This window comes from Paroedura picta, chromosome 5 (genome assembly GCF_049243985.1).
Source record: "Paroedura picta isolate Pp20150507F chromosome 5, Ppicta_v3.0, whole genome shotgun sequence".
Classification (NCBI taxonomy): Eukaryota; Metazoa; Chordata; class Lepidosauria; order Squamata; family Gekkonidae; genus Paroedura; species Paroedura picta.
Window position 1 is genome coordinate 130,409,595 of NC_135373.1, and position 572,289 is coordinate 130,981,883.

The 572,289-nt window shown below is 47.5% G+C and overlaps 6 protein-coding genes across 11 annotated transcripts; 4 read left to right on the top strand and 2 right to left on the bottom strand.

Moving 5' to 3' along the window:
• Positions 1-22,182: 22,182 nt before the first annotated feature.
• Positions 22,183-169,815, top strand: PTPRO (protein tyrosine phosphatase receptor type O). The gene is given in 28 exon segments (XM_077340691.1): positions 22,183-22,677; positions 90,415-90,688; positions 104,618-104,776; positions 106,705-106,857; positions 107,631-108,083; positions 110,536-110,697; positions 113,816-114,018; positions 114,834-114,954; positions 117,636-117,829; positions 118,276-118,387; positions 122,290-122,441; positions 123,638-123,758; positions 126,825-126,964; positions 132,687-132,819; positions 133,413-133,533; positions 135,988-136,056; positions 141,527-141,610; positions 143,478-143,513; positions 150,248-150,329; positions 151,641-151,731; positions 152,746-152,822; positions 156,291-156,425; positions 157,290-157,412; positions 157,865-157,956; positions 157,958-157,999; positions 161,803-161,938; positions 165,282-165,402; positions 166,708-169,815. Coding segments are annotated over 27 exon segments (3,657 nt in total). The 5' UTR covers positions 22,183-22,590; the 3' UTR covers positions 165,387-165,402; positions 166,708-169,815.
• A 4,566-nt stretch (positions 169,816-174,381) lies between these two features.
• EPS8 (EGFR pathway substrate 8, signaling adaptor) lies at positions 174,382-346,923 on the bottom strand. 6 transcript variants are annotated; one of them, XM_077340713.1, is made up of 22 exons: positions 346,901-346,923; positions 244,938-245,016; positions 239,012-239,085; positions 233,211-233,264; positions 227,273-227,340; positions 224,917-225,078; positions 223,159-223,308; positions 216,214-216,296; positions 215,055-215,191; positions 212,917-212,990; positions 209,435-209,561; positions 208,236-208,324; positions 206,262-206,336; positions 203,368-203,516; positions 198,936-199,119; positions 196,371-196,504; positions 189,911-190,022; positions 188,155-188,292; positions 179,885-180,098; positions 179,190-179,370; positions 177,514-177,643; positions 174,382-175,822 (listed from the first exon to the last, which is right to left on the bottom strand). In XM_077340713.1, the coding sequence occupies exons 2-22, from the start codon at positions 244,997-244,999 to the stop codon at positions 175,709-175,711; spliced, it is 2,511 nt and encodes an 836-aa protein (XP_077196828.1). In that variant the 5' UTR covers positions 245,000-245,016; positions 346,901-346,923; the 3' UTR covers positions 174,382-175,708. The 6 variants fall into 6 exon arrangements, with proteins under 6 accessions (XP_077196828.1, XP_077196830.1, XP_077196825.1 ...); XM_077340715.1 differs by lacking the exon at positions 346,901-346,923 and adding an exon at positions 329,009-329,164 and having other exon boundaries at positions 196,470-196,504; XM_077340710.1 differs by lacking the exon at positions 346,901-346,923 and adding an exon at positions 329,009-329,164.
• Positions 346,924-347,381: 458 nt separating this feature from the next.
• On the top strand, positions 347,382-358,827 carry STRAP (serine/threonine kinase receptor associated protein). The gene is made up of 10 exons (XM_077340716.1): positions 347,382-347,661; positions 350,213-350,348; positions 350,589-350,670; positions 350,993-351,065; positions 351,925-352,021; positions 352,458-352,595; positions 354,223-354,359; positions 355,686-355,835; positions 357,506-357,571; positions 358,248-358,827. Exons 1-10 carry the CDS (start codon positions 347,550-347,552, stop codon positions 358,307-358,309), a joined length of 1,053 nt encoding a protein of 350 aa, XP_077196831.1. The 5' UTR covers positions 347,382-347,549; the 3' UTR covers positions 358,310-358,827.
• A 3,132-nt stretch (positions 358,828-361,959) lies between these two features.
• On the top strand, positions 361,960-404,600 carry DERA (deoxyribose-phosphate aldolase). Its single transcript, XM_077340717.1, has 9 exons — positions 361,960-362,109; positions 368,782-368,879; positions 372,137-372,284; positions 375,194-375,289; positions 376,027-376,161; positions 385,894-386,022; positions 396,543-396,655; positions 402,459-402,608; positions 404,323-404,600. The coding sequence occupies exons 1-9, from the start codon at positions 362,079-362,081 to the stop codon at positions 404,377-404,379; spliced, it is 957 nt and encodes a 318-aa protein (XP_077196832.1). The 5' UTR covers positions 361,960-362,078; the 3' UTR covers positions 404,380-404,600.
• A 111,362-nt stretch (positions 404,601-515,962) lies between these two features.
• On the top strand, positions 515,963-530,105 carry MGST1 (microsomal glutathione S-transferase 1). The gene is made up of 4 exons (XM_077340718.1): positions 515,963-516,146; positions 522,310-522,459; positions 525,558-525,652; positions 528,884-530,105. The coding sequence occupies exons 2-4, from the start codon at positions 522,331-522,333 to the stop codon at positions 529,128-529,130; spliced, it is 471 nt and encodes a 156-aa protein (XP_077196833.1). The 5' UTR covers positions 515,963-516,146; positions 522,310-522,330; the 3' UTR covers positions 529,131-530,105.
• A 15,596-nt stretch (positions 530,106-545,701) lies between these two features.
• LOC143839175 (uncharacterized) lies at positions 545,702-562,558 on the bottom strand. The gene is made up of 3 exons (XM_077341000.1): positions 562,439-562,558; positions 550,932-551,015; positions 545,702-546,489 (listed from the first exon to the last, which is right to left on the bottom strand). Exons 1-3 carry the CDS (start codon positions 562,493-562,495, stop codon positions 546,190-546,192), a joined length of 441 nt encoding a protein of 146 aa, XP_077197115.1. The 5' UTR covers positions 562,496-562,558; the 3' UTR covers positions 545,702-546,189.
• Positions 562,559-572,289: the final 9,731 nt, after the last annotated feature.

The following is a 572,289-nucleotide window of genomic DNA, read 5'->3' on the forward strand; positions in this document are numbered from 1 at the left end:
GGTTAGGATTTTCATGAGTCACCCCAGGAATTACATCTTTAAAAGGCATCATTGACTCTTATTCATAGTCGGGGGTTTGGTTTGGTTTGTCGGGCTCCATCTTGCAGAGCTTTCAATCATCCAGTCAGCAGAGTTAATAAGATAATGCTTCCAGGGATGACACCAGCCAAAATTTCGTTACCAGCCTGCGGTGTCTGCAGCCTGCTGAGAGGTTTCATCTGCCATCCAGACATTCCTTCGTTCCGACTTGGAAGGGAACGACAAATACGAAAAGCCATAGATGGTCGTCTTCAGTGTCTTGTCTATCAACAATAGCCTGGCCATCTCTCTTCCTCAGCAGGGCCCTCTGTTCCGCCGGTGTTAAAACGGCTCGAGGGGAAGCCATTGGGGGTGTGCTGCCACGTCGGGTAGATTCCCACGGAGGGGAATGAAATCCACGTCGGAATGCCACATTTCGCCACAGGCAAATTGCACACAAGCTCTTCATTTGCAGACTCAGTCCCAAAGACGAATGTTTCGGAGGGTAGCAATGGTGGGCTGCAGGAGAACTGCTAGATTTGGGTCCTTTGGCACTGCAGAATAGCTGCTCTAGTTCTTTAAATTGCTACTGGGCTTGACTCGACAATGGGATGCGCAATTAAATGCATTGATCGGGCTCATAAGTTTAGCTCAGGATTTCTCAACTAATCTGGTGTGCTGGGTTAGAATCCCTGTTCCTCCCCATACAGCCAGGTGGGGCTCATCACAGCCCTGATAGTGCTGTTCTCAAAGAGCAGTTCTGTCAGAGCTCTCTCAGCCTCACCTCCCTCACAGGGTGTCTGTTGTGGGGAGAGGAAAGGAAAGCGATTGTAAGCTGCTTTGAGACTCCTTCAGGCAGTGAAAAATGGGGTATAAAAACCACCAATTCTTCTTCTCCTTTGAATTCTTTGACCTCAGTGTTTTAGCTGGAGTTGTTATCAATTCTTTAAATGGTACATTTCTTTCAGGCACTGGATATTTGGGGGTGGGAGTTGTGCACACAGAGTGAAGAAAAGGAGAGATGCTATCAAAGAGCCAAGAGGACAGGCAGAGCTTCAGTCCAATGCTAAGGGATGGGTCATTGATTGGGTTTTGAACATGACCTTCTACAAATCAAAAGAGCCTCTTTCTGCCTTATTCTGACAGCAACTGCTGGAACGGTTCACTCCGAGACCTTGGTTCCTTTTCTCTTCTGATTTTCATCTGCTGCTCATACCCTTCCCCCTTTGTTTCAAGTGAACTTTCCGGAAGATGGGTAGTCACCAGATCTGAACAGTATAGCACCATCAAGGGGGTCGATTTACCGCTAAGTTTCACGTCTGTATTGAAAGGGACCTCATGTGGATTCCAGAAGCAGTTAACCAAAAATGTCCCCTGGCTGGCAACGATTCCCCCTCTCCCATGCTGCAGGCATTGCCTCTGTGCTAAAGAAAGTACTGTAAATAAAAAAAACTCCAAGCAAGAAATTGTGATGGGCTGGATGTGGGCTTCTTTGCTTGTTAAATTGACCCGTCCTGTATGGTGGAGGGACTTGTGGTTTGGCTTTTCCAGAGCAACTAAAACATTTAGACAAGTAATTGTTCCCACAGATTTCTTTACATGCTACTTCCCTTGGGCTTGCATTCTTGCCCCAGAGGGTTGGACCAGAACCAGTGGGTTGAAATTAATTCAAAAGAATTTTTGGGCTAAACATCCGGAAGACGTTCCTGACAGTTAGAGCGGTTCCTCAGTGGAACAGGCTTCCTTGGGAGATGGTGGGTTCTACTTCTTTGGAAGTTTATAAACAGAGGCTAGATAGTCATCTGATGAACTGAGGCAGATTGTGAGTGGGTGGGTGGGCAGGAAGGGATGTGCCAGTGTTTGTCTCTTGTGGCCCTTCCTTGCATGCCCAGGGATTTACTAATTGCTACTGTGGGATGGTAGGTGAATTTCCTCCAGGCCAGGCTGGATTCTGGAGATTTCTTTTTGGTGGAAGGGGATCATTTGGGCATGAAATTGGGGTCACTGTGGGTGGGCAGGTAGTTGTGAGCTTCTGCATTGTGCAGGGGGCTGGACTAGATGACCCTGGGGTTCCTTCCAACTCTGTGATTCCATAATTCTATCTTCAGAACACGAACAGGTACCCCTAAGTACTTTAAAGCAGTGATCCCCAACCACCGGGCCGTGGCCCGGTGCCAGGCCGCGAAGGCCCTGGCACCGGGCCGCGGCTCCCTCTCCCCCTCCCCCCCAGTAAGAAACTTCCCAGGCCGCAAGCTTGCGGCCCAGCAAGCTTCTTACTGTGGGAGGGGGTGAAGAGGGAAGCAGGGCCATGCACTCGAAATGCGCATGTGCAGCCGAAAACGTGCATGCGCGGCACGAAAGTGCTGCACATGCACGTTTTCGGCCACGCATGGCGCATGCCTGGAATGCGCGGCTGGGCAATCGCCCTCACTGCTGCCACTGGTCCCCAGCCTGAAAAAGGTTGGGGACCACTGCTTTAAAGAATCAGAGTCAACTATGATTCATACCAGAAGGTGTTTCATTTAGGGGCAAATCACCTATTTCCAAGTCTGTATGTCTTTGTGTGGCTTTGTCAACAAATGTGCATTGGGGGTGCCTCGCTGAGAATTCATCTCCCGGGGAGCAATTTGGAACAGGATTGGGGCATGCAGAGAAATGGGAGGGCTCATGTTAAATTGAAATTGTACTATGGCCCCACTGGAGAAATCTACATGGAGACCTCAGTACATGTACATCGCTGGGACTCTCTGGTCTTTGAGCAAAGAAATCTATGATAAAAATGGTTTCTGCTTATTAAAGCCCTAGTTCTGTGGTTGTCTGTTTGTTTTCTTCAATGAAGACTTCTCAAGGTTCTGGACCAGGGGTAGTCAAACTGCGGCCCTCCTGATGTCCATGGACTACAATTCCCATGATCTGGGAATCTGCTGGCAGGGGCTCATGGGAATTATAGTCCACGGACATCTGGAGGGTCACAGTTTGACTATCCCTGTTTTAGAGGCTTCCTCCACAGCAGGCCTGAAGGGAGGGGGAGCAGAATCCTGAGCAAGAGCAACAATTGGCCCTGAGTGGAGGATATTCCACCAATAGGAGGCTTCGGAACCTTCAGCATTTCGTCAGGGTGTCCGGTCACAATTGTATGTATATAGACCCGGGGTAGTCCAACTGCGGCCCTCCAGATGTCCATGGACTACAATTCCCACAAGCCCCTGCCAGCGAACGCTGGCAGGGGCTTGTGGGAATTGCAGTCCATGGACATCTGGAGGGCCGCAGTTGGACTACCCCTGTTCTGGACTCTTGGAATCAATCTGCATTTTAAAGGCAGCCACTTCTTGGCATTCAAAAGTGCCTTTTTGATGCCTGGCTCAGTAGCTCCTGCTATGGATCTGAAACGGACACTCTTTCTGTGATGGATGCCTTCAGGTGCAGCTTTGGCCTAAGAGGAAGGCATTAGCGTTTCTCAAAAGCGCAGTCTCTCGTCCGTCAAACAGAGTGCCCATTAGCAAGGCTGGCCGTGGACGCATTCATGCACGAACTATGTGGATGCTGACCATGACATTCCTCATAGGCATTCTCGCCTCTGCATAATGAAACTACATATTAATATTTTAGGGATACCAGAAACTCCTACAAAGAACAGCAGCAGAAGAAGAGCTTTTCAGTACCTGAAGGGGTCCCAAACACCCCCTTTTCACTATCCAAAGGAGACTCGAACACGTTTCCCTCTCTCTCTCTCTCCGCATAAGACACCCTGTGAGGCAGGTGGAGCCGAGAGAGCTCTAAGAGAACTGCAGTGTGAGAACAGCTCCAACGAGACTGTGACTAGCTCAAGGCCTCCCCTGCTGGCTGCATGTGGAGGAGGCGTGAGGAATCAAACTGGTTCTCCAGACCAGAGGCTGCCGCTCTTAACCCCTACGCCACGCTGACTTTCACCCCAGTGCAGAGCCAGGGGCATCTTCCAAGGGCTGGCTAGATCCAAGTCCAACTGACTGAGCACCTGGTCTGCTCAAATGCAAAAGGCCTGAATTGCTCCAGGTTGGCGATTGTGGTAGATTCTTAATTATCATTCCAAACATGATGTCTTTTGAAGCTGACTTATCGCTGGTTTTGATAGTGTGCCACAAGGTGGATCACGCCCATGTCATAGTTGCGAACGCTCTCCCAAGGGTAGTCAAACTGCGGCCCTCCAGATGTCCATGGACTACAATTCCCATGAGCCCCTGCCAGCATTCGCTGGCAGGGGCTCATGGGAATTGTAGTCCATGGACATCTGGAGGGCCGCAGTTTGACTACCCCTGATGCTTATTTGAAACTGTCCCTTGCATTCGCTAGGTTATAGAAGCACACCCCGAAGGAAAGGCACCAGTGAGAAACGCATGCAATGGAGAGGCCAGGATGAGCTCTTTCTGAGACATGGGCCCTTGGTAGGAATTGCTGTAAGTGAGCACCACCTGCAGGCAATCAACGACAAGTGCATACAGTTCCTGAGCAGCCATGGAAGAACTTGCATGAAAACTGTTGCTCCCATTTTTCCCACAGGCCCTAAGGGGGTTGCCAGCCTCCTGCTGATGCCTGGAGATTTCCTGGAATTGCAGTGGCTCTCCAGACAGCAGAGAGAAGTTCCTCTGGAGCCAGCTTGGTGTAACGGTTAAGAGCAGCGGCCTCTAATCTGGAGAGTCAGGTTTGATTCCCCATTCCTCCCCCACAGGCAGACACATGGATAGCCTTGGGCCAGTCACAGTTCTCACAGAGTTCTCTCAGAGCAGTTCTCTCAGAGCTCTCTCAGCCTCACTCACCTCACACTGTGTTTGTTGCGGGGAGAGGAAGGGAAGGCGATTGTTAACTGCTTTGAGACTACTTTGGGTAATGAAAAACAAGATACAACAACACAGCTCTTCTTCTTCTGGAGAAAATGGTTGCTGTCTGTCTGTCTGTCTGTCTGTCTGTCTGTCTGTCTGTCTGTCTGTCTATCTATCTATCTATCTATCTATCTATCTATCTATCTATCTATCTATCTATCTATCTATCTATCTCTTGTTGTGCCCAGTTGATTGCAGGTGAGCCAGTCGTATCGCTGCAAAACCATTCAGGAACCCGAAAAATACACAGCAGCAGTGTTATTAATTCCTTCCTAATTTAGGCGAGGGAGTGACCCCTTTACTGCTTCGGAGGATCTTTGCCCCCCTTTTCTCAGAAGGGCTCAAGACAGGTTCCTAGACCGAGTGTGCATGAAAAATACTCCCGACATCCATGGAAACTCTTCTTAACTGTCCATCAAGGCTTTAGATTTCCTCCTGCCTTCAGGGCCTCAGACTGCAGCTGTTCCCGTCTCATTTGGGAGCATCACTCAGCGATTCTTCCTTGTGCCAAGGCAATGCCTAAGGGCACCATGCTCCTCTCTGGCTCAGCAAAGCCGAGTGCCTTCCTCCCATCTTTCTGCGGGGAGTTTGCGTGCATGTCCAAGATCCCTCTCCTGTCTTTGCTTTCTGTGACATGTGAATAACTCCAGCTCCCGAGCCTAAATAATCTGCACTGCATCCGTATCACAAACTATTTAAACTAAGAGTCCAGTAGCCCCTTTAAGACCAACAAAGATTTATTCAGGGCGTGAGCTTTCGAGTGCAAGCACCCTTCGTCAGACTATGATCTTCATACATGACAGGGAATATATAGCAAAAATCAATTCTTTTACATCTGTTTCACAACCAAATACAGCCAATGACAATCCTTTGTCAAAACAGCCAATCAGTCCCCTAGAATTCAGTGTACTTTACAAAGAGAAACCAAAATGCTACCATATACACTCCAATGCCCCAATTACTGGACCTAACAGCGTCACCTATACCATCAAAGGATTATACACCTGCTCATCTTCAAACTTGGTATATGCCATTCAATGCTGCATTGTTGCGGATGAGGAGCAAAACATGGCCACAAAATGGCTTCCATGGTGACTCTCCGGGAATTTCCCCCATGTCTCTATGGTTTTTGCACAGAGATTAGGGGACATTCCTAGAGTATCACCCAGAAGTGATGTTACATCTTCCTTAAACTCCCTTCCTAGTCACCGTCCTCAGAATCAGCCCGCATTTGCCAAGGCACTGTGGGAGATCCTGCATGGCAAGCAGATCCTCCAATTTCAAATGCAGGGAGGCATGCAGCAGAACACGTCAACCTGTTTTAAGACAAATGGCTCCATAGTTTTAAAAGAGGGACATCACTCAGTCGGGGCATCTTTGACAACCAAACAAGATAAAATGGATACCAGCTTGCAAAAGGTCCCTCAGCAACACCAGCAAGGAGGTTTATGGACTCTGGGCAGAAATAACAGTCAAGAAGAAGAAGAGGAAAAAGAAGAGGAGGACAAAGATGAAGACAAAGAAGAAGAGGTGCTGTTTTTTTATACCCTGCTTTTTACTGCCCAAGGAGTCCCAAAGTGGTTTACTAATACCTTTCCCTCCCTCTCCCCACAACAGACACCCTGTGAGGCAGGTGAGGCGGAGACAGCTCCAAGAGAAATGCTCCACAAGAATAGCTCTAAGCAAACTGTGACTAGCCCAAGGTCACCGAGCAGGTTGCGTGTGGAGGTGTGGGCAACTGAACCCAGTTCTCTCCAGATTAAACTCAGCTGCTCTTTAGCCACTACACCACGTTGGCTCTCAGTGGTCATGACTTTGACATATGGCTCGTGGTTTTTCGGAAGCACCTGTGAAGTTCCTCTAGGAAACAGAAAGCTAACAGGAGGACTTGGGCCTGACCCGGCCGGGCGGTTCTTTCAGGGCCCTGGGAAACACCTGTCAGGCGTTAACCAAGAGCCGTAATGGGAGCCCACCAAGAGGTGGCAGTGTGTCCACACGTTCTCAGAGACAGGCCCTGCTTGATTCCATGCTGAGGACTTCACCACAAGGCTGGTGGAGAGGAGAATCCCTGATGACCCTTCAGGCACGTAATGGCTGCTGAGGAACCCCCTCAGGAGTCAGGGTGGCAGTGCCAGGATGCCAGGGCGTTAATTCTGATGCTCACAGTGTTTTCTGGATGGGAAATGGCTCTTCCAGGAGGCATTATTATCATTAAACCTCCATAAAGAGAAACAAAGATACAGTTCAAGTTCACCCCCCACCCTTCCAGCAACACCAAGATCAACCCCTGACCCACCGGAACTGCCCTTATATCACCACCAGCAGCAGCAACCTAAAGCATTGCTTCTGGGCAGTGAAAAGCGGGGTATAAAAACCAACTCTTCCTCTTGAAATTGTTTGAATTTTGTGTTTGTGTACACCCACGGTCGTACTGCTTTCCCATAGCGGGCTCTGTCACTCAAACGACCTGGAAAAAACCCTAATTGTTACAAAAGAGGTCCTGTCCTTGCATGTCTTAAGCCAGTTGGATCACAAATAGGCAAGGTAAACCAAGAGGCCCACTATGCGCAGCCGCCGAAACGGCGATTTCGGGTCACATGGAAAACGTGGAGGGGGAAGACGCGAAGCACACCGGTTATGCACGGGACGGGACACAACAGCAAAACCCAGAGTAACCGATTATGCACGCGGTGACCCCAGCGCCGCTTCTGGTTGCACTGCGGTCACCCGGAAGCTGCACTTTCTTCCGCGTTTCGCTAACACGGCTTTTTCAACGGCCTGCACCGAATCTGCGGCCGGTTGCAGCCGGCTCCGTGCGTTATCGGTGATTTTAGTCACCACCATTCCGCCCTGAATGGGCGCTATCCCCCCCGTGCATAATGGGCCAAAATGAGCACAAAAAAGGTAGGGGGAACCCCAGGGTACCCTCACAATAAACACCCAAATATAATACACAATAGTGATACAATACTGGAACTTCAAAGCGATAATAGAACAACTGTCATATTATAATCACAAACACTGTAATTTCCCCCCAGTTGTTCCTTTTCATAACCCTTCTGTGATATATTCAACCTGAACACAGATGCAACAAGTGCTACAAAAACCCCATTTTGCAAAGAGGACACCTTCTCCAGCTGTCTGTTCTTTATATGAAAAAAGAAAAGAAATCAAAATGTATCCTAATAGGTGAGAGTCAGGGAAGCACAGCCTGCCCCTCGTCAATAGCAGCTTTACTCGCTTGGCCATTCCACTACCTAAAGCCGAGCCTGCTAAAGCCAACCTCTGCAAACATCATCATCATTAAAATTTATTTCCTGCGATGGTGAGTTACAATTGCCCATACTGAAAACCCCAATAAAATCCCATCGCGCATGTTCTTGATAGATCCCTCAACCGTGTACGTTTTGAGCAAGTGTTAGCGCAATGAATGAGCTTGAAACGTAGCCGATTTTTAACAGGGCCTCATCAACCCCGCCCTGTCAAGCCAGCCGATCAGGAGTCGTACGGAAAGCCGCTTCACTGTATGGACACAAAAACCACTCAAAACACCACTCCTTTGAATCGTGTGGAGTGCTAACTTGTGCCATTGATGGAGTGCTGGTAGCACAAGGACCGGGAGCTTGACTGTCAAATTGAAGAATATGAAGAAAGGTTGGGGGAGCTTGGTCTGTTTAGCCTGGAGAGGAGACAACTGAGAGGGGATCTGATAACCCTCTTCACCTATTTGAAAGGCTGCCATATGGAGGATGGAGCAGAATTGTTCTCTCTTGCCCCAGAGGGACAGACCAGAACGAATGGGATGAAATTAATTCAAAAGAAATTCCATCTAAACATCCGGAAGAAGTTCCTGACAGTTAGAGCGGTTCCTCAGTGGAACAGGCTTCCTCAGGAGGTGGTGGGTTCTCCGTCTTTGGAAATTTTTAAGCAGAGGCTGGAGAGCCAGCTGACGGAGAGGCTGATTCTGTGAAGGCTCAAGGGGGTGGCAGGTGACAGTGGATGAGCAAGAGGGTTGTGAGTGTCCTGCATAGTGCAGGGGATTGGACTAGATGACCCAGGAGTTCCCTTCCAACTCTAGGATTCAAGGATTCTATGAAATGTCTCATGGGAAGAAGGGGTCCCCAATTCAACATGGCCTCCTGCTGACCAAGTTCCCGTCACCCAACCTGCAAGAATACATTCCTCAGTCCCTTTTGCGTTGTCAAACTCGAATAAAGAGATCCTTCTAGGCCGAGTGGTCTTAATGCAAATGCCACCAACCCTGCAGCGGCATTCTTTAATTGCCGTTCGGGCCTAATGACATTCCTATTCCTAAGGGTAACTAGCATTCTCCGAAGGTCCCGCATGCATGTTCTCTCTCTCTCTCTCACACACACACAGAGCAGAATACTAAGCAGCAGATATATATTTTTATGCTGATTTAATTAATTGCGGCGCGAGAGTGCTAATTTATTCAGGATTGCAAGTTGCAAATTATAGACTGGATGTGGAACCAAAGATGTTTTGTAACCGAGGGTTGATCTAATTTAATGTGCTGTGTTAATATTGATTCACCCCCCCCCCCCTTTCTCCTTGCTTCTGCCCCTCTTTGCAAATGATGTCCTTGGAATTAATTAATAAATGCTTTCCGAACGTTTTCGCTGTCCATAAACATTGATGTACTGGAGTCACAGATGTAGTCAAGGACTTGGAATTTGTAGATCGGGGTGGCCAAACTGTGGCTTTCCAGATGTCCATGGACTACAATTCCCATGAGCCCCTGCCAGCAGGGGCTCATGGGGATTGTAGTCCATGGACATCTGGAGAGCCACAGTTTGGCCACCCCTACAAACATCAACTCCCATCCTCTCTCCTCTACTGAATTTTCAACAGAGTGTTCCTTACTCTGATATGAACCTTCCTTCTGTTTTCCAGTGCATGTTGCTATGGAGAAAATTTTAAATATTAAGTTTCCACTTGACCCTAAATGTATGTTGTGAAGTATGTTGCCCTCTAATTTGTCCATGAAAGCTAGATAATTTTTTTTCATGTGACCACAGCAACTTTATTATTATTATTATTATTATTATTATTATTATTATTATTATTATTATTATTATTATTATTATTATTATTATTATTATTAATATTATATTTATTTCCCGCCACTCCCTTGCGGCTCGTGGTGGGTAACAGCATCCCCAAATCCCCATTAAAACCCCATTAAAACAATAATAACGTTACCAATGTTACCGGCATGGCAAGAACGGCAGCTCAACTTCCCCCCCTGCCACTACTAGCGGGTGGAGAGGAGGTTCTGATGATGTTTTGCTTCGGGTCCGAATCCCGAGTCCCCCAGGGGGGGGCATAGATCTATATTATCAGCCCCGGCCTCAACCATAAACCTGACGGAAGAGCTCCGTTTTGCAGGCCCTGAGGAACATTGAAAGATCCCTCAGGGCCTGCAGCTCTCCCGGGAGCTCATTCCACAGGTTGGGGCCAGGACCAAAAAGGCCCTGGCCCTGGTCGAGGCCAGGCATGCTTCCCTAGGGCCGGGAACGACCAGCAGATTTTCACCTGCAGAGCGCAAGGCCCTGCGAGGGGCATAGGGTGATAGGCGGTCCCTCAGGTATGTGCGTCCCAACTCGCGTATAGCCTTGAAGGTTAAAACCAGAACCTTGAACCGGATCCGGGCAGCAATTGGCAACCAGTGCAGCTGCCTCAGCACTGGCTGGATGTGGGCCCTCCAAGGTGTGCCGGTGAGGACCCTAGCAGCTGCGTTTTGCACTAGCTGAAGTTTCCGGATCAAGGACAAGGGAAGGCTTGCGTAGAGCGAGTTGACTCAGTATTGCATGGAGATGGAAGGACCAAAAACAGCCTGGAGTGGATTGCAGTCATGGCAAAACCTTGCAGTCATGGCAAAACTGTCTCATTCAGTAAATACAAGGCCATCTGAAGTATTTACTGACTGCTGGGGATCCGTGGGTAAGAATTCGTCCGTAAGCAGAGCTAGTACTCCTTGGTGGCCAGATTTTACAAACAAATATCACTTAGATTGTGATTGATTGCCAGCAATTAATTTAGTTTAGGGAGTTCATTGGGGCAGGATACCCTGTCTATCTTATTATATCGTGAATTTAATATTGATATAGACCACTTACTACATTTCTGTATCTTTTTCTCATTTCTGAAAATAAAGGTGTTTCTCTTGAAAGGTAAGACAACGCCACTCCATCCCATGGCCAATGTGGTGTAAAAAGTGGTGGCTTCTAATCTGACAAACCGGGTTTGATTCCCCCCTCCTCTACATGCAGCCAGCTGGGTGACCTTGGGCCCATCACAGTTCTCTCATACTGCTTTCTCAGCCTCACCCACCTCACAGGGTGTCTGTTGTGGGGAGAGGAAAGGGAAGGTGACTGTAAGCCGCTTTGAGAAGTGGGGTACAAAAACCAACTCTTCTTTCTCTTCTAACAGCCCTTCAAATACTGGAAGATGGCTCGCCTATCACCACTCAGTCATCTCCTCTCCAGTCTCAATATACTGGGTTCCTTCAATGTTTCCCTATAGGAATTCCCCTCACCATCTTAGCTGCCCTCCTCTGGACAGGTTCCAGCTTCTCGGCATCCTCCCAAAACTACAGTGTCCCAAAATGAACACAATACTCCAGGTGAGGTCTAACCGGAACACAGTCACAGGACACCATCACTTCGCATCATCTGGAAATTAGACTTCTGTTGATGTAGCCCCAAATTGCATTTGCCTTTTTAGCTGCCGCATCACACTACTGACTCAAGTTCAGGTCTTACTAAGACCCCCTAGATAATTTTTGACTGCCAAGATGACTCTCCCCTGTCCTGTCTGTTTGACTTTTCCTCCCTAAATGCAGAGTTTTCCATTTATCTATGTTGACATTCATTTTGTTTGTTTTCCAGCCTCTCGAGATCATCCTGTATCTTGATCCAGTCTTCTACTGAATTTGCTGCCCCTCCCAATTCTGTATCATCTACAAAGGAGAGAGGAATTGGTGACCGTTATTGGCCCCAAATTCGCTATCAGATCCAAAGCACTGTTTTGAGAGCCAGTTTGGTGTAGTGGTTAGGAGTGCGGACTTCTAATCTGGCATGCCAGGTTCGATTCTGCACTCCCCCACATGCAACCAGCTGGGTGACCTTGGGCTCCCCACAGCACTGATTAAACTGTTCTGACTGAACAGTGATATCAGTGCTCTCTCAGCCTCACCCACCCCACAGGGTGTCTGTTGTGGGGAGAGGAATGGGAAGGAAAATGTAAGCCGCTTTGAGCCTCCTTCGGGTAGGAAAAGCGGCATATAAGAACCAACTCTTCTCTTCTTCTTTGGATTTCACCTCAGTTAAATTTCCCTTTTCTCGAACAAAGGAAAATGGATGTCATTCCGTTCACCTACCTTAGAGGTTGTCAGACTTCTTACCACTGGGAGCCCTTTCCACCTATGCCAGTTTACTCTTTTGGGTCTGTGGCAGGATCCCTGTTTGGTCCAGATCTCATTCTGCCAGCTCATTTGAAGGGCATCCAAGGACGCACATCAATTCCTTCGAATCATGGCATTTATCAACTACCAGCCTTCGCGTTGAGGAAGTCCAGAGACGTTTATGAGGAATCCCAACAGCTCTGTATGAAAATCTTGGAACTTCACCGTCCTGTCTCAAGAGAAAGGGTATTTCGCCACAGCCAAACGCTCACAGCGGTACGGAATATTCTAGACGGCACTACCCAGATGGCTGGAATAATGAGCAAACTGTGTACTGGCGGGGAAGCCAATGGCTCCCCAGGGCAGGGAGCCGATGCAACCTTCCTGACACCAATTAGGGTGATCTATCAGACCCAGAGCGTCAGTCAACATCCACCCGCCAAGCCAACACACGGAGAAAAACGCTTGGCCTTCCAGAACAAGCGTACGAATCGAACATCCTCTCCTCAGGAAAGACGGTATTGGCAGGTTTTGTTCCGGCGGGTGATTCCCCCCTCCACCCATTCAATTAAAATATCAAACAAGTTATAGCATATTATTTTATATTGTACTGTAGTCTAGTTAGACAGCTCCCTCAGCAGATTCAGGGCCGTGACATGGGCAAATAGAGACGCAACTCTGCAACAAAGAGCTTTCGATCCAACTTTGATAATGGGCTAAACAACAGAAGAAAGGGATGGGGAACGCTAGGAAAAGATGGATCCAGGCATATAGGGAAGAAAGATTTGTCCAGACAAGGTGTGTGATTAGTTTGGATGTACCTTTGAACAGCGATTAGCGATTTTTAAGGAGACAATAAATGATTCAATCAATGTTTCAGCCAGCTTGGTTAAGAGCAGCAGGCTCTATGATTGGGACTGGGGTTTTATTTGTGTCTGCTGGTAGCCATCCTGAGCCCACGAGGGAAGGGAGGAATAAAAGATTACTGTACCACCAGCTATCTGGAATCTCACATCTATTTGGTGCTGATATTTTTTGTTTTTCTACTTTTAATTGGTTCGTTTTTAGCTATTAATGTTAATATGTTTGACTGTTTTATTCCTGTAACCAGTGTTTTAGTTTCATGTTGTACACTGCCTTGAGATGGCTCATCTGAAAGGGGGAGGATAAAAGTGGTAGTAGTAGTAGTAGTAGTAGTAGTAGTAGTAGTAGTAGTAGTAGTAGTAGTAATAGAAGAAGAAGAAGAAGAAGAAGAAGAAGAAGAAGAAGAAGAAGAAGAAGAAGAAGAAAAAGACGTCAAATTGGTTTTTATGCCCTGTTTTCCACTGAAGGAGTTTAAAAGAGATATACAATCACTTTCCCTTTCCTCTCCCCACAACAGACACCCTTTGAGGGAGGTGGAGCTGAGAGAGCCCTGACAGGACTGCTTGGTCAGAACAGTAGTATCAGGGCTGTGATTAGCCCAAGGTCACCTAGCTGTCTGCATGTGAAGAAGCAGGGAATCAAACCTGGCTTGCCAGATTAGAAGGTGCTGCTCAACCCCTACCCCACACTGGCTCTAAATAATAATCTAGAGCAGGGGTAGTCAACCTGTGGTCCTCCAGATGTTCATGAACTACAATTCCCATGAGCCCCTGCCAGCATTTGTTGGCAGGGGCTCATGGGAATTGTAGTCCATGAACATCTGGAGGACCACAGGTTGATTACTCCTGATCTAGAGAACTGGGTTTGATCTCCGTTCCTCTTCCACATGCAGCCATCTGGGTGACCCTCGGCCAGTCATACTTCTCTCTCAGCCTCACCTACCTCACAGGATGTCTGTTGTGGAGAAAGGAAGGGAAGGGGATTGTAAGCCACTTTGGGCAGTGGAAAACGGGGTATAAAAGCCAATTCTTCTTCTTCTTCCTCTTCCTCTTCCTCTTCCTCTTCCTCTTCCTCTTCCTCTTCCTCTTCCTCTTCCTCTTCCTCTTCCTCTTCCTCTTTTTCTTTTTCTTTTTCTTTTTCTTTTTCTTTTTCTTTTTCTTTTTCTTTTTCTTTTTCTTTTTCTTTTTCTTTTTCTTCTTCTTCTTCTTCTTCTTCTTCTTCTTCTTCTTCTTCTTCTTCTTCTTTTTCTTTTTCTTCTTCTTCTTCTTCTTCTTCTTCTTCTTCTTCTGACAACCACCCTGTTGGAGAAGCCCCAACAGCAGCTGGCTCCCCATCCATGTCTCCTGAGCCCAAAGAGCAATGGTATAAGAAGCAGAGCTGTGTCTTGCGGGAAAGGCGCAGGGGCACGAGGCTAGCTGCTCAGGGAAGAGATTCTTTGTAGAGCCCAAACTGAAGGCTGTTCATGATTAGCTGCGCATCAGGCGTAAAAGGAGGTGGGAGTCAGAAGCCCATCTTGCTGGCAATGTCTTTCCTCCCAGACCTGCACCTCCATACCCTGTGTGGACTCTGTGGCCCCTGCTTCCCTGACTGACTTTCAGTTTGTGACTCTTGTCTACAAACCTTCTTCTTGCCCTTACTGGACTTGGCTGGTGAGTGTTTGATTTCCGGCTACCGACTTCGGCTTCTGCAGCCGCGCTTTGCATACACCCTTCAGGACTGTCTTGGCCGCTTGCCCGTCTCTCCCTGCCATGCCTGGAGGCTTGACCTCAGTCTCTTCACGTCTCCATCCCACCTCTTCTCTTTCCCGTCGACATTTCATCCCCGCCATTTAATAAGAACCACAAATTTCTTGATATTGGGGAAATGTCAGCGGGCAGCTCAGCTAAACAAGTGCTGTTTTCATGCATTGCTCGATAAAAGCTTTGCATTTCATTACGGCGGCTTCCAAAGGAAGAGTTGGTCTTGCTCCCGCAGGCCCCTGCAATGTTCTCCTGAAGCGTGCCACATTATTGATCTGTTTTCTGCCTAGCACCACTGGCCTAACGGGCAGGAGAATGTCAGGCCCGCCTATGTGGCTGTCGGAGGCCGTCAGGTTTCGACTGGAGCGGAGAACCCACACTTGAATGGTTCTTTGAATGGTTCACACGTGGGAATTGGCCCCGAGTCTAGGATACGATGCTATTATACCAAAAAGGGAAATCAGACCCACTTTCATGCTTTCTGAAGCTCTTTGCTTATTTTTAATCGTCCTAGAAATGCCACGGAAGAATAATTTCCTGGTTGACTCTCATTTCTTGTGATAAACTAATTTTTTATCTGCATAATAAGAGAGGTCTGCTAATTTCTTATCTGCTTTTGGAAAGACAGGTCAAAAAGAAGCATGAGAAAGAGAAACATAACACCCTTGACCAGGCTAATCAAGTGGGAACCTTTGTACCGAATGAGGGATTTAATAATATTGATCCATTCTCTTTGCAAGGTTCTTGGCTCACTCTGGGTTCTGGAAGGGGAAACCCATTGATGGGTGGGGAAAACTGTTGCCCAGCATGTGGTAATGTGCAAGAGCATGTATATAGCGGCTTGATAACATAAGAAAGCCCTGCTTGATCAGGCCAATAATCCATTAGATTCAATGTTCTATGTTCTAGATAGCAGCCAACCGGTTTCCCTAGAGCAGGGGCGGCCAAACTGTGTCTCTCCAGATGTCCCTGGACCACAATTCCCATGAGCCCCTGCCAGTAGCTCTCCAGATGTCCATGGACTACAATTCCCACGAGAAAGCTCTGTGAGAAACTGCTCTGTGAAAACAGCACTATCAGGACTGTGACTAGTCCAAGGTCACCCAGCTGACTGCATGTGGAGAAGCAGTGAATCAAACCTGGCTGGCCAGATTAAAAGTTACCACTCTTAACCACTACACCAAGCTGTGAAAATTCTTTTCCTGATATCTTGACGGTACCGTTCTACATATACTGGCATTTGTTGATTTTGTCTATTTTCAGGTTGGCACCTACAGAAGACCCCACTCCAATCAGCGAACCTGTTGAGGTGAAGTGTAGGGGGGGAAGGGTTTTTTTTGCACTGAGGAGGGTCTGAGGTACTTAAGGGCTTTGTATGTGATAGCTCATCCCTTAAACTGAGCCCAGTATCTGAGGGCCAGCGAGGGAGGTGCCTGTAGGATGTGAGTCATGTGCATGTTCCATCTAGCTTCCGATAATAGTTGAGCTGTGACATTCTGCATCAAATTGATTTTTGAGGGGAGACCTAAGTCCAGGGCAGTGCAGTAGTCTAGTCACAATGTAAGGTTGACAGTTCCAGATCAGGAAACACTTGGAGATTTTTGGGGTGGAGCCTGAAGAGGGTGGAGTTTGGGGAGAGGATGGACCTCAGTGGGGTGGAGCCAAGTGGAGGTATCAGTTGCTTCCAAAGTCCTAACTATCCCGGAGAACGGGTCCCCACTCTTAATTGTGAAGCACAAGTAACAACACCAGTTGCCCCCTTAACCACGCTGCCACACTGGCTCTCAGCATTGTACTGAACAGAGGCTAAATATCCGGGCTTAGAAATATAGCATCGACTCAACATTGCCGCAGAAGCCGTGTGTATTCTTACAGGGAAAAGCCCAGAAACTGATCATACCTGTAATGTAATTAAGGAGGGACAATAAAATTAGAGCTCTGAATATTATCCTGATGTGCATGCCTACCTCGGAGTGAGCTCAGTGGGTGTGTTTCTGAGGAGACCTGCATGGGAGCAGAACTGATTTATAGCAATTGCAGGGGGAATTAGCAAGTCTGGGAATCTACAGTCATTTTCTTTTCGTTTATATCCTGCTCTGTCTTGGAAAATACGAGCATAACTCAGATTTATTTCTCTGATCTGTGCCGGAAAGTTGTATAGCTTCTGATTCTGAACTCTCTCTCTCTCACACACACACACACACACACACACACACACACACACACACACACACACTCCTCATATGGCAAAGGCATACAGAGCAAGACTTCTGAATCAGACCCAAGTCATTGTGTAGAACCTCAAAGGAGCAATCAGTCATTTTCCTACTTCAGTTCCAGACCATTTAAAGCTTTGAAGGGAATGACCAGCACAGAAGCATAAAAACATTGAGCTGGAAGGGACCCCGTGCAGGGAGTTCACAACTACCTCCCACCCACCTCCTGTGACCTCTGCTTCATGCCCAGAGGAAGGCAAAACAAAAAAACAAAAAAACTCCAGGGTATCCGGGCCAATCTGATCTGGAGGGGAAAAGCCATTGAGCCAGCGTGGTGTAGTGGTTAAGAATGGCAGGCCAGGTTTCATCCCCCACTCCTCCTCCACGTGCAGCCAGATGGGTGATCTTGGGCCACTCATATTTCTCTCAGAACGGTTCTCACAGAGCTCTCCCAGCCAGTGGACCCCGGTATCCATTTCAGTGTTTCCCGGAGCACGTCAAGAACCATCGAGGGTCGCAGCGCCGGAGGAGGTCCACTTGAGAGCTGCCAATCATTCTTCTTCTGGAGGAGGCAAAACTTGAAGAGCTGTCAACATCCCTGATGTGGGACATAAACAATCTATCGCTGGAAGGAAATCAGCCAGCAGCTTGTTACACCGAGGAAAAGGGAAGAACAGCAGGAGGAGTCTTGCAAAGTTGATTTTGGGCCCGATTCGGACACAGGGTTCTGTTTCCTGTGCGGGTGCATCATTCAAACAAGAACTGAAGGTCTATGCACCTCCTCCTTGGAAAGGGACCCCTCAAAGCCATTATGAAGCCCCTCCTTCTTGAGCAGCCTTCCCTTCCTCTCTCCACAACCTTTGAGGCTGAGAGAGCTCTGGCAGCACTGCTCTGTGAGAACTGCACTATCAGGGCTGTGATTGGCTCAAGGTCACCCAGCTGCTGCACATGGAGGAGCGGGGAATCAAACCCGGCTCACCAGATTAGAAGCTGCTGCTCGTAACCACTACACTGCCCTGGCTCCCAATGCCATTGAGGCCATTCTCTAAAGCAGCCATTTTTTCTAGGGCAGTGGTTCTCAAGCTGGGGGTCGGGACCCCTTTGGGGGTCAAACGACCCTTTCACAGGGGTCGCGGCAGGGAAAGCAGCTTTGCTGGGGAGTGCCATCCACACAACAGCCTTGCGGGGTAGATCGAGATAGTGTTCGTCTGTCTGGAGCAGCGGAAAACAGCGAGATCGGCATGGTGGGACAAGAGGCAGAACTGAACTAAGAAACCCCGGGAAAAAAAGCAAATTTCTATACAATCATGAACCATGGATCTTCACACCATTGGTCAGTTTTGGCTTAATTCCTGTGAAAGAACCCTTGCAGAATTTTATGGCTGGGGGGGTCACCACCACATGAGGAACTGTATTAAAGGGTCGCGGCATTAGGAAGGTTGAGAACCACTGCTCTAGGGGAATCAATCTTTATTTATTTATTATTATATTTATAGACCGCCCTCCCCGAAGGCTCAGGGCGGTTTACATAAGAACAAAGAGCAATACATAAAACAGTCTATAAACATGTGAATAACCTTACAATAATAATAACTAATAGTTGTAACCATATAACAATATAACAGTATGAACAATATAAACAACACAAACAATGCAGTGCAACAATGCAAACAGGTCCAGAGCATATTGGTGGAATTTTGAGGGGGGGGGGAGGGGGGGAAGCAGGGGCCCTTCAGTCGCTGTTGATTATGCCCGGTCTCAACCAAATGCCTGGTGGAAGAGCTCCTTTTTGCAGGCCCTGCGGAACTGTTTAAGCTCCATCAGGGCCCTGATCTCCTCCGGGAGCTCGTTCCACCAGGTGGGGGCCAGCACAGAGAATGCTCTGGCCCTGATCGAAGCCAGGCGGGCTTCTTTAGGGCCAGGGATCCTTAGCTGGTTGGTAGTGGTGGAGCGCAGAGCTCTTTGGGGGGCAAAGGCGGAGAGGTGATCCCTCAGGTCATCCGAAGTCATCCGAAGATAAAATCAGGATACAGGATGATCTTGGCAGGCTGGAAAACTGGGCTACAATGAATAAAATGAATTTTAATAGTGAAAAATGTCGAGTTCTGCATTTAGGTAGGAAAAATCAAATGCGTCACTAGAGGATGGGTGAGACTCGTCTTGGCAGTAGTATGTGTGAAAAGGATCCGGGGGTCTTAGTAGATCAGGGGTAGTCAAACTGCGGCCCTCCAGATGTCCATGGACTACAATTCCCAGAAGCCCCTGCCAGCATTCGCTGGCAGGGGCTCCTGGGAATTGTAGTCCATGGACATCTGGAGGGCCGCAGTTTGACTACCCCTGTAGTAGATCATACACACTGACCATGAGTCAGCAGTGTGACTCGGTAGCTAAAAAGGCAAACAGGATTTTGGGCTGTATGAAAAGAGGTCTTGTGTCTACTCCAGATCATGTGAGATGGTGTTATTGCTTTACTGGACCTCATTTGGAGTACTGTGTTCAGTTTTTGGGCATCACCACTGAAGAAAGATGTAGAGAAATTGGAGCGTGTCCAAAGATGGTGAGGGGTTTGGAGAGCGAGATGGAAGATGGAGAAGAGGTGTTTTCTGTTGCCCCAGAGCATTGACTCGGTCCCTCCTTCAAACACCCCACATGAGATAGTGGGGGTCAGTCTGTTAAGCTCCAGGAGGGGGAAAGTGTGGGCTGGGGGTGGGTAGACTTGCATTTGGTGATTTTAAACTTTGTATTTTAGATTGGTGTAAACTGCTTCAAGATGGCTGGCTGGGAGTGGCAGTAAACAAGGAAAATAAACAAGCAAACATATAAAGTGTGGATCAATGACTCAGGCAGAGAGGACGCAAACCTGTGGAGCTGCCTTCTACTGAACCAGGTGATGAGTCTAACAAAGGGCAGCATCGCCTGCTCTGACTAGCAGCAGACTGGCAAACTCTCTGGTGAGGTCTCTCCCGCCTGACCCCCTTGGAGGCGCCAGGGAATGAACTTGAGACTCTTGGCAGGCAAACTGATGTCCTACCAGTAAGCCGCAAACCCTTCCCAGGGCATCCCGGCGGGATCTGTGGATTGAGGTCACCGTATCGTGCATCAGGCCAACTAGGTCAAAAGGATGCAAAATCTCTCAAGCACACCACAAGCCTTTGCTTGTTTTTAAGACAAGGCACAGAATCATAGAATCATAGAATCACAGAGTTGGAAGGGACCTCCTGGGTCATCTAGTCGAACCCCCTGCACTGTGCAGGACACTCACAGCCCTATCGCTCCTCCACTGTGACCTGCCACCCCCTTGAGCCTTCACAGAATCAGCCTCTCCGTCAGATGGCTATCCAGCCTCTGTTTAAAAAATTCCAAAGGAGCCCAGCGTATCAAGAGATGTGCCAGCCTCATGTTCTCACAAAGTCTAAAGGTCTATCGCAATGGTCCCCAACCTTTTTATCACTGGGGACCACTCAACGCTTGACAATTTTACTGAGGCCCGGTGGGGGGGTAGTTTACTCCTCTACTCTCAACCACTGCCCTAACACTCTCTGATCGCTATGGTAATGTTTAAGCATCCCTTCAAAATAAGATACAGACACGCCACAACAATGAACATAAGGAACATTTTATTTTCATGGAAATTTTAACTCATGACAATGACCAATCAATGGGAACCCTGAGCTTGTTTCTCTGCAACGAGATGGTCCCATCTGGGAGTGATGGGAGACAAGGACACCCGAAGTGTGTTGTAAAGGGCCGGGGGGGGGGGGGAAGGCATCCTTCGGGGCCCACCTCCAATTAGTCTAAGGACCACATGTGGTCCACGGCTCACAGGTTGGGGATCGCTAGAGTTACACCTTCAGAACCACTTTACTAAACCAGCAGGATTCATTTCTCTCTATAGTCTTCTTTTTTTTTAGGGGGGGGGTGCATATGAAACTACTTTGTCACTGGAAAGTGACCGAGAACATGACCCACAGGAGTGCCATTAAAATTCTTATTTGGTTCACCCTTCAAGGTTTCACCCATTCTGATCTAGCCCCTCCTCTGGAATGCTGTATTTCATCTTCCCAGGGCATACAGCTGAGTGGTGGGTTGGAGGGGGGTGGGTATGATGGGCCGGTGGGAGTGGGTAAGCGGGAGGGTGGGTTTTAAAAAATTGTTTTATTCTTTTATGAGTTACTTTATATATCTTGTGAGCCAGCTGGGCTGGGAACAGAGGAATATTAGTGTGAACAATGAATGAATGAATGAATGAATGAAAGGCTGTTCTGAGACGGATCCCTTTGTGACTTTCAGAACTGCATGTCTTTTGAATCAGATCGGGTCGGCTCCAGACAAAATTTTCCAGTGTGAGAATGGAATGCTGCTACCTCTTCTCTCCCACTGATTGTCACTTCCTGCTTTTTGAGCACACTTTCTCCCTGCTTGCCTCCAGAACAGCAGTTGAACTGATGGATTGATTGCAGCCAGTTAGCTAATTAGGCCCCCAGCTGTCTCTTTCCATACTGGCCCACCCAGCAAGCCCAGTGGGGGGTTTACAACATATTCCAGCCTCAGTACCATAATTCAAATAAAATTCGGATAGATTCAAACGAATAGCCGTGTTCCCTATAAAAACATAACCATTACATTATTGCTCCTCTGGGCGTCTGCTTTTCCCTGGTCAATGAATGCCTCTTCCCACGTTCGTGCAAACATCTGGGGAGTCTCAAGGATGGTCCCACACCTCTTCCCCCCCTCCCCACAACAGACACCCTGTGAGGCAGGAGGGTCTGAGAGAGCTCGGATAGAACGGCTCTTTGAGCACAGCCCTGAGAGAACCACGGCTGTCCCAAGGTCAGCCAGCTGGCTGCAGGAGGAGGAGCGGGGAAGCAAACCCGGCGCTCCATATTAGACTCCAATCTACCCCCAAGCGGCGGACGGCGCGCATTGGCCGACAACCCCCCCCCCCGACGAGACCCGAAGGCGGCTGGAGAGGGCGGAGCCTCAGGTGGGTGTGGCCAGAAGGGCGGGCCCTCCAGGCCGGGGGAGAGCGCGGGAGAGGGAGAGAGAGGGAGGGGCGGCGCAGGGCGGGGCGGCGCCTTGTCCATCGCAGCGGGCGCGCTTGGCAGGAAGGCGCCCCATTCATTCCCAACCAGCCAGCCGGGCGAGCGAGCGAGCGAGCCAAGGAGCGAAGGGAAAGCGACACACGCCGCCGAAGGAGCAGCAAGGGCCCGGCGGCGCAGCCCTCCGCCTCGTCCGCCCGCCAGCCAGCCAGCCTGAGCCGCCAAGCCGGGCGAGGAGCAGCCGCGGAGCAGCGAGGCGGACCGCGATGGGTCTCCGGCGAGCGGCGGCGGCGGCGCTGCGGCTCTGAGGCTGCGGCAGCCGCGTTTGCTCGCTCGCTCGCTCGCTGTGTCGCTCGCTCGCCATTGTTGCAGCCGCCCGCCGAGTGCCGGAGCCTGTCCGCCTGCGGGCCCGCTGCTGTGGCGGCGCCTCCGATGCGCAGGGCCGTCCGCCGGGCCAGGAGGAGCGGCGCCCCAATGCGCGCCCGCCCGCCACTCTGGCTCTTTGTTGTGCTGCTCCAGGTAAGCAGAGAGCGCCCGCGCCGGCCCGCCTGCCTGCCTTCCCGGCCAGCGCCGGAGGGGAGAGCCGGCTCGGAGCCTGCTGGACAGGGACGAGGGACGCGGAGATACGCCCCGGCTCTCCTTCCCTGGAGCATGGCTGGCCGGAATTAGCAGCTGAGGCCGGGGGGGTTGGCAACAGGCTTCTCTGCGCCCGCCAGACCCGACTCGCCTTGGCTTTGGGGGGCAGCCCTGTGAGGGAGGGTGGGAGGGTGTGGACAGCTTGGCTTGGAGGGCTGGCTTTGACCCAGAGATCCCGGATGCTTTGTGCTGGGGAGGGCAGGCTGCTATGGGCACCTGGCTCGGAGAGCAGGAGGTCCAGCTTGCCCTCCCCAGAGGAAGGGAGGGAGGGGGCAAGGAGCCGGTGGAGTGTGGAGGTGCCATCGAGGCTGAACCCCAGCTGAGGTGTCTCTGGACATTTCCTTTTCCTTTGCACCCAAAACCTCAGGCTGTGCCATCAAATCTCGGCTGAGGTCTGGGGATGTCCAGAGAGGCAGTTTGCCATTGGCTGACTTCGTTGGGGGGTCTCCCATCCACACACTGACCAGGGATGACCCCCCTTAGCTACCGAGATCCGATATGGGGTGGGGGGGTTACCTGGGAGATCCAGGGCCCATTCTGCACAAGTTAGACAATGCACTTTCAGTGCATCTTAGAAGTAGATTTTCTTGTTCTGCACAGGAAAACCCAGCTGCAAAAGCACATTGAATTATCCAATATACCCAGAATGGCCCAGGTCAGGTCAAAGCACCTCTAGGCATCTGCTTTTCCTTGGTCACCAAATGCCTCTTGCATTGGTGGTGTAAAGCAGGGTAGTCAACCTGTGGTCCTCCAGATGTCCATGGACTACAATTCCCATGAGCCTCTGCCAGCGCTGGCAGGGGCTCATGGAAATTGTAGTCCATGGACATCTGGAGGACCACAGGTTGACTAAAGTACAGTCAAACGGCAGCAGACTTATGGCGACCGGTAGGGTTTTCAAGGCTGGAGCTGTTCAGAGGGGGTTGCCTGCCTTGGCAAAGAGACCCAGCACTTCCTTGGTGGTCTCCCATCCCAGTAACAAACCAGGGCCAACCCTGCTTAGCTTCTGAGATCTGTCAAGATCTGGCTAGGCAGGACCATCCATCCCCTCCAGGTATCTGGGGTTAGTGGCATGGCTCACGAATGAAAACAGACCTGTACTCCAAGGACGGATTCCACCCCACAACTTGCCTTGATAGAAACCGGCTTCTGTTGGTGGAAAGAGCCCTTCCGGAGAAGGTGCTTTGCATGGTCTTCCCATCCTGACTGCTCTTGACTCGGCGTCTTCCCTGCAGAACGTCTGGCCCTCTGTCGTCTTGGGACCTCTTGGGCTGACTCGTTCTCTGCCTCAAACCCTGCCTGCCTGAGTAGGCAATATTGAGCTGAGTGGATCCTTAGGCAGCTCTCTAGATTTAGGGGTAATCAAACTGCGGCCCTCCAGATGTCCATGGACTACAATTCCCAGGAGCCCCTGCCAGCGAATGCTGGCAGGGGCTCCTGGGAATTGTAGTCCATGGACATCTGGAGGGCCGCAGTTTGACTACCCCTGCTCTAGAACTTCCAGGATGTCTCACCGGTAGAGAGCCAACCCTAGAAGATAGGGTGGAGTTTTATACACAAGCCTAAATGGAGTTCTAAATCTGATTCTCCGATGATGCAAACCATATTCTGGGCTTTCTTTCACTCCGATCCGGTCTGCCTGGACATGTAAAACCGGCTTGGACTGAAACCTTGATGGGCATCAGGTCCATCCTGGCCGGTATGGTCTACTCAGACTGGCAGTAGTTTTCCAGGGACTCAAGGCAGACAGGTCTTTCACAGTCAGAGTAGTTCAGCAGTGGAATAGGCTGCCCAAGGAGGTGGTGGGCTCCCCCTCACTGGTGGTCTTCAAGCAGCGGCTGGACAGCTATTTCTCACCGATTCTTTGGGCTGATCCTGCATTGGGCAGGGGGTTGGACTGGTTAAATCTGATTCTGTGATCATCTACTGCCTGACCCTTTCTGGACTGGAGATGCCGGGGACTGAACCTGGGACCTTCTGCATCCCAAGCAGATGCTCGACCATTGAGCCTCGACCCCTCCCACTAGAAGAAGAACTGTTTTTAAATACACCGCTTGTCGCTACCTGAAGGAGCCCCAAAGCGGCTTACAAACCCCTTTCCTTTCCTCTCCCCACAACAGACATCTTGTGAGGAAGGTGGGGCTGAGAGAGCTCTGAGAGAACTGCTGTGCGAGAACAAGCACCCACACAAAACAAGCGCCTAAGGAAAAAGCAGGGAGGTTGGTTCATGCCTTCCTTGCTGAGAGCGGTGTAAATTTTGGACTTGACCCATCTTCACAGGTCTATCTCTGCTATGAATGAAGAGGACTGTGACTAGCCCAATGTCCCCCATCTGCCTGAGTGTGAAGGAGTGGGGAATCCAACCCGCTTCCCCAGATCTGAGTCCTCCGCTCTTAGTATTTCTTACTAGCTTTCATTAATGAAAGAGTCCTCTAAATAGGTCAAGACCGAAATGTTCACCACTCTCAGCATAGAAGACCTAAACCAGGAGTAGTCAATCTGTGGTCCTCCAGATGTCCATGGACTACAATCCCCATGAGCCCCTGCCAGCAAACGCTGGCAGGGGTTCATGGGAATTGTAGTCCATGGACATCTGGAGGACCACAGATTGACTACCCCTGACAACAACCTTCTATGATTTCCCTCCTCTTTCCTTAGGAGCTTCCTTTTTTGGGTGGGTTTGTGAAATCCCAAGCAGTTCTGCTATGCCTCGCCAATCAGCAAACACGGCCAGACGGCTGACAATACATTTCATTTTAGAGTATAAAAGGACTGGAAGGTCCATTAAGCAGTTTCCGGCTTTGAATGACTAGGAGGTGTTGGAACTGCCAGGGAGCTGTCCGTTCAGCTTCCCAGGCCCCATTCTAACTTGCAGTGATGGATGAAGCAGCTGCAGGAGTTGCCAGAACGAATGGGTTTAGATGTTCAGGCTTTCTTTGAAAAGGAGTCAAGCTGCTTTGGGTGGAATTTATTTCCAAATATCGTGTCGAGGAGTAGATTGTCAGGAGGGGAGAAAGCTAGAGTTCCCACCATGGAGGCTACCATTCCACCGAAATGTCCACTTAGGGGCAAAAGTTCTAGTCCTTCTGAGTTCATGCAGTTAATGTTATTAATAATAACAATAATAGCAATAGCAATAATAGCCAGCTTGGTGTAGTGGTTAAGAGCAACAGCCCCTAATCCCCGCTCCTCCACACGCAGCCAGCTAAGCCATCACAGGCTGGTTAAAGTCCTGTTAGAGCTGTTCTCACAGAGCAGTTCTCTCAGAGCTCTCTCAGCCCCGCCTCAATAACGGGTGTCTGTTGGGGGGAGAGAAAGGGAAGGTGATTGTAAGCCACTTCAAGATTCCTCCAGGTAGTGAGAAACTGGATATTAAAGAAATAGCTCTTCTTGTGGGAGGGACCGAGGTGCCTCCCTGGTTGAGCATCTACTAGGGATGCAGAAGACCCCTGATTCAATCAACTCTTCTTCTTCTTTTTCTTCCCCCTTGGTTGGCTCAGGGCGGGTAACTTCAGCTTTAAAACAAATTACATGCACACTAAAATATTAGTCCATTGCAAGTATAAATTCAGATTTTAAGTCATATTAGAACCGCCTCCTCCATATGCTCAGCCCTGGTCAGTCCTTGAAGGAGAGGCCACCAGCAATGTCAAGGTTGTTCTGCAGAGGCAGTCCATGGCAAACTATTTCCACCCTCCTTGAAATCCCCATGGCAGTGGTCCTGAAGTTGGCCCCACTGTGCCCACCGAGACCTTTCTTGTGGCCTGTCAATTCCTGACCCACAGCGCTGTGGATTCACCACCGAAGATCCGATTGGCTATGCAAATTAACCCAGTATTGTATCAGCATTGGCTGCTCCCACGGTGTTTGTTTCATTCTTCTTCCCTCTGCTTTCTCGGTGTATCTTAACATTTCCGTTCTTCTCCCCCGCGCTTGGCCTTCTTCCTGCGTCTGCCCCTTTGTGGCTGTGCCTGCCAGCCTGCCTGCCTCAGCATCCCACACATGCCAGCAAGCTCACAAGGGTCAGGGCCCCCCGTCTGGCAAGGCCACCCCGAGCTGGCGTAACCCTGATGGCGCTTTCTGCCAACTAGCTGGTTCTCTGAAGAACTGGGCAAGCTCGAAGAGAAGCAGATTTAATATAATTTGTTTTTTTTGCAAAAATGCAAGCGTGAAATTTGCCCCACCGCTTGCTCGAAACCAGAGTGGACGTAAATCGAGATGCCCAGTGGCCTGCTGTGGGGTCAAATGCCCCCGAAGGTCACGTGATCCAGGAGGGACCAAATTTGAAATGTGAGGACGATTGTGTTAAAGGGAGAGGTGATGCGGTGCAAAAGTTCCGGGATGTGTCGGTTCATTTTCCTGGCTCCTCGAATTCAACCAGCTGATTGGCAGGCAAGGCATCACATTCTGCAGAGCACCATGCGCAGGTCCGCAAGATCTGATGCTTATAGCCATTGGTTTGCAGGCTGGACTCTGTGCCGCTCCCCATAATGTGTGGATTACGTACTGGGAGGAGGGGGGGCAGATTTGTGCCGAATACTGATGCCTATACCTGGATTGGGCCTAGGATTGACCGATACGGACCTCCGTTCGTTCTCTGAGCCGTCCATTTTGCATGCATCGACGGAAGGCATAGGGAACAGCCACCCCGTGGCGTCCACGGTCGATTCTTCTCACGGTGCTGGCCTCCATATGGTTGCCTGGGCGTCTCTCGGTTCAAGAGAGCCGGTGATTATCTTTCCTCGAAAGCCTCGGCCCATCTTCCTCCGGGGAAGAACCAATTCCCTCCAGACTATCCGCCGACACCTCTGGGCTGCTGAGAACGGTTCTTCTCTGCCGCCGCGTCTTCTTTGTGGAGAGGGCTCCCCCAGGAACCTTCCCCAGCGACCTTGTTAGCAGCCTTGCCTGCCAAGTCTCCTTTTTGTGTGCGCCGTTGTTTGCTTTTCAGACTGGATGACGTTCCAGCTCCAAGAAGGGCGACTGGGAGGGCGGAGGGGCTGGATGCCTGCCTCACGAGGAGAGGGCGAGGGAGCTGGGTCTGTGTCGCCTGGAGAAGAGGAGGGTGAGGGGGGATAGGAGAGCTGGGTTGAGCCATGAAACAGGTAGACCTGTTGAAGAGGGGGCCACCTGGTTTCCTGCAGCTTTAGGGGCAAGGAGTAGGAGCAGCGGGTTCGAGTGACGGGAAAGGAGGTTCCGCTGAAATATTCGGAAGCGTTTTCTGCCAGCGAGGGCTGTTTGTAGATGGGATATGCTACTTTGGAGGGTGGCGGATTCTCCTTCATTAGACATTTTAAAGAGGAGATTTGATGCGCACCTGTCAGGAGGGTGTGATTTTTAAATCCCCGAGGAGGTGGGGGGCTGGCCTGGAGGGCCCTCTGCAGTCTCATCCAGCTCTGTGCGATTCTGATTCTTGATGCCGCTCTTTGCCTTTTTGGTGAGCTTTTCTGTGTTGCTGTTGTTAGTTTTCTTTATTGTTGGATGTCGCAACTGATAAAAGGTTGATACCGATTTTATCTAATTCATTTATACCGCACTTTTCTCCTCCAGTGGGGAACCAAAGCGCCTTCCTTCGTCCTCCTCCTCCGTTATCTCCTCACAACAACCCTGCGGGGTAGGTTAGGCTGAGGGAGTGTGACTGGCCCAGGGTGCCAGTGGGGATTTGAACCTGGGTTCCCAGATCGTAGTCCCACACTGTGACCACTACACCATTGCTGGCTTTCCACCATGATTCACCAGATGACCCAGAAGGCCTGAAGCAGAGCTTGGTTGCTAACGTTCTTCCTTTGTGACCTCTCTAGGGCAGGTTATTCAGAGGCCAGGTTTCCACCTCTGGGTTCAGAAATTCCTGGAGATTTAGGGGTGGAGCCTAGGGAGGGGAGGGTCTCAGGAAGGGAGGTTCCTCAGCAGGATAAAATGCCCCAAAGTCCATCCTCCAGCACAGCCATGTTCTCCGGGAGAACCAAGACAAGTAGTCTGAAGATCGCCTACAACCCCAAGAAATATCCAGGCCTTTCCTGGAGGTTGGCAACCACATGATATAGACAAGCTGTGTCACTGTTAACCATCCAGCTTAGTGGCCATTGATTGGCCTGGCGCACGACCACCCGGTTCTCTGGAGATGGTGATTCTAGGATTTCCTCTTGAGCTGTTTCAAGGATCGCTGTGAAGCGCATTGAACACACTCCGAATATGCAGTATGTTGATTATTGATTTAAACCAGGGGTAGTCAAATGGCGGCCCGCCAGATGTCGCTGGCAGGGGCTCATGGGAATTGTAGTCGATGGACATCTGGAGTGCCGCAGTCTGACTACCCCTGATTTAAACGGTGCAGTTTTCTTGGTGAACTTTCCCTAAAAAGGCTAAAACATCCTCCCAGCAAGTCTCCCGAGCCCTCAAGCATTGCTAGTCCCAGTCTTATGCTCCGCTGAGGGAAAGAGCCCCAGTCATCAGTTTTACCTCTGGCCGTCTTGTCAGCGCCTTCCAATTACCGCGGAGCCGCGCGCTACTGGGTCAGGGTATTTTCTTGACGGATTCGTTTCTTCCCCAGTTCTGCTTAACACCGCAAGCTTGGTTACACATGACATTTGAGTCTGCGCCTGCCTTTTGGCCCTTTCCCCATTTCTTTTCCTCGAGCGCATTTCATTGCGAGATTTTGCTAGCGAAGGAGCTGCCAGCCCTCCAGTGCTTGGTGCCATTGGCTGATATCAACGCCGGGCTTAAGTTACAGCATTCGGAACATGGTGGTGGTGGAACGTCCAGTCACGTTCCAGCTGACCTGTGGTGAACCCATTGGGTTTTCAAGGCAAGGGAAATTCAGGGGCGGTTTGCCACTGCCTACCTCTTCACCTTCCTTGGTGGTCGCCCATCCAAAAAGAAGAAGAAGAGTTGGTTCTTATATGCCACTTTAATCTATCGGATGGAGTCTCACAGTGGATTACGTTCACCTTCCCTTTCCTCTTCCAGCAACACACACCCTCTGTTGAGGTGAGTGAGGCTGAGAGAGCCCTGAAGAAGGAGAGTTGGTTCTTCTATGCTCCTTTTCTCTACCCAAAGGAGTCTCAAAGCGGCTTACGTTCGCCTTCCCTTTCCTCTCCCCACAACAGGCCCCCTGTGAGGTGGGTGAGGCTGAGACATTTGTTGCATCTGCAATAAAGGATAGAGAATTCTGTGAAGGCTCAAGGGGGTGGCAGGTTACAGTGGAGGAGCGATGGGGTTGTGAGAGTCTTGCATAGTGCGGGGGGTTGGACGATGACCCAGGAAGTCCCTTCCAATTCTATAATTCTATGATAGAAGAAGATTGCAAGCCACATTGAGATAGCTTTGGTGAGTAAAAAGTGTGGTACAAAAAAACAAAACCAGTTTCTTATTGTATATCTTGAGTCAAAAATGCAGAGAAAAAGGGCCCATACAGGTTCCCTTTGTTCTTGTAACTGTTGCAACGGATTGTTCCTTTAACTGGATTTGCTGCTGCTGTTTCCATAGTTCTGAGTAATTATTGAGTTCTGAGTAATTATTTGTCATCTGCCTCTGAGACCAAGCGTGGCGTTTTCCCCCCTTAAAAAAAAAATCAGAAATGATGTATTACCGCTTCCTGTCAAGCATGCAAAAGCTGAATGAAGCCTATTTTTTTTTTAAAGGAAACAACACATGTATATTTAAAAGACATCTCTTTTTCGTGGCCTAGTTAAGAAATTCATAATGATAATGCACTCAATTACCAAGAAGCCAGCAGTGTATTCCATGGCAGCATTAGAAGTTAAAAGGAGCACATAAGCCAAGAAGTATTGAAATTTTTGGAAATCAAGGAGAGAGTCTCCTTTCTTCCCGTGTTCTGGGAATTGACTTTGTCTTTGAAAGGAAGCCAAATGGTACGGCCTCATTTTAATTAAATCCTAGTCGTTGGTAGCCTGTTCTGCCCAAATGCAATTGTATCACGTCTCATAAAGCAGTCCAGGATCAGAAGTAGAAAGAAAATGACACCTGGATCACTATGGGCTGCAGAAATTGCTGGTGCTGTTTGGTTTTATTGTGCTGTGTTTTATTATGTTTTTGCTTCGAGTCATTTCTTTACTTAGAATCATAGGATAACAGAGTTGGAAGGGACCTCCTGGGTCATCTAGTCCAACCCCCTGCGCTGTGCAGGACACTCACAACCCTGTCGCTCATCCACTCTAACCTGCCACCCCCTTGAACCTTCACCAGGATTTCATGAAACCCAGGAGTTTCTTGACAGCCCTGGAAGGGTTTCCCAAATGGGTGGGAGTTAATTAATTTTTTATATATTTAAAAAATGTGTTAACCGTTTATTGGGTGTTATGGCCATAAATGGTCATGTCAACCCCCCCTTCCCAACAGGGCCTGGAGGGGGTGGGAAGGGGAGGGGCCCCAGGTGGGCGTGTCCACAACTCTGCTTCCCAACCATATTCTGCACGATTGCTCCACCTCAGGTTTTTTAGAGCCTGAAGAATGTTTCAGGGGCTTCTCAATGGTAAAAAGTTAAGAAAGTCTGTGCTAGGCCCTGGTTGGCCACTGTGTGAGACAGGATGCTGTTCTAAATGTGCCATTGGTCTGGTCCAGCAGTGTTCTTCTTCGTTCATATGAAGGCCTTGGCCTCTATGCTCTGTTGTTGGCACTCCAGAGGAACGGGTTGGCTACTGTGAGTGACAGGATGCTGGACTAGATGGACCCCTGGTCTGATCCAGCAGGGCTCTCCTTATGTTCTCTGGAGGCTGGACTAGATGGACCCCTGGTCTGATCCAGCAGGGCTCTCCTTATGTTCTCTGGAGGCTGGACTAGATGGACCCCTGGTCTGATCCAGCAGGGCTCTCCTTATGTTCTCAGGATGCTGGACTAGATGGACCCCTGGTCTGATCCAGCAGGGCTCTTCTTATGTTCTCTGGAGGCTGGACTAGATGGACCACTGGTCTGATCCAGCAGGGCTCTCCTTATGTTCTCAGGATGCTGGACTAGATGGACCCCTGGTCTGATCCAGCAGGGCTCTCCTTATGTTCTCTGGAGGCTGGACTAGATGGACCACTGGTCTGATCCAGCAGGGCTCTCCTTATGTTCTCAGGATGCTGGACTAGATGGACCCCTGGTCTGATCCAGCAGGGCTCTCCTTATGTTCTCAGGATGCTGGACTAGATGGACCCCTGGTCTGACCCAGCAGGGCTCTCCTTATGTTCTCAGGATGCTGGACTAGATGGACCCCTGGTCTGATCCAGCAGGGCTCTCCTTATGTTCTCAGGATGCTGGACTAGATGGACCCCTGGTCTGATCCAGCAGGGCTCTCCTTATGTTCTCAGGATGCTGGACTAGATGGACCCCTGGTCTGATCCAGCAGGGCTCTCCTTATGTTCTCTGGAGGCTGGACTAGATGGACCACTGGTCTGATCCAGCAGGGCTCTCCTTATGTTCTCAGGATGCTGGACTAGATGGACCCCTGGTCTGACCCAGCAGGGCTCTCCTTATGTTCTCAGGATGCTGGACTAGATGGACCCCTGGTCTGACCCAGCAGGGCTCTCCTTATGTTCTCAGGATGCTGGACTAGATGGACCACTGGTCTGATTCCTCAGGACTCTTGTTATACCTTTCAGCTTTCTGAATAAAATCTGATTTGCCCATGCTGGCAACTGCTTCTCCTTTGTAAACCTCTTCAGTAACGATGTCTGAGTTGTATATGCAGAACGGCTCATAGTAGGTATCTAAAATTAGATGATCTCAAAGTGGGGGGGGGGAAACAAAACACAAAACCCTGTGTGAATATCACAGCTCATCATCCAGAAAACAATGCACGTTCTAAAGGCTGACAGCTGGAGAGAGACGGATCTAATATCCCAGCGAACCCTTTTGGAAAATAAACATTCTGTTTCAGAGAGCGCTGCTTTGATTCTGAGCAGGAAACCAAGTCAGAAAATCAAAACGGGCCAAAATCAATTGGGGGTTTTCATGTACAGGAGTGCCAACGCTGGTTTCTATTTAATTCCATGCACTCCTCATTGTTTACATGTAGTAAACGTTATTTCTGTAGAGTTGAACAAGTGTCAAATGGGGTGCAGGCAAATAGCAGGATTCCATGGGGGCTAGAGTTGCCAACCTCCAGGGGGGTGGCTGGAGATTACAACTGATCTCCAGGGGGCAGAGATCAGGTCACCTGGAGAAAATGGCTGCTTTGGAAGGTGAGCTCAATGGCATTCTAACCCAATGAAGTCCCTCCCCTCCCCAAGCCCCGCCCTCCCCAGGCTCCACCCCTAAAATCTCCAGCTAGTTCCCAGCCTTAATGGTTAGAGCAGCCTTTTCCAACATTTTTTTTACCTTTGAGAACCCCTAGAAACATTCTTCAGGCTTTAAGAAACTCCAGAAGTGGCTCAATTGTGCAGAATACGGTCGGGAAGCAGAGCTGTGGACACGCCCCCCTGAGGCTCCTCCCCTTTCCCCCCTCCAGGCCCATCATTGGCCATTTTGTGAGGGGTGGATGGGTTGACATTGACCGTATATGATCAAAAAAACGGGGGTATCCGTTCTTCCATATAGAAGAGGAGGAGGAAGAATTGGATTTTATATGCCACTTTTCTCAAAGTGGCTTTTCTCAAAGTGGCTTACAAAGGAGTCTCAAAGTGGCTTACAATGGCCTTCCCTTCCTCTCCTCACAACAGACACCCTGTGAGGTGGGTGAGGCTGAGAGAGCCCTGATATTACTGCTCAGTCAGAACAGCTTTATCAGGGCTGTGACAAGCCCAAGGTCACCCAGCTGCCTGCATGTGGCGGAGGAGCGGGGAATCAAACCCGACTCGCCAGATTAGAAGCTACCACTCCTAACCACTGCATCAAGTGACACCAACCACTACACCAAGTATAACTGTACAGCCACTTCCTCTTATTTCTCCATAATCATGTTGTGGCTCAAATCAGAAATTATCTACGTTCCTGTTGGGCCACAATTTTCTTTCATATTCCTTTATTTTATGGAGGCCGCTCCCCCATGGACGGAAATGGAAACCTCCATGGAGATCTTTTGTTTCCGTCCCCACCTCAATGGCTTCGGAGAAAGCTTTTCACGACAAATGCGTCCAGGTCTGAGTGGATTACACAGATTCTTTTCACTAATCGCGTGCCCCTTCCAATTTGCTGTGGGTAGACAAATTAGCTCTCCAGGACAGGTTGATGGCTCATAAAATAGATATTCTGCTCTTATTTTGCAGGTGAGGGGATTTTACGTGAAGCTCGGCCCCCACCCCCAATGGTGTACAAAACACAGCAGCTAGAGTGCTTTCTCATAACACTGGAATTGAATCTGTCGTGTGCTTGACGTTTCTTGCTGGCTTCGGACACATGAACTTGCTTTATTCTGAACCAGACCCGTTGGTCCCTCGATGTCAGTATTGTCTGCTCGGACTCCGGGTCTCAGGTGGAGGTCTTTCACAACACCCATTAAGAGATTGTTTTAACTGGAGATGCCACAGATTGAGTCTGGGTCTGAGATGAGCCTTGCCCGCTTTGTCATAGAATCATAGAATCATAGAGTTGGATGGGACCTCATGGGTCATCTAGTCCAACCCCCTGCACTATACAGGACACTCACATCCCTATCGCTCATCCCCTGTAACCTGCCACCCCCTTGAACCTTCACAGAATCAGCCTCTCCGTCAGATGGCTCTCCAGCCTCTGTTTAAAAATTTCCAAAGATGGAGGACCCACCACCTCCCGAGGAAGCCTGTTCCACTGAGAAACCGCTCGAACTGTCAGGAACTTCTTCCGGATGTTGAGACGGAATTTCTTTTGCATTCATTTCATCCCATTGGTTCTGGTCCATCCCTCTGGGGCAAGAGAAAACAACTCTGCTCCTCTATATGGCAGCCTTTTAAATACTTGAAGAGGGTTATCAGATCCCTCTCAATCGTCTCCTCTCCAGGCTAAACAGACCAAGCTCCCCCAACCTTTCTTCATACGTCTTGTTCTCCAAACCCCTCACCATCTTTGTTGCCCTCCTCTGGACACGCTCCAGTTTGCTGTAGGGCTGCTAACCTCCAAGCAGCCAGTTGCTGTAATATTGTTCCATAGAGTGGGGGAAAGCAGCTGTTTTGTTTGTTCGTTTGATTTTTATACCGCCCTCCCAGCTGCCAGGGCGGTGTATAGCAGCATGTACAACATACAATCATTGAAAAAATGTTAGATTAGATTGCACATTAATATAATGGAAAAAAAAATCAAGCAATACCTGTAAGGAGTGTCTAGTGCAAAATATGAACAAGTGTGTATTGTCAATAGAATCCGAAAATAATGCAATAAAATATGTATAATATATGCATAAAGGTAAAGGTAAAGGTATCCCCTGTGCAAGCACCGAGTCATGTCTGACCCTTGGGGTGACGCCCTCTAGCGTTTTCATGGCAGACTCAATACGGGGTGGTTTGCCAGTGCCTTCCCCAGTCATGACCGTTTACATGCATAAGATATGCATGCATAAGATATGCCTAATACAAAATAATAAAATGTAATAATATATAAACATGTAATAAAATGAATCAAAATAAAGAATCCACCGATATAGCAGCATTCATCTTACAAAGGACTTGCGTCTCTGCATAAGAGGTCCGGACGCTGGAAATAGCCCTTTTCCTTTGTTTTCTGCTCAAGCCAGGTGGGAGCAGAGCTGACTATTATGTAGGGACACAAGTCCTTTGTCAGATCAATGCTGCTATAGCCATGGATTCTTGGATCTTATGGACAATGTACACTTGTTAATATATTGCACTTGACACCCCTTGTTTGCATTGTTTAATACTTGCTTTCCCCCAGTAATGACTGGGGAAGGCACTGGCAAACCACCCTGTATTGAATCTGCCGTGAAAACGCTAGAGGGCATCACCCCAAGGGTCAGACATGACTCTGTGCTTGCACAGGGGATACCTTTACCTTTTTAGTCTATGTATATGACAGCAATTTACCTTTACCATTTAGATTTTTTATACCTTGCTCCTTAATTTGCTTTCTTGAACATCCAGGTATTGGTAAGAGGTCTCCTGTTATTACACCTTATCTCCAGACAACATAGGTCAATTCCTCTGGATAAAATGTCTGCTTTGGGAGGTGGACACTGTGGCATCATGCCCCACTGAAACCGGTCCTCTCCCCAAACCCCACCCTCCTCAGACTGCATCCTCAAAATCTCCAGGTCTTTCCCAACCCAGAGATGGCAAGCTTACTTTGCCATCACATCATACAGTAATGAGCATATGAACCTGCCATACACAGAACTTTAGACCATCTAGCTCAGCAATTCATCTTTCTCAACTTTTTTTTACCATTGAGAGTCCCCTGAAACATTCTTCAGGCTTTGAGATACCCCAGAATTGGGGCAATCATGCAGAATATGAAGAAGAGGTGGTTCTTCTATGCTGCTTTTCTCTACCCAAAGGAGTCTCAAAGCGGCTTACAGTCACCTTCCCTTTCCTCCCCCACAACAGACACCCTATGAGGTGGGTGAGGCTGAGAGAGCCCTGATATTACTGCTCAGTCAGATCAGCTTTATCAGTGCTGTGACAAGCCCAAGGTCACCCAGCTGGCTGAATGTGGGGGTGGAGTGGGTAATCAAACCCAGCTTGGCAGATTAGAGGCCACCACTCTTAACCTCTGCACCAAGCTAGCTCTTACAGTAGCTCCCTGTCACCAGGTTCTCATCCCTCTGTAAGTCTTCAGGCTTTCTTATTGTATGCTCTGGAGTCTTGAAAAAGCCGCCTTCTAGAACTCCATCCACAGAGCTCCTGGAAGACTTCCAAGTTTCCAGTAATGGCTGGACAGGGACACTGGTGGAGGGGCGATGCCCTTGACTGGAAACTGGTGAGGGAAGGAGAGCTCAGCACAGGGGCCCCCTGTGCATTGTTGGGAAGCCTGGTCCAGACAGGAAAAAACCAGACCCCCTTCTCTTTATTCACCACCAGGATGGAGCATTTTAAGGGAATGGATTAATGTGTTTCTCATAAAGGGAAGTGATTTATGGAACGTGTCGCTGGAGCATTGTCATCAGGGGAGGAAGATTACCATGCGTAATTCCAGATGCAACAGTCTTTCAAATTCAGAAACGGGTGCTTCATGCAAATGTCCTGACTTAAATGCTGCGCTTCGTCTTAATTAGATAAAATAATTCTCCATTGCTTGGCTAGTTTAGTAAATTACTTGCTGGCCCGACGTCCCTGACATTGCGATTGTGCTCTGCTTAATCCGTACGGATTGTGAAATGGGATAAATGGGGAAAGAGACAGTCTTTTCCAGCCAGGACACTGGCTTTGTGTCGTGCGGCTTGGCTGAAATCCCGCTGTGTGACCCAGATATGAAACCATCAGGGCAGGATCCAGCTTAGGGATTCCTACTTGGAGGAGAGGATAGCCACAGGGCTCCCACCCTGACCAGTCTGTTTATGTAATCTGGGAAACATAAGCTCTTATCATGCTTTCCAGTTTGCCTGGAGTGGGGAGGGGGAGCCTTTTGTGGGTTTCTTTTTTTAAAAGCCCTGTTATTCTGATATTTTGATTAATATGCATGCTGCGATTTAAACAAATTAGCATAGATTTCCTTGGTTTCCGTAGAATCATAGAATTCTAGAGTTGGAGGGGGCCATAGAGGCCATCTAGTCCCACTCACTGTTCAGTGTAGGATCAGCCTAAAGGATCCAGGAGAAGTATCTGTCCAGCCACTGTTTGAAGACCACCATTGAAGGGGAGCTCACCACCTCTGTAGGCAGCTCATTCCACTGCTGAACTACTCTCACTGTGATTTCTACCCCTGATATCTAACCAATATTGTTCTATACATAGTTTAAACCCATTACTATGGGCCCTCTCCTCTGCTGGCACCAGGGATGCTTCCCTGCCCTCTTCCAAGTGACAACCTTTCCGATCCTTCAAGAGAGCCACCCTTTCCTCTCTCAGTCTCCTCTTCTCCAAGATGAACATTCCCAGTCTCTCAGCCTTACGCCACATGGCTTGGTCTTCAGGTCTTCCTCATCGCTCTCCTCTGCTGAGAGAGCCCTGATATCACTGCTCAGTTAGAACAGCTCTGTCAGAGAGCCTCTTGTGGCGCAGGGTGGTAAGGCAGCAGAAATATGGTCTGAGGCTGTCTGCCCATGAGGCTGGAAGTTCGATCCCAGCAGCCGGCTCAAGGTTGACTCAGCCTTCCATCCTTCCGAGGTCGGTAAAATGAGTACCCAGCTTGCTGGGGGGTAAACGGTAATGACTGGGGAAGGCATTGGCAAACCACCCTGTATTGAGTCTGCCATGAAAACGCTAGAGGGCGTCACCCCAAGGGTCAGACATGACCCGGTGCTTGCACAGGGGATACCTTTACCTTATCAGGGCTGTGACTGGCTCAAGTTCACCCAGCTGGCTGCATGTGGAGGAGGAGCAAGTATTCAAACCGGCTTGCCAGATTAGAAGCCGCTGCTCTTAACTATGACACCACGCTGGCTCTCAAAAAGGATACTGGCAAAAAGAAAAGGGGAGGGGGGCTGAGAATGGCTGGTCTAACTCAGGATTGCCGCTGTCCAGTGCTGAAACCAGACCTGGTCATGGGAGCAGGAGCTGAAGCCAAGGGCTGAACGTGGCGTATAGTTAGCTCACTCTTAGCTTAAAGGTAAAGGTATCCCCTGTGCAAGCACTGAGTCATGTCTGACCCTTGGGGTGACGCCCTCCAGCGTTTTCATGGCAGACTCAATACGGGGTGGTTTGCCATTCCCTTACCCAGTCGTTACTGTTTCTCCAGTGATGAGGTAGCAGGTGATGTGAGAGGATGCAAAGGATGAAGTAGCAGTGATGTGAAAGACCTCCACCACAGATTCCGGAGAGCCCATACAAGTCTGAGTAGACCGTACTGATCTTGATGATTTAATGCTCCAGTTCAGCAAGCTGGGTACTCATTTTACCGACCTCGGAAGGATGGAAGGCTGAGTCAACCTTGAGCCGACTGCTGAGATCGAACTCCCAGCCTCATGGGCAGAGCTTTCAGACTGCACGTCTGCTGCCTAACCACTCTGCGCCACAAGAGGCTCTTAGCTTAGGCCTTTTAAAAGCTGATTCCACAAGTGGCCAACCAACTGAAGGGAGCCCTGGATTCTGAGAAGAGCACCTAAGCAGGCCGTGGCCAAAATAAGATGAAGAATGGCTGGTCGAACCCAGGGTTGCTGCTGTCCAGGGCTGAAACCCGAATGGGTGATGGGGGCAGGAGGCAGAAGCTGAGATCAAAGAATGGAAAGGTTGGAGATGCTGGATGTAGACTGAGGGTCTGGTGGTGAAGTAGGATGGGAGCATCTGCTCTCCTTCTGCAGGGACAGCAAAGATTTCTAGGCAAGGACCATGTTTATTTTTAGCTCTGTAACACTATTTCTGGCCTCGCGTTCTAAGCCCTGGATGAGTGACTATGGGTTACGCTGATAAGATGTCATCATATCTGAACACAGGTGGGAGTTAATTAAGTTTTAATATATTTTTTAATTTGTTAAACATTTATCAGTGATACGACCATATATGGTCATGTCAACCTGCTCCTCCCCCCCAATGGCCTGTGATAGGTCTGGAGGAGGTGGGGAGGGGAGGGGCCCCGGGTGGGCGTGTCCACTGCTTCCCAACCATATTGACATCTTAAGGACTGGGGAATCTTTTGTTGTGCTCTTTCTGAACTGGGAAGCCAAAAGCGTAAAAATACCACTTCCCAGGAAAACAGTCATGTGTTCCTGTAGATAAAGCAATTACTAGTACAACTGCAGTGCTGTTCTTCACTCTCTTGTGGCACACATATCCTCCTAAGTCATCAGCTCTCCCATTCCCTCCATGAAAGTAAGATGAGGCAGTTTTTTGTTTGGGGGGGGGGAGGGATGGACAGATGCCTCATCAGGCAAGTTCACTGCTTCCTGGATTTTAGATGGTGTACAGGACTATTGCGTTAGGAATTAAAGAGAAGACATAAGACATTTAGAGAAGCGGAGCTGGTACTGATGCATCCTCCCTGCACTCAATCTCAAAGTGACTTTCATCTCCAGCTCTGGATTTGCATATTTGCAATTGGACAGCACTGATTGGCTAGTGCCTGCAAAGCTACCTCCTTCCATTGCCAGCCATTGATGTGATTTTTGTTTTACCCTGAACATGCAGCTGAATGCAATGCTCAATTTGTTTAAAGGTGGGCCAAGTGCCTGCAGTGCTGGGGGTGGGGGTGAGAAGGACAGGGATCTACAGGGATCTACAACTTGTGGCTCGAGCATCAGATATATGGCTCTTTCCAAAATAATATGAAATTGTAAAGGTATTATTTTTTTCTATTGAATCCAGTCTGTGAAGGGAACGGCAGGCAGAGATTTCTTGTTAGACTAATGACCTTCTTAGAGAGTTGTCACTGAACCATGCCAAGGCACTAGGACTGTTCAGTCCCCATAGCCTGTGATGTATTCCTGCTCCCTTTACTCCTTCCTGGCCAGCAGGCAACTTATTTTTATCTGCCTTCCTGCCTCCAGCTTTCTCTCCCCTGTCCTGTGTCTTCACTTACAAAAACCGAGGGTGACCTTGGACCAGTCACAGTTTTCTCAAAGCTCTCTCAGCTCCACCTCTCTCACAGTGTGTCTCTTGTGTGAAGAGGAAAGGAAAGCAATTGTAAACTGCTTTTAGACTCCTTCAGCTACTCTGGGTAGTAAAAAGCAGGGTACAAAAACATTTCTCCTCGTCCTCCTCCTCCTTCTCCTCATGGAATCATAGAATCATAGAGAGCCAGCTTGGTGTAGCAGTTAAGAGTGACGGCTTCTAATCTGGTGAGCTGGGTTGGATTCCCCACTCACCACATGCAGCAGAAGAAGAAGAAGAAGAAGAAGAGTTGGTTCTTATATGCCGCTTTTCCCTACCCGAAGTAGGCTCAAAGCAGCTTACAGTCGCCTTCCCATTCCTCTCCCCGCAACAGACACCCTGTGGGGTGGGTGAGGCTGAGAGAGCCCTGATATCACTGCTCGGTCAGAACAGTTTTATCAGTGCCGTGGCGAGCCCAAGGTCACCCAGCTGGTTACATGTGGGGGAGTGCAGAATCGAACCTGGCATGCCAGATTAGAAGTCCACACTCCTAACCACTACACCATACTGGCTCTGCAGCCAGCTGAGTGGCCATGGGCTCACCACAGCACTGAGAAAGCTGTTCTGACTGAGCAGTAATATCAGGGCTCTCTCAGCCTCACCCACCTCACAGGGTGTCTGTTGTGGGGAGAGGAAAGGGAAGGAGAATGTAAGCCACTTTGAGACTCCTTCGGGTAGAGAATAGCAGCATATAAGAACCAACTCTTCTTCTTCTTCAGTAATCTCAGGGCTCTCTCAGCCTCACCCACCTCACAGGGTGTCTGTTGTGGGGAGAGGAAAGGGAAGGCGACTGTGAAGGCGACTGTAAGCCGTTTTGAGCCTCCTGTGGGCAGAGAAAAGCAGCATATAAGAACCAACTCTTCTTCTTCTTCAGTAATATCAGGGCTCTCTCAGCCTCACCCACCTCACAGGGTGTCTGTTGTGGGGAGAGGAAAGGGAAGGAGAATGTAAGCCACTTTGAGACTCCTTCGGGTAGAGAAAAGTGGCATATAAGAACCAGCTCTTCTTCTTCTTCAGTAGTATCAGGTTTCTCTCAGCCTCACCTCCCTCACATGGTGTCTGTGGTGGGGAGAGGAAAGGAAAGGTGAAGGTAAGCCATTTTGTGACTCTTTTGGGTAGAGAAAAGCGGCATAGAAGAACCAACTCTTCTTCTTCATCATCATCATCATCATCATCATCATCATCATCATCATCATCATCATCACAGAGTTGGAAGTTACCTCCAAGGTCATCTACTCCAACCCCCTGCAGAAACCAAAAAATTCACAACTACCTGCCCACCCACAGTAACGCCTATTCCATGCCCAAATGAGGCCCTTCCCTCCTCCTTCTCCCCCCACCCCCGCTTTGAACAATCATGAGTGCTAGAGACCTGTCCCCACATTTCTAAAATCACCAATCCGAGATAGATTCTTGAGTGAGATATGGAACGCGCGGCCAATCCGCACCAGGGAAACAATTTAGAAACGGACATCTTTTTTTGCCGCTCCGATCGAAGCCCTTTTAGCTCCTTTTAATAACATTTGCATTCCACCGATCCCGTTCCGATCGTATCGCCCTGCTCATCTGTGGAGTAAACAAAAGGCTCCCAGCCACGCACTACAAGGCTTTTCTGCACTCTCGTCTGCGCCGGAACCCGTAATTGCTCGACAGAAGAAAACGGCGATCTTTTACAGACTATCCGAAGCCGTGTAATTTCCCGGTAATGACCGCCTAACAATGGAAGCACGGCACGATGTGTACATCACCAGACTATTATCTCGCTCTTGGAATTTAATATGATTGTCTGTTTATGCACTTCAGGCTGATTGGCTCACTAAGTCATTCGGCCCCTTTCCACCTTGCATTATGAGTAATCATTGCTAACACGCTTTTAGGGTACTCTGCATTCATCATCGCTCACGTCCTCTGAAAAGAAATTTCCAGCCAAGGTGCTGCCGATGGGACTAGGAAGCCTTAAGCGCTCGACGCACCTAGGTTAGGAATGGGTTGAGTTGAATCTTGTCCATATTTCATAACAGAGGGCCCCTGTGGTTTCCTAATGGGCTTTCAGTGTACAAAACAGTAGTTCTTGCTCAGCGGGTCTTAATAGTCATAGGATCATAGAGTTGACTGCCAGGGTCATCTAGTCCGATCCCCTGCAGAATGCAGGAAATTCACTACTAGCTGCCCACCTATAGTGATGCTAATTCCATGCCCAGATGATGCCCCCTCCTCCAAAAAAACCCCCAGAATCACTGGCCACTCTGGCCTGGAGGAGATTCGTCTCCCGACCCCAAAGTTGTGATTGGCATTTCCCTGGGCATGCAAGAAGGGGCCACAAGAGCTAAGCACCGACACAATTCCACCCACAATATGCCTACATTCATATAATCAGCATTTCAAGATTAAGAACATAAGAGGAGCCATACTAAATTAGGCTAGTGGCCCATCCAGGCCAAAACCCGGTATGCATCAGGAGGTCAACCAGCAGAGCCAGAACTCCAGAATTACTAATACAATGATGCTGGCAGAGGCTCATGGTAATTGTAGTCCATGGACATCTGCAGAGCCATAGTTTGGCCATCCCTGCCCTGTGAGCTTTTTTTCCCTATTAAGTTGAGTAGGACATAGTGGGCTGTATTGGGCACCTCAGCTGGGTTTTGACCATTATTGGAGCAACATCAGTCTTGTTTGGGAGCTCTCCAAGGTGCTGAATTAAGTAAACTATGTGATGAAAGCTACCTGTGCTCCTTGAAGGGTACATGAACCTGCCTTTTACTGAACTGGAGCATTAAGTCATCAAGATCAGTACGGTCTACTCAGACTTGTATGGGCTCTCTGGAGTCTGTGGTGGAGGTCTTTCACATCACTGCTGCTTCATCCTTTGCATTCTCTCACATCACCTGCTACCTCATCACTGGAGATGCTGAGAACTGAACCAAAGACCTTCTGTTTTTAAATAATTTTATTGAAGATTTTGAAACGTAGCATAAAAGATAGCTAACAGAAAAAAGAGGACCTGGGTCCTTCTGCACACTAAACAAATGCTCTACCACTGAGCCACAATGTCCTTCCTAGATCCACCCAGGTTTGGCTCGGTCCAGCTTTTACTCTCAGTCCCATCAAAACAATTTTGGGGGAGTTGGTTCCTTACTAATGAACATCTTACACAGGTCTTTTCCTCAGCTCCTTGCTACTTAATGTGCTTACCAGACAGAGTGTAAACTGAAAGAGTCTTTATAATTAATTATGGCTCTCAGTTCTGTGACAAATCACATAGAAAGTGGCATCTCAGGAGTACCCATTAGTCACCATATTTTGAGGCGAAATTGCTTCGGTAATGGAAGATAGATGCCCAGAAGAGAAAAGATGGGCTTTCAAAAAAATACTTTACATGCTGTTTCGCTTCACTCCCTTAATAGCCAGATTTCGCTAAGGAGCAATCATAAAAAATGAAATCTGGAGTCATAAACCAATGGTCGGATTTTTATGGCTGGCCAGACATCATGGAAATCAGGTCTTAATTGCTTTCAAACTGGATTTCCTCTTTACCAAACAAACTTTACAGGTCTGAGAAATGTTTTGTCTGATTGATTTGGCCATCGGGATTGCATTCTCGTCCCAGTGAAGTGATACGTTTGCACAGCATAGGAACTCTGAGGTCCCCGATCACCACCACATCCATCAGGGAAGCAGGGTCCACAATATCCAACAGCAGGGTCTGGAGATGGAGGTCTGGTTGGAGAGAGACTACCAGCACAGTTGGCTTCTGACTCCCACTTTTTTCATAGAATCATAGAGTTGGAAGGGGCCATACAGGCCATCTAGTCCAACCCCTTGCTCAATGCAGGATCAGCCCAAAGCATCCTAAAGCATCCAAGAAAAGTGTGTATCCAACCTTTGCTTGAAGACTTCCAGTGAGGGGGAGCTCACCACCTCCTTAGGCAGCCTATTCCACTGCTGAACTACTCTGACTGTGAAAAACTTTTTCCTGATATCTAGCCTATATCGTTGTACTTATAGTTTAAACCCATTACTGCGTGTCCTTTCCTCTGCAGCCAAAGGTCTGACCTGCCTTGACCTCCACGAAAAGAGGCCGCAAACCACCCATACGCATCTGTATGGCCCAGTGTGGTGTAATGGTGAGGAGAGTTTGATTCCCCACTCTTCCTCCACATGCTGCCAGCTGGGTGACTTTGGCCTAGTCACAGTTCTCTTTGAGTTGTTCTCGTAGGGCTCTCTCAGCCCCACCTACCTCGCAGAATATCACTTGTGGGGAGTGGAAGAGAAAGGTGTTTGTAGGACACTTTAGGATTCTGATGCTACTTATTATTTTTGGGATTCGAGCCAAGCAGTTTCCACTTGTCCCTGGCAGAAACGTCTCGAGTCTTTAAAATTAGTTTCCTTATAATGAATAGCCTTGTTTTGACATGATAAATGACTGACATTATATTAAAAAGGCTGCAGTGCTATGAGGGGGAGACACTCTCAAGTGCTCTTTCATTCCCCCCCCCCTTAACTCAAAGCTCAGCGGCAAAGGAAAAGAAAACACAAATACTGTTGAGCACTTTCAATTATGAGCCTTCAAGTTCAAGGCTTGAATGTCTCTTTCCCTCAGAATTCTAGAAGTCAGAGCTGGCTCAGAAAAATCTGGTTGGCCTCTGAGAGGCCAGTAGATGCAAATCTAGAGCTTCTACTATAGAACAACATGGCTACCCTCTGAAAGAATACTCTTGATACTTAACTAAAACAATAATCCTGACTTCCTGATATGGAATTCAAGTGGCCCTAACTTGGAACTCCGACAGAGATCTGAATCTTCCAGTTGGACTGATGGACACATAGAATCAAAGAGCCATCCAGGCCATCCAGGGACCATCCAGGCCTTCTAGGCCACCACCCTGCTCAATGCAGGATCAGCCTAAAGCATCCAGAATAAGTCGTTGCTTGAAGACCACCAGTGAGGGGGAGCTCACCACCTCCTGAGGCAGCCCTTTCCTCTGCTGAACGACTCTGACTGTGAAATCTCCTCTCCTGAAATCTATCCATTATTGTTCTACATGGAAGTCCTCTCCTCTGCTGCCAACAGGAAACTTTCCTTGGCCTCCTCCAGGTGACAACTTTTCTAATACTCCGAGAAAGCCATCCTGTCCCCTCTCCACCTCCTCTTCTCATGGCCAAACATTCCCAAGACCCTCAGCTTTTCCTCCTAGGGATTGTTCCCCAAGAAGCTACCTTGTACTGAATCAGATGCTTGGTCCATCCGTGTTGATATCGCCTCCTTAGACTGGTAGCAGTTCTCCAGGGTCTCAGGCAAAGGCCTTTCACATCACCTCCCACCTGGTCCTTTTTTTACCTGAAGATGCCAGGGATTGAGACGGGGACCTTCTGCTTGCAAGGTGGACACTCCACCACTGACCCTCAGCCCCTCCTGATTTCTGAGTGTAAAAAGAATGTAGCTAAGTAGTTACGATGTATATTTTCACTTGTAAACCTTCCCGATGGGCTGGTTTGCTGGCCAAAAAGCCAGTTGGGAAATCTTTAAATAAATCAAGTAATTGTTGAAATCTACAGCAGTGAATTTTGCATTGGCCAAGATGATCTCTCACCCACAAATGCTGATTCCACACAAAATGATTATTTATTTCCTGCAGGGCCAAGTTACACGCAGGAATCCTATGATAATAGAAAATGCGTAGCTAAGCAGGGCCGATGTCTCTGTTCATTTGCTTACTTTTAGGGATGCCACCCTCCAGGCGAGTCCTGGGGATTTTCTGAACTTACAGCTCATTTCTAGGATGCAGGATCAGACCCCCAGGGGAGAAATGGATGCTTTGGGGGGTGGACTATAAGGCATTGGATCCCACTGAGGTCCCTGCCCTTACCCGGCTCCACCCCTAAATCTCCAGCCTTTTAAAATCTTGAATCTGGCAGTGCTACTTCTTTGCCTGATACCTGGCTGGCCTTCAACTGTGCCACCCTTTAGGAATAGCTGAAAGCGGAAAGGAACAGTAAGTCAAACCATTTTGCAGAATACGTGTAACTCTTTGAATTAATCAGAACAGCGTGTTAGAAGAGCCTGGGAAACCTAGGTGGTATGAAGCCCTGTGCTATACCCAATGCAAACCTTGCACTTATCAGTTTACGGACGGGAGAACAGGCGGGCGTCACGGCACGATCAAAGCTGCGTCTGCTGACACCCCCACCCTGCACCCCCTAGGAACCACTGCTCCGAAACCCTTCCCAAATGAGCTGTCCTTATCTGGAGCTCTGGCTGCAGCTATGCATGGGACGCCTCTGCTGCTTCAAACTGAGAGCCAGTTTGGTGTCGTGGTTAGGAGTGTGGATTTCTAATCTGGCGAGCCGGGTTCGATTCTGCACTCCCCACATGCAGCCAGCTGGGTGACCCTATTCTGAAGCTGTTCTGACCGAGCAGGAATATCAGGGCTCTCTCAGCCTCACCCACCTCGCAGGGTGTCTGTTGTGGAGAGAGGAAAGGGAAGGTGACTGTAAGCCGCTTTGAGCCTCCTTCGGGTAGAGAAGAACAGCATATAAGAACCAACCCTTCTTCTTCTTCAGTAATATCAGGGCTCTCCCAGCCTCACCTCCCTCACAGGGTGTTTGTCGTGGGGAGAGGAAAGGGAAGGCGATTGAATCCGCTTTGAGACTCCTTTGGGTAGAGAAAAGCGGCATAGAAGAACCAACTCTTCTTCTTCTCCTTCAACCTCACCCTCTCTTCGGCTTGCGAATCCAACGGGCTGATCAAGCACATGTCTCCTCTCTCATTAAAAAGAAAAAGGGAGGGGGGAAGGGAAGCCGGGCGGCGTCTTATCTCCGCAGCCGGCCGTGTGCCGTAATGGAAGGCGTTATTCATGTAAACCACCTTGGCGGGGTGATAAATGACAACGCGCTGTTTGCCAACAGCAGCAAGAATTTTATAGATTGGTTTCATCCGAGGCGAGGTCCACGGGAAAACATTCTTATTAGGGAAGTGCCATCTGCTGATCAAATATTTATGCAAGGCGTCCTTTCGCCGGCAGTTTTAGGCCTCCCCAGGCCGAAGCAAGGAGCAAATAGAGGCCCATGGGGAAGGAGACTGAGGCGATAAAAAGATGGGGTTGGTGGGAAAAGATCAGAGCAGAGTGAGTTAGAAGAAGAAGAGTTGGTTTTTATCCCCCAATTTTCACTACCGGCAGGAGTCTCAAAGCAGCTTATAATCACCTTCCCTTTCCCCTGCTCACAACAGGCGTCCTCTGAGGTAGGTGGGGCTGAGAGTGACAGAACTGCTCTGGGAGAACAGCTCTAACAAGACTGTGACTAGCCCAAGGTCACCCAGCTGGCTGCATGTGGAGGAGGAAGAGTGGGTCATCAAACCCCGCTCACCAGATTAGAAGCCGCTGCCCTTCCCTACCACACAAATCTAGAAGCCATGAGTTCGTTCTATGGTTATCATGCATTACAAATGGCTTTCTTTTTGGTTCAGTCAGTATTCCTGCCCCAAAACATGGCAAAATATTGGAAGCAGCCATAAACTGAGACACAGTCTCAGTATATCACAGCCAGTATTTCCTACTCCATGACACCCACCAAAAACTTTTCGGTCGCCCACCAAATGCTTTTAGGAAGCGGGCAAGACCTGTGGGACTTTTGTCCAGTAAGGCTGTTGATTGGCTGTGAAGACTTTTCAAAATGTCTGCTGCCTCCACAGAACGAGGGCCTTCATTGGGCATCTGAAGCTAAGCGGAGTCAACCGTGCTGTAGTTGCCTCCCCCTCCTCCTGCAGCCATTTTATGACGGCCATTTTGTGACACCGTGCTGTGAATGCCTGAGGGCTCAAAAAAGGTTGGGGACCCCTGGCTGCTCAGACTGGAGGTGGCTCTCAACAGGAGGCCTTTGACAACACATATGGTCTGATACTTCTAAATTGGACCTGCGGGGGGACAGAACCTGAAGCCCACTGCTGGCAGAAAAGGTTATTTTCTCCTGTTTACCTCATTGGGCAGGGTCTGATTCACCTCACAATGCTGGTATGTGAGAACGGACAGCCTTTGATGATCATTTTTGGATCATTTTGGAAGTGCCAGTATCTATATTTGGGGAGGACATTTTATTGTCCGGACCAGGCTTTCTCAGCCAGGGTTTTGTGAAACCTTGGGGTTTCCCAATTTGGTGGGAGTTAATTATTTTTAATATATATTTGTTAAACGTGTTAAACATTTATTATGTGATATGGCCATATATGGTCATGTCAACCCCCTCCCCCTCCCCAAATGGTCATTGATGGGCTTGGAAAGGGATGGGCTCAGGTGGGCATGCACACAGTTATGCTTCTCAACCATAATTTGCACCATCTCACCAGTTCTGGGGGGTTCTCAATGGTCAAAAATCATAGAATAGAATCACAGAATCATAGAGTTGGAAGGGGCCACACAGGCCATCTAGTCCAACCCCCTGCTCAGCGCAGGATCAGCCCAAAGCATCCTAAAGCATCCAAGAAAAGTGCGTATCCAACCTTTGCTTGAAGACTGCCAGTGAGGGGGAGCTCACCACCTCCTTAGGCAGCCTATTCCAGCCTATTCCTCACAAAAAGTTGAGAAAGGCTAGTCCATACCCTGGCCAAGATTCAAGGTTATATTTTACCCTTACAGGTAGTGAGGCCCCATAATCTCTGTCTCGTTCTTCTTCCCATTTTGATGATACCTTTTCCTTCCAAGAGACTCAAGGTGGTATCATCCGAAATTGCCATCTAGCAAACAAGCAGGTTTACTGATATGTATCTCTGTGTTGTGACGTGTGATAAGTTGCTTCTGACTTATGGCCCCCCCTATGAATTAATGACCTTCAAAACATCCTATTGTTCCCAGCATGGCTCAGGTCTTCAAGCGGAGGGCGGTGTCTTCCCCTGATATAGCCACAGGTCGCACATCCAAAAGAGAGAATCTACAAATCTTTATAGTCACATCCTTGGTGTGAGGCACATGCTGAACTTTACATATCTATACACAAATTTGTCACTAATCAGAATCACAGAACTACAAACTGGAAGAGACTATCCAGCCCCCCGCCTTCTTGGGGTTTTAAAAATCACACATTCTGACAAGTGCTCATCCAATCTCCTAAAAACTTCCGGCGAAGGAGACTCCACCACCCTCCGAGGCAGCATATTCCACCTATAAACAGCCCTCGCCAGCAGAAAATGCTTTCTTATATTTAAGTGGCACCTCCTTTCCCATATTTCGAATCCATTGCTCCTAGCCCTTGTCTCTAAAGCTGCGGTAAACCAGTTGCCTTTCCCGTTTCCCCCTGTTTGCCTCCTCCCGTCTTCCTCTGTATCCGCCCTTTTGCAAACACCCAAGGTGTCCTCCTCCACTGAACTAACAAGAATAGGCCTTCTACCCACACTTTACTCACAAATGGGTGTTTTACGGGCAACGGCTGGTCCCTGCGAGGTGCCACCAGGACAACCCAGTGGAGACAAGCAAACTGCCCTGGATACAAAAGGACCAACTTGGCATGGTCAGTATCTCTGCAGAGGCTGGGCCTTTCCCCGGAATTGGGTCCTTGGTAGAGGCCGAACGGGAAGAAGCAGATGTTTCGGAGTAGGGAGCCGGCTCCGATGAGCCCCTCCTAATCATCCCATTTCATTGAGAGTTATTTCCTGCTCCCCCCTCCCCCAGATCTCATTTTGTGTCCACAAGGCTGCTGTGCCTGCCTTTGATGTGTGTCTAATTTCTTCTTATTCCTGCCCCCCCCCCTCCCGTTTCATCCGGATTGTCGGGGACAAAGAGAACAGCTTCGGATCGTTTAGCACATTTGTCAGCGAGGATTCCTCAGTTCCTCGAGCACAATTATCTTTCCTTTGTTTCAGAGCCTGCTGTACACAAGTAATTGCTTTGCCATTGACTAGATGGTTTTATTCTTCTCCCAGCCCATCTTGGAAAGGGGATGGATGGCTCTCTTTTAGAAAGGGCACATGCAGCCATCCCTAAGCATACTGCTTAGAAGGCCCCATCTCTCTCTTTCTCATTCTCTCTCTCTCTCTTTCTCTCTCTCTCCATCCATCCACCTACCTACCTACCTGTCCTTCCATCTCTCTCTCTCTTTCCATCCATCCATCCATCCTTCCACCTACCTACCTACCTGTCCTTCCATCTCTCTCTCTCTCTCTCTCTCTCTCTCTCTCTCCATCCATCCATCCACCTCCTACCTACCTGTCCACCCGTCCTTCCATCTCTCTCTCTCTCCCCATCCATCTATCCATCCATCCAACCATCCGCCTGCCTGCCTGCCTGCCTACTTGCTACCTGTCCACCCGTCCTTCCATCTTTCTCTCTCTCTCTCTCTCTCTCTCTCTCTCTCTCTCTCTCTCCATCCATCCACCTACCTACCTATACCTACCTACCTACTTTGCTCTACAAGCCTAATCTCTTCCTCTGTAAAAAGGAGGTAGAAGCAGGTTTTACTATAGAGCTTTTGCCCAAATAACAGGTCATAACCAGGAAGTCCCTGGAATGCTTACATCACTTCCTGGGTGCATCCTGCAGCATGGCCTGAGCCTTTTTGTTCCTCCCAGGATCATAGAGTCATAAAGTCATAGAGTTGGAAGAGGCCATCTGAGCCATCTAGTCCCACTCCCTGCTCAATGCAGCATCCATCTAAAGCATCCAGGATAAGGATATGTCTAGCTGCTGCTTGAAGACAGCCAGTGAGGGGAAGCTCACTCCCTCCTTGGGCAGCCCATTCCACTGCTCAGCTACTCTGACTGTGAAAAAACATTTCCTGATACCTAGCCAATATAATTCTACACATCCTTTAAACCCCTTACCACAGGTCCTCTCCTCCACTGCCAACAGGAACCTTTCCCTGCCCTCCTCCAAGTGATAACCTTTCAAATACTTAAAAAAAGCCATCCCATCCCCTCCCCTCCTTCTCTTCTCCAGGGTGAACGTTCCCAAGTCCCTCAGCCTTTCCTCACAGGGCTTGGTCCCCAGGCCCCGGGTCATCGTTGCTCTCCTCTGGACCCTCTCAGTTTTGTCCACGTCCTTTTTGAAGTGAGGCCTCCAGAATTGCACACTGGTAAACCCCTCTCCCCCCCCCCATCCCCTGCTGATTCCCAGGAAGGAGCAGGCAATACTTTTGGGGCCCACCATGCATGGCAGTCAAGCCAGCATCCCGTTCCTTCTAATTAACTGGAAGCCAAACACCCAGACTCCTTGCTTTTAGCATGAGCGCCTTTCTGAAGAGCAACTTGTGTCTTTAATTAGCGGAATAAAATGTAACCTTCCGTAGCCATGCTTTCATCCAGAGTATGCTAACCTTTTCTCTCTTTTTGTTGTTGTTGTTGTTTTGGTCCATCTGTCGCCCATCAGATTCCATGTGTACAGGTGGAATTTCCACACATCTCACTTTGGCATCACTTAATGAGTTGGGTTAATGACCTCGATTCCTCGGGAGCGAGTCGGAGACTCTCCCCGTCAGGGCGGGTAATTAGGCACCTCGGCTGTTCGGCGTGGGATGGGCCCGAGCCGACAATGAATCGGAAAAGTAATTATGCTTTGGTGCGTCAAAGAAAGAGCAGCGCCAAACGCTTTAATTATGTTCTTGGAGGGCTTTTCCTGGGCAGTGGGGGCTTTTCCTAACTTCATAGTCTTTACAAGGGGTGTGGGGGGCCAAGGAAAACATAATTAACAGGATTATGCTGAAGAAGTGCTTTCTTGCTTTCTGTAGAAAACGTAAGCAGATGTTGCCAGGCTCCCTCATGTAGGTGGTTGTGCTGGCAAGTCTTAAATGTGCAAAGAGGAGTAGAACACTTGGTTGCTTAAAAGAATAAAATAGTTTTTTTTAATGAAGAGAAACAAACTTTGTGCAGAAGGGGGGAGAGAAGAGAGTCCTAACTGGCCATCTGTTCTGTTGGGTTCACGCCCAGGCAGTCTTTCGGTTTATACTACTCCTTTTATGAGATCGATTAGGCGTTGGAGTACTAGGCTCAGTTAGCTGTGATTTGGCCTTAGGAGGCCTTATTCCTTCTGGATAGGACAAAGGATAGTTCTAGGAATCCGAGGAATCGCTGGTTTTACCAACGAGCTTTCGGTGATTCCTAGAGCTACCCTTTGTTAGCTCTAAGAATCATCTGGACTCTATGGTAAAATCATAGAGTCTATGGTAAAACCATAGAGTTTCTGGAGATTCCTACAGATGCCTATCTCTCTGTGTGTTTTTACTGGAAGTGACATGATGCCACAGTTAGCATTGCAAGCCCCCCCCCCCAACCATATCAAAAACCCTCCTGCTGGCTGCTAGGTGCTTCCTAGCAACCCTGCTTAGAGTGAAAGACTAAAGGGCAAATGGGACTAGCGAAGATTCACTATTGCTCTCTCACCGTACAATGGTCTTAAACATGTACATTTGCCATGGGATTCAGATGTGGGCGTCCAAGATCCTATTCTGGTGCTTGAACCATTATACAAGTGGTGGGTTTTCTCACGTCTGTAGACAGAACTGTCTGGTCTGCGCATGGCTTCAACTGCTAGATTTAAGTATCCACAGATTTATCCATATTGAGAATTAGATTGATTGATCCACTAAGCACAATACATACAACATATAGATTGTATATACCATTAACGGTGGCATAGATGACATTTGTGTTCCCTTTCTAAAAGCCCCTCCCTGAGCCATCCCGCTGTACTGAAACTCTGCTCCCTTTGTAAAAAGGCCTTTCTGGGCCGAGAATGGGGATAGGGGACCCTTTTCCACCTGTCAAACTCGATCCTTCCAAGTCCAGTTTGGTGTAGTGGTTAGGAGTGCGGGCTCCTTCTCCTTCTCCTTCTCCTTCTCCTTCTCCTTCTCCTTCTCCTTCTCCTTCTCCTTCTCCTTCTCCTTCTCCTTCTCCTTCTCCTTCTCCTTCTCCTTCTCCTTCTCCTTCTCTTTCTCCTTCTCATTCTCCTTCCATCAACGGTCTAGCATTCCCATAACCCCCCTGGTAAATCAGTATCTCTCATGCAAGATTTCTTATGGTTTCCAAAGCACAGAGAAATATGTTTACCTCTGACACAGCAAGTCATTTTTACAACACTTTAATTGATTAGATGCCTGCTCCCTCCGGTTAATTTACGAGAGGGTGTTAGAACGTGCCCATGGAGGGCAGGAGGAGGGGTGATTAATGTTTACTGTTGCTCATTATAGGCGTCCCTCAAGCCAAGGGGGCTGGGGTATCCCATGCGAATTGTCAAAGGAAGGTGGCCTTTCGGTTGGTTCACGCTGTGGGGGGTGGCCTTTCGGTTGGTTCACGCTGTGTAGGGTTGCCAGATAGACCCTGGCAACCAGCAGGGAATGGGAACAGGGGCTTAGTGGAGGTGGGAGCGCGGCATAAGCCATCAGCAGCAACATGGTGATGTCACTTACCCTGTACACCAGAAGTGAGGTTATTCTGTGGTTGGTGACACAGGATGCTCTGTTGTGTCTGTTGTGGGGAGAGGAAAGGGAAGGTGACTGTAAGCCGCTTTGGGAATCCTTCGGGTAGAGAAAAGTGGCATATAAGAACCAACTCTTCTTCTTCTTCGGTAATCTCAGGGCTCTCTCAGCCTTACCTCCCTCACAGGGTGTCTGTTGTGGGGAGAGGAGAGGAAAGGGAAGGCGACTGTAAGCCGCTTTGAGCCTCCTTCGGGTAGAGAAAAGCAGCATATAAGAACCAACTCTTCTTCTTCTTCTTCTTCCCAAATATCAGAGAGTCATTGCTTTGCCAGATGATGTCACTTGTGGTTGGGAAAGACCTGGAGGATTTGGGGCAGGGAGGGACCTCAGTGGAGGATAATGCCATGGAGTCAAAGGAGCCATCTTATCCAGGGGAACTGTCACCTGGAGCTGAGCTGTAAAACCAGGGGATCCCCAGGTCCCACCTGGAGGCTAGCATCCCTACATGTGGTACACGCAGCTTGGGAAAGCCACAGGCCTTGCAGAACAGAAAAATTACACTTCCCAGGTCTCAACTAGCCTTTCTAGCTGGGGTCTGAATAGCAGGTTTGTGTGCAGACATTGTTACTTGATAGGTTATCTCTCCGTGTAGCAGAAAGCTGCCCTTGGTTTTTCCTGCAATGCAAGCTTCTGGTGAAGCCACAAGAGCAGCTCCAGCTGTTTTCCCGGTCAGTTGGCAACCTTGTTGAGGGTGGCAGCTGGTCTGTGACGAGCGGTTTCCTGCATGCAAACAGTTTCTCAATGTTTCCGTCAACAGCTGACAATTTTGAATGTCTGAATTGTCCTCCAGCCATGGGGAGATTGAAGTCTTAACCACAAAACGAGCCCTAATTGAAATTCAACTTGTTAAAATGGAAACCGCCACCTTATGGTGTCTGGACGGCCTGTAAGGCTTCCCGTGGCTCTGATATTGGGTACCTCTCAGCTGTGCCAGGGGCTGCGTTGGGCAACCTGATTGCCTCCCTTGGGATGATGTCATTTCCTGCAGAATGGCCACAACAGCTGGAGTCCAATTCCCTGTGTGGCCTCCCTGCTAGCAAAAGAAGAATGATCAAAATGTGGAATTTGCTGCCAGGGGGCATAGCGATGGTCGGGGATTAGACAGAATCATGGGGGACAGATCTATCACTGGTTACTAGCCTTGGTAAATGAAGGCAATCTCTATATTCAAAAGCACTCAGCCTCTGAATCCCAGAGCCAGGAGGCAACATCAGGGGAAGATTTCGACCTCTGAGGCTTGTTCAGGGATGCCAGACTCTGGTGTGTGTATGTGTCTGTGTGTACATGTCTGTGTGTGTGTGTGTGTGTGTGTGTATCTGAGAGCTTGTTGGGACTTTTGGACTAGACTCGGTACTAGGTCCCTCTTGAAAAGTAGTGCTGCAGAGCAGCAGAGAATTTTGAAAGTATGTAGTTATTCGTTACCTTTGTGGATGAGGCACAGATCCAGACTCACAATTCTTTGAGGTTTAAAAGAGAGACATCTTTACTGAAAAGATTATTTACAGACAATTGTCATATTCATCTGCGTCACTCTCCTTACTGAAGCAGAATACAAAAGCTTTAAAAATAGCTACAAAGAAAACACATTGCAAGCCTCTTGTGGCTAGGCTGCAGACAGACTACATTTCTCCCAGCAGCTTATGCAGAGAGAACAGAGCCTAATGGAGGACACTGCTCCTCCTTGCCTCTGCAAAAAAACACACTCTGATCTTCTTCTTCCTGAAGAAAGAGGAAGTGGGCAGGAGCCCAACTGAAACAATACCCAGGACATGCGTTGAGTTTTTTCCCACTGCAACCTCACCAGTGACCACTTGATGCCACTAGTGAGCACAAAGGTACAGCCCACCGACTTCAACAGGTTAACTACAGCCCTTCAAGGCTGACATCACCAAATTACTTGCAGATTGCAATTCCAACACAATCCCCTGGAGTTACAGCTCATCTCCAGACTATAGAGATCAGTTCCCCTGCAGCATCCAGACACTGCAACCGATCACCAGCTCTTTTCACCCAGCTACAAAACCCAGTCTGGATCCCAGTTCACTGTCCACCAACAGACACTGGTTTGTTCAGCTAGTTGCATCCAAACATTGGATCAACCCACAGGTTACAAACCGAAGTCCGTTGTAATGTATGAATGCAGATTTGGCAATCAGTTTTCTGAATGATCCAAATGAGCATTGAAATGAAACCTGAAGGGTGGAGGGAATGGTATCCAGAGCCTCGTTTTCATCAAAGTCCCCTACAGAGGGTTCCCAACTCCAGGTTGGGGAATACCTGGAGATTTTAGGGATGGATGGAGCCTGAGGAGGGCAGGATTTGGGGAGAGGAGACAATTCAGCGGGGCATAATGCTCTAGAGCAGGGGTCATCAACCCCCGGTCCGCGGCCTGGTGTCAGGCCGCAAAGGCCACGGTACCGGGCTGCTGGCAGCCGCGCCTGCCCCACCCGCCCGCAGCGAGAAGGAAGGGAAGAGGCAGGAGCAGCCGCCAGCACGCCGGTGATGCAAGCACGCATGCACGCAGTTGCCACACGTGCGCGTTAGAGCCCCCTGGTAGCAAAAACGTGCATGCACAGTTGCCACGCATGCGCATTAGCGCCACCTGGTGGCAAAAACGCACATGTGCGGCAACTGCGCATGCGCGTTTTCGCAGCACCCAGGCCGTCGGCTCTACCCTCACCCCGGAGGCGGTCCCTGACCTGAGAAAGGTTGGGGACCGCTATTCTAGAGTCCACCTTCCTAAATGGCCCTTTTCTCCAGGGGAACAGATCTCTGTCCCCAGGAGACCAGCAATACTCCTAGGAGATCTCCATCCACCACCTGGAGATTGGCAACGTTACTCCCTGAGCCAAGTTTCGGTACCCCCCCCCCACAAGACGAGGAATGCAGCTCCTCAAAGATTCTACCGGGCGAAAAGAATTCCCGGGGTGCATTCGCCCTTATCGTTGGCGCAGCTGTCAGACTTTTGAGTTACGGGTGCCTTTGTGCAGATAGCAGCCAATTACATTTTATTGTCTCTGTTAAGATATGACAGTTTGGCGGAATCGCAGCCCTGCAATGGGGCGATGAGCATCCTTGTAATGCAAAGCAGGCGGCTTTGACGGATCTGCAGGGGCCGATTCCGCAGTGAGCCCTGACAAGGAACAGGTGGCTGTAAAAACGATCGGATGCCGGACACCTTCGCCTCTCGTTCCCCGCCAGCCTGTTCATCATCGGGAAGCACTTCGTGAAGGAAGCCGCCATGCATCAACTCCGCCGGTGCCATGAAGAAGGCGAAGCCGGCCCATGTGGAGTCTGCTCCGATAAGGACTGCGTGGCTGACTGGGAAGCGGGACGTCCCCGATTCAAAGCTCTTCGCAGCCATAGAGGCGTGAGCCCAGAGGCCTGCAACTTGTTTGAGCCAGCTTTCAGCTTTGGAATTCTGAGACATGTTGGTACATGCAGTTACAGCATGGCTGCTGCAGGAGGCGGAGCTAAGCACAATGTGTTATATAGTGAGGGTAGATATAACTCTAATAGCTACTCTTTGACACCTTTCCTTTTAATCTGCACAATCAATCAGAAGCGCTGTTGTTGGTGGGTGCAGTGTTGTGTGGGGGAAGTTGGCAGGTGTTGTGATTGGCACCATGTTGGAGATCCTTGCATTAGCCCAGGTTTTCTCAACCAGGGGTTTCTTGACAGCCCTGGAAGGGTATTCTGAATAGGTGGGAGTTAATTCATTTTGTATATATAAAATTTGTTAAACATTTATTGGGTGATATGACCATATACATAAGAGCCTCTTGTGGCGCAGAGTGGTAAGGCAGCCAACATGCGGTCTGAAGCTCTGACCATGAGGCTGGGAGTCCGATCCCAGCAGCCGGCTCAAGGTTGACTCAGCCTTCCATCCCTCCGAGGTCGGTAAAATGAGTACCAAGCTTCCTGGGGGGTAAACGGTAATGACTGGGGAAGGGGCTGGCAAACCACCCCGTATTGAGTCTGCCATGAAAACGCTGGAGGGCGTCACCCCAAGGGTCAGACATGACCCGGTGCTTGCACAGGGGATACCTTTACCTTTATGACCATATATGGTCATGTTGACCCACCTGCCCCCTCCCCAACTGGCCAATGATGGGCCTGGAGGGGCTGGGAAGGGGACGGGCCCCAGGTGGGCATGTACACAGTTATGCTTCCAAAACATGTTCTGCATGAAGGCACCACTTCTGGGTTTTCTCAAAGCCTAGAGAACGCTTCAGGGGGTTCTCGACAGTTAAAAGGTTGAGAAAGCCTGCCTGAGCCCTATTGTGGGCAATATCTTCCATTCTGTGATCTTGCCTGCTCCCCAGGTGGTTGAGAGGCTGCAAATCGAGTGCATGAACTGCCCTTATGCTGAATCAGCATACTTATCCTTCTAGTTTAGCATGTCTACTCCAGGGGTGGCCAAACTGTGTCTCTCCAGATGTCCATGGACTACAGTTCCCATGAGCCCACTCTTTGCAGGGGCTGATGGGAATTGTAGTCCATGGACATCTGGGGAGCTACACTCCTGGTCTACTCTAACTGGCTGGCAGCTTTTCAGCCAGGAGATGCTTCTGTTCCCTGAGATCCTTCCACTGGGTGGCCAAAGGTAGAACAGGGGATGGCCTGCATGCAAAGCAAGAGCTCTGTCCTTGAGCCATGTCTTCTCTCCAGGGCGACTGCATTAACAGCACATGGAACGCATGTTGCACTGAGGTTGCCAGCCTCCTGGTGGCACCTGTAGATCTTCTATCATTGCAGCTGATCTCCAGACCAGCCATTCTCAATGGGGGTCATATGGCCTGCTGGGGGGGGGGGGTTCCACATCTGAAGGAGGCCACATTGAAAAATGTGAGACGAGAAATAACTGAAAGTCACTGTGTGAATGGATTCAGGAGATGTCAGGTCTGCTTTTGCAAAATAAGGTGGGAGAAGGACAGTAAAAGGCCTGGTATTTTTGCAAAACAAAGCTATATGGTGCTTTGCATACTGAACATTTCTCGAGTCTCCACCCATCAAAGCAAGTGGCTTCCAAAGTTACTGGTGAGGCTGCTGCTGCAAGCAAAAGCATTCTTCCTTCTGCAACAAGAGCTGGTTGCTCTGACTTCTGGCCTTGCTTGCTTCTGCCTCTCCTCCCTTCTGCACTCCAGCTAGAAGTCTTCTTATACATCTGTGATTGTAGGAGCCGGTGAGTGGCCCCTTGAGTCCTCTCTTACCAGGGAAGCTTTTGGCATTCCCCTTCTCACATCTTCCTCCAGCCAAGTTCCCCTCCCTCTGGCTGCCATTTTACGTCTCATAATTGAGGCTTAGCTGGCAAGCAGTGATGTGTAAGTGCACCTTGCATATAATTTGAAGCCAACTTAATGGCATATCCTCTGTCCCATTTACTCTTTCTCTTTACTTGCCCTTTTCTGGAGGGCCCCCAATTTTTAACATTAAAATTTAAAACTACTAGCAGGTGTATATTTAAACTTCAAGGGACTGTGTTTATTAAGAAATAAATCTCATAAGGTTCAATGTACTTAGGATGGCAACTCTACCATCTGATAGGCCAGATTCACAACCCATTTTTAAAAATTGTTCCTAACCTGTGTTTATAGCCCAGTACTTCTGAGAATTGTAGTGGATGGGGGAGACAGGGATATCTTCTCTTCTTTGCCATGGTCAAATTGAAAATCCCCAGCTAATACCAGCTAAAGTGGGGTGGATTTAATGGGAAAAAGAGACGTTAGGCCCCTAAAATTATATTTTTATTTATTCAAGGATAACATTGAAACTCTGCAACTGCTGCTCTGCTAAAAACCCTGTAAGATGTCTGCAAAAGGAAGTTCTGATTCAAAGAAATGAAAAATTGTAGATGAGCACCGTGTCTTTAATGACAAATGGACTACTGAGTACTTCTTTGATGACAAATGGACTACTGAATACTTCTTTGTTTTAAACAAGGATAAAGTAGTTATGTCTTGAAACTCTCTCAGTATTAAAGGAGTGCAGTATTAAAAGGCACTTTGAATCCTGTTGCAAGAGCTACTCAATATATCAAGGAGAGATGCGAGTGAACAAGAGAAACTCTTTAAAAAATCAATGTTTTTGCAGCAAAAGTTTTAGAAAGCATGTTGAAGAGAACCTGTCTACTGTGAGGACTAGCTATCATGTTGCTAAATGTATTGCTGAGAGTGGTAGACCATTCTCTGGTGGTGAATTTATTAAAAAGTGCATGGTTTAAGTAATGGAGGAAATGTGCCCTGAGAAGGTATCTTGTGTTAGTTGTGTCAGTTTATCTGCATCTACAATCACCAGGTGTGTTGAAGAACTAGGAGAAGAACTGCATATGTCACTGGTTGTCAAGGCAAAAAGTTTTGATTTTTTTTCTGTGCCATTAGATGACAACAATGACATTACAGACACTGCTCAACTCCTAATTTTAATCAGAGGGATAGATTCCAACTTCAGAATTACAGAATAGTGCACTGCAGAGTTTGAAAGGTACCACAACTGCAGAAATTATATTCTTGAAGGTGTGTAAATCAGTAAAAAATCTTGGTCTGAGTTGGGATAAATTGTAAAGTATCATAACTGATGGTACAAGACATATGGTAGGAAGTAAAACTGGTGTAGTTGCAAAAATCAATGAAGAGATATTGAAATTAAATGGTCCACTTCCCAGGCAATTTCACTGCATCATCTGTCAGCAAGCCTTGTGTAGTAAGATTCTTCCGTGGGAAAGTGTGATGCGTATCGTTGTATCCAGCATTAATTACATCAGGCATCATGGCCTTGCTCATCATCCGTTTCAAAATTTTCTCTCAGAGATAGATGGAGAATATGGGGTTGTATTGTATCATGCAGAAATCAGGTAGCTTAATAGAGGCAAAGTCCTCAAACCTTTTTTCAGTCTTCAACATGAAATAGATGTCTTTCTTAAGGCCAAAGGAAAAGGTCAAGAAGCAGTTTCTGACAATGAATGGATTTTTGATTTGGCTTTCTTAACGGATATCACATAGCATCCGATTACATTTAATCTAAGGTTGCAGGGGAAATGAAAGTTTGGGTGTGATGTTTACACTGAATTGAAAGCTTTTGAAGTAAAACAAAACATTTTTGTGAAGGTAACTTTTCAAATTTTTCATGCTGCAACGGATTAAAACTTGAGGAAGGGAATTTATAATTCAATGTTGAAAGACACATCAAAACACTGAACCTATTGCAGGTAGAATTTCAGAACAGATTCACTGCTTCCCATAAACTTGGAAAGGAAATAATATTTCAGAATCCATTTTAAGTAGCACCAGGAGATGCCATTAACTTTTTTCAGATGGAACCAATTGATTTGCGCCAGTGATCATTTCAGAGATATTTATGAAGAAAACATTCTGTTCGATTTCTATTCTGGTATCTAGCCAATACTGTTTTACATATAATTTAAAGCCATTACCATGGAACCCAGGGACACCTTGTTGGAGACCTCTGCTTTAGAAGCTGTAATTAACAGTCTGAAGGAACAACTTCTGGATCCTGATAGTGTTTAGAGATATCTATTAGAAAGCCTGTGTAGGGCAGTACCCAGGAAACCATTTTGACATGTTCAGTTATGCACAGCAAATGTGTTTCAGAGCCAGCATGGTGTAGTGGTTAAGAGTGGTGGCTTCTAATCTGGCAAGTCAAGTTTGATTCACTGCTCCTCCACATGCAGCCAGCTGGGACTGGTCATAGTTCTGTTAAAGTTGTTCATGCAGAGCAGTTTCTCTCAGAGCTCTCTCATCTGCTCCTACCTCACAGGGTGTCTGTTGTGAGGAGAGGAAGAGACGGTGATTATAAGCCACTTTGAGACTCCCTCAGGTAGAGAAAAGCGGCATACAAGAACCAACTCTTCTTCTTCTTCAGTAATATCAGGGCTCTCTCAGCCTCACCTCCCTCACAGGGTGTCTGTTGTGGGGAGAGGAAAGGGAAGGCGACTGTAAGCCACTTTGAGACTCCCTCAGGTAGAGAAAAGCGGCATACAAGAACCAACTCTTCTTCTTCAGTAATATCAGGGCTCTCTCAGCCTCACCTCCCTCACAGGGAGTCTGTTGTGGGGAGAGGTGATTATAAGCCACTTTGAGACTCCCTCCGGTAGTGAAAAACGGGGTATAAAAACCAACTCTTCTTCTTCTAACTTCTATTTGGCTTTTTTGGATAGTGTAATGTGTGTATTTCTGTCTTTACCCCACCCAATTTGCTCAAGTTTTCAGGGCAAAAACCCCCACACATTATAGAAAATAGAATCAGCGTCTCAAAACGAGCCGAGCATAAAATGTACACAGCCTTTGAACGCCGTCGTGACTCTGATCTGAAGCGCGATTTCAACGCGAGAGAAAATTGGCTTTGATGCTTTTCTGTTCTGTTTGCGTGCCTCATCATAGCTCTCGGCGTGTCACTCAGGATGAAGGACTGCAGATCTCAATGGAAGATCATCATAATTATGAGATGTGTAGGGAGGGGGGGGGAGAGAGAGAGGGTTCGCGGGATGACGCCAAAGGCGGCCGTTCGAAGAAAGACAACCGGAATGCATGTTTAGCTGCCAACATTTTGACAGGATACGTGGAAACAGGAGATCCGGCTTCTGCTTTCCTCTGCCTGAACGGTACAGAACGAAATTGTGTAATTAGATTAGCCTAGTGGTCCATCTACTCCCATCTCATTTATCTTAGCCAGTGCTGAGCCAATAAAACATTGCTTTGACTTCAAGTATATCCCACTTATCTCTACCTTATAAGGAGTCTGAAAATGGCTTACAATCGCCTTCCCTTCCTCTCTCTGCAACAGACAGCCTGTGAGGTAGCTGAGGCTGAGAGAGCTCTGAGAGAACTGTGACGGGCCTAAGGTCACCCAGCTGGCTTCATGTGCAGGAGTGGGGAATCAATCTCGGTTCTCCAGGTTAGAGTCCACCATTACACCATGCTTGCTCTTCTCACAACAGGTTCCTTATGAGGCGGGTGGGGCTGAGAGACCTGAGACTGGCCCCAGGTCACCCAGCTGGCTTCATGTGTCTCAAAGTAGGAAGAAGAAGAGGAGCAGGTTTTTATTCCCTACTGTTCTCTTCCCTTGCCCTCCCCACAACAAGCACCTGGTGTGGCAGGTGGGGCTGAGAGAGTTCTGAGAGAACTGTGACTGACCCATGGTAACCCAGCAGAGTTCATGTGTCTCAAAGCAGCGTAGGATTGCCTTCCCTTCCTCTCCCCACAACAGGCACCTGGTGGGGTAAGTGGGGCTGAGAGAGTTCTGAGAGAACTGTGACTGACCCATGGTAACCCAGCAGAGTTCATGTGTCTCAAAGCAGCGTAGGATTGCCTTCCCTTCCTCTCCCCACAACAGGCACCTGGTGAGGTAGGTGGGGCTGAGAGAGTTCTGACAGAACTGTGACTGGCTCAAGAAATCTGCTGAAATAACAAAGGCATGTGTGCCAAGACTGGCAGTGATCAGTTTTGCTATGCTTCTCTTGGAAAGGCATCATCATCATCATCATTTATATTTAATAAAATCAGAGTCCAGTGGTACCTTTAAGACCAACAAAGATTTATTCAAGGCGTGAGCTTTCAAGGGCAAGCACTCTTCCTCAGACTCTTGAAGGAAGATGGGAGTGACACTATCAGCTGAAATCTGATTGAAGCTGGACCTTCACCTCCTCCTTTAAGCATTTTCCAGCTCTCCAAGTGCGCACGTAGCCAATGTCCGTCCTTCCAGACCTGAGTTAAGAGGTCTGACGGCTATGAGGGCTGCAGCTCAAATATTTATATGTTAGGTTTATTAACTGCCCCTTTCTGCATCTTGGCTTGGGGCAGTGTCCGACATATATTTCTACAATAGTGTTAAAATCAGAATATAAAACGATAATAGTAAGAACTCTATCCCGGTGCTCCGTTTCAGTATGGGTGCATGGCGGTGACCGGGTCATGGGGGTACAGTTCGTCACTGCATCCTGGCCCCGGCCATGTATTTGGCGGAATAGCGCCATTTGCAGTCTCTGCGGAAATTTGATAGTTCCATCAGGGCCTCATCTCATGCCCAGTGGCGTATTCCACCTGGCCAAAAAGATCCTGTCTGAGGCCAGTTACACTTCTTTAGGGCTAGGGACCACCAGCACCACTAGGAACCACCTTTGTAGATTTTAGAGTTCATCTGGGGGTATATTGGGAGAGGTGGCCCCTTAGATACGCAAGGCCCAGACTGTGCATGGCCTTCAAGGCTAAATTGAATTCAACCAGCAACCGATGCTGCTGCTGGAGGAATTCACCCAGCAACCGATGCATGCTGTGGTTTCAGTCCCAAATCTAAAAAAAAATCCTTTCTCTCCTCCTTTGTACCTCAGACAAGGACTTCTAATGCTTGTTCAGCGACCCTGGCCCCAGACCGCTGAGGGGTTTAATGGCCTGTTCCAGCGCCTTGACTTAGGCCTGGAAACGAATGAGAAGCCGTCGAAGTAGAAACCATAGAAAAGATTGAAGTCCCCCTTAATGGGCACCCGTGAATAGACACCAGCGAGCAGCCTGTCCGCTGCCTTATAAACGAGCTGCCATTCCTGAACGCTTTTCAAAGGGTGGCCTCACACAAAGCGTGCTGCGGATTGCGCTACGGCAAAGAAGGATCATTATCGGAGTGACTGATACTGTGGGAGGGACGCCCTTCCCAGAGAGAAGAGGTGTCTGAAGCATGAACTGACTGTAGTGCTGCACAATACTGCACGGTCTCCCCTCACGAACAATTGGGACACTCCCACTGGTCTGGAATTCTGTGGCTCCATTATTAGCAGGGGCTAGAGGAAGTGTGTATCTTGCCCTTCTTTTGTGCTCTCCCTCCACTGGCTACCCATCAGTTACCGGGCTCAGTTTAAAGTATTGGCCGTCACGTGCAGAGCCCCTCCCGGCCTTGGACTCTCATCTCTCCCCCCTGGCAGCTTTGCTCATCTGAGCAAGGCTTGCTGCGGGGGCCAACCTGCCCACGGGCAAAGTCAGCAGCTGTCTGCACTAGACCCTTCTCGGTTGTGGCCCCCTCCTTGTGGCACGGCCTGCCTGAGGAGGTCCGGAACGCTCCGCAAAATTGAAATATTCAAGTGGGCTTTTCAAAGCAGGCAGTAGGGTCATGCTGTTACAAAAAGTCCACATTGTTACATCGGGACTAAGGCCTATGAGGAAAGGCTGAGGGACTTGGGAACGTTCGGCCTGGAGAAGAAGAGGTTGAGAGGAGACAGGTTGGCTCTCTTGAAGGATCTGAAAGGTTGTCACTTGGAGGAGGGCAGGGAGTGGTTCCTGTTGGCAGCGGAGGAGAGGACTTGCAGTCATGGTTATGAACTCCGTGGAGAACAGTACTTACTAGATAGCAGGATACTGATATGTTTTAATGCATTTTAATTTTTAAATTTGTATTGGTTTTTGTTGTGAGCTGCCCCACTTGGAGAGGGGTGGCCTATAAATCGTAAATAAATCAGGCCAGAGTAGTTCAGCTGTGGAATTGGATCCTATTGAGTAATTTTGCATCATTGAATGTGTCATGTTAACATATAGTTTGCTTCAGTTCTGCATGTCTTGACTTCTGGCTGGATCGACAATCCAAGTCCTATTTCATTGTTTATTGAATGCCCCATTAGAAAAGAGCAAGAGTCCATTAACGCCTTAAAGCAGCCTTCCTGAATTTCCTTTATCATGGGGAACCCTTTGAAACCTTCTTCAGGCTTCAAGAAAAAATTCAGGAAATTTTTTTTCATAGTCAGAGAAGTTATCAGGAAAAATTTTTTTCACAGTCAGAGTAGTTCAGCAGTGGAATAGGCTGCCTAAGGAGGTGGTGAGCTCCCCCTCACTGGCAGTCTTCAAGCAAAGGTTGGATACACACTTTTCTTGGATGCTTTAGGATGCTTAGGGCTGATCCTGCGTTGAGCAGGGGGTTGGACTAGATGGCCTCTATGGCCCCTTCCAACTCTATGATTCTGTGATTCTATGATTCTAATTCCCCAACTTGGATTTGGGACCCCTACTCACTGGGGACAGGGACGGATCATTCCTTTGATGGTGTGAGGGAAAGCTGTTAATCCGTCCACAACTCCGGTGATTGAAAGACAATGTTGCAGTGCATTATTATTGATTAAGCTCTTTCAGGTTTAGCCAGCCGATGTGAATTGTTGACATTTAATTACTGCAACGGCCTGCCTATCAGACTTTTTATGGTAAGTGGAAATAAATAATGCAGGGGACTTCAAAGAACCTGGCCAACATCCTCTCGGGGTCTCCAGCAAACACGCCGGAGACGGTGCACAGACTTAAAAACCTTTCTTGGAAAGGAGGTCTTAAATAATTGAACCGGCGCATGAGAGGAACAGAGCCTCCATTGTTCGAATGCGTCTTGAGCTCCAGCCCAACAGGACAGGAAATCCCTTTGAACTCAGTGGGATTTACCTCTGAGTAAACATGCACAGGGTTGTGATCTGCTTTGCCCGTCTCAACGCCAGCAAATCTTCTCCTTGCTACAGATCAATAATTTTTGTAGGGGACAAATGGATTTTTTCTAGGGACAGTGCCTCAGTTTGCAAGCCTCCTTCATCCATGTCAGGTTGCCAACTTTGGGTTGGGAAATAGCTGGAGAGTTTGGGAACAGAGCCTGGGGAAGGAAGAGGCTGAGGAGGGGAGACACGTCAGCAGAGTGTAATGACATAAATTCCACCTTCCAAAGCAGAAATCTTCGCCAAGAGAACTGATTGCCTGGAGATCAGTTGTAATACTGATGTGCAGATGCTATGTGCAGCGTTCAAATACGCAAAGAGGGTGGAACCTGTGGGCAGTGAAAAGTGGAGTTATAAAAACCAACTCTTCTTCTCCCCAAACACTGCCCTTCTCAGGCATGGCCATGAAAATCTCCAGGTATTTCCCAACTTGGACCTGGCAACCCTAATTTAGGAGCCTTCCTGCACATGTTTTGCTAACACGACCTCCAATCCCATCCTTCACACACTTCCCAGCACTCAATCTCACATAGGGGGGTTAAACAGTAAGGATTCTCTCCAGCTGAGAGATATGCAGGTGACAGATACTCATGTCCCCTCAGGATCCATGCGCTGGACTAGCTCTTAGAGTCCCTCAGGGTAGTGCCTGTGGGTGCTATTGAGCCAGCCAGCCCGTTTTCTGGCATCCACCAAACATTTTTAGAAAGTGGGCAGAGCCAGGCAGGGCTTCTGATTGCCCACTGGAGATTGGATCGGCTGTGCAGATTTTTAAAAACATCATTTTGGCAGCTGTTGCCACCACAGCACAGGTATCTTCATTGTGCGGCTGGGGGTAAGATGCGGCAGCCATTTTGTGGCTGGTTCTGTCTCCCACGGCAGCCATTTTGTGTCTGTCCACCACACTGTGTTGGAATCCCAAAGGGGCTCGCCAGCTCAGAAAGACTGGGGCCCTCCGATCTGTCTTCTCAGAGATAGCATGGGCTGCATATGCTTAGGCCCGAGACCTGCTTCAGAATAAAACAGGTGTATAGCCCATCATCCTTTGCATTTGGCAAATCTTCTGCTTTTGGCCAGGCATCCTTTAAGACTACAGCAGCCTTTCTCAACTTTTTTTTTCTTTTACTGTTGAGAGACATTCTCCAGGCCTCGAGAAAACCCAGAAGTGGTGCAATCCTGCAGAATATGGTTGGGAAGAATAGCTGGGTGCATGCCCACCTGGGGCGCCTCCCCCTCCAGGCCCATGGTTGGCCATGCTGAGAGGGGAGGGCAAGTCAACATGACCTTATATGGTCATATCCCCCGATAAATGTTTAACGAATGCAAAAAAATAGATTTTAAAAATTCATTAACTCATACCCATTCAGGAAACCCTTCGAAGGCCGCCAAGAAACCGCAGGGTTTCACAAAACCCTGGTTGAGGAAGTCTGGACTGGAGGTTTCATGTGGTCAGCGTTTGCTTGCCCCCTTCCAACTTCAGCCACGGCCCTCTTGAACCCATTCCGCACATCTGTACACAGCCCATGGCGCCACGGGCCCCACGGACTGAATAAAAGACTAAGGGGTAGTGGGGAGGAGTTAGGGCGGGACCGCAAAGCGGCTCCTGATTGGCCCCTCCAAGTGTCCATCCCGCCCGAAGCAGGCAATGGTGCGCGGCTCCCCATTCCCTGCTTCACCCGCACAGCGACAGGTGAGCGGTCGCCCGCGCCGCCTTCTCCCGGCCGCCGGAGCGGCCTCGCGGCGTCGTAGACACCGCGAGGCTGCTCCGCCGGCCGGGAGAAGCCTTCGGACAGCCTCGGGGGCGGGTGGGCCTGGGCGGGTGGGCCTGGCCGCCTTCTCTCAGCCGGCGGAGCGGCTTCGCGGCGTCATAGACGCTGCGAGGCTGCTCCGCCGCCCGAGAGACGGCTGGGGAGAGCTTCGGGGGCCGTTCGCTGTTTGGGGAGGTTGGGGGTTGTGGGAGCCGGCCTTCTCTCGGCCTCCGGAGCCCCCCGCTGCAGCGAGGGCGCTCCGCAGGGCGAGAGAACTTGGTTCGCCGTTCTCGGGGGGAGCTGTCTAGCGCCCATTTTATGACAGTATAAAATGGGCTTGAAATCTAGTATTAGATAAAGCACTTTAATAGATTTTCCTGATCTGCACAAGAAAATGTAGCTGCAAAAGCAAATTGAAAGTGCATTATCCTCCATGTGTGGAATGAGCCCCTGGACTTAGAAGCCATCCAGATCTTGCTTTATCGATGTTTGCAGATGACACCAAATTGGGAGGACTGGCAAATACTCCGGAAGATAGAGACAGAATTCAACGAGATCTGAACACAATGGAAAAATGGGCAAATGAGAACAAGATGCAATTTAATAAAGATAAGTGTAAAGTTCTGCATCTGGGTCAGAAAAATGAAAAGCATGCCTACTGGATGGGGGATACGCTTCTAGGTAACACTGTGTGTGAACGAGAACTTGGGGTACTTGTGGATTGTAAACTAAACATGAGCAGGCAGTGTGATGCAGCGGTAAAAAAGGCGAATGCCATTTTGGGCTGTATCAACAGGGGTATCACATCAAAATCACAAGATGTCATAGTCCCATTGTATACGGCACTGGTCAGACCACACCTGGAGTACTGTGTGCAGTTCTGGAGGCCTCACTTCAAGAAGGACGTCGATAAAATTGAAAGGGTACAGAGGAGAGCGACAAAGATGATCTGGGGCCAAGGGACCAAGCCCTATGAAGATAGGTTGAGGGACTTGGAATGTTCAGCCTGGAGAAAAGGAGGTTGAGAGGGGACATGATAGCCCTCTTTAAGTATTTGAAAGGTTGTCACTTGGAGGAGGGCAGGATGCTGTTCCCATTGGCTGCAGAGGAGAGGACACGCAGTAATGGGTTTAAACTACAAGTACAACGATATAGGCTAGATATCAGGAAAAAAATTTTCACAGTCAGATTAGTTCAGCAGTGGAATAGGCTGCCTAAGGAGGTGGTGAGCTCCCCCTCACTGGCAGTCTTCAAGCAAAGGTTGGATACACACTTTTCTTGGATGCTTTAGGATGCTTAGGGCTGATCCTGCATTGAGCAGGGGGTTGGACTAGATGGCCTGTATGGCCCCTTCCAACTCTATGGTTCTATGATTCTATGATTCTATGATTCTATGATTCTATGATTCTATGATTCTATGATTCTATGATTCTATGATTCTATGATTTATACGGGCTGCTCATTGGCCCAGCATAGGGAGTACTCAAGTCCGACAGGAGAGACAGTGAATGCAGGACAATATTCAATGAACGTAACCGACATCCGTGCTGCTTCTCTCCTGCTCGTGGTCCCAACCTGGCCTAGACCAAAAGAAAAGAATGCATGCTGATAAGAGAGAGAACAGCGCTGCTTGCAGACATCTCCTTGGCATTTCTTTTGGGCCATTAACATTTGTAGGTTGCAAAATTATGTCTCATTGATTATGGTGTGGTCTCGAATCCACATGCCTGTCTGTTTGCATTAAGCTGTAGCTGGATCCTCCTCCTCTCCTGCCACCCCCACTTATGCCTTTAATGCTGTAAGTAGGTCACTGAAGATCAAAATGCTGTGTTTTGTCTTTCTCTCGACTCCACGTGGCTGGTGCTGGAACGCCTGTGCGTGTTTGTTCGGCTGAGCCTCAGAGCCTGGCCTGCCATGATCACCTTCAAGATTCTCATAATGAGTGCTTCTGTCCTTTTGATCAAGCTTTTTATATTGCTGCTATGCAAACATGAAGACCTTGACCCAGCCTTCGGGAGGGGGCATTTACCAATCTGAAAAGGGTTTAATTGCTACAGGGAGAGGGGGAAGTAGGTTAATTCACTTGTGTTGCATGCAGTTTTCTGTGCTCTAAAGCAGGGGTAGTCAATTTGCTGGCAGGGGCTCATGGGAATTGTAGTCCATGAACATCTGGAGGACCACAGGTTGACTACCCCTGCTCTAAAGACTATGGGGGCATGCTAGAAGATGGTCACAACAGTAAGGGGCCAATTTGTAAAGGAGTAGGCCAGTTGGGGTTGTAGGTCCCACAAGCAGCAGCTGAAGTAGAGATGTGAGCTCTGGCTGGGATATGGAAAGGTGTTGGGGGTTGGAGCCTGGAGAAGGTGGGAAGGGACCTCAGCAGGGCATAATGCCGTAGAGCAGGGGTAGTCAACCTGTGGTCCTCCAGATGTCCATGGACTACAATTCCCATGAGCCCTTTGCGAGCATGCTGGCAGGGACTCATGGGAATTGTAGTGCATGGACATCTGGGGAGCCACAGTGTGGCCACCCCTGCCATTAAGTCCAAAGCAGCCATTTTCTCCAAGGGAACGGATCTTGGCCATCTGGAGATAAAATTGTAATCGTGGGAGACCTCCAGTTGGCACCTGGAGGTTGGCAACCCTAAGATGAGGGCAGAAGCTGAAGAGTTCACATGAGGAATTAGAATATGAGGAATTAGAATCATAGAATCCTAGAGTTAAAAGAGGCCTAAAGCGCCCCTTGATTGGCAAGGGGAAGATTAAAAAAAAAAACTAAACAGGCCTCTTAGCTACAGGGGGCTTACAGGCCTGTATGGCCCCTTCTAACTATAGGATTCTATGATTCTAATTCCTCATATTCTAATGCCCCTTCCTGGAATCCCCAGTACTGATCTTAAAAGGGGAGCCTCTAGAGACCTTTACATTGCAGAGAATCACAGGCAATGTTGGGGAGTTGGGCGTTGGTAACCTCCTGCCTTCCCCTGATGCCTTCTTGACTTAAAACCTCTGGGTCTCTGCTAGAAGATGGGAAAGGGTCAGTGGTGTCTCGCAGGTTGTAGAACTGTAGTTCCAAAAAGATGGTTGTGACATGGCCACCGTGTCAGGGAATTATTTTAATTCCCTCCGCTGCATAATTTCCTGGACAGGACCCGTGCCGTGGCAATAACCGAACAGGATGTGTAGAGCAGAGACCCTGCGATATGAGAATTATGCAAAACTGACAACCAATTTCCCTAACGGAAAGAGGGGCCTGCGTGCAATTAACTTGCTGAAGGAATTACACAGACAATTATCTTATATTTGGGGGGTAATGAGGAAATACCAGCTCTCTAAATTGATGTCTTGGAGAGAGTAAACAGCTAGTTTCAGCGCAAACCTCATTTATATAATGAATTGTATTTGGAAGCGTAATACGTTGGGAGGGATAATGGATCCCCTCTTGGGGCACCGGCTAATTTAAAATGTGTCTGTAGTTAAAAGCTTCCTTTTGAAAGGGCAATGTTGACACAACGGACAGACTGTGGTGGACATCAAAGGCCTGTTAATTGCTACAGGTTGTCGAGGCAGCCCGTTATTTGCACTTTGTCCCACAATCGCAGAATTTCTCTTCTGCAAATCTCTTTGCTCCATATTCTCCAGATGGTCCTTGGATGATCAAATATTAGCCTAGCAAGGGTTGAATATTTGATTCCTGAATTAGATATCTGTTTATGGTCCCTGCCTTCTGATTTGGACATTTTCTTCCAGTATTTAATACCTGATATGTATTTTTAGGGATGAGTGCATGTTCTTTATTGTATTTCTCTTTATATTCATTTTCGGGGATCATCTCTTTCAGTTCGCCCTGTGTGCTGTTGGTTTCCTAGATTTGTTTGTGTTGTGTGTGGTATGTGTGTGTGTGCTTTCTACACAATGTATGTGGGGGTGGCCAAACTGTGCCTCTCCAGATGTCCATGGACTACAGTGCTTATGAGCCCCTGCCAGACTTGTAGTCCATGGACATCTGGAGAGCCACAGTTTGGCTACCCCTGAACATTTGTATGTACAGTGAAAGTCACGCACAGTAGACTCAGAAAACAAAATCCTGATTTATCGGCAATTGCCATTGAAAAGTGCCTACATTGTAAAGTAAAAAAACTGGGAGGAACCGGACAATGGGAAGCAAATAAGGATTCATGGGTTTGGGGTGTGCGAGGGAGAAGCCACACTGAAATGGAGATTTTATTTTAATGTTTTGAGCTGCAGTGGCAGAGAGGAGGAATGTCAAAGCCCCTTTGATGTAACGGAATTTAGTGGCTGACGGCATTTGAATAATGACATGCAAATACGGGGAGGATGATCTGGAGGGTTTTTCTGCAGTCTGGTTAGAGTGAATTTCCCCCAGCTCTGTCTACTAGGTCTGTTGGTATTATACCACCCTGAGCTTTATGACAAGGGAGGGGTCATGGCTGCTATCTGTGAGCCATTCCCCGCTCCTCCCCATGCAGCCAGTTGGGTGACCTTGGATTCATGATAGCCCTGATTGAGCTGTCCTCACAGAGCAGCCCTGTCAGAGCTCTCTTTCTCAGGCTCAGCTACCTCACAGAGTGTCTGTTGTGGGGAGAGGAAGGGAAGGCGACAGTAAGCCGCTTTGAGATTCCTTTGGATGGTGAAAAGTGGGACATAAAAATCAACTCTTCTTCTTTTCCTCTCTGGGTACTTTGTTGGTCACTTCCAGTTTCATGTGTAGATACTTAGAATTAGAAACTTGGAGAGAATAGGTATGATCCTTATGGGCTGCTCACCCCACACCCCCTTGAGTTCTTCTTGCCTGGGCTCTTTGAACCACTTTCAGATTAGGTGCTGAGGCCCTTTTGGTTCTTGACTCTCTGAGATTCATTAACTAAACTTGTGGGGAGAATTGAACTTGGTATCTTCTGCATCCAACTCTATGATTCCAAGCGTGTGCTCTACCGCTAGGGTGGGCAGGCCAGCTCCTGCACCAGGAAGGAGACGGCAGGCCATGATTGGTTGCACCTTTGCTGTGACATCACTTCCAGTGCAACCCGGAAGTGACATCGCCACATGGGTGTGATGTTCTAGGATTCACCACACAAACTCTATGTTTTGGGTGAGCCCTGGAGCACTGTGAGAAAGTCTCTTCCGACACTGTGGCATGGCATAATGATGAATTCCTGTCTCCCATTTTCTCACCCTGCCCTGTGAGCAATGGCGAATGGAGGGTGGGTCTGTAGCAGGAGCCCTGTGTGCCCCCGCCCTCCCTGTTCCTCTTCTCTTTTCACTCCTGCCGGCATCTCTGCAGTAAGCCCCTCTTGATTCCAAAGCCAACGGGCTTTCTCTTGCTATTACTACCAGGTAACATTCATCCGGCGCCCATGACGGCAGCAGGTCCTTCAGAAATCAAAGATAACCCAATTGATCTGAGAAGGTTCTGACAACTTTAATGGCTGGCCGTGCTTTTCTCACAGAAAGTAAATGGATTAAAGGATTGATTTCGTTGCTGTTGCTTTCCTGATTGTTTTTTTTTTTAAGTGGACTCTTCCTTGCAGAAAGGGAAGGCAATGGCTTCTTAAGGGGGCAAACTAGGATGTGAAATTGAAGCTCCTAAATGGGATATCTGGAGCGCCAGGACAATTTCCCAACCCCAACTTCCTTTTCTGGCTTGAAAACAGAGCCTGGATTCAGAAGAGAGGCCTGAAGGGGTGTTGGCATTGCTTATTTGCAGCAACCCAGACCTCTTCATTCAGTTGCTCTCAGTGGCACCCTTCTTTCGTTGTGCATAGCAGACTTAAGCACCCTACTTCTGTGGGACAATGGGGGCAGGCTCATTCACAGCAAACTTGATTGCCATTGTTGTGTTTACTTTGGCCAGTGTTGGAAGGAAATAGGGGAAGGAAGCTGGAAGCTTTTCCTTTGCCCTCCGTCAGCTGTTAACGCTTCTGAACTGTCTGGCTAGGCAGCATGGTGTAGCAGTTAGAGAGCTGGACTAGGATCTGAGAGATCCAGGCTCGAATCCCCTCTGACGCCGTGGAAGCCCTCTGGGTGACCTTGGGCCAGTCTCAGCCTCGCCTACCTCCTAGGGTTGTTGTGAGGACAACAAGCAGTAGAGGAATATAAGGTGTTCTGAGTTCCCCCTGGAGAAGAAAGTGGATAGATAAATAAGGAAATAAAGGGTGTCAATATGACAATCCCTGACAGGTACAGGGTCTTAGAGAAAATTGCAGCTGCCTAAAGCCATTGAGTAACTGGTGAATTATGCATTTTATTTAACTGCAGTTGAGTGCATGTACTGGATTGGGCGTAGGATTGATGACTCCAGGTTGGAAGATTCCTGATTTGGCAAGAGTGTCTGGGGAGGGAAGGGGCATCCATTGGGTATAGAGTCTGCCCTTCAAAGCAATCATTTGCTCCAGAGAAACAGATCTCTGCAGTCTGGAGATATGTTATAATTCTAGGAGATCACCAGGCCCCACCTGGAATTAGGAAACCCAAACACACCTGAAGAATGGAAAAAAAGCTAGTTTTTTGTACCTGGCTTTTTACTATCTGAAGGAGTGGATTACAATCACCTACCCTTTCTCTCCCTACAACAGTTCTCCTTCTTTGGAAGTCTTTAAGCAGAGGCTAGATGGCCATCTGACAGAAATGCTGATTTTATGAACTTGGGCAGATTGTGAGTGGGTGGGCAAGAAGGGATGTGCCAGTGTTTATCTCTTGTGGCCCTTCCTTGCATACCCAGGGAATTGCTGATCGCCACTGTGGGATGGCAGGTGAATTCTCTCCAGGCCAGGCTGGATTTTGGAGATTTTTGGTGGTGGGGGATCAATTGGGCATGAAACTGGGGTCACCGTGGGTAAGCAGGTAGTTGTAACTGTCCTACATTGTGCAGGAGGTTGGACTAGATGACCCTGGAGGTCCCATCCAAATCTATGATTCTATAGGTAGGGGAGGTTGAGAGAGCTCTGAGACATCTATGACTGGCCTGTGGTCACCCAACTGGCTGTCTGTGGCGGAGGAGTGGGGAATCAAACCTGGTTCTGCAGATTCAAGGCAACCACTCTTAATAACTCCACCAAGCTGTGTGTATGTGTGTCTTGGTGCTTGCGGGACAACGGCAAAAGGGCTTCTGGAGTTCTGGCTCTGCTGGTGGTCCTCCTGATGGCACCTTTTTTTTGGCCACTGTGTGTCACAAACTGTTGGACTGGTCGGGCCGCTGGCCTGATCCAACATGGCTTCTCTTATGTTCTTATTATGTTCTCAGGACACCAGGAAGTCTATGTCAGGTGACCCTCAGCCATTATGTTATGGTCATCCTCGCCTGTGCATTCCACAGTATTTCAGCTTCGGACTCTGATCGGTACCATAGGTCAAATGCAAATGCATCCCTCTTGTGAGCTGCAGTTATCGGAGGCGAGTCCATAACCGGCTGTCTTTCCCCAAGCGATAATCTCGAGTGGAAGATCAGCCCACGTTTTGCTGTCTGCTTTTCTAAGCCGAGCCTTTCAGCAATTACCCCATTTGCAGCCCAGGAGGAAAGGGAGCTGGCCATTTTTCTTGCGAGGTTTCAAGGAAAGCATTAACCTTACGGGAGGCTTTCCTTAGAGCTCTCCTGCGAGTCAACACCTTTTTTATGGACTGGCAGAAAGCGCATTGACTGCGTGAAGTTGAGCGACTGCCCTGGCCCAGCGCTCTGCAGGAAGCCCGTTTAGGGAGGCTAATTGGGCTTTGATGCTTGCCCAGTGACCCCTTGCACAGGGGGAGAGTCCCGCTGTTCCTGTAACAGCTGCTTAAAAGCAGGAATTGGACCGCGTGGCTTCTCTGACTCCTGCAGCACTGTGGCAAAAAGGGTTTCTCTACCATTATTACAGGTAAGGAAAGGAGCACTGTCTGTCCGAGAGCAGCTGTGGCACAGTGGTAGAGCATCCGCTTGGCATGCAGAAGGACCCCAGTTCGGTCCTGGCATCTCTCACCCGGCAGGTGGTGATGGGAAAGACCTCTGCCTGAGATCCGGGGGAGCCGCTGCCTGCCTGAGCAGACAATAATCTGATGGGCCGATGAAGTCAGCGGCAGCTTCGTGTGTCCATGTAAGCTGGACGGAATTGCGAAGAAGGTCAGCCCAAGGGAAATGAACTTAAGCCTGTACGGTAGGGGTGGGCAAACTGTGGCCCTCCAGATGTCCATGGACTACAATTCCCATGAGCCCCTGCCAGCACTCCATTCCAGGATTTTTTTAGGCTTGTGCCCAGCTCTAATGTGAAGAACCTGTAGCAAGTACGTAATAGCTGTGATGGCTGAGAAATGCATCTTCTGATTTTAGGCCATTCACCATTTGGATAAAACAGGGGTGGACAAACTGCGGCCCTCCAGATGTGTCTGGACTACAATTCCCATGAGCCCCTGACAGGGGCTCATGGGAATTGTAGTCCATGGACATCTGGAGGGCCACCGTTTGCCCACCCCTGCAATATAGTGCCAATATTTATTAATCAAGATAAAAACCCAAGGCTTATAGCATAGCCTCAATAAAACCAATCAATGCATACATACATAAGTATTAGCACTATATTTTAAAGGAAAGGTAGGTGATTGTAAGCCACTTTGAACCTCCCGGTGGTAAAAAAGTGGGGTACAAAATAACCTCTTCGTCCTCTAACGCTAGGAATACTTCTCCGCACAATTAATTGCAAGTTCTTGGAGTTTTTGCAAACTTGCTGGAACGATCCAGGTTTCATCCTCCCCAAAGTGCTCCGTGCAAGAAAGGGTCGGCACGCACACACGCACGGCAGTTGCTATGGCGATGCCCCCCCCCTCCCGGCCTCCCTGCAGCGAGCTTATCTCCCACCTGCCTGTGATGTTGAAAAATGCTGCATGGCATTTGGCCTTTGCCGGGGCTGTCGTGCGGTTTAATTGAATGGGTGCTGCCTCTGGGTGGGTTCTGTCCGGTTCGTTTTAGAATGAGAAACAGTGTTGGGGTCTGTCGCTTCGCCCTCTCCATGGGAAACGGTTATTAAACATGTTGCAGATACTATTTTTTTTATTATTCAATGAAAACATGCCATGGGAAGGGCTGCAAGATACCAGGTTGGGATTTTCCAGGAGATTTGGGTGCAGGGCTTGGGAAGGTGGGGTTTGGGGAGGGGAGGCCACGGAATCCACCCTCTGTTGCTCGGGGACCTTGCCCTCTAACTCTTTGGCCTGTCGTTGGCCTTCCAGAAGAACGGGATGGGGCCACTGCGTGAGACAGGATGCTGGATTAGATGGACCACTGGTCTGATCCAGCAGGGCTCTTCTTATGAAGGCCTCGGCCTCTATGCCCTGTTGTTGGCGCTTCGGAGGAACTGGTTGGGGCCACTGTGTAGCACAAGGTGGCTGATCTAGATGGATTACTGGTCTGATCCAGCAGGGCTGTTCTGATGTTCTTATGAACACCTTAACCTCTGTTGGCCCTCCAGAGGAACTGGTTGGCCACTGCATGCGACAGAATGCTGGAGTAGATAGACCAATGGTCTGATCCAACAGGGCTCGATGTTCTCCTCAAGGGAAGGCTCTGGCCTCTGTGCCCTCTTGGCTCTCTAGGGGAACGCTTGGCCACTCTGTGGGGTAGGGTACTGGACTAGACAGACTCCTGGTCTGATCCAACAGGGCCCAACATCCTCTCCCCACAACAGACCCCCTGCGAGGTGGGTGAGACTGAGAGGGCTCTGAGAGGGCTGTTCTGCAAGAACAGCACTATTAGGACTGTGACTAGCCCAAGGTTGCTCAGCTGGCTGCATGTGGAGGAGTCAGGAATCAAACCAAGTTCTGCAGAAGAGAGTCTTTCAGTCTTAACCACTACACCGTGAGATGGAGTGAGTCCATGAAGGAAGCCATGGCCTTCAGTTTGCAGGACCCAAGCAAGGCTGTTAATGATAGGACATTTTGAGGTCCTCAATTCCTAGGAGAGCCTTGTTGGAAGTGACTCGACAGCACTTAACACACATACCCACCAAATTCTGCTTAGGGCTGCACCTTTGCAATTAATGTTCAGGTGGTCTTTGCCATCAACAAGGTTCCTGTAAGGATGAGAGCCACGAGGGGGTGAAAGGCTCTGTTGTCCTGCCCTGTTCTAAGTGCAGCAGGAGCAAACAGGAACAAATGTCATTTCTGGCTGAAAAAACGGAAGTGATGTCACCACATCACGGGGCTCTCTGGGACCTGCCTTCCCAGTCTTTATGGTAAAACTCAGGATTCCTAGGGCATTGGATTATCACTTCCTGTTTTTGGCAGGAAATGATCATGTGGCATACACTTGTTCTTCTCCTCACAAGCAGGGCTGTCTGCCCTCCTTTAGGGCTGCGCTCCAGTCTTTAAAAGCAGAGGGAGTCTGAGCTTTGAGCTGTGGCATCATCTAGTTTTGGCCTCTACAAACTGCTGAGTGTGCTTGGATTTCGAATTGAATCGATTTTGGGGGACCTGAGTTCCATAAGAAAGTGGAAATGTTAAATCTATGGGGTAGGGGTCAGACCAGGCAGAAAGCAGCCAAAAAGGTGCGGGCTGGCTGATCCCTAATGAGATGGAAAAGCAAAGGGGAGATGCTGCATCCCAAGGGTCTGTCCCAATTTTGACTGTAAGCTGCTCTGGTTTCTGCTTTCTGAACCGTTAAATTGCTCTGGGATGACGCTGTGCTCCCTTTCCAGCAACAGCCGCTGCTAGGATTTCACCTCTCAACCTGCTGGATTGATTCACTTCCAGCTTTTCCTAAGATCTCACCACCCATCCGCCTTCATCTTTACTGTTTTTTTTTTTTAAGTTGAACAAAAAGGGGGGAGGCTGCAACAAACTGGAAAATAGGAATTTTGCAGGAAAGCAGCATTCTAAATGAGTGGAATTGAAAAGTTGTTGAGCTAGAATGCAAAATATATTAAACTTGCAAGTCTATTGTTACGGCTTTTAAACAACCTTCTAAACTAAACCTTGGGGTTTCTTGACAGCCCTGGAAGGGTTTCCTGAACAGGTGGGAGTTAATTAATTGTTTATATATTTTTAAAATTTGTTGAACATTTATCAGGTGATATGACCATATATGGTCATGTCAACCATCCCCCCCTCCCATAATGGCCAATGATGGTCTGGAGGGGAGGGGAAGGGAAGGAGCTCCAAGTGGGCGTGTCCACAGCTATGCATCCCAACTGTATTCTGCAAGATTGCTCTAGTTCCACTGGGTGATCTTGGGTGAGTCAAAGTTATTTCAGAGCTCTCTCAGCCTCCCCAGCCTTACAAAGTAGCTGCTGTGTGGAGAGGAACAGAAGGCAATTGTAGGCTGCTTTGAGACATGTGAGGCTTGTTGGGTGACCTTGGGTCAGTCACAGTTCTCTCAGAGCTCACTCAGCCTCACCAACCTCACAGGTTATTTGTGGGGAGAAGAGGGGAAGGCGATTGTGAGCTGCATTGAGACTCTTCAGATAGAGAAAAGCGGTATCTAAGAACCAACTCTTCTTCTTCTTCTTCTTCTTCTTCTTCTTCTTCTTCTTCTTCTTCTTCTTCTTCTTCTTCTTCTTCTTCTTCTTCTTCTTCTTCTTCTTCTTCTTCAGTAATATCAGGGCTCTCTCAGCCCCATCTGCCTCACAGGGTGGCTGCTGTGGGGAGAGGAACGGAAAGCAATTATAGGCTGGTTTGAGACATGTGAGGCCTGCTGGGTGATCTTGGGCCAGTCACAGTTCTCTCAGGGCTCACTCAGCCACTCCGACCTCACAGGGTGTTTGTGGGGAGAGGAGGGGAAGGCGACTGAGCCGCTTTGAGACTCCTTCTGGCAGTGAAAAGCAGGGTAGAAAAAACAGCTCTTCTTCCTAGTGCTATGGCTTGAATTCAAATCCATTTTTTTCCATGTGTGGAGGGCTCAGAGGGAATCTTCACCCCCTGCAGCTTAGGACAGCTTCTTGAACCTGTGCTGTCCAACCTGAAGTGGTAGGATTGAATTTGGGACCTTCTGCTTACACAACATAGGCTTTGCCACTGTGCTGTGATGAGAGGGGGAAGTGTCAACAAGTAGCAAGTAATTTATATTGACCCGCCAAAGGTTTCCAAAGCAAGAGACATTCAGGGATTGTTTGCTTTTGTCTGGCACTGGGTAGCAGCCCTGGATTTCCTTGGTGGTCTCTCATGCACACACTGACCGGGAACAAACATGCTTAGCTTTTGAGGTCAGACAAGATTGGACTAGCCTGGGCTATCCAGCTTAGGACAACAGACCATTAGAATAAATTAATACGGCATACAAATTTTATCCTTCTTCAATGCAGTGTTCCGGTGTGAATGCTCTCTTGGATGAAATTGGGATGTTGACTTTATTGCTGTTCTATTGTTTTTTAGGGTATGTTTGTATACCATTTTAGGATACCTTTGAATGCCATTTTCTGTTCATTGACATCGGTTGCCATTTTCCACCGGCGAGGGAAGCCTTTTAAAAATCTCATTTGGTGTTCCCTTGGTGATCCTTCCTTTCTACCTAAAGCTTTCCTTATTTTGAATCTTTTGACTGTTTTTCATGTTTTATTTGTTAACCTGGCTCAGGTCTGTGCTTTAATTTGTTCGCAATCTTGGTGGCCCTCATGGGGACATCAAGGTGGGAAATAAATCTTATACATTTTATTAAAAATAGACCTTCAAAGATGAAAATTACATCAAGAGGCAGATCCATCTCATAACCCTTTGTTCCTCGGTGACTGAACTTCAGCCATTCTTGGGAGCAAAGAAAGAAGATGCTGCTGGAACAACAAGAACTTGTTTCCAGTAAAGAAAAACTATATCCATCCCCCCAAGAGTCAGCTTGGTGTAGTGGTTAAGAGCGGCGGCTTCCAGTCTGGTGAGCCAGGTTTGATTTCCCACTTTCCCACATGCAGCCAGCTGGGTGACCTTGGGCTCATCACAGCCCTGATAGTGCTGTTCTCACAGAGCAGTATTATCAGGGCTCTCTCAGCCTCACCTCCCTCACAGGGTGTCTGTTGTGGGAAGAGGAAAGGGAAAGTGATTGTAAACTGCTTTGAGACTCCTTTGGGTAGAGAAAAGCAGCATATAAAACCCAACTCTACTTCTTCATCTCCGTATCCATCCATCCATCCATCCATCCATCCATCCATCCATCCATCCATCCATCCATCCATCTGTAAAATTATAAGAGAGATAAATAGAAAGATAATGTATATGAATTATAATCTGATAGGTGTTTGGGTAAGGAATTGCTCTTCTCACTGAGAACAGTGGGTATATCAGAGAGGGAAATATTGATTATAACCAACCCTTGAGAATGATCCTGCAGGGACCAATTACACAGAGGCAGGGAAGCAAAGAAGTGATGCAAGATTTCAGCACAATTTTTAAGCTGGCCCGAGTGGTTGCATTTGGGTTATTTTCATTGCCTTGCTGAGCTTGCAAAGCTTGCTAATATCACTATATTATTACCTTTGAAAACAATCCCTAAGTGGTATTGGATGGGTGCCTTTGACCTGCATAACCCAGGCTAGCCCCATCTCCCCAGATCTCGGAAGCCCTGGCTTGTATTTGGATGGGAGACCTCCAAGGAACACCCGGGTCATGATGTGGAGACGGGCAGTGGCGAACCTGAATGTCTCTTGCCTAGTTAGACAGAGACTCCCATTTGGGCCAAGGGCGTTGGATAGATCTTCTAAAGCAGGGGTAGTCAACCTGTGATCCTCCAGATGTCCATGGACTACCATCCCCATGAGCCCCTGCCAGCGTTTGCTGGCAGGGGCTCATGGGGATGGTAGTCCATGGACATCTGGAGGACCACAGGTTGACTACCCCTGTTCTAAAGAGAAGAAAAATGCCTATCTAATTAGCTCTGGAGAGTGCAAAAATCTTTGGTCTTCTGTGGTTAGAAATTTTGTAGAAGCCTTGATAGCCAAGCTGCCTAATCGAGGTTCTTGTACAACACGCCAATTATCACATGGAGAGGAAACCCTTTTTAATGTTTATTTATTTACGGCAGCAAAGAAATAGACACAGGGGAGTTCCCAGATCTGTGCAGAGAACAATAGGGTTACATGTTGTTAAATACCCTTTCTTTGGAGGCTTGGAAAGATGATGCCTTTATGGGTGGGGTCTATAACCTGGGGTCTCTTCCCCCCTTTGTCATCTCATGGAAGCACCCTGCAGCTACGAGCCAGCCCCCACTAAGTTGCTGGAGAGGTCCAAGGAAAGCTGCTCATATGACTCCCCCCCAGCCCCCAATGTTTACATAAGCAGTAGAGACAAACACTTCTTCCATTCTTCCTGCCTTGGGATTAGGTCAGTTCGACATGAACGTAACATAAGCATTATCTACGGGGAGTCTCCTTCTGCAGGTTTATCAGAAACGATGTTCCAGAGAGACAGGGAAGCATTTTCTCGACTACAGGGCAGGCCTGCTGAACCAAAAGCAGTTCTGAATGCAAAGTCTTAGCTGAGCAAAAATTATAGAAATGTATCGCTCCCTCATCCCATCAACCTTGAGAGTCAGCTAAAGACCTCAGGACAAGTACTGGTGTTTCAAGAGAAGGCGGCCAAAAGAGTCAGGGAATAGTAAAGAAATTGTCCTTGAGCGTTTGAGAAGCACTGCAACGAAAGCCTCTCAGCATAAAGATTTTAAGTAACCGTGAATAGCTTAAGAAACTCTCATTGGCCTGACGTATAAGAACTGAAGTCTGTGCCTATACTGGTTTTACCTCAGTTATCTATACTGAATTACCTCAGGAATTTTACCCCTGATTTCACCTGACCTTTCCCCTCTGTGATGAATAAAACATTTTGTTCATTTGGAATATAAAAAAACTTCTCCAGTGCTGTTTAAGTTGTATAAGTTTAAGGAGGACTCCCGTTCTCTCCCCTTGGGTTCCAGGGCTGAGCAGAAAGGCAACGTATTAAAACTGTGACAGGGTGGGACAGCAAGAATCCTTCAGGAAAGGAGCAAATGCCTAACTAGGGCACCTCAGTCGTATAAGAGAAAGAAAAAGAGAGAGAAATTAGAGCCATAGAATCATAGAGTTGGAAGGGACCTCCTGGGTCATCTAGTCCAGGGATAGTCAACCTGTGGTCCTCCAGATCAGTGGTGCCCAACCATTTTATCACCGGGGACCACCCAACGCCTTTTACTGAGGCCTGGTGCGGGGGGGGGGGTAGTTTACTCCTCTACTCTCAACCCCTGCCCTAGCGCTCTCTGATCGCTATGGTAATGTTTAAACATCCCTTCAAAATAAGATACAGACACGCCACAACAATGAAGTGTGTTGTAAAGGGCTGGGGGGGATGAAGTAAAGGGCTGGGGGGGGAGAAGGCGTCCTTCGGAGCCCACCTCCAATAAGTCGAAGGACCACCTGTGGTCCGTGGCCCACAGGTTGGGGATCGCTACTCCAGATGATCATGGACTACAATTTCCATAAGCCCCTGCCAGCAAATGCTGGCAGGGGCTCATGGGAATTGTAGTCCATGGACATCTGGGGGACCACAGGTTGACTACCCCTGATTTAGTCCATCCCCCCAGACTATGCACAACACCCACAGCCCTATCGCTCATCCACTGTAACCTGTCTCCCCCTTGAACCTTCACAGAATCAGCCTCTCCGTCAGATGGCTATCCAGCCTCTGTTTAAAAATTTTCAAAGATGGAGAACCTACCACCTGCTGAGGAAGCCTGTTCCACTGTCCTGAGGGAGGGAAGTAGACAGGGCCCACCATACAATTGTGTGTGTGTGTGTGTGTGTGTGTGTGTGTGAGAGAGAGAGAGAGAGACAGAGACAGAGACAGAAAGAGAGCAGTATATTGAGTAGGATGTCTATGAGGATGCATGGAATATTGGCATCCTTTTATCGAAAATCGTGAATCTGTGTTCATCCTCTGTGCTTTATAAGCCCCTTAATCCTCTCTGCCGTTGAAAGGAGACACACAAATCCTCCTTCCTGTCTCCGGAGTCTAATACAACAAAATGTGTGGCGCCGACATCCTACTAGCTTCTCTGTTACTGTGCTGTTTCATGGTCTACCGTTTGTGGTTTGGAGAAACTCTGAGCATGGTAATATCACACCTTTTGCAGGACTAGGAATCATGGTGGGGCGGGAGAGAGAAGAAGGAAGTGACTGTGGCAGAACATGCGTGTTGCATCTATAGGATTCCAGGTTAATTCTACAGCATTTCTAGTCAAGGAATAGCAGGTTTTGCAATAGGCCTTGGAGAGCTGCTGCCAGTTGGAGCAGGTAGTACTGAGCTAGCTGGACTGATTGCCTGACTCAGTATACGGTAGCTTCATTGGCTAGGTCGCATAAGCAATACAGGGTTACTTCTATTAGTGGCTGACCCTGTACAAGCGAGTTCTGCCCTTGAGCAGAAACAATAACTGCTGGAGCTTAGTCCCTGTCCTTGGTGCTGAAATATACAGCCAAGTTATTTCTGCTTCTCCTTAGATTCAGGTGTGTAGTCGTGTGGGTCCAGAGGAGCAGAACAAGAGTCCGGTGGCACCTTTAAGTCCAACACAGTTTTATTTAAGGTATAAGATTTCATGTGCATCTGCAGAAGTGTGCATGTGCCTGAAAGCTTATAACTTGACCAAAACATGAGTGGTCTTAAAGGTGCCACTTTGCTGTGTTTCTCCTTAGAGTTTCTTGGGGAGAAGTGTGATGACACACCAAATAAAATGTTACAAAGATGGTGAGGGGTTTGGAGCCCAAGTCATATGAGGAAAGGTTGAGGGAGCTTGATCTGTTTAGCCTGGAGAGAAGATCACTAAGAGGTGATATGACAACCATTTTCAAATACTTGAAGGGCTTTCTGTTGCCCCAGAGGGTTGGACCAGAACCAATGGGTTGGAATTAATTCAAAAGAATTTTCGGCTAAACATCCGGAAGAAGTTCCTGACAGTTAGAGCAGTTCCTCAGTGGAACAGGCTTCCTCGGGAGGTGGTGCGTTCTCCTTCTTTGGAAGTTTTTAAGCAAAGGCTAGATAGTCATCTGACAGAAATGTTGATTTTGTGAATTTAGGCAGACTGTGAGTGGGTGGGCAAGAAGGGATGTCCCAGTGTTTGTCTCTTGTGGCCCTTCCTTGCATTCCCAGGGAATTCTTGATCGCCACTGTGGGATGGTAGGTGAATTTCCTCCAGGCCAGGCTAGATTCTGCAGATTTTGGGTGGAAGAATCACTTGGGCATGAAATTGGGGTCACTGTGGATGAGCAAGTAGTGGTGAGTGTCCTGAATCGTGCAGGGGGTTGGACTAGATGACCCTGGAGGTCCCTTTCAACTCGGTGATTCTATGATTTTACTAATCTGCCATATTGTCCGAAGACAGCTGGTCTTTGCTTAAAGAGTGCTTAGGAGAAATGTGCAAATTGGAGGCCCTCTTCTCCCTGTCTTTGAGGATGGGCCACATATTCTTTTGTTCGGGTGCCTAATTATTCTCGCAAGACAGGGGGAATAAGGGGGAACAATCGTCTTGGCCAGGGAAAGCGCTAGAGAATTGGACTATGGGGACCAATCTTGCGCCAATAAGGAGATCAATTAGATGATGTAATATATCTTCGCTATTTATATTGCCCTGGGTTTTGAATAAGGGATGTGTGGGAAGGAGGATTTTAATTGAATCGTATAATTCATCTCGTATCCACGGTGTATTTAGATGCGCTTATTCACCAGGGAACAGCTACGCTTTAATTGTCTGTACTTCATAAAGGATGTGCGCATGTGCGCATGTGCGCGTGCACGGAGCAGTCAGCTTGTAGCATATTAATTAGATGTTTCCTGGACAAGTTGCTTGGCCGAGTTGGCTTGACTGCTTTATAGATTTGTTGTTGTTTTTTTAATTGCTTGGATTAATGCTTTGCACAACTCAACTCAGGCATGCCCAACATGCCAAGCACGTTAGCTCAGGAATCCTTGCCACGACCCTATAAGGTAGGGTAGAATTATCCTTTTCCTATTGGGAGGGTGATGGAGTTAATAAGGATCGCTTAGACCAGGGATTCCCAAGTAGGGGAAGCTGAGAAACTAGTTTGTGGGTTTCAACTTGTTTTAGGCTCAGACCTAAAGTGGCAGACTCATGTTGGACCAGGGGTAGTCAAACTGCGGCCCTCCAGATGTCCATGGACTACAATTCCCACGAGCCCCTGCCAGCGAATGCTGGCAGGGGCTCGTGGGAATTGCAGTCCATGGACATCTGGAGGGCCGCAGTTTGACTACCCCTGTGTTAAACTGATTAAGGGCAGAGGGAGGAAAAAGGAGTGGTGACAAAGTGGGACTGAAGTTTGCACCTGCCCGAAATCCTCCCCCCCACCCAAAACTCTAGTGATTTGTCTTCAAATGGGGTTCCCTTCCACATTCAGAGACCCCACTGGAAGAACAAAACAGGGCCAGGGGTATAGCAGGGCTGGTGGTCACGTGCTTTCCCCCCCTGCTCCTTCAGCGCTTCATCTCCCTCCGCCTTCCTGCTTGATAGTCATCCAGATTCATCTGCCTAGGAGACTCTTAGGGAGTTGGGCCTCAGAGCTGGTCATGTGTCTGTGTGTGAGTTTGGCCGTGTGCTTGGCTTTCGCAGAGGAACCACGGGGGAGGAGGCAGCATTTAGCCAGCAACGGAAGTGACAATCTCGCCCTCGCTTTGCATGACATACAATTGTCACGCCTTGGGACTTGACAGCATCAGTATGGCAGATACACATTTCATTATTTCTGGTCAGCTCCTCTTGGGATTGAACTTGCTGGTGCCACAGCTTGAAGCTGTATGGTGCCCCTGGGGAAATCTGGCAAGACTCTTGCCTTCGAAGCTGCAGCAGAGCACCCAGGGTCCTTCTCCGATTGTTGCTGCCAGCTCAAAAAGATCCCAACGTCCTCCCAAGAGCTGGGCGCAGACGGAGCCCCTCCATTGGCCAGCTGTGCCTGCAAGAAGGCTTTGTGGAAGCCCCAGTTCCCAGTTAGATTTGAAGCACAAAGAATCAGCATCTGGGGTGGGGATGGCCACACTGTGGCTCCCCAGGCATCCGTGGACATTTGGAGAGCCACCGTTTGGCCACTTGGGTCTAGGTGAAGGTTCCAATCTCAGCTGCTGCTATAAGGAAACAAATATTTATCTATTTATTCTTTATTTTAGACATTTATTTCCTGCCGTTCCCCTCAGCAAGGAGCCAAAGCAGCTGGCGTCCCTCTCCTCTCCTCTATTTTATCCTCACTGCAACCCTGTGAGGTGGGTTAGGCTCAGAGAATATGACTGCCCGGAGGTCACCCAGTGAGATTTCCATGGCACAAGTGGGGATTCGAACCTGGGTCTTATCCTGTACCCGAAATGAAACGGGTGCATTAGGCACTCCCCATTGATGTCGTGGTTAAGAGCGGAGGCCTGTATTCTGTAGAGCCAGTTTTGATTCCCTGCTCCCCCCCCAACATGCAGCTGGCTGGGTGACCTTGGGCCAGTCAAGGTTCTCTCAGAACTCTCTCAGCCCCACCTGCCACACAAGGTGTCTGTTGTGGGGAGAGGAAGGAGAGGTGATTGTAAGCTGCTTGGAGACTCCTTCGGACAGTGAAATGCGGGGGATAAAAACCAACTCTTCCCTGTTCAAGTTGAATCTCCTACAAATGTATTGAGAAATGTATTGTTCCTAAATAGGGAAAACATCACATAGGCCTAGACCAGTGGTTCTCAACCTTCCTAATGCCATGACCCTTTAATACAGTTCCTCATATTGTGGTGACCCCCAACCATAAAATTATACAAGTGTTCTTTCACAGAAATTAAACCAAAACTGACCAATGGTGTGAAGATCCATGGTTCAGGATTGTATATAAATTGGGTTTTTTTCCGGGGTTTCTCAGTTCAGTTCTGCCTCTTGTCCCACCATGCCGATCTCGCTCTTTTCCGCTGCTCCTGACAGATGAACACTCTGTCTTGATCTACCCCACAAGGCTGTTGTGTGGATGGTGTGGATGGTTTCCTCCAGCCAGGCTGCTTGCCCTGCAGCAACCCCTGTGAAAGGGTCTTTCGACCCCCAAAGGGGTCCCAACCCCCAGGTGGAGAACCACTGCCCTAGAGGAAAGGAAAGAAATAACAGACCAGATCTAGATTTGCCCCCTGAATCCCCGCTGCCTAGTTAGAATAACTAGCCCCAAGATCCAGGGTAGTGCTCGTTTCAGTCAACAAATGGCAAACCTGATTCCAAACTTTTGGGAAGTTCACTGCTTCGGTGGGGTGGCGTGAAACACAGTGATTTGACACACAGGCAAAAATCTTCTTCTTGAAAGCCGTTCAGAACTCCTGAGGGAGGGAAGCCCAGCTGGGTGGCAAGAGAGTTATGACAAGAGCAAAACCCTTCTTGGTGCAAACGTCGCTGCGTTTGAAGTTCCTCTCTCATGGACCATCAAAGGCCAAGTTATTCAGAGGAGATGAAAAGATCACCTGACCCCGACTTTAGAGCAGCCAGACGGCAGAGATCTAAGCATCCCCGGAACCAATTAAGTCGGAAACCAAAAGGTTGAACTTTAAAGGTGGCCCTTTGCAGGGCTTAATTACAGAAACTGCATTTTGGAATTCCTGCAGAGGCAAGGGGCTCCGATTTAGCAATGAATGAAAAGAAGAGGATTTTCATCCTCGTGTGAAATAGCTGGAGATGTTATGCTTGATCTGAGGAGTGGGGAGTTGAGTTTTTCTGGTTTCGCCAGTTCATTGGCAACGGTGTTGTCGTACTCAGGGGTCCCGGACCTTTTTGGCATCTTTGGAATTTTGACACGGCATGCCGTAAAAAGGCTGGTGCAAAATGGCTGCCTCTGGAGGCGGAGTTAGCCACTAATAGATTGTTATAGTTTTACCTCTGTCACACAGCAAAGATTCTTGTGCCGTGGAGGCAGCTGCAGCCAAATCAAGATTTTAAAACTATCCGCACAGCCAATCTAATCTCCAGTAGCCATTCAGGCCTGTATAGCTTGGAGAGGAGACGACTGAGAGGGGATCTGGTAACCATCTTCAAGTATTTAAAAGGCTGCCATGTAGAGGGTGGAGCAGAGTTGTTCTCTCTTGCCCCAGTGGGACGGACCAGAACCAGTGGGATGAAATTAATGCAAAAGAAATTCTGTCTCAACATCTGGAGGTGGTGAGTTCTCCATCTTTGGACATTTTTAAACAGAGGCTGGACAGCCTTCTGATGGAGAGGCTGATTCTGTGAAGGCAAAGGGGTGGCAGGTTACAGTGGATGAGTGAAAGGGTTGTGAGTGTCCTGCATAGTGCAGGAGGTTGGATTAGATGACCCAGGAGGTCCCTTCCAACTCTACTATTCTATGATTCTATTATTCTAATTCGTTACAGCCGGTACATTTAACTAGTACTTATTTAGCCATGTGGGTGTTATACTGGAAAAAGGGTTTCAAAGACTTACAGTGACTCTTGCAGGTTAGGAGAGATTCATAACCTCCCTCGGGCCGAGGACTTGCATCTGTCCACAGGATGGTTAGGGAGGAAATCTGTCTTGGATGGCTGAATGCACAAGGTGGCCTTGGGCAAGGTATACCAGTTTCTTCCCCTTTTGCAAGATGGAAATCCATGAGCTGCAATTGTGCCAGAGGGCTGTAGAACAGCTTAGAGCACACGAATGAATGCGTGTCCTGAATGGCCTGTGATTTTTTTCAGATCTTGGAAGCTAAGTAGGGTCAAGGCTGGTTTGCACTTGGGTAGGAGACCCCCTAAGAAAATCTAGGGTCGCTGTACAGAGGGAGACCATAGCAAGTCACCACTAGTTGTCTCTCGCCTTGGAAACCCTGAAGTATCCCTATTAGTTGGACACAATTTGAGAATCCTTCCCCAATCACCAAGGGTCATTTTAAACTGATGTTTATATGATGTTTTGTTGTTAACCACTATCAGCCAGCTTGCTGGGAGCAGTGGTATATGAATCTAACAAATAGACAGACAGACAGACAGACAGACAGACAGACAGACAGACAGACAGGGGTGGCCACGTGCCCTGAGCCAAGCTCCTTGTATCCCATCACTTGCATTTCTGCTCTTGCAAGATTTTGTGTAACAAATTTCTGGACACTGCAGTGCATCAGGCTGCATGTTCTAGGTATTATGCGTGATCTTGGATAACCAATGTGTCTGATTAGGGTTCAACTTGCACATCACTGGATCCAAGCCATGGTTTCCAGTGTGGAAATGTTGTTCTTCCTTATACGGACACAAGTTCTCAAAGTCCCGCCTGTTACAACCAGCGTTAGATGTTCCAAGCTCTCACAACTTTGCTGCCTTCAGAAACGCAAGGAAGGCCTCTAGCCACGTGGGGACAGACATGGTTGGGACGGTCTATTCAGGGGACCGGTGCTCACACCTCACCTCCTTTCCTTTCCCCCTTGCAGAATGTGGCACCTTTCCAAGTGGCCGTGCGAGATGACAACTGCATCGTCATTTCCCTCGAGGCATCCGACGTGTTGAGCTCGTCTTCGATCTACGTCGTCAAGATCACCGGGGAATCCAAGAACTATTTTTACCAGTTCGAGGAGTTCAACAGCACTTTACCCAACCCTGTGGTTTTTAACGCCACCTACCATGGACTCTATTACATAGTGACTCTCATGGTGGTGAACTCAAATTTGGTTTCCAAGACGGCAAGATCCATCATTGTGCTAACCAGTAAGTGCTTTTGGACATTGCATTTATTTATTAATTGTCTTGGGGGGGGGGCTTCTGGCAGGAGCGGAGGTGCCTTTCTACCACCAACTCCTCTGCCAGACAAGGAAAAGGTTTATATTTAATATAGGTAGTAGGGAACAGTCAATCCCTCTTCCAAATTTGGAAATGACACAATCTCCACACGACACAGCATTTCCCCCCCTGAGTATATGTGTATGCTAGGGTTGACAGCTCTGGGTTGGGAAATATCTAGAGACTTTGGGGGTGGAGCCAGGAGTGGGTGGGATTTGGGGCAGGGAGGGGCCTCAGTGGTGTATAAAGCTATGGAGTCCACCCCCCAAAGCAGCCATTTTCTCCTGGGGAACTGATCTCTGCCACCTGGAGAGGAGCTGTCTTTACAAGGGGATCTTTAGACCCCACCTGGGGATGGCATCTTTATTGTATGCATTACTGTACAAGGGTTTCCAGGTCCCTCTTGGCCCATGGGGAGAAATGGGGGCTAGGGTTGCCAGATCCAGATTAAGAACCTCCTGGAGATTTGAAGCCTAGGGTGGACGAGGAACTCAGTGAGGGACAATAACACAGAGTCCTCCTTTTAAAGCATTCCTTTTCTCCAGGGGAACTAATCTGCATCTCTGTTTGGTGTAGTGGTTAGGAGTGCGGACTTCTAATCTGGCAAGCCAGGTTCGATTATGCTCTCCCCCCCACATGCAGCCAATTGGGTGGCCTTGGGCTTGCCACAGCACTGATAAAGCTGTTCTGACCAAGCTGTAAGATCAGGGCTTTCTCAGCCTCACCCACCTCACAGGGTGTCTATTGTGGGGAGAGGAAAGGGAAGGCGACTGTAAGCCGTTTTGAGCCTCCTTCGGGTAGAGAAAAGCGGCATATAAGAACCAACTCTTCTTCTTCTTCTTCTTCTTCTTCTTCTTCTTCTTCTTCTTCTTCTTCTTCTTCTTCTGGTTATGAGTTGTAATTCCAGGGATCTCCATCAGCAAAATAAAAGCCATTTATAAATGACTTAATGAGTGAGTGAGAAAAATGTGGAGAACATTGATAAATGATGGAATCCTCTTATTTAGAATATGAAACACATTATAGCTGGCATACTTACTGAAATTAAATTAATAAATTATGCCATGGGGAAAACAACTTGTCCTGCTCTGTGTTACAATCTCTCGTTTCTGTTGGCTGTGTAATGTTGGGCTATGCACATTATAAGGTTTCCAACACTGCCTCAGCAAATGCCAGGAGATTTGACAGGTAATATCTTGCAGTGGGATGTGCCATTGCTTCCAAGTGATGCTCTGGGCTCCCTCTCCTGGTCTCTATGGTTTTTGCCATAGAGACTAGGCAAACCTCCTAGAATGTCACTATGTGGAGGCCATTTTTCTCCCTGTCTTTAATTCCTTGGGGGTAGAAAATTGGGCTTGTAGGATGGTAATGCCCTGTTCTGGCCAGGTAATTGGGAGGCCCTGTATATAAGCATTTGTATATGGGGGAAAACCCGTATCTGAGAGAATGTTTGATTAGAAACCTTTTGAACATGCCAGATTTCTATGGGTTTTCTTTTAGTGTGCAAAGGCATTGAGCTGCCTGAGTCCCCCATATGTGAAGCAGAATAATTCAACCTTGATCCAGGCTCACTACCTCTGTGAGAACCAGGTGGAAGGAGGGGAAGGAAGGAAATTGGCAGCATTCGATCACGTTCAACAGTTCAATGCTATTCAATGCTGCATCTTTACTACGCTGATTCTTCATTACCTTTGTTGTCATGGTAACCCACGAGGCGCTAGCCATCCATAGCTGTCCCCCCCCCCTCCCGGTGCCATATGGCTCCCTATCTGTTAAATACCATTGGCATATTGAGACTGTAAGACAGCATATTGATGGAGGATGCGCTCAGTTCCGTTCCGGCGGGCCCCTCGTGTCACTTGACGTGCGGCTTTGATCCGGGCAGACATCCTGCTCCGAACCTGTCTGCTTTCGGCCGCCGTGGGACCCTGAGAACAAGGCCACCGACAAAGCCTGACTCTGTGAAAGCAGGACTGTCTGAGCAATTGGTCCCCTAGCTCTCCTCTGACATTTCGCAGCGATTCCTTGGGGCCTATTGATGTGTGCCAGAGGATTACGCATCACTGCCGCATTTCTTTTCAGCGGTGTGAGAATGGTGCGTAATGGAAGAACAACCATTTGGATCAAGCCCTAGCTGCGGGTGAGACACGTGCTTTCCCGCTTAGAACTCTCACAGTCTTCCAGTAAATGAGATTCCCAACATGGCACACATTATTATTTTTAAAATTTGTCTGTTGTCAAACCCTGTCCATCAAAAAACTTTGTGCTATCCTTCATGAACGAAATTGGGAAAGGATATACTTATTTATGGATTTCGTCCAGATTCCTGAAAGAAGTGGTTGTGGTGGAAAGTACCGTCAAGTTGCAGCCAACTTATGGTAATCCTATAGGGCAGGGGTAGTCAACCTGTGGTCCTCCAGATGTTCATGGACTACAATTCCCATGAGCCCCTGCCAGCATATGCTGGCAGGGGCTCATGGGAATTGTAGTCCATGAACATCTGGAGGTCCACAGGTGGACTACCCCTGCTATAGGTTTTTCAAGGCAAGAGAGGTTCAGAGGTGGTCTGCCATTCCCTGCCTCTGCGTTGCAGAGGTCTTGCATTCCAAGTACTAACTTGATTTATGAAATCCCCAGATGATTATGACCATTTTGCCATTGTGATACTACGACTACTACTAGGACAGTATATCGGAAGAGCAACCACTGACGAAGATAAAACAGAAAGCGTGTCACTTAACCTAGGATCCCGTTTTGGTTGACTCTTTATGTTTGATCATATATTTGACCATTTAGACTTTATGTTATAACCTTTTCACCTATAAACATAGAGAAGACTACCATATCATTGTGCCTTATGATTTCCTTGTTTCTTCTGAGTCCACGTTGAGGAATCCATGGTTCTATACTTAGTTTCTGAGATGTGACAAGATGGGTCCAGCCTTGGCCATCCTTATCTGAGGATTATTTTGACCTGAGTCAAAATAAGGGTGATCTAGATGTTTGTCGAAAAGATGACACAGAATGACAAGGAACCTATCCCAGGCAATATTCTTGTTCTATCAATATATATACTCAATTTTAATACAGTTTTATATATACACAAAGAAACAACCATAACGGTTTCTAGATCATTTCCATTTTCAATATCTTCTTCAGTGGCTGAGTCCTCCAGTATAAGATTGTTGTAACAATAGTGAAAGATCAGTGCAGAAAATCCTACAGTATTTCCTTATCTTGTTGTTGTTATGTGCGAAGTCGTGTCCGACCCATCGTGACCCCATGGACAATGATCCTCCAGGCCTTCCTGTCCTCTACCATTCCCCGGAGTCCATTTAAGTTTGCACCGACTGCTTCAGTGACTCCATCCATCCACCTCATTCTCTGTCGTCCCCTTCTTCTTTTGCCCTCGATCGCTCCCAGCATTAGGCTCTTCTCCAGGGAGCCCTTCCTTCTCATGAGGCGGCCAAAGTGTTTGAGTTTCATCTTCAGGATTTGGCCTTCTAAGGAGCAGTCAGGGCTGATCTCCTCTAAGACTAACAGGTTTGTTCGCCTTGCAGTCCAAGGGTATTTCCTTATATTAGTGTTTTAATAATATCAATAGGCCATCGGCTCAAAGGTATTGGGGAATGTTAGTCAAAGACCATTTCCAGCCTGAGCCATCCTGCTCTGGGGATCCAAAGGTACTTGAAATAAGGGTGATCTAGATATTTGCCGCAAAGATGAGGCAGAACAGTAAATATAAGCAGCCATGGTTTTTCAGACCGATAGTTCATGTAGACTAGATGTTCACTAGACCTGTGCTCTACACAGTACACAACCAGTGGGTCACCCAAAGCACAGAGCTGGAGATCCCTGAACTAGGGTATAACCCCTACGTAGTGGAAGAAAGCACTATCGAGTCACAGTCAAATTTTGGGGACCCTGTAGGGTTTTCAAACTGGTAGGGCAGGCATTCTCAACCAGGGTTTCATGAAGCCTTGGAGCTTCTTGACAGCTCTGGAAGGCTTTCCTGAATGGATGGGAGTTCATTAATTTTTAATATATCTTTTAAATTTGTTAAACATTTATTACTATTACTATTTAGATTTAGATTTAGATTTAGATTTAGATTTAGATTTAGATTTAGATTTAGATTTAGATTTATTACTCGCCTCTCCCCGGAGGATTGAGGTGAGTTATTCAAGAGAAATGACCATATATGGTCATGTCAACCCGCCCCCCCCCCAATGGCCAATGATGGTCCTGAGGAGGGTGGGAAGGGGAGGGGCCCAGGTTGGCATGTCCATCACTATGCTTCCCAACCATATCTTGCACAATCGGGCCATGTCTGGGGTTCCTCGAAGTCTGAAGAATGTTTTAGGGATTTCTCGATGGAAAAAAATGTTGAGAATGGCTGCTGTAGGGTTTTCAAGGGCTGTGGTGAAGAAAGGTGGTTTCCCATTGCCTGCTCCTGCATCATGATCATGAACGTCCTTAGTGGTCTCTCATCCAAGTACTAACCAGAGCTGAACCTACTTAGCTTCCAAGAACCTATGAGACCTGTCCTTTTCTTATTAAGTTGGCTTTCGATTAATTCCTCAGAGTTTGTCAGCCCAGGGCTGCCCAAAGCCACAGATGAAAACATTCATAGACGGGATAATAACCTTTCTTTTCTTTTTAACAGTGTGTCCCTCAGTTACCGAAACAGCACTGTGGATGAGCCCTTCATATAGCCCTCCAATTTATCCATTCGTAGCCGACTATTCCCTAATGATTTATTAAAATTAACGCTGGGCTAATTTATAACTAATCCTAAAGGAGAAACATCTGGGGAACACATTTCTCCATTTATTCCAAGTAATTAAATGTTGACTAAGAATGAGTTCTTTAATTACCAGCTATCTCTGCAGTTTCTTAGAGAGGCAGGAAAGCCTTATTCAGGGGGAGTCCAAAGGTATATTGTTCAATACAGTACTAGGGTCTGTCTTTCATATAGAATCACTGAACCATAGAGTTGGAAGGGGCCATACAGGCCATCTAGTCCAACCCCCTGCTCAATGCAGGATCAGCCCAGAGTATCCTAAAGCATCCAAGAAAAGTGTGTATCCAACCTTTGCTTGAAGACTGCCAGTGAGGGGGAGTTCACTACCTCCTTAGGCAGCCTATTCCACTGCTGAACTATTGTAACTGTGAATTTTTTTTTCCTGATATCTAGCCTATATCGTCGTAGTTGTAGTTTAAACCGATTACTGCGTGTCCTCTCCTCTGCAGCCAGCAGAAACAGCATCCTGCCCTCCTCCAAGTGACAACCTTTCAAATACTTAAAGAGGGCTATCATGTCCCCTCTCAACCTCCTTTTCTCCAGGCTGAACATTCCCAAGTCCCTCAACCTATCTTCATAGGGCTTGGTCCCTTGGCCCCAGATCATCTTCGTCGCTCTCCTCTGTACCCTTTCAATTTTATCGACGTCCTTCTTGAAGTGAGGCCTCCAGAACTGCACACAGTACTCCAGGTGTGGTCTGACCAGTGCCGTATACAATGGGACTATGACATCTTGTGATTTTGATGTGATGCCCCTGTTGATACAGCCCAAAATGGCATTCGCCTTTTTTACTGCTGCATCACACTGCCTGCTCATGTTTAGTTTACAATCCACAAGTACACCAAGGTCTCGTTCACACACAGTGTTACCTAGAAGCGTATCCCCCATCCAGTAGGCATGCTTTTCATTTTTCTGACCCAGATGCAGAACTTTACACTTATCTTTATTAAATTGCATCTTTTTCTCATTTGCCCATTTTTTCATGGTGTTCAGAACTCGTTGAACTCTGTCTCTATCTTCCGGAGTATTTGCCAGTCCTCCCAATTTGGTGTCATCTGTAAACTTGATGAGTAGTCCCTCCACCCCCTCATCTAGATCATTAATAAATATGTTAAAAAGTACCGGGCCGAGCACCGAGCCCTGAGGTACCCCGCTACTCACCTCTTTCCAGTCTGATGAAACTGGAGAGAAAAACTTTATATCCAGCCATGGCATTAACCAAAGCCACAGTGCTGCTGGTGGATAGCTAGGGTTACCAGTTGCCTGTTGATTACTGCTCTTGTGTCTGCCACTCCATGAGGAGTGGCCATGAGGGGGGAAGGATAAAAACATACGCCACCTTCCTCCGTCCCAGTGTGTCACTTCCAGATATAACCTGGAAATGGAAATGGGCAACTCTAGGAATTGCTGGGAATTTCGTGGTTTGATTCAGGCTTCTCTGGCAATGCCCTCTGGGCTGAAAGAGAAAGGAAAGCAGCATTTGTCAAGGTAAGCCAATATCGGAGAGACTTTGTGACATGAATCCTGGCTTAACAATCAGGTCACAGTTGACATAAACCAGCCTTTCGCAATGTTGTTAACATTGAGAAACCCCTGAAACATTCTTCAGGCTTTGACAAACTCCAGAAGTGATGCAGTGAGGATAGTGGAAGCATGGCCACACCCCTTGGAAAAGCAGCTGAGTGGGCATGCCCGGATCAGTCACTGTCAGGGTGGATTCAGCTAGGGAGTACCAGCAGGCACCAATGAGAGGGGGGATCTCTTGAGGGATGGGGAGGATGGCCAATGGGACATGGAAGGAAGGGGGGGAGGTTAGGCAGGGAGATGCCAGAAAAGAGGCCAGAAAAGAGGCCAGAACAGGCAGGACGTGACAAATCCTTCCTTCCTTCCTTCCTTCCTTCCTTCCTTCCTTCCTTCCTTCCTTCCTTCCTTCCTTCCTTCCTTCCTTCCTACCTACCTACCTACCTACCTACCTACCTACCTACCTATCTATCTATCTATCTATCTATCTACCTATCTAGTTTCCCTCCCTCCGTCCTCTTATGTATCCCCAGATTAGACTGAGTTTGTCAAATCTTGGAAGCCAAGCAAGTTTGCCTATAATTAGTACCTGGATGGAATACCACCAAGGAAGACCTGGGTTGCTCTGCACAGGGAAGCAATGACCAACCACCCCTGCTCTTCTCTTGCCTCTAAAGCCCTGTGAAGCTTTACCATGAGTCTGTTGCCACTTGACGGCACTTTATCATTATTATTATCCACCTGCAAGTGGAGGCCCATGAGTGAATCCCATTCCCCCCCCCCCAGCCCCACTAGTTTCACTGACTTCAGGGGCCTCTGCTCAGCTTTTCTATTAGATGCCCTCCGGAATGTGTAGAATCATCTGCATACTTCCGGAAAATTAAGTATAATCTGACCAACATCCTGTCGAAATCTAGCATAAAAGTGTTGAGCCATAGCTTGCTAATTGCTGATACTGGGAAACCTCAGCAAAGCTTAAATTGATGAGGCAAAGTCAGGAATGAGGTTGCACAGTGAGCTGTTTCCTGCTGGAAATTGAAAATTAGCGTATTGTGTGTCTGTGTGTTTGTGTGTAGGGAGGGGTCTTCTGTTAGCTGAGCCCTGCCTGGAATTTACCAGCCGATTCTCATTTGGGGGAGGGGGGGGTTGTCTCCCCGGCCTCTTCCTTACTGCCAAGCCGCCGTTCCACAGCAGTCACTTTTACTGCTCAGCAGGAGCAATGGGTCTTCAAAGGAGGATTTTCTACATGGCTGCTGCTGGGTTTCATTTCCTCATCATAATTCCCCATATAAAATTTACTGCAAATTACAGTATTTGCAATAAACTCAGAAGCACGTTAGCATTGCCGGAAAGTCATTTGGGGAAAAGAAAGTAAAACAGCCTTTGAGCAGTGCAAGGTGTGTGTGTGTGTGTGTGTGTGTGAGTGAGGTAACAGCTGGTGTGGAGCCAGTTTCCTTGAATTTAAGAGCAGGGATTGTGGCTCTATGGTAGAGCGTTTGCCTTGCGTGCAGAAGGTCCCAAGTTCAATCCTTGACATCTACAGTTAAAAGGACCTTCCTTCCTTCCTAATGCAAATTATCTTTGTCTGAGACCCTGGAGAATAAGACTGGACAACACTGACCATAATAGACCAGTGTGTGGTGCAGAAGTTAAGAGAGGTGGCTTCTAATCTGGCGAGCCGGATTTGATTCCTGCGGGTTGTCCACACTTTCAGCTTCGCCACTGCCTGATCCGGAAGGGAAAGCCAGCACGAGGCAGTGGGATAATGCGGCAGGGATCTCCAATCAGGAAGCAGCCAAATGCACGGTTATGATCCTGCTTTAACAAGCAGGAGGCAGCACATGTATTATGCCTCTGTGCGGAATCGGCCTAAGAAAGACTCAAATGGGTAGCCGTGTTGGTATGAAGTAGCACAATAAAATCAGAATCCAGTAGCACCTTTAAGACCTTGAATAAATCTTTGTTGGTCTTAAAGGCGTTACTAGACTCTGATTTTATCGGTCTAAGAAAGGAGAGAGTTGCAGCTGATAGAAGGCAGTTTTCACACTGCAAGACCGGGGTCTGTGAGCACCCCCAGGCACTTCAGCTGCTGGTTAGAGGTGAGAGCACAGCTCCCACAGTGCGAATTGGCCCACAAGCATGATCGAAGCTAATCCCTGAGTTTATTAAATACCAGAGTGAACTCAGCAGCGTGAGCCTCACTCTAGTTCAGTGATACATTCAAGATCTTAGCTTTCTTCCTGGAAATCCATTTTAAATCTCAAAACCCAACTTGTGTACTCCTTTCTCCATCTCAGGGAGACAAATATCTAGGAGTCATAGTAGACCATACACTGGACACGAATCAGCAGTGTGACTCAGTGGCTAGAAAGGCAAATGGGATTGGGGGCTGTATCAAAAGGCATAGAGCGTCCAGATCATGCGAGGTGACGATACTGCTTTACTCTACTCTGGTAAGGCCTCATTTGGAGTATGGTGTTTAGTTTTGGCCACCACAACAGAAGAAAGTGGTAAGCCCTGGAGGCCTCACTTCAAGAAAGACGTAGATAAAATTGAAAGGGTACAGAAGAGAGCGACGAAGATGATCTGGGGCCAAGGGACCAAGCCCTATGAAGATAGGTTGAGGGACTTGGGAATGTTCAGCCTGGAGAAAAGGAGGTTGAGAGGGGACATGATAGCCCTCTTGAAGTATTTGAAAGGGTGTCACTTGGAGGAGGGCAGGATGCTGTTCCCATGGGCTGCAGAGGAGAGGACACGCAGTAATGGGTTTAAACTTCAAGTACAACGATATAGGCTAGATATCAGGGGAAAAAAGTTCACAGTCAGAGTAGTTCAGCAGTGGAATAGGCTGCCTAAGGAGGTGGTGAGCTCCCCCTCACTGGCAGTCTTCAAGCAAAGGTTGGATACACACTTTTCTTGGATGCTTTAGGATGCTCTGGGCTGATCCTGCGTTGAGCAGGGGTTGGACTAGATGGCCTGTATGGCCCCTTCCAACTCTATGATTCTTTGATTCTATAAACTGGCCTGTGTCTAGAGGCCTACAAAGATGGTGAGGGGTTTGGAGGCCAAGACGTATGAGGAAACGTTGAGGGAGCTTGGCCTGTTTAGTCTGGAGAGGAGATGACTAAGAGGTGATATGATATCCATCTTCAAATACTTGAAGGGCTGTCATACAGAAGATGGATCAGAGTTGCTTTCTGTTGCCCCAGAGGATCGGACCAGAACCAATGAGTTGAAATTAATTCAAAAGAATTTTCAACTAAACATCTAGAAGAAGTTCCTGACAATCTGAGCAGTTTCTCAGTGGAACAGGCTTCCTCGGGAGGTGGTGGGTTCTTCTTTGGAAGTTTTAAAGCAGAAGCTGGATAGCCACCTCACAGAAAAGTTGATTCTGTGAACTTAGGCAGATTGTGAATGGGTGGGCAGAAATGGTTTGCTATTTCCTCACTCTGCAGAATGACCCTCGTATCTCTTGGGGTCTCCCATCCAAATACTTATTGGGGCCAACCCAAAGTTGGGCTAGTGTAGACTATCCAGGTCAGTGTATAGTATTCTCTAGCAATCCCTATATTTATGGTATTTCCAGAAAAAGTATAGTTGCTGCTAATGGTAGCGCAGTTATCTCATGGCGACCCCTGGTGGTGTTTCCTGGACTAAAGAGGCTCCTAAGTGCTTTGTTTATGGATATTGGTTTATGGGTACTGGTTTTAGTTGTTCATTGACCACCCAGATTTTATTGTTTTATTGTCGGTGTACATCGAAATGGTTGTTCACCGTCCCAAGGCTGTATACAAATCGATATAATAAATAAACAGCAAGCCAACATCCTTCACTATTCTCTTTATGAACATTCAAATATCTTGAAACAATTTACCATGAGATTTCAACTTTATCTGCCCTGGCTGTGTGCTCATCCTTTGCCTCAATTAAGAGGGCAACTTTTTTGGACTAGGGTTATGGCTGCCAGGTCCCTCTGTCAACTGGCAGGGGCTAGGGTGGGAACTTACTATTAATTTTATTATATTTTTATACCTCACCCCCCCTGCAGCTCAGGGCAGCTTACGGTGGACTCATAGAACAATACAGAGACTATAATTTTGAACTGATAACATTTCACCACGTTGATTGCATGGTCTATTGTTGGCGAGGAAGATCTGATGGTTCAGTGTTCAGAGCATAAGCATTCGCCATGTGATTTGTGCTCCCTCCTCCCACTTAGAATCACAGAATCATAGAGTTGGAAGGGGCCATACAGGCCATCTAGTCCAACCCCCTGCTCTATGCAGGATCAGCCCAAAGCATCCTAAAGCATCCAAGAAAAGTGTGTATCCAACCTTTGCTTGAAGACTGCCAGTGAGGGGGAGCTCACCACCTCTTTAGGCAGCCTATTCCACTGCTGAACTACTCTGACTGTGAAATCTTTTTCCTGATTTCTAGCCTATATCGTTGTACTTGAAGTTTAAACCCATTACTGCGTGTCCTTTCCTCTGCAGCCAATGGGAACAGCATCCTGCTCTCCTCTAAGTGACAACCTTTCAAATACTTCTGTATTACAGTTTGAGGGGGGCATGTTTTTTAATAGTTTTAAATTGTTTTAGGAGTCTGTTCTGTATTATGTATGTCCAGATGTGTTTTTAAGGGGGGTTTAATGGGTTTTTTAACAGACGTAAGCCGCCAGGAGCCAGTTATGAGAGTGGCAGGCAATAAGTCATAATAATAATAATAATAATAATAATAATAATAATAATAATAATAATAATAATAATAATAATAACCATTAACAGCATAACTGTGGTATATAATACCAGAATCAGGACTCAGGTTATGTCACTGGCAATGTGACATTGTCACTTCCAGCATGCACTGGACGTCATGTAGTAATGCTGTGGCTACATTCTGGTATTTGACTAAAAACTCTATGGTAAAAATAGATTCTACCATAGAGTTTTCTCTGAATAGCAGAGTGTCACTGTGATGCCGCTGACATTGCAGGCAGCATAGCTTGGGCCTCTCTCTCTCCTGGTAAGTCCCTCCCACTGGTCAGCCCATCAGCAGTGGGGGGACAGAACCTGGCACTAGGGGACCCCTGCCTCCACGGGGGAGGGAGGCTGGTAACCCTACCTACAGCACATTGAGAACTCTATCGAACATTTATGAAGTATTGTCATTATTAATATGTACCTACATGGACTTCTTATGGAGAGGAATAGTGGAACATGGGCGGGAATAAAGGATCTGATTTGTCAGAGTATATGACAAATGGAAGGCTTGCCTTGATCTCTTTAAAAAAACAACAACAAAGCACAGGACCACAACGTAATTCAGCAACAGAAAGAACGCCGTGCAGTTGCAAGATTCCGGTCCTCATGAGCCTCCTAATGAGGATGCTTGTTAAAAATGCCATCCCGAGGGAGTTTTCTCCATTTTCCTGAGCTTTTAATGCCATGGATCTCTTCTCCTAAAGGCTGTCTCAAAACCAACTCGTGAGCTTTTGAAGATCAAAAAGAGCCTGTTTGACAGCCAGGGAGGTAAGCCGCGGAAAGCGTAGTTATCATGCAGTAACACTGCTGCCGTGGGACACCTTCGCTGAAGCCGCTGTTACGAATTACTCTCCTGGCGGCTTTAATCTGCCTCCTTCCACTTCCTGTGGGTAGGACAGACAGGAAGAGCCCTACGCCTTCCTCGTCTCCCGTCTAGTCGGTGTATTTAAAGATAAGCACTCGTTCTCCAGATTGCAAAGCAGATTTAGTCTCTGCCTCTGGCCTTGGCGGGGTGTCGTTCGCTTCCGCTGTTGGTATATTCTCCCAGAAGCCACCTGAACATGGCCGTCTAAGCAATATTCTGCACGGGTGAGCTTGCTGCTAGGAGGAAACCAGAAGACGGCAGGAAAGGGAGACAGTTCTCAACGCCTTCCGCGGAATCAAATCGTCGGGTAATCAGATCAAGAGGTCTCCGCCAAAATAAATTTGCAATAAAAAGGAATTCGGCTCCTGCTCTTTATTTTATGTTCTCCTGGATGACATCAGGCGGTAATTCAGTTACGCGCTCTATAAAGCTGCTGTAATTAATAAATTGTTACGCGATGATAGAAAAGGAAGGGCTGGGAAGTTTATGGAGCAATGTGGGAGAAGAGTAATTCAGTAGGCCTTTACACAGCACTGTGGTCAAATGAATAATTTCTGGGTTTGAAGTCACGCAGGGAGTTTGCTTCCTACTAAATCGGACCCTCAATCCATCCTGGTCAGGTTTGTCTGCTGAGATGTGCAGCGTTTCATAGAATCGTAGAATCATAGAGTTGGAAGGGGCCATGCAGGCCATCTAGTCCAACCCCCTGCTCAACGCAGGATCAGCCCAAAGCATCCTAAAGCATCCAAGAAAAGTGTGTATCCAACCTTTGCTTGAAGGCTGCCAGTGAGTCTCAGTCCAAGAACTCTCACATCTCCAGGGTCTCAGTCCAAGAACTCTCACATTTCCTACTGCTCGGTCCTTTTAAAGCGGGGATGCCAGGAACAGAACCTGGGACCTTCTGTATGCAAAGCAGAGGCTCTTCCACTGAGCCACAGGCCATCCGCATCCGTACGTCCTGCTCAGCCTTTCCCAAAGATGATGTGCTTGCTGTCAAGGCATTGTTGACCAAGACGTCAGTGGGTGCTTCCCTTGTTCGTGTGAACGTCCCTGTGTGCCGAAAGCATTGCATGCCCGAGATCCTAGATCTTGGAAGCTAAGCAGAGTCAGGCCTGGTTAGACCTTGCATGGGAAGCCCTCAACGAAGTCCAGGGGTGTGACAAGGAGGCAGGCAGTGGCAAACCACCTGTGAACATTGTCTTGAAAATCCTGCGACTTGATGGCATTTCCCACCACTGCTGAAGGCTCATCAGTTTGGTGTAGTGGTTATGAGTGCGGACTTCTAATCTGGCATGCTAGGTTCGATTCTGCACTCCCCCACATGCAGCCAGCTGGGTGACCTTGGGCTCATCAAAGCACTGATAAAGCTGTTCTGACCAAGCAACAATATCAGGGCTCTCTCAGCCTCACCCACCCCACAGGGTGTCTGTTGTGGGGAGAGGAAAGGGAAGGCGACTGTAAGCCAGTTCTCCTTCTCCTTCTCCTTCTCCTTCTCCTTCTCCTTCTCCTTCTCCTTCTCCTTCTCCTTCTCCTTCTCCTTCTCCTTCTCCTTCTCCTTCTCCTTCTCCTTCTCCTTCTCCAGGGGTCTCCAGACTTCTGACATAGCTTTGGTTTTTCATTGTAATGCATTCCAGCTATCAGAGATCTCTGATGCGAACCTGGACTTCCATATTACCTGTCATTATCTCAGAGGTCATGCTTTTCTGTGCCGGTTCAGCTGCAATCTGCCACCTGTGGAGGAATCAAATAATTTCCATGCATGCGGGGACCAATACAAAGTCGCCGTGCTGCCAGCAGGCCTCCAGGGAGCCGGAACTGTGCCTGGTGCTCCCGTGTTCATTGCAAAGGCAGGCCTTACGGTCTTCAGGGTGCAAATGTGTTGTTTTCTCTCCCTCTCTCTCTTTCAGAGCCACTGCCCGTCACCAGCGTTTCCATTTATGACTACAAGCCATCCCCGGAAACGGGAGTCTTGTTTGAAATCCAGTATCCGGAGAAGTACAATGTTTTCACCCGGGTGAATATAAGCTACTGGGAAGGAAAAGATTATCGGACGATGCTGTACAAAGGTAGGCAGGAGGGCATGTCCCGTGGGAAACAGTGAGAGCAGCAAAAATTGGAATGCCACATTCATGCGGGTGGGTGTTTTGTGTAACGCCTTTGCAAATTCACTCCTGGATTAAAGAGCAGTGGGCTCTACTCCAGAGAACCAGGTTTGATCCTCTACTCCAGGGGTAGTCAACCTGTGGTCCTCCAGATGCCAATGGACTACAATTCCCATGAGACTCTGCCTGCATTTGCTGGCAGGGGCTCATGGTAATTGTAGTCCATGAACATCTGGAGGGCCACAGGTTGACTACCCCGGCTCTACTCCTCCATGTGCAGCCAGCTGGGCTAGTCAGAGTTCTCTTAGAGCTGTTCTGACCCCGCAGTTTCCCTCAGAGCTCTCTCAGCTGCACCTTCCTCACAGGGTGTCTGTTGTGGGAAGAGGAATAGGTGATTGCAAGCCCCTCTGAGACTCCTTCGGGTAGTGAAAAGCAGGGTGTGAAAACCAGCTCTTCTTTTCCAGTCTCACAGACTTCTCCATTAGGACGTACTAAAAGCACTTTGCATGCAATCATTGCACACCAAGAAACTGTTCCCACACACCATTCACATATCACTGTAAACTCAGTGCACAAGAAGAGGCCAGCAAGATCCAAACAAGGGTTCAGCTGATTTAGGGTGGCCAGCTCTGGAACGGGAAATACCTGAAGATTGGGGAGGGCGAGAAGGAACTTCTGGGGGGATGAGGAAGGTGTAATGCTGCCATTTTCTCCACTGGTCATATTGGGAGCTAGCCAGGGGCTACCTGGAGGCTGGTGACCCTAAACTATCTCAGAATCTAGTTTCTCACGGGGACTAGCCAAAGTCTGTGCTACGAAGGCCCCAGGCCTTCCCTCTCTGCTTCCTGCCAGAAAAAAATGGATGGATAGATGGATAGATGGAAGTTTCATTTACCCAGCAATGGAATGTCCTGGAAGGTATCATTTTATTTAGTGTTGCAATTTTTAAGGTCAGATTTATTTCTGGGGTAGCCAGCACTGGGCTGAAAAATACCTGGAGGTTTAGGGAATGGAGCCTGAGGAGGTGCGGTTTAGGGAGGGGAGAGATTTCCATGAGGTCCAGTGCTGTAGAGTCCACCTCTTCAAAGCAGCCGTTTTCTCCAGGTATGGCCTGGGGATAAATGGTAATCCCATGCCATCTCCATCTACCTCCTCGAGGTTGGCACCCAGATTTATGTCCCTGCATTCTTTGTGCAGGGCCATAAATTGATTATATGTTGTGTCTGAAGAAACACTTCCTTTTCCCCCCTTTTTTGGTCCTGAGTCTACTCTGTTGGCTGATCCAAAGCACTTGTAGTACGACAGAGACAAAATATGTCCTTTTCCTTCACCCGGTTATTGGGATGGCTTGCCAACCTCCAGATGGGGGCTGGAGACCTCCCACGCATTGCACTGATCTCCGTACAACCGAGATCAATTCCTCTGAAGAGAACAGCTGGTTTGGGAAGTGGATTCTGCAGCATTATACCCCAAACCTTATCCTCTCCACGTTCCACCCCCCTAAATTTCCAGGCATTTCCCAAGCAGGAGTTGGCAACCCTTCTTCTGTAAAGTCAGCATTAGGATTCTTTCTACCGTCTACTCTTTGAAACCATTTAACGTCAAATAAAGTGTGTTTCCAGTTGCAATTCCTCTGCCAACTTCCATGGTTATTTCCCTAACTTTTGCATCTAAGTACTTTTGACAGCCTAGAAAGGGGTGGGGGGGGAGGAAAGCCTGTTTTGCCTGTTGCTGGGTTTATTTATTTTTAATCCTTGAGATTCCGCCAAGCCAAATTTATCTCCTACACACTGTGCAACTGGGGAGTCTAGATAACTGAAGGCGTGCCGCCCGGTTATCTGAAGGCAGCCTGGTGGAATCCCTGGCTGACTGATTGGCTTCCTGCCCCACAGATTTCTTTAAAGGCAAAACCGTCTTCAATCACTGGCTGCCGGGAATATGTTACAGCAACATCACGTTTCAGCTGGTGTCGGAAGCGACGTTCAACAAAAGCACGCTGGTGGAGTACAGCGGGGTGACGCACAAACCCAAGCTGCATCGGACAGGTCAGCAAGCGCCAGAATGTGTGAGTGAGGGTGAGAGAGGTACATGGCACACAGTTCCATGCGTGGATGGATGGATGGATGGATGGATGGATGGGTAGAATGATGGATGGATGGATGGATGGATGGAAGGATGGATGGATGGATGGATGGATGGATGGATGGATGGATGGATGGATGGATGGATGGATGGATGGATGGGTAGAATGATGGATGGATGGATGGATGGATGGAAGGATGGATGGAAGGATGGATGGATGGGTAGAATGATGGATGGATAGATGGATAGATGGATAGATGGATGGATAGATAGGGATGGATGGATAGATGGATAGATGGATATATAGATAGGGATGGATAGGGATGGATGGATGGGTAGAATGATGGACGGACGGACGGACAGACAGACAGACAGACAGACAGACAGATAGATATGCACACACACATACAAAGACACCTGGCTTTCCAGTTACAGAAAGCAGGCTAATTAAGAACATGATGATAAGACCAATTAAGAACATTGTATCCATGGGTTCCTATTAATATTTGGGAAACTGCCTGGGAGGTGGATCGTGTCCGGCCCCCGGTGAGTGTCCGAGCTCAGGAGGAGGCTGCGGCATGCCTGCCATGCTGCCCAGTGCAACCACGAGGTGCCATTGGAGCCTGGCGGGCTGGGGGTTCAGATGCAGCCTCTGAATAGTAATAATGATTGTGAGCACATGATTATCAAACCAATTCATGCTTTTTGACACCCCGTTCTTTTTTTTTTTCCCCAGCTCCCTACCCACCTCGGAATATATCTGTGCATATTGTGCCAATCAACAAAAACGAGAACTGGGAGGAGCATAGTGGGATTTTCCCGGGGGATTCGTTTTTGGGGGTGCCGAATACAGCGGAGCTGGAGAAAACCACCCATCTCTTGGACGATCTGCTGGAGCTGCCGACCGCCAACGCGACCTACACCTGGCCCGATTACCGCTACAACAGCAGTGACTATGAAACCACGTCTCAGCCGGACTGGTGGATTAATGAGTCCGACTTCCCAGAGAGCGAAGACGAGTTTGTGAACGCTGTGCCAAAGGACTACGAGGACAGCAGCCCGGCGCTGGAGTTTGGAAGTCCCACGCCGGAGCCTCCGTTGTTCTTCCCTGTGCAAATGGTCTTGCGCTGGTTGCCCCCGAAACCTCCCACGGCATTCGATGGCTTCCACATTAATATCGAGAGAGAAGGTAGCCTTGGGAGCAGACCCGTCCTGAGCTGTGGTGTTTGTGCGTTAACAAAAGTTCAAAGTAGGACGGTGCCTTTTGTGATTTGACGGCTAATTTAGCTAGAAACCGTAATGGATCGTTAAGACCAGTGGTCCCCAACCTTTTTATCACCGGGGACCACTCAACGCTTGATAATTTTACTGAGGCCCGGTGGGGGGGGGTAGTTTACTCCTCTACTCTCAACCACTGCCCTAATGCTCTCTGATCGCTATGGTAATGTTTAAACATCCCTTTTTGATGGAAATTTTAACTCATGACAATGACAAATCAATGGGAACCTTGAGCTTGTTTCTCTGCAACGAGATAGTCCCATCTGGGAGTGATGGGAGAAAATGACACCCAAAGTGTGTTGTAAAGGGCCAGGGGGGATGAAGTAAAGGGCCGGGGGAGGGGAGAGAAGGTGTCCTTCGCGGCCCACCTCCAATTAGTCGACAGACCACATGTGGTCTGCGGCCCACAGGTTGGGGATCACTAGTTAAGACCACACCACACATGATGCTGGGTATTATCGGTGATTACTATAAAGGGAAGGAAGGGCTTTTATGAATGAAAGTAGTTGTTGGGCTCCCCCTATTATGATTGGAACCAAGGGGGACTGGTGATTTGCATCTAGCCAACAGCACTGGGGGCCAGTTTGGTGCAGTGGTTAGGAGCGCGGACTTCTAATCTGGTGAGCTGGGTTTGATTCCCCGCTCCCCCACGCGCAGCCAGCTGGGTGACTTTGGGCTAGGCACAGCACTGAGAAAACTGCTCTGACCGAGCAGGAATATCAGGGCTCTCTCAGCCTCACCCACCTCACAGGGTGTCTGTGGTGGGGAGAGGAAGGGAAGGTGCCTGTAAGCCACTTTGAGACTCCTTTGGGTAGAGAAAAGCGGCATATAAGAACCAACTCTTCTTCTTCTTCAAATGGGGAATCACAGTTGTTAAATTCTTCTTAGTATTGCTATAGATTGCTTATTAAAATGGATGGCTTGTTATTGCTGGGACTCGCCATACAACACAGCACATACATCACCTGATTGCATGGAATCTCACCAAGAAATTAGAACTGACAAGAGACTTTCCCTTCTTCCATCGTTAATAGAAAGTTAGGGGGGGGGACAGAGAAGCACGTAGCCCCACTGAGGAAGTGCTGAAAGAAAGAATGTTCTCCATCTGGAGCTGTAGATGTTTTTGACTCTGTGATTTGTAAAACAAAAATAAAGTCCTGTAGCACCTTTAAGACCCACAAAGATTTATTCAAGGCGTGAGATTTCGAGTGCAAGCACTCTTCGTCAGACTAAATGACCAACCATCATAACTCTGGAGATATATGGCAAAAGCACATTGTGGCAAATTAGTAAACTGTGTCCCAATATCCAGATTAAGCCATATGATGCCATAGGATAATTCTTTGCCCAAACAGCCAATCAGTCCTTTTGGGTTCAGCTGCAGTTCACAAAAACATTGGAGAAATAAAACTGTCCACATTAGTAATTAATGGCAGACACTTTCCCAGTTGTTGCAGGCCACAACCATCTCCACCCAAGTGTGGAAACAGCCCTGCAAGGGACAAGCTGTGCTGGCAACTATCTTGGTTCATTTAGTCTGACGAAGAGTGCTTGCACTCGAAAACTCATTCCTTGAATAAGTCTTTGTTGGTCTTAAAGGTGCTATTGGACTCTATTTTTGTTGTGCTACTTCAGACCAACACGGCTACCCACTTGAATCTGTGATTTGTAAAGCATTTGCAAAGGGCTGAGAGCGGAAGAGAGATAATTCAAAGAGATTTCCCTATAGATTACCGTAGCAGCTCTCAGAACTAGTAGTCATTGCAGGCATCCAAATGCTTCTTGTCACTGGAGATTTCATGCCGGGCTGCAGGCTGGAGTTTTAGTCCTGGCAGGTTGCCCCACCTCTTCCTGCACCTGCACGGGGGAGCATTTGACCCAGTGCACCTCATCTGCCCCTGATTTGTGCTCCTGCACGGGAGCTGGGGCAGAGAAGTTTCCAGTGCATAAACGGTCATAGAGCCTTATTTGTGGGTGTTAGTGTGGGCTAGGACTCCAGAAAGTACTGTTAACTTATGGCTGATTGGTTTGTTGGTTTATTGGTAGTAATGTAGTCTGTCCTTTCAAAATAATATTTGTTGGATGTCCTTTTGGGGGGGATTAGTAACAAGCAAGAAAGCCTTTCCTTAATGCTCAGTACCACATGAAGAAACCTGTTCCATGCTTTCTTTATTCCTTGACATTTATTCATTGGTTCCAACTGCTCATAATTCTCCGAGTGATAACAAGAGGGCAAAAATGACCTGTATTAATCTCTCTCTGTAGGCCTGCACTAGTGCTGCTCTTAGGGCACAGGGTATAAATCAGGTCGTCTGCATGTAGAAACTTCTCCTGTTCCAGTTAATTCTTCTCTCTCGATTTAGAGAACTTCACAGAATTTCTGACAGTTGGCGAGGATATTCATGAGTTTGTTGCTGAGCTGAAAGAACCAGGGAAATATACAGTATCCGTTACGACGTTTAGCTCCTCTGGAGCATGTGAAATTCGGGAAAGCCAGTCTGCCAAAACGCTCAGTTTTTACATTAGTAAGTATAAGTGGGGGACCCACGAGGACACTTGGGGAATCTCATTTCTGTGTTGCTTCTATCATTTTAAGGTTACAACCTTACAATGTAACAGTTGATTTTCCCCCTCCTGCAAACCTGGGGCTTCCCCCAAATATATATATGTATGATCAGTGCATGGCCCCATTGTACACATTTTTTGATCCTCATTCTGAACCACTGTTGAGAAATAGCTATAATGATATGTGTGGTCATGGTGTCACTGAGAATTGCAAGATGTATCAGCAAATATTTGAGTTAATAAATACTAAATGAAAGGAAAAACAATCCCCTCAGCTAGAGAGCCAGTTTGGTGCAGTGGTTAGGAGTGCGGACTTCTAATCTGGCATGCCAGGTTCGATTCTGCGCTCCCCCACATGCAACCAGCTGGGTGACCTTGGGCTCGTCACGGCACTGATAAAACTGTTCAGACTGAGCAGTGATATCAGGGTTCTCTCAGCCTCACCCACCCCACAGGGTGTCTGTTGTGGGGAGAGGAATGGGAAGGCGACTGTAAGCCGCTTTGAGCCTCCTTCGGGTAGGGAAAAGCGGCATATAAGAACCAACTCTTCTTCTTCTTCTTCTAAATCTATGTGGCTGGTTTAGCCTGACTCTCACCATATAGTTCAGTGTTGTTTAATCTGTCTGACAGAAGCTACCCAAGAGGAGGTACTTTTAGCTGGAGTCAGTGACAGGTACTGAGATCTTCAGCGTTCAAAGCAGGAGCTCTCCCCCCAAGCCTTGGCCCTCCTGCTAACTACAAGTGAAGCTGTCTTTTATTGAGTCAGTCCATTGGTCCATCAACACCAGTATTGTCCACTCTGACAGCCACCAGATGTCCAGAGTCTCAGGCAGAGGTTTTCCCATTATCTACTAACTGATCCTCTTAGAGATGCTGCAGACTGAACCTGGAATTTTTCTGGATGCCAAGAAGGTATTCTACCATTGAGTTATAGAGATCATTTGTCTTCAAGATGAATGAGGAAAGGTTGGGGGAGCTTGATCTGATTAGCCTGGAGAGGAGGCGACCGAGAGGGGATCTGATAACCATCTTCAAGTATTTAAAAGGGTACCATATAGAGCATGGGTAGTCAACCTGTGGTCCTCCAGATGTTCATGGACTACAATTCCCATGAGCCCCTGCCAGCCTTTGCTGGCAGGGGCTCATGGGAATTGTAGTTCACGAACATCTGGAGGACAACAGGTTGACTACCCCTGATATAGAGGATGGACCAGAGCCAGTGGGATGAAATTAATTCAAAAGGAATTCCGTCTAAACATCCAGAAGAAGTTCCTGACTGTTAGAGCGGGTTCTCAGTGCAACAGGCTTCCTTGGGAGGTAGTGGGTTCTCCATCTTTGAAATTTTTTAAACAAAGGCTGGATAGCCATCTGTCACTGATTCTGTGAAGGCAAAGGGGTGGCATGTTACAGTGGATGAGCAATTGGGATGTGAGTGTCCTGTATAGTGAAGGGGTTTGGACTAGATGACCCAGGAGGTCCCTTCCAACTCTATGATTCTAAGTATTAGGAGATGGAAAAGACCTCTGCCTGAGATCCTGCCACGCCAATTGGAGCAGATGGTACTCTTCTTGACGAACCAATGGCCATGCTCAGTATAAAGCAGCCTCTTGTGTCCATGAGGAAGAGAGGTAGGAGGATGGAGGAGGGTGTTTCCAATACACGTCCTTTTCAGCCTATCCCCTCTCTTAAATATGAGGAGGATCAGACTGGGGAGCAGTTGAATATGTTATCTTAATGCCTTGATGCTCCCCAGGGGGAAGAATGTGATAAACTATAATTCACACTTATACTGCTTCTCTAATTAGCAGATGTTGTCGAGACACATGTTTGCAAATGTGGGTGTGTGCCTGAGTGTCATGTTTACAAACATCAGTCCTTCTCCGTTCGTTCGTACTTAACATTCGCCCTTTTTGTGCGCTACAATTACATGCGCCAGGAGGCCACCAACAGGGGCGTGTTCTACCTGCTGTGGTCCCAACATGTGTGGTCCCCTTTTAGTGCGAACAGGGCAGTTCTTTTTCATGGACAGCAACACTGTACATCAGGGGTAGTCAAACTGTGGCCCTCCAGATGTCCATGGACTACAATTCCCATGAGCCCCTGTCAGCATTTGCTGGCAGGGGCTCATGGGAATTGTAGTCCATGGATATCTGGAGGGCCATAGTTTGCCTACCCTTGATGTACATAGATGAAAAATCTATGTCTTGATGCTGATTTTTGGTATTATTTTTTAATGGTATCTACTTCCTCTCTACATTTTAAAATCAATAACTGCTTATTAAAAATGAAAGAAAGATTTGCAAAGGAATTGCCAACAGGCCAGGTGAAAAATGCCCTGTCCCATCGATAGAAGCTGATGAAGACATTATTAACCTGATTATATTATTTATCTCCCAATGAAAAGATTCAGCTGCCCATTTCCATCCATTAGGCTCCTGTTAAAGAGACAGCACATTTTCCTCTGCACCTGCTGGTTACCCTTTAGCAGCCCTTTTCAACTTTTTGATCGTCGAGGATCTCCGGAAATAATTTTTCAGGCTTCATGATGTCAACTGGCCGTGCCTCCCTCCCATGTCCCTGTTCTGGGACGTGCCATGTCACCCGAAGTGACATCAAGTTATCAGGCGGGCTCGAGGAGGGGAAAGGGAGGAGAGACAGGAGGTGGTTTATGGAGGAAGAAGGCATTGAGGCTCTGCTCCCTCCCAGGCACAGAAATCGCGAGAGAACTTATGCTCAGGAAGGGGATCAGTGAAAGCAGCCAGTTCCCTAGCTTGCATCTGAGTCTATTAAGGCAGGTGGAGAAAGGCTGCAGACCCCCTCCAGAACCCCTGTGGACCCCTAAGGGCCCCCAGACACCTGGTTGGAATCCCTGCCCTATACACAAGAAATGGTGCCCATGAATATAGGCAGAATAAAATGAAGTGTGCATTCCCATTGAAAAGCTCCTGTTATTTGAGGCTGCGATTCTTCCAAAGGTCTAATTTCCTGTTTACATTTTAAAATGTAGATTGGCCCTCTACAGGGGCAAGGCACCCTTTGGTGGTGACCACCATCTCCATCCGACGGTCTTTTCTTTAGGTCCAACAGGAGAGTGGATCGAAGAGCTGACGGAGAAGCCTCGAAACGTCATGGTGACGGTGCTGAGCCCCACCACGGCTTCGTTATCCTGGACGTCTTCGCCGGAGACCAGCGGCAGCAACCACACCATTGTCTCCGTCGTGTCCTTGACGTGCCAGAAACAGAAGGAGAGCCAGAGACTCGAAAAGCATTACTGCATGGAGGTAAGAGACGGAAAATGCTCTCTCCTTTAATGGTGACTGGGGGGGGTGGACTCAGACACAAAGACGGCGGGGGGAACGGCGTTCACGGGGGCAGGCCAGACATGACTACGACTGAGTTTCAAAACACTCCAGGCCGACTGCCAAGAGAATGGAGTGCGGAGAGCTCAGCAAAGGCCGTGGAGCTTTTAGAGTGCCTCCGCACAGGAGTGCCTTTGACTGTTTTGTCTCGGCTTTTCTGCCTCCCCCTTTAAACAAAAAGTTATGACCCTTCAGTTGGAGGGAACCACTCACAATCTCATTCCTTTCTCCACACAGAGAGCAAGGTGAGCACAGCAGAGAGGCAGAGAGTTTTGATTGTAGACTATGAACTCAGAGAGAGAGGGAGTGGGTAAGAACTCAGGATGTCTAAGGAAAATAATCACATCTAGGCCCACCTTGTTGGGGCTTGGCTCACGCCAGAGTTCTCGCAGAATCCTTGCAGCAAACTGGCTGAAACTGTTGGGCTGCTCTGTTGCAAATTTCATTGGATAGGGTGGCAAGGATCCTTTCCCCTTTTCCTTCCTTTGTTAGCTTGCCTGCTCTGGGCCGGGAAATACCTGTAGACTTTCGGGGGTGGAGCCGGGAGTGGGCAGGATTTGGGGCGGGACCTCAGTGGAGTATAATGCTAAGGCATCCACCCTCCAAAGCAGCATTTTCTCCAGGGGAACCAATCTTTTTAGTCTGGAGATGAGCTATAATTCAGGGGATTCCCAGGTCCCACCTGGAGGTTGGCATCCCTATTCCTTTGCTACCCACACTCTTTCTCTTTGCTGTAGGTGAATACAAGCAGCAGCACTATTGAAAACCTGGTTCCTGGCGCCCAATACCAAGTCGTGATTTATTTGCGGAAAGGACCGCTGGTTGGGCCCCCTTCCGATCCCGTTACCTTTGCCATCGGTAACCTGCTTACACCTGTTCCGAATGCTGTGAATTGAATGCGTGACCACCTGTTGGGTTAATGTTCTCCGCCCGAGCAGTGTACTGACAGCACACGACTAATATGGCCTCTTTCTATGCAATCTATGTGCAACTGAGGATAATTATGAGGGAAGTTATTGCTTAGATTAGGCCCGGGACCTTCAACAGATCAGTGCCCTCAGACTGAAGAGCTCTGCGGGGGGCATGAGACAAGCGGTCCCTCAGATAGGCAGGGCCCAAGCCGCAAATGGCCTTAAAGCTCAAAACCAATGATCTCTTGGTTTCATGGTAAGAGCAGCAGGTTCTAATGTGATGACCCCAGTTTGATTCCCTGCTCCTTCACATCCAGCCAGCTGGGGGAACTTGGGCTCATCACAGCCATGAGAGTGCTGTTCTCACAGAGTACAGTTCTCTCAGCCCCAGCTCCCTTACAGGGTGTCTGTTTTAGGGAGACGAAGGGAAGGGGATTGCAAGCTTTGGAGTGGGGTATAAAACCTTTTTGCCTATGTTCTGATGCTGGTCAATTAGAATGAATGAATGAACGAACGAACGAACAAACAAACAAACAAACAAACAAACAAACAAACAAACAAACAAACAAACAAACGGGCGGGCGGGCGGGCGGGCGGGCGGGCGGGCGGGCGGGCGGGCGGGCGGGCGGATGGATGGATGGATGGATAGATGAATGAATGAATGAATGAATGAATGAATGAATGGGATGTAAAAACCAACTCTTCTTTTTTGGAGGGGATAACCCTATTGCAACCTGAGAGCACATTGGGATCCTACATGTTCTCAGCCCGTTTAGATGTTGAATTTCCCACTTAGAATTTCCCCCCTGTAGATCCGTAGGACTAGAAAACCATTTTACAAATAAAATATGACTGCAGATTCCCTTGACATTTCTCTGTTGACACAATGAACCCACAGATGGATGGCATAGACGAAGCCCTGGACTTGTGGTCATACCAGTGGCAGAGTCCATGCTCAGCTTTTCCAGACAATTCGTCTTGCAGTTGGCCATACCTGCCCTCTTGCTTCAGGCATGACCAGGGGTTGCTGGGCATATGATACCTCCTTCCAAGTTAATGGCATGACACAGGACTGTCCTGTGTTACGCAATTGCTGGGACAGTCCAGACATGGAAATCGCTGGGGTCCTATTTCCCCAGTTCAAATGGTGGAGATCCATTATACCTTTTGAGGGTGCGATTCATCTGCAGTTTTGTGCTGCTGCTGGTACAGATTTAGAAGGTCCCAAGATAGACTTGCAAGACAAATGTCAAAAGAGCTCCGTCTTGCTTTTCAAGATTCCATCTGGTGTTCGTATGCTGTAGGGGACTGGAGCATTTACATAAAGTGTAGCACATCGGATCCTGCCAGACATTTTCATGCTGTCGTGCATCTCTTTGCATCCCTTCCTCAGGGAGAGCCAAGAGAAAAAGAGGCGCTAAACTCCCAACCTGCTGGGAACCTGGAATTTTCCTTTTGTAGGCCTGTCCTGTAGAACTTCCTGCATCTAACAGGCAACGACAAGAGTTTTGAAAATTGCAAACTATCGTTCCGAATGCTGAACACATAAAACAGCCTTCTGTCGCACTGGCCCATCTAAATCAGGGGTGACCAAACTGTGACTCTCCAGATGTCCATGGACTACAATTGCCATGACCATGATGCTGGCAGGGGCTCATGGAAATTCTAGTCCATGGACATCTGGAGAGCCAGTTTCGCCATCCCTGATTGAAATCCATATTGTCAACTCCGATTGCTAGTAACTCTCTAGGGTGTAAGGCAGAGCAAAACCTTACACAGTAATTTCTCTTCAGGCTATTTAGCTGGAGAAGCCAGGGATTGGCTGGCCATGGGTCAAGTGAGGGCAAGGGAACTCCTTCCCCCTCCAGTCATTCTCTGACAAACAGAAGGCAGGGAATAAGGGAGCCAGAACACTGTTCCACAACTGCAGGACATCGTTTCCAGTTGTGCAACTGGAAGTGATGTCACCATGTCGGTGGGTGCTCTAGCACTCACTTGGAATTCTATGATTTTACCATAGAGTTTGGGGTTGATGCTGGAGCATCTAGAGCCACAGTGACATCACTTCCAGTTACATCACTGGAAATGATATCATAACATTGTGGGATGCTGTTATGGTGAGTCTAAGTAACCCTAACCTTCAGTGTTTCTTTAACTCTAAGCTCTGCCGTAGGTCAGATTTGAAAGGTTTTAGAAAATTATCTTCCAGAAGTAGCTTGTAACGTTGGCATAAGTAGATCCAAAATATCGAAGGATCAATTGAAGAGTGGAGCCTTCTAGGTATGGAAATATTGTGTCTGAAGAAGAAAACAATCAAAACAAGCTGAAAACCGGCTGCTTGTCATAGACACGATGGAATGGAGTATAAAGAATGAGTTTGTCATAAAGAAAATCACTTTGATATTTACAAGGAAGATATTTTCCTCCAATGCACTTCAATTGATTATTGATGTCTAGCCATACACGCATTGTATTTCCTGATTATTGTTATATGCTGTGTATCTTTCTGTGCATTTCATCAGATTTTACGGGGACATTTGCATTCTGTGTAAGCAGGCTTACATTTTTTTTAAAACACCCCTTTTCTGTTTATGAAAATATTAATGACTCCCCATTTCTGGTTTATAGTGCCCACTGGGATCAAAGACCTAACCCTTTATCCTTTGGGGCCCACCGCTGTCGTCCTCAGCTGGAACAGGCCGTATCTGGGTGTCTTCCGGAAGTATATCGTGGAAATGTTTTACTTCAACCCCTCGACGATGACCTCGGAGTGGATGACATACTACGAAATAGCAGCCACGGTCTCCTTAACCTCCTCGGTGGTAAAGTGTCCATCTTATTCTTGGTTACAAGCCCTTGAATGTCCAGGACTTTTGAATGGAAATGTGTGAAGAAGTATTAAAAAAAACAAAAAACAAAGCAGAAGCCTTTCCAATGCGTCTACATAGCATCTCTAAGAATGCTATTGCTGATCAAGTTCTACACCCTAGCAAATTGTACACATTACAGACGAAGGAACCTGATGCTCAGGGTATCTGCTGTGGGGAAAGGAAGGGAAGGCGATTTTAAGCCATTTTGGGATTCCTTTTGGTAGTGAAAAGCAGGGTGTAAATGCCAATTCTTATTCATCATCTTAATCTATCGAAGAGCAGGAGAGGAAAAGACTGCGATGAAGCCAGGATTGTTGGTCAAACCCAACCTTTTAATGTCACTGTGGGTCCCACTTCTTCAGGCGCTAATGCTATATTAATTGTTTTAAACGTTTTAGAGAATAGGCAACCTGCTTCCTGCCTGGTATTATAACTTTCGAGTGACGATGGTGACGTGGGGAGACCCTGAACTGAGTTGTTGCGACAGCTCCACCATCAGCTTCATAACAGGTAAAGAGAGACATGATGAGTCGAAGACCATTTAAAAAAAATATATAGTTTCCTGCGTCTTTCAGAGAATTAAAGCAAACTGGCTGCAACTGACAAGCAGTCTGTCTTTGCCAACTTGCCACATTGTTAATGGCTGCAGATCTGCTGGAAAGCAGTTGCTCAAAATGCAGTAAAATACTATCTTCTGCTGGCCCTCAGTTGTGCAGTCAGACCAATACAGAGGTAGGCATCCATAGTGCTCTCGCCCTCTTACCTCACTCACACACAGTATTTCCCCTTCTATCTTCCTTCTTGCTGAGCAGCCCCCTTAATCCATTTTCTTATGTGTTGGCCTACGGCTGTCCCATCCAGTCGCTTGGTTTTATATATATGTATATGTATATATAAGAGCCTCTTGTGGTGCAGAGTGGTAAGGCAGCGACATGCTATCTGAAGCTGTCTGTCCATGAGGCTGGGAGTTCGATCCCAGCAGCCGGCTCAAGGTTGACTCAGCCTTCCATCCTTCCAAGGTCGGTAAAATGAGTACCCAGCTTGCTGGGGGGTAAACAGTAATGACTGGGGAAGGCACTGGCAAACCACCCCGTATTGAGTCTGCCATAAAAACGCTAGAGGGTGTCACCCCAAGGGTCAGACATGACCTGGTGCTTGCACAGGGGATACCTTTACCTTTATATGTATGTATAATCTTTACAACTTTGAGGAGAGAGGCTTTCTTTTCAGTTTCTGCCTAAACACTCAAGCCAGACAGCCAACAAATGGGCATAGAGGCCAAGGCCTTCCCCAGATGTTGCCTCCTAGCTCTGGAATTCAGTCACCTTTATGAGCAGCGCAATTCGAAACAGAGTTATGCCTTCTAATCCAATTGAAATCAGTGGGAGGAGGAGAATGTAACTCTGTTTAGGATGCCACCGACTGATGAGCACAGGACAGGAAGTACGAACTATACATACTTCCTGTTACTGTTTCGTAGTCATAACAACCGAAGCTCCTCGTATTCTTCTTGGAGGATCAGTGAAGGAAAAAGAAAATAACCTCATTGTACTATTTTGGGGGTTTCTGGCTCTGGGTGGGAAGATCCCTGTAGATTTTGGAGGTGGAGCCTAGGGGGGGTGGGGGGAGGGAAGGAATCTCAGCAGGGTCCAGGGCCATGCAGCCTACCCAAAAAGTAGCCATTTTATCCAGGGGAACTGGTCTCTGTAGTCCGGGGGTCAATTGTTGGACCAGGAGATCTCCAGGTTCTGCCTGGAGGCTGGCATCTCTAACTATTTTCTTCCTGTCGCCGATGTCTGGTGCCCATATAAGGGGACACGAGGAAGGAACATCTGGCAGTCCAGAAATCACCAGATGGATGACTTTGGATATTCTTTGGTCGTTAATACCATTCCCTCCGTAGTGCTGTGACAGTCATTTTTATGCATTGTTTATCTCCAGAGCAGCTTGCACGGTGTGAAGGTAATGTGCTTATTGTAGCTCTCCTGAGAGCAGAGAAAGAACAGATGTTCAAGGTTGCATGTGAAGAAATTCTGACAGGTTACTCTGGAAGACGCAGCAGAACCCCGGATCGCTTTGTGACAAGCTTCCAATCAGAGGAGCTCATCACTGAGCAGGAATGCTTTTTCAAAAAAAGAGGAAAACACACAAACACACACAGAAAGGGAATTTAAAAGGGCCTCTTTGAGAGAGAGAGAAAGAGAGACACAGAGAGAGAGACAGAGAGAGAGAGACAAAGACACAGAGAGACTTAGTTTATATTTCCTGTTCAAAATAGGCACAATTGGGGATAGGATTGCCAGCCTCCTGGCGGCTAGTTCGTGGGCAGGAAGGGATGTGCCAGTATTTGTCTCTTGTGGCCCTTCCTTGCATACTCAGGGAATTGCCAATCGACACTGTGGGATGGTAGGTGAATTCTCTCCAGGCCAGGCTGGATTCTGGAGATTTTTGGTGTGTGGGGGGATCATTTGGACATGAAATTGGGGTCACCGTGGGTAGGCAGGTAGTTGTGAGTTCCTACACTGTGCAGGGGGTTGGACTAGATGACCCTGGAGGTCCCTTCCATCTCTATGGTTCAGTGAGTCTAGGCGGTGATTGGAGGTCTTCTGGGATTATAAGTGATCTCCATGTGACACAGAGATCAGTTCCCTTTAAGAAAATAGCGACTGTGGAAGATGGACATTTAGGGCATCTCAGCCCGCTGAAGCCCCTTCCCACCCTAAACCCTGTCCTTCTGAGACTCCAATATGTTATTGTCTCTCTCCCTGTACAGTTTAGATTGTCCATGGGGCGGCGATGGGTCGGACACGGCTTCGCACCTAGCAACAACAGTCACTCCACTTGTTTTCTTTTTTGCTGGATTTGTTTTATGTCGCCTTTTTGGCACGATATACTTGAGCCCTCTGGGTGAAGCAGCCGAAGGGTAAAGTCAGGCATGTGGGCCACACGCCAGCCATCTGGGCTTCCAGGCAGCTTTGACAGAGCAAACATGACATCTTGTGGTTAAACATAGACCTCGAGCCTTCAATTTTGGCTGCCAGGAGCCAAACAGAGACACGTGGCATGCATGGGTTCTGCATAGATTCATGCATTTGTTTGTGGTTAAATTGGTATCCGGAGCCATGCAAGTGGCAAACCTCTTAAACTGATTGAATCTAACAACATTTAAAATGGTGATCACGACTTCATTTCAAAAACACCACAAAAAATGAGAAGAATTTTAAAAACAGCCCATCCCATTTCATATTTTGTCCACAGTTCTTTGCTCCTGAAGGTAGCAATGGATAATTTTCCCCCTGGGGGTGGGTGTGTGATTCTCCTCACAGAATGGGGCTGAATAAGCAGAGCTCTTTTCCTGACAGCCACACAATCTCTCCTCCTGTCTTGAAGTGACTTGCAGGATAGGACTGTGGTGGTACTAAGCTGCTTCTCCATATGGGTTTTGCACACTATTTCCCCAAACTCCTGTTATTGAACCTGTTATGGTCTGAGGATATAGCTAACACAGTCCCATGCATGAGACTCTTGTAGGGTCCCCAGGTCCCCCCTGGACACCGTGGGGGATGAGGGGGGAAGGTTGCCATATCCTGGTTGGGAAACACCTGGAGATTTGGGAACGGAGCCTGGGGAGGACAGGAATGTCCGTGCTGTAGAGTCCACACTCCAACGCATCTGTTTACTTCTTGGGAATTGATCTCTTTAGACTTGAGATGAGCTGTTATTTCAAAGGACCACAATTCCCACTTGGAGGCTGATATCCCTAGACCAGGGGTAGTCAAACTGCGGCCCTCCAGATGTCCATGGACTACAATTCTCAGGAGCCCCCTGCCAGCGAACGCTGGTAGGGGGCTCCTGGGAATTGTAGTCCATGGACATCTGGAGGGCCGCAGTTTGACTACCCCTGGTCTAGACTGTTGCACTAAGACAGGGGTGGCCAAACTGTGACTCTCCATATGTCTGTGGATTACAATTCCCATGAGCCCCTGTGACTCAGGGTAATTGTAGTCCATGGAAATCTGGAAAGCCACAGTTTGGCTACCCTTGAACTAAGATCTGTGGGAAAGGGAAAAAAATATTGAACATACACCATCCACTTTACTAGAAAGTCTGCTTTTTCTCACCCTTATCTGCTTATATTCCCCCTCTCTCCCAGGCTCATATTGCATCAACCACAGGGGCTAGGAACTTGATTTTTTAAAGATGCAGACTTTCAAGATACTGAGCTCTGACTTTCAGAGGCTGTCCTTTCACGGCATTGTCTCACACATCCTTGCCTATTTCCCAGAATCATTCAGGGGGGACAAGCCTCACAAAATACTTTGTTTGCTTGAAAAGAGAATCACCAGCAATAATTCTAAGAAACGTAATCATGTGGCTCCTTTTTGTAACCCTTCCCTTTCCTTTCCTGATAGCTCCGGTTGCCCCTGAGATCGCCTCTGTGGAGTATTTCAATAACCTTCTCTACGTCAGCTGGACGTACGGAGATGACAACACAGACCTTTCTCATTCCAGGATGCTCCACTGGATGGTTGTAGCGGAAGGGAAAAAAAAGATCAAAAAGAGTGTAGGTACAAACACCTTGTATGCACCGTCCTTTGTTTCCTATTACCCCCAGATAAGCAAAAACTCATGGTGGATATTTGATTTTGCTATTTTTCCCCAGGTTTGAGTCCCCATTCTTCCTCCCCATGTAGCCAGCTGGATGACCTTGGGCTTGTAACTGTTAGAGCTGTTCTTACAGAGCAGTTCTCACAGAGCTCTCTCAGCCGCGTCAGCCTCATAGGGTGTCTGTTGTAGGGAGAGGAAGGGAAGGTGATTGTAAGCTGATTTGAGGCTTCTTTGGGTTGTGAAAAACAGGATACACACACACACACAAAAACAGCTCTCCTCCTTCTCCCTGATAAGTATCGCATACGCCATAAATAGAAAAATATGTATAGATTGTTTGGTTCTGACCAGTATAGGGAAGTTGAGGGCAGAGAGTCACAGTTTGATGAAGAAAGGATGGGGCAGGGAGAATCAGAGTCAAGGACTCGTGCATTATCCAGCATGCTTTTGCAGCTGGATTTGTTGTGTGTGTGTGAAGTGGGCAAATCTGCTTCTAAAGTACATTGAACGTGTAACTGGAATTTCCTGTGCATTGTCCAATAAGCTTTTGCAGCTGGATTTTTCTGGGCAAAGCAGGAAAATCTTCTTCTAATTGAAGGTGCAACTGGATTTCCCTGCACATTATCCAATGTGCTTTTGTGGCTGTTTTCTTTTTCTGTAAAACAGGAAAACCTACTTCTAAAGTACATTGAAAGTTCAACTGGATTCTCCTGTGCTTTGTCCAGCGTGCTCTTGCGGCTGGTTTTTTCTGAGCCAAACAAGAAACTCTACTTATAAAGTGCATTGAAAGTGCATTATCTAGTGAGTGCGGAATGGGCCAGGGAGTGGCCTCCTGAGAAAAGACGAGAGATACCCGATAGTCTCTGAAGCCTTGTGCACTGCACAGTCTTCTTGGCATCTTCAAACAGCCATGACACTTCCTCTTTGGCAGCCGGGGTTGGGGGAGGGGGATGCAACAGAGGTTAAGGGCAGCCCAAACCTTCAGGCCGCTCCAGTATCAGCTACAAACCAGAAGAATAACTCACGTGCATTTCCTGTCAACCCACTGCCATTTTTAAGATCCTTTGTTCTTGTCCTGGTCTTCCATGTTACAGAGCCTCATTGACAGAGTATGGTTAACCCTTTGTGTGGATCACGTTTAACCCTTTGTAGGTGACACGGAACGTTATGACTGCCATTCTGAACGTGCCTCCCGGAGACATCTACAACCTATCCGTGACCGCTTGTACGGAAACGGGAAGCAACACCTCGGCACTGCAGCTTGTGAAAATTGGTAAGCCACGCTCTCGAGTTGTGAGCCGTACTCGGGTTGAGCACTCGGGTTTCCAACCTCCAGGTGGGGCCTGGAGAGCTCCTCAAATTACGAGATCATAACACAGAGAGGGTGGATTTTAGGGCATTATGCCCCCTCCCAGGGCTCCTTCCCTCCTCAAACCATGCCTTCACCTCCAAATCTCTAATCCAGAGTTGGGAAGTCTTGAGAGTGCTAACACTTTGGCAAGCTTGCTAAAGCTAGTGCAATTTAGGAAAACTGAGCAAGGATTTTTTTAAAAAACATCCTACAGAGATGAGAAAAAGTTGTGATAAAATTGAGATCACAACCAGTCTGAAATCTTGAGAAGATTCCATGTAATTTTGTATCCCTATTTACCCTGTTTTCTTCTATTCATGTCAATTTCATCTAATATAAAATTATTAAAGGTATAGAGGGTGCAATTAGCTGCATTAATCCAAAAGCAAAGTCCAAAAAACAAAAGCTGCACAATATTTTTTCATTAAGATTAACCCGAATTACCACCCCCCAAATGCAAGTTTTCAACTTCTCCAGAACTCTTAATGAGGCTACATGTTAAAATTTTAAAAAGCGTGTTTATAGCATGCTGATCTGAACTCAGCGGCCATTAGGGATGGGCACAAACTGGCTGATGAGCTAAAGTCCACCAGGAATTGTGGGCTGTTCGGGGCTCGTGAACTGAAAAACCGGGACGAACTACCCTGAAGTTCTGCACAAAATTCGTGACAGTTCATGAACAGCAGATGCGGGGGGACAGCCGAGCTGCTGGGAGCAGAGGCGGAGTTTTAAACATTAAATGGCTCATGGACCTACATGGTCAGTTCTGTTCAGGAACGGGCATATCCGTTTGGTTTGGTGAAATACAAACCGAATGGCAAAAATACGGTTTGGGCACGGGATTAATGAAATATTAAAATGGAAGCATCCAATTGAATACACAACCAGATCTTATTTATTTACTTATTTTTATTTAGTAGATTTATTCCCTGCCACTCTCTTAAAATGTCTCGTGGCGGGTTACAGAATAAATACTCACCAATGTTGCTTGCAAACCTTAACCAGAGGAAGGTTGCCGTAATCTTTGTACTCACAATGGTGGTGAATGAACGTAACAAGTGTGTTAGATCCAAGAGAGAACAGGGTATTATATTTTAAAGAAAAGTTGAAAAAGCCAATTGGAATTAGATGGGTCTCTCCCTTCCTCCCTCCCTCCCTCGTAATCAGCTTACCAAATTACCAAACAAAGATAACTCACAATAAAATAGAACAAACTATTATAAGAGGATTGTTGCTTTTAGGGAACAAAGAAGACCCAGGGAAGCTCTCCTGCAACCAATATTGACCGAGTGAAGATTAGATATTGATAAGCATTATTTATATGAAAGTTAAATGAAACAAAAAGCTTCCTGCATTTGCCGAAGACTAGATCAAGTCAAGGGTAGGAAGATGTAATTAGACTGCACAATACTAAGCAAAGGGCCAAAAACAATAAAAGCTACCATGTCCTCCATACTGTTCCAAATATCGATAGAGGATGCAATTAATAAAATGAAACAAACTGTAGTGGATTCAGGCCAGAGGTAAGGAAATGGCTCAGTTCTGTTTGCTGACACAGCAATAGCAGCAGACGTAGATCCAAAGTTGCAGACTCTTAATGGAATGCATATTGGCTCCTTTCGAAAGAACTAGGGGCTAAAATAAATGTGAATCAAACCGAAGCCATCTTTGACCGGTAAGAATCCCAAGAAAGGCACTTAGCCAGTGTGCTGTCACAGTTAGCCCCAGGAAATTTGCAGCCACTACCTGGGTGTTTAGAACGAAATTTCCAAGCTGGCGATGGCAAAAACTTTATTCAAACAATAGAATGAGTTCCTAGGTATAAAACCTCGTTTTTGTATTTTACTTTGTCAGTGAACTTATTTCTTAATTATCTTATAAGATAAGACCTTCATGGAACTTTGATATTAATAGACCCAAGTTATATGGCTTAAAATATAAAATATAAGGTAGTATGTTTAAGACTTGGTTTGGTGAACTACAAACCGAATGGCAAAGATACGGTTTGGGCACAGGATTAATGAAAGAATAAAATGGAAGCATCCAATTGAATGTACAACCAGTTGTTATTTATTTACTTATTTTTATTTAGTAGATAAATAGCTTGGAAATTTCTTTCTAAACACCCAGATAGTGGCTGGAAATCTCCTGGGATTAACTGAAGACTTTGTTAGTATTCCTGAAAAAAAAAAAAATTAAGAAATACGTTCGCTGACGAAGTAAAATAAGAAAACGAGGTTTTATACCTAAGAACTCGTCCTATTGTTTGAATAAAGCTTTTTGCCATCGTCAGCTTGGAAATTTCTTTCTTGTCTACTCATCTTCGGCTGACGGGTCGTCTTTGCTACTACCTGGGGGTTGGCAACCCTAGCTAGTAGAAAGAGGCAGACTCCGGAATTTAACAGGTACAACACAATAAACTAAACCAGAATCACACCCCCTAGCTACAGAGATCAATTCAGTGGTGGAGCCGTAGGCCTGGCCGAAGGGGAACTCCTCCTCCTTCAAGGGGTCTGGAAGCCCTACCTCAAACACGGGGTAGGATTGGTGGGAACACCCTCTCCATTTTTCCTCAAAGGAATCCCTCTTTTCAGTTCCACCACCACATGGTAAAGGAGCGTCATTCTTGTAGTGCATGAAGGTCGTTATTATATGATTGTTCTTTCGGAGCACACAAGAATTCTCCTAACAGAAAATTGTGCAATGCTGATACATCTGGCTAGAGCTCCAGGCCTTCTGCCCACTCCCCCTCCCCTGGTCAATAGAAAAAGGAAGTGAAGTAAGCCTTGAGATTTACAAACAGGGAGGGAGAAGAAAAGCATGCTACTTGAGAGTGTCTTCCTGTTTCAAATGGTTTATTGCTGAGTGAGCTTTCGGAAGAGCAAACGTTCCTGCGTTGGAAGCGATTTGGCAGAGGAGAGCTTTGATTCTAGTACCTCTCCGAAGACCCTCAAGATGCGGCTAAAGGGGTTCTTTTCTTGATCCCAGATCCGGCTCCACCAAGATCGCTCTTTGCTGTGAACAAGACCCAAACATCAGTGACTCTTCTTTGGGTGGAAGAGGGAGTCGCCGATTTCTTTGAAGTCTTCTGCCAGCAGGCTGGCTTGGATCAAGATCCCAAAATCCAGGTAGGTGTTTGCTACAGGCTCAGATCTCAATTAAGCCTTACGAAATCTGCTCATCGAGACTCTTAACTCTCTCTTCTCCATGCTGAATATTGCTTTCCAGTCTGAGTCTTCGCACGCAACCCAAGTGGTGGTTTAGATGGGTTGACCGTCGGGTGGGTAATCTGCTAAAGATCTTTACTTGATGCCAGATGCTAAATTGAAAGACTGTCTGGTTCATTGGGCAGAGTGCCAGACTAGGGTCTGGGTGACATGGGTGCCATTTCTTGCTGTGCTGTGTAAGATCGCTCCATAGCATCTCCGACAGGAGCTGGAGATCTTTGGGAGTTACGACTGGTCTCCAGATGATAGAGATCAATACCCCTGGAGAAAATGGCTACTTTAGAAGAGAGATTGTATGACATTATATCCTGACTAGAGTAAGACCCTGATGCTTATGGGGAGGGGATTCCTTCCCTCCCCACTTTCTCATGGGGCCCAGCACAACTCAACCCTAGTGCAGTTTGTTTATTTATTTATTTATTTATTTATTTATTTATTTATTTATTTATTTATTTATTTATTTATTTATTTATTTATTTATTTATTTATTTATCATACTTATATGCCGCCCTCCCCGGAGGCTCAGTTCCCAGGCTCTGCACCCCCTGGGCTCAGTGATCCCCCTAGGCTGATTTGCTGCCACCTCTGGGGCTGAATCAAACACCCTGGGCTGCTTCACTGCTAGGCTGGCTGCAGCCCTGGGGTGTTTTGCCACATAGAGGGTAGGTCGTAGAGTGTATTTTCTGCACTTGCACAGAGAATGTTGTTTTACTTGGGTGGGGGAGGCATTTAGCCTCCCGTGGTTCTTTTCGTAGATTTCAGATTTTTCTGCAAACTTAGAGAAGTCATTTAGGTTTGCAGGAAAATCTGTTGAGTGCAAATGTGGCCCAGATCTGCAGATTAAGATATCCATTTGGGACACAGATATAGAGATGAGTTCCCTCCCCTCCCCAACGCCCCACCTTTTCCAGGCTCCGCCCCCAAAATCTCCAGGTATTTTCCAACTTGGAGCCAGCAACCCAATCTGGGTGACTTTGTCCAGTCAGTTTAACATGACTGGGTTTTGTTGTTGTTGTTGTCGTTCCTGAATGGGGAGAAATGCTGGGTATAAACACCTCATAAATTAAAAATTGATGGGGCACTTCCCATTGATTTAACACCAAATGGCTCCTCAATTTTTATTTAGTTCGTTATTGACACCTATTCTCTATGGCAGAATTTGACTTGATTCACCAGCTGCTTTTTAGCCAGTTTGTGGATGAACTCTGGATTCTAGTCTTTCCTTGGAACTCAGATATATCTTGTCCACAAGCACACGGACACTTATTTTAAAGACGCCGGAGAGTCAAGCTGCAGTTTTCAAAGCCGTCCTTCTTAAGTGGGATGATCTGCACCCGGATCTTCTCCATCTCAGTTCAGTATTCTGCACCAGGGGTAGTCAACCTGTGGTCCTCCAGATGTCCAAGGACTGCAGTTCCCACGAGCCCCTGCCAGCAAACGCCACAGACAAAATGTTCTATACCACAGACAAAATGTGTTCCAAATCTCAGACTCTGCAGGTTATTCTTTTGCCTCCAGCAGCTAATCGATTAAAGTTTAACAGGTGGGCGGATTGATTGCAGCAATGAAACGATGCATTCCCCCATATACGGTGCTGCTCGAATTGTCCATTCACAGATTTGTCCATTCTCCATGTGTACGGAGAAGAAAATCTGACTTAGCCCGTAGCTCTTAATGCCAGCGAAGGATTTATGGAATCCGACTGTTACAGGCGTCCACGTCGCTGGAAGGAGAGAGGCCCCTTGACAATTCCTTGGCAAGGCCTCCGTCTCGTAAAAATCGGCCACCAGCTCCGCAAATTAAATGAGCGTTACCTTGAAGATGTTTGTCCTTGCCAGTTAACCTTGGCTTCCGCCAGTGAATCAGTCAAAGATTAATGGATTAAATCCATGAAACGATGCCCAGATGCGTTGATTATAGCGGCCTGCCTTAGCGTGGTGCAAATTTTGGAATGCTGGTTCCTTTGTGAGATCTTAAACGGAGGCCACAGGCGCTCTTGTGTGAGATGAGGCAGGGTGGGTGGATAAGGTTGCCAGTTCCAGACAGGGAAAATCCTGGAGATCTGAAGGTGAAGCCTGTAGAAGGCAGGATGAAAGAAAGGGCCTTAATAGGTATCATGTTAAGAGCACTGGACTAGGATCCGGGAGACCCAGGTTCGAATCGTCACTCTGCCGTTTGCTGGCAGGGGCTCATGGGAATTGTAGTCCAGGGACATCTGGAGGACCACAGGTTGACTACCCCTGGTTGTGAGGATACAGGGGAGGGGAGTGATGTCAGCAGCTTTGGGTCCTTCTTGTGGAAGAACTTGGGATATAAATAAAGGAGGAAAGAGACAATTAAGTGGGGACATGATGGAAGTTTATAAAAGTATTCATTGTGTGGAGAGAGTTGGAAAAGATGATTTTTTAAAAACTGCATAGTCAATCAAGTCTCCAGGATCTGATCTGAAGCCTTGCTGAGGAAAAGCCTTCCTTGGTCCTGCCTGCGTCCTAAAACTCTTGGGTACCAAAACAGTATCGGTGGGTGCCGCAGCACCCCTGGGCGCCATGTTTGGGACCACTGGGTTGGCACACCTGACTAGGATTTTGGAGAGAGACCTGGCTTCATATTCATTTGGCCATGGAGGGTTGCTGGGTGGCCTTGGGCCAATATTTTGCTCCCAGCCTAGCCTACCTCGCAGGGCTGTTGTGAGGATTACATGGCAAGGGGAGGGAATGGTATTGCAGATTGTAAGTAGCAGTACGAATAGGGATACCAGAACCCCTCTTGGGCTGGGGGAACCCCTGCTTTGCCATCTCTCCACTCCTGCTTTAGGAATTTAATAAAGTGAGGGAATATGCTAATCCCTACCCCCAAAAATTTGCAGATTGGTATTTGTGGCTTATTACACAATCCACCTGTCAACTTCATGTGTACCCACTCCCCCCCCTCCCAAACGTATGGAGCCAGTTTTTGACAAAATGCATGCACCCATCTCCCCTCCTGCCGGAAATTCATAGAGCTGGCATTTGCCAGTTTGGTGGCTTCCTCCCACCCAAAATATTCTGGCAGATGAAGCAGGTGCACACAAAATGGCAGCAGAACCGCAAACACAAGCTCTATGAGATTTTTGGGGGGTGGGGGCAGGCACAAGATGCATTGTCCGCTCTGATCTACCATAGAGTTTTGGCCTTAAGCCTCTGACAAGCTGATGTCATTTCCGTGTGATGTCAGCATATTGGGGAGCTCCTGACCACACCCCCCCATCCCTTCCCCCACTGCCAGCCTGCTTCCACCTGGCATCCCTAAATACAAATTTGGCTAAATAAAAGAGAGCCATTTTAGATAGGGGGCAGAAATGCAAAAGATGTGCTAGTTCTTGCTGACATCTGGAAGCAAAAGGCAGCAGTAAATTCCCGTTCCTTTTAATCTGGAGGAGGCATGAGTGGGTGGGCCGTGAGATAGCCCACTGATAAATCTGAAGGTCTAATTTTATTCCACAATTACAGATTTCATTTAATGGCCAAATCAATTAAAGTCTGCAGTTTTAATTAGAATCCAGTTTCTGGCGCTCCCCCGCCCCCACTTTTTAAAAAATCCTCCAGGCAGAGCTAAAAAAGCCATAAACCAGGAAGTGGAAAAGCCATAAGATTCCTGGGGGCTAGATTCGCCAAACTGTCAAAGGCAGAGTAGACAGCTGAGAATCCAGGGCATTCCCTCCTGCACGGCACTGTACAGTTCAAGCATCTTTTCACAAAACATCTACATTATTGTGTGTTTCTGTGTGAGTGTAAAGAGAGACAAAAAACACCTGAAACCGATCAGTCCACAGGGCCCCAAAAAGACATTCTGATAATTAAATAAAATTTTTTGTTTGGGAACAAAGTCTGAGAGCAGTGGCACTATTAAGACCAACGTTTTATTCTAGGGATGAGTTTGTACAAAAGCCAGTGTGGTGGTGTGATTAAGATCAGCAGCCTCTAATCTGGCAGGCCAGGTTTGATCCACCGCTCCTCCACATGCAGCCAGCTGGGTGACCTTGGGCCTGTCCTGTTAGAGCTGTCCTCGCAGAGCAGTTCTGTCAGAGCTCTCTCAGCCCCACCTACCTCACAGGGAGCCTGCTGTGGGGAAAAGAAGTGAAGGTGATTGTCAGCCATTTTGAGGATCCTTCATGTAGTGAAAAGTGGGACATAAAAACCAACTCTTCTTCTTAATTGTGCCACTGGACTCAGACTTTGTGCTGCTGCTTCAGACCCGCATGGCTACACATCGGAATCCATCTTGGTCATTTCAGTTGACTGATCTATTTGCGCATGAAACTATCTTAGGCTGAGTCAAACCCCTGGCCTGTCCACTTTAGCCTCATGTTCTCTGACTGACCAGTAAAGGTCTGTCCCATCATCTCTTAGTTGATGCTTTTTAGTTGTGGGAGCCCGGAACTGAACTGGGGACTTGCTGTATGCAAAGATGCTCTACCACTGAGCCACGATCCCCCCCCCCCCCCTGCTCCTTTCCTCTGAGCCTAGGATACCGCCCTGAGAAGCTGTTTTTGACTTGGTAATTGTTTTCTGCCAGTTGACTTGTCCCTCCCTCGATGATTCAGATACATACACTGGTTAACCCCGTTTGCTCATGCTTTTGAGTGAGAAAACAGCATAAGTTCCTCTTCGTCTGCTGTGTCTTATTGTAGGAAATCTCTCTTGACTTCGTCATGTGCAGTCCTGTGTGTATTGTGATAGGTTCATAGTTACAGAGCCATAGACTGGTCACGACCCTTTGTGAAATCTCCATGCTTTCAGATTTGGGTAGGCCGTGTCACCTTCCTTCCCCATTCCACACACACACCCGGCATGACATCTGTGACCCCATAGACTGATCAAAGTTTTATTCTTGCATACAGCTTGATTCTTGTGAGAGAAAATACAGGAATGGGCAGGGTGACAGATGGCCTCTTATTCCACCCTCCAGGCATCCCAGCAAATTCCTATGGGGAAATAGGCAGGTGCTAAGTGGCAGCAGGTGATGGGAGGCTACAGAGAGTCAAGAGGAGGGAAAGTCTCTCATGGCCACAGGTGGGGCTTGGGGAAGGGGCAGGGAAACAGGGAAAGCTAGTCCGGGGTAAGTTAGTTAGTCAACTTCTCCCAGTGAAGAAAAAAAAGTCAGCATCTACAGCAGGGGTAGTCAACCTGTTGCTGGCAGGGGCTCATGGGAATTGTAGTCCATGATCATCTGGAGGACCACAGGTTGACTACTCCTGATCTACAGCATGGTACGTAGGGCCCAGGGGCCAATGTAGAGGCAGGAATGGAGCAGGTATCCTGCCCCTTAGGACAGCCTTTCTCAACTTTTTTACCATTGAGAAACTCCTGAAACATTCTTCAGGCTTCGAGAAACCCCATCAGTGGCCGGATGGTGCAGCGATGTGGACATTCAACTCCTACGGACTGTGTGCATATGAAGCATCATCTGTGAGCTTCCTTGGCGGGCCATCTGAAATGTATACAAGTTCCATGGGATCTAGCATTCATTGTTGACTGTTTCTTGTTGGAGTTAACAAAGAGTCGATTGGTTTCCAAGAGGTGATCAGGTTATCTCCAAACTTCATGACCCCTTCGGTTCTGACTGGGACGTTTATTGGTTTTAGGAGCCCGTGACGGTTTCTTCCCACGTAGTGACCATCTCCAGCCTTTCCCCGGCAACGTCCTACAACTGCAGCGTGACCAGCTTCAGCCACAACAGCCCCAGCGTCCCCACCTATATTGCGGTCTCCACCATGGGTAAGCTGCATCCCAGTCCTTTGTTTGGGTAAGGCATTGAGAGTCCCGTGGCTGCTGCACGCTCCTAAGTGCCTGGGCCAGCTTGTCTTTCCCAAATCTTAGAAGCTACGCAGGGTTGGCCCTGCCTATCATTTGGATGGGAGACCTCCAAGGAGTACCTCCAAGAAGCAAGCAGTGGCAAACCACCTCTGAACGTGTCTTGCCTTGAAAAATCTGCAGGCTTGCCATAGGTCAGCCATGACTTGGTGGTAACAAAGGGGTGCTTGTATAATACGGTGTACAAAAGTCCTGAATGTTGGTGCAACGGGGAACATGGGTGGCAGGGCACTTCATGCAGATAGATGGCAGGGGAGGTGTGTGGATGGGAGTCAGCAACAGTGCACCCCTGGCCCCAGGAGCTGTTAGGGATCCCTGAGAATCACAGCTCCTCTCCAGGCTAAAGAGAGCAGTTCCCCTGAAGAAAATGGCTCCTTGGGAAGGTGGATTCCATGGCATTATACAAGACTGAGATCCCTCCTCGCCTGAATCCCACCCACTCCTGGCTCCGGGGTCTTGTGTTTTTGTTAACACGGATCACGTGCTTGTGCTTGCAGTGACAGAGATGAATCCCAATGTGGTGGTGATCTCCGTTCTAGCCATCCTGAGCATCCTTCTGATTGGGCTGCTGCTTGTGACTCTTGTAGTCCTCCGGAGAAAACACCTGCAGATGGCCAGGTGGGTCAACTGGACTTCTTTTGGTTTTGGTTTTTTTTAACATTATTTTATTGAAAGTTTTACACAACCACAAAAAAGGCACAAAACCTATGAAACACTACTACCAACACCACTGCTATAACCCCCCCAATAACAAATAATAATAAAGACACATCCCCCAGTAACCAAAAACATACAATAACAAAAAAAAAAAGTATTTAGAAAAGACCTCTGACCATCTACAAATCAGGTTCTTTAGTTTTCGAATGCTACATGCACAAAAAATATTGGAAATCAAAATTTCACAATTAAATATTTCATTAACCATTCATAATTATAATATATATCCTTAATTAAAAATAGTAATATGATGAAATACATATTTACATCTAATAAATCTTCACTTTAGAATACATTTCAACCTTGTCTTAACTAAATTATTCCACATAACCCATAGTAATATTCTCATTCACCTTATTACTTTTAAGATAATTTACAAATGGCTCCCAGTTTATTATAAAACTGGACTTCTAACGTCATTTGTGGTGGAGCAATAGGATGCAAAGAGGAATGTCATGTTTTTTGGAGCCTGAGGTGTCTATTAGAGGGATATGGCTACATCCTAGTGAGTTTTAATTTAACAGTCATTCCTATCCTCTTTTTAAATTTTATCTTCATGGGAGGCAATGGGAGATTGATTTGTTTTAATATATTTCACTGTATGAATGCATGCAGAAGAGCAAAGCTTAGAAGAAGAAGAAGAGTTGGTTCTTATATGCCACTTTTCCCTACCCGAAGGAGGCTCTAAGCGGCTTACAGTCGCCTTCCCTTTCCTCTCTCCACAACAGACACCCTCTGGGGTGGGTGAGGCTGAGAGAGCGCTGATATCACTGCCTGGTCAAAACAACTTTATCAGTGCCGTGGCAAGTCCAAGGTCACCCAGCTGGCTGCATGTGGGAGAGTGCAGAATCGAACCCGGCATGCCAGATTAGAAGTCCGCACTCCTAACCACTACACCAAACTGGCTCTCTTAGGAAGGAGCAGCTCGAGAGCCAAACTATAAACTGGGAGATTCCCTGAATCCTCCCCCCCCCTCCTATTTTCTGACAATCTTCTTTGCATCACTTTCACCACTCCTTAGCTGGACCAAACTGTACCCCCACTCAGCAAGCTAAATTAGACTGCTGTTTTTGCAAACACTCCGTCATTGCTTTTCAATCACAGCCATAATTTTCTCATTCCTTTCAGGTTAGGAAACTAGGTAATTCCATTTCAAAGCATCACTTAAGGGGGGAGAGTGCTAATTGGTTCCCCCCCCCCCCCGCAGACATGGTGCTCTATTAACCAGGATGTATTTGATGTACATTGCAAATTGCAGGTGAAACATGCACATTTGGAGTAGCAAATTGAATTATGCATGCGTTGCTCTTCTTATAACGGCAGCTGTGATCATCCGGGTAATGCCTCTCACTCAATTTTATTAGCAAACAATATATATATGATATATTTTGCAGTTTTCCTTGCTGGGTCAAATGCCTAAGCCAGGGATTCCCAACCAGGGTGCCGTGGAACTCTGGGGTTACGTGAGAGATCCCCAAGGGTTACGTAGCCTTTCCCAGAAGTATGGATGGCTGCTGACATCAGTAGATGTCATAGAATCATAGAAACATAGAATCATAGAGTTGGAAGGGACCTCCTGGGTCATCAAGTCCAACCCCCTGCACCATGCAGGACACTCACAACCCTATGGCTCATCCATTGTAACCTGCCGCCCCCTTGAGCCTTCATAGATTCAGCCTCTCTGTCAGATGGCTATCCATCCCTGGTTAAAAATGTCACTGGAGCTCACTTCCCCTGTTGATCTCCAGGCCTAGTTTCATTCTCCACAATGGAAAAACGGTTAATGATACATTGATTGACTGGCTGGCTCCCGCATCTTACTTCTGCCCCCACTTCTCTGGAGGGCCATGGCACCACTTCCTCAATGCCTGAAAAATATTCCAGGGGTTCCTCCACTGTCTAAAGCAGGGGTAGTCAACCTGTGGTCCTCCAGATGTCCATGGACTACAACTCCCATGAGCCCCTGCCAGCGTTTGCTGGCAGGGGCTCATGGGAATTGTAGTCCATGGACATCTGGAGGACCACAGGTTGACTACCCCTGGTCTAAAGGTTGAAAAAGCCTGACATTAGCTGCAGAAAACAGCTAAGCCACAGTTTGCCTCTGGTCAGACTCATTGCTCCCACCTAAAGCTGCAACACCCTCCTGAATTTCTGAATAATATCCATCTGTTAGTCTCAGCTAGTTAGGCATCCCACCAGTATGGATGCAGGACCTCCCTAGCTGGATCCAGATGTTGATCTACAGATTAGAAATGGTCCAGCATCTCTTTCCCGAGCTCCAGGAGATTGCTGTTGAGTGTATACTATCGTGGCTTTATATCTGCCGGTAATAACCTTGTGGGCTTCCTAATATAGGGAGTGTGGAGCTGGAACCTTTGTCAATTTTGCTTCATTGGAGAGAGATGGAAAACTTCCCTACAACTGGTAAGCATTTGACCCCCTAAAACCCTGTTCTGTGCTATCCACCCATCTGTCCATACGTGCATTTCATTCTTTTACTCCCCTTCCTTCCTTCCTTCCTTCCTTCCTTCCTTCCTTCCTTCCTTCCTTCCTTCCTTCCTTCCTTCCTTCCTTCCTTCCTTCCTTCCTTCGTGCAAATATTTTTGATTGCACTCTAACTAGGGAATGTTGGGAAATGACACATTGACTATTTCAGCTTCTGCAACCAGACTGCAGCCTCTTCTGCACGCTGACCTCTTTGGGGTCAAGCTCCAAGTTTTGGGATCAGTTTGCAAAAAAGCATTTCGCACATGAAACCCACATGGAATTGAAAATAAAATTGCCAACGAAACCCCGAGATTGACCCGACATGGAGAAAACAAGTTGCGGGACAAAAAATTAAAAAAGGTGTAACACAGAGGCCTACATAATAGGCCCTCATTTGTTTATGTAACCTAAAATAATTTCAGTAGGAACAGCTACATTAACCAAAGGGAGAGCAAGAATGCAAGGGTTCAGTGTAGTTCTAAAGCTGGCTGCCAATATCCCGCCCAATCTGATTGCCCAGAAAGAAACACCGTAGCCAAGTCCTCTTGAGGGGTAGTCAACCTGTGGTCCTCCAGATGTCTATGGACTACAATTCCCATGAGCCCCTGCCAGCAAACGCTGGGAGGGACTCATGAGAATTGTAATCTATGGACATCTGGAGGACCACAGGTTGACTACCCCTAATCTAGAAGGAAGGCAATTTTGGAGGAAAGAAATTTCAGGTAAATTAACCTAGCTGAGATTACCTTGCCAACCAAATAAACAAACAAATGAACAAACACAACTATTCTTCTAGATTTCAGATTCTTTTGCTGGGGTACTGCTATTGGTGGCGGGGGGCGCTAAAACACAGTTCCTGCCTCTGTGCCTCCAAAAACATACTTCACTGGGTCCAAGGAGCATGAAAAACTTTGGGCTGGATTTGTCTGTAGATCAGAGTGGGAAGGAGTGATTCTTCCCCTGCGCAGAAAGTAGCTAGACTCTTAGACTCACACAGCAGGAGGTTGGACTTAAAACTACTGTGTGAGGACGAAATTGGAAAAGTTAATATTCCACACTACTGCTAATTTTTAAAAAATCCCATGGCATGTGTAGTTTGGCCAGGAGATCCACAAATTGCCTGGCAGTCAGGTGAAGGATGTTCTGAGGTCTCCCAGGGTCAACCCTGCGTAGCTTCCAAGATCTGACAGGATAGACCAGAGGTAGTCAACCTGTGGTCCTCCAGATGTCCATGGACTACAATTCCCATGAGCCCCTGCCAGCCAATGCTGGCAGGGGCTCATGGGAATTGTAGTCCATGGACATCTGGAGGACCACAGGTTGACTACCCCTGGGATAGACCTTATGTGGGCTATCTGAGGCAGGGCTATTGAGTGTATGGAAGTTGTTTTTCAAAATATTTTCCAGATCAGATCGGGGATCCCAAATTCCTAACATTTCAAACTTTTAAAAGAGAGCCCCATTCGTGGCAAAGTTTTGCTTCCTCCCACATTCGTTCTTCTCCAGCAAACCGTCTTAGCAATCCCTCTTGTCTTTGGGGGTCCATCTGTCCTTTTTAAGCGTCATGTTGATTAGTTAGTTGCTCAAGGTCACTCCTTTTATTATGGCTGCTTGGAGGGAGGCATTGTAATAAGGGATAGCCGGCCGTCCCCGCCAGAGCAGGCAGATGCTGCAATTCTGCTCCCCAGACACGTTTTATAGGTGTCCTAAAGCAATGAAGAGCGGAAAGTTTGATCTATAAACCCATTAGTGGTTCCGCAGAGATATATTTACACTCTGCAATCGGAGAATGCTCTATGGATTGCCCATTAATGAGCCTTCTCATCTCCAAGACCAGCTGGTTGTTAATTTTGTTTCCCACTGCAGGGCAAAAGACAAGGTTTCTATAGGGGCTGTGGTTGTTTAACTTGCAATGTGGTATTTGCAACCCCCCCCCCCCCCCCGCTAAAAAAAGGTCTGCTTTGGATGTAGGGTTGCCAACCGCCACGTGGTGACTGGAGACCTCAATTACAGCTATCTCTATGCAGCAGAGATCAGCTTGCTTGGAGGGTAATGGCCACTTTGGAAGGTGGATTCTATGGCGTTATATCCTGCTGGGGTCCCTCTCCAAAGCCCACCCTCCTCAGTGTCAGGAATGACTGAAGACGCATCGTGAACGCCTCAAATTAAGTTTCCTTAAGGAATCATGAGCGTGGTTACAATAGCGATTCCTGGCTTCAGATTCCAAAGAGGCAAAACAAATTGATAAAGACGTGTTTTCAGAACAAGCCACGTGGGACTTGTTCAGCCTTCTAATTTGGCGAGCCAGGTTTGAATCTGTGCTCCCCCACATGCAACCAGCTGGGTGAGTTTGGGCTCACCACAGCACTATGAAAACTGTTTTGACTGAGCAGTGATATCAGGGCTCTCTCAGCTTCGCCTCCCTCACAGGGTGTCTGTTGTGGGGAGAGGAAAGGGAAGGCGACTGTAAGCCGCTTTGAGCCTCCTTCAGGTACAGGAAAGCAGCATATAAGAACCAACTCTTCTTCTTCAGTAATATCAGGGCTCTCAGCCTCACCACCCTCACAGGGTGTCTGTTGTGGGGAGAGGAAAGGGAAGGCGACTGTAAGCCGCTTTGAGACTCCTTCAGGTAGATAAAAGCAGCATATAAGAACCAACTTCTTCTTCAGTAATATCAGGGATCTCTCGGCCACCCCTCCCTCACAGGGTGTCTGTTGTGGGGAGAGGAAAGGGAAGGCGAACGTAAGCTGCTTAGAGACTCCTTCAGGTACAGAAAAGCAGCATATAAGAACCAACTCTTCTTTTTCTTCTAAGGCAGCCTAATAGAAGATATAAAACTTGTTGGTTTCCGTGGTGGCAAAGAAGAAAAGCCATTCAGCTAATCTCAGGGAAACTCCCTCCCACACCACATCTCTCTTTGTGGCTCACCCATTAAGAACCGGTTTGAAGGAGCTGAGAGGCTTTGAAGCGCCTCTCTGATTTTTACGGGCCTCTTTCCTGATGACGAGAAATGCAAAATTGATTCAACACAGCGCTGGGGCCAGGCTTTTGATCACAGGCTCCCCCCAATGAAATCAAAGCCTCTAGCGGACCCCGCAAGTCGGGATTCATTCGGCTAATGAACAAAGTCAAAATCAGGCTCGACTTCCTTTCCAAGTCGCCAGAAGCAGATAGCCAGATGGGGGCAATCATTCATCTACTGGGTGGGAGGGGGGACCCTTCTTTGATAGGGAGGCCGTATGCACGGCACCAGAGGCAGGAGATCAAACAGGCCGGCTAATTAAGGAACCCAACTTGAAGAAAGCTAACAAAACCCCGTAAATACAAAGGGCTCAGTGCTTATAGCAACCAGTCACCCGAAAGCTGCATCTGCAGTTCTGATTCAAATTGTGAACACGGGAAGTTGTACCAGATCTTTGGGCTTTTACGATTGGTTCTCCAAGGTCAGGAGAAGGTGCTTCACAAAACTCACTACCAGCTACTTTTCCCCTCCTGGGGATTGAACAGGCGGCCCTCCGTGTGCAAAGCAGATGCACTGCCATTGAGCCCCAGTCCCTGGCCAGTCACAGAGTGTGTGCTAGCAAGCAACTTCTTCTTGTTAAGGTCAGGTGACCAGCTCACGGTTCTCCCAAGTAATGTCGCCGTTACTGAAGCCCAGATTTGGATTTTTGACCCACCACTTCCGGGTTTATTTTTATTTTTTAGGGAAACCGCAGCCTGGTTTGGGGTTAAAAAGACGCTTATAACCATCAACGCCTCGCCTTCCTTCTTCTTAAGAACAGCTGTGTAGACACAGAGTGGGACCCTTTCCTGCTGGGTATTGCTTGGATGTTGCATGGTCTCCATAGAGTACACCACAAAAAAAGGATGGTTCGAAATGAATATAACAGCAGAAGAAAGAACCTACCCTAGGCTATAATTAACAATTGAACAATTTAGCTGCATGGAGCTAAAGGCCAATATATATATATTGTTAAAATTTAAGTGAAGAACAATAGATCGTATAATTAGTGAAGGACTAGATCCTCAGTATATACCAGTTGGATATCTAAAGGAACAATATCATTTGATGACTTTATGACTTTATGCTCATTAAATAAGTTATAGGAGGAAACAACCACTGATGAAAATGCCACATTGAAAACGATACAAATCTGGAGGCCGTTTTGGTTGTTTGTTTAGCATTAAAGTAGAGATAAGAGAAACTATTTTGATTTTGATTTATTGTTAAAAGTGTTCAACTGTTAATTATAGCCTAGGGTAGATTCTTTCTTCTGCTGGTCTCTATAGAGAGCAATGTCAGAGGGACCCCTTTGTATGCCTGAATTATGCTTTGTGTTTATGCTCCCCCCCCCCGAAAGAGCCATTTGGGGAAAGTACTTGTAGACCTTGTAAGCTAGTGCTGCTACAATTTCTTATTGCTCTGCTAGACTGCCTTGTGGGCCTCTATCCACATCACCCATCTCTAAGTCCTTTCTCTTCCTTCACTAGCCGTATTCAACGCGGCATACATCTTACCATTGTATGTGTTTTCTTGTGATAGGCTGCGTCCTTAGGCGGAAACTTCCACCAAGCCTTCCTGCCTTACCTGCTGCCCACACTAATCCCCTACTGCCCACACTAATCCCGTTTCCTTTCAAATCTGCCACGTTGCAAGAGATGTTTAGCTGCATTCATACGGCCGAGAAGAAGAGGACTTAATTGAGTGCCGTTTGAATGAGTTGTCCAAGTTACGAGATGGACCAAGGGCATGGCGTCTCTCAATCTTTCTTTTTGGGATGACCCTCAGCGTCTGCTTTTCAGAACCCAGCGCGGCCCCTTGCGTAATGCTTTGGATACTTTCTATTCCTTTACTTTGTGTCACGTGCCCAGGGACTGTGTAGGCTCTGTGCTAAAAAAGAAAGAAAAGAAACCCACATGCTGTTCTAAAAACAGTGCCATGTAGCAAATGGCATAACATGCAAATGAGGCATGCGCATACTCATTAGGCAGACGCAGCTGAGTCTGTCTCTGTGCCTCACAAGGAGGGGAAAGGAGCTCAGCGAGGAAGGAAGGGGCTGGGATTCCTCCTGCCCCTCCGGCTTGGGAAGGTTCACCAGGTATTGGCTCCCTCTTAGGCTTGCATAGGGACTAGATACTTGAGCTGCCGTCCTGCCCGCAGCAGAATCGAAAGCATCCTAGCCTTTTGCAGGGCTTCCTTTTCGCTGTAACAAAATTTCCAGGTGCCGAATTTTCATCCTGATCTCCGTCTCGGGGCTCATTCGGTGCAATCGGAGGCGACTTCCAGCCCTGCCTTTGTCTGATGATGTGCTGTGCATTGCATTTCTTTGCATCTGTTTTGTTTTGCTAACCCTCCTTGCTGATTTTATTTCTAATCTCTGTGTATGTTATCTATTAATGCTCACAGGCGTAGGAGCGTGTTTGCTTTCCTAACTCTGTTACCTTCCTGCCTCTGGACTGATTATCTCTTGGCATTTTATATTAACCCCTGGTAAGTCATTTTTAACGTTTGGGTTTTCCTGAACCGCCCTTGTTCCTTTCTTGCTGCGGTTGCTCGGGCGCTTGTGAAGCTAACGTCTCTCTCTTCTGTCTCTCTGTGGGACGGAGAGGGAAATGTTGACTCTATGGCTGCATATTTTGGGGGGGGGGAGGGAGGGAGGTGGCAGCATGGGTGAGCAAGAGAGAGCCAATGACTGGTCAAAGCTCAGCCAGGGGTTCATAAAACCCTGGGGTTTCTTGACAGCCCTTGAAGGGTTCCTGAGTGGGTGGGCGTTAACGAGTGTTTAATATATTTTTAAAATTTATTAAACATCTATCAGGTGATATGAATGCATATGGCCATGTCAACCTGCCTCTCCCTCCCAAAACGGCCAGTGATGGGCCTGGAGGAGGTGAGGAGGGGAGGGGCCCCGGGTGGACATGTCCACAGCTCTGCTTCCCAACCAAATTCTGCACGATCGTGCCACTTCTGGGGTTCCTTGAAGCCTGAAGAATGTTTCAAAGGTTTCTCAAAGGTAAACAAGTTGAGAAAGACTGGGTTAGAGCCTACAATCTGGGAGATCCAGGTTCAAATCTCCACTCTGCCACAAAACTCCCTGGATGACCTTGGACCAATCACACACAAAGCTGCCTTGCCCCGAGTCAGACGCTTGCTCCCTCAAAGTCAGGATTGTCCCATCAGGCTGGCAGCAGCTCTCCTGGGTCTCAGGTGGAAGTCTTTCCCCTCCGCAGCCACCTGCTCCCTTTAGCTGGAGATGTTGAGGTTTGAGCTTGGGGCCTTCTGCAGACCAAGCTGAGCTCCAGCCCCTTCCCTGCTTGTTCTTTCTCAGCCTCGCCTTCCTCACAAGGCTGTTGAGAAGATAAAACGAAGGCGAACAGCACAATGTATGCTGGCTTGAATTCCTTGGAGGAAGGGTGGGATAAAAATATTCCGAATGGATAATCGCTATTCATAGGATACTAATGTTGCCAATACTAATATTTCCCCACCACACACACACTTGTATGAACTCATTGTTCCTTGGCTTAAGCCAAGGCACTTTAGAACATGAGACTGTTATGTAAAAATCTGTTCCTCAGAGGAAACCGTTTCCCCAATTTGGAACACTTTGAAAACCTGGCAGGTTTTACGCATTCATTTGCACAGAGGCGCATGTTGAAGCTGGCAATCTGCTAATCATCAAATGTTCTCCAGTGTATGTCAAAAATACCCTTGGTCAATCATATCCCTTCTTATAGCCCCCTGATCTACTTATTTGGATCCTGCCTCTTGAGCAAACAACTCAGAAGGTGGCTCATGAAAAATTCAAAAGAAAGCCACCCAAGTAATGCTGTCAATCTCTTAACATATTGTTTCTGTATTAGGAAGTTTTGAGTAAATTAATAAGCAATGTTCTTAATCATGAGGAACTCTAGTAGTCAGATTTATAGTGGAAAATACATTGGGCCAGGTTATTCTCTTCAACTGATCCTCGAGAATGTATTTTGTTATAAACACCATTTGTTACCGTATTTGCCGGTGTATAAGACGACTGGGCGTATAAGACGACCCCCTAACATTTCCACTCAAAATACAGTACTATGGGCCACTATGGGCAGCTATGTCTATCCCAACTGAAGTGCACCCGGCGTATAGGATGACCCCCCCACTTGGAGGTATGTTTTTCAGGGGAAAATAGTAGTCAGCAAATACTGTATATATTTTTATTCTTATATGTGTTTTATTTATAACATCTATTTTCTGTATCTATTTACCTCAGAAAATTATATATATATAAAAAGAAAACCACCGACTAGGGACATATGACCATCTATATGTCGATGGATCTAACTTTGTTTGTTTATTTGTTTTCTTTTAGGAGCAAAAATGGCTTGAAGAAGAGAAAGCTGACCAAGTATGCCCATTTTTTGTAAATATTCAAACAAACAAATGAAAATAGTGCTTACTTATGTGTGCATCCTCCTGAAAATGCAAGGACACTCATGTCACCTGTAATAACTTTCGATAGATGAAATAGAATAATAGAGAATCAGAGAATCATAGAGTTGGAAGGGACCTTCAGGGTTATCTAGTCCAGCCCCGTGCTGAATGCAAGAAAGGGCCACAAGAGTGAAGCACCTACCCAGTTCCTTCTGTCCACACACCTACAATCTGATGAAGTTTTCACAATCAGCATTTCTGTCTGGCCTCTGCTTAAAAATTTCCAAAGATGGAGAACCCACCACCTCCCGAGGAAGCCTGTTCCACTGAGGAACCGCTCTAACTGTCAGGAACTTCTTCCGGATGTTTAGCAGAAAATTCTTCTGAATTCATTTCATCCTGTTGGTTCTGGTGAATTAATTTCATCCCATGGCTTTATATGGACTGGTACCCAAAGCCCTTTTAGTCCAGTACTGATCTAGGTTTGCCAGGTTCCCCCTGGCCACAGGTGGGGGATCGGGGGGAGGGGGTGAGATTGCGAATTCCTGATTGGGAAACTTTTGGAGATTTGGAGGTGGAACCTGGGGAAGACCTCTGTGGGATACCTGCCATAGATTCCACCCTCTAAAGCAGGGGTAATCAACCTGTGGTCCTCCAGATTTCCATGGACTACAATTCCCATGAGCCTCTGCCAGCATTTGCTGGCAGGGACTCATGAGAATTGTAGTCCATAGACATCTGGAGGACCACAGGTTGACTACCCCTGCTCTAAAGCATCTACTCTATCCAGGGGAACTGATCTCTGTAGTATGGAGATGAGCTGCAATTCTAGAGGAGTTCCAGGTCCCCCCTGGAGGTTGGCATCCCTATACTGACCCCTCTGGAAATGGCAGCATTTTGGAGATGATTTTCAGGCCTCCTGGCTCCTGAGAGCCTTTTAGCTGAAACAGAACTTGTCTCTTAGTCCCATCTACAAAGCATTTGTTCTGCTGCTGAGACACAGGTTTTCCTCTACCGGTTGCTCCTTCTTCTGTTAAGATCATGCAGCCCATTTTGTCGCATAACTGAATGCAGTATTATGAGGTTTTCTCACAGACAGAGTTTATATTGCTTTTTCATGGTGATATGTTGGTAAGCAAGTAACACCAGACTGTTGACGAACCCCTGCTGTTCTATCTAAGGATGCCTATTAAGGTGGAATTGAGCCTTTCAATGGACTGGCTTCCTTGTTTTGTTTTGTTTTACAGACGGCAGCATCTGCAGCTGCTGTTTGAGAGCCAGCGTGGTGTCGTGGTTAAGAGCGGTGCCCTCTAATCTGGAGAATCGGGTTTGATTCTCCACTCTTCCTCCTCCACATGCAGCCAGCTGGGTGACCTTGGGCTGATCATGGTTCTTTCAGAACTGTTCTTGCGGAGCTGTTCTCTCAGATCTCTCTCAGCCCCACCTGCCTCACAGGGTGTCTGTTGTGGGGAAAGGTGTTTGTAAGCCACTTTGGGACTCCTTCAGGTAGTGAAAAGTGGAATATAAATAAACAGCTCTTCTGCTTCTTCGAACGGGAAAGGGGATCCACAGGGACATGGGGGAAGTGAAATTTAATTCCCCTGCTTACTATTTTCTGTTAACTCCCCCTTGCTTGTAGTCACCTCTCTTGGTCCTCATGGCCTTTTTCTTGCCTTCTGCTCCTCCCTCTTGTCTTGGTTGATTCCAAGGCCCAACCCAAAAACAACTCAGCATCTTCTGTGGTTGCTAGGGCAACCCTCAGTACCAGCTGAACTATGCAGATGACACCAAACTGGGAAGAGTAGCAAACATCCCAGAAGATAGAGATAGAGTTCAATGAGATCTGAACATGCTGGGAAAATGGGCAAATGAGAACAAGACACAAATCAATAAGGAGGAGTTCTACATCTGGGTCACAAAAATGAGAAGCATGTATGCTGTATGGAATATACGCTTTTGGGTAGCAGTGTGTGTGGACGAGATCTTGGGGATACTTGTGGACTGCAACCTAAATATGAGCAGATAGTGTGACACAGTGGTAAAGAAGGCAAATGCAGTCTTGGGCTGTATCAGCATCACATCAAAATCGCAAGATGTCATAGTCCTGCTGTATACTGCATTGGTCAGACCACACCAGGAGTACAGTGTACAGTTCTGAAGGCCTGTCTTCAAAAAGGATGTGGACAAAATTTAGAGGTTTAGGCTGATCCTGCATTGAGCAGGGAGTTGGACTAGATGGCCTAGATGGCCCCTTTCAACTCTATGATTCTGCATCAAGAGGAAGGATGTTGCAAGTAAAGATATGTGTGTTGTTGGGTTTTTTTTTTTTTGCAGAGGGTGTTGCTACTGGGAATATTTGGCAGAGTGGCTCAGCAGAAACATGCTGGGCCCATAACCCTACTGGTATAGTGACTCTTCCTCAATGTACAAGCATATTACCCCTTCCTGTTGTTTCTTATTAAATTTAAGAGTTTACTGTGAATGTAGGGGTCACAGAGTAACCATGGTTAGCCCCACTGTGCAGATTTCATTATCCACACCAGAGCCGTCTCTTGACTCTTGCATACAGTGATCTGGTACTGAGGGAGAACTCTTGAAGCTCACTCCATTTAGACACCAACGCTGGGTGCACAGATGTCTCCCGCCAGTGAAGTCAAATAGGATTTGGGGATGGTAGTGATTGATGGGATACTAGGTGGAAGCACTGCTAAATAGCTCCTCTACCCTCATGCAGTCCCAGGAACTATGAAAGGGGGGGGGGGACTCTTAAAACTGTCACGAATACTCTCAGAATACTCTCAGAATACTGCACTGATGCCCAATTAGTCAATAAGTTAATCAAGGCCCCAAGGGAGCACGCCTTTTTAAATGTCTTTTAATGGGGATTTTAAGGGGACTGAGACTACTGTGACCCGCCTCGAGCCTATAGGGAGAGGCGGGAAATAAATCTAATAATAATAATAATAATAATAATAATAATAATAATAATAATAATAATAATAATAATAATAAATAGAAACTCAACAGGTTGCTCTAGCTTAGGGTTTCCAACTCTGAGTTGGGAAATTCCTGAAGATTTGGAAGTGGTGTGTGGGGTTTTTTTTGGGGGGGGGGAGGGAGCTCAGCATACTACAGTGCTATAGAATCTACCCTTCCAAGAGGCAGTTTTCTCCAGAGGAACTGATCTCCGTAATCTGAAGAAGAAGAGTTGGTTTTATATCCCAATTTTCACAATCGAAGGAGTCTCAAAGCGGCTTATGATTGCCTTCCCTTCCTCTCCCCACAACAGACACCCTGTGAGGGAGGTAGGATTGAGAGAGCCCTGACAGGACTGCTGTATGAGAACAGCTCTAACAGGACTGTGACTAGCCCAAGGTTACGCAGCTGGCTGGATATGAAAGAGCAGGGAATCAAACCCGGCTCGCCAGATTAGAAGCTGCCACTCTTAACCGCTGCACCAAACTTGTCTCAGAAGATCAGTTATAATTCTGGGAAGTCTCCAGACTTGACCTGAAGGCTGGCTACCCCGCCCTGGAAAGTATGTGCATGGCACTTTTCTCCAAATGTAGCTCATTGGTACAGCATGTGCTTTGTGTACAGTAGATCTGATGTTCAGTCCTTTTGATCCCCTGTTCAAGGCTTCTAGGCAGTACAGTGAGACCTCATTCTGCCAGAGAGCCACAGCGGAGCTGGGCTAGATGGACCAATGGCCTGATCTGATCTGAAGTAGCTTTCTACACATTTCTCTGTCCCAACTTCATTGGCTGCTGCTTGTGGAGTGGGCAATTGCCAGAGTGGTGATGTGATGGCCCATCCCAGGCTGGGCTGGAGACTTAGCTCGTCTCCCAGGCTGGCCTCCAGAACGCTTGCTGGACTCAGCCCATCCTGACCTTGGAGCTGGCAGAATTCTCAGTCCGGGAGGAAGTCACAGTGGAGGAATGTGTGCCAAGCCTCAGCCAGAAACACAACACAGAGTTTAAAGTTAGAAGCTGTCTTTAACAGTCTGTGAGCAGGCAGGCAGAAGGTCAGTAGATGGTCCAAAGGTCAGCAGGCCGGTAGGAGAGCAGTGAAGTCAGAAGGCAGTCCCAGAGTGGAGGACAGGTGGCAGTCAGCAAGCTCATAAACAATCTGGGTCGAAGACAAGCAGGAAATCACCTGGGCAGCCTTCTAGGAGCAGGGACATGGCAGCAGCATCACTTGCTGCACCCAGACTGAGCCCCCAGTGCCTCAGCTTCAAATAGACCTGGCTGTAGGCTAAGCACAGCACCTGCCAAGACTTATGCAAGGAGTCTAGAATTTCAGTCCTCATCCTGCAAAGACTCAGGTGTATCCTCCAGCTTTTGTTCGTAACGAGCAGCCAGCTGGCGCTTCTCCACCTGTGACTTAAATCCTGACTCTTGCCACTCCCTCCTGCTTGCTGCGGCTTCTCCTCTTCCTCCTCTCCCTCATCACCAGCCTCCATGGGCTGGCTCCCGTCAGGCGATGGAATTTCCCACATTTTCATGGTACTATAACATCACCAGGAGAAGGAGGAGGAGGAGAAGGAGGAGGATGACGATGACATGCAGGACTGCTGTTTTCAGAGGTACCTCTGTGTCTCCCATCCTGGTCCTGGCCCTGGCCTCCAGCTACTCAACTTCAACCAAGGGAACCATTGCAGATCTCTTGGCCGGAGATTCCTTCAAGCCTGAATCCCAGGGCAATTCCCAGCAGACTGTGACATCGAAACAAGAGAAATGGTATTGTTTTTTGTCTTCCCCAGCAGATAGTGCACGATAAAAATGTTCCGGAGAGGTAAAAAATTAGCCGAAAATTAACCGTGGGGGAGAAATCAATTTGCTCGCGTTAGCAATTCCAGCAGCGCTGTGCCTTTAGTTAACGGTGATGAACTGTGACAAGGCTCCAGAACGGATCTGTTATCAGTCCCGTGCTCCTTTCAGCACGCAGTGACTAATTGTGCGCTGGATCGTTAATGCTAGCAGGTAAACAGGAGCAATTAACTGTCGATAAGAGGCAGGACTCCTTGGAGGGGGGGGTGTTGTTGCTTCTAGGAAACGGGGAGGGGAAATGGAGACATGTGCTTCGGCATTTGAGAATTAGAATGCAATCATTAGGCGAGAGAAACTGCTTGCCACATTTCCATTAATCGGGATATAGATCAAATACATTAGGGTGAACTCACGCCCAAAGCCAGCCTGCAGGCAGCCAGCTTGGTGTAGTGGTTAGGAGTGTGGACTTCTAATCTGGCAAGCCGGGTTTGATTCTGTGCTCCCCAACATGCAACCAGCTGGGTGACCTTGGGCTCGCCATGGCACTGATAAAGCTGTTCTGACAGAGCAGTGATATCAGGGCTCTCTCAGCCTCACCCACCTCACAGGGTGTCTGTTGTGGGGAGAGGAAAGGGAAGGCGACTGTAAGCCGCTTTGAGATTCCTTTGGGTAGACAAAAGTGGCATATAAGAACCAACTCTTCTTCTTCAGTAATCTCAGGGCTCTCTCAGCCCCACCTCCCTCACAGGGTGTCTGTTGTGGGGAGAGGAAAGGGAAGGCGAATGTAAGCCGCTTTGAGATTCCTTCAGGTAGAGAAAAGCGGCATATAAGAACCAACTCTTCTTCATATATATATATATATATATATATATATATATATATATATGAATCTTCCTATATATATATTTATATTTAGTTATATTAAACATGATTGTGGGGTCTGGTCTAAGAGATTGCTTGGAAGAAAACTGATTTTTCAAGCCCTTATTTCACCGCCAGTACTTACTAAGTCTTCATATCTTGTCAGTTAAGCCATGGAAGGGCTGAGGGAACCATGGTGAGGAATGAAGGGTGGCCTTCATTCAGCTGGCTGTACCTTTAGACTGTAGGTGGGGGCTGACATATTTGAAAGTTGCTCCCTGCCAGTGAAGCCCCTCCCCTGCACAGAGAAGACTAACATACAGGGTGGTGGGTACAGGGACCATCCCTGGGAGAAAGTTAGATTTCACCCTTTTAAGGCAGACTGGCCAACTGTGCATGTCTCTTGACAGGCATCTCCCTTTGCAAGAGGTTGGGTATGGTGGCAGATGTTTCTATGGCCCTCCATCCCTTTGACCCATCCTGAGACAGCACCAATCTGCTGTAGGGTCAGCTCTGTTCCTCTAAAGGGGGTGGTGCTGTAGGCTTATTATTCCCCTCCTGGGGGCAGGGCCTCCCCTCCCACCAGCTCCTGTTGCCTACTGCCATTTTAAGTGCTCGTGGGAGAAAAATATTCTAAAAACCCATCAGCATCATCCAGTGGAAAATCCAGGAATTACAGAGGGTAGCTCTAGGAATCACTGGAGACTCTATGGTTTTGCCATAGAGTTTCTGGGGATTCCTACAGCTACCTAGGTTTTTCCCGGAAGTGTTGTAGCAATTGTATCCACAATTTTCCTGCTAGTTACCAGGCACTGTCAGATAATGTTATGGCTCCATTGCTTCCACCGTACTTCCCAGTGCCCCCCCCCGGACCCACCTGGACTTACCTGGGTTCTCCCCTCTTCCTAGATGCTACTATCAAATATGTGCCTGACTCTTTCTTTGTACAGCTTCTCTGATCCAAAGTCAGGCCTACCGGAACACAGTTCAGCTCCGTTGCTTCATTACCGGATGGTAGATTTTGTGAATGACCAACACCTTCTCTCTTTTTCTCTCTCTCTCTGGTTTGTTTTTCAAGCCCCGTCCAGCTGGATGACTTTGACAGCTATATCAAGGACATGGCTAAAGATTCTGATTACAAATTTTCCTTGCAGTTTGAGGTAAGACCCATCTGGGAAACTCAATCCGAACACTCTCTGTAACTTCCGCAGACAGGGATGGTAAAGCAAATGCACAGACTTTCTCAGTTCTCTTCCTCTTTAGACTGGGTGTGAGAGAAACCAGGTTTCATTGCCTGCATTTGAAGTCATTTATCATGTTGATATTCTACACTGCAACTCTCACCAAAACACAGGGCTCACAAACCACTTAATGACATACAGGGTGGTGGGTACAGGGACCATCCCTCAAAAGGAGATGAGTTTGAGAATGTCAGCATTTATATCCAGATGGGGACAGGCTGGTTTTTCCTTGCTAATAATATAATAATAGTGACGTTTTATTTTATAGCTTGCCCTTCCCGAAGGGCTCAGGGCCAGTAACAGCATGTTATAAATAATAAAACAATACTATAAAACATTTATTAAAATCCATAACAGGTTTATTAAACAGTTCTAATTGCTTCCTTTCTTATAACGAGAAGGTTGATATAAAAGTTTTGGATTCAGATGTGAACTTAGCTGGTGTTTTGAACAGAGAAGTTAGGATTTCAATACCATTTTAAGCCTCAACCATAGACCTGGCAGCTCTGTCTTGCAGGCTCTGTGGAACTGTCCAAGATTCTGCAGGGCCCTGATTTCCCACCAGGCTAGGGCCAGGACTGAAAAGGCCCTGATTGAGCCTGGTTTGATATCTTGTTCTTCCTGGGAGGAAAGGGGGTACAACTTCCCCATGGTGGGCCCAGGTGAGGCCCAATAATCTTCTCAAGTTACAGCTGGCCTCCAGACCTCAGCTGTAAAAGAAGACTCATGGAGGAGAGGTTGATCAGTGGCTACTGGACATGGTGACTAAAGGGAACCTCCACATTCAGAGGCAGTGAAGCTTTGGATACCAGTGCCCAGAAGCAACATCAGGGAAGTCCTTGACCTTGATGCCCTGTTGTTGGCCCTCCGGAGTAAGTGGTTAACCACTGTAAGGTGACAGGATGCTGGAATAGTTGGATCACTTGTCTGGTTCAGAGGGGCTCATCTTACGTTCTGATCTTCTCATGACTACAGTTCTCCTAGAGGAGATGGAGGCATCACAGGGCAGAATTTATGGCATCTGTTCCCTGTTGAGCTCCCTCCTGTCTCCAAAAACCCAACCTTCCCAGGCCCTGCCCCCCAGATCTCAAGTTTCCCCCCAGTGTAGAGTTGGCATCCCTGGACCCATCTTAGCTTGGGGTGGTTACGCCACTGTGGATCAGAAGTCTACAAACAGGGAACAAACAGGTTGGCTTAACTGCGGCCTTTTTAATTTCGTGTCGCCCACAGGAACTGAAGCTGATCGGCCTGGATATCCCTCACTTTGCGGCCGACCTTCCGATGAACCGCAGTAAAAACCGCTACACAAATATCTTGCCTTGTAAGTCACCCTCCCGGCGAACTCCCGCCAAGTTGGCTTTGAGCACCACAGTCTTAACCACCTGTGAACACCAGTCCCACTGGTTAGTTATCAGGCTGGTTAGTTATCAGTTATCCAGCCTCCCAGCTTCAGAGGAAGGCCTGGACAGTTACTTCCAATGTGGCTAGCGATTCTCAAGTGGCAAACCAGTCCTGCGAGGCAGCTCCTCACGCGGCACATGTGGCTTCTCCTCCCCCATGCCGCATGCTCTAGAAGTTTGGTGGTACGTTTCTCGGACACCTGCTTCTTGTCTGCATTTTGGGCAGGCATGCACAACGAGTCTGCTTGCAGGTATCAGCCAGTTCCTAGGCAGCATGAGACTTCAGGACTGTAATGCCAAGGGAGCCTCTATTCCAGGGGTAGTCAAACTGCGGCCCTCCATATGTCCATGGACTACAATTCCCAGGAGCCCCTTGCCAGCAAATGCTGGCAGGGGCTCCTGGGAATTGTAGTCCATGGACATATGGAGGGCCGCAGTTTGACTACCCCTGCTCTATTCTGTTGGTTTGGGAGATTTCTACGCGGCCTCTTCAGAGTCCTGCCCTTTAAATTAAAAACCGCACTCTGAAACGCAAGCTGCTAAAAGGCATTCGACAACACAAGCCGTTTGACGTCTCCCTCCTTTCTCTCTTTTCCCTTGTTGTGTGTTTCCTTCTACTTATAAATGCAGCCTTTTCCCTATTGAGGAAGTAGTTTGACTTCAGGGGACAGGATACAGGAAATGAAATATATTCATTAGTTCATAATGGACGGGGTAGGGTGGGGGCTACTCCACAACAATCCTGCATATTCTCGGTGGTTTTAATGTTCTCCGGGAGGGACTGGGAATAAAGGACTCTGTTGCTTTGGAGCAATCAACAAGGCTTCACCGTGAAGCATTGGGGGAAAGCTGGCCGGCTTGCAGAACATTTACGATCAGCTTTCGGAGGTCTAAGGAGGAATTCTCCCTGCTTGTGCGTCTTTCTCCTTCCGCAGATGACTTCAGCCGGGTCCGATTAGTTTCAATGAACGAAGAAGAAGGCTCCGATTACATCAACGCCAACTACATCCCTGTGAGTGAGTCGGACTTCAACGAGCCTTGAGAAATGGGTGCTGGATTTGCAGGGGAGGCTGTGAACAGGAGCCAAACCTCCGGAGAGATTAGGGATTATCGGGATAGTTCCAAGACGCTTCACGGAGCTCAGTCCTACCCCATTGTGACCAAAGCACTAAAATCAGGATGGAGCTGTGCAGATAGCAATGGACAGGATCCTCAGTCATTATCCTCAGGGTCTTTGGGGGCAGGTTTTGCCCTTCTCCTAAAGATGCACACAAGTGCCTATGTCAGGCTTTCTCAACGAGGCTTTCATGAAACCCCGAGGTTTCTTGACAGCCCTGGGTTTCCTGGGTGGGAGATAGTTAATTTTTAAAATATATTTTTTTAATTTATCGGGTGATATGACCATATAACAAGAGCCTCTTGTGGCGCAGAGTGGTAAGGCAGCAGTCATGCAGTCTGAAAGCTCTGCCCATGAGGCTGGGAGTTCGATCCCAGCAGCCGGCTCAAGGTTGACTCAGCCTTCCATCCTTCCGAGGTCGGTCAAATGAGTACCCAGCTTGCTGGGGGGTAAACGGTAATGACTGGGGAAGGCACTGGCAAACCACCCCGTATTGAGTCTGCCATGAAAACGCTAGAGGGCGTCACCCCAAGGGTCAGACATGACTCGGTGCTTGCACAGGGGAGGCCTTTACCTTTACCTTTATGACCATATATGATCCTGTCCCTTCTCAAAATGGCTAATGAGGGGCCTGGAGGGGGGAAGGGGAGGGGCCCTGGGTGGGCATGTACACAATCCATATTTGACACAATCATGCCACTTCTGAGGTTTCTCAAAGCCTGAAGAATGTTTCAGGGGTTTCTCAATGGTAAAAAGTCAAGAAAGGCTGGCCTATGTAATGGCAGAGCTAGACAGAATGAGGCAAGCAATGTTCTAGAGAGAAGATACCCTGGCTTGGTTCAGGTGGAAGGGCACTTTGAGATAAAAGGAACATTTACACCCACGCTGGCAAACCGTGGCTTGTTCCCAGTTTGAAATCCTGGTCTGCAGTAGGAATGGGCAAAAGTCGATTATTCTGCTTGGCCCTTTCATATTTCTGCTGCATACCTTTGGGCAACCTTCCAAGGGTCCATTGAATTTCTGTGAATTTTTAATACCCTTTTAAAATGTGGTTTCTCTGTCTCACGTAATGCCAATCCAATCCGCACTGCCCAGGAATCCAAAGGCCCATCCGGACATATTAAGACTTCTCCAGTGGGAAATAGAGAACAGAATGCATATGCAGTTCAGTGCCATGGCATGGACTTTTTCCAGATCCTTCTTTTCTTTGCTTGTGAATTCCTGCTGTTTTGGTGGGGGGGGGGTTGTTCCTTCTTTTGGGGGCCGATTGTTCCACATGTGTTTTGCTTCCTCTTGTGGTCAGTGCAATATCGCAGGGGTATTCAACCTGTAGCCCTCCAGATGTCCATGGACAGCATTTGCTGGCAGGGGCTCATGGGAATTGTAGTCCATGGACATCTGGAGGACCACAGGTTGACTACCCCTGCAATATTACATCATTTTACATCTGGCCTAAAAACCTTCACTTTGCATCTGCAGGGAGATACACCAGATCTATAAACCGGTGTAATGCCGACTTGACTGCTAGAGGGGGCAAGACACAAGTAGAACAGACTCCACACACACCAGCAACAGGAACACACAAACAAGGACAATGAGAATTTAGAGAAGTCCATGGATAATTAGGATTAGAACAACCATGTTCCAGGGTGAATCTCTGATCCAGGAGGAATTTGGACGCATCCCCTGGGCAAGCACCACTAGGTAGCCAGTGAAGGTACAATGGCCGATTTTGGTGCGTGGCAAACTTGTTTGGCAAATCTTTAGAAGAGTGTTTGAAATGAACATGTGCAACAACTCTTTTTGTGTGTGTGTGTGGGGGGGAAGAGCAGTGTTTTTTCAAACCTGACTAGTCAGCAATTAATTAGAAGCAAATTAATTAGCTCTATTAAGAGCAAATTAATTAGCTCCTGCTCCATAATTATATAGAGTATACACAGAATATAAATAAATAGGAACAATTAATTACTGGGCTCTCTCCCCCTTCCTCTTTCAGTGTGTGTGTGTCTGTGTGTGTGTATAATTAAGGGGAGGGTCCAGGCAGAAGGAGAGGAGTGATAGCTTGCTGGATGGGCAAGGAAAGGTTCCTGTTGGCAGCAGAGGATAGGACCTGAAGCAATGCAGAATGATACTGGCTAGATATTGGAGGGGGGGGGATTTCACAGTCAGAGTAGTTAAGCAGGGGAATGGGCCACCTAAGGAAGTGGGGAGCTCGCCCTCCCTGGCAGTCTTCAAGCAGCGGCTGGACAGATCCTTATCCTGGATGCTTCAGGCTGATCCTGCATTGAGGTGGAGATTGGACTAGATGGTCTCTGTGTCCCTTCCCCGCTCTAGGATTCCATGATTTGACGTTTGTTTGTGTAGCACCGAATACATGAGTTGCTGTTTCTTAGGGCAGGGTTAGTCAACCTGTGGTCCTCCAGATGTTCATGGACTACAATCCCCATGAGCCCCTGCCAGCAATTGCTGGCAGGGGCTCATGGGAATTGTAGCCCATGAACATCTGGAGGACCACAGGTTGACTACCCCTGTCTTAGAGTACAGAGGTGACAAGGGTCATGAATTTCCACCAGCCCTCTAAAAGGTAAATAACATAGAATCACAGAATCACAGAATCATAGAGTTGGAAGGGGCCATACAGGCCATCTAGCAAGGAATGAGGCTCTTCTGTGCTATTCCTAGCACCCGAAAAGGGGATAAGCAGGACTCAAAAAGATTGAAAGAAGGTTAAATCCCTTCTCCCTTTTCGATGCAGCCTGCATGTGCGCTGTCCCCTTTTTAGAGTTCATGTTTGTCTGCATCTGGATGGTGCAGAGTTTTGTTCGGCCAGGGTCCCCCACCTTTTTTGAGCCAGGGGGCAGAACCTGAATTCTGACACAGTGTGGTGGGTGCAGCTGCAAATTGGCTGCCACAAAATGGCTGCCATAGGAGGCGGAGCCACCTACAAAATAGCTGCAGCACCTTCCCTTCAGTCATAGAACAGAGTCTGCTAGTATTAAAGCAAAATTCTAAAAAAAATCTGCACAGCCAATCGAAAGCCTTGCTGGGCCAAAGCCCCAACCAGCCCCACCCACTGTCTGTAAACATTTATGGGCACCAGGAAAGGTATCTCTGAGCCCCATGGTGCATTGGGGACCTTTCACTAGATGATCCATTCTGATTTCCCTCTTTAAAACATGTCCCTCTTGCAGCCCGCTTCAAAAGCAAGGGCAATTCAATGCAAATTGCATGGAGTTCACAATCCGCTTGTGAATGGAGTTCACAATCCGCTTTTTCCAGCTTGCCAAAGCCCTGTGGAACATTCCTGTTTCTGAGGACTCGCTCAAGGTCCTGCTAAGCAGTGTTTTGTGGTTTGCCTCTTAGGGCTACAACTCCCCGCAGGAGTACATCGCCACCCAAGGCCCGCTGCCGGAGACGCGGAACGACTTTTGGAAGATGGTCCTGCAGCAAAAGTCCCAGATCGTTGTGATGCTCACGCAGTGCAACGAGAAGCGGAGGGTATGGGATCGCGTCCTCTGCGTCTCTTGGGAAGCGGGGGTCGAACGTGGCCGCTCCAGCCCAGCGGTCCCTTTCCCGAGTTGGCTTGGGATATTCAGAAAAGCAGAACCGGAGGGAGAAAAAACGGCTCTGTCAATCTGCCCCCTTTCGCCTGATAATCGGAGTCTCATAGAAATCTGGATACTCCTACCCTGTTGGTTGTCAGAGCAAAAGGCCTTCAATAGACTGCTTGTGAATACGGGCAGTCCCTTTCCAAGGCCATCGAAGGAGCCTCCATATCTTGTGGCAATGAGTTCCATAAGTAAATGACATGTACAGGGTGTCTGTTGCGGGGAGAGGAAAGGGAAGGCGACTGTAAGCTGCTTTGAGACGCCTTCAGGTAGAGAAAAGCGGCATATAAGAACCAACTCTCCTTCTTCTTCAGTAATATCAGGGCTTTCTCAGCCTCCCCTCCCTCACAGGGTGTCTGTTGTGGGGAGAGGAAAGGGAGGGTGATTGGAAGCCGCTTTGAGCCTCCTTTGGGTAGGGAAAAACGGCATATAAGAACCAACTCTTCTTCTTCTTCTTCTTCTTCTTCTTCTTCTTCTTCTTCTTCTTCTTCTTCTTCTTCTTCTTCTTCTTCTTCTTCTTCTTCTTCTTCTTCTTCTTCTTCTTCTTCTTCTTCTTCTTCTTCTTCTTCTTCTTCTTCTTCTTCTTCTTCTTCTTCTTCTTCTTCTTCTTCTTCTTCTTCTTCTTCTTCTTCTTCTTCTTCTTCTTCTTCTTCTTCTTCTTCTTCTTCTTCTTCTTCTTCTTCTTCTTCTCTATGACAGCCATTCAAGTATTTGGAGATGGTTATGCTTGTCTGTCTGTTTCCACCCTTTCCAGGTAAAATGTGACCATTATTGGCCTTTCACAGAAGAGCCCGTTTCTTATGGGGACATCACCGTGGAGATGCTGTCTGAAGAAGAACAACCAGACTGGGCATACAGGAATTTCAGGATCAGCTACGTAGGTCAACGTGCAAGGAGCAAACAAAGTGCAAACTCTTCTCTCTATTGCTTGCTTCTCTCTATTGCTCGCAGTTGTACACAGTTTGCGCCTTGTTGTAGTGGTGAAGAGGGACGGATTCAAATCTGGCGAGCTGCGTTTGATTCTGTGCTCCTCCACATGCAGCCAGCTGGGTGACCTTGGGCCAGTCACAGTCCTCATAGTGCTGTTCTCACAGAACAGTAACATCAGGGCTCTCTCAGCCTCACCTACCACACAGGGTGCCTGTTGTGAGGAGAGGAAGTGAGGAGATGTCACTGCAGGTAGAAGCCACATCATTCATTAAGGTCTGCATATGGGGTGAACAGACCCTACCCCTCCACCCCAGCATTCATTGAAAGTGTCGGCGGGTGCTCCCTTAGGATGGCAAGGGCTAACAGGTGCCGGTTTTGTGTCTCCTTCCTTCCTCCCAGGCAGACGAAGTTCAGGACGTGATGCACCTTAACTACACGGCTTGGCCGGATCACGGCGTCCCTCCCACCAACGCTGCCGAAAGCATCTTGCAGTCAGGCGGCGAAAAGCAGAGGCCCCATGATCATCCACTGCAGGTAAACCAATGGGGCTCAGTGGGACCGTAGGGCGCTCGGAGGGGTAGAGGAAGATGGCAGTCTCCTCTTTTGCACATAAGACAAGTGGGGGCACTCCTGGGCATGGCAGAGAGCCAGAGCTGTCCTTCCCCACCGAGACCACCGGGCCCCACATTCATTCATTCATTCATTCATTCATTCATTCATTCATTCATTCATTCATTCATTCATTCATTCATTCATTCAATCTATCTATCTATCTATCTATCTATCTATCTATCTATCTATCTATCTATCTATCTATCTATCTATCTATCTATCTATCTATCTATCTATCTATCTATCTATCTATCTATCTATCTATCTATCTATCTATCTATCTATCTATCTATCCATCTATCCATCTATCCATCTATCCATCTATCCATCTATCCATCTATCCATCTATCCATCTATCCATCTATCCATCTATCCATCTATCCATCTATCCATCTATCCATCTATCCATCTATCCATCTATCCATCTATCCATCTATCCATCCATCCATCCATCCATCCATCCATCCATCCATCCATCCATCCATCCATCCATCCATCCATCCATCCATCCATCCATCCATCCATCCATCCATCCATCCATCCATCCATCCATCCATCCATCCATCCATCCATCCATCCATCCATCCATCCATCCATCCATCCATCCATCCATCCATCCATCCATCCATCCATCCATCCATCCATCCATCCATCCATCCATCCATCCATCCATCCATCCATCCATCCATCCATCCATCCATCCATCCATCCATCCATCCATCCATCCATCCATCCATCCATCCATCCATCCATCCATCCATCCATCCATCCATCCATCCATCCATCCATCCATCCATCCATCCACTTATTATTGGATTTATATCCCACCTCTTATGACTTTTGTCGCCTCGAGGCGGCTAACAATTAAAACCATAACAATTTCCCCATAAAAACCCCATCAAAACAATGGCAGTACGTATAAGAACCCACAAGATGGTGGAACAAACTATCACCCAACGTCCAGCCTGACAATCAGCATGAGTTGTGATGCATTACAGGGATGCTCAGGTGGGACCCCTGATTCAAAGGCAGCCTCCTCTTTCCCAGGCTTGGCCCACAGCCTGCTCCGCAGCAGGGCAAGGAGCTTTAAAGGTGCCACCGGACTCCAACTTTGTTCTGCTACTTCAGACCAATGCGGCTGCCTTAGTGAGGGTTGGAGGAACGGAAAGAGAGAAATGCGCTGGAGTGACGTGGGGGCACAAGTCCAGTGAATCTTCCCCACACCTCACGCCTTCGCCACAACGAATGTCCCACCTCCAAGTCACCTTGGCCTTCTGATGTGACTGTTGGGAAGCCAACAAAATCAGAGTCCAGTGGCACCTTTAAGGCCAACAAAGATTTATTCGAGGCGTGAGCTTTCGAGTGCTTGCACTCGAAAGCTCACGCCTCGAATAAATCTTTGTTGGTCTTAAAGGTGCCACTGGACTCTGATTTTGTTGTGCTACTGCAGACCAACACGGCGACCCACTTGAATCTATCCTGCCAGTCGGACTTGGTTAGCATCTGAAAACGTGGAGAGCTGCCGGCGAATGGAGATGGAACGCGATTGCGTTTGCGTTTTTCCATCTGCCCAGCAGCAAGACGAATTCCTTTGTGGGGCATTCCCGTAATCAAACAGGGATGGCCACCCTTGATGAGCGGATGTCGGCATTCACGGGAGCATATGACCTGACTGAGCATCCCGCTTTTCTGTACAGCCCGGGGCCATCTGTTCCTCGTAGCACAGTCTGCCTGAGAACATATTTTTGGCCGTGAACCTCTTTGTCAGTGCCAGCCCACCGGCGCTCGCAGGAGCAAGAAGGAAGGGTAATTAGGAGCCACCTCTGGGGTTGAGGCCGGAAGCCCGCTGCAGGTGCCAGGTGCTCTGAGGCCACGAGCTGTTTCAGGATTTGAACAAATCACTCTTTCTTTCTAGATAAATTCAGGTGGGTACCTGGGTTGGTCTCAAGCAGCAGAACCAGGTTTGAGTCCCGTGGCACCTTGAAGACCAACCAAATTTTATTCAAGGTAGAAGATTTCGTGTGAATGCATTCTTTGTCAGATATGGAGGGGTGGCCAAAGTGGTTCACTAAATGTCCACGGACTATAATTCCCATGAGCCCCTGCCGACATGTGCAGGCAGGGGCTCATGGGAAATGTGGTCCCTGGACATCTGGAGAGCCATGGTTTGGTCACCCCTGAAGCATGGACTCAGACTATTGTGCAGGAAGGGAGGAGCCTGTGTTTGGCTCTCATGGCTCTTGCTTAGATGCCCAGGATGATGCCGATTGCCACTTTGGGGTCAGGATGGAATTTTCCTGCAGGCCAGGTGTGTCCAGGGATCCTGGAGGGTTTTTGTCTCCCTAGGAGCAGGTAGGACTGGAGGAGTTGTGAATTTCCTCCACAGTGCAAGAGGTTGAAGTAGAATCATAGAATCATAGAATCATAGAGTTGGAAGGGGCCACACAGGCCATCTAGTCCAACCCCCTGCTCAATGCCGGATCAGCCCTAAGCATCCTAAAGCATCCAAGAAAAGTGTGTATCCAACCTTTGCTTGAAGACTGCCAGTGACTCTTGAGGTCCCTGCCAGCTCGGGTTGGCAGCTCTGGGTTTGGAAATACCTGGGGTGGAACCAGGATTGGATGGGATTTGGGACAGCCAGTGGAATATAATACTATGGAATCCACCCTTCCAAACAGCCATGTTTCCCAGGGGAACTGAAGATGAGCCTCTATTCCAGGGGATCACCAGGTCTCACCTGGGGACTGACCTCCCTACTTCCAGCTCTGTGTTTCTATGTCCACATTTACATGGTACAGATGTCTGCACATGGACCCTGTTTATACTTTCCAGCATTGCAATGTGCTTTTTATAAAGTCTCGGATCGGATGAAACCCCTAAGAAGTCCTAAGAAAGTCTCCTCAGAAGTAAGCCCTGTGTTACTCATTCCACCATATGCGGCCTGGGTCCCGCCTACCTGCAGGACTGCTTGATTGCTTATGCCCCCGCAGAGCCCTTTGCTCTGCAGGTATGAATTTACTGGTGGTCATGGGCCCCCGAGATGTCTGCCTGGCCTCAACCCGGGCTAGGGCCTTTTCAATCCTGGCCCCAACCTGGTGGAACGAGCTCCCGGAAGAGCTGAGGGCCCTGCTGGAATGGTCAGCTTTCCGCAGGGCCTGTAAGACGGAGCCCTTCCGCCAGGTGTATGGTTGAGGCCAGGGCAGAGTCCCGGCATTCCAACTAAGGTCCCCCCCCCCCTCAAGGTCTATTAGATCTGCTCCCACTCTCTCTGGAAGAGAACTTGACAGCTGGCTGAACAAGGTGCGATAGAATTGGGTTAAGAGGATGTGACCACTGCTGCCTTTGCTGTCGTAATTTGGGAGGATTTTACTGGGGTTTTATTGCATTTTAATGTTTTACTGTGTGAACTGCTGCAGGACCATTTGGGGAGTGGCGGGATATACATTAAAAAATAAATAAAATAAAATAACTCCCAGGAAAGTGCCTTGAGGACTGGCATCCATGTGTCCCGTGTCCAGCTGGCACCAGGGCAGTCGGTGTACCTAAAATGCACAAAGCTCCGCCAAAAGGAGACTCCATGAGAGTTCAGCTGCATCTCTGCAAAGCAAGGATGAGGTCTGCCTGGAGCAGAGATTGAGATCAGTCAAGCACATTCTCTGTCCCTTCCTCATCTTTCCTCCCAATCAACAGTGAGGTGTGACAATCTGCTGTTGTGTGTGTTGCAGTGCCGGCGTGGGACGGACGGGGACTTTTATAGCACTGGATCGACTCCTGCAGCACATTCGGGACCACGAGTTTGTAGATATATTGGGCCTGGTGGCTGACATGCGGTCGTATAGGATGTCCATGGTACAAACAGAGGTAGGACTTCCATCGGTGTGTCTCAAAACGAATTCTCCGTTTTTCATACCAAGCTGTGTGTGATTCGCTGTCGGACCCACTGTATGGCCTTTGCCAATGAAGGATCGTCCCAGGATTTGTCCTTCGATGTTTGGTTTCTTCCATTGTCCTGTAGCTCTCAATTTTTAGTTGTGTTGTTCAAAATGTATGTAATAACACAGTTGGCAACTACGACGTTTCCACACTCCAGATCCTCCTCTTCACTCTCCTCTGCCCCCTCTCAATTTTGTCCACATCCTTTTGGAAGTGAGGCCTCCAGAACTGCACACAATCCTCCAGGTGGGGTCTGACCAAAGCAATAGACAGCAGGATCGTGACATCTTGCGATTTCGAAGTGATGCCTGTGTTGATACATCCCAAAACTGCATTTGCCTTCTTTACCGCCGCATCACCCTGCCTGCTCATATTTAGCTAACATTCCACAAGGGCCCCAAGATCTTGTTCACCCAGTATGCCGCCTCCTCCTCCTCCTCCTCCTCCCCCCCCTCCTCCCCTCCTCCTCCTCCTCCTCCTTCTCCTTCTTCCCCACTTTCCCAGCGTGGTCGGATCCCGTTGAACTCTCTTCCCATCTTCTGGTTTGTTTGCTACTCCTCCCAATTTGTTGTCACCCACCAATTTAATGAGCAGTCCCCTTTCTTATTTCTCTCTTCCAGTTTTCTTATTTCTCTCTTCCCATTGTCGGTCTATCTGGAAACCGTCCCCTTAATCCGTCTTGACAGGAACTGCCAACTCTTGTGCCGATTCCAAGGCCCTGCTGTTTGCCAGCTGGCTGGTACCCTGGCTCCATTGGCAGGACTGGCTCCATCCTCCCCCCCCTCCCTCTCTGTCATGCACAAGCCAAACAGACAGCAAGGCTTTGTATCCTGCCAGCAAGCCGGATCCGGATTATAGGGCACCCCAAGCGCATGCCAGCAGTTAGCACTCAGGCGCAGGACGTGATGCGCAGTTTGCCAGAATGGGGGGGGGGGGATGAGCAAGAGGGCTGGGCTGGGCTGGGCTGGGAGGCCAACTCACTATTTCTCAGAGAGTAAAAGGAAGTCCACGTTCTCAGCTCCGGAGAGCCCCCCCCCAAAGGTTCTGATTAAAACAATATTAAGTGCATTTGCGTGGAATGCGTTGGACCCCCATCCAGGCTCAGCTTCTGCATTCGTAAGGCTGGCGTCACACTTCCATCCTGTTTGTATGAGCAAGGGCCAGTTGGCACAGGTGCTGCCACAACGCAGGTTGGACCACCTGTGCCACTTTGAGTGAGGAGGAGGAAGAAAAAGAGTTGGTTTTTATGCCCTGCTTTTATTTGTCCGAAGACGCCGTGTGAGGAAAGTGGGGCTGCGAGAGCTTCTGAGAGGACATATCCACGTATCTTTGCCAATAGCCACAGCATATTGAAAGGCTGGTGGTTTTTTTCACGCTTCTGTGTACCCTGAAATGTTCTGGCCCCTGGCACGCTGCATTTGCTCATTCCCTCGCTTCCAGGAACAACAGAAAATGGAGCTATGCTTATTACTGGCCACTAGATGTCAGCGTGCCTTAAGTAGCAGCAGGAGTTCCACAGAGCAGGGTGAGGAGTCCGCGCCCTGCTCCTCCTCCCTTCCTCAAGAACTGGGGAACAACTTAGCCAGGGTGAGCACAGAGCTCCCAAGCCCCCAGCATGAAATTGATGTCAACGTAGGCCTTGCCAGCAGCTTGAATCCCATCTTGGCTCTACTTATCGCGCAGTTACTGAGGCATCTTGGCTCTGACTCGCCCAACCTGGCAACTAAACCCCCTCCCCAGCATATACGTAAGGCTTGAGGGAAACGGTTTGGATGTATCCAAAGAGGTGGGGGTGCACACAGAAGCTGTAACCCAGAATTAGACTTCGTGATCTTAAAGGCGACCCCGGCCTCGAACTTAATCAGATAGCCAAGGGATCCGCAAGACCTGAGCAAAATCAGTCACACAGTGGAAGGTTAAATCCTACTAGAGAAAAAACAGAAGGGGGGAAAAACCCAACCTTAAGAAACAAAGGTTGGGTGAGAAGAGAACTTTTTGTTTGAGAAATAAATGTAGATGGATTTGAGAAATTCCCCACCTGGTGGAATGAGCTCCCAGGAGAGCTGCGAGCCCTGTGGGACCTTTCAACGTTCCGCAGGGCCTGCAAGACGGAGCTCTTCCGCTTCTGCCAGGTCGGTGGTTGAGGCTGGGCCTGCTGGGGTACATCGACTGCTCTCCCCTGGGCTTCTTCTTGAACATCGTTGACCTCCTTCTCCTCCACCCCCCCCCCTTTTTAGGAAGGGGGGTAGGAAGGGGATCTTATTATTGTGCCGCCATGTTGTGACATTTTAAAGTCTTTTAATGGGAGTTTTAATGGGGTTTTAAGACACTGTAACCCGCCACGAGCCATTTGGGAGTGGTGGGAAATAAATCGAAATAAGAATAAGAATAAGAATAAATTAAACATCGGTCCGTCCCCCCCAGGCTTCACCATTGCAAACCCCCATGGGGAGGGGCTCTTGAGAATGCTGTGGAGGGGGGGAATAAGCAACCTTCCTCCCCCTGGGCCGTGGGTTCTCCTGAGCAGGATTGAGCTCCCACACCTTTTGTAAATGAGAATTTTGTCCCTAAAATGGCAGAGGCAACATCATGGACTCAAAGCCGCTGTCGTGTCTTTTCGAGCTTTTGGCTTCAAAGGGGTATTGTATGGAGAGAATGGGGAGGGGGGATCCCATGAGTTCCAGCCGGGAGAAAAGAGGGGATTCTCATTTAATGAATGAACACCTTTGGAAAGGGATGCCTGGTTCTCTTTTCACCCCTCGGGAATTAATTCATAACTTTCTTGTTCTCTCTTGTCCCAATGGGACGGACCAGAACCAATGGGATGGAATTAATTCAAAAGAAATTCCATCTAAACCTCCGGAAGAAGTTTCTGACAGTCAGAGTGGTTTCTCGGTGGAACAGGCTTCCTCGGGAGGTGGTGGGTTCTCCATCTTTGGAGATTTTAAAGCAGAGGCTAGATAGCCATCTGACGAAGGGGCTGATTCTGTGAAGGCTCAAGGGGATGGCAAGTTACAGTAGATGAGCGATAGGGTTGGGATTGTCCTGCATAGTGCAGGCGGTTGGACTAGATGACCCAGGAGGTCCCTTCCAACTCTATGATTCTATGATTCTATGATTTCTGGCTTCAACACCCCCTGAGAAACCGATCCAAATCTAGAATAATGGGCCCAGCTCTGAACATAAATCGCTGGTTGAGGAGAACGTCAGCATATTTCCCGCGACAGGGCTCCCAACGATTACATACTGCCTTTTCGTTCTCTTTTTATAGGAACAGTACATTTTTATTCACCAGTGTGTGCAATTAATGTGGCTCAAGAAGAAGCAGCAGTTCTGCATCAGCGACGTTATATATGAGAACGTCAGCAAGTCGTAATTCCAAGCCACGGGCGGTAAGTTCCAGAAAGCTCCTTCCTTGGCAGCAAAGCGGGAGCCGCTGATGCGCATGCAGCAGCGGCCCCAGCCGCACGTGCGAATGCTGAGCGTTTCCTTTTTTGCGGCATGCCTGGCAGCCGTGCCAACAAGCTATAGATCATACTAGCGCGTAAAAGCAGAGCTCTGGGACTACAAGGCCAATGAGAACGATCTGCCATTTCGGGGGAGATGCTTGGCTCCCCTTCCCCGATTCGTACTCCCCACCATTTCATCTCCAGTTTTTCACTTTCTCACTGTGGTTCTTGCATGCGGCCCCAGCAGTTACACGAGCAGCGTGGCTGGACCAGAGCCCATTCATTTAATTTTGAAAGCCCAAATCAGCACTCAACGGATTCTGCAGAGTCTGCTGTTCTGTGAAGCCAGGGAAGAAATGGATTAATTAAGGTGACCACTGCACACTTAGTCATGCTTTTCTTCTTGGGGTAATGAAAAACTGCTGTGGGCTGCAGGGATCCCCAAATGGTGCGCCCAAAGATCTAGGAATCTCTTGCACTTTCCACAGTGTGAGTTGGACTCTGGCTATTAAGGCTAAAATTGAACATAGGGGCCAAATTAAGACCAACTTCGTTGGCTGTAAAAGTGCCTCTGGACTCAAACTCTCCGTCTCTCTCTGGAACATCTTGATGGAGGGGACAAGAGGAAGCAACTTAGTAAGTTTCCTACATACTGCAGGGGGTTGGACTAGATGACCCTGGAGGTGCCTTCCAACTCTATGGTTTTATGATTCCCCCTTCCCAGGCCCATATAAGAGCAAAGCCAATAACAACCTGTGGGGAGGGGATTATGGCTGTGTTCCCCTAGAGAATATGGCTGCTGTGGAGGATAGACGCCATAGCATCACAGCCGTGCCTGTATTTTGTTGTTTGGCAGCAGGAGGTGGGGCCCCAAATGTACATTTATGCAAATCATTGAAATACCACCTAGGTAGCTCAGGCTAGCTCAGTCCCATCAGTCCCATGGGAAGCTAAATAGGGTCGGTCCTGGCTAGGAGACCCCCGAGGAATGCCGGGGTTCCAACACGGAATCAGGTAATGGCAAACCACCTCTCAACGTGTCTCACCTTGAAGAAACCACCAGGGGTCGCCCTAAGTCAGCTGTGACTTGAAGGCTCTTTCTACCCTGACGTCCCTTGAAATGCCAATGATTATTAATTCATTAAAAGCCCTTTTATCAGTTGACATTCCTATTAATTGCTACTGGTTGATGGTCAGTTGTTAAAACTAAGGACTTCCTTTCTCTCCCCACCCCTTTCTCCTTTGCAGGTCAGGAAACTATGAGAGACATCCATCTTCCCTTGCTTCAGATATTTATTTGGAGTTTTGGTTTCTTTTTTTTTTTCACCCTTTGTTAATTGACCCCTGATGTGTGGACAAATGACAGATTTGTTTTACCATTCCGAAGCTCTGGGAAGATGCAGCCTTAAGGAACCTGCAGTGTCTTCATTGGACAATCCATTTGCTGTATAATTATTTTTTTTTTACAAAAATCAGTGAAACCGGACTGAATTCAACTCAAGTGACGTGAAAAGGAACAAAGTGATATTGTGCAGAAACACACAAGTAGCTGGGTTTGTCTTCTTTTCCTTTCCAGATTTCTCTTTTGATTTTGTCATGTGCAGGTTGGGCTTAAAGGGTTGCAGAAAGTGCAATATTCGCGGTTGAATTTGAATGCGGACGAATTTTCTCCGTCTCCCACTACCTTCCGGCAAGGGCTACGGAGAAGGCTAGGGGACAGGCGCCGAGGTGGTGATGGGTACCTTATTCGCATGCAGCATGGCCCGAGAAGGACATTGCAGGAAGAGGACGCTCGGACACGCTGACTTCGTGGTCTGTACGTCAGAGGGGCAGTGGGTGGAACCGTCCTGCACGGAGCATTGAAGAGACACTTCACCTGAGCCTAACCAGCTCAACGCTAGAAAGAAAGCAGGGTCGGCTCAAACTCAACTACCAGAAAAGGCTGACGAGGGGCAACGTTCATTGAGCATTGAGGAGCTCAGGAATCCGGAGGAGAAAGGTCTATTTGCCTGTTCAGTCAGCCGGTGTGTGTGTATGTGGGGGGGAATTCAGTGCAGCTATGAAGACTCCACGGCCAGCTGATGACCACCCTGGGGATGAGCTTGCTCCAAGCTCCACAGCTGTATCATTAAGTTATCCAAGCCAGTCTTCAGCATCTCTATGGTTCCCTCCATTGGCTTAGTTTTGTTCCTTTCTGCGTATTGAGCCTGTGTCACGGGACGCTTGTTGATATGGTGGGGGGTCAGGGAGAAGTCAGGTACACCGTAAACGTCTTAGTGGGCAGGGGACTGGAAATGGCAGGATAGACGCCTGCCATCTTCTGTGAGGCAAAGGGCATTCCAGTGACTCAGCTTGGGCATCAGTCTTCAATGTCATGCAAATGTGTGAAGTCACTTCGCCTCATTCTCTCTTTGGTTTGGTGCTAACGACACCCAGCACAGGCTGAGACACGGACGGTGTCTGAGCAGATGTTAATAGCATTTCATGTTTTGCAAGAAGGGTGTGCGCACGTGGCATTTTGCTTCCTGTTATTTTATTTCACTTCCTCGTGGCTAGAAGGAAGTGGTCCTCTACCTAAAGGAAGCCAAAGGGAACACACCAAGGGGGGATAAGGAAAAATGGCAAGGGACACCAATCAGGACCAAAGACATTTATACAGAGAATATCAAACAGACTTGGTGAGAGGGCAGGACTTCCGGGGGGTGGGGGTAGACAGGAAAGCATTTATGAATCGGCAAGAAGGGGGGAATGCAGCTACTGTATCTTGGAGACATGCCCTTTCTGTGCGGTCCAACCTGCAAGGTGTGCAGCATCTGCCAACGACCCTAATGTGCATCCTCCAGTGACAGATAACTGGGATTGCAGGTATTTTGGGACCATTGTGCACTCAAGGCCCGATTGACAGGACTGGTGGTGCCTTTCCACCTGTTTTTCAGTCTGCTGAAAAGTTTTATATACATACATATAAAACTTCTTTGGTATTGAAATGCAAAATATGCTAACTTTCCCAGCCAGAGCCCAATTCAAAACCAGATAGAGCAAAGTGAAAGGGATCGCTTGGCTAACCCAGGCTAGTCCGATCTCGGAAACAGGGTCAGCCCTAGCTAGTATATGGATAGACCACTGAGGACGTCCAGGGTGGCTACCCAGAGGCAGGCAAGGGCAAACCACCATTGAGCATGTCTCCCCTTGAGAACCTCGCCAGGGGTCGCCACAAATTAAGCCGTTTCCACCACCAAGCATCAAAAAGAGCTTGACAGTATGACTCTGGACCCCTCCCCCTGGGATTGCAATTCTGATTCCTTCCTGGGACCTGCTTGTGAGCCCCAGCTGATCCTGAGCCCACTGAGCTGGCTGCAGGCATAGCTGAAAAAACCTCCCTCTGGGGCTTTGAGTGCTGCAAACCAGGCCATTGTCCTCCAACTCTCTCGACGCCCAGGTACTTGGCCCCTGGGGTGGAGGCCCTCAGGTTGCTCTCCCTGCTGTGGCCACCACTTAAGGGCAGCCACTAAGTGTGCATGCTAAGAGCGGCCCAGGGCCTGATGCATGCCAAGCATGCATCCAGATAGAATGCTTTCTGCACAGTTGTGTGCCACCAATTGTGCAAGCTCCCTCCTTAGAAAAAATAAGCATATCTCTCTCCTGTTCCCCCCTTCTATGCTGAGTCTGTGCGGGCAAGGCCAGCCACCCAGTTCTCATCTGAGGCCCGAGAATCACCCTCTTCAGTTGCTGGAATTAGAATCATAGAATCAGTTGCTGGAAGTCAGGATTCAGATCCCCCCCGTTGTCCTTAGAAGGTGGCTTCCAAACCAAAATCCATATCTGATTCCCAACCGTGGACAAAGGAACACGTTTACTTTACCCAAAGTGGAATTCTGTGTTTAGGTTTACACAATAGAGGGAACAATTTTGCATCCTCTGTACACGCTCAAAGGCTTGAGGGACCTCCCACACATCAAACGGCCGAACCTCAACAGCGAAATGGTTTTAGGCGAAGTTTCAGTGAGTGGAAGCTCAGGTTCTGTTGGTTTCTTTGAGACGCCAGGCTGGTCCATTCAGACCAAATGTTCTGTCTTGAGCTAGAGACCAAACCTGTTCACCGCCAGTGTCAACCGGCTCATAATCCCAAGTGGGGGCATTGCTTTGCAATCGACCGAGGGGCGGGGCAGGGACGGGGAAACCGTTGTGTTGATTTCATTCAGTCGGAACTGTTCTGAGTTTTGGAGCATTGTGTATTCAAAAGTATATCTGTGTTAGGCTTAGCTTATTTGAGGTTGTAGAGTATAGAATCTGAGCTTGGGGCTAGAGCTGTATGAACATGAACGGCACAAATAACACGGATCAAAGCAGAATCGCCTCCTGCATGTTTCGCGTCTTTCTTTCAGGAGGGTCTCAGCCAGCAAGGACGGCCTGCCTCGGGGAGGAAGAGAAGGCCCAAACGAGGAACTGTCAACAATACCCTCTTGGCACATAGCATCATAGAGTTGGAAGGGGCCATCTAGCCCAACCATCTGTCAAGTGCAGGGTCAGCCTAAAGCAGGGGTAGTCCAACTGCGGCCCTCCAGATGTCCATAGACTACAATTCCCATGAGCAAACGCTGGCAGGGGCTCATGGGAATTGTAGTCCATGGACATCTGGAGGGCCGCAGTTTGACTAACCCTGGCTTAAAGCATCAATGGCCAAGTGTGACCAAAAGACAGGACAGCTTGAGCGGGAAGGAAGAGGGGGGTTTGCCAAAGACTTGGGGTGGATTAAAATGAGGGTGGTGGTTAAGCTAGTGCTAAAGCTTGGGCAAGTAGTACCCTAGGGCAGTGGTCCGCAACCTTCCGGTTGCTGCGGACCGCTGCTCCAGAGTGGCGGGAGAGGGCGGCCCGGAGCCCCGTGCACATGCAGCAGCCCCAGCGCAAACGCGCATGCGCGGACTGCCATGCACGCGCATTTGTGCTTGGCAGTGGTGCGTGCGCGGCAGTCCGCGCATGCACGTTTGCGCCGCTGCCATGCCGGCGGCCGCGGCTCCCTCTCCCGGCCCCTCTGGGCCGCCAGCAAATCGGCCGCCAAAGCAGCCGATTAGCTTGCGGCTCGGCAAGCTTCTCTTCCCCCCCTCCCGAAACAAGAAGCTTGCCGGGCCGTGAGCTAATCGGCTGCTTCAGCGGCCGATTCGCTTGCAGCCAGGCGAGCTTCTCACTTTGGGGGGGGCGGGAAGAGGGAGCTGCGGCCCGGCGCCAAGGCCTTCGCGGCCTGGCACCGGGCCGTGGCCCGTGGGTTGGGGACCACTGCCCTAGGGGAAGGGAGCCGGCAGAAGAGCCAAAGCACTCAAGAATCTGCTCCCTACACCTGCAGAATTTCACAGGCTGATCACTGTGTTTTCACTGCTAAGTTGTCAGTCTCTCAGTACGGCAAAGGTACGTGCAAAGAGAAGGAGCTTCGTGTTCTGAAAATAACACACATACGCTCACTGCATCCAAGCCCTTGGTTAAGGAAAATTCTGGGTTCAACAGGAGGAGATAAAGGAACAGAAAAAAGAGATGCATGCCAAGTCATTCATCTAGCCTGAGGTTGCTCAAATGCTTTATGAACTGTATATCTTTTAAAAAACGTGTGTGTGTGTGTGTGTGTGTGTGTGTGTGTGTGATATTTGCATTGTGGGAGAAGCTACCTGACAACTGAAGTGCACATTCAGGGGTATGTGAAAATTGAAAGGACATTAGGGCCTTCTACAGATACTGGTGTATTTGCAGGTACGTTGAACAAATAGTGACCATTCATACTCCCCGGGGCATAAGCACAGTCCAGGGAAGCTCAGTTCTCAGTACAGACCCCTGCTCAAATATCACCATGTATCACTTCCAACTTGGGCAGAAAAGAGCTCCTGGATGCGTGAAGCTGCCTTATATTGAATCAGATCTTGGAAGCTAAGCAGGGCTGAGCCAGGTCAGGATATGGATGGGAGACCTCCAAGGAGTGGGGGGAAACTCCAAGAAGCCCTAGGAGTCATGACGCAAAGGCAGACAAGGGCAATCCACCTCCAAATGCCCCTTGGCTGGCTGCCAGAGAATCTCCAGGTCTTCCAACTACACTACACATTCCATATGAACAACAAGAAGAGGTCTTATATGCCACTTTTCTCTACCTGAAGGAGGCTCAAAGCAGCTTACAGTCGCCTTCCCTTTCCTCTCCCCACAACAGACACCCTGTGAGGGAGGTGAGGCTGAGAGAGCCCTGATATCACTGCTCGGTCAGAACAGCTTTATCAGTGCTGTGTTGAGCCCAAGGTCATCCAGCTGGTTGCATGTGGAGGAGGAATGGGGAATCAAACCCAGCACACCAGATTAGAGGTCCGCACTCCTAACCACTACACCAAACTGGCTCTTGGTCCATCAAGGTCCGTATTATCTACTCAAACTGGCAGCTACTTTCCGAAGCCTCAAGACAAGGTCTTTCCCATCACCTCCTACCTGGTTCTTTTACCTGGAGATACCAAGGCTTGAACCGGGGACCTTCCGCACGCCAAGGATGAGTTCTACAACTGAGCCACTGCAACTGTCCCAAGTCCTTGCGTTTTGGTGTTGGGACCCTGGCCCCAAGTCCCATGTTCTGACCTGCCCCCAGCCCTAGCCCCGATGAAGAGTTATGAGCTTTTGAGCAAATTCTGCAAGCAGCCTTCCCGCCAGAATCTATGACCCTTCCATCCCCACACACAGTGGGAAATCTCTTGCTGCCAACAATGCTCTAGTTCCGGGGCTAGTCAACCTGTGGTCCTCCAGATGTCCATGGACTACAATTCCCATGAGCCTCTGCCAGATCTGCACTCGCTCGTTATTTGCTTGGCACCACATTCCCACCACAACAAAACTTGAGGATTCCTTTCCAGAGCCAATGAAGAAGAGAAGAAGAAGAAGAAGAGTTGGTTCTTATATGCCGCTTTTCCCTACCCGAAAGAGGCTCAAAGCGGCTTACATTCGCCTTCCCTTTCCTCTCCCCACAACAGACACCCTGTGAGGTGGGTGAGGCTGAGAGAGCCCTGATATCACTGCTCGGTCAGAACAGTTTTATCAGTGCTGTGAAGAGCCCAAGGTCACCCAGCTGGCTGCATGTGGGGGGAGCGCAGAATCGAACCTGGCTTGCCAGATTAGAAGACCGCACTCCTAACCACTACACCAAACTGGCTCTCAATGCAAGCAAGATTATCACCTAAGGGGTAAGTCAGTGGCAAACCAAACATTCTGCAAGCGCAAAATCCCCAGTTCGAGCCCCGCTATCTCCAACTGAAAGATCAGGTAGCAGAAAAGGCCTTTCCCTGCTCATGGCTCCGGGCAGCGTGTCTTGTATTGGGCTAGATGGGCCAGCAATCAGCATAAGACAGTTTTGTAATTCCGATATGGTGCAGCCTTCCTTCAAACGCACATGGAGGATCGTGTCTGAACAATCCCCCATCTCAAAAACGCCTACCAAGTTCCCCAGGTTTAGTCCAGCCATTTCGGCTGAACCGCTGAAATACCTTTTTTTGTCACGTACGCCTAGTTGCTAGGATAGTAGAGTCCAATAGCAACTTTGAGACCAACAAGGATTTATTCAAGGCATCGTTTTATCAGAGTTTATATTGATGGAGAATGTTAAAATGTTATGCACCATCCCAAGCCGATTAGAGTGTCGGTCTACAAATCTAACAAATGATAATAAATAGTAGCAGTGCAAAGAGACATCCCAGAAAAGGGCTGCTGATCAGAGGACGGGATACTGACCTGGAGAGAGCAGTGGTCTGATTTGGAGTCTCTGGAGAAATAATTCTGAGAGGGTCAGCCAGGTGCATTCATTGCGATTGCGCATCACTTAGAATCCCTAGAGTTGGAAGGGACCAAACAGGCCATCTAGTCCACCCCCTGCTCAATGCAGGACGAGCCTCAAGCATCCAGGAGAAGGATCTGTCCAGCCACTGCTTGAAGACTGCCAGTGAAGGGGAGCTCACCACCTCCTGAAGCAGCCCATTCCACTGCTGAACTACTCTGACTGTGAATTCCCCCATGTCCGATATTTCGCCGATATTATTCTACGTGTAGTTTAAAGCCCTATCCTCTGCTGCCAATAGGAACCTTTCTCTACCCTGCTCCAAGTGACAACCTGTCAAATACTTGAAGTGAGTAATACTGTCCCCTCTCAACCTCTTCTTCTTCAAGCTGGACATCCCCAAGTCCCCCGGCCTTTCCTCAGAGGGCTTGGCCCCTAGGCCCCAGATCATCCTCATCGCTCTCCTCTGAACCCACTCAATTTGACTGCTTGCAACCTTTACAGTAGTAAATTTTGGGGGGTATTTTTGGGAAGGGAGTGAGTGTTCCTCCCCCGATGGGCACCCGTGGTGGGAAAACTATCGCTCCCACTCGATCTCTCAAGCAGAACGGTCATCCGGAGACGAAAGAAAGACCCTCCCCTCTTTGGCTTGGCCCACGTTAGAATCATAGAATCATAGAGCTGGAAGGGGCCATACAGGCCATCTAGTCCAACCCCCTGCTCAACGCAGGATTAGCCCTAAACATCCTAAAGCATCCAAGAAAAGTGTGTATCCAACCTTTGCTTGAAGACTTCCAGTGAGGGGGCGCTCACCACCTCCTTAGGCAGCCTATTCCACTGCTGAACTACTCTGACTGTGAAAAACTTTTTCCTGATATCTAGCCTATATCGTTGTACTTGTAGTTTAAACCCATTACTGCGTGTCCTCTCCTCTGCAGCCAGCAGAAACAGCATCCTGCCCTCCTCCAAGTGACAACCTTTAATATACTTAAAGAGGGCTATCATGTCCCCTCTCAACCTCCTTTTCTCCAGGCTGAACATTCCCAAGTCCCTCAACCTATCTTCATAGGGCTTGGTCCCTTGGCCCCAGATCATCTTCGTCGTTCCATTGTGATAGACGACGCAACCATTTCACATACATCAAATAGTGTTTATTGCAGCTGAATCATGTGAAAAAGGCACCATGAAAATTAATAAAACTAGATGATTAATTTCTTCTAGAATGACATGATGGGTTTTGGATGCCTTTATATATAAGTGACAGAACAGAGCTTTCTTTGTTTTTTCTTTTCTTTTTTAGAAGGAAGGAAAAAATAAGTCACTGAGGTTCATCCTCCCCCCCGCTTCAAAAAAAATCTCATTTACTGGAAGATAGATATATCTATACATCAGGATTGGCCGTATTTTAGAAGGCTTATGCCTAATGCAGGCTCTTCAACCACTTTTACGATCGCCTTTCCTATTTCAACTCTTGCAAAAAAAAACACACCAAAAAACCCAACCCCCCTGGGATTCGTTTTGTTTTGGCCTTGTGCAGCTCAAGCAATGCTCCTTCTAAAAAAATAAAATAATACTGTGAAACCACCATGCTGGCACCAACAGACCGGGCGAACTGCACTCCCCTTTTAAAACCCAAGCCCCCTTTGTGCTGTCCCCTACTGGTGCCTTGATCGCCGACCGCTTAAGCCCGCCGAGACGGCAATAAAAAAACGAAACCCAGAATAAATTATTTCGCTATCTACATTTCCGTTAAGAAACCATCTCCCGAGAGGAGTAGGGGTCTGTGCTTGTAAGATTAGAGCTGCCGCCGCCAGGACACTTTTAACGTCAGCTTGACGGCGTTCGGAACTTTTCGGTAAATCGAGACATCGTAGGGGTGAGGAAGGAAAGAGGCCCGGGGGAACACGTCTAGAGGGATAGAAGGAATACAAGGTAAGGCCCTGCTCGAACAGCGCCTTTTGAATCTCGGTGATTTCCAGGCGGCACAGCGCTGGAAGGAGATTTTTAAAAGCTTAACTGCCTCTGGATCAGGCCTTCATTCCAGACTCGAGAAGCTTTCTCTAGGGGCTCTGCTTTCCACGGAAAGCGGCATGATTTTGCTTGCCGCCTAAAAACAAAATGGAGGACGGGCGGACAGTAAGAAGCGTGAAATGATCGGTACCACAAACCCATCCTTACGAGTGTTGGTTAAGGACACCCGAAGGGAGAACTTCCTTGACGTGGACCTTGAAATGGAAGGGGGTGCAGCGGCATGCCTCTCCCCCCACCCCCTTCTCAACCACATGCTTCATTTATGGCATTGAGCGTCGTCTACAAAAATAGGAAACCGGACTTCTCCCTTTTCGCGTGGCTCCCTAGGACAAAGCAGGACGAAGAAGAGGCGAGGACAACAGAACTCTTTCCGGTTTTTCTTCTTTACAGCGACGACAGAAAAAAAAGGAAGAAGTTAATAGCAAAAGATGCTTAATGACTGCTGCTCTCGTCGAAAGACTCGACTCCGGAGTCCGTGGCTGCTGCGCTCAGCTTCTCCTGCCGCCTTCGCATGATCTCCTGCAGTTCTGAACTTCCGCTAGTAGCCTAGGAAATTGTGGGGGAAGACTGTTAATATTTTTCACACTAGTGGAATCTGCTGAGGGAAGACTTCAATGGCTCCCCAAATAATGCATCACACAACACTGAAACATTCACAGTCCATGGCAGAGTTACACCAGCCCCTCTTAAGCTGGGATGATGTTCCATGGGATTGCACTGAATTCCATGGGATTGCACCAAAATTAAGCTGCATTCAGGAGTTAAGAGTGCTGCGAAGGTCTGGGTTTGAGCAACATTAAACAGCAGACTCTCAAAATAGGGTCTGCTCCATCTAGTCTGCCATTCGTATTACAGTTATTTATTTAAATCCTGCTTTTCTTCCCCCATTGAGACTCAAAGCAGGTTAAAATACCATTCTCCCCTCCTCCGTTTACTCTGGAAGGTAAGCCAGGCTGAGAGTAAGGGGCAGTGTTGTACTGTTTTCTTGGTGTCTGGGCTTCTGGAGAAGGTGGCCTTTGAGAAGGTGGCCTTTCTCCTTCATCCCTTTTCCAAAGTTATGTTTGTGACTACCAGGAGTCTGCCAAGCACATGCTATCACGAGCTAGTTGTTCTGTCTGAGCAAAGGAGTTGTGACTATTGCGCATGGACGTGCAGCTGTGATATGCACAAAGCAGAAGCCAGTTAAATAAATAAGAATGTCGAGCCCAGCTGGATCATACAAGTGGTCAATCTAGTCCAGCATCCTGTCTCACGCAGTAGTCAACCAGGTCCTCTGGAGGGCCAACAGCAGAGCACAGAGGCCAAGGCCTTCATGAGAACATCAGAAGAGCCCTACTGGATCAAACCTATAGCACACCTAGTCCACCATTCTGTCTCACACAGTGGCCAACCAATTCTTCTGGAGAGCCAAAGTGCATAGAGGCTGAGGCCTTTCAGAGAATATCAGAAGAGCCCTGCTGAATCAGACCTATACCCCACCTAGTCTCACACAGTGGCCAACCAGTTCCTCTGGAGGCTGAGGGTTTCATGAGAATGTCAGAAGAGCCCTGATGGATCGGACCAGCAGTCTGTGCCTGATTTTGCTTCGCTTCGCTAAGAGAATGAGGCCTTTAGCAGAGATGGTAGCATGAAATTCAGCTGAGTTGCAAGGAGGGATCACGGCTCGAAAATGTGTATTTAATTACACAATTAAGCACGATGCTTCCCATTTTAATCTGATCAACAAGCATTACCCCATAAGCTAATTGGCTTTGGCTTTGAGGGTTGCATAAGAAGGTTCTTTAATTATGGGAAAAGAGGCTTTTGTCTCTTTCAAATTTGTGGTTCCAACTTATGTCAGAATGACAACTGTCCTGGGAACAGTCAGTCCTCGGGAGAGCTGAAAGGGCATTATAAGACTAGTGAAAAGGATGGATGTGGTTGTTTGCATCCAGGGGTCCCATCTAGGCATGTGCAAAATAAATAAATAAATAAATAGGTCCCTTTGAACTTTAAACCATGTCCGAATCGCACCAGAATCACGGTTCGGCTATTTGGCCAAGGCTGATTCGGGTAGCTGAACTTCAGGGGAAGTGCGATTCGCACAGGATTTGTCCAAAAAGTGTCTGAATCAAGATTGATTTGGGTGCTTTTCAGAAATGAAAATCAGAAATGAATTGCACATGCCTAGTCTCGACAGCAGAGACTACAGAGATTGACGGGCAGCAATTCCAGGAGAGGTCTAATTAGGAACTGACCTCCAGAGCTGCTTTCTGAACAGTGACTTGGCTGTAGACACGAGCACCTTCCGGACACACCGTTTTGAGTTCATCTTTGTTGAGGGAGAAGAGCTGAGCGCCGGTCAGAACACCGAGGCTGTTGACAGTCCTGAAACGAGAACAAGTAAGTTTTAAGGAGCAGCACAGAAGATGTAAAATTCGTCACCTGGTAAAGAAAGCAATGTCTCATCTGCATTACACACGCCAAATTAATGCTTTTAAAAATAGATCAGATTTATGCACCTGTAGGTTTGATGGGGTGTAAATGTGTCTAAAGAACCAATAAATAATAGTTCACATAACATCTTTTATTGGCTAACCTGGAGTGAAACTGATAGGAAGGAAATTATCCAAGTTGTGCCCTTGTTTCTGGACATTTATTTAAAAATACCAACACCCCCGCCCCCCACACCTTTATGAGCAAATCAAAAGATGGCTTTGCAATCAGTAATTACCGGAGTATTTCCTCCCCAAACACATTTGTATTTGCTTCATACAGGCCCCCCTTTTTCTCCCCAATGGGGACCCAAAGCAGCTTACAAAATTATCCCCTTCCCCATTTTGTCTTTACAACAGCCCTGCGAGGGAGGTTAGGCTGAGAGCGTGCGTCACCCATCACGTTCCCATGCCCAGAGCAGGGATTTGAATCAGATTCTCCCATATCCTTGTTTGACACACACGACTATGCAGGCTTTTTGCCTTTCTTTGGAGCCAGCACAGCAATTGTTCCTACTCTTTTACAAACTATGGGGAGCAGTGATTCTGGGGTGCCAGACTCAGACATCTTTCAAGGAAGAACCAGTTTGTGTCAAACACTATGGAGGAAGAGGAACAGGGGTCAAAATGGCAGCTTTAATATTGCAATCTCCATCTCACTGTGATTGACTGAAAGTGAAGTTTCAGCCTCTTTAAATCAGGCCTTCTCAACCTGGGTTTCAGGTAACCCTCGAGTTTCTTAACAGTCCTACAAGGGTTACTTAATAGGTGGGAGTTCATTAATTTTATTACCTATTTGTTGAAATTTGTTAAACCTTTATTGGTTGATATCTCCATAGATGGTCCTGTCGACCTGTCCCTCCCTCCCAAATTCGCCAATGATGGGCCTGGAGAGGTTGGTAAGGGGAAGGGCCCTTGGGTGGGCGTGTCCACAGCTTTGCTTCTCAACCGTATTCTGCATGATCATGCCACTTTTGGGGTTCCTCAAAGCCTGAAGAATGTTTCAGAGGTTCTGAGTGGTGAAAAAGTTGAGAGAGGCTGCCTTAAATCATTAAAACATTTCTGATTGCCTTTCCTATTTAACCCCTGCAAAAATCCCGCAGATTGGGGGAGAGGGCGCTTCTGGATGTTTGCCTTGCGCCTTCAAAAATTGCATTTGGCGAGTGTCGCGTTTCAGAGTTCCCAAGATGTCGACGAGGGTTCGGAATAAAACTATACAGACATGATGCAGCAGGGGAAAAAAGAATACGAATGCCAGAAGAAAACCTGCAATGCCCCACTAAGGAATCCTTTTAGATCTAGAAAGGATTCTACATCTGGCTTTGGCCACGTATTTGCCGTGATCCTTCATCCAGCTGCAGGATGCTCACAGGCAGACAGATCCCTGCTGGCCGCTTAACCTCCGGACCTACATCCATCTTTCGCTCCTTCAGACTTACACGGGGTTGAAGCCTTTGGCCTGCAGCCACATCTTCACGTCTTCAGGGGAGGAGTCGTAGTTGATGTTGACGACTGGGGCGTTAGAGCGTGGCACGTGGAACTTCTTTTGGGCCGCACTCCGGCCAATGGTGAGCCGGTGGATGAGCTCGTCCTGGACTTCCTCCATTTGAGATTTCCTCCCTAAAAGAAGAGAGAGGAAGAAATGGGCTGCTCAGAACACAACACTGCTTTAAAGGAGTGATTTGAAGATTTGTAGTTAGTTCTTTTGAAAGGTTGTCACTTGAAGGAGGGCAGGGAAGAAGAAGAAGAAGAAGAAGAAGAGTTGGTTCTTATATGCCGCTTTTCCCTACCCGAAGGAGGCTCAAAGCGGCTTACAGTCGCCTTCCCTTTCCTCTCCCCACAACAGACACCCTGTGGGGTGGGTGAGGCTGAGAGAGCCCTGATATCACTGCTCGGTCAGAACAGTTTTATCAGTGCTGTGGCGAGCCCAAGGTCACCCAGCTGGCTGCATGTGGGGGAGCGCAGAATCGAACCCGGCATGCCAGATTAGAATTCCGCACTCCTAACCACTACACCAAACTGGTTCCTGTTGGCAGCAGAGGAGAGGACTCGCAGTCATGGATTTAAATTATGTGTCTAGATGTTAGGAATTTTTTTTTCCCATGATAAAAAAGAAAGGGAAACTGAGACTTACGGTCAATGGGCGGCGGTTTTTGCCTTTGGGAGTCTCGCCCGCTGTCGCTGGAAGTGCTGCTCTGGCGGCTGATGGCTCCGGGGACCTTTGGCACCGGAACGGGGATGGGGGCTGGCACGCTGGGAGGCAGAGGGACGGGAATTGGCGTCTGAGGCGGTGACGGAGCAACAGGCGTGTAGTCTGGTTGCTTTGGAATGAAGTCCGTCCTTTGTTTCTGCAGGTGTGGAAAGAGACGTCAAGTGTTTGCACAGCTGAGGAGTTCTCCAAGGTTTCGGGGAGACTAAACCTCTCGCCAGACGGTGCTCTTTTTTGTTGTTGTTCTTAACACGTCAACAGTGCAGAGTGTGGCCCAAAGGCATTGACAGGGATACAGACATCGCCACAGAGAGAAACTCAAACTATCAAACAATTATAGATTCAAATGGGTAGCCATGTGGGTCTCAAGTAGCACAATAAAATCAGAGTCCAGTAGGACCTTTAAGACCAACAAAGATTAATTCAAGATTTATTCAAGCACTCGGAAGCTCACGCCTTGAATAAATCTTTGTTGGTCTTAAAGGTCCTACTGGACTCTGCTTTTATTGTATCAAATCATTAGTGTTTCCTTTTTAAAAAGTACAAAAAAGCCCTGAATGTTATTTTTAATGCATTGTTTCCCAAGTCTGGCTATAAAACATAGAATCATAGAGTTGGAAGTGGCCATCCGGCCCATCTAGTCCAACTCTCTGCTCAATACAGGATCAGCCAAAAGCATCTATGGTAAGCATCTGTCCAGCCAGTGCTTGAAGACCACCAGTGAGGGAGAGCTCACCACCTCCTTAGGCAGCCATTTTAGAATCACAGAGTTTGAAGGGGCCAGACAAGCCATCTAGTCCCACGCCCTGCTCAATGCAGAATCAGCCTAAAGCATCCAGGAGAAGGATCTGTCCAGCCACTGCTTAAAGACAGCCAGTGAAGGGGAGCTCACCCCCTCAGGCAGCCGATTCCACTACTGAACTACTCTGTGAAATTTCTGCTCAATATCTACCCGGTATACATTACTGGGATTGCCTCCCCTGCCCTGAGTTCTTGTTTTGCTGTTTTGCTGATCTATTAATAGGACCACCTATGTCAAGCATGCCTGTATCCAAACCCATTACTGCGGGATCTCCTCTATGCTGCCAACAGGAACTGCTCCCTGCCCTCCTCCAAACGACAACCATGTCTCCAACATGGTGCCCACTGGTGGGCTCCTGTCCATTAGGGCTTCGGATTGCCTATTGCATCAGAGATCTGATTGGCTGTGCAGATTAATATAGCATTCTACAAAAACGGAAGCTGAGAAATTGTAGGAAGGGGGCGAGGGAGTGAACGGCTTTTGGTAAGTGGGGAATACTTTACAGATAGCCCAGAAAAAAGTTTTGCAACACACCATTCCATAAAAGCACGTTACGCATGACAGATACTTGCATTACCTCAGAGAGTTCTCCCAGTAATTGCTATGAGGGGGGGGGGAGAAATGAAGCAAAATCAAATTAAACGAGTCTGTGAAAAACAACAGTGGAACTTCCAACTAGCTGGCAGTCTCCCATTATTTAAGTACTATTAATTGGCTCTTGATAATAGCAATCCCTCATCTATTTCTATGCTTTTAATACCACACAAATGCATTTATATGAAACAGCACTGCCTATGGTTAAGATGACATTGCTCCAGGACGAATTTTGGGATTTTAATAGATTCAGCGGGGGACCATCCTGGTCTGAAGCAGTAGAACAAAGACTGAGTCCAGTGATGCCTTTAAGACCCCTGGAGTTTTATTCCGGGTAGCAGCTTTCATGTTGTAAGCTCACTTCTTCAGATATATAGAAGAGGGTGAGAGAGTGTTGCCAAGGAGGGCATAAATAACTGAGCAAAATTTAAGATGCATAAGTAACTGAGCAATAAATATAGCTGAGCAATAAATAAGATTGGGTTCAGGCAATCAGTAAGTCCTGTGTATAGGAGCAGATTAGCATACACACAGTAATAAAAAAGCTTACAAACAGATGCAAGATCTGAACGACATTAGCACGGGTGGTGAGAAAAGCAACTGATATCTCTGTTGAGCCCTGGAGGTTTCCATTTGCCCTGAGTGTTGTAACTCAGCAACCTCCCATTCTAGTCTGAAATTCTTTTGCAATAAAACAGCTACTTTGAGGTCCCCCATCGAGTGGAAGATTAAAGTGTTCTCCTACAGGTTTCTCAGTTCTGCGATTCATGATGTCAAATTTGTGACCATTATTCCTTTGCGGGGGGGTCTGACCCATTTGCTCCATGTAGAGATCATTGTAGAGGGCATTGTTGGCATGTAATGGCATACCCAGTGCAAGAGGATGAGACCCACAGTCTAGGAAACACAGCTCAAGAGAACACACTGCTCACTCTGTCTTCAGGAGTCATATCTGAGCTATCAGTCGAAAACGGAAGAGAAATGAAGCACTTGGGACATGACCTTCCCGTGCTTATTTCCGAGGGTGAGGGGGCACTTTGCCCGTATCCCGGCAATACTGTTCTATCGGAGCTGCGAAGACTCAAGAGCAGTTTTGGTGCCTGCCAAGTGAGCCCCTCTCCCAGTCCCGTCCCTCTCTCTGAGCACATTTCCCAGGCAGCCCAGAAAAAGAGGCCATTTGGCAGCGGATGCTCGCATAGGCTCTGAGAAGCTGGCAGGAGGTCTGGGCACGAGAAATGTGTGCGAAAGAGAGAATCCGCACCCTGCGGAGAAAGACGCTTGCAGCAAATTGCTAAATAAAGAGACTCTGGGAAGGCCTCGTGAGCCAATTTGGAGGAATGCAAAGAGAACGTAATGCCCAAGAGAGCAGAGAGCGAACTGGGCACTAACTATTTGCGTGCAAGCAATCGCCAAAAGTCTCTGGAAAAACAAACAGTCCTTTAAAAATAAACTTCCATATTTTTTTTCATGTTAAAGGACAACAAGGAAATATAATAAACCGTTTCTTGGATCCTACCCAATTTGGATCCAGCCGGTTCAGGCAAAAAGTGAAGAGGAAAGGCAACCGTGAAGGTGAACCGGGAGTTACAAGTATTAGATCAAGCTTGACCTAAGTGCTCAGAAATTTTCCCTCGCCACTTGTGATCGACCGGTGCGTGAAGATTCCTTGGTTTGCCTTCTCTGCAAGTTCCTCCTATTGGCCAGCGCTTGAGTGGTGGCGAACAGGCTGAGTTTGCACCTGACATTCGTTGGATCACCCACGGTGACCGCACTGGCACCCTTGCCTCTTTCATGACTTGAAACCCAAGGAGTACACAGTCATGAAATATGACTCAAGATGCCTTTACCATCTTCCTTGGACAGAGAATATTGCTTGTGTGATGTATCCCGCAAGAGGACACGGCCAGCACTTTCAAAGGGGTGGGGCATTTTAAGAAGGAGCCCAACATAGGTCTTTACTCTCAACAGCCATGAGTCTCCATGAGTCAATCATTCATCCCGGAGAAGGAAGGGCTTGGCGTAAACTTGGGGCCAAAGCACAAGAATCCCGACTGAGATATTGGCACTCAGCTCCTGCTTCTTCATCTTGCTTCCTCTTAGGGCATGAGGATGAGAAGGGAAGGCTAATTTCCTGGTCTTGCTGAGCCTTGGAAAGGCTGGAGTCTCTCCACTCCAACTTCTAGTCTACCACGGAGAAGACAGATTGGGGTGGAGGGAACAGGCAAGCTGTTGGGTTCACTTCGGAAGTATCCTTTCCTACGCCTGACATGGAATCCGATCTCTGTGGCTGGGGACCACTAGCTGTTTGTGTTGGCTGAACACAAGCCTCTTCTGGGGACGTATTCAGAGAGGTGGTCCTATAGGTATGCAGGGGCCGGGCCGCATATGGCACTTTGCTCCGCAGGTATGAATCTGTTGAGGGCCCCGGGCCCCTGGGAAGCATGCCTACCCCCAGATTTACATCTAATACTCGACCGACATAGCCAGGCACAGACGAATCGAGAAATTGGGCCTAATGAGGGATTGTGTGATCACCATCTTTCTTGGGTTTTTTTCCTTCTTTTTGCAGTTTTATCTGTTTTAGATTGTATTTTATGGGGTTTTTGAATGCTTTTACTGTGTTGTGAGCCGCCACCAGCCAGCTTGTCTGAGAGTGGCGGGATAGAAATCTAATTATGAATGAATGAATGAATGAATGAATGAATGAATGAATGAATGAATGAATCAATCAATGAATGAATCAATGAATGAATCAATCAATGAATGGCTGGATGGCTGGATGGGTGGGTGGGTGGGTGGGTGGATGGATGGATGGATGAATGGATGAATGAATGAGAAAACAGTCATCTCAAACCGATCAGCATGGCACATGTTTCTAAAAGGCTCCGACTGTACACATCACTTCACACACAGCAAACAAAGTGAGCGGAAACAGATTTACAGTTTGCCCTAGGCAGCAACAGTGTGATTCCCTTTGGTCTACGCCAGGGGTAGTCAAACTGCGGCCCTCCAGATGTCCATGGACTACAATTCCCAGGAGCCCCCTGCCAGCATTCGCTGGCAGGGGGCTCCTGGGAATTGTAGTCCATGGACATCTGGAGGGCCGCAGTTTGACTACCCCTGGTCTACACCGACGCAAGACTGGATCACGCCAACCCCAGTTTCCATCTTGTGCTTACACCCGCCTGCCAGACAGGCTGCCTCTGCTGCTCCTGCTCAAATCTTTAATTGCCCCGTTGTGCCCACTGGGTTTCCCAGGCCTGGTATGGAATTGGCACCCTTTCACCCCTTCCTCCCCCATAGACTCTGAATGTGATCGTTTCAAAGAATAAACACACAGAGATGTGGAAGGTGGTGATAAGCAAGAATGCCACCGTGGGCCTCCCCGCAGCCCCTGCTCTTTGACAGATTTTTAGGGGACGGGCAGACAGAAGACTCTGAAAAATGTAGTCATACCTTAATATTGCAGGTTCGGCTTCCAGAAGTCATCACACAGCCCTTCTACTAAAAACTGTGGAAGCGATGCCCGGAATATTTGTGTCCACATCGTTGGGGTTTAACGAAATAATTAATATGGCCGAGACCCAGAATATAAACAGAATATTGCTGGAATCGGTGAGGAACGAGCCCGCTTAATTCAAATGACACGGTACTAATTCCTCTCGAATGACACAGGGTTGATGCAAATTATTTAGGCGTCCCCCCCACCCCCTGTCCAGTTTGAAGGGTTTGGGGAGGTATTTCTCTTGGGGGGGGGGGTATATCATTTCAGAGCTTTCCAAGGGCTTCACCCTTTTTACAGCCATCCTGTGATTTGTGCACATCTCAAGCCATCTCCTGGCTTTTGAATAACGAAGAGAAAGTAATAAAGACTTTCATTCTCCTCTGATGGCTTTATGTTCAGGCTCGGCACCAAATGGGCTCTTGGACAACAAATGTAAAAGATGATGGACGTTTTTGAGGAATGCTCAGTGAGAGGCTGAGATGGATTGAGGCTTGCTTGGAACATAAAAATCAAGGAGAAGAGCAAACTCGGAATCCGAAAACGAACAGCAAACAACAAAGGGGGGGGGGGAAGAGAAACTCCACCCAAAATCTTCCAATTTCTGTCAAAAGGGTCAAAAGTTCCTGGTGGTTGAATATGTCCTATGAACTACATAAAATCAGATGTGTTTCACCTACTACAGACTTCCTCAGTGGTTACAAATATGTTAAATATACATAACAATAGACATAACACACATACATAACACAATTCCAATGAAATTCTAATTCTTATAAAAGATCAAATCAGGCTTTCTCAATCATGAAACCCTGGGGTTTCTTGACGGCCCTGGAAGGGTTTTCTGAATGGGTGGGAGTTAATTATTTAAATTTGTTAAACATTTATCAGGTAACATGACCATATATGTTCAGGCCGACTCCCCCCGCCCCCCAGCTTGCTGGGTAGGGCGGTATAGAGGTCAGATAGATAGATGATTTCGCCTGAAGAATGTTTCATGGGTTTCTCAATGGTAAAACAGTTGAGAAGGGCTGGGTGAAATATTTAATAAAATTTCAGTATAACATTGTAAATTTCATCTGTAATGATTTGCTTTCTTTCCCCCTATTTACATTTCAGAGAACAACACCTGGCTATGAAAAATACAAAATACTCTCTGAATATGTATTAAATGCATTTTTAAATCCAGGGGTGGGCAAACTGTGGCCCTCCAGATGTCCATGGAAGACAAGTCCCATGAGCCCCTGCAAATGCTGACAGGGGCTCATGGGACTTGTCGTCCATGGACATCTGGAGGGCCACAGTTTGCCCACACCTGTTTTAATCACTGAGGAAAGCTGCAGTAACCGAAACGTGTGCCTGGCTTCACATGGTCCATAGGATATAGTCATCCACCAGGAAGGCTTGTAAATTGTAGAGTCTGACATTCAGATTCCTTTGTTTGTCGTACCTAAACCCTAAAAGAACTGCTACATGGTACAGCTGCCTCCCGTCATCCAGACACTCAGCTCTCACAACAGCGTAACTGCGTGAGTGGGTGTTTTTATTATCCGAACTTGTCTTGGAACGTCTTTTGTGTAGGAAAAGGAGAGGACACTTCATCACGGCACGCCAAGCCACTACAGAACGGAACACCCCCCCCCCAACCAAAAAGACCAAGAATTCAGATAACACTCGAGGTCTACACACCTTTCTTCTACAGGCCAAGGATTTTGTTTCCTGAGAAAATCCCCAGCCCGAGTGAAAAAACTGCAGAAATCCGCATGCACACGAGCAAGGGCAAACTAGGTGAGGAGCTAGAGTCTGCACACGTCCAGGTGGAGCAGGCGGAAAGCAAACATCCTACCTTGAACAATTCAAACTCCCTCTTTGGCATCAACAGCTTTCGACGGGTGACAAGCATTGACAATTGAAATGAAAGCACAAGCCAATGTTAGAAGGGAGATTGGCAGCGGCATTCAAACGGAGGCTGGGAAGCGAGCACCGCCAGCAAGCAGGGGATGGGGAGGAACAGGGACTGCTGGGCTTTTTAGAGAAAGCTGAAGGGTGTCTATTTCGCCCTGGCACTGCAAAGCCCTATTCGTTGTGAGCTGAACCACTGTCTGCCTTGAACTGGATGGCCGGGGCTACCCTGATTGTGGAAACTAAGTTGCAATGACCCAGATTATCATAGAATCATAGAGTTGGAAGGGGCCATACAGGCCATCTAGTCCAACCCCCTGCTCAACGCAGGATCAGCCCAAAGCATCCTAAAGCATCCAAGAAAAGTGTGTATCCAGCCTTTGCTTGAAGACTGCCAGTGAGGGGGAGCTCACCACCTCCTTAGGCAGCCTATTCCACTGCTGAACTACTCTGACTGTGAATTTTTTTCCTGATATCTAGCCTATATCGTTGTACTTCTAGTTTAAACCCATTACTGCGTGTCCTCTCCTCTGCAGCCAATGGGAACAGCATCCTGCCCTCCTTTGACAACCTTTCAAATACTTAAAGAGGGCTCTCATGTCCCCTCTCAGCCTCCTTTTCTCCAGGCTGATCATTCCCAAGTCCCTCAACCTATCTTCATAGGGTTTGGTCCCTTGTACTTGGTCCCTTAGTACTTGGGTGGGAGACCACAGAGGGAAACAAGGACGCTATACAAAGGACGGCAACGGCAAACCACCTCTGAGCTTCTCTTGCCTCGGAAACCCTGCTGCGACTTCCCAGCACCAAACTGCTGTCCATCCACACAATACCATGTCAGAGTCAAAGGTGGACCAGGACTGAGTCCTCATTGGCTGCTTCTTGACAAATCCCAGCAGACTTTGCAAGAGGAGCCAGAGGTTCTTCCTCAGTGGGGCTGATCCTTGAGAAATTCCTGAGTCTCATCTTTTTGCCTGGCTCCCCTCCTCCCTTGCCTGATTGGCTGAGACTACTTCCCTATCTGTTCTTCTCCTCGTAGACTAGGGGTCCAATCTGGACCGGTTCAGCTTCGGTGCCCATTAAAGTCAATGGCGCCATTGACTTTAATGGGAATTCCAGCATTTCTGCCTTTCCCGAGACTCAGAGGAGCAGGGGTTTCAGTTATAGCCTCCAAACTTTCGGGGTAGCTCTGGGAGGCTCTCCCCGAACCCCCCATCCAAATTTCACAACGATTGGACCACGGGGTTCACTTCCAGGGGTTCCGAAAGACGGTGCCCTCATCCGCTCCATTCTATCCAATGGGACAGATTCTTGTCCCTCTTAACAGCACTGGCTTGTAGCTCTGGGACCAAAGCTTATTCTTCCCCTCCTACCTCCACATTTCAGAGCTGCAGATACCTGTATTGTGTGCGTGTAGGACGGTTCCGTGCAGCCGGGTTCCTGAGATCTCAGAGGTTCCAAGATGTTGTTTGGCACGAATCCTGCAACTCCGCTGGCGTTTTGGACTTTCCACCACTGCTTCCGATCATCGAGGATCTGAAGTGAAAGGGAAACGCTGTTGCAAGGAGACCCAATCAATCAATCTTTATTTAACGGTCATTTAGACCAGGGGTAGTCAACCTGTGGTCCTCCAGATGTTCATGGACTACCATTCCCATGAGCCCCTGCCAGCGTTTGCTGGCAGGGGCTCATGGGAATGGTAGTCCATGATCATCTGGTGGACCACAGGTTGACTACCCCTAATTTAGACCAAAATTTTAGATGCACTGCTATACAGTGGCAGTTGGTAAAAAGGGAAGCTAATACATTAAAAAGATTAAAAATGCATCAACAATAAAACTTAAAAACCTCTCCACCAGAAAAGTCAACATTCAAAAGCATTAAATACTGCTGACTATTTTACAAAAACAAAATGAGCCATGAAAGCAATAAAACCATTTAAACTGTTAAAATATAAAGATTAATAGATGTAGCATAAAAGCTACTAACCAAAAACCATAAGAAGGTCTGTGGACCTAGCTGCAAGGTTATAATGCCTATACCTCAGTGACCCAGTCTTTCCTAGTTCTTACAGCTAGCCATGCAAATTTTGCTACTTTGCTGGTTAAAAAAATTATTTGAATCTGATAGCAATAGCTGCAGGCGATGCTTTCTCAGGTCGTGAGGGCATTCTTTAAGCATTGGTACTAACGCACCTGTGTGAATATGATTATGCAGCTTGCACTCAAATAAGATGTGTTCTGTGGTTTCTACTTGACCCTCGTTGCAGATACGGAGCCGATCCTTGAGAGGGAGTCCATCAAATTTCCCACTCAGGTAAGCAGAGGGCAGGGCATTGTGACAAAGGAGGGTAAAGGATCACAAGGAGACTCTCCCGAGTCAGCTGAGAGCCAGTATAGATGTTAGGTATCCACATGTTGAACACAAGAAGCTGCCTTGCCCTGAGTCACACTACTGGCTCATCCTGGCCAAAACTGACCAACAGTGGCTCTCCAGGATCTCAGGCAGAAGTCTTGCAGATTACTCACTGTGTGAAACTTTTACCTGGAGATGCTGGATTCCGAACATGCAGAGCTGTCTGCCACCTGTTCTGCGTTCCCTCTATCATGTCACCCCTCAGTCATCGTTTCTCCAAGCTAAGGAGCCCTCACCTCTTCAGCGTTTTAGTCCCTACCAGTCCATAAGAGGGAATGGCCAGACTTGCTTGACAGGGCCATCGATAGGCCAAATACTCTTCTGCAGTTTGGGAACCACACTAGCCGTTGTTGATCCGGTCACGAAAATACTTCTAACAAGCTCCCAACGAACCTCAACATTGCTCGGACTACAATCTGAAAACATCAGGGCCCATTCTGCACATGTTGGATAATGCACTTTCAATGCACTTTAGAAGTAGATTGTCCTGTTCCGCACAGGAAAATCCAGCTGCAAAAGCACTTTGAAAGTGCATTAACCAATGTGTGCAGAATAGGACCAAGTCTCAAAACACAAACTAACCTGCTGGGTGCTGCATTATCTCATTTCTGAGTGTTTCGAAAGAAACATGCCACTGGATTTATCACACTCAACAAGGATTTTCCTGGGCTTTCAAAACATGTTTTCTGATAAGCGGGGGGGGGGGGGGGGGGAGGGATCCAAACAAGCATGTCATTACCTCCAAAATGTCATCCTTCATGACCGAAAGTTCGCTGTGATTTCTTGCCACAAAGTCATACTTGGTTTTGGCATATTTCTTGGTCTGGGCTTTTGCGTGGGCTTCGTAATTTCTACAAGGCAAACAGGTTAAACATGATTCAGCCCGGCTGGCAGAAAGGCACGGTGAAGACGGAGGGAGGAAGCAAATGCTGTCCACCAGCCAGCAAATATAATTAGGGATGGCGATGGGTCCAGGATTTACGACCACACGGGGCAAGCGGCCATCCATGACAACAGCGGAACTTGGCAAGGGGTGGCAACAACAGAGCAATTCGCTGTTAGAGTAGGGGAAGTTAAGGTTTGCACGTGCACATGCTGTAGCATGGGATGGAGGAATTTATGGGGTGAGCCGGTCTCACAGGTTTTGCAAAAGGGCATGCAGATACCGGGTTTGGATTTATATCAGCTCCGTCGGGGTGGGGGTGGGGCAGTGGTATTAAACTTCCCAACTCTGTGCTCTAAATCAGAATCCAAGAGAAATGCATCGCAATTTGCCACTGATGTATAAAAGTTCTTCAACGGGACAAGAATGGTTGCCCTTTCCAGAAAACGTTTCCAAAACTCTAGCATAACTGCCCTCCCTTTCCTGAGAGAATAAGGTTCACTCAAAACATTTCACTAACAACGTAGGCGGCTTTATTAAGAATGATGATCATTCTGATAGCAGAGAGAACAGATCATGCTAGCGTACTGAATGAGATTCGATCTTCCTTTAGAAGATAAAACAGACAAAAAATCGGGGTCTGATATTTCAGAAAGAAGATATCAATTCCATTCTCAAATAGAATTCATTCCACCTCCTGCCCTCCTAAAAGAAACATGAGGAAAACAAACCTTCTACAGTTTTTCTTGATAGGGAAGGATGGCAGACACCCTTGACTGAGACAAAGTTGATAAAGATCAGGAGAACAGATTGACAGTGGGAAGGTATATAACATCCTTAAATTTTAGTAGGCCAACATTACCTGACAGGTTAGAAGCCATTATAAGAATCTCAATCTTAATCAACAGTGCAACTTTCAAGATACATCAAAAATTCCTTAACAGGAAATATCTCACTACTACAGGCTTCTTATTTATTCAGATTTATTAGCTTAACTAGGGGCCAAGCCTGTTGCATTCAGGAATACAACGGGTGATAGATTGGGGGGGGGGGGGGGTGGAAGAACTCTGCGGATGGGCTCTCCATCCTCTCTCAGGACCTGGAAAGGCTGCAGGCAGCTGTTAGGGAACTCATCAGCAGGGGCAGCTCTCACGCAGCAAGGATGTGTAGCCTCCAAGCCTCGGAGGGAAGTGGAAGGAGGAGGGGTGATCAGGGGTGGGGGATGGAAGGCAATTGGCTGGCTTCTGGACAGACAGGCAAGCCGGTTGGAGGAGGAGGCCCTCAGGGGCGGGACAGCTGCCCTGAGTGAGTGCTAAGCACTGAGTGGCACTTAAGCCATGAGACACACTCCTCCTCCAAGGACTTACCAGAAATATTAAGTGAAACAGATGCAATGCACTCCAGGGCTGGAGGAATGGGCATGTCCACCCAGTATGCAAAACACATTAGCAATGAGCAGATCAAATGGACTCGTATGCTAAAATTTCACTCAAAATACTTCAATCAGGCTATCAAAGCCAGGCCCAAAATTCCTTTCCCCATGTTAGATATGAGACTTTGGATGAAAGCCACTACCTGGGTCTCTTTCGAAGCTACTGAAAACGAAGGGAAAAGAAACAAACCCAGCCTGTAAAACATACTAAGAACCAAAGGGGTTAAGAAGCCTAGCAATTATCATCCTAAAAATATATTACATATTTATGCATGTCACTGTACAGTGCTGAAGGTCAATTAAAAATATCAACAGAAAATATACTGGGATGCTATCAGAGTTACACAGAGTGATCTGTTTCGATCCAAAATGGATCTTCTGCAGAGGTCAGTGTATCCTTTTAGGATGAACATGTCTCAGGTTTTGTTATCTGGGCTCATTTTGTGTTACTCTGATAGCATTCTTGTATATTTTCTACTGAGATTTTAATGCATCCATAGACTCATATAAACACAGAGTTGGAAGGGGTCATGCATCTAGCCCAACCCCTGCTCAGTATCAGCCTAAACCATCTAGGAGAAGGATCTGTCCAGCCGCTGCTTGAAGACTGCCAGTGAGGGGGAGCTCCCCACCTCCTGAGGCAGCCATTTTAGAGTCATAGAGTTGGAAGGGGCAATCTAGGCTATCCATTGCCAGGCTATCCCCCTTGCTCATTGCAGGATCAGCCTAAAGCATCCAGGAGAAGGATCTGTCCAGCCGCTGCTTGAAGACCGCCAGTGAGGGGGAGCTCCCCACCTCCTTAGACAGCCCCTTCCAATGCTGAATTAGACTCAGCATCCTAGAGTGGGAAGGGGCCATCCAGGCCATCTAGTCCCACCCCCTGCTCAGTGCAGTATCAGCCTAAAGCATCCAGAAGAAGGATCTGTCCAGCTGCTGCTTGAAGACCGCCAGTGAGGGGGAGCTCCCCACCTCCTGAGGCAGCCATTTTAGAGTCATAGAGTTGGAAGGGGCCATACAGGCTATCCAGTCTAACCCCCTTGCTCAATGCAGGATCAGCCTAAAGCATCCAGGATAATCATAATAGTTAGACTTCTCAACTTCTTTGGTTCCTATCTTTCAGAGTTATGCAAGATCTCAAACTGTCCCTAAACTGACCATTTTGGAAGCGCCTTGGGGGCAAGAAGCTGTCATTTACAAGCAGGATAATGTTTAGGGTTCTATATTTTAATTGTTATTCTGATGTTAAATCGGATCTGCCCCGAACCCTCAGAGATAAGATTTTTTTTAAATGTCATTTTGAAGAAGACAGGAATATAAATAAATGATACGACAAGCATAAAGGAAAGGTGGCAAATTAACACATGGGGGGGATTGGCAGCTTCAAAGTACAGCAACACGTTGCACGAAGACAAGCATATATAACTCAGGACTGAATCTACCTGAGCATGGTGCATGGGTGCTCAAGTAGCTACCTAGCTTCTGACCAGCTGTGGAGAACTGTCCCAAATTGACTCGAAGAGAAGAGGAGGACACCAAAGAATGCCTACCATGCGTACCTCAGTGATCCAAAATGCCCGGTGGTCCGACTTCCCTGTGATAGTCAATATCCCACCCAACCCCTCCATTCTGATGTGGACATGTGTCAATGTGAATCAATGTTCCCATTTTATTCCACATTTCCCTTTTTTCCTAGCCCTTTGGCAATTGGTGTCCTGTGCCTTTCTCCGTCTATTCTGCACCCGCTCCCCACACGATTTGGATAAATGAGGTTCGCAGCTTCAAGGTCTGAAGTCAAGGTGCTTGAAGAGGCACATAACTTAAAGCGATTAGCACCACTTTGGTGTGGTGAGAAGGTCCTGCCCAGCAGGAGAGCCATGGCTCAAGCCAATCTCAGTTTCGCCTGTGCGCTCTTGTTGAATCATCCATCTCACCCGTGGGCACTGGGGACTTGGGGAGAGAAACTGCGTCCTTTCTAATTATCGGGCAACCCGGTGGGTCTCTGCAACCGGTGGGCGAGCTGTTTGTGCCAGGTGAGAAGCTCTCTGTAAGGTATGCCAGCCTGGGATGGAATGTCAGGACAGCAAAAGATGCAACATGGCAGGGGAGATATGTTGTGATGACTCTCGCAGGAAAGGTAAACAACCCAAAAGGAAAACGAAAACCCAACCTGATAAGGCAAGTTAGGAACCTGAAAAGTTGAGCTGCAATTTTTTTTTTACAGTTTTATATCCAAATTTATTTATTATGATTATGTGCATATAATAAAATTCTTCCTCGGTGGTCTTCTCCTGCTTAACACATGGGAATGATCTTTGAATGTGAGTCAGGCAACGTGGAGAGTGGGGGCTTTTGAACAGTATTTCACAAAGTTAGGCATTGGTTCATGGAGTTGGAAGGGACCTCCAGAGTCATCTAGTCCAACCCCCTGCAGATTGCAGAAAACTCGCAACTACCTGCCCACCCACAGTGACCCCAATTCCATGACCAAATGATTTTCCTCTCCCCCAAACTACTCCTCCAGAAGCCCTAGCCAGTCTGGAGGAAATTCAGCCAGCCTGGAAGAAATTCACCTCCCATCCCCAAAGTTTCCTGGGTATTCTTATGTACAACATATATCAAATGGAGATTCGCTTGCTAGATTGTCTTACCCCCTTGCAAGTCCTGTTATTATATATTTCTATACTGTACAAGTGCATTTAAATGTATTTGACCACTGAGGAAGACCCCCTTAAGGCTAGAAACACACATCTGGGTTTTTGATCCTTATAAATGTTCCATGTATCTATGTTGATTCAATACATACTGTACCACGCAGTATATACAGCTGAGGTTTTATCAGTGTTCTTAACTTTTATTATGTGCATGCAATCATAACAAATATTTGGATTTTAAATTGTAAAAAAATGTTTTGTTTGCAGCTCAACCTTAGGTTCCTAATTCAAAGGAATGGACCAACATACCCTGGGACTGCAGGTCTGGGAGCGACTGCTAATTTGGAGACCTCAGTTCTGGCCTGTAGGTTTCCTTGTAGTGCTATGCAGCAGAGGTAGTCAACCTGTGGTCCTCCAGATGTACATGGACTACAATCCCCATGAGGCCCTGCCAGCAAATGCTGGCAGGGGCTCGTGGGAATTGTAGTCTGTGAACATCTGGAGGACCACAGGACTAACTCTTGCAACCATGAGAAGTTTATTGCTGCGAGACGGAAAGTGTACGCACATGAAGTTGCCCTATACCAGGGGTGGCCAAGCTGTAGCTCTCCAGATGTCCATGGACTACAATTCCCATGAGTCCCAGTTTGGCCACCCCAGCCTTATACCGAGTAAGAACACTGTTCCGTCAAGGTCAGTATCACCACTCAGACCAGCAGTGCCGCTCCAGGGTTTCAGACAAAGGTCTTTCGCAGGGGTAGTCAAACTGCGGCCCTCCAGATGTCCGTGGACTACAATTCCCAGGAGCCCCTGCCAGCATTTGCTGGCAGGGGCTCCTGGGAATTGTAGTCCACGGACATCTGGAGGGCTGCAGTTTGACTACCCCTGGTCTTTTGTGTCACCCACCACCTGATCCTTTCCACTGGAGATGCTGGGGATTGAACCTGGGACCTTCTGCATGCCAAGTGGACATTCTAACACTCAGTCTCCTTGGCTGAATGGTCCCAGAATGTTTCCGTTCACGACTAAAGTACACATGACGCCTGGCTTGCGGGGGCGGAGGGGGGGGCAGATGCTTTCGTGAGCTCCCTGCTTCCCAGGTGCAGGGGCACCCAAGTGAGATCGAGAGGGCAGTGTTTAGGCCTGCCTCCACTACCCACACCTGTCCTAACTGGAACAGTCTCTGGGGGTGCTATTTACCTTGCCAGTTTGGTGTAGTGGTTAGGAGTGCGGATTTCTAATCTGGCACGCCAGGTTCAATTCTGCACTCCCCCACATGCAGCCAGCTGGGTGACCTCGCCACAGTGTTGATAAAGCTGTTCTGACTGAGCAGTGATATCAGGGCTCTCTCAGCCTCACCCACCTCACAGGGTGTCTGTTGTGGGGAGAGGAAAGGGAAGGCGAATGTAAGCCGCTTTGAGTCTCCTTTGGGTAGAGAAAAGCAGCATATAAGAACCAACTCTTCTTCTTCTTCTCATTGGAAGCTGTGCAAGGTACTGCTGATGTCACACTCCCACAACAGGGTCAAATCAGGTCAGGGAAATGGCACACAGGGTGAGTGGGAGGGCATGGGCATTTAAGCCCCCTCTCTCACCACACGATGCTCCTGATCTGAATCAGGTTCCCACGTGCCCAGGGAAGTGGAGAAATTCAGGACACAGCTGCCTGCTTCACCAGGGAAAATGTAAGTAGGGCCCATTCCATAGATATAGGATAATGCACTTTCAAAGCGCTTCGGCAGCTGGATTTTCCTGTGCAGAACTGGAGAATCTATTTCTAAAGTGCATTGAAAGTGCATTATCCATTGTGTGCAGAATAGGCCTTGGATGTAGGAAGGACACCTTGGGTGAACACAGAAGAGAGCAAGGCCAGGCGCAAAGCAGGAAAGGAGAAATAAATCTGGTTGGATGCAAGTGATAAGAAGTCCTACAGAGTTGGCTGTAAACAAAGGAATTAGCTCCCCATTAGTCAAAGAAGTTACCAGGCTCCAATTTCCATTAGATTTGGAAAACAAACATTGACAGCAGTTTAAACAGAACCACTCAGAGGCTTTGGGCTAGGGGGGAGGATAAAAGCCCAGAGCAAAGGAGGTTCTAACAGCTCCAGCCCAGAGGACTGTCTACTTCAGAGAAGAGAAGGGGCGGATGAATGCAGAGAAGGCCCCTCCACCCAAAAGGCCGTCGGCTGGGACAGTTCTCTACAGCTGGCCGGAGGACATCCACGGAAGTGTTACCTATCTACATGTCGGCTAACAGTTTGTTTAAAAGCAGCCACGGCTGCCCCCTGGTCCGGCAGAGGCCCTCTTTTGTAAGCTGTGTTACTGAATGCATACCCGTCCGATGGCGGATAATCGCAGACCCCGGAATGCTGGAAGAGAGGAGACAAAAAAGAAGGATTCACGGTCAGACAAACGGCTTTTCTGCTGGACAGAATGAACAACTTCTTTAGGTGCAACGAAACGACCTGCTTGAATTTCAGCTTCTCTAGGTGTAGGTGCTGCTGCTAGGGTTGAGTCCCGCATCCAATATAGAGAAGTCACCAAGGCCTATTATGCACGGCCGTTGAAACAGCGGCATGGAGAATGCAGAGGAGAAAGAAGCAAAGCAAACCGCTTACGCACGGGACGGAACGCAACGGCGGCAAAACCCAGAGTATCCGATTATGCACGTGGCTACTCCGGAGCCGCTTCTGGTTGCACCCTGGTCCCGGGAAGCTCCACTTTCTTCCGCATCTTGCTAACGCGGCTTTTTCGGTGGCATACGTTGACTCTGCGCCTGGTTGCCGCCTGCAGCGTGCATAATTGGTGATTTTAGCCGCTGCCATTCCACCCCGAATGCGGACCTTCCACTCCGTGCATATTGTGCCTATGAGATCCAGAGGTCTAGCATGGTCAAGCACCTTGATGTGGATGACCCAGGCTAACCCATTAACAGCGGATCTCGGCAGCCGATCAGGGTCAGCCCCGGTTAGTACGGGGAGGGGAGACCCTTACAAGGAAGTCCAGGGTTGCTGAATGGAGGTAACCAATGTCAAACCACCACTTCCGAAATCCAGCGCTACAAATGTCAACGTGATGCAGAAATCGATGAAACCCCCATGCGTGCAAAAAATGCACGAAGCGGCCCTTAATACCTGCAACAGGAATTCTCGTGATACTCCCCCCCCTGTAATTATGCCCAATCAAGAAACCTATTCAAGTAGACACATGCAGGGGGCAGGATCTCACAGAAGGTGCCACGGTGTTTTAAAAACTGGGAACAATTTTACCTTATTTTAGCTAGCAGGATTTCTGATACACTTTTTTTTTTTTTTTAGACCTCAGATCAAAACCTTTGTAGCTGGGCCAGACACGGTAACCATGGCAGCAGCAACTATGCCATTAACATTAGGGGAGGGGGAGGGTCCTTTTTTTCTGAATTCGGCAAAGGGTACCCTGAAGGAAAGAGAAGACCTTACAGCAAACGGGCTCTGCTGTACACTGCGGTGATAAGTTGCTGTCACGGGATCTCGTCTCTCTCCTTCTGCCGGCTTTCACAACCAAATGACAGATGACAGCCTGACACCGTACTGTCAGAATCTGATATTGTTTTCATGTTTATCCGAATGTTCTGAAAGCCTTTGGAGAGAACTGCAAGCTGAACAGCCCGTACTCTGCCTTCCTAGTCACTGCCAATCAAGCTGACTAATTTTTTGCACAGATCATTTCGAGCAAGAACCCCTGCCTGCCATAATGGGGCTGGGAGAATGACTTTTTCTTTTTCTTTCCTGAGCTTCTGTTTTTTGGCTAGGCAGGCTGACAATCTACTGTACAGCACAATAGTAGTATAGTAGTAGTAGTAGTAGTAGTAGTAGTAGTGGTACTACTGGTAGTAGTGGTACTACTGGTAGTAGTGGTACTACTGGTAGTACCACTACTACCACCATCACTACTACTACTCCCACTACTACTAAACCACTACTATTGTGGTGTACAGTAGATTGTCAGTGGTACTACTAGTAGTAAGGTTGCAACCGACAAAGTGAGTCCATGATGTTCCACCTTACAGGGTTTTCAAGGCAAGGGATGACTCAGGGCAGGTAACATCAGATAAAACAACAGTACATAAGTATACATAGAGATTATTTAAAATGAAATAATTAGGTTTTAAAATCAGTAACATCATTATTAAAATCGTCCACCTAATTTTAGGGTTAAATGATGTTAGGGTTAAATGACCTTTCTTAAGCAGGAAGGTCAGCATCATTGCGATGTTATTACCCTGGCCTCTGTCTTACAGGCACTCCTTGACCGTTTAAGGTCTGGAAGGCCCTTGATCTCACCATGAAGAGTGTTCCACCAGGCAGGGGCCAGGGCCATAAAAGCCCTGCCACTGGGCGAGGCCTGTATTAATTCTGTGGGGCTGGGGACCCTGAGCAGATTTTGGTTGCTCGATCGTAATGATCTTTTGGGGCTACAGTGGAAGAGGCGCTCCTGCAGCTGCAGGGGCCCCAGACTGCCGGGGGCTTCGAAGAACCGTGAAATCAGTGGTATCACTTCAGTCCTTCCAAAGGGGGAAGCAGATTTTTGAGCATTATCACCCTTCTCCACTGAAACAAACAGTGCTCCCAAGAACCCTCTCCATGTGACAGAGTACACATAAGTTGTGGAGGAGGTTGACACACATTTCTCTTATGTTGTGTTTGGCGACAGCCGCAAACCAAACAAGCGCTGGGCGGGTCGTCAGCCAATTTTTACGGTAGCGAACCAGAGTCCTCCTTGCTCGGGTTTTGCTGCGGAACGGGCGGCCCCTTCCCCTACCTCAGCTGAAAGCCGCTTCATTTCTTGCTTCCGCTGCTGCTCCGCCACGTTGGCCACGGACTCTGCTAGCTGGTTGAGCTCCTGTTCCTTTGGGGCCCCCAGGAAGCTTAGCAAAGGGGGCTCCCAGCCGTTCCGGAAGCGTGGCACGTAGGGCGGGATGAATTGCTCTTTGGGCCACTCTGCCCTGGGAAAGGAGAGAGACAGAGATTGCCGTTCAAGAACTGGAGGTTGGTAACATAATAAAAGCAGAGTCCAGTGGCACCTTTAAGACCAACAAAGATTTATTCAAGGCGTGAGCTTTTGAGTGAAAGCACTCTTTGTCAGACTATATGGTAAGTTCTTAGAACTATGTCTGAAACAATCCATGGGCACTTTGCTTATTCGTTCAAACTTTACATGGAAGGTTTTGAAGTTTCGTTTAGACCCCGCTCCATGGTAAAGAAAAAGTTGAGAAAGGCTGCGATGGAGCATCCGGTGAGAATCTGGGAGCCCCTGGTTCAACCCCCTCTCCAGGGATACTCAGTGAGTCACAAACACTCAGGCTGACCTTCCTCGCAGGGCTGTTGTGAGGACAAAAGGGAAGACAGGGACTGAGGCATAAACAAAGTGGGACAATAATACATTAAATTAAAAAGACTGGCTTGACCCGAGCCCCAGTGGGCAGGGCATCTCAAGGACAGGATAGCTCCAGGGGTATGGCAAATAGCCTTTCCCACAGCCCATTTGCACACTTCCTGCAACTCCAACTGAGAGCCAGTTTGGTGTAGTGGTTAGGAGTGTGGACTTCTAATCTGGCACGCCAGGTTCGATTTTGCGCTCCCCCACATGCAACCAGCTGGGTGACCTTGGGCTCGCCACGGCACTGATAAAACTGTTCAGACCGGGCAGGGATATCAGGGCTCTCTCGGCCTCACCCACCCCACAGGGTATCTGTTGTGGGGAGAGGAATGGGAAGGGGACTGTAAGCCGCTTTGAGCCTCCTTTGGGTAGAGAAAAGCGGCATATAAGAACCAACTCTTCCTCTTCCTCTTCTTCTTCCTCCGTCCTACTGGTTGTGTGAAAGCAGTCCATATACGAGTGTTCCCCTGCCCTTCCAGGAAGCTGGAGCAGTCCTGCCACGGGAAGGAGCTGTAGTGCATGGCACAGGACTGTGAGCTTGAAAACTTTATCGAGCAAGGTGGGAAAGAGGCACCCAGGAGCTCTTTCTGCCACACACCACATGGAAAATGACCCTTGTGGTACAAGACTGTGGACAAGCAGACCAGAGAGTCGAGATCAGTCTCCTTGCTGAAAAGAGCTTCTTATCAGGCCACCACTGATGAGGCTCTGCAGTGCTAGCTTTGTAAGGCAGAAGACGCTAGTGGGAAGTGAAGGGGACTGGTGGCTCCATTTCCTGTCCCCCCCCCCTCCCTTTTAGGGCTTCAGCAATAAAAAATAAAGCCTGAGCTTTGACAACGCATGCATGCACTGAGCAAAACATCTCATGAGTCTAATTTGGGAGACCTTTTATCTTAGGCCTTCCATTAAAAAACGCTCAATTTGGCCCTTATGTAAGCCACATTCCTGTTCACCATAGGGTAATGATATTAACCTGCCTTATGCAGTTGTTCTAAGGATAGAATTGTAGAGTCATAGAGTTGGAAGGGGCCATAGAGGCCATCTAGTAGTCCCACCCCCTGATCAATGCAGAATCAGCCTCAAGCATCCAGGAGAAGTATCTGTCCAGACACTGCTTGACTACCTCCAGTGAGGGGGAGCTCACCACCTCCTGAGGCAGCCCATTCCACTGCTGAACTACCCTGACTGTGAAATCTTTTCCCCTGATAACTAGCCGTTATCATTCTCCACGTAGTTTAAACCCATTTCTGTGGGTCCTCTCCTCTGCTGCCAGCAGAAACCGTTCCCTGGTCTCCTCCAAGCGACAACCTTTCAAAGACTTAAAGAGAGCCCTCAGGTCCCCCTTCAACCTCCTCTTTTCCACACTGAACACTCCTGAGTCCCTCAGATTTCTCCTAACAGAGCTTGGACTGCAGCCTAAAGGGGGGGCGCGGGGGCCATGAAAGACTTTCTGTGAAGAATTCGGAACCCTCAAAAGGATTCTTCATACAGAAGGAACGGAGAAGTTATGTCACCTCTTGACCGGGATCTTACAGAAGAAGGCTGAGATGCTGAAAACTAGCGAAGAAAATGTTCTGATTTATCCCCACACCGAGCTTCGATGTTTTCTGCCCTTGCTGTTCCCGTGAGGTGCAGGAGCTGACAACTGCTAACTAGACAGATATTTTTGGAATCGGTGAAAATGTTCCTGCGTGAACTAACGGCTCTTGCGGCTCGCTGCTGTGACATCGGGAGCCAAGTTTTCTCCCCCCTGCTCCAATAATCCGGGGCCCCTGCGGGCTGCCCGTAAAAAAGCACCATCCTGCTGCCTGAATTATTGAATCTTCCGAGGAGATACGGTTCCCTGGAACGTGCTTTACGGTTTCTTCTCGGACTCTCCCTCCACACACACACACACACACACACAATTTATGGGCCTTGTCAGAAATGAATCAGTGACTAGTAACGGTGAAGCAGACGTGGGAACCTGCTAGAACACTGATTCATCTTTGCTTACTGGGAATTCATCCTTAACCCCCACCCCCAATGAAAAGGTATGGAGGCGCTTAATGGCTGGCACATTTGGGGTCAGAATAAACAGGGCAATAAATTGAAACTGAGTCACACACACATGTAGTTGTCTTATTCTGAACGGAACATTGGAGGAGGAGGAGGAAGAAGAAGTTGTTGTTTTTTATACCTAACTTTTCTCTCCCCAGTAAGGTAGGTAAGGCTGAGAGAGCTCTGACAGGACTGCTCTGTGAGAGCAGCATTATCAGGGCTGTGACAAGCCCAAGGGCACCCAGCTGGCTGCATATGGAAATGCAGGGAATCAAACCTGGTTTGCCAGATCCAAAGCTGCCGCTTTTAACCACTGCACCACACAAGCTCTCTAAGACAGTATTACCAGACTAGCAGTGCCCACCCCCCCAAGATTGCAGGCAGAGGTCTTTCGTAACCCCTGCTGTATAGTCCATTTAACTGGAGAAGCCGGGGATTGAATCTTGGACCTTCTACATAACAATCTACCTATGAGCCACAGCCAGCTCCTGACATCCCCGCCTTTGTATTCCAGTTCCTTTGGCCCCCTCCAAAATGCAAACCTTCAGAGCACATTACAGGGGATGGGCTGAGGATCAGGGGTAAAGCAAATTTCATGCACGGAAAATCCCCGTTCCCATCCCATTTTAGCATCTAAAAGACCTAAGACAGCAGGTGCTGTCAAAGATATGCTTGCAGTCTTCGACTTAATCTCCTTTATCCCCTTCTTGCCTCGCTAAGAAACTCTTGTTGGGGAGGACAGGGTTTTAAATTTTTTTACTGGGAAAAGCTGCTCATTGCCACAGGATGATAAACCCAACTGCCTGCAATTGTCATCATACTGCCTCCTTCCTTGCCTTAAGGAACAATCATTACACCAGCTCATCTCAATCTTGTCTTTCCCTCCACTGCTATCTGAAGTCCAGTCTAATGCATTTAGCTCCAGGGAACTCAGGGCAGAAGTCATGGGTCTTCCCATTTCAATCTCACATTCACAGCAACCCTGTGAGGTGGGTTAGGACGAGTCTATGTGACTTTTCCAAAATGATACGGGGAGGTTCATGACACAGGAGGGAATTGACATCGGGTTCCCACAGTCATGGTGCAACATTTAGCTGGTCAATCTTTTTTTTTTTTTTTCCATCCCAGTTTCGTTTTATGCCCCATGCAAGTAAATTGGCATTGGCCAGCAGGAGGGGGAAAAAACCCATGCAAGGAAGGTAGGGAACTTCACCCATGAATAAAGCTGCTTTCTACTTAAGATCATCGGTCCATCAAAGTCAGTATTGTCAATTCAGACGAAGAAGAGTTGGTTTTTTGTCCCCTATTTTTTACCAGCTGATATATTGTTGGAGATGGGATTTCTCTCTATAAAGTGACCTTTGAACTCTAAGGCCTTTGTCGAAAGCATCACAGGGCTTTCCTGAGACACTGTGTTCTTGTAAGGTCTTTCCGGAAATAGCTACTAAAAGTTTTTGCCTAAAGTTCTGATTTTGTCTATTATGGTAGGGCAGGGGTAGTCAAACTGCGGCCCTCCAGATGTCCGTGGACTACAATTCCCAGGAGCTCCCTGCCAGCATTCGCTGGCAGGGGCTCCTGGGAATTGTAGTCCACGGACATCTGGAGGGCCGCAGTTCGACTACCCCTGTGGTAGGGGGAGGAAATTACTATAGTACATGACATGCTAGGAGGAAATAAAATAATTTCCCCACATCAAATCATACCAATGAACCCGGACGCTATCTGAAATGTATAAAACAGCAACAAAGAAAAGCGTTGGCTGGTTGGTTTTCACCTGGCTTTGGTCCACGCGTCACCCAGCGACATCCACAACTGTCCTTCTTCGCTGGTGACCGTATAGCGCAAGAATTCTATTGTGTCTTTTGTTAGCAGAGGGCTGAGAATGGTACTGGCAAACTCTGGGCCTCCTGTGGCTTGTACCACCTGTAAAACAGAAGATTGAAAAAGAGAGTCATTCATATAGAAAGAACCAGCAACCGATCCTAGTAAGAAAAGGTGGACAAAATGAGTTCCTAGGAAGAGTTCAGAATCAGAATCACACAGAACTGGAAGAGACCACAGAGGGCTGCCCAGTCCAGCCCCCCCCCTTCTCGGGGGCTTAAAAAGCATGCACTCCTGACAGGTGTTCATCCAATCTCCTCCTAAAAGCTTCCAATGAAGGGGACTCTACCACCCTCCAAGGCAGCAGATTCCATCAAGAAACAGCCATCAACATCAGAAAATGCTTCCTAATATTCCTAATATTTAAGTGGAATCTCCTAATTTGAACCCATTGCTCCTAGTCCTGGCCCTCCCTCTACCTTTTACGTAGTTAAACACAGCTCTCCTGTCACCCTCACTCTCCGTTCCTCCAAGCTACCAATACCCAAATCTCTGGGCAAATCTTGTTTCAGTCCGTACCTAAGAACTTAAAAAGAGCCCTGCTGGATCAGACAAATGGGGCATCCAATCCAACATCCTGTATCCTACTGCGGCCAAGCAATCCTGTACCAGTGGCATGCATGCAAACTGTAATAACAAGATTTGTCATCAGAGACTTTATTCCTTGACTCAGCCAATGCAGCCAGCATGTAACTTGATAATGATGTTGTTATCTTTCCTCGTCAACAAAGACCCAGCTTGGTGTAGTGGTTAGGAGTGCAGACTTCTAATCTGGTGAGCCAGATTTGATTCCACACTCCCCCACATGCAGCCAGCTGGGTGACCTTGGGCTCGCCACAGCACTGAGAAAGCTGTTCTGACCAAGCAGTAAAAGTGGCTCTCTCAGCCTCACTGTCTATTGTGGGGAGAGGAAAGGGAAGGGGATTGAGAGTCCTTCAGGTAGAGAAAAGTGGCATATAAGAACCAACTCTTCTTCTTCTTCAAAGACTGGTCTCATCGCAGTGAAATATAGCATATGCAGCATTTAATTGTCCACGGGCTTTTGGCTAATTTTTGATCATTAAAGCTTAATAAAGATCTTCTTCAAACAATTTCTATGGCTGGAATAATGAGTTTCAAACAGTCAGCAAATAAGAGCTTAATTGGTCTCTCCCATTCAAAGGAACGGATCACTGTCAAACACAGATCTGTAGCACTCAGATGAATGGGCCGTTTCACACTGTGGCCAACCAGTCCCTCCGAACGGCCAACAACAGGACATAGAGGCTGAGGTCTTCCCTTGATCTTGCCTCCTAGCTCTGGGATGACTGCCTTTGTACATGGAGGTTCTTCTTTAGTCACCATGGCTAGTAGACCCATCCCCATGAATCTATCTTTGGGCTGATGCTTTGGACTGATCCTGCGTTGAGCAGGGAGTTGGACTAGATGGCCTATATGGCCCCTTCCAACTCTATGATTCTATGATTCTATCTAATCCCCTTTTAAAGCGGTTTACAGAGGTGAAGCTGACCTCAAATCACGGCTTTATCCTTGACAAGGGTGAGATGAAAATGATTTTCTTATCCCCGAACTTTGGGGAAAGGCCATTGTTATTTGGTGAGATACCTTTTGGGGCAGGGGGGCGAGGCCTTGTTTCTCACAGCTGTTCATTGGGGTTTGCTGATCAATGTTATTTCGATCACAGAAGTTGTCGTTTAGTGTTCTTTCCTGTCTTGTTAAGAAAGTCTGAGAGTGCTGTGTTGAGAACACCATGGAGAAGTGCGGTAGCTTTGCTGTCAAACACACACGGGCTCAAACAGAACACCATCCCTTTCCTGACTGCTTCCTTCCTCATGCCAAACCAAGAGTTATAGAGACATGCCTGCTAGGCAGCTAGAGTTCTCAGTTCGGGGTTGGGAAACCCCTGGAGATTAGGGGTGGAGCCTGGGGAGGGTGGGATTTGGGGAGGGGAGTGAACTCAGCTGGGTATGAAGCCACAGTCCAGCCTTCAAAGCAGCCATTTTCTCCAGGGGAAATTATTTCTGTCCTCTGGAGGCCAGCTGTAATTCCAGGAGCTCTCCATCTGGAATGCAACTGACAGTGTACCCTTTTCAAATCTGTATCTAGTTCTAATGGCTATTCAGTGATCTTATTCTGCTTTTGGATAAACCGAGCTATTGGCGCTGTATAGAAGAAGAAGAAGAAGAAGAAGAAGAAGAAGAAGAAGAAGAAGAAGAAGAAGAAGAAGAAGAGTTCTTATATGCCGCTTTTCCCTACCCGAAGGAGGCTCAAAGCGGCTTACAGTCGCCTTCCCATTCCTCTCCCCACAACAGACACCCTGTGGGGTGGGTGAGGCTGAGAGAGCGCTGATATCACTGCCCGGTCAGAACACTTTTATCAGAGCTGTGGCAAGCCCAAGGTCACCCAGCTGGTTGCATGTGGGGGAGCGCAGAATCGAACCCGGCATGCCAGATTAGAAGTCCGCACTCCTAACCACTACACCAAACTGGCTCTCTAAAGATAGGAAAGATGCTGCCATTAAAAATGCATTATAATGTTTGGATGCCTGATGTTTGCAGCCCTGGGGACCGTATTTGGGAGGAGAGGACAGGGGGAAATACCTGTTTTAAATAAAGGAAATAAAATTTAGGGGACACAATGTCATTCACCCTGACCTAATATGTGGGGCTAACTCCCTCATCGCTGCCTGTGAAATTTCCAGGCTGATTTCAGGGGGAATGGTCTAAGACGCAACAAAAACAGCCCCGCCTCCAGATGCGCCATCATAAAACCCATAAGATATCTCACCATATTTAAAGGAGTAAACAGGAAATGAATCAGCTCCGGAGCACTGGGATTCTGGATGTGAGATTTCAATTTAGCCTGCAGGAAGAAAAAAAAAAGGGAGAACATAAGGGGGAAAGTGGTCCTTCTCAGGGAAGTCCATACGAGGGGTCAAAGTTCTGGGAGGTCACTCATGGGTTGCATTTAGAAGGCATTCAGTTACCTCCTCAGTTTCTGGATCTCTCTGATCTCGTGAGATCTGTAATTCCCAGATTGGACAATAATGGTAAGCACTAACTTCTAAATCCTAGTTTGAAAACCTACCGTGTACCCCTCCCTCAGGCCTTAGTTTTGCCCACCCTCCTCCTCCTCTCTTTTGACCTTGCTCCCTTCAGCCTCAGGGGCAAGACCTGACTCACCCTCCCAAGCTGCTTGCTCCCCACCTGGCCGGTCTACGCCCAAGCCCTCTACTAGCTCCATCCCCCTGGAACCCACACGAGATCTCAGGATGTCATGCCGCCCCCCCAGCACAAAGCAGATAAAGGGGGGAGAATAAACTTAACTTGAATTGAGAACCAGAAGGTTAAAGAAACCCACACTTAAGGGCCTACTAATTCTGTATCTGTATCTCAATAGGTATTGATCTCAAAATATATTGTGTATCTCAATGTATAACTAGCGTGTTATCAAATATTTATTTATTTAAAATAAATTAAAAACTTTTGGAGGCCCAAATGATCGGTTCGGATCAGAACAAAACCACAGAATTATTTCAAACATAGACATAATTCGACCCTGATCACACGTGTTTCGGCCAAACAGCCTTCTATAACGATCAACAAAGATGTGAATCATAGCAGAACATATTGTGACATACGCTGCACATACTGAGGTGCAGTAGTGCAAAATATTGTATACCTTTCTAGTGCACTCTATAAATTTAGGGATTATTTCAAGAGAGGTGAGAAGTGAAGTTCTTTAGAACTTCTTCAGCGGTCAAGCACAGTAAATACGCAGCGGCTCCAGACATTGCAATATTAATACAATCGTTTCTAAAACCTGGACCAAGTTGAAATTGTTCTGATCAATATCTGTGACACAAGGAAGAGAGATCATTTCAAAGGCCTCGTATGCATATTTCACTGCCTGAGACTCTGTAGAGCCACTGCCAACCTGTGTGGACAATACCGACTTTGACGGACCAATGGTCTGATCCAGTATAAGGCAGGTTCATGCGTTCCGTATTATAGCTGTACAGTTTAGGGAGAGGCTGTGGCTCAGCGATAGAGCATCTCGTTGGTGTGCAGAAGGTCCCAGGTTCAAATCCAGGCGCTCCACTTAAAAGGGCTAGGCAGGAGGGGAAAGACCTTTGACGGACCCTTTCCACACCCGGGGAAAACAGCGCCAAGGCAGTCTTAGCGCTATGCAGAATTACAAGCATTTCACACAAACATCTTGCGATTCAGAAGCAGCGCCGAATGCACTCCCTGTTTGCAGCATGTTTTGGGAATGCTGCTAAAACCAGTTCCACCCCCCCATCCCCTGGGAAGGAATTTGTGGTAACCTAAAGTGGACGCTCAAAAGAGTCACGTTGGCTTCCTCCACTGCTTCCTGCCTCAAAATAATGATGTTTGAGATCTGACCAATGCTGTGACTCTGCACTCCCTCTTCCCCTCCCCTCGATATATTTTTTAAAAATTCTGACCATGATTGCACTATGAACTACCCCACCATTGCATGGCAGGGGTTGGGTCTGTATTTTCTGGTTTTATTTTAAATTGAATTTTTCATTGTGATGAACCACCCTGAGTTGGCTGGCTGGGAGGGGCGGTATGTAATTCCAATGATGGATGGATGGATGGATAAAATAATCTGCAGTCTCCTGTGTCCCACCCCCTTGCTGCTGGGGCGAATCCCCTCTCCAAGGTAGCAGTAAACCAGGTGTGAGATTCAAGCCAAAGAACATGGCCTCTGAGAACTTGTTTCAGACCCACTTACCAGGAGGTTGAAGCCATGTTTAAATTTTTGCAGGCAGTCGACAAATTCATCCGGAGCTGGAGGCTTTGCGCGCAGAGTCAAGACACCCTCTGGGGAATAAAACAAAACAAAATTTAATGGGAAGAACGTCTTTGCTAATGCTCAAAACCATGGTGATATGAGTCACAAGGGCTAGGTCTACGCTGTGAAAACAACGAGACAGCAGAATAGAGTGGGCCATTTCAGAATCCCATGTTAGAATAAAAGGAGGTGTGTTTGAACTTGCAGGGATTTGAACACAGGGAAGCATTAAAATATATTAATCTCTCTCCAGAGTCACAACCAAACAGGGGCAGGATGCAGTGTGTTCTTTTCCATTCCGTTCTGTGCAACTAAAAGGAGACTTGAAGGTTATTCCTCCACAAGCCATTTAAAATCAAAATAAGGTGTAACGGGCCTTTTGGGGAAATGTTGGGCAGGTCTCAGAGCCCAGGTTCGACCCATGGCATTGCCAGGAAAAGAAGCTCAAGTGGCTTTGAGAGAGCCAGTTTGGTGTAGTGGTAAGGAGTGCGGACTTCTAATCTGGCCCACCAGGTTCGATTCTGCGCTCCCCCACATGCAGCCAGCTGGGTGACCTTAGGCTCGCCACGGCACTGATAAAACTGTTCTGACCGAGCAGTGATATCAGGGCTCTCTCAGTCTCACCCACCCCACAGGGTGTCTATTGTCGGGAGAGGAATGGGAAGGCAAGTGGAAGCTGCTTTGAGCCTCCTTCAGGTAGGGAAAAGCAGCATGTAAGAACCAATTCACCTTCTCTCCCTTCTCCCCCTCCTCTCCCTCCTCCTCCTTCTTCGTGTATTACCTCTCATTTTAACCATCCACTTGACTCGCCACTCCAGTCTCCCAAATTCTCTTATTGTAAGCACAGACAGCTTGAAGGCGGGATTGGATAAACAAATGGCACAGAGGTCCATCAGTGGCTATTAGCCAGAAGGTATAGACCAGGGATTCACAAACAGGGCTCCCTGTAGCCCTGGGGCCTGTGAGCGCTCCCCAGCCCTCCCCCTATATCCTGCCTTAATGGACTCAACCACAAGCTATTCCTGGCATTGCCGTGAGAGCAGGGAAGCGGCCGCTTCCATTGACCTGGGGGTGGCGTTCTTATGTGGTTACCGAGGCTGGGAAAGCGGGTGGCATCTGGAGAGGGAGCTGTAACTTACCACCAGGACCTTTCTTTTTATTCTTTTTGGTTTTCTTCCTCTTTGAAAGCTCAGCGAAGGCTTCAGCCGCTTTTTGAAGTTTGGTGACAAAGTATTCGATATCGTCCAATATGTGGTTGAGGATTTGCTGCGGCAAAGACCGACACACAGGGAGACATATGAATACATGCGAGTGCAGAAATGTCAGGGTCTCCACCCAAATTTCAGCGGAGTTTGTCAATCAAATAAAATTAGACTACGTCCAGGAGACGAGCAGAGCCGCCACACGGCGAAATGACACACGCTGATGAATCAGGCTGGCGTTCCCATGCAGTTGGAGACTGTATTTTATTCTAGTGGCTAGCCGTGCTGGTCTGAAGTAGCACAACAAGAATAGAGTCCAATGGCACCTTTAAGACCAACAAAGATTTATTCAAGGCATGAGCTTTCGAGTGCAGGCACTCTTCCTCAGACTAAATGAACAACCATCATAATTGTGGAGATACATAACAAAAGCAAATTATTGCAAATTAGAAAACTGTGTCACAATATCCAAATTAAGCCATATAAGCCATATAATGCATTTGCTGGCAGGGGCTCATGGGAATTATAGTCCATGGACATCTGGAGGGCCACAGTTTGACTACCCCTGCTCTAAACTTTGTGGAGCCACAGAGGGACCACTTCCCCACGTGTTAATCCTGTCCCCTCTTGAAGCAGTCTGTGCTTGTAGCTGCCATCAATTCCTGAAGCAGTGGATTCCACGTGTTAATTACTCTTTTCTAACTTTCTGGGGTACAAGCAGCTGTTTGACCCACTTGAATTTAGATATTCTTAGTGCTTAGTGCGAGAGGCAAAGAAAGGCTGAAGGTAGATCAAGATTTTATGGTGTGGCTGAAGGAAGATATGAAGCACACACCTGTACTTTGGTCATGATCTGATATTTTTACCACGACTGGGCTTGAATAGGCCCTGACTTGGATAGTTCAGGCTAGGCTGATCTTGTCAGATCCCAGTGTCAGAATCCACAGATTACTGCCATGATTTAAAACGCTTAGCCTTTGTGCAGCCATTTCTGTCTGTCTGCTTTTTAGCCCTGACCTGTCTGCTAACCATTCATTAGTGTAACAAGTGCTGTTATCATTATAAGTAGTAACACTGGGTGCTCCAAGGCCTATACTGGCCATGTTATCATTTGTAGGATGCTTTCCCAGATGGCACCTGGACTGGACTGTCTATTATGTCTGTATGTGGGTTCATGCTTTTTTGATATTGTTTTAATGGGATTGTTTTATGTAACCAGTCTCGAGCCTCCGGGGGAGGCGGGATAACAATAACAATAACAACAACAACAATAACAATGTGTGTGTGAACATCTTTTGAGCGGGAAAGTTGGAGGATAAAGAACTGCGTTTTGAGTTGGTCCTGATCTGCTGAAATAAACTCTTACTTTAATTAAGAAGCTGTTTGTTTTCCAGTCTGTCATCCTGACACTCAGAAGCTAAACTGACTTGGAATGGATTAGTATATGGATGGGAGACCTCAAGGGATTAACACGCTTATGATGCAGATCATAGGCAATCACTAGCCAACTCTGAATATCGCCTGCCTCAAAAACCCTACAGAGCTGTAACTGGATGGCAAAACAAAAAAAGGCTTGCATAGAAACCTCCATATAAAGGAAGAAGGAGGAGGAAGCGTTGGCTTTTATACCCCGTGTTTCACTATCTGAAGGAGTTTCAAAGCAGCTTCCAAACACCTTTCCCTTCTTCTTTCCACAACAGACACCCTGCGAGGTAAGTGGGGCTGAGAGAGCTCTAAGAGAATTGCTCTGTGAGGACAACTGTAACAGGACTGGGACTGGCCCAAGGTCACCCAGCTGGCTGCATGTGGAGGAGGCGCTGGGAATCAAACCCAACCCTCGAGATTAGAAGCCACCCAACAACTTGGCAAGATCTTGAATATTGGAACACCATCTGCCAGTCAAAAATCTGACTGTGACAGTTCATCTTCATCATCGTCACCTTTGCCAAAACTTCTATTATACTCCAATCCCACCACTTTCTAAACTGGAGAGAGAGACAGAGAGAGACATAGAGAGACAGATGCAGAAAACTTATGGCTGTTCAGTAATGATGCAACCTGTTCTTCTACTCCCTTCCAGTTAGAGCTGCTTCACGCCTGTACTGGCCAAAGCTAAGCTGATGGGATGCCAGCATTCTCACAAAAACACACACAGTTATGAAAGGCAGATGTGTATCCCTGAGCACACAGTGGATATGTGCCCAGAAGACTTAGGTAAACAGGGCTCCTGGCATGTGCTCACAGGGCATTCAGAGACATGCATCTGCCCTACACATAATGTGCTGATGGAGAGAAACAGTATTTATTGCAATAACCTAAAAAGCCTGGGGTCAAGTTAAGGGGACCCACCAATGAATGACCAACATAATGGTGGAGATGGGGGGGGGGGTAAGCAGACAGTAAATCTTAGTATTATTATGGCTTTAGGATGGTTTATTGATGATTGATAATGATGATTTTATTGAACTTTATTTTATGCTGTCAACCGCCCCAAACCCATCCATGAGAAGGGGCGGTATACAAACTTAATAACTGATTAATGAATTAAGTAATCTGCCAGAGACCTAGATTAGAGGTCTGGTGCAGGGGCCCCCATCTTTGGAAATGAGGTGGGTGGCAACCAACTGCAGAGCCTTTTTTGTGGTGGTGCCCCAACTGCGGGTAGTCCCCATTTTGCACGATGCTGCTTCTGTCAGGTTTTAGACGCCAGTTGAAAATCGATTTTGCTAGTGAATTTCATTTTGGCTGAACTTCATGCCCTCATATGCTGAGATTTCCTTTTTCCCTGCTTGCCCTCTGTATTCCCAGCTCGTTCTTCCTGCACTTTGCTGTCTTTCTTTTCTTTCCACTGGGTTCTTCGATGTTGTTTCACATAACATGGGAGTAGCAAAGAACCAATATTTTCATAGAATCATAGAATCATAGAGTTGGGCCATACAGGCCATGTAGTCCAACCCCCTGCTCAACGCAAGATCAGCCCAAAGCAAAGAGCAGCAAACAAAATTTTAAACAAAGAGCAGCAAACAAATTGCTTTTGCAGTCTAAAATGTGGGGTCTTGAGGGTGTTCAATCAGGGCCAGTTTATTCTGGTGCTATGGGCCCTGTGCTTCCAGGGCCCCCGCATGGGGCCTCCTCCCCATGGACCAGATCTGTGGCCTCTCTCCTCCCCCCTTTCCCTCCTTAAGAACACTTGGAGCGACAACCCTTGTTCCTTTGCTAGGGCTACACAAATCCTTAGATTGGCTCTGGTGCTACAAGCCCTGCAAATCCTTAAACCACTCCTCCATTTAGTGCCTGTGAACTTGCTCCCATGTTGCAGGACTGCTGGATAGGCAACTTCTTGTTGTTAACTTAGGAAAAAACCCAATAATTCCAAAACCAAAGCAGGTTTATTTAAATACAGCTCTGCGTCTACTCACAACGTCTCTGTCAATTCTGGCGGTCACCATTTCAGCTGTTTCTTCGTGTTCCGGGAACTGTCTTGGTTTTTCGTCTGAGAGTAAATAAAACAGGCAACATCAATCTCTGCGGCAACGCAGGCAGCTCGCAGCATTCGACCACCGTCTTGTACAATAACACAGAAAGAAGAAATAATCTGTCTAGGGTTCCGTGCTGAACACGGTGTGGGAAGAGACGTGAGATTTTATCATATGGAATCATCACCACGTTCCATCTCCCATCTTCAAAGAAGTACCAAACTATTTATTCTCTCTTCCATAATACTAGAACGAGAGGGTATCCAGGGAAGATGACCGGCAGTAGATTCAGGATGCACAAAATGAAACAACATTTTACAAAAAGGGGTTTAAAATGTGGAATCCGCTGCAGCAGATGGAGTTGATGGCCACGGGTATAAATAGCTTTAAAAGAAGAAAGAGTTGGTTTTTATATCCTGCTTTTCACTTTTTACCGGAAGGAGACTCAAGGCCGCTTAAAATCACCTTCCCTTTCTCTCCCCACAGCAGACACCCTGTGAGGGAGGTGAGGCTGACAGAGTCGTGATATTACTGAAGAAGAAGAATAGGTACTTATATGCCGCTTTTCTCTAACCGAAGGAGTCTCAAAATGACTTAAATTCGCCTTCCCTTCCTCTCCCCACAGTAGACACCCTGTGAGGGAGGTGAGGCTGAGAGAGCCCTGATATTACTGAAAAAGAAGAGTTGGTTCTTATATGCTGCTTTTTCTCCACCCAAAGGAGTCTCAAAGTGGCTTACAATCGCCTTCCCTTCCTCTCCCCACAACACACACCCTGTGAGGTAGGTGGGGCTGAGAGAACTCTGAGAGAACTGTGTCTGGCCCAAGGTCACCCAGCTGGCTGCATGTGGAGGAAGAGTGAGGAATCAAACCGGATTCTCCAGATTAGAGGCCTCCACCCTTAACCACTACACCACACTAGATAGCTTCGTGGAGGATTAGTGTATCAACAGCTACTAGCTAGGGTCACTAGAGAGAACCTCCATGTTCAGAAACAGTCAGTCTCTTCAATCCCAGAGCCAGGGGGAAGCCTCAGCCTCTATACCAGGGGTAGTCAAACTGCGGCCCTCCAGATGTCAATGAACTACAATTCCTAGAAGCCCCTGCCAGCATTCGCTGTCAGGGGCTTCTGGGAATTGTAGTCCATAGACATCTGGAGGGCCGCAGTTTGACTACCCCTGCTCTATACCCTTTTGTTGTTGGTGGTCCAGAGGAACCTTTTGGCTGCTGAGCAAGACAGGATGCTGAATTACATGGACCATTTGATCTAACAGGGCTCTACTACAGAGATGCCCCAAAACTCTTAGATTTGGTAACAAAGTCTCCATAATAGCTATCCTTGAAAGGAAGGTTGATAGGCCACCTCCCATCTTTTGAGGCCATATGTAACAGATTGGCAGCTTGAAAGAAACGGAAAGAGCCACCTTTGCGCCCAATATTATGTTGCCTGCTCACCTGAAAGTCATTATAAACATCGCCAGTGCCCAGTTATGCGTCTGCAGAGTCCATTCACGAGAATCTAGAGATCTATATTGGCTACATTGCAAATGTGTGAAGCAACGGCTACTGAAACTTCAAAAGCCAGAGGGGCAGAAATGAATGAGTTAATTCTCTAGTTGTTGGAGGAGCTGGTCTTTGTGCCCCCCCCCCCCCCTGGCTCCTCTCCTGCCAGCTGAACCAGAATATGGCAAATAATTTACGGACCCCCCCCCCCCAAAAAAAAATGCACATGTGCTCAATTTAGATTATTTACAATGGAAATCAGATTTAGATAGCTTAGGTCAAGGATGGCTGAACTGTGGCTCTCCAGAGGTCCATGGATTACAATAACCATTAGCCCCTGCCAGCACTAGCAGGGCTCATGGTTATTGTAGTCCACGGACCTCTGGAGAGCCACAGTTTGGCCACCAGAAAGATTTATTTTTTAAAATGCAGACTCCCCAGTGCTGTCACTCTCCCACTTGGAGGTTTATCACAGGTTAGACAGTCCGCAAGACGCATCTGGTCTGTGGCTATGGGTTTGACGGCCCTACCTAACAGTAGCACAAAAGCTTATCTATCACAAAGTTGCAACAACACTCACAATCTCCTTGTTCGGCTGCCCAAGCGGACCAGGCTGCCACCCGGCTTCGGACGTCCACCTGCGTCACGGTCCCTGGGGGGACAGGAGCCGGTGCTTTGGGGGGCGGGGGGATGGTGTGGTCGGCTTTGGAGATCATCCTAGAGAGCAGACAAGACAAGCAAAGGCTGGACCAATGGGGGGGGGAATCACATTTTTCTTCCCTCTGATGACTTATTAGCAAAGAAGGAAGGGGAGAAGGGAAACACCTTCTATGCTGAAAGTTCAGGCCCCTGTCAACAATCCCTCTCGATACACATGGCCAAGTGCCCCATCAGTAAGTTATAAAGACGTTAGCAGAAGAGGAGCTGCCCTAGCGAACAGCCTGCGATGTATTTTCAAACCCCAAAGCAGCGTTAGAAATACAGTGACACGTGGCCATAGTAGTAGTAGTTCAGCAGTGGAATAGGCTGCCTAAGGAGGTGGTGAGCTCCCCCTCACTGGCAGTCTTCAAGCAAAGGTTGGAGACACACTTTTCTTGGATGCTTTAGGATGCTTTGGGCTGATCCTGCGTAGAGCAGGGGGTTGGACTAGATGGCCTGTAGGGCCCCTTCCAACTCTATGATTCTGTGATTCTTCTATGATTCTAATACAAACCAAAATGTACGATTATGATGGAATGCAATGAAAGAATGCAAGTTTTCCTATGCAATTTGTAGAGAAGCACTGATTTTCTTTTTGTACTTCACTTTTCACTACCCAAAGAAGTCTCAAAGTGGCTTACCATCGCCTTCCTCTCCCCACAACTGACGCCCTGTGAAGCAGGTGGGGCTGAGAGAGCTCTGAGAGAACTGCTCTGTGAGAAGAGCTCTGACAAGACTGTGACTGGCCCAAGGTCACCCAGCTGGCGGCATGTGGAGGGGTGGGGAATCAAACCTGGTTCTCCAGGTTAGAGGCTGTTGCTTTAACAATAGAACAGTCTCCCTCCCCGACCCCTAATGACTAGCAAAAGTACAATTTCACTAAGATTCGGAACAAACAGAAGCCTGGGAAAACGTGCAGAAATATATATTTTTATAAGTAGTTAGAAGCTGTTACAGAAGGAGACTGAGGGCCGAAAGAGAAAGGTTATGGGTGTCAGCGGAAGAAGGCCCTCTGGCTCAACTCGAGGCTCACGTTTTACCTGAGAGTTTCAAGTCTCCTCTTTGGTTTCACCCCTTTGCTGTCGCTGATAGCACAGTCAATGTCTTCATGGATAAGGTTTGCCTGAGCAGAAGCAATGAAAGAGACAAAGACAATCAGAAACATTTACAGTACTCTTGATTAGCTAAAGATAATTCAGCTAACTGGTGAATCACCAACTAAATTTGCATACAGCTGCCTACAAGTAGAACCAACAATTGGCAAGGAGAGGTAATCATGCTACTTCAATCAATATGGGAAATTAAAAGCACAGGATTTCATTTATATCCTGCTTTCCTGCCCAATGAGGACTCAGAGAGGCTTTCGGTACAAAAAATATGCAACAGAGAAAAACAGGAGAAGGGGAGAGAGCCAGCTTGGAGTAGTGGTTAGGAGTGTGGACTTCTAATCTGGCATACCAGGTTCGGAAAGCCAGTTCAGTGTAATGGTTAGGAGTGCGGACTTTTAATCTGGCACGCCAGGTTTGATTCTGCGCTCCCCCACATGCAGCCAGCTGGGTGACCTTGGGTTTGCCATGGCACTGATAAACTATTCAGACCGGGCAGTGATATCAGCGCTCTCTCAGCCTCACCCACCCCACAGGGTGTCTGTTGTGGGGAGAGGAAAGGGAAGGCGACTGTAAGCCGCTTTGAGACTTCTGCAGGTAGAGAAAAGCAGCATATAAGAACCAACTCTTCTTCTTCTTCAGTGATATCTGGGCTCTCTCAGCCTCATCTCCCTCACAGGGAGTCTGTTGTGGGGAGAGAAAAGGGAAGGTGACTGTAACCCGCTTTAAAACTCCTTCGCGTAAAGAAAAGAGGCATATAATTTATTTTATTTATTTATATATTTTTATACCGCCCTCCCCGAAGGCTCAGAACCAACTCTTTTTCTTCTAAGTAAACAGCAGCTCGCTCTCTTTCTGCTGTCTTCTACTCAGTTCTAGGCTCAGTAGATTGGCTTACAGTACTGACACTTACAGTACTGACAGTACTGACACTTTTTATACCCCGCTTTTCTCTACAGGGTTTTTTCCCTGTATATTTCTAAGTAAATAAATAAAAATGATAAAAACTGCGGTTTTCCAGATGTCCATGGACTCCAGTTACCAGCATGGCAGGGACTCATGGGAACCCTAGTCCGTGGACATCTGGAGAGCCACAGTTTGGCCCCCCCTGATGTCACACAGTCTCAGCCTAACAGCAGGGGCTCATGGTAATTGCAGTCCATGGGCATCTGGAAAGCCAGTTTGACCATGGACATCTGGAGAGCCACAGTTTGGCCACCCCTGGCCTAAAGGCATCGGCCTGGCCACTGCTGGAAACAGAACAGAAGGGAACCAGACGAGCCCTGGCTCTGATCCAAGCAGTCTGGTTTTCATTGTTACGCTGAAACTAAAGGTCCACATGCCGACTTATTTATATTAATAATGGAACTGCTTGCAAGAAGGATGAGGAAGCTGACACGCTGATTATGATCTCCTCATCTATTGTCGCTCCGGCATATTCTTGGCCTCCTTTCCCCTGTTCTAAGAAAAGAGATTTTGGCAGCCCGACCGATCGGTCGGACTTTCCCTATTACCAGCCCTGGAAGGGATCCAGCTTCTTCTTCCCTGCAACAGACTGGACTGTGTGGTGTGCATAAAGAGGATGCAATAGCAAGGCAGGAACAACTGCGAGAGGAAGCGAACGCTCCATGAATTCATTTGCCAAGGCTTGAAGCCACCGAGTGAACGGCCAAAACTCACAATGCTGATAGAATCCTGGACGATTTCGTGAACGTTCAAAAATTTAGAGTTGCATCGGCAAAAGCCTATATAAATTAGTTGACATTAACTGCGGAATGGCGACATGGCCAATGTTCAGACGTGCAAAACTCAAAGGATAACCATGGGGGGTTACTTGCAACATGAAGGGGCTATGAGTCATTTAGAAATATTTTATCCTGCCTCTCCAGGGAACTAGGCCAAGGTGGCTTACAAAATAAAGCATTAAAGCACAGTTTCGCAGGGCCTGCAAAAGAGAGCTCTTCCGCCGGGCATTTGGCTGGGGCCAACCGACTCGATAACCAGTACCGGCCTCAAACACTACCCACCCCCCGGCCCCATATGCCCACCAAGTAGATCATGGGGCAAACTTGCATTGACTAATTTGCAGGCTTGCAGTCGGTATGTCAACAGTTCAGTTTGAAGTATTTCGTCGCCCGTTAGCTAATTATCTGAAGAAATTGAAATTCAGCTGTGTTAATGAGAAACACTGGATGAAAATCAGGGGTAGTCAAACTGCGGCCCTCCAGATGTCCGTGGACTACAATTCCCATGAGCCCCTGCCAGCGAACGCTGGCAGGGCCTCATGGGAATTGTAGTCCATGGACATCTGGAGGGCCGCAGTTTGACTACCCCTGATTAAAATGATACTAAATGTGAGGGACACAGCAACTATTATAAAAGTAGCAAAGTTTTTACTGGCAATTTTAAATGAAAATCTTTTACGATAGATCTTACATCTGAAACTGTTTGAAATTTTCGTTTTATGCTTTGCAATTTTATGCCAATAAAGGTACTCTGAATCTGAATCTGAATCAGTTCAGTTATCAGTTACTTAATGGTGTTATTATTATTGCTGTTATCAATGTTGTTATTATCAAACCCATACTGCATGAATCTTATGAACCTATATTGTATGCATCTTATGACTTTCACATTCCCTGTAAACTGCCCTGAGCCTCAAGGGGAGGGTGGTACATAAATATAATTAAATACATCCATACATTAAAAGTTAGTAATTAAAAGCCGTAATTTAAAAGCTCAGCCACAGAATCAAAATGTAGACCATCAAGGAGCTCAAAATAACACTTTTCAGACTGAAATCCTATTATAAATCTAGTGTTTAAAAAGAGCGACTCCTTAAATTACACGCCTGGGTGAACTGAGGCATTTTGTCCAGGTGTCTAAAAGAAATCAATGTAGTTGCCAGGCGAGTCCAAAGGGGGAGGGTGTTCCATAAGCAAGGTGCCACTGCTGAAAAAGCCCTGCTACAACCTTAACTACTTTGATTTTAATCCGGGGGGAGGGGGGGCGCTAGAGACCTACTTTCCACCCCCCATTCCTACCACAGGCCACCACAAGTGAGAATGAGACAGAAAAACTTTCCTCCCTCGCCCCTTCACTGCTGAAGCACGCCAGAAGGGATTGGGATGGGTTCAGCTATTATGAACCATTTTAGAAGTTTCAAAAAAGCCAAAAACACCCATATCATTCATAACTTCCTCCAGTATCATTCATAATTTACCAGGCCCATTGAGCTGAGCAAAACACAAAACGGATACATTTGACGAACCGAGCTCCGACACACGAAAATTCATACAGGAAAAATCGTTCTGAGTCTTTAAACTGTTACTAGAGATCTGCTATGAGCCTCTTGTGGCGCAGAGTGGTAAGGCAGCCGTCTGAAAGCTCTGCTCATGAGGCTGGGAGTTCGATCCCGGCAGCCAGCTCAAGGTTGACTCAGTCTTCCATCCTTCCGAGGTCGGTAAAATGAGTACCCAGCTTGCTGGGGGGTAAACGGTCATGACTGGGGAAGGCACTGGCAAACCACCCCGTATTGAGTCTGCCAAGAAAACGCTGGAGGGCGTCACCCCAAGGGTCAGACATGACTCGGTGCTTGCACAGGGGATACCTTTACCTTTAGAGATCTGCTTCATTTTGCTTCTTTAATCCAGACACCCCTCTGGAATTACAAGGCTTGCCAGGCCCAACATGCCAAACAACGGGAGTAGGGTGGGATGCCAACCTCCAGGCGGGACCTGGGGATCCCCTGGAAATACAGCTCCTCTCCAGCCAACAGAGATCAGTTCCCTGGAGAAAATGACCACTGCCATTATGCCCCACTGAAATCCCTTATCTCCCCAAACCCCACGCTCTGAAGGCACCACCCCATAAATCTCCAGGTTTTTCCCAGCCTGGAGCTGGCGACTCTAATCAGGAGACTGGAGTGGAGGGATATGGGTAAAGCTATATTCCTAGAGAGAACTGACATCACTTCCGGGTTTTCCTCAGAACAGAGATTACATCACAGGCCCGACAGCCATTTTTAATGTATGCTTATCAGAACAGTGCCCGGAAACAGGAGCTGTCTCTGCCCCAGTTGGGAGACTGGACCCCCTAGGATTTATCTTTGAACTGAGTCTGGGAACGTTTACTAGTCCCCCCAAATGAGGAAATAAATATTTATATTCTCACCTGGGGGGGGGGGATCATCAGTAAATGCTGGCAAAGCACATTTAGGTTTCTGTCAACGTTCACGGGTGTACCTGAGGTCTTGCATCTTCCAGAAAACTTATCAAGGACTGCCGGCGTTAATCAAATTTTCATACACGTTAGGTTACGTTTTGCGCCCCCCATCACAAGGTAAACAAATCAAGAGCCAAGCAGAGCATCAATTCCAGCTCTTTGAAATAAGATTTCTCCCTTCATCAGGAGCATCTTATTCGGGGGAAAGCAGAATGTCACTTTTTATGACCCTCAAATCGATTCTGTGTGACAGCGCGGCCTAGCACAGTGGATCTCGAGGGCAGGGCCCCAAGCTAGCAATTTCATTTGCCAGACATCTGACAGCTCCCAGGAAATTGACTACATGTAGGTGTACTGCCAGCTTTGCAAGTGGGAAGGGTCGATTCCCCATTTAATCTTGCTGGGTGTATGACTTTTTCATAGCGAACACATGGAAATGCAAAGGGGGACAGATGTGCTCCAGACAAAATATGGCCAGCTGTGGATATCTGGCCCACATCGGCTCAATATTTATAGATGTATGCCTTCCCGTCAGGCTGGGTGTCATTCGTGGGCGTGAAAGAGTGTGTGAGCACACAAATGGTGCAGCTGTGCTACAGCAAAGTGTGAAGCAGTTCTAAGGGGAAGCTAAGAGAGGGAAGGCTGTTTGCTGAGACAGTTTTAAGCGCAAATTGAATGTTTCCAGGAGGAAGGCATCTGCTGAGCTTGCTGGATGTTTTGCTGCTTGATGCTGCCCTGAGCTTTCAATCAACTGGGTTGCTTTGCCGTCAGTAAGTCTGTTCCTCTCCATTAATCAAACCAATGCAGGGACCAAAAATTCAGGACCCCGGAGCTGGGATTGGCTTTACCAAAATGACCATTAATCAGTAGAGCGGCAAATGTTTTCTTCCTGGATTTGTATGTAATTAAGGCTTTTCTGTAGATTAGTAGAACGAATGAGATGGCCGATGCTTCACAGAGGTTAGGGCACTAGATAGGGATGCCAGTCTCCAGGTAAGACCTGGGGAATCCCCTGGAGTTATAGCTCCACTCCAGAGTAAAGAGATCCATCACCCTGGAGAATATGGCTGTTTTGGAGGAGGAATTCCATAGCATTATACTCTGTACCAGGAGTAGTCAACCTGTGGTCCTCCAGATGTCCATGGACTACAATTACCATGAGCCCCTGCCAGCAAATGCTGGCAGGGGCTCATGGGAATTGTAGTCCATGAATATCTGGAGGACCACGGGTTGACTACCCCTGCTCTATACTCAACTGAGGTCCCTCCCAGCCCCAAATCCTGTCCACTCCTGGCTCCACCCCCAAAATCTCCAGATATTTCCCAACCCAGGGCAGGCAACCCTAGCACTAGATGAGGACTAGGGAGATGATTTCAAACCAACTCTTCAGCAAAGAAATTCCCTTGGATGACCTAGGGCTAGTCACCCTTACTTCAAAGAGATTGCAAAAGGTAACTCAATAATGCAATGCGCAGCTTGCACTTATGGGTAAGTTGCTCATGCACTGGGAGTGCACATTTTCAGCTTCTGTGCTTGGTTTACAAGTTCCTTTTTGTACGACCGGCATTCTGCATCTCCTCTTTGAGTCCTCCCTAGCAACATTCAAAGCGGCCCGAGATAATTGCACTTCTTGGGCTGCAGGTCCACAGAGTGACCCAAAGGCCCACAGTTCAGTTCTACTGCCAGAGGCGGAGCGAGTTTTCCGGTGTGAAATGATTGGACAGGAGACAAGAGAGCACCCACACACCACACACATACACACGCACAAAGAACTCAACTAGCTTGCAGTAAACATCACAAAATGACAGATCAAGATGGGCTGCCTTGTTAGTCTGACGAGCGGCAGAAAAGAGCAAGATTCCAGCAGCCCCTTAAAGACTAACATGTTTTGTGGCAGGGGAGGAATTTCCGTAAGTCACTGCTCACTTCTTCAGACTCAGGAAAACTCCTCCCCCGCCACAAAGGTTGTTAGTCTTTAAGGTGCTGCTGGAATCTCGCTGCAGAATGACACATCATCATCAGAACTAAAGAACTACGACCCAAAACTGCCGCACAAAAACGATGCTGGAACATAAGAGAGGACATATGCGCTTGATGGTCTTTCTTGGAGAGAGAATTCCCAAACAAGCTGTCACAGAAGAGGAATTACTGCTTTCACGAGAACCAGAGATGTACCCCAAGGGCCCGTCCCAATCATCTCGGCCTTTATGTTTAAAGAAAGTATGAATTTTCCCAGTCATGTGTATAGAATAAAACTGGGTTTCTGCAAGACCTTGAAAAGGCCCAGTCTGAAGCGATTTTTCCACACCAAAATTAAGCTGAATGAATTAAGCTTTGGATCCATTCCCTGAGGGATGCCCATGCAAGGATCTACTTCGGCAGCAATGCATGATGGGATTGTCCATCCCTTCTTTGTAGCTACGCTGCAAGGACGGAAGAGGACGGAAGCAACGCTCTCTCGCTGGTTAACATCTTTTATTTACAGTTCTGGTTTCAAAACTGCTGGCCAAGCTTCCCGAGGCAGCCGAGGATAAACCCACACGTTAGGCTGCACGAAGCCCTGACCCGCCCAGCGATTCTTACCTTCTGACATCAAGCAAATGACAAACAGAGAGCGTGAAGCTCCAGGCCCTGGAGTTTCCGCCTTTGCCTTACCTTAATCTCGTCACACTGGAAGAGATGAAGATCGGCTTTATTCTGGGCTGGCTCTTTACAAACTAAGGCAAGGATGGAATCGTAGCTGCAGGAGTTCATCACGGCTTGGCAGTGCTGAATGGTGCCCAGGGGGAAATTCTCCAGTTCGTTCTATTGGGAGATTTGGGATGTGGAGGGCGGGGGAGAGAGGAAATCTATCAATTACTAGTTAACGTCACTGCGTCAAAGCCTCAATGCCCGAGGAGCTCAGTGGGGATTATGCTGAGTAAAAAAAACAACAACTGCTCATCCACGTGCCTTCTCCGCTGTGGCCCCCGCCCTGTGGAACGGCCAGCCCGGGGAGGGCAGGAAAGCTCCCCACGCTCACAGCTTTCTACAAACTATGCAAAACTGAATGATTCAAGAGGGCTTTCTTTTGCAGGCAACAGATCTGCATGGCACTAAATGATTCAGAAAGCTATTTAGAAAAAATTACTAATGGTCTATACCAGTCTTTCTCAACCAGGGGTTCGTGAAACTCTGGGGTTTCTTGATGGCCCCGGAAGGGTTTCCCAAGTGGGTGGGAGTTAATTTTAATATATATTTTTTAATTTGTTAAATGGTGATCAGGTGACATGACCATATATAGCCATGTTGAGCCCCCCTTCCAGAATGGCCAATGATGGGCCTGGAGGGGGTGGGAAGGGGAGATGCCCTAGGTGGGCGTGTCCACAGCTCTGCCTCCCAACCATATACTGCATGATGATTCTCACTTCTGGGGTTTTCTTGCATCCTGAAGAAAGTTTCAGGGGTTTCTCAATGGTAACAAAGTTGGAAAAGGCTGTTCTATACTCACTACTGTGTACAGCTTATTGAAACTAGAATCCTGTTACAGAAATTTGCATTATTTATTGTTGTCATGTTAATTCTTATGTTTTGATTCAGACTTGTTTTTAGGCATCTGGGTCGTTCTTCAACTCTAAGCCAATACATTGCATATTGAATGCATTGTTGATTGTATTGACCAGGCTTTCTCAACCAGAGTTTTGTGAAACCTTCAGGTTTCTTAATAGAAACCCTGGAAGGGTTTCCCAAATGGGTGGGAGTTAATTAAATATTATGTACTTTTAAAATTTGTTGGTCATGTCGACCCACATGCCCCCTTCCCAAAATGGCCGATGATGGGCCTGGAGGGGGTGGGAAGGGAAGGAGCTTAGGGCTGATCCTGCGTTGAGCAGGGGGTTGGACTAGATGGCCTGTATGGCCCCTTCCAACTCTATGATTCTATGATTCTATGATTCTATGAGCTCTGGGTGGGCGTGTCCACAGCTATGATTCCCAACCATATTCTGCATGATCATATCACTCTCGGGATTTCTTGAAGCCTGAAGCATCTCTCAGGGCTTTCTCAATGATTAAAAAAGTTGAGAAAGGCTAGTCTGTGCTTACAATTGCATATAGCTTGTTGGAACAAGAATCCTGTTATGGAATTCTGCATTATTTAATGCTGCCCTGTGAATTCTTATGCTTTGCTTCAGACCTGTTTTTAGACATCCGGGTGGTTCTACAACCCTAAGCCTATGGAAATTGTTTACTGAATGCACCATCCTGTTGATTGTCTAGCCTCCTCCTGTGAAATCTGCCTCACGTCCAAGAGAGAAATAAAAATAAATCCGTTCTCAAATATACAGAACCCTGGTATTTTTTTAAAAACCCTCCGTGATGAGCTTCCTCTTCCCCTTTTGGAAAACAAGGTAGTTGCATCAAGGGCTTCCGTACCTTGGACTCCAAGTCCACCAGGCTGACAGCTTTATCGTCCACTTGCAGAATCATATCCTGCGTCCACACCTTGCCTTTGGCATCGAGGAGTTTAAGTTTCCTGATCCCATCATCTACCGTGATCATGGCCTCTTTCCGATCCAAAACAAAAGTGGTCAGGTGCTGGAAGACAAGAATGTTTTTTTTTGTCAAAGAGAGTTTTGTGGCCTTCTGGCGATTCCGCCTCACTCAAGAGGCACGAGGACATGCAGGAGTGCCTTTTCTGTGGTGGCCCCCAGATTTTAAACAGCCTTCCTCTGATGACTGCACCATTTTTGGAGCCTGGTCAACTTCACCCTGGAGAAGAGCCTAATGTTGGGAACGATTGAGGGCAGAAGAAGAAGAAGAAGAAGAAGAAGAAGAAGAAGAAGAAGAAGAAGAAGAAGAAGAGTTGGTTCTTATATGCTGCTTTTCTCTACCTGAAGGAGGCTCAAAGCAGCTTACAGTCGCCTTCCCATTCCTCTCCCCACAACAGACACCCTGTGAGGTGGGTGAGGCTGAGAGAGCTCTGATATTCCTGCTCGGTCAGAACAGCTTTATCAGTGCTGTGTTGAGCCCAAGGTCACCCAGCTGGTTGCATGTGGGAGAACGTGGAATCAAACCCAGTTCACCAGATTAGAAGTCCGCACTCCTAACCACTACACCAAACTGGGTCTAAAGAAGGGGATGACAGAGAATGAGGTGGCTGGATGGATCACTGAAGCAGTAGGTGTGAACTTAAATGCATTCCGGGGAATGGTAGAGGACAGGAAGGCCTGGAGGATCATTGTCCATGGGGTCGCAATGGGTCGGACACGACTTCGCAACTAACAACAACAACAAAACTTCACCCAGGCTTTTGATGTTTAGTTTAGTTTCTACTGGGTGCTGCCCCTGACAGGGAGAAAGGGATGGTGGGGGTTATGTTTTCAATGTTTACAATGCATTTTTTATTATTTTATTCTGTATTGTTGTGAACCACCCTGGGACCTTTGGGTGAAGGTGGGAGATATAAGTTCCTAAGTAAATAAATAAGAACAGGTTGAAGACATATCATTTTTGAAAGGGAGAATTGAGAGCATTTATGAGGGTGCTTTTTGAAAAAGAAAACACTTCTCAAAGATGTCTTTGGGGTGGCTTGCAGACAAGCGGACAAACAAAAAACCCCAAACCCGATGCTTTGTCATGCATTTGTGTTCTGTACTTTTCAACTAGGAATTATGTTGCTAAAGAGACTAAATATACAGGATCCCTAAATGTGCCATTCTTCTGAGATAAAGAACAGCTAAATCATCTGAGAACGCAGTCAATAAATCCTGAGACAGAGTAAATGAATTTCTAGACATGATCAATCCTTCTTTAGAAAAAAAAATAGATGGCCATCTCCTTAAACTAAAAGAGCAAGTCAACAAAGGATGTGCATGATTATTTTTCCCAAATGACTTTTTCAAACAATGTGTTGCTGAGTATCCACATGGAGGCTTCATCAAAAAGATTTGATCTGTCAATTTCTATTGAGTGACCAGGATGCTAACGTCACTTTTCTTATGGCTGATGTTTGTCTACAGTTCTTAAATCCAAAATTACGGTGTATTATGATTGTTTTATCCCAGTTTTCTCTGTTCTTAACCTGGTTTTATGCGAATAAAGGTACTGTGTGTATAATATCACAGAGTTCACCCTCCAAACCAACCATCTTCTCCAGGAGAACTGATCTCTATAGAAGAAGAAGAAGAGTTGGTTCTTATATGCTGCTTTTCTCTACCTGAAGGAGTCTCAAAGCGGCTTACAGTCGCCTTCCCTTTCCTCTCCCCACAACAGACACCCTGTGAGCTGGGTGAGGCTGAGAGAGCCCTGATATTCCTGCTCGGTCAGAACAGCTTTATCAGTGCTGTGTTGAGCCTAAGGTCACCCAGCTGGTTGCATGTGGGAGAATGTAGAATCAAACCCGGTTCACCAGATTAGAAGTCCGCACTCCTAACCACTACACAAAACTGGCTCTATAGTCTGGAGGTTGAAAGCCCTACTGCCCCAGGAGCTGGGGACAAGCACAAAATGTTGGGCTGCTCCAAGCCGAGCATTTCCTCATGACAGCAGATGCTCTCTCCTAAGGCTTCCTGCAGAAATAAAGGTAATGCCTCTGGGGACTTCTGAAATACTTTCTGCTACACTCAGGTAGAAAACAGGACTGGCGCTTTGCTTTGAGGAGGAAGGAAGCTGGCATCAGGAAACAAGACGGAAGGTCCCATGACAGGGATGAGTGAATCAGAGTTTAATCCCCAGCTTGTCAAGCCCAGAAACAGCTCTTTTTTATTTGGAGAGGAGAAAAATTTCTTACCTCCACATGGTACTGTGACGTTTCAGAGATGCTGCTTGCACTGTCTCTTGCATAGTTCTTTCTTTGCTCTGGTGTAAAAAGAGAAGCAAGAGTTACCAACCTTAAATATTGTAAATCACTCCCTTCATAGTGTTTGTCCTTCAAACAGTTCTCTGCCTGTTTTCTTCACACGCACAAGCCAAGTTCAGATGTCATGGCTGAACCCTGGAACGTGCAGTGGGGCTCCTTTCCCACTCCTCTGTTTGTAACAACTCTCGGTTGTAAATTTGTCTTTAGTGGTTACATTTACAATCGGCCACCTTTTCAACTCAAGGCACCTTGGGACATCCCAGAGCCAGACACTGCCCAAACTTGGACCTGGTTCGGTCCAACAAGGGTTCTGTGGCATGTGCCTTTAGACCATCCCCTGGAAGCCTAGGCCGCCATGACATGCAAAGTAGGCAAACGATGGTCATTCCTCACCATCAAGAGTTAACTCCCAAACCACAAGCAGGAATCCAGTTCTGGTTAGCAGCAACTACGGTTCACCCGGCCCAGAAGCCACAAGAAACTGCTGTGGACCAGATCAGAGAGAGAAACAGAACTGGGAAGAATGAGAGGAGGATGGAACCATAGTCAATTCCTGGAGGTTTCGCTATGCTGTCTCAACAAATGCAAGGTGTTGGTTCTAAGGCCTTGCGCGGTCTGGGCCCTGCGTATCTAAGGGACCGCCTTTTCCAATATAAAGTCTACAAATGTGAATATGCTGGTGGTCCCTGGCCCTAAAGACTGGCTTTGATCAGGGCTGGGAGTTTTTGGCTCTGGCCCCAACATGGTGGAATATGCTGCTGGCAGAGATGCAGGCCCTGATGGAACGATCAAAGTTTCGCGGGGCCTGCAAAATGGCGCTATTCCATCAGGCATACAACATTTATCGGGTGACATGACCATATGTGGTCATGTTGACCCACCCTTCCTCCCAAAATGGCCAATGATAGACCTGGAGGGGTGGAAAGGGAAGGGGCTCCAAGTGGGCATGTACACAGCTATGCTTCCAAACCATATTCTGCACAATCGCTCCACTTCTGGGATTTCTCAAAACCTGAGGATTGTTTTAGTGGTTTCTCAATGGTAAAAGAGTCGAGAAAGCTTGGTCTAAGATCAGGGGTGGCCAAACTGTGGCTCTCCAGACTTCCATGGACTACATTTCCCATGAGCCCCTGCCAGCTGGAGGCTACCCCTGGTCTAAGTTAAGCCCCTCTTTTCTTAATTCAATTTCAAGTCTGGACTCCACCTCTCTAAAAGGGGAGGAGCTTACCCATAGTTCTAAGACTACCGCATTCTGGAACCATTGGAGAATGTGTGGAAGTTCGTCAAAAACCCACAGAGACATGAACTCAAGGCAATCATGTCTGAGCCTCTTCGTTCATATAAAAGGAGAACAAGATACAAATAGAATCACAAAAGACGGCCTCCCAGATTGAGGCTCTTACACAAAAGGCAGTTCAAGAACAGGACAGACTGTTCCTACATAAAGGGGCTATTTGCAGATATAGCCCTGCAAATTATATTCAGATAGAAACATCTAAATATAGTTCTCGACACAAAGTCCATTATCGCTATTGGCGCTTAAAGAAAGCTGGCACACGGCAAATGGAAGCCCCACCACGGGAAGTGGAACATCAAGCCAACAGCGACGATGAAGGAAGCCGGGGGGGGGGGGGGGTGGCAGTGGGGAAGAATTTGGCGCATGGCTTCCCATGCAGATGACAATGCACGGTGCCCCAAGTGCGTATGAACATCATTTGAAATCAAAACCATATGATTGTTCAAAGGGGAATCCCAAATGCATGATTAGGAGCAAGATTCTTTGGGGGGGGGGCGAGTTCTAAGTTCCCTCCCCTTGAAATGACAGGTTATCTACCGCCGTGTCTTTCAGATAGCTCTCTCCCCAGATGGCAAAGTGCAATTTTACCATACAGCAGCCTGGAAAAGGTTACAGGATTCATTACCGGCTGTATGTGAAAATAAAGAAAAAAGCTCAGGGGAGTGCCCTATTGTTTCAAGTTGCCATGGGTCATACCTACAGTTACCATGGCCACGCAAACAAGATAACATGGAATATTCTAGTAGGTTAATATCTGAATGTTTACGCTTGATGTTCCTGCCCAGGGGTAGGGGGGGGGAGGAGGAGGAGGAGGAAGAGGAGGAGGATAAATTTCCTTCATTTATGCCCTGGCCTTTCTCCCCAAGTGTTCTCCTCAAAAATTAGATGCAGAGGCAGAACCAGTTAAGATTTCGATGGATATTTGGGAACAGCTCTGGTCTAAAAATGTTAAGTTAACCAAGTGCCAACTGCTGAGGAGAAATTGGTATCAAATGTTTTACAGGTGGAAAAGAATGTCCAATCAGTTTGACGGGATCTGCTGGAAATTTTATGAAACTACCGGTTGGTTTTTTCATATGTGGCGGTCCTGTAAAATAGTAAGAGCCTTCTGGATGAAAAACACATGAGGAATTGGGGAGAACTGTAAAGCTTAAGTTCCCATTAGGTCCTACATCTATGTTGTTAGGTATATTTTCCTGTCGATTTGCCTGTATCCGCGAGAGAATTATTCATTTACGCGACCATCACAGACAGACGCTGAGTTGCCTCAAGATGGAAGCACCAAGACCGGCCTGATTTGGACTTGGGTGGAGAAGCTTAAAGAGTTCGCTGTGATGGCAAAAACTTTCTGACCTCGTGAGCAGAAGAATTTCAAGAACACTGGGGCTTTTTTTTAGAATATGTGGATTGATGTAGGTCTATCGACTTTATTCCAGTTCTATCTTCTTTTCTGTTTCCTGTTAGGTCTAACTTAATAAAACTATAATGATGATGATGATGATAATAATAATAATTCATTCTCCTGTCCCATCAACCCAGAGAAGTCACTTAGGCTGTGACAGTGTACTGGCCCAAGGTCACCCAGTGAGTTTCCATGGCATCAGCAGGAATTCGAACCCGGGCCTTCCAGAAACTAGTTTGACAGTCTTCTTAATCACAACAAATTGCTGGATTTGTGAACCACAGGGGAGGCCCAGAAGTTACAAGTGATGTCAGAACTTCTGGTTTCTAGAGAAGAAGAAGAAGAAGAAGAAGAAGAAGAAGAAGAAGAAGAAGAAGAAGAAGAAGAAGAAGAAGAAGAAGAAGAAGAATTGGTTCTTATATGCCGCTTTTCTCTACCTGAAGGAGGCTCAAAGCGGCTTACAATTGCCTTCCCTTTCCTCTCCCCTCAGCAGACACCCTGTGAGGGAGGTGAAGCTGAGAGAGCCCTGAGATTACAGAAGAAGAAGAAGAAGAAGAAGAAGAAGAAGAAGAAGAAGAAGAAGAAGAAGAAGAAGAAGAAGAATTGGTTCTTATATGCCGCTTTTCCCTACCCGAAGGAGGCTCAAAGCGGCCTTCCCATTCCTCCATGGCTGCTCCTAACAGCTGGGCGTCTTCCTATCTGGGACTCGGCATGCCCAGCTGTCACCTCCCAGGAGAATGAGATACACGGATGCTGTTTCAGCAAAACTGCTGGCTCGATTAGCATGCCGAGCGTCGGCTATGCCATGACATTTGCCTTGTGCTTTCATGGTTTAACTGAGAATATTCTACGATTTATTAAAAAATATTTACTCTCTCATGTGTTATGACAAAATGTGGGATTTCAGTTGGCTGAATTGTATGCTGGCTTCTTGCCCTGTTCATCAGCGCAACGAGAGCTGCCATGTAAACATCAAGAAGACTGAATAGGATTTTCCCGCTTCTCTGGTTTTAGACAATCTGAGTGGACAATACTGACCGATGGACCGTTGGCCTGATTCAGCATAAGGTGGCTTCATGTGACATCACTGCCAGTGTTAGTAATGAGATTAAAAAAGTACAAAACATGAGGGGACAAAATGGCAGGAAAATGAGGACAGGGAGATGGGGGGGGAGAATTGAAGAGGCAGGAGCAGGGGTTGGGAGAGAGGGATGGAGTGGTAGCAAGGCAACACTAAAATCTGTGAACCTCCGATTACCTTGGCATGAGGGAGACACAGGAAGTGCAATCTCCATACTCCCTGTTGAAAGCCTCTTATGCTACCACCTAACTGATGATGGAGGAAGATGGAGAAGCCTTTCACGATCCCACCCCCATCAGCAAGTGTGAGATGGCAGGAGGCTTTTAAGCAGGAACCATGGGGGTGGTGAGCCTCCAAGCCTGCAGCCTTGGAATCCGTTGCTTCTGGCACCCAGCTGATTGGGTGTCCAGACAGCAAGGAGGTTGGGGAAGAAGAAGGAGCTGACTGAGGTTTGGAAAGAGGGGAAGGAAAGAAATGAGGGAGAGATTTCCCTCCCTTGAAAATATCTCATGTTCCTTGCTTGTTTGCATATATAAAACTGCTTTCCTCATAGCGTTAGCAAAATGACTAGAAACTGTGAGGAGGTTGGAGTTAGGTTTTGTGGTAGGAATAATAAGAAAATCGGGGCATTAAAAACAAAATTTCAAAGGCTGAAAATTGAATTCAGCTCCTAAATTTCTGGATGGCTTGTGGAACCAAAGGAATTTGTCAAGACTTCCCCTAAGCAACCTTATTTATCACTGTCATGGAAGTATAGGCCATAAGTATAGCTGCCAAGGGCTAGCAACTCCTGGGAACTTTGGGGAACAGGGAATGGCATGCAGCACAGTAATATCACTTCCAGTGCTGTCACTTCCGCACAACCCATTTCCTTTCTGCTGCTAAATGCAGCAGCAGCAGAAGAAGATCGGAAGGTTGGGAACTCTCCCACGATAGTGAGAGACCTGGGAGCATTATGCACAGGAAACCTCACAAAACATCTGCCCCAAAAGAATCTTAAAAAAAAATTCTGCCCCATGTGGGGAATCTGGGACATGATGAAATTCTGCAGATGGCACCATTTTCGCCATGGAAAAAGCAGTATTTAAAACTAGCTTTACAACTACTTTTCTTTTACAACGGTACCGAGGACACCTGTTTTCACATACATAAACGTTAGCATATTTTTGGTCTCCTCCCCAGTGCCAATTTATACCAATGTGAGCTTGAGGTGCCCCTTGTTTGACACAGACCCTCCTACCTCTACTATGACAACATTACACAGCAGAAATCAATTTATTTATTACCAGAGGCATTTCAATCCACACTCGACAAGAAACAGCATACCTCTGAGGGGGAAAGGTTGTAGTGTTTTCAAAAGACTGTGTGCCCCCACATAAATTTCTTGTTGAGGTCTCCATGTCCATGAACTACAATTCCCATGAGGCCCTGCCAACAGCATGTGCCAGAGTGGCAGTCAGGTGACATTGCAGCTGACCATGGCCTGCCAATGAAGTTCTAGCACAATGGAGGAAGTGCCCATTCACTTAAGGATTTGCCTTGCAAATGCATAATCGTATGCAGGAAAAAACAACTTAGTATCAGAGCACATGCACAAACGCAACCATTTTTTAAAATGACGATTTAAAAGGGTCAGCGTACTAACTTCGGTGAAAACCTGTACGTCCATAATAGCCCCTGGTTCCCCCAGCTGAAATGGTCCTCTTACAAAAACGTCTTCATTATTATGCATTAAAACAGACTCCCTCCAAATTCATTATTAACTCGTTGTTGAAGGGTGCTCAGGAAAAGAAGGGAAAGGGAAAGCACAAATTATTCATGGAGAGGACTGCTGTGTTTGCGATCTGATTGAAAGATGAAGAAATACGGGAACTCTGCAGACTTCACAAGATAAAGGCACCCCAAGGAACTGACAACAGGCTGTCCTGGAGTAAGCCTAATGCTAATTTGTTCATTATGCGGAAGACCCACTGCAAGAATCCTTTGACCATTTCAGAAGGTTGACAACATTTCCGCTTTGTATGTAATTTGAACACACACGAACACACACACATGCACACGGGCAGCCTATTCCTTTGTCTTTTGGTACCTTTCGTGTTTTTTTGCTTCGATGACGATCTGAAGAAATAAAATCCGTCTGTTCCTAACAAAATAAGGGAATCAAAAAACAACAAAAAAAGAGCAAAGTCTGGTTCAATCCAACACTGATTAATTATTTCAATTCTCACGGGGAAATAGCCCCAGCTGCCTGGCTTTCGATGAAAATTGGGATGATGCCGTAAAGAAGGCAGAGTGAACGAACACATTTCTCCATATGGAAGGCATTACCTCCAAGGCCATTTGCAAGGGCTAGTCACAGACAGATGGACACAGGTTTGCCTCGGCAAGGAACTACAGCTCCCTGCACTGAATGGGTTTGCAAATACACATGTTCTGCATTTTATTTTAGGAGCCCACAATTCAGTTGCATCCCCAAGACGTAATGTGCGGAATGGTCCTTAAGAAGGGCATTTTTAAATATCACAAGTAAAAACACAAGTTCCATTGGGGTGACAAGAACTTCGAGAACAGGACCTGAAGAGACAGTCAGAGGTGTTTTCTGTTGCCCCAGAGGATCGTACCAGAACCAATGAAATTAATTTAAAGGAATTTTCAGCTAAGTATCCGGACAATGTTCCTGGCAGTTAAAGTGGTTCCTCAGTGGAACAGGCTTCCTCGGGAGAAAGTTTTTAGGCAGAAGCTAGATAGCCATCTGATAGAAATACTAATTCTATGAACTTAGGCAGATTGTGAATGGGTGGGCGGGAAGGGTTGTGTCAGAGCTTGGCTCTTGTGGCCCTTTCTTGCATGCCCAGGGAAATGCCAATCACCACTTTGGGATCAGGAGGTGAATTTCTTCTAGGACAGACTGACCAGTGATTATTGGGAATGGAATTAGGGTAATTGTGAGTGGCCAGGTAGCTGTGTCTTTATTAGGCAGCAGGCGGGAGTTTTGGGCATCTCAGGTAGGGAGGCCAGACATTTGATGATGTTTCTAGGCCTCAACCATATGTCTGGCAAAACAGCCCTGTCTTACAGGCCCTGTGGAATTGTCTAGAGGGCCATGATCTAGAGCAGTGGTCCCCAACCTTTTTATCACTGGGGACCGGTCAACGCTTGACAATTTTACTGGGGCCCGGAGGGGGGGGGAGTAGTCTTTTGCCAAGGGACATCGCCGCCTGAGCCCCTGCTCCATTTGCTTTCCCGCCGGCGCCCCTGACTTCCCACCACCCACTGGGGGGTGCTGCCAGCAGCAGTTGTGCTGTGTCATGCCGAGGGGGAGCCCCAGCCACGGCAGCTGCCGGAGAGCACCAAAGGTGAGCCGGTGGTAGAGTGGCAGGGCAGCCCCCGAGGCAGCAGCTGGGTAGGAGGACGAGGAGGAGCCGCAGCAGCCCGGTACCGACTGATCTACGGACCAGTAATGGTCCCCGGACCGGGGGTTGGGGACAGCTGATCTAGAGCATTCCACCAAACTGGGGCCAGGGCTGAAAAGGCCCTGGCCCTGGTTGAAGCCAGATTAACTTCTTTGGGGCTGGGGCCACTGAGGATATTTTGCTCACTAGATCTTAAACTTCTTGATGGGCCACAGTGGAGGAGGTGGTCTCGCAGATATGGAGGCGCCAGGCCATTTATCCTTTGCCTATTCTGCAGCCATAATGACTCACCCCCTCTCTTCTCCAACTCGGCCTGGGTTGAAATTCTAATCCATCTGTCCCCAGGGTTTTGGTGACAGAGCATGTTCTCCTTTGTTTGTTTTCACTGATTGTTTTAAAAGTACATGGTTTTCTTCTTTATAGGAATTTTGAACTGTTGGTAGCCGCCCCAAGACTCTTCCAAGAGAGGGGTGGCCTCAAAATATAAACAAACAAACAAACAAATAAATAAATAGAAGGCGACAAAGACGAAGAGGAGGAGGAGAAGAAGAGAAGGAAGAGGAGGAAGAAGAGGAGGAAGAGGAAGAAGAAGAAGAAGAAGAAGAAGAAGAAGAAGAAGAAGAAGAAGAAGAAGAAGAAGAAGAAGAAGAAGAAGAAGAAGAAGAAGGAGGAGGAGGAGGAGGAGGAGTATATGGGGATGCACAAGTCTCATCTTCCCTTGTATCAGCGACTGCCTTGGCCCAAAGAACAACTGTGATGGTAGCCCCAGTTGGTCTTGCACAGCAGCGCCACCACTGCCAGTGGCCAGAGCATAGTAGTGCAGCTACCAGTTCCTTAAAAATCAGATGTCACAAGAGACCGATATAATTTCGCCTGGCCCTATAAAGCAGTCCTCTGACAAGGATTTCTCTCCCCTGCTTGGCTGCCTGTCCGCTTCCAGACCACCTGCCCATTTTCATGGGTTTCTTCTTTAAACCTCAGACTGGCCCAAGTCTCCCAAGGAATTTGCGGATGGGCGCCTTAAAATTCAGGTATGTCACCCAGTCTTTAAGGGAAACGTATTGGTGAAACAAACAGGGTTACGTGCAGCAAACAGAATCTGCCGCATGCTGTATCGCACCAAAACACATCGGATCTTTGCACCTGTGTTCAGCAGGGTTCCCATTCCTCCCGATTCACTCTCCTTTAGCAATTAATTCCCTGCCTCTTACCCTTGGGACTGGCATTCACAAGCACAGTCCTCGCGAGCTGTCTCTTCCCGCTGACAACCAGTCGCTAGGTCAGCCTGTGGATAACTAATTTACCGTACTGCAGCAAAACCCCACGGTTCCACACGCTGGGCGTAAAACCGAGCTTTGGTTTCGCTCTAAAATCACGCCCCAAAGTACGCTGCAATCAACGGCAACCCAGCGATTAAACCTCAAGGACCCAATTAAGAGTCTGCAAGAGTCGCCAGGATAGCTTCCCAAGCGCTAATAATTCATTTGCAATTTGCCAGCCAATTAAACAATCACTGCAGATCTCAAGACCAAACAATGCCTTGATTTATGGCCTGCTTCTTAGGCTTGCAGTGAACTTTTAATGGCCCTTCCTTACCAGGCCCTGTCGGAACATCCACGCTCCTTAATGTGGGTAAAATGTATAAATGCAAAAATAAGGATCCCGGATCGTTCTTTTGGGCTGCGTGTTAAGACTGGGGAAGAGAGTGTGTGCTGCTTGTTTCCTGTGCTGAAACTGGAGACAGGCAGCCTCTGGGCCAAACTGAATCATAGAATCATAGAGCTGGGACCTCCTGGGTCACCTAGTCCAGCCCCCTGCACTATGCAGGACACTCACAGCCCTATCGCTCATCCACTGTCACCTGCCACCCCCTTGAGCCTTCACAGAATCAGCCTTTCCGTCAGATGGCTATCCAGCCTCTGTTTAAAAATTTCCAAAGATGGAGAACCCAACTACTGGTATTCAGAGGAGAAGGGTCTTGTCCACGGTCCTTTTTCAGCAATGAGGACCAGGATTTCGGCTTACCATGTCGTGTTCCCTCTCTACTCCAAGGCCTATTCCCCACTAAAGATGAAAAACAGGCCTTCTCAACCAGGGGTTTCATGAAAACCTAGAATTTCTTGACAGCCCTGGAAGGGTTTCCCAAATGGGTGGGAGTTAATTATTTTTAATATATATTTTAAATTGGTTAAACATTTATCGGGTGATATGACCATATGTGGTCATGTCGACCCGCCCTCCCCTCCCAAAATGGCCAGTGATGGACCTGGATGGGGCAGGAAGGGGAGGGGCCAAAGGTGGGCGTGTCCACAGTGACACTTCCCGACCATATCCTGCATGATCACATCACTTCTAAGGTTTCTCGAAGCCTTAGAAAGTTTCAGGGGTTCCTCAAAGGTCAAAAAGTTTAGAAAGGCTGATGCAAAGCCATGACTGGACTGTGCCACTTCAAGTTGCAGGGGGATACTTGCATGTTTCACTATTTTTCCTTTAAAAATACAACCCAACTTATAGAAAAGGCTGACTTAGAAAGCTTTCCTCTGAATCTAGCCAGTTTTCTAAAGGACAGGGCTTTATTTCCTTTTGCACAGAGGAGCCCCAGCTCGCATGTCACCCTCAGCAACTTGAAGTGGTGCAGCCCGAACCCACCCTTGCCCCCCCCACGAGGACGATTCCAAAGCAGCCGACACATAAATCCAGCTGCTAGCGACTACCTGCTGAGCGTGGCCCTTTGATGCCGAACACACAGTCCCTGACATGTCAGCTGCATGCCACCTCTTGTTCTCCCTTTTGTGCTTTTGCTGACGGTGGAACACGAAAGGTAACAAGTCAAACTGTTATTCTGTCGGCACGCAAACCCGTCTCCATAGAATCGGAGCGGGCCGTTGTCAGGTTTTTGTATGCGTTTGCGTCAAAAGCCGCAAACTCTTTGACAAGCTAGAGTACCCCATCTGTCAAGGAGGGGGAAGATTTTTATCAGAGGCAGTCTCTGAATGGTTCTAAAGGGCACGAGATAAAATGATTTTTGAAAAGGTGACACCGGGTTGGTTCCAGTGCGAATTTTGCACTCAGCCATTATCAGGAGATGGATGTGTTGGAATAGGCGAAATCTGCGTTGTGCATGATTGAGTAGAATATGAAGAGCGTCCTGCAGAGGGCATCGGAGGAGACGCTTATTTAGCATAGTCAGATTAGGAACTTCCTGAGCTGTTTAGTTCACAGAGATTAAATATGCAAAGAGGTGCACAGCACTGGTTAAAGAATAAAATAGCTTTATGCGGAAGTAGAATAACTTTATACAGGGAGGAGAGAGAGAGAGAGAGCTTTTAATCCTAAAGGACTGCTTAACTGTTTGCAGTCATTCTTCTGTTCCAGAGGCAAGCAGGGAGGAAGTGTGCTCAAAGGAAGACTCCTAAGAGCCAATCAGGACTCTTGTCTTCTCCACCTCTGACCGACATTCCACTATATCGATTGTCTGCTTTGATCATCCAAAGCAATGCTCGGCTAAAGAACAAATCTAACTTTTGAAGATCCCACTTTAAAGGCAAGGGCCGACATACAGAGAATAGAGAAGAAAGCCAAGAACTGGTAGGAATCCGATGCAGCTGATAAACCGCAGATGCAGAGCAGAGAGCAGAAAGCATTTGGCCAGAAAATGCAGAATTAACTTGCGGAATACACTGCTGCGTGATGTGTGGACTGTCTCTAATTTTAGCTGTTTTTTTTTAAAGAAGGGATTATACAAATTCATGGAAGACAGGGCCTAGTAATTGCTATAGGCCATGAGAGCCAAATGGAAATTCTCCATGGGGCCACTGGACTCAAACATTTCCCTAAATACCAGTTTCCAATGGGCAAGAGGGAGGGGAGACTTTGTCCTCTCTGGCCCTGTTCATGGGCTTGCTACTCCACTGGCTGGTCTCTGCGGGAAACAGCTGGAAATGTTCTCAACAAGATCCATAAAGAAGAAGAAGAGTTGTTTTTTATACCCCATTTTTCTCTACCAGAAAGCTCCCAAAGCAGCTTACAATCACCTTCCCTTTCCTCTCCCCACAACAATCACCATGTGAGGTAGGTGGGGCTGAGAGAACCTTGACATTACCACTCTGTGAAAACTGCACTATCAGGACTGTGAAGAGCCCAAGGTCACCCAGCAGGCCGCATGTGGAGGAACGAGGAATCAAACCCGGCTCGCCAGATTAGAAGCCGCTGCTCGTAACCACTACGCCAAGGCAGCTTACACTTGCTTTCCCTTCCTCTCCACATACCCTGCGAGGTAGCTGGGGCTGAGAGAGCTCTGAGAGAAACTTCCCTGTGAGAACAGCTCTATCAGGACTGTGACTGGCTCCAGGTCACCCAGCTGGCTGCATGTGAAGGAGCGGGGAATCTCACCTGTCTTGCCAGATTAGAAGCCAGCTGAGTGACTTTCTACACATGACATAAGTCCTTCAGCTACGCAACATCAGGGAAGTCTTACCGTACAGAGCTTTTGCGCTTGTCTTCGAACTCTGGTCTCTGTCGCTTGGTGTGAAGGTTGGTGACCCATATCCGCTGCAAGACAAAGCAGAAGTTGATTTGTAGGCGCTGCCAAATAGATCTATCAACGTAATCTATGGCATAAACACATGAGGCTAGATTAGGAATGTCAGCCTCCAGGAAGCTGGGAACCCCCCAGAATTACAGCTCCTCTCCAGGCTACAGAGATCAGGTCCCCTGGCGAACATGGCTGCTTTGGAGGGCAGACTCTATGGCACTGAGTCCCACGGAGGGCCCTGCCCTCCCCAGGCTCCACCCCCAAACCTCCAAGAGTTTCCCAACATGGAGCTGGCAACGTTACTACTCTGACCCCCCTCCCCCCCCCACACACACACACCAATGTCCAAGGAGGACCTCACAACACATGACAGATAAATGCCTTCACAGACTAGGTTGTTCTTAAAGCCACCTAAAACTAAACACAGAGCCTCTTGTGGCGCAGAGTGGTAATGCAGCAGACATGCAGTCTGAAGCTCTGCCCATGAGGCTGGGAGTTCGATCCCAGCAGCCGACTCAAGGTCGGTGAAATGAGGACCCAGCTTGCTGGGGGGGTAAATGGTAATGACTGGGGAAGGCACTGGCAAACCACCCCGTATTGAGTCTGCCATGAAAACGCTGGAGGGCGTCACCCCAAGGGTCAGACATGACCTGGTGCTTGCACAGGGGGATACCTTTACCTTTAAAACTAAACACCCTTCCTAAATCCCATGCAGAAGTTCCAGCAGTTAGCCATGTACTGCGTGAAGGAAGTCCTTTTTGTCCTTGCTGTATCTACTCCCTACCAGCTTGGCTGAGGGGTGATGTTCACAAGCCATCCAAAGCAACAAAGGTATCTATAGATGGCCAGAATCGAAAGAGCTATTTTGGGCGCTTAACAAGGATCTGCACACGGGCCTGTGGGATAGTTTCTCCCCCTTCAAGCATGAAAACCTGAAGGCTGCCTTGCAATTCACCTTTGGAAGACCTCAATGGTTGGAAAAAGAAATGGATTCTCCGGATGCCTTCACAGTCTTTTTGATGAGAACCCCTCTGGGCCTGCAGAGCTAACTAGTGGTACCAATTCTACCTCTGAGACTAGGTGAAGATGCAGGTGACACTTTTCGCACAGGTGTGCTGGCTTGTGTGATCTCCCAGCATGATGTTCCTTTCGAAAATCTGTCTGAAGGAGTAAACTATGACTCACAAAAGCTCATGCTGAAATGAATGTTGCCAGTCCCTACGGTGCCACTGGGTTTTTGATTTATTTTGAGACTTGCCATACTAACATAAGGGGGGGGGGGGAATCAAACGTTAAGAAAGTGTGACATGATTTACATGGATTTATGAAGCTTGGGAAATCTTAATTTTATATACAGTTGGAAAAAGCTCTGAAAAAGCTACTAAGGGAACACATTTTTTCTTTCAGTTTATAGAGGAGAGAGACTATCTCTGGTTTATGGCAATTAAACGCATTTATAAATAGTTTTGATGTAGATCATTGAAGAGAAGGCCTTGCACGGAACACTTATTTTAAAAAAGGTGTCTTAGAACTGGGTTATTTGAGTTTATTTCTAGGTGTGAAATAACTGGCACATGGTTATATTTATAATACTCACGTTACCATTTCAGAATGTCACTGATACGTAGGGTTTCATCGTGGTGGTGAAATTGCGACATTATAACTTGGCATTTATACAAGCAGCGGCATTTGAGTTATCTTATATTCTATAACCCACCTGTGGCCCTCGTATGTAGATAACTAAATCCACAGGTAAGGGCAGTGTGGAGGCTAAAGAGATTTTCCCGCAAGCTTGGGGCACTCCCCAGGTTTGCAGAGAAATCTGAAATTGAAAAATAATATATCGGGGGTGGGGGGTGGGGGTGTTAAATCCCCAGAAAAGTAAAGTTGCATTCTCTGCACGAGTACAGAAAATTGACTTCTTTCAGGAGGCTTAGTAGTGACGGTTCAACCTGGAGCTCTGAGCTGTGGTGGTTCAGGCTGGCGGCAGCTGTGCAGCCCAGGATTCACGCTGAACACGTAGCAATGATCTAACAGAAGGGGGAAGCTGCAGTGGGCAAGCATCAGTGGCTGGGAGTCTTGCCTCTTCCACTATGTCCTCCACAGAGCATTGAAGTCATCTGACTTCAGGATGCTTTAGGATGCTTAGGGCTGATCCTGCGTTGAGCAGGGGCTTGGACTAGATGGCCTGTGTGGCCCCTTCCAACTCTATGATTCTATGATTCTATGGCCAAAACCTGCTTGCCAATCCCCGCTCGAAGGAGGTGGGACTCTCCATTGGGTAGAATGGAGAGATTGGGGCACCTGCTTTTGGAACCCCTGGACATGGACCCCGTGGTCCAATTGTTGTGAAATTCTGAGGGGGGTCAGGGAAGAGCCTCCTGGAGCTACCCTGAAGGTTTGGAGACTGTAAGTGGAACGCCTATCCCCCAGGCCCTGGGAAAGGCAGGAATGCCGGAATTCCCATTAAAGTCAATGATGCCTAAGCCAAATTGGTCCAGATAGGGCCCCTGGTGCACAAGCCTAGTTGAGACCCAAACAACACCAAGATGTGCTGGCCTCACTGCTGAAACACAGGGAAGATCTGCCCCTCCAAGGATCATGACACCACCCTGTTCAAACTAATTGGAGTCTGATGTAATTTATCGATACGTTTTATGGTGCAATTTAATCGTGACGCAGATGCAGAATCTGTGAAGTTATGCCTTTAATGTCAAAACAGTTATAAGTTGCAAGTGATGTATATGTTATGGGTTCACCAAATGCTTTTGCATTATGCCTAGAATTTGTATTGTATTGCCATTTCTCTACTTACAATGTAAACCGCCCTCAGCCGAGAGGGAGGACAATATATAAACAAGCAAGCAAGCAAGCAAGCAAGCAAGCAAGCAATAAAGAGAGCGTCAGTAGCGGCAGCAGAGATGTCCGGGGGGAGAGGAAGCCGCAGCTGGCAGAAGAGTTCTGTCTTAAAGGCCATGCAGAACTGCATTAGCTCTAACCAGGCCCATAGCTATTCCAGGAGCTCGTTCCACCAGGTAGGGGCCAGGACTGAGAAGGCCCTGGCTCTAGTTGAGGCCAGGCGAACCCCTCACACGGGCCAGGGATCACCAACCTTGCTGTAACCCCAACTGCCCACTCACCTGGCAATCAGGGAGTTCGGTGGGGAGATGCAGGAGTCCTTCCCACCCATTCCCCCCAGCTGGTAAAGAGTGGGTCAAATGGTAGAAGCAAGGATGGTAGTAGTGGGGGATATGTTGGAGCAGCAGCGATGGGGGTGGGAGGGTTCCTCCCTGCAAGTATTGCAGGTACCCCCCCCCGTTCAATTAAAATATGGTAGCTGCATCACTCAACTCAGAAGGAGAATCGGAAGGCAGGTCTGTTGTGCTGCATACTCATTAGAATACATAATCAATACCAGGAAAGAAATGTTTAAAAAAAAAAACAAGCTACACTAAATGTACTGATGTTCTCAAAACCAGACAGGATCCCAGATTGCCCGAGCTTAAAAGCCAAGCAAGCTTTTAACTTGTCTTTTTAAAAACCCACAAAAAAGCCACACAGAAACGAATTAATTATGCAAGCCCTTTGCTTGAACAAACAACATCAAAACTGTATATAAATGTATGCAGATTACTGCAAGTCATAAACTGTTCCCTATTAAATGAAGAACAAAAATATCCCATTAGTAGATATCCAGTGACTGAAGTTGCCCTGGGCAACTGACAGGGTAGCACATTATCAGCTGTTACCCATTCATTTGTTCATAAACCGATAGTACAGTTATTAACTTCTGGCCCAGAGTTCAGATATGTCTTAAATCTGAAAGATGGCCCTAAATCTGAAGGGAAGAAGAGCTGGTTTTTATGCCCCACTTTTCTCTACCAGAAGGAGCCTCGAAGTGACTTACAATCGCCATCCCTTCCTCTCCTCAGGTGAGGCTGTGAGAGCTCTGAGAGAACAGCTCCAACAGGACTGCGACTGGCCCAATGTCACCCAGCTGGCTGCATGTGGAGGAGCAGGGAATCTCACCCGCTTTGCCAGATTAGAAGCCACTGCTCTTAACCACTACACCGAGCTTTAGCTGGGTCTCAATCCAGACCCAGACTGTGTTCTTCAATCGACCTAAAAGTGAAGCTAGAAAAACAGGAGCCTGAAGTGTAACCCATGATCAAGCAAGGGCAGAAGGTCTGGCTCTTCATATTTATACCATATCTATCTATCTGCAGGACCGCTTATCTGTTTATGCCCCCTGCAGTGCTCTTCGCTCTGTGGGTATGAATTTACTGGCTGTCGGGCCCCTAGGATATAGGCCTGGCCTCAAACCAGGCCAGAGCTTTTTCAGCCCTGGCCCCAACCTGGTGGAACGAGCTCCCTGAAGAGCTAAGGGCCCTGTCGGAATTGTCAGCTTTCCGCAGGGCCTGCAAGATGGAGCTCTTCCGCCAGGCGTATAGTTGAGGCCAGGGTGGTACCCAGTGTTACCATCTGAGGATCTCTAAATTGAGGTCAACTAGGTTCCTGGACCCCTGCGAGAGTTATTCACAGAATCATAGAATAATAGAGTTGGAAGGGACCTCATGGGTCATCTAGTCCAACCCCCTGCACTATACAAGACACTCACATATTGACCCATATGCTGAACAGGGGGAGAGGTTTGGTATTTTATTGTTTGCCATCTTGTTAAGGGGTATTTTAGCTGATTTTACTGTATTTTTACTGATTTTGTAAACCGCCGTGAGACATTTTAGAGCGGTGCTATATAAATATAAATAAATATAAATAAATAAATGCCTGGCCAATCCAGAGGCTTCATACTGCTGGCCAATCACAAGCTTAAAACCTCAACATGCAGAGTTCCAGGTACCTCAACCTTTGGTGTCCTTGAATACTTTTATCAGACAGGCCCAAGACCTGGCTGTAAACACAGAGCTGAGATGTCATGGAAACACTCTACTTCCTCATTGGTCAATCTGCCGCTCTGGTCAGGTCTATGACGTGACAGACATTGATTATTTCTGGATCAACAGAGTCAACTGATTCTCTGGAATTACAAGTGTAAACACATGGCAGCAAATTAATCCTGGCAGAGACAAGAGGTGGGCAGCGGATTCAAGACGGACAAAAGGAAATACTTGTTCAGAGTGTGAATTATTAAAATGTGAAATTGCTGCCGGAGTACATAGTGATGGCCACAGGCCAGGAGATTAAACACAAAAAGGCACTCCAAGGTGACCTCAGTGCACTATGCGAATCAATGATAATGAATGAATTATTCAAATGAAATATATTTCAGATTTAGCTTTATGAACGTTTCCATAGTTCGAACAAGAGAAGATCAGTCCAATATCTTCTTTTTATAAAGAAAATTTATTTACCATGTAAATGAGTTAACGAAACATGAGGATAAAAAACAGAAGAAGAAGAAGAAGAAGAAGAAGAAGAAGAAGAAGAAGAAGAAGAAGAAGAAGAAGAAGAAGAAGAAGAAGAAGAAGAAGAAGAAGAAGAAGAGTTGGTTCTTATATGCTGCTTTTCTCTACCCGAAGGAGTCTCAAAGTGGCCTTCCCTTTCCTCTCCCCACAACAGACACCCTATGAGGTGGGTGAGGCTGAGAGAGCCCTGATATTCCTGCTTGGTCAGAACAGCTTTATCAGTGCTGTGGTGAGTCCAAGGTCACCCAGCTGGCTGCACATGGAGGAACAGGGAATCAAACCGGGCTCACCAGATTAGAAGTCAGCACTCCTAACCACAACACCGAATCTTGTGTTCGAGACAATGGTTGCTTCCGGGACCAGCATTTAAACTGACAAAGAGAACAGAGAGCTATTGTTTGCTTTTTGGCCTGGGGGCAGAGAGGAGAAAGTGCCATACTTACTTTATTTGTGAAGAGTAACTCCCATAGGCACTGCTGGGTGTGTTTGAAATATGTCCATTCATTCTGATTGTCTTGCCCTCTGTAGGAAAGAGAAAATCCATTGAAGTAATCTAATACATATGCATCATTCGTTTATGCATTATTCATTAATTACATTTGCAGGCGGCCGCTTCCCAGCTAGTCTCGCAGCGGCTAACAAAAATAAAACATACAGTAAAAGTAAAGGTAAAGGTAAAGGTATCCCCTGTGAAAGCACCGGGTCATGTCTGACCCTTGGGGTGACGCCCTCCAGCGTTTTCATGGCAGACTCAATACGGGGTGGTTTGCCAGTGCCTTCCCCAGTCATTACCGTTTACCCCCCAGCAAGCTGGGTCCTCATTTTACCGACCTCGGAAGGATGGAAGGCTGAGTCAACCTTGAGCCGGCTGCTGGGATTGAACTCCCAGCCTCATGGGCAAAGCTTTCAGGCGGCTGCCTTACCATTAGTAGATATCCAGTGGACAAGAGGCTCTTAAACATACAGTAAAATCATACAAAATGCAAGCCATACACCCCTTCCCTCCACAGTCTGCCTGGCCGACCAAGTCAATCCGAAATCCCAAGACCCCAAGTGGAATTTGCAAATGAGAACTTCAGAGGAGGGGCAAGATCTTCTGTCAGCCTAACCTCATCCAAAAGCCAAGGTGAAAGAGCTCCTTCTTGCAGGCCCTGTGGAAACCAGAGAGCTCTGGCAGGGCCCTCAGCTCTTCCGGGAGCTCATCCCACCAGGTGGGTGCCAGGACTGAGAAGGCCCTGGCCCTGGATGAGGCCAGGCATACTTCCTGTGGACCAGGGATCACCAATCTATTTGTACCACAGAGGGAAGAGCCCTGTGGGGGATGTAGGGAGATAGACAGCCCTTTAAGTATACCGGGCTGAGTCCCATTATATCTGTATCTGGGCCTTTTTCCATGTGAAAATGATCCTTTCTCTCCCTCGAGTTAATTTATCTTGGAGGTTTACACAACAGACTAAATTGCCACCAATATGAAGATGTCATCCATGTACGGTTGCCCACCATCCAATAAGACCAGAGATGGAAAAAGCTGACGCGAATGCCTATAAAAATCTTTAAACTGTTCTTTATCGTTAAACAGTGACAGCCACAGCCAGAATGAAGTCCGGATTTCCAGATTACCCCTGTGGCAATAGGGTGCGTCTTTCCAAGGGCCATGGAACATTAGAATCTATGGTCTGATTGATACTGAAAAACCATGCACAGATATTTAAAAGAAGCAAGCATATAATAAGAACTTGTGCAATTTACTGGATATAAGCAGTAGAGCTACTGAGGAAAATGGTCACCCTGAAAACAAGTGTAAATATGGACATTTTTATAGCATTTTTATAGCAATTCCCATCCGCTTTTTAAAGTCTCTGATGATCTTCGGAGCTGGTGGGTCTTTTTCATTCACTTTGGCTTCCCCAAACATCAAATAAGGCCCAGGGATTTCCAGGTATTGCTGCTGATCTTCAGATCAAAGATGGCTGGAGAAGATGGCCGCTTCAGAGGCAGCCATGTCATCACAGGTTATCATATCGTGGCTCAAGTCCCTCCCCTCTGAAATCCCACTCTCCCCAGGCTCCATCCCTACATCCCCAGGGAATTCTCAACCCTACATCAAGCTCTGTTTCTTCCCCAAAACGGAGTGTGTGGGCTTGTAGCCACCCTAAACGAATGCCATCAGGTTTGGTACTGTTAATTAAATACATGCTTTCCAATTTTGTTCCTTAGTCCAGTTTTTCAAGACTTCCAGCCAAGAGCCACATTGGGGAACCCATAAAGCAACTGTGTTTTACCGTCACGTGGACTTATGGACTCCCCTCAGGTTGCCAGCTCTGGGTCAGGAAATACCTGGAGACTTTGCGGTAGAGCTGGGAGTGAGCAGGATTTGGGATAGGGAGGAACCTCAGTGGAGTATAAGGCTCTCTTAAGAGGTCCACCTTCCAGAGCAGCCCTTTTCTCCAGGGGAACTGATCTCTGTAGTCTGGAGATGAGCTATAGTTCCAGGGGATCCCCAGGTCCCCCCTGTGGACTGGCATCCCTAGACGTTCACAACAATTTTCTCCCCAATACAATTGTTTTTCTTTTAAAGCAACATGACTTTCATGGATATTTACTATGCCAGTCTGGCTATAACCACATTTTATAACTGGTCAACATATTTTAGTTTAAACTGTTCTTCCCACTATACTTTAATTAGCACCCTTCTAGAAGATCTTTTGTTTCTTTACTTGATGGGCTGAACCGCATCCTGTTAATTAGACTCTTTCAGAGCCGACTCAAGTCAAGAGGCTCTCTTTAGATGCCTAAATTAACACATTTCATGCTATCTGCCTCTTGGTTTGCTAACTCAGCTCTTCCCATTTCTCTACTCCATAACAATAAAAACCAATGAGTGCTTTAAAATACTTCAGATCTTCAATATTCATGAGTAACCAGGGGAAACGGGAAAGTGGAAATGGAGCAAAAACCTGGGAGGGGCTGTTTCAGAAAAGACAAGATGGCTGACTGGGTGAAAGCCAGAACAATGTCAGGCAGCCTTTTTACCACTGCGAAAACCCCTGAAACATTCTTCAGGCTTTGAGAAATCTCGGAAGTGATGTCAGCAAGCCATACATTCCTGTCACGCCCCCAGAAGTCACATGTCACTAAAAGTGACATCACCCAGACAATAAATCAGAGTCCAGTAGCACCTTTAAGACCAACAAAGATTTATTCAAGGCGCGAACTTTCAAGTGCAAGCACTCTTCCTCAAACTTGCACTCAAAAGCTCACGCCTTGAATAAATCTTTGTTGATTTTAAAGGTACTACTGGACTCTGATTTTTATTGTGCTACTTCAGACCAACATGGGTATTCATTTGAATCACCCAGACAGTCCAACCAGACATCATCAGGCTAGCAAGGGTTTGTTTGGCCCCTTCCTTTCCCACCCCCTCTAGGTTCCTCGTTGGCCATTTTGGGAGGGGGGGCCATATATGTTAATCTAACCAGATAATTTAAAAAAAATAAAAAATAAAAATATATTTAAAAAATTAATTAACTCCCACCCAACTGGAGAAACCCTTCCAGGGCTGTCAGGAAATTTGTTAAACATTTATGAGGTGATATGCCCATATATGGTGATGTTGACCTGTTCCCTCCTCTCCAATGGCCAATGAGGGGCCTGGAGGGAGGGGAAAAGGGAGGTGGCCGTGGGTGGGCGTGTCCACGGCTATGCTTCCCAGCCATATTCTGCACAATCACACCACCTCTTGGGTTGCTCAAGGCCTGAAGAATGTTTCAGGGGTTTCTCAATGGTGAAAAAGTCGAGAAATGTTGGGTTAGAGTGCTAAACTTCAGTCCAGGAGGCCAAAATCTCCAGTGGACCTACAAAAATTAGCAGGTGACCTTGATTCCATCACTCAGCCTACTGCCAGGGCAGGTGAAAGAACCAAAAGCAGATAATGCTATCTATGTAGTATGCCACACCAAGCTCCTTGGATGGTTCCAACAAATGCAACTCTCGCAATGAACGGAAATCTCTCCGGTGGATCCGGAGGATTTTTTTAAAGCCACGTGACATTATTGATGGACCACATACTTCTGCTGCTCACATCAAAAGCCGCACACTGGGATTTAAGAGCTTTTGGAGGAGTTTTGTTCTAAGTATTGCCGGGAGATATAATTTTTCAATTTCGGACTGAGTAACCTTTTATTATGGCCGCCGGAGAGGAGATCACTCAAAATGCGCTTGACAATTTTATTCATAATTGCATTTGAAAGATTACCGGATAAACCAGAATTTATTTCCTATAGTGTACTGAAAGAACCATAGCTATTATCTGATTAAATGGTTTTATCGAGAGAACATTCCCCCAGTGCTGTTCACGTGGAATTGTCTGCAAAGCTGAGTACAGCAAGTTGCTACATGATTTATGGCACAAACCTACACAGAGGTACTCCAATTTAAGCATGCCGACGGTCTTTAGAGTAACTCAGCATAGGACTGCACTGTTACGACTGCAAGGTCCTGTAATAAATGCTTTTATCCCTGTTCCCTAGGAATTTTGGTTAAAAAACACCCCTACAAGATATATATTATATCAGAGCTTAAAATAAAGCATGCATTAATGCGACAGTTAAGATCCTTGTAAGAATTTGTAAAGAGCCTGGCAGAACCACTGGGGTGCGATACCCCATTCAAGCAGCCAAAATAAGGCAGCATTTATTAGCTGGTCAACAAAATTAAGAGGAACATAATTCACGGCATGGAACGAAACTTCACTCTTGTCTCCGGCTAACCCATGACAACACCCTACTATTCCTTAATTGATCTAGTATTTCACATGGTGAATGAGCATCTCTTTGGGCTTCCTTGACTCCCTTTGCCTTCTACTTTGTTAACTTCATCAATGAGCCATTCTGGGTAATTCATACATGCACAGAACCTAATGGGCTTGTACTCCCGCAAAGAATGGGGTCAACAGAACAAATAAGAAGCACACATAGAGATGAGTTTAAATGCTGCTCCCTGTTAAGCATACACAGGACAGACAACTAGAATTTGCTATCCTAACGTGCGAAGCAGTTCTCGGGGGCTGAAAACCAGGCTGTAACAGATGATCCACTGGTTAATCAAAAGGGTTTTTACATATCTAGCCAAACTAACGTAATATAGACCAGCCTTTCTCAACTTTTTTACTGTTGAGAAACCTCTGAAACTTTCTTCAGGCTTCAAGAAACCCCAAAAGTGAGGCAATCAGGTAGAATATGGTTGTGAAGCATTGCTGGGTACATGCCCACCCCGTGCCCCTCCCTTTCCCACCCCCTCCTAGTCCATCATTGGCCATTTTGGGAGATGTGTGTGTGTTGACATAGCCATATCTTATTCATTTGGTGCCTCAATAATTGTGAAACAGCCTTGGGGGACGAACCGTCTGGCCTCTCCAGGGCCAATCAGGGTGCAGATTGACCCTGCCCCTACAACTCCCACCCTCCCTGTGTGAGTTTGAATACCTAAATAGCTAGGTGGGATCTGGAAATCTCCTGGAATTATAGCTCATCTCAAGACTACAGAGATCGGTTCCCCTGGTGAAGATGGCTGCTTTAGAGAGTGGACATTATACACCAGGGGTAGTCAAACTGCGGCCTTCCAGATGTCCGTGGACTACAATTCCCATGAGCCCCTGCCAGCATTTGCTGGCAGGGGCTCATGGGAATTGTAGTCCACGGACATCTGGAGGGCCGCAGTTTGACTACCCCTGTTATACACCATCACGGTCCCACCCCACTCCAAAGCCCACCCATTCCTGGCTCCACCCTCAAAGTCTCCAGGTATTTTCCAACTCAAAGCTAACAACCCTTCTACGTATAACTCATTAGTTTTACTACCCGGCCTTCAAAGCATAAACTCTGTTACTGACAAGCTGCCAGGAACACGGGGCTGAAGAAGCAAGCTCAAAGTGATACTCAAGGAGAGCACCAAACTGTCTCAGGCAAAATGGATCTCATGAACAGGTGTCAACAAATTAAACCTTCAAGGAAAGTTACCCTTTCATTGGACGAGAGTGAAAAATACGGAGCAGGTAGAAGGGACCTTATGACTTAGGCCTGTGTGAATAAGTTCCAATTTCATCTTCCACAAAGCAAAAGATACTTCTGTGGATTCAGGAGCCATTAAAAAAAATAACAGCCCATATGGTTTTGTTTACAAGAGATTCATATTTCCAACAATCAGGTCTGCAGCAACTCTATTGATTTCCCCCCCCCCCCATATATTCTGTTGGTATGGCAACCAGCCATCTCTGGAGTACAAATGAGACAAACCCCACAAAGGCAGACTTAAATACTTTAAAAACAAAAATGGACAGCAGGTAGTCCATGGAGTCCAATCTTGCCTTTAGGGGCTTTCTATCTGGCCCCAGCCAGCATGGCTTCCCAATCACCACAGTTGCTTTGGAGAGCCAGTTTGGTGTAGTGGTTAGGAGTGTGGACTTCTAATCTGGCAAGCTGGGTTTGATTCCGTGCTCCCCCACATGCAACCAGCTGGGTGACCTTGGGCTCGTCTCCTTCGGGTAGGGAAAAGCGGCATCTAAGAACCAACTCTCCTTCTTCAGTATTATCAGGGCTCTCTCAGCCTCACCCACCTCACAGGGTGTCTGTTGTGGGGAGAGGAAAGGGGAGGTGAATGTAAGCCGCTTTGAGCCTCCTTCGGGTAGGGAAAAGCGGCATATAAGAACCAACTCTTCTTCTTCTTGATTCCCGGCTCCTCCCCCACATGCAGCCAGCTGGGTGACCTTGGGCTCGCCATGACATTGATAAAGCTGTTCTGACCGAGCAGTAAGATCAGGGCTCTCTCAGCCTCACCCACCTCACAGGGTGTCTGTTGTGGGGAGAGGAAAGGGAAGGCAATTTGAAGCCACTTGGAGACTCCTTCAGGTAGAGAAAAGCGGCATATAAGAACCAACTCTTCTTCTTCTACTACTCCTACGGCATCTCTGCCTCATGTAGGCTGGACAGAAGGGCAGGACCTGAGAAGGCAGACCAGACTCCAGCCCATGCCCTCCCCCACACACAGCCCGGACTCCCCCCCCCACCTTTGATTTTTATACACACGACCTACCCACCAATCTCTCTGGGTGGAGGCAGTCAGTTCCTTAGCTTGTGGCCACGTCCATTAAGGGAGGAGTAGAAAGGCTACAGACCCACCCCCAGCTCCCATAGACTCCCAGCGGTCCACGGACCCCCGGTTGAGAATCCCTGGCTTAAACCCTGGATATCCACTTGGTCTCTAAGGAGTTACTGAATTCCAATCTAGGTATTTTACTGCAGATCAGCACAGCTGAAACATCCAAGCGCGTACCTGAATTCTCCGGACACGGGTAGCATGACCTATATTTTTAATTTGGAGGGGACGGTGTGATCCAGCAGGCCGTGGTCAAAGGCAGTTCTTCTCTGCTTAATAGCTACACTTTCCAGTATTTTGTGTTCTCCTGAGGGTAAGTCGTCCTTGGAGTTCTGTTTGTTGTTTAAATTCAAAACTTCCTAGGAACACCCACACTAAGTTTAACTGGCCAGGCAAAATCTACACCATCTGGAAAAAGCTGGGTTTTTTTAAAGCTGCTTTCCAAACTTAGCACAACATTGTTTGCATCATGAGAACAAGACGGCATTAAAAAAAAGAAAAGAACAACGAAAAAGGATCATTTGTAATTATTAGGGCTATTATCCAAGTACAGAACCTATGAGTTGAATGCTCATCATCTTTTTATCTTATCATAGAATCACAGAATAACAGCGTTGGAAGGGACCTCCTGGGTCATCTAGTCCAACCCCCTGCATTGTGCAGGACACTCACAGCCCTCTCGCTCATCCACTGTCACCTGCCACCCCCTTGAACTTTCACAGAATCAGCCTCTCCGTCAGATGGCTATCTAGCCTCTGTTTTAAAATTTCCAAAGATGGAGAACCCACCACCTCCCGAGGAAGCCTGTTCCACTGAAAAACCGCTCTAACTGTCCCAACCTTTCCTCATACGTCTTGGTCTCCAAACGTTCCACTTTGTCTACATCCCTCTTCAACTGGGGTGCCCAAAACTGAACACAGTGCTCCAAGTGAGGCCGAACCATAGCAGAGTAAAGCGGTACCATCACCTCCCGCGATCTGGAGTTTAAATACATTTGCAAGTTATCAAAATATCCATATAAATACCTCTTTGAGAAACTGAACTTCAAACTTAACAAGAGCTACCAGTCATCAGAGAGAAACAACCATCCTTTAGAGCTGCTTTTTCAATCCCTGTTCCTTTAACAGAATCTAGTAGCCTTACGCCTGCCCAGTTACTCCTGTAATCCACTAAGCTTTATGCGGAGACATTATCAGTCAAATGGAGTAATAACTCACAACCCAAATACTCACTGCAGACAATAAACCCAACATTTAACTTGGAAAGGTTCATGACCCCATTTAAGGGGTTTTATGGCTTTATGGCTCTTAAACTGATTAATATGTTGCGTTTTTGACATTGATTACAATCCGCCATGAGTCAGCCTTGGCTGGGAGCAGCGGGAAATAAATCCAACCCAAAAATAAATAAATAAATAAACAAAATAAATTTAGGTTTATTTCTATCATACCCTGCCTTTCCCAATGGAGCCCCCAAAGCAGCTTATGTTGTTCTCTCATTTCAAATCCTGAGATGGGGATTATTGGGTTTATCACGGGCCCGTTCCTTCATCTAGTTTGCCACTCCCTAATATCCCGAATTAAATGATCTCTTGTCCAAACACGGGATTTATTGTGGCCTTACGAGACAGAGGGCAACATACATCATCGTTCCGTTTACATTTTCCAGCATGGTGTCCTGGCTACAGTGTCTGATGAGGATCTAGAGCAGTGGACCCCAACCTTTTTCAGGCTGGGGACGGGGGGGCGCCAAGAGGGAGGCCCGGGGACCGGGGGGGAGGCCTGGGGACTGGGGGGAGAGGGAGGCGTGGGCACCGGCAAACCAGCAAGCGCGCCCCCCCCCATGGCACAGCTCTTGCTGCGCCAGGAGTGTGCTGTGGGGGGGAGGTGCACAAACACGCAGGCGCAGCGACCACGCACCACAGGGAGGGGGTAAGGAGGCGTGTCTACTGTCACACCGGCACCGGCGCCTCCCTCCCCCCGCCATGGCCTGGTACTGAGGCCTCCACAGCCCGGTACCGGGCCGCAACCCGGTGGTTGTGGAGCACCGATCTAGAGGACCCAGTTTGAAAACTATGGCATGATTCTGGGCCAGTCCCTTTTCCTCAAAGCTGTTGCATGCGTCAAACGAGGAATGCAGAGCCATGCACATTGTTGTGAGGTCCTGGCGAGAAGCCACACGAATATGACCTAGACCAGTGATCTTCATTCAGAGGCTCTGCAGCCACGTGTGGCTCTATGACACGTTAGGAGTGGCTCTTCTGAGCACTGTTCGCCAATGTGGCAGCCACCCTACATTTCAAGAAGGCCCTTGCGCAGTCAGGACTGTGATTGGCAACCGGTTGTCGCTTTGAACCAGCAGCCATCAAAGGAACAGAAAAGTTGCAAGCTTCCCCAGGGTGCAGGGTGCTTATGCCTCAGATGGAAATAAATGGAACCTTTTTGGTTGAGAGCAATTGCAAAAGTGTCTCCCGGTGATCAGAAGAATGAGTACTGCTCTACGCGGGACAAGAAATATGCCTGCGTTCGATTGCATCTTACTTAATGGAAAAGGTACTCAGCGTGCCGCTTTATTTAAAATTTAAACCAACCGAATGCAATCTCAATCTGATATATTCCTGCATTTAATGGATTTAATGTCCAGTAAAAGCACCCCTTCAAAAATACGCACGCCTACACACAACCACACTGTGGAGTAGTCCCGCACCACAACATCCGTGACACGAGAGCAGCGTAAATGATATCAGCCACTGGAATTTAAATGTCTCCTCCACCTGAACGATACGTTTTCCATCTGAGCTAAACGGGATCCGGGGAGACCTTGCCTGAATGAAAAAGAAGGGGCAAACACAACCCCGGCAACCGCATTAACTTGAGAACGTAACTTAACATCCCCCGCGCGCCGCGTAAATAATATTCCCACCGAAAAGGTTTCCATTCAACATTCCTAGTACTCTAATAGCTCTAAGACACAACAGCTGTGTCCCTGATAACGCAATTCGGCTGCCGCTGCCAAAGAAATAGCAGGATGGCTTTGTGCCAATACCGGATGGGGGAAGGGGGGGAAACCCATCTAGCAAGAACTTCTCAATAGGCCTAAAATGCCTGCAAAGATGTGGGAAATCGTTTTTTATCAGCTCCATTTCATGCCGAACAATGATTCGGGTGTGTTTTTTTTTAAAAAGACAAAACCGACAACTTCTCGCAGATGGAATTTTCGTTCAGCTTAGCCGGACAGGTGGCGGTGTGGTGGTCAAGTCCTTCCAGAGGACAGGCCCGTGTTCTAATAACCTGCCACTGGGAATCGGCCACCGGGTCTCCCAGCATGACCGCAAATGAAGCTGCCTTGCACGGAATCAGATCAGCCGTCTACTAAAGTCAGCCTAGTCATGGAATCACAGAGTTGTGAGGTCCTGGGGAATTAGATTAGCAGTCCACTAAGGTCAGTCTATGAGCCTCTTGTGGCGCAGAGTGGTAAGGCAGCGATATGCTGTCTGGAGCTGTCTGCCCATGAGGTTGGGAGTTCGATCCCAGCAGCCGACTCAAGGTTGACTCAGCCTTCCATCCTTCCGAGGTCAGTAAAATGAGTACCCAGCTTGGTAATGACTGGGGAAGGCACTGGCAAACCACCCCGTATTGAGTCTGCCATGAAAACGCTAGAGGGCGTCACCCCAAGGGTCAGACATGACTCGGTGCTTGCACAGGGGATACCTTTACCTTTACCTTTAAGGTCAGTCTAGTCACAGAATCATAGAGTTGGTAGGGACCTACAGGGTCATCTAGTCCAATCCCCTGCACAATACGAGAACTCACAAGTAAGTGTCTACCCACAGTGAGCCCAATTCCATGCCCAAAGAAGAATAACTCATATCCTCCTGAGGAAGCCTATTCCACTGAGTAACCGCTCTAACTGTCAGGAACTTCTTCCGGATGTTTAAGCAAAAATTCTTTGGAATTAATTTCAACCCATTGATTCTGGTCTGATCCTCTGGGGCAACAGAGAACTATATGACAACTCTTCAAATATTTGAAGATAGTTATCATATCGCCTTCCCATTCCTCTCCCCACAACAGACACCCTGTGAGGTGGGTGAGGCTGAGAGAGCCCTGATATTGCTGCTCGGTCAGAACAGCTTTATCAGTGCTGTGGCAAGTCCAAGGTCACCCAGCTGGCTGCATGTAGGAGAGCACAGAATCAAACCCAGCTTGTCCGCACTCCTAACTACTACACCAAGCATGGCTTTATATAGAAAAGTCCTTTGGAAGCTGCCTCAGTATAGGTTTTTAGTGTGATATGCTAAAAGTACCATTCATTAGGATTCATCTCTCTTCTCCAGGCTATCTAAAAATTACTCCTCAAAGCAACGTGTTGACAAGTTACGCATCAGTGTGCTGAACATTAAGGCTCCATGCCGCACACATTCTGCCACCCCATGCCAAGGTTATGCTTTATAAAGTTGAAAACTAGCAGTACAGAAATTATATATTTCTAGAACCTCTTTTAGCCCAAAGAACGAACACCATCTGGACTTTTTAATTAGTCGTAAACACGCAATTGCAAAATTAGTAAATACAACCCTCAAAGCAAAAACTTCAGCTGTGTTTAACAGCGGGGAATGTGGGCCACGAGCATCGATTGGCAATTGTATATACCTGTTTTCTGCCTATGTGAAATGGCTGAAGTTTTGCACTATGCTCAGCTAGCCCACAGAATTCCTTTCCAAAAGGCTTAAACAGTTGTAAAGCAAGACTAAACACATTAATGGAGCAAAGGGATTATTACTGATCTCGTCGGATCTTGGATGCTAAGGAGAATTGGCCCTTGTATGACTTGGATAGGAGACCACCAAGGAACCATAGAATCACACGGCTGGAAGGGGCCATCCAGGCCATCCAGTCTAACCTCCTGCTCATTGCAGGATCAGCCTAAAACATCCATGAGAAGTAGCTATCCAGCCTCTGCTCAAAGACCGCCAGTGAGGGGGAGTTCACCATCTTCTTAGGTAGCCGATTCCACTGCTGAACTACTCTGCCTGTGAATTTCCCCCCCCTGACATCTAATCGGTGCCATTCTGCATGCAGTTTAAACCCATGACTGGGTTTCCTATCCTCTGCTGCCAAGAGGAAAACCAAGGTTGCTACGCAGAGGCAGGCAATGGCCAACCCACCTCTGGACACCTCTTCCACTGAAAGCCCAACTGGGTCACCATAAGTTGGCTGTGACTCAACAGCACATTTCACATTAGACATACTCTCAAAATACCATCCATGTGTTCAGAAAAAGGAAGCAAAACAGATACTGGTGGTGGTAGAAGGCCATCATCCTCATGCTTCCATTTTGAAACTCTCTGCAGCCTTTGCCTTGCTAATATGGAAACTGAAGGGATCAAATGGAAATTGTCTTTATCTGGCAAGTCTGCTCTGATGGGATGGTGTATTTTTTTAAAAGATTTATAGCAACGTTTTGACTTATTGGTTTGTTTAGAACAGGGGCGGCCAAACTGTGGTGCTCCAGATGCCAAGGGACTACAATTCCCATGAGCTCCTGCCAGCACGTACCCCCCAATCATGTTAGAATCATAGAATCATAGAGATGGAAGGGACCTCCTGGGTCATCTAGTCCAACCCCCTGCACTATGCAGGACACTCACAGCCCTATCGCTCATCCACTGTAACCTGCCACCCCTTTGAGCCTTCACAGAATCAGCCTCTCCATCAGATGGCTGTCCAGCCTCTGTTTAAAAATGCCCAAAGATGGAGAACCCACCACCTCCTGAGGAAGCCTGTTCCACTGAGAAACCGCTCTAACTGTCAGGAACTTTTTCCGGATGTTTAAATGGAATTTCTGTTGAATTAATTCCATCCTGTTGGTTCTGGTCCGTCCCTCCGGGGCAAGAGAGAACAACTCTGCTCCATCCTCTACATGGCAGCCTTTTAAATACTTGGTTATCAGATCCCCTCTCTGTCGTTTCCTGTCTAGGCTAAACAGACCAAGCTCCCCCAACCTTTCTTCATAGGTCTTGGTCTCCAAACCCCTCACCATCTTTGTTGCCCTCCTCTGGACACGCTCCAGTTTGTCTACATCCCTCTTCAACTGGGGTGCATAATGTTGGCAGGGGCTCATGGGAATTGTAGTCCCTGGAGAGCCACAGATTGACCCTCCCTGATTTAGAGGGTTGATCTGTGAGCCAGACTACTAACATGTGAGTCCGCACAGCACCACCACTGACAAATGAAACCCTCAGCAACACGGCCATTAACATACCCATCTCTAAGACTGGAGGTTCGAGTACAGGCAAGGACTGAAAACAGCTCTTTGGCAGGCAAACTCCAAAAACAGAACCTTCAGAGCTATTCCACTTGCTCTTGAGCAGGGGTAGTCAAACTGCGGCCCTCCAGATGTCCATGGACTACAATTCCCAGAAGCCCCTGCCAGCATTCGCTGGCAGGGGCTTCTGGGAATTGTGGTCCATGGACATCTGGAGGGCCGCAGTTTGACTACCCCTGCTCTTGAGGTTCCCTTTGTTTATCTCTAGCTGATGAGTCAATTGATATTTCCTGGGTAGTGGAATATGTCCTGCAGAGCCAATGAACAGCAAGCCTCGGTTTGAATCTGTCAGATCACCGACCAGAAAGACAACTTGGTTGATGTTGCTTCGGGTTGGATCGCAGGTCTTTTTTTTTTTTTCTTGAAAAGCAATCCAATTTAAAAAAGATAAAGATTGCCATGGCCAGGGCTAAAATGCATGGTTTCGTTTTTCAAAAGAATTTAGTTCAATTAAAGTTGCCTGAGAATCCCTCAACGTTCACACTGAACAAACCAAAGTTTCCACCCACGTTTGTTCCTCACCCCCAGGTACAGCCATTAGTTTAAAAGCTTTTCGTCCAATTCCCCCACTCTGCGTAAAGCCACTTTCCCAGTCGAGCAGCTGAAAGCTGAGCAGGCGGCCTCTTCCTCCTCCTCTAACGACTTCCATTATCTGTCTGTGTAAGCCTCCTCCGCATCTTCTTTAACACAATGTTACCCTCCACCAGAGCCTCTTGTGGCGCAGAGTGGTAAGGCAGCAGACATGCAGTCTGAAAGCTCTGCCCGTGAGGCTGGGAGTTCGATCCCAGCAGCAGGCTCAAGGTTGACTCAGCCTTCCATCCTTCCGAGGTCGGTAAAATGAGTACCCAGCTTGCTGGGGGGTAAACGGTCATGACTGGGGAAGGCACTGGCAAACCACCCTGTATTGAGTCTGCCATGAAGACGCTGGAGGGCGTCACCCCAAGGGTCAGACATGACCCGGTGCTTGCACAGGGGAGACCTTTACCTTTACCTTTTACCCTCCACCGGTGCCTTCAATGTTGCACTGATGCCTTCTGACCCTTCCCTTTGTCGGGTACACACTACATTGGCCGTTTCTCAGCTGTTTTCTCAAAGACAGCCTAATTCCGGCATTTAATCCTATAACCCTTCCATCCTCCTATAATGGTACTTGGGTACCGTTTAATCGACTATTAATTCTGCACAATCAACCCCCCAAAACATTTCTGGACCAGCTTCTAATAAATTTGCATCTTCCGGGTGCAAGTCGGAGGTTTAAGGGAGCCGAAGGGGGCCCCACCACCCTTAGTGAGGTAAGAGCTGTGTCATCTCCCCCACTCCTTTTGTCACGCAATCACGATCTCAACACAAAGCCCAGTAGGCAGGCATCGCACATCCAGAGAGAAAACACAGGATGGGCTTCCAACTTAAAAAGGTGTAGGTGAAACCTCCCAGACTCCATTTGCTCACGCCAATTACTACCTAGAGATAATAACCTTGATAGCACCACCTCCCGATTCTGCTTGCGTAAAACGGACCGTTTAGTCATCTGTTTCCCCTGGAGGCACTGATTCTTCATAAGTGAAGTCACCGATCTCTCTCATTGTGTGTTTTAACTGTATTACAAACACTGCCTTGCAGAACTAGCTGGCGAGGTGCACATTTGTAAATACAGAACAAATGCAAAGGGGAGGGGGGGATAGACAGGGCCTCCAATCAAGTGACAGTCCCGGTGGCTAGGGGAGTACCGGAAAAAGGGGCGTGAACTTGTTCAGGCCTCCCAGCGACATCCAGTTCTCAAATCAAGTGAGCCATTACCTCAAGCTCAAAAAGCTCTCTCCGGTGCACCCTCTTATGCTGGAGGTACGTGGAGAAATAAAGCTTCTTTCCCCCTCTCAAATATACAGGAAAGGCATATTTAATTGAGACAATTTTGTTTGCATGGTGATGAATAAAAGGCAATTTTTTCCACTCTGCGGGGCGGCAACGCAAGGCGTCAATCAGCAGCTAGACAAAAGGTTCGGCCAGAATTTAATACCCAGCTGGGAAAGGCCAGGTAATTGCCTTTATTCTCTTTAATCAAAAGGAACAAACCCTAGCTGGAGTCCAGAATGCTGAAGCCGAGCGCAGGAAGGCAAAATATTTACACATAGAGCCCCTTCTTATCTTTTGGTTTGTTTTTTTTTTCGCATTAGGAGCCAACTTTCCCAAAAGTAGCTTTGAATCCTAGCCTGGAGCCAGACAACGGGGACGTTTCCGCAAATCACTGAAAGCGATATGAGACGGGGAACAAATGATCTTTCTGTCTTTGCTTCTCCAAATAATGACGCTGTCTAAGAATCAGAACAGAAGGCCCAGGCAAGGCAGGAAAATTTTCCTGTTCCGGTTTCAGAAACAGGCATTGTCACTAGACACACACACCTGGGCGACTGTCGACTGGAGTACATGGGGTACTGTAGATTTGCAAAACTTTTTAAAGTTCGGTATTCGGAAAAGTATGTGGGGAGGGAGGTAGCTCAATGGTAAAATGTCTGCTTCTATGCAGAGGATCTCGGATTCTGTTAATAAACGGTATGAAAGGCCTTTTCCCTGGAGAGAAATGATCAGACTCGGCAGAAAACAGCTTCACGTGTTCAAAACATGAGGAACGACAGCCAACTGCTGGACAGAAAGGCGTATCAGCTTCTGTCACAGCATGAGCCCTCTTAAGAGCAATTCCTGTTGACTCATGTACATGCAGCTACCTGCTTTGGTGGGCCTGGATAGGGAAGCCTTTTTCAGCCTTATGCCCATGAAGGTCCCGCTGAAATATTTTTCAGGCTTCCAAGTCCCAGGAAGTGACATCAGCAAGCCACGCCTCCCTGCCATGCCCCCTAGAAGTGAGAGGAGCCACTGGCGGGAAAGGTTTAAACGGCCGGGGCCCTTTCCCTTCCTAACCCCTCCAGGCCCATCATTGGCCACTGGGGAGAGAGGGGCGTGTCAACCTGCCCAAATAAGGGTAGAATTTTTATTTCAGAGAAATTTTCGCTCAGAGATGGAAATGGGAGGCACAGGGTGGTAGGTCTCTCCACAGATGCCATTTTGAAAACCTCCACACCACAGTAGCATTGAGGGGCCTTTGTGGTACCAAAGTTGGGAAACCCTGAGAGAGGAGACAACTCACCCCTCCCACTAAAACACACACATATAAGCTGCAGGAAGTGCCAGTTCTGTTCGAGCAGAGGGTGGGAGGTTTTGGAACCCCTCACTCCGGAAGACGTCTTGGTTCCAAAAATGGAAGCGGATTCAAGCAAGGAGCAATAGTGGAAGGGCTCCTCTACCCTCAAAACATATCACTGATGTTCTTTCTTGGCTTCTTCTACCAGTAGAAAATGTTAAAGGGGTCAAAAGGAGGTCATAAGGTTTTGGCACATGAACATCTTAACAAAACTGGTCGGGAACTCAGCGGAGAATGGGTAGTGAGCAGTTCATGGCCCACACAACTGTGCAATGCTTACACGAGGATAAGGAGATTGCTTGGGGGCTGACAGAGTCTGGCTGTCTTTCTGTCAACTAGACTTGGAAGTTTTTTGTAACACCAGTGAAGTTCAGGAGGAGGAAAGGAGGACATGTTTATCTTCAGGAACAAAGGATCAAAGCCACTGAGAATATAAGAAGAGTCCAGATGGCTCAGACCAATGGTTCATCTAGTCCAGCATCCCATCTCACACAGAGGCCAACCAGTTCCTCTGAAGGGCCAACCACAGGGCGGAGAGTATGAGGCCTTTCTAAGAACATCAGAAGAGCCCTGCGGGATCAGACCAGTGGTCCATCCAGCCCAGCATCCTGTCTCACACAGAGGCCAACCAGTTCCTCTGAAGGGCCAACCACAGGGCAAAGAGGATGAGGCCTTTCTAAGAACATCAGAAGAGCCCTGCGGGATCAGACCAGTGGTCCATCCAGCCCAGCATCCTGTCTCACACAGAGGCCAACCAGTTCCTCTGAAGGGCCAACCACAGGGCAAAGAGGATGAGGCCTTTCTAAGAACATCAGAAGAGCCCTGCGGGATCAGACCAGTGGTCCATCTAGGCCAGCATCCCGTCTCACACAGAGGCGGGTTCCTCTGGAGGGCCGATGACAGGACATGAAGGCCGAGGCCTTCCCCTGATGTTGCTTCCAGGCCCTGGGATTCAGAGGTTCAGTACCTCTCATGGTGGATGTTCCCTCAGTCACCATACCTGGTAGCCATGGTTAGACCGATCTTCCATAAATCTATCTAATCCTCTTTTCAATTGGGTTGTTCCTGTGGCCATCACTACACCCTCTAGCAGCAAATTCAACCACTCTCTGTGTAAAGCAGAATTACCTTTTGTCCATCCTGAACAGTGGCTACTGCCTTAGCTGTCTGGTCTCAAAAATGCCAAAGAACAGAAGCAAGACAAGTTCAAAATATGCCCTATCAGCCAACCTATCAGCCAGCATCCAATCACCTGTTCTGAAGACTTAAGGGTAGTGCTTTGATCCCTACAATATTTGTGAGAATGCACTGACCCCACATCCCCCACCCCTGGGAACAGTGGGCTGCAGTGGAGGGGATCAGTGGAAACGGTCACCCTCTTGAGAAAAGCAACTTTAGCCTTCAGAACTGTGTGGATACAGGTCAACATGAATGAAAATGGAGTAGGAGTCCCAGAGAATGGGAGCCGAATAAACACATTAATGAGCACATTTTAGAAACCCACTGTAGGGCGTATATCTTGTTTTCATAGTGCTCTTCCCTTTGAACAAGGGTATTGAAGATTCTTCTAATGAGTTGATCATCGGCACTCAACAAGATAAATCTCTAAAGAAAAGCGGGAGGGGAAAACACCGGTGCACCAAGTAATAGAGTAAGCTGGCCATTATGGCCATCATTCATGCTGGTCTCTAAATGCCATCAAACAGTACATTTTTCACCACACTAAGCTGTCAGTGCTGAGTAATTCCTCCATTGTGTTAGTCCAGCATGAAGTCTGATAGCCATTCAGTTTTAGAGCTAGAGTAGCTTTAAGCAACAATCTAGCATACTCAGGCCCATTCCGCACACACTGGATAATGCACTTTCAGTGAGGTTTTTCAGCTGGATTTTCCTGTGCAGAACAGGAAAATCTACTTCGAAAGTGCATTGAAAGCACATTATCTAGCGTGTGCAGAATGGGATAGGCAGATGGTGCAGGGTTGGCCCCGGTTGATTTTTGGATGGGAGACCACCAAGGAAGTCCCAGGTTGTGACGAGGAGGCAGCCAATGGCAAACCACTTCTGAATGTCTCTGAAAACGCCACCAGGGTTCGTCGTAGGTCCGCTTTGACTTGACCGTACTGTCTACCACCATATACACACAGAAATACACAGAGACTAGACTATGAGGCCAAAACATGGGTGTGATCTTAGGGGTCAAATGGCCAAGTTAGGGGTGTGCATGTATCCATCATTCAACTATTACATGTGTAGTCCGCCCTTTCCTTCAAGGACTTCAGGGCTGTGTATGTTATCCTCTTCTCCACTGTTTATTCTCACAACCACCCTCTGAAGGAAATGCCAGCATGGACCGCCCGAGAAACAGAGCATCAGACTCACAGAGATAAAGGACTGGACAAGGTAAGCGGGGCAGGCAGGCTTAACCCCTGTGCAAGGAAAAGGTCATTGTTTCATTTTCCATATTTATGCAAATGTATAAAGATTCAACATAATTTAAAATAAACCAAAATAAACAAGGCTTTTTATGAGAGCCAGCATGGTATAGTGAGCTAGGTTTGATTCCCGCTCTGCCCCCACATGCAACCAGCTAGGTGGCCTTGGGCTCACCACAGCACTGATAAAGCTGTTCTGACCGAGCAGTAATATCAGGGTTTTCTCAGCTTCACCTGCCTCACAGGATGTCACAGGAGGAAAGGGAAGGTGACTGTAAGCCGCTTTGAGACTCCTTCGGGTAGAGAAAAGTGGCATATAAGAACCAACTCTTCTTCTTCTTCATTGATCTCAGGGCTCTCTCAGCCTCACCTTCCTCACAGGGTGTCTGTTGTGGGGAGAGGAAAGGGAAGGCAAATATAAGCCACTTTGAGACTCCTTCAGGTAGAGAAAAGTGGCACATAAGAACCAACTCTTCTCCTTCTCCTTCTCCTTCAACCCACATTTAAAAATTAAGGCTGAGGAGATAATTCTGTTGCCACTTACCTCCCTAAATTCTGCTGATAAATTAGCACAAATCAAATATAGCCTTAAGTCTAGCTTCAAAGGATTAGTCATAAAAGTAAAGAGTACTTTGTGGCCAGTCTGGGAAAAACTACCTTAAGATCCATAGAGGAAACCAGAACGGAAGGGGTTAGCCAATTAAACAACCTTGATATTTAATCAACTGTCCCTTTTTAAATTGCCAGCCCTTGTTCAATCAGAATAATATCCTTTTGTAAATTGGTACAGCTACACCCCATTACTCTACAATGACCATAGCAGGAAGTTGAACAGCTAGCCACAGTTCTATATTTAAGGGTATCTTGCAAGGGAGCATAGCAACGAACCAGGGAATGTAATAATGGGGGACTTCAACTACCCTTACATTGACTGGTCAACAAGGTTCAGCTGTGAAAGTGACAAAGTTCTGGACGCCTCAATTTATCTTTGAAGAGGGCTGATCCTGCTTAGGGCTGATCCTGCTTAGGGCTGATCCTGCGTTGAGCAGGGGGTTGGACTAGATGGCCTGTATGGCCTCTTCCAACTCTATGATTCTATGATTCTATGATTCTAAGAGCTGATCTTGGAGGAAGCAGTGGTGTGTGCAGCCTGGCAAGAAATCCAGGCGTTTTTATACTACTTCAGAGTAGTGATTAGATTAAGAAAGATAATACCCAACATGAGAGGAGAGGACTCCTGTTATTCAGCAATACCAAAGAAGCCATAAAGAGGAAGATCATACCCTTTATAAAGTGGAAGCTTAGCCCATATGAGGTGAGTGAGCTGGAGTACATGCTCAGCTAGAAAAAAAAATGAAAGTTGGCAATATACTTCTTTGATTATATCAGAAACAGGAAACTGGACAGGGAAGCAGTGCAGTTTATTGACTACCGGTACAAAGTATGCTTCCCAACCATATTCTGCACAATTGGGCCACTTCTGTGGTTTCTCAAAGCCTGAAGAATGTTTTAGGGGTTTCTTAGTGGTAAAAAAGCCGAGAAAGGCTGTTCTAATAAACAGCTGTTGGCTGTGACAAAGTGCTAAAAAAGATACTAGATTTTGCAAAAACTCAAGAAAGTTATCAAATTTCAGCTCAAAAACCTCATTTACTACTGCTTGTGGAATGGAATGGCAGGTGTTTTTCCTGGCTGCATTAATAGATGACATTTGGTATAGATATCTGCATTAAAATCAGTGTCCTTTACTGTGCCAAAAAGCGTAAACCAACTAACCGGAAGCACTCGCAGTGAAAAATACAGAGAGGGTCCACAATGACAACACAGACAAAAAAAACTCAAACAACAACACCATTTAAAGAGCATGTCTCAGTTAAGAATTCACTACCCTTTAGTATTTCTGCTAAACTCAGCAATTGAGTGGATTCTCATTGACACAGGAAACCCTGCTCAGTAGCAACCCCAAACCCGTCCAGGGTCTTGAGCTGCCCACTGCCCACTTTAAGATTATAGCTGTTATATCCTCTTCAGGATGCAAACCTCTCTGCTCAGTAAGGGGGGGGGGACAGAAGAAGAACAAGGAGGAGGAGCTGCTTTTCTCTAACCGAAGGAGGCTCAAAGCGGCTTACAGTCACCTTCCCTTTCCTCTCCCCACAACAGACACCCTGTGAGGTGGGTGAGGCTGAGAGAGCCCTGATATTACTGAGGAAGAAGAAGAGTTGGTTATTCTATGCTGTTTTTCTCTACCCGAAGGAGTCTCAAAGCGGCTTACAATTGCCTTCCCTTTCCTCTCCCTACAACAGACACCCTGTGAGGGAGGTGAGGCTGAGAGAGCCCTGCTATTACTGAAGAAGAAGAAGAAGAAGAAGAAGAAGAAGAAGAAGAAGAAGAAGAAGAAGAAGAAGAAGAAGAGTTGGTTCTTATATGCCGCATTTCTCTACCTGAAGGAGGCTCAAAGTGGCTTACAATTCCCTTCCCTTTCCTCTCCCCACAACAGAAACCCTGTGAGGTGGGTGAAGCTGAGAGGGACGTTGCCACCCTGATCCAGATAGCCAAGGCTAGTCCAACTTCTTCTGATCTTGGAAGCTAAGCAGGGTCAGCCCTGGTTAGTATTTCGAAGGGAGACCACCAAGGAATGCCAGGGCTGTGACACAGAGGCAAGCGATAGCAGACTACCTCTGAACATCTCTTGCCCTGAAAATCCCATGGGGTAGTCGTGAATCAGCGGGGCAGAAAAAACAGAGCGTTTGGTGGCTGCAGCGCCAGCTTGCCCACTGGAGACGGATCCAGCGGGCACAACTGGACAGCCCCCAGCCATCCCTGCCCACCTGGAACACAAGAGCAGTCCTTCCTGCCGGCCACCTTCCTTCTGCCTCGCCCTGCGCCCCCAAATTTGCAAACGGCTGTGCTCCAGGTGAGTCTGTGCCATGAAAAAAATTAAAAACCCTGAGCTACAGGGCAGGATGTTAATGTGCTAGATGAGTGGATGTAAAAAACGAGGAAGGGGTGAATAATTCCACGCATGGGAAGAAGAGATCGACCAGGTGTCCATCCCCGGGACTAATATTTCATGTGTCGTCACCACTTGGATTTCGGTATTCCTATTAATGCAAGAGAAAGTCCCCAGCGTCCCATTTGGCTTGGCAGTGGAGAATTGCTTCCCTAAACCGCAAGAGGAAAGAAAAAGAACCCCTTTAAAAAAAGCCCAAGCAACCCTGAACACAGACGTGTAATTCATAAGTGGGATGCCTGTTTGTTTTGGCCATTAATTCCTGTTTGCCTGGCTTTGAACGACAAGCTACAGTAAGCATTTTATGCTCAGAAGAGGGGGGGAGGGACTGTGCACTTTTCTTATATAAACTCCGGTTTCGTACAAAGACTCTTTTGCAAACGGTTTACAACTTTTAACTTCCCCCCGGCTTTAATGTTGAAAAGCCAGGTTCATGCAAAGTCCAGTGGCAAGTCCAAGAGGAGGCACAGTTAATTATTTACAAGTCTGGGACAAGGGCACGGTAGATTCCAAGGTCACCTATTTATAATCCGTGACGCCAGCGGCTCACTTCCAGATCCAGAGCAGCCGGAGCTTGAAACTTTGAAAGCCAGAGGCCAGAAGGTGAAGGGGACAGGTGACTCTCCCCAGGGTTTAATCCAGGGGTAGTCAAACTGCGGCCCTCCAGATGTCCATGGACTACAATTCCCATGAGCCCCTGCCAGCGAATGCTGGCAGGGACTCATGGGAATTGTAGTCCATGAACATCTGGAGGGCCGCAGTTTGACTACCCCTGGTTTAATCTTTCCAACAACCTTGCAAGGTAAATTAGGTTAAGGAATAGTGACTGGTCCAAAGTCGCCCAATGCACTTCAGGGGGGAGGGGGGGGTTGAAGCTAAGTTTCTCAGGCCACCCCTTCTTAAGACCGTATGTGGTCAAATCACCCAATAAATACTTAACACGTTTTTAAAAAAATTAATTACCTAACTCCCACCCATTCATAAACCCTTCCAGGTTTCATCTAGTCTAAAATTGAAAATGCATTATCCAACATGCGCAGATTGGCGTCTAGAACGCCTTAAGCTAGGAGCAGCTGGTTGCAGAATTTTCTACAACAGTCTTGAGTTGGCTGTAATGGTATTCAGGTTAAAAACTACATATACCTGATTCGCTGTTAAGAGATGGTTCTTCTATACCAGTGGTTCTCAACCTTCCTTATGCCGTGACTCTTTAATACAGTTCCTCATGTTGTGGTGACCCCCAACCACAAAATGATGCAAGGGTTCTTTCACAGAAATTAAACCGAAACTGACCAATGGTGTGAAGATCCATTGTTCTTGATTGTATATAAATTGTTTTTTTCCTGGGGTTTCTCAGTTCAGCTCTGCCTCTTGTCCCACCATGCTGATCTGGCTCTTTTCCTCTGCTCCGAACAGACAAACACTCTATCTATCCAGCGAGGCTGTTGTGTAGATGGGGCCCCCTCCCCGGCCAAGCTGCTGGTCCTGCCACGACCCCTGTGAAAAGGTCGTTTGACCCCCAAAGGGGTCATGACCCCCAGGTTGAGAACCACTGTTCTATACTGAAGTTTCCAGTTGAAAACAATTTGAAATTTGATGCCTCTTGAAAAGTTACAAAGTGAAACACATTGGGATTGATTAGGAATCGTGGGTTTGATTAAGATTTGGAATTGATTATGAATTATGTAACCCACCACGAGCCATCAGGGAGTAGCAGGTAATAAATCGAATGAATGAATGAATGAATGAATGAATGAATGAATGAATGAATGATACTTAAAGTAACCAAGGACTGAAAACTCCTGTTTATTACACTGGGATAATTGATGTACCATATTGGAGTCCCAGTGCCTTCTTCCTTGTTCCGCAAACTGAGGCCAAGCATGTGATGAGCTGTGTGTGTTGCAGTGGGGGGGATATGGAAGGAGAAGGAGGGAATTCCGAGTGGGGGTAAACGTAACGCCTTTGTGCAAAGAAGAACAAGGAAACTGTCTCTCCTCTCCCCTCCCACACATCGAATAAATTACTCTTTTCCTTTCAGGAAAATTCTTCTGTCCCACTTCACCACCTTCTTTCTCCTCCCTGATTAATGACGGCCTATTCAAAGGGGCTTTTGCCCGTTCCAGATGGATGTTTCCGACCCACAACAATGGCCTAGTTGCTTGTGTGAAGCCCAATGTCCGGCTGCTTCATCTACTCGAGTTCTAATCCCTTTGAGCAGAGGGATTATATTTCTTTTATTCCGCCTACGCACGACTCTGGATACAGAGGTAATGCAGATACTTCTCTCTGAAGGCTTTTTGAGTATTACAGAAATATGAGTGTTTCATTTATCCTGCCGGCATCGCCCGAGTCCACAAGGCGACAGCTGGCAAACTGTATCACCTATTAAGGTAAAGGTAAAGGTATCCCCTGTGCAAGCACTGGGTCATGTCTGACCCTTGGGGTGACGCCCTCCAGCGTTTTCATGGCAGACTCAATACGGGGTGGTTTGCCAGTGCCTTCCCCAGTCATTACCGTTTACCCCCCAGCAAGCTGGGTACTCATTTGACCGACCTCGGAAGGATGGAAGGCTGAGTCAACCTTGAGCCGGCTGCTGGGATTGAACTCCCAACCTCATGGGCAAAGCTTTCAGGCGGTTGCCTTACCACTCTGTGCCACAAGAGGCTCTTATTAGGTGGCTGCAAAACAACCAGGACAATACATACAGTTCGGGAGCGATCGCCCAGTTCTTCAACGATTTACTATCAAGACTGCGACTGCCATTTAAGGGAGAGGGAGTTCGACGCCTGCCGCTGTGGCCGCGGCAGCTAGGAGCAGGGCGTCGGAGTTTGAGAGCAATTTAAACGTCAAGCTTCTCAAAGAACCGAAATGACTCCTTGAAACACATTTCCTCCACCTCGACATGCAGCAGAGCGCAAAAGGAACACGAGTTGTTTGCGTGACTCTTCTACGCCTCAAAACGGCTGTCAGGTCTGAGTAACGCTAAAGCGTGGTGTTTTGAAGGAGCAACAGAATCCTTATTGGGCGCGGAGGAAGTTGGGAGGGGGGGTGTTCAATGCTTCCTCTACCCCAGCCCTCCTCCCCTGAATTAAAGTGACCAATGGTAATGCTCAACAAGTTTAGAAATTTATTTGTGGCTTCAGCTCATGAGCTTGAGTACTGGGCAGACAGCTTGTCGGATTATTATTAGGCTATCTAAGATCCAGCATGGGTCAAACTGTGGCTCTCCACATGTCCACGGACTACAATTCCCATGAGCCCCTGCCACCCCTTAAATTTCCACAAATTTCTTCCATTGGTGTGTGACAGCAAACAGAAGAGTAACTCAGGTGGATTATTTGCAGATATGAATTAGTGTTATGCAATACCCAAAATTTACACTGGTAGTAGTCCCATTCTACTAGGAGTTGTGGGCAAATCATTCCACAATGTATGGAATTCGAACATGACAACCTGGTGACCTGCAAGACTCAGAGGAGGGAAAAACCTTCATCTCACACCAGCCCTCGGTTTCCTTTCTCTTCTTCTCAGTCCCCACTTTCCCTCTCCCACCAACAGTTTCTGAATACACGGCAGAATATAAATCCCTGAATGAATGAATGAATGAATGAATGAATGAATGAATGAATGAATGAATGAATTTTTCACTGCCTCTTTCAAGTCTTTTCTCCATCTATCATCCCTCCTATCACCACTACAACTTCCTCCCCCCCCAAAAAAAACCCTGCAATTAAGCTACAGTAGTCTAGGCCAAGGCCTCACAGGTGTAGTTACTAAGCAATTCCTTACCCTAGAACAGGGGTAGTCAAACTGCGGCCCTCCAGATGTCCATGGACTACAATTCCCAGGAGCCCCCTGCCAGCGAACGCTGACAGGGGGCTCCTGGGAATTGTAGTCCATGGACATCTGGAGGGGCGCAGTTTGACTACCCCTGCCCTAGAATGTCAACTGAGCTCGTAAAATGTCAACACCCCTCCATTATGTCTTTTTCTTAAAATAAAAATCTTTTAAGTGTTGGGATTCTGTCTTCACAACACCTGGCCCCAGCATGTAGATTTTTCAATCGACATGTGAGTCTAAATTAGGTTTAACGACATTCCTGATTCATCGAGTTGCCTTCTCAAATCCAATCAAAGGATTTCTTATTATAAAACCTGATGCCGCAGTGTCCATTAAATATTAAGTGGGGTGGGAGAAGAGGTGAAATAACTCGGTCCTGAACTGGCCATAGAAACATTTTGTTATCTCCCTGTCTAAGACAGCGCTGACTACTAATCCAGCAACTGGCCAAAGATAATCAGCTACACGCCGATGGGGATGCCTGCCCTTCTGACTCACTTGTTCCAGCCAGCGTGGCCTATGACCCAGCCAACCTTCCCCCCGAGGGAACATTCATTTTCCAAATGCCTAACCCTCGTATTAAAAGCAGTATTAACCTTTGGTGTTGCTGTTGAACTGGGAGCAACCTGACAAAGTTAACAGCAGCCAGAAAGGGCCAGGACACATCCTGAAGGTTAGTAACAGGGCGACTACAAAAACCCAAACAAAACAGGAATTGTCAATCATATAATGGATGACTAGAAAACGCCGTATTTACCACCTGGAGCAAACTCAATTGAAAAACAAGGAAGCCGTTCACAAGTACACACCCATAACCTGTGTCCACTAAAAACATAGAGCTGGAAGGGAGCCCAAGGGTCACCTAGTCCAACCTCCTTGCACAATGCAGGACACTCACAGTGACCTCCCTCCACCAGTCTCCCAGTGACTTCTGCCCCATTGTCAAAGGCTAGGCCAGGGGTAGTCAAACTGCGGCCCTCCAGATGTCCATGGACTACAATTCCCATGAGCCCCTGCCAGCGTTCGCTGCAGTTTGACTACCCCTGGGCTAGGCCAAACATGAGAGCCTAACAATATTTAGAGCTCATGTAGTTCATTCCCCACACAAAATGACCAGCCAAAGCAAGAAACTCTGTCTCTCTCTCCCCAAAAACACTTCTCTGCCCCTTTCTGTTGTTTTGTTGGCCATTCCCTCAACGATTCCGCCTTCCTGCCCAAGCCTTTAACCGTCATTTTTCTGTCTTCGTATACATTTTACCTCTGGCTTTAACTGTTTTCATCACATGCTGCTGTTCTTTTTGATTGGTTTTGAAGGTCTTAAAATGTGATTTTATTATGTATATTGCCTTCGCCACCTTGATGGTCCTTGTGAGGGCAGAAAGGCAGAGGGATGCCAGCCTCCAGTTTGGGCCTGGGGCTCTCCCAAAATCACAGCTCACCTCTAGTGACAGAGATGAATCCCCCTGAAGAAAATGGATACTTTGGAGGGTGGACAATATGGCATTGTACACTAAGGTTCCTGTCCTCCCCAGACTACATCTCCAAATCTCCAGGACTTGTCCATCCTGGATCTGTTCCCACTGATGGTAGCCACAGGGAGACCTGGAAATCCTTGAAAGGCAGGATATAAATTTTGCAAACAAGAAATAAATTGCTCCTGAGAAGGCTGACCCCCAAATGACTCCGTGGCTTGCGTCATGGGGTTGGCTACTACTCTTGAGTTGGGTGGCAATGTGGCAGGAGGTTGAACAAAGCCGACAAAGAAATTTCAGAAGATCTCACCCCCTTTTTTTTTTTTTTACAAAACGAAACCAGTTATGTGAACTAATTTTCTTTGTAGAACACTTCCAAGAAAGACCAAAAGTCAAGGGCATCATTTCCAAAGCAACCACAGATGCTTAACAGAGGTTCTTGGGTCTTTGCAAAGATGCTGATTGGTCATCCTCTGTTTTGTGCTCATCTACGCCGGCTTTACTTCAGATAAAGAAGCTAGCAGCCTGACGGGTCTTAATCCCAATGGGGCTGGTGAACAAAAAAATTTATTCAAGGCTCAGTCTTTCTTTGAAAAAAAGGCACATTTCCATAAGTATCTGTATTCTGAATCAAAGACATTGAAGAGGTCATTTTCACAGATAAGGGACAAAATACTTGCAGAGCAATTCAGTGTCTACATCCATAGCTAAAACCGTCCTTAGTGCGACTGCGTTTCTCAAGAGACAAACATAAGGTTATAAAGTGTGAGAAATAATCTAGCAGCAATATAACCACCGGGTTTTGGATCGACGTGCCAATTAAACCCTGGCCGGCTCAGAATATCAGATTCTGAGGGAGTTTTTTTCCCTAAAGAAAGGGATTTGTATAAACTTTAAAATCAGAGGAGGGAAAAGCACCTCTTACCTGTGTTGTTCAAAGGCCCCAAAGCTCTTAACTGCAAACATTAAGAGCTGGAATGTTGTCAAAGTGTAGAGAGCAGCCAAAGTGACCGCATGTGACTTCCTCAGCCGACAGAGTCCACAATCCCAACACAAACTGAGGGAAGGTCATTCATGCCCTGTGAGCACACGGTGGACTTTTGTCACTGCTTCAAATGAGTCAGCTACCTAAATATCACACCTTGTAAGCAGCTGGCTTAAATAGCCCTATGTCTGGTACATCACGGAGAATCCGAATCACAAAGGGCCATCTAGTCCAGCCCCACCCCTTCTCGGGGACTTAAAAAATACATGCTCTTGACAAGTGCTCATCCAATCGCCTCTTAAAAACTTCCAACGAAGGAGACTCCCCCATTCTCCAAGGCAGCATATTCCATCTATGAACAGCCCTTATCATCAGAAAAATGCTTCCTAATGTTTAAGTGGAACCTCCTTCCTTCCTTCCAGTTTGGTGTAGTGGTTAGGAGTGCGGACTTCTAATCTGGCATGCCAGGTTCGATTCTGCGCTCCCCCACATGCAACCAGCTGGGCTTGCCACGGCACTGATAAAACTATTCTAAATAAGCAGTGATATCGGGGATCTCTCACCCACCTCACAGGGTGTCTGTTGTAGGGAGAGGAAGGGAAGATGACTGTAAGCCGCTTTGAGCCTCCTTCAGGTAGAGAAAAGCGGCATATAAGAACCAACTCTTCTTCTTCTTCAGTAATCTCAGGGCTCTCTCAGCCTCCCCTCCCTCACAGGGTGTCTGTTGTGGGGAGAGGAAAGGGAAGGCGACTGTAAGCCGCTTTGAGCCTCCTTCGGGTAGAGAAAAGCGGCATATAAGAACCAGCTCTTCTTCTTCTTCAGTAATCTCAGGGCTCTCTCAGCCTCCCCTCCCTCACAGGGTGTCTGTTGTGGGGAGAGGAAAGGGAAGGCGAATGTAAGCCGCTTTGAGCCTCCTTTGGGTAGGGAAAAGCGGCATATAAGAACCAACTCTTCTCCTTCCTTCCTTCCTTCCTTCCTTCCTTCCTTCCTTCCTTCCTTCCTTCCTTCCTTCCTTCCTTCCTTCCTTCCTTCCTTCCTTCCTTCCTTCCTTCCTTCCTTCCTTCCTTCCTTCCTTCGGGTTTTTATACCGCCCTTCCATACGGCTCTGGCTGGTTTACACAGAACGTTGTAAAAATAGTGACATAGAACACGGTAACAATCAGTCAGGTAAGAATCATAACATAACATGGAATGAACAGAAACACTGACATATCCCTGGCGAGGTGAAGTTGTTCAGTCATGGAAGGGGAGTCTGAGGGAGGGGGGGACCAGCAGATGTTTTGAGTCGGTCTCAAGCGAATGGCTGGTGGAGGCCCTTTTGTAGGCCCTGCGGAATTCTGGAAGTTCGGCCAGGCTCTGGCCCTTGTTGGAACCCATTGCTCACAGTCCTTGTCACTAAAACTGCAGTAAACAATCTGGCCACCTCCTCAACATGGCTGCCTTTGACGTAGTTGCATAGCTATCACATCAAACCTTGCCCTCCTCCTCTCCAAGCTACACATGCCCAACTCTCCCAACCTTTGCTCGTAAGGATTCCCACCCCTCGACCATCCTAGTTGCCTTTCTCTGAATATGTTCCAGCTGGTCGATATCCTTCTTGAACCACGGCGCCCACAACCATAAGGTGATGCTGCTTTTGGGGGCAACGGAGAGCTCATTTCTCTATTCCAAGGAAAGCAGGGTAGAGTTGCTAGAGAAAAAGGCAAAGTGCCTTTCACATTTCAAAAGGTTGCAACAGCAATAAAAAGGGGCTATCAGCTCAGTGATAAGAGAGCACACTTTCCATGTAAACAATGCTGGCTTTAATATCTACTTACAGAGTATCAGGTATCAGGACTAGGAAAGCACCAGGATCAAAATCCTGAGGACAAGTCAAGAACTGTCAACCCTAGTACTGGGCCAGACGGAACTGTGGCATAAGTTAGCATGCAAAAGGTCTGAAAGGTTTCAGGACCACTCGGCCCATCTATATCTCAATAACCCACACTATGCAATTTTGGTCTGAATGACCGTAAATAAATATTGATTTAACCCACACTATGCATCCTGTGAGATAGGGCTACAACCATGGTCAGCTCTACTGTGAGTTCAGGGGATGTGGTGCTTTTGGCAGGAGATTTTTCGGGGGGGGGGGGAGGGTTATAAAAAAATCATCTCCACCTATACTGCCGCGTCTCACCCACTATACTACCTCTACCGCTATTTCCTGCCGTATTCTCCAGGCATTATTAAACACTGTGGGATACGTCATGAGAACAGAAACACTGCTGGATGAGACAATCTAGCAATATTGTGCTGAATGACACCTGAGGAGCAAAGGGAAAAGCCTCTTTAATTCCTCAGTTTCCTAGATGGTGCAGAAGATGGCAGCAAGGAGGGGGAGGGTATCTGCTTCAGGAAGGTGTTTGTTTTTTCAACTCATACTTTTCTGCAAATCTTGGGCATCCTTCAAGTTTGCAGGAAAATGTCCCTCCTTTGTATATAGCCCCAATCTGCAGACTTAAGTATCTACAGGTTTGAGGTCATATTGTGAATTTACATTGATTTATACCACATTTTTTTCATCCACGAGGATCCAAAGTTGCCTCCATTGTTCTCCTCTGCTCTATTTTGTCTTATCTATTAGTTTATCGATTTAATTTTAGCCGCTGTCCCGTGTGGTAGGTTAGACTGAGAGTGTTAAAAGGTAAAGGTAAAGGTATCCCCTGTGCAAGCACCGAGTCATGTCTGACCCTTGGGGTGACGCCCTCCAGCGTTTTCATGGCAGACTCAATACGGGGTGGTTTGCCAGTGCCTTCCCCAGTCATTACCGTTTACTGGACCACAATTTGTCTATGACAGAGTAGGGATCCTAACCTGCTTCTTCTCCATACTAATTCATCCACAACACACCACTGGCTGTTTCTGCTCACCATGAATTTACAAACAGAAAGTTAGAGTTTTAGGATACAACATGTGCCATCACAAAATAAATGCTAGTGTGAACAACTTGTCGGGTACATGGGCATCCTATCTGGGTGGAAAGGTAGCATTAAAACTGTTTAAATAAACCCCTCACTTTAGAAAAGGGATACCAGTTAACCAAGATACCAATCAGCTCCTGACATTTTTTGAAAATGAAGAATATCACCGCACACAAACGCTAAGAGCTGGTAATATAAAACTTTTCATGCACAGTAGCGGTGCTACTGACACTTACAAATTAACTTACCACATTCTCCTGATATCAAATAACATTTCTTTCTTTCAAAAGGAGATTGGAATCTGGCTCCAGGAGCATTAGGTTTCTCAGCACTATTTGAAGGGCGTTAACCAACATTCTTTTGTATACCTAATAAAGTAAATATTTAGCCTGGCTGCTGAGCAAGCCATATTCTGCTACAGAACCACACAGTGCAATGTCTTAGATGGAACAACCACATTTCCCAAGGTCAAATATGTTCCAATCAATACTCACCAATACTGGTTTTCTTCAATATGTCAATTCACTAGGATTTGAGACAGAGCTTCAAATAAATTTCAGATGGGAAGAAGAATGGATACTGGAGGGGGAAAAATATTCAATGTAGTGCCGTACAATACACTACATAACATGGGTCTAAGGAAAAGTGAACCAAAGCCCCAGATCCAGCAGGCTCTATTCTTCTTTTCCCCCCCTGCTTTTCTCTCTCTTGGCTCTCAGTAGACACACAAAAAATAGTTGTCTGTTCCCAGCCAGTAGAAAGTATCCTTCATAATGTTATCTCCTATTCTGTATGCTATGGCTCTTGCAAGTAGTTCTGGCCACCTTTTTGGCCACTAGGTAAAACAATGTAGATTTTGCTTTGTTCTAGCAGTCCTTTGAAGGTAAAAGCCCTTCTGCTGTGGGAATAGTTTATGGTGGGAAGAAGGTGTGTTGTTGGGGAAGGGTGGTTGTCTAGATGTACCCTAAGACTGACCACCTGAGTCATTCTTAGCAATAACATCTTTCATGATACTCCAGGTGTACCCCCTTGGACCTAATACACAACTCTGAACTCTTATCCAAGAAGAATATCTCAGTTGTCTTGTCCCCTTTGCGAGAGTGGGCCCAGATTGTGACAATTATCTCACCTATGTGGCGTAACAGACATATGCCTTTCCACAGTGATAGATCAAAATGTGTAGGTGCGTCAGTCTGTCTGTAGCAGCAGAATCTTAAGGACCAACAAAATTTGTGGCAAGGTATGATCTTTCATGAGTCACTGTGCAATTCTTCAGCTACAGCTAGAATGAGAGTCCATCTGTCCTTTATGATGTATATGAAATTCACCTACTATTAACCTTTACCCTCCAATGTCATTCAGCATCTGAAATCATTCCACTGTCCAATATATAGGACAGAAGGATGAACATTTTAGTTGTCTGATGAAGTGAGCGGTGACTCATGAAAGCTCACGCCATGTCACAAATTTCTATCTTTATGGTGCTCCTGGACTCTTGCTCTTTGCTACTACCTTCCACGGTGCGTTCTGAGTGAATTTCTACAGCTGACGCTGAGCGAGTCTGGCTCTGGTTGATGCCTGGATGGGAGAATGCCTGGGCATCACACATAGCCTTCCTCTCTATGTTCCTTGGAGAAAAAACAATCAATCAGTCAAACTGTATTAAGTGAGAACTGGCCCTTTGATGGGACGGAACCGAACTGGATAAAGAATGGCCTTAAAGGAGCCATTAGACTCAGCCTAAGTATTATAGGATTAGGCTAGGAAGAAAATGGCTGAACAGTGAGAAGAAGAGTTGGACTTATATGCCGCTTTTCTCTACCCAAAGGAGTCTCAAAGCAGCTTCTATTCACCTTCCCTTTCCTCTCCCCACAACAGACGCCCTGTGAGGTGGGTGAGGCTGAGAGAGCCCTGATACCACGGCTTGGTCAGAACAGCTTTATCAGTGTTGTGGCGAGCCCAAGGTCACCCAGCTGGCTGCATGTGGAGGAGGAACGGGAAAACAAACCCAGCTCACCAGATTAGTAATTGTTGTTCCTAACCACCAGACCACGCTGGCTCTCAGAGGGACCACTGAAGGTTACTTAAGAGGAGCTGCTGATTTCCTTCCTCCCTCCTTCTGAAATCTGAAAACTTTTCAGGGGGGGGGGTCTGCAGGGTATCAGAGGGAAAATTTGGTGGAAGGCACCACAGCTTCTTTAGTATGTGACCAAATAATGTGACAACTATGCCCAAACTCTTTCAGTGGGCAAAACCTCTATGATAAATTTGGCTTCCACGATATTGCCCACATACCAGAGTGTTGCCACAGCTTGGTGATGTCCAGGTCACATGAGAAGTGATGTAGACATGTCACTGCAAGTCACCTGGATCTCCCTCTTTTCCAGGGTACGTTCCTCTAACCAGCCAGCTGATTGGTGGGGCCTAGCGGTAGGGGATGCCCGCCTCCACGGAGGGGAGGGGCAATCCTATTGTAGAATGAACTGTCTCGCTAGAGATTGCAGATTGAAAAATTACATTTTAAAGAACCCATTCATCATGTTGAAAACTTCCTGCAAGCAAGCAAAACAAAACAAAACAAAGCCCGAGCAAACAAGGAAGGAAGTTTCAGTCCTAGCTCGATCTTGATTGTACCAGCTTTCTATTTTCGGGACATTTTCTGACACAATGTAGTATTAGCTTTCTATCGCTAATGTGCAGACTAGCCCAAACCTGACTCCCCCCACCCTGTGATGCCTTCTGCATTTGCTGATAGCTTAAAGCAGTGAGTGAGTGAGAGAGAGAGAGACAGACAGACAGACAGAGAGAGAGAGAGAGAGAGACAGAGAGAGACAGAGACACACAGAGACAGAGACAACAAACATACAGAAAACACAACATACGGCATTTAAATTAAATGGATGGCTGTTTTGGTGGCATCTCCACTCTATGCAGAGGAGGTGACCGGGAAGGGAAAGTTTCAAAGTTCCTTCAACAAAGGCACAATTCGACACCCGTACAGCCAAGTCAGCACGGGTGCAAAAAATGGGTACAATGTAGGTCAAGACACAATTTCCAGTGGATCACTCATAGGGGGATTATGTTGTCCTTTCACATTGATGCCTTGACAGGGACTCCAGTGATCGGGGCTGACAGAGTGTCTCTCTTTATTCTCGTCTCCCAAACAAGGACCAGTGTCTTCACGTGCTACGGCTGCGCTCTTCAGAATGCTGTGCTGCGGGATTTCTAGCGTGCGACTGTTCTGCCTGCCAGCCCTCTATTAGAAATCTCTCTCCCAATTTCCTGTCCCTTCTGCTTTCTCTCCTGATTACTTTTGTCATCCCCCCCACACACACACAAATTTCCATTGTAAATCGTAATTTATCCTCTGATTATTTTTGGAAAGCAGGTGGGTTGGGGTTGCCAAGTTCCCCCATGGACTTTTGCCTTTGAGCCAAGGAGACTCCATAAAATTTTGAACCTGTGATCAGTTGTATATTATAAGATAATTGAAGATGGTTGGAGACCGTTTCCGCATGGAGAGGTAAAATGTGCGTGGCTTCCCGCTTGCAAATGCAGGATGGTAAACCTCGCGTTTGCAGCCCTCCTCACAGGAGATCCCTCCCACGTTTTCCCTCTGCCCCATTGTGGCTTTTTGCTTCCCGATGAGGCAGCAAGGGAAAGCAAAATGAACTTCTCCCACTGCTCCTTGGCTTGTCAATCACAGCAAGCCACCAATCAGAGCACAGCAGCTCTCTTGTGGACTGAAACTTTCTCCCCCCCCTTCCGAGCCCCAAAATTAATTTTGAAAAAAAGGCACTACTGTATTGCTATGCCACAACACAGATGCATTTTTAATAAAAATCAACACTGCCGTGTTGCTAAGGAGAAACACCAAAATGATACAGCATTCCTCCCCCCATTTTGGGATTTGTGTTCTTTTGGACTTTATGTCTGGGTGGATTTCTGAGATGCTGAACATGGTTCCTGGAGCCCCAAAAGTCATTTTTAAAAAATGGTTGGCTTAAAAACAAAGTGCTCAGACCCCTATATCAGGGGTAGTCAACCTGTGGTCCTCCAGATGGTCATGGACTACAATTCCCATGAGCCCCTGCCAGGAGAAAGCTGCTCAATCACGTGCCCCACCCTTTCTCAGCTCTTTCCTCATGTCCCGAAGACAGAAACGGCTGTGTTTAGCCTGCCTGATCCTCCCTCCCAAAATGTGGACAGTTTGCAGAAGATTTAATTTTACCTTTGATAATGTAGCTTTGCGATTGAGCTGCAATATGGACCACATCATTAAAAAAAAATTACTCGGAGCAGGAAATGGAGATGGGAGTGTGGGTGCGAGGGCGGGACAATGCTGCAAACTATCGCACCATTCCCCTTCCATATAGTCTTGCCTCTGGTTGCTCACCGATGTCATGTGAGATAAAAAGTGGCAAATCCACTTTTTGCGATATCCCTCATCCTGAATGGGATGCAGGTGACGTCATGTGGAGGGGGCTCTAAAACCCTGCAGCAACCAGAGACTGTCCAGGGGTAGATTCCTCATGCAGAAACAGTCGGAAAATTAACATGATAAGAATATAAGGTTTTGCCACCAAGGAAAATATTGATTGAAAGGATCCCATTTTGGCGAGTTTGGTGTAGTGGTTAGGAGTGCGGACTTCTAATCTGGCATGCCAGGTTCAATTCTGCACTCCCCCACATACAGCCTGCTGGGTGACCTTGGGCTCGCCACGGCACTGATAAAACTGTCCTGACTGAGCAGGAATATCAGGGCTCTCTCAGCCTCACCCACCTCACAGGGTGTCTGTTGTGGGGAGAGGAAAGGGAAGGCGAATCTAAGTCGCTTTGAGCTCCCTTCGGATAGAGAAAAGTGGCATATAAGAACCAACTCTTCGGACTGCACTGCCCATTTCCATGAGCGTTTGGCAAATGCACCCGCATCTCGGACGTTCTAATAGCCACGTTTTATTTTATTTTATTTTATTTTATTCATTTTTCCATTTATACCCGGCCCTTCCCAGCATGCTGGCTCAGACCAGCTTTCAACATTAATTTATAAAACATACACGATAAATACAAGTTAAATATAATGTTAAACTTTAACACCGTTCACTAAAAACAAGCATGCCAGCTGGATGGCCAGCTGGTTCATTCAAGAGCGTCCAGATCTCAGTTTTCAGGGGAGGGGGATATTAGTACCGAGGGAGCCCAGGTAAAGGTAAAGGTATCCCCTGTGCAAACACCGGGTCATGTCTGACCCTTGGGGTGACGCCCTCTAGCGTTTTCATGGCAGACTCAATACGGGGTGGTTTGCCAGTGCCTTCCCCAGTCATTACCGTTTACCCCCAGCAGCAAGCTGGGTACTCATTTTACCGACCTCGAAAGGATGGAAGGCTGAGTCAACCTTGAGCCGGCTGCTGGGATCGAACTCCCAGCCTCGTGGTCAGAGCTTCAGACAACATGTCGGCTGCCTTACCACTCTGCGCCACAAGAGGCTCATGGAGGGAGTCCAAGTGATGTTTAATTGGAATACTCCACAGCCACAACCCATAAGCACCCTCTCCCGCCACCTCATACAGCTTTCGTTACTGAGCTGAGAGAGTAACAGTGACAGTGACTTTCCTTAATATTTCTCCCCTTTATAAAGAACTATCTGGAAGATCCAGGCTAACCAGACAACCTTGCAGTCTTGCCCCAGATCCTCCTGTGTCTCTCCCATGATGATTAGCAACAGTTAACTGCCCGAAAGCTGTATGTATATTGAACCTGATCTACAGCCAAGCACCCCAACTCTGTTCTTGCATCCTCCATGAAGAATCAAATTCTACCAATGAGCTCTAAAGGGCAGTGTGGACTAGCCCAGGGGTAGTCAACCTGTGGTCCTCCAGATGTCCATGGACTACAATTCCCATGAGCCCCTGCCAGCAAACGCTGGCAGGGGCTCGTGGGAATTGTAGTCCATGGACAACTGGAGGACTGCAGGTTGACTACCCCTGGACTAGCCGATGTCTTACATATAATTTCACCCAGCTTTCAATGTCTACCTCCATCATTTATTGCCACAACCTAATTAGTTTCACTGTGTCGTTCCTTGTCCTGGTTGCCTGTTATTTACTGCAATTGATTCATTTACTGCGGCCCCTCATTTTAATATCTCACCCTCTAATTACTTTATGGCCGCCGGATGTCATTTGATTTTTATCTCCTGCCGTAATTGTGTTTTATCGATTGTCTTCCGTGTGTTTTACCCGTATTTAATTATAGTTGTCTGAACTCCCAAGGCCGTGTATGTGTCCATTAAATAAATGTTAAATATTCCCGGGGGCAAAGTTAAATGAAACGATACAGAAAGATACGGCTAAGGAATGAATGCAAAATTGGACCACACGCCTGGGGAGCTGGTTATCTCAGAACTATCTCTATTGCACCGGAAACATAGCCATGACCCTGGAAATGCCAGCACCAGAAAGAACATCATTTTGCAACAGCCTCTTTAGTTAAAGTCCTCCTTGTTGTTAGGTGTGAAGTCGTGTCCGACCCATTGTGACCCCATGGACAATGATCCTCCAGACCTTCCTGTCCTCTACCATTCCCCGGAGTCCATTTAAACTCGCACCTACTGCTTCAGTGACTCCATCTAACCACCCCCTTCTTCTTTTGCTCTCAATCGCTCCCAGCATTAGGCTCTTCTCCAGGGAGTCCTTCCTTCTCATGAGGTGGCCAAAGTATTTGAGTTTCATCTTCAGGATCTGGCCTTCTAAGGAGCAGTCAGGGCTGATCTCCTCTAGGACTGACCGGTTTGTTCGCCTTGCAGTCCAAGGGACTCGCAAGAGTTTTCTCCAGCACCAGAGTTCAAAAGCCTCAATTCTTTGACTCTCAGCCTTCCTTATTGTCTAACTTTCACAGCCATATATTGCAACTGGGAATACCATAGCCTTGACTAAACCCACTTTGGTTGGCATGGTGATGTCTCTGCTTTTTAGGATGCTGTCTAGATTTTGCCATAGCTTTCCTCCCCAGGAGCAAGCGTCTTTTAATTTCTTTGCTGCAGTCCCCATCTGCAGTGATCTTGGAGCCCAGGAAAATAAAATCTGTCACTATCTCCATTTCTTCCCCATCTATTTGTCAGGAATTGAGAGGGCCGGATGCCATGATCTTTGTTTTCTTGATGTTGAGTTTCAAGCCATCTTTTGCACTCTCCTCCTTCACCTGCATCACTTTCTGCCATTAGAGTGGTATCATCTGCATACCTGAGGTTGTTGATATTTCTCCTTGCAATCTTGATCCCAATTTGTGACTCTTCTAATCCCGCCTTTCTCATGATGTGCTCCGCATACAAGTTAAATAGGCAAGGTGACAGTATACAGCCTTGCCGAACTCCTTTCTTAATTTTGAACCAATCAGTGATTCCATGCTCGGTTCTCACTGTTGCTTCTGGACCTGCATATAAGTTTCTCACGAGACAAATAAGATGCTCTGGTATTCCCATCTCTTTAAGAACTTGCCACAATTTGTTGTGTTCCACACAATCAAAGGCTTTAGCATAGTCAATGAAGCAGAAATAGATGTTCTTCTGAAACTCCCTAGCTTTCTCCATGATCCAGCGCATGTTAGCAATTTGATCTCTAGTTCCTCTGCCTCTTCGAAATCCTGCCTGTTCTTCTGGAAGTTCTCAGTCCACATATTGCTGGAGCCTAGCTTGTAGGATTTTGAGCATAACTTTGCTAGTATGAGAAAGGAGTGCAATGGTGCGGTAGTTTGAACATTCTTTGGCATTGCCCTTCTTTGGGATTGGAATGTAAACTGACCTTTTCCAATCCTGTGGCCATTGTTGAGTTTTCCAAGGGTGACTGACCCCCAAAAGAAGATATGTTTTTTTATACCCCACTTTTCACCACCCAAAGGAATTTCAAAGTGGCTTACAATTGACTTCCCTTCATCTCCCCACAGCAGACACCCTGTGAGGTAGGTGGAGCTGAGAGAGCTCTGAGAGAAACTGCCCTGTGAGAACAGCTTTAAGAATCACCCAGCTGGCTGCATGTGGAGGAGGAGCAGGGAATCAAACCGGGCTCTCCAGATCAGAGGTCGCCGCTCTTAACCCCTACCCCATGCTGGTTAAATCGCCAGTGGTGGTGATTTACAACATTTATATCCTGCCTTTCGGCCTTCATGAGGGCCACGAAGGTGGCTAACAAATTCAAACATATGTGACAAAATACACATGGTAATACCACAAAAATCAGGCCCCCTCCAAAACACACACATCATTAAAACAATTAAAAATATCTAAAGAAATAACACACATAAAAGCAGCAATTAAAACATTGGTCAGGAAGGAAAAATCAGTGAGGGAATGCCAAGCAAATTTGGCAGAAGATGGCAAGAAGAGGACAAGAAGAAGAGTTGGGTTTTATACCCCGCTTTTCACTACCCGACAGAGTCTCAAAGTGACTTCCAATCGCTTTCCCTTCCTCTCCAAAACAGACACCCTGTGAGGTAGGTGAGGCTGAGAGAGCTCAGAGAGAACTGTGACTGGCTCAAGGCCACCCAACCGGCTGCATATGGAGGAGCAATGGGGAATCAAACCTGGTCTTCCGGAAAGGACAAATCGCCCTGGGGAGTTCCAGAGCTTTGGTATGCAAGAGGGAGCGCCTAAAGGAGGCAGGAAAAGGAAGCAAATGCTGGCAGGGGCTCATGGGAATTGTAGTCCATGGACATCTGGAGGGCCGCAGTTTGACTACCCGCGCTCTAAGGATTATTGTAGTGGTCAGGGGGGGGGCATAAAGGGGCAGGTGCTCCTTTCTAGTGCAAGGTACAGTAACAGAGTAAGAATATACAGTCTCATTGAAAAACTAAACCACCAGCTAAGATATAAACGCCTGCCGAAAATGCTCCGGTCCTGACTAAAGGGAAGTTCCACAGTTGTAGGACAAAGAGGCTACAGTCAAGGAAGAAGAACCAACCAGGCTGAAGGCCTAAGAAAATCCCCTGCCGGAGACCCTGGCCATCCACCATCAGGCAGGTAAGCCAAGTGCTCATACCAGTCAACCATTACAATATACAGCCCCAAGTACAGAAGGGAACCACCTCACAGGCCGCAAATGGACATAAGGAAATAGTGTTTCAGCATAGGCCAGATCTAAAGCGCCATATGAAAAAAACACTTACAGCATTACCCCCTTTGTACACTCCCCCCCCCCCCATACAACTGGATCCTCCAGAGGAGCATGGAGCACCCGCAGCAGAAGGGGGAAAATATCAGCAGAACAGCTACTAGGGCAGAACGAGACTGATATTATCTCCGAGGAACCCATGCCGACAAAATGCCTCCTGTGATTTGCACAGCCCGGTAAGGCAAGGGACAAGGGAATTTGGGAAACTAATTCCGTTCTACCATGCGCCGGCAGGAAACCTATTTCAAAAGTTCTCGACTGACGGCTAGATCTCCGTGTGTTATCTTGAGGAGGACTGAACATAGCTCTTTACGCCAGTCGCAGATCACGTAAAGGTAACCCCTGACATACTGGAGAACGTTTTGAGGCTGTGATCGTAAGCACACCTCCATGGGAGTATGTGCCAGTGAAGTTTACAGGACCGATCTCTTAAGTTTCGTGTCCGGGAGCTCCTAAGTACACTTCTTAAACTTAAAACAAATTACCTGCCGCTCGACCGAATGCTTGTTATCCATCCTCTTCATTGCTCCTGTGTATGTCCAAGGAGGACAACAAAACCGTAAAGTCACCGACCTGATGGCTGCTCGGGAAACTACAAGCCATGCGACGGGGGGGGAAAAAAATCTAAAAACGTTTTCAGCACGCAGCCTACCCGCTAGCCCGCCTCGAGGGAAAGCTGTCAACACCTCCGAACAAAGTTGACAATTAATGTAGCTACGATCTTGAATTCCGACCCCGATCTTTATTATTTATTTGAGCAGGCCGGGGAGATAAATAATTTCCAGGGCAGCAGGCCCTGTCATTTGAATGCAGAGCGGGTGGGGGCAGAACCTCCCTGTGTCGATTGTGCCAGCTTTTCTACACAAGAGAATAAGGACGCACCGGCATACAGAGTGCAGCTCCTTCATCCCCTTGACAACACTGGCAAACAAAAGGGAGGAGGAAAAAAGGAGTTCAAGGAGCAGGAGCCGAGAGATGAAAAGAGCAGGAATTGGGGGAGGGGGGGACACTTCCTTCCTGTATCTCTGGAAGGATTTTGCCCAGCCTGGGTGCTTTTTAACATAACTGGATCTTGGTCCGCGATTGTCCTTGCAAACGGTCCCTGTGTGCTAGCTGTATCATTGTTTTTTTTATGAATGAAGGGATTTGCTCCATGGAAAGGAGAAGCCAGGATAAAGCCACATGGTTTTATCGGCTAAACCTCTCAGGGACTGCTTTTTCTGTTGTCAACAGCTGACTTATGGCGACCTGGGCCCATTCCGCCACACATAGGATAATGCACTTTCAATGTGCTTTGGTAGCTGGATTTTCCTGTGCGGAAATGGAAAATCTGCTTCTAAAGGGCACTTAAAGTGCATTATCTCTCGTGTGCAGAATAGGCCCTGGTGGAGTTTTCAAGCAAGAGACGTTCATAGGTGGTTAGCCAATCGCCTGCCTCTGCATTGTGACCCTAGACTTCCTTGGTGGTCTCCCTTCCATATACTGATCGGGGTTTGATTCCCCGCTCCTCCACTTGCAGCCAGCTGGGTGATCTTGGGTCAGTCACAGGTCTCTCAGGGCTCTCTCAGCTTCACCCACCTTACAGGGTGTGTGTTGTGGGGAGAGGAAAGGAAGGTGATTGTAGGCTGCTTTGAGACTCCTTCGGGTAGTAAAAAGTGAGGCGAAGAAGAAGAAGAAGAAGAAGAAGAAGAAGAAGAAGAAGAAGAAGAAGAAGAAGAAGAAGAAGAAGAAGAAGAAGAAGAAGAAGAGTTGGTTCTTATATGCCGCTTTTCCCTACCCGAAGGAGGCTCAAAGCGGCTTGCAGTCACCTTCCCATTCCTCTCCCCACAACAGACACCCTGTGAGGTGGGTGAGGCTGAGAGAGCCCTGATATCACTGCTCGGTCAGAACAGTTTCATCAGTGCCATGGTGAGCCCAAGGTCACCCAGCTGGTTGCATGTAGGGGAGCGCAGAATCGAACCCGGCATGCCAGATTAGAAGTCCGCACTCCTAACCACTACACCAAACCGGCTCTTCTTCTCTTCTTCTCCCTTAATGTTCGAGAAACAAGAAGCATTATATTTGCACCAGCACAGAAGGGCACGTAACCCTAGAGATGGAAAGAACAACAACAAAAAAGGGCTGAATTCAGCCTGACTTTACAATCCGGTCTTGCACAGAGCCGCCTAACCCAGTAACCGTTTCGGCCGCTGCTTGCTGGAAGCACAACTAAAGGTATTTGCATGGCTGAGTTTTTGTTCCAGCTCAAAGCCCGCCCACGGCCTAGTATCATATCGTGTGACCGAGGCCACAGAAAGTTCACACATCACCAAGACGGTTCTGTGAGCAGTGAAGCATCTTTTTTTTGCATAATGCGCATGCTGGTGGGCTCCAGTCTCCCTCTAGGAAATGAAGCGTCATTTTAGAAATGGAAGGGGAGAGGGAAGACCCTAGCTGGACTAAAGCCTTTGACTTTCCGTGTGGTGAGCCCGCATGCCAGAGATGAGAAATGCGTGCATGAGGGCAAAGAGGCATGGGAGATGCTGAAATCAAGCCAACATGCTCCCACTCAGATTACTATGAGCATCGTAATGACTGGGGATGGAGGGGATAAATTGAATTTTGCTTCAGATCCCTTAAAGCAGGGATTTCCCAGCCAGGGTTCTACAGACCCCTGGTCATCCGTGGGCGTTCTAAAGGGGGTCCTTAGGAGCTATGAAGTGGCATGGTATGGGGGGGGGGTCAGAGGCGTCTTATCAATTCCTACTCTTCTTTCGGGCCTACATGAGGCAGAGCCACCATAGTGGTAGTAAAGATGGGGGGAGGGAACAAAAGGAGGGCTAAGGTGCGAGGCGTGATGTCACTTCCAGGGGGTATGGTAGAGGGTGTGGTCACCTTAATTTCCGGGCTCCTTAAAGTCTGGAAAATTATTTTAGGGGCTCCCCCATGGTCAAAAGGTTGGAAAAGGCTGCCTTAAAGGGACCAGTGATCCAAGCCGCTCATAATGTTCTAAACCAGTAGTCCCCAACCCGCGGGCCGCGGGCCGGTGCCGGGCCGCGAAGGCCATGGCACCGGGCCGCGGCTCCCTCTCCCCGCCCCCCCTCGCAGTAAAAAACTTCCCAGGCCGCAAGCTTGCAGCCCAGGAAGCTTCTTACTGCAGGAGGGGGGGAGAGGGAATCAGGGCCGCACCCGCGTATCGCACATGCGCATGCGTGATTTCCGGCCGCGCATGGCACATGGCGCGTGCACGGCATGCGCAGGCGGTCAGTTGCCCTGCCGGTCCCCAGCCTCAAAAAGGTTGGGGACCACTGTTCTAAACAAGTTACAAAAATGGTGATGCGGTAGGCATTGTTGTACTTCGTTGTACCAATGTGGTACCTCGGGGAACCCTGCCTTAGACAAAGCTCCCTTTTAAAAATTAATAAAGGTAAAGGTCTCCCCTGTGCAAGCACCGGGTCATGTCTGACCCTTGGGGTGGGGCCTGGGGATCCCCTGGAATCCTGCATGCTGGCGGGGGCTCATGGGAATTGTAATTCGTAAGACATCTGGACAGCCACAATTTGGACACCCTTAAAGGTAAAGGTAAAGGTATCCCCTGTGCAAGCACCGAGTCATGTCTGACCCTTGGGGTGACGCCCTCCAGCGTTTTCATGGCAGACTCAATACGGGGTGGTTTGCCAGTGCCTTCCCCAGTCATTACCGTTTACCCCCCAGCAAGCTGGGTACTCATTTGACCGACCTCGGAAGGATGGAAGGCTGAGTCGACCTTGAGCCGGCTGCTGGGATCTAACTCCCAGCCTCATGGGCAGAGCTTTCAGACTGCATGTCTGCTGCCTTACCACCCTCCGCCACAAGAGGCTCCTAAAAATCAATAGCCGAGAGTAAATAAGGCAAATGTTGCAAAAATGGGATAGGGACCTTTCCCCATTAAGGTCATTTCTGCTGCTCAATTATGCCTAACAGAGACACGTAGAGGCATTCGGATGGAGAGCTGTGCTGGTCTGAAGCAGCAGAACAAACTGAGAGTCCAGGGGCACCTTGAGGACCAACCCTGTTGCGTTCAAGGTATGAGCTTTTGTGGGCACCCACACTTAGAAGCAGACAAGACTTGTTTTCTTTGGCCAGGGCCATCAAAAATAAGAAAAACTGGCTCTAGTCCAAGGCAGTCCACTAAAAAAAACTGCAACCCTAGCCTTCCTTCACAAAAGATACCTTCAAAGATAAAATGCGCTGAAATTCACCGGGATTAACTAGCAGCCCAGACTGGGTCCCTCTTCAATCCATCCATCCTTCTTCTGAGACCAACCTTTCCGTCTGCAGGACTTAGGCACAGTTCAAAGGCAGGGAATCTCCCTTGGAAATTAAGATGTTCAGAGGACACCCCAGAGGCCACGTAACCAAATCCCAGCCGCCTTGCCTCCGCCTGTGGTTTGTTTATGCATCAACAGCCTCTGTGTCTGAAAACACCACACTCCCCGGCCTTGGTTCGACTGAAGCCGCTGACGCTCCTGTCTCGGCGGCTGTGCAAAAGGCACGCAAAGGTCCCTGGGGTATCGCCACGTTTAGAGAAGGCGGGTGGATGCTCAACATTTGACAGTTCTGTTGTCTGCTCAGTTTCCACCTACTCAGCCCGTTTGCAGTCTGCGATCCTTTCTTGCAACTCCCACGAAAAGATCTGGCACTTTTAACACACTTTTAAAAAGTGTGTTGGGCTCTCATTCAGAGCCGGCATGATGTAGCGGTTAAAAGCGGCAGCTTCTAATCTGGCGAGCTGGGCTTGATTCCCCGCTCCTCCACATGCAGTCAGCAGGGTGACTTTGGGCTAGTCACAGTCCTGATAGTACCGTTCTCACAGAGCAGTCTTCTCAGAGCCCTCTCAACCTCATCTACCTCACAGGGTGTCTGTTGTGGGGAGAGAAAGGGAAGGCAATTGTAAGCCGCTTTGAGACTCTTTCAGGCAGTGAAAAGCGGGGTATAAAAGCGAACTTAGTTGGACTAACTTTTTCAAAGATGGCCTTTGATTCTGCTTCAATGCATATTCCAGACTTCTTCACAGTTCTTCATGTATCTCATTGCTATCAACGAGCTGCCTCATGGATCCCTCATGGACAAATTATATTACACTGTTTATAGTATGCATTATCCCAGGAGTAGTCAAACTGCGGCCGCCCAGATGTCCATGGACTACAATTCCCAGGAGCCCCTGCCAGCATTCGCTGGCAGGGACTCCTGGGAATTGCTGTCCATGGACATCTGGACGGCCGCAGTTTGACTACCCCTGCATTATCCATTTATTGCATTTGTTATGCTGATCTTACAGTATTGTAGTCCAATTGTGTGCCTCCATTCTCTGTATTGTTTGATACATCATGTCTGATTTGTGTTGTCGGTTTCTGCACTATTTCTAATTTTTGTAACCCAAGACTCATTTATCGCTCATGCTATTCGATCACATGGGTTTATATCATGCATTATTTATCGTACTAGAAATAAAGCCCATTTTAGCCGGTATTGAGTCTGCCATGAAAACGCTAGAGGGCGTCACCCCAAGGGTCAGACATGACCCGGTGCTTGCACAGGGGATACCTTTACCTTTTCAAATGGGCGCTAGGACTCGGCAAGGCCGCTCCAGCGGTCGGGAGAAGGCGGCGGCCCCCCCCCACCGCGAGCAATTTTCAGGCGTCTCCCGGCTGCAGCCCCCGCATACCTGCTCCTTTCCGGGCAAGTTCGGAGGGTGTGCGGCTGGAAAGGAGCAGGGCCGCCGCGTCTTTGACGCGGCCCTGCTCCTTTCCCCGCATCAACCCGCAGTCTCTGGCGGCCAAGGAGGCCATAGCTTCCTTGGTCCAGGCGGCCAGCTGGCGGCCATTGCCTCCTTGGTCCAGGACTGACACTCGGAGGGGCGAATCAGGAGCCGCTTTGCGGCTCCTGATTCGCCCCTCTGAGTTTTTATCCCGGACAGAGCCCGCCCTAACTCCTCCCAACTTGCCCTTACTCCGTTATTTAATCCGCTCCACAGGAGTGGATTAAAGATGACAGAGTTGCACGCAGGAAGCATCAAATACGTAATGTTGTGTATGTGGACATTCTTTTCAGAACAACAACATGCAGATGAACGACCCAAATCCAGCCAATGAGAGACTTGTAAAAGAACGTGCTTATGGACCAATAAGATAGCTCCGTTAAGGGCCAATCAGGTTCCTTGGCGGGCCAGCTCAAGCGTATATAAGTTACTTGGTGTTCAATAAAGAGCTATTGTTTGTGAAGTACTCTACATCTGTATCTGCCGAACCCACAGACTTAACACACAACTAAGTTGATATAATAGGTATAAAGACCCATTAGGCAGCCCCTCTAAATACTATCTGACTTTTCAATCCACTCCATCGCAGCTGGGGAGAGTTGAAAAAGCTCCGTCACATCTCCCTGGAAAGCACGACACTCATATTCCTGTGAGAGATGGAAAATAGTTTGGCAGGCTGCCCCACAATCGCATGTAGATCCTGGAATTTTGCCCTGTTGAAGCCAAAGGTCTTCACAGCTGTCAAAGCCTATCCACATTCTATTAGCCGTTGTCCGTACCTGACGTGGCAAATCAAATCCTGCAGGTCTTTTGTTGGTGCTTATTTTTTTCATTCATTCATTCATTCATTCATTCATTCATTCATTCATTCGATTTTTATATGGCCAAAGGACTAGATTAAGGAAATGACAAGCCTGATTTATACCAAGAAGGAATGGTAACAGAGAGTATGCACAATAAAATCAGGGTCCAGTAGCACCTTTAAGACCAACAAAGTTTTATTCAAGGCGTGAGCTTTCGAGTGCAAGCACTCTTCCTCAGACTATGAACTGACCATCATGACAGTGGGAATATATAAGCAAAAGTTAATCCTGTTACATAAGTAAACTGTGTCAACAGCATCCAAAAGCATGCAGACATGCCAAAACTTCCTTTCCCCGTGGCTTGTTCAACCAATCCTCAACCAGTTCAGTATTCAGTATTTCATCACAGCAAAAGAAAAGAAGCTAGTTAATCATTACGTTCCCATTGGACTGTCCTTTCTTCCTCTGAGTGGAAGGAAATTTGCCAAGTTAAAAAAAAAAAACAATGCCTGCAGTCTTTTTAAAAATCCAGCTTGCCCCCAAAGGTTTCCTGTCCCAATCTCAACAGATAAGATAGTAGCTTCCAGGGTGGAAATCTTAGCCCTAGTTCCTAGGATGAAGAGGCGGGGCGGACACTCGCAAACCCTGGACAATAAGAGTTTTGCTACGATAGCCGGACGCTTCAGCTGGGTGACGTAAGAGGAAAGGAAAACAGATTCCATCCGTGAGCGTAGGAGAGTGGGCCTGTCTAGTGTGATTTCCCCATTGAAAGCTTTGGATGTGGAAGCAATTAATGAACGATGACGGCACAAGCGAAATGCCAGAGAGCGACAGAAGAGAAGGAGTCAAAGCGTGTGGGATGCGGCCTCTTAAACTGATAGCCTGGGTCGATGACGTGCCAGCATGGTTTTTAAGGGAGACAGAAAGACAAGAGGAGGCTAAGGCATCACAGTGAACTTTTCTTATTGACATTTTATATAAATGTTTTGAATCCACCCTTCTTCCACGAGGGGCGTTTCCAGCCTCCAGGTTGTGACTAGAGATGACAACTGATCTTTAGGGCAGTGGTCCCCAACCTTTTTATCACCAGGGACCGGTCAACGCTTGACAATTTTACTGAGACCAGGGGGGGGGGGGTAGTCTTTTGCCAAGGGCTGTTGCCATCGCCTGAGCCCCTGCTCCACTTGCTTTCCCGCTGGCATCTCTGACTTCCCACCGCCTGCTGGGGGCGCTGCCAGCAGCAGCTGCACAGTGCCACGCCAAGGGGGAGCCCCAGCCATGGCGGCCGCCGGAGAGCACCAAAGGTGAGCCAGTGGCAGAGTGGCAGGGCAGCCCCCAAGGCAGCAGCCGGGGAGGAGGACGAGGAGGAGCCGCAGCCCGGTACCGACTGATCTACGGACCAGTCCCGGTCCCCGGACCAGGAGTCGGGGACCACTGGTCTAAAGCATCCTGGAGAAGGATCTGTCCAGCTTGAAGACTGCCAGTAAGGGGGAGCTCACCACCTCTCAGTCAATTCCACTGCTGAACTACTGTGACTGTGCAACCAATCCATCCTCCCAAGACGCAGCTCCAAGGGGGAAAACATCCTACACTGGCGCAAGACAATCAGTCCAACAAGACTCGAAGGAAATGGCGAAAAATTTGTTCCAGAAATGGGATGGGAAAGAACAAATTTTTTTAAAAAGGACAAAGGGTTATTTCACGCTCGGCAACCAAATTTATTCAGCCATTTCCCTTGGATGTTTCTTGTGGCAATTTCTAAAATTGGAAACCGAACGGTGCTTCGTCATTCGCCGGGGTTCTCCTTGACAACATGCACTGATACTTTTTCCTTAAAATTCTGCAGGGCTTCGATTTCAACAACAACAAAACACTGGGGTGGTGCAGCCACTGGGGTGGTGTAGAGGAGGGCAGGATGCTGTTCCCGTTGGCTGCAGAGGAGAGGACGCACAGTAATGGGTTTAAACTAAAAGTACAACGATATAGGCTAGATATTAGGGAAAAAATTCACTACACTGCTGAGTAGTTCAGCAGTGGAATAGGCTGCCAAAGGAGGTGGTGAGTTCCCCCTCACTGGAAGTCTTCAAGCAAAGGTTGGAGACACACTTTTCTTGGATGCTTTAGGATGCTTTGGGATGATCCTGCGTTGAGCAGGGGGTTGGACTAGATGGCCTGTATGCTATTAGGCACCTGCAGGCTCTCTCTCCATGATCAGATGGAAGCTTACACAATGGCCAGGCTTTCTCTCTCTCTTTCTCTCTCTGCCTGACCCACCTCGCAGGGTTGTTGTGAGGCAGCAGGGTATAAAATACCAAAACATCTAGCATAAATAAATTTAGTAAAACTCAGAATCCTTTAGGTTGCAGCACTAATTTCTGCTGCATCTACATGTGGTAGGATATCGCACTCAGCCTGGGACACAAAAATGGGTACGCCAGTCGCCAGGTAGGACCTGGGGATCCCGTGGAATAACAGCTCATCTCCCGACTAAAGAAAACAGCTCCCCTGGAGAAAATGACTGCTTTGAAGGGTGGACTCCATAGCATTATACTCTACTGAGGCCTGCCCCACCTGGAATCCCACCCACTCCCAGCTCCACCCCCAAAGCCTGCAGGTATTTCCCAACCCAGAGCTAGCAACCCCACATAGCAATAATAATAAGAAGAGTTGGTTCTTCTATGCCGCTTTTCTCTACCCGAAGGAGTCTCAAAGAGGCTTCCAGTCGCCTTCCCTTTCCTCTCCCCACAACAGACACCCTGTGAAGGAGGGGAGGCTGAGAGAGCCTTGATATTACTGAAGAAGAAGAAGAGTTGGTTCTTCTATGCCGCTTTTCTCTACCCGAAGGAGTCTCAAAGAGGCTTCCAGTCGCCTTCCCTTTCCTCTCCCCACAACAGACACCCTGTGAAGGAGGGGAGGCTGAGAGAGCCTTGATATTACTGAAGAAGAAGAAGAGTTGGTTCTTCTATGCCGCTTTTCTCTACCCGAAGGAGTCTCAAAGAGGCTTCCAGTCGCCTTCCCTTTCCTCTCCCCACAACAGACACCCTGTGAGGGAGGGGAGGCTGAGAGAGCCTTGATATTACTGAAGAAGAAGAAGAGTTGGTTCTTCTATGCCGCTTTTCTCTACCCGAAGGAGTCTCAAAGAGGCTTCCAGTCGCCTTCCCTTTCCTCTCCCCACAACAGACACCCTGTGAAGGAGGGGAGGCTGAGAGAGCCTTGATATTACTGAAGAAGAAGAAGAGTTGGTTCTTCTATGCCGCTTTTCTCTACCCGAAGGAGTCTCAAAGAGGCTTCCAGTCGCCTTCCCTTTCCTCTCCCCACAACAGACACCCTGTGAAGGAGGGGAGGCTGAGAGAGCCTTGATATTACTGAAGAAGAAGAAGAGTTGGTTCTTCTATGCCGCTTTTCTCTACCTGAAGGAGTCTCAAAGCAGCTTACAATCGCCTTCCCTTTCCTCTCCCCACAACAGACACCCTGTGAGGTGGGTGAGGCTGAGAGAGCCCAGTGCTTTGATGAGCCCAAGGTCGCCTAGCTGATTGCATATAGGGGAGTGCAGAATGGAACCCGGCATGCCAGATTAGAAGTCCATACTCCTAACCACTACATTTACTGCTTGCTTCCAATGCCCTGGACTCTAATTCCGTTCCCTCTACCTCCCTACTGTAGGTGCTGCAACCTCTTCAAAGCTGGCCTAAACAGTCAAGCAGGCATGTTGATAGTTTCTAAGGAGGCCAGGAAGGCTATTCAGACTCCAACACCTTCAGCTGAACACCTGTCAAGAGGACAGCAGGGAAATCCAGGTAGCCTAGGGAAACCCAGGCTGTAGCTAGGAGACTGTGACGAGTCAGGTGAGCAGCTGTGTGGTTTTGAAGCAGCAGAACAAATTTTGTTCTAACAGCATTCGCTGTTAGGGGCTCATGGGAATTGTAGTCCATGGACATCAGGAGGGCCACAGTTTGAATACCCCTGCTCTAACCACTCCCCCTGGAGATTTTAAGAAACTTTAAGAAACCAGTAAGCATCAGGACTCCTTTGACTTGATCGGGATGTACAAGCAACAAAGAATAAATAACTAGCCAGGGTATGACACGGAAGGCACCGTTTCTAGCGGCAGATCGTGCTTTCCAAAATTTAAAAAAGAGAGGAATTGAGAGGCCAGGGGGAGATCACTGTCCTGTGACTCACATTCAGAGGGTTCGTGACCCACGTTTTGAGTCCTGACCCACAGCTGGGAAACATCGTGTTAAAGACCCAACTGCACTGAGAAAAGTGCACTTTTCTCAGTGCACTTTCTCTTCATGCACTTTCAAGTGCCTGAACAGGACACTTGAAAGTGCATGAAACAAACTTGCTTGTTGCCTCTCTTGTAATTTTATTTTGTTTGTGTGTTACAAGTAAAATAAAATTAAGAAAAAGGGGACAAGCAAGTTTGTTTACTGCACTTCAGAGCATCCTGCTTCAGACACAGCTTTTCTCGAGTGTGTGGGTAATTTCCCACTGCATCTCCCACAATGTAGTTGTAGTAGTTTGTTCTAAAGGCCCAACTGACACCCTCTTCATGCAGGGGAGCTGAAGCCCAGGTGGAATTCTCCTTTGTTGGTTTCGGCTGCTGTTCTGGCCCTGTATTCAAGGCGTACCTCTTCCAGGTACTGCTCCTCCACAACAGGGACTCTGTCCCCACCCCCCACAGAATCATTCATTCATTCATTCATTCATTCATTCATTCATTCATTCATTCATTCATTCATTATTTGATTTATAGACCGTTGCTCCCCAAATGGGTTCGTGGCAGTTTACATCATAAAAACATCAAAACACGGTAAACCCCCCAATAAAATCATCACATTGCAAAGGTCACAACTTCGATCCCATTCCCCTTTGTTCAGCCTGGTGGGCGAGATGACCTTCAGTGAGAGTGGGAGCAGATCTAATCTGGTATTGGAGGGGATCCTCATTTGGACTACTGGGAAACTGCCCTGGCGGAAGAGCTCAGTCTTACAGGCCCTGCGGAAAGCTGGCAGCTCCGGCAGGGCCCTCAGCTCTTCTGGGAGCTCATTCCACCAGGTAGGGGCCAGGATCGAAAAAGCCCTGGCCCAGGTCGATAAGAGTTGGAAGGTCTCTCCAGGGTCATCTAGTCCAGCCGCCCTGGCAGAATGCAGGAAATAAACAACTACCTGCCCACCCACAGTGACCCCAATTCCATGCCCAGAAGATCCCCCACCCCTCCAAAAAAAACCACAGGATCCCTGGCCAGTTTGGCCTGGAAGAAATTCACCTCCTGATCCCCAAGTCACATTTGGCATTTCCCTGGGCATGCAAGAAAGGGCCACAATGGCCAAGCACCGACACAGTCCCTTCTGCCCACCCACTCACAATCTCCCTAAATTCATAAAATCAGCATTTCTTTCAGATGACTATCTGGTCTCTGCTTCAAAACTTCCAAAGGAGGAGAGCCCACCACCTCCCGAGGAAGCCTGTTCCACTGAAGAACCACCCTGACTGTCAGGAACTTCTTCCGGATGCTTAGTTGGATGTTTGGTCCCCCTCCCAGGTGCAGTGCCGGCTCCCTCGCCATGCCTAGCTAACGATCCGTGCTGTTTCTCTCTGAGCAGACCAATCGGCGTCTAACACTTTCCCTCTTATTTTTGGGGGGGGGGGAGCAGGTGTCGCCCTTCAGTAACTCAAGACCAGAGCTGCCGAAAGGGAAAGCTAGGAAGCGGCAAAGCAGCACAGTCCCCCTTTTGTTCCGGTGGAATTATCTGCGGCGGGAGCTCAGGAAACGTCCGCTAACATTCCAGCTGGGAGACACATTAAAAACACACACACACACACACACACAGTGAGTGCATCCCTGCCCCCCCCACGCCCGCCCTCCACCCCCGAGAGAGATCTGAGAAGGCGTGCTGTGAAAACTGTCTAGATAAGTTGACCAGCTCCAGGTTTTTGCCATCAGCGTCTGGCAGGAAAGTGCAATCACCGTTCCTAAGACAAGTTGGTAACCCCCTCGGCCCCAATCACAGCGGTGCTTTAAGCACTGGTTGCTTGGGGGAGGGAGAGTGGGAGAAACTTTTTCTTAAAAACGACAGCCTAATAGCAAAATGTATTTGCATAGCTCAACGCAGGTTGATGAACCACAAAGTTAGTGCCGCCAGCTCTTGGAAGTTTGCTCTTTAAAAACCGTCCCCTGCCTGCTTTGGAGATTCAAAACACCTGTACCGGGATGTTTACATGATTGCATGAAGCTGGGGCATGTGCACCCCTACAGTGAGACAAGAGGAAGAAGAGGAAGAGCAGGAGGAGGAGGAGGAGGAAGAGGAAGAAGAAGAGGAAGAAGAAGAGGAAGAAGAAGGAAAAGAAAAAGGAGAAGGAGAAGGAAAGGGAGAAGGAAAGGGAAAGGGAAAGGGAAAGGGAAAGGGAAAGGGAAAAGAAGAAAAAGAGGAGTTGGTTCTTCTATGCCACTTTTCTCTCCCATAGAGAGAAGTCTCAAAGCAGCTTCCATTCGTCTTCCCTTTCCTCTCCCCACGACAACCACCCTGTGAGGTGGGTGAGACTGAGAGAGCCCTGATATTACTGAAGAAGAAGAAGAGTTGGTTCTTATATGCCGCTTTTCTCTACCTGAAGGAGTCTCAAAGCAGCTTACATTCGCCTTCCCTTCTTCTCCCTGCAGCAGATACCCTGTGAGGGAGGTGAGGCTGAGAGAACTCTGAGAGAACTAGGACTGGCCTAAGGCTTCATGTGGATGAGCAGAGAATCAAACCCGGTTCTTCAGCTTAGTGGCTGCCACTCTTAATCACTACATGAAGTGGGCCATTTTGGCTCAGGAAAACCGGAGCTCCTACTCCTCACGAGCCGAATCAGACCCCAGAAGGCTCGAGAACTTTAGTTCCCCAATTTGATCACAAAAACCGGGGGGGGGGGAACCTCCCCCCAAATTTGATCAGACATAATGCCCAATTTGAATCTTACACAACATTAGACCCTTGGTGTATCGTGGCCAGCGTTCTCTTCTGATTGGCAGTGGCCCTTTCTACGACCTTGACCCGCCTACGACCACCCGAAACCCATCCCTCCCCCAGCCCTAACCAAAAACCTCCAGGAATTCCCCAGCCCAGAGTTGGCAACACGCTGCCAATTTCAGTTTTCGGTAATGAACAGGAAGGAAGGATTTAGTAACTGAGAGGAAGGCATTTCCAAACGAGGAAAAGAGGCAGACTGAAGTAGCCAGCGTTTTTTCAGGGCCGAAGCAGGAAACACGAACTGTATCCCAACAGGACGGAAAGACAAACCTCCCCTCCGGGGTTCTCGGGGTGACTCTTCCTCCGCTCCCCAGAGTCTCTGGGGAAAATGCCGCAGAGGAACTTAAATGCAGTCTCAGCCACCACCATTCCCTGGCGCAAGAATAATGAGTCTTCAGAAAGCACTCATCTAACGTGCAAATTCTATATATCTAATAGAGATGTTCAGCCCCCATCTGTAGATACCTAAATCTATGAGATGGGGCCACGACAATGCTAACCAGGAAATCCACTAGTGACCAGTTACTAAAACAGAACACAGAGGCCGTTTGAAAGTGACCCATATTTTGTATTGCTTTATTCGGAACGGAGCCGACAACGGCTACCGTCCGGTTTAGGACGGTGACGTGAAAGGGGCCCTTGTGACACAAAGGTTGACACAGTTGAGTGAACCATTCCTTAAACCAGGGGTAGTCAAACTGCGGCCCTCCAGATGTCCGTGGACTACAATTCCCAGGAGCCCCTGCCAGCATTCGCTGGCAGGGGCTCCTGGGAATTGTAGTCCACGGACAACTGGAGGGCCGCAGTTTGACTACCCCTGCCTTAAACCATTACTCTAAATATAGCCCTGCCATGAGGGAACTGTGTGTATTGCCGTGTGGCAATACGCACAAGTTAACATGAGGGGAGAGGAGGAATTTGCCAAGAGGTCAACGTTCCAAGCCTCTCTTCACACGAATGAACCAGGGATGCCCTCCGGACTCTCGCTCTGCAAACACGGGAACGGCTTCCGTAGGCCGAGCGCCGCTCGAGAAATTAAAGACTTTGTTTCACTCCCAATTAAATGATCACGCTCCGCCCGGGACGCCAGAAGGCATTAACGGTTTGTTCCCGACGGCCGCGTAATGAAGGGCGACGGTTGGAAAGGTAGCAACGCAAACAAGGCCTTGGTGGCAGGCAACGGGCTCCAGAAAGCCCACTAATTAGCTCCTGCGCAAAAGAAAAGAAAGCAAAACAAGAAAGAAAACAAACAAAAACGTTGCCAAGGCAAAGCTAGTTCCCAAACCTGGAATGGCCGCTGAAATAAATAAAGAGGCGTCAAGAAAAGGCAAAAGGGGAGGTCAAAAATGAAAATATTATTTATTGCTCAAGTGTTTTGAGCAGGCTTTCTCAATCAGGGTTTCTTAAAACCGTGGTGTTTCTTGACTGCCCTGGAAAGGTTTCCCGAAGGGGTGAGAGTTAATTTGTTAAGCATTTATCTGGTGATATGACCATATATGGTCATGTCGACCTATTTCCTCTCCAATGGCCAATGATGGGCCTGGAGGGGATGGGAAGGGGATTTATACAGTTCTGCTTTCTTGGGTTAGTCACAGTTCTCTTAGAGCTGTTCTAACAGCGATTCTATTAGAGCTCTCCCAGGCTGATCTACCTCACTGGCTGTCTGTTGTGGGGTGAGGAAGGGAAAGGTGTTTGTAAACTACTTTGAGACTCCTGCAGGTAGTGAAAAGCAGGGTATAAAAAAACAGCTCCTCTTCTGCTTACCTGGGCTAGGAGCTGTAGCATGTTAACTTTTTTGAAGTTAGCTTGTTCACAATAAGTTCAGCATAACTACATGAATATTGTCACGTAAGATGTGTTTCTATTTCCGGACGTAAAATTTCTTTCTCTCATTATCCCCGGAGTCCAGTCACCTTTGCAATCTGTTCGAACAGCATTCTATTCTTAACCAGAAAAATGTGGAGGGTGGCGATACTGCGTGAAACTTCTGTGTTTCCCAGGGAAATTAAAAAAGAAATTTAACCCGATAGAGTCTACTGGCATGGTACCCAACAGAAGACCTGTCCTCTCCAGGCTCCCCCCCTCTGCCTCCACCCCCAGTAGATTCTCAACCCTGAATTTGTCCACCCCAGTTGAATTTCCCTTGCAAATGCTACCTCTCTCTGTTGCTATTTTTTTTAAACTGCGTTTCTCTAGGACTCCAGTTTGGGGAAAGGCAGTCTAAGGCATAATATTTGCAAAGCAAAACTCGGTAGACACATGAAGGATTACTCACCCCACCCCCCCACCCACCCCGTAAATATCCCCTCACCCGGCCCCTGTACTAATGTTAAAAGGCAGATACATATCCGGCCAATACGTTTGCTGGCATAATGTATATTTCTGCCCTGTTTGCACAAGCAAATAGAGAGACTCTCCGTAAAGGGCTTTACAGTACATTATACCAGCTGTGCCACGACCTGGGCAGTCCAGGCTAGCCCGATCTCGTCTGGTACTGGAAGATAAGCAGGGTCAGCCCTGGCTAGTATTTGGATGGCAGGCCAGGACGGAATCCCAGGGTTATAACGCAGAGGCAGGCAATGGCAAACCCCCTCTGATTGCCCCTTGCCGAAAACCCCACCAGGGATCGGCCTAATTCAGCTGTGGCTTTTTGGCACTTCCACCAGCCCTCTGAACTATCTCCACAGGGATGCGGTCAGGGCCCAGTGTACCTGAGGGACCGCCTCCCTGCCTGTGCCCCCCAAAGGACTTTACGCTCCGCCACCACCAACTGGCTAATGATCCCTGGCCCTAAAGACGCCCGCCTGGCCTCGACCAGGGCCAGAACCTTCTCTGTGCTGGCCCCCACCTGGTGGAACGAGCTCCCGGAGGAGATCAGGGCCCTGACGGAGCTAAAACAGTTCCGCAGGGCCTGCAGAGGGGAGCTCTTCCGCCAGGCATTTGGTGGAGATTAGGCGTAACCAACAACATCTTTGATTCTATGATTCCATCATTCTAGGGGCCCCACTCCCTCCCTCCCAGAAATCCTCCAATACATTCTGTTCCTGGACCTGTTTGCACTGTTATCGCTGTTACAATTATCAGTTAATAGTATTAATGTTATGGTCATCCATATGTTATGGATTGTTTCTTGTATTGTTTTGTACATTTTATATAATCCGCCCTGAGCCTCCGGGGAGGGCGGTATATAAAATAAATAAATAAACCAAAGAGCAATGGCAAGGAACAGAGGAATGGAGGATAAAGCAACACACATTCGTTCCAGTTCCGCACCGACGGCCTCAACTCCATTTCTGGTCTTTGCAGGAGCTTCCGATGGCCTCTTAGGCGGGGCATCCTTACCCAGAGCTTTCGGGAGGGTTATTAAGCCGGGAGAATATGCAGAGTTTTTAATGTGTCTCTGAATCACAGATTAAAGGCCCCATTATAAATACCAGCGCATCCCTAATCTTTAACCAATTTGGATTAGCTGGCCGACCTGACTCTTTGGGGGCGGGCAGGCTTATGGAAATGTAAAATAAAACAGATGACACTCACGCCGAAGACTGTAATGAATATGTGCTTGATTTTAGGGGGTTGAAGGTCTCCCGTTATAAATCAGGGGGGAAGAAAACCCCAAGAAAATGCCTGCAAGCCAATCTTGAAAACCTGGATGGGAATACAGTCATGGATGGTCACAGGGAGAAAAAAGTCTACTTGTCTCATAATACTAAAACTCAGAGTCACTCTGCTGCCTGACAATAATTTAAGGACAAACTGTCTTTTGCATTCACATGATGCTTAAATGAGGAATACTCTGGCGCAAGACAACAAAGATTTATTCAGGGCGTGAGCTTTCGAGTGCAAGCACCCTTCGTCAGACTATGATCTCCTTACATGACAGGGAATATATATAGCAAAAATCAATTCTGTTACATCAGTAGACTGTGTCACAACCCAATACAGCCAATGATAATCTTTTGTCAGAACAGCCAGTCAATCCTCTGAATTCAGTGTAGTTTACAAAAACACAAGGAGAGACCAAACTACCTTTTATCAGTGATCAAAGTCTCTCACCTCCCCATATGCTGCTTGCTCCATCCGTCTCCATACAACTGTGAAACATTCCTGCTAGGGAATTGCTGGTGACTATCCCAAGGCTAGGGGAAAAGTAAGATCGTTTCAGAGGGCAGCTATGCTTCTCTGCAGGAGAACCACTAGAGCCCAATAGCACCTTCAGGATCTGACAAAGGGAGCTGGGGCTCTCAAAAGCTTCTACCCCCAAAAAATTTCCCAGGTCTTTAAGGTGCTACTTGAATCTAGATGAAAAATTAAGTTAAAATAGGATTAAATCCATTCTATGCTGTATCAGACCTTTGGACCCCCAAAGAGAGCCAGTGTGGGGTGGGGGGATAAGAGCGTTGGCCTCTAATCTGAATAACCAGGCTTGATTCCCCACTCCTCCACATGCTGGGTGACCTCAGGCTAGTCACAGTTCTAATTTGGAATGCCAGGTTTAATTCCCCATTTCTCCTCCACGTGCAGCCAGCTAGGTGATCTTGGGCAAGTCGCAATTCTCTCAGACTTTTTTCAGCCTCTCCTGCCTCACGGGGTGTCTGTAGTGGGGAGAGGAAGGGAAAGCAACTGTAAGCTGCTTTGAGACGCCTTCAGGATAGTGAAAAGTGGGATATAAAAAACAACTCTTGGCTAACAGCCACTGATGGACTCCATACGTTCATCCAATCCCCTCTTGAAGCTGTCTATTTTCATAGCCACAGTGAATTCCACCTGTTGATGTCTCTTTGGGTGTAGAAGTGCGTCCTTTGATTTGTTCTGAGCCTACTGCTCATTCATTTCATGGAGTGTCCACGAATTCTTGTACTGCGAGACAGGGAGAAAAGGACTTCTTTCTCTACCTTCTCTGTCCATGCATAGTATCGTACACCTGTATCATATTGCCCTTCAATTGCTATTTCTCCAGGCTAAAGAGCCCTGACCTCTTTACCCTTTCTTCAGAGGGAAGGTCTCCCACCCCGATCATTTCAGTTGGCCCCGTTCTGAAGCTTTTCCGATGCTATAAAATCTTTTTTGAAGTGCACTGATCTTCAGTATCCAGGACCATGCGCCCTAAAAACACAGAGTTCCATTCGTGGATTCCGAAAACGTATGTGCATAGAAAATAAGAGCACTGGCTGATTCACACAAAATGGCAGCTGTACTCGGATGACCATGAGGCTCCGGTCTTCTCTGTCCGAGACCTTGGAGCGCAGGCCCCTGCTGAGGAGCAGGCCGAAAAGCCTAATCATCTGACTCACAAGAAGGCTGCTTCGTTCGTTTTCACACCGGGAAAAGTTGCAGTAATAAACAGGACCCATATTTGCCTGCGTGCAAGCGGCAGTTATGTTAAATGGCATACTCAAAACCAGGGGTAGTCAAACTGCGGCCCTCCAGATGTCCATGGACTACAATTCCCAGGAGCCCCTGCCAGCGAATGCTGGCAGGGGCTTCTGGGAATTGTAGTCCATGGACATCTGGAGGGCCGCAGTTTGACTACCCCTGCTCAAAACGGTCAACAATGGGTCACCTGAAACCGCTCTGCCGATGGCCTACCACCTCCAGCTAAAATTGTCTTCTGAAAAATTAATTCCCTACGGCTGGAAGCACTGATGGAAACCAAACTTACACTCAATCGTCGCCGGAGGTATCATTACTCCCTTGGCATGGCCCTGAGGGAATCGGGGCTGAATCCAACTGGGTGTTCGGTTTTGTTGCGAAGGCAACGTAAGGACGATGAGCCAAGGCAGGTCAGCTTCTGTCTTGGGCCATCTTCTTGGCTTTCTGACTAGAATCCCCAAGATCAACTGATCTGACGGTGTCGTAACAGCCAGGTCACACCAGATCTAGGTCACGTGATCCCAGCAGTGCAATTTTCACTTAAAAGGTGACGCCTGGTTGAATCGACTAGATCAGGATTCCCTGCAAGAAGAGAGAGCGGAGGCCCACCAGAAATTGCCCACCATCATTTTATCTCCTGCCCACCCTGAGTTTTGAGATTCTTAAAGGTAACAACAAGGAAGGACTGAAATTACGGCAATATCGGTTAAGGCAGTGGTTTTCAACCTGGGTGTTGGGACCCCTTTGGGGGTCGAGTGACCCTTTTACAGGGGTTGCGGCAGGGCAAGCAGCTTGGCCGGGGGGGAGGGGCGCCATCCACACAACAGCCTTGCGGGGTAGATCGAGATACAGCGTTCGTCTGTCTGGAGCAGCAGAAAAGAGCGAGATGGGCATGGTGGGACAAGAGGCAGAACTGAACGGAGAAACCCCGAAAAAAAAACAATTTCTATACAATCATGAACAATGGATCTTCACACCATTGATCAGTTTCGGTTTAATTCCTGTGAAAGAACCCTTGCGTAATTTTATGGTTCGGGGTCACCATGACATCAGGAACGGTATTAAAGGGTCACGGCATTAGGAAGGTTGAGAACCATGGATTAAGCGAACAATTGCCAACGCCTCTGCATTTGGGAAAGGCTGCTCTGGGATCCCCTTTCTCTAATTAAGAACTCCTGGACGGAAAGCCGCAATTTTATTTTTCAAATGCAAGGTGACTTAAACAGATGGCAGAGGCTCTGGAAGTCATTATGAAAGAGAAGGCTTACTGGGCAGAGATTGCTCGGAGCGCTGGGGCATAATCTATCAACAACCAAGACCGACTGGCCTTAAACACAGACTTTTAAATTGTATCCATGTCACTTCCTGGTTCTCCTAAGCCCCCCCCCCCCGAGGGTCTCACACAGTCATGGAGACGACTGTCCTACAAGGACAGGCACTGAGCGGATGCAGGATTCGTGCACATGTGGCAACCAGGTGGGACGGCACCGGAGGGGGGGACTGCTCCCACACAGCTGCATAAATGTGCAAAGAGACCCTTCCCTCATTTTCATTTGAGCCAAGAAGCGGAGGGAGATCTCAGCGTTCCAAGGATAATGCAGGCCAGGTGGGTACAAACCGTGTCCATGTGACTAAAATTTACATTCACATGGGAGAGCTGCGGGCTGCAGGGCCTGCAAGATGGAGCTCTTCCGCCAGGTTTACGGTTGAGGCCATGGCTAACATCTATGCCCCCACCGGGACTCGGGACTTGGGATTGGGATTAGAGATGGGTACCACCAATACCCCCTCTCCACCTGCTAGTAGGGGAAAAGGGTAGTGGATTAGCCAATCTTGCCGGGTTAGCTTGCTAACTAATAATTGCTGGACTGTAGTTGTTTTAACTGGATTTTAATGGATTTTATGGGGTTTTAGAATGTTGTAACCCGCCACGAGCCGCAAGGGAGTGGCGGGCAATAAATCAAATAATAATAATAATAATAATAATAATAATAATAATAATAATAATAATAATAATAATAATAATAATTCTGTCTCACCCAGGGGGGGAGCCAGTCACGGAGAAACGGGTTGCTCTGAGTCTACGTAGGAGACCACCGTCTAGCCAGCTTGGTGTTGCGGCTAAGAGCAGCAGCCTCTAATCGGGTTTGATTCCCCACTCCTCCTCCGCAGGCAGCCAGCTGGGTGACCTTGGGCCAGTCACAGTTCCCTCAGAGCTCTCTCAGCCCCACCTACCTCGCAGTTCCGAAGAGCCTGGAAGACGGAGCTCTTCTGGTTTGTGGTCAATGAACACCATGGCGATGCTGAATGAAAACATCAATTGGGCTCCCTCTATGCCCCCCTCCAAGCCCAAGTAGCATGAACAATCTGGCTGGTCAACTGGCTTGATTTTAAAGCTTAATGTTAATGCTTCAATGTCGGCGTAGTGGTTAGGAGGGTAGCCAGCTTGGTGTAGTGGTTAGGAGTGCGGACTTCTAATCTGGCGAGCTGGGTTTGATTCCCCACACGCAACCAGCTGGGTGACCTTGGGCTTGCCACAGCACTGATAAAGCTGTTCTGACTGAGCAGGAATCTCAGGGCTCTCTCAGCCTCCCCTCCCTCACAGGGTGTCTGTGGTGGGGAGAGGAAAGGGAAGGTGACTGTAAGCCACTTTGAGACTCCTTCGGGGAGAGAAAAGTGGCATATAAGAACCGACTCTTCTTCTTCTTCGTCGTCTTTATGATAAACTGTATTCTATTGCTATGTATTGGTCTTAAAGTGCTAGAAATAAATCCCTAAATAAATAAACAAGCAAATGCAATCGTATCCTCCCCCCTCTAAGAGGCTATGAAAACACACAAGTGGTCAACTATGCCCCTAAAGGGCAAATAAAACAGAACAGTACAGGCTTCATCCCACCCCACAAGCGATCTTGGCCCCCTTCAGAGAAACAGCCTCCCAGAACAGCCCTGTTCAGGAGTAGCCAAGAGCATTCAAGGACAAGAGGGTGAGCCGTTAATAAAACACCTTTCCACATTAAGGTCCAAGGAGGCTTTGAGAACGGGCAAGTCTCTCTGGCATCAACACAGAATTATGTAACAGCAAAGGACTCCTCAGCCTGGTGGATGCTCCAAACAAAACGAAAGAAGCCGATGAAGGAACGTCTTCTCCAAATCTTTTAACGAATCAAAATGCAGATCGGCAAGAAGAGTCAAAGGATTCCCGCCCACGGACAAACGGGAGGCAAAATATAGCGGTGCTTCTACCCGGTCCTCCGTTAACAGTCTTGCTGTAAATTTGGTAGGTTACTGCTGTGACCACAGGAGAATTTTCGAGTGGGAATCCTTTGAATCTTCGACTCACTGAGGAAGTTCTGGAGAACGAAAACATCTGTTTACCGGTCTGCGTTTTGATTTATTCCAAGATTCGGTCAGCTTCTTTCATTTTTGTTCAGAGTCAACATGGAATTGGCGGATCGTCAATAACCTGGCGATGAAAATGTCGCCACTCTAGCTGCAGCGGGCTTCCTTCAAGTGCGAATTACACTCCGCAGTGGTCCCAGAATATCCTGTCAGGGTTTTTAAAAAGTGAAATACTTGGGAATAGTGGAGAACAGGGCGACAGCATTCATACATGAAGCTACCTTCTCGATCGGTATTGTTGTCTCAAACTGGCGGGGCTCTCCAGGGTTTCGGAAAGAGGTCTTTCGCTTTGCCCACTTCCTGGCCCTTTGAACTGGAGACGCCAGGGATTGAACCTGGGACCCTCGGCACCCCAAATAGATGAGCTACCATTGAACGGTGGCCCCGCCCCATTAAGCAACGCTGAGCTCCCAGCATCTCCAACTAAAAGGCTCAATGATGGGAGGTACATGGTCTGAAAGGTTTTCTCTTGAGACCCTGGAGTGCTTCTGCCAGCCAGAGTAGGTAATACTGACACAGACGGGCAAAGGGTCGGACTCAGCAGAAGGAAGCTTCATGCCTTCACACCACCGACGGTTCCTCCAAGACAAAAACGATAGGGCTGTCTCGGCCTTCTTCATTTTTACTATCAACTTACACCGACCTTGCGTGCAGGAGTAGGTTGCCCTTGTCTGCCCCTGCATAGCCACCCTGAGATTCCTTGGGGGTCTCTCATGCAAGTACTAACCAGGGATGACCCTGCTTAGCATCTGAGATCTGTTGGGACAGGGCCAACCTGGTCCATCAAGGACAAGACCTACTTTTTCTATAGAGGTGGAATTTCATTTGTACAAAGGACCATCCAGCCATGTGAGTCGCACCAGAAGTGGTAAGGTTAAGACTGAGGGGCCATGCTGTCCCAGGTGGGGCTACCACGGAGAATTCCACGTTTCGGGTAAATCGTTGTCCCTGTTTTTTTAGCCCTATTTTTGGACTTTGGGATTGTTTATAAAGACCTTGTTCTAACAAGTTTCTAGAATCATCATGATTCAGGGTTCATTTCTCCCTTTCGGGATGTCTAAAAGTTACATTCCTAAATTGGGGAATAGACTCATTTCTTCTCGAGCACATACTTGTGAGACGAGGAAGAGGAGGAGGAAGAGGTTTTTATACTCCGCTTTTCACACTCAAAAAAGAATTTCAAAGGGGCTTACAATCTCCTTCCCTTCATTCTCCCCACAACAGACACCCTGTGGTGAGGGAGGTAGGGCTGAGAGAGCTCTGACAGGACTGCTCTGTGAAAACAGCACAACCAGAACTGTGACTAGTCCAAGGTCACCCAGTTGGCGGCATGTGGAGGAAGAGAGTGGAATCAAACCCAGCTTTCCAGATTAGAAGCTGCTGCTCTTAACCACCACATCAGGCTGGCATCTTATAATGCGCAACCTGCAATTCACACATTTCTGAGCAGTCTGAAATTGTTCTCCCTGTAGCAGAAGCGGACTTTATTGTTCTCTAATCTTCAGGATAAAGAAAAAAAAACATCCTCTGAGCCTCCCAGTACATGGAAGATGACGTGTTTCTGAGTAAACAAAAACAGCAGCCAGGAGAGGGCTGGGGAATGCGTCAGGAATTGATGATAAAACGTGTCCCAGTTCCCATCTGTGTGGAAAGTGAAGGTCTCCCTCTAAGGCCAGAGAGATGACTGCTTGCCTCATCCTACTAAGTTTGTTAGCCAAACTGAGATTCGAACTCAGGTCTCCGCAGCTGAAGTAAGCAACTTCCCACATTGCTCTTGTATCAGATGTGGAAGATGTACATAAGCCCTAACAATGCCCTCAGATTTGAAAAGTCTCCCTTCAGCCTCTACTTCCCCAGGCCTCATTCCACTCCAAAACCACAGAGGGTCTTTGGCATGGCTTCAAATCAATACTAATGGCCTCGTGTAAAGGTTAAAAATACCGGAGTACCACACTGACCTTTGCATGGAACAAGGTCCATCCAAGGCCCATATTACTTATTTACTTCACTGATTACACCTTGCCTTCCTCCCTCACAAGCCAAAGCAGCTTACAATACCCTATCGGCCTCCATTTTCTTCACACAACAGCTCTGCGAGGTAGGCTAGGCAGGGAGGTCCAAGACCACCCAGCAGAGTTCCATGGCAGAGTGGGGATCTCTGGCCAGGGAGAGCCAAGCTGTGGATCTCCAGATGTCCATGGACAACAATCCCCATGAGCCCCTACTAGCAGGATCCTGGCAAACCTGCTGAAGCAAGTTTTCGATGTACACTCAACCACAAGGACCAGTCCAGCTGCTGCCTGAAGGCTGCCAGTGAGGGCAGAGCTCACCACTTCCTGTGGCGGCCCATTCCACGTATAAGATCCTGGCGGCTGTTAACCAAATATTTAACCAGTTCACTATGCATTTTGATACTATTTGGAACTATATTTAATGACGCACATTCTGGATCCATTGCAGATCTAATTTTCAACATCTGGCATTGTGCCTGGAGGACATCTCTCCCCTCCCCAAGCCCCACCCTCCCCCAAGCTCCTCCCCCAAGCTCCTCCCCCAAGCTCTCGAGGTCATTCCGAATCCAAAGCTGGCCACCCAAGCTCAGTGGGAGCAACGTCCCGTCCACAACATAACAGAATGAGCCTCGTCCCTTTCCTGGGGGTGGGTGGGTGGGAGCCGAACCATCTCTAATCGCCATCTTCTCCCCTGCAAAGCGGGACAGTAGCTGCTCAATGCCGTCAGGGCGGTTTCTTAAGCCCGTCTCTCAACAGGTTTTCTTTTCCTGCTGCAAGCTTTCCTCTTTCCTCCTGCCCAGACGGTGACTCTGAACAGAGTGGGTTTGGGAAACATAATGAGCCAATTTGGGCTTCCTCTAAAATTAACATCCCTTTTCATTTCCAGCGGTGCCGGGACGTTCAAAGGCGGCGCACGTGGAAAGGAGCTTTAGGCCACGAGCAAGATTATTTTAAATGGGTTGCACGTGAAATGACTCTGTTTTTTTTTTAACCAGCCTTTTGAAATAGGTTGTTCTACCTGCTTGGCCGGGTCCAGCAAGCATCTTTTCCTTCTCGCCCCTCCTCCCTCCTTAAAATGCTCAAATCAGAAGGCCATATCCCTTTCCAGCAAGCTGCTGAGATGAGATAAGGCCCTGGATGCTACTCGAAAGGGCAGCCTGGCCGGCCAGGGTCTTGAAAACAAACAAACAGACAGGGATGAAAATCTATGCCTCCCCCCCCACTCCCCAACAAATGCTCATTCCCCAAAAGGGAGAAAGAAATGTTTTCTCTTAAAGCAGAGGCGGCACAAGAGCTATTGAGATGCACCATCCAATAAATCACCATGCTCTTTGGAACAAAATGTCATCATTTGGGGCCAGGGATGCCAGCCTCCAGGTGGGGCCTAGGGATCCCCTGGAATCCTGCATTCTGGCAGGGCCTCATGGGAATTGTAGTTCGTAAGACATCTGGACAGCCACAATTTGGACACCCTTGCCATCCAGTAAATAAATATCTGTGCTGAAATGCGGAATGTAAGATTGACAGGTGTCACTGGCTTTCCATTCTAGTTTGGCCAGCACGATCGCTAACTTTTGCTGGCTAAACTTGTACTGCACGTTGTTTCAAGCTGCAGATTTAAGACGATGAATTGTGGGTGTGGGAGATAGCCAGTTTCATAAATCACCGTTTCCTTGGCACCTTGCAGCAAATAAAAACTGCCGTCAGGTTTCAGAGAGTCGGCATGAAGGATTAACTCCTAAACAGCCCCTGCGCTGGAGATACGCTAGTCAAATCCCCGAAAATTCATTTAGAAGGCTTGTTTTAAGTGCAGACAAGGAGAGAATAAAAGCAGGGAGAAACCTCAAGTGTCTTGACACTGCTCCCAATGAATGGAAAGTATCACTGATTACACAAGAACTTGTGCGTAGAGAACATGGGGAGGGTTACCCACAAATATTACTTAAGGTACACTTTTCATGGCTAATTGCTAGACAGACTGTAGGAGGAGCGACAAAAGAATAGGGAACAGAGAGGCCCAGAGGAATGCAGATGCTCAGCTTACCTGTACGATATGACAGGTGCTGTTAGGATTAAAAGATGCAGGAGATCTTGATTAGCATTTAGGGGGGTCTTAACCTCAGAGAAGACCTTCTTTCTCTGGGGATGGAACTACTAACTTCTCCGATTGTGACTGAGAGGAGAGAGGTTTCCCTTTTGGATACAAATAGGCAGGATCTGACCTGCGTAGCCCAGGCAAGCCCTATACTGTTGGGTCTCAAAAGCTAAGCAGGGTTGACCCCAGCTAGTATTTGAATGGGAGACCTCCAAGGATTTGGGTGGAAGTCCCTCCAAGGGACAATAGGGGTCACAATGCTGGAGGGAAGCGCTGGTCAACCATCTCTGAACATCCCTTGCCTGACTGCTGGACAATCCTTGGATCTCCTGATTACACTACACAAGCCATATGATAAACTAGGGGCAAAGCCCGTTGCATTCAGGAATACAACGGGTGCTAGATGGGGGGTGGTGGTGGTAGAAGAACTTTGTGGATGGCCTCTCCCTCCACCCAGGACCCGGAAAGGCTGCAGGCAGCTGTTAGGGAACTCACCGGCAGGGGCAGCTCTCACGCGGCAGGGATCTGCAGCCTCCGAGTGAAGTGGAAGGAGGAGGGGGTGGTCCAGGGTGGGGGATAGAAGGTGACTGGTTGGCTGCTGGACAAACAGGCAAGCCGATTGGAGGAGGAGGCACTCAAGGGCAGGACAGCTGTGCTGAGTGGCACTTAAGCCATGAGACCAGCTCCTCCTCCAAGGCCTTACCAGAAATATATAGTGGAACAGATAAATAGGCAGGAATACACGACAATTTGTCCATCTAACAATGAAACTGAGGTAAGTTGAAACTATTTAGATATCCTGACTTGGACCCTAAATATGCTGGGACGCATGCCTTCATTCAACTGCAGAAAGGGTATCCTACGACAGGGCAAACTGAAACGCTCCAAGATGAGACCTTCCAAGGAAGGGTCAAAAGAGCTGGAGATCTGGCCGATGGGTTCAAGCCGGAGTCCCGGGAACAGGGACCAACAGGACTGAAGTTGTTTTAACGAGTCTCTGTTTTCCAAAGTTCCAATGAAAATCCCAGGGAAGAGAATACGAAGGAAGAATCAATGACTTAACTAGCCTCATAACTTTTACTTCTTTCCTTAGTTCTGGAAAACTCTGCAGCATTTTGATTTCGTTTCCTGACATCCTTCTACTCTAAGGCTGCCTTTCCGACCTTTTTTACCACTGAAAAACCCCAGAAGTGGTGTGATTGTGCAGAATATGTTTGGGAAGCACAGCTAACGGACACACCCACCCAGGGCTCCTCCCCTTCCCACCCCCTCCAGGCCCATCATTGGCCATTTTGGGAGCAGGGGTGTGTGTGTGACATGACCATATGCAGTCATATCATTCGACTGAAAACATATATTAACAATGAATTATCTCCCAAATATTCGGGAAACCCTTCCAGGGCTGTCACGAAACCCTGGTTGAGAAAGCTATCTCTAGGCCAGGGGTAATCGACCTGTGGTCCTCCAGATGTCCATGGACTACAATTCCCATGAGCCCCTGCCAGCATGCTCACGGGAATTGTAGTCCATGGACATCTGGAGGACCACAGGTTGACTACCCCTGCTCTAGGGAATGAAGTTTGGGTAAATGAAGATCTTTTCCTTTCAAAGATCCGAGTCTGTGGGCAATGACCTCTACCAAGGTGACTGCTCATCCACTAGGTTTGTAAACAATCAAGGGAGCTGACATACGGGCTATGCGAGTGAAGTTAATAAACAAAGTCCCCTTTTATTCCAAAAATAAAATATGCCAGAACACAGACCAGTCATTAAGCGTTTTCAAAAATATTTTCTTCAGTGGCAAACTATGAGAGGCACATAATATGCAACAGTTTGAAGAGTTGGTAATTTTTTTAAAAAATCCACAGGGTAAATAAAAGGGGGGCTATTACTTACTATCACATTTTCCAGTTTTCATACAGGACTGGAATTAGTAACAGTCTACAATAAACATATAAGAGTAGCTAGTCAACGTAAGTGGGCGTTCAGTATTCCCTAGGCAATTATATGAAGAAACTGAAATATGAGTGCATAGAAAAGAAAGAAGGATCCATCAGCTATTCTTGGGACAGCCAACATTTTGATGCTCACTTCGAGAATACACTAGAATCATAGAATCACAGAGTTGGAAGGGACCTCCTGGGTCATCTAGTCCAACCCTCGGCACTATGCAGGACACTCACAACCCTTTCGCTCACCCACTGTAACCTGCCACCCCCTTGAGCCTTCACAGAATCAGCCTCTCCGTTTTTTTCAGCTGCTTTCCAAACTTAGCACAAACTGTTTGCATCGTGAGAATGAGATTGCATTAAAACAAGAAAAAGAAAAGAACAGCAGAAAGGATCATTTGTAATTATTAGGGCTATTGACCAAGTACAGAACTTTTGAGATGATCATCTTTTTAGCTAATCATAGAATAATAGAATCATAGAGTTGGAAGGGACCTCCTGGGTCATCTAGTCCAACCCCCTGCACATGTAGGACACTCACATCCCTATCGCTCATCCACTGTAACCGGCCACCCCCTTGAATCTTCAAATGGCTATCCAGACTCTGTTTAAAAATTTCAAAGATGGAGAACCCACCCCCTACTGTAGGTATCAAATAAGGTACCATAATGGTCATATTACATGTCCTTGTCTGTGAACCTTACATTGTATTCTGTGATACCAGTAAAGGTTTTCTGAACCTGAAGCCGGAGTCAGAATCACACACGTCACAAAAGAGCAAGTGGGCATCATCAAACAACAAAACAAAGAATCAGACCATACCTTTAACGCTGCCATTCTAGAGCACGATTCTTCAAAAAGGAACCGCATCGGATAGTTTGGGAGACAAGCACATGTGGCCGCAGCCTACAAATCGCTTATGTCCACTATGATGGCCAACTATGTTGGAAAATATCTGGAGACTTTGGGGGTGGAGCTGGGAGTGGGCAGGATTTGGGGCAGGGAGGGACCCCAAATGGAGTATAGTGATATGGGGTCCACCCTCCAAAGCAGCCATTCTCTCCAGGGAAACAAATCTCTGTCAACTGGAGATGAGCTGTAGATCTGGGGGATCCCCAGATCCCACCTGGGGACTGGCGAGCCTATACAGCCACACAATAGACTACAAACTCTTGAGCAGGCAAGAAAACAGCAGCCACAGAGAAAGGGTGGGTATAAAGCCACACACACACACAACCCTTTTTGTGCCCCAAGCTCGAGGGGCTACAAGGAAGAGCAGAGCCTGAACAGTAATGGCTACCAAAGTAAGGAAAGTAAGAAGGAAAAGCCAGGTGAAGAAAGGATCAAGGAGATAGATTCCCCTCTGCCTTTGGGGCAAAGTCAACAGGAGGGTGATATATGGGGGGGGGGGGGGAAGGGGTCAATTTACCCATGCTATGAACTTTGTTTAAACCTGGTCCTCAGCTCTGAAATCTTCAGGGATAACACAGTAGAGAATCACCATCTAGTAGCTGGACAGAATTGCTGTTCAACTCAAGAATGTTGATTCCACAAAGGGGAGGGGGGAATTATCTGTGACTCAGAACAGAGATAAGAGTCGTTACTTAGAAAAGGTTTTAAGTGGTATACTACACATTTATGGCCCCAATGCAAATGAGGAGTGTGGGTAGGAACGCCCCGCATGTCAGATTAGAAAGACGGAGGATGGCTCAGTAGTACAGCCTGTTCTCCGCATTGCAGAAGGTCCAAGGTTCAGTTCCCAGCCTCCGCAGATAAAGGTTCTGACATAACAGTGTTCAGGATAGGGACATCCGTCCCCAGGAGGGACCCGGGAACCTCCCTGCTTTACAGCTCCTCTCCAGGTGACAGAGATCAGCTGCCCTGGAGAAAATGGCTGCTTTGGAGGGTGGTCCATAGCATTATGCTCCACTTGAGGTCCTTCCATGCCCCAAATCCTGCCCACTCCCAACTCTACCCCCAAAGGTATTGTGCAACCCTAGTTCAAGAAAACCTTTCCTTTCTCCAAAATCCTGCAGAGTCAGGAGAGACAGCACTTGAATAGATGCACCAGGGGTCTGACTTTTAGGTGGCCCTTTCAGATGTTCATGGGAATGGAATGTTGGGTTATGAGAAGTCCCAGAACTGGTGCTTCAAGACCAGCTGAAGCTTTCAAAAAGAAATTGGGGACAGATACAGGGTTCCCAACTAGGAGGGCCCAAAGTGAAAGAAGCTGTTCTTACTTCAGTCGCTCGTGGCATGTTGAGAGTGGCCAAACTGTGGCTCTCCAGATGCCCGGGGACTACAATTCCCATGAGCCCCTGCCAGAATGCCTGAATAAAACTTTGTTGGTCTTAAAGGTGCCTTTTGACTCACGTTTTGGCCTGCTACTTCAGACTAACACGGCTACCCGCCTGAATCCATTGATTTTGGATTTTCATGCTCCTTTTCCTTGGGGCCAGTTTGATCTCCTTGGGGCCTGGGACCCTGAGCAAACTTTGCTGACCGGACCTTCGCTTACTACAAGGAACATAGTGGGATGGTCAGTCCAGAAGAAGAGTATACGTCAAGGTTATTGCTAATAAGATGGCCTGATAAGGAAACTGTGAAGCAAAATAAGAGACGTTAATGGCCGTGGCAGGAATGGGGGAGAGGGGGGAAGCAGCCCCGGATTCAAGGATGAAAAAGCTGGAAAATTGAGTTTGGTTTGAAGATGGAACTCTGACACCTTTAGCCAGAGGTGACCAAACTGCAGCTCTCCAGATATCCATGCACTACAATTCACATGAGCCCCTGCCAGCATGCTCATGGGAATTGTAGTCCATGGACATCTAGATCAGGGGTAGTCAACCTGTGGTCCTCCAGATGTTCATGGCCTACAATTCCCATGAGCCCCTGCCAGCATGCTCATGGGAATTGTAGTCCATGGACATCTAGAGCAGGGGTAGTCAACCTGTGGTCCTCCAGATGTTCATGGCCTACAATTCCCATGAGCCCCTGCCAGCAAATTGTAGTCCATGGACATCTGGAGGACCACAGGTTGACTACCCCTGCTCTAGATGTCCATGGACTACAATTCCCATGAGCATGCTGGCAGGGGCTCATGGGAATTGTAGGCCATGAACATCTGGAGGACCACAGGTTGACTACCCCTGATCTAGATGTCCATGGACTACAATTCCCATGAGCATGCTGGCAGGGGCTCATGTGAATTGTAGTGCATGGATATCTGGAGAGCTGCAGTTTGGTCACCTCTGGCTAAAGGTGTCAGAGTTCCATCTTCAAACCAAACTCAATTTTCCAGCTTTTTCATCCTTGAATCCGGGGCTGCTTCCCCCCTCTCCCCCATTCCTGCCACGGCCATTAACGTCTCTTATTTTGCTTCACAGTTTCCTTATCAGGCCATCTTATTAGCAATAACCTTGACGTATACTCTTCTTCTGGACTGACCATCCCACTATGTTCCTTGTAGTAAGCGAAGGTCCGGTCAGCAAAGTTTGCTCAGGGTCCCAGGCCCCAAGGAGATCAAACTGGCCCCAAGGAAAAGGAGCATGAAAATCCAAAATCAATGGATTCAGGCGGGTAGCCGTGTTAGTCTGAAGTAGCAGGCCAAAACGTGAGTCAAAAGGCACCTTTAAGACCAACAAAGTTTTATTCAGGCATTCTGGCAGGGGCTCATGGGAATTGTAGTCCCCGGGCATCTGGAGAGCCACAGTTTGGCCACTCTCAACATGCCACGAGCGACTGAAGTAAGAACAGCTTCTTTCACTTTGGGCCCTCCTAGTTGGGAACCCTGTATCTGTCCCCAATTTCTTTTTGAAAGCTTCAGCTGGTCTTGAAGCACCAGTTCTGGGACTTCTCATAACCCAACATTCCATTCCCATGAACATCTGAAAGGGCCACCTAAAAGTCAGACCCCTGGTGCATCTATTCAAGTGCTGTCTCTCCTGACTCTGCAGGATTTTGGAGAAAGGAAAGGTTTTCTTGAACTAGGGTTGCACAATACCTTTGGGGGTAGAGTTGGGAGTGGGCAGGATTTGGGGCATGGAAGGACCTCAAGTGGAGCATAATGCTATGGACCACCCTCCAAAGCAGCCATTTTCTCCAGGGCAGCTGATCTCTGTCACCTGGAGAGGAGCTGTAAAGCAGGGAGGTTCCCGGGTCCCTCCTGGGGACGGATGTCCCTATCCTGAACACTGTTATGTCAGAACCTTTATCTGCGGAGGCTGGGAACTGAACCTTGGACCTTCTGCAATGCGGAGAACAGGCTGTACTACTGAGCCATCCTCCGTCTTTCTAATCTGACATGCGGGGCGTTCCTACCCACACTCCTCATTTGCATTGGGGCCATAAATGTGTAGTATACCACTTAAAACCTTTTCTAAGTAACGACTCTTATCTCTGTTCTGAGTCACAGATAATTCCCCCCTCCCCTTTGTGGAATCAACATTCTTGAGTTGAACAGCAATTCTGTCCAGCTACTAGATGGTGATTCTCTACTGTGTTATCCCTGAAGATTTCAGAGCTGAGGACCAGGTTTAAACAAAGTTCATAGCATGGGTAAATTGACCCCTTCCCCCCCCCCCCATATATCACCCTCCTGTTGACTTTGCCCCAAAGGCAGAGGGGAATCTATCTCCTTGATCCTTTCTTCACCTGGCTTTTCCTTCTTACTTTCCTTACTTTGGTAGCCATTACTGTTCAGGCTCTGCTCTTCCTTGTAGCCCCTCGAGCTTGGGGCACAAAAAGGGTTGTGTGTGTGTGTGGCTTTATACCCACCCTTTCTCTGTGGCTGCTGTTTTCTTGCCTGCTCAAGAGTTTGTAGTCTATTGTGTGGCTGTATAGGCTCGCCAGTCCCCAGGTGGGATCTGGGGATCCCCCAGATCTACAGCTCATCTCCAGTTGACAGAGATTTGTTTCCCTGGAGAGAATGGCTGCTTTGGAGGGTGGACCCCATATCACTATACTCCATTTGGGGTCCCTCCCTGCCCCAAATCCTGCCCACTCCCAGCTCCACCCCCAAAGTCTCCAGATATTTTCCAACATAGTTGGCCATCATAGTGGACATAAGCGATTTGTAGGCTGCGGCCACATGTGCTTGTCTCCCAAACTATCCGATGCGGTTCCTTTTTGAAGAATCGTGCTCTAGAATGGCAGCGTTAAAGGTATGGTCTGATTCTTTGTTTTGTTGTTTGATGATGCCCACTTGCTCTTTTGTGACGTGTGTGATTCTGACTCCGGCTTCAGGTTCAGAAAACCTTTACTGGTATCACAGAATACAATGTAAGGATCACAGACAAGGACATGTAATATGACCATTATGGTACCTTATTTGATACCTACAGTAGGGGGTGGGTTCTCCATCTTTGAAATTTTTAAACAGAGTCTGGATAGCCATTTGAAGATTCAAGGGGGTGGCCGGTTACAGTGGATGAGCGATAGGGATGTGAGTGTCCTACATGTGCAGGGGGTTGGACTAGATGACCCAGGAGGTCCCTTCCAACTCTATGATTATATTATTCTATGATTAGCTAAAAAGATGATCATCTCAAAAGTTCTGTACTTGGTCAATAGCCCTAATAATTACAAATGATCCTTTCTGCTGTTCTTTTCTTTTTCTTGTTTTAATGCAATCTCATTCTCACGATGCAAACAGTTTGTGCTAAGTTTGGAAAGCAGCTGAAAAAAACGGAGAGGCTGATTCTGTGAAGGCTCAAGGGGGTGGCAGGTTACAGTGGGTGAGCGAAAGGGTTGTGAGTGTCCTGCATAGTGCTGAGGGTTGGACTAGATGACCCAGGAGGTCCCTTCCAACTCTGTGATTCTATGATTCTAGTGTATTCTCGAAGTGAGCATCAAAATGTTGGCTGTCCCAAGAATAGCTGATGGATCCTTCTTTCTTTTCTATGCACTCATATTTCAGTTTCTTCATATAATTGCCTAGGGAATACTGAACGCCCACTTACGTTGACTAGCTACTCTTATATGTTTATTGTAGACTGTTACTAATTCCAGTCCTGTATGAAAACTGGAAAATGTGATAGTAAGTAATAGCCCCCCTTTTATTTACCCTGTGGATTTTTTAAAAAAATTACCAACTCTTCAAACTGTTGCATATTATGTGCCTCTCATAGTTTGCCACTGAAGAAAATATTTTTGAAAACGCTTAATGACTGGTCTGTGTTCTGGCATATTTTATTTTTGGAATAAAAGGGGACTTTGTTTATTAACTTCACTCGCATAGCCCGTATGTCAGCTCCCTTGATTGTTTACAAACCTAGTGGATGAGCAGTCACCTTGGTAGAGGTCATTGCCCACAGACTCGGATCTTTGAAAGGAAAAGATCTTCATTTACCCAAACTTCATTCCCTAGAGCAGGGGTAGTCAACCTGTGGTCCTCCAGATGTCCATGGACTACAATTCCCGTGAGCATGCTGGCAGGGGCTCATGGGAATTGTAGTCCATGGACATCTGGAGGACCACAGGTCGATTACCCCTGGCCTAGAGATAGCTTTCTCAACCAGGGTTTCGTGACAGCCCTGGAAGGGTTTCCCGAATATTTGGGAGATAATTCATTGTTAATATATGTTTTCAGTCGAATGATATGACTGCATATGGTCATGTCACACACACACCCCTGCTCCCAAAATGGCCAATGATGGGCCTGGAGGGGGTGGGAAGGGGAGGAGCCCTGGGTGGGTGTGTCCGTTAGCTGTGCTTCCCAAACATATTCTGCACAATCACACCACTTCTGGGGTTTTTCAGTGGTAAAAAAGGTCGGAAAGGCAGCCTTAGAGTAGAAGGATGTCAGGAAACGAAATCAAAATGCTGCAGAGTTTTCCAGAACTAAGGAAAGAAGTAAAAGTTATGAGGACCACAGGTTGACTACCTCTGATCTAGAGAGCCACTGCTTGGCCACTCCTGCCTTTAGCCCTTTACCTACAATAGTCTGAAAGTTTCAACGGCTCAGTCTACTGATTATATAAACAGATCCCAAGATTGGGGAAAGAAGAGCATTCATCCTGGTTTTCCTGGCCAGATTTGAGTCTTCTTTAAGAAAAGCCAGGCAAACAAACTATTCCATTCATGGCATCCACATTTAGGAAACTGAAACCCGGAGGCACAAGGGGAAAGCCCTTCAGCCTCTTGTTGATCAGAAGGATTCATATGGAGCTGAACATCTGACCCTTCCCTTTGGTGGAAGGAGTTCAAAAGCACCAAGCTGGGTTTCCTTTTGGCCGGCAGCCACAGGCAGGTGGAGAAAGGAGAGATTCTGCAACAGTCGAAGAAAAAAGCTTAGGAAACCAAAAACCAGCAGAAGTCTCCATTCTTTGGGGAAAACTATTCACTGTGATTGAAAGCAATATCCAGTCGCTGCTCGGGGTCTTTTACCCACGGCTACCTATAAGGAGCCTGTTGATGCGGGTGAAGGAAGAGAGTGCAAAAGTTGGCTTGAAACTCAACATCAAGAAAACAAAGATCATGGCATCCGGCCCTCTCATTTCCTGGCAAATAGATGGGGAAGAAATGGAGATAGTGACAGATTGTATTTTCCTGGGCTCCAAGATCACTGCAGATGGGGACTGCAGCAAAGAAATTAAAAGACGCTTGTTCCTGGGGAGGAAAGCTATGGCAAATCTAGACAGCATCCTAAAAAGCAGAGACATCACCCTGCCAACAAAAGTGTGTTTAGTCAAGGCTATGGTCTTCCCAGTTGCAATGTATGGCTGTGAAAGTTGGACCATAAGGAAGGCCGAGCGTCAAAGAATTGAGGCTTTTGAACTCTGGTGCTGGAGAAGACTCTTGCGAGTCCCTTGGACTGCAAGGCAAACAAACCGGTCAGTCCTAGAGGAGATCAGCCCTGCCTGCTCCTTAGAAGGCCAGATCCTGAAGATGAAACTCAAAGACTTTGGCCACCTCATGAGAAGGAAGGACTCCCTGGAGAAGAGCCTAATGCTGGGAGCGACCGAGGGCAAAAGAAGAAGGGGACGACAGAGAATGAGGTGGCTGGATGGAGTCACTGAAGCAGTCGGTGCAAACCTAAATGGACTCCGGGGAATGGTAGAGGACAGGAAGGCCTGGAGGATCATTGTCCATGGGGGTCGCGATGGGTCGGACACGACTTCACACATAACAACAACAACAAAACCTATAAGGATATGTGGGAAGTCTGATTTTCAGGTCAGATACAGAAGCCATGACAGGCCTCCAGAGTCAACCAGAACACATCTCTTGGTTGCACCATCTAAGCCGCATCAAAAGTGCACACGGAGAAAAGCCGCACAGTTGTCCCTTAGTCACTTATGCATCTTGACTTTTAACTTGCCTTTCCTGGCAACTAAGCCCCTCCCTGCCCCCCAGGTAAGGCTTGAGGAAACCTGTTCTAATGCATCAGAAGAAGTGTGCATGCACACAAAAGCTAATGTCCAGAATTTAACTTTGTTGTCTTAAAGGTGCCTTGCTCTATTGCTTTCCTGCTAATTATTCCTCGGAGAAAAACATGAATTACTTCACTTGCACAATGCCACGGTGTGGGGGAAGCATACTCCTCTGCCACTGACTTTGGGAAAGGAAACATGTCCTGAGAAGGATCCAACACAGTGTGCATTTGTAGGGAGCACAGCAGGACACACGGTCACCACCCAGAGGTCTTTCCCAGGCAAAGTCCCTCGGCCCACCCGCCCCTGAAAATGTCATCTTTATATAACCACATGGCCCTGGGATCCCAACAGGCGGAGTCAAGGGTCAAACCATGCCAGGGTCATTGACTCTTGCCCACTGTAACACCTGCCAGCGCAGCCTTAAACCGAATTGTACTTTTCTAAATCCACCAATGTCAGCAGGCTTCCGAAGACAGCATGCTAAAACACGGATGCTCACCAGATGCTCAAGGTCCATACATGTGGCAAATAGCTGGAAACTGGAACTATTCATCAGCCCCTTTAGAAGAATTCCTGGGTATTCCTCCACGCATTATGATGCCACCCGAAGCATGGCACACATTGTACTCATCGGCATGTAGGACTCCCCTGCAAATCCAATATCGGCCAATGAACTGGACTTACGGCCGGGAGCTTTAAAAGCCGCATCAGCAGTTGTGTTATCTGAATCTCAGCCAAGAAGCTTATCTATCGCCTATTATCACCATTCCAAACCCACTTCACGTAATACCTGGGTGCCATAAAGACGAAATCAAAGATGGGACTCACTGAAACCGCACTAGCAATATTGTCCAGATTTGCATACTTAAGGCATTGACTTTTATTGTCCACTTCTGCACTGAAATCCGTTTCTTTGGGCACAGACCTGAATTGCCCCTCACCTGCCTTGCAACAAAGGAATCCCCAGAAAAATTAATTTCAACTTTTCAAGCGAGGTCTAACAGGGGCTAATTTGGGGCTGTTCAGCGAGGAAATACATGCATTCGGGTTTTTCACTGCCCCCGTCATTTTGAGTCTTTTGGGCATGCCCTTTTCCTCGTCTCTTTCCTCCCTCCCTTCTGAAAAATCTGCCTTTTCTTTTTTTTTTTTAAATGGTGATTGCGTTACAACACTGTTTCCAAGTTTTAAAAAAGCAGCCTTCCACAGCAGCGTTATAATGTTATAACCCAGGGTGGTTGTTGGCTTTTATAAATTCAGGACACACTGGGGGGAGGCAATCAAGAATGGTGGGATTAAGGGGCGCAACAAAAACAAAGGTAAAGGTATCCCCTGTGCAAACACCAAGTCATGTCTGACCCTAGGGGTGACGCCCTCTAGCGTTTTCATGGCAGACTCAATACGGGGTGGTTTGCCAGTGCCTTCCCCAGTCATTACCGTTTACCCCCCAGCAGCAAGTTGGGTACTCATTTTACCGACCTCGGAAGGATGGAAGGCTGAGTCGACCTTGAGCCGGCTGCTGGGATTGAACTCCCAGCCTCATGGGCAGAGCTTTCAGACTACATGTCTGCTGCCTTACCACTCTGCGCCACAAGAGGCTCTATAACAAAAACAAAGGTGCAAGCAAAAAACACATTTTTAAAAGGGGGGGAGGAAGCAAAGCATGATGGAAGACTGCCACAAATGAAGGCTGGTATACCTTGGTAAGGTTCTGAGAAGTCAAAGAGGCGCTGGCAAAGAGTTTCGTACAAAGAAAAGGCAAAACTGAAAATTGACGACACGAAGGCCTGATGGCGAATCAGCCGGTAGGTTTGATTTTTTAATGGTTTTAAGCTTTAATGTCATTTATAGATGCATTGTACCACGTAAGTGACTTATGCAATTTTTAAATGACGAAAACCACCCCGAGCCAGCTTGCTGGGAGGGACGGGGTGTAAACCTCAACGTAAATAAAGAAAAGCAAGAAAGAAGGCAGCAGGGAAAGAGGAAGATTCAAGATGAGATGGGTCAGCTTAGTCAAGGAAGCTACGGCCCTCCGTTTGCAAGATGTGAAGAAGGCTGGGATGGATGGGACGCTTTGGACGTCATTAACTCAGAAGGTTGCTGCCATGATTCAGAAGTGACTTCCCAGCATCTCACCCACTCATATCCTTATTGTATGGGAAGAGCTTTGATCCTTGAACTGATCCCTCTCCGCACCAGAAGCAACGGCATTTCCAGACGCGACGGACCACACGCAAGCCCTTTGCTCTCCTATTTATATCCCCCTCGACTTCCGAGGAACCTCGGCTTACATCTGGCTCCACTATGGTGCTTCGTCTGGTCTTTTTCCCGCTGGGTGAAACGTACACAAACTATGTCTCAAAAAGTCAAGGCCAAGAAGAAGAGAAGAAGAAATTTGCAACAGGTTGTTGTAAATTTCCTGCATTCTGCAGGAGGCTGGACTAGATGACCTTGGAGATCTCTTCCAACTCTGATTCTCAGATTCTAAGACTAGCATGACTGCACACCCAACTAGCTATAATTTTAACTGTGATTGTTTTATGAGGAATGTGTTAATGTATTTATTATGTTGTAAACAGCCCCGAGCTGGTATTTGGGAGGTGCAGTTATATAAAAGGTATAAGAAGAGCCTCTTGTGGCGCAGAGTGGTAAGGCAGCAGACATGCAGTCTGAAGGCTCTGCCCATGAGACTGGGAGTTCAATCCCAGCAGCCGGCTCAAGGTTCACTCAGCCTTCCATCCTTCCAAGGTCGGTCAAATGAGTACCCAGCTTGCTTGCTGGGGGGTAAACAGTAATGACTGGGGAAGGCACTGGCAAACCACCCCGTATTGAGTCTGCCATGAAAACGCTAGAGGGCGTCACCCCTAGGGTCAGACATGACTCGGTGCTTGCACAGGGGATACCTTTACCTTTTAGTTATATAAATCCAAATCTAATCTATCTGATAAAAATAAATAAATAAACAACACTGAAGCTCTGCTGTTCCTTCACCAGCTCCCCACAGCCTGTTCCCTCGGTGGCTCCCTGGGGACGCGAGTGCCCCAGTTCTAGCAACTGGCTCCCCCATCATCCTTTGAGAGAATGGAAAGGGGCACACGGACACACTGTCAAGGCCTTGCGGGCGAGCTGTGGGGATCCACAGAGCTGAAACGCAGCTAAAGAAACGCGGAAGAGAGAGGAGACAGCTCGAGGGGCATGCCAACCGTGACTTCAGATGTGGATGTGAATTACTAGAGACAAATACAGCTCTTTAAGGGATAATTCAGGGGATGCTAGAACAAGTCTGTGAAAGGGATGAAAAACGAGGATTTGGAAAGGACTAAACAGACCTTCTTTCAGAGCCAGCGTTAGTATGGTGGTTAACAGCAGTGGCTTCTAATCTGGTGAGCCGCGTTTGATTCCCCGCTGCGCCACATGCAGCCAGCTGGGTGACCTTGGGCCAGTCACAGCCTGTTAGAGCAGTTCTGTCAGGCCTCTCTAAGCCCCACCTTACTTACAGGGTGTCTGTGGTGGGGAGAGGAAAGGGAAGGCAATTGGAAGCCACTTTGAGACACCTTCAGGCAGTGAAAAGCAGGGTATAAAACCCAACTCGTCTTCTTTCCAGAAAGGGAAAATGACAGAGCTGACGATACAAGATAGGGCTGTAGATGACCTGGAGTTTGGAGCACCCTCCCCACAAGGAACGGCTGAAGAGTTCAGGACTTTTCACTTGGGAGTCGGGGGAGATTACAGAGGGACATGATAGAGGTTTATAAAATCATGCACGGGGTGGAGAAGGTTAACAAAGAGCAAATTTCCTCCCCCCTCTTCCGAGATACTAGAACTGGAGGGCCACCAGTGAAGTTGATGGACAGCAGATCGAGAATGGACCACAGGGACTCCTTCTCTACGTGAGCGATTAAAATGTGGAATCTGCTGCCAAAGGAGGCTGTGGGGGTCGCAGGCATAGATGGCTTGAAAAGGAGATTAGATTCGTGGAGGAGAGGTTGATCAGTAGCTACCAGCCAGGGTGATTGAGGGCAACCTTCCCATTCAAAGGCAGTCAACCTCTGAAACCCAGAACCAGGGGGCAGCATTAGGTGTCAGCCTCTATGCCCCATGATTGGCCCTCTGGAGCTGGGATTTGCAACCAGGGCCTTCCCATGGCCTTCCCCAGCACTGCTAGACCTCCGTGGCACTCCGTGGCTAGGCCTTCTCCGGTAGTTCTACAGGCCTAGACTCTTACTCCACAATCAAAAATCGTAAATGATTAGCTAGTTCCCCCATCCCACACCCACTACACTAAAGGGACATGTCACCACTTCCGAGGTTCCTTGAAGCCTGAAAAATATTTCAGGGGTTCCTCCATTGTCAAAAAAAGTCGAAAAAGGTGGATCTAGGGGAACAGGTTGGCCACTGGGTGAAGCAGGATGCTGGAGGAGAGGGACCGTTGGCATGAGCCAGCAGGATTTGGGTTCTTCATCATCCCAAATGCAGATTTAGGTCAGCTTGCGAAAATAACTGGGTAAGGTGTGCCTTGTATATTTTTACTTATTGTGAAGCCTCAATAGAGGACTCACAACTGACAATATTTGGGCGGGGGAAACTTTCTAGATCTAGGTGTCATTTGTCCACAAGGTGTATTCTAAGGTGTGCAAAATAGGCTTTCTTATACTGGCTCTCTGACAACTCTTCCTCTGGACATGGCTCAATAAAATCAGAATCCGGTAGCACCTTTAAGGCCAACACAGATTTATTCAGGGCGCGAGTTTTCGAGTGCAAGCACTCTTCGAAGAGTGCTTGCACTTGAAAGCTCACGCCCTGAATAAATCTTTGTTGGTCTTAAAGGTGCCACTGGACTCTGATTTTATTGTGCTACTTCAGACCAACACGGCTACCCATGTGAATCTGGACATAGCTGTTATTTGGCTCTAGCTGAAGTTGAGTCAACAGCGGCACAGCAAAAATACTCAACAGAACTGCTGTTTCTCAAGAAAGGGAGATGGAAGTTCCTGTGGAACGCCTACATCTTACCTGTCTCAGGTAGCAGTGAGGGAAGATTCTCCCAATCTCCAAAACAGTGGCCTCAAACCTAATAGTGATGACAGAGCAGAGATGCTAGGCCCCACAGAAAATGGCTTGTGAACATCTCAAGTATTTCACGTGCTCCCATCTGATGAATCTTCCTAATGGACTCTGGATCTCATGTGCAAGTCAGTTAATTAACATCTCTTCCCACTGCTGGTCACACATGTAAATACAGCTATGGCTGAAGGCATCAGCCTCCAATCTGCTGAGCGGGGAGAAGACAGCAGAATGCGCCGGGTGTGAATTAACATGAGAAGAGAACGGACACCCCAGCACAGTTTGGCCAACAGGCATCCAATTAGACATTCGTTTCCAGAATTCCTCCCACCAAAACAGCCACCAGCTAACCTTATCTAAGCCGGCCTGCCACCAAAATCGCTCCTGTGGGTTTCCCCCGAGCCGCTTCACTTGCTAAAAGGTAAAGGTAAAGGTATCCCCTGTGCAAGCACCGGGTCATGTCTGACCCTTGGGGTGACGCCCTCCAGCGTTTTCATGGCAGACTCAATACGGGGTGGTTTGCCAGTGCCTTCCCCAGTCATTACTGTTTACCCCCCAGCAAGCAAGCTGGGTACTCATTTGACCGACCTCGGAAGGATGGAAGGCTGAGTCAACCTGCTGGGATTGAACTCCCAGCCTCATGGGCAAAGCTTTCAGACAGCTGCCTTACCACTCTGCGCCACAAGAGGCTCTTTACTTGCTACACCATCGCAAAAACCCAAGAAGCTGCTCTAGAAGGTGAAAGCTGGCCCATGAGCAGAAAGAGAAAGGGGAAGGTCAGAGAACTGGCGCTAAAGGGGTGTGTGCGGGAGAGTGAGGAACATCAGAAAATTAGGCTGAAAGGGATATCATTGTTTTGCCCGCATTCCAAGGGGGAAAGATCGCTCACAGGTGGGCAATGGCAGGGGACCTCTGTTTGCCTCTGGCATTGGAAGCCTGGCAGGGTGGCCAAAAGTTGGCTGCAACCTGTTGGCTCTTTACTCACCCACAACTACAGCTGGACGACTAACAGGTGAAGCATTGAGACAGAGTCTCGAGACAGCACCTGAGGGGGGAGGTAGGTATGCCCATTTGACAGCACAGCCAGGGCCACACTCCTGCCTCACCTGGATTAGTCCCCGGGAGATGAATTTCTGCCAGGAAACTGGGGAGGGGCAGGGAAGGGGAAATCCCAAGCCCACTGTCTTGGGCAGGGGTAGTCAAACTGTGGCCCTCCAGATGTCCATGGACTACAATTCCCAGGAGCCCCTGCCAGCGAATGCTGGCAGGGGCTCCTGGGAATTGTAGTCCATGGACATCTGGTGGGCCACAGTTTGACTACCCCTGGTCTTGGGTAAGGCCGAAGGGGAAGTCTCTAATGTGGAGCTTGCCAAATAAACCCTGAAAGGACACCAAGAAGGGACAGAAGAGGGGAAGGGGGTGTAGCCTAGGAACCGAGGAGAAGTGAATGTAGCACCTTTGCTCTTGGGAAGATACCTGAGCAGCCTTTTTTGGGCAAAATTGCGCTTTAAGACTTCTTTTTCCGGAAAGGGGGGGGGGGGGTGGAGATTGTGGTCGCACACTTATCCCTGGCAGGAGAAGGCGAGCCTTTCGGAGCAGAGACAAGTCCCGTTTGCCAGACTCGGGGCAGGTGTGGTCGCCGAGCGCTCAGGTTAGAGGGGGGAGGAAGTGGGAGCGGCACCCCTAGAGACGCCTTGGTTGTGCACGGGGGGGCGGGGGGGAGAGTTAACCCACCTTGCACCAATTCCCCCTCCGGGCAGGCATCCCCACACACACTCAAGTTATCAACCCCGCTCCGCGACGCCGTCGCGTTCACACGTTACATTCGGGTCCACGCGTTACAGCCGCGTTCACACGTGACATCCCCCTCGAACGCGCGTCTACGGCCGGGTGGATCCCTCTCCCGCACGAAAAGACAAGGAGGAAATCGAAGGCGGGCAAGCAAAAGCAGTATCCGCCGCAGGTAGACACGCGTCGCGCCTTGCCCTCCTCTCCACGACCCGCGCCAGCCCGGGCCCGAGAGACGGCGACGGCGGCGGCGGCGGCGGCGGGGATCCCTCCTTGCCTCTCTCCCGCCCCCTCGGCCCGCTGCCTCCGGGCGGCTCTTACCTGCCGCTCTCGGCCTCCTTCCCCTCGGCCAGCCGCGCAGGAGCTCCGGCCAGCCCCGACCCGCGCAGGCAGGACGCAGCAGCAGCAGCAGCAGCCGCGCCGAAGAGGAGCCCCGAAGCGCCCGCGCCGCCTTCCCCGACCAAGCGCCCGCCTCTCCCTCTGCCGCTACCGCTGCCGCGGACCGCCGCTCCCCCTGCTGGCCGCGCGGGGCTCTGCGGACCGAAAGAAGAAAGGCGGCGGCGGAGAGGGAGGCAGGCGAAGAGCTTCCTTCACACGTGCGCCTGGGAGAGGCTCTTCGGTTGCCACCTCTGGGCTGGAAAACACTCCCGCCCTGCTCAAGGCAGGATCAGCCTCAAGCATCCAGGAGAAGGGTCTGTCCAGCTGTCGCTTGAAGGCAGACCAGTCCACAGCTGAACTACACTGCATTTTTTTTCTCCCAGATAGCTAACACGTGTAGTTTAAAGCCATGACTGTGGGTCCCCTCCTCTGCTGCCAACAGGAACCGTTCCCTGCCCTCTAAGTCAGGGGTAGTCAACCTGTGGTCCTCCAGATGTCCATGGACTACAATTCCCACGAGCCCCTGCCAGCAAACGCTGGCAGGGGCTCATGGGAATTGAAGTCCATGAACATCTGGAGGACCACAGGTTGACTACCCCTGCTCTAAGTGACAACCTTTCAGATGCTTAAGGAGAGCCATCCTGTCCCCTCTCAACCTCCTTTTCTCCCGGCTGAACACTGCCACATCCCCCAGACTGTCCTCAGAGGGTGTACAGCGGGACCATGATATCCTGCGATTTCAACATGATGCCAAGATTGTATTTGCCTTGTTTACTGCCGCATCACCCTGCCTGCTCATATTTAACTTGCAGTCCACAAGGACCCCAAGTTCTCGTTCGCTCCCACAGCTACCCAGATATATATCTCCCATCCAATATGCATGCTTCTCTTTTTTGTGACCCAGATGTCAAGCTCTGGGTGAGATTCCCCCAGACATGGAGGAGGATGAAGGTCCAAGAAAGATTCAGGTGGGTAGCCATGTTGGACTGAAGTAGCACAACAAAATGTGAGCCCAAGGGCACCTTTAAGACCAACAAATTTTTATTCGAGGCGTGAGCCTTCCTCAGACTGTGGAACCATAATCATAAGAGGACAGATATAAGGAGAGAGTAAATTAGTAGTAAACGGCGTCACACCAAACATGCAGCATGATAATGAAGATTGGATAGGTCCTTGCTAGAATAACAAAATCTGTCCTTTGGGTTCTGTTGTCATTCACAAAAACATTGGGGCAATAAAAATGTTAAGGTTAGTGATTAATGACAGACGCATTCCCAGTTCTGGAAAGAAGTAATTAAAAGAGGCCTTTTGCTAGTCCCATCCGAGAGGTAATGGCGTTCGATGCGGCGGCTGTGTGTGTGTGGGGGGGTGCATTTACACCCCTTCCTTACCTTCCCCATTTTATTCTCACAACCACCCTGTGAGGGAGGTTAAGCTGAGAGCATGCGATTGGCCCAAGGTCACTTCCATGGCAAAATGGGGATTCTTGTATAGGAATATGCCGTCAAATGCGTAGAACTGCTTTTTCTCCAAATGATTTTTCCCGCAGCTTGGTAATTCCATTCTTTCTAAAGACCTTGATATACAGCGCTGTAAAGTTATCATGTACTTGATGACTGCAGCGATTAAAAACAAATCGAAAACAATAGATTGCCTTCTCCTGATGGCGGGAGAAAAGGGGGAAGAAGCGAGCGGCGAGACCATAATGTAGATTCAATGTGACAGAAGCCCAATCAAATCCCTAGAAACAGGCACAGCCCCCCCCCCCCCCCGGTTGCTGGTTTCTTTGCAAGGGGGAACTGTTTTTCAATCTACTCCTCTGGATTTACAACTGCGTCGCTGGCTGAGCCGGTTCGGCGAGAACCCCGATGCTTCCTAATGAAAAATTCTCTTTCAACTAACCCGATTCTCTTGAAGAATTGGGGGAAGGTGGGATATCTGACAGCCGATTTCTTGTAGATATGCTGTTTTTGTGCATTCTAGCCAGGCCTACATGCGCCGTTTCGTTGTGGCTGGGTAGATGCGATCGGTATAATGCAGTGACAATTTTATTGCCCCCAGAACCCTATATAATTCTTCAGCAAAGAAGAGAAAGAAGAATTGGTTTTTATATTCCACTTTTCACTACCCGGAGGAGTCTCAAAGAGGCATACAATCGCCTTTCTCTTCCTCTCCCCACAACAGACACCCTGTGAGGTAGGTGGGGCTGAGAGAGCTCTGACAGAACTGCTCTGTGAGGACAGCCCTAAAGAACTGTGATTACCCCAAGGTCACCCAGCTGGCTGCTTGTGGAGGAAGACAGTGGAATCAAACCCAGCTCCAGGTTAGAGGATGCTGCTCCTAACCACTACACCGTGCTGCCTCTTTGGAGGAATCTTCTTAGAAGTATCTGATCAGATAAGAGGCCAAAAGTATGGTTGCCAATTCCTGGGTGGGAAATTCCTGGATATTTGGGGGAGGAGTCTGGGGAGGATATAGAGTCACCAGCCTCCCACAGTTACAATTGATCTCCAAACTGCAATGCTGGTTCTCAATAAAGGTAAAGGTATCCCCTGTGCAAGCACCGGGTCATGTTTGACCCTTGGGGTGACGCCCTCCAGCGTTTTCATGGCAGACTCAATACGGGGTGGTTTGCCAGTGCCTTCCCCAGTCATTACCATTTACCCCCCAGCAAGCTGGGTCCTCATTTTACCGACCTCGGAAGGATGGAGGGCTGAGTCAACCTTGAGTCGGCTGCTGGGATCGAACTCCCAGCCTCACGGGCAGAGCTTTCAGACTGCATGTCTGCTGCCTTACCACTCTGCGCCACAAGAGGCTCTGCACCACAAGAGGTTCTCAATATCAGATACAATATCACAGGGTCCACATTTCAGTGCAGGCTTTCATTCCAGCAGAACTGCTCTTGGCGATCTGAAGAATAATTGTAATTCCAGGAGGTCTCCAGGCCCCATCTGCTTTTAGAAGCCCGATCCTGTCAGATCTCGGAAGGTAAACAGGGCTCACCCTGGCTAGTATTTGGTTGGGAGACCTCCAGGGATTTGGGTGGTATTTCCTCCAAGGAACACTAGGGGGCATGCTACAGAGACAAGCAGTGGCTAACCACATCCGAATGTCCCTTGCCTGGCCGCCGGACAACCCTGGGATCGCCTGCCCATACTATGTACACACCAGTGTGGTGCCATTGCTAAGAACGGCAGCCTCTGATCTGGAGAGCTGGGTTCGATTCCCCGCTCCTCCTCCACAGGCAGCCAGCTGCGTGACCTTTGGCTAGTCACAGTTTCCTTAGGGCTGTTCCCCCAGAGCAGTTCTGCCCGAGCTCTCTCATCCCCACCTATCTCACTGGGTGTTTGTTGCGGCAAGAGGAAGGGAAGGGTGTTTGTAAACCGCTTCGTGCAGTGAAAAGCGGGGAATTAAAAAAAAAAAAAAACAGCTCTCCTCATAAATAACCAGTAAACTGAGAAAAGTTCATTGCAGACAAAAACGTAACTACCGTAAAGTTTCTGTGGGGGAAAAACATGAAAGGATCACTGATTCACTTGCACAGCTGTGCAAAGAGCATTGCTCAGGACATCAAATTCTTGCCTTTTGCTCCTCTTGACGTTTCAGGAGAGGGAGCAGCTGCTTTTTAAAATTCTCCTTCGTACCTGGCAGAGAGCTGAACCACTTGCTGACCTTATAACCACACCATTCATCACCTTTCTTCTACCAGACATCTGGACATTCTCCATCCCTACGGTCGTTAATCCGGGCCTTGTGTCCCTTTTGTATAATTTACTAGTGGTTTGTCTTTGAAAGGCCTAGTCTCTGAGGCCCAATTTAAGTCTGATGCCCCACAGCAAATGCACTTTTCGGGGAAAGGAGGGGGGGAATTCTGCACCGAGAAGGCCGTAAAGAACAAATGTAGAGTCCTGTGGCACCTTTAAGACCAGCACATTTTTATTCAAGGTATGAGTTTTTGTGGGCACTGTCATGGAGAAGGCCGTAAAGATAGCACAGATTGGGGCTGCCACCATAGGTGACTCGGGAGTCAGTCCCCTAGGCTAAAGTGGGGTTTACTTCTGAGTAAGCCCAGAGAGGCCGGTCTGTAAGAGTCAAAACCCAGGGAGCTGGATGCAGGTGGGAAGGAACAATGTGGAAACAGTCAGCTTGTTTTGAAATGCAGCAGAGAAAATGACAGAGCGTTGCTGGCGTCATGTGAAATCATCAAGAGTGTTTTGCTGCCAAGGTCGAAACAGCTTTCAAAAATCCTTGGACTCCTGAGGACTTGACTTTTCTTTAAAAGGATACATAATGTTTGCTTAGATTAGAGATGATGCTATGTTATCCTCTTTTTTTAACTGGGGTGGGGGAGAGGAGTCAGTGATTGGGCTTTTAAAAAATGTACTCTTATCGCTGACTAACTTGACCTTATGGGGCCGTCATTTCGGTAGAAGGGGCGAAAAGGATACTTTTTTTGGAGCGGTGATAATACTTCTTGTGGTCCAGGAAGAGTATGCTTGGACACTTCCAAGGTTAAACTGCAAATAAACCCCAAACAAACCCAGACTGCATTGTGATTTTTTTTTAATTCCACATAATAATTATAATATGAATACAGACCTTTTGTTTTGAATAACAAAACCCTTTTGTTTGCCTACCTGGTGAATAAATTACAATCTCTCTCTCTCTCTCTCTCTCTCTCTCTCTCTTAATGTTTTTATCTCACTTTTTCTGCCAAGAGTTTCGGAAGCCATAAATAGTCTATACATGTTGTCAACTGGCCTAGACGGAAGTAGAAGAGGAGGAGTTGGTTTTTATACTCCACTTTTCACTACCCAAAGGAGTCTTGAAGCGGTTTACAATTGTTTTCCCTTCTTCTCCCCACAACAGACACTCTGTGAGGTAGGTGAGGGTGAGAGAGCTCAGAGAGAACTGCTCTGTGAGAACAATTAAGAGAACTGTGACTGGCACAAGGTCATCCAGCTGGCTGCATGTGGGGAGGAGGAGGGAATCAAACCAGGTTTTCCAGACTAGAGGCTGCTACTCTTAACCCCTGCACTAAGCAGCCTCTTCAAGACTTTGTTGATATTACAGATGTCCCTTAAAGGTGTGCCACTGTCCCTTCTATAAAGGTTAAATTGGGTGTCATTTACCAGGTGAGGTCATTTACCTCCCTGCCATGAAAAGCTTCAATTCTCAATTTCCACTTTTATCTTCAACCCATGTGTTTGGACCAGAGGTAGTCAAACTGCGGCCCTCCAGATGTCCATGGACTACAATTCCCATGAGCCCCTGCCAGCGAATGCATTCTGTAGGGCCACAGTTTGACTACCCCTGGTTTGGACCATAAGGTGAGTTGCAGAGCCCTACTTGCCGGCCAAAAGCCCTCTCTGGAGCAGAAGTCCCCAAACTTTTTGACCCTACAGGCACCTTTGGAATTCTGACACAGCAAGGTGGCCACAGACATAAAATGGCTGCCACAGGGGTCAGAACCAGCCAATCCTCTAGAAGAGTGGAGGAAAATATGGACAAAAGGTTTGAACTTTACTAGAAGTTATTAAAGAGAGTTATTATATTTTTGCTGGTATATGACGCCCTTTAAATTATCCAAAATACATAAATGAATCTGACAGATGATGGAAATGTGGAGAAGAAAGAGGAACTTTATATCATATATGGTGGACATGCAAAAAAGAAAAGGAGCTTTGGCAGAATTCTTATTATTTATTATTTAAAGAAGATACATGTTGATATCTTAGATATTCTTAAATATATTGTGTTATTGAAACCAGAATCTTATATTCTGGGTTTTCCAGGTAAAATAATTGGAGAAATATTTAGGTATTTGTCTACAGCTGCAAGGATTGTTTGGACAAAAACAGGAAATTTATGGAGATTTTGGTATATTGGTATTTACGCAAGAGGACCATAAAAACGGTTAGGGATTCTTCAGTGTTAACAGTTGGAAGTACTTTTTAAATTTACTCTTTCTGCTAATGTATGATTTCTGTGATAAGTTGAAATAAACATAATCGATTCAGAGAAGAAAAGGAGTCAGAACCAGCCACAAAATGGCCGCCATAGGAGTCAGAACTCACCACAAAATGGTGGCTGTTGCTTATGTCCACCACACAGTGCAGATTCTTAAACCGTGGTGGTAGCTGTTGCCAAGACAATGTTTTTCTTATTTTTAAAAATCTGCTCAGCCAAAAAAACAGGACAAACAGTACGACTTCCATGAAAATCTCATCACCGCTGAATCCTTCTAGCAGTGCCTCCAGCTCCTTTAAATGTCTTCTTGCCTCCATTGTGAGCCCATGACGTTCAAATTCTCATGACACTAAGATCATGGGAAAAGCTGAAACTATTTGTTTTCCTGAAAATACATCCCAAAAAAACATTGGCAACAACAAACAGCGCCCTCGGTTACTGCAAAGGGACAGTCTCTGGAGATGTTCTGGAGCTCTTTCACCATGGCTTATCTCCTGAAGACAATTTGGGCTATTAAGGATCATCCCTCAGCCAAACTTCAGGGTAAGTGCGGAAACATTCTTTCCATTACCAAAAATATTCTACTTCAACTTTGGCATTTGGAAAGAGGCTTCTAAATCCAGAGCATACACTGCTCCTAAACCCGGCAAGGGCAACACTGTACAGAAACACTTCACTTTTCTTTTCTTATGTTTTTAACCAAACAAACCATCCGTTGGGCATACAGAAGGATCAGAGAGAGCATGGCCAGTTTGGAATCACTGGCTCCTTTTACATTACTGTCCAAAGCCAGATGTTATCCGTTCTTGGTCCGGTTCCAAGTAAAGCAATACAGAGATGGAGGTTTCATACAGCAAATTTCATTCCGCTGGCCATTTAAAAAAGCACTGCACTACCCTCCCCCCACCCCCGCTTCATAATCTGCCTTAAACTGTCTTCTTTAACTTTCTAAGTTCAGCGCTATAGCAGCACCTCTGAGATCCACTGAGAAGTGCTTAATTGGTCTAGCGCTATAGCGCTCAACTTAGAGGAAAAGTTGTTTTTTTATATCCCGATTTTCACTACCTGAAGGTGTCTTAAAGCGGTTTATAATCACCTTCCCTTCCTCTCCCCACAACAGACACCCTGTGAGGTAGGTGGGGCCGAGAGACCTCCAACACTGCTCTGGGAGAACAACTCTAACAGGCCTGTGATGAGCCCAATGTCAAACACAGCTCTCCAGATTAGAGGCTGCCACTTTTAATCATTATACCAAGCTGGGTCTCCTTAGCATGCTACACCCCCCCTGAATAAAAGGGGTGCAGAGAAAAGGGGTGGCTGTGGATAGCGCTGCAGAGTGCCGACGTTTTAAACAGCATCCTCCACTATGCAGAAGGGCAAGGAAGAGGTGAGAATGGAAGAGATAATAATGCACATGTCTAGCCACAAAGATCCCATTGGTTGCCAAACATCAGCTGTGACTTGCCAGCAGAAGACAAGTTGGTAAAGATCGCAGGATAAAAGAATGTTGACATTGTTTTTTTCCAAAACGAGGCTTGTAAAGAGCTTTTGAAGGGTGCTTATGCTTTTGATATGTTACTACACATGTGCTCTTATGAAGACCCCTGAAGAAGACTAGTTAGCTGGCATGTGGGTTACATGATTTTTTAAATTGCCATTATTTTCTTTATTTAGTCTGCATGACATTTTGCATTTTAAACTGTCTGTCTGTCTATCTATCATGTATTTAATAAAGCAGAATTGTTTTGCTAGGATTACATAAATCCGTGTAACCGATTTGATCTGTTCTTCAACATGCTTTGAGGGCTTTATAGTTTAGGATGTGAGTTGTAGGTTTATCCCCCCCCCCATATACATACATGCACACACACAGAGTCTTCTTGGCTCCGAGCCACTTGGGTCCCCATGGAAGGGGAAAGTGGGACATTAATCAAGTAAATAAAAATTAAGTGTATCCAGCTCTTGCAGTCACTTGGCAATTGCAGGCCATTTAGGATTAGGGGGGAAATCTCAGCATTCATTCCCAGATTCTTTTGAAGGGTTGGGGAGACATGACAAAAATTACAAAATTATTCCTGGAAAAGGGAAGCTAGAGGGAGTGGGGAAGTAGAATCATAGAATGAGTTGGACGGGACCTCCTGGGTCATCTAGTCCAACCCTCTATGCAGGACACTCAGAACCCTGTCACTCATCCACTGCAACCAGCCACCCCCTTGAGCCTTCACAGAATCAGCCTCTCCGTCAGATGGCTATCCAGCCTCTTTTTTAAAATCTCCAAAGATGGAGAACCCTCCACCTCCTGAGGAAGCCTGTTCCACTGTACTTTCCCCCTTTGTCACAATACAAGAACACATGGGCACTCAATGAAATTAATAAGCAGTAAGCTAAGAACAGATAAAAGGAAGTACTTCTTTACCCAAAGTGTTATTAACATGTGGAATTCACTGCTGCAGGAAGTGCTGGTAGCTATAAGCATAGACAGCTTCAGCATATAGATCAGATGAACATGAAGAAGAAGAAGAAGAAGAAGAAGAAGAAGAAGAAGAAGAAGAAGAAGAAGAAGAAGAAGGAGTCTCATAGCGGCTTACAGTCATCTTCCCATTCCTCTCCCTACAACAGACACCCTGTGAGGGAGGGGAGGCTGAGAGAGCCCTGATATTACTGCTCGGTCAGAACAGTTTTATCAGTGTCGTGGCGAGCCCAAGGTCACCCAGCTGGTTGCATGTGGGGGAGGGCAGAATCGAACCTGGCATGCCAGATTAGAAGTCCGCACTCCTAACCACTACACCAAACCGGCTCTCTCTCTATATATAAACTATATATAAACTAGAGATCTGCCAGTGGCTATTGTCCACAAGGTATAGAGTGCTCTATCTAAGGCAGTAATGCTCTTATGGACACTTCATGACAATATGCAAATAACGGCTTGAAGGCTAGCCAATCATTGCCTGACTTGAGACTCTAATAATGGACCAATCCGTGGGCTCCGTTAAGGGCCAATCGGGTTCCTTGGAGGGCTGCCCGAATTGTATTTAAGTTCCATGAGTTCTGGTGTTTGTCGTTTGGAGTTGTTGTTGGATTAAATAAAGAGCTGTTTGTTTTCGAAGAACTTTGGAATCTGCGTCTACCAAACCTGCAGACTTAACAGACTTAACAGATGCTCTGTGTTCTTGGTGGTTGGGGGGCAACAGTGGGGGGGCTTCTGGAGTTCTACTCCCACTGGTGGACCTTCTGACACCACCTGCATTTGGGCCACTGTATGACAGTCCCTTGGACTGCAAGGCGAACAAACCGGTCAGTCCTAGAGGAGATCAACCCTGACTGCTCCTTAGAAGGCCAGAGCCTGAAGATGAAACTCAAATACTTTGGCCACCTCATGAGAAGGAAGGACTCCCTGGAGAAGAGCCTAATGCTGGGAGCGATCGAGGGCAAAAGAAGAAGGGGACGACAGAGAATGAGGCGGCTGGATGGAGTCACTGAAGCAGTAGGTGCAAACTTAAATGGACTCCGGGGAATGGTAGAGGACAGGAAGGCCTGGAGGATCATTGTCCATGGGGTTGCGATGGGTCGGACACGACTTCGCACATAACAACAACATGACACAGTTGGACTGGATGGGCCATTGGCCTGATCCAACATGGCTTCTCTTACGTTCTTATTCAATGGTGTGGAAATTCGCTTTCCGGGTCTTTCTTTTTCTGGCCCCGAGCTCATCTCTGCAAGCCGTAGTCCTGGTGTCAGCTGGCTTGGCGTCTGTATCGCAGTGCGCTGGTCCAAAATCAGCGCTGTTCCCAGCGAGAGCGCAAAACTTGCAAAACAAGCTCGGCTCAGCGGGAGTCCTTGCAAACACACTGACATTAGTATTACAGAGAACCAAAGACCGGAGCCAGGGGCAAGCAGCCAGCAGTTTCCAATGAGACGCAGATTTCACGAAGGCGTTCTCCTTCCCTTGTTGCGGGTAAGAGCAGGCGAGGTGCTTTCAAGCCCTGGAAAATCTGTTTTGTGTATGATAAACAGGTGTTGGTGGGAATCTCTTTTGAACCATTTGATTTCTCGATAACGTTACTCGCTACGGGTCACTTGAATCATTCCTCCAAATGGTGTGTTCGAGACAAATGAGTAAGCCAAGAACTGACCAATATATCCAAGCAGCTGCAGGCCTTTGGGAAGGAGCCAATAAACATGGGCTTTTCCCTGGAGAAGAAAGAAAAGGGGGAGGGGAACTCCTTTGTTGAACTAAACGTAATGTGGAAACTTCTGAAAGATGGCCGCTGTCTCCAAAACGAAAAGTGATCTGTAGATATATATCCAGTAGGGTTGACAGCCCCTGGAGATTGGCGGTATGTGTGTGGGGGGAAGAGTCTGAGAAGTGTGGGGCTTGGGGCGAGGAGGGACTTCAATGTGGCATAATGCCACAGGCTACCTTCCAAAGTGGTCATTTGCTATCCTATTGAACAGATCTCTTGTCGCCTGAAGATCCGTTGTAATAGCGGGAGATCTCCAGGCACCACCTGAAGATTGGCATCCAGGGGTGTTACCAGGAGCAAACAGAGGCATAGGCCAGCAGCGACATCATCATGTTGCCGTCAATGTGGGGGCACTCTACTCAAAACTGTGGTAGAAGTTATTTTCCCCCATAGAGTTCTTGCCTCAAGACCAGAGTGCCCCTTGAGTCTCTAATAACGTGATGACATCACTTGCTGTGTGCCGGAAGTGACATCACTGCATGGCCAGCAAACCCAGGCGTAGAGATGCCAATCCCTCATCTCCAGAGATCAGTTCCCATGGAGAAAATACCTGCTTTGAAGGGTGAACTCCAGAGCATTATACTCCACTGAGGTCCCTCCCTGACCCGGGTCCACCCACAAAGTCTCCAGGTATTCCCAGCCCAGAGCTGGCAACTCTGTCCATCCCCCAAATCTCCTGATATTTCCCAGACCAAAGCTGGCAACCCTAAATTTGCAACACTGCTACAGATGGGCCAAACAAACACGTCTAGGATTTGGATCATGTACAACCAAAGCGGTCCTCATGTACAACCAAAGCGTTCCTCAGACCTCCAATGTCACAGCCTAATCCTGAATTCACCAGGCCAGATCCAGGTTGGGAAACTCTAGAGATTTGGGGAAGGAGCCTGGGGAGAACAGGGGCCTCAGTGGGGCACAATGTCATAGAGCTCCCCCCCCTCCAAAATGGCCATTTCCTCCAGGGGAACTGACCTCTGTAACCTGGAGATGAGGGGGATCCCCAGATTTTTAATGATCTATTATAATACATGCTATATAATTATATAACTATGCTATTAACATTATTTTTAGCAAATCTTTTTCTCAGAGCTTATGGGAAGGGGGGGGGGAGATGCCAAGTTCCCACGGCCGATTAATTTCTCAGTTCTGTTTTGCTAATTATACCCCTCCCGTTCCTTCTCCCGCCCACGCAGGACCTCTAGCCCGACAGGGGGTATGGGGAGAATAATGACTATTCCAGTCCAGTTTTTCTGCATTTATACTAACAACCGTGCTCTCAAGTTTTCTTTCCTTGCTTTCCTAAAGTCGGTAAGCAGTTGACCTCATATTTAATAAAGTGTGTTTGTTGCAGACAAATGGAAACTCGTTCTACATTCTCCCACTCTCCTTGAGTATCCAGATGACTGGAGACTGATAGGAAACAAAGGACGACAAAAACCGGTACATTCAATAAATGCCACACTGTATCGGCGCAGATGCGTGATCCCACCCACCCCAGCAAAACACCTTTGGGGCTTTTATGGAAATTCCCTAGATGTTTCCTCTAGAACAAGTGAAATTTTGCTCCGTGGTTTGCCACCAATGTTCACTCTAGGCCGGGGATTCCTTACTAGGGGTATGTGGACCCCAAGGGGTCTTTTCCCATGCTTTAATGGACTCAACCATGTTAGGGAAACAGCCACTTCTGTCAACCCCCCTCCCCCTGAGCACAAGTGAGTTTGCTCCTGGTTTCTATGCTTGGGAGGGGGTGGAGCCTGCGGCCTACTCTCGCTTTATACCGCCACCCATCTCTCCTCCTTGAGCCTGCCTGTTAACACAGCCAGTGATGTCACTTCTGGTGACGTGTCACTTCCGGGGGGCATGGCCTGTTTTTGATACATGCATTACATGCATTACGTCATTTGATACATGCAAATGACGGCTTGACAGCCATCAAGGCTGTCACTGCCAAGGACTACAATGATGGAGCAATCTGAAGTCCCTGTGAAGAGCCAATCAGGTTCCTCCATTAAGGGCCAATCAGAGCCGTCGGTGGGGTGCCTGAATTGTATATAAGTTCATGTGTGTGTGCACAGGTTCCCTGTTTGGTGTTTGGAGTTGGAGTTTGACTAAATAAAACACTGTTGTTTTCAAAAAACTGTTGAGAAACCCCTGAAACATTCTTCAGGCTTCAAGGTGTGGCTCGACTGTGCGGAATAAGATAGCTGTGGACATGCCCACTCAGGGCTCCTTGACTTCCCACCCTCTCTAGGCCTGTCATGGGCCATTTGGGGGGCAGCGAACATATGGTCACATCACCTGATGAATGTTTAACAGATTTTTAAAAATAGGTTTTAAAAATTAATTAACTCCCACCCATTCGGGAAACTCTTCCAGGGCTGTCAAGAAACTCCAGGGTTTCACAAAACTCTGAGAAAGGTTGGCCTAGAGGGTGACTGGATGCTGGGTCTGTTCCTAATAGAAACCATGTCATGGAAGCACCTTTGCCACCATTTCAGCAGGAAAACATTGGCTGACCCAGCTTTCTTTGATGTGCCTCCGCTCGGCCTGCTCTTGGAACCAAGAATAGAATACAGATAAGGCTCTCCCTTTCATCCCTGGCTCATGTAACAGCCTTTGAATTGTCAGACGGTTCCCGCTTCTTGTCAAACACCTTGACACTCCGTAGGGGACGGGGTCGGCAGCTGAACCTCACGCATCAGAAAGAGGGAAATGGGGAGGGGGTCATGGGAAGCCACAGTATTCTTGAAAGGGTAATAAGCGAACGTGAGAGCCATATTCTAGCAAAGAAAGTCTTCATGTCCATCTCTAGACATCCCTTTATTTATCACGTGGCAGAGTTACATGCAGGAAGCTGTTCTGCCAGGGGTTGAGGTCAGGGATATCACCTCGAAGAATGCCGGCCTCCAGGGAGCCAGCGTGATGTAGCGGTTAAGAGCGGCGGCTTCTAATCTGGCGAGCCGGGTTTGATTCCCCTGGCTCCTACACATGCAGCCAGCTGGGTGACCTTGGGCTGGTCACAGCCCTGATAGTGCAGTTCTCACAGAGAAGTCCTGCTAAAGCTCTCTCAGCCTCACCTCCCTCACAGGGTGTCTGTTGTGGGGAGAGGAAAGGGAAGGCGACTGTAAGCCCCTTTGAGACTCCTTCGGGGAGAGAAAAGCAGCATATAAGAACCAACCCTTCTTCTTCTTCAGTAATATCAGGGCTCTCTCAGCCTCACCCACCTCACAGGATGTCTGTTGTGGGGAGAGGAAGGGAAGGTAGAGAAAAAACAGCTTCTTCTTCTCCCTGCCACAGACTCCCCAGCTTATCCTCAGCCTCCAGTAACATTTTAAGAGTTAGTTTTAAATAAAACTTTGCATTGTATATAATTATGTAACTTTAAACCAGCCCTTCAGTGACGGCTCTTTAACCGAGTGACGTTTGCCTCATGAAATTCCCATCCCTGTATAGCTTTCCACATAATCGGGTCAGTGATGGACCACATCCGGCCTAAGCCTGGCCTTCACGGGGGAGCATCAGAGCCAAAGTCCAAACGTAGAAGTGCATGCAGGAGGGGAAGCAAACATTTCTGGACGCAATCAAACATGGCCTCCCTGTGGCGAATTACCTCTGTTCTGGCCCAGCCATCGCCACAACAGAGCATGGAATCATAGAACCATAGAGCCGGAAGGGGCCATACAGGCCATCTAGTCCAACCCCCTGCTCAATGCAGGATCAGCCCAAAGGACTTCAGGTTCAGAGATGCACCCCACCTCAAAGTGGTGTGGGGATTCACAGTTCACAATGCAGGGTCCCCCCCCCCCCGGTTTGTTGACTGAGGACCAGGAAGATCTGTCTCCGAGCGGCCATTTTGGCCTCACGGCGACATTTCCATGGCAACCTTAACCTCTGTTCACCTCAACCTCTCTCTAAATTTGTTTCCAGTAGTGGCCACTCACCATTCCAAAACAGTCCGGAAGAGTGGCTTCTTGTTTTAGAAAGGGAACCGTTTGTGTGTCCTTATAATGCGTCACAACTCACTAGGGATCGAGTTGCCCATTGTTGTGGCCTTCTAATGAACTTCTGGTAAATTGTGCTGAGCAACTGGTGGTGGAAATGGAAAGCTTATCTGCCTGATAATTACCAGAAAACCTGGAAATGAACATCGATGACGCCCAGAATGTTATCCTGAGATCAGTGCTACACTGGTGTGGGAGGGGAATGTTTTCTTTTGGATTCCGAAACAGCGTTTTATGAGCTACGTCCGCCTGTGGATAACTGGGCATATATATGTTTTCTGTAAAAGTCATTTGCAAAAGCTACCTTGGGTCCTCACTGTGGGGGGAGGGAGAGGGGGGGGTAAGCAATGGAAAATCCCATGGCCAGGAGCAAGCAGAAGAAGGCAGAAGAAGGCTTTTCCAGCCTCCCATAGATGGAGACTTTTGGGGAAGAGCTGCCAATCCTGGCTTAAGGAATTCCTGGGGATCCGAGGTGGAGCCTGGGAAGGAAGGTCTGAGGAGGGGAAGGAGCTCAGCGGGAATATGACCCCATCCAGCCCGCCTTCTGAATCTGCATTTTGTCTAGGAAGCTAAGCAGGGTTGGATGGGAGAGCACTGAGGAAGTCTGGGGTTGCTACTACCCAGAGGCAGGGGCTGGGTACTCTCTTCCCAGGGCCCTGTAAAACCTGGAACCGGCTCTGGATGGGACACACAGGTGCCTTATCACACACTGTCAATCTATGACTCCATAGTGCCACTCTGAACCCATGCCATCTGTGTGGCACAACAGGCCCACGAGGAAATGCAGTGTGGCTGTCCTTGGAATGGAGCCGATGGTTCTCACACATGGCTTCTCAATCCTTCAGCATGAGCTGGGTGTTGCGATGGGCTGTCTCCATCCCCTGCAAGGCTGTTACAAGAATCAGGGTTGTGCCCAGAGGGAAGGCAGAAATGCAGCAAAGAGGTCACCGGTGGACGTTCCACCTCTCATTGGAAAGCTGATGGCTCCTGGGATGCTGACAGAGCCATGTGGGGATCTCCCCCAGCATTTTGAAGAGAGAGATCACCTGTGGGTGGGCAGGGGACATGGCAAACTTAGATGGGGGGGGAATGCTTTCCCCTGGATAAGACGTTGCCAATCAAATCTGGTTTTTATTAATCCTGGAAGAGAAATCCAGGTGTTTTTTCTCTGTCCTTTTTTCCTTTCTAGGCCTGACAGCAAAATTTATTTATGTAATTGATCTAAAACATGTTCATGCTATATTTCCACACAAACAGGGACTCCATACGTTGGGGGGCTAGCTTTGATCCACAAAAACGTGCGTTGGAAAAGCTCGACCCTCTTTCCCCCACAGTGCAGTTGATTCAAATTAGGGCCCTGGGCAGTTGCTCTTCCCCTTAAAGAAATCATCTGGGAAACCAATCGATGGCTCCCCCACCATCATGGGCTCAAGAGAACAACAGAAAGATGAAAACCAAAATGTGAATTACCGATGCGCTGCATAAAACGGACTTGATTCTCTCACTTGCATAGTGATTGTGGTCTCATTTTGCAGGGAAACACAGCTCCATCTAGTGGCAACATGATGTCTAGTCCAGTATTAGGAGTAAAGGCAAAAGAGTCAGGTAGAACCAAGACCAACCAAATTCGTGGCTGGGTGTGAGCTTCTGTGAATCACTGCTCACTTCTTCCGATACAGCTAGAATGTGAGTCCATCTGTCCTTCTAGCTTGGGGACTGGAGGGATTTCAGTTACTGAATGACAACAGCAGGCATGGCTGAATTCGGTGTGACCTGCAAGAGGGGCTAGTGGGTATGACGGAATCAGCATTGGTTTTCGGCATATGGGATGCTTGCTTTAAAATCCTGGATTCACCAACTAGTTGATATGGTGTATCTCAACATTAATCAGCTTGAGCTCTCCAGTGCCCCTTCTGCTTCTGCCTCTCCATTGTGCTTGAGATATTTACAACTTCTCTCTGATCATGAAGTGGTTTATATCTCCCTATCTGGATATTGTTCCCAGCCTTTCACATAGAGGACAAATTGCAGGCCGGTTGTATAGAAAATTAAGTCATGAGCCATGCAGTGGGACTAATAAAGACAAACGTTCTTGAAGAGTGCCGCTTGGCAGCCTTAAGCATCCCTCCTCAAGGAGCATAGATGTCATTGCCTATTCCAGGTTTTGGAGTGGTAAGGCAGCGACATGCTGTCTGAAGCTCTGACCATGAGGCTGGGAGTTTGATCCCAGAAGCCGGCTCAAGGTTGACTCAGCCTTCCATCCTTCCGAGGTCGGTAAAATGAGTACCCAGCTTGCTGGGGGGTAAACGGTCATGACTGGGGAAGGCACTGGCAAACCACCCCGTATTGAGTCTGCCATGAAAACGCTAAGGGGAGGGGGTCACCCCAAGGGTCAGACATGACCCAGTGCTTGCAGAGGGGATACCTTTACCTTTAACTTTGCTGACCTTGGGCTTTGTTGATTCCTTTGTCAGAGGCTACGCCACAATGTTTCCCAGAATAGTGGGTAGCTACGTTGGTCTCTGCTAATTAAGTCAGACAATATTATCAGCGAGCACTTTCAATCAACAAAACTTGGTTATATTTGTTGAAAGGCTCTGACAGGCAGGTGAAATGCTTCTCTACTGGGGTCATCCTAAGCTGAATCATACCCTTCAAAGCACATGGATTTTAAAGGTCTATGAAAGGCCCAAGACTTCTTAGGATTGCATTGCGCATATCTCAAAAAATGGAGGTAGATAATTTTTAAGACTAGGCTGCAGAAGGCCATAAAGGTTAAAAACAGCACCTTAAACCTGATCTAGAACTCAATCGGCAACCAACACAGCTGCTGGTGAATAGGTTGAATATGGGTTTCCCATGGGGTCCTCGTAAAATGCAGCTGCATTTTGTACCAACTGTAACTTCCGGGTCAGGGTTAACGGAAGGTCCACACACATCAAGTTACAGTAGTCCAGCCTAGAGGTGACTGTTGCACGGTTCACTGTCACCAGGTGTTCTGGGGCCAGATAGGGTGCTAGTAGCTTTGCCTGGCATAGATGGAAAAACGCTTGGTGAATCCCTTTAGTGACCATATTCTAGGAGACATCCAGAATCACTCCTAAATTCTTGAAGGACTGTGCAGCAGAGCGCTGCACCCCCTGAAGGCAGGGAAGCTGTGCTTCCTCATCTGGTCCTTTCCTACCCAGCTACAGGATTCAGCTTCATGCAGCTTTGCTGAAGCCAATCTATCACGGCTCGCAAATAGTTCTAGTTCAAGGCATGACCTTTTGCGCACATGCACACTTCCTCTGACAATGAAATGGAAATTACCTGATGACATATTGCGATAGTAAATTAACAGTACATTAGTCAACAGCCTCACGAAAATATCCAACAAATATGCAGTATTAGGAAGTTCTTTAGCCGATTCAAGGGCCTGGCTAGAATAACAAGCAGAAATTATCAGTGTTTCGGGTTGCACTCCAGTTCAAAAAACATAGTAGAGGGAATAAAAATATCAAGGGTAACAATTAATGTTACCCTGCAGAGGCATTCCCAGTTGTACAGCAGCATAATTAAAAGAGACACAACATTAAAAAATGTCCCAGGAAAAGCCCCCAGTCCAGCATCCTCACCAGCATCGGCTTGTGCATCATCTAGGCCGGCCTTATCATAGAGAGGAAATCTCCTAGAGTGGTGTACTATTAAAGGACTTCCGCTTCCAGATTAAACGGAGGGGCTCTCTCCAGCCCAGCACCATGGAGTCGGCAGGGGGATAGAGCGTCCCCATAGCGCGGCGTTCCACCACAGAGACGAAGGCTAGCCATAAACCCGGATTGGCGGTCACTCTGCGCTCGCGACCCTCCACGGCACCTTTCCCGCATTACCGGAAGTCGCTCACGTCACTTTCACCACTTTCCCCAACCAGGAGTCCCGTATGAGCTACTTCCAATACCATCACTTCCGGCACAGCACCATAGAGCTGAAGGGGGACAGCGCGCCCGACATCCATCACAGAGACGAAGGCTTGGGTGCCCACCGCCATGCCCCTAGAGCGGCTTCAGAAGCCGCCTCTATCACCAGCGTCCGTTCCCCGGCCAGACTTCCGGCTTGAGTCCCTTCCGCTAGCGTCACTTCCGTTACCGGCGGCGTCCTTCCGTGCGGGGTCCGGTGCCAGTCGGGGCGCGTGGCCGAGGCGAGCGGCACTCCTGCCTGCCTGTCTGCCTCCCTGCGCGGCCTTCTCCCGCCCTCAGGCGCCGGCCTCTCCTTCCCGCCGCCGCCGCCATGGCGATGAGGCAGACCCCGCTGACGTGCTCCGGCCACACGCGGCCCGTGGTGGACCTGGCCTTCAGCGACGTCACCCCCTACGGCTTCTTCCTCATCAGCGCCTGCAAGGGTGGGTGGCTGGGCGGGCGGGCGAGGCTGGGCTCCCGGGCCGGGGCTGGGGAGGGGGAATGCTTACAGAGCCTGTGCTCGCGAAAAGGCCAGGCGCCCAAGCCAGGCCAGGCAGCAGGGGGAAGGGACCCGAAAGGGGGGCCATGGAAATCGGCTACAGCCCAACCTCTGGAGCAGGGGTAGTCAAACTGCGGCCCTCCAGATGTCCATGGACTACAATTCCCTGAAGCCCCTGCCAGCATTCGCTGGCAGGGGCTTCTGGGAATTGTAGTCCATGGACATCTGGAGGGCCGCAGTTTGACTACCCCTGCTCTGGAGTATTGAGCACAGAGAAGAGAAGAGTGTGGGAGAGGGGACACGGGTGCTCTCTCGAGAAGTCTTTGAAAGGTGGTCATTTGGAGCAGGGCGCAGAAAGGTTCCCGCTGGTGGCAGAGGACAGGATCTATAGTAAGGGGTTTAAACTACTTGTAAAATGATGGGGAAGAAAATCCCCATCAGAGTGGTTCAGTGGTGGAATCGGCTTCCTCCAGGGCTGATGAGTTCTGACTCACTGGCAGTCTTTAAATCAGGGGTAGTCAAACTTCGACCCTCTAGATGTCCATGGACTACAGCGTTTGCTGGCAGGGGCTCTTGGGAATTGTAGTCCATGGACATCTGGAGCGCCGCAGTTTGGCTACCCCTGCATAGTGGCTGGATAGATACTTTTGGATGCTTTAGGCTGATCCTGCATTGAGCAGGGGGTTGGACTGGATGGCGTCTTCCAACTCTAGGGTTCCATGATTCCACGATAGACGTAGGCGGAAAAATGTGCCATTTGTATCATTGATTTGATATATTGCTTTTGTAACCACCATGTGTCTTGGTCCACCATGTGTCTTGTGCATTTCAAAATGTAGCCTTATAGCTCTCCTCTCTATCCTCTGAATTCTAGTACTTTTAATTTCCTTGCGATGGTCTTGCAGGGCAGTTTCCGCTTGGTGGTGAATACTGGAGATCTTGGGAGTCACAGTGGAGGGGGGAGGGATAGGGCCATACAAAGAATGTTTGTGAGACCTCCATAAGATTTCTGGGAGACAACAAAAACTAAATGCTTTGTTGTAGAGTAAGCTTTTGCTGACTCATGCCATCCTATCCTATGCCATCCTGTATATGGGTCTTTCTGTAAGGTGTCTGACTGTTTTGTCTTCAGCAGGTTTACATGGTTACTCCTTTGTAAATTAGATAGTCCAGTTCTTTTTATTAGACAGTGAGAAGATCTTTGTTAGATAGTTCTGCCCCTGGTCAATAGTTTCTGTTGGTTGTTTGATTTGTAGGATTTTGTTTTTCCTAAACTTGCTTTGAGACATCTAGGTATAGAAGAAATGTTCTTAATAAGTATAACACTAGTGTTTTGTTTTGTTTTTTGCTTGCATTAAACCTGGAACCCCTAAAAAGGGAGTATGGAGGGAGGAAGAAAATCCCCTATGACCGCATTGTGCGAGTTGTTAAACTGTGAAGGTTTTTTGTGATGCATTTGGTAGTGTTCTGGATAGGTCAACCTTTTTCAACCTCTAGACCAGGTGTAGTCAAACTGCGGCCCTCCAGATGTCCATGGACTACAATTCCCAGGAGCCCCCTGCCAGCAAATGCTGACAGGGGCTTCTGGGAATTATAGTCCATGGACATCTGGAGGGCCGCAGTTTGACTACCCCTGCTTTAGACCATGGAGGAACCCCTGAAATATGTTTCAGACTTCGAGGAACCCTAGAAGGGATGACATGCCTATTCAGAGAATTGGGTGTGAAAGTAAGATTTGGGAGCCAGCCAGTCAATAATTTACCGTTTCAGTTGTGGAGAAAGAGACTAGGCCTGCAGAGCGACAGGGGAAGTGACGTCTAGTGATGTCAGCAGCTGCCCACACTTCTGGGAAAGGCTGTGTAACCCCTGGGGAACTCTCGCAAGACCCCGGGGTTCTTCGGAACCCTGGTTGGAAATCCCTGGCATAGGTTCATAATTAAAACTGCACATTAGTCCTCAGAGAGTTCAGCTGCCAGAGCAAGTTTTTCCTGTTCATAAATTTCTCCAGTGATGTACCAGTGAGATGTGGTGACTAGAGTGTCACACTAAGGTTGGGGACCAGGAAACTGGTCTTTGAGACAAGGAACAAAACCCATGTGTGTCATTCTGGGAGAAAGCATAGGTTCAAATATGTTGCAGAAAACGAAAGCAAAGCTTCTCTAACTAGCAGTGGTTTGAGGTTTTCTTCTGATGAGGGCAAACAACCCCCTCGCCTACCCCTGCCAGCAGATGAAGCCTCAGTGAAATAGACTGGTGAGGCTGCTGCAACCTGTACAGCGGCATTCTTCAGTCTATTGAAGTATAAATTCTGCAGAGGGATTTAGTACTGGGATCTTGGCCCCAGAGCCTTAGAATTCCCAGTTCATGTAGTGCTGTGCTGGGTTGCCTGACCCCAAGACAACCTGCTGGATCCTGCTGTGTTAAGACCGGTTTGCTCAGATACTTCGCATCCGCCTGTGATGTCGTACCTTACTGTTTGTTTGGCTCGTCTGCAGATGGAAAGCCGATGCTCCGCCAGGGAGACACAGGGGACTGGATCGGGACCTTTCTCGGACACAAAGGTGCTGTCTGGGGCGCCACTTTGAACCAGGACGCCACTAAAGCCGCGACCGCAGCCGCAGATTTCACAGCGTAAGTGAACGTTCTGTGGCTGACCCACAGGCCTTGCCCCTGTTTCTGCATTCTGCCTTTTCTTGTTGCTGTAACCCATCTGGATGTTGCCCTGTTTTGGTCTCTCAGGTTCTTTAGGACTGAAGTGAACCTTTGCCGTGGCATCGGAGAGAGGGCTGCCTTTCCTGGATGTTGCTGAAAGCCAGGGTATCTCTAACATTGGGCCCTTCACATTTTAAATACCCCGTTCTTGTGTTTCAGCAAACTGTGGGATGCTGTTTCAGGAGATGAGCTGCTCACTTTGGCTCACAAGCACATTGTCAAATCAGTGGACTTCACTCAGGTATGGTAGAAACCTCCTTCTTTCTAAGCTTGAGAGCCTCCCCTAGTTTTATTCTCCTTTGCTAAGGCTTCATATGGAGAGCATCCAGCGTTGTGGGGAAGAAAAAACCCTAAACCAGGGGTAGTCAAACTGCGGCCCTCCAGATGTTCATGGACTCCAATTCCCATGAGCCCCTGCCAGCATTTTCTGGCTACCTCTGCCCTAGACGCTAGCTTTTTCTGAACACAATGCAATAGGATTCTGAAGTAGAGGGGTGGCTTTAATAGAACATGCTCTTCTATTCCTAATGGCTGAATCTGATGGTTTTTGTTTTGCGTTCTAGGACAGCAATTACCTGTTGACGGGGGGACAAGACAAGCTGCTGCGTATCTATGACTTAAATAAGCCAGAGGCAGGTGGGTTGCACCATTTCCTTAGTTGTTGGAGCTGTTACCCATCAAAAGTTGTGTTTGTGTATCTGTATTTCTTGGAAGTAATAGCCTGAATAGCCCAAACTATCTCAAGCTTTTCAGAGCTTGAAAGCTAAGGTTAAAAGAACACGGGAAGCCATGGTGGATCAGGCCAGTGGCCCATCCAATCCGTGTCACACAGTGGCCTAAATCCAGGCGCCATCTGGAGGACCACCAGCAAGGCCATAAGAACATAAGAGAAGCCATGTTGGATCTGACCAATGGTCCATCCAGTCCATGTCACACAGTGACCAAAGCCCAGATACCATCAGGAGATCCACCAGTGGGGCCAGAACTCCAGGAGCCCTCCCACTGTTGCTTCCCCCTCCCCCCTGAGCACCAAGAATACAGAGCATCACTGCCTCAGACAGAGCATTCCCTCTATAAGAACATAAGAGAAGCCATGTTGGATCAGGCCAAAGGTCCATCCAGTCCTACGTTTTGTGACACAAAAAAATCCAGGTGCCATCAGGAGGTTTCCCAGTGGGGCCATAAGAACGTAAGAGAAGCCATGTTAGATCAAGCCAATGGCCCATTCAGTCCTACACTTTGTGACACAGAGTGGCCAAAACCCTGGTGTCATCAGGAGGTCCACCAGCAAAGTTAGAACCTCAAAACCCTGCCCACTGTGGTCTTCCAAGCACTAAGAAGACAGCATCACTGCGACAGGCAGAGCTGTCAATTAAAGTTTGCATAGTCATAAAGTTGCATTATTTTAGTAATTTTTTTCTGCTGTTCTAGGGGTTCTTGGTGAAATGCCAGGGAGAGTAGAGTTTTTCTTAAAGTGATCTCCTCTGATTTTCAGACCCTGAAATGGTGAGTGGCCACACATCTGGCATTAAAAAGGCTCTGTGGAGCAGCGACGACAGGCAGATCCTTTCTGCCGATGATAAAACTGTCAGGTGAGAATCACAGGCTTTCTTAGAGTATTTTCTTCCTCAAGTTAACTTAATTCTGTTTTAAGTCAGAATTGGGCTGTGGCTCAACCCTAGCCCAGCGTTTCTCAACTTTTTGTCATTGAGAAACCCCTGAAGGATTCTTCAGGCTTTAAGGCACCCCAGAAGCGGAGCAATTGTGCAGAATATGGTTGGGAAGCAGAGCTGTGTACACCCCCATCCCCAGGCCCATCATTGGCCATTTTGAGAGGAGAGGACAGGTTGACATGACCATATATGGTCATATCACCTGACAAAAATATATTTTAAAAATCCATTCACTCCCATCCATTCAGGAAACCCTTGCAGGGCTATCAAGAAACCCCAGGATTTCGAGAAACCCTGGTTGAGAAAGCTTGCCTTGGCCTTTTGATCATTACGCATCCATGCCTTCCCATTACAGGCTCTGGGACCGAAGTACATTCACTGAAGTGAAGGCCATCAATGTGGCCATGTCTGTGAGCAGCATGGAGTACGTCCCGGAAGGGGAGATACTGGTGATTACCTACGGAAGGACCATCGCCTTTCACAGTGCAGAAACGTAAGGGTTTTTTTGAACTTGATGTTTAAAGAACCTTTAAGCAGGACTGACTTGGCTTAGGCTGGACTGCTGGGAAAAAGGCTCTTTGTGTTGCCATGTCAGATTGTGCTTGTCCTTTCAGGTTGGCTTCGAAACCATGATGTTATCGAAGGCTTTAATGGCTGGAATCCAAAGTTTGTTTAGGTTTTTTCGGGATTTGGGTCTGTGGTCCGGCAGTCTTTATTCCTAATATTACTCCTACATCTGTGGCTGGTCTCTTCAGAGACATGTCTTCTCTCAGTGGCAACTGGCAATTGGGGAATATTCATTGTGGTCAGCTTTTACCTATTTGGGGGAGGGGCGTGTATGTGGCTGGATTTGTTTTGGGTTTTTTTCAGTATAGGCAGCCAGGTTTTGTGTATTTTCAAAAGAAAGCCATTGAAATTCACAAACACACAGTTTCAACAAAAAGGAAGGAAGCTTGGAAATAAACAAAACCTACCAGCCAACCACAGTGAATATTCCCCAATTGCCAGCAGCCCCTGAGTAAAGATGTGTGTCTGAAGATGCCAGCCATGGATGCAGGTGAAGTGTTAGGAGGAAAGACTTCTAGACCATGGCCATAATCCCCAGGGAAAAAACACCAACAACATGCATTCACGTTATAACATATATTTGTTGCTGTAATTCTCCCTGCGAATAGTTGTTTTCAGTACAAACTGAACAACTTGCATCAGGTGTTTTGGTGCAAGGTAAAAATTTGGGGAAATCTTTAGCTCAGCTCCCCAGCAGAAAATTCCCTTGAGTCTGATTCAGGTTAGTGGACAGTCAACCTTCTTGTCTGGAAAACTTTAATGACATTTTCATGAGCATTCTTCAGTGGCTAAGGTCAAGTTTCAGTCCGCAGCCCTTAGGTATCCTAAAACACAATGCATCAAGTTAAAACACTGTCACTTCAGTGAAGTTTATTTTCGTTAACATTTGCTCATTTTTGTATTGCAAGCTTGTCTTTTTTTTATATATACAAGTTTTTTTTTATTTTCATAAAGATAGAAATATAGAATGCAATACGAGTTATTAATACAAAGAACAGTAAAATATAAAATATAATCATCATTTGAAAATGTACGACCCCACATTAACTACACAGTGATATAAACTTTTGCCCAAAACTGAGTCTAAGAGCCATCCACATTTCCACTACATTTTAAAAAAAGGCCTATTTAGATAAACGTTTTCTACAGATCAGTGTGAGCTTTGGCCCTATAACAATACACTAATAAAGAAAAAAGAAAAAATAAGGGGGGAAAACCCCGTTTTATATTTCCAACACTATCGATTATATTACCTATATGCCTACAAAAGAAAAGAAACAAGAGAGAAAAAAACACTGCTTCCCCTTTTTCATAAAAATATAAATATAAATATAGAGCTTGTCTTTTTTTGAAAGACCCATCTGTCACGTAAGCCAAATTCATAGATGCTGCAAACTAGGCAGGGGAATGTAGGTGACATTATTTTGAACCAAACTCCCACCTTTGTGTGTGTGTTCTTTCCTCCACCCCTCCCCTTCTCTGTGTGTTTGTTTCATTCTATAAAATTCAGTTTGGGGGACTCGTCTAATGCCTATCTTTTGCCCTCTCTCCAGCCTGGAGCAGATTAAATCATTTGAAGCGCCCGCAACCATCAATTCAGCATCGCTTCACCCCGAGAAAGAGTGTCTAGTAGCAGGTGGCGAAGACTTTAAACTTTATAAGTACGATTATAATTCCGGAGAAGAGCTAGGTAGGTGACAAGACCCTGGTGAGAAGATCCTCAGAACACTTTCCGCTAACTTAACTCAGTGCTCATTCGGGGGTTTATTTTAATCCTTGTGTCGGCCTTGAAGGTGCGTCGGGATTGACAGTGGAAACAAATTTTCCTAGACCTGTTGACATAAAGGGAAGCATTTTTCCTTTGTGCCTTGACTGAATTGGCTTACGTAAAGTTGATAAAGAGCCTCTTGTGGCGCAGAGTGGTAAGGCAGCTGTCTGAAAGCTTTGCCCATAAGGCTGGGAGTTCAATCCCAGCAGCCGGCTCAAGGTTGACTCAGCCTTCCATCCTTCCGAGGTCGGTAAAATGAGTACCCAGCTTGCTGGGGGGTAAACGGTCATGACTGGGGAAGGCACTGGCAAACCACCCCGTATTGAGTCTGCCATGAAAACGCTAGAGGGCGTCACCCCAAGGGTCAGACATGACTCGGTGCTTGCACAGGGGATACCTTTACCTTTAAAGTTGATAACTGTTTTGGATCCATTGTGGGATGGTAGGTGAATTTCCTCCAGGCCAGGCTGGATTCAGAGATTTTGGGTGGGGGAGATTGCTGGGGTATGAAATCAGGGTCACTGTGAGTGGGCAAGTAGTTGTGAAGTTCCTGCATTCTGCAGAGAGTTGGACTAGATGAGCCTGGAGGTCCCTTCCAACTCTGCTATCCTATGGATGTAAGAGCTCAAATTCACATGGCCCTGGATGCTTTTATAGAGGCTGTTCTGCAGTGTCAGAGCAGTGGGCTTTCCTATGATGAGCTATATTTTTACTTGGATCTACTTTCTGGAGGGCCAGAGTTGGTAAGCACATGCCATGTATCACAATCTTCAAGTTACTTCAGGCCAGGGAAAGATGGACAACCATGCCTGTTCCTCCATCTCTCACCTTCCTACTACATCTCTCACCTTCCTACCACAAGTCTTTAATCTACACCTTTTATTCAAGTGTTGGAGAAGGCAGAAAAGTGGGGGGCGGGGGACGGGAAACACACTCAATGTTTCTGCTGTTTCTGGGCATGTGTCCAGCTGCACACGGTGCCAGAATTCCTCCTCTTCCTCATGCGGATGATTTATTGCCTCTGACCATGGAGGTTCCTTTTAACCATCAAGGACGGTAGCCGTAGATAGACCACTGAATGCCAGTTTTCACCCCCAGGGCAAGCCACAAGCCATGAACTCCTTTCTAAGTTTACGTAGCTGAATTTTTTACAATTCTTGCACGTAGGGGTGTGTTTGTGCCCAGTGCACACTGCCAGTCACGTCCCTGGCCTGTAATTTCACGAATGCCTCACCCTCTTCCCTGCAGAATCGTACAAGGGGCATTTTGGGCCCATTCACTGTGTCAGATTCAGCCCAGATGGAGAACTGTACGCCAGTGGCTCCGAGGATGGAACGCTACGACTGTGGCAGACGACAGTCGGCAAAACATATGGCCTCTGGAAATGTGTGATTCCCGGTAAGGACAAATATGCGTTGGATGGAACCAAACGGCATCTAAACATATTTCTGAAAAGACTTTCCCTAAGTTGAGTTTATTGTTTGTAAATTGCATTGAAAAAATGTTCTTTCTGGTTTTTAGATTCCCTGTCGGCTCCCTTTCCCATTAGCAGGCTTGGCGAAACAGTCAAAGTAAAGAAGCGATCCAAGGCTGAGGATTATTCTTGCTGCAGCTGATTTTGATAGGCAGGACATTGATTGTGATAACCCCAGGTTTCCACCCCCTATTAGCCTGAGCAGCCCCAGTTAAAGAAGGCGGGACTCCCCTTGTTCCCCCAGGAAAAGGCGGGCTTCTCCAGTCACACGGAAAGCACACAAAGTGTCTTGCACCCAAGTGTACATGGCATCATCCACGCCCAGTTGACCAAGGCCAGGCCCTCGATAGCATTCCCCCTGCCCCCCTCTCATGAGTTCAGCCTCTGGGAGAATTTGATCATTCCACTGGAGCTCCAGAGGGGGCAACGGTCTTTCCCCTCCTGCCTGAATGGACTTGGCCACAACCTAGGGAACTGGCTGCTTCCACCCAGTAGTCTTTGTTGGTAGGCCAGGGTGTAAAAATCGGGGGGGGGGGGGCAGAGTTGATTGTGGCATGGTATTGGGGGGGGGGCAGGCTGTCTTCTCAGCTCCTGTCTTTTTTCCCAGCCTATATGAGGCAAAGCCACCATAGTAATAGTAAAAGTGGGGGGAGGGAGTTAAAGAAGGGCGAAGCCTGGAAAATTATTTCAGGAGCTGCTCCATGGTCAAAAGGTTGAAAAGGCATTCTCAGGCCTGTCCCCTCTTCCCCATGACATGAACCAGTGACAGTGGACATTAGCAGGTTACAGTTGGCACCCCATTAATACCTTACGTTATGAAAACCATCACCATCTGATCATGGAAGGCTGACAAAAAGGCAGATTCTGACAGCTGTGTTCAAGGTGAACACTGATATGATGTTGCTTAACTAAGTGTATCTTCTGAAATGTGTGAGGAATACAGACCACAAGTAAAAGAGACCTTATGTGACACGGGGAGCATTTATTCCACCCTGCCATTCTCCCGCTAGAAAATTAACATACCGGGGCGAAGCCAAACTAGCAACTTTCTTTCTGACATCTAGCTGAAGGGATTGTTTTGTTTTGTTCCAAGATGTGTTAAGTTTTAGGAGTCTTCACCTGTAGTCTGGCCTTCCATCTCAGGAGCTGGTGACCTTCGTTGTTGGGGATCCTTTCTTCTCGCTGCCGTAAAAGTTAACCGTGTAAAACCAATAGGCAATGGGAAAACGCTGCAGTTTTCTTAGATTATACTAGTTTGGGGCAATTAGAAGAACCATCACCAATTGCAAGAAAACATTTTGGGTCCAGTGGCACCTTGAAGACCAACAAAGTTTATTTTTCAAAGTGTGCGGGCACACAAAAGCTTCTACCCAGAATGAAACTTAGTCGGTCTTCAAGGTGCCACAGAACTCAAACTTGCTTCTGTTGCTGCCGATCAACATGGCCACCCCCTTGAATCTGTCTGCAGGGAACTGTGTGATGTTACTGGTAACGCCTTGGTTTAATTGCCCAGCAGGGCTCTGAGGAGTTCTCAAGGTCCACACGATACTGTACAAGCCTTCTATAATAAAATATGGCTCTTTTTTGTCCATAGAAGAAGAAGGCGGAGAGCTGGTGAAACCGAAGACCAGCCTTCCCGGAACTGCAGAAGAAGAACTAGGTAAATGAACGGTTCAGCCTGAGTTTGACCAGTAGAGGGAGCTGAGCACAAAGATCCAGTCTGAAACTCCCAAGTGCTCCTGGCTGGAGTGGTGGTACTTGGGGGCCAGATTCCACAGCAGTAGCTTTTACGCTGGGGCTTTGTGACCCTTGCAAAGCCCCTCTGAAAGTCAAGGGGAGGGAAGCAGGTGGGAGGGAGCGGGAAGCAGAAGAGACAGACAAGCCACTGGCTATTCTTTGGAGAGCTGACAACAGTGAGGTGGTTTCCATACTATTTAAAGGGGTGACTTCCCCTATGCTGGGTGCTGTTACCCTTTAAACAGAGGCTTTGTTTATTTACACACACTCTCTCTCGATTTTTATCCTGCCACTCATACAATTCAATTTAAAACCAATCCAATAACAGCATCAACTACAGATTTAGAGATGGCTAAGTGCACTTTGCAGCTGGCAAACTTTAAAGCCACTAACAATAAGTGTCCTTTGAAATCAGCCATTTAACTTCAGCGTGGATGATATTTTAAAACACAAACAAACCGAACCTTGTGAGTTTTTAATAATTTCATTGAATCCTTATCTAAAGCTGACCTGGGTCCCGCTATTAACTGGATGCCTCTAGCAGAGACGGCCATTTGAGAGTTTCCCTCCAAAGTAACTCCCTCTCCGTTCTCTCGCAGAAGACCTTGGCTCTGATAATTCGGACCCCATCTACAGCACGACCCCCGAAGTCCAGGCTTGAGGCGCCCGGCCGCCAACGGCAACACACGGACATTTTGAGACGGAAATCAAGAACGCAGCAGCAGCCTCCCTGGGGGGCGCACTAGACCCCAGGCCGAGATGGGCAGAAATTGACGAGAACGCATGGCGCTGGTTGACTTGAAAGAGAGCGGGGCGAGTCGAGCGGTGGCGGGATTTGCCGTCTTCCAGCAACCGCTGCCTTTTGCTATTTCCCCCCCCCCTGAATGCGATACAGTGGCGGAGATGCCAGTTCCTCCCACTTCAGTTATAACTCATTTTAGCGTTTATTATCGAGGAGAAAATGCGACGGCTTCTAGTAGAGTGCGTGAAATGAGGGGGGGAGAGAGTCGGCCGAGGACGGGGGTTTAAATCTTTTTTTTTAAAAAAAAAATCCCCGATCTTTGGCTTTGTTGTGGGTTTCATTTGTTGTATGTTGTTTCTGTTCCCAACGGCCTAAATAAAATGCCTTTGTCGCAGTCACCAGCGCCCGAAGGAGGCTTAGACAAGGGAGAAGTCAGACCATCTGTTTCCGAACAGTCCAGCGCGGTCCATTCGAGCCGTCACTCGGAGGGGAGCGGAGGGTGTGGCCTGTGGGGTTTGCACAGAAGGTGGTTGCATGCTCAGCTGTTTGAGGCTCGTATCCTCTCCCTTCCCCCCCCCCCCCGTATTTCGGTAATTCTTTCCCCCCATTCACAAAGCATCTCTCTAAAAAAGGACACGCGGGAAGATGCATGTATCCTAACTGCCGTGATTAAACATAATACCCTGTTGCAGAAATGGTTCCCATAACTTTGGATTTGGAGCATGTAAAAATGCACTTGCTGAAGGGTTGGTGGTAGTGGCGGCAACACGCTGTGTAAATATCTGCCTTCAGACCCTTACAATGACAGCATGGATAGAACGTCATGTTGAGGGGTCTCTGGGACTGTGCCTTCATCTCAGACTTTTCAGGCAAACAAGCCCAGCTGCTTTAGAATGTTTTTGTTGTATGATGATAACTTTAAGTGTGCTTAAAGAGAAGCTAAAGGATCCCCTGTGCAAGCACCAGGTCATGTCTGACCCTTGGGGTGACGCCCTCCAGCGTTTTCATGGCAGACTCAATACAGGGTGGTTTGCCAGTGCCTTCCCCAGTCATTACCACTTACCCCCCAGCAAGCTGGGTACTCATTTTACCGACCTCGGAAGGATGGAAGGCTGAGTCAACCTTGAGCCAGCTGCTGGGATCGAACTCCCAGCCTCATGGGCAGAGCTTTCAGACTGCATGTCTGCTGCCTTATCACTCTGCGCCACAAGAGGCTCATACAAAGAGACGCTAGCTTAGCTTTTTCCAACAGAGAAACCCCTGAAACATTCTTCAAGCTTTGAGAAACCCCAGAAGTGGTGCGATCCTGCAGAATATGATTGGGAAGCATATATGGTCATATCGCCTGAAAAATGTTGAATCAATTTTAACGGTATGTAAAAAATTAACTCCCACCCATTCAAGAAACCCCAGTTGAGAAAGCCTGAGCTAGCCTAGCAAGAGGGAAGGCCAGAATTAAACTCCCCACCTCCCCACCTTGCGCCTTGCCATCCCCTTAAGGTAGTGCTGATCCTCAAAATGAAGTGGTCACAAGAATCGTCACACTGTTCTTTAAAAAGCCAGAGTTTGGAAGGATGCTTGAAGAAATGGCGATTGTTGAAACAGGCTACTTTGATCAAGGGATGGGCTTACCGGAGTGTGAAAAGACTGTTGATGTTGTTTACATGGTTTCTGGGAAAGCCTTTGATAGGGTTCCCCATGATGTTCCGATGGGTCAACTGGAGAACTGGAATCTAGGCTTTAGGACAGTTGGGGGTCTACAGGACTGTAGTGGCATTTCATATTATTGGAGGGAGGAGTCTGGTGGGGAGCCACAGGGCTTGGTTATGGGCCCAGTACTCTTTGGGATTGTTATAAACTATCTGGATTGAGGAAGTGGAAGGACTGCCTATTCATGATGCAGAAGACGCTAAATTGGGCAGCATAGCGAACACTCTGGTAAAGAGAATTCAACTGGAAAAGTGGGTGGATGTGAACAAAATGCAGTTCAACAAAACTCTATGGACAATAAAATTAGTCCAGTAGGACCTTTAAGACCAACAAAGATTTATTCAGGGCGTAAGCTTTCGAGTGCAAGCACTCGAAAGCTCACGCCCTGAATAAATCTTTGTTGGTCTTAAAGGTCCTACTAGACTCTGATTTTATTGTGCTACTTCAGACCAACACGTCTGCCCATTTGAAAACTATGGCGTTTTACATCCGGGTCACAAAAGGGAGAAGCACGCATACTGGGATGGGGGATATGCTTCTGAGTAAATGAGCCATTTGAAATCTTTTTGTAGGCCATCTGCTTGTGCAGTGAGCTACGCCAAAAAGGGCTCAAGTGAACAGTGAACTAACTATACATACCTTGCCTTATATCCACACCAGACAGATTTCTAGAACATTTGACGAGGCACATGCTTTCATTTTGATTTCTCAAATGCATTAATTGAAGCAAACACACCGGAATGGATTACATTTATTTCCCTTGATGATGAAGGCTGAACTTTCTAAGCAATTAATGACATCATACATGACAAAAAGGATAGCTCAGCGGTTCAGTTGCCAGGGCCCTCATAAACCCTTTGGGCTCCCCTTCTCACATTTTTCAGTCTGTGGCCCCCCTCAGGTGTGCCAGGGCTGGAGTAGGTCATGTATGGTTGAGCAGCCAGTGTGATGCAGCTGCAGAAAAGGCTGATGCAGCCTGAAGGTGCATTAAGAGAGGCAGACCAGGCCGTTGGCCAGGCTGCACCTGGAGTATTGCGTGCAAATGTGGGGACCTCACATCAAAAAAGCAAGTAGATCAAATGGAGGGGGTGCGGAAGGAAGTGACAAGGATGACCCTGGGCCTGGAGACCTATGGGGAGAAAGGGGCGGGACTTGGGAAAGTTCAGCCTAGAAGTGGTTGAGAGGGGATGTGATTGCTCTCTTTTATATATCTGATAGGCTGCCATTCTGAGGAGGGCAGGGAGCTGTTGCTATTGGCAGAGGATAGAACGCAGTCTGGAGATGAGCTGTAATTCCAGGAGATCTCCAGGCCCCACTTGGAGGCTGGCACCCCTACCTCCCAGCTTCGGCGGAGTACAATGCCGCAGAGTCCACCCTCCAAACCAGCCCTTTTCTTCAGAGAAATTGATCTCCGTAGTCTGGAGATGAGCCGGAAACCAGGAGCCCCCCGGTTCCCACCGGGAGGCAGCCTCAGCGGGGTACAACGCCGCGGATTCCACCCTCCGAAGCAGCCGCTCGCTCCAGGGGAACTGATCTCCGCACTCTGGAGAGGAGTTATAATTCCGGGAGATCCCCAGGTCCCAACGGGAGGCTGGCAACCCCATCCCCCAGGCTGCCTCCCCCCCCCCCCCCACATCGCTAAGAGCTTCCCAACCCGGGTCTGGTCAACCTCCCCCAGGGCTCACCAGCCGTTCCTTGGTTGCCAGGACCTACTGGCAGGGGCTCATGGTAACTGTAGTCCAGGGGCAGCTGGAGAGCCACCGTTGGGCCACCCTACTGGGCAGGCAGGCCCGCGGGGCTTACTCGCGAGGAAGCTGGCCTGGCGCAGAGGCAGAGCCGGCCGTGCGTAAAGCGCCCAACGCCAGCCAGCCTACCTTCCTTCCTTCCTTCCTTCCGCGGGGCTCGGCGGGCCGGCAGGAAGGGGAGGAGGCTCCGCGCCGGGCGGAGAGGGGCTCTGGGGGCCGCTGGCGCCGCGCTCATGGCGGCCAGAAACCAGGGCGCGGAGCTGGGTAAGGAGCTGCGTTGCCAGCTCTGGGTTGGCCCGGACCGGGAGGCTTTGGAGGTGGAGCCGGGAGGGAGGACAAGGCGACGGAGCCCTCCTGCCGTCCCATGCTGGTCTTTCCTCCGGGGGAGCGGGTCTCCGTCGCCTGGAGGTGGGCGGGAGAACTGGGGATAACCAGGTCCCACCTGGAGGCTGGCAGCCCTGAGACGCTGGTGGGAGGTTTTGCATCCTGCCCTGGAGCCCCGGGGGATATTTGGTGAAGGGGGGCGGCGGGGGGCTGCTAACTGTGGCTCTCCAGGTGCCCATGGACTCCAGTTACCATGAGCCCCTGCCAGCAGGGGCTCATGGTAATTGGATTCCATGGACACCTGGAGAGCCTTGGTTTGGCCACCTTTAGGGCGTGCTCTGTAGGAAGAAAGGTTTGGGATGGCTGGTGGCAGCACAGACGGAGGCCCATCGGCTCCCACCAATTCCATGGAGCCTGCAGCCCAATCGAAGGCGGTGAATTGGTTAACTGCGTGGTTCATTCCCTGCTCTGGTTTGGGTAGTGCCAGGGTGCCAGGGCTCCTGTATTGCCCCTTCACTTCATAAATGCCCCACCTTTCTCGTGGCTTGCGTTGTTCTGCAGACTTTCATTTTAACCCTCACAACACCCTTGCGAGGTAGGATAGGGCGCCTGGGAAGTTCGTCCAGGAAGCCACGATAGAAGAACACGGATTCAAACTCGGTGCCTCCCAGATTTGAATCTAATAACGCTACTGTGCCAGTAGCTGTGTAGGAGAGGAGGACAGGCAGTGGAGCATTCCTTGCAAAGGGGAGAAATTGTTCAAAGATTAAACTTCTCTCTGCTATTTCGGTGCTAAAGGTCCAGTTGGTTTGCTTGCCTTTCCTCTGCCAATCAGGGACACTGGCAGGGCCCTCCTGTTTTGACAGGGTCTAAAGTACACAGAGGGGTAGGAAAAATCTGTCTCAGTGATAAGGAAAGGCAGGCTGGAAGAAATGCAGGTATATGGCTCCCTGCAGGGGTAGTCAAACTGCGGCCCTCCAGATGTCCATGGACTACAATTCCCATGAGCCCCTGCCAGCGAGGGCCATCTGGAGGGCTGCAGTTTTACTACCCGTGCTGTAGGGACTGCGCATGTGTCAAGATGTTAAATTCCTACAGCCATTATAGGGAAAATGGGAATTTGGGGGAAACGAATGGAAAGACATGCAAGATTTGTCAAAGAGGAAGGGGTTTTGATATTGACAGCAGGTTGATATTGACAAAAGCTTAATAGGTATTTTTTTTCTGGTCAAACAATTCTTTTCAACTACTTGAGGAATTAGAAAAAATACATTTATGCAGATCCCAAGGGAAGAAGCAAGCCGGAAATTATTCTGATTTAAAATTTTCAGAAAATCTATCTATCTATCTATCTATCTATCTATCTATCTATCTATCTATCTATCTATCTATCTATCTATCTATCTATCTATCTATCTATCTATTATTATTATTATTATTATTATTATTATTATTATTATTATTATTATTATTATTTAGATTTATTACCCGCCACTCTCGGTAATCCGGAGTAAGCCGAAGTAACTAGCTAGTATTCTCCCCAGTCACTGCAATTGCAAATGGTCCCTGTACTTTTCTTGATTATTATTTTAATTTTACAGAAATAATATCCCCGTCGCTATTTATTTTCATGATCGCTTGTTCTTCTGTTCCCAACATCCCCCCCCCACACTAGCGCATATTCATATACAAATGCATTTACATTTTGTATGTGTGGCTATGAATTGAAGTTCGACCTCATGTGGAATAAAATATATATATATATATGTTTTTAAGCTGCCAGACGAGAAACTAAACTATCATATCCTCAGGCGCAAAGACTGAAGGACTTGCAAGTTACAGAAATTTGGCTATTTCCCATGAAATTTCTCTGTACCGTTTCGGAAGTTTTTGACACATCGTTAGAAGGAGAAGGAGGAAAAAACTCGGGATTAAAGGAAGTTGGCTAATTAGCTGTAGCTTAACTGCTTTAATTACTTTTTGCTATCCCCGAAGCTCCATGCCTATTCAGATGATGAGCAGATGACACATTCAGAAATGTAATGCTCACACCCCCACGTTTAATGAACCTCAATGCAGAGATCTCTTCAGCGAGACACTCCCGGCGTCTTCACACATGCTGCCGATTCTAACGCAGCACGCTGACCTGCATGCTCAGGGAAAGGTGGGCAGTCGTGACCTGCCGCGTTTGACGAGTGACAGTTTTTGCATGTTTTTCGGGAGACGGAGATCATTTGCATGGAGGGAGGCTGCCTGTGTGCAAAGCTGTGTTGTTCACAGGGACGGGGACGGAAAGAGAACTTGAGTTCAGGCTTGTAAACATCCGCTAGGCCAATCAATGTTCATGGGCGACTGGAAACACAAGAAAAGTTATTTCCCCCCTTCCTCTTGGGTTATTGATACAATGGGTTACACTGAAAAGGGAGGGCAGGTAAGTGAAAGCACATTTTGGGTGGATTGCCAAGCTCCAGGTGGGACCAGGTAAGGGTTGGCAGGTCCCTCACAGTTGGCAGCACGGGATGGGGACATTTCCTGGGAGTGGTAAAGAGCGTCAAAACGCAATGATGACGTTGGTGAAAGGCAGGTTTAATAAGATCCCTGTTTCTCAAAGGCTGTGCCTGAGTGGGCATCCTAATCCAGGTACACTGGAACATTTAATCTTAGATTGTTCACGTTTTGAGAGCTGTCCACTAGCTTGGAGGCTTTCCCTTTGCAAGGTGAACATAACACCATACCTGGATAGGATTGTGAGAAGGATTCTGTTGAGATCCATGCCATTGTACTGATTTTAATCCAGGATTTAGCTGTTTAATGGATTAATGCTGTGTCCGTTTGTAACCACCCATGATTATTTGTAATCATTTTGTTTGGCAAACTTGGGTTTGCACTGTGTCTGTACTTATTTTTATTTTATTTTATTTATTTTCGAATTTATATACCGCCACACTCCATTCGGACTCACAGTGATTTACAATAAAACAGTAAAAACCAGTCCAGTCCCCTAAAACAGGGGTAGTCAACCTGTGGTCCTCCAGATGTTCATGGACTACAATTCACATGAGCCCCTGCCAGCACTTGCTGGCAGGGGTTCATGGGAATTGTAGTCCATGAACATCTGGAGGACCACAGGTTGACTACCCCTGCCCTAAAACACCTTAAAATATACAATAAACATTGACATTAACATTTTTCTTTTTTTGCTACACCAATAAAGGGTTTGTATGTATGTACGTGATGGTGACATCGAGGCAGTTAGGGATGCCAGTCTCCAGGTGGGACCTGGGGATCCTCCAGAATTACAGCTCATTTCCAGACTACAGAGATCAGTTCCCCTGGAGAAAATGGCTGATTTGGAGGATGGACTTTAATGGCATTCTACCTCACAGAGGTAACTGTCCTCCCCAGGCTTCACCCCCAAATCCCCAGGCGTTTCCTGGCTTGGGTCTGCATTCCTACCCCTCCATCCCCTGTCAGTGAAAGGGATACATAGAAGCCCTGACATCTTTTCCAAGAAAATTGGGAGCTCTGATTTTTCCAGGGTTCCTGATGGAAAGAAGAAAGCTTTTAAATGTTTTGATTATGTGAGCCTAGAAGTGATTTCTGATTCTTTCCTGTCGGTTTGATTTTTTTTACGAGACATTCTCTTTTCTATAATTCGGCAAAAGGCATGTAGAGGTGTAAAATTTTGAAGCCGGAGAAAAAATAGGTCTCCCCCCAACATGGAAATTTGGAAAAATGGGTTTGTGCAATACTTTTTTAGCAACCCTAACCTTCTTTTACTTATTGAGTAACATAAATGCATTAATAACAATACAGTGATCATATAAAACTGTACTATGTGGCATATTTATGTATTTGAAATGATTAATAGTTTTGGGGCTTTTTAAACAAATAAGAAATGTTGCAAGGATACTCAGTAGAATAGCCTTTCTCAACTTTTTTACTGTTGAGGAACCCCTGAAATATTCTTCAGGCTTCGAGAAACCCCAGAATTTGTGTGATGGTGCAGAATATGGTTGGGAAGCAGAGCTGTGGACACGCCCAACTGGGGCCCCTCCCCTTCCCACCCCCTCGGGGCCCATCATTGGCCCTTGGGAGAGGAGGGTGGGTTGACATGACCATATATTGTCATACCCCCCAATAAGTGTTTAGCAATTAAAAAAAATTAAAAATCAATTAACTCCCACCCACTCAGGGAATCCTTCCAAGTCCATCAAAAAGCCCCAGGGTTTCATGAAACCCTGGTTGAGAAAGTCTATGTAGCCCACTACTACTACTACTACTACTACTACTACTAGTAGTAGTAGTAGTAGTAGTAGTAGTAGTAGTAGTAGTAGTAGTAGTACCACCATATTTATTCCCTGCCACTCACCAGCTCATGGCAGGTTACAGAAGTCCCATAAAAACCATTAAAGACCCCATGAAAAGGACATAAAAACTCAAAATACAATCATAGTAAAAAGTGAAAAACAAGGCAGGATATTACCCCACCCCACCCCTGTCACTACACCCCAGGCTACCATGTCACATGCATCCCCCCCCCCCCCCGGCTGTCTACATTGTAGGAAAGAATAAAAGTTGACGGTAGAAAACAAATCCTATAGTAAGCCAGAGAAAGTGTATTATTTGGATGGAAACCCTCTCTTAGAGTTAGAAATGCCAGCATGTTTGACTACTAAAATGTATAACCCTGAAAACACTGAACTCTTGGGAAGTGCTTTCTCCCCCTTTATTTTTTCCGAGCCCTCTTGAACCCTCAGACTTGATTCTGAATAGAGATGTAAAAGCCGGGAGGGTGGTAGGGAAAAAAAATATGGAGAAAAAGCTTTTGTTTTGTTTTGTTTTTGCTGATGGAAAGAGGGGAAGGCCAGCGAAACACTGAAAAATACCCCTTCTAAAAGGTGTTCTCTTTTGGAATGATCGAAGTGCTATTAAGACAAGGGTTTGCTCTCACTGATGGCAAAAAAACAGGATGCACAGAATACAGCAATTTGTATCTTTCTCTTTCTCTTGTTAGTATAGAGCGCTTGTCTCAACTTTTTTACCCTTGAGAAACCCCTGAAACATTCTGCAGGCTTCGAGAAACCCCAGAAGTGGCGTGATGTTATAGAATATGGTTGGGAGGCAGAGCTGTGGACACGCCCACCCGGGGGCCCTCCTCTTCCAACCCCCTCCAGGCCCATCATTGGCCATTTTGGAAGAGAGGGCCTACATGACCATATATGGTCATATCACCTGATAAATGTTTAACGCATTTTAAAATATATTTTAAAATGAATTGACTCCCACCCATTCAGGAAATCCTTCCAAGGCTGTCAAGAAACCATAGGGTTTCATAATGCCTGGTATAGTTTACTCCCAAGAGTCTTGTTGAAAACTTGGGCATTTCTGCTTTGAACTCTTTTTTTTATATGGTAGCTGAGATGAGAACTATAGAATGCATGTAGCTGACCAGTCAAATAAGTTGATTAGAAAGTATATATGGCATATATTTCTGTTTCCCCTTAAAAAGTTTTAACATAAGAATCTAAGAACATCAGAAGTCCTGCTGGATCAGACCAGTGGTCCATCCAGTCCAGCACCCTGTCTCATACAGTGGCCAGTCAGTTCCTCTGGATGGCCAACAACAGGGCATGGAGGCCAAGGCCTTCATAAGAACATCAGAAGAGTCCTGCTGGATCAGATCAGTGGTCCATCCAGTCCAGCATCTTGTCTCATGTGGTGGCCAGCCGGTTCCTCTAGATGGCCAACAACAGGGCATGGAGGCCAATGTTGCCTCCTGACTCTGGGATTCGGAGACTGACTGTCTCTGAAAGTGGAGGTTCCCTCTATCCACTGGAGCTAATAGCCACTGATAGACCTGTCCACCATGAAGTCCTCTCAACTCCCCAGTTCTTTTTTTCCTCTCACAGCTTCAGAACTCCCAGAAAGCTGACATTTGTAATCCTGAGCATGGTGAACTAATCCTTAAATGCTTAGAACGGAGGAAACCAAGTTATCTATCTGTCTGTCTGTCTGTCTATCTGTCTCTATCTATATCTATCTATCTGTCTGTCTATCTGTCTCTATATCTATCTATCTATCTGTCTGTCTGTCTATCTCTCGATCTGTCTGTCTGTCTGTCTAATCTAATCTAATCTAATCTATCTGGATTTGTATACCGCCCATTCTTTACAGCTCTGGCCAGTTTACATGGAACATTATAGAATCCTAGAATCATAGAGTTGGAAGGGGCCATACAGGCCATCTAGTCCAACCCCCTGCTCAATGCAGGATCAGCCCAAAGCATCCTAAAGCATCCATTATAATAATTTAATCTATAACATACGGTTTCAGTACAACATCATAACAACCAAGTAACAATTTATAACACAACATAAATAACAACAACACTGGGGAGATCAAATTTGTTCAGTCATGGAAAGGCGTCTGAGGGGGGCCCAGCAGATGTTCTCAGTCGGTCGGCCTCAAGCGAATGCCTGGTGGAAGTTCAGCATTTGGGATTCCCATTGCAACTGGCTTGTCACTTTGATATTCCATCTGTCAAAGTAGCCACCCCTTGGGTCTGTTAACAAACAGCCTGTGGAGATAACCACACCTTTCTCTCCCTAGACCTCAGCTGGCTCGCCAGAGTCCGGGTGAATCAGCCGGCCGTCCTGAGGCGTGCAGAACAAATTCAGACCCGCAGGGCTGTGAAGAAGAATTGGCAAGTAAGTGTCCTGGCTTTCAGTATTCTGCTTGAGCTGTGCTTAGAATAGCCATTCTTCCTCGGTGGCTTTTAATTCTGAATTTAATTCAAGGCTTCTGGAAATGTAAACGATTGGGCTCACCTGTGTCTTATTTCAACAATTCATTTTTTTTTTTATGACAATGGTGATGAGTCACAAAAAGATGACTATCCAAGCAAGCTAGGAAAAGGGTGTAGGGGGAGGTAAAAGCACAAATGAATTTAAGGCATCTTTATTCATGAATGGATAGGTGTGTGTGTTACCTGTGCTGGCCCATTTATCCTCATTCTCCGACAGTTCGCTGTACAAAAGCAATCATCGTCCCCCCCCCCCTTTCTCTCTCACACATACTTTTTGGGGGTTTGTTTTTAATTTTCAAGCGGCTAATGAATTTTAACCTGTCTAAGTATTGCTTCTTGTATCTGGCAGCTGGAGTTTGCTTTCTTGCTCATCTCTGGCAATTTCAGTCGGTGAACATTTATTATCGAAATAAACCAAAGTGGTGGTTAGAGCAGAGGTCCCCGAACGTTTTGAGCTGCTGGCACCCTTAGAGCCCTGATATTACTGAAGAAGAAGAAGAGTTGGTTCTTCTATGCCGCTTTTCTCTACCCAAAGGAGTCTCAAAGCGGCTTACATTCGCCTTCCCTTTCCTCTCCCCACAACAGACACCCAGTGAGGTAGGGGAGGGTGAGAGAGCCCTGATATTACTGAAGAAGAAGAGTTGGTTCTTCTATGCCGCTTTTCTGTACCTGAAGGAGGCTCAAAGCGGCTTACAATCCCCTCCCCTCTCCTCTCCCCACAACAACCCTGTGAGGTGGGTGAGGCTGAGGGAGACCTGAGATTACTGCTCGGTCAGAACAGCTTTATCAGTGTCGTGGCGAGCCCAAGGTCACCCAGCTGGCTGCATGTGGGGGAGCGCAGAATCAAACCCAGCATGCCAGATTAGAAGTCCGCATTCCTAGCCACTACACCAAACTGGCTCTCCAAGGACGTTGCCCTGGGCTCCTTATAGGAAGGGCTACATGAAGCCAGACAAACCCAGCCATCCTCAGGCTATACCCTCAACATCTCCTGGTCTTTCTCAACCCATTGCTGGCAACTTTATTTATAGGGGTTCCAGCTCCAGGTTGAGAAATACTTGAAAGATTTTGAAGGGCTTCAATGGGAAGGGGAGGAACTTCAGTGGGTCAAAATGCCATTAAGCCCACCTTCCAAAGCAGCCATCTTCTCCAGAGGACTTGTTCTCTATCAATTACAAGAGCAGCTGTAATCGCTGGAGATCTCCAGGCACAACCTGGAGGTTGGCAACCCTAATATCCTAAGAGGATCCTGACTATGGTAGTCTTGATCATTTTGCCAGCATACCACAGTTGCAGAAGAGAGACATATTAATCTGGAGAGCCGGGTTTGATCCCCCCCACTCCTCCACATGCAGCCAGCTGGGTGACCTTAGGCTAGTCACAGTCCTGTTAGAGTTGTTGTCACAGAGCAGTTCTCTCAGGGCTCTCTCAGCCCCACTTCAATAACAGGGAGGAAGGGAAGGCAATTGGAAGCTGCTTTGAGACTCCTTCAGGTAGGGCAAAGTGGGGTCTAAAAACCAACTCTTCTTCTTCTTAAAAATGGATGGAGTCAGTGCAATGCGTGATCCGGCTGGCTGAGTCTGACGCCTTGTCATTGAGTACCTTGAACTTTTGAGAAAGTTTGGCTTTGAAATATGCTGTCTAGTTCGTATAGCATTATAAAAATAACTTCTTGATTAAAAAAAAAATCAAATCTCCCCCACACACAAGTTCACACCAATTCTTGGAAGCATTTCCACTACATCTGTCTTCACAACTCATTTCACAAGTGGGAAGGCCAGAATCCCTTGCTGGCAGCTGATTATCCGTTCTCCTTCAGCTTATTTCGGTTGGGAAGGAAGGAAACTGCAGCTACTTTGCAGGAAAATGGTGCAGAGCCAGCATGGTGCATTAGGTAAGAACTGTGCACCCTAGTCTGGAGAGCCGGGTTTGATCCCCCCCTCCACGTGAAGCCCGGTGGGTGACCTTGAGCCTGTCTCAGACGCCCACTTCACAAGGTGTCTGTTGCAGGGAGAGGGAGGGAAGGAGATTGTAAGCTGCTTTGAGGCTTCTTAGAGGAAAGCAGAGTTTTAAAAAAGCCAACTCCTTGCTCTGCATGAGGCCAGCTGGGAGAACTTGGGCCGGTCACCGTTCTTTCAGACCTCACAAGGTGTCTGCTGTGGGGTAACCGTCACAGAGGTCATTTTCAGACTCCTTGAGGTAGGGAAAAGTGGGACATGAAAACCATTTCTTCCTCTTCCTCTTCCTCTTCCTCTTCCTCTTCCTCTTCCTCTTCTTCTTCTTCTTCTTCTTCTTCTTCTTCTTCTTGCTGATCCTGCATTGAGCAGGGGGTTGGACTAGATGGCCTGTATGGCCCCTTCCAACTCTGTGATTCTTCTTCTTCTTCTTCTTCTTCTTCTTCTTCTTCTTCTTCTTCTTCTTCTTCTTCTTCTTCTTCTTCTTCTTCTTCTTCTTCTTCTTCTTCTGCCCTTCCTGTAGAGCGGTCTTTCTCAACTTTTTTTTACTATTGAGAAATCCCTGAAACATTCTTCAGGATTTTAGAACCTTCAGAAGAAGCTCAATCATGCAGAATATGGTTGGGAAGCAGAGCTGTGGATACATCCAACCTGGGTCCCTTCCCCTTCCTGTCCCCTCCAGGCCCATCTTGATGGCCCCAGAAGAATTTCCCAAATGACTAGGAGTTAATTTTTACATAGTTTTAAAATTTGTTAAACATTTATTGGATGATATGACCATATGTGGTCATGTTGACCGCCCTCCCCCTCCTGGGCCTGTAGGCGGTAGGACTGGGAGGGGCCCCAGTTACGCATGTACACGGCTATGCTTCCCAACTATATTCTGCACAATTGTGCCATTTCTGGCATCCTTTGAAGCCTGAAGAATATTTCAGGGTTTTCTCAATGGTAAAAAAAGTTGAGAAAGGCTCCTCTAAGTGCCACACTGTATTGGTTTGTGAGACATCCTTCCTAGAAGCGAAATCTGAATGGTTCCCTCATCCACATGGCTAAATCCTAAGGGCTTTTGATGAACAACTTAAACAAATTCCTACCCTGGAGATCTTGTGTGCCTTTGAGTTGCTACTGGACTCGTCTCTCGCTGTTCTGCCGGTGGCGATGTGGCTGCCCTCTGAAACGATGTTCATTTTTCTAATAAATAAAGGCAGCTTGGCTTCTGAGAGCCGTCACCTGCATAGACCTCACCACCCTTTCGGGCGATGACACCCCTTCGAACGTCTGCAGGCTGTGTTTTAAAGCCAAGCATCCCATCCGAGAGGACTTGTTGCAAGCAGTGGACATGCACGATAAAGGTAGGGTGGGTCGTTTGGTCTCCCAAACCCCCAGACTGATACTGTCGTCTTCACCGTTAGTGACTGGCTATCAGTCCACTGTGTTTGATGTACGGTGTTGCTTGGTCAGCTCAGTTCCTCCCATCTTAACCCAGTAATGGGTTTCAACTCCGTGTAGAATGCTACTGGCTAGATAGCTCGACCGTGGCCCCAATCTGGTGGACCGAGCTCCCCAACTAAATCAAAGCCCTATCGGAACTCAAGACAGTTCCGTTGAGCCTGAAAAACAGAGCTCTTCCGCCAGGCTTTCCGATGAGGCCGATGATGGGGAACCCCCTACAGCCTGGTCCCTTGCCAGGTGACCTTCGATGCTCAGCATGTCCCTAACTGCTGTTGTTATCCCTTCCTAACTGTTGTTGGGTTGGGATTACCCAAATGTTGCTGTTGTTAGAACTGCTCATATCTTTTGTTCATTTGTACTGTTCCAAATACCTTTCCCACTTCCAGCTTGGTGTAGTGGTTAGGAGTGCAGACTTCTAATCTGGCGAGCCGGGTTTGATTCCACTCTTTCCCACATGCTGGGTGACCTTGGGCTCGTCACAGCACTGATAAAGCTGTTCTGGCCGAGCAGTAATCTCAGGGCTCTCTCAGCCTCACCCACCTCACAAGGTGTCTGTTGTGGGGAGAGGAAAGGGAAAGCGATTGTCAGCCGCTTTGAGACTCCTTCGGGTAGAGAAAAAGCGGCATGTAAGAACCAACTCTTCTCCTTCAGTAATCTCAGGGCTCTCTCAGCCTCACCCACCCCACAGGGTGTCTGTAGTGGGGAGAGGAAAGGGAAGGTGAATGTAAGCCACTTTGAGACTCCTTCGGGTAGAGAAAAGCGGCATAGAAGAACCAACTCTTCTTCTTCTTCAGTAATATCAGGGCTCTCTCAGCCTCACCCACCTCACAGGGTGTCTGTAGTGGGGAGAGGAAAGGGAAGGTGAATGTAAGCCACTTTGAGACTCCTTCGGGTAGAGAAAAGCGGCATAGAAGAACCAACTCTTCTTCTTCTTCAGTAATATCAGGGCTCTCCCAGCCTCACCCACCTCACAGGGTGTCTGTTGTGGGGAGAGGAAAGGGAAGGCGAATGTAAGCCGCTTTGAGACTCCTTCGGGTAGAGAAAAGTGGCATATAAGAACCAACTCTTCTTCTTCTTCCTTTAACTGGAGGTGCCTGGGTTGAACCTGGGACCTTCTGTGCACCACTTGTGCTGTACCCCTGAGCCATGGTCCCTCCTGATTCATACTGCTAGATGGCAGTAGAAGGCCAATTCATCTGCTAAGGCTCTTTGGTTTCAGCACAGAGCCCAGTTTTAGCTCTATTTGTCAGGGATTGTATGAACTAGGAAAGTTGAAATTCTGCCCTGCAGTAACCCGTTTTGAAACCAAATTATGCAAATGTATGCAATTATGTTTCATTTAGGCGTATGTGCCGTTTCAGTAGACAGAAGCATAGATAGAGGTAGAGTGCTATCCAGGTGGAGTTGGGGGAGGATATTGTGGGTCGTGCTGCTCTCTGGGGGAATCCAGAGCTTGTTTTGCTTCCTCTTAGCGTTCTCCTTGCATGTTTTGGTAACGTTCGCTCGGCTTACGGGATGTGCCTTGAGTATGCCAGGCTCAATTTCCGTCATCTCTAGCCAACTAACAAGGCAATCCTAAGCACAGTTACACCCTTCCGAATCCATTGAAACAACTAGGATTAGAATGGTGTAATACAGAGATTAGAGCCTCTTGTGGCGCAGAGTGGTAAGGCAGCCGTCTGAAAGCTTTGCCCATGAGGCTGGGAGTTCAATCCCAGCAGCCGGCTCAAGGTTGACTCAGCCTTCCATCCTTCCGAGGTCGGTAAAATGAGTACCCAGCTTGCTGGGGGGTAAACGGTAATGACTGGGGGAGGCACTGGCAACCCACCCCGTATTGAGTCTGCCATGAAAACGCTGGAGGGCGTCACCCCAAGGGTCAGACATGACTCGGTGCTTGCACAGGGGATACCTTTACCTTTAATACAGAGATCCCCAGCTTTTCTGAGCCTGTGGAATTCTGACGCAGGGTGGTGTGCATATCTGCAAAATGGCCTCCATGGAAGGTGAAGCCAGCCATATTCCCAGAGGAAGCCTAACTAAAAGGAAAAAGAGAGAGCTCCAGGCAGGGCAGAAGGGATGGCCCTGCTCCATAATCACGTCCCTCCGCGGAGGGAGGCAGGGCCCGGGGACGCACTCATGCACCCGCACCTGATATCTCCCTGAAAAACGTTTCCCTGGGGCACCTTGTTTGGGAGTCTGTCACTCGGACCACCCAAATCCAATCTGTATGTAGCTAGAAGGGCATGTAGTGGACCATCCCAGGGAGGTCTCCCGTGAGTTTGATGCCTCGAGCCCACGCAGAGCCCGTTCTGTACACTCCCAAACCCATACTTGACATCTCCCCGAAAAGCACTTTCCTGGGGGACAACTTGTTTGGAGGTCCATAAGTTTGGACCCCCCCCCCCCAAGTCCAATCTTCACCAGGCTTGGTGGGCAGGTAGAGGCAGGTCATCTAGAGATGCCCTGCGATTTTGGAGTTTCCAGGACCCCAGGAGGCCATCCCACCCTGTCCTTAACTTTCTGAACCGGTTTGGCAGAGTGGCTGGGTTTTTCTGGTTGGTGCCCGTCCTTACTTAGGATTGCTTTCTTAGTGCCCGAAATAGCAAATCCACACTGCCACCCAGCCAAACAAGTAAAGAATATACTTAAATAATATGCGGTGTGCTCCCTTTCAGTGGTAGTCCCCACTATGTCACCTGGGATGCCCTCAGTTCACTTAATAGGAAGACGGGCCCTGCAGGTAGCTTATTGGTGAGGAATGGCAAGAATCCAAAACAATCGACAGAGTGGTTGGTGGTTTTTTTTACAGGTATTACAACCGCCGCTGTTTGTGTGTATCCAGCGAGGGTCGCCGATGTTGTGAAAGCGCTCAGGGCCGCCAACTGTAACATCCCCGTCGCAGCAGGTAAGTTTGTCTCATTTCTTTGGACAGAGGGCTCCTAGGACAGTTCTATCCCGCCCTTCCTCCATGGTGATAAAGGTGGCCTGGGGGGCTCTCCGTTCCTCGTCTTCATCTTGCAGCTGTCCTGTAATGCGGGGGCGGTTCAGAGAAAGTGACAGCCTCAAAATCACCTTGGGGACTTCACGTCTGAGGGGGCAACTAGACGTGACCGGCGTCCCCGGGTTTGCCCTGAAGATGGCCGCCATTTTTAAAAGGGAGTTCCCAGCTGGGAATTCCTTTAAACTGTGCCAGGGGGAGCGACTTCGGCCTGGGAACACTGTATCTCAATCTACCCTGCAAGGCTGTTGTTTGGATGGCACCCCTCCCCCCAGCTAAGCTGCTTGCCCTGCCGCGACCCCTGTGAAAGGGTCATTCGACCCCCAAAGGGGTCCCAAGCCCCAAGGTTGAGAACCACTGGTCTACTGTATTGGTATTTTTCTGTCCATTTTAATGGAGTTTTAATGGGGGGTTTTAACCGAACATCTGTAACCCGCCACGAACCTGCTTGGGAGTGGCAGGTAACAAATGTAATCTTCATCATCATCATTATCATCACCACCGGCTCACCTCTGAAGGTCTTAACTGCCAAGGTGGGTAATATGGGAGTCCTTCTGGTTCCTCCACTGACTACGAGGGCCGTCACACCACTTCCACAGCTTGCTAGTATTTCTTTTATGGATTGCGGTTGTGCTTCTTCTCAGTGGCAACGGGGTTCCCGGCAGGGCAGACGGCCCTGAAGACGCGCTTGGAGGAGATCCGGATAGCTGTGGAAGATGGCGCCAAAGAGATTGACGTGGTCATTAACAGAACCCTGGTCCTGACAGGCCAGTGGGAAGGTGAGCGTGCAAATCCGCTTTGCGATTCGAGGAATGAATGTGGAATGCTCAACTCCAGAGAAGGTGTGTTTACATTGGCCGTCATTATAATCCCTTGGAACAACACCCGTGAAAGTAAAAACACTGGCAAAAACAACCCCAAAATATTCAAGCACTTGAGTAACCTGCATTCTCCCAAGAGTTACCAGCATGCAGTGCAGTGTCCTATACCACTTGGAGAAAGCTAGGGGGTTCAGAAAAACATCTACTTCTGCTTCATTGACTATGGCCTGGAGCAGGGGTAGTCAAACTGCGGCCCTCCAGATGTCCATGGACTACAATTCCCAGGAGCCTGGCGAATGCTGGCAAGGGCTCCTGGGAATTGTAGTCCATGGACATCTGGAGGGCCGCAGTTTGACTACTCCTGGCCTGGAGGATCATTGTCCATGGGGTCGCAATGAGTCGGACGCGACTTTGCAACTAACAACAACATACCACTTGGGAGCTACAATTTTTTGGGGGGCTGGTGAACTATGCTGTGACAAAGTAAAGGTGAAACAAGGCATTCAATACCAGAACCTTATTGCATAGTGGAATAAAAAAGAAAAGAACTTTTATATGCACCTTTGAATTTTTTTTGGTTGGTTTTGCTAGCTGTTTTTTCTTTCACTGATCTTGTTGAAACCATTTTCTGTGGTTGCCTATAATTATTTGCATATTATATTCCTTTGCCATTGAGGGACATTTGGCAGCCACACTCAGCTCAGCAAGAACCTGTGTGCCCTTTTGGAATGCTGACACGGGGGGGTGAGTGCAGCCACAAAATGGCTGCCCCAAGAGCTGGAGGCAACCACAAAATGGCTGCCCCAAGAAGCGGAGCCAGCTACAAAATGGCTACCCCAAGAGGCGGAGCCAGCCACAAAATGGCTACCACAAGAGGCGGAGCCAACCTCAAAATTTGATGTTATGCATGAATGTAATAGTAATTTTTCAACATTTCATGTAGAAGCTTTGTTTAATAAGATGCCTTCTAAAATGAACATATTGTTCCTGACATATACACAGAATCTAATGTTACTCAGTAAAGAGTCATGTGCTATAGGTGCAGTGGCTTCCAAAGAAACATTTTTAAAAAATGGCTCAGCCAATTAAATCTCCAGTGGCCAATCAGGAACCTCATATGGCCCTTTCTGTTTTCTAAAAATGCTTGGCCACGCAAGCCACAGTGCCCACCTACATTACGTTGGGGACCTCTGTTACAAACCAACAGGATTTCCAGGGAGCAGTAGCTTTCGGGAGTCGACATAACTTGGTATAACTTGGTATCTAACAACGGGAACTTTGAGTCTCGGAAACTCTTGTCAGCCTGTAAAGCAGTACGGGACCTGAATTTAGAAATGCAATCAAAGTTAACAAACATGTTTGTTGCACCTTGCCCCCCCCTCCCATTGCTTATGCGGTCAGCGATTACCTGCAAAAGAAAATAAGAAAAACTTGTCTCCCTAACTTGTTAGAGCCTGCTAAAGACCATGACAGGTTTTTACAGAGCTTTCTGCAAGAGAATGTTGTGTGTGGAGGGAGGGGGGGGGATAAAATCCCCCCTACATTTGTCTAAGTTAATGCAAAACAAGGAAGGGGGGAGAAACCGGACTACATGGGTGCCAACGTTCTAATTATTTCCAAACAGAAATGTTGAAAAGAACTCAAGGGGTTGCCGGTTGAGATGGTATCGTTAAAAAAATAAGTGGGGTTTTCGTGGGTTTTTCTTTTTCTTTTTCCTTTTGGTTCCCGACAACAAAATCGGTGTGTTTTCTAATTGGTTTCTGCAGAATCTCGGGGCAGGCTCAGTACCATTTAGGCTGCTGTTGCTTCTCTCCCTGGAATGCTATTAATTAGCAGGCTGGATAATACAGAAAACGATGGGCTTTCTTCCCCCCTATAATTGGTTTTCTCTTGATGAACCTCGAATGGCTTGCCTTTAAGTGCTGACAGTGCTCCAGTAACTAAGCTCCGCGTTAACCCCCTCCCCTCTCCCCCTGCCCAAATCCATGGGTACAATTAGTGCCTGTGCGTTGGTATGCAACTTTGCTGTAGCTGGAGAATCTGGTTCCAGCCGCCTGTCCGGCCAGAACAGCATCGGACTTTGCGGACTGATTCTCTGCCTTCCCGGCTCGCTGATAACTGCGGTTCGTGAAATCCAAGTGAACCCAGGAGAAACGTGCTCCCGGCCCTTGGCTTCCCCACTTTGCAGCACCTGAGAGCAAACCTTCATTGAAAACACCTATCGGCACGGCTCGCAAAAAGCCAGAAAGAGACGTTGCAACATTGCTGGGGTTGTCTGGGCCAATGGGAAGGGTCGCCAAATGCACTGTCTCTTCAGCTGTCTCTGAACAAGGGCCTGTGACGCTGGCCCCAATGGTGTGTTTTGTTGGATATTAAGGATTGGTAAAGTCTTTAATATCCTTAAAGTTAGCAGAGTGCCTTGATGAGGCAAGTAACGCAGCGGCTAGGAAGAGTGCGTGTGGAGTGAAAACAACAAACAAAGAAACACACGTTCACAAACGTGGTACTTAACTAATATAACTACTGTTTAATAAAGAACTTAATACTACATACTTAGAGGTAAAGATCAGGTCCCTATTCTATTCTAAATAGCTGGATGGAGAGAGATGCTTGAGGCACCTCCCTGCCATCCTGTTTCTTCATAGAGAGATGGAGGAGAAAGAGGATGGGGACTGTGGAAACAGGAAATTACCCTCTAGGGACAGGTCAGTGAGGTCAAAGGGGAGAGTGGTCAGTGTCCTATCTATCTCACTAACTCTATGGCAAGAGAGTCCCTGTTTACACCCCCACAAGTCAGGAGACATCGCACAGAGAGCTGTTTTCCAACACGTTTAGCGCTTTCAAGGGGGCTTCATGTACATCAGGGGTGACCAAACGGTGGCTTTCCAGATGTCCCTGGGCTACAATTCCCACGAGCCCCTGCTGCTGGCAGGGGCTCGTGGGCATTGTAGTCCACGGACATCTGGAGATCCACGGTCTGGCCATCCCGATGTACATGATCCTGTGACTCATTGAGCAAGTCACTCATGCCTATGTTAGCAGCTGTCGAGCCCACCCTGGCCTCCATGATGCCCATCACTCTAGAACAAGCTTCTCAATCAGGGTTTTGTGAAACCCTGGGGTTTCTGGATGACCCTGGAAGGGTTTCCTGTCTGGATGGCAATTAATTAATTTTTAAAATATTTTTAAAAGTTTGTTAAACATTTATCAGTGACATGACCGTATATGGTCATTTCGCCCCCCTCCTCCCAGAATGGCCAATGATGGGCCTGGAGGGGGTGGGAAGGGGAGGGGCCCTGGGTGGGCGTGTCCACAGCTCTGCTTCCCAGCCGTATTCTGCACAGTTGTGCCCCGTCTGGGGTTTCTCGAAGCCTGGAGAATGTTTCAGGGGTGTCTCAATGGTAAAAAGGTTGAGAAAGGCTGTTCTGGAACATGGCTTGATGTAGGTCTTTAGCGTCCACATGAAGCTTCCTTATCCTCAGTCAGACATTCACTCCATCAAACCTTTAAAAAAGACCTGGCTCAGCCAATTAAATCTCCAGTGGCCAATCAGAAATCTCATATGGCCCTTTCTATTTTCTAAAAATGCTTGGTGGGCGCCATGGTGCCCACCTACACTACTTTGGGGACCCCTGTTACCCAAGGCGGTAGCTCTCCAGGGTCTCAGGCAGAAGTCTTCTGCTTCACCTACTACCTGGGCCTTTTAACTAGAGATGCTACGGATTGAACCTGGGAACTTCTGCATGCAAAACTGGGGCTCTTTCCCTGAGCCATAGTCCCTCCCGGTTTGGCGGTGGGTGGGTTCGCCTTGGAAGGAGATTTGGGACTTTCCCGAGGACCTGACATCGCAGTAAGAAGCGTTCTTATAAACAGCTCCTTTAGGCTCCTGGAGACCATTTTGAAAGGGTAACCCAGTTCCTGGATGAAAGCGAGGAAGAGCTGGTTTTATTTATTATTTAGCAATTTATATCCCACCCCTCTTGCATATACTGTCTCAAGACGGTTTGCATGTAATAAAATGAAAGTCACAAATGGAACTGTTATCAGTATCAACTATGATTATTTATTTTTATTTATTTATTCAGGGATTCATATACCGCCCCTCTTGGCCAAATCGTCTCGGGGCGGTTTACACAGTCGGAAACACACTAAAACCAACAATATAAAATGTAAGAATCACTGCTGCATCAGGCAAAAATCTCTGTGGCCCCCCAGATCTTAGAATTCGGAGGAATCGGATGGGGAAAGGGGGAGCCAGAGGCAGGTAGGAATTACTGAGACAGATAGCCATTTTAGCCAATTTTGTATCCCGTGAGGTAGGTGGGGCTGAGAGAGCTCTGAGAGAGAGAGAGAGTGCTGTGAGAACAGCTCTAAGAAGACTGTGACTGGCCCCAGGTCCCCCAGCTGGCTGCATGTGGAGTAGTGGGGAATCAGATTAGAGGCCATCACCCTCAACCACGACACCAAGCTGGTTCTCTACATCAGGGGTAGTCAACCTGTGGTCCTCCAGATGTCCATGGACAACAATTCCCATGAGCCACTGCCAGTGTTTGCTGGCAGGGGCTCATGGAAATTGTAGTCCATGAACAGCTGGAGGACCACAGGTTGACTACCCCTGCTCTACATCACAGCACCATTACACCACTCTTAACCACTACACCAAGGCTAACTGTGGCCTTGGACTCAAACTACACAGTGCAACTTTCAATTGGTTCTGTTTAGTTCACAGTCCCTGCAATCACAGATCAAATTGTAGGGAACGGCAAATCAGGCCTGTAATACTCCCCGAGGCTGTTTGGCTCCAGGAAACAGCCTGCGGAGGAGACACAAAAGCCCTTTCTCCCTTCAAGCTGCAGACCAGCATAGAATTAGCCCCCTGCGTCTGTTCAGAAGAGAGCCCCACACGGCTGCCACAGGGTCACAGGTCTCACTTCCTCAAATCCATGCTGTTTTTAAATTGTCATGTTTACAGTTTTTAATCAGTTACCCACCCTGGGTCCCAGCAACCTTATAATTGTTTTTAGTCAAAGGTAGCTTGAGCCTCCCGGGGAGACAATTGCAAAGCCTTGGTGCTTCCACCAAGAAGGCCCCGTCACGTGTGCCTGCCCTCCAAACCTCAGGAGACAGCAGGAGCTGAATCAGGGCCTCTCCCACTAATGGCACCCAAGGATTATTTGGAGTCAAACCAGTTTTTAGTGCAGCAGAACAAAAACCAGAACGGGCGAGACGACAAAGGCTCCATCACGCTAGCCCGCCGTCTCTCCCTCCCGTGTACCTGCGATTAGAAAGGTGAATTCACCCCAAACGCAATTTGCCGCATCGCTCGGCATTATCAGGCCGGGAATGTGGGTTTTTAAAAAGGAAATTTGCCCTTGATTTCTCTGTCTTTCTTTCCCCTCTCTTTCTAACGCTTTTTTGAAACGCCGGTGGCAGCGTTGAGGGTCGCGCCTGATGGGAAACGGCCGGACTTTCTGAACAGTGTTTCAGCACTTAATTTGTTTCAAAAAAATTGCTGGAAATGTTAAGTACTCCGGTGTACGTCCAATTATGCCAAGCCTTAAGTTAAATCTGCTGCTACCTATTGTTAAATATCTTGGTGCCACTTGAACTATAATTGACTAAGCCTGGTCTTCAACAATTATTTTAAGTGCTCTCTAATGGATTGGAGTATGAAAGCAAAGTGCATTGTGCAGCTCCCTTTTCTCCCCCCCCGGTTCCGAGTGGGGTCCTTGCACCAGGTTTACTGAACTCATTTCTGATGGAGGATGCGTTGACTCTTGAAAGTTTATACCCCCAAAACTCTTCTTGGTCTCTAAGGGCCTGCTGGCCTTGAATCTAGCTATGCTGGAAATGTGACGCCAATGATTTGGCCTTGCTGGTTCCTTCACTGTTAATGGCTTGCCCCAAACCCACAACAGCGGTCAGGAGGCAAATCGGACCTCAGAGTTTCAGACCAAAGCCCCCCTCCCCTGTTTGCCTCTGCCACCTGGTAGTCTGAGGAATGCTGCTTCTGAACATGGGGGATCTATTTTACCCGTGTGCCTGGGCACAGACCCTCCTCCTCCTCCTCCCGCATATCCATTTTTCCTTCCTCCCTGATAGCGAGACATTTTCGTTCAGATCTTCGGCATTCGAGCAAATAGTATAGCATAGGCTACCGCAGGGGCCCCCAACACAATGCCCGTGGGCATCATGCCCCTTTCCTGGTGTCCCTCAAGTGTTTTTCGAAAGTGGGGCCAGGTGGGTCTTTTCCCCAGCAAGACTTTTGATTCATTGTGCAGATTGTATAAGAACTAATTATCGAATGATGTGTAATATTTATATTAATAATAACTAGAGGCCAAGCCTGTTGCATTCAGGAATACAATGGATGCTAGATTAGGCGGGTGGAGTGGAAGAACTCTGTGGACAGCCTCCTCCTCCACCCAGGACTTGGAAATGCTGCAGGCAGAACTCACTAGCAGGGGCAGCTCTCATGTGGCACGGATCTGCAGCCTCCAAGCCTCAGAGAGAAATGGAAGGAGGAGGGGGTGATCAGGGGAGGGGGATGGAAGGCAGTTGGCTGACTGCTGGACAGATAGGCAAGCCGGTTGGAGGAGAAGGCACTCAGGGGCGGGACAGCTGCCCTGAGTGGGTGTTAAGCTCTGAGTGGCACTTAAGCCATGAGACACACTCCTCCTCCAAGGCCTTACCAGATATATATTATGTGGAACAGATGAGCAGGTGGTGTTAATGTAAATTATCATCTTAAAATTCTAAACTTTAATGTATTTATGACTTGATATTTTCCGCCCTAAGCCTTATGGGAAAGGCAGGGTAGAAAAATAAAGTTTATTACTGTTATTATTGTTGTTGGTAAAATGTTCTTAGGGAAGAGGGGCCACCATGGCACAAGGATCTTCACTGTGTGATCCAAGGCGAACTGTGGCAGCCATTTTGTGAATGTCTCTGCCTCCTTCAGCATCCATTTTGTCACAGAATCACAGAAGTCCCTATGGGCTCACAAAGGTTGGGGACCTCGGATCTGTTGGGAAGGAAGGCATGTTTTTGTTGCTCTAGTGCAGGGGTAGTCAAACTGCGGCCCTCCAGATGTCCATGGACTACAATTCCCAGGAGCCCTTGCCAGCATTCGCTACAATTCCCAGGAGCCCTTGCCAGCATTCGCCAGCGAATGCTGGCAAGGGCTCCTGGGAATTGTAGTCCATGGACATCTGGAGGGCTGCAGTTTGACTACCCCTGCTCTAGTGAGTGACTTAGGAGCTGCTGATCCAACAAAGGGCGTTTGAACAAACATGCAGGTCGAGGCTTCAACTATGCCAGTTTGGTGTAGTGGTGTAGAGAGCCAGTTTGGTGTAGTGGTTAGGAGTGTGGACTTCTAATCTGGCATGCCAGGTTCGATTTTGTGCTCCCCCACATGCAGCCAGCTGGGTGACCTTGGGCTCGCCACGGCACTGATAAAACTGTTCTGACCGGGCAGTGATATCAGCGCTCTCTCAGCCTCACCCACCCCACAGGGTGTCTATTGTGGGGAGAGGAAAGGGAAGGCGACTGTAAGCCGCTTTGAGCCTCCTTCGGGTAGGGGAAAGCGGCATATAAGAACCAACTCTTCTTCTTCTATGCAAAAACTCTGCAAGCTTTAAGCAGAGGGCGTCATCTGAGAGAACAAAGAGGGAGAGCTGTAACATATCCCACAAAATCGTAAAATGCAGCTTTCTCACGTGACGTGGCCTTTCTCCCGTGACGGGAGGGGGCGACTCCCGTCTTTCGATCTACAAGTAATAAAATGTATAACGTTGTTTTTCCACGCATAGTCTCCCAATCCATACGAGTCCCAAGTCTTCTCCAGTAACTAGTTTTTCACCGAGCCGAATTAAGCGGCAGTTGACGCCATTCAGCAGCGAGTCCTCTGAATATTAATGTCTTCGGATCCTTTTGAAAGGTGAGGGGGCAGGAAGGCAGATGGCTGTCTGACACTCTTGAGGGGGCGAATACCGCACTGGAGGGGGGTTTGTGGTAGGCGGGGTCCGCCTGCCTGCTAGCTGACGATAGGAAGGCACGGATCCTCAAACAACGTCCGAGTGATGATTAGTTATCTCATAGAAACCCTTTCCCCTATCCAAAAACATTTTATTTATTGGTTTCCTTACCCACCCCGCTGGGCCGGCAAAGCCTCTATTAGCATACAATTCTGAGATGGCTCGAAAGATGAAAATCATATCTTAGCAAGGCACATCATCTGTTCTGAAACAACGCATGACACCTGGAAAATATTTCGCTTTTAACCAAGTTTAATTTTGTGTATTTTATTATAAACAGTTTTTAGCGACCTTTGTTTATTTATTACGTTGGTATGCCGCCCTCCCCTGAGGCTCCGGGCGGTTCCCGTGGAATGTAAAGTAACTGTGCATCAAACTCACTTTTACAGATTGAACAGAAACAAATAACAACAACGGTAATGATAATAGTAGCAGTGGTATAACCAGCCTGTTGTTGTTAGGTGCGAAGTCGTGTCCGACCCATCGCAACCCCATGGACAATGATCCTCCAGGCCTTCCTGACCCTCTGCCATTCCCCGGAGTCCATTTAAGTTTGCACCGACTGCTTCAGGGACTCCATCCAGCCACCTCATTCTCTGTCGTCCCCTTCTTCTTTTGCCCTCAATCGCTCCCAGCATTAGGCTCTTCTCCAGGGAGTCCTTCCTTCTCTTGAGGTGGCCAAAGGATTTGAGTTTCATCTTCAGGATCTGGCCTTCTAAAGAGCAATCAGGGCTGATCTCCTCTAGGACTGATCTCCTCTAACAGGTTGGCAGGATGATAATCAAATAGGACCGTGGTTGTCCAAGTCAGGTGCATGGATTCCCAGGAGGGAGGTTCAGGGGGTCCAGGTGTTGTTGGTTCCAGTTGAGTTCAATCAAAAGCCTGGCAGATGAGCTCCCTTTTGCAAGCCCTGCAGAACTGCTTTAAAATCACAAGATGTCATAGTCCCATTGTATACGGCACTGGTCAGACCACACCTGGAGTACTGTGTGCAGTTCTGGAGGCCTCACTTCAAGAAGGACGTCGATAAAATTGAAAGGGTACAGAGGAGAGTGATGAAGATGATCTGGGGCCAAGGGACCAAGCCCTATGAAGACAGGTTGAGGGACTTGGGAATGTTCAGCCTGGAGAAAAGGAGGCTGAGAGGGGACATGAGAGCCCTCTTTAAGTATTTGAAAGGTTGTCACTTGGAGGAGGGCAGGATGCTGTTTCCGTTGGCTGCAGAGGAGAGGACACGCAGTAATGGGTTTAAACTTCAAGTACAACGATATAGGCTAGATATCAGGAAAAAAAATTTTCACAGTCAGAGTAGTGGAATAGGCTGCCTAAGGAGGTGGTGAGCTCCCCCTCACTGGCAGTCTTCAAGCAAAGGTTGGATACACACTTTTCTTGGATGCTTTAGGATGCTTAGGGCTAATCCTGCGTTGAGCAGGGGGTTGGACTAGATGGCCTGTATGGCCCCTTCCAACTCTATGATTCTATGATTCTAATTCTGTTAGAGCCCATCCAAATACTAACCATGGCCAACCTTGCTTAGCTTCCAAGATCTGACGAGACCGGCTAGCCTGAGCCATCCAGGCCAGGGCAAACAACACTGAGCTAGAGATGGATATTTAACCTTCCTTCTTTTCTTTCCAAATTGCCTCCCTTCCAGTTCTCTACGAGGAAATCCGTCAGTTCCGTCAGGCCTGTGGCGAAGCTCACATGAAGACCATCTTGGGGACCGGAGAGCTGGGATCGCTTGCTAATGTCTATAAGGCCAGTCTGGTAGCCATGATGGCAGGTAATATTGAAGGGAACACAGTGCTGAAAGTTGCACAAACAGAAGAATGGTCAGACTCTTGTTGTTTTAACTGGAAAACCACAGGAATGGAGTATGTTCCTTTTGCCCAATATGTTCTAGCTTGGTGTAGTGGTCAAGCGTGACGGCTTCTAATCTGGAGAGCCAGGTTTGATTCCCTGTTCTTCCACCTTGGGCTAGTCACAGTCCTGTTAGAGCTGTTCTCGCAGAGCAGTCCTGTCAGAGCTCTCTCAACTTCAGCTGCCCCACAGGGTGTCTGTTGTAGGGAAAGGGAGGGGAGGGGATTGTGAGCTGCTTTGAGACTCCTTTGGGTAGTGAAAAGCAGGATAGAAAAATGAACTCTTCTTCCTTTTGCATTGTGGATTCTTTTGTTTAGGTAATTTCTACAGCTATCATTTGTTTTTTCTTCTCAAATTTAGGAAGCATAATTTGGTAACTTAGGGAAATTATTGTACACATTTCCAGCCAGTTTGCCTAGGGGCCGTGGTCTGGATTTTACCCTTGGCACCTACATGGGGGAATTATCGGTAAGGAGGTGCCACGGAACGGGAAAAAGTGTGTCCTATTTTATGCATCCTTTCACCTCCTGTGTATGCAGATAATGGGTGTTTCTGTTGTTCCTACATCTTATGTTTGGGAGGTGCCTTGGCTCAGTGTTGGAGCATCTGCTTGGCATGCCGAAGGTCCCAGGTTCAATTCCTGGTTTCCCCAGTTTAAAAAGTTGTGAGAATCGGATTGTCACGTAAGATGTATATAAAAACATCAAAGATTAAAACCTCTTTAAAAAAAATGTTTTTTAAAAATTCAATTTTTAATGTCAGTTTTTAAAATATCAAGTTATAGATCTCAGCGAGACAATCTAAAACTTGGCACTAAACTTTAGACACCAAGAGCATTAGAGCAAGAGATGACCCTTTATTTAATCCAAACGGGGATTACCGAACCACTTCAAAGCATTTTTAATTGTTTGCGCACCATTGTTTTAAAATTCCATCCTTTGCCGCTTTTTAAAATTCCTAGTGCAGTTCCACGTCAGTGCAGCAGGTGGCTCTGCAGTTAGCAGTATGTTTTCTCCTTGCCCCCTATGGTTTTCTCTATGCCATTTCGATAAATATATTTTAAAAAAATACGTAAAAGCTTTCATTGATCTGATGCTGTGTTAGGGCCTGACTGTGTGTATTTGAATAGAATACACTATTGCTCCGAAATACATTGGTCTGCATCTTGCATTCCTAGGGTAGAACCATCTGTGGCCATTATTGGGTTGGCATCTCTTGGGAGGCACCCCCCCCCCCCCAGTAACTCCTTTCTCACTTAGTTTAATTCTGTGCAAAGAGAACTGATACTGAATCCACAGCGGAAGAGGCCCTGTAGCGCTTTGCACAACAAAATGTTTCATGTGTTAAAGCTCACCTTCTCCTATACAATTGAGAATGGAAGATCCATCAGACTTTCTATACAGATTAGAATGTGAAAGGGAAGGTATGCTTTAGAAGAAGAGCAGGTTTTTTTTAATATCCTGCTTTTCACTACCCGAAGGAGTCCCAAAGTGGCTTTATAAACACCTTTCCCTTCGCCTCCCTGCAGCAGACATGCTGACCGTTTCCACCCTAGCATTTTTGTTTGATTTGCCTTCTTAATGTGCTGCCTTTTTCATCCATTTCCGCATTAAAATCTACCTTTCCAGACATAGACCTGAACTGCCCTCTCACTTACCCTGCAGGAAGGAAATTCTTGGTTACAGTGAGTTCATCTTTCAAGGTGGAATTTAATTAATGGCTGCCAAAAAGGGGAAATGCTTGTATTTGGGATTTTTCCCCACGGCTGCCATTTTGAGTCTTTTGTGCCTGCCCCCTTCCTTGTTGCCAACCTCCCTCCCCACTCCCTCTGTCTGGAAAAAATCTAACTTTCTTTTTTAAAGGTGTGATTGCATTACAACGTTGTTTCCAACTGTAAAAAATAATGCTGACACTGCAATAGCATTGTAACACAATAACCTGCTTTAAAAAAAAATCAAATACTGGGGAGAAGGAAAGAGGCGATCAAGGACACAGAATGGTGGAATTAGATGCAAGCAATGCACCATTTGCAAAACAAACATTTTTGGAAAAGGAGAAGGGAGCAAAGCATCACTTATGAGATCAGAATCCTGTGTCCTTGTTCACCCCTGGAGGGAGGGGGAGGGGATGTCCACTGTCCTGAACTACTTAGTGAATTCCAGTTCAGCAGCCTCACATTGTAATCACCCTTTGAAGCTTCTGCCTGGAACTGTCACTGGTAGGTCAACTGTGGAAGGTCTTGGAAGATTATCTGTTCACAGAACAAGTGGGTAAGATACCTTAACCCCTGATAGCAACATGAAAATTGGCATTGGGGTGGTGGTAGATTAAACCCATCTAAAAAGTATGGGGAAGAAACAGGAACTGAGCTTTGGGCTGATCCTGTGTTGAGCAGGGGGTTGGACTAGATGGCCTGTGAGGCCCCTTCCAACTCTATGATTCTATGATCTCCTTTAAAAATTTAGATAGGCCTGTGAAGAGCTAGCTGTATGCATTCTGCTTTTAATTTGACAAAGCCACCATCGTGTTGTGGTTAGAGTGATGGATTAGGACCCAGAGACCTGGGGTGGAAGCTTACTGGAAGGCCTTGTGCCAGTTTCTGTTTCAGCCTAACCCACCCCCCAAGGTTGTTGTGTGGGTCAAGACCTGAGCAAGGCTATTAATAATGAGACATTTTGGAGGTTGTTCATTCCCAGGGTTCCCATAAGTTGCAAGCAGCTTGGTGGCACTGAACCCATACATGGAAATGACACTGATGTGAAATTGACGCCAGTATGGAATATGGAAGAAGAAGAGTTAGTTCTTATATGCCGCTTTTCTCTACCCGAAGGAGTCCCAAAGCAGCTTACAGTCGCCTTCCCTTTCCTCTCCCCGCAACAGACACCCTGTGAGGTGGGTGAGGCTGAGAGAGCCCTGATATTCCTGCTCAGTCAAAACAGTTTTATCAGTGCTGTGGCAAGCCCCAGGTCACCCAGCTGGCTGCATGTGGAGGAGGAGCGGGGAATCGAACCTGGCTCCCCAGATTAGAAGTCCGCACTCCTAACCCCTCCACCAAGCTGGAGGCGGAAGGTTTGTCGGGGCGGGTAATCAGTGAAGCGTGAGAGGTTTTAGATCACCGCTTCGGGGCTAGGAGAAGCGCCACTTGTGTCAGTGGTTGAGCCGCTGTGGCTTTCGAGTTTATGTTAATTTGCTGGTGAATAATTTAAAGGGCCCTGTTTATTTTTTAATAGAAGGGAAAGATATAAATTGACCGAGTGTGGGTAATGTTACTTACAGCTGCCATTGAACAGATGCTGGGACGGTTGTTTTTTTTTTAATGGATATTTTAGTCTGCAATAATTTACAGGAGTAAAAAAAAGAAACTCGCTTCTGTTTCCCCTCCCCTGCCCGGTTTTCATTCCCATTCCCACCCAGTTCTTTTCAAATGGATTCTCTGCCAAAGGTTTCCACTAAGGCCTCTGCCCACTTTCCCGCTCCCTGATGCACAAATATAGGAGTATTCCTTATAAATATTTAATCTACTGTGTGTTAAGTTTTGGAGGGGGGCAGAGTTTGGGTGTTAATGATTGTGATGGACTATTTTAATAAAGCCGCTAAAATAAGTTTCATTTGTTCTTCGGAATTGCGATCGTCCAGAACAAGTTAGCTGGATTATTTTTTATTTGGAGAAGGCGGTGGGGAGAAGTAGAAGCAAGAGCTGTGTTTTGAAGCAGTGGAAGTCTTGATCACGTTCCTTATTGGAATGAGGAGTGCGAAAGAAAGGGGAAAGGGGTGCGATGGCACAGAGGATAGCTACCGGTCTAGGCCAACATCCTCAGTTTGTTTGCAGGTTTCCCCGTGCAGTGCAGTTCTGAAATCTGGTTGTTTTTCGTTACCTGATTCAGCTCTCTTTAGGGTTGCCAGGTCTGTAGGACCAGCTGTTGAGGGCTTACCGGAAGGAAAGAATCAGGAAGTAAACCCGACATCCCCGTGTCACCCAGAACTGACACGCAGCCCATCAGGGGGCAACACTCTGGTTTGTGGGCAAAAGCTCTATGGTAGAATTAGCTTCTTACCATAGAGTTTTGCCCCCAAACCAGAGTATCTTGCAGGGGGTTGGACTAGATGGCCTGTATGGCCCCTTCCAACTCTATGATTCTATGATTCTATCTTCGGGAAGAGAAAAGCGGCATATAAGAACCAACTCTTTTTCTTCTTCGATGCTTCAGCCTACCAGATTAAAATGGAAATCAAGTTTATATTTGTCTCAGTCTGTCCCTTCTTTCTTCCCCTTTTCTCTGTCGTTTCTCTCCCACTGCAGAAAGGTCTCTTAGAAGAGTTTTGGGGCAGGGACCTCTCTGTGTTGTGTGTGCATGTGGAAAACATTGTGCATACTGATGATGCTATAGAATTTATTTTTAAAATACAGGTTTATCAGTTACGATCTCTTGTTGTTGATCTCTTGTTGCAAGCCAAGAATGGTTGGTTTGGGCTTTGGAAGTTCTTGCCCATGGTGCACCCAGAGACATAAAGCCTGCCCGTTTTGAAGCAAAAAATAACTTCTGCCTTTCTTTGAGGCATGTTCTTTTATTGGAGCAAAAGTGCTTTTTATCAGAAACTATTGAAAAATACATTCCAGTTGACATTGAAGTGTGATGATCTTGGTTTGTGTTTTATATCTGGGCTTTAAAAAAAAAAATTGTGTTTAAAATTCACGGCACTTCCAAATCCTGATAAAAAAGAGCCTAATTTCCCAGCTTGCTTTGTTCAGCATAATATATTTTCTCAGTCTATTTGAAGCAGTTCATCCCCCCCCCTCCTTCCCCAATTCAGCAACTTTCCTCCAAGTTTGGTTAGACAATAGACTTTTTATTAATAAACTCGGTTAGCAAACTTGGTTAGCCTCTTGCTGCTCAGGTTGGAAAGCATCCAAGTTAAGCTGAGTTGCTGGAACATGACTTGCAATGACAAGAGGCAGCAAAAGAACTGGGACAGCCGCTGATGGTGCCACGTTGGCACTGTGCAAGGGGGGGCATCCCGCAACTGAGTGGGCGACCTCTGGGGGTCTCATGCAAACTGCTCTGAGCTTCCCAAAAGGAAGAGTAAAGTGGTGGTGAACCCAAGGCAGATAGCAGCACAGGATAAAGTAGCTGGAAACCCAGAAGAAATACATCCAGAAAATAAGAGGCCCATGCAAACAACACCAGTTGGTACTATCAAAGTTCCTTCTTCACAAAGACGCAGGTGTATTTAAATAAATCTGTTGTTGGTTCTGTTATTGCTTCAGGTGTTGGCGCCACACCATGTTGTTTCCCTTGTTTTGGAAATCGGAGTCAAAATAGTCACATGTGTCCTGAGATACTACTACTACTACTACTACTACTACTACTACTACTACTAGTAGTAGTAGTAGTAGTAGTAGTAAGAGGAGGAGGAGTTGGTTCTTATATGCTGCTTTTCTGTACCCGAAGGAGGCTCAAAGCGGCTTACAGTCACCTTCCCTTTCCTCTCCCCACAACAGACACCCTGTGAGGTGGGTGAGGCTGAGAGAGCCCTGATATCACTGGTCGGTCAGAACAGCTTTATCAGTGCCGTGGCGAGCCCAAGGTCACCCAGCTGGCTGCATATGGGGGAGTGCAGAATCGAACCCAGCATGACGGGGGTCCCTCGGTTTTACAGCTCACCTCCAGGTGACTGAGATAGTTCCCCTGGGGAAAAGGGCTGTTTTGGAGGAGGGATTTTCCACTGTGGCCCTTCCATGCCCCAAATCCCGCCCACTTCTGGCTCTACCCCCAAAGTATCCAGATATTTCCCAACACTCAAGATAGGCCATTTTCAAATTGCCTTTGTATTTTGTTTGAGTAACTGGTTGCTAATGGATCTTTTCTGTCACATTTGCCTGTTCATGCAAAACCACCTGCATGGAGTTAGCAAAGCGTGGTTGAGCCGCTTTTGAGAAAACATTATTCTTCTGTTTTCACCCCTTTGTGCGTCCGAATCGCCGTTGTGTGCTGTATGAAATGTCTGCACTGCTTCCTAGAATGTCCTTCGCCTTTATTTTGCCGCACGATCTTCCTCAGTTTTTTTTAACCGTTCAAGTTGAGCGCTATAACACTATACCAATATAGCATCTCACTGCTATAGCAGCACCACTGAGATGCCAGCTTGGTGTAATGGCTAAGTGTGGCAGCCTGTAATCTGGAGATCTGAGCTGAGTTTATTGGATTTTTAAACTGTTCTCCTAGCAAGCTGGCACAAGGCAATGTGCAAAAACTAAAAAATAAACGACAATTACCACAGATAAAGTTCAATTTAAGATTAATTTAAATAGACAGTGACAGGTTAAAACAAGTTAGACATTGATGATACTGCTATAAAATGTCTGTGGTGGATGTTGAATTCTCTCAGAAATTCAGGATGATTTGGGACTGGACCAAAATGTAAATAGATGTGAAAAGATGAGTGATTAGCGACTTCTCCCTTGCAGCCAGCTGGGTGACCTTGGTCCAGTCCCAGTTCTTTTCATAGTTCTCTCAACCTCACCTACCTCACAAGGTGTCGGTTGTGGGGAGAGGAAAGGGAAGGCGATTGTAAGCCGCTTTGAGACTCCTTTGGGTAGAGACTCCTTCGGGATTCAGTGATATCAGGGCTCTCTCAGCCTCACCTTCCTCACAGGGTATCTGTTGTGGGGAGAGGAAGGGAAGGTGAATGTAAGCCGCTTTGAGCCTCCTTCGGGTAGGGAAAAGCAGCATATAAGAACCAGCTCTTCTTCTTCAGTAATCTCAGGGCTCTCTCAGCCTCACCTCCCTCACAGGGTATCTGTTGTGGGCAGAGGAAAGGGAATGTGACTGTAAGCCGCTCTGAGACTCCTTTGGGCAGAGAAAAGCAGGATCCAAAAAAACCCAGCTCTGTAGTACTCAACTTAAATAATTTTTTAGAAACCTCTGCATGGGACAAGGGGAAGCGACGCTGTTTAAAATGACCATAACCTTTGAGAGACGGCTCATTAAAGAAAGGGTGTTTGCTGTATGAAACTCCCATCCCTGTACCGCTATACTCAAAATCAGGCCGGCAGGCAAGAACATCCGGTTTAGAACAGTAACATGAAAATCATTGTAGTCATGCGTAAGCGGTTTTCCGTACAGCTCCAGCATTGTACGAATGAGATTGTCGTTAGTCTTGGGCCTGGAAGAATAGAGATGAGTTCTTACAGTCTTTCGCTCAAGGGCTTGTGGTGCGGGTGGGGGTGGGGACTACGCGGCTCTTGATTAACACTATCTTTGGGCAATCCAATCTGGACTTCCACGAGCGCGTTTGGAAGACTTTCGATGAAAATTGGCGATACCCGATGAGCTTTTGCATCAGCCCGGTCGTTCTGCATCCTTTTAAATTGCAGACGGTGTCCTTACTCTTTATTAAGACTACCGCAGTCTGGGGTTATCGGGAGATAATCACGTCCCCAGGGTGTTGACGGCACTTCGAAACGCAAAGATTGTGATTACTCCCTTGATTGCCGTGCGGCTTATTATTCTTTACTGCTTAATAATGGGGCCATAATATTGTTCTTCGCTATAGCTGGCTGAATGCCGCTCTCCGGTTTTAATCATGTAAATAGCCACGTTTACAAACGCAAGAGGTTTTTGCCCATCTTGGAGCTGAAGGGCGTAAGAGGATGAAATCCTCGTGGCCTCCATGCTTGTGGCTGGATCGGTGCCAGTTAGGGTTGTTACTTCCGGTTCAAGGTGGTTGTTCTAGGAACGGCCTCTCTCTGGTTTCGCTACGGAAACCGGCCAAATGCTTCGTCTGTCTTTACCCACGTTTATTTATGTTTGTACTTTTATTCTGCTCTTTCTCAAAAAGAGGGGTGGTTGGGTCAACATGACCATGTACGTTCATATCTTCCGATGAATGTTTAATATATTTAAAACATATATTAAAAATTAATTGGCTCCCATCGATTCGGGAAGCCCTTCCAGGGCCATCAAGAAACTCCAGGGTTTCACAAAACCATGTTTGAGAAAGCCTACAGGAAGGGAAGAGGGAGTTTCCACTTAATGTAACGCTCACTGAGGGGTATAGCCTGGTGCCTACAGGCAGAGTAGTTGGCGGCTTGATGTTACTGTAGGCCTAAACCAGGGGTAGGCAAACTGTGGCCCTCCAGATATCCATGGACAACAATTCCCGTGGGCCCCTGCCAGCATTAGGTTCTTGATTAAAAATTTGGTCTATATGGAGCAACAAAAATTTTCATAGAAGGCATAGAATGCAAAAATAATACTGTAATATATATTTTTTTACTTGCAACATAAGTACAATTTGCCAGGTGCCCCCAGATGTCCCTCCAAAAGTGGGACAATCTGGTCACATTACTTTATTTATAAAGTTAGCATGAATTATGCTCAGTGGCCTCCGTTTTGGGAAGCGGTGGTTCATTTTTTTTAATTTTTTTTTTGCTATGTTCATGTAAGACCCTGTTTTCATTAGTGGGGGAGATAAAACGTTAATAAAAGCTTGATACTGTAATGCTCTGTAGCTGCCTAGATCTTCCGTGTCCTTTCTGGAAATCCTGCCCGCAAGGCTCTCTCGTCCGTCCCATAAATAGAATTTGCTCGCGAAATTTAAAAATTTATTGTTTTCATTGTTAGGAGATGCCGCTAAATTGGTTGAATGCCTGATAATCACTTCTCAAGCTGATTATTCCGCTAATAGCCTTAAGATATTATTTTATTTTATAAAAAAAAAACAAGGATGTCGCCCCAGTCCTAATACGAGCGTGTGTATGTATGCATGTATATATATTTTTAAAAAAGAACCCTTCTTGTTTCTGCAAAGTCTGAATGAGATTTTCAAAATTGAATAATAATTTGATCCGTTAATCTTTTGAAGCCAGTAATTTTATTTTCCTCTCTTTGCAAGTCTCCGAGGCTCGCAAATGAATAGAGCTTCATTACTGGAGTCTGCGTTTAATAACCATTATCCATTATCTTGTAATTAAGACTCCCTGTAACGAATCATGAGGACAATGCAAAAATACATAGTACATTTCTTTAATGAACTGGAAAATGTTCATCTTGTTCTATTTAGTAATGAGTAGCTGAATAGTCGTTAAATCCACTGGAGAATAGAGCGAGATGGATTTTTAAGACTATCTGGAGTTTGCGGCTAATCTATTAGAATTAAAGTTTCATCTTCTATTTTTATCAACAGCCGATTAGAAACCCTTCTGTTTGACCAAATTGATTAGGAGACCCTATACAAGGGCAGATGTTGTTTAATGAAAGTTTTTAATGAAACTGTACTACAGAGATTTCTAATTACCAGACTTATGAAAAGCTTTGACTTACCTTATCCTGAAAAGATGTGAATGTGCGTGTGTCTTTCAGGGGCACCGGGCAGGAAGGCTGTTATGCAAAGGAGGCTTAAACTGCACAATTAAACGGGGAAACACAAAAGTAGACGTTGGTGCGGTAAAGTCTTTGATTAGCTTTTCCCGGGGGGAAAGAAGGGGCAAGAAACTTTTGGAGAGAAAGAAGGCGAAATAAACCAAGCGTTGACACTTCCTACTTCCGTGATCTGACAAGATTGGGCTAACCTGGTCAGGGCCAAGTTCCAGGAGGGATACTTCAAGAAGAAGAGATGGGGTTTTGTACTCTGGCTTTCACTACCCGAAGGTGACTCAAAAGCGGCTTACAATCGCCTTCCCTTCCTGTCCCCACAACGGACACCTTATGACGCCGGTGGGGCTGAGAGAGCTCTGAGAGAAGTGTGACTGGCCCAAGGTCACTCAGCTGGCTGCATGTGCAACATAACATATAACAAGGACTTCTCCTGGCCAGCTCAAGGTCTGTCTCAGAGGTCTGTAGGCTTCCTATAAGTGTTGCATCTGGATTTAGGTTCATTTGTATACTTGATTATGTAATAAATTCTAGAATAACCTTGCCCAATATTTGCCTGGGTCAAGTACTTATCGTGTTAAACTTGTTCTGTTAGGTTCATGCCGCGGTTTTGGAAAAGAGAATGAAAAAAAATATTTTTCATAGCTTTCACAGGAGGTCATTGTATAATTGTTATATTGATCAGTGGGAGGAATCAAACCTGGCTCTCCAAATTAGAGACTCCCACTCTTAACCAAGCTGATGTATGCTACATCTAGAGCTGTTTTTGTTTTTAATTGTTGTGATTTTGAAGTTTACAATGTGGATTTTCCATATTCCGGTATCTTCCAAGTCTCTTATGAGGTTCTGCTGATGATTAGGGAGGCATCTGATTTTGCCGGGCTTCCACCACCCTCACAGTTACGGGATGTGGGGGGAGGGAGACGGCGTTTCTGTATACCCCCTCACACTTAGTGGTTGCACTTCCTGTGTTATAATTAATAACTATTTGCATGCAATAGGCAACGATTGAGCCAGTACTATATAACTTTGATGACCCCTCCCCCTCCTGTTTCATATTTTCTCCAAGGCTCTGATTTCATCAAGACCTCTACGGGGAAAGAAGCAGTGAATGCCACCATTCCAGTGGGGCTAGTCATGGTGCGAGCCATCAGAGATTTCTTCTGGAGAACTGGCTACAAGGTAATTTGAGTACAATGCCTAAGCTCACCTCAAGTCCATGGAAAGTGGAGGGATATACAATGAAACAATAAATAAATAAAATGTATACCCCCTTTCTGCTCTCATGAGGCCCATCAGAGGCTTCCCTCCTTAGGAAAGGAAGTAAGAAGTCATCAAATGACACTTGATGTATCTAATGGATTGTCCGTCTATTGCATATCAATTAATCAAACTTTATTACAGTCGTTCAGATCAAGTTATATGAAGTCAATACATAAAAGACCAAAAGGATATGGTCATTTAATGTAATACAATTTAAAACTGATAATAAAATTAAAATTATGCTACTTTAGAGCATCGGATTTTTATGGTGGCGGCACAAAACTTTGCCAGCTGAGTTGTCACCTGGGGGGGACTCATCACTTAGCAGCCTCTTTGCTCGATCTACATCATGATGTCCTGGAAACTTTTTAAGAAGTGGTTCAATCAAGTTGCTACGAATGTCTAAGAGCCTCTTGTGGCGCAGAGTGGTAAGGCAGCAGACATGCAGTCTGAAAGCTCTGCCCATGAGGCTGGGAGTTCAATCCCAGCAGCCGGCTCAAGGTTGACTCAGCTTTCCATCCTTTCGAGGTCGGTAAAATGAGTACCCAGCTTGTTGGGGGGTAAACGGTAATGACTGGGGAAGGCACTGGCAAACCACCCCGTATTGAGTCTGCCATGAAAACGCTAGAGGGCGTCACCCCAAGGGTCAGACATGACTCGGTGCTTGCACAGGGGATACCTTTACCTTATGAATGTCTACATAAGCAGGGCAGTGGCACAATATATGCTCTCTTGTATCAATTTAGTTTATTGTGTATTAACTATCTTCCAAGGAGCTTTGAGTGTATGCAGCCCCCCCCCCCCATTTCATTGTCATCTTCTGACAGAGGTTAGCAGAGAGGTTACGGTTGCCAGCTTCAAGAACAAGAGTGCCCTTCAACTGAATTCCAGCATTCTTTACCAGACTCTTGCAGCACAAAAATTCGTCTTGCAGCACAAAAATTCACAGGGATTGGCTAATTTTAAACGGAGGAAAGCTTTATACAAACACGGGTTGATGGATCCTGTTGTTTACTCTGAAGAAGGTCAAACTGCATTTAGCCAATAATGGGATGTTACTCACAAGCTATTTAAGTTGTTTCAGGTCAGACACTCATGTTAGCTTTAATATATTTGATATGACTTTTATGTGGCAAAATGATATAAATCCGTACTCTTATATTGGGCAGTGGAGTCGGAAGAGAAAAATGAATTTTGTTTTTTTTGTAAGACAGAAGACATTTTTTGGTTGAGAGCCTCACTTTATCAGCATGTGGTTTAAGAAGGATCGTATCGGAGATGATTTCAACTCGATTGCATTGGTAAAAACAGGCAGCAGTATTATGCAAAATAGTTATTCCCGCCCCCCTCCCCCAATAACAATCTGGTCGCCAACTAGATGCGGTTTGACAAAGCTAGATAACCCCTCGGATAACATGATCAAACATTGCATGCCCACTCATCTGTGGCACAGAGACTGAAGACTTCCTGGTTTGGAACGAACCGTGGTTTGTTGCGGAATGCAGCTAAGATCCAGTTACCAAATGGACTTAACTACAACCAGGATTCCAATAATGCCTTCCTTAGCAGATTATACGTTTCTATATCTATTGAAATTGATGGGCTTGGAATGTTGTAACTGTGTTTGGGATGGCACTTTAAATAATCTAATCCAGATTCGTACACAGGAGAACGAACCACAGTTTATCCTTTCACCTGATCCGGACTCTGCAGTCAACTATGACTTGAAGCCTTCATGATCTGGAAAAACTCCTGTTTCTCATGACACTCCTATTGGGCCAGATAACAAACTCTGGTTTGTTCTCTTGCTGCCTAACCAGAGTGAAATGCAGTCCCCCCCTCCCTCCTAAGCAGAATCAGTTGAAATCCATGGGCTTAGATGTAACTGGAATTCTGGTTGTTAGGCAAGCTGCAGCTACCTTAATCTATTTTGGATGACGCAACAAATGGCAGTTTTTATATATTTTTGAAAATTTTAAAACTTTTATCAAATGACATCACCCTGCCAACAAAAGTGTGTTTAGTCAAGGCTATGGTCTTCCCAGTTGCAATGTGTGGCTGTGAAAGTTGGACCATAAGGAAGGCCGAGCGTCAAAGAATTGAGGCTTTTGAACTCTGGTGCTGGAGAAGACTCTTGCGAGTCCCTTGGACTGCAAGGCGAACAAACCGGTCAGTCCTAGAGGAGATCAGCCCTGACTGCTCCTTAGAAGGCCAGATCCTGAAGATGAAACTCAAATACTTTGGCCACCTCATGAGAAGGAAGGACTCCCTGGAGAAGAGCCTAATGCTGGGAGCGATCGAGGGCAAAAGAAGAAGGGGACGACAGAGAATGAGGTGGCTGGATGGAGTCACTGAAGCAGTCGGTGCGAGCTTAAATGGACTCCGGGGAATGGGAGAGGACAGGAAGGCCTGGAGGAACATTGTCCATGGGGTCGCGATGGGTCAGGCACGACTTTGCACCTAACAACAACAAGGATCTGAGACGCCCAGGTTCAAATTGCCTGCTGTGGAAGACCATAGAGCAGTAAAGAAACCTCCATGAAACACTGAGCCGGAGGGACTATTTATATGATAAAAAACACCACTGAGGAAGAAAACAACTTTGAAAACGGGCTATTGAAAACGAAAAAAAAATGTGTTTATCCGGAACCCATTTTGGTTTATGTTTGCACATCACAGATATGAAGGCAATATCTCCAAAATAAATTGGAAGAATTCTAACCCAAAAGATTCCATATGTGTACCAGCCAGTTGGTTGAATTTTTCTCGTTTGGATTATCCCATCCAGCCAGCCTTCTTTTGTATACTGTGGAAGCTGGCAGTGTGACCTTGGGCCAGTCGCACCTTCTCAGCCTGGCCTACCTCGCAAGATTGTTGTGGGGATAAAACGGGAGGGAGGAGAACACCGCGAGCTGCTTCGGGTCCCCACTGAGGAATAAGGCGGGATATAAATAAAGCAAATCAATAATAAATAAACGACAGGTGGGGCTTGGTCCTTTACATGAATTTATTTTCCATGTAAACTTTTTGAAAAGTTTTAACAGAAAGTACGTGCACCCGTGGGCACCGTCTCCGGAATCATTTCTTGAAGAAATCAGATGCAAGCGGCATTCATATCCTGCTTTATTCAACGCAGACACGTTTATCGCCGGCGCGAGATTTCTAAATGGCTTCCTTAACAAACCCATTTGGCCACAGTACAGATGCTGCTTATAGCAAGGCGTTGGCCAGTAAAAACAGGTTAATATACAAATTAAACTTCTCCCGAGGACAGGCGCGGGTTGCAGGCTAACATTTATTGAATGATAAGCAGGGGTTTGGCGATGCGAGAGGGAGGGGGGGGGGCAAAAAGGATGCTGCATAATGGGAAATAATCTTTTCCTGTCATTATTGAAGGACACACACAAATTGGTTTTTCTGCTGGGAAATCCCCCGTTCAGCAAAACTTATTACTTTTAATAATATAAGGTGACAAGAAAATTCTCAAGGAGATGAACTTATTAAACAAAATAATGAAACGCTGGGAAACAGCAGGAGGGAAAGTAGCCAGACTTTATGCAGCTCTTCAGCGAAACGTTTTATTTATAAGCGGCGTCTTCCGACAGTCGGGCGGACTGGTTGGGGAGGCAGTGAACAGAAACGGAGGAAGGCTAGTGAAGGGAAAACTTAAGGTAAAGGTAAAGGTATCCCCCTGTGCAAGCACCGAGTCATGTCTGACCCTTGGGGTGACGCCCTCCAGCGTTTTCATGGCAGACTCAATACGGGGTGGTTTGCCAGTGCCTTCCCCAGTCATTACCGTTTACCCCCCAGCAAGCTGGGTACTCATTTTACCGACCTCGGAAGGATGGAAGGCTGAGTCAACCTTGAGCCGGGAAAACTTGGGTGAACATAAACGAAGTGTGTTTTGGAGGGGTTGTATGTGTACATTTTTAAGCAGAAACAAAGGGTGACTGAGATCCAAGAGACGTTTACAGGGTTCTCATTTGTAGAAGGTTCTGAAGCGCTCTTCTAAAGTTTCCGGGTCCCCCCTGGCCACTAGCAAGGGGCAGGGGTATAGGGCTGCTAGATCCAGGTTGGGAGACTCATGGAGGGGTGGGGCAGGCTTTCTCCACTTTCTTACCATTGAGAAACCCCAGAAACATTCTTCAGGCTTCAAGAGTCCCCAGAATGGGGCGATCATGCGGAATATGGCTGGGAAGAACAGATCTGGGGGAGCTGATCTCTGTAATTTGAAGAACACTTGTAGTTCCAGAGGATTCCCCTAGGCCACTCCTGGAGATTGGCATCCGTAGCACCCTCCCAAAAGCTGCCCTTATGCATCCACAAAGTTAGCAAATATAAGAATTCTTCTCCCCCCCCCCCCCAAAAAAAAACGGGAAAGTTGTTGGAATCCTGGATATGACATTATTTGTACATTATTTCCCCCACCCCCTTTTTTAAACATTCTCCCGTCTTCTTTTGATCCAGTAGTTTGCTTTTCATTTACTCCACAGGTGGCTTGTTCAGGTCATGCAGGAAACACTCTCCCCACTTCCTGTCTCTCCACCTAAAATTCCACACCGTTTCAAGGTTCTCTTCTGCTCTCCTTCCCCCGCTCCTGTCCTAGCACCCGGATTATCCAGGGCTGATTTTAGGGAGATACAAGGAACAGCGAAACAGGGAAGGCGGCAACAATCTTGTCCACAGATATCTGCTCATGACTCAGCGAATCAAAGCTTTAGACCAGGGGTAGTCAAACTGCGGCCCTCCAGATGTCCATGGACTACAATTCCCATGAGCCCCTGCCGTCTGGCAGGGGCTCATGGGAATTGTAGTCCATGGACATCTGGAGGGCCACAGTTTGACTACCCCTGCTTTAGACACTGCCTTTTCCAGTGTCCACGCCGGGAAGTTATAGATAGCATAAGCAGGTTATCAAAGGCAACTCAGAAATTAAATGTACAATAATAAAGGCACATACCACGCAATAATCTGAAGTGCATTTCATTGTTTTGGGCCCAGCTTGAATTGTACTATTTTTATAGTTGTTTCTTCTTGCATTTCATTTATACCCCATCATTTCACTTACACCCCACCTTTCTTTCCAGTGGGGATCCAAAGCCAGTGTGGTGTCCTGGCTAAGAGCGGTGGCTTCTAATCTGGCAAGCCGGGTTTGGTCCCCTGCTCCTCTACATGCAGCTAGCTGGGTGACTGTGGGCTTGTCCCAGCCCTGATAGGGCTGCTCTCAAACAGCAGCCCTGTCAGAGCTCTCTCAGCCTTCCCTACCTCACAAGGTGTCTGTTGTGGGGAGAAGAAGGGAAGGTGATGGTAAGCCGCTTTGAGACTCCTTCAGGCAGGGAAAGGCAAGCTGTTAAAACCCATTCTTCTCCTAAAAATGTTCTCTATTCCATCCTTCATATATTATTTATTCTTATTTCACTCTCTGTATATCCTACCTTTCTTCCCAGCAGGGACCCAAAGCGGCTTACACTGTTCTCTTCTCCTCCATTTTGTCTTCGCAACACCCCTGTGGGGTAGGTCAGCCTGAGAGGGTCAGTCTGAGACTGGCCCAGGGTCACCCAGCGAGCTTCCATGGCAGTGGGGAATTCGAACCTGGGCCTCCTAGATCCTCGCCCGACACTCTGGCTGTCTCTCAACCATTTTGTCCAGACTCCTGTCTCTTGGCTTCCCGTAGTCCTAAGTTGCATCCTGGTTCCCTTTTTTTCTCCTTTTCAATGTCAAGGTTGGCTTCAAGCCCGCCGGAGGAATTCGCACGGCCAAAGAGTCCCTTGTCTGGCTCTCACTGATCAAGGAGGAACTAGGCGACGAGTGGCTGACGCCGAAACTCTTCCGCCTGGGTGCCAGCAGCTTGCTGGCGGATATTGAGAGGCAGGTGAGTTTGGGGTCTGTTTCTTTTTCACAGAATCATAGAGCTGGAAAGGGCTAGACAGGCCATCTAGTCCAACCCCTTTTAAGAGGTCCTGTGTAGTCACAAGTCCCTATGCTTGGTGGGTTTTTTGTTTGTTTGTTTGTTTTTTGAGATCATGGGACATGCAGTGCTGCAGTTTGGGTCATGGTGCAGGTCTTTGTGGGACAGAGCCATGGGTTAGCAGTGGAGAATAGGAGCTGCATTCAAGTTCAGATAAAGTCCCTGGAATCTCCAGTCGCAGCATCTCTGAGGACAAGAGTTCCAGGCAGAACAGTCCAGGTTCCTCTCTAGCTGAAAGCTGCAGGGATTGGGGAGGGTGTTCTCCTGCCTGAAACCCTGGAGATCTGATGCCAGTCAGAGGAGATGGTACTGAGCTAGGGGGACAGAGTTGCCACCACCAGGTTGGCAAACCCTGGAGATTTTGGGGATAGCATCTGGGAAGGGCGAGGTTTGGAGAGGAGAGAGACTTCAGTGGGGGTATAGTGCCACGGAGCCCACCCTCCCAAACAAACATTTTCTCCAGGGGTAGTGATCTCTGTCACCTGGAGATCAGTTCTAATCTCAGATGTCCAGCCTCCACCTGGAGGTTGGCAACCCTGTAGGTGGACCGGTGCTCTGAAGCAAGTTCATGGGCTTTGAGACCCCTTAACATAGAGCCTCTTGTGGCGCAGAGTGGTAAGGCAGCAGACATGCAGCCTGAAGCTCTGCCCATGAGGCTGGGAGTTCAATCCCAGCAGCCGGCTCAAGGTTGACTCAGCCTTCCATCCTTCCAAGGTCGGTAAAATGAGTACCCAGCTTGCTGGGGGGTAAACGGTAATGACTGGGGAAGGCACTGGCAAACCACCCCGTATTGAGTCAGCCAAGAAAATGCTGGAGGGCGTCACCCCAAGGGTCAGACATGACCCGGTGCTTGCACAGGGGATACCTTTACCTTTTTAAGGTGGAAAAAGGGAGGGAGGATATAAAAAAAAATTAGTTTTTTTTTAATAGCCCATCCTTCCTGGTTGGGTACCAACAGGCATGAACATGCAATAAAGTTACATTAATAACAAGTGACTCTTCTTCTAGAAACCTTTGGAATCCAAGAGCACTATAGCACCCTGGGGCACCACGTTAGAGTCTAGGATCTAGGAGACCTTCATTCAAATCCCCTGTCCACCATGAACCTTGATGGGAGGCCTTGGGCCAGTCATCGACAGCCTAACCCACCTCACAGGGTGGTTGGGAGGTTGAAATGGGAAGGGAAGAACCGTAGTAGAGGAAGAGCAGGGTTTAAGAAGGGACAGTAATGACTAGAGCTTTGGACAAGGCCAGGTTCCACTACAAAGCCCAGCAGGATCACTCGCAGCCTGCCTCACAGGGTTGTCACGAGCATAACATGAGACCCAAGGAAGCCGCTTGTGAAGGAGGACGAGAAAGAGCAGCAAACAAACCCGGCGAGTAATAAAAATTGGAGCCTGCTGGGCACAATGAGATCCCTAATATTTCTTTCCCAAAGGAACGGCTTTTGGGAACTTTGATTAGCGCACTTCATTTGAGAGAACAGGATTAATTAAAAGTACGCGCCTGCCTTCTTGTTAACCTGCACTTAACCTGCCGCTTTCTTGCACCTGTTTAATTTCTGCTGTTTCGTTAAACCGCTCTGGCAAACTTCTCTCCCCTTCCTCCCGATCTGCAGATTTACCATCACGTGACTGGCAGATACGCAGCATACTATGACCTGCCTATGGCTTAGATGGGTGACTAATGCGGGACGCGAGGCCAAGAGAGAGAGGCTTAAAGAAAAAACAATATCCTCTAATCATTCCCCGCAACTGAAGCCCACCAAAGTGCTTCTTAAAAAAAAAAAAATGAGTGGTATTTCTCACGTTCTAACATGATTAATAACCATCCGCAACACATACGGGAGTATATTAATAAATGTAGACCTCGTGGAGGGGGTGGTTTTGAAAGTTGCATTGCTAATCTGTGTATGATTTCATTTATTGTGCCCCTCCTTTTATGTCAGGGATAACCCAGCCAGGCTTTCGGGGAACCCTGGGGTTATGCGAGAGCTCCCCATGGGTTGTGTGGCCTTTGCCAAAAATTTGGATGGCCGCTGACATCACTGGAGCCCACTTTCCCTGTTGCTCTACAGGCTTAGTCCCTTTCACCACAATCGAAATGATAAATATTCATTCGATTGATTGATTGGCTTCTGTATCTTACTTCCACGACCACCTCTCTGAGCATGTCACTATTTCTGGGGTTCCTTAAAACCTGAAAAATATTTCAGGGATTCCTACATGGTCAAAAGGTTTTTAAAAAGCCGATTTATGCACACCAAAAATGTTGCCTCTTAAAACAACATTGAGTTCTGGTGGGAGGGAGGGAGTATGCGGAAAGAATGAAGTGCCTGGTGGTGCATTAAACCTTGGAACTGCATTTAGATTGGTTACGCTAAGAGCTGGAGGGGGAGAAAGGCAGGGGTGGGCGGGACCCAGAAGTCCTGGCTCTTGGCAGCCTGTTCTACAAGCCAGAGCTGCTGACACTGATTTCCTCTCGAAGGCCCAGTTTTCCTCTTCAAATAAATAGAGGAGAGAGAGAAGGCAGAACACAAAAGTATGGAGGATCAAATTCCAAAATGTGCTCTATTGTGTTGTTTCTAAATCGCATTGTGACACGGTCATTTTCAAAGTGTTTTAAAACTGGTGGGCTGTACAGAGACAACTGCGGGGAGTCACGAGGGAGGAAATTTGGGTGGTGGGCGGGGTTAACACGTATCAGTGACAACACAACTTGGAGGTGGGAAAGGAGGAAGAAGACAGGTTTGAATCCCAAAGTTCCTCATTGGATAACTGCAAATTGCCTTCCATGAGGGAAAAAAAATCACGGATTTGGAAGATTCATAAAACGCCGGGAAAGGAGGCATTGCATTCGGATCCACGCCATTAGAGCCCGAATTTGGTGTGGAATTTGTTTTAAAACAACAGCCCAAACGGGGTCTGTGTAGATCCTTGTGCTGTGCCAAAGCAATGTTTTAAAAACATCTGTACAGCCAATTAAATATCTAGTGGTCAGTCAGCATCTTTGCTGGGCAAAAACCTTACCTGGCTCTACCTGCTTTGTAAAAACACCTGGTGGGCCAGAAATGGTTGGGGACCCATGTTCTGTCTTCTGCTGGCAAGAAATTTAAGTTATGTTTACCTCTGGAGATGGTAATTTCATATCAACTACCTTCATATTTTCACATTAGCAGTGTTTCGAAGCATAATTGGAGGTCTGGTGCTCTTAGATTCTGAAGTGAGTCCTAATTACATGTCTCTGGTCCTGAGTAAGAGCCTCTTGTGGCGCAGAGTGGTAAGGCAGCCGTCTGAAAGCTTTGCCCATGAGGCTGGGAGTTCAATCCCAGCAGCCGGCTCAAGGTTGACTCCGCCTTCCATCCTTCCGAGGTCGGTAACATGAGTACCCAGCTTGCTGGGGGGTAAAACGGTAATGACTGGGGAAGGCACTGGCAAACCACCCCATATTGAGTCTGCCATGAAAACGCTAGAGGGCGTCACCCCAAGGGTCAGACATGACCCGGTGCTTGCACAGGGGATACCTTTACCTGGTCCTGATCCTATAGAGTTCAGCCAGTGATTTCTGGGGTACCAGTAGGAATTTACAGAACTTTGCATGAACTAGATCTTTCCTCTTTGTTTTTGTATCACGGAATGTTCTGAATACATAATACTATTAGCTGAGCAAGAAGCATCCTCTGTTAATGAATACTCTGAAGTCTCCCCAGGTTGGGTGAAGATCAGTTTTGAGCACAAGAGTCCCAAGGAACCATGGGAAATAAATGGCTCCTGAGTCCGTCCACTGGGATCCCGTTTACTGTTTTAGTCCTTTAGTATTCCTAGGGCAACGTCAAAGACAACTGGGGAGTCATTACAGTTCAGAAACAAAACAGCGTACCAGCCACTGCAAAGACAGTTGAAAAAGTGGTCACGTGAGACTTGAATCCGGGCCTCTTCTTAAAAGAAGCGCGAGTTTTTACTTTGTGAAATCTTAAGAAACACGACTCAACTTTTGACTTTGCAGAAATAAATTGCTTGACATTTTAAGAACATATGTTTAAATAAAAGAATAATCTGTGCAGGGATTGTTCTCTCTCATTTCACTGGAGATTAATTAGCGCAGGCACGCATGCAACGTTAACTAAAAATAATACAAAAATCGTTACCTTTCTAAAGATCAGGCCACAGTCAGCTCCGTGCTTTCTTTCAACACTGCCTTCTGCTGAAGATGCCGGGCCAGACTTGGTGTTTCGCCTCCCTCATTAAATCTCCTGTCTCCCACTGCAGTCGCGTGAAACAGTTTGCTCAAAGGACAGGTTGCTAAAGGTAAAATGTTAGCTAACTTTTAAAAGCAGAGAAAGAGAGAAACTAGGCCTCTGGGCTGCCTGGGAAACCTGTCCTCTGAGACAAGTTGCCCATGGATTGGTAGTTACTCACAGGGAAACACTTTGCACATGCTCAGAGACACTGGATTTGCCCTCCTAGATTTGAGCACCAGCAAGACTGGGGCGTAGGGGGAGGTATAAACTTTTCAGAGACAAAAGTTCTCTTCATCAGATAGGACGGTTAACTCTCAAAATCTTCTACCCCAAAACTATCTGAGTCCTATGTGAAACTATCTGAATGAGTCCTCAAACAAGGTTGCCAGGCTGCCCTTAAGCTCAAATCTTTTGACAGTGCTTAAAGATGAGGTTGGGGAATATAATTCAGCTGTGTCTTATCACAAATCAGATGATGCTGACAGAATGAACAGCTAAAATGCTGTCCAATGCACCTTTTAAGACGGGTAGTCAACCTGCGGTCCTCCAGATGTCCATGGACTACAATTCCCATGAGCCCCTGCCAGCATTTGCTGGCAGGGGGCTCATGGGAATTGTAGTCCATGGACATCTGGAGGACCGCAGGTTGACTACCCCTGTCTTAAGAGACTGGAAGGATCTTATAATCAAATGCTTCGCTATTCTAATTTTTTAATTGCATATTTTAAGCTAGCAAATCAAGGATAAGCTTGCACTCAGCGTTTCTGCCCTACTGTGCTTGTTTTCTACATGCAAAGAATTCTTTTCCATGAAGGAATCTGAGCTCCTTTCCCCTCCTGCAGTCTGAAGGAGCAGAATTCCATCCATCGAGCGTAGTCTTGCCATGCTGACAGAGCTAGTACCTGGTGTCTCCAGTCAAAAGAAGAAGAGGAGTTGGCTTTTATACCCCGCTTTCCTATGCCATAAGGAGTCCCAGAACAGCTCACAATTCCTTCCCTTCCTCAACTCACAACAGGCACCTTGTCTGGCAGGTTACAGCGAGAGCTGTGAGAGAACTGTGACTGGCCAAAGGTCACCCAGCAAGCCTTGTGTGGAGGAGTGGAGAATCAAACTCACTTGTCCAGGTTAGAGTCCACCATTCTTAACCATTCTACCAGGAGTTAGGAAGAACCATTGTCTACCAGAAACCCTTGAAAACTTGTCAGAGTAGACCAGCCTTTTTCAACCTTTGGACCACAGAGATACCACTGAAATGTTTTTCAGGCTTCAAGATACCAGGAAGTGATGTCATCTGGCCATGCTTCGCTGTAACGCCCCCTGGAAGTGAATGTTGGTCAACTAAGGTTTAAATGGCTTCCACCCTCTACTGTTCCATCATTGGCCAGTTTAGGAGGGGGCAGGTCAACCTGCCCAAATAAAGGTCGATTAAAAAAAAAAAACTCAACCCCTTCTTCTTTCCAATTTGCTTGGAGCCAGAAATAGCAGGGACTGGGGAGGAGGTCTCTCCTTAGCTGCTGTTTTGAAAACCCTCATGTAGCCGTACTCTTGGGGACTTTGTGGTACCATCCAGTATCTTGGATCTGTGGTTGGGAAACCCTGGAGCGGACATTACTGAGGCAGACAGACCAGTGTTCTCACTTGGTACAAGTGAGGTTCATGTAGTCAGGTAATACAGACCTGTGAAGTAGGGTGGTAACAATGCTGGAGACACCTGGGTTCAAATTCCCCTTCAGTGAGGATGTTTTCTTTGACTGGTCAGTCTTTCTGGTCAGCCAAACCTATGAAATGGAGCATAAGGGGACTATGATACAAGGAAGGGGACCCCGGAAGAAGGTCCCATGAGCCCCAACATAGCTTGGTGTTTCTGGTTAAGAGCTGTGGCTTCTAATCTGGTGAGCTGGGTTTGATTCCCCACTCTTCCTCCACATACATACAGCTGGATGGCGTTGGGCTAGTCACAGACCTGATAGAGCTGTTCTCACAGGACAGTCCTGTCAGAGCTCTCTCAGCCTCACCCACCTCACAAACTGTCTGTTGTGGGGAGAGGAAAGGGAAGGCGATTGTCAGCCGCTTTGAGACTCTTTCTGGTAGTGAAAATTGGAGTATAAAAACTAGTTCTTTTTTCTTAGGGTAGTCAAAAGGAACTCTTCTCTCATTATATTACCAGCAGAAATGTTGATTGGATCTAACCCATAGAATCTTACCTGCTCTGTGTCTCTCCTCATTTTAAATTCTTCTATGCCAGAGGTGGCCCAACTGTGAGTCTCCAGATGTCCATAGAGTACACTTACCATGAGCCCTTGTTTTATGGCATACATTGAAACGAAGGATTATATATTTTATAAAGATCATTGCTTTGTAGGTTGTATGGCTGTTTTATCATTAACTAGCTTCAAAGCCCGTTCCTAAGAATGGGCCTTGAAAGGGTCCCCTCCCCTGGCCCCTGGCGAGGCTCGCAGCCAGATCAAGTGGGGCGGGTGGGGTCTGGGCAGCTCGTTAGCAGGGCCGGGACAGAGCTCCTTAGCAGTCAGCTAGTCAGCTCCTTAGCAGTCCTTAACAAGCAGTCAGCAGGCCCAGAAGGCCAAGAGTGGCCTTCATTAGCTAGCCCTCCACCACACTCCTTTACCCAGGGCCTCTCCCCTTACCTGCTGCTGGCTCCAGGCACTGAGGCGTCTGACAGCAAAGAGGCTACAATCCAGAGGCGGAGGGTGGGAGCTACAGTGGCAGGGCCAATCAGGGCAAAGCTGGCTGCACCCTGATTGGCCCTATTCCAACTTGGACAGCCGGACACGTCCCACCCCCTAGGCTGTTTCATAAATATATAGAAGAACAGCAATGGATAAGGATTTTCAGCTGGCCTACAAGTTTTCTAAACAAATATGCAGATTTGATTTTTTTTTCTCTCTCTCTCCCTTGAACTCTAAACAACTTTTTCAGAACCGTGGTGTGCACATGCGGAAGTTCAGCAGATGGGTTTTAATTAGTGGGTCTGTCTGAGAGCCTAATTCTTATTCTGGGCAATAACTTCAGGAGAATAAAAGTATTGATTTCCTTCCTGCCCCCCATGTCAGCATGTGGGGCAAGATGACCTATAAAGTCCATGACTTCGTAACTCCAAGGACAAAAAAACCCACCACGTTATTTTCCTGTATCTTAATCTGTTTGGTTGTAACATTAGTTTCTTGTTTCCTTCCGAGAATAGAAGTGAGATTTTTTTTTTATCCTGATGATCCTATTCTGAAATGAACAGAGGTAACATCTGGATGATAGATAAAATGTCAGGGGTAGGATTAAAAGGAAAATCATTTTTAATTAAATACAACCTGCTCAGGAGGAAAAAAGAGGGGGAAAAATCTCCATCTGGTCAGTTCTTTAATAGGGAGGGAAAGAATTGGAGTATACTTTGTGTGAAATTGGAACAGTGCTGAAAAAGTTTAATGCCCATTTGAGCTGATACCCTAAGTATTCTGGGGGATCTTTCCGTCTGTATCCTGCAGTGGTGGTTATGTTAGTATGAAAATCCTGATAAGAGATTTTGCTTTTCCTCACAAACTGGGATGCCGTAAGAGCTTGTTTGAGTGGGCTGGTTCTTGGGGAAATAAATTATTGGAAAAATCTACATCTCCATACCCAAATTACTATATGCTCAATGCAACCACATCTGTGGGTGGTCCTGTTGTTACCCAAAATACTCATCTCCTGCATATTGGATGGGGCAATTAGCTAATTCCAGGAGACTACCAAGCAAGAGAAATAACACGCAGTATCTCTACCTATGTATACCAGGGTATTTTCACCAGAAGAAACTCGTACAGAAGCCAAATTTGAAATAAAAAGAATCTTTATTGAAAAATAACTTTAAAGCCCTAACATACCTGCACCTGATTTAAACTAACACAAACGCACAAGAGGAAATTAAAGAGCTGAGATGGTACAATACAGAGAAAATGACTGGTTTGGAGGATGGACTCGATAAAAGAAGAAGAGTTGGTTTTTATACCCCGCTCTTCACCATACAAAGGAGTCTCAAAGCAGCTTACAATTGCCTTCCCTTCCTCTACGATAGCTTTATACTCCACTGAGGTCCCTCCCTGTTCCAAATCCTGGCCATTTTGGCTCCACCCCCAAAGTCTACAGGTATTTCCCAGCCCAGAGCTCTTAGTATATTTAAATTCTGCCAGCATATAAAATAGTGCTTCTTAAAGGTTAGCAGAAAGCATATGTTCCTCACTTTCACATGACGTGGGGATCTGTCACACCAAATACATTCATGGACATGTTTATTTGTGTGCATGTGGAAGAGAGAGAGAGAAGGGAGAGCGTCCTGTCAAAGATGGTGCTTGCCGCTTACAGACTTCATACGCTCTTACATTAAAAATAAACCATTTTTAAAACAAAATTCAACCTGACAGGATGTGGACACCTTTTTAGCATCTGAAGCGCATCAAAACACTGCAGCTCTAATTGTGATCTGCTGTTCTATCACACAAGAGAGAGAGAGCTTGTCGTGACTTTTTTTTTAACTGTGTTATAAAATATAAAAGAGGAAATTCTTGATTCTGAAGGCACTGAAGACGTTCGGTCTCCAGCTCCCTTGCCTTGGCGTGCGTACAGAGTGCATCTGCTTAAGATCCTGAAGTGCTTCCCAATGCATCGTGGGAATTAGTCTCGGGCTGCTGTGAACTGAACAGGCCCCCTTGCGATCGCCTTCCTCCGCTTAAAAACTTCAGAGCGAGCCTGAAGTTCCTTTCCCTCCCTCCTCCCGTTCTCTTTGCCTGGCCTGCAATGAAAGGAAAGCTATAAAATGTTAAGGAGGGAGGGAAAGAAAGCAAACGCCGCTTCCTGATGAGAAAATCTCTCACATATTTTTAATCCGGTGTCTATTTTAACATGCCGTCTCAGGCTGCGCGTGCTTTAATCCCTGCCCACCCACCCACCCACCCTTGTTTTATTATTGACATTTTATTCTGGAGAGATCACAGTGTTTCTGTGCAGCTTAGCTGAGTTCTGTCTCTCTCTGCCTCTTTCAGTCACTTCCGTGCTGTTCTGCCAACAGGATCTTCAAGTCAGAAATATGACAAATTGATGTTTCTGTTCCTGAACTTGAGCCTGCTATGGTAGTTCTCCGTCGTCAAGTCAGACGCCCGCAGAACAATCCGGCCTCTTCAGCAGTTTGGAAAACAAAAACAGGTTGAGCCATAGGGGTCCTTAGAAACATAGAATCATAGAGTTGGAAGGGACCACCAGATTCATCTAGTCCAACCCCCTGCACAATGCAGGAACTCAAAACTACCTTCTCAGCCACCGTGACCTCCAATTTCATGGCCAAATGATCTCAAAATCACAGAATCATAGAATCATAGAGTTGGAAGGGGCCATACAGGCCTTCTAGTCCAACCCCCTGCTCAACGCAGGATCAGCCCAAAGCATCCTAAAGCATCCAAGAAAAGTGTGTGTCCAACCTTTGCTTGAAGACTGCCAGTGAGGGGGAGCTCACCACCTCCTTAGGCAGCCTATTCCACTGCTGAACTACTCTGACTGTGAAATCTTTTTTCCTGATATGTAGCCTATATCGTCGTACTTGTAGTTAAATCTCCTCACCAAAAATTCCCAGAATCCAGCCTGGCCTGGAAGAAATCCACCTACCATCCCACAATGGCGATCAGCAATTCCTTGGATATGCAATAAGGTCCACAAGAGACAGACACAGGCTCCTTCTGTCTGGGATAGGACTGTCAGGTCCCACCAGGCCATTGGTAGGGGACAGAGGGGCAAGACTGTCACATCCTGTTTGGGAAATGGTTGGAGATTTGGGAATGGAGGCTGGAGAAGGCAGGGATCTCAGTGGGGTACAATGCTATGGATGCTTTAGGCTGATCCTCCAAAGTATTCACTTTCTCTTTCTCCAAGGGAAATGATCTCTGTAGTCTGGAGATGAGCTGTAATTCCAGGGGATCTCCAGGTCCCACCTGGAGGTTGGTATCCTTAGAGGCTTTAGGGGTGCCATCTCCAGCTTGGGAAAATCCTGGAGATTTGGGGGTGTAGTCTGGGGGAGTAGAGTTTGAGGGTAGGAAGCCAGAACATAACCCCACAGATTCCCCGCGCAGTTGCCATTAGGGGGGTCTGCTGTCTGTCATTTGGAGACCAATTGTAATCCCAGAAGATCTTCAGACCCTCACTAATGATCGGCAGTCCTTGGACACCTCTAGGAACAGCCACCCAATTCAAAGAAACAAAAATAGACTGCGTAAACCAAGGCTTGGTTCAAACGTGGAGGGGCATGAGGCAGCAGAGAGACCTGAGATAGGCCGACAAACTGCAGGATCCAGCTTTGGATATTAATTTGTAGAAGAAAATAAATAATTCGCCCAGCAGGAAGAAAGCTTCTTCTCCCTTGCCATTCTGCCCCCATGCAGGTTTTCTATTTGCAGGGAATTTTTAGCCTTGGACTCCCCTACAATGTAGGCCGGCTGCTTGCACAATGAGCTGGGCTTAAAAAGACCTAAGCTAAGAGTGAAATAACAAGACTTGACCTACCTAGCCTTATATATATGCGAGACAGATTTCAATCATTCAGGTCTTTTCCCTTGAATGCATTCATTCAAGCACAGACAGAGGACAGGAGGACATGATTTCTTTTTCTTTCCCTCGATGGAGGTCGAAATTTCTAGCAATTGATGACGTCATACATGGCAAAAAAAGTCACGCGGTCCCCGTTGAGAATGGAGAATGTCCATTGCTCTTAGCTACTACACCATGCTCACCTTTACCTGATCCAACCCTTAGAGACTTAGGTATCATGCAACTTTAACAGAATCTGGGAGTGGATGATGGTGCAGTAATGCAATAGATAAGTTACAAAGAAGAAGAAGAAGAAGAAGAGTGGGTTTTTGTATCTCACTTTTTACTATCCAAAGCAGCTTACAGTCGCGTAAGAGGCGGGGTTCTTCTGTCTGACCTTTGGTTGGGATGAGTGATCTTAGCAACATCTTATGGGCCTCCCCTGGACACCTCCCATCGACCGTGTCCTCTGATGGGCTATAGCAGAAAGTTGCCGGTGGTGCCATGAGGTTGTGATTTTTTAACACTGTGATTTTCTATCGTTTTAAATATTCATGTTTTACATATGAGTGTGAATATTTGTTGTACGCTGCCCAGAGCCACAAGGGAAGGGTGCTATATAAATGTATTATTATAGCTAATAATAATAATAATAATAATCTGCCTCTCTCTACCTCAGACACCATGTGAGATAGGTGAGACTGAGAGAGCTCTGAGAGAATTTTGACTGGTCCAAGGTCATCCAGCTGGCTGTTTTAGCCATTGTTGTACCCCATGAGGTAGGTGGGGCTGAGAAAGTTCTGAGAGAACTGTGACTGGTCCAAGGTCATCCAGCCGGCTCACCAGATTAGAAGCCAGTGCTCTTAACCACTGCACACTAAACTGCTTCTTGATGAAAATACCATGGAAACATTTTTCTTGGTTTTTTTCTTGTTCTTTCTGTCACTTTTTATCAGTTAATAGGCTATAACAAGGATCCCCCAACTTGGGGTTACTTGAGAGCTCCCCAGGGATTGTGCGGCCTTTTCCAGAAGCTTGGATGGTCATTGACATCACTGGACGTCACTGGAGTCCCCTTCCCCTGTTGGTTTACAGGCCTAGCCTCTTTCTCCACAGTCAAAATGATCGATCAATTGATTGGCCGGCTCCCACCTCTTACTTCTCTGAAGGGGAATGCCATCACTTCCGGGGGGGTCCTCAAAGCCTGAAAAATATTTCAAGGTTTTGCCAAGGGTCAAAAGTCTGAAAATGGCTGGTCTACAGTATGTCAGTATCCTGGGTAATACCAAGTTTCGTTGTTGGACTTCCTCAGTTTTATATTAATTGCACATGACCCCTACATTCAGGCGAAATTCAAAGTCTCTTGGGTAACAGAGAAGTGGTTGATTACTATGATGATGATTACTATTAAAGATATTGAAGACAAGTAACTTTTTGTCTTGTTCGGCTTAATGTTTTATTTATTTATTTATTTGTTTGTTTATTTATTTAATTTAGATTTTTATACCGCCCTTCCCTACGGCTCTGGGCGGTTTACAGGAAACATTTGGGAACATTTACATGGAACAGTATCAGTATCAATATAACAATACAGCAATATAACAACAATAACATACCAACTGGAACTAGAACAGTATTTCGACACCAATAACTTTGACACTCCCTTGGTAGGTTCGACCTCTCAGTCTGTTGACCTCGGGTTGAAAGGCAAGACTATATGACCACCGTTACAGGATTTATTGAATCACATGTTTTTTCCTTGTTCACATATATCTTCCGCTGCGTATTTCTACTTTGCTATCTTGATATTGGGGAGAAAAGCAGGGAACAAACAAGAAACGGAGACTTTTCAGCATTGGCACCAAGACAATGAAATTCCTTTCCCAGGGAGATTTATCTTATTCCTCTCCTTACCATTGTTTTCCTTTCAGAATAAATTAGGCTTTCTCAACTTTCTTAACAGTCCTGAAAGGGTTTCCCGAATAAGTGGGAATGAATTAATTTTTATTAATCAGAGCGATCACAGGGCTTCTGCAGGGCTTGTAAGATGGAGCTCTTCCACCAGACTTTGGTCAAGGTAAGGGCCAGAAGGTCCTGGATCCTCCCTCTCTCATGTCCCCTTCCTGTTGTGGGTGGCAAAGGTGACTGACCCCACCTTATTTTGCCGACTGCAGGTTATGGGCTGGTTGGCTGAGACTTCGTGGAGGGTGGGAATTGGGGGGAGGTTTTATGCAGCCATTGTTGTTGCTGTTCTTTATTATGCTCATTTTAACTGTATTTTGGGGTTTTAGTCTGTAGCCTGCTGCGAGCCTGCATTGCTGAGAGTTGTGGGAAATGAATCCAATGAACGAACAAATGAATGAACGAACGGATGAATGAATGAATTAATACAAACATGCATGCATACATACATGCCTACACGTATACATGCATACATACATAAATAATATATATTTTAAAATTTGTTAATCATTTATCATGTGATGTGCTCATATATAATCATGTCGACCCCCTTCTCAAAATGGCCAGTGATGGGCCTGGAGGGGGTGGGAAGGGGAGGGACCCCAGGTGGGCGTGTCCACATCTCTGCTTCCCAACCGTATTCTGCATGACCACAATACGTTTGCGGTTTCTCAGAAGAAAATTTCAGAGGTTTCTCAGCACTAAAAAGTTGGGAAAGGCTGGATTAAATCTTTTAAAAAGGGTCAAGGGCTTCGGTTAGCTTAAATTCACATTTCTACGTTTCCCCCCTCCCCTTTAGGTTGTGGTTCGCAGTTATCGATTGTGATTTGATGCCAGATCTTAACCGTTATTTATCTTTTTGCACTTCTATAACTGCGGGGTTTGAACCGTCGGATTGATTATTTCCTCGCTGCTTCAGCGAGACAGAGGGCGTAAATGGTTTGATAAATGCTCGTTTGGAAAAAAAAAAGAACTGCAGCCACGTTCTCTGGTTGGAGGCCTGTCTCCCTGTCCTCGTAGGAATGCAAAACGTGGCTAGCTCCAAGCCTTTTGTGGAAATGTCGGTACCGAGAGCTCCATTGTGGAGCTCCTTTTTAAAACTCTCAACTAATGGGCACTTTGGCAACCGTTTCCACGTCTGAAATCATTATTAATTCCTTTAGTACTGTAATAACATTGATGGAGATGAACTCTTATAACATTGAAACTGTATAGTATTTAGCAGTAATTAACGTCCCCTAATTAGGAACTGTTGCCAAGGAGCTTTCTCTGCTGGCTCTATCAGTAGTTAAGTGCAGCTGGATGAAAATTAACCACAAAGGGAACAGCTTGTGTTTTACGTGAAGTTTGCCTTTGATTGATTCAAAAAGATATCTCTCCTTGCCCGGCTGATTATCAAAAAGGGGACACGGAGCTATCAGTGTGAGGGAGAGGGAAAGAGTCCACCTGTCACAAAACCAGGCAGCAGGTGAAGGTGATCGGGGTCGAGAGAATACGGTGACGGATCGTATCGTCCGTGTCGAAGCAGCTGGGTTTGCCTCCACCGCAGATGGGTCTGGCCAGTTCGTGGGACAAAAGAAGAAGAGGAAGAAGAAGAGTTCGTACTTATATGCCGCTTGTCTCTACCCGAAGGAGGCTCAAAGCGGCTTACAGTCACCTTCCCTTTCCTCTCCCCACAACAGACACCCTGTAGGGCAGGTGAGGCTGAGAGAGCCCTGATATTACTGAAGAAGAAGAAGAGTTGGTTCTTATATGCCGCTTGTCTCTACCCGAAGGAGGCTCAAAGCGGCTTACAGTCGCCTTCCCTTTCCTCTCCCCACAACAGACACCCTGTGAGGGAGGGGAGGCTGAGAGAGCCCTGAGGTTAATGAAGAAGAACAAGAGTTGGTTCTTATATGCCACTTTTCTCTACCCGAAGGAGTCTCAAAGCGGCTTACATTCACCTTCCCTTTCCTCTCCCCACAACAGACACCCTGTGAGGTGGGTGAGGCTGAGAGAGCCCTGATATCACTGCTCGGTCAGAACAGCTTTATCAGAGCCGTGGCCAGCCCAAGGTCACCCAGCTGGTTGCATGTGGGGGAGCGCAGAATCGAACCCAGCATGCCAGATTAGAAGTCCGCACTCCTAACCACTACACCAAGCTGGCTCTCAAAAAGGACACTCGTTCCATTTGGAAGTTCTGGAGAGGATGCTGAGGAACTGAGGATGGGTAGAAGAGAAAAAGCCCCTTTGCACTTTCTAGGATTGCCGGCTCTGGGTTGGGAAATACCTGGAGACTTTGGGGGTGGTGCCGGAAGTGGGAGGGATTGGGGGGGACCTCTGTGCAGAAGAATGCTATTTAGCCTACCTTCTAAAGCAGGGATAGTCAAACTGCGGCCCTCCAGATGTCCGTGGACTACAATTCCCAGGAGCCCCTGCCAGCGAATGCTGGCAGGGGCTCCTGGGAATTGTAGTCCATGGACATCTGGAGGGCCGCAGTTTGACTACCCCTGTTCTAAAGCAACCGTTTTCTCTGGGGGAACTGAACTCCATCCTGGAGATGAGCTATAATGCCAGGGGATCTCCAGGTCCCACCTGAAGACTGGCACCTGTAGCACATTCCTGTTTGTGAACGAGAAGGAATTTAATTTTTTTCCTCCGAACTATGGCTTTTCCCTAGAGAGCCGATACTGATGAAAGCAATTTCATGCCAAGTGTATACTCAGTCACAATTCTGGACCTCCTGCTGAGAACTCTGTGCAGAATGACCCAAAGAGGAACCAAAAGAAAGGGACAGGCAAGCAGAGCGGGTTGCCATCCTCCTGTTATGGCCTTGTGTTCTCCTGGAATTATATCTGGTCTCCAGTCTACAGAGATCAGTTCCCCTGGAGGAAATGGCATCTTCAGACAGCATACCTATGGAATGCCATAGATTCTAGGACAGGGGTGAACAAACTGTGGCTTTCCAGATGCCTATGGACTACAGTTCCCATAAGCCCCTGCCAGCATGTGCTATAACTCCAGGGGCCCATGAGAATTGTAGTCCATGGACATCTGGAGAGCCACAGTTTCTTCACCCCTGCTTTATGGCATTTCCATGCTGCTTTTCAGCCCCAAAGGATCCAAAGAGCTTACAGAAATTTCCAAGACAAAAAACAACCCATATAAAAAGTTTCAACGAGAAAAAGGAAATAAATGCATCAAAAGTCAGGGACAAGCCTTAATTCAAGTGGGTTGCCAACTCCAGGTCATGAAATTTCCCGGACATTTGGGGGGGGGTGGAGCCTGGGGAGGGCAAGGTCTGGAGATTTAAACTGATTAATAACAAATAATATTTTGCGAGAAGTAGATCTTTATTCAACAGCTGTGGGAAAAGAGACTTCTGCCCAAATCTCCATACAGAAGCCCCTTACATCCAAAATGTAACCAATTTTTATAATGTTATTTCCTTAAAACCTTCCCAACTTTCTCCAGGAGAACACCCCACTGTTGAACATACAGGGAATTTTCTTACTGTTATATCACACCCAGGTTCCTGGTGGAGCGAGCCACTGATAGTTTCCCGCCCAGGTTGGGCAAACACCCTTCCTGCCCAGCCATAGGATGTCTGTCTTTGAAGAGTTGAGCTTCAGACAACTCTGCTTGAGTCACCTAATCGCAATTCTAGTCCATGAACATCTGGAGAGCCACAGTTTGGCCACCCCTGCAATTCACTTATTTATGTTGTATTGAGATATTGTATCAGCCAGGCTGGGAGAGGAGTCTGGTCAACCATGCTGCTCTACCACTGGGCCACATTTCTGTATGCATAATCCAAACACTGTAGGAACTAGAAGAAGAAGAAGAAGAAGAAGAAGAAGAGTTGGTTCTTAGATGCCACTTTTCTCTACCCAAAGAAGTCTAAAAGTGGCTTACAGTCGCCTTCCCTTTCGTCTCCCCACAACAGACACCCTGTGAGGGAGGTGAGGCTGAGAGAGACCTGATATCACTGCTCGGACAGAACCTCAAATATACTGAATCTTTGGTTTCTCCTCAATTATTCCTCCCTTCATGGCTTTATCATCCTCTAATTGTGGCCTGGGCATATTCTGGAATTACAACCTTTCTCCAGACTACAGAGGTCAGTCCCCCTGGAGAAAATGGCTGTTTTGGAGGGTGGACTCTATGGCATTTAACCCCGTGAAGATCCTTCTCCTTCCCACAGGCCCTAGGGATGCCAGTCTCCAGGTGGGACCTGGGGAGGGATCCCCCAGAATGGCAGCTCATCTTCAGACGACAGCAATCTATGCCCTTGGAGAAAGTAGATGCTTTCGAGCAGTGGTCCCCAACCTTTTTATCACCGGGGACCACTCAACGCCTTTTACTGAGGCCCGGTGGTGGTGGTGGGGGGGTAGTTTACTCCTCTACTCTCAACCACTGCCCTAACGCTCTCTGATCGCTAATGGTAATGTTTAATCATCCCTTTAAAATAAGATACAGACACGCCACAACAATGAAGTGTGTTGTAAAGGGCTGGGGGGGGGGAAGAAGTAAAGGCCCGGGGGGGGGGAGAAGGCGTCCTTCGGGGCCCACCTCCAATTAGTCGAAGGACCACATGTGGTCCGAGGCCCGCAGGTTGGAGATCGCTGCTTTGGAGAACATGCTGAATGGCATTGTACCCCATTAAGTCCTTCCCCTCCCCAAGCTGCCCTCTACAGTCTCCACCCCCAAAGTCTCCAGCATTTTCTCTACCAGGAGTTGGCAACCCCGGGCCACTCCCAGATCTCCACGAATTTTCCAACGCACTGTCTGCAAGGCTACCTTTCCGACACAAAAATATTTCTCTCTCTGCTTTTAATGGCACGGTCCGGGTACCCGGATGCAAGTTAGTGGCAGTACATAACGGGGGCAATTTGGGGAAGAGGAAGAAATCCTCATAATCGGCTGGTGTGGGCCTCAGCCTAACTGGAGTGGCTTTTGTTGGTAGCGAGGGCTGGAACTGTTTGGGATTTTTCGGTTGCTAGCCGGAGCCCTCCCATCGGTTCATGGTGAAACTTTGGAGCATATGGTGCTTCTGCTGGTAGGTGTTATTTCAAAGTTTTCAACTCACACTAGGAGAGGGTCCCTCTGGTGAGTTCTTGGAACGCTTAGCAACTGTGAATTGGAAGTGACAGAACAGAGATAGAGAGACTAAAAAAAACAAACAAACCCCAACCCCCCCGGCCCAGATACATTCTGTCTCCGAGACACGAGTACAAAATAAGTCTATAAATTGAGACGTCTCCACAGAGGAGAAACGAGGCCGGCGCTGAAAAAAGCTGGGAGAGATGTCGTCTCTTCCCCCTCAGACCCGCTCCATGCGGAGAAAAACCTGCGTGAGTCAAGCCAATCGTTAAAATTAAAATATGGTCACTTTCTCGTGCTGACACGGCGCATTGGCGGAGGAATTCGAACAACTGGCAGATCACACGGAAGGACAACGCGGAGCCATCTCGCGGGCGCGGCCTGGTCCCTTCCGGGGACAACGAAAAGATTGTCATGCTGTCAGGTGGCCAAATCGGCGCCTTTCCTTCTGTCAGAAGGGGAAACTGCTCTTATCCAGGAATACTCCGGTTTCCTTTCGTACTCTCTTCCTTGGGAAGCCCCAACGTTGTTAATGGCAGTGATAAATCCAGATGAATGATAGCATTTCAAAGGTGTGGACTCATTTGCCTTGATGGATCAAGCTGAAGTAGGGTTGCTACTTCGTCTTCAGGAAATCCCTGGAGGCTTTGGGTTGGAGCTGGGAGTGGGTGGGATTTGGGGCGGGGAGGGACCTCAGTGGAGTATAATGCTATGGAGTCCACCCTCCCAAGCAGCCATGTTCTCCGGGGGAACCGATCTTTTAGTCTGAAGATGAGCTGTAATTCCAGGGGATCCCCAGGTCTCACCTGAGGATTAGCATCCCAGTCCCCAGGTGGGATACCCTTGTCCTTTACCTGGGAATTACAGTTGGCACAGAAGAAGAAGAGTTGGTTCTTATATGTCGCTTTTCTCTACCCAAAGGAGTCTCAAAGCGACTTCCAATCGCCTTCCCTTTCCTCTCCCCACAACATACACCCTGTGAGGGAGGTGAGGCTGAGAGATCCCTGATATTATTGCTCTGTCAGAAGAGCTTTATCAGTGCTGTAGCAAGCCCCAGGTCGCCCAGCTGGATGCATGTGGGGGAGTGCAGAATCAAACCTGGCTTGCCAGATTAGAAGTCCGCACTCCTAACCACTACACCAAACTGGCTCTCTAGATAAATGCAGAATGCAGCTGCCTGCATCCTCACCAAGACCCCACGGAGAACCCATGTTTGACGTGTTCTCCCAGAATCTGCATTGACTGCCAACCGAGTTCCAGATCAGGTTTAAGACTTTAAGGCCTTATTCAGTCTGGGACTTCCATACCTGAGGGACCCCCTCTCTCTGTATACAACCCCCAAAGAGCTCTTTGCTCAGCAAATTCCAATCTGATGGTGATCTTTGGCTGTAAGGAGGTACGCCTGTCTCATCCAGAACCAAAGCCTTTTTGGACCTGGTTCCAACAGGGTGGAATGATCGTCCTGCAGAGATGTGGATCCTCATGGAACTCTCAAAGGGCCTACAAATTGGCGCTCTCCTATCAGGCATTTGGTTGAGAATCAGGATTGCACCTCTAACATCTATTTCTGCCTAGTCCTTACCTGGGTTTCCCACCTAGACAAATTGCCCCTATTTTGAGCCAGGCCACACAGTAGAACACCATGAAATGTATGCCTGGCACATTAGGGCATGATTTCACAATGAAGTGATTGTTGTTGTTGTTAGGTGCGAAGTCATGTCAGACCCATCGCGACCCCATGGACAATGATCCTCCAGGCCTTCCTGTCCTCTACCATTCCCCGGAGTCCATTAGGTGATTAGGTGATAGGAAATACTGCAGTGTTTTAGCATGAAATGCTGTTGTTTTAAATGGTTTTGAATTTGACTGTTTTCGTCTACTGTTGTAAACCACCCCGAGACCATTTGGAGGGGGTTTCCTAAAAATCACGTTACAATTACAATATGCTGCAAGCAGAGATCAGGGCCCTGGCAGAGCTATCAAAGTTCCAGAGGGCCTGTAAAACTGCCCTATTCCACCAGGTTGAGGTCAGAGCAAACAAATATAATCAACGGGTCCCCCCCTTCCCCAGAATAAAGCCCTTCCGTGTATATAAGCCTAGATGGCATAATGATAGAGGTACAAGAACAAGGCAAAGAGGGGAAAACCAGTACACTTAGCATCATAGTTTAATCATTTTACTTTTTAATGGTTTTATTCAATTTTACATTTATAGAGAATTTTAACATGTTGTATACTGCCCCAAGCCTATATAGAAAGCATTCTCAACCAGGGTTTTGTAAAAACCTGGGGTTTCTTGATGGCCCTGGAAGGGCTTCCCAAATAGATGGGAATGAATTGATTGATTACCGTATTTGCCTGCGTATAAGACGACTGGGCGTATAAGACGACCCCGCCAATATTTCCACTAAAAAAATAGAGTTTGTTACATTACATTACAGTACTATGGGCCACTATGGGCAGCTATGTCTATCCCAGGGGTAGTCAAATTGCGGCCCTCCAGATGTCCATGGACTACAATTCCCAGGAGCCCCTGCCAGTATTCGCTCCTGGGAATTGTAGTCCATGGACATCTGGAGGGCCGTAGTTTGACTACCCCTGGTCTATCCCAACTGAAGCCCACCCGGCGTATAGGACGACCCCCCCCCCACTTGGAGGCATGTTTTTCAGGGGGGGAAAGTAGTCTTATGCGCCAGCAAATACTGTATGTATTTTTTAAATTTGTTAAACATTTAACAGGTGATATGACCATATATGGGGATGCCTACTTGTCCCCTCAATAATGGGCCAGGAGGGGGTGGGAAGGGGAGGGGCCCCAGATGGGCTGCTATATAGGGGGGAGTGATTTATAAGTCCATTAAATAATACATCCAATACATTATTATCAACTCCTGGGAAAAGGCTATAATTTTAAGTTATGTCCAGTGCGTATACAACCGAACAGGTTAAGTAAACATCACATTTATCCAGGCTCTAGCCGCTGATTTTTAAAGTGAACATATGTTAGGTCCTAAGGTTTTTCTGCATGCTTATCTTCCTCACTTGAAAATTTCTCTTTCTTCCGGGGTGTGTGTACACGTATTATGTTCCACACATCTTTTGCTCCTCTAGTGGTCTGTTCAATATCACATAGGTTCATGTCCAGCCCCCAAACCTGCAGCTTAAATCTATGGGGAGCGGCTGGGCCTCGCGTGGGGCAGCGTTTTTTGGCAGGAGCGAAGGGTCCAGCAATGGTGTCTGGCCGGGAGTGCTGCAGGGCGGCACGTGGGGTCCCCAGGAAGAGGGGTGGCTGGTGCTGTGCTCTGCTGTGCTCTGCAGCATCTGTCGAGTCCTCGGCAGTGGGCAAGATGGCTCTGCTGCCGACGGGGCCAAGCTGGAGCTGTGGGCCACCGGCGCTGTGCCACCGAGGTGGGCTGGCTGGTAGAGGCGGCCGCTCCAGGGGCCGGCCCAATCTGGACGTGTTCAGCTTTGCTGGGTGCATCCGGATTGGCCCACTGGAGCGGAAGAGCTGGCCAGGCAGGATGTTCTGGTGTCCCGGACACCCCCCAGACACCCCCCGGATAGCCCCACCCAGATGGCTGTTTCAACTTATATAAAGGGGACTATGGTAAGGATGGTACTTATATGTCCAGTGTCTATCTTCCACATGCAGAATGTAAAATTTTGAATTATTGACGCAGGAAAGCATGCTGAAAAATGCATGTGTTATGGTGTGAGGAAACAAGACATGACATGGAAATGAAGAATCAGAGGTTCGTTTCACACAATGGAGACGTGAACTCAAAATGCAGATTTCTCAAAGCAAGCGAGGTGACAGTCTGACATCTCTGGCCCACGACGGTGAAAAAGAAACCTCTGAGCTTTCCCATGCAAAGGACCTCTTAAACAGACCAACACTTGCAATGGGCAAGGATCCGATAAGCAATCTTTTGCCAAAGCTGGAATAATGGGTGGAATCTCCATGAATTACAACACCATTGAAATTAAGAAATTGAGGGGAGGGGTTGTTTTGGGGAGGGGGAGAGACGGGTTCTGTCTCTGTGCTTCTGAAATAGAAGCTCCCTTTGTAGGCACAGCTGGACTCTGTTAAAATTTAACTGTTCCATTTCTTCTGAAGATTCCATTTCTTAATTAGGGATAAAACTTTAAAAGAGCCCAGCTGCCACGAAAGCCAGGCATCTGGTACAGAGGCGTGAAGAAGGTGAGAACTGATGCAAAGTGATCGCTGAGGGCGGGGAGGGGGGGGACACGTCGAGGGGGGAGACATGGACATACTGGAATGTTTCCTTGAGTGGCGACTTGGCTTTGCTCTCCGTAAACATGCTCTCCTGGATTCATTCTGGTGGCTGTTTTGGTCTGGGGTTCATTTGCAATTGTGAAGTGCTGCTGGATGGAAATTTCAATCCGTTCAGGAGTACACAGACACTGCAATATTTGTCGGCTGCCTTGGAGGGTGGACTCTCTGCCTGGCATTATGCCCCAACCACCCTGAGCCTTTGGGCAGGGCGGTATATAAATATAAATAAATAAACTCTACTCCCCGATTCTGTGAAGGCAAAGGGGTGGCAGGTTACAGTAGATGAGCGATTGGGATGTGAGTGTCCTGCATAGTGCAGGGGGCTGGACTAGATGACCCAGGAGCTCCCTCCCAGCTCTATGATTCCATGATTCTATGATTTCCCTCAGGCTGCACCCCTCCAAATCTCCAAGTATTTCCCTACCTGGAGCTGGCAACTTACAGGTGAATTAAAATCTCTAGGCCAGGGATAGTCAAACTGTGGATCTTCAGGTGTCCATGGACTACAGTTCCCATGAGCCTCTGTCAAGCAGTACCCTGAAAGGGGCTCATGGGAATTGTAGTCCATGGACATGGGGAGAGCCACAGTTTTGCCACCTTTGCTCTAGGCAAAATCCAGATCCTCATTCCCACCTGGGATTGCCACTTTTTAAATTTGCAAAACCCAGGCTCCCCTGCTTTTACCTGCAGTTTAATTTGGTGTAGTGGTTAGGAGTGTGGACTTCTAATCTGGCATGCCGGGTTTGATTCCGCGCTCCCCCACATGCAGCCAGCTGGGTGACCTTGGGCTCCACACAGCACTGATAAAGCTGTTCTGACCGAGCAGGAATATCAGGGCTCTCTCAGCCTTACCTCCCTCACAGGGTGTCTGTTGTGGGGAGAGGAAAGGGAAGGCAACTGTAACTACTTCTTCTTCTTCTTGTTCTTCTTCTTGTTCTTCTTCTTGTTCTTCTTCTTGTTCTTCTTCTTGTTCTTCTTCTTCTTCTTCTTGTTCTTGTTCTTGTTCTTGTTCTTGTTCTTGTTCTTGTTCTTGTTCTTCTTCTTCTTCTTCTTCTTCTTCTTCTTCTTCTTCTTCTTCTTCTTCTTCTTCTTCTTCTTCTTCTTCTTCACAGCTCTGCTTCCCAACCATACTCTGCACAATTGCACCACTCTTGGGGTTTCTCAAAGCCTGAAGAATGTTTCAGGGAGTTCTCCATGTTGAAAAAGTTGAGAAAGACTGCCTTAACGTCTAAGTTCCTCTGATTCACATTATTTCTTTTTTTAAAACCACCTTTTAATGATATCATTTGAATTTGCAAGCCTATCAGAGTTTTGAATCACAATATAAAATAGCGTATACATCACATCTCAAAGAACACATATCACATCATGGAAAAGGCTCTGAATCCATTCATTTTAATCAATCTCTTTTTAACCAAGTTAAGAAAAGGAAGCAGATGTTGAAAGAAATCTGGGCCTCTCTGCTTTCAACATATTGTCTCACTCAAGGCATTTGGGCAGTTTTTAAGGTACCCAAAGTCATTCCTTCATAGGAGGGAAGAGGCAAAGAATAACCATTTGGGGGCAAATTTGAGCCTTTGCCACAACATTTTAAAAAAAGCTAAAAAGGGATGATGTTAAGCAAACCTAAAGAGCAGAGGCTAGATATACTGGAAGAAGAATGGTGGATTTCAGTTGGATTTGGCCCGAAGTAATGAAGGTTGGCAGTTCTGGATGGACAAATTGCAGGAGAATTTGTGGGTGGAGCCTGAAGAGGGCGGAGTTGGGTGAGGGGAGGGACTTCAATGGAGTATAATGTCACAGAGACCAAAGCAATCACTTTCTCCAAGCAAATTGATCTCTGTCGCCTGGAAATCAACTGCAATCAGAAACTTCCTGATCTAACTATGCTAAATATATATCTCCTCTGATGCCCCCTGCAGGACACCCATTCTATGCTTCTCAGTTATGCACACTGAGAATCTTGTCTCTTCCAACCCAGCTAGAGGTCTGTGTGAGTTAAAAGTAAAGTCTGGAAGATGGCCAACGGTGACCTGAGGATTTTTGTAGTGTTGGTGAAGTTTGGTAGCAGGGGATACAACAAGTGGAACAATCTGGTTATGTTTACTGATATTCTCATGGGGACTTCTAGGAAGCTTTTGAGAAACCTTCAGCATCTCCAGAACCTGGTCTGAAAACCACAGGGCAAGAGGGACCCATAGCACAACACCCTCAGGTGCACATGACATCCTGGCCTGAACTGCCTACTGTCCATGGCTCTTCCAGCCAGCACCCATCTCGGGTGCAGAGAGCAGCGATCCAGTGTCTGGTCTGTAGAGTTCCCACTGTAAACCCAACACACCCAGGCAGTTGTCCAGCTCACAATGAGTTTCCCGCCAGGCTTGATGAGTCAAACAAGTTGGCTGCTCTACTCCAGAACGCAAAACTATCTCCATATTTATGCCATCTCGCAAGGTTGTCCTCGGAATCACACCCCCATTCCTTCCATTCTCGCTCGCTCGTAAAAATAAAATTGACCTGTTAATTTTTTAAAAAAACAACCTGCACAAGCGGGATGGCGCTTATTTATTGTCGAGACTAACATCTTTCTGAAACCGTCATGCTAAATGTGCTGCTGACGATCGCTCCCCCCCCCCAATGCCTCCCTGGCGGCTGCTCCGCGGGTGAATCCTGCATTTATAGCCTTCCCAGAATAGAGCGAATGTTCGCGCGTCTCCACTCTTGTACGCCTACAGCTAAATCACGGTCGCGAGCAGATGGTGCACGTGTGTTTCCTAATGCAGTGTCTTGTATGTGTGCAGTTGCCATAATTAAATAATAGTTCCCCGTGCCGTCTCGTGGATCAACAGGACGGGAGCCATATTTCTCAGAGGGGAGCGGTTGAACGCTTCTGACACGGACCGCGGGAATCCGGCACAGAGGGAGCGTCTCACATAAATAAAACACACTTGGCCCGTTTTGATTTGTTCAAAAATTGAAGCTAAAGTTAAGAGTTTCCAGCTCTGCGTTGGGGAATTTTTAAAGATAGGAGGGTGGCAGAGCCTGGAGGGGGGGGGGAGGGTTTGGGGAAGAGAGGGACCTCAGGATACAATCCCCCCCCCCACAGCAGCCATTTTCTTCAGGGGATTGAAACCCTGCAGTGTGGAGATCAGTGGTAAGTCCAGGAGATGTCCAGTCACTGTCTGGAGGTTGGAAGAGGAGAGTGGGCCAAACACTTCCAAGATGGAAGTACACATACCAAAGGTCTTGATAAGGAAGTTTTCCCTTTTCCTCCCATCTTGGTGTAGCCAGCTTGGTGTTGGGGTTAAGACCGGTGGCTTGTAATCTGAAGAGCTGGGTCTGCCACCCGGCAAGGCTGTCCCTGGGCCCGGCAGAAGCCCCCCAGGTGAACTCGGGGTTTCTGCCGGGCCCAGGGACAGCCCCGCCCGGTTCCCAGGCGAGCTCGGGGCTTCGGGCTGAGCCCAGGGACAGCCCCGCCACGTCTGCAATGTGGCGAGGCTGTCCCTTGGGCTAGGGCGAAGCCCCCCCTGGCTGGCTCTGACCTGACCTTGGGGCTTCAGTGCAGGCCAAGGGACAGTCCCACCACGTCTGCGACGCGGCGGGCCTGTCTCTTTGGCTGAGCCGAGGCCTCCCCACCCGCCTGGGTCCTGCTGGATGTCGGGGCCTCGGGACTTATCTTCCCTCTTGTTGGCCAGCATGGGAATGGCGGCTGTGGGGCGAAGGTGGCCCACGGTGGGGGGTAGGCGGGTTGGGGGGCGCTTTGCACCTCCCAAGTGGTCAGTCCTGGGCCAGGGGCCCCTGAGGCAGCAGCCAGGAAGGAGGACGAGGAGTCGCGGACCGGTACCAAGTGATCCGCGGACCGGGGGTTGGGGACCACTGCTTTATACCTCAACATCAGTTTCGATTTTAATGTTTGCATGACTAGCATTAGCTGTAGGAGGTTTCTTGTTTTTCTTTGATGCTCTGATTTTCTGGGCAATGGCTTTTCAGCCTTTTAGCGAGATACAATCAGGTGAGAATTTCCTGGTTCAGGGAAGGTGTTTCTTGGCCGGCACAAATTTCATTGATCCTGGGAAGGGTGGTTTCCGGTTGGCGCAATCCAGGAACAAAACCCAGGACAACTAACACCATTTCTGCATGGATCCAAACTCTCCATTTCAAAAGACTACCCAATCATCATCAGGCCCAGAAGCATATATACTGTTAAAGGAACCGTGTCTCAGCTTTTAGAGTTCATTTGTCAAACACAATCAAGTCACCACCACACTACAGCAGTACAATATTTATTATTTATTATTTATTGTATTTATATACCGCCCTCCCTGAAGGCTCAGGGCGGTTGACATGGAACAAGAAAATGATACAGGTAACATCATTTCTAGAACAAGGTGAATAACAACAATAACATTAACATAATAACAACAACATTAAGGAATGGGGGAACTACAAGGAGCCTCAGCTCCACTCTTACTGAGACCCAGTAGGCTGGATAGATTCATAGCAGTTGTAGTAGGAAGGGGGGGGGGCTAGGGAGCCAATTGGAACAACTGTGTTTTGTCATAGTTCCCCCCTCCAATTAGAACCACAGAGCTGATCTGTGTATGGACAACCTGGACAGCTCAGGCAAGGCCAGTCCTGTCAGATCTTGGAAGCTAAGCAGGATTGGGCCTGGTTAGAACTTAGATGGGAGACCAGTTAATAATGGCAAGTTACCACTGTTCATCTCATGCCTTTAAAACCCAATCAAGTCACCTGCAACATGCTGACTCCTTCCACCATTACTGAGTGCGGAAAACCTCCTGCCCAACAAGCTGAAATCCAAGGACTTCGGCATATAGAGTGCCTTTCCTTCTCCTCCTCTTCCTCTTTCTTTGTTTAACTCTAACTCATATTTTACTAAGGTTCTGCCCATTTCTAGCACTTTGGCCTCCTTTGACTAAACCCAAGGGCAAGAGCGCTCATAAGAATGGCCAGAACTGCCTTCTTGTGGAAATAAAGCTTGCTAATTGTATGTATGTATGTCGTTGTTTTCCAGACGTGCGTGGTACCATCAATATGCACAATGCCTCCTCCCCATCACTTTGTAACTTCCGGAGCGAAGTCTGTAATCTGTTTAAGAAGAACATGAATCAGACTGATAAAAAATAATTGGTCGGGTCTCTCTCTCTCTCTCTCTCTTTTTTTTTTAAAATAATATTTTTTTTAAAAGAAAACAAAGCTGTCAAAAGGTTCTTATGGTAATGAAGAGCTTTGTTGTTATGACAATTGTATTGTCTCTTTTCTCTCCCCCCCCCCTTTTGAAGCAGGCTGCAGCGTTCAACTGGATAGGGGGAAGGAAAAAAAGAACAACCATCAGGAATAATTAAAACAAACGATAAGTGAGGAGAGAAAAACACACATCTGCAAGGACAGATCCCCATCAGAAAGCTTTACAATCCCACTGGTTAAGTGACAAACTTCAAATGGGGCTGCGTCTCTGTGTGGAACAGGCACAGGCCGCTGAGCCAGCTGTGAGGGACTGGGATAATCAGGCCGCCCAAGTCCCAGCGCTTCCTCCGGAGCAAGGAAGTTTGCGCTCGCTTCTTTCTCATCCGATCCGTCACGCCGGGCATATGTGCCACATGCACTTCTGGTGACTGAAGCGGGAGGAGCCTCATCATGAGTTATGCTCTTTCAAGGAGCGTAATTATTCCGCTCGTCACATGAAACGTTGACAGGGCTGCTGCGGGCGGCGCGGAACATGAGAGGAAGGCACCTACGGGGTGCCTCTGCCTTCCGGACATGCCCGTAGAGGGGGATTAGAAAGGACAGGTTCAGGAAGAGCTCCGCACCCGGGAGAGGCACCGGCTGAGGGCAGCCTCCTTCAGGCACCGCTGAGGCGAGCGGCCTAGCCAGAGGCTCTAGGGAAGGGGACGAGGGCCAGGCGACAAGGCCTTAGTGGCGGCAGGAGGACCTGGCTGGCCCAGGGGAAAGGCCAGAGGAGGTGGAGAAGGAGGAGGCCTGTAGAAGGAGCAGTTGGGGCCTGTGGATGCAGGCAGATTAAACAGCTTCTCCAAACCTCAGAGGAGAAGGGGGAGTCCAGTTAGGGAAGCCACTGGTCCTCCCACTGGTGGAGGATGGGGGGCAGATCCGGTTGTCCTATCCAGGTTGGGAAACTTCTGGAGATCCAGGGATGGAGCCTGTGGAGGACAGGATCTCAGCTGGGTACAATGCCGTAGAATTCAATTTGCCCTCCAAAGCTGCCATTTTCTCCAGGGGAACTGGCCTCTGCAGTCTGGGGGCCCCATAGGCACAGTGGGCCCAGACCACATATGGCCTTCAAGGAAAGAACCAAGCATAGCCTTAAATGTGAGGACCCAGGCAGCTGCACTCTGAACTAGTTGAAGTTTCCAGGTCAAGGAGTAGGGTAGGCCCACTTAACCAATCAGGAGTGAGTGTCATCTGGACTCTGTGGTCAAGAGGTGATTAATATGGTAGACACCAACAGCCAATCACTGTGCACAGCGGAGTCTGCAGTAGTCACACTGCAGTAGGTTCTTGAAGACCTCAGAAGTTAAACATTTATTGGGTGATATGACCATATAAGGTCATGTTGATCCACCCATTCCCTCCCAAAATGGGATTTCTCGAAGCCTGAAGAATGTTTCAGGGGGTTCTCAAAGGTAAAAAAAGTTGAGAACAGCTGCTCTAGGAGAACTGATCTCTGTCTTTTGGAGATGTTGCAACGCTAGGACATCTCCAGGACCTACCTGGAGGGTAGCAACTCTACTGTGACAGTAGTTAACCCCTCTCCCCACAAGCCCTGTCATTTCTTGATTAAGGACCCAGAGTTACAGACACTGTCTTCATTAACCTGGCCTCTGCATTCCCTCTTCTCCTTCTGTATGAATGCAGCCTTGATATGCAACGTACATTAAAAAAAAATCACCTCAAAAATCCCCAGGCCAAGATTCAGGTGGGTAGCTGAAACAGCGGAGCAAAGTTTGAGCCCATTGGCATCTTTCAGGCCAACCAAGTTTTATTCAAGGTAGAAGTTTTCAGCTACCTAAAGCAGCGTGCAAACATACAGAAGCTGCTGGAATCAAGAAGACAACGTATTATAGGAGTGGTTGAAATGCCAAGCTAGGACACTAGGTGGTGCTAACAGAGTTGCTTGCAGTGTAGGTGAGACAATAGTCCTAAAAAGGAGACCTAAAGAGTTGCATTTTTTTGCAATAATATGCCCCTCCCCTTTCTATGCAGTATATCTTAATTTGTTGGATCATTGTTTAAAAATTTATTACTGCAACGACTATGACTAACTCTCCCAGGCTGATTCTGCACTTGCGTTGTTTTTTTCCATTGTGGCCTCTGCTGAATTCAGGTCAATTTGAACTCAGGTCTTCCTCTATCCCCACCCCCCATTGAAACAGAAAGTGTTCTGCACTTGATTAGGGAGGATCAGAACAGGGAGGGGAGCCAAGTGCAGCAGGAGTCTCTTTTCTTGAATGGGGGTGGGGGGGGGGGAGGATTGGAGACAGCAGAGGAGGGGGAATAAATCCAAGAGGCAAATCTCTGCTGAGAAAAGTTAGGGCTTTTGGAGCTCAGTCACTTTAAGACAAGCCTTGCCACCAGGAACCAGGAAGTCTTTGAGCTGGCGCCATGGCCAATCAGGGAAGATTGCTTTGCTACGAGGCACAGAGAGGGAAGGTAATTCACAAAAAGCAGAAATCTGCACACTTACTGATGGTGTTTTTTTCAAATATCGAGGCTTATATCCACTTCTGGATATTGCGGGGGAAAGGTAGGATCACTCCGGATCAATCACGCATGTCGCAGAGGGAAAACTTAAAGCGCCCAAAATCAAAATGGAAACTGAATTCAGTGTAGACAGGAGGGATTTATTCGAGCTGGGAGTGGGTAAAAAGCCCCGTGCAGACTACACCCCAGTCAGGGCCCAGCATATCTGAGGGACTGCCTCTCTGAGTACACCCCTCAAAGAGGGTCCTATAAATCCAATTATCAATCAATCAATCTATCAATCAATCAAATCATAGAATTGAAAGGGACCTCCAGTGTCATCTAGTCCAACCCCCTGCAGAATCCAGGAAATTCATTTTATTACCTGCCCACCCACAGTGACCCAAATTCCATGGCCAGATAATCCCCCCCCCCCAAATCAGAATCCCTGGCCAGTCTGACCTGGAGGAAATTCACCTCCTGACCCCAAAGTGGCGATGGGCATTTCCCTGGGCATGCAAGAAAGGGCCACAAGAGCCAAGCACTGACCCAGTCCCTTCTGCCCACCCACTCACAATCTCCCCACATTCACAGGATCAGCAATCTGCCTAAACTCACAGATTCCAGTCCCTGAGGAATCACCTCCGTGCGCATTCAAGGGAGGTGGTATTAAAAAAATCTCTGTTCTCACTCTTGTACTTGTGTAGAAGAAAGTTTGTATTCCAAAGGTTAACCCTGTTGCTCAACACTCCGGACAATCTGACAGGTTGCTAAGAGGACAGACTGAGCTATAAATGGGTTGTCGGTTGCCGCTTTTTGTGCTCTCGCAGGTGTGCGTGGGGCTGGCGACAAGGGAAGCCACAAAGCTTGGAGACCGATTACCAGGGAAAACCCTTCTCTTGCTTAATCTGCGCTTCACACAGGAATGGAAGTGCTAGAAAGGATGGCTCGGAAGTGGAGTATCTGCTTGGCGTGCAGAAGGCACCAGGTTCAATCCCCAGCATCTCCATTGGAAAGGGTTAGGTTCCCGACTGTTTTACGACTGAGGCACTCCTGAAACATTCTGGAAAACATGCTGGTGGGGGCTCATGGGAATTGTAGTCCATGGACACCTGGAGAGCTACCATTTGGCCACCCCTGCCATACAGTCTGCTCTGTGAAGCTGCCATTTTCTCCCCTGCTTTCTTCTTGAGTTTTTACTCTGGCGCTTGGGTGCCTTAGATTCTACTCACAAAGTTGTATTTAAAAACCTAATTTAAGTGAGGGAGCCGCCGACACCATACTGGGGGTAGTCAACCTGTGGTCCTCCAGATGTCTATGGACTACAATTCCCATGAGCCCCCCAGCAAATGCTGGCAGGGGCTCATGGGAGTTGTAGTCCACGAACATCTGGAGGACCACAGGTTGACTACCCCTGCTGTAGAGCAACAGAGCACATTATAACAGCTGTGGACACAATAAACTACCTATTTAGTGCTAAGCCCGCAGCTGGCTTTTACCTACATCTGCGCTCTGGAAAAAGGGGAAGCCCCATCAGCGCACGGCACAGGTGATGGATGTGACAGTTCTCCCTTCCACTCATCTATGGGGACTCTTGCTGTATATGTTACTGCTGTTTATTAACCTCTCATTGTGTCCTCACTTCCTTTAGCAGCAGCTATGAAGGAGAGAGATGATCATCTCTTACAAGAGAATCAGGTTCTGAGTTGCCAACTCCAGGTTGAGAAATTCTTGGAGATTTGGGGGATTGTAAGTCACTTCCTCAGATACAACCTCAGATATGCAGATGGCACCAATCTAATGGCAGAAAGTGAAGAGGAACTAAAGAGCCTCTTGATGCGGGTGAAGGAGGAGAGTGCAAAAGTTAGCTTGAAACTGAACATCAAGAAAACGAAGATCATGGCATCCGGCCCTCTCAATTCCTGGCAAGTAGATGGGGAAGAAATGGAGGTAGTGACAGATTTTATTTTCCTGGGCTCCAAGATCACTGCAGATGGGGACTGCAGCAAAGAAATCAAAAGACGCTTGCTCCTGGGGAGGAAAGCTATGGCAAATCTAGACAGCATCCTAAAAAGCAGAGACATCACCCTGCCAACAAAAGTGCGTTTAGTCAAGGCTATGGTCTTCCCAGTTGCAATGTATGGCTGTGAAAGTTGGACCATAAGGAAGGCCGAGCATCAAAGAATTGAGGCTTTTGAACTCTGGTGCTGGAGAAGACTCCTGCGAGTCCCTTGGACTGCAAGGTGAACAAACCGGTCAGTCCTAGAGGAGATCAGCCTTGACTGCTCCTTAGAAGGCCAGATCCTGAAGATGAAACTCAAATACTTTGGCCACCTCATGAGAAGGAAGGACTCCCTTGAGAAGAGCCTAATGCTGGGAGCGATCGAGGGCAAAAGAAGAAGGGGAAGACAGAGAATGAGGTGGCTGGATGGAGTCACTGAAGCAGTCAGTGCGAGCTTAAATGGACTCCGGGGAATGGTAGAGGACAGGAAGGCCTGGAGGATCATTGTCCATGGGGTCGCGATGGGTCGGACACGACTTTGCACCTATCAACAATAACAACTTTCAGTTGTTCTTATCATTGATCTATACCATCCTGAGACACTAGGGAGGGCCATATATAATTTTTAATGTTTTTTTTGTACAGTTGGACAGATAGGGTTAACTATAGAGCATATACAGAAAAGGAAGCCAAACATCTTTTTCTCTGTGTCATTCTCCTTTCTTTCTTTCTAGTTAACTAAAGTTGTGTTGTGCGTGCTTGAAGCTTGGGGAGGCAATATGTAGAATGCTAATTGTTTTTTTTAAATCATGATGCCGGTTCGTGTTGCCCAAGTTTTTGCTGTTGTAAATTAGACCATCGTCCCCTAAGACTGGTCTGAATATCCCAACCTGTTGTGCAGAAATGGGGCAGATGGGCTTTGATTTTGCCCCCTATATTTGCAAAAAAGAACCCCAAAACCCTGCCCAGTAGATAAAGTTGTTTTCAGTTATATATGTATTTGATTGTAAGCTTTACTGCAGACAATAGGAAGGGGGGAGGGGGGAGGGAGAGATGTTTTGGCTGCGGGGAAAGTTTGTTTTTGCACTTGAGTGGAAATCACTTTAACGAGCGGGTTTGTTTTGTGAGGCCTGGTCTCTCGCCCTGCCAATATGGCCGCTGGCTTACCAGCTTTCTCCGGCCTCGTCTAGTGTAAAGTGAGAAGTTTGCCCACTGAGCTGCAGCAGAAATGGCCTGGGAGGTGTAGGGAGGCCCTTGAATGAAACACTGCTGAAGGGAATATCCTTAGATCCTTTTTCTTCTTCTCTGCCAGTAACCTGTGATAAATATTACATTCCATTGGGGAAGACTGGAGCTGTCTGGTGCCTTCCATCTTGCCTAGGCAAGAGAGGGAAGATCTGTTCGGCTGCAGGTCACCAAAGAATCTGCGGCTCATTATCAAAGGATAGGTAAGACATACCTCCACACCCCTCCCCAGAAGAGAAAGATCAGCTTGCCCAAAATGTCTGATGTGCTTTTTTTTTCCCCCCCCAAGAAGCGAGATCTTCAACAGAGGTGAACTCAGAGCAGAACAACTGTCCCCCCCAATGTTGCAAGGTAAGAAGAAAGGGAAGCCAAACAGGGAGACATGAAAGAAACAGATGTGAACGCAGATAGAAATTGGAGGTGATTATCTTCTTTTGGTGAAGGACGGGGAGCCATATTCTTAGCAAGTGCTTTTGGATTGGGGTCTGCTGGGGAGGGGGAGACTATGAAGGAATATGGTACATCATTAGGAATCCAACAGGTTTTTTAAAAAAATTGAAGCCGGCTTCCAAGTTGAATCATGCCTTTGATTACTGTTGGTGTTTGCCCTCCATTAGCAAATTTGTTCACAGGAGTTCTATGGGCTTTTCCCCATGCTCACTTCATTCACTTATAAGTTCTGTCCGGGGGTGTGGGTGTGGTTCTGTTCCACGTGCGTTTCACTCCCTCTAGTGGTCAATTCGATATCACATAGGTTTATGTCTATCTTATCTCCCTGAAGATTTAAGCCCTAGGTCTTAATGCTTGTTTTTTTATGTGATCCTGAGCAAAAGATGAGCAGAACAGACCCCCCCCTCTCCCCAAGAGACAGGGACTTACCAGCAATATAAATGAGAATGCAGAAAAACTGTTTCTTTGATGTTCTCCTGAAGAGCTCTGGGATGTTTGAATTTGAATTATGTGGACAGACAGCTTGGTGTAGTGGTTGAATAGTGGCCTCTAATCTGGAGAACTGGGTTTGATTCCCCACTCCTGCACATGCAACCAGCTGGGTAACCTTGGGCCAGTCACAGTTGTCTCAGAGGTCTTTCAGCTCCACCTGCCTCACTGGGCATCTGTTGTGGGGAGAGGAAGGGAAGGAGATTGTAAGTCACTCTGAGACTCCTTTGGGTAGGGAAAAGCAGGGTAGAAGAAGAAGAAGAAGAATTAGAATTGGCTTTGATATGCCGCTTTTCTCCACCAGAAGGAGTCTCAAAGCAGTTTACAATCTCCTTCCTTTTCCTCTCCCCACAACAGACACCCTGTGAGGGAGGTGAGGCTGAGAGAGTTCTGAGGTTACTGTTTGGTCAGAACAGCTTCATCAGTGCTGTGGTGAGCCCAAGGTCACCCAGTTGGTTTCATGTGGAGGAGGAGTGGGGAGTCAAACCCGACTTGCCAGATTAGAAGTCCGCACTCCTAACCACTACACCAAGCTGGCTCTAAAAGACCCATCTCTCTCTCTCTTTCAGATTGTTCTCAAGCACTTTCCTCATCCAGCCTGTTTGCTCAGCAGTTGAACTGCATCATGGTTCTTGAGATCTTCTGGTCCATGAGAAGCTAAAGCTGAGCTTTAATCCTACCTAGCTCAGTCTTGTGCTCTCTGACAGACAGCAACTCTCAGGTAGAGAAGAGCTAACCCTCTAAGATTTCCATAAGCCAGCTGTAACAACCCAGGAGATCATGGAAACAGACAGTTAGTGTATTGCTCTGGCCTGGGTGGCCAAGGCTAGGTGGACTCCATCACATCTTGGGTTATAAGCCTGGTCAGCCCTAGATTGGAGACTGGCAGGCAATGGTAAACCACCTCTCAAAGTCTCTTCCTTGAAAACCCCACAGAACTGCCATAAATCGGCTGTAACTTGATGTGGGTGGGGGTGAGTCTTCATTGACGGTCTTCAAGCAGTTGCTGGATGGATACATACCATGGCTGCTTTAGGCTAATCCTGCATTGAGGAGGGGGTTGGATTAGATGGCCTGTCTTCCCTCTTCCAGCTCTATGATTCTATGAAAATTAATGTGTTGAGCAATGGCATGATGTTACTTCATAGAATCATAGAGTTGGAAGGGGCAAGATAGTCCGTCCAGTTCAACTTCCTGTTGAAGGCAAAATCATCTCGAAGCATTCCAGGGACCATTTCCACATGGAGGGCTAAAACACATGGCCTCCTGCTTGCAAACGTGGGAAGGTAAACCTCGCGTTGGCAGACCTCCTCATGGGGAGACCCCTCCCACGTTTTCCCTCTGCCCCATCGCGGCGTTACGCCTTCCAACGAGCCTGCAAGAGAAAACAAACTAAACTCCTCCCTCCGCTCCTTTGCTTGTCAATCACAGCAAGCCATCAATCACAGCACAGCAGCTCCGTCATGGAATTATAGAATCATAGAGTTGGAAGGGACCTCCTGGGTCATCTAGTCCAACCCCCTGCACTCTCTGAGGCCCCTTCATTCTCCATGCCCCCCAGTCTCCAGGAATTTCCCAACCTGGATTGGACAGCCCTGCAGCCCACCCGTTGAGGGCATCCCATTAAGATTCAGTGTGGAGAGCCATCTTGTTGCATCAAGGGCAATGGAAGGCTTTCTGTAAAGTCGGGCCTCTCTGTCTGGTAGCAGAAAGGGAAAAATCCCCCCCTCCCCATTTCCCCTCCCCCTTAAACCTTAAGAAAAGATCACTGGGAAAATCCTTAAAATAAAGTATGATAGGAGCACAGAACGCATGCTGTAATCAAAGCGATGTTGCAAAATTGATCAGCCTGTCTTCTTCAAAAAGTATCCTTTCCGCCCTTCCTCCCCTCCCTCCCTCCTCCTCCTCCTTCTGTTGAGTCAGGAAACATCCCAAAGGATTTTCCTATAGGAATCCTGATCTCAGCATGAAACTGAGTAACGCGATTTATGTTGACACCGTCAGCTTCCTTCTCAGCCCCGAAAACGGCTTCATCTCATCAGGCAAGGCCGTCATGAAAGGGTACGGGAGAAATTCCATCACTTGGACGGGCTTATGGAGACAGATCGGCCTCCTCGACGTCTCCCCTCCCCTTCCCCAGCCGGTTTCAAAGCATCGCGTTCTCCCTAGGTGGGAACAAGGGAAAAGAAAATTAAAATAAGAAAGCCATTTTAAGCACTCAGAATTGCTAGTCGGAGGGGGAGAAGGGCTGCATGGGAACATGTGTAGATTGGTGTTGTGGTTAAGAGCAGCGGCTTCTAATCTGGCGAGCCGGGTTTGATTCCCCGCTCCTCCACATGCAGCCAGCTGGGTGACCTTGGGCTCAACACAGCACTGAGAAAGCTGTTCTGAGAGAGCAGTAATCTCATGGCTCTCTCAGCTTCACCTACGTCACAGGGGAGAGGGAAGGGAAGGCGAATGTAAGCCGCTTTGAGACTGCTTTGGGTAGAGAAAAATAGCATAGAAGAACCAACTCTTCTTCTTCTTCAGTAATATCAGGGTTATCTCAGCCTCACCTCCCTCACAGGGAGCCTGTTGTGGGGAGAGGAAAGGGAAGCCACTTTGAGACTCCTTCTTCTTCTTCTTCTTCTTCTTCTTCTTCTTCTTCTTCTTCTTCTTCTTCTTCTTCTTCTTCTTCTTCTTCTTCTTCTTCTTCTTCTTCTTTTTGGGCCCTTTTGCACCTGTGAGAATCCAACACAAACCATACGATAAACCAAATAGATGCCTCTGTGGAGTGGTTTACAGATGCGCTATCCATGGGGGGCAGCAGCAAAAGTCCAGAGCAGGGGTAGTCAAACTGCGGCCCTCCAGATGTCCACGGACTACGATTCCCACAAGGCTCGTGGGAATTGTAGTCCGTGGACATCTGGAGGGCCGCAGTTTGACTACCCCTGGTCCAGAGCCTTAAAGCCTTACAAAATGTGCAGCAGTGCATGAGTTTTTGTGAGCAGGTTTTGTTGCTATTTACAGTGCTACTGGAGTCGACGGACTACCAAGGCGACCCACCTTGATCTATCGCATATCTTCTGCATCCGGGAGTCCATTCACTGGTATGCTGGCCTTATGCTGTTGCTTGCCAGCAATGCCTTTTTGCTGTAGACACTGGCCCAACAGGCCGTTCTTGGAGCAAGGGCTAGTGTTTCCTTTTGTCTGCCCTGAACCTCCTGCTCATCAGCTTCACGGGATGCCTTTCAAGCTCTAACATTTTGAAGGTGGACAAGTTCTTTGTCAATTCTCCCGCCCCAGGCATAAATTTTATAAACCTCTATCTTGTTCCCCCGTAGTTGTCTCTTTTTCTAAACCGAAAAGTCCCAGACTCTTCAGCTGTTCCTCCTAAGGAAGACGCTCCAACCCCGCTAATCATCTCAGTTGCCCTTCGCTGTGTTTTTCCCAGCGTCCTTTTGGAGACACAGTGACCAGAACTGTGCAAATAGATTCCCAATATCTGTTTTATGCTCAATCCCTTTCCTAATATTCCCTAGCATCAAGTTTGCCTTTTTCACCTCTGCAGCACCCAGGCTTGAACACTTCCCCTGAGCAATCCACAATGACGCCAAGTCCTTTCCCTCTCTCGTTCTCAGTGAGTTCGGATCCCATGAGTCAACACCTGAAGCTGGGATGTTTTTGTCCCAATGTGCATCATCGTGCACTTAAAGTCACTGAATTTTGTTTGCCACTCTTTCGTCCACTCACCTGGTTTGTGAAGGTCCCTTTGAGCCCTTCGCAGTTAGCCTTGGTCTTCACCATCCTGAATAATTTTGTGTCTTCTGCAGACTTGGCCATTGCGCTACTCACCCTTCCCCCTCCCTGTTCCAGATAGCTGATGAATAAATCATGCCAGTTTGGTGTAGTGGTTAGGAGTGCAGACTTCTAATCTGGCATGCCGGGTTCAGTTCTGCACTCCCACACATGCAGCCAGCTGGGTGACCTTGGGCTCGCCACGGCACTGATAAAACTGTTCTGACCAAGCAGTAATAACAGGGTTCTCTCAGCCTCACCCACCCCACAGGGTGTCTGTTGTGGGGAGAGGAATGGGAAGGCGACTGTAAGCCGCTTCGAGCCTCCTTTGGGTAGGGAAAAGCGGCATATAAGAACCAACTCTTCTTCTTCTTCTTCAGTAATATCAGGGCTCTCTCAGCCTCACTTCCCTCACAGGGTGTCTGTTGTGGGGAAAGGAAAGGGAAGGTTAATGTAAGCCGCTTCGAGCCTCCTTTGGGTAGGGAAAAGCGGCATATAAGAACCAACTCTTCTTCTTCTTCTTCTTCTAAATTAAATAGCATCGGCCCCGGCCCCAATTCCGATCCTTGTGGGATCCCGCTGCTTGCTTCCCTCCGTTGTGAGAACTGTCCATTGAATCCTAACTCTTTGCGTCCAGTCATGTAATCAGTTTTTGATCCATAAGAGAACTCCTCCTCTTATCCCATGACCACTAAGTTTACCCTGGAGTCCTTGGGAAAGAGTAGAGGCAGGACTAGTTTATCCATATAGTACAGTGGTTCTCAATCTTGGGGTCCTGGCCCCAAGGGGGGGTTGCCTGGCCTCTTCCGTGGGATTGCCACGTTGGTGGCTGCCACCGTGATGGCAGTGGGTGGCGGCAGCAGTGGGTGGCAGCAGCAGTAGCACGTGGCGGCAGGGGGGGGTAGCGGCGGCAGGCAGCAGCCGGCCGTGGCAGAGCCATGGTACTGGCCACCTCCACGCTGCCTTGATTGTTCTGTACCTTCGCGCCCGCCACCACAATTGGGGTTGCAGCTGTAAGGCAATTGAGAACAGCTGATATAATCCATGGAGCACGTGCTATGGGCCCCCGCACTTCCAGGGCCCCTGCATGGCGCCTTTCCCCGATGAAGTAGCCTCTCCCCTCTCCCCCCTTTCCCCCTTTCAAGACACTTGGAGTGACACCCCTTTCCACGGTGGGAGGCCCTTCTACCCCCAATCTGGCTGCTCCTGTTGCAATTGTACCCTGCCTGGGCACCACGAATGCTTAAACTGCTAAAGGCCCTGTAAATCCTTAAACCACTCCTGAGCGAAGGTGGAGGTCAAATAGAACATGGGATTATCTTTCAGGGGGCATCCACACACACTTTCCCCATGATTCCTGCCCCATTCACAGCAGAGTTTCTTGCTTTTCAGAGAACCGCTGCTATAGATGCTTTCATTGCCCAACCACAAGTGCACTTTAAATGAACGCCAGGTCTCCTGGCACTTCTGGCCCTTGTAAACAGTTGTTTGCCGCTGCTCTGCAACTCATGAATACCTCCGATCATCCAAAACCACATAAATCCATGCAGAAACAGGCCCTGCTATTCTTTTGAAAAATATTTTTAGGAGAATGTATGAAATATTTATGGTCCTTGATGCCCTTCCAATCATTTTCTTTGTGTTCCCAAATACATCGGAAAGGCGATGAAAAATTCACAGCGCTACAAAACAATACAGTTAACTTAACACATCATTGGTTCTTTCTCTCTGCGCAGCGGGATTCTAGCCTTAGGTGCCAACCTCTAGGTCAGGCTTCTTCAATGAGGGTTTTGTGAAATCCTGCAGCTTCTTGATGGCCCTGGAAGGGTTTCCTGAAAGGGTGGGAGTTTATATCTATAATTTGTTAAACATTTATCAGTGATAGGACCATATATGGTCATGCTGACTCGCCCACTCCTCCCCAAAGGGCCAATGATAGGCCTGGAGGGGGTGGGAAGGGGAGGGGCTCCAGGTTGGCATGTCCACAGCTCTGCTTCCCACCATCTTCTGCACCTTTGGGGCACTTCTGGGGTTTTTCAAAGCCTGAACAATGTTTCATGGGGTTTCTCAATCGTAGAAAACTTGAGAAAGGCTGATTAGATGGAGGTGCCAGGAACTGAACCAGGGACCTTCAGCATACCAAGCACAGCCTCTCCCCTATCGATGAGGCAGTTATACCGTGCAAAAGTAAAAAAAAACCTTGCTGGATAGGTAGTGCACAATTCCCCCCCCCCCCCCCAAAAAAAACCCCAATCTTTGCAGGAAAGGCTTGCCAAGTTCCTGGCAGGGCCTGGACATCTTCTACTATCTGTGGACCAGAGAAAATTAACAGCTTTCCGCAGGGCCTGTAAGACAGAGCTCTTCTGCCAGGCATACAGTTGAGGTCCTAGAATTACCTTTATGGGGTCCCCTTGGATTATTGAGATCAAGTCCCTCGCTTCGAATGGAAGAGCTCCAGACTGCTAGCTGGACGGGGAGGGGAGGAGTTAACTCCACTGATGAGGGGATTTTGTATGGGGGATCTTATGGGTATTATTGTTTTACCATTTTATTGTAAACCGCTGCAAGTATTGAAGAGCGGTGGTATATAAATCAAATAATAAATAATGCAAAAAATAAATCTCTCTCTTTTTCCAGGCTCTGTCTCCACATCTCCAAGAATTACTCAACCCAGAGTTGAAAGCCCCAAGTGCGATTTCATTGTTTGGGTTGCAGGGCTTTCTAAACCGCCTTACCAAGTCTATAGTAGTAAAATACACATTTTAAATTTGTACGCTATTTTGGTTTGCTTTGGCCTGTCCCTGAACGTGGAGGCAGGATCCATTAGTTGAGGCCCTCACTTTGCAGAAAGGGACGGTGGTCTCAGCAAGCCTACATCTGGCTCCGGGGAACAGGGGCCAGATGTAGCCTTCCCTTTGAAGTAATGACTGCTTTCGAACAAATAATTTAACGGCGCCACTTGAAATGATTTCATTCGCATACAAATATTTTCCCTCCAAACCCATTTACAATTAAAATTCAAATAGGTTCAGGTATCATTAGCTATTTATGGAAAGGAAAGAATCTTAAATTAAGGTGTGCTGGGGTTTTTTGTTGTTGTTGTTGTTTGCTTTGCCAACAATCCAGGTAACCAAAGGAAGTCTTTTAATTACTGGGAGGGGGGTGGGGTGGTGGTGGGGGGTTTGAAAGAGAGAAATGTAATAATGCTGCCAGCGTATAAAAATAACAAGGCGATCGCTATTCATCCGGGTGCTGTTACAACAAAACAAAAATAAGGTGCTCTTCCCCGTTTCTCCAGATATTTCTTTCTAATCCCATAAAAGCATCTGTCTTTGATTTCGAGTGGGATACCTGCTGTGCAGGTTGCAATGCAAATCCAATTTGTGTATAACAAAACCAAATGGGTTGAAATGAACCCTGCATTTTAAAGATGTTTTTGTTTAATCATTGCCTTCCCTCGTCTTTTTTAATGAATGCATAATCAAGTTATACTTCAAGGGGGAGAGAAAAAAATAAGGCAAGGGAAAGAAAAATGGAGCAATGCCTCTTCGGAAAGGGAGGGGGAGAATTATATCCTTTGCCGTATCTCCTTCGGATGGCTGTTGTTACTTCCCGTTCTTGGCAGGCAGGGAGGGATAACATCAAATGCATGTGAACAAACGTCATCGGGAGATGTCTGATGGTGGCTTCTTTGAGAAGCGGCCTAATTATTGGGAGAAGGGGAGGAGCCTCAGTCGACAGCCATACTTCTGGAAGGGCAAGTGATGGAACCGCGCCTCAGAGGTCCGTTAGGACAGCCACGTCTGTGTGGTGATAGCTAGAAGTAGCCTGACTGACTTGCTCCCAGGCATCCTCCATCTTGTCGAGCCTGGGGAACTTCTGGAATCCTGAGAGCAGGGAATGGGCAGCACCACAAAATGGCCGCCACAGAGGGCGGTTACAAAATGGCCGCTGTGTGGTGTCGTGGCAAAGGGGGAAATGATGGGGACAGCTGGAATGTGCGTTCTCCACAAAGACAAAGGTGAGGTTTCATGGGCCGTTCTGAAGCCCTTTCTGCTCCAGTGAGAAGGTGGAAAGGCTGCACTGTCTATTTGTCTGGGAGAAGAGATCTTCAGAAAGAAACAAACATCTGGAAATCCACTGGCAGTGCTTTGGCATATCGTTGCCACATTGGGGAAGGGGGGGGGAGTCACTGTTCCATAGGCTTGCTATTGGCTTCCTAGCTATTGGCGATCTCCCACTCCTATCCTCAATAATTTGAGGAGTAGGAGAAAAATGGGAAAATCACCAATGATGGAAATTCCTAGAGCATCATTTGGCTTCCTTGTGAACTTCCACTCTCCTTGGGCACCTCCCCCCAAGTTCCCAGAATTTGATGGTACTAATATACTGGTCAGGGGTCAACCTCATGTGAATCTCCTACCACCAGTGTATGTTTTGGAAACTCTGGTGCAGCTTGGCCTGGACAGCCCTCAAAAACCTCCCATGATGGACATAGGCAGTGGGGACTATAGCCTGTATCATCTCCGTTGACTTGGGATGAGGCAGAGTTGTGAAATTTAGATAACAGTACACAGTGCCTCCTCTCTGTTCAGATTAGAGTTGTGAAAGCCTGGGAAAAAACACACAGATAAATTGGGGAGGGGGGGGGGAGTCCCAAGGCCCAGATTTTCTAAAGGAAAAAGTTAAAAATCAGGGGAATACTGGGGGGGGGGGAAACTATTATAAAAATATTTCTACTTTTAGAATGAGTGAAATGCTTTTAAAGACAAGGTGACTGTTGTGTCTTTCGTGTGAAATCTCCTACCATGAATGAAACTTTGTTGGTCTTAAAGGTCCGACCCATCGCGACCCCATGGACAATGATCCTCCAGGCCTTCCTGTCCTCTACCATTCCCCGGAGTCCATTTAAGTTTGCACCTACTGCTTCAGTGACTCCATCCAGCCACCTCATTCTCTGTCGTCCCCTTCTTCTTTTGCTCTCAATCGCTCCCAGCATTAGGCTCTTCTCCAGGGAGTCCTTCCTTCTCATGAGGTGGCCAAAGTATAAAATAAAACTCTATAAAATAAAAACTCTATAGACAGCTCCAAGTAGAAAACATAGGGATTTAAAATTTAAATTCCATATCTCAAAATTGCTATTTGATATGCTTCGTAAGTTATAAATAGTGCATTAGAATCATAGAACCATAGACTTGGAAGGGGCCACACAGGCCATCTAGTCCAACCCCCTGCTCAACGCAGGATCAGCCCTAAGCATCCTAAAGCATCCAAGAAAAGTGTGTATCCAACCTTCGCTTGAAGACTGCCAGTGAGGGGGAGTTTTATTCATTGCAATGAATAAAATTGGTAACATTAGATTAGGCTGGATAAGCAGAAGGTATTGCATATATTTCAAATCCCCTCCAAATCTCTGAGAGTTTCCCCCCCCTGGAGGGATATCCCCCCAACCCCCTGCTTCAAAATCTCTGGAAATTTCACATCTCTAGTCCAGACTGGATTTTGTTATACTTGGCCAAAAGGCCAGCCACAGTAAGAGTCTCAAAAAGTTGTGCTGTGGCAAGCGTCAGGACCTTTAGGACCAAGACGTGGTGATATGAATTATTTCGGTGAATTTTGTTTTTATCTGCACTGTCCATGACATCTCCAAGGGCCACTCGGAAGCAATACTAGTTAGGAGCCCCACCCACTTTCCCAAAATACATGGTGGGCAGCAGGAAGAAGAAGAGCTGGCTGGCTGGCACCACCTAGGGAACTTCTGCTGTAGGATCTCAGGCAAAGGTCTTTCACCATGCCTCACCCCCTGATTCTGTTCAGTGGCAAAGCTGACGGAATTTGAGAATTTCTGTGTGTGAAGCAGAAGCTCTGCCATATAGTTATGGTGCTTGGATTTCATGCTCCCCTCCAAAATGGAAGGACTTTGGTCCAGCAACAACATGGCGGATCTGTGGTGGCCAAACAGCGTGCTCAGGTACAAACCTCCATCTACAGAGAACAGCCCTACTTTGGACGATCCAACACCAGACTACATGAATCTTCTGGGAATGATTTTCAGTATGTGTGGCTTGATGCTGAAAGCTGTGGTCATGTCCTGTCCGCAAACCCCTCAGCCCATGTCTCCTTCTTGGTGAAAGGATGACTTTTCTCTGCAGATGTCTCCTCTTAGAGAGCAGAATGCAGTCCTTATAGAAAGGAGAGGACATTTTTCTCAGGCAATCCAAAATCCCTCTGCACAAGCAGCATTGTATAATTTGTCAGTGTACATTTAGGTCATAGAATCATAGAATCATAGAATCATAGAGTTGGAAGGGACCTCATGGGTCATCTAGTCCAACCCCCTGCACTATGCAGGTGTCTATAGCATGATGGTTATTAAAGACGCTTTGGGTACACTGGGGGAAAAATGGAAGGACCAATCCGATTTGGCACGGCCGTTCTTCTGTCTATTCTACACCAGCCATCTTGGTGGGGATATTTAGTAAAGAAAAGGAAAAGAACAGAATGAAATTAGCCTAGCTCTACCTTAAATCAGTCTGGATTTAGGTGACTGTTCAATTCTGCCGACCTTTGGAAACTGGTTCTTTGACCCTGATGTTTGCGCTCGGTTTTTTTTTCTCCTGGTGGGAGCCATTTGTGCAATTCTGACTTCCGTTTTTCTGCCATGAACAGATCTAATCCTAAATTCGACAGACGAGGAAATGCCTACCAAATGGTCTTGCCTTGTGCATAACTAGTATGGCATTGCTCCCCCACTCCCCCAAAGAGTCCCTCTAGAATCGCCCCAAAAGGTTAACTTCCAAAGTTGGTTGTTTGCTTAGACAAGGAACTCTGCGTGCCAATTAGTGCCAATTTTGATGATAATTTTTAGCACCCCAGACTCACTCTAAATAAGCCGTCACATAGCCAGCAGGCATTAACTCGTACCTACCAACTGTCCGCAATTAAAAAAAATAAAACCATATTTTTTCCCGCTCAGATAGCACTATTATTCCCCCCTCCCTCCCCCCGGATTTCTAATTCCATGCATTTTAATGGAGGTCTGTGCAGCCTTCTTCCACAAAAAGCTATTTCATAGGGTAGAAACAGCACGTCCAAAACCCAACACACCCATTGTGGCCTGACAAAGCGATGAAAGATATATCCCTTGAAAACGAAGTGCTTTATAATAGGGCCAAATTCCATTGTACTGAATTGAAACATGTGACCACTGGATGTCCCCATAGTTCCTCCAATGCAGTGGAGCTGTCTTTATACCTGGCAGGTAGGAAGAAAACGTGTTTCCTTGAGATCAGCAAAGTGGCAGATGGCGTGAGTCTGTGTGAGACGGTGATTTGTAGGCAGTGGGGAGCTGGGTTTGGGCTCCATGGTCTGTGTGCTGCCCTTGTCCAAGTGGGCTTCTTTGTTCAGCTGAAGGGCTCCTTGTACTTGCCGTTTTCATGCGCACGGAAATGACTCTTTTCATTGGAAGGGAACAAAGAAATCTTTACAAGTGAGGGAATTTAGTGTGCGCAAAGCAAATGATACAGAGTGACCGAGGCTTATTATGCACAGTTGGTTTTTCATCGCTTTTGCCGTGCGCATATGTCAGGTATTTTTTGTCGCTCTGCATTGATTTTCATCCGTCCAGTCCTAAGTTCACTTTCCGGTTGCTGTTTCCCCAGGTTTTCTGAGAGTGCTTTTGTGCCGATTTCCAGCCCCTTGTTTCGTTTTCAATCCCAAGGCATATAGATTCCTTTGGATTCCTACCCACCCTTTTGCCATCCCTTGAAGGTCACTCCCCTGCCCACAGTGAGGTCACTCTGTACCTCCTGTCATATTCCCCCCTTCATTGGTGTACACGCTCAATTTCACCCTCATTTTTAATTGAAAAAAAATTTACAAGCGTTATGAGTCTTTCAATAAGAGACTATTGCTAGTCTTGGATCGCGGAATTAAAATTTTTTTTAAAGCAACAGGGAATACTTAAAAGGAGTTGTGCAAAGTTTAGTTCCTTGCTGGTATTGACTTGAAAGGGGATAAGAAAGGCGGCAAACTTCAGCATTCCCAGTGCAAAAAAAGAAAAACGGGGGGGGGGGGCGGTTTCAGTGCTGTATGCAAACAAAATAAAGGGGGAGGGGGAGACTGTCAGCGTGGAATTAAATTGACATGGGATGTAAAGAGACACTGGGATGGGAAGCCTAAAGTTTTGAAACATTTTTCCCTTTAATGTTTTGGTGAACAAAGTTATTTGGGGGGACCCTTTTGGCAGTTTCTGGAAGCCTAACATTAAAACGGTGGCTGAACCACATGGATTTTCTGCGAACTGCCAAACTTAAGAATCACTTGGCCTTGAGCCATTTGGAGGACAGGTTGGCTTTTAAAAACTGCCAAGATCACGACCAGTGGGCAGGATCAAATAAGAGAATCATATGCACACACAAAATCACTGTTTCAGGGGTTTCCCACATGTACAAAAGTTGAGAAAGGGTGCCCTAGAGCAGGGGTAGTCAATCCTCCAGATGTCCATGGACTACAATTCCTATGAGCCCCTGCCCTAGAGAGTCGTACTATTCAAGTCTGAATATTGGTGCCTAATATACCAGGGCTGATTGTCTTGAATAATTGTTGAAGGTTTACATCACTCCTTAGAAATTTTTTTTTCCAGAAGGGTTTGAATTAGGAATCCTTCTATATGTCTCTTTGGAAATTACAGAAGTGGTGTCATTTTTTTCCCTGACAGAGTTTCCGTCTGTGTATTAATCTGTGACACTGTATCCCGTCTGTCATTGATTGTCTCTTCACAAGAAAACCATTTAATTCTTTTAAGCTGCTTAGTGCTCAGCTCCTCTTTATATCTCTAAACTCTTCCAACAGGGTAGAGCCTGAAGAGCTCCTGGAATTGCGACGTGGACCCAGAAGACAGGGATTGGTCCCCCTGGAGAAAACGGCTGCTTTGGAGAATGGACTCCATGGCATTCTACCCCTCCGTTGTCCTTCTTCTCCTCCAGCCTCCCCAAGATCTACCTCCAAAGCTCCAGAAATTTCTCAAGTTGTAAATGGCTATCCTCCTCTTATTTCTGTCATGATGAACCAAAAGCAAGTCATTGTAAGTATCCAGAGGTGGTTTGTTCCCTGATTTCCACTTGTTCCAGTGTCCAGAGGAGGGCAACAAAGATGGTGAGGGGTTTGGCGACCAAGACGTATGAAGAAAGGTCGGGGGAGCTTGGTCTGTTTAGCCTGGAGAGGATACGACTGAGAGGGAACCTGATAACCATCTTCAAGTATTTAAAAGGCCGCCATGTAGAGGATGGAGCAGAGTTGTTCTCTCTTGCCCCAGACAGACAGACCAGAATGAATGGGATGAAATTAATTCAAAGGAAATTCCATCTAAACCTCCGGAAGCAGTTCCTGACAGTTAGAGCGGTTTCTCAGTGAAACAGGCTTCCTCGGGAGGTGGTGGGTTCTCCATCTTTGGGCATTTTAAAACAGAGGCTGGATAGCCATCTGACGGAGAGGCTGATTCTGTGAAGGCTCAAGGGGGTGGCAGGTGACAGTGGATGAGCGATAGGGTTGTGAGTCTCCTGCATAGTGCAGGGGGTTGGACTAGATGACCCAGGAGGTCCCTTCCAACTCTATGATTCTATGATTCAGTGACACAACAGAAGAGGATGGCAAGGAAGAGCAGCAAGCGACCGGGCCTGATGGGTTTGAGGTGGCAGGGAATAAACCAATTCATGAGATGAGTTATTTTGGAACTTGTCTGCCGCATTTATTCAACTCCTAAATGTGTGGATTTGTGGGTTTCTCCCCCTCCCCGTCCCTCTCCGAGGCTTCCCGACCTTATATTACTTTGTTTCAATGGCTCTGGAAAATAAGTCATCGCCACCAAGCAGATTAGAGCATGGTTTGACAAGGGACTTCTGAAGATTCCTCCTCCAGCTGTTCTGGATTTGATTGTTGCAGCCGTCTCTCTCCTAAGAGTTGTTCAGGAAACAATAGGAGACGAACACTGTGGGAGAAGAGGCAATTCAGCTAAGAGGCTACTGGGTATTTGGGCCCTATCAAGATGTAGGATTGCATGAAGGCAGCTGTAACTGAAAATAGGTTTGCCATGTTATGTATATCCCATAAAAGCTTCCACTTTACTTGAAAATTCTGTTTCTAATGTTCTAAATGTGTACAGTCTTTTGTCCTGATCCAGAAAGCCAGGAAAACACTTCTGTTGAGACCAGAGGGTAGCCATATCGGTCCCCTTTAGGATGGTCGGGTTTGAGTCCAGTGGCTTCGAAGAGGCCATTAAGATTTTGAAGAAGAGGGTTTTTATACCCCGCTTTTCACTAGCCGAAGGAATCTATGAAGAAAAGTTCAAGAGGTTAGGGCTCTTTAGCTCAGAGGAATGAGGACAGAGGGGTGACGTGATAGAAGGTTACAAAAATATGTGTGGGATAGAGAAGGCAGAGAAAGAAGTTTTTCACCTTTTCTCACAATACAAGAATTTGTGGGCTTTCAATGTATATTTAAATTTAAATACATGGAAATGTTAAAAAAGAAGAGTTTGTTTTTATATCCCGCTTTTCACTGCCCAAAGGAGTCTCAAAGCAGCTTACATCCGCTATCCCTTTCCTCTCCCCACAACAGGCACCCTGTGAGGGTGGTGATTCTGAGAGAGCCCTGAGATTACTGAAGAAGAAGAAGAGTTGGTTCTTATATGCTGCTTTTCTCTACCCAAAGGAGCCTCAAAGTGGCTTACATTTTCCTTCCCTTTCCTCTCCCTCCAACAGACACCCTGTGAGGGAGGGGAGGCTGAGAGAGCCCTGAGATTACTGAAGAAGAAGAAGAGTTGGTTCTTATATGCTGCTTTTCTCTACCCAAAGGAGCCTCAAAGTGGCTTACATTTTCCTTCCCTTTCCTCTCCCTCCAACAGACACCCTGTGAGGGAGGGGAGGCTGAGAGAGCCCTGATATTACTGAAGAAGAAGAAGAGTTGGTTCTTATATGCTGCTTTTCTCTACCCAAAGGAGTCTCAAAGTGGCTTACATTCGCCATCCCTTTCCTCTCCCCACAGCAGACACCCTGTGAGGGAGATGAGGCTGAGAAAGCCCTGGTATTACTGAAGAAGAAGAGTTGGTTTTTATACCCCACTTTTCTCTACCAGGAGGAATCTCAAAGCGGCTTACCATCGCCTTCCCTTCCTCTCCCCACAACAGATATCCTGAGAGGTAGGTGAGGCTGTGAGAGCTCTTGACAGAACAGCTTTGTGAGAACAGCTGTATCAGGCCTGTGACTGGCCCAAGGTCACCCAGCTGCCTGCATGGGGAGGGGTGGGGAATCAAACCTAGCTTGCCAGATTAGAAGCTGCCACTCTTAACCACTACATCATGCTCAAGAACTACACAGGAAAAGTAACATGTAGTTTAACCTTGAGAAGTTAATCTTCCATTCTGCTGGCCAATAGGTGCCTTAGAGAGTGGACAAACAGCGATAGAAGTAATCAGTATTTCACATCTTAAGTCACTTTATAACATATTAGACTATCTACTTTAAGTTTCTTGGGCTTCTATGCTAATTCCCTACTCCTCCCTCCATCACACACTGGTGGGTCCCTGCATTGCTAGGAAAGCTCATTCCAACATGGAGGTTTGGGGGTGGCTCTTGGGGAAGCTGGAAACTGGGAAGGTGAGGGAGCCCAGTATGGCTTACTAGTAATCCGGGCCTCTTGTGCCTCCTGGATATTTACCGCTTGCACCTCCATGTCCTTTAAAATTTGCCAGCCAGCTATTACTTCCGTAAAGGATTTCCGTTGCATTTTTCATTGCCTCTCTTAAAGATTTTCCTTATGGCTGCGGCACAAGATGTTTTTACGCAGAAAAGAAAAGCACATTTTGACGTTCATTATTTTACAAGGACCTCACATCAAATTAAGATATCAAGTAAAAGTCCACGTGCTCCAGTGGCTGCTGCTAGTTGAGCCTTCCGTAGGGTCGCCAAGTCCAGCTGGAGAGGTGGAAACGGAGAGGGCAGAGCTTAGGGAGAGAAGCGGCCTCAGTGGGGTATAACACCTTTGATTCCATTCTCCAAAGCAGCCGTTTTCTCCAGGGGAACTGACCTCTGCAGTCTGGAGTTCAGTTGTAATTCCAGATCTCCAGGTCCCACCTGAAGGTTGGCAACTATAGTTTCCAGAATCTCAGGGAGTGATAAATTGAAGTTGTTCCTACACTGTCTCCAGATGAAGCACTCCTGTTTTTTTGTTTTTTTTTAAGGATTTCTGTTCAGCATCTAGAGCAGTTGGGATGGCTTTATTTTGCCCCTGTCCTCTTCCATTTCTCTAATTTTTCCTCTCCTAAAACGCCATTCAGTTCACCCAAGTCAACCCCGTAGCCAGCTCAGTCCCAAGCCTTTTCTGAGAGATTAGACAAAGAACAAGCAACCCCCAGGAAACCCCTCAAGTTACCTGAGGAAAGGCCTGTTATCCCAAACCACATAAACGGAACATTTTTTTCCTCCCTCTTTTTCTCTCATAAACTGGGCAGTGGAAACATTTATCCACAGCTTGCTTCTGGGTTCTGTTATTATTAGTGCAAGCTGGACAGCTTGAATGTGAGAATAATTTATTCCCTGTACACTTCTAATTACAGCAAAAGAGGTTTGAACAGTGACATACTTGTCCATCTTGTTCGTTCTCGTCTTTCAGGCATGGCTGCTTGCAGTGAAGCAGACAGACCAAGCGGCAAAAGCCTTCCGAGAAACACAACTCTGTCAGAAAAGGACTGAAGTGTTACCGTTAATTATTCTGGACCATGTGCTCATTTACAACCCATCTAACATGAGAAATTGTCTCCGAGGTGTCAAACAGCATCACTTACGTAAGCGCAGGGGGAAGGAATAACAAAAAAGTTTGAGTGACTGGATTCGGGTGACCTGCCTGAGACCCTCACCAGAAGCTCGGAGATTTTGCTCCCAATTTGTGTCTTCGAGTTTTGAGACAGAATTTAAATTGGGATCCAGTCTGAGAAGGGTCGTTCCTCCCTCCCACCCCCCAAAATAATTCTTACAGGCCTTATCCTTTGTTAGCACAGCATGTTTATCTCATGTGCTCGTGATGATTTGCCTTAATAAATCCTGGAAACACAGTTCTTGTTTTTTCACAAGGACAAACAAATTTCCCTTGGTCAAAAGCGACCTTTGTGAACTTTATCTGGGTCCAGGAATACCATAGAGCTGGGGTAGTCAACCTGTGGTCCTCCAGATGTCCATGGACTACAATTCCCATGAGTCTCTGCCAGCAAACACTGGCAGGGGCTCCTGGGAATTGTAGTCCATGAACATCTGGAGGACCACAGGTTGACTACCCCTGCGATAGAGAACTGCAAGAGTTCCAGGGTATGAGACAAAAATCCCTTTATCAGATACCTGCTGTTTTGGTTACCTGACAAAGACCATTTACGCACTAGGAACTTCACTGTCCCAGCTCCCGTGCAGGAGCACAAATTGGGGGCGGATGAGACGCACCGGGCCAAATGCTTTCCCGTGTGGGTGCAGGAAGAGGTGGGGCAACCTGCCACGACTAAAACTCCAGCCTACAGCCCGGCATGAAACCTCCAGTGCGTAAACGGTCAAAGAGAGCTTTGACCAACAACAGTCGGAACACTCGTTGTCTAAGGTGCTATAGGATTCCAATCTAATTCTTCCACTGCAGGCCAACATGACTATCCACTGGAATCTATCTTTTATGGACTTTCGGTTAGAATATGAATGAAGAACCTGAGGTTTGGCTCTCAGAAGATGATACCCTGGAATTTTTGCTGGTCTCTAAGGTGCACTGGTCACATCTCCTGATAATTGTTTAACAAATTTAAAAAGTATCTTAAAAATTAATTACCACCCATCTGGTAACCTCTACCAGGACTGTCAAGAAAACCCAGGGTTTCACAAAGCCCTGCTTGAGAAAGCCTGCTCTAGAGACAAATCCAACCCATCAGGTTTCAGTGTCCAGAGTCTATCAATACCAAAACAGGGAGGACTATAAATCCAAGAATAAATAAAATAAATTCAATCTGCTTCTTTTTGAATAGCAACGTTTCATTTTTTTTACAGGTTAACTTTTGCACAGCCTCAAAACTAAAGTGAGACCGTGATCATTTTCAGTAAAGTGTTTAGCCAATGAGGTTCTTGTTCTTCTCAATTCAATACTCCTTTTTGAGTTCTGCTATGTGTGGTCTTAGGTTCCTAGCTACTTTTCCATCATAGCTTATTTCAGGAGCATGGGGTAATCTATATAACCTGGGCAGAGTTACGTGCTGTGAAAGACTTTAGAGTATAGAGAGCCAGCTTGGTGTTGGGGTTAGGAGCACCAACTTCTAATCTGTCAAATTGGGTTTGATTCCTTGCTCCTCCTCCACATGCAGCCAGCTGGGTGACCTTGGGCTCTCTCAGAGTAGTTATTTTAGGGCTCTCTCAACCTCACCTCCCTAACAGGGTTTCTGTTGTGGGGAGAGGCAAGGGAAGGTGACTGTAAGCCGCTTTGAGACTCCTTTGGATAGAGAAAAGTGGCATATAATAATCATTCTTCAGGTGCCACATATAGTTGGGAAGCAGAGCTGTGGACACACCCACCCAGGGCTTTCCCCCTTCCCACCCTCTCCAGGCCTATCATTGGCCAATTTGGGAGGGTGGGGGCAGTCCAACATGACCATATGTGGTCATATCACCTGATAAATGCTTAACAAATCTTAAGAATATATTAAAAATTAATTAACTCCCACCCATTCCGGAAACTCTTCCAGACCCGCCAAGAACCCCCAGAGTTTCACAAAAGCCTGGCTTAAAGTCACAGAGGGTTACCTAGTTGAGGTTCCTCATCAGACACATGGAGCCATCCCTGAGAAGTCCTTTCGCTAAAAGAGGCCCCTTTCTCCTCTCCTGAGGCCGCAAGCCCTGGTAAAGAAAGCACCCCTTTCAGCTAATTGGCACGACGTGGAGAGTACCCTGTTCTTTACAAAACTACAGATTTATGTCAAGCAAAGCCAATTATGCTTAATGTTTAAACTATTGCAGGTGCTGAATGACTTTGTTGCTAGGCGCTGGGAATGAAAAATGCTCTTTTAACGTGTCTCATTGCAATGGAGAGCATGTGTTCTACCTTCAGCACAAACTCAGCAGATGGATAGCTTAATCCCTGCCACTGATCTCCCTCCCTCCCATTCCACCTGAAACAATGTCCCACATGCTTCCTGTTTGCCTGAAATACCTGCAAGATGGCTCAGTTCCCTTTCCAAAAAGCCCTGTCTTACGGTTTCCACCAGAGATAGTTAGCTCACTCAGGACATGGCACAACACGCAGATACACTCAAGGGAGTTTGCTTTGTCTGATATCACGCAGATGAGGCGTCTGAACCCCCAAGAGAGTGAGTTGCAATAGCTCAGTGGCTGGCACGTCTGCCCTGGGCTGGGGGTGATTCCATTTCCACAAGGAATTCTGGGGAAAGTTTTATGTGCATGCATAAAAGCTTTGGTGTGCATGCACGCTTCTTCAGGTACGGCGGTCTCAAAGGTGCCCCTGGACTCAGAATTTGTTCTGCCGCGTCAGACCGACACGGCTACCCGCTTGAATCTAATCTGGGAGTAAAACAGAGCATTTCGCAGCATAATATATCAAATCAATGGAATAAAACAGAATGTGTCAGAGTGGGATATATAACATCAGCATTTCAGATAGGTGGCTCTCTTAAAAGTACCTTAGCTCGGATCTTCTGGGCAGGTAGAGCAAAAAGTGTCATTCTATGAGAGACATAGGAGAGTACCCGATAACAGAAAGCAGTAGCACCTTAGTGCAGGGGGTTGGACTAGATCAGGGGTAGTCAACCTGTGGTCCTCCAGATGTTCATGGACTACAATTCCCATGAGCCCCTGCCAGCAAATGCTGGCAGGGGCTCATGGGAATTGTAGTCCATGAACATCTGGAGGACCACAGGTTGACTACTCCTGGACTAGATGACACATGAGGCCCCTTCCAACTCTATTATTCTATGATTCTATGAGATTTTCGGGGTGGGGAGGACAAGCTTTTGAGAGTCCAACGAAGGCTCATTTTACACCCGTTGGCGAATGTCTTTTAGATGTGCTTTTGCGGCTGGATTTTCTTGCCCAAACCAGGAACAGCCACTTCTAAATTGCATTAAAAATGCGGAATGCACATCCGGTCCAATTTTGTAAAGCTTGTGGGCTATTTCCCAATCCGCTTAGCAAGAGGAAAGCCAGGAAGACATGCTTCCATCTCTCCAAGGGCTGTGAACATGACTTTTGTGACGCAAACCTCCTCTACATCAAGGCCGGAGAAAGCGGTTTCTCATCAGCTGCCTGCAGAGTTTTGCTCTCCTTGGTTTATCCGTTCCGTCAAACAAGCGAGCTTCCAGTCACCAGAGAGCAGCCCTGTGCTTTCTCCCCCACCCCACATTTCAAGTATGGTTCACTCAGTGGCCAACTCCCAGGGCTCAGTTTAAAACATATCATTTAACACCGTGGACTGACTGAGCTCCCAGGAACTATAAACTTCCCTTTGAGTAGCTTATAAACTTTTTAGAGCCATCATTCACAATCAAGCAGCCTTTCATTTTACACATCCCAGCGACCACAAGGACTGGAGGAGAGAGCGAGCATCTCCCTCCGATGAAAAGAAGAGTTATAGGTGATCTCTGGGGCTGGGGCTCCTTCTCATCTGGGTTCAACAGAAAGCCACCCAAATCTGGAGGCGGAAAGTGGGAGCCAGAATTGAAAACCCTCACTTCAAGAAGGACATAGATAAAATTGAAAGGGTACAGAGGAGAGTGACGAGGATGATCTGGGGCCAAGGGACCAAGCCCTATGAAGATAGGTTGAGGGATTTGGGAATGTTCAGCCTGGAGAAAAGGAGGTTGAGAGGGGACATGATAGCCCTCTTTAAGTATTTGAAAGGTTGTCACTTGGGGGAGGGCAGGATGCTGTTTCTGCTGGCTGCAGAGGAGAGGACACGCAGTAATGGGTTTAAACTACAAGTACAACGATACAGGCTAGATATCAGGAAAAAAAATTTCACAGTGAGAGTAGTTCAGCAGTGGAATAGGCTGCCTAAGGAGGTGGTGAGCTCCCCCTCACTGACAGTCTTCAAGCAAAGGTTGGATACACACTTTTCTTGGATGCTTTAGGATGCTTAGGGCTGATCCTGCATTGAGCAGGGGGCTGGACTAGATGGCCTGTATGGCCACTTCCAACTCTGATTCTGTGATTCTGTTAATATGTGTAGGATTAAGTCTGCAGGTTCAGTGATCACAGACTCCCAAGTCAGAACAGCTCTTTTTATTTAGCAACTCCAGCAACAGACCACAACTACTGAACGGAGAAAAACAGGCAAACTCATGCATGTTTATACCTTTCAGGCAGCCAGATGCTGCTTCTGATTGGCTCTAAGCAGAGCAATCTGATTGGTCCTAGCAGAGCAATCTGATTGGCCCCAAGCAGGGCAATCGGTTTGGCTCTAAGCAGAGAGATCAGGTTCATTTGATTGGTTAGTTCTTTGGCTGGCAGAAGCCCTCATTTGCATCAGTGGCCAAATGCCCACAGACATAACATGTAGTACGGCCTTTCTTAGCTTTTTTTTACCATCGAGAAACCCCTGAAGCATTCTTCAGGCTTTGAGAAACCCCAGAAGTGCAGAATATAAATCATAGCTGAGTACATGTTCACCTGGGATGCCTCCTTACCCTCTCTAGGTCCATCACTGGGTATTGGGGAGGGGCAGGTTGACATGATCATGTATGTTCATATCACCTGATAAATGTTTAACATTTAAAAAATATATATATATAACATTCATTAACTCCCACCTATTCAGGAAATGCTTCTGGGGCCATCAAGAAACCCCAGGGTTTCACAAAACCATGGTTGAGAAAGCCTGGTGTAGCATAAAATTAAAATGACAACAACAACAAAATAAAACCCCAAGGTGAATGGGCTTTCTTCTAAAAACAGGACTTGGAAACTAATGCCTGTCCAGGACAGATCGTTGGTGCTCACGACACAGGAGAACACACCAAACTTGTTAAAATTTCAAACCCAGCTTGCCAGATTAAAAGCTGCCACTCTTAACCACTATACTACCTGCCATGCTTATTGGGAGCCCGCAGGTCTCCTCAGTTCACCCCAGTGTGTTCCTACCATCTCCTGCAAACTGAGCAGCGTATGGTTTTTCCATGCATGGACACCTTCCATTCAAACAAACCAGAACATTGATTTCTGGTTAGGGTGAATGAAATTCCCATGCATTTTCCAATCCCTTCAAGATGGCGACCATGAATTCTGGGTGCTTCACAGGTAGGATTGCCAACAAAGAGTTGGGAAAGAGTTGGGAAATACCTGGAGATTTGGGGAGCGGGACCTGGGGAGAAAGGGGCTCAGGGAGAGGCAGGGCATCAGTGCCATAAAATCCACTCTCCAAATCAACCATTTTCTCCAGGGGAACGGATCTCTGTCGCCTGGAGATTAGTTCTAATTCTGGGAGATCTCCAGGCCCCACCTGGCAACCCTCATTGCTGGGATTCAGAAATTCCTGATATGATTGACTGTTGGGCTCCTGGTTCATATGAACATACCTCTATCTGCAGAGGCCTATTGAGGTGACAAAACAGCGAAGCTTATGGGTCACATCACATTTCAACTAACACTAAGGTCTACCAGGTTCTCAACTTCTGCTGAAAGCCACATGTCCCTGGGAAGAACCGATGGCCAGTATTTCGCTCGGAATGCATGAACCACTGAAGTCAAAAGCTCGGCCTGCTCTGAGACCCAACCGAAACCCCACTCCAGCTATTTGCAGCGCAACTTTTTAGAGAAACTTATTTCCATAACAAGCAGCACAGGGGGATAGGTTTTGTCATGTGTCTCATTAAAATGTCAAGGGAGGCATAAAGAGCCTTAAGAACTCCCTTTCCCCGGCGTGTACCGAAAATATCACTGTCACCCGTCATCTGTTTGCACTCATCAAATTTCCAAGACGACTTATTTTATCATATTCACACACCACCCTTCATAGACGCATTTAAAGAATGATTAACGCCACTTAAGGCTCCGGGCAAGTATCTTATCCACTTTGCCAGCAACAACTCGGTGCTAACAAGATGGCATAGGATGGAAATATGGCATAAATATTCTAGCTGATGCCTTCAAAATTCTGCTCCACTGGAGATATCTGGGTTTCCCTCCCTGAGTCCATCCTTTTGCCCTGTGGGTGGTCTTTAGTTAGGGAACCAGCCCACCTTGAATCGGAAGTCCCTCTGCCATGACATGGTGATGTCTCTAGATAACCTTCAGCAAGTGACTGTAACCTTCAGCAAGCGACTTTCAGCACAAACACCCTGTTCTGATTGGCCAGATGGAAAGAATCCCGACAGACTCCATATGGTGAAGACTGAGATAATACATGGGAAGTACTTGGAACGTTCTCAAGTAGTAGAGATTCTCACTGTGGCTGTCACTCGATGAAGGATATCTACATTGAGTTAAACTGCTGTAGAAGAAGAAGAAGAAGAAGAAGAAGAAGAAGAAGAAGAAGAAGAAGAAGAAGAAGAAGAAGAAGAAGAAGAAGAAGAAGAAGAGTTGGTTCTTATATGCCGCTTTTCTCTACCCGAAGGAGTCTCAAAGCAGCTGATATTCGCCTTCCCTTTCCTTTCCCCACAACAGACAACCTGTGAGGGAGGTGAGGTTAGTATTTGGGTGGGAGACCTCCAAGAATTTGGTGGTAGTTCCTCCAAGGGACACTAGGGGTCAACATGATATGGCAAACCACCTCTGAATATCCCTTGGCCAGATAATTCTTGGATCTTGTTGTTACACTATACACACCATACAATCAATCAATAAAACAATCTGTCAAGGAACTCAGAGATGCTTACATGATTCTCCGTTCTTCTGTTTTATCCTGACTGTGAAGTAAATTAAGATGAGAAAAATGAGATGGCCCAGGATCAAGAGGAGTTTCCAGAGGCTGAGTTCTGCAACTGTTTATGGACCATTGTCAGTGGGATCCGGAGAACCATCTTCCTGGCCTTCCTCACATGGTATAAAAGTCTGCAAGGGTTTCAGCCATATCTCTAAATCTCAGCCTTCTGTGACATCAGCAGAGAAAGGACACAGTGAACTCTAATTCGGAATTCAGTATAATTGGCTACGGCTCAAATACACTGAACAAGTACTCAAAGTTGAGGCCATGTTGTTTATTAGATGTATTGATATAACAAAGTCAAATTGGGTCAACTTACCATGGGAAAGGGGAGGAATGATGAGTGGGAATTTTTAGAAAAACTATATTAGTGGAAAGTTATGTGTATGTCGTGTTTACCGAACATGGAAGCGCAGCTTGGTGTAGTGGTTAAGAGTGGCAGGCTCTAATCTGGAAAGCCGGGTTTGATTCCCCACTCCTCCTCCACATGCAGCTAGCTGGGTGACCTTGGGCTGGTCACAGTTCTGTTAGGGCTGTTCTTACAAAGCAGTTTTGTTAGGACTCTCTCAGATGCTTTAGGATGCTTTGGGCTGATCCTGCGTTGAGCAGGGGGTTGGACTAGATGGCCTGTATGGCCCCTTCCAACTCTATGATTCTGTCATTCTGTGATTCTGTGATTCTATGATTCTATGATACTATGATTCCATGATTCTATGATTCTATGATTCTATGATTCTATGATTCTATGATTCTATGATTCTATGATTCTATGATTCTATGATTCTATGATTCTATGATTCTATGATTCTATGATTCTATTCACCAACCGCACAGGGTGTCTGTTGTGGGGAGAAGGAGGAGAGGGGATCGTAAGCTGCTTTGAGACTCCTTCAGGTAATGAAAAGCACGACATAAAACCAACTCTTGGGGTCATTCCGCACAAGGACTAATGTTGCCAATTGCTTTCACAAAGCGGAAACGCTATTTTAAATAGTAGAATCTCGGCATTCCGCATACCTTCATTTGTAGTGGAATCCAGTAGCGTTTCATTAGTTCCCCACAGGTTTCTGGTCTCGCAGGAATCGCTAGAAAGGAAGCGATTTTTTTCTGTGCTTGTTCCCACCCTTGGCTGTCAATCCAATGGAACAGCCAATGGGCGGTTGTTATCATGCTCCCGAAAAGCCCCTTTCCCTTTAAGCACAGGTTTTAAAAACACACACACACACACATTGCAACGAATATGCATTGATTCGTTGCAATGGAGAGACCCATCTAGCTGGCCCATCTAGCTATCATTACCACGCTCCCCCGAGTGGGAAAAAAAATCTCCCCCCCACGCACGGGCGTGATTTTGGGCCGAAATTAAAGGGAACTGGCGAACAGGGGGCTGTGTTGTGCTTGGGGACTTAGGGGAGCTTTAAAGCACTTCTGTGGAGGGACTGTAGCTGGAGAAGCCTCGCTGGGTGAATGAAGCCTCGCTGGTTCGTTGCTTTCCCCGCTCCGAGGGAAAAAAATGGTGATCGCTTCGCCAGAAGTTCGGAGGAGAGAGCCAGGGGGAGGGACTTTGTTGCAACCGCTACATTGAGAACGCACAGGTCTTTTTCGCAAGTGTTGCAGGTTGTTGGCAAGAGTGTAGCGATTTTCTGAGGGTGAATCCACTTTTCCCAATTCCCCAGAAATCGCTACAACGAAGCGATTTTGGCGCTAGTGTCGTAGGGGTGTTACAGATTGCTCATGACATCATGCGGGACGCAGTTTTAGTGGCGAAAACAAAATGTAAGACTAGTGCTATATTAAAGTCGTGCGGAATGGCCCTTGTTTTTGAGGATTTCTTCTGTCTACAAAACAGAGACACACAGGGCCATTCCGCACAAAGTTAAAAGTGGCTATTTGGTTGCCGTTTGTGAAATCACTACTTTAAGTAGCAATAGTGTGAAAATACGTTTGAAAGCACACTGGTAAATTTTAGAAGCCAATTTCCTGCATAATTTCAGACATATTTCCATAGCAGTTGTGGCACTGGAAACTAGCCTTTTCTTTCTTTTTTTAATGGAGGTTCTCAGAAAGCCAGGCTTCCATATTCAGGGCAACCAAGGCTGAAAAGATTACACCCAGATATAGGCCAGGCAGGGCCTTCCGTGCTCTTCACGGCTTCCAGCCCCTACTTGATGACAAGCAAAAGGAAAATAAAATTATGTTCCAAAAAAAATCTAAATTTCCCCCATGCAAGATTTGATAAAAGGTGTAATTTAGGCTGTGCTGCATACAAAGGTTATTCACCTGTTCTTGGTGCAGAATTTTAATGACCCAGAAACTGATTTTGTTATGTAGCGCAAAAACATTAGAAATGAACGGATGTCCCTGTTCTCGTCCTTTGTGATGCAGGAATTTTTTTTTTCTGTCCTGCATTCCTCTTTGCACCCATTTCTAAAACTGATAACCACAGTGATCAGAATTGTGTTAATAAACAATCAACAGTGGTTGATGCCACTAATTTTGGGAGATAAATTATTTATTTCAAATCTTTTAAGGCCACCTCTTCAGAATTCAGCTCGAGGAAGCTTATACTTAATTTTGGAGTGTCCCGAGACTCTTTTGTTTAAAATGTCAGTCTCGTTTTGAGATGATGGGCAACTTTAAAGCGGCTTCAAACAGACCTGCATTGTTGAGCCATCTTTGCTTTACCCACTTTCCCAAAGGCCTATAGAAACGGGACAAAGAAGGGGAAAAAATCTTACGACTTAGCTCATTTTCAGTGCTTCAAATGGTGGCATATTAATCAGTATGTAAAATCTGCAACATTCCTAGGCCTACGTCTCCTGGAGGAATGCGTGATTTCTTGGCACCTTGCTGAGATTTTTGACCTTAACATTTAGCAAAGAAGAGAACATTAAAAATGACAAATTAATCTAGAGACGGGAGTTAGGAACACCCTGTAGCAGCTAGCGTTTCTTCTCTCTTCAAGAACAGGTAAATAGTCACTGAGAAGTTCGACCCAAACTCCCAGACATTCTCAAGCCAGCAATAAAACATCTGGAAAAAAACCCTCTTAGCATCGACTACTCTGACAGCCAGTGGCAGTCCAGGGTCTTGGATGTAGATCTTTCTTCTTATTGCCTGGTCTTTCTGGATGGGAGATGCCAGGGATTGAGGCTGGGTCCTTTGACATGCCAAGCAGGGACTCTACCACTGAGTCACAGTCCCTCCCAACTTGTGTGAGTCTAATGTGCTGTCAGGGTGCAGAGGATTTATGGCAACCTTGTAGGGTTTTCAAAATAAAAGATATACACAGGTGGTTGGCCATTGCCTGCCTTCACGTAGCAGCCCAGGATTTCCTTGGTGGGGTCCCATCTAAGTACTAACCAAGGTCAACCCTACTTAGCAGTCAAGATCTGATGAGATCGGGTTGGCAGACCATCCATAAGGTTCCCAGCTCTGAGTAGGGAAATAACGGGGAATTGGTGGGGAGGGGGGCCTCAGCATGGGGGTATAATGCCATAGAGTCCATGTTGTGTCTGTAGACCTATCTAGTGTAGTGTAGTGGTGTGTAGTGATTAACAGTGGTAGCTTCTAATCTGGTGAGCAGGGGTTGATTCCCTCCTCCTCCTCATGCAGCCAGTTGGGTGACCTTGGGATTGTCACAGCCCTGATATTGCTGTTCTCTCAGAGTAGTCTCTCACAGAGCTCTCTCAGACCCACCTCCCTCACAGGGAGCCTGTTGTGGGGAGAGAAAGGGAAGGCAACTGTAAGCTGCTTTGAGACTCCTCCAGGCAGTGACAAGCGGGGTATAAAAATCAACTTTTCTTCTTCTTAAGTGCATTGAGTCAAATATGCTATAGAATTAGAACTGGGCCCTAGATTTTTAAGACCCTTTGGGTGTAGCTGAGTATTCAAGACAACTTTGAACACCACAAGAAAAAAAAAGGATAAACTGGGTTCTCTCTCCTCAACAAGTTTTGCCCCCTCCCTCTTTCAAATCTGTTTAAATAACCCCTTAGGGAATCTTTTTCTTCTTTTGTACCACCATTCTGGCTTTGTGGCACGACACGAGACCCTCCAGCGCTGGCGGAAGGAAGCCCCTCGGAAAAAATGCCACCCTCTAATTATTCAGCCTATCAAAACGGGAATGATTCATTGTGCTTTGATAAATCCGGCTGGAACTTCGTGACCCATCTTAATCACGAAGAGGGATCAATACCCCGCTGGCAGCTAGACTGTGTTAGGCGCCTCGAATGGGAGTCCGTGGCCAATAGGAGGGGCGGAGGAGGAATCGTTGCCAAGAACAACAACAAGAAAAATCCCCACCACCTCAACCTGCAATGAAAATCCACTTTACCTTGCGACCAGACATAAGCTGCCTGAACAAGGAAGGCTCCCCCCAAAACAACCAGTGCTGATGAAGAAAGTGAAGACTTGCACAGCAAACCCACACATTTCGTTGGGTTGAAATTGGAATGAAATTAAGGAAACTTTGCAAAGCAAGCAAGGAAAAACAACTCAGGGAATTCCAGCTGGGATGAAGAGTGGCCAACTCTGATGGCACAAGGTAACAGCAAATAATTTTGAGGAAATGGGGGGGGGGGGAATGTGGCTTGGAAATGCCATCTTTGCTGCCTCATGGAAGTCCTGCTGTGGCCTGGCACAGGAAGGGGCATCCATAAGATGTCGTCTGCTTTCCAGATTTTCTCTTTCTTTGCACAGATCCCACATCTGCTTTGACCAGATCATTTGGAATGCGTGCTTGGAAAACCCGATATACGGAAATGTGCAAACAAGAAAAGAAAACCCGCATGGCTCAATAAGAAGAAGAAGAAGCAGAGTTGGTTCTTATATGCCGCTTTTCCCTACCCGAAGGAGGCTCGAAGCGGCTTACAGTCGCCTTCCCTTTCCTCTCCCCACAACAGACACCCTGTGAGGGAGGGGAGGCTGAGAGAGCCCTGATATTACTGAAGAAGAAGAAGAGTTGGTTCTTCTATGCCGCTTTTCTCTACCCGAAGGAGGCTCAGTGGCTTACAGTCGCCTTCCCTTTCCTCTCCCCACAACAGACACCCTGTGAGGGAGGTGAGGCTAAGAGAGCCCTGATATTACTGAAGAAGAAGAAGAGTTGGTTCTTATATGCCGCTTTTCTCTACCCAAAGGAGCCTCAATGGGGCTTCCATTCGCCTTCCCTTTCCTCTCCCCACAACAGACACCCTGTGAGGGAGGGGAGGCTGAGAGAGCCCTGAGATTACTGAAGAAGAAGAAGAGTTGGTTCTTATATGATGCTTTTCCCTACCCGAAGGAGGCTCAAAGCAGCTTACAGTCGCCTTCCCTTTCCTCTCCCCACAACAGACACCCTGTGGGGTGGGTGAGGCTGAGAGAGCCCTGATATCACTGCCCGGTCAGAACAGTTTTATCAGCGCCGTGGCGAGCCCGAGGTCACCCAGCCAGTTGCACGTGGGGGAGCGCAGAATCAAACCCAGCTCACCAGGTTAGAAGTCCGCACTCCTAACCACTACACCAAACTGGCTCTCTGTAAATCCTGTAAATTTCAGAAGGATTTGTCTATGTCAACTGGAGGTCGACATAAAGCAAGAAGAAAAGTTTCTCGTCTTCAGAAACTTTAACCATAGTCATCAGGAACAGCCAAGACTAGTATCCTAGGTGGCATCTAATTTCATTGTTGGACTTCCTCAGTTGTGTAGTACTTGCCTACAGGGTGGGCGGTATATAAATGTGAATGAATGAATGAATGAATGAATGAATGAATGAATGAATGAATGAATGAATGAATGAATGAATGAACATGACCAAAAAATTCAAGCAGATCACAAAGTCTCTTGGATAACAAAACAGAGTCCTCTATTCTGACAAATTCCAAAGACAAGAAAACCAAAAATTCTTACTTGAGGATTCAGCACTGTTCTCCAATATCACTCTATTTTTAAATTAAATTATTAATTTTTTTGCAGCCAAGTCACACCTGACGTATGCCAATCCCTATAAGGTTTCCAGGCAAGAAGCATTCAGAGGTGGTTTGCTATAGCCTGTCTCCATGACACAGCCCAGCTAATTTTTGGTGATTTTTCCATCCAAATACCAGCCATGGCCAACCCTGCCTAGCTTCTGAGATCTAACAAGAGCCGCCTTGTCTAGGGCATGCAAGTTAGAAATGCCCTCAATCCCACTCCGAAAAACGGAGCTCATTTCCAACTCTGGCTCAGTCCAGCCGCACAAGTACACTGAAAGTGCTTTGTGTGAAAGGAACCTGCCTTTCAGTCCTGAAGGACCAGTTCCGTGAATGTCAAGTTTCAGGGTTCTGCTCCTTTGAACGTGTGTCACACTTTGGCAGCACGACAACAAGAGACCCCGCCTCGCTCCTTTACGAGGAGCGAGGCACGAAAAAGCCTTGGCCAGGGTGGCCAATTGTACGTCTCCCCTAATCTCAGAGAGAACATTATTGTTCAGCAAGCAGTAACCACGAGGATGTCAAATTAAGCTCTCTTCCCGCACAATTGATGAATGAGCCTGCTCGGAAAAGCTGTGGAAAAACGCCAGGGGTGAGGTTTCTGATGAGAGGTACGCTAATGCGCTCTGTTCAAACAGATGTCATTCTAATGCTCGAGTCGGTGGATAGTTTTTTTTTTTTTTAAACCTTGAAAATGTAGCAAAACGTTATGCGTATAGGTGGGAGTCGCCCGTGCTTCTGCCACACTGAGCAAGATGGACTGCGGGGCCAGATGGAGACACGGCATGAAGGAAACCGGGAAGATTTTGCCCCAAACTGTTTGTTCCACCGTAGGGAAATGTTTCCTGTGTACCTCCAAAAACTCAGCTGCTTTCACTACCGGGGCAGAAGACTTGTAACCTAAAACTGTACACAAATGCATGCGCGCACACACACAGACAAAAGGAACATGAAGAAGAAGAAGAAGAAGAAGAAGAAGAAGAAGAAGAAGAAGAAGAAGAAGAAGAAGAAGAAGAAGAAGAAGAAGAAGAAGAAGAAGAAGAAGAAGAAGAAGAAGAGTTGGTTCTTCTATGCCGCTTTTCTTTACCTGAAGGAGTCTCAAAGTGGCTTACATTCGCCCTCCCTTCCCTCTCCCCACAACAGACACCCTGTGAGGGAGGTGATGCTAAAAGAGCCCTGATATTACTGAAGAAGAAGAGTTGGTTCTTATATGCTGATTTTCTCTACCCAAAGAAGTCTCAAATCGGCTTACATTCACCTTCCCTTCCCTCTCCCCACAACAGTCACCCTGTGAGGGCGGTGAGGCTGAGAGAGCCCTGATATTCCTGAAGAAGAAGAAGAGTTGGTTCTTATATGCCGCTTTTCTCTACCTGAAGGAGGCTCAAAGCGGCTTACAGTCGCCTTCCCTTTCCTCTCCCCACAACAGACACCCTGTGGGGTGGGTGAGGCTGAGAGAGCCCTGATATCACTGCTCGGTCAGAACAGTTTTATCAGTGCCATGGCGAGCCCAAGGTCACCCAGCTGGCTGCATGTGTGGGAGTGCAGAACTGAACCCGGCTCGCCAGATTACAAGTCCGCACTCCTGACCACTACACCAAACTGGCTCTTAAACCAAGGATAAAATTCTTTGTGAATTATTTTTTAAGTAAGGCCTCATACTATTGGAAGAAAACAAACACCTCTCCATTACGTTTTCCTGAAAGAATAGATGGCTGTGTCAAATTCTCACTTTGACTGATCCTCAAGTGCCCCTTGCTACCCAATACCCATTTCATAAGACTTTCTAAAAATGCCAATATTATAAAGGCCTGCTCAGGACAACTCTCCCCACCATTCACCAGGTATTCAACCCATTTCATACAGGTCACAAGGTACCATTCTGGACTATTCTTTTAAAATTCAGACGGGAAGCTGTGTTGATCATAAGCAACAGAACCAAGTATGAGTCCAGTGGCACCTTTTAGACCAGGGGTAGTCAAACTGCGGCCCTCCAGATGTCCATGGACTACAATTCCCATGAGCCCCTGCCAGTGTCAGGGGCTCATGGGAATTGTAGTCCATGGACATCTGGAGGGCCGCAGTTTGACTACCCCTGACTTAAGGCTCCAAGTCTGAAAAGCTGCCAGGATTGCTTTCTGAATGTTCTTTTCTGGCGCTCAATAGAGAGTTTTTAATTTTTTTAAATCCCCAGTAATGGCCACCTGCTGTTCCGTACGGTTTCTGCTTTGTACGAAGCTCCACAACAAATTTAATTAGGCTAATTCTCGTCAGATTAATACTTCCTGTCTTTCGGCCCTGGCTGTGCCACATGCTTTGGGGCACAGAATTAAATGGGAGGGAGACGGGAAATATTGATTTCGACGCGTACGCGCACACATTTGCTTTTAAAATGCATCTTCGCTGCGGGAAGGAGGTTAGCTTGAATGGGAAGAGCATGCCCGTTGTTCAAGTTCAGGCACGTGGAAATCGCTTTCCAAAAAGAAAGGGTCTGATTCCTCTTCCGTTTGAGACACACAGTAGTTAGTAGGGGTGCCAACCTCCAGGTGGCTTTGGGGCGGTGAACTCTACAGCATTGTACCCCACTGAAGTCCCTGTCGTCTCCATGCTGCATCCTTGGCGTAGAGAGGAGGTCATCAGCGAACTAGCCTGTCTTTCTCACACTTCTAAACTACATGGCGAGTGGCTGACATCCATTTAGTGCCCTTCTGGGCTAGGCTGTGTTGCTTACGGCATTGGAGAAAGTATTAGACAGAGTAGTTCAGCAGTGGAATAGGCTGCCTAAGGAGGTGGTGAGCTCCCCCTCACTGGCAGCCTTCAAGCAAAGGTTGGATACACACTTTTCTTGGATGCTTTAGGATGCTTAGGGCTGATCCTGCGTTGAGCAGGGGGTTGGACTAGATGGCCTGTATGGCCCCTTCCAACTCTATGATTCTGTGATTAGAGGAAGGGTGTTTATGGTTTTCTGTCTACAAACTGCCCCTCAGTGACAGGAAGGGTCTGACCACAAACGCAAGCAATTCACTATTTTAAGGGGTAAACCCAATTTGTGTACTAATGGAAAATTGCAGTTGCTTTCATCAGGTTGGAAATCTCTGCCTTAAACCATTAAAGCCAGCCATATCAGTTGGTTCATCAGAAAAGAACTCCTACCTCTCTGTGTGGGTTTTGAAGGAGGTATTCAGGTAGACGGGACCTGACTGATGCTTTGTCTCATAGAATCATAGAATCATAGAGTTGGAAGGGGCCATACAGGCCATCTAATCCAACCCCCTGCTCAACGCAGGATCAGCCCAAAGCATCCTAAAGCATCCAAGAAAAGTGTGTATCCAACCTTTGCTTGAAGGCTGCCAGTGAGGGGGAGCTCACCACCTCCTTAGGCAGCCTATTCCACTGCTGAACTACTCTGACTGTGAAAAATTTTTTTCCTGATATCTAGCCTATATCGTTGTACTTGTAGTTTAAACCTATTACTGTAGGTCCTTTCCTCTGCAGCCAATGGGAACAGCATTCTGCCCTCCTCCAAATGACAATCTTTCAAATACTTAAAGAGGGCTATCATGTCCCCTCTCAACCTCCTTTTCTCCAGGCTGAACATTCCCAAGTCCCACAACCTATCTTCATAGGGCTTGGTCCCTTGGCCCCAGATCATCCTCGTCGCTCTCCTCTGTACCCTTTCAATTTTATCTACGTCCTTCTTGAAGTGAGGCCTCCAGAACTGCACACAGTACTCCAGGTGTGGTCTGACCAGTGTCGTATACAATGGGACTATGACATCTTGTGATTTTGATGGGTCATCTAGTCCAACCCCCTGCACTATGCAGGACACTCACATCCCAATAGCTCATCTACTGTAACCTGCCACTTCTTTGTCTCGTGTCACCATGGTGAGGAAAGCTAGTGAAGAAAGTTAGCCCCGAGCAGCTAACCCACCCCTTCAGTTGTTTGTTTGTTTGTTTATTTATTATATTTATATACCACCCTCCCCTGAGGCTCAGGGCGGTTTGCATGGAATGAAAAAAATCAATACATGGAACTTAGCTTTTCAAACATGTAAATAACTATAACAACAACAACAATAATAATTAACATTAAGAACTATAACAGATGTAATGGACGAACAGGTCCAGGGGGAGAATGCATGAATGGATTTCTGGGAGGGAGGGAGCAGGGGCCCTGTAGAAGTTGCTAATTTGGCTCAGTCTCAACCAAATGCCTGGCAGGAGAGCTCCCTTTCGTAGGCCCTGCGGAACTGTTTTAGCTCCGTCATGGTCCTAGTCTCCTCCTGGAGCTCATTCTACCAGGTGGGGGCCAGGACTGAGAAGGCCCTGGCCCTGGTTGAGGCTAGGCAGGCTTCTTTAGGGCCAGGGAACATCAGCCGGTTGGTGGCAGCCGAGTATAAAGCTCATTGAGGGGTATAGGCAAAAAGGTAGTCCCTCAGGTAGTGGGTCCTGACTGCATATGGCCTTAAAGGTGATTACCAGAGCCTTTCGCCTGATCCGAAATTCAACTAGCAACCACTGTAGTTGGTAGAAGAAGAAGAAGAAGAAGAAGAAGAAGAGTTGGTTCTTATATGCCGCTTTTCCCTACCCGAAGGAGGCTCATAGCGGCTTACGTTCCCTTTCCTCTCCCCACAACAGACACCCTGTGGGGTGGGTGAGACCGAGAGAGCCCTGATATCACTGCTCGGTCAGAACAGTTTTATCAGTGCCATGGCGAGCCCAAGGCGACCCAGCTGGCTGCTTGTGGAGGAGTGCGGAATCAAACCCGGCATGCCAGATTAGAAGTCCGCACTCCTAACCACTACACCAAACTGGCTCTCAGAGAGTGGGCTGGATGTGAGCCCTCCATGGTGTTGCTGTGGGGATCCTGGCTGCTGTGTTTTGGACCAGCTGTGGTTTCTGGGTCAAGGTCAAGGGCAGGCCTGCGTAGAGCGAGTTGCAGAGGTCCAGTGTAGAGGTGACTCTCTAGAGCAGGGGTGGTCAAACTGCAGCCCTCCAGATGTCCATGGACTGCAATTCCCAGGAGCCCCTGCCAGCGAATGCTGGCAGGGGGCTCCTGGGAACTGCAGTCCATGGACATCTGGAGGGCCGCAGTTTGACTACCCCTCCTCTATATACATACAATTGTGACCGGACACCCTGACGAAATGCTGAAGGTTCCGAAGCCTCCTATTGGTGGAATATCCTCCACTCAGGGCCAATTGTTGCTCTTGCTCAGGATTCTGGCCCCCCCTCCCTTCAGGCCTGCTGTGGAGGAAGCCTCTAAAACAGGGGTAGTCAAACTGTGACCCTCCAGATGTCCGTGGACTACAATTCCCAGGAGCGAATGCTGGCAGGGGCTCATGGGAATTGTAGTCCATGGACATCTGGAGGGCCGCAGTTTGACTACCCCTGCTCTAGAGCATTGAAATCAGGCTTTTGGAAGCTCAGGCTGCTATCCTGAAGAACTCTTTGCTGGGTAGCCGTGCTTAAGATTGCCGCTTGAATTAACTCAAGCGTGTGAGTGCTTTGCTCGGCCCGGGGTCCCCAATCTGCAGGCCCAGTTGGCTTTCGGACACATCCTGGAGGGCGCAGTCACAAAAGACCTGCTGCAGCTTTCCTTTGGTCACACAGCGGGCTCTCCTGGGGCTCTGGTGGCAGCTGCTGCCAAAGTAGGATCTTTTTTGGAGAGACAGCCATTCAAAACTCCATGGGCAATCCGAAACCAGTCCCACCCGGCACTGCCCACTTTCTAATAAGACTTGGCAGGCGCCAGGAAATGGGCACCGTATTGGGGAACCCTTGCTTTTTTACCCACCCGGGCCAAAAAACCTTTTTTAGATTTAGACATGCCTTCTTTCCTTCTGTGTTTTTAATTCCAAGTGATCTGATTCCCTCAATCCAAGGCCTATTTTAAACCATTGCATTAAGCCTCCTGACGGGTTGGATTGCTCTACCAGTGTAAGTGCAGACACGCTCACGATGAATGGATATTTCAGCTTTCAATGAGGACCTGAGACACTCTCGAATGCCTAAAAGAATCCCACCATTATCAGAGTGGGAGAGAAGATGTGTTCCTTTGCTATTCCATTTGCAGTTCTATGTGCCATTACTGTATCCCTGCTTAGACCGAATTCACATGCCTACTCAAAGTGCTTTTCCGTCAGTGTGCGAAGGTGAAAAACAGCAAAGACAGTTTTACAGGCACTTATGCATGTGTGAAAAACAGGATGGCAGTTTAAGGCTCACTTGTGTCGGGTTTCCAGATTAATTGATGGCTATGCAGGAAGGCTGATTTACAGGCGTGCTACACAAGGCATGTGTGATGTTGATCTGCCATCTTTCCCCTAAACTAAAACTAAAACACTCTGGTAAATGTTTTCACCTTTTCTTTTGAGGAAGATGCGCCTCCTGCCTTTTGATCATTTGCATTCTCCTTGCTGGCAAATTATTTGATTTGCCAGCCCACCATCACATCTCCCAAAGGGTTTATACCAGTGGTCCCCAATCTTTTTATCACCAGGGACCACTCAACGCTTGACAATTTTACTGAGGCCCGGTGGGGGGGTAGTTTACTCCTCTACTCTCAACCACTGCCCTGACGCTCTCTGATAGCTATGGTAATGTTTAAACATCCCTTCAAAATAAGATACAGACACGCCACAACAATGAACATAAGGAACATTTTATTTTCATGGAAATTTTAACTCATGACAATGACAAATCAATGGGAACCCTGAGCTTGTTTCTCTGCAATGAGATGGTCCCATCTGGGAGTGATGGGAGACAAGGACACCTGAAGTGTGTTGTAAAGGGCCGGGGGGGGGGGAGAAGGCGTCCTTCTCGGCCCACCTCCAATTAGTCGATGGACCACATGTGGTCCGCAGCCCACAGGTTGGGGATCGCTAGTTTATACTATCTAAAAAGACAATCTGAACATCATTTGTGGGATCTTCTCTCCTGTCCCTCATCGTACCCGCTTGATGTGGTGATTAGGAGCACCAGCTTTTAATCTGGTGAGCTGGGTTTGATTCCCCGCTCCCCCACAGCTGGGTGACCTTGGGCTTGTCACAGCACAGATAATGCTGTTCTCACAGATCAGTAATATCAGGGCTCTCTCAGTCTCACTTCCCTCACAGGATGTCTGTTGTGGGGGGAGGAAAGGGAAGGTGATGATAAACTGATGTGAGACTCCTTCTGGTAGAGAAAAGTGGCATGTAAGAACCAACTCTTCTTCTTCCTCCCCCACAGAAAACTGACCACCAAAGTTAGGGATGGACCATATCTCAGAGGCAGAGTATCTTCTTGGCATGCAGAACGTACCAGGTTCCAACTTCCAATCCCAGCACCTCTTGTTGGCCAAAGAGCAGGTGATATCTGCTGGACACCATGGAGAGCTGCTGATCCTGAGAGACCACTGGGTCTGATTCAGTATGTGTGTGTTCTTGTGAAGTTCCTGCTTCTCGCTGCTTGAAAAATGGGGCACTGCATAGACTTGGCTACGTAGAGCCCCAATTACATCCTCTGAAGTAGATCACATAGATATGGTCAGCTCTCAGGTCTGCAACTATGGCACTGTTTGTACTTTTTGTAGCGTTACATAAAAGGCAACCTACCAATCAACCTGGTATTCTGGTTTGCCCACTGTTTATGATTATGGGTAAGCATAAAGAGTTGAAAGGGAATAACAACATCAGTTTGGGACACACTGGATGTCAGATTGCCTGGCAAGGGGACAAGGCTGTCGGAAGGTTGAAGCCGAATTTACCATAGAGGTTTTGCCCAAATACCAGAGTGTCAGCCCAATGTTCCAGAATATGAGGTCACTTCCAGGTCACATGGCCAGTGCTGTAGACACATTGCTGCAAATTTCATGAGCCTCCCTGCTGCTCCCATTAAGTCTCCTCTACCCAACCCGTTAGGATCCGGCCACTCTGCTTCACTACCCAGGGTGGTATGATGGTTAAAGTGTCCGAAAAGAATCTGGAAAACCCAACTTTGAATCCCCATTACCACCATCGAAGTCTGCTAGGTGAACCTTGAGCCCCACAACCTAATGTTCCACACAGAATTGTTGCAAAGATATAATGGAGGGAGAGAGTAGACCGATGTAAACCACTTTAGGTTCCCATTGGGGTAGAAAGTGGGCTATAAATACAGTGAATAAATAAACACAAAAAATACTCTTCTGATAGGCCTGAGACCACCAATTTTGTTATTAGAAGGAGCAATACCTGTTAAAGGTAAAGGTAAAGGTATCCCCTGTGTAAGCACTGGGTCATGTCTGACCCTTGGGGTGACGCCCTCCAGCGTTTTCATGGCAGACTCAATACGGGGTGGTTTGCCAGTGCCTTCCCCAGTCATGACCGTTTACCCCCCAGCAAGCTGGGTACTCATTTGACCGACCTCGGAAGGATGGAAGGCTGAGTCAACCTTGAGCCGGCTGCTGGGATCGAACTCCCAGCCTCATGGGCAGAGCTTTCAGACTGTTTGCCTGCTGCCTTACCACTCTGCGCCACAAGAGGCTCAATACCTGTTGGGTAGTGCTAAATCACAGGAACTGATTAAAAACATTTTACAAGCGATTCGTCTCTCCTCGGCCCTTCCTCCTGAAGTTCTTGGCTCCAGCGTTCTGCTCTTCTGACCTTGAGCTAATCTATGCTACTTAATTACGGTTCTCAAAAAGTCTACATAGCTCTCCAGATGACTTTTTTCCCTCTTCCCACTCTCCATCCTTGGTCAACTGCCAATTGTCAAAATTATAGCTGGGCAAAGAAATGCAAATGAACTTCCTCCTTGACATATGCGTGATACACTTTTGGTGGTGGGGGAAAGACTGCCTTAAAATAAAATAGAATCATTCCTTTAAGGTCACCTACGGACTTGAATTATTGACTTGGGGGGGATTTTTTTAGACGACTCATCGTATTGGAAAGAGCCAAAACAAGGTTATAAACTCAGCGATTAAGATGGAAGGAAAAGCCCTGGTGGAATAGCACTTGCAGTAGGTAACCTTGTCTCAAAAAGAGAGACGGAACCAATTCTATTATTAAAAATATCATTTATCACAGATCTGCAGTGAACCGGCCGTACAGTTGAACTTGGAAAGAGTAGTTCAGAACTTACTGGATTAGATCAAGTGATTTTGACCCTGTCAACAATGACAGGGTTTTTTCCCCCCTTCAAAGCAAGGACCCCTTTCACCAGTATAAGGTTTAACCATTCATGGATACAACCTGTTGATACCAAAATCTGCTGCATGGCCATAGGCATGTAACTTTCCAATTCAGCCTTTCACAACTTATTTTTTTTACCATTGAGAAACTCCTGAAACATTCTTCAGGCTTCAAGAAACCCCAGAAGTGGGGCAATTGTACAGAATATGGTTGGGAAGCAGAGCTGTGGGCACACCCACCCGGGGTCCCTCCCCTTCCCACCCCTCCAGGCCCATCATTGGCCATTGGGGGGTTATCATGTCCATATACAATCATATTGCACAATAAAAATGTAACAAATTGAAACAAATTTAACAAATTCAGGATTTAACTCTTCCAGGGCTGTCAAGAAACCCCAGGGTTTTAGGAAACCTTGGTTGAGAAAGCCTGTTCTAATTATTCATGATTGTTGTCCAATCAGTCATGGCGCAAGGCTATATCTTTTAATACATAATATTCAAAACAGGAAGAGTCCCACTTTGACTCATCAGGGTACTGGGATAATATCAACACTTCCTATTGCTAAGGGCTTTGCGCATATACATAATAAGCTGCATAAGACCAGAAAAGAGAAGTAAAGGGGTCCTCTATTTCAGAGGATAACTGGCCAAGATCTATACTGAACTGAACTGGAAATCCACACAATTATAGGAGGGAAGAGCAGGGGGATTTGTTATGACTGTAATTTCCAAAATGTTCAACCGCTGCTGCTGCGCGCAGGTAGAAATGCAGGGCAGATGACACTGTGTGGCCATAGAGATGTATACACGGGAGGGTTGTTCTGGCAACCTGCTAGGTGTCTTTGGGGACAGGGACAATCTTGGTTTCTGGCTACTGAGCAATGGAAGTTCCAGTGGAAAGGGGGGGAAAGTGCAGTGGGGAAGAACTGCAGATGCAAAGCAACCCCTTAGAACAGGGGTAGTCAACGTGTGGTCCTCCAGATGTTCATGAACTACAATTCCCATGAGCCCCTTGCCAGCATTTGCTGGGAGGGGCTCATGGGAATTGTAGTTCATGAACATCTGGAGGACCACACCTTGACTACCCCTGCCTTAGAACAGGGGTAGTCAAACTGCGGCCCTCCAGGTGTCCATGGATTACAATTCCCATGAGCCCCTGCCAGCAAACGCTGGCAGGGGCTCATGGGAATTGTAGTCTACAGACATCTGGAGGGCCGCAGTTTGACTACCCCTGCCTTAGAAGAAGTAGGCCCACCCCTGCTCAAACAAGAAGGAATGGCTCTTCCAAGAAGAGCTTGGTACATCATCTTCTTTAAAAGGCTTCCCCCATCACTTCAAAAACATGGTTTACCTGTTCAGCTTTATGCAACCGCAATAAATTAAAAGATGAAAACCCACACAATTCATGAACTACCATTTCCTTCAGCATGCAAACGGCTTTCCTTTGGAAATGGCTTGAGAGCTCTGTCAGTTAAGGTCAAGCGTGCTTCAGGACTCCACTGGCAAGGGCATGACCTTTCCACCCGGATTCATCAAGCGTACTGGTGTCCCCAGGTTGGCTTTAACTCTGAGCAATATTGTCTCTTATCTTATTAGAGAAGGGAGCCACGGTGGCCACGGCAGAGGACTGCATCTGTGCAGGATGCCTCGTGGAATACGGAGGCCAGCCAGATACAGCAAGAGATCCAGTCAGCGTGAATTTAGTGCTGCTGAGAATCTTTTGGCAGCTGTCAGGGTGGCGAGCCGAACACCCCAGTGCCGGGAACTGAGATTCCCGTCCAGCAAGGTCACCTCCCCAGCAAAGCTCTGAGAATTTGGAGAGAAGTGATTTTTTAAGCCTGTTTTTAAAAGAAGAAGAAGAGTTGTAGTGGTTAGGAGTGCAGATTTCTAATCTGGAGAGCTGGGTTTCATTCCCCGCTCCTCCTCCACATGCAGCCAGCTGGGTGACCTTGGGCTTGTCACAGCACTGATAAAACTGTTCTGACCGGGCAGTGATATCAGCGCTCTCTCAGCCTCACCCACCCCACAGGGTGTCTGTTGTGGGGAGAGGAAAGGGAAGATGAATATAAGCTACTTTGAGCCTCCTTTGGGTAGAGAAAAGTAACATATAAGAACCAGCTTTTCTTCTTCTTCAGTAACATCAGGCTTCTCTCAGCCTCACCTCCCTCACAGGGTGTCTGTTGTGGGTAGAGGAAAGGGAAGATGAATATAAGCCGCTTTGAGCCTCCTTTGGGTAGAGAAAAGCAGCATATAAGAGCCAACTCTCCTTCTTCAGTAATATCAGGGCTCTCTCAGTCTCACCCACCTCACATGGTGTCTGTTGTGGAGAGAGGAAAGGGAAGGTGACTGTAAGCCAATTTGAGACTCCTTCGGGTAGAGAAAAGCGGCACATACACATTTCTCTCTCTCCTCTGAATCTCAGTAGAACATTTGAGACTAGAACATAATCATGACAGGGAAATATTTTGGGCTTGAAATTTCCTCTGTCTGTTCTCCCTGTCACCTGTTTTCATTAGAACATTGCCGTTATTTTGGGAGGGGGGGGGGAAGATGATAGAGATATTCCTTATTGCACTTAAATCAAGTGGTAGATCCTTTCTCCCCCCCCTAATTAACTTTCTTATCTGAAGCTAACTCTCAAAATAACTAGAAATGTAATAACGATAAGCCATTGTTCATCGGCTGACATGAATCCTTCCCGTCTTTATCTCTTTGGCTCCCTGTTTCATTTGTAGTTGCTTAATTAAAGTGGTGGGATATTAACGCCATGTTCTCCCCCCCCCCCCTCTTCTTCTTGATCCCAATCCTTGAATTTCGCTGAGGTGCTTTAGCCTTCCTCGGTATTTAAACCTTTATCTATAACAGGCAGATAAAGTTTGCATTGCGCATTGTCTTGGATTCACGTAATTTAATAGGCAATTGTTGTATGTGGGATGAGGGAGGGGGGGGGGGCGAAAGAGGAAAAGGGGTGTTTGCAACCAAACAAACTAATTAAACAGATTGGTTTCTGCAAAGAGCTGCCTGCTGGAATAAGTTAATATTGATGCCTCGAAGTACGGGAAGGAGGGAAATCCTGAAGATTGCAGGAGTTTAACAGGGACGCATTAATTGTAGCCCAGGAGAGCAGAATACGTGCAGAATACGTGTGGCTCAGAGCCAGCCTCATCCTGCAATGCCAAGTTATGCCTCTGCGAGATGTAAAGAAACTTACAAGACAAGGAACTTGTCAGCCCCATCCCTGAGAAGGACAGAAAGCTCTTCCCGCCCAGGACCAAGTTGGCAATAGGTTCCTTGGCCCAACTGATGAGCCAATAGATGGTGTGTGCTGCTGATAAAGTGGGAAGCCTGTAGTCAGTGCAAAGATGGCTAGTAAAAGTCAACAGGAGCATTGGCTGTTGGTCAACAGGAACTCCCAGGCAGCGGAAAGGTCTCTGATTCTCTGATCTCTCATCCACTGTTGGGGGGGGGGGTGTCTTTGCACTTTGGTAGATTGTAAATGGCAAAGTCAGGCAGGGTTGGGGAAAGGAAGTTATTGCAAAGGGGTATAATGCCATAGATTCCACTTTTCAAGGAAGTCATTTTCGCTGAGCTAACTCATCTCTATAACATGAAAGCCTATTCCGCACACATAGGATAATGCACCTTCAATGCACTTGAGAAGTAGATTTTCCTGTTCCGCACAGGAAAATCCAGCTGCCAAAGCACATTGAAAGTGCATTATCCTGTGTGCAGAATGGGCCCAGTTGTAATCCCAGAATTGACACCTGGAAGTTAGCATCACTAAAGGTAACTCATAAACCGGGAGTCCAGCTACCATGTTTGTTAGCTGTTAGGAGAGCCAGTTTGGTGTAGTGGTTAGGAGTGCGGACTTCTAATCTGGCATGCCAGGTTCGATTCTGCACTCCCCCACGTGCAACCACCTGTGTGACGTTGGGCTCGCCACGGCACTGATAAAACTGTTCTGACCGAGCAGTGATATCAGGGCTCTCTCAGCCTCACCCACCCCACAGGGTGTCTGTTGTGGGGAGAGGAATGGGAAGGCGACTGTAAGCTGCTTTGAGCCTCCTTCGGGCAGGGAAAAGCGGCATATAAGAACCAACTCTTCTTCTTCTTCTTCTTCTTCTTCTTCTTCTTCTTCTTCTTCTTCTTTATCCATGAATGCTGAAAGTCAGCAAATTTTTAATATTGATAACTGAAGAATCAATGGTAAATGTATTATCTTGGATCCTGGGGGGATAGTGTTCTGCATATCCTCCTTTCTTTCCTCCTAATTATGTTGATATCTCCATTTTTTTGGATTAAATTGAAGGTTTCCTGAATGTTGCAGCTTTACCAAAGCTAAAAAATGCTGTTTGATTCCTTGAAGCAAATTTCTTCCTCCTTGACCTACCGGGAGATGAGAAAGAAAAGAGGAGAGACTTCCTTGAAAAAAAAAAAATCAATTCTGGGTTTTTAATCCTTAATTAGCAACATCATTTTGATTAAAGACGACTCTGGAGAATTAAGGCTGAAGGCCAATCTGAAAGAGAGCTCAGGAGAATTTATTGTCCTGCGGTCCCGGTAATTCCGAGTTTTTATTTAATCAAAGTGACACTTTCTGGCGTTTGATTACAAAGGAGATGTAATGCCTACAAGAGGCATCCTTGGGGGTGATGCGTATGGACCGTGTCTCCAGGCTATGCAAAAGCAAGTGAGCAATAACAACACATTTCTATTGTACTACATCAAAACAGGAAGCCATCTTAGTCTATCTTTAGCAACAAGAAAAGGCAAAAGTCCACAAGCACCTGAAAGGCTAACAGAATTTGTGGTAGAGGAGGAGCTTTTGTGAGTCACACTGGCTCATGCAAGCTCCTCCCCTCCCCCAAATTTTGTTAGTCTTTAAGGTGCTACAGGACTCTTGCTGTTTTCTCCACCAGTTGCACTGTGAGGGGAAGACACATTTATCATCTTAAATCTAAGAAAACGAAGCTCAGACGTCGGCCTCCATGCGTGAGATCGTAGCCAACCTGTTCTGTATTTCATTTAGGAGAGTTGCCTGCTCTCCGGACCTTCTCACAACCGAAGCAACAAAACAAAAGGAATCAAGGCAATAAACACATCAGGCAGTAAAACTAGTCAGTAAAACAAGCCGAGCTAGCAGAACGAATAAATAACAAGGAATCGATACAAAGGAGCCAAGCTGATTTCTAACAAAAACAGGCAAGAGTTGGTAAAAGGGGGATATAGGTGGTGGGGCCCTTAGAGGAAGTGACCATCGATTCTTGTTGCCATGTGGGGGGGGACGGGGGGACAAGGAAGTTCATAGCCAGACATGCAGCTTAGTAAAGAGCCAGCTTGGTGTAGTGGTTAAGAGCAACGGCCTTTAAACTGGTGGGATGAGTTGTTGGCCAAGATCCGGGGCTTATCGGAGCTGGGGCCAATGTCAACACAACATGAGACCCTCTTGTCCCCACCTCCTCATCCATCTTAAAATCTGGACATAAAATTGTTGCCAAGTGGTCATATCCAGGACCCTCAAGAGGGAATTTTATATGTATTTATATTATTTGTATATGTATTTGATTGATGTTACTCATCCTGAGCCTATTCTAGGGAGGAGCGGTCAAAAAATTTCTAATAAATAAATAATAAAAAGTAACATCACAGTCAGCAAGGTGAGCTATCCACGGATCTGCTTCTCTAATGCTGTCATACTGACAGAATGAGGCAGGCAATGCACAATCCTAGTGACACTTTCCTGGAAAAGCCCAGGGCTGCCAGCTCTGGGTTGGGAAACCTGTGAAGATTTGGGGGAGGGTGGGGTTGGCCAAGGGGAGGGACCTCAGCAGGGATGTGATGTCATACATGCCACCCTCCAAAGCGGCCATTTTCTCTAGGAGATCTCTGTAGCCTGGAGATGAATGGTAATAGTGGGAGATCTCTAGGTGGCAACCTTTGAGTAAGCCCCACTGGACAGGCCTTGTAGGTTGCTGTGTAGACCTTGGCCCATTCTGCACACATGGGATAATGCACTTCCAGTGTGCTTTGGCAGCTGGATTTTCCTGTGCGGAAATGGAAAATCTGCGTCTGAAGGGCATTGAAAGTGCATTATCTATTGTGTGCAGAATAGGCCCTGATTAGGATTCTTCTCAAAGGCTCCAGCACAGAACAGAAGGTGGCAAAGCTAAGGAACAAATATCTTTGAAAGGTGTCGTCTCAACTATGCAAGGAGGTCCCGACTAGAGATGTCCTCTGACAGGTAGCACAGCTTGGCCTCCCACTTATCCATAGCGTTGCCAACTCTGGGTTGGGAAATATCTGGAGATTTTGGGGGCGAAGCCAGAAATGGGCAAGATTGGGGCAGGGAGTGAGACATCAGTGGAGAATAATGCTACGGAGTCCACCCACCAAAGCAGCCATTTCCTCCAGGAGAACTGATCTCTATTACCCAGGGAAGAGCTATAAAATGGAGAATGCCCAGGTCTCAACTGAGGGGCTGGCATCCCTAAGGTGCTGCTATAGTATATTTTCCTCCAGTATGGCTGTGGTGTTCATGGGCCCCAACGAAATGCTTGGTGGAAGAGCTCCATCTTGCAAGCCCTGTGGAACTGGCTCAGTTCCGTCAGGGCCCTCAGCTCTTCTGGGAACTCATTCCACCAGGTCAGAGCCAGGACCGAAAAGGCCCTGGCCCTGATCGAGATGAGACGTACTGTCTTTGGGCAGGGATCCCCAGCTTATTAGAATTGGATGATCGTAATGTCCTTTGGGGAACATAGTCAAGCTTGGTCTCATTGTGTTCTAAATACAGGTGGCCAGATTGGCTAAGTCAAGGAAGGGGGCTGTTTTCCAGGCTACACGAAGTTGGACGAAAGAATTTTTCTACAGCTGCCATTAACTTGCCTACATGGGGATGCTGTAGGAATTTCCCCCTAGCCTCTCTGCAAAAGGCCACTGCGACCAGAGGAAGCAGACTACATCACCATTGGGAAGTGATGTCATATCCTCCCCAAACTCCACCTTCTGCAGACACTCCCCCCAAACTCTTGGCATTTGCTGAAGTAATATTAGGAATTCTAATATTAGGAACCCTAATATTCACCTCTCCTCTGCAGGTACTAAAGTAGATGGGGTGTTCAGTTAGGGCAGCCTTTCTCAACTCTTTTACTGTTGAGAAACTCCTAAAACATTCTCCAGGCTTTGAGAAACCCCAGGAGTGGCACAATCGTGCAGAATAAGGTTGGGAAGCAGAGCTGTGGACACGCCCATCTGGGGCCCCTCCCCTTCCCACCCCTTCCAGGTCCATCATTGGCCATTTGGGGAGGTGGCAGATCGACATGGCCATATATGGTCAAATAGGCCCGTTAACTCCCACCCACTCAGGAAACCCTTCCAGGGCCTTCAAGAAACGTCAGGTCGAGAAAGCCTGATTTAGAGTTTATGAGACCTTGGTTCGAATTCACATGCTGCCAAGAAGCTTTCCTGGTGATCTTGGTCCCAAATCATACCTTCTCAGCCAAGCCTACCCAAAAGGGTTGTTGTGAAGATAAAGCCGGAAGTGAATTGTGCAAGCCACTTTGGGTCCCCTTGGGGGGAAAGGTGAGGTAGAAATGAAGTGAATAAATAAAGGAATGAAAGAGGTTTCAGCTTTCATTCCAGAGTGGTTTTGGCACGATCGCCCTTTCCCATCAAATAACACCTGCTTTATTGTTCTCTTTCTTCTTGTTTTAGCGTCAGCCCCGACGTATATAATTCTATCGGCACCAGGCTGATATGGGCATGTTCACGGGCTCTTGTCCTATTGCACCTAGTTGACGTTTTTATAATTCAGAGGTAATTGCATCGCAATTATTTTTCATGATGCATGGTGAAGTTTTATATTGTGCGGCTGGCAGATATGCTTTATGATGTTGTTTTCTCTAATGGGTAAATTAGACCATGTTCTATCATGGAGAAAGATGGCTTTTTAAAAATCCGGTGACAAACTAAAGATTGGAGAAAGCACTCAGGAATCTTAAAAAAAAAAACAAAAAAACAAAAATCTGTCAATCTTGCCTCCCCCCCCCACCCCTTAATACAATTTGCAATTAGGTTATCACAGAGTACCTACGACTGAAATATGAACAGCTGTGGAAATTGTTCCAGCTGTTCTTTAATAATGGATGGTGTCCTTTCTAAATATATGAAACCAGGAAAGGAAAGCCCTTTTTATTGCAAAACAGTTGCCAATTAAATTCCTTTATTAGAAAAGGGTTGCCAGTTATATTCCTTTATTAGACCACTACTAAAGCTTCCTACAATTTATACATGAACAACTAGGGAGGCATGGAAATCTCTTCCCCAGACTTCAGATGGTGCAAATATTCTTAGCTCTAATTAGCAGCATTGACAGCAAGCCTAAACGGGTCTACTCATAAGCAAGCCTCATTTCATAAAATAGGGCTTGCACAGGAAACAGCTGTTAGGATTGCAGCCTGTTAGGATTGCAGCCGTCATCCTCCCTTGCAAGGGACCATTTCCTGATCAGGGATGATGTCACCATTCCATGATAGCCAATCAGAGATCAAGGAGAGCAAGGAATGGCCAATTCAGTCATCAAGAAAACAAGGAGATCCTGAACAACGAGTGATGGAGAGCCAGCATGATGTCCTGGTTAAGAGTGATGGAATCTAATCAGGGCTGATTCTGCACCTACTTTGTTTATTCCGTTGTGGACCCTGCTGAATACAGATCGATTTGAACTCAGGTCTTTCTCTATCCCCCCCCCCCATTAAGTTTGGGCTTCTGGAGAACAGTCCCTTTAAGACGAGCCTTGCAGCTGGGAACCAGGAAGTCTTTGAACTGACCAGGTTTGATTCCCCACTCCTCCACACACAGTGAGCTGCGAGACACTGGGCTATTCACAGGTCTTTTTGGTCTGTTCTTGCAGAGCAGTTCTCTTAGAGCTCTCTCAACCCCACCTAACTCACACATTATCTGTTGTGGGGAGAGGAAGGGAAAGGTGAAAAGTGAGGTATATTTTAAAAAAAAAAAGCTCCTCTTCTTCCTTCTCCTCCTCCTCTTCTTCTTCTTTCCAATCTTTCATCAGCTGCCTAAGCTTGGTTATCAGATTATGAGACTTGTTTTTGAGTAAATGTACACAGAACCACCTACTCAACCGCCCGCTCAAGTCCTGGTCATATGGTTTGGGATTCAGAGATGCAGGGACCGCAAGTTAGAGAGCAGTAGCCTAATTTGATGCAAATATAAATCCTGCAACATACATACTCCCAGGTTACTCTGCATAGGTATGCCTTGTACATTTTATGCAATGGGTCTTATTTCAAAGGCACTGCCCTGGCTCTCAGATAATGAGGATGACGGATCAGAAGCAGAGATCAGGCCTCCTCATAACATTTCGCAAACTGGGATTCCGCAAGAATGGCGCACGGGGCATTTAAGTCCTTGGCAAGGACAGAGAGTAGACTTAGGGTTGCCAAGGCTTGTTTGCAACCTCCAGGTGGCACCTGTCCCTTCCAGATCCACTCACGTAGCCAGAAAATGCGTTGACTGGTTTCTGGGAAGCAATAGCTCGGCTCGAGTATTAGGTCTGTGGGTTCGGTGAACACAGACACAGCTCTTAGAAAACAATCGGCCTTATATTCACTCCAACTCCAACCAGAAACACTGAACAGGGAATATAGGCACAACATGAACTGATATACAATTTGGCTAGCCCACCAATGAACCTGGGCTGAATCTGCACGGAGCTTTTATTCCAATCCCAAGTCGATTCAGTCCCTGCCATCTCCACTGAATGCGATTTCCATTTTGATTTTGCCCCATTTAAATTTTCCCTCTGCAACAAGCATGATTGATCCAGAGTGACCCTACCTTTCCCCTGCAATATCTTAGAGTGGATATAATCCTCAATATTTGAAAAATCGGCATGAGAAAGCATGCAGAGCTCTGCCTGTTCCAAACTTGCTGCTGAGCTCTGTGGTAGAGAAGCCCTAATTGGCCAAGGCTTCCAAGGCTGCAAGCTTGCCTTAAAGGGGAAGCCCTAACTTATCTCAGCAGATTCTCCAGAATCCCTAACTTCTCTCGGTAGAGATTTGCCTCTTGGTTTTTTTCTCTCTCCTCTGCTGTCTCCAATCCTCTCCTCCCCCCCCCCCTTCAAGAAAAGAAAGAAAGAGGCTCATGCTGTGCTTGGCTCCCCCCTCCCCTTCTGAGCTTCCCTAACCACATGTAGAACACTTTCTGTTTCAATGGGGAGGAGGGGAATAGAGGAAGACCTGAGTTCAAATTGATCAAGATTCAGCAGGTTCCACAACGGAATAAACAAAGTAACTGCAGAATCAGCCCTGGTTGACCCTTAACTCAGGCTGCTCCTTGGTCCGTAAGTCCTTCAAGTAAGAGTCACTAATGGGTTTATTTGCAGTCCCTCATTTGAATAGTGTTCAAGATTAGCACCATTATGTCTACATACATAACACTGGGGAACTGGAATTGGCTGGGGGCCATCTGGGAGAAACAGTCCTAAAGCTATTCCCATCATGACTTCAGGTATCACATCAACCAGACAGCCCACGTGGAGTTCACCTGCCCAAATCAGGGTGGAATTTAATTAAAATGTTTTTCTTTGCTCTTTGCCAACCGGCCATTTTGACTCACCCTCCATGCTATGGTACCATTGAGGTGGCTTTGTGATACCTTGTGAGCCGCAAGGGAGTGGCGGGCTATAAATATAATAATAATAATAATAATAATAATAATAATAATAATAATAATAATAATAATAATAATAATAATAATAATAATAATAATAATAATAATAATAATAATAATATTGGGCACCACAGTTGGGGAAGACTGCATTCATGTAACAGGTTGGAGGGTTTTATATCATTTAATACAAAGGCAGTACTGCTGGGCAAAGCTGAAAGCAGCAGGGGAAGAGGAAGGCCCAATCATGAGGTGAACAGACTTCCCAGAAGAAGCCACAGCCCTGTGGTTGCAATATCTGAGCAAGGCTGATAACAACAGGACATTTGGGAAGCCACTAGCTCAGAGGGTCACTATAAGTCAGAAGGAGTTTGATGGCACTTTGAACACACAGACACTGATCCCTCATTTTGTCAAATTTCACCTTGCATCGTTTCTCCCTTACCCAGCTCCCTAAAGACACGGTTTACACGCCTCAATATTGAGGGACCGCCGCTCCAAGTATACCCCCCCCCCGAAGACAGTTGCACTCTGCTGGTTCCAAGAAGCTTGTGATCCCCATCCCATGAGAGGTGTGCCTGTCCTCGACCAGGGCCAGGGCCTTTTCGGTCCTGGCCACGACCTGGTGGAGACACGGGCCCTGTAGGAGCTGACTCAGTCTGCAGGGCCTGTAAAACAGAGCTCTTCCACCAGGCATTGGGTTGAGGCCCAGCCCAGCCACCAGGAACATCCAAGAACCCCCCTTCCACCCTCAAAACACTCTCTCCTGTACCCTCCACCTCTGGCAACTGATGTGAAGAGCAATGTGGGTGAGATAAGAAGCACGGGAGGCCAATTTTGAGAGAATTTGTAGAGCTGTTTTTAATGACCTTGGTTTTGTTTGATATACACTGCCCTGAGAGGGCTGGGCCGAGAAGGGAGGTCCTATAAATCCAATTATGAATGAATGAATGAATGAATGAATGAATGAATGAATGAATGAATGAATGAAATGGTTCTGGAAAAGATTCATCTCCGTTTCTCCTGCTTTTCTCCATCACTCCCAAATGCTTCTTGACATTATTGCAGAGTGGGATTCAAGAGGGGACATGATAGCCCTCTTTAAGTATTTGAAAGGTTGTCACTTGGAGGAGGGCAGGATGCTGTTTCTGCTGGCTGCAGAGGAGAGGACACGCAGTAATGGGTTTAAACTTCAAGTACAATGATATAGGCTAGATATTAGGGGAAAAAATTTCACAGTCAGAGTAGTTCAGCAGTGGAATAGGCTGCCTAAGGAGGTGGTGAGCTCCCCCTCACTGGCAGTCTTCAAGCAAAGGTTGGATACACACTTTTCTTGGATGCTTTAGGATGCTTTGGGCTGATCCTGCGTTGAGCAGGGGGTTGGACTAGATGGTCTGTATGGCCCCTTCCAACTCTATGATTCTATGATTCTATGATTCCAAACTGGAACACACCTGACTCATCCATGTGAGTCAGAGATCAGGAAGGGGAGGACTGGAGGCCGGCACAGGGAGACTGTCAGCTCTTGGGCTGCCGAGAGGTAGAAAAAAAGAAAATCTGAGATCGCATCCTGGGAAGAAAATAAGGAGCTTTGTAATGGAAATGGCAAATGATCTTTATCGAGATGAACACGGTGCTGTCAAATGTAAAGTTCATGCCTAAGGTATAGAGGTTTAAAAATACAACGGGGAGGGAGGGGGTGGGGGAGAAACCACAAACCTTTAAGGTAGGAATGTGACAGTGTTGTGCATTTGTCGTCTGCATTGAAAAAGGGTATAAATTTAGTTGGACTAATGAGGTTACATGGGGGGTGGGGAGGGGAGCCAGTTTTAGCAAGGAAGACGTTTCCTGCCATGGCGTGATGGGAATGCACTTTCACTGCTGGCTCACGGGTACCTTCAAGACCTGCAGGACAGCCATTCCCAAATGGTGACTGAAGATACGTGGCAGGGCTTCGTAATTGAGGTGGAGCAGTTGAGCAACCCCTTTTGTGAAAGGAAATTTGGGAAACGGGATGAAGAGCTCTCACAAAGGAAGGTGGCTATGGCTCAAGCCGATGCATCGCATGAAGAAATACTATTAGCCAGAAATACTAGGAGCCAGTTTGGTGTAGTGGTTAGGAGTGCGGACTTCTAATCTGGCATGCCAGGTTCGATTCTGCGCTCCCCCACATGCAGCCAGCTGGGTGACCTTGGGCTCGCCACGGCACTGATAAAACTGTTCTGACCGAGCAGTGATATCAGCGCTCTCTCAGCCTCACCTCCCTCACAGGGTGTCTGTTGTGGGGAGAGGAAAGGGAAGGCGACTGTAAGCCGCTTTGAGCCTCCTTCGGGTAGGGAAAAGCGGCATAGAAGAACCAACTCTTCTTCTTCTTCTTCTATTATAGATCTGTCCTGAGATGTACTCCCTGTCACAACCATCAAATGACAACTCTCGGTGTCATGGCCCTGTCTCCAGAGGGTGCCTCTGCACCACTGCCTGAGCTCATCCTGCCAGCTCCCTCAGGGGAAGAAGTGGAGGAGCTGGAGCAAAGCAGCAGGGTGCTGCTTAGAGAGGCAAGTCCCGATAGGGAGCCACAACCAGGTCCCAGCCGGACAAGCACCATGCCCTCTGCACCAGCATTACCTCCACCTGCAGCAACACCCATGAACAGCCCAGACTCATCTCCAGAGCGCAGGCGGGGATGCAGGAGGACAACGTTGGCAACACGCAGGCAAAGTGCTCGGCTTAGACTACAGCAACAGGCTAGGTTGGGCTCAGGTGGGGCTCATTCATTGGAGGAAGGCTGCCAGGTGCAGCCACTTGGTGTGACAGCTCAGCTTGTTCTTAAGCACAGCAGAAATGCTTCCCAGTGTGGCTGCAACTTTGTGCACATGTCCACCCGTTGCCTTGACTGGTTTTCTGGTCCCCGACGCTTCGGTGAAGCTCTGTTTGATTGATTCCCGTTTTGACCATGGTAAAGATAAATGACAACTCTTTCGGTTCTCCTTTGAACTTTGTCAGCTAACAGTTCCTGATAAGACCCGGACTGGACTTTTGACTACTCTCTGGTACGCTCTTTGAACTTGCTTGACTCGGTAACTGTGCTTGCCCTTGCACTAACCCTACATGTACCCGGTTAGGGCATCACACTCATACTGAGAGGCACACTGTCTACTAATCCAAGCATGGCCTTACCTGACCTTCCACAAGGCATTTGGTTGAGACCAGGCATAGGAAAAAAAGTTTCACAGTCAGAGTAGTTCAGCAGTGGAATAGGCTGCCTAAGGAGGTGTTGAGCTCCCCCTCACTGGCAGTCTTCAAGCAAAGGTTGGATACACACTTTTCTTGGATGCTTTAGGATGCTTTGGGCTGATCCTGCGTTGAGCAGGGGGTTGGACTAGATGGCCTGTGTGGCCCCTTCCAATTCTATGATTCTATGATTCTATCTCCAACAACCACTTGGAGTTTGGCAGTCCTACCAGGGACCACGTCTGTTTGTGCTTCCATAGCTAGAGTCCCTATCCAGATCCGTGGCACCTTCTTCCGTGTCAACACACACAGGATACATTACGGAAGAGTGGGTAAATACGCAGCTATCATGCTCTGTCAATCACGGAGCCGCCAAGCGTACTGCCAATTATAAAGCATTTGTGCTAAAAGCGATAAATTGCTCTCCTGAGTGATCGAGGCTGATGTTACTTATTTCTTTGAGATCTTTTTTTAAACAAGGCAAACACATTTGAGACAAAAATATATCTGTTTGCCTTCTCCCCCCCCCCTTTTAATTTTGGATGTTATGCGCTTCAAAATAAGAAAGAGAGGGAAAAGCTAGTATAGATTTCTACAATGTGTCTGTCTGTCCCATCCACCTGTCCCATCCCATCCCACCCACCCATACACCCACCCAGCTGTAATCCAGAACCCTGGTCACTTCCATGTTCCCCTCAAAACTCCCAGACTCAAAATTTTGTAATCATAGCCTAACAGATTCCTGTCCCCCTTCCACTCCTCATAGAATCATAGAGTTGGAAGGTACCTCCAGGGTCATCTAGTCCAACCTCCTGCACTATGCAGGAACTCAACTACCTGCCCACCCACAGTGACCCCAATTTCATGCCCAAGTGATCCTCCCCCCCCTACCAAAAATCTCCAGAATTCAGCCTGGCCAGGAGAGAATTCACCAACCACCCCACAGTGGCAATTAACAATTCCCTGGGTATGCAAGGAAGGGCCACAAGAGACAAACCCTGGCACATCCCTTCCTGCCCACCAACTCCTCAGCAGCCATGTCTTACTTGCCACTTCTACAGATTGTATAAATGTTCAGTCTTTCTCTTTCAAGATCCTAGAAATCCTGAATAATTTTTGATGTGAAAATCTTTAATGTATGCAATGGAAAATGCAACGGAAATCCATTACGGAAGTAATCATCGACTGGGAAAATTTAAAGCATTTGGAGACACAAACTGTAAACACCCGGGAGACCAAGAACAAGGCGCATACTTCACTAGTGAGCCCTACTCCACATGGTAAAGCCCTGGGCAACCAACGTCACGCTCCAGTGTGGCACTGCGATATCTCTGTTATTTTTCAGACAATTTCAAAACTTTAAAAACCAAGAGTTTCGTCTTGTCAAGAGCTTTAATTCTTATCCATTGTTGTTCCTCTATATATTTGTGAAACAGCCTGGGGGGCGGAACGTGTCCGGCTGTCCAAGTTGGAATAGGGCCAATCAGGGTGCAGCTAGCTGGAGCCAGCAGCAGGTAAGAGGAGAGGTCCCTGGGCAAAAGATCATAGTGGGGGGCCTGCTAACGAGGGCCTCTTGGCCTGCTAGGCCGGGCCTGCTAATGAGGGCCTCCCAGCCTGCTGACTGCCTGCTAAGGAGCTCTGTCCTGGCCCTGCTATTGAGCTGCCCAGCCCCTCCCCACCCCACTTGATCCAGCTGTGAGCTGCGGCCCAAGGCCACCTTAAGCTGCCTGGCCAGGGGCCAGGTGGGGGGACCCTTCAAGGCCCGTTCTTAGGAACGGGCTTTGAAGCTAGTTTGACATATAAATTTAAAAATCAAAAGTAAAAAAAAAAACACGGTTTTAATGTTTGATGATTTCACATACATCTTATGCAACCATCAGATTCTTGCAAGTGTATTGCTAATAAAAGCAAGGGCGGGAGGTGAAAGGTCCTGAAAATGACATGTGCCCCATCGTTCCACTGTCACGCTTACAGAACAGGAGTCCAACTCAGCTTCGTTTCAGATGTCCAAGAATCACACCCTCGACTTTCGGAGCCTAATCATGCCCAAATTATTTCAGGCCTCTATAGAACTGTTGCCAGGGCTGTGCAGAGGAGGTTATGCCTGCACAGAAAAAGCACAGAATGAATTGGGAGCAGAATTCCGCTTGCTGAGTTTTCCTTCCCTAGTTTAGCTGGCTGGGTTGCTTTTACATGTGGCAGATCCCCTCCGGTCACTGGTGAGGAATGGAGCGTAGGGATGCCAGATTCAGAGTGGAAAACACTTTGGGGATGTGAGCATGAGGAAGACTGAGACCTCAGTGGGGTACAAGGCCCATAAAGTCCATCCTCCAAAGCATCTAGCTCTCCAGGGAAACTGATCCCTGCAGTCTGGAGATGAGCTGTAATTCCAGAGACTCCCCTGGTCCCATCTGGAGGCTGGCACCGCTAAGCCCCCTGTCATATCTTTGGGATCAGTAGAGGCAAGAAGTGGATTTAGCTTCCTGCTATCTGAGAGTCACCGGGTTCTCCATCTTTCCTGGCATTCCTAGTCGCTTTACAAAGGAGGAAACTGATATGGGAAGAAGAATTAGAGTTGGTTCTTTTGTGCCGCTTTTCTCTACCCGAAGGAGTCTCAAAGTGGGTTACAATTGCCTTCCCTTTTCTTTCCTCACAAAAGACACTCTGTGAAGTAGGTGAGGCTGAGAGAGCCCTGATATTGCTGCTCGGTCAGAACAGCTTTATCAGGGCTGTGGTGAGCCCAAGGTCACCCAGCTGGCTGCATGTGGGGGAGCAGGAACTCAAATCCATCGCATCAGATTAGAAGTCCGCACTCCTAACCGCTATACCAAGGTGGCCCTTTTTAGACCAAGAAGAATCTTTCTTCCTTGCTGTTACCACATTGGAAACATTCCCTCTCCCATAAGCTGTTTCTTTGATTTCCCATGCATTTTAATCATTGTTAGGGGCCCTTGACCTGCATTCTGCTTTTGTTTCAATATATCCGAATGGCTTGTGTTTATGCTGGGTTTTAGGCTGTGCAGCTACTTTAATTCTCGGCTTTATAGTCTGTTGTTGCCTAATTCGTTTCCATGATTTTTATGTTTCTCGCATTCAATTTTTTTTTTAATTGCATTTACCTCTTTTCCAGAATCTGCTTTTAATCTGCTCAGAAAGCCCGGTCTGTAAATATTTGAAATAGATAAATGGGATGGGAAATGAGTTTACCCAATGCAATCCGGCATCTCTGATGCATTTGTGTGCATGTGTTTGTGTGTGTGCTTTCTAAAACATTCTTTGAACATGCTTCCCAGATCCTTTTCCTTCAGGCATCGCTGATTTCCGGAAAAGAGCCCATCTGTTCCAGACGTCACACAGTTCCTCAGCTTTATCAACCCGAATTTAATGATGGCCACAGCTTCCCTTCAGTGACACGATGACAAACCTGGGTTGGGAAAGAGCTGGAGATTTAGGGGACGGTGATTGGGAAGGGTGGAGTTTGGGGAGAGAGAGAGAGAGAGAGAGAGAGAGAGGGGGGGGGGTACAATGCCACGGAATTCATCCTCCAAAGCAGCCCATTTCTTCACAGGAGTTGATCTTTGTTTTGTGAAGATCACCTGTAAGAGCAGATCTTCAGGCGCCACCTGGAGGTTGGCAACGGTAGCTATGGCAGCATTAAAAAATATATATCAATACAGCCAATCAAGTCGTTAATAGTTAATGAGATGCCTTGATAGACAGAAGCCCCACCCCTTTCCTAAAAACTCTTGGCAGGTGAGCAGGTTGATTTCTTCTGTGCTTTCCATGAAGGCACGCACATCCTGCATGCACATGTGTACATCTATTTGCAACACGCTTTGCAGCTGAAAGAGGCAACACGCTTTGCAGCTGAAACCAGTACCTATACCTGGGTTTCGTGAAACCCTGGGGTTTCTTAGCGGCCCTGGATGGGTTTCCCGAATAGGTGGGACCAAATTAATTTGTAATAATTTTTTTTTATTTGTCAAACAATTATCGGATGATATGAACATATATGGTCATGTCGACCCATGATCCTCCCCCAAATGGCCAATGATGGGCCTGGGGGAGGTGGGGAAGGGAGGGGCCCCGGGAGGCATGTCCACAGCTGTGCTTCCCGACTATTCTGCACGATCGCACCACTTCTGGTGTTTCTTGAAGCCTGAAGAATGGTTCAGGGGTTTCCCAAGCATGAATAGCTGAGAAAGGTTGGAATATATATACCGGGTGTTTACATCAGACTTTCTTTGAATGGGACATGCTTCGAATGGGACACAAAAATTACTCCGTGCATGTATAAAAAAAGAAAACTACTCTGCACATGGATTGTACATGTGGTCTGGTAACAGGGCTAGTTGCTGTCAACATTCCCTAGGGCTACCAACCAACCTCCAGGTGATGCCTGGAGATCTCCTGGAATTACAAGTGGTCTCTAGACTACAGAGATCAGTTTCCCCAGAGAAAATGGCTGCTTTGGAGGATGGACGGTATGGCATTATACCCTGCTGAGGTCCCTCTCCTCCCCTTATTTTATTTCCCCAGGCTGTGCTCTCAGATCTCCAGAACTTTCCAAGCCCGGGTTCTCCTGTTTTGGGGGCCCTCCCACTGTCAGTTTCTCTCAGAACTCTCTCAGCCTCCCCTCCCTCACAGGGTGCCTGTTGTGGGGAGAAGAAAGGAAGGTGATTGTAAGCCACTTTGCGAAAAGTGGTAGAGAAAAGTAAATTCTTCTTCTAGGCACTTTGTCATTTGGGCAAAAACTCAATGATAAAGATAGCTTCTACCATAGAGTTTTTGCCCAAATACCAGAGTGTCTCCAGAGTACCAGCACTGCAGTGATGTCACTGCAATGATGTCACTTCCTGTGTAGCAATAGTGGCCTAGGCCTCAGATTGCTGTTAAGGTCTCCCTGCTCCCCAACACTTGCCAGGCGCTGCCTGGCAACACTAGTTGGGGACCCTCCTTCTGGAGCATATTTATTCCTCAGCTTATGAAGCATCATTTCTTTTTCTTTTAATTAATGTACAAAGTGCTGGAGGCGATTCCATCATGTCTATTTGTTTTTGTAGGATGTTTTTCTGGATTAGGGGTTTTATGGATTTTTATATGTTGTTACCCGCCATGAGCCTTAGGGGAGTGGCGGGCTATAAATTGAAGTAATAATAGTAATAATGATGATGATGATAATGATGATGTTACAACATCATCGGTAGAGCTCGGGTTTTGGAGGCAAAACTCTATAGCATTAAACCAATTTTACCACAGAAAATTTTGCCCAAATGCCAGAGCCTTGCTGCAATGCCACAAGGAGATGATGTCACTTCCGGCACTCAGCGGAAGTGACATCATCACTTCACCAGCCATGCAGCCTGGGACTCCCTCTTGCACATGGTAGGTCCGCCCCCATCCCCTACCGGTTGCCAGGAGGGACATGGCCACCTGCTGTGAGCATGAAGATTTTTTTGTTTGCCATCTCTCACCGGTGGAAGTTTTGTACCTGCACATCCCCCCTTCCCTTGTTTGTTTTAAAAAACAAGGCATTGAGAACTGCCAGTCAACTCACTTGTTAGAAACACAGCGAGGCTTTAGAAAAATTAATCTCCCACCTCCTCAGTCTCCTCCTCCTCCCCCTGAAATATAGTAATAAGTGGAACATTGACCCAGCAAGTCAATGAGCACGGAAGAAGGACTCATTCTAAGTAATTAGCAATCCATCATTTCCCTCCCCTGAATTTTATATTGACCTTGAGATAAATGCATCCCCGTGTAGATCAGCTATCTCTTAATCCTGAGTAATGCCTAGGCCCTCTCCATCAAGGTTAGCCTATAAAAAGATGAAGATGAATTCGAAGCCACTTTCTACTAGGAACAGACCCCTGCGGAGCAAGCGAAAGGACGCTTTTCTGGGAGTTAACCTCTTTGAACAGACTTCAGTAGGACTCACTCACCTGAGTGCCAGCGCGACGGACAGGTGGCTGCCCTGCCCAAGGGGGAAAGCAGCCACTCAGCTAAACCAATGGTCGTGTGGCTCCAGCATCCAATCACCTTTCCGGAGGGGGATGAAATGGTAGAGGGAAGCACAGTGAGGACTAAGGTCGGGCCCCTCTCCCCGGAGGGGGAGGCCAGTATTAGACTGGCCTGATTCCCCAGATTGTTCCACCCTATGCCCAATTATCCATCTGCTCCGTTCTGCTCATCCAGGAGGCCTGTATGGGAATAGTTTTTTCTTAATCGCCATCATTGTGACTGAGTCATTGTTTATGGGGTTTTAATGGGGAATTTTAATGGTTTTTAATGTACTGTATTTGTATTGAAATACTGTGAGCCACCGTGAGCCGGTTGCTGAGAGTGGCAGTCATACAAATCGAATAAATAAATAATAATAATAATAATAATAATAATAATAATAATAATAATAATAATAATAATAATAATAATAATAATAATAATAATAATAATAATAAATTCAGGTCTGCTTCAGAAGAGAGAGCAGGGAGATCTTTAGGTCTGGCTCTGGAAAAGAGCAGAGCAGTTCTGCCTGGGAGTGTGGCGGAGTGACCACGCTCTTCCTCTGGACCATTTCTGCACTAGGAAACATCCCTTCTTTTAGCCTCGCTTTGGATTTCCTTTAGAGGCTGCGAGTTGTCTCTAGCCTTTTTGCATTTGGGCTTTCCTCCCCTTATTTCCCAGGCTGAAATTTGTGACATGGCTTCCACACCGAGTCTGACGAAAGCAGCCCCCATCATGCTTTGCTCCCTTCCCCTTTTCTGCAGATTTGTTTTTTGAAAAATAGTGCCTGCTTGCACCTTTGTTTTTTTTTGCGCCCCTTAATCCCACCCTTCTGAACCCTCGATCGCCTCCCCTTCCAATGTCCAGAATGTAATTTGTTTTTTAAAAAAACCTCTGAGTTATAACGCTATAACATTATAACACCGCTGTGCAAGACTGCTTTTTAAAAAACTTAGCATTGTAACATGATCACCCCCCCCTTTTTAAAAAAAGACAGATTTTTCGGAATGGAGGGAGGGAAGGGGACGAAGGGATGGGAGAGGGAAGATGGTGATGAGAAAGAGGCATGCCCAAAAGACTCAAAATGTTACACTTGAGGGAAAACCCCAATTTCTGTACTGGGTAGCCCCGAATTAGACCCTGTTAGATCCCACTTGGAAAGACGAAATGGGGATTCTTTTGTTGTGGGGCAATGACAAAGCAAATTTCAGTGTGGAAACGGACTAAAAGGTCGACCTTTTAAAAATGCAAAACCGAACAATATAGCTGGTGTAGAAACAGTTTGGGAGAGGTCAGAGTACCCAACTGTGAGGCCCGGTAATAAGCAGACCTGGTTCCAAAGGTTGGAGACACACTTTTCTTGGATGCTTTAGGATGCTTTGGGCTGATCCTGTGTTGAGCAGGGGGTTGGACTAGATGGCCTGTATGGCCCCTTCCAACTCTATCATTCTATGATTCCGTGATTCTATGATTCTATACTCTGACCCTTGGTGTGGGTTCAATCCTAAACTTGTGAGAGGATCCAACCTCATGGCTGGTCAGTAAAAGGCTGTTTGTAACTCAGCACGTTGAAGATGATTCATACTGCACCCTGAAGCTATAGCTATAGCGGGCATAAACATTTGTACTTCGGCCAGGCTTCTCCTCTGACTATCTGAAGATCTGTTCTTTGGAATCTACCTGCAAATGAATAATAATAATAATACTATACAAATTTTATTTTTATATCCCACTCTTCCCTGGTTGGCTCAGGTGGGCAACATCAAGTCAAAACAATCCCTAAACAAAACGATAAATAAATAAAAAAGACAAGAAACGAAACACACAAAAAATAAGTCTCGGGGATCTCTGTGTTTTACTTTTTCGGCACATCGTTTACCTCACGGCAATTAACCCAAAGCTTTTATACGTGTAAGCTGGTGACGGAGGGGATGGTTTACACTTTAAAACCAATCCAGCTCCCCCATATAGCAAGAGACTTTGTAGGTCTCCTCGGTTGGTCAAAAAGGCTTGTCCTGACATGAAGCAGCTGGATCCATCAAGATCAGGATTGTGTCCCCCAATTGCAGTGACTCTCCAGTTTTTCAGGCTGAGGTCTTTCACATCCCCTAATGCCTGGTCCTTTCAACTGGAGATGCTGAGGACTGAACCTGGGACCTTCTGATTGCCAAAAAGATGCTCGGCCACTAAACCCAGGGCTCTGTCTACACCAGGGTGTCAAACATATGGCCCGTGGGCCATAACAGGCCTGTCTAGGGTTCTTCTCTGACCTGCGAACAATGGGTCATGACTTTTATTGACAGATGGTCGAGGCTGTGCAGTACGTCCCTTTATACAGCTGCAGTGGTCAAACTGTGGCTCTCCAGATGTCCATGGGCTACAATTCCTATGAGCCCCTGCCAGCACTACTCAGTTCCCTCTCTGTTCTCCCCAAGCTCTGCCTCCCCAAATCTATTTTTAAGGGCAAATCACCTGATCTTTGTACTCTGAGGTAATAAAGTTGTATTTTTAGCTTCCATATGAGCGAAGGAAAGAACCGCAACCCCCCCCTCACACACACACACACACTATGTTTGATTTAAAAAAAAGTTTGGAGAATTCTGTATCGCTTGCGTGCTGTATTACAGCTGGTTATAAGACACACTAAAGATGGTTTTTTTTGTACCCCACTTTGTACCACCTGAATGAGTCTCAAAGCAGCTTACAGTCACCTTCCCTTCCTCTTTCCACAACACACACCCTGTAAGATAGGTGGGGATGAGAGAGCTCTGAGAGAACTGTGACTAGCCCAAGGTCTCCCAGTTGGTTGCATGTGGAAGAAAGGGGACTCAAACCCAGTTCTCCAGATTAGAGGCTGCCGCTCTTCACAACGACACCTATCTGGCTCTCTGTTTTCCCAACCTTGTGAATCTTGATAGCTATCAGCAGTTTTCTTTGAAAAAAAATACATATCATAAGGTTTGCGGTTCTTCGTTTTGTCATGAAGAGAACCAGTTGCGATACCAGAAAACAAGTGATTGCTTAATCCTGCAGCGGCTGCCAGTCAGGGAGGAATTTGGCATCTAGAGAGGAGGCCTTCCACGAACTGCTGAGAAAGCATGCTTAGGTTTACCAGCCGTGGGTTTCTCAACCAGCAACTTTGACCCTCCGTTCTTGATGGTGCTATCTCCACCCAGTGTGGGGAAAGATAAGGTAGGAGTTGGCAAGAGCAAGGTAGCTCAAGAGGAAGGGCCACGGTGCAGGGGTAGCTCATGCTTTGTATACGAAAGGAACCCAGAACATATTTGCCTGGAAGAATTAAGAATTAGGGTCACCAACCTTGAGGTGGGGCCCAGAGATCTGGAAATTAAAACTGAACTCCAGACTACAGAGTTTAGTTCCCCTGGAGAAAATGGCTGCTTTGAAAGGTAGACCTTAGGGCAAGGGTAGCCAAACTGTAGCTCTCCAGATGAACATGGACTACAATTCCCATGAGCCAGCGTCATGCTGGCAGAGGCTCATGGGAATTGTAGTCCATGGTCATCTCGAGAGCCGCAGTTTGGCCACTCCTGCCTAGGGGACTGTACCTCACTGAGGCAGGGATTTACTCTCCCCCAACTCTTCCCTCTCCAGGCTCTATTCCCCCAAATCTCCAGGAATCTCCCAACCTGGAGTTGACGACCTTAAGCCTGAACTTCACATGATCTCAAAGAGATTCCTCCTGAGACAATTTCCCACAGGAACTCAGCTTTTGAAGATTTGGATCAGATAACCAAGGCACTCAGGTAGAAGTGGCTCCTTCCACCTCCTGTCCGACTCCACATTCCCAACCCAAAACAGCTGGGGGGGGGAAGCAATATTTGCTCCCGCGGCTGCCGCTCTAGTAGAGATACTCTATGCATGAATAAGGCTGATCCTGCGTTGAGCAGGGGGTTGGACTAGATGGCCTGTATGGCCCCTTCCAACTCTATGATTCTATGATTCTAATAGGGATGCCATCCTCCTGGCAGGACCTGGGGATCCCCCAGTTTTATAGCTCTTCTCCAGGTAGCAGAGATCAGTTCCCCAGGAGAAGATGGCTCCCTTGGAGGGTGGACTCCATAGGATTACACTGCACTGAGGCCCCTCCCAGCCCCAAATCCCGCCCACTCCCCGCTCCACCCCCAAAGTCTCCAGGTTTTTCCCAGCCCAGAGCTGGCAATCCTATCATGCAGCTGCCAATGGGTGTAACACCACCCTCTGGAGTAAATTGGCCAGCTCTGGGCTAGGAAATTGCTGGAAGTTTAGGGATGGGCAACTTGGGTGGTCAGAGACCTCCTGCCTATAAGGCTATGGAGTCCACCCTCCAAAGCTGCCACTTCCTCCGGGAGAACTGATCTCTGTAGTAGTTTATAGATCTGTTTTAATCCAGGGAGAATTCCAAATGAGAAAATTGTTGTTCATAGAATCATAGAATCAAAGAGTTGTAAGGGGCCACACAGGCCATCTAGTCCAACCCCCTGCTCAACGCAGGATCAGCCCTAAGCATCCTAAAGCATCCAAGAAAAGTGTGTATCCAACCTTTGCTTGAAGACTGCCAGTGAGGGGGAGCTCACCACCTCCTTAGGCAGCCTATTCCACTGCTGAACTACTCTGACTGTGAAAAACTTTTTCCTGATATCTAGCCTATATCGTTGTACTTGAAGTTTAAACCCATTACTGCATGTCCTTTCCTCTGCAGCCAACGGGAACAGCATCCTGCCCTCCTCCAAATGACAACCTTTCAAATACTTAAAGAGGGCTTTCATGTCCCCTCTCAACCTCCTTTTCTCCAGGCTGAACATTCCCAAGTCCCTCAACCTATCTTCATAGGGCTTGGTCCCTTGGCCCCAGATCATCCTCGTCGCTCTCCTCTATACCCTTTCAATTTTATCCACGTCCTTCTTGAAGTGAGGCCTCCAGAACTGCACACAGTTTAACTGTTAGTTGTAATGAATTGTTGATGATGAATTTTACTGGTCATTTTGGACACCATCCCAAAATGGCAACTGCTGAGAGAGGTGGTATAAAATCAAATCAATCGATACATAATAATTAAATAAACAAAAGAAAGGAGACTGCAAAGTCTTGGGGGCAGGAGGGGGGGAAAATTACTTGGCTCAGTTGCAACAGGACAAAGAAAACCCAACACACACAAACTCTGTACATCCCAAACTTGCCTGCGTGGGAAAACTGCCAGGTAATGTCTGAAAGTCTCGAGGGGAAGTTTACTTTAACTTGTTCTGAAATAAGGACAGGCAGAAACATGAAAAGAAGCTAATTGCGCTAGGTGCTTGCCACAGCACTCTAACAATATGTCAGCACTGGTTTGTAAGCAGGTCTAAAGGATTATATTATTGTAGCTATCTATTCTAATAAGAGCATCAGAAGAGGCTTGCTGGATTAGACATGGGATCCATCTTGTCCAGCACCTTGTTTCACATAGTGGCCAAGCAGTTCCTCTGGACAGCCAACAACAGGGCATAGAGGCCGAGGCCTTCATAAGAACATCAGAAGACCCCTGCTGGATCAGACCAATGGTCCATCTAGTCTAGCATTTTGTCTCACACAGTGGCCAACCAGTTCCTCTGGAAGGCTAACAACAGGGCATAAAAGCCAAGGCCACCCCCTGATCTTGCCTCCTGACTCTGGGATTATCTCTGAATCTAGAGGTTCCCCTCAATCACCAGGGCTGGTGGCCACTGATTAGGATTGCCAGGTCGCCCCAGGGCAATTGGTGGAAGATGGGGGGATAGGGTTGCCAGATCCAACCTGGGGAACTCTTCGAGATTTGGGGATGGAGCTGAGGAGGACAGGGATCTCAGTGGGTTACAATGGATCTCAGTGGGTTACAGCCCACCCTCCAATGTAGTCATTTAGAATCATAGAATCATAGTTGGAAGGGGACATACAGGCCATCTAGTCCAACCCCCTGCTCAACGCAGGATCAGCCCTAAGCATCCTAAAGCATCCAAGAAAAGTGTGTCTCCAACCTTTGCTTGAAGACTGCCAGTGAGGGGGAGCTCACCACCTCCTTAGGCAGCCTATTCCACTGCTGAACTACTCTGACTGTGAATTTTTTTCCCCTGATATCTAGCCTATATCATTGTACTTGTAGTTTAAACCCATTACTGCGTGTCCTCTCCTCTGCAGCCAATGGGAACAGCATCCTGCCCTCCTCCAAATGACAACTTTTCAAATACTTAAAGAGGGCTATCATGTCCCCTCTCAACCTCCTCTTCTCCAGGCTGAACATTCCCAAGTCCCTCAACCTATCTTCATAGGGCTTGGTCCCTTGGCCCCAGATCATCCTCGTCGCTCTCCTCTGTACCCTTTCAATTTTATCTACGTCCTTCTTGAAGTGGGGCCTCCAGAACTGCACACAGTACTCCAGGTGTGGTCTGACCAGTGCCGTATACAATGGGACTATGACATCTTGTGATTTTGATGTGAGGTTCTCTAGAAGAACTGATCTCTGTAGTCTGGAGATGAGCTGTAATTCATGGGGGTCCCCAGCTCCCACCTGGAGGCTGGCATCCCAAAGTGTAAGTGAGGTTTTAAAGAAATGCCTGGAGGAAAAAAGGGGGAGTCCCATAGGATTATCTACCTCTAGGTGGGGCCTGGAGATCTCCCAGAATTACAATTGTATTACAAACAAGAGATTGTTTCCCCTGAAGAAAAGGCTGCTTTGGAGGAGAGACTCGAAGAGCCAGTTTTGTGTAGTGGTTAGGAGTGTGGACTTCTAATCTGCTGAGCCAGGTTCGATTCTGCACTCCCCCACATGCATCCAGCTGGGGGACCTTGGGCTGGCCATGGCACTGATAAAGCTGTTCTGACCGAGCAGCGATATCAGGGCTCTCTCAGCCTCACCCACCCCACAGGGTGTCTGTTGTGGGGAGAGGAAAGGGATGGCGACTGTAAGCCGCTTTGAGACTTCTTCAGGTAGAGAAAAGCGGCATAGAAAAACCAGCTCTTCTTCTTCAAAAGCAATCTCTCACACCGGGGTCTCTTCCCAAACCCCACCCTTCTCAACCTCCAACCCCAAATCACCAGGACTTTCCCAACCCAGAGCAAGTAATTTTAGGTTACCTGCCTGCAGGAGCTTATAGTCATGGGTGTTCAGTGATGAAATACTGGTGAACAAGAGGAACAGGTGAGCCACTGAACCTACCAGCCTTGGGGTGTAGCTAGCAACTCTTCCACGCTAGCTGGATTTGTGATGACATTTCTCTCTTTCTGCATTGGCCCTACTGTTCAGAATCTAACTCCCTCACTGTGCAATGCTTCTTTGGAAAGACAGGGCCTCTTAATACCAATGAGCACAGGACAATACAGCCATCAGGAATGAGCGTGAACAACAACAACAACAACAACAACAATAACAACAACAACAACAACAACAACCACACCTTCTCTGATCAGTCGACCCTGGAGAGCAGGGATTCTCAACCAGGAGTCCCTGGACCCCTGTGGCTCCCTTGGAACCCCGGAGGGGGTCCGCGGCCTTTCCTTTAGGGCAAGCAGCTTGGCTGGGGGGGGGGCGCCATCCACACAACAGCCTTGCGGGGTAGATCGCGATACAGCATTTGTCTGTCTGGAGCAGCGGAAAAGAGCGAGATCAGCATGATGGGACAAGAGGCAGAATTGAACTGAGAAACCCTGGGGGAAAAAAAAACCAATTTCTATACAATCATGAACAATGGATCTTCATGCCATGGGTCAGTTTTGGTAAAATTTCTGTGAAAGAACACTTGCATAGTTTCATGGTTGGGGGTCACCACAACATGAGGAACTGTATTAAAGGGTTGAGGCATTAGGAAGGTTGAGAACCACTGCTTTAGTCCCTTAATGCAGTGGTCCCCAACCTTTTTATCACCGGGGACCACTCAACGCCTTTTACTGAGGCCCGGTATGGGTAGTTTACTCCTCTACTCTCAACCACTGCCCTAACGCTCTCTGATCGCTATGGTAATGTTTAAGCATCCCTTCAAAATAAGATGCAGACACGCCACAACAATGAACATAAAGAACATTTTATTTTCATGGAAATTTTAACTCATGACAATGACAAATCAATGGGAACCCTGAGCTTGTTTCTCTGCAACAAGATAGTCCCATCTGGGAGTGATGGGAGACAATGACACCCAAAGTGTGTTGTAAAGGACCGGGGGGGATGAAGTAAAGGGCCGGGGCGGTGGGGAGAAGGCGTCCTTCGGGGCCCACCTCCAATTAGTCGAAGGACCACATGTGGTGCGCGGCCCACAGGTTCGGGATCGCTACCTTAATGTATTGGCCACAAGCGAAAGAAATGGCTTAGGGGATGTGCTGTGGGGGTAACAAGCAAAGGGGGGAGAGTTGTTTGTGTCGTGGTTCGGGGGTGTGGGCGGTCTTCTCAGCTCCTGCCATTCTTTCAGGCCAATGTGGTAGCAGTAAAGGCAGGAGGGAAGCAAAACGAGGCAAAGGGTGTGGGTGGTGATATCACTTCCGGTGAAATGTTACTTCGGGGGGGGGGGGGGGGGCGTGATAGGGGGCGTGGCCAGCTGACATCACTTCCTGTGGCCCTTGAAACTTGATCATTTATTTCAAGGGCTCCTCCGCGGTTAAAAGGTTGAAGGGAGCTGCTGTAGAGTGCCGTTGTTTGCAACGGGGGACAGCTGCTACTGCAAACCAGCAGAAAAGTTCAGGGTGAGCCCTTGGCATGGCTGGCTAAGCAGATTCTGAAATTACGACAATTTTATCTGTGCTATGCGCTACCCTGGAAGAAGTGTGGGAGGAGAGAGCCACACAAGGGATGAATGAATTCCACTTAATAGCTCTCTGGGATAAATCTCGCACTCCGTCTTCAGTTTCTCCTACAGTTTAAGCTTCTTCTCCAATGCCTCTTCCTGTGTTACGAACGTAAACATAAATGTAACATGTTAAAATCTGTATGCTATAGATCAGGGGTAGTCAAACTGCTGCCCTCCAGATGTCCACGGACTACAATTCCCAGAAGCCCCTGCCAGCGAATGCTGGCAGGGGCTTCTGGGAATTGTAGTCCGTGGACATCTGGAGGGCCGCAGTTTGACTACCCCTGCTATAGATTGTTAGAATGTTCCATGTAAATTTATGCAATGTTCCATGTAAACCGCCCAGAGCCGTAAAGAATGGGCGGTATAAAAATCCAAATAAATAGATAAATAAAAATAAACAAAAGAATGGGTTGGATACAGACTATTTTCCTGCCTGCCTGCCCACCCCTCCACAAAATGCTGCTTCTGGGAGGGAAAGAGACCCAGAACAATGATGTGGGGAAGGGCCATGGCTCAGTGGGGGGAGACTGTGCTTCGCGTGCCGAAGGTCGCAGGTTCAATCCTTCAGTTACACTGGGCCCATTCCGTGTATGGACTTGAAGGTAATTACCGAGACCTTAAGCCTGATCCGGAATTCGAAATCATGAAAGTAAAGCATGGTTACTTTCTGGAGGGGAAACTGGGGGAGTCCTCATTTTTTGACTTAAGGTCAAAAGGAGAAGTCCCAGGAAGTGGGCGCTATTAGTATTGCAAATTCATGTTATGACACTATCATGTTCAATTTCTTTTTTAAAAGAAAGCCAGAGGGGAGAGGGGGGAAGCGGGAGGAGACGCAGATAGTAGGTGGAGCTGATATGTATCTATGATGACAGGAATGGAGGAGGCAGCAGACTCGAACCCAGAACTTCCTCATTGGATAACAGGGAATTGCCGTACAAGGGGAGCAGGAGAAATTGCGGGTTCTGAGGATTGTCAGACTGTGAAGCAAACAGGGATTGCGTTCAGATCTGCTCCTTAAGAGCCCGACTTTTGAGTAAAAGGTTTGCTATTCTGAAGGACTTTAGGAAAGCCACTGCAGTGTTTTTTCATGACTGTAGAAACAGTCTGAGACTGCTCCATGAGAAGTGCTTTAAGAGGACTGTGACTAGCCCACGGTCACCCAGCTGGATGCGTATGGAGGAGTGGGGAATCAAACCTGGCTCTCCAGATTAGAAGTCATTAATCTTTATAACTACACCAAGCGGGCAAGATTGACCATGACAGACCAATGGTCTTTTTCAATATAATTTCTAACCAAAAAAGGGAACCAACACCCAACCTTAACAAAGTCAGGAACTCAAAGGTTGAGCAATAAAACAATATACAATTTTAACAATTATTTATTAAAGTGCAGCAATATTAGGTTAATAAGAAAGTAAAAACTATATAAAAACTATACAGATCTGACTGCACATGAACAGACCATGTTTTGACCTTACTGTGTTGACCCTACTGGGTCTTCCTCGGTGGTCAATAATATTAAATAATGCACTCTTATCTAAAACCAATTATGAAGCATAGCTGGGTGGTCAAGGGAAATCCTGGATGCCAATGTCTTTGAATAGTAGCTCTGACATAATTATACGCTCTGTTGTATGTAGAAATAGAAGCCATCCTATCTGAATCCTGATTTCTAATCTTCGGTTTCAGAAGGGACTCTCTAGTCGTGTTTTTAGCTTTATAGAAGGGGTGAACATGAGATACACTCCCTATGCAGAGTAAAACAATAGCTATGGATGCAAAAGCTGGACCCTGAAGAAGGAAGACAGGAGGAGAATAGATGCTTTCGAATTATGGTGTTGGAGACGAATGCTGAGAATACCACGGACAGCCAAAGTTACAACAAGATAGTTTTAGAGAGGAGCAAACCAACTATGTCATTAGAAGGCAAGATATTACAGCTAAAATTCACTTACTTTGGACACATCATGCGATCAAACTCGCTAGAACAATCATTCATACTTGGCATAGTCAGCGGCAAAAGGAAAAGTGGTTGCCAAAGGATCTGCTGGCTTGACACCATCAAAGCCGACACAGGGGTGACCATGAACCAACTAAAAGAAGCAGTCAGAGACAGGGATGCATGGTGAAGGCTTTCCTATAGAATCACCAAGGGTCGGATACGACTGAACAGATGACATCATCATCATCATTTCGGTTTTAAATATGGGCATCTATACCTTTAAATTTTGAATAGTAGTCTTATATTTCCATTATCTTTACAGAGTGGCGTTCCTAGATATTACATTTCTTAGAAGGTGGGGCTCCAAAAAGAATCATGATACCAATATTTGTTGGGGCCACGCCTAACAGTAAATCACCACTTGTGTTTGAACAGCTTATATAAAATATATTAGACTTTCCTTTTTAAATATTTACTCATTGCAATATATTTCTACATTTATTTTTTCCAGTATTTCCCTTGACCACCCAGCTATAGTTCATAATTGGTTTTAGAAAGAGAGCCAGTTTGGTGTAGGGGTTAGGAGTGCGGACTTCTAATCTGGTGAGCCGGCTGGGTCAGCCAGCTGGGTGACCTTGGGCTCGCCACAGCACTGATAAAACTGTTCTGACCGAGCAGTGATATCAGGGCTCTCTCAGCCTCACCCACCTCACAGGGTGTCTGTTGTGGGGAGAGGAAAGGGAAGGCGATTGTAAGCCACTTTGAGGCTTCTTTGGGTAGAGAAAAGCGGCATATGAGAACCAACTCTTCTTCTTCTTCAGTAATATTGGGGCTCTCTCAGCCTCACCTCCCTCACAGGGTGTCTTGGGGAGAGGAAAGGGAAGGTAAATGTAAGCCACTTTGAGACTCCTTCGGGTAGAGAAAAGCAGCATATAAGAACCAACTCTTCTTCTTCTTCCTTCTTCTTCTTCTTCTTCTTCTTCTTCTTCTTCTTCTTCTTCTTCTTCTTCTTCTGCTGCTGCTGCTGCTGCTGCTGCTGCTGCTGCTGCTGCTGCTGCTTCTTCTTCTTCTTCTTCTTCTTCTTCTTCTTCTTCTTCTTCTTTAATATTATTACCCACCGAGGAAGACCCAGTAGGGTCGAAACATGTTTGGTCTGTTCATGTGCAGTTAGATCTGTATAGTTTTTATATACTTTTAACTTTGTTTTTACCCTAGTATTTCTGCACTTTAATAAATAATTATTAAACGTTTATATTTTATAGCTCAACTTCTGCGTTCCTGATTCAATTTAAAGCAACTTCATGTGCATAAATATGTGTATTTGAGAGCCATTGTGGTGTAGCGGTTAAGAGCGGAGGCTTCTAATCTGGAGAGCTGGGTTTGATCCCCTGCTCCTCCACATGCACTCAGCTGGGCGACCTTGAGCTAGTCACAGTCCTGTTAGAGCTGTTCTCACAGAGCAGTTGTCATGGCGCTCCTTCAGCCTCACTTACCTCGTGGGGTGTCTGTTGTGGGGAGAGGGAGGGAAAAGTGTTCATAGGCCGCTTTGGGACTCCTTTGGGTAGTGAAAAGACACGTATAGCCCCTCCCCCAGCTCCTCCTCCTCCTCCTCTTCTTCTTCTTGGAAAGGAACCGTTTCGGAGAATCGCTTGTCAATCAGGCAAGACGACAGAAAGGGCTACATGCACCGTTCAGAAACCAGAGTGCTCGGAGAGTGAAGGTCAAATGCCTCCTCCACAGCAAGAAGCTTGTCCTGCCCAAATTGTGCTCGGAGCCTTTCGACAGAACGGCGGGGATACGCCAGCCCCCACGGCCGTTTCAGAATCTGTTCTCTGCGAGCCCCCAGCCAAAGGTTTCCGGGCTCCGTCCCTCACAGTCGGAGCTACTTTGCCTCAGAGACATCCAAAGTCAACCGGGACAAAGAAATGGGGACATTCATCAAAGGGTGACCCACGCAGCCAGAGCTTCCAGCCAAAGGACAATGAGCCGGGGTTATTAGAATATAAATGAAGGTTAGCCCAATGAGAGTTTCTAATTGAGATCACTCTTCTTCATGGCGACCTATCGTGGAAACCACTCAATCACACGCGTGTCCTCCTGTAAGCAGATGTATGAGGATCTCGATATGGCTATCAGCATGGAACATCTTGTCACAGGGGACGCTGCCCATTAAAATCCAATTAGAGCCCACCCGCCTTCCATTCATGATCTTTGATAAGTGTGTTTGATTAGTTAGGCTGATTACTAAATTAATTGGTTTAGCTGGTTGGGTGGGTGGAGGGGTTGGGGAGGGATGGAGGGAATCTGGGTTATGATCCGGAGAGTGGAGGATCGATCCGCATCTTGTTTTTAAAGACGATTGGCAGCGAGACTGGCCAATAGCTGCCATTGGAGAGAAGGAGGAGACCCGGGGTGAAGGGTGAAGACCCACCAGACTGCTGTGCATCATATGGGTAAAACATATGGAGCAGAGGTCCTCCACTGGGTCTTAGCCACAAGGTCTAGACGGAAGGCTCTGTCTGGGGCAGGGATGCTCTGTATTCTTGTTGCTTGGGGGTCAACAGTGGGAGGGCTTCTGGAGCTCTGGCTCCACTGATGGACTTCCTGATGGCCCCTGGGTTTTGGCCACTGTGTGACACAGAGTGTTGGAGTGGATGGGCCATTGACCTGATCCAACATGGCTTCTGTTATGTTCTTATGACCTAGAGCTGAGGATTTTCTTGTCTTACCATCCCATCCCACCCTGCAGCATTTTTTCTGAATGCTCGTGCTGATGCCCAAACGATGGATGGATGGATGGATGGATGGATGGATGGATGGATGGATGGATGGATGGATGGATGGATGGATGGGTGGGTGGGTGGATGGATGGGTGGGTGGGTGGGTGGATGGATGGATGGATGGATGGATGGATGGATGGGTGGGTGGATGGATGGATGGGTGGGTGGATGGGTGGATGGATGGATGGATGGATGGATGGATGGGTGGGTGGGTGGATGGATGGATGGATGGGTGGGTGGATGGGTGGGTGGGTGGGTGGATGGGTGGATGGATGGGTGGGTGGATGGGTGGGTGGGTATGTGGGTGGATGGATGAAATCCTAGAATCAGTGAGATCACGAAAGAGCTCCTGACTGCAGCTGGACAGGGGAAGGGAGATGGGGAGTTAACTTCAATTAATTCCCATCTTTTAATGTATTGGGGGGTTTATGGGTTGGGTTGTTTTATTCTTTTATTGTAAACCACTGCGAGTCCTTGAGAGCGGCGCTATAGAAGTTAAAATATAAACAAACAAACAAAAACAAACAAACAAACAAATGAAATTAATCATGTCTCAGTATCACCCCCCCATCCTATACAATGAACAGCCATTTTAACAGGTGTTGGAATTGGTTAAGGAATGACAGAGAACTCGTCATTTTTGTATTTTTAAAAAGCTAGATTTTATGGCTGTCGCATTTTGGACGATTTCCACATTCAGTTCTTTTTTAGGCACTTAAAAAACACACCTTTCCTCCAGCCTTCCAAGGATCCAAGCAAGGTACGAACAGTGGTGTAAAGTGCTGCTAAGTCATAGCTGACTCACGGTGACCCTGTAGAGCAGGGGTAGTCAACCTGTGGTCCTCCAGATGTCCATGGACTACAATTCCCATGAGCCCCTGCCAGCGTTTGCTGGCAGGGGCTCATGGGAATTGTAGTCCATGGACATCTGGAGGACCACAGGTTGACCACCCCTGCTGTAGAGTTTGTAAGGCCATTTGCCTGCCTCTGTGTAGCAACCCTGTACGGGGCAATCTTGTAGGGCTCCCACAGTAAAGAAGGCCAACCCTGCTCAACATCTGAGATCTGATACAACTGGGCACTAGCCAAGGACATCCAAGTCAGGATCAAAACGATGCTCCTTGTTTAAAGGAAGCCAAGTTTAAAAACAACACATTGACAGAAAAACTGAACTGATACCCTTGCAGAAGGGGATTCTCCCTTTGTCCAGGCTCAGGCTCCAGCCTCCCCCCCCCCCAAGCTCTCTGTTTTACAGGTTCACCAGCAAGCCAAGAAGGCAGGAGGCCCCCCAACCTCTTCTAGGAGGCTGTGTCGGTTTATGGCTTTGGCACCGTTCTTCGGTCTTCGTTCTCTGCACTCCCCGCCGTCAGTTTGGGGCTTTTGTTTGTATGTGCCATATGGACATCACGTATGATGCTGGTTTATTGATTGGGAAATAGCCTCTGAAAAGGCATTCCTGGGGAAAATTCTGGGCAGGAAGTGCTGAGGAGGCAAAAAAATTAAAAAGGGATTCGCCAAAGGAAACTCTTCCATCAAGTCTCTGAGCTCTTCCGCCAAGCTTTCGGGGGGGGGGGGAGCATGACTTAATAACATCTGGGGCCCTCCCCTACAAAACATCCCCACGGAGAGACCCCTAGTCTGGAGAATTCTGGGCCACGGATATCCGGAAGCTGCTTGTGCTCAACGTTGCTGATTTGCTACTTATGTTTTGACTGTTGCCAATACGGGAACCGCTATAATCCTCACTTTTCTAGTTTTAGACTGTAATGTTGATGGATTGTGTTGTTTTTTTTAAATTACTGTTAATTTTAACTGATTTTGTACACTGCCCTGAGCCATACTGGGAGGGCAGTGTAGAAAATGTTTTAATAATAATAATAATAATAATAATAATAATAATAATAATAATAATAATAATAATAGCAATAAAAATTAAATCAGAACCTGGGTTATAGGTACAAGACAGGACAGAGAGGAAATTTGAGTTCTTCCCAAAGAAAATGTTATTTCTATGGCGCTGGGCCCTTTTTATCCCATCAGACCTTGGGTGTGTGAGTCTGGAGATGGTTTAGTATGGACACTAAACCCCATGCATCCACATCATTCTGGAGAACGCAGCTGGGCCAGAACAGGGGTCAGAAATTGGCGGGGCACAGATGTGTGCTAACTAAGGCCTTGGCTGCATTCATTTATTTACTTATTTCATTGCAGAGTCTGTTCCTTCCACCCCAGATTCTGCATGGTGCACGTTGTGTTTGTAGACCTAACAAGAATCGAGTTTGAGGGCCAAGGCAGGATCAGAGCCCTGCATGCAATCAGCCAATGTGCGGTGAGATCCCGACTGCTGGATCCAGTCAGTTTGAACTGAAACTGACCAATAGCATGCAAGGAGAAGAGGATCCATCGTGTTGCACTGTATATAGGCTGGAGGGTTTGGTGGGGTTTCCTGTTCAGTTTTTGTCTCTCTGTACTTTGAGCTGGGGTCACAATAAAGAGCTGAAATGAACTCCCACGTATTTAACACCAATTCCACGGAATTTCTACATTTTTGGGGTGTATTTTTGCTGCTGTAGTCCAAATGCAATATTACGGCTCAAGACTCTGCAGTCATCCAAGTGACAACCCTGGGCAGGCATCTCTATTACAGTCACTTGCCTCGAAGCTGCAGCTCAGTTCTCCTTTCCCCAAATGTCAAGGAGATCCGAAACTGCTTAACACTGCCAAAACAGACTTTGCCTGTAGCCCTTGTCAGAAGCCATCAGATGGGAACATCGTCTGAGACTGGAAACAGAAATGCATCGCTTCCCCGTGAGATCACACACCCAATTCTGCAAAATTCTTTTTTGGGGAAAAAGAAGGTGACTGTGAAAAAAACCTTGGGAGGTGGACCACTATCATTTCCTGTTATGCTACCTATAAGGATCGCCAGCCTCCAGGTGATATCTGGAGATTTCGTGGGATTACAGCTGAAGATCAATTCACCTGGAGAAAATCGGGGCATCGGAAGGGGAACTTGATGGCATCATAATGCATTGAAGTGTCTCCCCTTCTCTGAACCTGCCCTCCTCAGGCTCCACCCACCCAAATCTTCAGTTATTCCCCAACCTGGAGGCAGCAACCCTGCCTTACACACTGAAACGTACATCCTCCTCCTGATGTAGTCTTCCCAGACCTCCCACCCGTCAGTACTGGCCTGATTCAGAATAGGGCAGCTTCATGTGTATATGTACGTGTATTTGAGAGGTAGCACGGTATAATGGTTAAGAGGAGCAGCTTCTGATCTGGAAAGCTAAGTTTGATTCCCCGCTCCTCCACATGCAGCCAGCCAGGCAACCTTGGGCTAGTCAGGTTCCTGTTAGAGCTGTTCTCACAGAGCAGTTCTGTCAGAGCTCTCTGAGCCTACCTTACGAGGTGTCTCTTGTGAGGAGAGGAAGGGAAAGGTGTTTCTAAGCCTCTTGGAATCTCCTTTGGGCAGTGAAAAGCACGGTATAGAAACCAAGTCTTCTTAACTTGGTGTAGTGGTTAGGAGTGGTTAGGAGTGGCGGCTTCTAATCTGGTGAGTCAGGCTTAATTCCCCGCTCACCCACATGCAGCCAGCTGGGTGACCTTGGGCTAGTCAAGTCACAGTCCTGATAGTGCTGTTCTCAAAAGAGCAGTCCCGTCAGAGTTCGCTCAGCCTCCTCGACCTCCCAGGGTGTTTGTTGCGGGGAGAGGAAAGGGAAGACTCCTTTGGGCACTGAAAAGACAGTGTAAAAATCAATGTCTTCAAAGCTTGGTGTCACGGTTAAAAGCAGCAGCTTCTAATCTGGCAAAACAGGTTTGATTCCCCACTCCTCCTTCACATGCAGCCAGCTGGCTTGTCTTGAGCCAGTCACATTCCTGATAAAGCTGTTCTGACCAAGCAGTTATATCAGGGCCCTCCCCGGGTGCTTCTTGTGGGAAGAGGAAGGAATAGCTGTTTGTAAGCCTCTTGTGGACTCCTCTGGGTAATGAAAAGTGGGGTATAAAAACCAACTCTTCTTCTTCGAATTCATAGGGCAGCCCTCAGCCAGAAGCAACTTGATGGCAGTTTGCACATAAACATTCCCATTGAAATCCGTGTACTTAGAAGTCTGTAATCCTATTTCAGATTGCAATGTTGATGTGATTAAAGCAGTGAAATAGTTTTAGGCTCAACAGGAAAGAACGGCGTGTGTGTCAATTCCCCTGCCCCCTCCTCCCCCAAACCTGAACAAATATGTTAACGTAGCTTCAAAATTTCTCAAAAATGTACATCTCTAGTTCACTCGCCATAACGTGCGATTTGGTCCTCACAGAGACCATCGAGCCGCAAGGCTTAAATCTGCACACGAGTTCTTTAAACATCGGCAGTGGTTCCTAAAGCACAAATTTAACTTCCTTCCTATTAGAATTCCCACTGCGGCCGACGGCACAATGTTCAGGAAAGAAGTGGGTAAAGTTGGGGGTACCAAATCCTTAGAGATCCGTTCATTTAACTCCGGGGCTGGTTGCAGCTGAGACGGCATTTTCCATTTCCCATTAAAACCGGGACGCCTCTTCTCTGCAGTTGAGACTTCCGAAATGAGACTCTCGAGAGCAACTATCACGCCAATGGCTTGTCTATTTTCATTTGTACCAGAACGGTTTCTAACTACCGAGCAGGCAGTGTGCAGCGCTAGTTAACTTTTAAAAAGAGGCAGCGATGGGATGGAAGATCTTTAATTGTTCGCATGCAAAGTCTAGGACTGTTTCCGCACTGGCGAGATCGTTTGGATTTGCATTTTTAAAGGGTCGGCTTTTTCGTCCATTCCTGAACTAAAATTTGCTTCTTCGGGCTGTTGCCCCACGGCAAAGGAATCCCCAGAAAACCCGATTTCATCTTTTGAAGTGGGGTCTAACAGGGTCAAATTCAAAGCTGGCCGATGTGTAAAAGTATGCAATCAGGTTTTTCCCTGCACCTGCCATTTTGTCATTCGGACACACCCCTTTCCTCATCACTGTCCTCCCTCCCCCTCCGTTCTGAAAAACCCAACTTTTTTTTTTTAAGGTGTGATCGCATTACAATGCTGTTTCTAAGTTTTTTTAAAAAAGCAGTCTTTCCGTCTTGCAAAACAGTGTTACAATGCTATAATGTAGTGGTCCCCAATCTTCTTGTAGTCGGGGACCGCCTCCAAGGGTGGGAGAGAGCCGGCGGCCCAGCCACAGCAGCTGCACGTAAACATGCACACGCAGTTGCGACGCATGTGCGTTTTCGCCACTAGGTGGCGCTAACGCGCATGCGCAGAACAGCCGCACGTGCACGTTTTCGCCAGCAGGGGCGCAAACATGCACATGCGGCGGCTCCGCGCGTGCGCGTTTGCGTCGCTGGCATGCCAGCGGCCGCGCCTGCCTCTTCCCCCCCTCTCGCTGCGGGGGGGGGGAAGGCAGGCGCGGCTGCTGGCGGCCCAGTACCATGGCCTTAGCGGCCCGATACCGGGCCGTGGACCAGGGGTTGAAGACCCCTGCTATAACATATAAAGTGGCATATAGGAACCAGCTCTTCTTCTTCTTCAATAATATCAGGGCTCTCTCAGCCTCCCCTCCCTCACAGGGTGTCTGTTGTGGGGAGAGGAAAGGTGATTGGAAGATGCTTTTAGACTCCTTCGGGTAGAGAAAAGAGGCATATAAGAACCAACTCTTCTTCTTCTTCTTCTTCTTCTTCTTCTTCTTCTTCTTCTTCTTCTTCTTCTTCTTCTTCTTCTTCTTCTTCAGTAATATCAGAGCTTTCTCAGCCTCCCCTCCCTCACAGGGTGTCCGTTGTGGGGAGAGGAAAGGGAAGGCAAATAGAAGCCACACTGAGACTCCTTTGGGTGGAGAAAAGCGGCATATAAGAACCTCTTTTCTTCTTCTATTTGCACACCTACTAAATTACAGGGCTGCCTACCGATTTCCTTTAAAAAGCACTCTGCACCTGTCCTGCCATAAAAAAAAAAAAAGTTGGCAAGTCTGACAGACACAAGGAGACAAAGTTTGAGCCCGCCAGAGCCATGGTGGAAACTGCAAATGTGTACAGTGTATTTATTTTATTTATTTATAATTAAATTTCTAAGACCGCCCCTCTTGGCCCAGCCATTTAAAAAATCTTAGGTCCTATAAATCCTATAAATCAGTTGTTCTCAACCTTCCTAGTGCCGCGACCTTTTAATGCAGTTCCTCATGTGGTGGGGACCCCAACCATAAAATTATGTAAGGGTTCTTTCACAGAAATCAAACCGAAACTGACCAATGGCACAAAGATCCATTGTTCAGGATTGTATAGAAATTGGCTTCCCCCCCAGGGTTTCTCAGTTCAGTTCTGCCTCTTGTCCCACCATGCTGCTCTTGCCCTTTACCGACAGATGAACGCTCTATCTCGGTCTACCCTGCAAGGCTGTCATGTGGATGGCGCCTCCCTGGCCAAGCTGCTTGCCCTGCCGCGACCCCTGTGAAAAGGTCATTCGACCCCCAAAGGGGTCCCGATCTCCAGGTTGAGAACCACTGCTGTAAATGTAATTGGCCAACTCATGGCTGGATCCCAGATTCGATCAATTCAAAGTGAAACTGACCAATAGCGTGCTGCCAGGAATCTCCTATTGTTTGATGTTGTCTATATTTTTGGGTGTTTTGATTCTTTGTACAATGAAGAGGTGAAATGTCCTGCTCTCTGAACCCACGGATATAATTTTAAGCCATACAACAACAACAAACAACAACAACAACAACAGCGATAATCCTTGAGTCCAGCAGTGTTCAATTCTGAGCATGGGCTTTTGCTTGCACGCACCCAAGTGGAGTTTGGGGCGCGGCCTCCAACGCCGAGGCCTCCGGCTTCACGGGAAGAACCAGAGCAAAGGCGAGCCCTGGGTGTCGCAAGAGGCCTTCGGGGGTGTGACCCAGCTGGGCGGCCGCCAAGTGGGGAGGAGGAGGAGGGGAGGAGGAGGAGTAATCCGGGGAGGCTCTTTGCAAAGCCAGAGGAGGTGGGGCGCGCGGTGCAGAGCCGGGGCCGGAGAAGGGGAGCGACCCGATTGCTGCAGGCCGGGGCAAAGTCTCGGCGCAAGCTTGCCTCCCCTCCACACCCCCAAACGAAGCCGTGGTGCGCGGATCGGGAAGGGAAACAGCCGCAAGGTGCGTTGGCTTCCGTGGCGATGTCGGATCCCGTGCAAAAAATCGCGCGCGGTCTGTGCAAAAGGCCGGCAGGAAAGTTTGCAAGCGGGCCGGGGGGGGGGGTAGAAAGAGAAAGTGCTCCGTGTCGCTCCCCCCCTCCCGGTTGAACTTCCTTGCACGACTTTTTCTTGCTTGGGAGCGAAAGGGAACTTCGGCGCGGGCTGCGCTGCAAGCGAACCTTGCAGCGTAGTCCTGAGCCAAGGCCGCGATCCTAAACGCCCCCCCCCCCGGAGTCGGGCTCGGCGTGGATCGCCGCCTTTCGGATCCTGCTGCGGGGCTAAGGAGCGTCGCGCACGTTCTCCCCCCCGGGAAAGGCGCCACTTCGGCTGGAGAGGCTGCATTTGAAAGAAGCCCTGCAGCTAGCGAGCTAGCTTTTCAGGGTTATGGGGGAGGGGGTTGTTCGGTTTTTGGAGGGGGAGGAAAGGCAGGACCAGTGGCGATTGCACAAGGGCTACAGCTTCGACTCGGGTTTGCGGTCCCCGGGGTGGGCAAACTGTGGCCCTCCAGATGTCCATGGACTACAATTCCTATGAGCCCTTGCTGGCAGGGCTTCATGGGAATTGTAGTCCATGAACATCTGGAGGGCCGAAGTTTGCCCATCCCTGCACTAGACTGTCGCGGGTCCTGGGTTTGAGTGTGTAGGGGCGGCAGGAAATCTGGAGCGAAGAGCTCGCACAGGATCAGGGCCCTTTTCCCGGGGGGAGGGAGGAACTCTTCCAGGCCTGTTTCTGGGCTGCACCCGCCGCACCCCACCTGCTCTTGGCCTCCGGGGAGTTAGGAAGGCAAGCCGTGCGATCCGTGCTTTCCCAACTGACTGCAAATCATAGGCCGGAGTGATGAAATAGGGTGCAGGGTGGTGGTGGGGAAGGGGTTTAAGCCCATTCCTGCACAGTCAGGGATCCGTTGTGCTTGCCTCTCCTCTGTGCAACCCCTGTTTGGTTTATTTTTACAAAGGCCTCCCCGTTATGTAATGTTATTCGCTCCTGAAACTGTCATAGAATAGAATCATAGAGCTGGAAGGGACCTCCTGGGTCACCTAGTCCCACCCCCTATGCAGGACACTTACAACCCTATTGCTTGCCAACAGCGGCCTGCCTTGCAGGGTTCTTGGCAAGGCTTCCTAGTGGAATGCCTGTGAACTGCTTTAGGCTGAGAAAAGCAAGACTTAACACTCAAGGATGCCAGCCTCCAGGTGAGACCCGGGGATCCCCTGGAATTATAGTTTGTCTCTAAAACTGAAGAGATCTGTTCCCCTGGAGAAAATAGGTGCTTGGGAGGGTGGACAGGGGTAGTCAAACTGCGGTCCTCCAGATGTCCATGGACTACAATTCCCATGAGCCCCTGCCAGCAAATGCTGACAGGGGCTCATGGGAATTGTAGTCCATGGATATCTGGAGGACCGCAGTTTGACTACCTCTAGCATTATACTCCACTGAAGTCCTGCCCTACCCCGAATAACGCCGATTCTCAGCTCCACCCCCAAGTTTGCAGGTATTTCCCAATCCCAGTATTACTAGACCTGGACAGTGCCCTTTGGGTGACGTTCATGCTGGGTTAGGCCTGGCTGTCGGAAAGGGTCGAAGTTCTCTCTGCAAGCCTGCAGGATGTATAAAGCCGTTCAGGCATTTTGACCGGGGCTGGGCCTGGAATGAGATTTTGCCATTCCTGTTTTGCAAGCTCTGGTTTGCTTTGGAGTAAAAGACTGGGGTGGAGGGCGGCCGCATGGCTCCCATGGACCACCTTAAAAATGAAGCCGAGCCGCTTCTCCCGCGTAAACTCTCCGTAGGCCAGCAGGGTGGTATTTTGATGCAAATCCCTCCAACACGCCTGTGGTTATTAAAAATAAAATTGAACGGAGATTGACTCATTAAGTGCCCGAGACGTCCAAAGCAAATTTCAAGTGAATGGAGCTAATTTGTGCATGCGTTTGCTTTCGAAGGAGGGGCGGGGAGAGAAAGTTTCTGCTTTGATGTGAGTAAGATGGAGTGAATTGCATTAAAAAATAAGCATGCTTCTGTCAAGCAGAGGGAGAAAAATTATGCACTCTGTGGTCAAAGCAGATGTAGAGGCCGGCCAGGGGTGGCCAAACTGGCTCTCCAGATACCCATGGACTACAATTACCATGAGCCCCTGCTGGCACCTGTAGTCCATGGGCCTCTCGAGAGCCACAGTTTGACCACCTCTGATGTGTCACACTCTCAGCCTAGCAGCAGGAGCTCATGGTAATTGTAGTCCATGGACATCTGGAGAGCCGCAGTTTGGCCACCCCTGATGTCACGCACTCTCAGCCTAGCAGCAGGGGCTCATGGTAATTGTAGTCCATGGACATCTGGAGAGCCGCGGTTTGGCCACCCCTGATGTCACGCACTCTCAGCCTAGCAGCAGGGGCTCATGGTAATTGTAGTCCATGGGCATCTGGAGAGCTGCAGTTTGGCCACCTGGATATCACAGACTCTCAGCCTAAAAACTCACAGGGTTGTTATGAGGTTGAAATACAGCAGAGGACCGTAGAAATTGCTTCGGGTTGGGGTGCAAATGAAGTTGATACATTTTTTTTAATTAAAATTTCCCACGGAGCTGCACAAGTCTTCAGAAAAACCCAGCTTGGTTTCTTTTGGTTTATATATGAGGATGCACTCTCCCTCTGGAGCTCCTGCAGGCTTCCAAGGTCCAGGGCCTAGTCTGCGCACAAAGGATAATGCACTTTCAATGTGCTTTGGCAGCTGGATTTTCCAGTGCAGAACAGGAAAATCTACTTCTAAAGTGCATTGAAAGTGCATTACCTATTGTGTGCAGAATAGGCCCAGGAATCCCTGCTTGAGCATCCCTTGCCTATGGTCAAGCCATGAGCAACCGTTAGGACTGTACATGCAGAATTACGACGACTCAGATTATGTTCTAATGTTTTTAATATTCTTAATGTGCCTGTACTAATAAATATTTGCAGTTTGTATATTTTCTCACTCAGCCTTCGGGTTCCTGGCTGGGATGGGCGTTTGACATTAAGACGGAACGATGATAGATAATCTCTCTTTCAGCGTATTGATCTTATGTCGTGTTGCAATCGCTACATGTTGTCATGCTTGGCTGCCAGCGGTTGTCTCTGTTAGGCAAACGGGTGGAGTTGCTTGACCCAGGTTTCTCTCTGTTCTGACCGGGCAGTAATATCAGCGCTCTCTCAGCCTCACCCACCCCACAGGGCCCTGATATCACTGCTCGTTCAGAACAGCTTTATCCGCGCCATGGCGAGCCCAAAATCATCCAGCTGGCTGCATGTGGAGGAGTGCAGAATCGAACCTGGCATGCCAGATTAGAAGTCCACATTCCTAATCACTACACCAAACTGGCTCTTTATTCCTCGCGTTGCCATGAAAGCTGGGAAACGGCCGCTTCCATTGACATGGGGGGTGGCGTTCTCATGTGGTTATTATGCTTGTTAAAGAGTGCGGACCCTGAAAGAGTGCGGACTCCTGCCTCAAACCGCCTCCTTTCTCTCCTCCCTCGGTCCTCGTTGGAGGTGTGGCCAGCTGACATCACTTCCAGCCTGGTTCTGGGGCTCCTAAAGGCCTGTGAAATATTTCAGGGGCTCCTCCAAGGTCAAAAGGTTAAAAATGTACATGGCCACCAGGGGCCCCTCCCCTTCCCGCCACATCGTTGGCCATTTTGGGAGGGAGGTCAATATGACCATACATGATCATACATGGTAATGTCAGCCAATAAAAGTTTAACACATTTAAAAAATATATATATATCAGGGGAAAAAATTCACAGTCAGAGTAGTTCAGCAGTGGAATAGGCTGCCTAAGGAGGCGGTGAGCTCCCCCTCACTGGCAGTCTTCAAGCAAAGGTTGGATACACACCTTTCTTGGATGCTTTAGGATGCTTTGGGCTGGGGGTTGGATTAGATGGCCTGTATGGCCCCTTCCAACTCTATGATTCTATGATTCTAAATCAATTAACTCCCACCCATTCAGGAAACCCTCCCAGGGCTGTGAAGAAACCCCATGGTTTCATGAAACCCTGGTTGAGGAAGCCTGTTTATGGTCATAGCCTGGGTACAATGTGCAGGGATATATAGCTTGGGGTAGCTTGACCAAGGAAACAACCTTAAAACAATTTTAAAATCCCTCATTGTCTTGCGGCTTTGGTTCACATTCTTTATTTCTTTTCCTGATTCTTTCAAGTTTTGTGGGTGGACCTTTGTCTCAGCGGCTTTCTGCTACACCGCATTGTCCAGAGGGGTGTGATATCTTCATAAAACCCATGCGAACACCTGTCCTTGTGTTTCTCATGCTTCTTATTTTATCATGTAGAATGCCGTGTAACCTGCTTCTGTCTTGTTTCGCTTTGAAGTTTGGTCTCATGGATAAAGCTAGGTCTGAGTTCACTTTCAAGAACTGTGTTGACACCTTCATGGTCTCCACTCAATGGAATGACAGGGACATGGGGGTCTAAACTGGGTAGGGCAGGCCACTAAGGCTGCCGTCCTCCAGCTGGGTTCCCCCAACAAAATGAAAAAAGCTGACGAAAGACTCTCTCCTCTGGGTCTTTTAATAAATCATCAAAACGCAGACCGGTAAACCAAAAAATACAAGAAAATGGTCAAACTTAATTTACTTAGGTTGAACTAAATGTCTCCCTTTCTTTCCCTTTGTGGACTTCCATCAGGCCTGTGGTTGAGGTCAGGGGGATATGGAAACAACTATTTACACAATGTGTAGAATGATATTGGCTAGATATCAGGGGAAAAATAATTTCACAGTCAGATTAGCTCAGCAGTGAAATCGGCTTCCAAAGCAGGTGGTGAGCTCACCTTCACTGGTGGTCTTCAAGCAGCGGCTGGACAGATACTTACCAAGGATGCTTTAGGCTGATCCTACATTGAACTAGATCAGTGGTCCCCAACCTTTTTATTTCCGGGGACCGGTCAACGCTTGACAATTTTACTGAGGCCTGGGGGGGGGGGTAGTCTTTTGCCGAGGGATGTCGCCACACCGAGGGGGAGCCCCAGCCATGGTGGCCGCTGGAGAGCACCAAAGGTGAGCTGGCAGCAGAGTGGTAGGGCAGCCCCTGAGGCAGCAGCCGGGGAGGAGGACGAGGAAGAGCCGCAGCCTGGTACCAACTGATCCACGGCCCAGTCCCGGTCCCCGGACCGAGGGTTGGGGACCACTGGACTAGATGATCCTTTCCATCTCTATGATTCTGTGGTCCCCTCTCCTGTCCATATCCCTTCCCCCTATTTTGGGCTTCCTTAGGAATACCTCACTACTGAGAATCAGAAAATTGCCAGTTGGAAATGACAAAGCCTTATGAATGTTTGATAGTGTTTTATCATGTTTATTGAACATGCAAATTCGTGTTGTAAACTGGCCCAAAGCCCACTTGTGAGAAGGGGCGGCCTATAAATAAATAAATAAATAAATAAATAAATAAATAAATCGACGTACGCCATTCTCCTGTCCTACGCTAGAGTCTGCATTATTGGAACGAGCCACCCTTCGACAGTATTTGTCTCACAAACATGACTGTTCACAAACATGACTGTTAAATCCATGGGTTCAGAGGTGGGCGACCTCCAGGTTGTAGCTGGATATCTGCTATGACAGCAGATTTCCCGGTGACTGAGATCAGCTCCCAGCGAGAAAATGGCAACCTTGGGAGATGGATTTGATGGCATTGGGCTATATGGAAGTCCCTAGTTTCCTCAATACCCACCCTCCTTAGGCTTCATTTCCAAAAATCTCCAGCTTTTTCCAACTCAGACCTGCTAACCCTAAGGCATGAGAAGACTATTTAGACCAGCTGAGCAGACCCCCAAGGTAATTGGGGGGGGGGGTATGGTCCCAAATCTCCGCTTGTCCTGAAACTGATTGCATATGGGCTGGTCATTTTCTTTCAGCCTGACCTGCCTGTGGGAATATAGCCGAGGAAGAAAAGAGCCATGTGCCTTGTCCTGAGCTTCTCGTAAAAGGGTTGGAACGATTGGCTTAAAAAAAAAAAAGCGACATAAATTATCTAGCAAAGAGGATGCTTGCTTGTGCTTTCAACTGAGGGATCGTAGAAAAATGCCGCTGCCCCCCGATTAATGTCCCGTGATTTTTGCTGCCCTTCCTTTCTATTCCAGGTCTTCCAACAAGCTGCCAAGATGGTGCTCGATCTTATGGAAGTCATCGACATAGAGGTGATTCTGGTTTATGTCAAGTGTATGATCATCCTCACGATAAAAATGATGCTGATGAGTGCCTTGACGGGATTCTACCGAATGAAGAATAAGGTAAGAGGCATCCCTCTCAAGTTAGTGGGGTTCTGGCGACCTCAGGGATAGGATTTTCTGTCTACTGGGTCAAGGTTTTTATAGAAGAGAACATGAAGTTGCCTTGGGATACAGTGCGTAAATGAGGCAGGATGCGTTTGTAGAGGGAAGGGCCTTTCAGTGCGGGGGGAGGTGTCTCTGGGGATGTTTGGGGCCTCGTGATACCCTGTGATAACCTTGTGGTGGACCGGGGGGGGGGCACAGTGAGGGCTGGGCAGAGTCTGCACTTACTTTCTTTATTCCATTGTCAATCCTGTTGAATTCAGATCACTTTGAACTCGATTCTTCCTCCCCCCCCCTCCCCATTGAAACAGGAAAGTCTTCTGCACGTGGTTAGGGAGGCTCAGAAGGTGGGGGGAGCCAAGCCTCTTTCTTTCTTTTCTTGAAGGGAGGGGGGGGAGAGGATCGAAAAAGGCAGAGGAGGGAGGAAAAATCCAGGACCAACAGAAGTTGAGAGAAATTAGGGGCTTCTCCTTTAAGGCAAGCATGTCACATGACCAGGTGTAGCCTATCAGAGGTTCTCTATCACGGAGCTTTCTTTCCCAATCCGGAGCTTTCTTTCCCAAGCTGGATATTCATGCTTAAAAGCAGTCTGAGATATCACACAATAAAGGTAGGGTCACTCCGGATCAATCCTTCTTGCTGCAGAAGGAAAATTAAAATTGCTCAAAATCCAAACGGAAATCGCATATTGTGTAGAGGGCAGGGACTGAATCGATCTGGGGTTGGAATAAAAGCTCCGTGCAGTTTACACCTTGGAAACCAATGTGCTCATGAATGTCATGTAGTGGGGCCTTCATTCAAAGGCCAGGCTGCGTTAGGACTTCTGGGCGGGATAGTGAGGTTAGACGCAAGGATCTCTAAAAAAATTCCTGCCCCCTGGTTCCGTTGGTGCATCGCTCTGTGCTTTAACTCACACAGTGCCTCCTCTGATGGTGGCTTTATGCACATTTGAACACTCTGCTATTTGTTTTCCACACTCCTCGTGATTAGAGAGTCCCACAGAACAAGCCGCCTCCCATGACCGGGGGTGGAGTCTCATATGTGAAGTTGCCTTATATTGTATCAGGTCATTGGTCCATCACAGTATAGCCTACTCAGACTGTCGGTGGCCCTCCATGGTCTCAGGCCAGGAGGCCTTTCACATCCTCTGTACCTGGTCCTTTTAACTGGAGCTGCCGGGGATTGAAACAGGGAACTTCTGCATAAGATTTGGCTTTCCTGCTTTGCATGGTGTTTTCACAACACCAGGATCCCATATATTAGCTCGTTCATAACATTCTAGTCTTTTATTCCTCAACATTCATTACTTGGACGGCATGAATTATGCATTTTTTATAATGTACGCATCAATTATACAATTTTATATATTTTAAATTTTATACTGGCTCCCTGATTTTGCAATTTTTTACTGTGAAATGTTTTTTCTCGCTATCTGTTTTATCTGGCCACAGTGCTGTATCAAATAAATTTGAATTTGAATTATGCATACCTCGGAGAGTTTATGGTCACACAAACCTTGGATAACTGCACTGTGGATTTTTTGCATTGGGGCAGAGGCCCCCAACCTTTCTCAGTAGGTGGGCACTTTTGTCATTCTGACCCAGCATAGTGGGCATAGACCCAACATGGCTACCTCAAAATGGCTGCCATAGGAGGCGGAGCCAGCCACAAAATGGCCGCACCACAGTGAAGAGCCTTGGGTTGTGGTGGCAGCAGCCACCAAAGCAATGTCTTAAAGAATCCATACAATCAGAAGCATGGCTGGGCAGAAGATTCCCCCTGCCCCCACCTCCTTTTTGAAAACACTTCACAGGAGCCAGGGAAGGTGGTGGTAGTTGCCCATGGGCAGCACGTGGAGACCCATGCATTAGAGCTATTCACAGTGGAGGTATGCGGCATTCTGAACCCTGCCATCTCCCCCCACCCCCGGGTCTGGAACAAAAGCAAACCTGAACTCATGACTCTCATGGCATTGTGTGCATTCTGGAGTGGCGGCATTACAATTCAGATTTGAGGCAATAAGTGGAGCCATTAATGACCTAAACACACAGTGAGCTTTTAGATGGATTCGCTTCCTGACGTACGGGCTTTGCATGCTTATAAATCACAAGGGATCTCTCTCGAATTTCTGATTCTTGTTATTTTGATTGACAAAATTGCTGTTTCAATGTCCTTTATATGGATTGTGGACTCTTTTCATGTTATTTTCTGTGTCCTTGTACTAAATATTTCCTATGTGAGCACGCACTCCCCCCTCCGCTACGTTTGACCTTGATAAATCAACATTATGCTCATATCACGCATACAGATAACATACGTTTCATGTCTGTTGCTGTTAAAAATCATACAATGTATATGTAGTAACATAAAATAAGAGGAACCTTACTGGATTAGACCTGTGTGATCCATCTAGACTAGCATCCAGGAATCAAATCAAATCAACTAGTTCTTCTAGGGGGCAAACAATTGGGCATAGAGTTTAAGGCAGGGGTAGTCAAACTGCGGCCCTCCAGATGTCCATGGACTACAATTCCCAGAAGCCCCTGCCAGCATTCGCTAAATTTTGGTGCCCACAGAATGTTGGCACGATCCCTGGATAACATGGACAGAAGCAGAGAGAGTTTTTAAGTTCAGCACTCGGCCTGCTGTTAATCTGAGCATCAAGGACTCCCTCCATCCCCATCCCGGTGTAGGGGAAATGCCATGGACCTTTCCCGGAACTCCCGCAGTACCCCTAGTTTGGAATCTCTGCATTATACTATTAAAATAGATATTAAACAGTTGCCCCCTCTCCTATCATGTGAGAAAAAGAGGGGGCTCATAAAGATGGCCTATTGAGATTGGCTGGTCGATTATGATGGAAAAGCCAAAAGATCAGGTGGTTTTGTTATTATCTGTTAATTAACCAAAGCGGTATATCAATATAATTAATTAAATTTATAGCGCGCCTTCCTCCAAAGACTCAATGCAGGCTATAAATTTAGGCCTCAACCGCAGGCCTGGCGGAATCACTGTGTCTTACAAGCTCTGCGGAATTGTACTCTTCTCGCACGTAGGCATTTGCGAACATGGAAGATGTGGCCTCAGTCGGGAAGGGGGAGCAGGCGAAAAAGTATTTGCGGACTGATCCAGATGTGGAGCGCATACGCAGGTAATCCAGGGGACTTTGGTCACAGTTAGGCTCTACTGACAAGAAAGGAGGCATCGGTTTGAAGGGGTTTGAGAATCTACACAGACCTCCCTGCTATCCAGCCAGTATGGTGGATTGATGAAGAGAGTCAAACTGGTATCTGGGAGAACAAATAAGATAAAGAAGAGGAGTTGGTTCTTAATATACCGCTTTTCTGTACCTGAAGGAGTCTCAAAGCGGCTTATAGTCGCCTTCCCTTTCCTCTCCCCACCACAGACACCCTGTGAGGGAGGTGAGGCTGAGAGAGCCCTGATATTCCTGCTCAGTCAGAACAGCACTATCCATGCTGTGAAGAGCCCAAGGTCACCCAGCTGGCGTCATGTGGAGGAGAAGCCGGGAATCAAATTAAATCTCTAGGCATGCAAGGGAGGCTCACTGGGTGACCTTGGGCCAGTCACATTCTCTCCACTTAACCTTCCTCACAGGGTTGTTGTGAGCACAAAATGAAGACGGGGAGAACGTTGGTAGCCACTTTGGGTCCCTGTTTGGGGAGAAGGACAACGCACCAATGAAATAAATTCCCAGCAATTTCACTCTCAGGACTGCGATTCTGACGGAGATAACTTTTCTGTACGCATAAAGATGACGGTCGTGATTGTACAATTGTATAATAATGCTTTAGAGCAGGGGAAGTCAACCTGTGGTCCTCCAGATGTTCATGGACTACAATTCGCATGAGCCCCTGCCAGCATTTGCTGGCAGGGGCTCATGGGAATTGTAGTCCATGAACATCTGGAGGACCACAGGTTGACTTCCCCTGCTTTAGAGTTTCATCAACAAATTAGAATCCCTTCTGTGAGAGTCTGGGTTGTCCCGAGGCTGGAGAGAAATCTTTTATTGTAGAGAATTAAGTCTGTTTGTGGAGTCACTTCCATTTGGCTGGATTTATGGGTTTATGAACAGGCGTAACGGGGCTCCTAAATTTGATCGCTTTATAATGCAGAGTTTGGGGGAAATTCAGCCACGAGCAGCTTTTATCTTTTCTTCGTTAGCTTTTAACGATGAATACGAGCTCCCGAAGACGAAGAAGAGCTCCCAAAGCAGTTTAAACGTTTCTCCCCAGCCCCCCCACACCCCCCCAAGGTCCATCTGCCTTTCACCACAAACTTAGGAAGGTGCTTTTGACTGAGTGAGCCCTTTAGTTTATCAAGGTCCTTATTGTCTACTCTGACTGGCAGCTGCTTTCCGGGGGTCTCGGGTGGAGGTGCATAAGAGTAGCCTGCTGGATCAGACCAGCGATTATTTATTTGATGTATGTATTTATTTAGACTTTTATATCGCCCTTCCCTACGGCTCTGGGCAGTTTGCTTGTAGATCCACCCACTCCAGCATCCTCTTTAGCACAAGAGCCTACTAGTTGCCCCCGGAGGGCCAAACAAACCCAGGACAGATAGTGAGGCCTTCCCTGCTACTGCCCCTCAGCCCTACTGGTATTCAGTGTTCTGCTTCCTCTACCCATGGAGGTGCTGTTCAGTCCCTGTGGCTAGTAGCCCTTGAGGGACCTCTCCCCCGTAAATCTGCCTAACCCCCTTTTTTCAAGCTCTCTGTGCTCCAGGCTGTCACTATCCCACAGCTCAATGAATTGCTGAGTAAAGAAATATTTCTTATGTCTGTGCAAAGCCTAGAACCCTAGAGGTGGAAGGGGCCGTGGAGGCCATCGAGTCCAACCCCCCGCTCAGGGCAGGATCAGCCCAAAGCATCCTTGGCAAGGGTTTATCCATCCGCTGCTTGAAAACTGCCAGCGAGGGGGGGCTCACCGCCTCCCCCTTGGCAGCCTGCTGGTGAACTACTCCTATTGTAAAACAAACGAACAAACATTAACCCTAATCTCCATCTTGTACCTTTCCACCTGTAATTTAAACCCATGATTGTGAGGACTGTCCTCTGCCACCAACAGGAACACCTCCCTGCCGTCAGCTAGATCAGGGATAGTCAACCTGTGGTCCTCCAGATGTCCATGGACTTCAATTCCCATGAGCCCCTGCCAGCAAATGATGGCAGGGGCTCATGGGAATTGTAGTCCATGGACATCTGGAGGACCACAGGTTGACTGCCCCTAATCTAGATGGCAGCCTTTCAAATACTTTAAGAGAGAGCAATACTGCCCCTCCCAACTTCCTCTTCTCTAGACTGAACATTCCCCTGGTCCCTCAGCCTTTCCTCTTAAGGCTTAGTCTCATGTTGGTCAGAAATATCCTCGAATGATCGTCTGCCACAGGAGAAGGAGAAGACACTCTCTCTGTCCACTTATTCCGGCCCTTGCATAATCGTCTGAACCTCTGTCAGGTCTTCCTTTAGCCATCTTTTTCTCTAGACTGAAAAGTCTTTAGCTTTTCTGTATAGAAGAAAAAGGAGAGCTGGGCTTTATACCCTGCTTTTCACTACACAAGGGACTCTCAAAGTGGCTTACATCACCTTCCTTTCCTCTCCCCACAACAAAATCAGACTCCGGTCCAACAAAGATTTATTCAGGGTGTGAGCTTTCGATTGCAGGCACTCTTCCCCAGACTACGAACTCCTTACACGACAAGGAATATATAGCAAAAATCAATTCTGTTACATCAGTAGGCTGTGTCACACAACCAAATACAGCCAATGGTAATCCTTTGTCAAATCAGCCAATCAATCCCCTGGAATTCAGTGTAGTTTACAAAAACACAAGAGGCACCCTGTGAAGTAGGAGGGGCTGACAGAGCGCTAACAGGACTCCTTTGTGATAACAGCTCTAGCAGGACTGGAACTAGGACAAGGTCACCCAGCTGGCTGCATGCAAAGGAGCGGGGAATCAAGCCTGGCTCTCCGCCTGGTCAAAGCCGCCATTCAGCAAAGAGCAGTCGGGGAGGGTTTGCTTTAATCGGGGAGCATTGGCTAAAAAGGACAATGATAGTTTGGCTGAACGACCATGATGTCTCATTGCTGTTTGACTCTAGGTAGTGAACTGTGTTAGAAGAGTGAATAGCACAGTGAGGTGGCACAACCTAGACATGTAGCTCGCAACTCTGTCTGTCTCTCCTCTGCACTTTCAAGTAGGTCAATTCCTGAATAAACTTTTCAGCTACTCTTTAATCAGGTTGTGCCACCTCGCTGTGTTAATCGCTCCGCTAACTGACCGCCCCAAGCCCGTCCAGGGGAAAGGGAAGTATGCAAACTACCATAAATAAATCCTGGGAAACGTCTCTGCTTCCTCCCCAGAATCCATCTCAATGATCTGGAGAACATCGTTCCCTTTACCTTCATCGGACTGGTCTACTCCATCAGTGGCATCTCTTACACCACCGCCTGGTGGCATTTCCACCTTTTCCTCGGGGCTAGGATCTTCCACACCATTGCTTACTTCATACCTCTTCCCCAGCCCTGCCGAGGATTGTCTTGGGGAGTGGGCTACTTTGTGACCTTTTCCATGATATACAAGTTGTTCACTGTCTGGTTGACTCTGTGATGGGAAATGGATGCTCTCACCAATGTGATTTGCCTTAGCCCACTCTTCAGGTGTGTAGCCATGTTGGTCTGAAGGAGCAGAACAGAATTTGAGTCCAATGGTACCTTTCATACCAACCAACTTTTATTGATCCTGCGTTGAGCAGGGGGTTGGACTAGATGGCCTGTATGGCCCCTTCCAACTCTATGATTCTATGATTCTATTCTAGGTGTGAGCTTTCGTGTGCATGCACTTTCTCAGACAGTGAGAGAGGCATCATGACAGTGTAGGTAGAACTTGCTCGGTCCTTATCTCTGCACTGTGATGGTTCCTAGTTGGACTCAGATTTTGCTCTTATCACACTGTTGTTTTTTAACCATATGTGGCCAGGTCGCCCCCCCTCCCCCCAAATGGCCAATGATGGGCCTCTAGGGGGTGCGGAGGGGAGGGACCCTGGGGGAGTGAGCACACAGCTCTGCTTCCCAACCATATTCTGCCCAATCGTGCCACTTCTGGGGTTTTTCAAAGCCTGAAGAAGGTTTGGGGGGTTTCTCAGCAAGAAACAAGTTGAGAAAGGCTGCTATAAGGCGTAGCGATGTGAATTTGCCCCTTGTAGGTAGACCCCCAAATGTTACCCTTTAGGTTGTAAAGAATTCCCCCCATAAAATGCAGTTTTTGAAAGGTTTCTTCCTTTTCGCATTCCATGAACACTCTTTTTAAGTTTCCGAATGACATCAGCAGAATTCAGATTCAGCATTGATACGATCCCCTTTCTTGCTTCTGTTGAAAAATAAAATACATTTTCCCTTACTTTTTTCTTCCATGTTTTTCTTCACCTGAAAATGACTATTTCGTACATGTTTCAAGATTTTTAATGTATAACAACTCCCTATTGATGGTATGGAACGCATGGTAATTTTCTACAGATGCTATTTCTGGATGTCTCTTTTTGACGCATAAATCAATAAAGACAACAGTGAAAAAGGAAAAAAAAAACGTATTTGAATTTTTGGACTATTCCCCCACTCCCCCCCTGGCTTTTCTAACTCCAGCGAGCAAATAGAATGTCACAATGAATCAGAGATTCAAATCATAAGAGTCCTTTGAAGAATATTTACCTTAATAATAAGATATCGCAAACGACGCCAAGCCCGGTTGTAAAAGAGACTTTGATGCAAATACATGTTTGTAACCAAGCGTTGGAATACAATCAGGGAGCAAAATTTTTCTTTGCCTAATATCCCTTTGTCACAAAGCAAAGAAACAAGATAATGCTCAGAATGTCTTATAGCATGGCTTCAGTACTGTGGCTTTCACAGTCCTTGGAGCTTATGGAATAACCAGATTTCTCTCAGCCTTCTTGCCCATTCTTGGCATGTGCCCAATAGCTGTTCTGAAAGAGGGACAAACAGATGGTCTATATTTTTGCATTTCCAGATGGGCACAAGTGAAGGAATACAAGAGGTCTGGATTCGGCCAGAGGCCCATCTCCATCCATCCACCCACCCACCCACCCATCCATCCATCCACGCACCCACCCATCCATCCATCCATCCATCCATCCATCCATCCATCCATCCATTCCATTCCATTCCATTCCATTCCATTCCATTTCTATACCACCCTCCCTCTCAGCTCAGGGCGGTTTACAACATAGTCTGATATATACACAAGAAGAAAGTAGGGATGCATCAATATTGCATCGTTGCATCAATATTATGAAACATTCAACCTTTATAACACTTAAACCAGGGGTAGTCAAACTGCGGCCCTCCAGATGTCCATGGACTACAATTCCCAGGAGCCCCTGCCAGCGTTTGCTTTTGCGGGAATTCGCATTTGCTGGCAGGGGCTCCTGGAAATTGTAGTCCATGGACATCTGGAGGGCTGCAGTTTGACTACCCCTGACTTAAACCATAACAACCAGTATGGCAAAATTGCAATATCAAGTCCTGCATCCTATTCCACAGGATAGGCTCCACTGGAAACCCAACCAACACAGGTCTGAGAGGCAAAGGCCACCTGCTACCTCCACGTGTCACTGGTATGCAGATGCTTATTCCCTCTGTAGATGGAAGTCCCCTTTAATACTGGAGACCTCCTGGTATTACAGGTGATTGCCAGACGACAGAGGTGAGTTCCTTTGGGAAAAACAGCTCCTTCAGCAAGAGGACCGGCATCGTACCCAAGGCCCCTCTCCTGCCCAACCATGGCCTCCACTGGCTCCGTTCTGGAAATCTCCAGGTATTGCCTATTCCGGAGCTGGTAACCCTGCTTTAGTCAACATGAGTAGCTGTTGAGGGACCTATCCTCCACAAATCTCTTGACCTTTTAATGCTGTCCATGCTTGGGAGTAGAAGCAAATTATTCCAGGGTTAATTGAAATACCGTAGTCTTCTGAACAACATAGAGCAGCATACTTCAAAGATTTCTGTGCTGCTTTTCCATCCCATTCAGGGTTCCGAAGGTAGCAAACATTAAAACATTTCAGATATGAAAAAGCCTTTTAAAATACAATGGTATCAAATAAGTAAACACAGATGGAGAAGAGCTGAGAATTAGTATTGGAATGTCATAACAAGCGTTCACCTGCTGGTGGAAGACACAAACAGATGGAGATGGACAAATAGCCCTGGGGAGGGAATTATAAAATTTTGGTGCTATTATTGAAGTAGGGCCTCCAAGATAATTGTCACATGAGTAGAATACTGGTGGTGACCAGATGGTTGGTTCCATACAGTGTGGAACCTTAATTTCAACAGTACAAGCGGCATATGTTTCTAGAATAATCTCTGGACGTGAACACAGCTTGAGGTAAAACAAGATGGCGGAATGACCTCATGACTCCAACCTCAGATAATGGAATTGACTCAAATCTGAGATTAGGCATCAGAGCAAAATGATTCTGCCTTCTGTGCAGCTCAGTCTGGGAAAATGTGGAGTCTTGTTCTATGGACTCAAGCAGGCAAATTTATGTGTGTGTGTTTATAAATTTGTATTTTAATTCTTGAGTGCTTTTAAATGTGTAATTTGTGTGTTTTGAATCTTACAAATTTGAACCCTTGGAAGTAACTGGGGCTGAGAGAGTTCTGAGGGAATTATGACTGACCTAAGATAACCCAGCAAGCTTCGTGGGGAATCAAACCTGGTTCTCCAGATTAGAGTCCACCACTCTTCTACACCACGCTGGCTCAGAAGACCTACTGTTTCCACCGTCCTCATCTGATATCTGCATCCATTTTCAAATAAAAGCATATTGGGGGTTGGCTGTAAGAATCTATGCAGGGTTCTTGTCAGGATGGAGAGGTGAGTGGTATGTCGATTCATCCACAGTTTATTGCTCTCCAGATGTCTATGGACTACAATTCCAGCAAATGCATGACCAGGGAAATGATGATCCCATGTTGGGATCAGAAGGCAAATTTCCTCCAGGCCAGACTGACCAGGGATTCTGGTAAATTTGGGAGGGGGGGGGCATCATCTGGACATGGAATTGGGTTCACTGTGGGTAGGCAGGTAGTTGTGAATTTCTTGCATTCTGCAAGGGGTTGGACTAGATGACCCTAGAGATCCCTTCCAGCTCTATGTTGTCATCAGGGGAAGGCCTTGGCCTCCCTCCCCTGTTGTTGACTGACCAGAGGAACTGGTAAAGGGCCACTGTGTGAGACAGAATGATGGATCAGATGGACCATTGGTCTGATCCAAGAGGGCTCTTGGTAGGTTCTTACTTTAACTGCCACCCCACCCTGCGAAGCTTCTAAGAATGCTACTTCTTGCTGAATTGGATGATTTTTGAGTTGCCACTAGATGTCCCTCTTTGGCTTTTTAAATTTTTGGACACCGGCCTTTGCTAGAAGCCTCCGTTAGTAATAGTTTCTCACTCTGATGAAGGGGATGTTTTGCTAGCGAGATAGAAAGAATTCGTATCGGCTGTCAAGAAACTTGGCATCCAAAGCTTTTGGAGAGATGAGTTTTTACGAGAGTTTAGAGAGTGCAAGGCCTTCATCCTTTAGAGAAGTCCGTACGATAGGACTAGGGTGGCCTGCAATGCCCCCTCCACCCCACACCCCCTGGATAGTTCTTAAATCACAGAATCATAGAGTTGGAAGGGACCATACAGGCCATCTAGTCCAACCTCCTGCTCAACGCAGGATCAGCCCTAAGCATCCTAAAGCATCCAAGAAAAGTGTGCATCCAACCTTTGCTTGAAGACTGCCAGCCTTTGCAGAAATTTAAACTTATGGGGTCTCGTATGGTCTAGCACAGGGGTAGTCAAACTGCAGCCCTCCAGATGTCCATGGACTACAATTCCCATGAGCCCCTGCCAGCGTTTGCTGGAAGTGGCTCATGGGAGTTGTAGTCCATGGGTATCTGAAGGGCCGCAGTTTGACTACCCCTGGTCTAGCAGTTTGTGGCATAATTCCGGGACTGAAGTTACACAGAAAAGGAAATTCCTATCTAATGGACCAAAGTCAACATAATAAAGTCTATGTACAACTTCAATTGATATGCCTCGCTTAAAGAGTCTTATAATAAAAAAAACCCTCAAGACTGCTTGCTTGCAGAATCTTGGGCTTTAATAGCAAAGAAACTGCAGATCAACTGACCTTCCTCGGTGCAATTATGTGGGGCCTTATCTTTTACCGCAACCTGCCAAGAGACGTTATTCTTCTTCACCCCAATCAAAACCTTTGTATGAAATAACTCTCACAGCAACTGCAGATCCCCAATATATGTCCCTGCATTGTGCAGGAGGGGTTGGACTAGATGACCCTAGAGGTCCCTTCCAAGTCTAGGATTCTGTGTCCCAAAAGTACAGGTTCCCATGTGATCAAGGCAATCGATTGAAGTTAGGCAGCTCTGAAGAGCTAGCCTTGCTTAGCCTGAGCTAAGGACATATCTGAGGGACCGTCTCTCGCCCTATGTCCCTTGCAGAGCTCTGTGCCCCTTGGATTCTCAGAGGGCTAACTTTTTTTTGAGTTTTCCAGGTTTCTTCCCTCCCCTGTTAACTGTCACTTGTATTTGTGACATTCCACTCCTTTACCCAACACATTCAGTCTGCATCAGGATTTTGTCGATCCTTTCTGACTAATTCTCAACATTGGTGGTTTGCGTATCTGGAGAGGTTGTCCCCCGGATGGCCGAGGTTGTGGCTGGCCCCATCAAGCCCCTTCTAGCGTCATCGGCCTAGGAGTCAACCAGTTCAGGTACTTGGCCCCAAATTCCTTGCTAGCCCTTGTGGATTGCTTTTCTCCAGCTGTGGCCTGCTTAAGAGCCGAACACACGGAGTGCTAATAAATAAAATGAACGGAGCAGGCTTTCGGAAGCTCTGCCCTTTGGTTGACTAGAGATGCAACAAGAGGGCAAACCAAATTTGTGCTGCTGCCTTGGGTGAGGATGATCTTATCGTATCTTCCTATAGTCTTGCAGCCTAGCGCCCTTGCACACCCTTTCCTTAATACGTCCTTTCATTACTGCTATCTCTTATCCTTCCCAATTTCCTTTAAGTGCCTGGCATTCACTTTCTCCCGTGTGAGGTGCTTCCTAGCCAAATTGACCTTTCACTTGCCTCACAGAAGCCTTGCTGTTTATCAACATTACGTTGCTGATACCTTTGGTCCGAGTCATTTGTTTTTTGAACATTCCGTCACATCAGAGCAGCTAAGCCAATGCTTTCTTTCTCTCCCGGGGCTCCTGTATTTTCTGACTCATCCCACCCCCCAAGTTGCTATCTAATGAGTAAACATGAAAGGCAAATGTGGAAGGATTACCAGCTTTGCAAAATGGGGGACAAACGCAAGGTGCCCTGTATAGCTAATGTTATGTATCCTTCTTGAGAAACACTCCATGCTGGAAAATGCTAATGCTGCCTGCAAATTTACCCTTTGGGGCAGTGGAATGATGCAGTGTGGTTTAACCAAAGCTTTTTTTTGTTTTGCGGTTCCCTTAGGGCTGCTTCACTTGTTACCTTTTACTCCATGCCTGCGGCCACAGAGCAGGCTAGTTAGTGCAGATCGATATGTGAGATTGAGTACCCTCATCCCGTGTCCACTTTGCCCACTTGAGGTTGTCAGGTCACCAGGCTGCAGGTATGAGAGCAGAAACAGTTCTTCTCCCCTTTTATGGAAGGCTTAAGTGTACAAGAGCCCTCTCGGGTCTAGATCTCAGCCGACTGAGTTCACCTTTTCATCCGCAGTAGGGTGAGCATGAATCACAGGGATCTGAGCCGATTGGGATAGAGCTGTAATAGGGAAAGGGGTGTGTGTCCCCATCAAAATATTCTCCCACTGACAATTAAGATTGCCAGATAGTGCTTGGCAAACTGTGGAAGGGTTGTAGGCGAAGCCATTGGGGGGGGGGGCATGGCACCAAATACAGCACCACTTCTGGTTAAAAAGAAGAACAAGTAGCAAAGGGTAGCTCTAGGAATGGTTGGAAACTCTATGGTAAAACCATGGAGTTTCTGGTGATTCCTAGAGCTACCTTCTGCCACTTCCTGTAAAAACTTCCAGCACGGTGGGTGTTTTGTTTTTTAAAGATTTTCATCTGCTGCCACTTTGAGTAGCAGTGGTAATGGGACCTGGAGGCATGAAATCCACCATTCCCACCAGGGGCCTGGAAGCCCTACTGACAATCCAGGGTAGGGAATTCCTCTGGTGACCACAAAACAAACAGCTTCGTGAGCAGCCACTGCAGCCATGCAAGAGGCCATCCAGGAAGAAATTGGTGGGAAATGGCCTTTGACGGTGCATTCCAGCCACTTATAGCCAATAGGAGAAAAGGGGATGAGTGTGTAAAGCACTTTGCCTTTCCCCTAAAGAAGGTAATGATGGGGCGGGAGGCGGTGGGGAGCAGGCTGGCCTTGGCTCTCTCAGGTCAAAGGAAGTCTTCGGATATCTTCAGTGTGCTCTGGAAATCCACAGTCCCTGGATTGCAGCTGAAGAACGTCCGATGTAAGCAACAGGGGAGCCATCGCCTGGTGGGCCGCCCAGTCAAGTGATGGAGGTGTTAATGATGCTGCCCGTTTTTAAGTAATGTTTCTCATTTGGACACATCTCCCTATTTGTATTTCATCTCCTTTCCTGGCTCCTTCATCTATGTCCACTCTGGTTATGTTCCCGCCCCAGGGACTTTGTTCTCATCATTCTTGGCTCCTGCCTGAACTTTCTCGTATGCATTTAGCATTATTTTGCGTTGAGACAGGGATATATGGAAAAGGTATTTTTTTAAATTCTCGCCGTTTGGCTCCGGTATTTGTTTCCTCTTCCATTTGAAAGGAGGGCATTCCAAGTCTGCTCTGCGCTCACAGCAAGAGAAGAGAAACCGTTTTCCAACTGCAATCACGTTAACTGGGTTTTAAAAATGTTTCTTCTTTGAACTGTTTCCCTCCCCCTCCTTCAAATACAGGGGGGGGAAAAAGAGCAAAGGCTGGATTAAAACGTACATTTGCCATGCTCCTGTTTCAGATTCATTGAGCGGGTGGAGAAGGACAAGTTCAGGCCTGCTTAAACAAGAGGCGACGCAAAACGATTTCCAAAATTTTCAAGTTTATGCTGCTTTGTACCTTTCCCAGCCATAAACTGGACGGCCCAGGCTAGGAAGATCTCCTCAGGTCTTGGAAGTGAAAGCTGTTAACGTGCACATTGGATAATGCACTTTCAATGCAATTTAGATGCAGATTTTCCTGTTCCGCACAGGAAAATCCAGCCACGAAAGTGTAGCAAAAGTGCATTACACCAGGGGTTGTCAACCTGTGGTCCTCCAGATGCCCATGGACTACAATTCCCATGTTCAAGTTTATGCTGCTTTGTACCTTTCCCAGCCATAAACTGGACGGCCCAGGCTAGGAAGATCTCCTCAGGTCTTGGAAGTGAAAGCTGTTAACGTGCACATTGGATAATGCACTTTCAATGCAATTTAGATGCAGATTTTCCTGTTCCGCACAGGAAAATCCAGCCACGAAAGTGTAGCAAAAGTGCATTACACCAGGGGTTGTCAACCTGTGGTCCTCCAGATGCCCATGGACTACAATTCCCATAAGTGTAAACTATACACAGCACAACAGTTGAGGCCACAATTCCTAATGTACGTTTGTGAAGCATCCACTGGGGCCCATTATGCACGGAGTGGAAGGTCCGCTTTCGGGGTGGAATAGCGGCGGCTAAAATCACCAATTATGCACACTGCAGACGGCAACCGGGCACAGACTCAACGTATGCTGCCGAAAATGCTGTGTTAGCGAGATGTGGAAGAAAGTGGAGCTTCCTGGGACCAGGGCACAACCAGAAGCAGCTCCAGAGTAGCCGTGTGTATAATCGGATACTCTGGGTTTTGCCGCCGTTGCGTTCCGTCCCGTGCATAAGCGGTTTGCTTCGCTTCTTCCTCCTCTGCGTTCTCCATGCCGCCGTTTCAGCGACTGTGAATAATAGGCCTGGGTGTCTCTGCTGAGCATATAACCAGGACTTTGTAGTTTACAACAACCAGCCCTACAAGGTAGGCCTGCTCCAAATAACTTGTTGATTGTATTCCAACACCTTGAATAAAGCATTGTTGGTCTCAACAGCTGGACTCAGACTTGGATTTGCACAGAGGCCCATGCAAGTTTCAGGGGGAAATTCCTCAAAATTGAATCCGTAATGTCTAAATACATTTTTATATAACAATTTAGCAAAGTACATGAGATTGAAAGAGAGATTGATCGGCCCACTTTCATTGAGCTTCATTGTTGAGGAGAGATTGGAAAACTGAATGTATTCTTTACTACTAAATGATTCTTATTAAGTCTTCTTTATTGTGATGAGTGCTTTATATTTTGTAAGATTACATGAGTATTTTTACCTGTAAGCCTGGGTTACTTTATATAGGCACATAGGTAGGTATAATTTGATTGATAAGACCTCCCTTCTCGGCCCAGCGATCTCATGGTGGTGTATATCAGTGGTCCCCAACCAGCGGGCCGCAGCCCGGTGTCGGGCCGCGAAGGCTATGGTGCCGGGCCGCAGCTCCCTCTACCTGCCCTCCCCGCAGTAAAAAACTTCCCGGGCCGCAAGCTTGCGGCCCGAGAAGCTTCTTACTGTGGGAGGGCAGAGAGAGGGAATCAGGGCTGGGCCGCGCCCGTGCATCGGGCCGCGTGTGCGTGAATGCGCCATGCGTGGCCGAAATCGGCCATGCATGGCACCTGCGCACATGCGCGGGCATGGCCCGTGCGGCCGCGGCTCGATGCCCTGCCGGTCCCCAGCTTCAGAAAGGTTGGGGACCACTGGTGTATATCACATAAAAACCTTGTCACACACTTTCAGCTAAATTTACCTCACAGCACCTTTGGGTCCCCATTGGGAAGAGTAGCAGAATATAACAAAATAAATAAGCAAATACTTTTTTCAAAAGTTCTCATCTATTTTAGGGGCTACCAGCTTTGGTAGGTTTTTTATGGTTTTTCATTGAAACCCGTAGCCATCTTGAGAATATTTCAGTGGGGGAACTGGACATATTTTAAACCCATAAATAAAAGCCAGCTTTGATTCAAATCCTAAGAAGGGTTTTCTCTTGCCGTGGCTTCTTAGAGAAGGATGCGTCCTTCTTGTACTCTTGAAATGTTTTTTTGTAACAATTCCTTTTAAAATTTGTTCTCCTGCATCACACTGAACAAAGTCCTTGTGGGGTTTTTTATACCCCACTTTTCATTATCTGAAGGAATCTCAAACACGTTGATATTTACCAAACAAGGGGAGGAAATAAAAACAAAAAAAAAACCTTGCTTTTAACATCAAAGGAGAATACCACTTAAAGCAGATTGTTTATCACTTTAGAAATACACAATGTAGGAAATAAAACGGAGACCCGTTTTAAACACTGAACGCGCACTGCCCTAAAATGGGCAGATCTGGTGGCTTATTACGTTTCGTTATGTTCCACAAAGTTATTTTCATTTATTAACGGTTTTATTTATTTCTTTTAATGTTTTTCTTTACAAAAAAAAAAGATCTAGTTGTTATATTTGCTGTCTCCCGTACGGCAGAACTGCTGTTGACAGGGTTTGGTGGGTTGTTTAATCCCTAGACAATTTCAACACACTCTTTCTCAGCTTAATTTAACCACAGTATTCCTTGCTTTTCTCCCTCCTCCCCTTTGGTTCTTAATTGTTTTCAGAGTGCTTGACTTTGGGGAATCGCTCAGCGAGCCAGACTTCAAAGGGCTGTAACAGTAAAACCATTTGGAAATATGCTAATTGAGGTCCTCCCCCCCCCCCAAAAAAAACCCCACATTATTTTCTATACTGTTTTACAAAAGGCCATTCTGGACAGGAACTAAAAAGCAGAAGACTTATGAGGTGTAATTTCCACACACACATACACACACACACACACACCATACACACACATCAGCTATATTTGGCCTTCTTTGGTGCCAGTAAGGTAATATTTGGATTCGCGGGGAATGAACGAATGCTCTCTACTTAATTTTTTTTTTAATTAAGTTTTTGTTGCTAGTTTTCAGTTTGTTGCTTTCTGCTAGATTTGAGGGTTTTTTGTTTAAACATTCATTTCAATCACAGATGCATTTGGCTGGTTTTTATGTGCCATTTATATAGTATGTATGTACAGTATATGTCATATGCATATATGCTACCTATCAAATATGCTCATTTAAAGGATGCGTAAATGATATTGAGAAATGGATATACTTTACGAGGGAAATCTGAAACACAGGAAACAGAAAACTGTGAAAAAGAAGAACCACAAGAAGAAGAGTTGGTTTTTTATACCTCACTTTTCATTACCTGAAGGAGTCTCAAAGAGGCTTCCAATCTCCTTCCCTTTCCTCTCCCCACAACAGACACCCTGTGAGGGAGGTGAGGCTGAGAGAGCCCTGATATGACTTAAGAAGAAGAAAAATTGGTTCTTATATGCCGCATTTCTCTACCCGAAGGAGTCTCCAAGTGGCTTCCAGTCGCCTTCCCTTTCCTCTCCCCACAACAGACACCCTGTGAGGGAGGTGGGGCTGAGAGAGCCCTGATATTACTGAAGAAGAAGAAAAGTTGGTTCTTCTATGCCGCTTTTCTCTACCCGAAGGAGTCTCCAAGCGGCTTCCAGTCGCCTTCCCTTTCCTCTCCCCACAACAGACACCCTGTGAGGGAGGTGGGGCTGAGAGAGCCCTGATATTACTGAAGAAGAAGAAAAGTTGGTTCTTCTATGCCGCTTTTCTCTACCCGAAGGAGTCTCCAAGCGGCTTCCAGTCGCCTTCCCTTTCCTCTCCCCACAACAGACACCCTGTGAGGGAGGTGGGGCTGAGAGAGCTCTCACAGGATTGCTCAGTGAGAACAGCCGTATACCAAGCTGGTTCTCAAATGTGAGTTGAATTATGGAGAACAGCCAGTGCGGTGTGGTGTGTTGGATTGGGACCAGGAAAACCTAGAACTGAAATAGAGCTGTTTTTTTATGTCCCGCTAACCAAAAGAACCCCAAAGTGACTTCCAAACACCTTTCCCTTCCTCTCCCCACAACGGACACGCTGAAAGGTAGGTGGGGCTGAGAGAGCTTGGAGAAAACTGCTCTGCGATAGCAACCCTCCGATAACTTTGACTGGCTCAAGGTCACCCAGCTAGCTGCATGTGGAGAAGCGGGGAATCGAACCCGGCTCACCTGATTAGAGTCTGCCACTCTTAACCATGACACCACACTGGCTCTCACTCCATGGGCCCGAGGGCCCTTAAAGAAAAAGAATAACCTCATAAAATCAAAAAATGTGGAAGGGGCCCAAAATCCACCCAGAGAGCCCTTCATTCTCTTCACCAGGACATATGTGGAAGAAGTGGGTTTGAACTAGGCCTACCTCAGAGGCATCACATCTGGCGGTTAATAAATGTAATAAATAATAACAACAACAGCAACAATGAGGCTGGCGTTTGGACTCGAGCGGAAGCTGAAGAACAGGGTGGAAGAAGGATGCGCATAGGGGTCACCGAGAAAGCCAGGAGAACATCCAGGAGTGGCGGTTAATAAAAGCTAATACAAATAAATAAATAAATAAATATTCAATGGAAGGGCACTGCTCTTGAAGGAAAGGAAGGACCTGATTCTGTCAGTGATCCATGCCCTTTTGAGTGGCTCTCGTGGTTAGAATCATAGAATCACAGAGTTGGAAGGGGCCATACAGGCCATCTAGTCCAACCCCCTGCTCAGCGCAGGATCAGCCCAAAGCTTTGGTTGAGTGGTTGGGTGCCATTGTTGACAAGGCGCTGAAATTCAGGCAATGGGCCTCATTTTCTTTTGTAGACTTCTTTCCTTCCTTGGAAGCTGGGCTGTGTAATGGATTGAATCCAGACAGCCAAGCAAGGCTCTCCCACAACGGCCTAGGGAAGCTATACCTAGTCTCTGACTAGGTTTGGTAGGTTCCTCCTGGCAACCAGTGAGGGATGAGGGGGGACCTACTGGGAGCAGGAAAAAGGCCCAGCTGGCAATCAGCGGCTTGCCTATGTCACTACCCATGTGACCCAGAAGTGATGTCATCATGTTGGAGATGTCAGGGTGATGCTCTGGTATTTGGGCAAAAACTCTATGGTCAATTTGGCTTCTACCAAATTTGAGGGAAGTACACAAGTTGTTCTAGATTCCTGAGGTGGTCACCTACTGCAGGTATCCCTACCGGCATAGCTGAGGTGAGTGATGATTGGGGAAAGAACTATTGTCTTGGAGTCATGTGTGGGGGAGACTGTTCTTTGGGGACATATTGGGACCCCAGCAAGAAGCTTTCAAGGCGAGCAAGGTGGTTTGCTGCTGCTTTACTTGATAGACTGTCTGTTGGTGGACCCCCATTCAAGTATAGAGACTATGCTTAACTTCCAAGATCTGGTGAAATCAGGCCATGTCATGTCATTCTACATCCCCGTTTAGACACAAATCCATCCTTTCTCAACATTTTTACCATCGAGAAACTACCAAAACATTCTTCAGGCTTCGTGGAACCCTAGAAGTGGCATGATTGTGCAGAATATGGTTGGGAAGCTGAGCTATGGCCACACCCACCTGGGGCCCCTCTCCTTCCCACCCCCTCCAGGCCCATCATTGGCCATTTCGGGAGGGGGGAACAGGTTGACATGACCATATATCATCATAAATGTTTAACAAAATTATATATTAAAAATTAATTAACCCTACCCCTTTGGGAAACCCTTCCAGGGCCATCAAGAAAACCTAGTTGAAAAAGCCTGTACTAGTCAAAGATATTTGTAATGCAATCTTGAGCAGTGTTATACCATCCTAAAACTGTTGGCTTCAGTGGGCTGAGAAGAGTATAACTCTGTTTAGGTCTGCACTATTAAGTTTCAGCTTTTGATTAAGCTGTGGGTGTTTTGCTATTGCTCTGACTGGCTCTCGAACGTAGGAATGAGGGCTGGGCTATCAGTCTCTTCTGATGATGCCTCAGAGCTTCTGGACTTGTGGACTCACTGCTTCACCTAACTACAAGAGCAAACAAAGATGGTTTGACTGTGTCCCCACAAAGCTGGAAGCTGAAGCCTGGAGCAGTGGCCATTTTGCATGTTGCCTGGGAGAAGCAACTCTCTGATCCTTACTTATGTGGTATCCCTGGGTTGCTAGAGAGAAGAAGGCAATGGCAAATAACTTCTGCTCATCTCTAACCATATGGGCTTACCATGATTCAGTTGCCATATGAAGAGAATTATTATCAGCCCTGTACAGGGTATAGAATCATAGAATCATAGAGTTGGAAGGGGCCATACAGGCCATCTAGTCCAACCCCCTGCTCAACGCAGGATCAGCCCTAAGCATTCTAAAGCATCCAAGAAAAGTGTGTATCCAACCTTTGCTTGAAGACTGCCAGTGAATGGGAGCTCATCACCTCCTTTGTTGTTGTTGTTGTTGTTAGGTGTGAAGTCGTGTCCAACCCATCGCGACCCCATGGACAATGATCCTCCAGGCCTTCCTGTCCTCTACCATTCCCCGGAGTCCGTTTAAGTTTGCACCTACTGCTTCAGTGACTCCATCCAGCCACCTCATTCTCTGACATCCCCTTCTTCTTTTGCCTTCAATCGCTCCCAGCATTAGGCTCTTCTCCAGGGAGTCCTTCCTTCTCATGAGGTGGCCAAAATATTTGAGTTTCATCTTCAGGATCTGGCCTTCTAAAGAGCAGTCAGGGCTGATCTCCTCTAGGACTGACTGGTTTGTTCGCCTTGCAGTCCAAGGGACTCGCAAGTCTTCTCCAGCACCAGAGTTCAAAAGCCTCAATTCTTTGACGCTCGGCCTTCCTTATGGTCCAACTTTCGCAGCCATACATTGCAACTGGGAATACCATAGCCTTGACTAAACGCACTTTTGTTGGCAGGGTGATGTCTCTGCTTTTTTGGATGCTGTCTAGATTTGCCATAGCTTTCTTCCTTAGGCACCCTATTCCATTGCTGAACTACTTTGACTATGAAAATTTTTTCCTGATATCTAGCCTATATCGTTGTACTTGAAGTTTAAACCCATTACTGCGTGTCCTCTCCTCTGCAGCCAACGGAAACAGCATCCTGCCCTCCTCCAAGTGACAACCTTTCAAATGCTTAAAGAGGGCTATCATGTCCCCTCTCAACCTCCTTTCCTCCAGGCTGAACATTCTGTCTCCAGGGGCGATAGTCCTGTCTCCATCAGTGAAGGTATGTCCCAGACTCCTCCCCAGCCTGATGTCAGCGGTCTGTGTCCACCATTTTGTCAGTCGCTGCTGTGGCTAGAAATTGGGGATGTTGCTCGAAGGCTTTGATGAACGGCCCCTGGAGTTCCTCGGCTTCTTTTTTCATTACCCACTTTGAGTATTGGTGACACATATGCTCCTTTACAAGCCCACCCTTGTGGTAATTTACTTAATGAGAATGGCAATTGGAAGGAACATCTTACACAAAAAGGAAAATGACACACAAGCTCTCCTCTCCGCCACCCCCTTCTCCTCCTCCAGTGATTCATTATTAACAATCAAAAGGAAGAATTAGCTTTCCGAATGATCTCTCCAAAAAGGGGTTATCAGTTTGAAGGAGGCTCTTCTAGCGCCGGGAGGGGGGGGGAACCTTCAGAATGAATTGAGTGGCTTACAGGGTAGTCGGCGGAGTCTTATGAGGGGCGGACAGCAATTGTATTATGAAGAATTATTAGCAGACAACTCTCGTGGATAAGATATAATTTTATTATAACGGACAGGGAGGATTTGTCCTGAGCACAAGAATCTCTTTTTCGTTGAAGGCTTTGAAACAGGCCACGGCTGTGTGGTGGGAGGTGGCATGGGCCTGCCTCCTCCACCCCATGCACCACCAGGAAATGCCACAGCAGGGTATCATTTGAGCCAAAGATAACCAAATCTAAGCCCAGGCAGAACTTGTGTGTGGAACAGACTCGCCTCTAGAGCCATGGAAGTGAAAGCCGACCAGAACAGGAAAACCACCACTGTTTTCATTACGCTTGAGAGGAATATGACGCTGTTTGAGATTCAGCTACCAATGGCATATCAGTATATCTAATACTACTGGCCCCAGGTAGATGTCTTGTCCATGAATATGTCTAATCCCCTTCATTGCCATCTATGCCTGTGGCTGTCCCTGAATCCTTTGGCAATGAATTCCACATTCTAATCCAGGGGTAGTCAAACTGTGGCCCTCCAGATGTCCATGGACGACAATTCCCATGAGCCCCTGGCAGGGGCTCATGGGAATTGTAGTCCACGGACATCTGGAGGGCCACAGTTTGACTACCCATGTTCTAATCATTTGATATGTAAAGGAGTATTTGCTTTGGTTTTCCTGACCTCACATTACTGCTCATCAGCTTCATTGGCTGTCTTCTAGAATTTTGGGAGAGGGAGAAAATGTCTCTCTCTCAGCTTTCTCTACCCCGTGCATTATTGTCTGAATCTCTATTATGTTCTTTTCTAAATTGAAAAGTCCCAGAATCTTCAGATTTTCCTCAAAGGAAAGGTGACCCCAACTCCTTTTAAAGCCACCTATGCCTGTGGCCATCACTATATCCTCTGGTAGCAAGATTCACATTTTAATTGTTTGAAGGATAAAGAAATATTTGCTTTTGTCCAGGATGAATCTATTGCCCGTCAGATTCACTGGATGTCCTTGAGTTCTTGGGGGCAGAGGTTAAGAGTGGCGGCTTCTAATCTGGCGAGCCTGGTTTGGTTCCCCGCTCCTCCTCCACATGCAGCCAGCTGGGTGACCTTGGGCTAGTCACAGTCCTGATAGACCTGTTCTGACCAAGTGGTAAGGTCAGGGCTCTTTCAGGTCAGGTGTCTGTTGTGGGAAGAGAAAGGGAAGGCGACTGTAAGCTGCTTTGAGACTCCTTTGGGCAGTGAAGAGCAGGGTATAAAGAAGAAGAAGAAGAAGAAGAGGAAGAAGAAGAAGAAGAAGAAGAAGAAGAAGAAGAAGAAGAAGAAGAAGAAGAAGAAGAAGAGTTGGTTCTTATATGCCGCTTTTCCCTACCTGAAGGAGGCTCAAAGTGGCTTACAGTCGCCTTCCCATTGCTCTATATCAGTGCTGTGGCGAGCCCAAGGTCACCCAGCTGGTTGCATGTGGGGGAGTGCAGAATCGAACCCGGCATGCCAGATTAGAAGTCTGCACTCCAAACCACTACACCAAACCAATTCTTCTTCTTCTCATAATTTGGGAGAGGGAGGGGAAGCTCTCTTCATCAACTCTTTCCACCTTGCGCATAATTATTTGGACCTCTCTCATGTCCCCTCTGGGTTGTCTCTGTTCTAATGTGAGATGTTTTCTTCCTCCTTTCCTCATAAGGACGGGGCTCCAACCACGAGAGATACAAGCAACCGTGACTGCAGGAGGAAAGCTGGTACTTAGCATGAAATTGGAGAGCCATTGAGCCAAACGTCCCACCATATTGCATCCAGTGCATGATCTCAAAAGAAGAAATGCACGCCTTCTTCGCCACGTTGAAAAAAAATAAAAAAATCAAGGTTCTTCCCCTTACATCTTGCTTATTAAAGCTTGCCCCATTTGATTTCTCCAGTGCCTATTGATCTTGGTTTTTTCTCTCAGCCCATCACACATTTCACACTGCAGCTCCTTTGGGGGTCAGAGGGTAAAGACGGGCCCTTTGAACAGCTTATCTCTGAACTCGGGAACAGGAGGCCGCAAAGAGGGGGGGGGGGCTGCGTCCAGATGAAGCGGCTGCTGGGCTTTGAAGCTTCTCTTAACACGCTGGATGTTGATTACTTTCTGAGCACGCGAGAAGAAGAAAGGCGCGAGGGTAATCTCCGAACCAGCCTTTTCCAGTTGCCTTGCTTCTTCAGTCTGTGCTGTGTTTGGTATTTCGTGGCTGTGGCTCAGGTGCGGTGGGATGGGATGGAGCGATGGAGCAAGAGGACTTCCAGCCTAAAAGCAAGGCAGAGAGACTCTCCAAATATTGGAAGAAGAGAAGAATGTCCTCAAAAACCCCCACTCTCCTTGTTGGTACAAGGCGTGTTGGCTCCAGTAGAATTTCTCCAGGAGAAGTGTCTTTGCTTGGGATCACTCCCCCCCCCCCCCAAGAAAAATGAAGCCATTTTTCTGGATTTGGCATGTCCGGGTGAGACGTTAGCACCCTTTTTAAGTCTGGGAGGGAGGTGAGGTTTAGCGTTATTTCCAGCACACCCCCCCCCCCAATTTGAATAAGCAGAGAAATAAACTTTTGCAGGGTTGTTTCTCTCCAGATGTCCTTGGATTACAATTCCCATGAGCCCTTGCTAGAATTATGTTGGCAGGGGCTCATGGTGATTGTAGTCCATGGACTAATGGAGAGCCACAGTCTGGCCACCCCTGCATCCTGCAACTAGGCCTAGATGACCCCTTCCAATGCTGTGTTTTTATGATTCAGAAAGTCACACCTTTTGTGACATCATGTCATCTCTGGAAAAAAAGAGAAATGACATTTGGTAGCTCTAAGAATGGCCAAAAAGTCTACAGTTTTACTTTATGCTGTTATGGCGATTCCTAGAGCTACCCTATCCTTTGTTTTTACTGCTAGTATTGCAACTCCTACCATATCCATGCCCACAACCCTCCCACTGGTTGCTAAGCATGCTCTAGGCCAGTGGTTCCCGACCCCGGTCTGGAGACCGGTATCGGTCCGTAGATCAGTCGGTACCGGGCCACGGCTCCTCCTCTTCCTCCTCCCCAGCTGCTGCATCAGGGGCTGCCCTGCCACTCTGCCGCTGGCTCACCTTTGGTGCTCTCCAGCGGCCACCATGGCTGGGGCTCCCCCTCGGCGTGTCACTGCACAGCTGCTGCTGGCACCGCCCCCCAGTGGGCGGCAGGAAGTCAGGGGCACCGGTGAGAAAGCAAGTGGAGCAGGGGCTCAGGCGGTGGTGACATCCCTTGGCAAAAGACTCCCCCCCTGGCTTCAGTAAAATTGTCAAGCGTTGACTAGTCCCCGGTGATAAAAAGGTTGGGGACGACTGCTCTAGGCCACTAAATTTTACGGTATCATTTCAGTAAAATATCGTCAATAGCACTGTTGAATGAAACAACCAGTTTTGGTTAGCAGTGTGGGGACTCCCAGGTTTGCAAATCTGATAACATCCCTAGTTCCTGAATGTCCACCAGGAACTGTGGCTGCTGAGCGGAAACGCTGCAGGAATTGAAGTCCAAAGTAGCTACGCTGAAACGAGACTAAACTTTTGCCTCCGCTGCCGGGATTTGGAAGCTGTCTCCGAATATCTGCGTTTCAATCGCGCCGCAGAGACTGATAACTTATGCACAGTCCTTTAAGAGCAGTCAGGTAATGTTTGCATTTTACGGATAAATGGATTAGGGATTTGTCAGGCCAATTTTGCAGATTTCTTTCAAGAATATCACAAATCTTGCTTTTAAAACTCGAAAATGCCATAAATATTTATCTCGGGGAGAGGCGGCGTGTTATTTGTAGCTTCGGCTAATCGTTTTAAGTATTTCCAATATTCAAAAGCTCTTGTTATTCCAAAGGCGTCCTCTGCAGTTTGAGAGCTGGCCACGCTAACGGGGTTGCGTTTGGACTTGTGCATTTCAAGAAAACGAACGTTTGTCCCAGTGAATGTACCTGTTGTACGGTGGCCACGTAAGAGGCAAAAAGCAGGTGTCGAGATGACAATTTGGACTACCTTTTGTCTGGGGGCAACCCTCTTAAGCAGCAGTTTTGTGTAGCAGTGTGGCATTAGATCTCGAGGAGTCAAGTTAGCTGGAGCCAGACAGGGACTGCAGCGTTGCCAAACTCCAGGCGCAGCCTGGAGATTCGCTGTCACAATTGGTCCCTGGACAAGAGAGATGTTATTTATTTTTATATTTATTGCTAGATTTCTTGTTGTTGTTAGGTGCGAAGTCGTACCTGACCCATCGCGACCCCATGGACAATGATCCTCCAGGCCTTCCTGTCCTCCACCATTCCCCGGTGTCCATTTAAGTTTGCACCGACTGCTTCAGTGACTCCATCCAGCCACCTCGTTCTCTGTCGTCCCCTTCTTCTTTTGCCCTCGATCGCTACCAGCATTAGGTTCTTCCCCAGGGAGTCCTTCCTTCTCTAGATTTCTAGATTTCTAGACCACGCCTATTGGCTCTGGGGTCTCGGGGTGGTATGCAACACTGCTAAAACACAGAACAATTGAAACCATTGAAACAATGATTGAAACAAATTGCTTAAAACACTGAAACGGAGCTTGCACAATTCTGCAGAGCCTGCAGGACGAAAGCTTTCCACCAGCCATTTGGTTGAGGCCGGGTAATAGCTGAGGTCAGGGGCCCCTCCTCAGATTGGCCATGACATCAGGCCCTCCCTCTGGTATTCCTTCATTCCCTGAAGCGCCAAATGGGGGTGGAGACTCAAAACGGGGAAGGAGGGGTTTAACACTGGCATAGGATGAAGAATGAGTTTTAATGTAGGGGTTGTTTTATATTTTATTGTGGGGTTTTTAATGTAGTAACCCGCTGCGAGGCAGCTTGTTGGGAGTGGCAGGTAAAAAAAAAACCATTCTAATAAATAATTAAATAAATAAAACAATTAAAAAGGAATACATAATTAAGTCCATCAGATAGACAGTTGTTTGAAAGAGTAGCAATGCATGTATTTTTTTTTTAATGCACATGCAGCTTTGGAGCATCCAAATTGGCCATTGGAGTTTTTTTGGTCTGTATGTCCCGAACCTTTATATGGTCATGTTGACCTCCCCCGCCTCCCGGAATGACCAATGATGGAAGGGGAGGGGCCTGGGGTCGGCATGTATACAGCTCTGCTTCCCAACTGTATTCCGCACAATCACTTTGAGGAACCCCAGGAGTGGTGCGATTGTGCAGAATATGGTTGGGAAGCACAGCTGTAGACATGCCGACTCCAGGCCCCTCCCCTTCCATCTTTGCCCTGGAGAAAGCCCATCCGTGTTTGAAATGGTTGATATTAATTAGGCAGGGAGCAATGGCGATATTTGGCCATGCTTATAAGCTAGAGTATTCCCAGTTGCAATGTATGGCTGTGAAAGTTGGACCATAAGGAAGGCCAAGAGTCAAAGAATTGAGGCTTTCGAACTCTGGTGCTGGAGAAGACTCTTGCGAGTCCCTTGGACTGCAAGGCGAACAAACCAGTCAGTCCTAGAGGAGATCAGCCCGGACTGCTCCTTAGAAGGCCAGATCCTGAAGATGAAACTCAAATCCTTTGGCCACCTCATGAGAAGGAAGGACTCCCTGGAGAAGAGCCTAATGCTGGGAGCGATCGAGGGCAAAAGAAGAAGGGGGCGACAGAGAATGAGGTGGCTGGATGGAGTCACTGAAGCAGTAGGTGCAAACTTAAATGGACTCTGGGGAATGATAGAAGACAGGAAGGCCTGGAGGATCATTGTCCATGGGGTCGTGATGAGTCGGACACGACTTCGCACCTAACAACAACAATAAGCTAGAGTAGAAAGCTGGCAATTTTAGAGGTCTCATTTGACACCTCCGTATCCTGGTATGGATCATACCACCACCGCAGGGCCTCCACGGGGCCCTGAGGGCGGTCACTAACTTGTCACCAGCGTCTAAACAGGCCTTGCATATATTCCTAGGTGGCCACAGGTTAGTTACTGCATATTTCCCGAGAAAACAAGATGCTTTATTGCTTCATTATTGGTTATTTATAAAGCTTTGCCGCTCTCTTCCAGTGATTCATGCGTGATGATTGTCCGCCCGGCTCTGACAGTTCCCCCATTACACTATGTTAACATATTTCAATAAGTAATCAATTTGGCTTGCAGGATGTGGTTCGAATGCAAGTTCCATTACTTGCATCGTATTTATTTTGGGCGATGGGTTGTCCATCTTAGTCGCCGGCTCCCCCCTGCCTTTCTCTCTCTCTCTCTCTCTCTCTCTCTCTCTCTCTCTCTCTCTTTTAACATTTGCCATTTTAGGATAAAATGCTTAAAAGATTTGCATTTAAAAAATGAATGGAAAGGATCGGACCGCCTCCAGACAAAAACAAGTAATTATGTCATTTGTATTGCAAAGCAAGAGAGGCCGTAAAACATCGGAATATTTTAAAGGGAGGGGAGGGAGGGAAGGAGGAAAGGGAAGATTTATACTTTGGGGCGGCTGTATATTACGGGTGAAATGACAGGCTCGGTAGGGGGGACCTACTAGCTCGGGTGGTACGAAAGTTCGGAGGAATCACAAGCAGAATTAAGCACGGGTTTCCTTTCCTTAATCAAGGACTCAATTAGTCTTCCATCTTAGCTTTTCACTTCGGCTTCTAGAGCAAGAAGTTTTAAAAGGACTGGGTTTCTTCGGGATGCGGTCAAGAGTAAAGGATGCTGCAGCCCAGAACAGGGAGCAAGACGTACCTGTTTCTTTCGGGGGCTTCTTAGGAGCTGAACAGGAAGTTTCAGGCCAGGACATCTTTCAACTTGGCTTTGTTTGTTGGGATCCTAGATCAGCCAAGATGGAAACAAAGGCAGAGTCAACATCTCCTCTTTTTGTTGTTGTTGCCATCAAGTTGCAGTGGGCTTAAGGCAACCCTGTAAGGCAGGGGTAGTCAAACTGCGGCCCTCCAGATGTCCATGGACTACAATTCCCAGGAGCCCCCTGCCAGCAAACGCTGGCAGGGGGCTCCTGGGAATTGTAGGCCATGGACATCTGGAGGGCCACAGTTTGACTACCCCTGCTGTAAGTTTTCCAAGGCAGCTGATGTTCAGAAGTGGTTTTCCTTTGCTTGCCTTTGCATAGAAGAGAAGATGAAGAGCTGGGCTTTTTTTTTTTGCCCTGCTTTTCACTACCCGAAGGAATTCCAAAGCAGCTTTCCTCCCCACCCCCTTTCCTTCTTTTCCTTCCTTCTTCTCCCTACAACAGACACTCTGTGAGACACATGGACTGATTCTGCACTTACTTTGTTTATTCCATTGTGGATCCTGCTGAATTCAGATTGATTTGAACTCGGGTCTTCCTCTATTCCCCTTCCCCCAATTGAAACAGAAAGTGTTCTGCACTCGATTGGGGAAGCTCAGAGTGGGGAGGGGAGCCAAGCGTAGCAGGAATTTCCCCTTTGTCCTTTTCCGAGCCTAGGACTTCCTGTACCCCATAGGTGAAGACAAAGCTGGTCTGAAACCGAAAGCTGTCACAGTGCTTTGTCAGGTCAACGAAGGGAACATTGGAAAACTTGTTAGTCTTTAAGCTGCTACTGGACTCAAATCTTAGCCCAAGAAGTAGGCTTGACAAAGCCTTTTGCAGGGAACAAATGAATTCTTCTTCCGGTCCTAGAACGTGGGTCCTGTTATCCTACTCCAACTCTAGTCAAAGTATGCGCACCTAAAAGCACCTGTAACAAAGCTACATAATTAGCCAAATGTATGAACATCTCAAGCAGCGGTTTTCAACCCGGGGGTCGCAACCCCCTGAGGGGTTGTTTGGCCTTTCCCGGGGGTCAGGGCGGCGGTGGCGGCATCATAGCGCTGGCCTCCTCCACGCTGCCTCGGAGCTCACTGAGGTGGTGCAGAGGAGGTCAGCGCTATGCTGCCACTGCTGCTGCCTCCTTGGTGCTGGCCTCCTTGGCGCCATCTCGGTAAGCTCCGAGACGGTGCAGAGGAGGCCAGCACCATGCCGCCACCGTTCTGGCCACCTCCGCTGCCACTCCATGCCCCCTACCGCAAGAGTGATGGTGGCGTTTGTACATGTGCGCCACAGTGTGTGCACATGTGCACTGCCACATCTGCGCATGTGCTTCGCTGCGGGAGTGCACACATACACATGAGCGTGCACATTACTGCCACCCCGCACCTGCTGTAGGGTGGTGGCTATTGAGAACCGCTGATCTAAAGCAATTTCCTGACAGTTCGTGCTTGCTGTAACCCAGGTTCAAAATGATCAAATTTGGAAGAAGGGTTGGTTTTTAGACTCAACTTTTCGCTACTTGAAGGAATCTGAACGTGGCTTACAATCGCCTTCCCTTCCTCTCCCCACCGCAGGCACCCTGTGAGGGAGGCGGGGTGAAAGGGCTCTGAGAGAGAGTGCTCTGTGAGGACAGCCCTATCAGGACTGTGACTAGGCAAAGGTCACCCAGCTGGCTGCATGTGGAGTAGCAATGAACCAGATCCGGTTCACCAGTTCAGAAATCGTTGCTCTTCTCCTTTGCACCCAGCTGGCTCTTGTTAATAATGTCTAAATAGGTGAGATTCATGAACGTAGATCTGTGATGCAGGTCAAGCTAAGCAGTAACATGTTTCCTTACATGTTCAGAACTCACTTTTATACTATGTGATTTCCCTGTTTTGATCCTTCTTCTGGCAAACTCTCTCTTCAGATGATGGCATCCACTAGTCAGAGCTACCGTGTGTTTGTGCATGACGTGCTGTCAAGCCGTGACTGACTTACGGCGACCTCATAGGGTTTTCAAGGGAAGAGTTGTTCAGAGGTGGTCAACCATTGCCTGCCTCTGTGTAGAAACCCTGGACTTCCTTGGTGGAAGTCCAGCCAAATCTACTCCAATCCAGCTATTGGTATGACCTACTGGGTGATGGGAAGTGTCCTCAAGTCATGGTTCATTTACGATGACCTCATAAAGTTTTAACGGCGATAGATGTTTTCCCATTGTTTCAGAATCAGAATCATTGCCTGCCTCTGTGTAGAAACTATGGACTTCCTTGGTGGACTTCCAGCCAAATCTACTCCAGTTTATCTATTGCTATGATCTACTGGGTGGCAGGAAGTGTCCTCAAGTCATGGTTCACTTACGATGACCTCATAAAGTTTTCAAGGCGATAGATGGTTTCCCATTGTTTCAGAATCAGAATCATTGCCCGCCTCTGTGGGCAATGGACTTCCGTGGTGGACTTCCCATCCAACTCTATCCAAAACTATCTATTGCCATGATCTACTGGGTGGTAAGAAGCTTCCACAAGTCATGTGTGACTTATGACAACCTCATAAGGTTTCCCCACACAATAGATGGTTTGCCATCATCTTTCTCTGGACTTCCTTGGTGGTCTGGTCCCTGTTTAGCTTCTGAGACTGGAGGAGACTGGGGCAGCCCTGGCCATCCAGGTTGGGGGAATCTAAGCCAGTACGCCTGTATGTTTCAGCTATGCAGCTATTTTGTTTGTTTGTTGGGTCCTCTATTGTGGTTATTTTGTCGGGCCATGAAAACTGTGAAGAATCTGACAGAGCTTCTTGTTACGGCAGAGACCTAGCTGATTGTATCTCTCAAGACATTTTTTTAAATGAATGAATCAAATAGGCGGATACTTTTGGGGGAGGGAGATGAAAAGTTGCATTTATATTGTAATTCAAATTGAATTTTGTGGATCTCCAGCATTTTAACCTCACGCCCATGAGGAATCCGAACAGTCATGAATGGCCCCTTACAGAAACTCACCTGGCACTTTTATTAATGGAAAATATTCAGGGAATCAATTTTTCAACTATCCGCGGCCCAGTCTAATCCTGAACGAGGAGGACTTTTAGGATTTAGCCAACAGTTTTAAATTGCAGAAGGGCCCTCTTCTGTTTGCCAAAGGTCTGGCGTGAAAATGAATAACTGTGATTCAATGCCATTTCTGTCTAACGATTTTTTATTGATATTTGCCTCGCCAGCATCTACTTTGAATTAAGCTTTTAGGGCCTTTTTTCCCCCCTTTTTCCTTTTCTCGTTCGCAACAAACTTTGCATTCGGGACGGACAGGCCGTTCGCCTATTGGCATCGGGAGATCTTCATTGATCATTTTGGGTAATGTATTCACCCTTTCCCTCCCTCCTCCCCTTGCACGTTAAAAAAAAAAAAACAAAAACATCCCTTCTGCAACACCGCTGAAGATTTATTGTCAATGATTTATTAAAATGTAATCCGGAGGTTAGTCTGTATCGTAAAATGAAATCTGCAGGGCTATCTCGGTGGAAAACACGCAAACCTACTATGTCAGGAGAAAACAAATGATTAAGGCTTCATTAGCATGGGTGGGATTTGAGAATGAAACAGAAAATGGCTAATATGACCCCCATTCCAAACCCCCAAAGTATAAGGACTCTTATGGAGCAAAGCGATACACTGGTTAATTGTCTTTTTGGGGGGTACAATTGTGCATAATGATTCCTTTCTATTCCCCCTCCCCCCCGTCTTCTCTACGTTAATTTGCATTACCCAATCTGGTCTAATTTTTCCCTAGGAAAGGTTTCCGCTTGCCCTAGCAATATTATAGTTGCTAATTCAATTACACCGAAATAGTTTAATAGAAAATATAATTGCTTATTCATACAGAATACCCATTAAGGAAGTGCAAAATCTTTTACCTCCGGGTAAATGCGTATTAGTGCTTAGGAGGCTCGAACGTGGGGTGGGGGGGACGGAGGAGAAGAGGAGGCGCTGGGCTGATCTTTAATTGTTTGTCACCTGCTTCCCAAATAATATGAATGGACCCCAACGAAATGACCACTCATTACGAGCTTCAATTTAAGGCGCTTGGCTGGGGTCAGCAGATTGTTTATGCTGATCACCAATGATTTGAAGTTGTGATTACCATAAGCAATTTAAATTTTATCGATTTCCCCTCCCTTCGGAAACTTGTAATTGAGCATAGACGGTTGGGCCTGTGGCTCTCCAAACTAAATTGTACTCCGAAGCCCTTGCCGGATTACTGCGGGAATCGATAAGCAGTCAGTCACGTTAACAATGAAATAGCTCCATTAACATACAGCGCTATCGGTGAAACTTTATTTAGGTGGGGTGTTGTGTCGCCTTCATTGTTTCATTAGAAGGACGGCTTTTGTTGGCTGCGTGAACGCATGCGCCTCTCCTCCCCCTCCCCCTTAAATACCATCCTCAGGCCCACTTTGGTATTGTCAAGGCCCTTCTTGTGTGGGGCGGGGAGGAGGAATGATGGGCAAAGAATGGCTTCCCTGCTTGGCATTGAGGCCCACTCCTCACATGGCCTCGGAAATCTTTCAGGTCTCCCACTGCAAACTATGCTATTAAAAGTTTGCTCTAATTCAGCTCCCTCCTCTGCAGAACCATTGATTTCACCCGGGCTGGAATTTATGTGATTTTTCGGCCAGCCAATAGTACATTGGTCACTCATATATCATTGGGTGGACCTGCTGCCACCCTTGCGCCTCTGTGGCTCTGCTGAGGTGTCCGGCACAGAGCTGGGAAGCTGAAAAGGGAGATTTCTAGTTCGATCAGGGAATTGTGGCCATGCTCCCCATGTACGCTGAACTAGAAGAAGAGTTGGTTTTTATATGCTGCTTTTCTTTACCAGAAGAAGGGACTTGGGAATGTTCAGCCTGGAGAAAAGGAGGCTGAGAGGGGACATGATAGCCTTCTTTAAGTATTTGAAAGGTTGTCACTTGGAGGAGGGCAGGACGCTGTTCCCGTTGGCTGCAGAGGCGAGGACACGCAGTAATGGGTTTAAACTTCAAGTACAACGATATAGGCTAGATATCAGGGGGGGAAATTTCACAGTCAGAGTAGTTCAGCAGTGGAATAGGCTGCCTAAGGAGGTGGTGAGCTCCCCCTCACTGGCAGTCTTCAAGCAAAGGTTGGATGCACACTTTTCTTGGATGCTTTAGGATGCTTTGGGCTGATCTTGCATTGAGCAGGGGGTTGGACTAGATGGCCTGTGTGGCCCCTTCCAACTCTATGATTCTATGATTCTAAGAAGTAGAAAAGCAGCTTATAATCACCTTCCCTTCCTCTCCCCACAACAGACACCCTGTGAGGTAGGTGAGGCTGAGAGCACTCTGTGAGAACAGCTCTATCAGGGCTGTGACTAGCCAAAGGTCACCCAGCTGGCTGCATGTGGAGGAGCGGGGAATCAAACCCGGCTTGTGAGATTTGAAGCTGCCGCTCTGAACCCCGACACCACGCTGGCTCTCAGCTGTGCAGCCCCTTTCATGTTCTTGAGATTTCTCTTCTTTCTTTTCAAAATCCAGATTGGGAAGTTTTTCAGTCATTTCTAAAGAGAAACCAGACGGGAGGGGGAGGAGGAGGAGGGAACCCCACACACGCAGAGGCTTTCATTGGAAGTCCTTTTACACTTAAAAAAAAAAAACAATTAAGTTTTGAGAACCATTTAATTTTTACTTGTTTTAAGCACCGTCATAAACATCTGCCATCTGGTGCAAAAATTGCCTCGTGTGGCAGAGGGAGATTTAAAGTTCTTTTGTCTTTGATACTTTTTCCCTGCTGCATTTTTTTCTCTCTCTCTCTCCAGCAGAGCAATTTAAACTTGCAGGTATTTAAATAGCCATTTATTGCTATAATGGAAGAGTGCGGCTTTAAAAGATACACTCCGTGGAACGACTGTCATTCACCATAGGAACGTGCTCCTTTCTGTAATGGTACAAACCAGCTGTCCGCGGCTTTCCGGTCCCCTACCTTTAATTGTGCCTGGAGCTTTGGTCTCTGAAAGGAACTGTAGGGACTGCCTACTCTGCGAGGCCGGTTGTCGGATGCCGATTATAGGATGCGCCGCTGGAAAAAGCCGGGTTGGGCGGAGTGACCTCGGCACAGTGCTGGAGGATCACGCCAGCCATATTTCTGAACGCCCATTCGGGGTCAAAATGTTTAATTTAATAGCTCTGACATTAGAGGACGCTTGGTTACCTTCAGATCTCTAGTGGTACTTTCGTAGCCACTGCTTCTCAGATTTCGCCATTGTCACTTCTGCCCCGATAGGGTACCTGATAGAATCAGAGAGTTGGAAGGGGTCAGACAGGCCATCTAGTCCTACTCCCTGCTCAAGGCAGGATCAGCCCGAAGCATCCAGGATAAGGATCTGTCCAGCCGTTGCTTGAAGACCGCCAGTGAGGGGGAGCTCCCCATCTCTTTAGGCAGCCATTTTAGGGTCACGGAGTTGGAAGGGGCCATACAGGCCATCTGGTCCAACCCCCTGCTCAATGCAGGATCAGCTAAAGCATCCAGGATAAGGATCTGTCCAGCCGCTGCTTGAAGACCGCCAGTGAGGGGGAACTCTCCACCTTCTGAGGCAGCCATTTTGGAAGGGACATACAGGTCATCTAGTCCAACCCCCTGCTCAATGCAGGATCAGCTAAAGCATCCAGGATAAGGATCTGTCCAGCCGCTGCTTGAAGACAGCCAGTGAGGGGGAGCTCTCCACCTCCTGAGGCAGCCATTTTGGAAGGGACATACAGGTCATCTAGTCCAACCCCCTGCTCAATGCAAGATCAGCCTCAAGCATCCGTGAGAAGTAGCTGTCCAGCCACTACTTCAAGGCCACCATCCCTGTAGGCTGCCCATTTCACTGCTCAACTGCTCTGAAAAACGTTGCCCTTGATATCTAGCTGGTACTGTTCTACATGTAGTTTAAAACCACTTTGAGTCTTCTGCTCATCTCTTGTGTTGAAACACCCATGGGCAGCCTTTTTCAACCTCTTGACCTTGGAGGAACCCCTGAAAAATGTCTCAGGCTTCGAGGAACCCCAAATATTGCCATGGCCTGCATCCGTATAGCAATCCTTCTGGCCAGTTCTGTTTCTTTTCGTTTTCACATCTCCCCCCCACCCCATCCATCTCCACTTGGCGCGGGGAATGTTGATGGCCAGCCTTGGATTGCATCGCTATCAGGACAGTTTGGGCTTTGATGATTTCCTACATTTCACTGTTTTCACGGGAGGGCGGCGGACTGCGGGGTTATAAGCGGAACTTGCCTTGCTGTTCCTCAGTTCTGACAAGTTAATGTTTAGGTTGCTCTCAATTAACTGGATTTTTTGCACTAAGTCAAGGATTCATGCATTGGGCAACCTGCAGAAACCTGGCAAATGTATCTGAAATAGTGTGCATGCACACCAAAGCTTATACCTTGAATAGTACGAATAATAAGAGTTATACTCCACTTTTCACTGCCTTCCCTTCCTCTCCCCACAACAGGCACCCTGTGGGGTAGATGGGGCTGAGAGAGCCTCTGACCGGACTGCTTGATCAGAACACCACTCTCAGGGCTGTGACGAGCCCAAGGTCACCCAGCTGGCAGCACGTAGAGGAGCATGGAATCAAACCACGGCTCACCAGATTTGAAGCTGCCGCTCTTAACCACTACACCACGCCAGCTTAAACTTTCGTTGGTCTTAAAGTTGCCACTGGAATCGAACTTCGTTGTAGTGAATGTGGGTTGACTTTGACAGTAGACTTCAGCCTCATTCTGCACACCTCAGCTCATGCGCTTTCAATGTGTCTTTGCGGCTGGGCATGATATAGGAAAACCTGCTTCGCAAGAGCATTGAAAGCGCATCACCCAACGCGTGCGGAAAGCCAGCGAAGGTTGGCTTCTGCTTTGGTACACCGAGTCAATTTCGCCGACCCAACCTGGAGCTGACTTCCAAACATCCCATATTGTCCAAATCCTCTTTCACGACCTTCCACAAGGACAGGGAACGCAACAATCTGAAATGATTTCATCAGGAGCCCTTCTCCGCCGAGTTGGCCGCCCGCTCCAAAGCGATGCCACTCGTCAATTATCTCCCCTTCGGATTCGGCGAAGAACCACGACAAGGAGAGGAGACGCAGATCGAGGAATCCGAAAGAAGGTTTTTAGCCCAACTTTAATCGCCGTATTCAGAAAATCAGCCAGACTCCCCCACCCGCCCACCCCCCACACACGCACGCACACACACACACACACACACACACATACACACACACTGCCTTTCAATCAAGGCAATGTACTCAACTGGATAACATCTTACGCACGTGAATTCCTTTGGCTGAGAATTAAAGCTGTGTGGAGAAGGGGCTCTAATTTGCACTGTTGTTACTGCCCTTTCATTCCAAGTGACCGTGCCCTCAGATGCACGAGTCGGAGGAGGGAGAGGAAAAAAAGAGTGTCTGATTAGTTTTCACAGGCTCCTTTTATGCATTTGAATACCTTAATCAAGTCCCTTCTAACTTTTCTTCTGTCGGGTTTTTGCTGTCTCTCAACATGCTTTATGTGACATGAATAAAGTACAAATTGCAACACAATCTCAGCATGTATTCATTCTTTTTTTTTCGGGGGTGGGGGGGGGAGAGGGAAATATCCCAATCCTCCCCTTCGTTTCTGCTTGCGTTCCTTTTGTGTTTGTTTTCAGCGACGATTCCTTTGATTGTGTTTACTGGCATGTATGTTCAAGCAAAAGCCGAGGAAGATTCTCAGAAAGCGAACTGGAATTTGTTAGCATAAGTATTTGGATGGAGAGGGAGAGGGACGGTGGGGGGAGGGCGGGAGAAAAACCCTGACTCTTGATATTTTTTTTCTCCCATCATCCGCTCATCATATCATGGACCAGAAACATCCAAATAACCTTTGAGGCCTGATTCAGCTCATGAAAACTGCTTGACGTTCTTCAATCCGTTTGAAACATTTTGCTGTGGATAGGGACCAAGCCCTCTGAGGAAAGGCTGAGGGATTTGGGAATGATCAGCCTGGAGAAAAGGAGGTTGAGAGGGGACAGGGTGGCTCCCTTGAAGGATTTGGAAGTCCTATGAGGAAAGGCTGATTTGGAAATGATCAGCCTGGAGAAGAGGAGGTGGAGAGGGGACAGGGTGGCTCTCTTGAAGGATTTGGATGTCCTAGGAGGAAAGGCGGAGGGATTTGGGAATGATCAGCCTGGAGAAGAGGAGGTGGAGAGGGGACAGGATAGCTCTCCTTAAGTACTTGAAAGGTTGTCCCTTGGAGGAGGGCAGGAAATGGTTCCTGTTGGCAGCTGAGGGTAGGACTCTAAGTAATGAGTATATACTATGTGTAGAACATAGTATATACTATGTGTAGTACTGGCTAGATATCGGGGTGGGTGAGTGGGATTTCACAGAGTAGTTCAGTAGTGGAACAGGCTGCCTAATTATTTAATAGTTAATTACTTGTTTTAATGAATGAATAATGGATGCTTTGTCTATGAATTTTTTTACTGAACTTGTTGGAAACTGCCCTGAGCTGGCGATGCCAGGAGGGGCAGTCAAGAAATCACTGAATGAATGAATGAATGAATGAATGAATGAATGAATGAATGAATGAATGAATGAATGAGGTGGTGAGCTCTTCTTCACTGGCGGTCATCAAGCTGTGGCTGGAGATATCCTGGATGCTTTGGGCTGATCCTGCACTGAGCAGGGCATAAGACGACTGGGCATATAAGATGACCCCCCAACATTTCCACTCAAAATATAGAGTTTGTTACACTACATTACAGTACTATGGGCCACTATGGGCAGCTATGTCTATCCCAACTGAAGTGCACCCGGCATATAGGATGACCCCCCCCACTTGGAGGCATGTTTTTCAGAGGGAAAAAAGTAGTCTTATATGCCAGCAAATACTGTATGTAAGTAGTTTCTTATACTCCTCTGCATGCTTTTGGCTTGAGTTGGCTCACCCACTTTCTCTGTGATATAATGTACCTTTGGGGGGACGTAGCTGGGATTTTGGGGGGCCTCTTTGCAACTGGCTGGGAAAGGAGCCATTTCTCGATTGCTTTGTAGGGCTGGTCTCTGACTGGTTAGGCCAAAACTAGTGAGAACAGGGAAAAAAATGAGTAGCTATAGCATGACAAAGGAAAGCGCTATCAAGTCACAGCTGACATAGGGATGCCTGTCCACCAGTGGGACCTGGAGATCCCCAGGTTTTACAACTCATCAGTTCCCTGATGGCTGTTTTGGAGGGTGGACTCCAAAATATTCTACTCCATTGGAGGGTGGACTCCATAGCATCAGCTCTATTATACTCCATAGCATTATACTCCCCCCCCCCCTAAATCCCACCCACTCCCAGCTCCACCTCTAAAATTTCCAGCCATTTCCTAACCCATAGCTGGCAATCAAAGATCAGTCCCCTGGAGAAAATAGCTGCTTTGGAAGGTGGACTCCATAACATTATGCTCCACTGAGGTCCTTTCCTGCCCCAAATCCTGTCCACTCCCAACTCCACCACCAAAGTATCTAGGTATTTCCCAGTCCAGAGTTGGCAGCCATAAGGTTTTCACCGCAAGAGATAAACAGAGGTTGTCTTGCCCTGCACATGAACCCTGGTCTCCCCAGGTGGTTCCCCATCCAAGTTCTAATCAGGGCTAAACTCTGCTTAGCTTCTGATATCTAACGAGAACAGGCAAGCATGGGCCATCCAGGTCAGTGCTGCTCCCGTGGAAGAAGACATAATTAGCAAGCACCCCAAATGATCTGTTATGTATATCTGGTAGACTAACAAAACTCTCATGCAACAAACTGTGGTTTAGACAGACCAACGTTTATGATGAGCTAGTGTGGTGTGGGGAGAGGAAAGGGAAGGCGAATGTAAGCCGCTTTGAGACTCCTTTGGGTAGAGAAAAGCAGCATATAAGAACCAACTCTTCTTCTCCTTCAGTAATATCAGGACTCTCTCAGCCTCACCCATCTCACAGGGTGTCTGTTGTGGGGAGAGGAAAGGGAAGGCGAATGTAAGCTGCTTTGAGACATCTTTGGTTAGAGAAAAGCAGCATATAAGAACCAACTCTTCTTCTTCAGTAATATCAGGCTCTCTCAGCCTCACCCACCTCACAGGGTGTCTGTTGTGGGGAGAGGAAGGGAAGGAGATTGTAAGCCACTTGGAGACTCCTTCGGGTAGAGAAAAGCGGCATATAAGAACCAACTCTTCTTCTTCAGTAATATCAGGGCTCTCTCAGCCTCACCCACCTCACAAGGCGTCTGTTGTGGGGAGAGGAAAGGGAAGGCGACTCTAAGCCGCTTTGAGCCTCCTTCGGGTAAAGAAAAGCGGCATAGAAGAACCAACTCTTCGTCTTCTTCTGGAATGAAACAAAACTTCTGCTGTAATCTTGGGCAGGCCACGCCCCTGGAGCACCAGCATTCCCAACCATCAGCATACGTTGTTTTCTAAATAGTTACCTTTGAAATGGAGCATTGTTCGAAACCAGCTGCTTGGCTCGAGTCTCCATTCTTCATTGCTGCTTCTCTGATGAATATGCAGATGTACGGGTTGGTTTCTATTTCCCCCACAGCTTGGCCTAATATTTACATTCCGATAATGCTGACAAAGAGGCTGAAGAGGCCAGACATTTTTTTTTTAAAGGGGGGGGGGGCATACAGGTCGCAGTGTTGGCTTCTAAAAGGAGCATGCGTGATAATAGAGGTGCGCTAACGAGGTATTAATCTTGCAGCCCTCCCTCCTGCTCCTTCCCGTCTTGCACAAAAGCTGCTGTGATTAGAATAAAGGTGAAATGAACATTAAGTATGATAAATGATAACATCCCCATGGGAGTAAATATACCACTCAGAGAGACACAGAGAGAGAGAGAGAGAGAGAGAGAGAGAGAAAGAGAGAGAGAGCTAATCAAGCCGGGCAGTGAGCTAATGGACTTCGAGAACAACCGTCTCAAAATGAGTCGGAATTGGAAAGGGGTATGCTTGAGGGGCTACGACTGCGGAAGGGGAATGGGGGAGTGACGCGCGTGGTTGATGATACCGTGAGCGACACCCGGAAGGTACCTTTGTATTCTCTGTGTTGGGATGTCTTTGCTTTTTTTTGGGTTTTTTAAAAACCTGACAGCTAAAATGAATTTGACAACCACATTTAAACCAAGGCAAGGGATTAGGTTAGGCCAGGGACAATCCAGTGGGCAAGATTCTGGGCTCATTCTCTACCACAAGGGTATGGTAAAGGTAAAGGTAACCTCTGTGCAAGCACCGAGTCATGTCTGACCCTTGGGGTGACGCCCTCCAGCGTTTTCATGGCAGACTCAATACGGGGTGGTTTGCCAGTGCCTTCCCCAGTCATGACCGTTTACCCCCCAGCAAGCTGGGTACTCATTTTACCGACGTTGGAAGGATGGAAGGCTGAGTCAACCTTGAGCCGGCTGCTGGGATCGAACTCCCAGCCTCATGAACAGAGCTTTCAGACTACATGTCTGCTGCTTTACCACTCTGCTCCACAAGAGGCTCTCCTTCTTCATAAGGGTATGAATGATACCGAATTCAACTGTGGGTTTTATTTTGGTTTTTACTTCGGGCAGGCTTTCTCAACCAGGCTTTTGGGAAACCCCGGGGTTTCTCTACGGCCCTGGAAGCATTTCCTGAATGGGTGGGAGTTGAGTTAATTAATTTTTAATATATATTTTAGGTTTGTTAAACATTTATCAGGTGATATGACCATATAGAAGAGCCTCTTGTGGCGCAGAGTGTTAGGCAGCAGAAATGCTGTCTGAAAGCTCTGTCCATGAGGCTGGGAGTTCGATCCCAGCAGCCGGCTCAAGGTTGACCCAGCCTTCCATCCTTCTGAGGTCGGTAAAATGAGTACCCAGCTTGCTGGGGGGCTAAACGGTAATGACTGGGGAAGGCACTGGCAAACCACCCCGTATTGAGTCTGCCATGAAAATGCTAGAGGGCGTCACCCCAAGGGTCAGACATGACTTGGTGCTTGCACATGGGATACCTTCACCTTTACCTTTACGACCATATAAAGCAGTGGTTCTCAACCTGGGGGTCGGGATCCCTTTGGGGGGTCGAACGACCCTTTCACAGGGGTTGCGGCAGGACAAGCAGCTTGGCCAGGGGGGCACCATCCACACAACAGCCTTCTGAGGTAGAGCAAGATAGAGCTTTTGTCTGTTTAGAGCAGCAGAAAAGAGTGAGATCAGCATGGTGGGACAAGAGGCAGAGCTGAACTGAGAAACCCCGAGAAAAAAAACAATTTATATACAATCATGAAAAATGGATCTTCATGCCATTGGTCAGTTTTGGTTTAATTTCTGTGAAAAAACACTTGAATAATGTTATGGTTGGGGGTCATCACAACATGAGGAACTGTATTAAAGCAGTGGTCCCCAACCTTTCCGAGGCTGGGGACCGGCAGGGCATCGGGCCGCGCCCCCGCGGACCGCGCCCGTGCGGGCCACGCCCGCGGATCGGGCCGCGCCCGCGGGCCGCGCCCACGCCGCGCCCACGGATCGGGCCGCGCCCGCGGGCCGCGCCCACGCCACGCCCGCGGATCGGGCCGCGCCCAGGCCGCGCCCGCGAGCCGCGCCCACGGATCGGGGCGCGGCCGCGGATCGGGCCGAGCGGGCGTGGCCCGCACAGGCGCGGCCCGGCCCTGATTCCCTCTCCCCGCCTCCCGCAGTAAGAAGCTTCCCGGGCCGCAAGTTTGCGGCCTGGTAAGTTTTTTACTGCGGGGGCGGGGCGAGGGAGCCGCGGCCCGGTGCCATGGCCTTTGCGGCCCGGCACCGGGCCGCGGCCCGCAGGTTGGGGACCACTGTATTAAAGGGTCGCAGCATTAGGAAGGTTGAGAACCATTGATATAAGGCCTTGTTGACCTGCCGCCCTTTCCGAAATGGCTGGTTCCTAACCTAGGAGGTGAAATCATTCCCTTCTTCTTCCATCAGTGGAAAACTGGGAAGATGGCTGACCCCGGAGTGGTCCGTGCATGGTGTCTAACAAACTGGATCTGATTCCACAAAGGGAAATTGGAATGGAGAGGGATGAACGACATCATTGATGATATAATTGTCTGCCATTTTCCAGGCTTGGACCTAAGTCTTACAGCGCTATGCCTTGATCCGGCATTGGGCATTTCCGCCAGCGGAAGGCTCTGTGCTGCGCCTGATTGCATTGTGTTGCATCTTGCAGTCAAGGAGACTGCAATCTGGCAGCTTGCAGCTCTGCGTTAGAGCCGCTCTGTCACAGCAGTCAAAGTCAATCGGCGTTCGCTCTGACCTCTCCTCCCAGCCAAGGCAAGGCGGTGCCATCTGTACATCTTGTATCCACACCCTGTTACGTATTAATACTGCTTTTCCAATGCATGGTTTGCTTTATGCCTCGCTGCATAAATATTTTAATATTTGTACTCGTTTGGGCCCTTTCTCTCGAAGTATACAAAACATCCAAAATCACTCGGAGCTGCTCTTGTTGTTGTTATGTGCGAAGTCGTGTCCGACCCATCGCGACCCCATGGACAATGATCCTCCAGGCCTTCCTGTCCTCTACCATTCCCTGGAGTCCTTTTAAGTTTGCACCTACTGCTTCAGTGACTCCATCCATCCACCTCATTCTCTGTCGTCCCCTTCTTCTTTTGCCCTCGATCACTCCCAGCATTAGGCTCTTCTCCAGGGAGTCCTTCCTTCTCATGAGGTGGCCAAAGTATTTGAGTTTCATCTTCAGGATCTGGCCTTCTAAAGAGCAGTCAGGGCTGATCTCCTCTAGGACTGACCGGTTTGTTCGCCTTGCAGTCCAAGGGACTCGCAAGAGTTTTCTCCAGCACCAGAATTCAAAAGCCTCAATTCTTGGACACTCGGCCTTCCTTATGGTCCAACTTTCGCAGCCATACATTGCAACTGGGAATACCATAGCCTTGACTAAACGCACTTTTGTTGGCAGGGTGATGTCTCTGCTTTTTAGGATGCTGTCTAGATTTGCCATAGCTTTCCTCCCTAGGAGCAAGCGTCTTTTAATTTCTTTGCTGCAGTCCCCATCTGCAGTGATCTTGGAGCCGAGGAAAATAAAATCTGTCACTATCTCCATTTCTTCCCCATCTATTTGCCAGGAATTGAGAGGGCCGGCTGCCATGATCTTTGTTTTCTTGATGTTGAGTTTCAAGCCAACTTTTGCACTCTCCTCCTTCACCCGCATCAACAGGCTCTTTAGTTCCTCTTCACTTTCTGCCATTAGAGTGGTATCATCTGCATATCTGAGGTTGTTGATATTTCTCCCTGCAATCTTGATCCCAATTTGTGACTCCTCTAATCCCGCCTTTCTCATGATGTGCTCCGCATACAAGTTAAATAGGCAACGCGACAGTATACAGCCTTGCCGAACTCCTTTCTCAATTTTGAACCAATCCGTGATTCCATGTTCAGTTCTCACTGTTGCTTCTTGACCTGCATATAAATTTCTCAAGAGACAAATAAGATGCTCTGGTATTCCCATCTCTTTAAGAACTTGCCACAATTTGTTGTGCTCCACACAATCAAAGGCTTTAGCATAGTCAATGAAGCAGAAGTAGACGTTCTTCTGGTACTCCCTAGCTTTTTCCATGATCCAGCGTATGTTGGCAATTTGATCTCTAGTTCCTCTACCTCTTCGAAATCCTGCCTGTACTTCTGGAAGTTCTCGGTCCACATATTGCTGGAGCCTAGCTTGTAGGATTTTGAGCATAACTTTGCTAGCATGAGAAATGAGTGCAATGGTGCGGTAGTTTGAACATTCTTTGGCATTGCCCTTCTTTGGGATTGGAATGTAAACTGACCTTTTCCAATCCTGTGGCCATTGCTGAGTTTTCCAAATTTGCTGGCATATTGAGTGTAGCACTTTTACTGCATCGTCCTTTAAGATTTTGAATAGTTCAACTGGAATGCTGTCACCACCACTAGCTTTATTGTTGCTCAGACTTCCTAAGGCCCATTTGACTTCACATTCCAGGATGTCTGGCTCCAGGTCAGTAACTACCCCACTGTGGTCATCAGGGATGTTAAGCTCGCTCTTGTATAGTTCTTCTGTATAATTTTGCCACCTTTGCTTAATCTCTTCTGCTTCTGTGAGATCCCTACCATTTTGGTCCCTTATCATACCCATCTTTGCATGAAACGTTCTCTTCATATCTCCAATTTTCTTGAAAAGATCTCTGGTCCTCCCCATTCTATTGTTTTCTTCTATTTCTTTGCACTGTTCATTTAAGAAGGCATTCTTATCTCTTCTAGCTTTTCTCTGGAATTCTGCATTCAATTGGGTGTATCTTTCTCTTTCTCCCTTGCCTTTCACTTCCCTTCTCTCCTTAGCTATTTGTAAAGCTTCCTCAGACAGCCATTTTGATTTCTTGCATTTCTTTTTCTTTGGGATGGTTTTAGTTGCTACCTCTTGTACAATGTCGCGAACCTCCGTCCATAGTTCTTCAGGCACTCTGTCTATCAGATCTAATTCCTTAAATCTATTTGTCACCTCTACTGTATATTCGTCGGGGATATGATTTAGTTCGTACCTGAGTGGCCTAGTGCTTTTCCCTACTTTCTTCAATTTAAGCCTAAATTTTGCATCAAGAAGCTCATGATCTGAACCACAATCAGCTCCTGGTCTTGTTTTTATTGCCTGTATAGAACTTTTCCATCTTTGGCTGCAGAGTACATAGTCAATCTGATTTCTGTGTTGACCGTCTGGTGATGTCCATGTGTAGAGTCGTCTCTTGGGTTGTTGGAAAAGAGTGTTTGCTATGACCATTGTATTCTCTTGACAAAATTCTACCAGCCTGTGCCCTGCTTCATTTTGTACTCCAAGGCCAAACTTGCCTGTTATCCCAGTTATCTTTTGGCTTCCTACTTTAGCATTCCAATCCCCCATGATGATAAGCACATCATTTTTTGGTGTTGCTTGTATAAGGTGTTGTAGGGCTTCATAGAACTGATCAACTTCATCCTCTTCAGCAGCAGTGGTTGGGGCATAGACCTGGATCACTGTGATGTTGAATGGTTTGCCTTGGATTCGAACTGAGATCATTCTGTCATTTTGGGGATTGTATCCCAAGACTGCTTTTCCTACTCTCTTATTGATTATGAAGGCTACTCCATTTCTTCTGCGAGATTCTTGTCCACAGTAGTATACCTGATGGTCATCTGAATTAAATTCACCCATTCCTGTCCATTTTAGTTCACTGATTCCTAAAATGTCGATGTTCAGTCTTCTCATTTCTTGTTTAACCACGTCCAGCTTGCCTTGATTCATGGATCTGACGTTCCAGGTTCCTATGGAATAAAAATCTTTACAGCATCGGACTGTCTTTTCGCCACCAGTTACTTCCACAACTGAGCGTCCTTTCGGCTTTGGCCCAGTCGCTTCATTCATTCTGGCGCTACTCGTACTAGCCGTCTGCTCATCCCCAGTAGCATATTGGACACCTTCCGACCTGAGGGGCTCATCTTCCAGCGTCATATCGTTATGCCTATTGGAACTATCCATAGAGTTTTCATGGCAAAGATACTGGAGTGGTTTGCCATTGCCTTCTCCAGTGGATCACCTTTTGTCAGAGCTCTCAGCTATGACCTGTCCGTCTTGGGTGGCCCTGCACGGCATAGCTCATAGCTTCACTGAGCTACGCAAGCCCCCTTGCCACAACAAGGCAGCGATCCTTGAAGGGGGCGGAGCTGCTCAGGTTTAATTTTTTAAAGCTGTAGACTTGATGCCTTTGTTTTCCTGTTTTGTTTGTTTGTTTTGACTTGGCATATCATGAAGTCCTGGCAAATAGATGGGGAAGAAATGGAGATAGTGACAGATTTTATTTTCCTGGGCTCCAAGATCACTGCAGATGGGGACTGCAGCAAAGAAATTAAAAGACGCTTGCTCCTGGGGAGGAAAGCTATGGCAAATCTAGACAGCATCCTAAAAAGCAGAGACATCACCCTGCCAACAAAAGTGCGTTTAGTCAAGGCTATGGTATTCCCAGTTGCAATGTATGGCTGCGAAAGTTGGACCATAAGGAAGGCCGAGTGTCCAAGAATTGAGGCTTTTGAATTCTGGTGCTGGAGAAAACTCTTGCGAGTCCCTTGGACTGCAAGGCGAACAAACCGGTCAGTCCTAGAGGAGATCAACCCTGACTGCTCCTTAGAAGGCCAGATCCTGAAGACGAAACTCAAATACTTTGGCCACCTCATGAGAAGGAAGGACTCCCTGGAGAAGAGCCTAATGCTGGGAGCGATTGAGGGCAAAAGAAGAAGGGGACGACAGAGAATGAGGTGGCTGGATGGAGTCACTGAAGCAGTAGGTGCAAACTTAAATGGACTCCGGGGAATGGTAGAGGACAGGAAGGCCTGGAGGATCATTGTCCATGGGGTCGCGATGGGTCAGGCATGACTTCGCACCTAACAACAACAATCATGAAGAAAAAGGACATGGCAATTGAGTGCCTAATTATGACATGTTGTAACAAAGTTTTAGTCCCCTGGCACCTTTAAGACCAACCAAGGTTTGATTCTTGGAGCAAGCTTTCCTGTGCATGCACACCTCTTCATATGCAAGTATTTAATGCAATGTAACTGAAAAAGTATGTATGGGCATGGAACACTTATACCCAGAATTAAACTTGAAGGTGGCACTGGACTCTAACTACGTTCTGTTGCTTCAGACGGACATAGCTACCAACTTGAATCTATGTCATATCGTGTGCAGCTCTACTAAATCCACAATGAGAGCCAGCTTGGTGTAGTGGTTAGGAGCGCGGACATCTGACAAGCTGGGTTTGATTCCCCCACCAGCTGTGGGACATTGGGCTCACAAGGGCACTGATAAAGCTGTTCTGACCGAGCAGTGATATCAGGGCTGTCTCAGCCTCACCCACCTCACAGGGTGTCTGTTGTGGGGAGAGGAAAGGGAAGGTGAATGTAAGCCTCTTTGAGACTCCTTTGGGTAGAGAAAAGCGGCATAGAAGAACCAACTCTTCTTCTTCTTCAGTAATCTCAGGGCTCCCCTCCCTCACAGGGTGTCTGTTGTGGGGAGAGGAATGGGAAGGAGACTGTAAGCCGCTTTGAGACTCCTTCGGGTAGAGAAAAGCGGCATATAAGAACCAACTCTTCTTCTTCAGTAATCTCAGGGCTCTCTCAGCCTCACCTCCCTCATAGGGTGTCTGTTGTGGGGAGAGGAAAGGGAAGGTGATTGGACATACTGTTGTGAGCTGCCATGGCCTGGCTGGTCTGGGAGCAGTGGCATATAAGTCCGAGAATTAATTAATTCATTTTTGGTTAACTTTTGACTCTTGTACCATCATGCTGAGGTCACAATAAAGAGCTGATTGAACTCCCAGCGGTCTTGGCTTCCCTTGCACTCACAGATCCAAGAGGCATCATGGTCCTCATCATGGTCCCTTCGCTCTCTAATTCCCCCTCCCCAGACTGCCTGCCCCAATATATCCACAAATTTCTCAACCCAGACCCAGCAACAATATTGTATACTGTTGTAAGTGTCTAACTAGTTTCAGATTTGTAGGATTAAAAAAAACAAACACCTGAAATGAAAGGCTGTTTAAGGAACCTTTTGGTATCTGGTTGAAGTTTCGTCGCTTTGCTTTCATGGTTGGTAGCAACAAAAAAAATAAAACTCAAGACAGAAAATAAATTTGATCTTTTCTCCTTTTTTGATACTCTTCGACTTTGGCACATGTCCCCCCCCCCTTCCAGATGCTGTAGCTTGAACCTTTAAAAAAAAACACACACACACACAACCCACAAACCTTCTGAACGGCAGGCCCTTTTATATTTCTGTTTGAAAAGATCTATCTTAGTCATTGGTAAGAGGAAGGATTAGACGGAAAACCTCCCTTTCTAGCTTTTCATTTTAAGTTTATCTAATAGATGCCTTTCCGCTACGCAGGGACTCGGGTCACTTTCAGATCGTCTTTAATTTTGGTGGCAAAGGAAAAGATACCATCAGCTAGCCCTGATAAAAGGAATTAATATATGAACCCTGCTGTATGGAAAATGAAATACAAAAAAAAACACATCGAATCATTTAAGGCAAGTTTTTGTGTAAAGGATTTACTCACTGACTCTCCCCTTCCAAACCTCTAGAGCGGTGGTAGTCAACCTGTGGTCCTCCAGATGGCCGTGGACTACAATTCCCATGAGCCCCTGCCAGCATTGGCAGGGGCTCATGGGAATTGTAGTCCACGGCCATCTGGAGGACCACAGGTTGACTACCCCTGCTCTAGAGGATCCATTAGACATGTTTGTGGTGAAACGTGGTGAGTTTCAGGACTGAGGGAAACGTGGTGAGGTTCAGGACTGACTGGAGCCCCATCTTCCTATCGCTTATGAAGCTCCAGATAGTGGTCCCAGATCTCCCAAAGTTACAACTGATCTGTAGGTTTCAAAGATCCCCTGGAGAAAATAGCTGTTTCAGAAGGCGGACTCTATGGAGTTATATCCATCTGAGGTCCCTCCCTTCTTCAAACGCCACCCTTCTCAGGCTCCACCCCCAAAATCTCAAGGTATTTCCCAATATGGAGTTGATGGCCCTATATGTTCCCCATGCAATGTGTAGTTCCCCATTCACTGGCAGTCCCCATCGATTTAGAGCAGTGGTTCTCAACCTCCCTACCGCCACGGCCCTTTAATACAGCTCCTCATGTGGTGGTGACCCCCAACCATAAAATGAGGCAAGGGATCTTTCACAGGAATTAAACCAAAACTGACCAATGGCGTGAAGATCCATGGTTCTTGATCGTACATTAACTGGATTTTTCCTGCGGGGAGGCAGCGCTGGAGTGGGACGTGCTGCGTGGCAAGAGGCCATGCCTGGAGAGGCTGAGCGCACAGCTGCAGGAGCTGCGCCACCACCACCTGGGGACCGAGGCCACCAAGGTGCACTGCCACTTGGAGCACCTGCCGGGAGGCTGTGCCACGCTGGAGGTGCAGCTGGAGCGGCTGGCACCCCCCCCCGGCCAAGCTGCTCACCCTGCTGCAACCCCTGTGAAAGGGTCGTTCGACCCCCCAAAGGGGTCCTGACTTCCAGGTTGAGAACCACTGATTTAAAGGCACTTCTCAGAAAGGTAGCGATCATACTTTGGTAGACATCAACTCTCTCTCAATATCTGGAAGAAGAAGAAGAAGAAGAAGAAGAAGAAGAAGAAGAAGAAGAAGAAGAAGAAGAAGAAGAAGAAGAAGAAGAAGAAGAAGAGTTGGTTCTTATATGCCACTTTACCCTACCCGAAGGAGGCTCAAAGCGGCTTACAGTCAGTCACCTTCCCATTCCTCTCCCCACAACAGACACCC

Bases quoted from the DNA above. Each gene is read 5' to 3' on its own strand.
- EPS8 (XM_077340713.1), bottom strand. From the start codon at position 244,999: ATGAATGGACATATTTCAAACACACCCAGCAGTGCCTATGGGAGTTAC. The intron at 196,505-198,935 runs GTAGGGGAAGGG...CCTCTCTTCCAG, and splicing joins TGAAGCGGCTTTCAGCTGAG to CATTCCGGGGTCTGCGATTA. The intron at 188,293-189,910 runs GTAATGACATGC...CTTTCACTTCAG, and splicing joins TGAAGGATGACATTTTGGAG to ATCCTCGATGATCGGAAGCA.
- STRAP (XM_077340716.1), top strand. From the start codon at position 347,550: ATGGCGATGAGGCAGACCCCGCTGACGTGCTCCGGCCACACGCGGCCC. The intron at 350,349-350,588 runs GTAAGTGAACGT...CTTGTGTTTCAG, and splicing joins GCAGCCGCAGATTTCACAGC to CAAACTGTGGGATGCTGTTT. The intron at 351,066-351,924 runs GTGGGTTGCACC...TCTGATTTTCAG, and splicing joins CTTAAATAAGCCAGAGGCAG to ACCCTGAAATGGTGAGTGGC.
- DERA (XM_077340717.1), top strand. From the start codon at position 362,079: ATGGCGGCCAGAAACCAGGGCGCGGAGCTGG. The intron at 368,880-372,136 runs GTAAGTGTCCTG...TAATAAATAAAG, and splicing joins CTGTGAAGAAGAATTGGCAA to GCAGCTTGGCTTCTGAGAGC. The intron at 386,023-396,542 runs GTAATATTGAAG...ATTTTCTCCAAG, and splicing joins TCTGGTAGCCATGATGGCAG to GCTCTGATTTCATCAAGACC.
- MGST1 (XM_077340718.1), top strand. From the start codon at position 522,331: ATGGTGCTCGATCTTATGGAAGTCATCGACATAGAGGTGATTCTGGTT. The intron at 522,460-525,557 runs GTAAGAGGCATC...TCTCGCACGTAG, and splicing joins TCTACCGAATGAAGAATAAG to GCATTTGCGAACATGGAAGA. The intron at 525,653-528,883 runs GTAATCCAGGGG...CTTCCTCCCCAG, and splicing joins GATGTGGAGCGCATACGCAG to AATCCATCTCAATGATCTGG.
- LOC143839175 (XM_077341000.1), bottom strand. From the start codon at position 562,495: ATGAAGAATGGAGACTCGAGCCAAGCAGCTGGTTTCGAACAATGCTCC. The intron at 551,016-562,438 runs GTAACTATTTAG...TGGCTGATCTAG, and splicing joins AACAATGCTCCATTTCAAAG to GATCCCAACAAACAAAGCCA. The intron at 546,490-550,931 runs GTACGTCTTGCT...CCTTGCTTTTAG, and splicing joins GAAGCCCCCGAAAGAAACAG to GCTGGAAGTCCTCTTGCTCC.